This window comes from Epinephelus fuscoguttatus, linkage group LG12 (assembly GCF_011397635.1).
Source record: "Epinephelus fuscoguttatus linkage group LG12, E.fuscoguttatus.final_Chr_v1".
NCBI lineage: Eukaryota > Metazoa > Chordata > Actinopteri > Perciformes > Serranidae > Epinephelus > Epinephelus fuscoguttatus.
The window spans coordinates 19925891-20502606 of NC_064763.1; the positions used below are offsets into that span (position 1 = coordinate 19925891).

At 41.4% G+C, this 576716-nt stretch overlaps 4 protein-coding genes and 1 long non-coding RNA gene across 6 annotated transcripts; 1 reads left to right on the forward strand and 4 right to left on the reverse strand.

Moving 5' to 3' along the window:
* Positions 1-215: 215 nt before the first annotated feature.
* LOC125899025 (CXADR-like membrane protein) lies at positions 216-91612 on the reverse strand. Its single transcript, XM_049593173.1, has 7 exons — positions 91269-91612; positions 10793-10950; positions 7799-7997; positions 4919-5086; positions 4291-4413; positions 1856-1997; positions 216-590 (listed from the first exon to the last, which is right to left on the reverse strand). Exons 1-7 carry the CDS (start codon positions 91300-91302, stop codon positions 218-220), a joined length of 1197 nt encoding a protein of 398 aa, XP_049449130.1. The 5' UTR covers positions 91303-91612; the 3' UTR covers positions 216-217.
* A 13470-nt stretch (positions 91613-105082) lies between these two features.
* On the reverse strand, positions 105083-127146 carry LOC125899046 (uncharacterized). The gene is made up of 3 exons (XR_007450701.1): positions 127075-127146; positions 117627-117747; positions 105083-105159 (listed from the first exon to the last, which is right to left on the reverse strand). It is a non-coding gene; the product is annotated as an uncharacterized LOC125899046 (long non-coding RNA).
* A 17063-nt stretch (positions 127147-144209) lies between these two features.
* smfn (small fragment nuclease) lies at positions 144210-150734 on the reverse strand. Its single transcript, XM_049593187.1, has 7 exons — positions 150453-150734; positions 148044-148127; positions 147879-147956; positions 146468-146579; positions 146267-146375; positions 145300-145353; positions 144210-144672 (listed from the first exon to the last, which is right to left on the reverse strand). The coding sequence occupies exons 1-7, from the start codon at positions 150711-150713 to the stop codon at positions 144549-144551; spliced, it is 822 nt and encodes a 273-aa protein (XP_049449144.1). The 5' UTR covers positions 150714-150734; the 3' UTR covers positions 144210-144548.
* A 12736-nt stretch (positions 150735-163470) lies between these two features.
* Positions 163471-464212, reverse strand: kirrel3a (kirre like nephrin family adhesion molecule 3a). 2 transcript variants are annotated; one of them, XM_049593140.1, is made up of 16 exons: positions 463855-464212; positions 312012-312161; positions 292524-292673; positions 260118-260275; positions 240812-240962; positions 228214-228319; positions 203607-203755; positions 201833-201960; positions 200216-200342; positions 193348-193448; positions 188350-188548; positions 185108-185215; positions 184385-184453; positions 173970-174079; positions 173761-173847; positions 163471-165736 (listed from the first exon to the last, which is right to left on the reverse strand). In XM_049593140.1, exons 1-16 carry the CDS (start codon positions 463904-463906, stop codon positions 165260-165262), a joined length of 2322 nt encoding a protein of 773 aa, XP_049449097.1. In that variant the 5' UTR covers positions 463907-464212; the 3' UTR covers positions 163471-165259. The 2 variants fall into 2 exon arrangements, with proteins under 2 accessions (XP_049449097.1, XP_049449098.1); XM_049593141.1 differs by lacking the exons at positions 312012-312161; positions 463855-464212 and adding an exon at positions 307283-307374.
* Positions 464213-465661: 1449 nt separating this feature from the next.
* Positions 465662-466027, forward strand: LOC125899040 (nicotinamide riboside kinase 2-like). The gene has a single exon (XM_049593194.1). The coding sequence runs from the start codon at positions 465662-465664 to the stop codon at positions 466025-466027; it is 366 nt and encodes a 121-aa protein (XP_049449151.1).
* The last annotated feature ends 110689 nt before the right edge of the window (positions 466028-576716 follow it).

Here is a 576716-nt window from a genome sequence, read left to right on the forward strand (position 1 = left end):
AGGTGAGAGTGTGTCAATAAACAATGCCAGGAGAAGCCTGTTCCTATATTGTTGGTGTAAAGCACAGATTCTCCAAGAGTTAAATTCCTGAAAGTATCCGTCAGATAGCGAATGGTGAGAATATACACTGGATCTTTATCAGAGTCTAACTCTTGGGTTCAGCTGGTTGCCATGTCCTGAGGCTGCCTTGGTCTTTTCCTCTGTGTGATTACATCTTCTACACAGTCTGGAAGGCCTTGGTTTGGGCAGGGATCATAACAGGGGTGGCCCCCATGCGGGTCAGGTTTCCAGGACTCAGTTTAGGGGGAGGGCTGGGCTTGCAATTGGAGGTAGACGTGGAGGTTGGTGTTGAACGTGGTTCAGGAGTCTTGGGAACTGTCTGATTGTAGGCAGGTGGAGACTGAGGGAAAGAAGATTGGCAGTTTTCCTTGAGGGCCGCCACAGCAGGAACACAGGCTCGTTGGCCTCGGAGCCCCATGTTGTGCACCATGGACTGTGTGGAAGAGGTGCCTGAGCGAGAGCTGCCAGAGCGGGAAGAAGAGAGGGAGTTGGGCTTCACCAGTTTGGCTTTGGGAGCTTCTGCATCCTCCCTGAAAAGAGCATAGGGTTGCATGATTCAAAGACTGCCCTCAAATAAACAAATTTAACAATTAGTAGTTCAGTGAAATTGGCCTGGTCATATCATCACTACAAGGCTAGGCTTTCCATGTAAGCGCGTGGAAGGGCAGAGAGGTGTGCTCTCTCCACCTTAGACTTTCCACGTGGGCACATGGAAGAGGCTTTCTGTGTAGGCCCGAGGAAAGGCAAAGAGGCCCCAGAACAGAGCCATACCTCCAAATATAATACTGCAAATGGAAATAAAGTACTCCTTGACTATAGTGTTCCTGTCAGATCTACTGTTTGTTACAGACGTGACATAAGTACGTCCTAAAGTGACATAAGTATGTCACGTTACGTAAAGGAAGTAGGTATATAAAGTTGAAAGAAGTCAACATTGACTTTTAATTTCACATGGGGCACAAAAAGCTGTCTCCTGGGTGAAAGTCCTGTGTTTGTTCGTCCCATCCACCACCCCAATTACCACTATACGTCCACTTTCTAGCTCTTTTTACTACCTATAAGGTTGTAATATTAATGTTAATATTTACTGCATAATGTCGATAACCAGGGAATGTGTACATCCACCACAATGAAGGATCCTTATTGACTTTCCACTGGCACTGTTACCATGGTGCCGGCGGAGTTAACAGGTTGTCGTCATTTCACACATTTTTGTGCGACGAGCTTAATTACCAACACTGCGTAGATAAAGTCAAATTCAGTTTAAGGGAAGTGGATTTTAGTCTTGAATTATATCTAGTTAACACATACAAAATATGAAGTTGTGTTTTTTCTACTTAATTGTAGACAACAAAAGTTTGTTTGCTTTCACCTGTCCTTCTTGCTCTGTCACTGGCTACATTATTGATAAGGTCATTCATACAAATTCATATTATATATTATTCCTGATAAGTTGCTAACAGTATTATTAATTAGGTTTTTGCTCAGAAACAAACAAATAACTATGTGAAGAAAAAAATTAAACTGCTGTAACAAACGGTGCCAACATGTCATGCAGTCACTGAGGGAATCATCTCTATCAAGTTCTGGTTTCCTGCTGTTGAAATCAGAGTGGGGGGGGGAGGTCCCTACAGTTCACTGCTTCAAATGTGCTTTGATGATATTAGTGCTAAGTGAGTGGCACTCTGAGAGAAGGATTCACTTCTGAAGACGGTACTGTATATAGTAACAAACATTTTTAGTTTCCTTTGTTTATCATGAGACAGCAAGAGTTCAGGGTGTTCGCACTGTGTACCTGATTTCATTTGGGGTCTCTTCTTCTTCATATTTCTTCATTTCCTTTTTGCGGAACACCAACCAGATGATGAGGATGATTAGGAGAACTCCGAAAGACACACCAACCACTGCCCCTGCCACCACACCCATTCCCCTGACATCTACACACAAGAACACACAAAAATTTTCAAAACAAACACACACACATATTCTCACTTATGTAACTTTTGGGGACACATGTTTTAACAACCCCCCTTAGAGGACACCACTTTCTGAATGGATTAGAGGGATACTGCCAGTGGAATATATTAATGGGAGTGCCCAAATTGTGACAATTTTACACACATTTATGTGTACGTACGATAAAACATACTCATGCACACAAAAAGAGCATACATTTCCACAAGTTGTATCTCAAGCCCCAAGAAATCGTACATGAATTACTTTTATTTGCAGGTGCTTTACTTTCTAACATCCTGCCTTTAGAGGTCTTGCGTTTTAGTGTTGCATCTCTGGTGGTAATCTGGTGAGTGAGTCAGTGATTGATAGATCCGATCAATAGCGAGGGCAGTAAGTCATGCAGGTTGCAGCAGCAATTGGCAATACTAATGTTGTTTATGGTGAGCGGTAGCCAGTAGTAATCACTACAAGACTGCCTCAAATAATTAAAGGATCTAAATTAAACAGTTTTCTGTTAAAATGAAAGAGTTAATTTACAGTGTCTTTAAATCAAGCTGACAGTGTACTTATGATAGGCTTTTGTAAGGTGTGCTGATGAAATCTTATGTTGTCCATCTACAAACAGCTTCAAATTCAGTGCAATAGATTTTGTCAGTAAACCATTGTTAAAGTTGTTTTTGTTTGTGTATTGCATACCGTTTAACCTTGGCTTGCATACTCATTAATTGTCACAGGGTCATACATTTAAGATTTGTTGAGTACATCTTAGAAGACAAGCCTAACAATATTCTATATTTGTCTTCTTACTCATCAAGTCCCATGAAAACACCCCAAACAACAATGAATTAATTCACCTAAAAATGTTGTTTAGCTCCTATGGCCCCCCCCCCCAAAAAAAACTTTTAAAAACACATCACCGGGCTACACTATTGCACTGGGTGACTGGTTCCTTCGTTACCACGAACACACACACACACACACACATACACACACACACTCAAGTTTATTTTGGCTCAGTCCCCCACACAGAATCCTGCTGCCAGACAAGAGCAACAAATGTGTATTAATCCACCACAAAAAAGACTCCCAAACATTACAAGCCTTTTAAAAAAAATGAAACATAATTTTTGTGAGACATTTTTAAAGATTTACATCTACAGTTGGAACCAATGTGTTGGGGCTGAGAGCCACAGACAAGGTATAAAAATCAGCCAGCTTGGAGAGACTAATTCATTGTTGTTTTGGATCTTTTCTTGGGCTTTCTTGACACTAAGAAAAAAGTGTTGTCAGCCCTATCCTTTACACTTTATTGCGAGTACAGCTAATGATGGTGGGGCACCGTAACGCAGACCTTTTGTCTGTTTTTGTAAGGTGAAACCTTTTCCCTCAGTGGAAACAATGGTTTTATTTACTTTAATTTCACAGATAAGAAACAATAAATTGTGAAGACATCAAAGCAGTTTAGCATTAGCATTTTAAGCAGAGGAAATCTCCACTAGTCGCTAGGCTAATTTGTACAATGTAAAATGGCATAGGCTTGTGCTAATAATGTTAGCATGTTATTTGTCTGCAAATCATTTTATGTTTAGTATAAGACAGTTGTTTTGTTGGTGAACCTGGTGAGCTATAATGGAGTTGAATTTTGTAACATTACCTTTCTTAAATGTTGCTGTTGTCCCTGTCTTCATATGAGTAGGGGAAAAGTCCGCTAGCTACTAGGCTAATTCATACAATGTTAAATGCCATAGCTGTGTGCTAATAACATTAGCATGTTGTATTTGTGGGGAAAATGTGTCCAGTAAAAGGCAAGTGCTTTGTCTGTGAATACTGCGGGTTATAATGAAGCTGATTTGTTTACTTGTGTTTGAAACTGTTGCTATTAAGCCATGTTTAATGTATGTTTAATGTGTGTGTAATGTGTGTTTTGGGTGTGTTTTGAACCACCTAAACTTTACAGCATCTCACAGAAACCCTGCCGCTGACTAGTGTTCTGCAGGTGTAACTGCAAAAAGACAAAGACACACCACTGCACAAGTATAAATGCTCACAACGGCATAGGCCACGTGCATAGGCGACAGTGTCAGCTCTGCATAGAGCTGATGCACAAGTGTAAATCCCATTATAAACTTCACTTTCAGCCATTTTTGTTTTAGTCGTGGTCAGTGATAGTTTCACTGCAGGACAACGCGCAGTGTGTCTGAAATCATTAGTGGATGAGATGAATCAAAAGTTGCAGATTTTGCTCCAATCTAGAGTTCAGCAAGTGTCACTCACAGTGCATCTTGACCTCCACTGTGCAGCTCTCTTCTCCCACATCATTGCTGGCTGTGCATTTGTAGACTCCGGTACTGTCCTTGGTCAAGTTCCTTAATGTCACAATCTCTGGGTTTTTCAAATCTAATAGTACAAACAAGAGCAAACAAGACATGAGTGTATTTTTGTGTATTTTATTGTCTTTTCTGTCTTTTAAGAGGTGTTAAATGCTTTACACAAGCTGAACTGATTTATTGTCACCTTCTGAGGTTATATACTTCATGTTTATACATCAGAGTAGTCAAAGGATGCAGAAACTGAAAAAGAAGAATTGGAGTAGACAGAGCCTCTGTCTAGCTTTTGACAGCAGACTGCTGGAGTCAGCACAAAACTCAAAAAGTCAAAGAGCTGAAATATAACAAAACAGTCCAGCATTTCTTCAACTGAAACACTCAACTGATGAATCACAATACCATCACTGCTACAAATCTGTGTGGTGACATCTTATTTTGCATCTTTTATTTTCTTTTTTGCTATAGCATGCTGTGTGTATTAAATGTTTAGATTTCAAACTTTGTATAGGTATCAAAGTGAATATCTTGGTATAACGGACTATCAGACGCATCCTCCAGTGTGAGAGTGGACTTACCTATCAGGGCTATGGGAGGCAGCTTGCCAACATACTTGCCCTTGTCCAGTACCCTTTCCCATTTGTAGTGGATGGGATCAGAGCCATCAGCAGACTTGCAGCTCATCTTAACATCACCGCCCTCCAACAGTTTGCCCTCCATCCAGCACCGCGGCTTGGATGGCTTCACTGCAGACAGACAATCAGATACAAACCCAGATATCCTTACATATTGTTCCCTCATCCACTTTTTCCAAAGAAGACTGGTGCTCTCCACAGGCTAGCATTAGAGGCTGAGGCATAACAAGAGAAGATTTTCCTACTGTACAAATGTGGATTTGTGTTTAAAAGATTTTTGTTGTGTACAGTTTATTTATATAACACCAGATTTAGGCTTGGCCACCTGGTCATAGTGGGAACTACGTAAAGAAGTGTCTCAACAAATAGAATTGTTCCTGTGCAGATGGATACTGTACGCTGACTTTGCCATACAGGGCCTCCCTCACTTGTTCAGTCCCAAATATGATCAAGAAATTAGGATGTCCGTCCCAAAGTGGAGCTTTAGGTGGGCGTCTCCACAGTGTCCACTGTAAAGGCAACTACAGGACAGTACTAGAAGCACTCTCTTTGCCTTTTTTGTCAGTGAAAGTGATGAGCAGCATCAGAGGGGCTTGTTTGTGACAGAGACAGAAATTAGAAGATGTTTCTTGAGTCCATTCACAGGGTATAGTCTTCTAAAGGCGAAGTGTCTGAACTACATCAGGCAGTACAAGAGGACTTGAAAAAATCAATTGAACAGTATGGATTAAGTGGTGTCCCTGAGATAATGGGAGCATTTTTGTAGCTTCAGTAAGGTCCTCCAGGACTGTAACACGCTCATGCTTGTTTAACCCAAACAATGTGTCATGTGACTGCAGTTGGTTCAGATCGAGGAAGGAACACGTTCTCACCACAAATGAACTGCACCAGAGTTCGTTTGTAACAGGACTGAGACCACCTCTTCAAGAAGGTCTCGGTCTGGTTGTTTTGGTGCACACCTAAGTGTGATTACTGTGTTCACACCTGCCCAAACAAACCACATTTAGTGGGCAAACAAACGTCAGTTTGATTGAACCAAACCAAACAGGACAGGTGTGAAAGTACTCTTGCTGTCACCATGGTAACCACAGGTGTCGCCAAATTAATTAAGGCTACATCCACACTATTACTATTCCGTTTTTATTCTAAGATGGCATTTTAAATTGAAAACGATCTCCGTACACAACCTTTTTGCAGTCTTCAGGAATAATTTCTGCCATTCATGTACACTGGGCATGCCCTAGCCAGTGTAAACAGGAAGCAGATTTTCTACTCTATGGTTGGTTGGTCAGTTGCAGAAAACACAACTAACACATGAGTATGAGGTGGTCAAGGAGGTGGCAGAAGCAAATCAGTAGCAGATCAGTAGCAAAGCAAATATGGTATGACTGATAGGACCCAATCAGGAAGCAATTCTGGAATTTTCAAGCTAAAATGGCGTCAGTAGCTTTTCAAAAGTCTCTGTTTTATGGGTTTAAATTTTCCAGTGTTCTCATGACACCATGCATAAACATAGCTAGTTACATAGTTAAGCATTTTTAGGGAAAAACATAAGTGAGGATGTATTCCCAAGACTGCAATCTTAGGGATTACAATTTAAAAACCTTTCCCAGGCGTGGTGACCTAGATGGTATCTTCAGTTTAACCTCACAGTCTTGGAACATTAATAAGAGTATGAGTATGATGTGCCTGTCAAGCTTGGCACATGTTTGCAGTTTCACCACTATGCCAGTGGTTGGTTTCCGTATATATCATGTGGACACATACTATCCAGCAGGGAAAAAAGGAAGCACGTGGGCTATGCATTTCATCAGCCTGGCAAGCTCATGGTGGAACATTCATTGTGGAATATTTATGACCTGCATGATCTGCAGTCAACCATTTGAATGTTAAGCTGTTGTGGCATTTTTAGGATGAGAAGATGACCTCAGAGACCGTCAGCCGCTCAGAACAGTTTTGTGAGCAATTGTAGCTTTCTTTGCCTTCAATGCACTGCACTTCATTTGCTCATAGACATGAAAACCCACTCCAATATTCAATCAGCATAGTGATTTCATTGGCTGTCACCTGCGTCACTGCTCAGAATAGCCTGATGGTGATCTGACTGACAGCATTTACTGCAACTGTAAATGTCTGAATCATGCCTAATAAATACGAAGCAGAATTTATGTAAAATACTGCAGAGGAACTTTATTAAGATACCTTTTTAGCTTTTGTAACTTTTAGAATAAATCTCTCTCCTGAACAGGATGTACTGTGGAATTGCATTGCTGTAAAAACTGACTTGATGCGAGGTCCAGCTGCCTCTGGGAAATGGAGTTGCCTCAGTAGACTGGAGGCAAGGAAGCAATAAATAATTTAAAAAGGGGTAGCACAATCTGCTGGAGTTTGTTTATTTCAGTGATGTATTGGATAGTAAGGAGGTGTTTGCTCTTCTTATGGAGCTGTATGCATTATAGATTAAAGTGCTGCTTTCCTTTACAGATTTCATACCAACAGATCAATGAGAGTCAGCTGATCAAGAAAGGGGTCTTCCAACTGAATTTCAAACGTGTTGCTGCACGTTCTTTGCACTCTGGCCCTTGTAAAGAAATCACAGAGGATGAGAACTCGATTAATTCCAGTTTTCTTTTTCATCGGTGTAGATTATTCCTTCACAAGTGGATGAGAGCGAGAGGTGAAACCATTGGTCTGAACTTTCAATCACACACTAATGCTAAGAGCTTTGGGGTTACATGACACTTCCAGTTGTGTAGCGTTCTCATGAGTCCTCCCTCAGTCCGTGTTTTCTCTTATTTAACCTAAGTGCTGTCTGCCACTTACCCAGCACTATGAGGCTGATGGTGCTCCAGTGGTATTGCGCACCCGTCTTGACTTTGCAGCTGTACTCTCCTGAGTCTGTTAGAGACAAGTCACTGATCAGCAGAGAGGCGTCGCCTTTTAAGTACTCTCCAGCGAAGGCTACGCGGCCACGCTCCGCTTCGTTGGGGTCAAATACCCGTCCAGCAAAGTAGGTGATCACCTTGTGGGGGAGGGGAAAGAGGTGGTAAACGAGGTAAGACACATACAGTAAGTGCAACATTATGGAAGCTCCCTGTAACAACTGGGGGGTTCTATTTGAACAGAATGCAAGAGAGGACACAGGTAGAATAAAAGAAGAGGAGTTAGAAAAAGTAGTACTTTATATATCCCCTTTAGGAAATCCATTTTTAGGCAGTAACTACAGAATCAGTGAAGTTAAGAGCAGGAGTTTAAAGTTTTCAGAATAGCCAGCGAACTATGCAAGAAACAGAAAAATTGTATTGCCATAATTTCAATTAAGCTAATTATTTAAGGTGAGTATTTCACACTCAAAGAATTAAAGCAGCAGAAACTAAATAAAATAAAATAAAACATACAAATGCTGCCTTTGGATAATCTTTGATGTGAGGGGAAAATGCAGTGTCCATTAACAACATTTGTCATGTTTGCTTTCTTGTCAATTTTAACCACTTTTTTCTATTATTCATAGCAATTAGTTTATCTGCAAGGGCTAAATTATTAATACTCATATTTAAAGGGCCAGTGTGTAAAATGGGTTGAAAACAGTGACATCAGTGGTCAAATTCTAGATTGCAGGGCTCACTCGCTCACCCCTCCCGTCGGGTAAATGATGGCGGCCTCGTAGGGACAAAAAGCCTTGCACACGAGTTTTTCAGGAGTAGGTCCATCTAGTGACGAGGTGAATATTTATTTAGAAATCTAAACCATAAATCGATATTGTAATGAATCCCTCACGAGCAGGAGACCAGAGTAGCGTTCGGGAAAAAGGCCAGTTTATTTGAGCACTCCAAAAACTCCAGTAACACTCCAGGGGGTAAAAGTCCCAAACTCTGACTCTTCTAGCGTAACAGACACACTTCATACACACATACTCGTTTACCATACTGAGTGGGGACCCCCCTCCCCTCTCTGCTCCGCCAATCTCCAGCCCGCACACTGACTGACAGCGTAGCCTGTAAACAGAGCTCAGCTGTTTATTTAGCCTAGCAATATCTCCGGATTATAGTAGCTACAATGGACGACTTTGAACACGATTTTGAAGATTTTCTTGTAGCGGACACAGACCCAGAGCCATACCTGTTTGAGCTGGAGTATACAGATGAGGAACTCCATGTGATGCTGAGCGGGCGAGAAGAGAGGCTGAATGCACAGAATGGGATTCGGTGCTACCATCGTTGGGGAGATATATCATCAGGAGGAAAAGCGCTGCAGAGAGTGCATCACAAGGAGTGAAGTTGCGTCTTCTTTTCCTCGCAGATGACGGTTTGGGTTCATTCTCTCCTGTTGCGTGGTAAGTGTGGTCCATTCCCAGACTTTATAACTAAAAAAAACTTTTCACTACTCTCTATCAACGAACTACTAAGACTCTCTGCTGTTTCCTCCTCCTTCTTCCTTCCTCCCGCTTTCTTCGTTGGTTTATTTATACACGTGAAACGTGTTCTCTGGCTGGCTGGATTGTCCGCTCAGGCTGCCGTACATACATGGCGGCGCAAGATGGCGACCTCTCTAAAGCAAGGCCCTTGCTATTAATATATATAAAAGCATAATTATAAGGCTACGAAAACCAAACGAATTTTATTTTATAGCGATTATACACTTGTATAAACATATTAATGGGTAGAATATTCAGATTCAGATTCAGATTGACAATAAACCATGCCAAATATTACACACTGGCCCTTTAAGTGAAATGAAAATGGTTCTTTTTAATTTAGAATAAAAACAAAATAACCAAGACGTTGGATCATTCATACATTTTTTATTTACAGTTAACAGCTCAGAAAAAACCTTCAGTTGATATAGCTCTCTTGTTTCAGCCATTGGGCAGTTACCACACTTTGATTTGTTTTTTGCTCCATTTTGTATGCACCATTTACATGCTGTTTTTTTAATAGAATTTTTTATATGAAATACATGTCAAAACCTCAGATTCCAGTCTTTTAATTTTGAACAAATATGTTGTACTCTGTGCTTTGTAGGGCAGTGTTGATTCTCATGCCCTTAATATACTTGACTAATTATTTTTAAACATCCCTCTGAATCTCATCTGGTGGCTCAAAGTATAAAATGAAATGTAGACTTGAGTCTGAGAGCCATTTTGGCAGTTTGCTGATGGTAATTACACCAGTGTCTTAACATCAATGTCAGCCCAGTCACCAGAAGAAAATGTTGGCATTGCATGTTGCTGCAAACCAGGAATATGTTAAATTTGTCATTTTTATACCAACACACCAAGGTAAGTTGACCGTCAAGTTACAGACCACTATTTGAGACCAACAAACAATAAAACTGGTTGTTATTTAGTTTTTTTCAGTGAGGTATCAGCTGCATTTAAAGCTATGATTGTGCCACCAAAACCAGGTGTTCTTTAGTGTTTTAGCTGCATCGTTTCCTGCAGTGATAAGTGTTTCTTAGCACGACATTGGCATTTCCAGCTGTGATTATGGCACTAAAACCAGATGTTTTCAGTATAACAGTGGAAGCATTTTTAGTGGTGATTAGGCCACCCAAAAACTGAGCATGACATTGGCTGCATTTCCAGCTGTGATTGTGACACCTAAACTGGGTATTTTAAGCCAAAGCACAATCTTTTCCTAAACGTAAGTGTTTTTTGTGCCTCATCATAACCACACATTAACCACAACACTGTTGTAATAAAAATAAACAAAGTTTCAACATATTTGCGACATATTATCGTAAAAAAAACATACAATGGCAACACTTGTTCTGGGGACTGGGTCGTTAATGCAGTGTTGATTGATGAGTAACACTCACCACTCTCTGCTTGTTGGTTGGCTTGAGAAGCAGCCATTCAATGTCCAGCGTGGGGTCATCACCCACCCAGAATTGATGGTGGCAGGGCAGCGTGGCATTGTCTCCCACAACCCTCTTCATCTCCGTCTGGGCGCATGTCGTCAGCAAACCCAACAGACCTGTAGAGAGACAGACCAGTCCAAGATTATTGTTCACTGCATCAGATATGAAATATTAATAAAAGCACAGTTCCAAGTATAAATCAGACAACTAATAGCACAAAACAGTTCTGTGTAACTTTCTTTCTAAAATCAAACTCTAGTCTCCTGACTAAAGCACTGGTGACAGGAGAAGACTGTGGAATTATAAAGTCTGAGTTCATGAGGTGCACTTGAAGGCAACATATCAGCTAAAGATTTGATTGTTGCAGTTTCGTTTTGGAGCAAAGCAGCACTTTTTCTTTCCACACATTTGACAGACATGACATTTAATCACTGTCAATGGCAGTTTGTTCCATGCTGTTCTGCTGATAATGAAAACTGAATTCATTATAATATTACAGTCTACATAAATAATATTTCCCAGAGCAAACATTTCCATGCTATTTTGAAGTACCAAGAGAAACATCACCTTAATCAATAAAGTTACAGAGCTAGAACGGAAGATGATATGAGCCATGCCATGCCGCACAGCCAATATAGGAAAGATTATCTCTTGTGATGGATTGCTTGCTGTAGATTGAAGGTAGAAATAAGGTATGGGATTATTCGTTCGACAGCAAGAGCTCGAATGAAGCAATTATCATGAACATCTTGATTATCATCAAGATGCCATATGTTGATGATCAACGTTGCCAGATGGGAAATGCTCAACAATCATAAAAAAGGCATATAATTACTGCACTTTGAGGAAACCTATTGTACCGGAGTTATAACCACTGACTGCTGGTCGTAACACGTGTTGAATTCACTGACCCACTTCATCGTCACAAATACAACTCAAAAACACATTTCATAATCACTAAAGTAAAATGTTTTATGAAATAAAGCATATCAGACAGTGTGATGTTCAGATGTTGCTCTAGACATCTAAGCTACCATCCAATTTGTTGTGTCTTTCCTCTGTGTTGTAGTTTCCAAAGCAATGAAAAGCAGATATTGATGTAACACATAAAGTATTATCGTACGCTATGCAAACTACAGCATTATTGATTGTACATTGCACATCGGGGAAAAGTACACATACAATAATTATTGTACATCTGGCAACGCTGTTGATGCTAACCAAAGGCAGACACAATAAATGTACAGTTCAGCAGATTAAACCAATGCAAATACAGCTGGAGGAAATTTCACCAATAATAAATATTCAATAGCAATACTTTCTTCCAGAACAAACTGCCATCACATTTATATTTAAAACCATCCATATTACATACCAACTTTCAATCATGAATATGTTACAACTATTACACACACACACACACACACACACAGTCCTGCAGTCTGAGGCAGGTTACACTAATGATAAGCCCGACACAAAAAGGATACATGGTACAATGGGTAAGATCCAGAGGGGATATCAGCTTACCCACCGCAGCAGGACACAGAGTGAAACTGGCACTGCTGACTGGGGTGGAATTACTGAGAGGCTGAGGATGAAAGCCTGAGCTTCCAATTGTTTCCCCTTTTATTTATTTATCCTTCTTTGGACACTGATCAACTGTATGGACTGTGATGTCCTGCTGGCTGGACACATTTGTGGGAGAGCAAAAATAGAACAGGGAAATGTGTGTGTGTGGACAGCCGCTAAGTGTGTGCACGGGCTTGAATTACTACTCTGTGTGTATAGAGGCTTTAATGTATGCCTGTGTGTGTTTTATTAGCAGAACATGTTAACGAGTCTTCTGCAGATGTGTACAGAATGTTCAGGTGTATGTGTTACGTACAGAATGTATGCATACTTGAGTTTATGTCTGCATGCCTGTTCTGACTCTGTGTGTGTGTGTGTGTGTGTGTGTGTGTGTGTGTTAGCTAAAGGCAATGCTTGTATATTTATGAGTATCAACAGGCATGTGTGTGTGTGTGTGTGTGTGTGTGTGTGGTGGTGGTGTGTGAGCTTGTGCATGCATGACATCTATAATAAATCCATTATCTGTAGAATGCACATAGTTAGATACAAACATGCATCTAGAATGAACTGTGTGCACAGCTGTGTGTGTTTCTGTATATCTATGTGTGTGTGTGCACATGCAGTGTTGCACACATGAAGACACACTCCTGTCCGCGATTATCGCCACAAAGCCTGTTGGCAAAAGTGGCATGGAGAGCTTTGCTTTTGTGACGAAGCCCTGGGGTGAGCTGTGTTGTGCTCCACTAAACTCCCTCCTGCTCCTCCCAGTAGACTTCTCACTGGACCAATTATAGTGGCAGTGGGAGACAGCGGGACGCAGAGGGCCCAGTTACCCTTCAAACTGTCGAAAGTCAACCCGCCTTCCTGCCTGCTTGCTCGTATGCAAGTCAGCACATCGACTGAGCTCCAAGGCTGGTGCCACAGAAAGCTCTGATCTTAGGAGGAACAATTAAAAGAGAGTAAAAAAAAAAAAGGAAAAGAGGGCAAACTCCTGCCAAGCTAATTTCTCCTGGATCTCCTTATTGTTTCTTTCTTCATAATGTTTTTGGGTGGTAGTGGTGGTGCATTCTGCTATTTAAAGACGTCTTCCTCTTTCATGCATGTGCTCTCTATCAGTTCTGATTTTTGCCTGTAAAAATCCAATGTGAGGATGCTTTCGTGCAAATATGTGTGATACGTGTCTTCTAGTTTCTAGGATTCCAGTTGTTTCATGGCTATGGATGAGATTAAGGGAAGGTGTTTCATGCTTAAGAGTTAGAGTGACATACATAATCCAGGGCAGTCAGTCCATCAGGTACAGATAAAATCATTAACCTCCTGAGACCCTGCATCCTCTCATATGAGGACATCACATTTTGAGTTTACTTGATCTTATACTTCATTCTACTTAACTTGGACCTGTTGTCCTTGTTTGTGGACACTTTTTTGTGCCATCTAGTGGCAGTAAGAGCACAATACACTAATCAGTGTAAAAACAAGATGGCAGCCATCTCTGCCAAGTCAGTTAGCAGCCCATCCCGACACAAAAGTGGACAAGGTCCAGAACCTGATCGATTTTTGTGGTTAATCTTGTTTATTAATGATAAACTATGTTTGTAGTTTGATATGGCAACAAAATTGACCAACAACAGTAAGAAGCTCAGATGCTTTTCGTTAGGAAGTACTTGTTTGAAGACACTGAGACTTTGTTATTGTCTTGTTTGAGGACATTGGAACTTAATTATCATTGACAATGATTAGTTTTTTATAATTATTGGGTCCTACTGATCCCAGATAGCTAGGAGAACTCAAAAATGCATACTAAACAAAAGTTCGGGTCTCACGAAGTCAGGAACACTCTTCAAATCAGACATACGGAATGAATGTCCTCTAAAGGAACATGCATGATGGACGTAACTGTCAGAATAAATGTTGCCTTTGTACATTTCTGAATTGGTAATGGTTAGGAGAAGATAATATTTTGGATTAATATACCCAGTTTGTCACCACATCACTGCTGGAAATGCTGCAATATCCTGCAAAAAAAACAAAACAGCTGGCTTTGTTTTTTGTTGGTCTCGAACAGTGGTCTGCAGTTTGGCAGCCATCTCACCCACGTGTCACGCCATCTACCCTCTCCTCGACCTTCCAATGACAAAGTAAGCTTGTATGTAGGTGGAACTATGTCACTTTAGAAAAGTTGATTTAGAACAGAATATATGTTTATTGTCCACCAGGGGTGGAAATTTGTCTTTGGCTCACCAGACACAAAAGACAACATTGTAAAAAGCAGACAGTAGTCAGTAAAACAAACATACAAAGTCACTACACAACACTTAACACATTAAATCAGCTCATTGTCTAACTATGGCTTAAAACTCATCAGTCACTTTGTTGAGTTAAGGATACTGATGGCACTCGGGATGAAGGACTTCTTATATGCATTTCTAGTTGCCAGAGGGATTCTATAGCGCAACCTAAAAGCTCATACTGGCTAAAGAGAGGACGGGAACTATCTGCCAAGATACTTCTCACTTTCTTCCTTGTTCTTTCTGTAAAGAGTTGGGTCAAAGGCTTTTGTGGCCTGCCAACTATTTTACTTGCCAAAGTCTCAAGCCTGGAGAGTCTATTCATATAATACACATGAATGGTGTAACTGTAATGTATCACTTAAAACGCCATTTTTTTTTTCTAGTGACTGGGCTGGACGAACAGCTCAGTAAAAACATCCGAAATGTTTTTAATTCCAACTCTTCTGATATTGCAGCTTGGTCAGTTGCCCAACGCTTCAAACTATGACACTTCTGTGTTAATTTCAGCTTGCTATATGCTACAGTGCATTTCAAAATAAACTTCCATCTTCACAGATAAAGTTGGTTTTTCCAAAAAAACTATCTTAGGTTTAGCCAACAAAACTACATGGTTAGATTGAGTAAAACAATCATGGTTTGTGTTAAAGATAAGGTAACATAACGAGTACGCCACTTGACAAAGTCTTAGGGTTGTTGTGAAACTGCGCCTACTTAGGGCAACAAAAAAGTTTATCTTGGGTGTGTTGGTACAATGGACAGCCAGAAAAGGATGGTGGGAGAAATACCCACACACCAATTCAACTGAGCTGGGCAGACACAAAAAGGTTCACAGACTGAGATCAGTGAAAAAAATGCCAATTTATGCAGAACATCCGTGCACAAAAAAAGGTGCTTAAAGTAAAATTTAAGTAAACTTTTGGTTTCACATGGCACACAAACACTAGTCTTCTGGGTGAAAGTTGTGTGTGTGTTTGATCCATCCATCCACCACCCCTCCTTCCCAGCACATTCAGAATTTCTCACTCTTTCTACTATGTTATTGCTGTGGACAGAATTGTATTGGAGGTAGTTAAAGGCCCGGTGCATCTCATACAGATGCTGTAAGGTGATTTAACAGAAACCAAGGGCCACTGACCAGGTTGCCATATTTGACGCCCTTGAAATGAGAACGAGTTGACAAATCAGGTATTTCTCTGAACAGCAAACAGCTTGATGCACAACAGATACACAGCTTATATATTTCTATTCATCTTCTATCTATCTTTCAGTTTATAAAACCATCTCCCTGATGTTTTCATACTCATACACACACACACACACGCATGGTCATTCAGATTTTGAGTCCATCAGAACAGCTAAGGTGGTCTGATTGGCTTGTGCTGTGTGTTCATGTCGTCAAGAGTTGTGATGCAGCTGATGACCTTCGTCGCCTGTCATCTCTGCCCATGTTTCCTGTCACTCTGCAGGCCACAACCTAATATAAAGCTGAAAAAGAAATGATAGCAACATGAAGCTGAACATTTGATCTCTATAGCTGGTGTTCTTAAAATACATCTTGAGATCAGAGATGGTACAGTATTAGCTGTGTGCTCTTCCGAATACATCAGTGTGAAATATGATGCATCCAGACAGGTAGACTAATGCAGTTTCCGATGAGAAGAAAAGTTTGTTCTAAAAGGGAACTCCACTGATTTTACTGCATATGTCAAAGTTGTACAAAGCCTTTTGTGGCAATAGACTTGTAGTCTAAAGCCTAACTTGCGTTATAATGTGTGATTTAGTTCCATATAACTTTTTTATCTGTGCCTCAGTTCAGATTTGAGTGGGTAGCTTCACTGACAAGATGCTCTGTGCTTTGTCTCGTAGTGGCGCTTCACTTTGCCATTTTTAATAATCACCACAGTCTTGGAACATATGATGAGACACTGGTTTTAAACTGCCTATTCGTGATTGAAAGCTCCGTCTTTGCTGTCCTGTTTACTTTACTTCTCTTTAGAGCATGCCATGTGTAATCGCTTTTCTCTGACTCTCTTATTTTTACACCACCCCACGCCCCCTGTGTGTGTGTGTCACTCATTCGAGTCGTAATGATTTAACGCATGTCATTAGTCTGTGAGTTTTGGCTAAACCAGTGCTACAAATGCTGCGCTGGTTAAAATAGAACACTCTGTCAAAATGTACTATATTCTCAATAATGTCTCGGTTAAAGGTCTGGGTCCAGATAGGATGGCATCTTGGTTCAGACCCAGGGGTTGGAGAGTCATGGCAGGCTGTCGAGGGGGATGCATTTTGGTCATTTTGCTAACAAGGGAGATGCTGGCCCCCTCATCCCCCCCCTCAAATTCATTCACCTATCCCTAACCCTTAGCAAGAAGTGAGCCTACCCTCTCCGCTGCAGGCTAGAGGCTTGAAGCTACATTAGCCACTTCTAGCACACCCAAACCTCTGACTATGTCGAGTTGCACTGCGGGTAATGCACCAGATTTTGACCAAGGCTACTGAAAGGAGGCTGGGACAGGGTCTTAGACGCCTTGTTAGCTATGCGGTATGACACATGAACAATAGGCCCGTTTCCACTGAAGAAGTTCCTGGTACACACCCAAACCTCTGACTATGTCGAGTTGCACTGCGGGTAATGCACCAGAGTTCCTGTAAAGTTACCGGGCTCTGGATGTGACGTAATCGTTCCTCGTCTGCTGAGTTTTAAAAATGCCGGCTATTTTGTTGCTTTCTGTTGACGTCACATCCCGCCTTGAGTATATCCAATCAGCACCAAGTAATCCCCAAGCCCCAGCCAGGAGTTTCTCGGGGCCGTTCTGAGTACCTACTCCGAGGCAGGGACTTGTTTAGCCCCCGTAAAAGTTCCGGAACTCTGTCCTTCGGGGGTGGTTCCTGCGGTGGAGACACGCACCAACGGCCCCAGCCCCATAAAATTACCCCGAAGTTCCTGCGGTGGAAACGGGCCTAATGTAACTGGCCCTGCAATGTTGGAGGGTTACAGCAGACGGTGCTAGAGATAATAAGACAGAGTCTGCTTAGGAGCTGCTTGGGTGCACTCTTTTTAGCCTTCCTGGGTGCGCTAGGCCTGACAGAACTTTTTGGGTACACTCAGATTAATGGTAGCCAATATAAACAATGGAACATTTGTATATAGAAAGTATTTGTTTATGGTCTTTTATTAAAGACTTTTTCAGTAATTGCAAGAATTGTTATTCTCACCCATGTCTTTATTTTGCGTACAAAAATATTCCGACCCGAGGCTGGCTGTGGACGCCTCAGTGAGACGAATCAATCACTCCCCATGTTATTTGACAGTGTGCCAGCTATTGAGCCTTTCAGCGACTGCAGACTAGATTTCACTGTGCATGTGTTGTCCTCCATTGATATGACATGATATGACGGCGTGACATGACAAATGTGAGGTATAACCCCCCCCCCAAAAAAAAAACCCAAAGTATCTCTGGTTCTGCTGCATCGATTTTTATATTAATTGTTATTTTATGTTCTGACTGTGAAACTGTAGCTGATATAAACGGTAACAATGTCATCTCTTTACTTTTGATTGGAAATTTAAGATATACTGTAGCTGGTGTCTCAGCAAACATGGAAATACCTACTGTATTTAATAAACTACATTACAGAGAAAGCCCAGATGTTTTTTTTAATTACACTGTGCCAACACTGACAGCACATACTGTCTGTACTGTAACACAGTCTGCACCATGGACTCACCTGCAGCATATAAACCAACAAGATTCTGTATCAGCCAAGATCTGATAATCTGGCCTCCCAGCACACTGCAGAGAGCATTGCTACACTGCATTGCACTGCACTGCACAGGACCATGAGGGACAGAGAGTAAATGTCATAACTTCATGACCCAAAAATGGGAAGCAGACGCAACCAAAATTAGAAGGCACTGAAAAAAGTACGAGCCTCTGCCAACACTGACCTACTGTACAAATATGCTGCCTCTGAGATACATGTACACAAATGCATCTTCGGCCAAATCCATTTGTACATTTTCGAAATATCTTGCCAAGAAACAGACACGGGATAAATTCATAAGCTTTATCTAACTTTGTTTAAAAGATGACTTTAGCAAACTGTCTGAGAAAGGAAATTAAGAGTGAGCGGTCAGAAAGCAAAGATGAATAAACTGTTTTCATTTCTGACATTTGCGCAAACAACCTCCAAAGAATGATGCCAAGTAAAAAATAAATAAATAAAAAAAAAAAAATACTTGGAATGTGAATGTTTGGTCGCTTGCAAAGAGTTAGTTTGACACCTGGTGAATAATATATGTATATGTTATGTTATCTGACATCTCGCCGCCCTGCTGCTGTACCTGTTTCTCTGCACATTAACTGCTCTCCGAAGCATGCAATCATTTCACTGCAGCCTTGAACACTTGAGGAGGAGCAGGGGAACTGGCACTCAGAATGAATCATCTTTTATGTCTTTTTGCTATGACTGCTATTGCTGCGGCCTGTGAGAATGAAACACTTCCTTGCTTAATGCATTACCCGTGCAAACAATAGCAAACTATACAGATAATTTCCTGTCATTTAGGGATTGCATGATGCTGAACAGGAAAATAAAACAAATGTAAAGTCACTTATGTATAGAGTTCTTTTGGGAACAGCAGGATATCACTCATAGCCACCCTGTACTGTTTGTTGTTATGATAAACTCTCAGGCTTACAGTCTGATTGTGCTTCCGCTATCTGTGCTTTCAAAAGGTGTGTTCTGTATCTTGGTGTTTAATCTATGCTGATCCCTACACATTTTACCATGACTCACAAAATCCCTTCAGTCCTCCAGCGTTCAGTTTCTTGGAGGCATTTCAAAACTCAGCATAAACAGTTTTATCTCATCATTAAGGTATTCAATTCAATTTATCACACAAGATACAATATTAAATAATTAATATAATACTAATCTGGATAGTAAATCTTACACTGTCAGCTATAAATCACTTAGCAAATGTAAGCTGTGACCCGACAATCCTGTGTCTCCACCTGCCTAAACTGGTACCTGGATATTTTTATTAACCTAAAATGTGACATTTAGACAGATTCAAACAAGAGAAAGAAGGCAGCCATGTTTCTCTGAATGCTTCATGTTAATGTTCACACCAGAGGTCTGCAGTGCAAAGCTGGATTTGGAGTTAGCGAGGTAACTTCAGGGTTAACTCTGGGTTTTCAGTGCCACGAAGCTAACCTGCCCCGAAGCAGGTTATGTTCAGAGTACCAGATCACAGCCTGTTGACACCCCGACCTCCGACCAATCGGATCACTGAAGATCAGTAGAATCATCTCATTGTTTCAAGGCTCTATTTCCACTGGTTTTAAAACAGAGCTTCTAACAAACACAGCTATCGTTTACACACTAAACACATGGTTTTAGCAGGATTCTAACTTATGCAAAGTTTATTTTAGTCCGCAGTGATAGTGTTATTTTACACTCTGATTAAATCACTGAAGCTCAAAATAACGCGAGACACCTGTGTGATGAGAACTGGGAAGATGATCATATTTTGTCAGAAAAATAATCCACACACTGTTAATTGGCTCCCGTTATTGTAAATGCAACATTTGGGTCAGATAGACCTCATCAGTCATTAACTAGGCTACTTTTCCACCCTTTACTTTAATAGCAGAAACAGTCTGTCATTACTTTATACTGTTTTATGTGACATATTCATCATCATCATCCAACTAAATAGCAAAAAATATTCTCTTTATTAATGTCACATATAGCCTAAAGGTACCTACATGTAATTTAAGTCTCAACCGATGGTGTATTTTTGGATAGTATTTTCAATATGTCTACATTTTTTGTGATAAGATTACAGAGTATCGTTTACATCCTGCATCAGTGACATTTTACTGTCTCCCAGTCACAGACACTTTCAGTACGTTTCATTTCACATCATACGATATGAAGCAGCCTATTTCACTAATGGCCCTGATGATGTCCCTTATAATTAACACCACTGCCTCTTTCACATGAACGCGCTCATGGCTGGATAGGGAAACCCAGAGTTGACTGAACTAGTTGATAACCAGCTTTGTAGTACCGGTTATCTAGACGGCCAGTGTTAGGGTTAGCATTGTTCTGATATGTGATTATACTAGGCTATACTGTATTTGTGTACCATAGAGGATCAGCAAACGCAACAAAAGTAGGCTACTGGTCGAGATACAAGTGTCATAGAGAGAAGAGAGTGAAACACCATAACCTCTTGTTATTAACTCTGGGGTCCAGGTTGTGTAGGGAGCTCTCCGCGGTGCTGAACGGCTCCCGGCGGGCGTATTTCTGCCTTGATGGTGCGCTGCGACCAGCTCTGGGTCAGCTGGGAAAGGCTTGAGGCAAAACAGGCTCATGGCTTATGTGTTTGTCACTTTCTTTTTCATTTTAACCCACACCATGATCTTTTCCTGACCCTAACCAAGTGGTTTTTGTGCCTAAACCTAACCAGACCTTAACGACAGGGCATCATGATTTCGGAACAACGGGACTTCGGAACAATGGGTTTAATATGGTCGGAACAATGGGATGTCGGACCAATGGATTGTCGGACCAATGGGCAGACCCCTAGAACTCATCCCTTACAGGAATCATAAACACATCCAACCCAATCAGCAGAATGAATGTTGGCATCATACGTTTCTGCAAACCATGGATACATTACGTTTGTACATTATTGTGTAAGAGCTACGTTTCTGCTGTGGTTATTGTATGGTTATGTTTAGGCACAAAACTACATGGTTATGATAAGGAAAAGATCATGTTTTGGCTTAAAAACCTGTTTTTGGTGGCACAATCACCGATGGAGAAACTGTCAATGTTTTGTCAAAAAACAACCACTTTCCAAGGTACTATCCTGGCAAGAAATGCAACCATGTCTCTGTCAAAAACAGCTGCACTTCATGGCACTATCCCCAGTGGAAAAACAGTGATAGGTCACTAAAAAAATGGCTGAAAAGTCGCTTAAAACACAGTGATGACTCAAACTGGTGTTGTTGTTTGTTTGTTTCAAACAGTGGTCTGCAGCTTGGCAGGTCTCTCACCCAGGTGTCACCATGCACCATCCCCTCCACCTTTCGATGACAAAGTCAGCCCGTATACTACATCACTTTAGAATGCCTCAGTTTCAGTGCTGCAAATTTGTGGGTTGATTTATGTTTTGAATTGTGTGTGTTGTTTGTCTGATGGACCGTTGATTTATATTTGTGGGAAAGTAAAGAAAAACATAATGAAAACATACAGACAGACAGACAGACAGACCCACACACAAACGTGGAATCAAAGTATTTTCTAAAGCCAGCAAATCTCAAAGAATGAGGGGGGTGTGACGCCCATGCACTGACTTGTACAGAATGATACACAATATCTCATTCATAATATAAATATTTATACATCTTATCTCCTGGTGTAAAGCAGATATACAGAGGTCTACACAGTTTCCATTTCAAAATTCCATACTTTTCCAGATTTAATTTTCCAGACATCTCATTAGATTTATTTTGGACTATATTTGACATCTGAGTGCGAAAACCAGTCCTTGGAAATCTTTTACCCATTTACACATTGGGGCCATTCAGTCCACAGTCCTACACAGGAAGTCTAACATCACAGCCCAAAGAAGAGGTAAACTAACCAGTGCTACCTAGACCATGGATGCATCACTGAACAAGCCTACCAGACACAGGCCCAGGGGCCCAAAGTGTCAGGGGGCCCACCCTGGCCTTGATCTACAAAGTGTCACTCAAAATTACTTTAAAGAGACAAAAAATGATTAAAAGAAGACACAAAATTACCTCAAAGAAAACACAACTCCCCCCTAAAGATGCATAGGAACTAAAGAAAGTTGCAAAATACCAACAACAGGAAGGGAAGGGAGTCAGTTGATAGATCACATGATTCCTTTCTATGCAACCAACTGGTAAATCTCATTCAGAGTGCCCTATTTAAACTGCTCTGGCCTGCCTACTGTTGCTGCTTCCTCTGCCAGCCGCTTTGCAATCCACCTCCACCCCAGCTCCTCCGTTTCCAGGGGGTCTTTGCTGCTGCTCTCCTTGACTTAGGCTTTCCATGTAGGCACATGGAAGGGCAGGGAGGTTTGCTCCCTCTGCCTTAGGCTTTCCTTAGTTGCACATGGAAGGGCAGAGAGATGTGCTCTCTCCACCTTCTGCATAGGCCTAGGAAAGCCACAGAGGTCCCAGAACAGAGCCACCAAATGTAATACTGCAAATGGAAATAAAGTTTTCTTTGACTACAGTGGTCCTGACTGAATTACATTTCTGTTGCTTATATAGTTTATATGCAATTCAAAGATAGTGGCACACTTTCTTTCAAACTAATCTGGTTGTGGATGTCTGGATTTTGTCGGTTTGAAGGCACCTGCGGCAGAACTGCTAAGCAGGCTGTGACGTTCAGGTGTAAAGGCAGCTCTGCGTACGAGTGTAGGTTCAGTCACATGTCATACTTCCTGCCTTGCTTTGGACAACATCAAGCTCGCTCTGGCCCGCACTCCCTTACACAGTGGTAAAATTTTTGCCTGCGCTGCTGCCTGCTCCAAATGCCACGGAAAACACTTTGCTAGTAGCATCTATGAGGTTTTGAATGTAATATTTTAGAAAACGGAATAAGAGCAGTAGTCTAGAAATAAAGATTTTTATAGTCCTTTTTTTTCATACTTAGCCAGACCTGGAAATAACTAGAATCAAATTCCATACTTTTCCATACTGTGTAGGAACCCTGGAGATCCACCCACATTTGACACTTCTGTCTTATCTGAGGGATTTTTCAAGCTGTTATTTTGTGATAAAAATCTCGTAATTATTGAAATTTTTGTTATACCACCTTCTATTTCAGTCAGAGATATCCTATATTTCCAAGAAAAACTTAAAACAACTCCCAGAGGAGGGCATGAAGGCTTATGGATCAGGTTTGCTTATGCAAGAGACTGAAACTTTTAAGTGAGATGAATCAGCCATGGGTTATGTAGGTGGGAGATATAGGTAAAAGAGAGGGTTTTGTCACATCACACTGAGGCTCTTGTAGGTGTATAATGTGTCCCTTTTCTCTGACGAGGAATCCCTGTGTGACTTGGAGGATGTCAGTGAAACCTCGGGTCTAAAAAAAGACAGTCGGGTTCTTTGAATCTGACAGCTAAATCCAATGTTAAAGGTTGGTGTTTTAAATTAATAAAATGATGGAAAAATAACTCCGGTCTAGCTGTACTGTAAATATTTAATATGAGGGGCCATGCAAGGCATAACTCTTCCTGGTGTCATGTTCTGCCCTGATCTCCTCTTGAGGTCATGTTTGATTCTATAATGCATTCGTGGTTAATGTTTCCTGTTTTATTTTATGACACCCATCTCTCGTTTCAGATCATTTCACTTCCTGCCCTGATAAGTTTCACCTGTCCGTCACTGGTCCTGCAGTAACTTTACCTCCTCAACTGAATGCAGCAGATGTAATGGTTATACCCAAGAACAACATTTATGTCTGACACTGTGCCACGCTGACGGATATGTGGAAATCATTTTAGTTGTTGGCCAAATCCAAATGAAATGAGCATTATTAATTGGATAGTGTCTATGGTGAATGAATGAATGAATGAATGTATGTAGGCATTATAGCCCATTTCATGTATAAGTAAACGTCAACCTAATTAATAACATAGTGAACTATTAATGCATAATGCTGGCTGTGGTTTTGAAGAAGGCTTCTTTTAGAGCCAGTGTGGGCACATTGACCAAAGAGCACTACAAACATATGCAATAGCTCAGTGTGAGCAAGAACAACCATAGGCCCGTTTCCACCGCAGGAACTTTGGGGTAAATTCACGGGGCCGGGGCCATTGGTGCGTGTCTCCACTGCAGGAACCACCCCCGAAGGACAGAGTTCTGGAACTTTTACAGGGGCTAAACAAGTCCCTGCCTCGGAGTAGGTACTCAGAACGGCCCCGAGAAACTCCTGGCTGGGGCTTGGGGATTACTTGGTGCTGATTGGATATAATCAAGGCGGAATGTGACGTCAACAGAAAGCAACAAAATTGCCGGCATTTTTAAAACTCAGCAGATGAGGGTTAGCTCGTTCATAGCTTCCGCTGGAAAAAAAAAATTCACGGGCCACTTTGTGAGTTTAGTGAGTTATTATAGACACCAGTATCGGCTAACAGCTGACGGCGTCCCTACACCACTACGTCGCCCTGGTCAAAATGGCTGCACAACGATTACATCACATCCAGAGCCCGGTAACTTTACAGGAACCTTCCTCCTACTCCGCTCTCTCAGTGGAGACACGGCAGTTGAGAGGGCCGAGCGAGAGGACGTTCCTGTAGTAGTTCCTGTCCCCAAATAGTACCAGGAACTTCTTCAGTGGAAACGGGCCTCATGTGAATTAACATACAATTAAAAAAACAAACAAAGCAACCAAATCAATACAGTAAGCACTACTGCAATTACTCAGTTTTTCGGTGGCATAACTTCATGGCTCAACATGTTGGATACAGTCTTTAATGCTATAATATATTCTCTCAGCTGAGAAACTGCATTGCGTGTACATTTCAATTGACTATAGAGTGATGCTACTCGTGGTGTGAAAGTGATCTTTAGCCAATTTCAGGCCAAAACCAGCCAAAAGCTGGTCCGGACTTGGATAGGTCTGCAGCATAAATTGCCCTTGCGATCTAAATAGGTTAAAAGACAGCCACCTTCATAGGACAGAAAACTCTGGCTTTAGACTTAACATACCTTGCTAACCCACAAATCTTAGAAGAGGCCAAGTGTGACACCACCCACTGGACTGCATTGGAGCTTGCCTGAAGCTACCTAAGTGTTCAATCAAGAATAATCACTGCATACATTTTGAAAGTAGATTTTAAAAAAAAAAAAAATATGCGGGTACATGTCGACAGAGTCCAACTTAACTCCCCCTTCAATTATTAGCCCCTTCTACACTGCCTGTTCAAGATGGAAATCTTCTGTGTATAAGGTGTGACTGCCGAATTGGGGGGGATAGAGATGTCTCATCCATAAGCCAGCACAGGATGTAGTTACAGCGCCAAAATGATGTCTTTATAAACAGGACGTTTTGACATATTATGTTATAACATGTTATATGTGCGACCCACAGTTGGAGATTAAAAAAGCAGATAATAGCAGTTACCCAGCCATGTGGAGCCCATGTGGGTGGTAACTATTTCATCCCTGTGATACAGCAGTTAACTTCAAGAGTGAAATCTTATGTTACTGATAGAAGCGATAACCTAATCTATAAAAATAGGACCGACGTTGTGACAAACTGGAACAATCCTTTAACATTTACAACATGGACAGAACAGTAATGCAGAACTGTTGTGCTTTACTCCTGACTGAGTCGTGTCTGCTCCGTTGGGATGCAATGACTTAAGCTCAATGAATTCCCTATAACTCAAATGAACCTGTAATCATTACACTGACTGACTTGTCTCAGAAAGGCTGAAGGTGAAGTCAGGTTATAAGGACCTCACTTCACCTTCAAGACACTAATCCACAGCCAATAAGATGTTGCCATTAGAAGATTAAATGAGAGAAATTCGGATTCTTTTGCTAAAGGCTCATTAGACTGCATACCTTGATTTCATCATTTATTTCATTTTTCAGCAGCCTCAGAGTCCAGATGTCCTTGTAACATGCTGTAAAGAGTTTTATATCTGTTTTGCTGACTGCGCACCCTGTCTGGCCAACAATGATTAAAATGAGTTGTAGTTACGATCAATACGAGCTTCTTAGTTGGAACGCCACACCATTTGGCATCAATGATGGTGTGATTCACAATTTCTATAAAATGTTCCCCAAAATTTCACACACTAAATCAAAGTGCCATTTAATGTACTGTCAGACTCTCAGTGCTGTATATATGTATGGTCCTTTCTGGACCACCTGCTTTCAGGATGCAAAGCTGCTGGTTCCATAGCATTGACCTCCTCCAATCAATGTGCGTAATACACTTTTGAACTGCCAAGTCCCTTTTTTGCTGCAATTTGCAACTTTTCCGACATGGCCATTAGGTGGGAAATGATGCTGACTGTGTGCATGTGAAAGTGTGTATGCTGTCCGGACACACTATAACATAAATCGCCAATGAAGGTCCATTTTAAGTCTGCAAGAGATAGGAAATAAAACAGCAATATAGTGGAGCGTGGCTGCAGGGGAGACTCGCTCCCTGGAGTTTGCTGATTTTTTTTTTAGGTGTCACACTCCATGTAGTACAATGCTGCTACAGGCAGGGACATCCTCTGCTCTACTGTCAGAGCTAGATTTCAGGTGTTGCAAACTAAGGATATCCTTTATGGCATGCGCCTTGATTCAGTTTAACATATAGAATACACTTCATGCTGAGAATAGGGATGTAGTTGAGGGCAAACTTGCCTAAACTTTGTTTCTTTACCTTTACAGTTTTTATTGACGCTGTGTCAAAGAAAAGTCACCTTTACTAGGCCATTACACATTTCATATGTATAGGTATAAGTATATGAGCTGACTTTGTCATTGGGAGGTGAAGGGGATGGCAGATGGTGTGACATATATAGGCAAGATACATGCCAAGCTGCAGACCACTGTTTGAGACCAACAACAACAAAACCAAATCATCACTATGTTTCTCTCCACCGGGGATACTGCCATTAAAACAGTTGTTTTTACCTGTGTTTTTAGCCGGCACTGAGTCAGGAAAAATGTCTGCTTTTTATTGTAAAAATTGCTGTTTGTCCAGCCAGGATTGTGCCACCAAAACCATGTTTTTAAAGCCCAAACATGGTCTTTACCGGACCACACCCAAGCGGATTTTGTTCCTACATCTAACCACACACTAAACACAGCATAGCTGAAAAGTTAAGTTTTGTGTATCAAGAATGGCAGTTCGATCCCCGGCCCCTTCAGTCTGCATGTCAAAGCATCCTTGGGCAAGATACTGAACTCCAAATTTGCTCCCGATGGCTGTTCCATTGGTGTGTGAGTGTGTGTGAATGGTTACTGAGTCGCCCTTGGCACCATGTATGGTAGCCTTGGCCACCAATGTGTGTGAATAGATGAATGTGGCATCGTGTAAAACTGCTTTGAGTCAGAAGACTAGAAAGGCACTATACAAGTGCAGTCCATTCACCATTTTACCACTTACATAATAATGTACAAATGTACCATATCCATGCTTTGCAGAAACACATAACGCCAACATTTCTTCTGGAGATTGGGTTGACTGAACTGTCTTATTTGAGGCTTGACTAAGTGATCTTATTTCCCTGGGACACAGTCTGGTCTGACTGTATTCATATCTGTATATTTGCAGCAGGGAACTCTTGGGATCACAACCAGACATGCTCATTCAGCCATGTGTAACAGAAAATCATGAGTGTTCAAGTCCACCAGAACAGATTGTCTTGTGCTTTGGCTTCTAAAATACTAAGTGAGGCAAAGTAAGGATTGTAGTTTTGGAGAAATGTCAGCTTTAAGTTACCTAAATATAATCCTACCTATGTGAATGTTGTTTTTTTCAGTTGCCAGGGGGGATTTACTGGTTAAACAAATGTAGTACTTTATGAGGTACACCTTGCTGGGTTGGCCCACCTTTTCCCTTCAGAACAAGGTGCTGGAAACATTCCTCAGAGATTTTGGTTCATATTGACATGATAGCATCACACAGTTGCTGCAGATTTGTCGGCTTCACATCCATGATGAGAATCTCCTGTTCCACCACATCCCAAAGGTGCTCTATTGGACTGAGATCTGGTGACTGTGGAGGCCATTGGAGTACAGTGAACTCATCGTCATGTTCAAGAAACCAGTTTGAGATGATTTGAGCTTTGTGACATGGTGCGTTATCCTGCTGGAAGTAGCCATCAGAAGATGGGTACACTGTGGTCATAAAGGGATGGACACGGTCAGCAACAATACTCAGGTAGGCTGTGGTGTTTAACCCATGCTCAGTTGGTACTAAGGGGCCCAAAGTGTGCCAAGAAAATCTCCCCCACACCATTACACCACCACCAGCAGCCTGAACCGCTGATACAAGGCAGGATGGATCCATGCTTTCATATTGTTTACACCAGATTCTGACCCTACCATCTGAATGTGGCAGCAGAAATCCAGACTCATCAGACCAGGCAACGTTTTTCCAATCTTCTATTGTCCAGTTTTGGTGAGCCTGTGTGAACTGTAGCCTCAGTTTCCTGTTGTTAGCTGACAGGAGTGGCACCTGGTGTGGTCTTCTGCTGCTGTAGCCCATCTGCTTCAAGGTTCCACGTGTTGTTGGTTCAGAGATGGTCTTCTGCAGACCTTGGTTGTTACCAGTGGTTATTTGAGTTACTGTTGCCTTTCTATCATCTTGAACCAGTCTGGCCATTCTCCTCTGACCTCTGGCATCAACAAGGCATTTTTATCCAGAGAACTGACAGGACATTTTCTCTTTTTCAGACCATCCTCTGTAAACTCTAGAGATGGATGTGCGTAAAAATCCCAGTAGATCAGCAGTTTCTGAAACACTCAGACCAGCCCATCTGGCACCAACAACCATGACGCATTCAGAGTCACTTAAATCACCTTTCTTCTTCACGCTGATGCTCCATTTGAACTTCAGCAGGTCGTCTTGACCATGTTTACATGCCTAAATGCCAGACTCAAATGTTGACACCATCACTGACACATTTGATGTAATGATGACTCACAGTCAGACATATTCTCAATCCATCAGATCAGTGAAGAGAACAGGCTCCCTCTTGGCCTTTAAATAAAACAAAACTTGTCACATAGAGTGACAAAGTGACGGTCTTAACTGCTTGTCAGGAGTCTTTGTGTGCTGATGGTGACTTTTCAAAGATGAAAATCTATCCTAAAAAGGTTTCAAAATGCATGTGGCCCTAATATTCTGTTAAATGTCAAGTGGGGCACACTTGCATAATTGAATGTCTTTAAACTGTGAAATATTTGGAATTATGCAATTATTATGTAATTTGCAGATCCAAATCTATAATTTACAGCCATGTCAATGTCAAAGCACTTCCTTTGGTTTCTCTTGTTTTTTATGATGCAGAACCCACTCCAATATGCCACCTCAACCTCCTTTTAATTGGCTCCGAAGCTGATCTGAAAATTTCGAAAGCCACAAATAGGTTTTGTTTTCATTAAGTCTGAAACAGCTCTTTGGCAGCTTGACACGGAGACATTTTTTAACCACTTGCAGAGAGACTGTTAAAAACAGACCAAAACACTGTGGACAGTGTGGTGTAAAAATATGACTAATTGGGAGAAAGTGGCTGGATGGCATCCCAACTAACCATGAACTAGACCATACATGGCTGTAAAACAAACCGAGGTCCACAGCAATTAGAGCAACATGGAGCTAAACTGGAGGAACTCTGAGGTGGAAAACTTTGATGAGTTATTTCTTACACAGAGCCATTAAAAAGAAAACTAAACAACCCCCAACATCACCACCACCACCACCGCAATCACACACACACACACACACACACACACACACACACACACACACACACACACACAGGATAACTATTTCCATTAAATGTTAGAAACAGGATCATGTAGTTACATTTATCTGACAACATGTTTGGTTTATGTGTTCATTATCTCAAGATTTTCAACAGCCTGTATGCACACACACAGACACACACAGACACAGACACACACACACACACGCCAACATGTTCCTTCTGGCCTCTTTATCTAAGCAGATGGATTAAAGCCCCAGTGGTCTGGACCTTGTTCTGCTCACACAGAGAGATACAGCAGGACAGGAACTAAACTCAGCAGGGTGTACAGGTCTTCCCCAGGGCCCCTACATTTGCTGGATGCATAGTGGAATATACCAGCCATGTGTTAGTGTTAATGTAAGAAAAAAAGTAACAGGACTGCTTGAAGCTGGAACTGGATGGGCAACACACAGTTAAAGAGGTTTAAATCAGCTAAACAGGACGTGTTCTTGAGCTCTCAGGAGTCTGTCCTGTAGGTCAATTCACTAAGAAATTAAATAGACACTGTAATCATTCCTGGTAGATCATTTGCTGCAGTGCTATAAGCTGTGATTTTAGCATAAACTATGCAGAGTGATACTGAGAAAGAACAGCATTTAATATAAGCGATAGGATGAATCTGCTTCATAGATTGAGGTAGATGAGGGCGTTGACCTACTTAGCCGAGACATACTGCATACATGTTATCATGCTTAATGTTACATAATCTCTATAAACAGACATCTACATATGTATGCAGATTCAGATTCAAAACTGCCATAACAGCTGAAAAACAATATAGGAACCCTTAATTTATGTGTATTCATATAAGAGATATCTGTTTATAGGTAAAGGAAAACCTTTCAGATGAACATACTAAACAGTATTAAGAATGAGTTAAAATTAGCTCCACCCTGATCAACTGCAATACTAAAGTACCGCTAAGATGTCGATGCATTAATAATAACAATCTAATAATTAGGTCGACCAAACATCAGTCGACCAGAAAGGCCATTAGTCGGCAAGATTTCATTGGCTGCTTAGTAGAAGAAAAACAAAACAAAACCATTATACTCTATTAGGAGCTGCACCTTGTCAAAATAAATCAAAACCTATATGACTGGACCATGTGGGAATTTAATTTGAAAGGACAGACACAGGAAGTGTCCACGCTCAGCAGTCAGACAGGAGTCAGGTTAATTTCCTGGGCTGGTACCTGCGGTTATTCCACAGGCTAGTTAATAACATGTCGGGCAGGAAATCCAAAGTGTGGGATCATTTTGAGAAGGTGAAGGACAAACCCAAGGTGATATGTAAACTCATCTTCATTGGTCGACTACAAACATGACGTATCATCTGAAACGTGGAAGTAGCTACATGCCCATTAGCCCACAGCGTCATTAACAGGCGGCTCGCTCAGTGTGAGACGTGCACTTGTAGATAAAATATAGGCCTATATTAATGAAGGTTCATTAGTACGGTTTTGTATTTCTCTGTAATGTAGCACAGTGTTAACAATGTTACTGATACTATTCTTTCTCACACCTTCAACTCAAACCATTGTGTTGCCCCGCCCACAATACATAATTTAATAATTAAATTAATATCGTAACCATGCGGACAACTAATCGACTAATGGCCCTAAATGACGACTATTGGTGGACTAGGAAAATTTCTCAGTCGGGGGCAGCCCTACTTATAATATAATCAGAGGGGCCATTCAGCATGATGAATAATTTTGTATTTGATGTTTTCAGTTCATTTTGTTGCTATTATTTTTGTACTTTTACAATGCAATTTTGAATGCAGGACTTTTACTTGAGTAAAGGAATTGAACGCTTCTCTCACTGCTGCTGACACTTTCACACTAACACACAAACAGTTGGTGGCAAGGGCACAAGAAAATTATCAGTGCACCAGGAAAGGCATGAAAAAAGGAGACTGCTCAAAGTTTTATGAGGATGGGAACACATTATACATGTTTTCAATACAATACAATAATTAATAATTCAATACACTGTGTTTTGGTGAGAAATACTGAACACATACATTTCCAAACATATACATCTATTTTGTCAGATTTTGGTTCCCCAAGTCAAGAATGAACTCCCATGCTGATAGCTGTGTTTTCTCAAGAAATCTGCCCCACAACTGGTTAAAATTCAAGAATAGTAAATGTGTCTCTTCATTTTTCATCTATCTAACAATTTCATTTTGTGGTGTGTAATGAGCAGCCCTACAAAGCCGCTAGTAATTATACAGACTTTTAGTGTCGGAAACAATCACTCTAAACCTGATGGATTCCTTTCTTTTTCTTTTTCTTTTTCGCGTGTGTCTAATTACACAAACCGACTCCTGCACTGTAGATATTACTGGCAAACAGGCAACACTAACATTTGGAAGCCCCTACCCTTGCACACACAACACATACTGTAAGTTGGCACACAAGAAGACTTCCCACTATGTGAACATACACCAGAACACACATCCCCTGGCAAATGCACAACGACCTCCTTCCCACTTCCCAACACACACACACGTTCCTGTCCTACATTCAGGCAGGTCTGACAGCAGGAGGCAGGAGACGTGGAGTGATTGGAACCAGATGAACGGTCAGACCAAAGCTCCCCAACACAACACAATCAACTCTATCCTCTCTCCCCGTCACTTCCTTTACTTCCCCACACTTGGCTCTCTTTCACATCTCACCTCCCAAGGCCTGTACTGCAGATCAAAACAATGTGGGTGATGCCGTGCCAAAACCTTATCATCAAATAGCTTGTGTGTGAGAGAAAGAAAGTTGGAACACACAGATGACAGTTTGTGTGAGCACCAACGTGTTAAAACATGAGCGAAATTGGCTGGAGAAGAGCCAGAGACAAAGGCTACTATGTCACGACTTTCTGTCTTTATCTGGAGTTACATAAAATGACATCACATCAGTGTTTAATTAGACATATCTATCAACAAAAGAGAAACTGAGAGGACTTTCTCCAGCTATATCGTAACAAATGGAACTAGAAACAGATGAGCTTAAAGTATGCCATTAAAGCAAAACAGTGACGCATTTGTCAGAAATGAAAGAGAGTGGAGAAAGAATGGAGAAAAATAGCGAAGGATTGTGGAAATGGAAGCCCAACTTTTTCATTAAATGTCCATGTTTATGGTAACAGCTTCAATATCCAAATTAGTTCCACCTATTTCTTTTCAACTTAATCTCCCCCTGTCCTCTTTTCCCTTCTCCCCTCCTCCTGTGATTAAAATGCATACCTGATCTATTTTCATTAAACTCTGGTGAGGGGAGGGACTTCCCTGTGCTATCCAAGCACTTAGGGTATTATAGCACTTGGAATGTAATCAATACATCAGCCCTTTTAGCTGGAGACAACACTTTGGAGTCCAAAGTAAATGGATTTTCCTTCAGCACCAGGAAGTAAAATCTCATCGCTTGGCCTTACGGTGACTATCTTTCTGTGGCACTTAAGTGGAGAGGAACGAGTACAGTGCCAAAAAAGATGGATGAAAATGAAGAGGCCATTTGAGGTGAGATCAGCACAGGGGAGGCGACAAAGTCAAGCACAACGGAATTTTAATTTGAAGTTTTAACCTTGTAAGATGGCAGGTAACTAAAACTCAGCTTTATGTCAACCCAGGTCGCTTTGATTTAAGAAACCATGTTCCATTTTATCTGTGCAGTGTAGGTGTTTAAAAATACAAGAACTCTGGTCATTGCATGTACTTAAACATACATTGCTTTATTGAAAAACCCTTAAAATGGAATCTAAATTGTATTACTGATCACTGATTATTTGTCTCAAATGCAAAGTACAAGTCCATGTGGGTTCATGAGATTTCAGTGGGCAAAACATATGAAGAAGAAGAAGGAGAAGAAGCAGCAGTTGGGGGTTTGGTGCCTTGCTCAAGGGCACCTTGGCAGTGCCCAGGAGGCAGGCTGGCACCTCTTCAGCTACCAGCCCACACTCCATGCTCCAGGTAATTGAGCCGGCGACCCTCCCGTTCCCAACCCAAGTCCCTATGGACTGAGCTACTACCACCCCAATCAATGGCTTACAGTATATTAACATATTTCTCCTCCTTTGATGTTGTTGTTCAGCTCTTGTACGTATAAGATGTGAGAGAGATGTTCCAATTTCATTTTTGCCTTCCTAATGACGATTCGCATAACTGAACTTGTATATCAGCCGATACCAAATACAGATCAGATACCAACAACAACAAGAACATTAAGTGCTGTGTACTACTTACCTCATATGGAAACCTCATGTGCGAAATGATTGCTATCATTATTGTATGGAATGGCTTCGGTTAAACCCTAAAACAAGAACAAATGCATCGGGGAATAATTCTGGCAACACCCCTCACAACTGAAGCCTGCATACTGTCAATATTGCCGCTTCACTGGTGATACTTTACGGTGTAAAATACCGCTGAAATACTCATTTCAGCGGTGGAGATGGAGTCAGATGGAGTCAGATCAAAGCAAACTTGTTCCATAAGGTAAGATTATATTTCTTTAACCACTGAGCTCTTTACCAGATATGTTTTGTGATGGTTTGTGTTATTGTTCACTGGCGCTGGGTAAATATTTTCTTCTTTTAACACTGGATTGTTTTTTTTAATGTGCTAACTGGCTAAGTAGCATCATGACAGTCATCTGGTTTCCCTTTTTGAATGGTGCTTATAGACTACTGCCATTTGCTGGTGTGGAGAGCTATTTTCCGCACACCTCACATAGGCACAGACTGACATGCTAGTTGGCCACCAGATATAGTCTTTGTGGTGAGTTCATGTGCAATGTTTTGGCCAAGACACGGGCAACTTGAGGCCATGGAATAGTTGACCTTTGTCACTGCTAGTTCTTTCATGTTGGTTTGGTGTGTCTGGGCCTTAAAACAGTGGTTGCCAGTGGCTGCACAGCACAACTTGCTATATAGGCTACTGTTTTAGAGCGGCAAAGAACACTTGGGTAAAAAGTGACAGTGACAAGTGCAGTGTTTTTACCCAAAGTTGAACATTTTCAACAATCTTGACCAGAGGTAAACTCCAAACGTGCAGCGCTCAGTGCAGAATAGTCGTTCAATGTCTCATTATGCTGCTGGCGTTTGTAGTAGAGTGTAAATACGCGCCACTCCCATTGCAAAGCATTAATAAAATATGCTGGCCTCAGGAAAATATGCCTTTATTAGTCACAGCTGCATTTGTTATTGTTATTCTTAATTCCATAAACCTTCTTCGTATTTCCTTGGCATTTAATGGCACACTAGAACAATAAGGCGTTTATGCTAATCTGTCAGGTCTAGAAGAATTGCATTCCCGGTAACTATGGTATTGGAGAAAAATGAGTATGTTCAACATTTTCTGAATTTTGTCATCGACTTGGTACTAAAGTATCAGTTCTCATGACATTCATTGCGCAGCATCAGCTTAATAAAAATCAAATGAAACCGACTAACGGTGCAGCCTTTTGGAATATGAAAAAGAGGGAGAAGAAAGAAAAAAGAGGAGCAATGTTCAAACTGCTCTGCTTATGAACAATGAGGGTAGACTGCAAGCCTGGCATGAATGTAAAATGAATTAGAGGGTGGGGGCGAGTAAGGACTGAATAAGGAGATCAGTGGGTGGGGAGAGAGGGAGGGGAGTACAAAACAAACCAGAGGAGCCCCAGAAACAGAATCCCATCAGTAGTGATCCATCAGTTGTGGGGAGGGAGAATAGAGAGGAGCGGGCACACAATCAGCCGCACAATTTGCTGTGAAACTGCTTCAGCTTTTTATTTGATCACAAATGATGCATTCAGCTGCATCGCCACCCTAAACAATTACCAACAACTCACCTGGGATGTGGGAAGTGCCTATCTTGCAGTGTGCCAAAGCTTTTGTAGCTGTGTGTTTTTGGACGTCCCTGCAGTGTCAACTTGGATCAGTATCAACAAATCACAGTGCAGGATAAGCAGAAAACAAGACAGGGCTGGGGATAAGCCATTTGATATGGTGGAAATACAGCCACCAGGTTCAAAGGTCAACACTGTGACAGTATCCATGCATATCAGAGATGTGAGACTTCCCCTTACAGTGCAGTGTTAGATTACAGTCTCGTCAATAACAGTTTATTGTTTCTTAGGAAAGATAACATGCGCATCATATATTGGCCTCCTTTTTCATCAGTGTAAAACATTCAAAATATTTCCATCTGTCTGCCAACAACTCATTTCTCCAACTTCTTAGGAGCGTCTAGCTTCCCTCTGCAGGGTGTCAGTGAATGTGCAGTGACAAGCACCAGTCACTGGTGTGTTTACAACACGTTCTTAAGGTCAGACCAGGGGCCAAATACCCCGAAAGGGTCAAACATTCACCAGAGATACTTAATGAGCCGACAACGATGCCAGATCAGTGCCCCTCTGATAGTTACAAAAGCCTCAGAGAAATCAGCCTAAACAAATGCTCAAAGCAGAGACAGTGAGGCTGATAGTAAAGATTGTGGAGGCATCTTCTGCTTCACATGGCTGCTAACTGCAAGCTACTGCTAACCATAGGGTGGAGCAACTGTGGAGTGGTGGTTAGATGTTTTGCAGAATATTTCACATGCTAATGACTGTGTGCAACATGTTCAATTTTGTAATTTTCTGTTTGAACAAAATTGCCTTGTTTTACTGTTTGATCTCAGTTTTGTCAGCCTCCATTTTCACTGTGCAGGAAACAGTGTAGCACCCACTTCCTGTTCACAAACCCTCACTATTACAGCTAAACAGGTCACTAAAATATGTTTCTAAAAACACTGTAGGTAAGAAATAGGCAGTGCAGCAACGTAATCTTGATTTTTGCCGAGGAGCGGAGGGAGGGGGGTATCTAGGCAATGGTTGAATAGAGGGAAGTTTACAACAGTTCATTTACACATACTGCCAACATTGTTATTATATAGAGCTGGTTGAAAATCATCTTCTTAAAGTATCCCTTTAAGTAGGCGGTAAGGAAGTAGTGCCCTGTTCATTTTGGGTCTTTTCATACAACATGAAGGTGGTGCTGCATGCACATTGAAATCATGATGGTAAAACAACATTCATTTTCTCTCAATGAAAAACGTAGTCTCTTTGAAGCTTATGACAAACGAGATTGCAACAGCAAAACTTGCTACTACTTTGTGTAGTCTACTCAGGCAACGAGAAACAGTTATGGCTGGTAGTGGAGACTAGGGGTGGGCAATATGGCCCTAAAAAAAAAAAAATCGATAATAATATTCTTGATGATATGACAAATTAGTAAAACAAGCCAGGCCTGACGATGCCACAGTTTATTCCACACTACTGAAGCTGCTCCTCCTTTTGGAACCGCCGTTATTGTCTTTCAGCCATGCTTGTTGATGCTGATGGTAACAGTATCATATTAAAAATTATACCAGTATTATCAGAAATGAGATGATATGGCACACTAGTGGAGACAGAAAATGAATGCGCATGGGGAAAGCATCTGTGGTTGAAGCTGCCCCCCATTAAATAGATAATGCCCGGTCACATAATACCCCCGGACAATCCCCACTTATTACTGCTATATTCATGCAATAAATATACAACAACACTTAGATGGTAATCTGTGTGAGAAATGACAAAAAAAAAACAAAAAAAAATTCAGTTTTAACAATAATCTGCTTGAAGTGAGCAACTTGACCCTGACAGACATCATCATTACAGATGTCTATTGCACCTAAAAAGTAAAAAACCTCCATCAATCTAAAAATCTATATTGTTGGGTCGATTCTGAAAGTGCTGTCCGACCTTTAGACTTTTTTGAGACGAGGCCAGGCTTGTAAAACTTTGTGTGACTTCAACAACACATGATGACCAGCAGCTGGGGAAACCACTCATATTAATATAGTTAAGACATAGGCCAGTTGAATTTATCTAAGCTAATCTGAGAGGTTAAGTATTGCTGTAAAATAAGCACAGGAATAAATGAGTGTTGTACAGAACACCACATTTCTAAGTAAGGGATGTTGGAGTGATGCATCTTTCAGGCTTTGAATCATTATTAGTAATTTTATATCGTGCAACAACATGTTTGTGACAGTGTGTGCATGCAACACTGTAGTGGGAACAAATGAAGCCCAGAGACAGGCGGAGATGTCTCAGTCTGCCACTAATGTCTGCTGTGACCCCTGTGGATGACCTATACATCCCTCTATAAACTGCTCTTATCTTCTCTCCCCTCCACCTCCAGTCCTTTTCTCCTCCAGGCGTAATTCCCCCGCTCAGTGTTCCACTTCCTCAATCTTTTCTTCTCTCTCGTCTATTCTCCAGGTATTCAATGATCAACCTTTGTTCTCCAATTCCTTTCCCCCGTTCACTTTAATTTCCACTCATGTAGGATCTGTTAGTGGGAAGCAATGCTGTGGAATGTGAGGGAAGGACTGAGGTCTTTACAGGGCCAAAGGATGATCAAATAAACCTCCTCACAGTCTTTACCATCCTTCCTCAGAGCCACCCCAAGTCCCCTTCCTTTCCTTTGCACTTAAAGTGATGGGCTGCTCCAACGAAAACTCTCTGAGTATCAAACGCTCACCCCCTGTAGGCTTTAAAAGCAGACATCTGTAGACATTCCTTCACAGAGACTGAGCTAATGGGTTGCATAGTGACCAGTTTTCAGGAGGGAGAGGTATAACATTTATAGCAACCTCTGCCTCGGCTCCAGCACCATCTATGACTTCCATTGTCCATATAGCCATTCATTTAAAGCACCAAAACAACTGGACTGAGACCTTTTTGGGGAGGTGGTCTCGGTCTGGTGCGGTTCGTCTGTGGTGAGAATGTGTCCCGACCTCGATCCGAACCAACTGCAGTCACATGACACATTGTTTGGATTAAACATGAGCATGTTACAGTCCTGGAGGATTATTAATGTGCACCTCCTCCTGTACTGCCTTAATATGCACATTCAGCACATCCAATGCATCAAAACATTGTTTTCTAGTTGGAGCCGCGCCTCGTTTTCAAACTGTATGGTTTGACTAAAATGAACAATGACAGCAATATAGTCCACGATGAGCAGCGCTAAAATCAACCTGTGTAGTTGTCCCTCCATTGTGACATTAGAAAGTGTCACATTTATCTTGCAAGTGTACTCTTCTTGTTTTTCCCCCGTTAAAGGGTTTTTTTGGGGGGAGTTTTTCCTTATCCGCTGTGAGGGTCATAAGGACAGAGGGATGTCATATGCTGTAAAGCCCTGTGAGGCAAACTGTGATTTGTGATATTGGGCTTTATAAATAAAATTGATTGATTGACTGATTGATTTTTCAAAGTTTTGTTCACTTCCTGGATTTTTCCCACATTGAAATTCTGACCAATCAAGAGCAGCTTTCTTGTGCAAGGCATTTGATCTGGTCTGCTTGTAAATGCTGCCGTGAGAACACGAACCAACTCTCGGCAGTTATGCAACTTTGTAACAAAATTAGTCCCTGATTCGGACCAAAGCAAGTGAACTCTAGGTCTGAACGCACCCTCTGTTTTATGCTTAGCAGTATAGTTTTGTCAACTAAAGTTCAGTTGCATTTTAAGATGAATTTATTTGAATTTCAACATGATTTAACAATTCTTAGAAACTTGTGGGTGAAGATTCTCAGTCATCCAGGTCATGGTCATATTAAGTGCTATATCGTAGGCAACTGGACTTGCTTGCGTTTCTTGAAGACGTTTCGCCTCTCATCCAAGAAGCTTCTTCAGTTCTAAATGACTGGTACAAAGTTGCAGGCTTTACACGTGAGCTCTTAGTTTCAGAGTCGTTAAGGTCACAATGTGAGTCGTTGACCCACCTGGCCACCATGTGAGTCGTTAGGGTCTCATCTGACCCTAATGACACAGGGTTTAAAGCCTGCAACTTCGTACCAGTCATTTAGAACTGAAGAAGCTTCTTGGATGAGAGACGAAACGTCTTCAAGAAACGCAAGCAAGTCCAGTTGCCTACGATATAGCACTTACGAATTTACGAGACAAATTCTGCAACCTACCTACCTACAAAACCATAACAAATGACACAGTCATAAAATGTTCCTGACCATTCAGCCCAGTCGCCAGAAGACAAGGTTAGCAGTGTTTCTGCAAACCATAAATACATTACATTTATATGTTTCCTATGTATCATATGAGCTTTTCTTTGATTACATGTATATGAGCTGACTAACTCAACAGGAGGTATATGATGTGGCACAGGGGCTAGACACCTGCCAAGCTGCAAACCACTGTTCAAGACCAACAAACAACAAGACCAGCTGCGTTTTAGTGACCATCGCTGTTTTTTCACTGGGGACAGCGCCATGGAAAGTGGTTATTTTTTTTCTACTAATCTATTGCCGTGTTCCCTGCCAGGATAATGCCACAAAAAGCAGGTATTTCAAGTCAAAACATGATCTTTACCTAACCATAACCAAATGGTTATTGTGCCTAAACCCATCCACACATTAACCAGTGTTGTTGAAACGTAAAGGTATGTAACATTTCAATGTATCTGCTACATAATAATGTTCAAATGTGACTCTGTGGTTCACATAAACGCACAATGCCAACATTTTTTCTGCTGACTGGGTTGCACCATTCCACTTGCCCTAACTCCAACTTCCATCTGAGTTATCTTCCTTTTCTTTTCACTTTTTGATCAAAGCTATTCTTTCATGTGACAGCAGTCTCTTCATGAACCTGATGCCTTTGCTACTATCTTAATTTTTCTCTGGAGACTGAGACATTTATCCAGTAAATGTCAACATAAGATTTAAATGCCTACTGTATATCAAACATCTTTGTTCTCAAAAATAGCAGGGCTAATTAAACTCTCACTGTTGGCACATTTGCGTACTGGCATGAAAGAAATGCTTTGTTGTGCATAATAAAACTCACTTCACTGGGAACAATGTCGTGATGTCACCTCTATTTGTTCCTAAACTTCTGTTATTTAAACATGACAGGAAAGAGTGGTGGGCGCACAGGAGGTGAAGGAAGGCAAGAGTAGAAGAGGAGATTACAGGAAGCTGACAGCCTTGAAATGGCCTTGATCATGATTGATCTATACAGCGTTAACCATTCGAACAGGGCCTCTTTGTTTCTGTCACATACACAAACAAGCTATTGACATAAATGGGAAATACTCAACTTAAAACATAAATCACGCTATTCAACCGAAACCAGAGCGCCATTTGCGTTTGTAGGAAAATGATCCCCCCATTCAGAGCCTTTTTGAATCCTTGACAAACAGAAACACTCCCAAGGACTCGTGTTTCAATGACCTCTGATTATATTTAATTGATCTGTCCCATCTGTAATTATGTGATCTGGCAGTGGAGCCAGCTGTAAAGTCTGCTTAAAATTCAGAGGCTTTTAATGAGGACAGCCGTGACATGTCAGCGCCGCACTGACATCACCATCATCACTGCGATCATCACCACTGCTGTTCCCTCATCAGAGCAGCAGACTTAGTCAGAGCCTTGTCACGCAACCCAACAAGAATTCGCCCTTGGTCTGGGGTCACAAAGATGGCAGGGGGGCCGCCTTCAATGACATGATAGGCTGACGTGATGAGCCTGTATTCTTCTCTGATGATAATAATGGAGGAAGAATGATTCTTTGAATTGATGTTCCAAACATTCTTTAATCAGTGGGTATACATGTCAGCTCCATCAGGAATTAGGTTGTCTTTAATCAGAAATGCTCTTTTTTTAGACGCCCTCCACCAGCATATATAATAACTATTACGCCCCACCCTTGGGCAGCCCTATGGGGCGAACAACACTTCACCACTGACCCAAATCAACTCCTTTAATAACATAAGACATGCAAGCAAGACAATCCCAGGCTGAGAGGCAGCATGACCAGCAGTCCCCACACCAGAGTCCTCTCTCCTCTGCTGCTGGCACCGGAGCTCTTAAGTATCTCCTTCCCAGGCCATGTGCACCTCGCTGGGCAATGAACCTCGTTAGGCAATGCAGCACACCTGTGCAGAGCTGCGGGGGAGGGTAAAGCGACAGCAGCATAGGAACACATGCAGCTCTAACAATAATAAACAGCTAAGACACTGTGTTTGACTTGGGTTTAGGTAGAACATACTGTAGTGCACGTGACTGCAGTGCTGCTCGGTTTCTGTGTGAGACATCAATCACACCATAGAAGAAGGTTTTATCTGAGTGAGCAGTTGATTGGCTTCTCTGTCTCTGAAGTCACACGCAGTCATGTCTGCCATCTTAGATGGCCCCTAGATATTCACAGAACTATAAAACAGCCATGCCTGCAACATGCACAGATGTATGTGTTGTCTTAGTTTAAGGTGTTTCACAGTAGAGGTCTTTAAGAGTCCCAAATGACAAATCCCAAACCTAATGGACCTGGGGAAATCTTTACAAGATCTGATTGGACCTGATATATTTAACAAAAAAAAAAAAAAAAAGAAATATATATATATATATATATATATATATATACATATATATATATATATATATATACCTGACCTGCTTTTGTCCTAGATATTACAAACCTGACTCGATGCATGCGCAACAAGTGAAAAACCTGAGATCTGGGACAGGTCTAATCAGGATCAGACAAACCCAGTAATTAAAACTGCTGCTATAAAATGCCTGGTTTACCTTATCCGCTGTGAGGGTCCAAGAACAGTTCTGTTCTTGGACCCTCACAGCGGATAAGGACAGAGCGATGTCATATGCTGTAAAGCCCTCTAAGGTTAATTGTGATTTGTGATATTGGGCTTTACAGATCAAATTGAAATTTAAATTGAAACTGAATTGAAATTACTATATTTTCCAGCCCCTTTGAGGCATGCCTTTGTGATTGGGCTACAATGAACTTTGACCTGACTAATCTGCAAAGCACTTTGTGTTGCCTTTGGGTATGAAATGAGCAATACAATACATTTCCTTTGCCTTACACATTTCTCTTGTGATCAGAGTTCATCGTGTTTCTTCTCAGATCCATTCAGGTATTACACATAATGATAAACAGATCCTGGATCTGTAACAGAACGGAGCCCATCCCTGAACCACTGAACCATAATAAAACATGGACCCCAAACTGTATGTGTTCCTGATTTGGGTCTTGGGTTCTAGGGTTTGAGCAGACCTGTGGAAACCTCTATTTTATATCAGACACTTTTGAGCATACTCCAATTTTCATATCAGACATGCATACTCTCCTCAGGTATTCCAATATGGAAGGAGAATTACAGCCTGACTGTGTCATGATATCACTTTGATCCGCAACAAGACTTGAAGCTAGAAAACAATCACTCAACAACCTGTTGAGTTCAATACATATCAGCACTGTTTGGATGATGATGTGACTTAACACATGGATAATTCACAAACCCTGCTGGCAACTATTTAAAGTAGGGTTTGGAGAAGAAAAATGTGTTCAGAAACTGACTTTGGAGTTTGGATGGAAGATTGAGGATGAATATGCTGTTCTCAGAACAGCTACTAAGTAGTTCCAGTCCGACCATTGAAGGCAAATGCCATTGACAGCCCAGAGAGTGGTGTGGTTGTCCAATCAGATGAGAGCTGGTCACCGTTGACCGTTGAGAAAAACTACCATTGCATAGCTGTTGATGCTGATCATCACAAAGCTGAAGGACAGTGTAAGTGAGCCACTCTCCTGCTCACTCTGCCTGGTTAACACAAGCTAATGTAACATAATCTCATTTCTACTCTAACATCCAACCAAGCCATAAATCTCCTGTGTTAGCCATGTGATGCTAACAGTTAGCCCTGTCACTGTGTGTGTGTGTGTGTGTGTGTCTCTGTCCCAGGAAAAGAGCCCCAGTCCCACAGCATGAGTTTCACTATAAACAGAGAGATCATCTGATATGACCATAATTCCAAATGATCTTTGTTTGAAATATGTCAAAGAGATAAAGAGTCCAGGCTCCTACTAAATCAGCTTTGCTTCGGAATTTGTCTGCTCTTACATTTTCTTTTCCTGTGGTCAACTCCCATTAGCTATCACTGACCTCTCACCAAACTGCACTTAACAATGGTCAAACACCTTAAAACCAATTGGCCAAACTGTAATTCATTAAAGAGTTTAACCTACACACACACACACACACACACACACACACACGATTATCTACACTACCTGTGAATTACAGCTGACCTGTTAACACCAACTCCATCTCCAGACTTCTGAGAGCAAACTACAATTGTAAAGATCTTAAAAAATCATGTCGTTTGTTCCCCGCATCGTCAATTTGCAGCTCAGTCTGGAGCAAAAATGAACTCTCAATCTGATCTGGGTCCACCTGGAGAGGCGGAGGGACTCTTCTCTCACAGGAGTCATGACTCTCTGTCAGCATGAATAATGTTAATGTGGGGTGAACATGCTGGTGCTCAGGGAGTCATTTGACATTGGCGCAGTGGGTGGTGTGTTCATGAGCGGTTTGACATGAAGGGGAACAAACGTGAAGAGACTCTCATCTCAAAGCATCTTAATGATGTGGCTGCGAGGTGGCCCTGCCCTGCCTTCTGCCTCTCGCTGCTATCAAGCCCTCCCTCCGCCACATTTACCATAATGAGCTTTAACATACATTACACCTTCTGAGCTAAAACGAGACACGACTTAATAAATAGCAAATGGCTCCAGAAGATGATTTCTTTCCACTCCTCTTTTCCTCTGTTTCTCTTCCAGCTGCCTGATATACTAACTATTTCCAGATGAAGAAAAACAAGATCTGCTATCCAGTTAAAGATGATTTGGACAGACGTGACTCCCTTTCACTTGGATATAATTGACTGAGAGGACAGAGACAAAAGCAACAGAGAGGGAGAAATCCCATCTCCCTGTCAAAGTTAGTGCGCTCAGTGGAACAACGGTGATTTAAGCATTTGTGCTGCAAAATAGAGCTAATGAGCTTTGGCTCCTCTTTCGGGAAAAGATTTTTTTGTTTGTTTCAAAGGTGATCACTTTGCACAAGCATTTTGTTCTACTTTTGGGGAGTTGCTGGGATTTTTCAGTCTGAGAAGGGCAGAAAAGATTGTGTGGGTGTGTGGATTCTTTATAATGAGCAGGCAGAAACAATGGAGCAATTTATTCTGAGCTTTCAGCCTTTTTACAGTCACTGTTACAGTTCTGTTTAAAGGAAAACCAACAATGCGTTAGTCTGTGTCTCAGGACTTTCTGACTCCTCTACTCTCTGTGTGTCTCATAGCCCCAAGTCCATTGGTTCCTACTCAAGACATAAAATTGTTTCAGCAACGCTATGCTTAACGTATGGTTAGGTTTAGGTGCAAAAACCACTTGGTGATGGTTAGAAAAGTATCACATTTTGGCTAAAAATACCTTGTTCAGTTGGCTAAAAAGCTGCCAGAAATGCACCAATGTCTTGGTAAAAATGAATGGCCATGAATGCTGACAGGAAGCATGGTGATGTCACACTGTTCATGGCACTATCCCCATCGGGAAGACAGCAACAGGTCACTAAAAACCACCCACGTCTGGCGACTTAAATGCTGCTGGAATATGCAGCAACAACTCCCTAAAACTAGTTTGTCCTGCAGAGGTGCCATACCACCCACTGTCCCCTCCACTTCTCAATGACAAAGTCAGCTCATATACTATGTCACTTTAGAAACAATATGCGTATAAAACCTACAAATTAAAGTAGTTTGTAGAAACATACAATGCCAACATTTCTTCTGGTGACTAGGCTGCACAAATATAATTTTTCATTCTTGAAAAAGGCTCAGTGATTTCCCAAAACAGCTGGTCATTGTAGTTTCTAGGAAACATTATACAGGAGGAAGAAGCGTATTTTGGGGGGGATTATTTTCAGCAGGGGATGAATATACATTTGGTACTCTAGTTTGTATTTTGGGAGTATTTAGGATTAGGTCAGAATAAACTGCAGTCTGTCTGTTCGCGGTAATGACGCAACATGTCACTCAGTGTGACCAACCCGGTCTCACCCAGAAGTCGTCGAAAACCTGTATGCAAACTGTACATTTCCTGTGAAAACAGAAGTGTATTTTGAAATCAGACAATGTTTTCAGGGCTGCCCCCAACTAATAATTTTCCTAGTCCACCGATAGTCGTCATTTAGGGCCATTAGTCATCCACACGTTTATGATATAAATGTAACTATTAAATGATATATTTTTGGTGGAGCAACACAATGGTTTGAGTTGAAGGTGTGAGAAAGAATAGTATCAGTAACATTGTTAACACTGTGCTACATTACAGAGAAATACAAAAGCGTACTAATGAACCTTCATTAATATAGGCCTATATTTTATCTACAAGTGCACGTCACACACTGAGCGAGCCGCCTGTTAATGACGCTGTGGGCTAATGGGCATGTAGCTACTTCCATGTTTCAGATGATACGTCATGTTTGTAGTCGACCAATGAAGATGAGTTTACATATCACCTTGGGTTCGTCCTTCACCTTCTCAAAATGATCCCACACTTTGGATTTCCTGTCCGACATGTTATTAACTAGCCTGTGGAATAACCGCAGGTACCAGCCCTGGAAATTAATGTGACTCCTGTCTGACTGCTGAGTGTGGCCACTTCCTGTGTCTGTCCTTTCAAATTAAAGTTTTGATTTATTTTGACAAGGTGCAGACTCCTAATAGAGTTTCACTTTTTTTTTGTCTACGACTTAGTGACCAATGAAATCTTGCCAACTAATGACCTTTCTGGTCGACTAACGTTTGGTCGACTATTAGGGGGCAGCCCAACTTGCACGTCATATCTCGGTGTGGAAAGTCCATGACCAAATGTAGATATGTGACAAGGTCATAGTGAGAATGTGTTGGAGCGACAGTGTGGCTAATTAATGTGTTTTGAATAGTTTTTGGAGCAACAGTGCTCAGACAACAGAGCTCTATGGCACAGAGGAGTAAAATAAATCAGGCAGTGATAAATACACAATAATTAGTGGGATCAACTTATTGTTTATGTGGATCTGCACATTAGTAAACAATAAGGGAAATATAATAAATGGCCAAACTTGTGCTTTAGGTGTAATTTTACATCCATGTGAGCCCATAAAATGCTTTCACTGCAGCCATTTCATATTAAATTATATTGAAAGACTGGTCAAAAGCTTTAAAGACTGTTTAATGGGAATAATGGAAATTAATAGGCATTAAAACACTTAAACTGAACTATGCTTTTTGTGACTGGAGCACACTTTTTCAGAGCACTCTCACATGTTCATACATGATATAGAATATTCTGCCAGTAATCACAGCCAATGTCTGACCTTTTCTCATTTATTGTTTGGACTCAGCAGGAGGCCTCATGCTAGCTGGAGGCTCCGTTTTTTCACCAGCGACTGCATAATGGAACCTTCCCGCTCCTTTCTCCTCCTCCTCCTCCTCCTCCTCACTCCAGCTTGACCCCATCCCCCCCCCCACTACCACCACCACCACCACCATCCACCCATCCCTGTTGCAATCCTTCTTCCCCTCCCTCCTCCTTCTCTCTGGCACTGTGGTGAGTTATAGGCCCATGAATCGCTCCTTTTCCAAGTCTCAGCATTTCTCGCTTGGCCCGCTGACCCTTCTTTATTACCGTGAACCCCGTCAGTAAATTTGATCAGCCCCACCCCGGCCGATGATGATTCATTCCTCACCTCTAGCAAAGATCAATCTTAAGTCTTTCAATAATTCAATAAAGAGGCGTTCTTTGGAGGAAAAAGGTGTATCAGTGTTAATAAAAAAAAGGCAAAATTATTCAATAATCTATTTGAAAAATGCAGATGTTCCTCTCTGTCTCTCTCTCTCTCATACACACACTCATTCAGTCTCTCTCTCGCATTATGTTCTGCCAAGCCCAAAGTTGAAACTGAACCAGCAGTCACGCTTGATGCTGCAATGCAGTCTGGGAGGTAGGGACACAGAGAGGAGAGGCAAGAAAAAAAAGATGCGAAAATAAGAGTGAAGTAAATTTGAAGTTGCAACAAGAGAGGGTGCTAGACGGGTTATCGTGTGTGTGTGTGTGTATGTGTGTGTGTGTCAGAGGTGGAAGCCCCTGCAGTGCAACCCAGTGACAGACGATAGCGTTTGACACTAAAAGCGATCTGACTCTTTGCCAGGTCAGCTATATGCTGTTTTCTGCATGCTGCAAAGACAATAGTTTTCACTCCAAGGCTGCATATATGATATTCTGCATTTCAACAAACAAACAAGGCTCCATCCAGAGGCCAGAAACCAGAAAATTCTCTCAAATACCCCCCCACCCCCAAATTTAATATCAAAACAGAATTGACTCCAAGTAAGGGAGCGGTCAAAATTCTGCAAGTCCTCAGAATCACTTTCAAGTCTGTGTCTGTGGACTTGTGTCGATAACAACAGCGTGAACATATTGTTCATGCTCATGGTCTACAGTGCTGCATTAAAGCAATCACTGGATGCCTCGGAGAAATCCTAAAGCTGCTTGCATAACAGATTGTGATCGTGGAGAGAACTTTAGACGGCATCTTTTCAGATTGTTAAACTCTTTTTATAAGTCGCAGAAGTATCTACAAGGAAGGCTTCTGCCTCCTGCACCATCAGTCACCATATTTCACTCTTGTTAAATACCCCTGTAAACTTAACTTTAAAGTTTGGAGCCTTGCTGCAGTTTCATTTTTTTTTTAAAAAAAAAAGTGACATTGGGTTTCCACTGCAATTTAGCATATCCAAAACACTATACTGTCCCCAGCAAACACCTAGGAAAGGAGTCTTGCTATGAATCTCCGAGTGATGGAACGTGGACGATCAAAGTCTTTCACATGCAGTTGTTTGCTTGCTTTTCTACAGTGCCTGTGACGAGGCTCCCCGGAGGTCCCTTGTCCCCAGGATGTGTAAATATTGCCCATCACTGTGTATTTTAATCAGGCTGCCAAAGATTGATGCCTGCAGCCCGTCATGTTAACAGTGGGCATCCATCAAAAAGGCCACGGCATTTTGCTCCTGTCAGCACCGGGTGACTCAAACACGTACGCACTGTTGAGGAATGGACATACAGGGGCAAGGACACACACACACACTCACACACTCTTTTGATAGACATAGCCATAGATCAGAGCCACCCTGGGCTGTATCGGTAGGCTACCCTGGCAGAGAGAGCTCTTGAAGGATATGGAGATTGATCAGAGCTGATAATATTCCAAGAAAGTGGGTTCAGTTACGTCAGTGTATGAAATCTTTCACAACCACACAACAGCAGCTGCATTACAGATGAGAAGTAAATTGGTGGGTTATTTTTATGCATTTCTGACAATGGGAAACACCAGATACCTGAATATTTATTTATATAAATCTCCTTCTTTTGCATACATTACTCAGTCAGCGCAGCTGGGATTTGTTTTCACTTCCTATTTCGTTTTGCCGAGGATATAAATAAAAGAAATGATTTATTATTATGGCAACAATACCCAAGAGGGACTTAATTCCTGTGATATACGAGATGAAAGCTACTCCTAACTTCCTCACTAGTTAGCTTTCCATCTAATCCATTAAGCCTGGGCTCAAAAAGCCCGGCTGGTTAACACAGCCGTCTGAGCATGCAGATGGATGTTGGCTGCACATGCCAAGGATGTAAAATAATTATCAGTGGTGTCGGCTGCTAATGCTCCTAAATATCCACAAGGTGATTAATGTTAATAATGCATGTGAGAGGGAGAGGATGCGGTCACAGGATTGTTGGCTTCACTACTTTGTCCCGAGCCACAAGTTCTGTTAAGGCTACATTCTCATTATGGCCTGATGGAGTACCACAGTATCTGCCTGCTCACCCCTCTGTCCAGTGAAATACGCTCAGTGTATGGCCTTTTAGGTACACACATTAAAAACAGTGGTTCCCAACTGGTGGGTCGCATGTCCATACCGAATGGACTGCAAGAGACTCACAAATGTGTCATGATTGACAGAAAATACTTAATTTGTAAGTACAGTGGATTTCGGCACTGAGCTTTTATTTTGAAGTGCCGTATCCTGCTGTAGAGTGAGTCAGTAACAGCAGCTATTTGACAGAGGCAGTAAAGTAGCTTGAAGACATGGATTAATACATTTGCCGAATGCGCCAAATAACTGTGTGGACCTTGAACTAATGACTAAGAAATCTGGACCCCATGGCTGAACCAGTGATTTAAAAGAATGGAAATTTGTACGTAAATCCTAAGGGGCATTAACTTGTGTAATCTACAGTATGAACTTACCAATGACCATCCAAACTCTTCAACTTAAAGGGTACGTTCAACATTTTTCAGGCCTGTCTCAAAACTACAGTCAGGTGCCCATATCAACATTGGCGACAGTCCAAAATATGACCACACATCCTTTGTACAGGCAGCTTATTACGATCCATATTTGCCTTTACTGTTACTGTTACTGTGACGGCAACCTCTAGCCATAGTAATGATGATGGGAGCGAAGAGGAAAGTCAGAGGACATAGTATAAAGAGTGACAAAGTGACCCAGAGTTTCGTGTGAAACCAAAAGTCAACGTTTAGCTATTTTAACTACGTAATATAATAAACTATCAGTGTTGGGGGTAACACATTACAAAAGTAATTAGTTACAATACTATATTACTTTTTAGCAGAAATGAAGTAAAATCCTCCTGCGACCCTGCGTCCTCATATGAGGACATCACATTTTGGGTTTACTTGACCTTATATTTAATTCTACTTAACTTAAACCTGTTGTCCTCGTTCATGGACACTGTTTTGTGCCATCTAGTGGCAGTAAGAGCACAAAACACTAATCCATGTAAAAACAAGATGGCAGCCATCTCTGCCAAGTCAGTCTGCAGCTGATCCTGACACAAAACTGGACAAGGTCCAAAACCTGATCACAGTTTATGGTTGAAAATTGTTTATTTATGAGTAATAATGTTTATAGTTTGATACGGCAACAAATTTGACCAATTTTAGCAACAGTGTCAAGATAAGACGCTGCTAATTAGGAAGTACATGTTTGAAGACACTAAGAACTTTATTATTGTCTCGTTTGAGGACACTGGGACTTTATTGTTGACAAAGCTTAGTTTTTTATTTATCGGGTCCTACTGATCCCAAATAGCTAGGAGAAATTAAACAGGGGGATATAACGTGCTACCAACAGGATTTCGGGTAATATCACTACATTTACAATGTCACGTAAACATGTAACCACCAGAAGTGTCAATCGTTTTCATTTTCCGTTCATCGACTTCCACCAGTGCACGACCAGAAAAACATCCCCCGTGTCTTGTCATTGGCTACATTTTAAAAGGGTGCAAGTGACTGGTACATCTGGGTGATGCCATGCTGTGCTTTTGCATCTAAAGGCTACTTAAATATAGTGGGGATAAAGAGTTGGGCTCTTTTTTTTTTTTTTTTTGCTTCTGCCGGCGATCGGCACATCTGGGTGCTGACGATGCTGGTGCAACGCCAACCATCCCCTTCTTATACAGAACTCTTTCTCCAGGACTGTTGTAGCTGACCAGCACAAAGAGAACTCACAAGTGGGTCTTCCAGCTGCGGTGTATTAATTTGCGCCCGTTATAGTGACTGACTTGCATGCCAATCTGCTTGTTGCGCTAACATTAGCATTTGTTCATCGTGTCTCAAAATGTAATTTATTACATATTACTAGTCACCTTCAGTTGAAAGTAAATGTTACTTTACAATATTACTCTCTGTGTGGAGTAATCTGTTACTTATTACACTACTTTTTTGACCTCAGAAGGAGGAATAGGCATTATAAATGGATGAGGGTCATGTTGTTTCACAGCACAGCTCCAGTTTATTACAGTTCATTTCAAATCCAGTGCTGCAGGTCTGACCCATTCTTGCATTCACATACAGCTGTTACCACTTGATATTAAAATGAAAAGAAATATATAGAACAATTTAGCAGCTTAGACCTTTTAAAATAAACTAATAGCCCTGGACACAGGGAGGGTCAGGCAGTGGATCAAAGCCTGAAAAACTATGAGAATGGATCACTATTTCTGGGCCTATGATATGAAACATAATAAACAAATACTGAGGTTAGCCAAACAAACGGATTGGGGAGAGTCAGTTGCTATGACGACCGCAAATTAACACACTGGAACTGGTGTGGATCAGTGTGGATCACTGAAAAATGAAAATAATAAACAGTTTATTTCAGGCGGTAACGTTTTATGTGACATTGTAAATCTAATAGTATTACCAGAAATTCTGTTGGTAACGTGTTATATTACTTTGTTACAGCTTAAATGTAATACATTACTGTTACCCCCAGCACTGATCGTGTCTCATGTGATAGACTTTGATCTTTTGTCTCTCTGTCCATCCCAGTGTCCATTTATGTAAAAAGGTTAAGGCTATTTAGTTATTCTATATCATCACAGACATAAGAGGGTGGTTTTAATGCAAGGTGGTAAACACTGCATGTGATTATGTTGATGGTGCGCTCTGGAGGAGAGCCTTCATTAGGTGAAACTACATTGCACACCACTGGATTTGAAATAAACATCAATAAACGTGAGCTTTCTGTGCTTTGATTTCCTGCAATGAAACAACATTACCCTCTTCCATTTTATAATACCTAGCTGTACTTCTAAGATTATTTTGATGAAAGTAACGCAATGCATTAGTGAGTAACATATTACTTTTGAATGATGACAACATATTGAAAACTACTTGCCTCACACTGTTAGCTACATAATGTCATGTGACTTATGTATGTACGTTAAGTCACATTAACTGATTGAAAAACTGACTAATGTGTTACAAAGGGAAAGGAAATAAGCGAGACAGAGGGGCCTTCACTACAGAGCGTCACTTTGCATGAAGTCACACTCACAGCTGTGGAGGGATCTGCGTATTAAGGCCAAGGGTATAAATAGGTAAACTGCGGGGAGTACATACCATTCCCCTCGGTAAACAGGAAACAGTCATCACCTTGGTTACTAACAGATGCCTTACTTGCACGGCTATATGTGCGAAGTACCTGTAAATACACAACATCACCAAAACAAAGAGCACATGCAAAATATGGTTTTACAATGTATTTGAGTAAAGGAGCATGACAAAAGAATCGAGGGACAAAGTAATATTTTCCCTTTTTCAGTTTGACTAAGTAGTAAGACGGCTGAAACTTTACTGAAATGTTAATTCTGTTAAGGAGTAGTGGAGTCAGCAAAGGTGCAAATTCAGTGTTGGAGGGTTTTAAAATCCACATCCAATCTTTACTAACTGGTTTGGGACGGCCCTGAATGTGGCATATCCTCACAGATGTGCAAAGGCAGGCTGAGTAGAGACTTTAAAAGTTTATTAGCCAAAATAGATGGAGCACAGAGGAGGAGGAGAAGATGGAGGGACCAAGGAGATGACAATTATTGCAATCGGGGAATAAACGACAATCTGTATCAAAGTCCAACAACTGGGTTAGTTTGCTTTGATGCTTTCATTTTACTTGGGAGTACCATCTCTATAGAACACTATTTTTCCCGCATTATGATCCAGACAAAGCAATATTAGAGGGCTTTGACCACATTGCAATCTTCTTATTTGATAATGAACACTACAAAACTAATCACGTGGGCGTCATCATCACTTTTAATGTATTTATTGTGTTTTACTAAAAGGATTTACGCCAATCTGCAAACAAAAGTTATTGATCAGTGTAGATCATCGAGAAAGGATTTCATTCACAGTACAGCTTCTACTGCACAAATGAAATCCTCTCAGCAGTCAGTGCTTGGCAGTGATTAATGCAACTGTAGCTTTTCATTAAGATCACACTGAAAATGAACTGAATGGGGGGTATGAAAAATTTAGAGCATCTGTAAGCTTACTATGCATTATCTCATGAGCAAGTAACTTGCACAACTCGCTGGTTACTCTGAAGCCATTAGAATTCATATTTGATGATGTTAGCAATACTGAGCTTTCTTTGAGGATAACGTGCTCATTTGCATGAGGTATGTGAAGATTACGTGTAAATGCTAAAAATGTAGGTATAGTAGGATTCACTCCTGAGGCGGTTTTTAATATTATTATCTGGTATATTAAGCACAAGTACTTCTCATAGGGTCAATAAAAAGAAAATAAAGAGTGAAAATTATTCCGTATATATAAAGCTTTAATAAGGTTGGTTGAGTTCAAATTCAGTAGAGCCACAGGTTAAATTAATTTACGCTGTGAGACTGTTTTCCGATGAATTAAATATTTGATAATTACTTGGTGAATTCATTATGTACAAAATTTTCAGTCTGGACCTTAAAATACATACAATAACACTAATTCTAAGCTACGGAAGCCCTGCATGCAAGCGAGAAAAAAAATGGTTATTCATTTTCTTAGTATGACCTTATTTCCTTTCAGCCAGGGCCATTTTAGTCAAAGAAAACTTTATTTACATTTGCAGTATTATATTCGGCAGTATGGTACTGTTCTGGGGCCTCTCTGCCTTTCCTAGGCCTCGAGCCTCTTCCACACACCTATGTGGAAAGCCTAAGGTGGAGAGAACACACCTTCCTGCCCTTCCACACGCAAACAAGGAAAGTCTGAGGCAGAGAGTGCACACCTCCCTGCCCTTCCATGCACCTACATGGAAAGCCTAAGGCATGGAGAGCAGCAGCAAAGAACCCCGGTCTTTGCTGCTGCCCAGGATTAAAAGAAGTTTTGGAAAGTGGTTTTCATGACATGTTTCATATTGCAATACTCATTTAGCTGAGTTTTAACTTTCGCATGCGCTCTAAACACAAGGTACATACATATTGTATGTTAGCAAAGTGTGTAACATTACTGTCATGTCTTTCTTGTGGCTAGAAAATGTATTCTGGGGCCTCTCTGCCTTTCCTAGGCCTCGAGCCTCTTCCACACACCTATGTGGAAAGCCTAAGGTGGAGAGAACACACCTTCCTGCCCTTCCACACGCAAACAAGGAAAGTCTGAGGCAGAGAGTGCACACCTCCCTGCCCTTCCATGCACCTACATGGAAAGCCTAAGGCATGGAGAGCAGCAGCAAAGAACCCCGGTCCCCCCGGCAACATTGTTTTTCCATCTGTTCTTAAGTCATTAACACAGGAGAGAAAACAATTTTATTAGACTCAGAAAATGGATCACTCGATAGTTTTTCTTCTCACATGCCTCTCAGGGCTTCCGTACCACACTGAGCATTGCATCATGAAATACTTAAGACAAATTCAATGCTATCAATAAATACTGGATTTAAAAATGACAAAGAAGCAGCTTGCTGAACTTATGTAAAAACTGCATCTCCGTAAAACTTAATATAGCCTAATCATTAGCAGCAGAGCGGTAAATTAGCATCCCTATTTCTAGACAAACAACAGCATGTTAAGTGAAAACAGAAAACAAGGGGATCTTCAAAGGACTGCCTGCCGAGTCACTAGAGAGACGGAGAAAACAGTACTTCCACTGACTCAGAAACACAGAGTTTTGCATATGTTAAGACTCAGAGACAGAAGCACTACTCTATTAAATCGAGCAGAACCTCTATACATGTAAATTATTGAAATGGTTACACTAAAAATAAAAGATAAATTCCTTGGAAGAGGTTCAAAAATTCAAACCTCTCTGAAGCGCGGCCCTGTGCGAGGCATCAGCCTGGTGAGTCTCCTTTGATCATTGTTGGCATATTTGATGATAATGAGGGAGCTGCGTCCTTTGCTGTGAAGCGCGGCCTGGATAAACATTTAAAATTCAACAAATTAGCTAATTAGCTAAACAGACAGAGCGAGCACGCAACAGTGACAGTACAGGAGGAGATGCAGAGTGCATTTCTTTTGCCACGGTGATGATCTGCATCATTGTTTCTAACGCTGCTGATGTTTAGTAATACAGATTTTTGTACTTCCTCAGCTTGAAATATACAGAAAAAACATTGCATGTGTTGCCTTTCTTTAGATTTTTCATTTCATTCACATGAGAACATGTACAGCGGTTGCTTGATTCACCCAACATTTGTAGACATTTGTAGAAAAGGTCTATTGAGAATGCAGAGTGTAATGGAACGCCTACACAACACACTAAATGTACATGAGATGGGCATGAAGCTTTTATAAATGCATTTTCCCATCTTTCGGAATTGTAATTATTTTTATAGACATATACAGTGATGTTTGCTAATGGTTTATTTTAAACTACAAGTAGCTTTTACACATGAGATCCCTGTTTACTTCCTGCTTCCACATGTGAGTCAAGTGTTTTACACTAGACCAAGTGTCCCCAAACCTTACCAAGATGTTCTTTATTGTAACCTTATTGACAAAGCCCCCATTGACCTTAATGAAGAAGTATCACTACCGAAACACAATGTTTGCCGTACCTTAAAGCAACACTTACCTTTCTGGAAATTTTACACTTTTCTTTGTTTAGGTTAAAATGCTATTGATAAGCTGATGGCACAGTGAAATGTAAGTGAATTCCACCAGAGATGAAAACTCATAATTATACCATAATCATATGGTTCTAAGAAAACTGCATTCGGACCAAATGCAATGATTGGTCGGAGTTTTCTCCTGTCCTGTCTGTCTTCCCCACGTGGAGGCCTCCAACAGACATAACCGCTCGCGTAACATCCCCCCCCACACCCTCCACCCCTGAGTCTGTGAAACAACAAATATGCTAGTAACAGGGACACTTGTGGATATAAACTAGTAACCTGAGATGACCATGGATTCGCCTGGAGCTGTCCCGAAGGGAAGACGCCGGCAGCGCTGTGACAGGATGCAGAAGTGGGGGAAGCGTGGAGGGGTTAGCTCTATGCTAACAGCTAACCCCATCAAACCAGCTGTTCCTAGCGGCCTTCTGGCGAACGTCTGCTCGCTGGACACGAAATGGATTACATCCGACAATGGAGATCCACTCACTGAGGAGCCTCTGACACATTAACATTATCTTCCCTGTGCGTTTCCACTTACTAGTAACGTTAACGCTACTATCTAACGTTAGCACTGTAACCTTATTCTAAAACTCATCAGTCATCACTGACTCTGGTTGAGTTTTAAAACTCCGGGGTTGCGTTTGTAACATTACACTCGCCCTCCTCTTCCGTGTATCTAATGTTACCATGCCAACGCCTACATCTATGAGGACGTAATGGAGGAGGGGGGTGGGACTTTGGAGGGAGGCGGGAGTTGTGTTCAATTTTCTTCTAAGTGCTTTGTGAAATGCAAGACAGGTAAGAGTAGCTTTAACTAAGTACTTATTTTAATCTAAACCAGGGATCGGCAAATTTTACTGTCAAACCTCAAAATCTTAACCACAGCACTGTCGTTTCATAACACTGATTTTTTTTTTTTTTTTTTTTTTCCCCCAACACTGATTTGCCCATATCATTAAATGCTAGCCACAGGAAAAATCACAGCCCTAAAGAAAAAGATAATGGAAGCCAAGCTGGAAAGGCTGCAAAATAAATACAAATTACAACATAGGGAAGCTGATAATATAGTAAAGAGGATGGCAAGAGCAAACAAATAGGTGTGTTAACAATCTTGCAAACCAAGCAGAAGCAGCAGCTTACAGAGGGGACAAGGAAGGTGTTTAAAGATTGGCAGAATAGGTAGGTCAGGAGATATGCAGATTACAGACAAACATAGGCAAACTCTTACATCAGAGGCAAAGGTAGAGGCAAGATGATCCTAAACAGACCACCACCAACAGCAGAGGCCAAAGTACAGGAATCAGACATTGTCCTTGATGCTAATACTGCACCACTAGATGAAGAAAAAATCATCTTGGCCATCAAAAACCCATGCAGGAAAATCTGAATGCAGAGCTGTTCAATGTGCACCTTTGTAAAGGCCTTTGACAGCATCCACAGGGAGAGTTAATGGCTCTACACATGTGTGGAATTCCAGAACAGACTGTCCTCCTCATCAGGGATTTTTACACCAACCTCACATGCCAAGTAGGAAACAGCAACAACATTTTTTCAACTCAAGACAGGACTGAGGCAAGGGTGTGTGATTTCAGTATCATTTTCAGTAGCTCATAGACTGGATGATGCAAAGAACAACTGAAAACCAGCCTCAGGGCATCAGATGGACACTCTGTTCAACACTTGAAGATCTTGACTTTGCGGACAACTTGGCACTGGTCTCCAATACCCACCACACGCAATACAAAACACTGAATGATGACCTTGAATGCACAACCCCCACTATCGATACAGCTCAAAGAAGCAAACCTACCCACAACACAAGAGTTCGTATATATTGACAGCACTGGTAGATGCAATGAAGGAGAAGGCAGGGATGTCAAAAGGCCAGAAACAACTTCAGAATGCTGAACAATGTATAGAATCTCTCCCTCCCCCAGTACAGACTCAAATCCAAGCTAAATCTGTACCATAGCTGTGCTCTTTCTACCCTGCCATACGTCTCAGAATGCTGGAGAATGACTTGACTTGAGAGTGGCCTCCTCAAGCTGTTAACAATCTACACAAGGAGCCTAAGAAAACCCCACCCAACAAGTACTCACTGGGTCCAATCAAGAGAACATGGACACCATCATCAGGAGAAGGTGATGAAAATAGATCGGATACATCATGTTAAGAAAACAGGATGATATCACAAGAAAGAAAGTCAGCTCTGTGATAGTCTGACAACCTGTCCAGGGTGTATCCTGTCGCTTGCCTAATGTCAGCTGGGATAGGCTACAGCGGCCCTCATGACCCCTAACAGGATACAGAAAATGAATGAATGAATGAATGAATGAATGAATCAAAATAATTCCCTCCACTGGACACCAGAAGGAGGGTGTAAGTGGCAGTACACATGTAGTGTCTTTAACCGCCTGGAAAATGCAAGGTTGGGTGCTACTTAGAGATGCACCGATCCAGCTTTTTCAGTTTCGATACTGATCATGATGCTATGGCTTTGAGTATCAGCCGATACCTGATACCGATCCAATACCATGGTTGACCTAAAAAGTTATATACCTTTACATGTAGAACAGAAAAGACTAGAGGCATCAGGCATTGATGACTACACAGTTCTGTCCTAAAATAAAATGAAACAAGATGAAACAGATTAATGCAATAATGAACTATTTATTTCTAACAAAAATAAACAATTGTGCAACAGCAGTTGAAATAGTGTGAAATACCAGCACACAGCAGATTCTCTCCTTCGCTCCATGACGTATGACGTAGCTCGCGTCGCAATAGATTTACAGGGAAAGGATCGCCTCAGGTATAGGTTGCATTTTCCAATACCCGATCCATCTGTTTTGATGATATCGGGGCCGATATTCGATCCAGATATCGGATCGGTGCATCCCTAGTGCTACTTTTGTGCCTTTTTCGAGCTAGCTTTCATAAGCGCGGCGGCAGGTTGCGTCTGAGGTTTCTGAGCAACCTTAACAAGCACTGTGTAGCCTATTTACCCGAAAATCCTGACTGCAGAGCTGATCTTCCTCCAGACGCTGTTTGTTAAGTGTGTGGGCATATCGTCCGTGGGACAGATGTAAAGCTCTGGCAGCCCTTCAATTAAATGATAAACCTTTCCATATTTATCACAGACTAACATTTACAGAAGGGAAAGGTATCTGTTGGCTGTGACTGGTTGTTCCTCATCACATAGGATGCGGTGTGTGCTGCTGCGGTCCAAAAGTTGAACTCGATTTATCTCACGGGGCAGCCATCGCGCCCTGAAAAATTGGTGCTCAGGTACACATGTCTACATTGAAAATAATGAATTTGAAGGTGCAAAAACCATGGCATGTGTACGGCCCTTAAGAGAGGAAGAGCCAAGTACACCTGCTGTTGAACAGTGAAGTGAGAATAGAAATCTCTGAAGCTGACTTGGGGTAACATCCAAAAGTTCACCCTAAACAGACAGGAGTGGAGATCCTTCATTGCTGCCCTACGTGCCAGTGGGTATAGAGGGCAGTCAGTAGCAATGTTCACTCATGATAAATGTAAGAGTATATTTTGCTTTGCCCAAAATATGCTACAGTATCTTCCCTGTAAATACATTGCTGTCTGAGAAGTCTGTAGTTTGAGGGAGAAGGATAATGCCAAGTCTTGGATTGTTTGGCAATTGCACAAAAACACTGGAAATCACAGCAACACTTTGTTGTACAAATGTTTTCATAATGACTTAAAATTAAATCATCTTTTACTTATTGTATTTGTCAGTGTAAAAAATAATAGTGATGCAGCAAAGTTACTCTCTAACTCTGTTTATTGTTATGCACGAATCACCAAAGGCAATAAACCTGACTTTATTAGTAGCATACAAAAATCTGCTCCTGTCACTTTGGACACATGCTTGAATCAAACAAAGGCATGAAGGGCAAGAAAAAATGGGGCATGGTCCCTGAATGCATCAGCCAGTATGTGCACTTGTTTCAGTGGGTTTCTCCTTCTCTGCAGTTCACCTGCAGACAAACTGAATCTCAAACAGCTATGAGTGCTCTCAAGTCTGTCTCAGCAGGGGAAACAATACAGGTGGGCAACATGAATGAATAAGGATGAGGAAAAACAAATTGTGGTTATAAATAGCTCAAACAGCAAGACAACAGCGCTTCAAATGAATGCACAGTACAACCAAAGGAGCGCTGGGACTTTGCTGCGTTGCTCTCGGCTGGTCGCGCTTCTGGAACATCTGTCACTCACTTGATGCCGGTTTAATTGAACTGCTTACATGCTGGAGGAAAGTAACTAATGATCAAGCATCCACAACTCAAGTAATTAGGCAAGTGTAAAGAACACCTAACGTGGCCTAACACTGTGTTTACACAATTATGTGAGCCTGTCTCATACAATGATCATGTAAAAGTAGATAACTATCTATATAACTATCAGTGGAAATAACAAGATGTAATATTTAACCTATGGTGTATATAGGCACATTTGTATACTATTACTAACAGTTGTTTCTGCAAGTGCACCGAAACATCTCTGTTCAAGTGAAATCCAAAATTATTTTACCAGATTTTTCACCTCCACCATGTCCCCTACAGTACTGCAAGGGGCTGCTTGGAAAAATTAGCAGCAAGGCTCAAGGCTGAGTGATGGTAACTTTATTTATATATCCATGGACAAAGCCCTTTAGTGGCTGCAGTAATTAGGATGAGACCAAAGGAGGAAGTTGGATGACTTTTTAACAAAGTCTGCAAAGGGAGGAGGTCAGATTTTGACGGATTGATTAAAAAAAAAAAAAAAAAAACATCAGAGACTGTTATTCATTTCCTGCTTCCAAATGTTTCTCAATGATTGTTTCTGGACCTCAACCACATGTTTTTTATTGTAAAAATGACAAAGCTTCCCTTATCTTAAATTTTATTCGGAAACTGATGTTTTCATAACCTTAATTATTAAGGCTGGCCACTAACAGTCGACCAAATGTTAGTTAACCAGAAAGGTCATTAGTCGGCAAGATTTCATTGGTCTCTTAGTCACTGTAAAAAAAAACAAAACAAAAAAACCCCAAACAAACGTGAAATTCTATTCGGAGCTACAACTCGTCAAAATAAATCAAAACCATAATTTGAAAGGACAGACACAGGAAGTGGCCACGCTCCGCAGTCAGACAGGAGTCGCGTACAAACCAGTCACAGCCGACAGATATCTTTCCCTTCTTCTGTAAATATTCAGTCTGATAAATACGGAAAAGTTGATCATGTTAGTGCAGGCCTACCCAGAGCTTTACATCTGTCCCACACTCGATAGGCCTACACACTTGTAAACAGTGCCTGGAAGAAGATCAGCTCTGCACTCAGGAGTTCAGGTAAATAGGCTGTACTATGCTTGTTAAGGTTGCTTAGCAACCTCTGACGCAACCTGCCGCTGCGCTCTTGAAATCTGGCACAAAGAAGGCACAAAAGTAGCACCCAGTGCCTGACCTCGCATTTTCCAGGCAGTTAAAGTAGTGGCATGTGTACGGCCCCTAATTTCCAGGGCTGGTACCTGCGGTTATCACACCTTCAACTCAAACCATTGTGTTGCCCCGCCCCAAATTTATAAATTAATAATCAAATTAACATCATACACATGCAGGCGACTAGTCGACCACTGGCACTAAATGGTGACTACTGGTCAGCTAAGAAAATTCTTAGTCAGGGGCAGCCCTATTAATTAAGCACCTTTTTATAAAACCAAAACCATGATCTTTTACCTAAACCGTACCAAGTTGTTTTATGCCTAAACTTAAGCGAACCTCAGTGCTGTCACATCACATGATTAGAGGCATGAAAAAATTCATGTATGAAAATTTGAGAGCATGTCTATGTTCCCTCAGATCAGTATCTCTGCCAATGAGGTAATGTTTTTGCCCCTGTCTGGGCAACCCTAACTCCTAACCTCGTAATGGCCTAATTTGGATGAGGAAAAAAAAGGTGCGCACAGGCCGACCCCAAAGAGACACAAAAAGATGCCTCTTTGTAGCTTAAATCCAAAATTTCCAGCATAGTCCTACTGTGTGATTTATACGCTTAAATCCCAGACACACCAAACTGACATTAAAGAACTAGTAGCGACAAAGGCTGACCTCACGTCACCAGTGTCTCGGCCAAAAAGTTGCATTTGGACACACCCCAAACACTACAACCAACAGCCAACTAGCATGTATGTTCTGCACCTGTGTGAGAGGATATAACTCTATATACCAGCAGAATATAGTAGTCTGTATTTGTCATTCAAAAAGAGAAACAGGAAGGCCAACAGAATGAATTCACGCTAGTTAGCCAGTTAGCACATTAACAATACAACCCAATATTAAAAGTACAAAAGATATTTACCGTGTGCTAGCGAACAGAAACACAAACCACAATGAACCATTTCTGCAAAATGGAAAAAAAAGTCTTACCTAATATAACAAGTTTGCTCAATCACACACCCTCTTGACTGTAGTTGTCTGTTTACCTTCCTCACTTTTGTTTCTCTTCTAGTGCACTGAGCTGAACTGCCAATCAGAGCGCTTTTATTCACAGCCTGGATACCGATTCAACATGCTAAATCAGCCGAAAAAAAAGCCAACAAGGGTCAGCTAGCGCCACAAAAATTAGGGCACCAGCTTGCAATGGCTGCTGAACACTGACATACAGCTGACTGTCGGCTAGGTGTGTAAGGGTCTTTAGACACATAGTTACCCCCTCACAGCCAGAATCAAGGCCCCATGCTTGACTTGACAGGGGCAATGAAGGCCATTCTCATTAAGGTAAGAGAAGCAGGCCTGTGACTGGAAGGTCACCAGTTCAATCTTGGACTGGCAGGATAAAGTGAAAAAGCATTGCTTGCCCCTCCCTCATTACCACCTCCGAGGTGCCCTGGAGCAGAGCAAGGCCCTGACCTCCAGGTGAGCCTGTGGTTGTACTGGGCAGCTTCCAGGTGTGAATGTGAGTGATAGTTGTGAGTGTGGTCGGAGTGATCCTGCAAAAAGTGAAACTACCCTGAATGAATAAAGGTTAAAAAATGTGCTCTGATACTTAAACGATAAATTACCCTGGAACACCAAACCTCTTAACAAGTGAGAGGGAAGAAATCAATTTAAAAAACTGCTGACAGGCCATGATGACTCTGATAACTGTTCAGGGTGTGTGTGTCCATGTGTGTGTGTGTGTGTTCGTTCCTATGAGAGAGAGAAAATGGGGAAGGGAGGTTCTGGACCGCTGCCAGTGACGCCCATGAAGAAGCATTTACATAACACCAGTTGGTAAAAAGGGTCTTAATGTACGATGAAACCCTGGTGGGCACTGCTTGCTTTTGTTGTTCACAATGCATTAAACATTTAACAATGCATCCTTAATAAAAAACAACCAAACTAAAACATAGTCAACAAAATATGCTTGGGTTTTAAAACAGGTAGGTGCTGGCTTATTTGCTGCTGAAGCATTTTCTTCTGCCTATGCATCTAAATGCTTTCAATATAGATTCATTGCTACGCTGAATGATAAATGAGGCCCATTATTGCTACAATTCCCTTAAGATAATACACATGCATGCACTCTCCGGCCCGCCTAACGCACACACGTACACAAAGTTAGTGTTATGTGGACAGAATGTCAGTTGGCGTGCTGACAGAAAAGGTGCTTCCATGGCGCCACTGTGGACATGAAGAGTGCAGGGCTGAAAGAAAACAATGGCTTACCTGCAGAGCAGCAGACTGTTCTGCTATGTGTGTGTACGTACAAGTAGAGGTACTCCCTACTGACTGTGCAGAACAGGTGGGTCCTACAGAGGAGTGTGCCAGCACTGCAGAGGTTGCATCGAGGCAGGGAGGGGATCAGTGAGATGAGGGAGCGGGAAGCATTGCACAGCGAGGCAGAAGACATGACACCTCTCTGTCCTTTCACTAATAAGCTCACTTCCTGTGCCACTCTCTTCCCTCTCATCTCGCTGTATGTGATGCGCGTGGAGGCAGAGTGATGAATAATAGAGCTTAACGGGCACTCAAGGCCCAGTGGGCCCGGGCCTGTCGCCCATTACGCACCCCTCCACCTCCAAAAATAAATTTTCAAGTTAATTAACAATTGGTGCAACCACTGCATAGCAACATTTTCTTCCAAAAACTGTTAATTGATGTGCCATACATGAAGGCACTCTAAGTCTCAGAGGAAGAAATGGTGCTGAGAGCTCTGCAGCAGCCCCCACCAGGTGGCTGTGTTGTTAGTTTCTATTGGTCCATTTTCCCCAATATATTTATTTAGTTCAAATTTTTTGCAAGGAGTGTGAGCCTTTTCACAGCTTCTTCCCTTTACTATTTTGTATAATGTCCTTTTGTATTTTATCCATATTGATCTGTTGTGGTAGCAGGGTTTGGACCACATTCAGTTTCTTAGGGTGTGTAGTTCGGTTCAAGGTTCAAGGTAAAAAAAAATGATACAGTTAACTCATCTATCTAACTCTTATGTTCTTCGGTTTATCAAGGAGTCTTGTACAGTGATGATTCGGGGCTTAATACTGAGGGATCACTGTCACACAATGAACAGACACAGACATGGATTCAGATGCAGTGATGGCAGTTTTAGAGCCAGGTCTCACTCTGAAGTCATCGAAATCCGGCGCTTGGGCAGTGACGTGCGGAGTCAGACACTGATGAAACCCAGCGGCGTCAGGGGGAAACAAGTTAAGACAGAAGTTAAGGTGGCGAGTGTTTGCGTGGGGCGGGCGGGACGGGTGCTGGATTGGTCCAACAAACACCGACTTTCACGAGAGAGCGGTATTCGTGTCCGGTAAGACTCTAAAACCAAACCCTGGTCTTTTTCCCTAAACCCAACCATGTGTGTTTGTTGTTGAAGGAAAAAAAAACATCAATTTTTCTCTCACGTCCCGGCTTCAGCTGGCTATGATAATCACTCCAACTCAAACCAACCAGATTTTGCCACGATCTCCCTTTACCAATCAAATCATTGCTGTCAAACTTTAAAACTGTTTGCGTTTCCATTATCAGTTTAGACAAGCCATGCCATGCAAAGCCGCACCAAAGATGGACCTTCTCTGGATTAGGTCCAAAGGCTGCAGCCATCCCCCAAAGACCCCCATCTCCCCCTCAAAGAGGCCATGTGTGTTACGAGACCCTACCCACCTCTGTCTGCGGGAGACCAGAGAGAAAGGCATTTTTAAAAATCTCTGTCATCAGCTATCACTTTAGTAGCTTCTAGCTGAATCTCTGTGATTTGAATTTTAGTTTCTCTCTGCCTCAAGCCAAGCCAGCACATGACTGTCAACAAGTCCCATAAATCTTCAGCCAACTCTGTTCAGAGTCTTCACGGTTCTTGAACTAACCATGGCATCACTGACCCCCGAAAATGTTATGTTATGTTGGGGTTGAATTGTCAAAGACTCTTCACCATTCACTTTACTGTACACTATGTAATGCATTCTTCACTCTAAATAACACCTCTCTTAACTATACAGCAAAATCATAAATCACAAATGTGTTGGCCAGGCACCCAAGTACATCTCTAAGCACCTCTGCCCCTTTTCCAACCCAAGATTTCTCAGAACCTCAGACCAAGGGGAAAAGGTGATGGTGCTTTCGCAAGAGCTGTCCCAAAGCTTTGGAACAGTTTACCCTTTTCAATTAAGTGCTCCCCCTCTGTGGCGGCGTTTCAATCTCAGCTGAAGTGTGTGTTCTACGGCCTTTGATTGTCCTTAACATTTCTGTTTTATCTTTCATATTTTATTTTCATATTTTACTATCCTGTGCTTTATTTTGATTTTCACTCATTTATTTCTGCATGTTTTTGGGTTTGTTATGTTATTTCGCTGATGTTTTGCTGTTACCATGTTGTGTCATAAATCAGTTCAGGAAGGACCCAAATGCAGAGCAGCAGGCAGGCTGTAGTTTTAACAAAAAGCAAGCTTTAATAAAGCTGATGAAAAACATCCAGAACTGGCAATATGGATTATACGATGAACTCAGGTAAAAAATCCAAACAGAACACATGACACCACGCAGGAAACGGAGCAAGGAACGACACCAAAAACACATGAACGAGCACGGGAATGAATGCAGATGAACCGACAAGGAACAAAGGATAACACACAGGTATATACACAGAAAACTAATCAAAAGAACGAGATACAGCTGGAGTAGAAAGACACAGGCTCAGGGAACAGGCAAGGACTAACGAGACAGGTGTGACAGAAAACAGGCGGGAAAACAGGCAGGAAGTAAAAACCAGACACGACACATGAGGAGCAAACCTACAAAATAAACCAGGAAGCAGATTAAACATGAATGAATACCAGGAAACAAGGAATATAATCAAACCCAGGATCATGACGTGTTATTTTACTAATTTCATTTTATTGTAAAGTACTTTGGTCAACTCAGACTTCAGTCCAGGAATATTATTGTACAATTGCAATAAAATGTAAACATCTCCTTTTGACAGTATTTCCAATGTTCCTATTATTGTTTTTTAAATTAATGAACACACATACACAAAGAAGTTTCCTCTGGCTGTGGGGCTGAATGGACAAGACCTGCCCACTTCAAACTGCAGCAAGTCAAAGTGAAAGAAACAAGTCTTTCCTTTGATTACACAACAACCACATACACACACACACACACACACACACACACACACACACACACACACACACATATATGATCTATGAAAGAGTGAATAAAGAAATTAGCTCACTCTGGAACTATTTATGTAAGCACACCACACATTCCTGTCAGTATACATGTACCTATTCTACATGTGTACTAATTAACTCATAATAAGCTCGTAAAGTTTTGGGGCAGAAACATGTTTGCTTTGTTTTTCTGGCTTCACATGGATCATTTTCGATGTGAAAATGCCAAACTGAATTAGAACCAGGTGCAGTTTGTTGGCTTACATGTTCAGCGATTTTAAAGTCAAGAATCCCAGTCGTCTCTGCTGGGTTTGCCTCCAGCTTTGCAAACAAACAGTAAAAAGTTAACATCCAGTGTTCACCAAAACACATTGTGTGTATTCTTGAGCTTTAACAAAAGCATTTCAAGCTGTTGTTGTTTTTGTTATTGTTTGCATCCATGTCAACTTAATTGCAGTGTTATTCTTCATTGCCTTTGGTGGTGCGTTACTTTTTCTGTCGGTGCAACAGTGTGACTCTGTTCCAGACTCTCTTCAACCTCGTTATCTACAAAAACAGTTTTAAACCAACAGTAAACCTTACAGTTGTAGTTCAGCTGCAAAATGTCACTGGAAAAGAAACAAAATGACCTCAGCTTGTCATGTCCATTGCTGCTTCCTCTCATATAATTAACTTAAATGACTGACTGCTGTTTTTATTGATTTTGTGGATATATTTGGGGCAGAGAAAAACACCTGGATTCCTAACTTATACCTATTAATCAAAATGTCTGAATCACATGGACATCCTATCGTGTGGTGCAGATCTGTAAAACGGACCCTGGCCTGCGTCCTTGGGCAAAAAGGGCCAATATCAGTGCAGATCCGGTTTTCCTGGGCACTGGGCCAGCTCCAGAGAAGATGAGAAATGTTCTGTAGTCGTTTGTCCTTCCTCTTAGTCCCTCCACATTCACACACTTTTCAACCCGCCTGCCCTTTCTACCCCACACATTCTCACTCCCAACTCCACAATTACAGATGCTTGGTCAGTGGCACTACATGTCAAACTATGATTCCCTAAGTACCCCTCCAGCGTTAGATTTGGACTCTCAGAGATGGAGTGTTAATTTGGGCTTGTTACATTCATTGTCTCTTTTCAAAATTAAGTTCTCTTTTCACAGGAAATGTAAAGTTTCTGCTCGTCAAATACCTGCAGTCTCTTGTCAACATAAAGTTAGAACATAGGCAACCTGCGCTGTAAACTTTAGTTGATTCAAAACTTTAAACACACATTAAACACACATTAAACATGGCTTAATAGAGAAAATTTCAAGTACAAGTACAAGTACACAAATCAGCTTCACTATAACTTGCAGCATTCACAGACTAAGCATTTGTCTTTTGCTGGACACATTTTCCCCACAAATACAACATGCTAATGTTTTTAGCACAAGCCTATGGCATTTTACGTTGTATAAATTAGCCTAGCAGCTGGCGGATTTTCCTCTACTCATATGAAGCCAGGGACACAGCAACATTTAACAAAGGTAACGTTACAAAATTTGGCTCCATTACAACTCACAAGGTTCACTGACAAAACAATGGTCCCTTACTAAACACATTTTCCAAACAAATTTAACATGCTAACATTATTATCACAAGCCTATGGTATTATACATTGTATAAATTAGCCCAGCAACTGGCGGAGATTTCCTCTACTCATATGAAGCCAGGATAAATCACACACACACAAGACTTAAAATGCTATTATGTGGAGGCTTTATTATCTTATCTGTGAAATTAAAGTAAATAAAAGCTTTGTTTCCACTGAGGGGGAAGTCTGTATTGCTGTGACATGTAGTTTCGTTTCTAGGAAAGTGCACGTCAGGCTACGGCGTAGGGTATGGCGTAGGCTCTACGTTGACAGGGTCGATTTGATCCAGAAGTATAAATCCCTATTTAGGGCATCAAAAATATGTGTTTATAGCTTTTGGAAAAACATCATGGTTTGGCTTTAAGTAACTACTATTGTTATTAGCATAACGTAACACCCTGTAAAATACATCAGTAGCATATTATGCTATACATATTAGCACACTAAACTGTTGTTAAAATAACTTGATTGACTTCTCGTTTCACATGGGGCATGTACAGCAGTCTCCCAGGTGAAAGTCCAAAGTTTGTTTGACCATCAACCTCCACTACTGCCCATCCTACGTGGATTTTCTCATTCTTTATACTATGTTAGTTGCTTAGAGCATAAACAAATGTCACTTGCTTGGTGCATCTCATACAACAACTAAACAGTGCCTCTGTGCACTGGTATCTGACACCGATGGCCACTGACCAAGCATCAGTATTTGACGAGTTGGAAATGAGATTGGGTTGTCCTGCTTCACTGACTTCACTCATTCAGAGTAAATCTGGACCATGACATGGATGAGTAAATAAGTCTTAGAAAATAATTATAGAATAAGAAATTAAAATAAATAAATGTAACATAAAAAAGAAAATATAAGTTAAGAGGCACCAAAAGTTGTAAGTTAAAGAGCAGTTACCTATAATATCTTAATTAGGTACTCAACCCCAGCTTCCATCACTCCCCTGTTGATTTTCCCGAGCAGGATAAACTCCTCAGTAAAACTGAGATTAAACTACGAAAGAGTTCACATATCATATATTACCATGTTTTCAAAGAAACATCAGGGAGAGATAGCTGTAAGGCAGCAGTGTAATATTGTGAGGTGAAAAGACTAGTACTATAGACAGTGTAATATAGAGCTGGGTGTGTCCGCCTGGAGAGCTGTCCTGTGTGTGTGTGTGTGTGTGTGTGTGTGTGTGTGTGTGTGGTGTGCTGCAGTAGCTGTGCTGTTACTCGTCTATTTTCTAATCTTAGGTAGAGTTCAAAACAATGTCACACTGACAGATCCTCAGAGGGACCCAACCGACCAGCAGCACGCCAAGGACAGATGAGCTCACACACGCACACGCACAGCTGCAAATACACACACACACACACACACACACACACACACACACACAGCTGGGCAGACAACTGACAGTTGATTATATAAGCCCAGAGGCAAACTTGAAGAACCCATCGATCAGGGAAGTAAAATTTGTGTTATTTAGCAAGTGGAAGATGTATTGTGAGTGTTTGGGCGTGCAGTGCATGTTTTAGTGTTTGCACACAGTACATGTGCATTATGACGCAGAGGCAGGGTGTGCTGAAATGACACAAAATATGTTTCTATACGACATTCATCAGCCTTGACATTCACGTCATGGCCTCGCTATGTCCCAAATGCAGAAATATATGGAAGCTTAGCACAAGTTCAAACAGGAAGAAGACTTAACTCTTAACTCTGTCTCTGTCTGTTCTAGGGATGCCACTGTAAGGAAATTTGTGACACCTGTGTTTCTGATTACACCTGACATTATCAAATGTATTTATTTGTCAATGATGCTCAAAATCTGTAGAACAACTTCAACAAAAACAATAACACAAAAGGGAAAAACTAGAATTACTGCCCTGCAGTTGTATGCCTCTGCATACCAATCAGGTTCCTCTTACAGTTTACATCCCTGTCTGTAAGAGGAACCTGATTGGTATGCAGGTTCCTCTTACAGGTTCCTCTTACAGTTTACATCCCTGTCTGTGAAAACATGGATGCTTCTCTAACATCTTCCACCTGGCAGCACAGATCCATACAATCAGCACACTTTGAAGGTGGGCCCCCAAAATTAGTGTCACCAATTCAGTATCTGACTAAATGTCTCCCCTTTTGTTCCTGAGATATGGCAGATAATATGATGTCACAGTGAAGCTGACCTTTGACCTTGGGATATAAAATGTCATCACTTTATCATTATATCCTATTTGACATTCGTGTAAAGTTTTGTCATAATTAGCATAAGAATTATTGAGTTATGGCAAAAACATGCATTGTGAGGTCACACTGACCTTTGGCCTTCGACGTCCAAATTCTAATCAGTTTATTCTTCAGTCCAAGTGGACCTTTGTGTCAAATTTTAAGAAATTTCTTAAGGGTGTTTTAGAAATATTGTGTTCACGAGAATGAGACAAATGCAAGGTCACACTGACCTTGACCTATGACAACAAAATCTAGTCAAATTATCGCTGAGTCCAAGTGAACGTTTGTGCAAAGTTTGGAAAAAAAATTCCTTGGGGTGCTCTTGAGATATCATGTTCACAAGAATAAGACAGACAAGGTCATGGTGACCTTTATCTTTGACCTATGACCACCAAAATCTGATCAGTTTATTGCTGAGTCCAAGGGGACGTTTGTGCCAAATTTGAAGAAATTCCCTCAAGGTGTTCATGAGATATCGCGCTCCTGAGAAAGGGACAGACAACCCAAAAACATAATGCTCTCCAGCCATGGCTATCGCTGGCACAAAAGCATATAAATCACAAAGTCTGTGTGTCTTGCTCCTATGCAGGAAAGCTGGTGGGGTCTTTTGCATATCTGTGCCCAGGGGCCCTCTGTCTTATAATCTGCCCATGGCTGCAGGCTGCACACCTCCAACTTCTTAGCAATATAACCAACCTCTTTTTCCCTCATTAACATTATCAGGTTCCCTGTTAGCATTGGCAACTATCCTTACTCTCGTCACCTTATGAGTGAAATGTAAAGTCTGCTACTCTGTTGCTGATGTACCGAGCAGACACTTTCAGTTCATAATTGTAGTGTCAATAATTTGAAATACTGATAAAACAAGCAAAACAGCAGTGGGAGCGGTGGGCAAGTAATGTAAGTAGTGTAAGCCCAAACTCTGTGGAACACCAGTAACACCAACTACCATGGCAAGCCTTGTCTGTTCCTGCCTCCAACTCAATCAGCCGACTGAGGGCGTTCACCGCTAAACCAATCAAATTTTGCCACGACCTCTGTGAGCCAATCATCTCATGAAAACTCTTCCTTTCTCTGCTGTAGTCAGCTATCGTTTCAGCGTCAAATCGATGCAACCCTCCTCCACCCCACAACCAGTCTTCCCAGTTGAGCTCACTAGAAGTCCTGCTCCACATCACATTCATATAGATCTTAAGCATTGCTTTTCATCCATTCACCACCATCACCATCAGAGTCCATCGGGAAATATTCGTGTACACATCACTGCATCAATCCCCCTCAAAATAATGGCTTCCCAATGGGGTATAATCGAAAATGACTCTTCAGTTTTATTCAGTTTCCCTGTTGTTCTCTACATCTATAAATTCTTATTATTCCTTATGTGTCTCTTCAATTAAGTCCCCCTTGATTGAAATGTGCGTGAGTGCGAGTGTGTGTGTGACTGTGTGTTTAACTCCTGCACTGCACCATGGGAACACGACACACACACTGTATTAAACTAAGCAAATGATCTGATTGATTGAAGATGCTGTGCTGATAATTCCCATAAAGCCAGACTATCTTTGCTTTGTCTAGTAACTGTGGCAACAGGGGAGCGATCCAGTCATCTGTCTTGTTTACTCCTGTTTTTTTTTTTTTCCGCTCTGTGCTCACTAGTTTGACAAAAATTGTTCAGACAGCATACATACACTGATAGCTACTGCATAAAAGCCAAAACACCTCAGAGGAAGGTCTCTGTTGGGATAATAGGGGCTAACGTTTACGCTGTAACACCAATTTGAGCCAGTATTACACTTAATACTGCTGAATGTGGTGCAGCACATTGTGACAGAAGGTATAAACATCAACACTACAGCAGGCAGCGTGCTGTGTCCACTGACATGAAGCTTTTTTAAAGAGTATTTCCAGTGATGCCGAAAAGTAAAATGTGATCATCTTGATACAACAATTTACTCATTCATTCACTTAAGTAAAACATTCATTAATTTTCCATACTTGCTCATTCCAATTCAAGGTCAAACCTAATCAGTTTAATTCACAAATTTATTCACAAAAACAGATAAACAAAAAGCACATGTATAATTCATAAGAAGTAATGGAGATATGAAATTCCCTGATTAGCTATCAAAAGCTTGAGAATAGGGGCCCAGACATGAAGCAAGTTATATTTCAAAATGTGTTTATGAACACATTGTCTACATTTAAGAAAAGACAGTGCATATACTGTAATATACAGTAACATTTCTAACCTGTCAGAACTCCTAAGACTAACCAAAAACAAACCAAATCTTAACTACTAAATGGACCCAAGACATTTATTTCATCAGTCCAAACACTGCTTTGATAAGCAAGACAACATAAACAGAAACACATGGCAAGTGGTAATAACAGTGTAAAGTAAATGGATATGAGAGTAACTGGTTTTGAAGTGTCAAGCCATTTAGGGTGTTCATGCTTTAACCAGATTAAATGTTGGCATTTTAAGCTTTTGTAAACCAAAGATGCAACATTTATATGTTATTATTAGGGCTACCCCCAAAACCAAATGTTGGTCAACAAGAAAGGTCCTAAGTCGAAGAAAAACTCAAAGAAGTGAATCTCTATTAGGAGCTGCACTTTGTCAAAATACATCTAAACCTATATAACTGGACCATGTGGGAATTTAATTTGAAAGGACAGACACAGGAAGTGGCCACGCTCAGCAGTCAGACAGGAGTCAGGTTAATTTCCAGGGCTGGTACCTGCAGTTATTCCACAGGCTAGTTAATAACATGTCGGGCAGGAAATCCAAAGTGTGGGATCATTTTGAGAAGGTGAAGGACGAACCCAAGGTGATATGTAACCTCATCTTTATTGGTCGACTACAAACATGACGTATCATCTGAAACATGGAAGTAGCTACATGCCCATTAGCCCACAGCGTCATTAACAGGCGGCTCGCTCAGTGTGTGATGTGCACTTGTAGATAAAATATAGGCCTATATTAATGAAGGTTCATTAGTACGCTTTTGTATTTCTCTGTAATGTAGCACAGTGTTAACAATGTTACTGATACTATTCTTTCTCACACCTTCAACTCAAACCATTGTGTTGCACCACCTAAAATATATCATTTAATGATTAAATTAATATCGTAAACATGCAGGTGACTAGTCGACTAATGGCCCTTATGTTTTAACAGCACTGTGGTTAACATGGTTATGTTTAGGCACAACAACCACTTGGTAATGGTAAGGAAAAGATCATGTTAAAATACCTAGTTTGGGTGTCACAATCATGGCTAGAAATGCTGTCAATGTTACACTATAAAACACCTAGTTTTGTTGGCACAATCGATCCTGGAATAGAGCAAGTGTCTCAAACAGTGGTCTAAACCTTGGCAGCTGTCTTGCCAAGGTGTCACTGAATATTTTAATGGTTGAATGAAGCTTCTATGTTGAATAATGTGGAGTTGTTTCAGGCTAGAATCAACAAGCTGCTTGCATGTTCTAGTTGACACTGTTCCAGTCTGTCAAGTGTTTAAATATGAAGTGATTGAACAATGAAAGTGTGATGTGAAGTGAGTAGTATCAGTGACATTACTGATTATATGCGAAGTACTTGCACAGGATCTGTTTCTCCATTTTTGGACCTTTTCTCTGGCTCTCTAGGACATTCTCACTGTTATAACTACATCAAAAGGAGGCAAATCAGTGTGATTTTAACCATTTTTTATCAGTAAGTCTGAGCCAGGAATTTCATACATACAGCTGCAGCTCTGAGATGGTATTCTGACTTAAATCTCTTAAAAAAAAGACTTCAGTTGTCCAACATTCTGAAGCCTTAACACCTTGTCTTCCTGAGATTATTCAGAGACACTGCAAGCGTTCTTCTCCACAGTCTGACCTGCAGCTCTCTTACCTCTAGTTAATGATAACAGAAAAGGTCAGTAACACTTCAGCATGAACCTAGGCCCATTCTGATGGCAGATACCCGGGTAATTCAGACTTGTCTCCTCTGGTAAAGCAGAAGCTTATTGGTCAAATCAGTCAGCACTTCGGCACATTCACAACCAGAGAAATCAAATTACTGCGCTCCGAGGGCAGCGGCAGAAAATGAAATCCTGTTTGTAAGCTTGTGATCTGCTCTCTTCTCTGGAATCTTTTTTTTTTTTTTTTAGACTGTTTTCACTCCACTGTGCTGTGAAATTTCAGGACAGCTACCCAATTAATTTCTAGCCACTGGTATGTCAGTCCTATCACCGCAACCAGCATTACTGTTGACATGTTCGAGAGTGCTTCTGGGACGCATGCCTCATCCAGCACCACTGACGGATAAGCCCATGTGTGCGTTTTGTGGGGACAGAAATCCATTCTTAACATAGTTGTTGCCCTCTGCACACTGAATCCGCGCATTCCTTTCCGCGGCTAAGGCTAGCAGCACAAAGGAAGCACAAATGGTCAAGGTTGTGTGACGACTGTCAGTTATTTTCTCCTTCCATGGGATTAAAGCCTCTAAGACCAAATAAAAAAAAACGACCTGGAATATCTGGTGGAGGAAGATTACCTGGAACTGAATTATTCAAATGCATGAATGCAATTTGAGATAAGGCAAAAGGAATCTTTGCAATGTCCTCTGAAATGAGTTGAACATGCTGAAGGGATGTTTATTATTACATCCATGAGGAACAATCAGCTAGAATACAAGATGAAACCTGCAGCGAATCAAAGTTTATTCCCAAAACCTCTCCGCTTTTTGCAGTAAACACCTCAAAGCATGTCAGTAATAATGCGTCTTTGATCTTGCTTCTCTTCACTGTCACAATCCAATTTACTCATCAGCCCATTAGAGGTTTGAAAAACCTGGAGTTGAGCATCATGTTAAAGTTACAATTAAGTCAAGTTTATCACAAGACATTTCTTTAAGGTTCAAGGTTTTTTTTTACTGTCATTATACAACACAGGGTTGAACAAGGAAATGCAACTGTCATCATTTTTTATGGTACACAACAAAAACAAACCCCAAGGTGTTTTGTCAAATGTGGCTTAAGTGTATAGAAACTAGTGCTGCACAATTAATGTAATCGCAGTTGTAATTGCAATGTCAGGCTGTGCGATTACATAACCGCAAAAAAGGCTGCGATTTGCGATTAAATATAAATAAATGTTAACGTGTGTGCCTGTGAACGTGACTACCTCTGCTGCAGTGTGTGGAGTTTGTTGACATCACGCCCACAAGCTATCCTAGTGTGTGCAACACGTATGGTCAGATGACCACCCGGCGTGCAGCAGTGACCAACACAGACGCTGAAGAAGAGTGTGAGCACAGCCATGAACAGGCTGAGTTGGCGGCGAAAAAAACACAACATCTATTACATGGCGATACTTTGGATTCAGGTACGGCGACGTTGGACAGAAAGACGTGCTGTGTAAAAGTTTAAACGCTAAAGTCGCCACGTCCCGCAGCAACACTTGAGACAACACAGGGAAAAGTACGAAGAATGCATGCGAGAGAAAGCCGAGCCGTGTAACGTTAAAGACAAAGAGACAACTGAAAGACACCAGAGCCTCATAAAACAACAACAAAGCACAATTACGCAAACATTTGTCACGCCATACGACAAGACCTCAAAGAGACACAGGGAAATCATGGACTCCATAACAACCTATATAATAAATGAAAAATTGAGCAATTTTGCTCGGGTTCAGTCCACTTGACATACTGCTGTGTTGTGCTATGGCCTATTCATGTGCTGGAATTTTTCACTTACGTGACAACGTCTGAACGCAACACAGGCTCTGCTCCGCTGTGTGTACAGTGTTGTGCTGCGTGTTTGACTGTGCGTAACAGCAGTTTGTTGATAGTCATTTACACACTGTCCATAACAATAACTATGTCAGGTCAGGTCAGAGCCCCCCTAATATAATGTAGAGGAAACACTGAATCAAGCAAGAAGACTACTAATACCATTTATTTATTATATTGTAATCGCAGATCGCACATTTTTATCAAATCATGCAGCACTAATAGAAACCCTTTAACTTCAAAATTTTCAGTGAGAAATTTGGATTCATTATTTAAAGCTTCAGTTGGGTAACTTTTTAAAATAAATAAATAAATAAAAGTTGTCATATTTGCTGAAACTTTCACTACATCCTGGCAGTAGTACATGAGACAGATAATTAGGGATGGGTATTGTTAAGATTTTATCAATACCACTACTTGTACTGATACTCCTTTTGGTTATGTAATTTATCAATACTCTTTTCAGTCCTTTTTAATTTCTAATTAATTGCTTTTTAGAAAATGAATTAATTTAAAAAATAAGAAATTCAGCACAAGATTAATGAATATTTTAATAGAAACTAAATGTTGTTTCTCGAGCAGCAACTGTAATTTTTAAAACAGCAAAGTCACTATTTAAATATTATTCCTGACCTCACAATACTGAGTCAAGTGTTGGCTAGTTTTTATCAGTCACTGTAAGTCATTCCTCCTGACCTCTGTCCTGCTCCCTCTCTGCTGATGTGATTCACTGCATGCAGGTAACATTAATGTTAGTAGCGAGAGGAGGAGCTGTTTGTGTCAGCCAGCAGCTTAGTTTAAACAAATCTTGCCCAATTTCAATTTAAGAGATAAACTATGCTTAATGCTAAGACAACATACTGACAACTGTCATTTTAGCTTATTTGTAACAATTTGCAGTGTCAATCACTGCACGTGCATATGCTGCGCTGCCAACAACAGCATCCTTGGCAAAGACAAGTAAATGGAAAAAGACAGACGACAAAAAGTAAAGTTAAGCCGAGCCCGAGGAAAAAAAAAAAAAGAGAAAAAGAGGATTCATGCAAATGCAATTAGGAACACGAGAAGGAGCTTGAGGAACATGACTTCTCAACAGATTATCTGTCATAAAAGTTACTGAACTTTTAAAAGATCAGTCTGGTTCATTAATAATTTGTCAATCAGTTTTGATAATCACCAGATGAATTAATGAGATCCGGAAACTCTGCGATATCATATCGCTACAACAAAATCCAACTGGTCAAGAAACACCATAGCATGCTGTTAAAATCAGGAGTTCTATTGTACAGAAACGCAGCCAAAGCACAACTGAGGCAAACAGTCAATGAGTCATGAGGGCAAGACAGCTACTGTGATCGCGATCTTTTCCTTTCTGTAGCTCTTAAGCCTTTCGCTTTATTTTGTCTGTTGAGGAAACTGCTTCAGTCGAGCAGTCTGCCCTAAATAAGCCTGATGTGGGATATTATTCCCTCACACTCAGACACAGCCCCAAACTCCTAGGCTTCTTAACAAATCACATCCTGAACCGTAAAACTCAGGAAACAATGGATCCTTTTTCTCCTTCCTGCTGTTCTTGTAAATTGAACACACACACAAACAATAAAAACAAACGAAACGCCAGCACCTTTAGATAAACTTACGTAATGTGGGCAAAATGAAAAGAAACGGACACATTTCAGCCACAAAGCCATCATCAGCATCACACACACAAAGCAAAGGTAGCTATCAGAGCACGAAGTGTAGCATTTTCTGTTTATCTATTGGAAGCCTCACACACTGCAGTTAGGCTGTCAGCCTGCATGAGCACCAAGGTAGAAAGGCCAAGAATAGACGTAAGAGAGACAGCTGGTGCCAAAAACACCAGCAAACAGGAAGGAAGCACACCTGCATTAAGAGCAAACACTTCCACAAAGTCTTCACAGAAGCATTCAATTTCACTGTGAAAGTTTAACTAAAGAAGAAGCAAACTGCAGTACATATAATTTGTCTGTGTGTAATTAACCTGGGTATTGTGAGTAGGGATAGTTTAACTTAGCATCAGGATAGCAGGGAGGTGAGGGTGGAACGCAGCTTAAAGTCGCTTTTTAGTTCAAAATAATAACAGTAAGGTTACCAAGCACAGAAACACACAAGCCTCCTGAAATATGTTATAGATATGATTTATAGGATTTTATAGCAGTCTGTTATAAACCTTAAACTTTTCCTCCTGACCACTCATTATGTTACAGTTTGTATGTTGAATGGCACAAATTACCCCAGGGCTGTGAGCCTCACACTAGTTTGTCTTGCAGCATAACTAGAAAACACTTTTGATACTGTGAAATGAATTCTGAATCACTAATGCACTTATCACCACTAATTTGAATTCAGATGATTGGATGCCTCCTTCTGCATTTCAATGCTCTAAATGAACTTGTCCAAAATGTGTTATGTACACGACGGCATTAAAAGGCTAATGGCAAACACTCCTCTGTTACCTCAGTAGCTTCCTCTTCCTCATAATGTCTGATATTAAAATGTAATCCTAGCAGCATTGGATTTACTGCAAAACATGTTCACTGTTGCATATTAATTAGATAGAAATGTAATTTCTAGAAGACAGTGTTGCCCTAAATCACCCACAGTGCACTATGCGTATTATTTCATCTTTCTCTTACCCATGAACATTCAGCCATTTCAAATGTTATCACTCCATCAAATTAACATTAGTTGTGGTTTATGCATTACAGATATAGGCTAGACGGCTCCTGCTACACAGACTGGTATATTCAGAATGCTGTTATCACTTTAAAAACAGCTTTTGGCAAAACTTTGTTTTTTTATGTTTCTACAAAATGCTGTGGTTGAGCTGTGGTTATGTTTACACACAAAATAAAACTTGGTTATGGTGGTTAAGATGAGTACATATTTTGGCTTAAAACACACGTTTGGGGGCACGTATGCTGCTGAAAATGCAGCAAAAAACACCCACATTTGAGAGTACAAATGCTGCTGAAAATGCAGCAATGACACGCCAAAAAAAACACACCCACATTCACGGGCACAAAAAATGCTGGAAATGCTGCCATGACTTGCTAAAAAAAACACCGACATTTCAGTGTTCAAATGCAGTTGGAAATGTCGTGACTCACTAAAATAACACCCGTGTTTAGGGGCACAAATTCCACTTGAAATGCATTTACAACTGGCTAAAAAAACACCTACAGGTGGGGGCACAAATGCTGCTGGAAATGCAGCGACAGGTCACTGAAAACACCTACATTTGGCTGCACAAACACAGCTGGAAATGCAGTAACTGTTTCCTGAAAAAAAAACACCCAACTTTCCGGCCACAAATGCCATTAGAAATGCAGTTACAACTTGCAAAAATAACACCATGGTTGGGGGCACAAAAGCTGTTGGAATTGAAATGACAGGTTACTAAAAACACCTACATTTGGTGGCACAAACACCACTGGAAACGCAGTAACTACTTCCTGAAAAAACACCCAACTTTCCGGCCACAAATGCCATTAGAAATGCAGTTACAACTTGCAAAAATAACACCATGGTTGGGGGCACAAAAGCTGTTGGAATTGAAATGACAGGTTACTAAAAACACCTACATTTGGTGGCACAAACACCACTGGAAACGCAGTAACTACTTCCTGAAAAAACACCCAACTTTCCGGCCACAAATGCCGTTGGAAATGAAGTGATGACTTACTAAATAACCATCTGTGTCTGTAGGCAGAACGACACTTCAAAACACAGCGACGACTCGCTAAAAAAACACGTGTCTGCAGTGATGACCCGCTACATTTTGGGCCAGGAATGGTGCTGGAAACACTGCGATGTGGCATAAAACAGACCCATGTTTCACATGCCTCAATGTCTCACTAATGAACAACTGCTGTTTTTGTTTGGTTTCTAAAATTCGGTCTGCAGTGGTCTACTGCTTGGCAGCTGTCTTGCATTCATGTCATGCCGTTCACCATCCCCTACACCCTACAATGGCGTAGTCAGCTCATATAGTTGTTTAGATAACAGCATTTTAATCATACTAGTCAGTGTGGCAGGAGCCTTCTAACCTAGCACACTAACTTTGCTTTACTGCTGCTTCATGCAGTCGGTTTTTGTGGTTCTTATAGATTGTCAGTACTTAGAAAAATAACTGGTGTGATCAGGTGGTCTTCAAATGTTAAAACTCAAATGGCCAGCATGATGAACAACTAGCAGGGCTTTTGAGTTTAGGTGGTCATTACTCAGTGCTTATGACTAACAGAGGCTGTGACTGATGACCACCTGACCACAAACACCTGGTAAATTCGACGTTCCCATTTGAATATCTCCCAGTTTTACAAGTTGACACAGGCTGCCGAATCGCACCATTAAACCATTGACCGGCATGTAATGGATTATGGGATGCTGAGGGCTGCAAAGGATACACAGGCTGCGTTCTTCATTTTAGACACAATAAGACTGCAGTTCTTGGCAGCATATCTCTGGGACTCTGGAACGGGACAGGCCTCGTCCTTGTTCTGACATATAGTCAATGCAAACTTCAAAGGGAGATAGGCCCTGATCTGAGACACAGCTTTGAAATGTTAACCTATGTTTAGGGATAAGACATGAGATCTGTTTCAAATAAAACTCAAAGATATGGACTCTGTAGGTCTGGCTGCAAGAGGTCTTTATTGTAGTTTTATGATTCACAGAAGACGTTGGGAGCCATCTGTGAGCAAAATGAGTAGAAAGTGAAAACAAAGAGGGAATGCAGGAGCGAGAGAGTCCGGAAGTGGGAGTACGGCGGAGAGAGGGAAGCTTAGTTGAGCAGAATTGCTTAATAAGCATAGCAGTTCCCTAACCTCAGCCGAATGGGTGACTTGATATCCTAAGCAAACAGGGATCAATTCACTCTATTTGCTTTTCATTTCCAGGGAAAATGTGCACTTCATTCCTGATACGTTCCAGCCAGTGGTTGTTAATGGCACACTCATGCCATCACAGCGCTCACAAATCATTCAGTGCCTCTGCAGTTCATGCAGACATGACTAAGCCTATTAATTATATCTGCAACACCAACCGTATTAATTATATCTGCAACACCAACCAATTTACGTTAATGCCTCAATACAGAATTTATTTGGTTATATAAGGATTAGACTGTCAGGCTCAAATTGTTTCTTACAGTGTCTCTCACAGTTCCTTGAAGTGTGAAGTGAAGATTTTTGCAGCTTTCATCCTCCGCCATGACAGTCTTTTTGACCTCAATTTTCATATTGACAGTGAAAACATAATTAGCTGCAACACACTCTTAGTCCTTGGTTCAACAGATCTATATCAATTAGTGGGTTTAATAAGACATTAATTCATGTCATCAGTTAAGAATAAGTGGCAACCTATGGGGCTGAAAAATTTAGCCACCATAAGGTGCCAAAAACTTCAGGTCCTTGCATGGCCCCTTAAGGCTGGCACCAAGATTAAGTCAGTCCCCATAGACCCCCATGTTAAAATGTCCAACTTTACAACTGAAATAAACATGTGTACAGCCTGGTATAAACATGGTTTTGGTCTTTGTAGCTAATTTCTCTGTTCAAAACAACTGTATGGGGGTGAATTTTAATATCCAGTCATCTACCCATTTTCATCTGCTTATCATCACGGGGGCAGCAGGCCAAGCGAAGCACCCCTGACATCCCTCTCCCCAACAACACTTTCCAGCTCCTCCTGGAGGTTCCCGAGGCATTCCCAGGCCAGATAAGATATGTAATCCCTCCAGTGTGTTCTGGGTCTGCCCCGGGGCCTCCTACCAGTGGGACAGAGAAGCGGCTCTACTCCGAGCTCCCTCCAGATGTCCGAGCTCCTTACCCTATCTCTAAAGCTGAGCCCAGCCACCCCACAGAGGAACTAATTTCAGCCGCTTGTATTTGCGATCTCATTATTTCGGTCACTACCCAGAGCTCATGACCGTAGGTGAGGGTTACAATGTAGATGGGCCAGTAAATCAAAAGCTTCTCCTCTGAGAATCGCCACTTTAACATGGAGGAGGGGTTTCCGTGTCTTTCCGTGGGAGCTGTGTTGTCTGGAGCTAATAGCCTCTGGTAGGGTCTCTCAAAGCAAAGTGGACCCTGGGGAGGGGCTAGACTAAATACACTATTCGGACTTCGAGCACCTCGCCCGATATGGGGACGTCAGCGAGCATCTAGTGGCCGGGTCTTGGGCCATGGGGCCCGGTCAGGCTCAGCCCAAAGAAATAACATGGTGCCATCGCCATGTGGACCCACCACTTGCAGGGACAGGAATCAGGGTTTGGCGCATTGTGTGCCGGGTGCAGGCAGGGGAGGGGCCCCGAGCGTGCTGATCCCTGGCGTCGCAGACTGAATTTTAAGATCACCCATTTATTCAGATTCAGATTCAGATTCAGAATCTGAATCTGAATAAATGGGTGATCTTAAAATTCAGAAATTTTAAATTACATAAAAAGCTTTTTTTCATAATTAAGGGCGTGGCTGCTTTGAGTAACCAGTTTTCTGCAAGGCATTGCCATAGTGTAGGGGTCAGATCCACTCCTGCACAGCTCCACCCTCAAAATATATGGTCACTTCTGGCTCCAAATATCCAAGATGGTGGCAGCCAAAATGCCAAATCTGAGGCTTCAAAACAAGAGCCCAAACATCAGTGAGTGATGCCACAATGGCCATGTCCATTATGTTTAACAGCCAGTTAAAGAGGATATCAGACAGCATTAACTCCTGCAGAAACATACAGCAGGTGTACACAGTATATTTCATAGCTTGTTAAAGCTATGCTTTTCTGTTCAGTCCCTGTGTGGACACCTTGAGGAGAAATTTTCAGACAGCAGACATGCCCTGCAGCATGTTGTCAGATTGATCAGATTTTTTTAAAGTCTGCATCAGTTGAGTCTGCACACAGAAAGAGGAATAAATTACATTTACTGCAGTATCGCTCCCTGTCATTTACAAAAGGCCAGCCTGTTGGTATTGATGTGAATGCAGCATCTCATTTAGAGAAACAGAGGCTCACACACAACATCAACAATCCTCAGATGATCCGGATGGCTCCACAGTGATCCAGATAAGCGTTGTGGGGAAGTGAATCACTGGTAGCCACAAGCATGATTGCTGTCTTTCATGAATGTTTACTTCTCACAAACAACTGTGTTTCATTGACAGCCAAACATGAGCATGGCGTTAAATCACCACAGCGCACTCAAGAAAACGCACCCACATGCATGACTGAACAGCCCATAAATCTGTGTGGTGGGTGGAATTAATATCCCAAGACAAATATTTTGGAAATGAATATCAACCTCATTTCTCACAGTGAAAACATGGAGAACATATGGTCTCCATTACAGGAAACTGGAGCCATACAAAAGCCTCCCAACAGCCGGGCGGAGAGAATGCTTCCTGTCCAGTCAGACATTTAAATTCTCAAAAGCAATTCAAGGTGTAAACTCAGCTTTAAACAGCTTTGTTCCAAAACATGATTTATTTTGACATTTCGAAGAAAAGACATTTTGAAATATTAAAAGCGTTTTGAGACTGCTGCCAACAAAATACGGCAATCTAGTAAAATAATAAGAGCCTCTAGATCCTGGCTCATGAATTTCAGCCGACAAAACATTGTTTTTTCAGCCCTCAAAGCAAGAGAAACAGTGAAGAGTGCACGGGGTGTTATGTGACTCCCTAAATAAGCATTATTCTGGCAGCCATCCATGCAAGATTTGAATAATGTGGTTGGAAAAACAATGGTCATACCTGACTGAATATCTGAGTGAAATAAATCAAAATCAGACTAACATCATATCATATTCTCCGCCTGTTGTTTTCACCAGGTGTCCCCTGAGATCTGTTTGAAATGGTAAAAAAACCAAATCTCTTCATTAAAATGAGCAATTAGTGCAAACTCCTCAAGGACCTGTCATGTAAGTAAGCGCACGCTGGAAGTGTTTAATCTCTGTGCAATAAATACGACGCCTGAAGCTCTTTGGCTGCAACACGGCTGATTTTATACACAGCCACTGGCTTGTATGGATTGCATAGCTGCTCCCCAAAGTCTCCAGTTATGCTTTGAGTGAGATAGAGAGATGGGTTTTGGTTGTTTAGATGGACGGAGGGAGGAAGGGAGGGCGGGAGTGGGTGAGGGGTGGGGGAAGATGTGAAGGGGGTGAGAGGGGAGAGAGACGACGTTGTCACAGTGATTTTTGTCAGCTGGCTGAATAGGCGCTCAGTAAGGGGAAGTTCCCCCCTGCTGCTGCGCTCAGCTAATTAAAACTCACCCTTTCCACATGCCTGCGCACGTACACACACACACACACACACGCAGTGCCAGTTGTCATGCGTCTGTTGTCAGAAGAAAGTATACTGGTAATTTTGTTACATGAGATAATTCTATAAGACTCGTGGTTGTATATCAACAAAATAAGAAGTCATACAATCTCAGGAGCTCAAAGTCTTTGCCATCAATAACAGCTCTGAGCTCAGTCAGGCTGAAGATGGACTTCATCACTTTATTCTGCAGTAAGAGAAACACGGACTACAAAGAACACAAGCTGCATTATATTGACAAATCATTGTATATTATGTGTTACCCTATGTCAAGTCTTTAATGTAAGATTTGTATTGAGAAAAACTGTAAAAACACTTGGTCTCATCTCGCCCAATCTGCCCAGAACATATTACTGTCTCTTATCTATGCAAGATGCTCAGCCTGTTGCTATGCTACGTAATCGTAGCATTTTTAACATTGCAGGAAAGCCTAATTGGTTCAACTACTATACTTAATTTCTGCCTATCTCTGTTAGGGCTGCCCCCGACTAAGAATATTCTTAATCGACCAATAGTCGTCATTTAGAGCCATTAGTCAACTCGTCACCAGCATGTTTATGATATTAATTTAACCATTAAATGATATAGTTTGGGCGGGGCAACACAATGGTTTGAGTTGAAGAGTTCCGTACTAATGAACCTTCATTAATATAGACCTATATTTTATCTACAAGTGCACATCACATACTGAGCGAGCCGCCTGTTAATGACGCTGTGGGCTAATGGGCATGTAGCTACTTCCATGTTTCAGATGATACGTCATGTTTGTAGTCGATCAATGAAGATGAGTTTACATATCACCTTGGGTTCGTCCTTCACCTTCTCAAAATGATCCCACACTTTGGATTTCCTGCCCAACATGTTATTAACTAGCCTGTGGAATAACCGCAGGTACCAGCCCTGGAAATTAACCTGACTCCTGTCTGACTGCTGAGTGTGGACACTTCTGTGTCTGTCCTTTAAAATTAAATTCCCACATGGTCCGGTCATATAGGTTTTGATTTATTTTGACAAGCCGCAGCTCCTAGTAGAGTTTCACTTTTTTTTCTTTTCTTTTTCTGTGACTAAGCAACCAATAAAATCTAGCTGACTAATGACCTTTCTGGTCAACAGATGTTTGGTTGACCATTCAGGGGCAGCAATTTTGCAACAATCGGGAACAATGGAGTCACTGGGCAACAGCAAATCCCTCCACTCATCACATACTCCATAGAATTTCTTCTCGCCCTTCGAGACAAAGCAAGAGAAACAACTCAGCACTATATATGACAGTGCTCTACGCAGGAAGGCCAAACATAATTGCTGATGCCTTACATCCATTACACTCAGAGTCTGAGCTGCTACCATGTGGGCGTCAATTTAGGGTCCCAAGAACCAGCCGGAACATATATAAGAAGTGCTTTATTCCCTATGCCATACAGTTAATGAACACAGAACGACTGTATCGGGGAACACTACTATTTTTATGACTTATTGCTCCTACCTGCCTATTTGTACTATTGTATCATATATATATTAATTGTATTTTAATGGTGTATTGTGTTATGTGTCTGTCTATACCCTTGATGTTTTGAGAGAAGCCAAAGACTGACTATCTATACATTTTTATGCGTACAAATAGCCACAAAATGTGGGTGTTTTTTGGTGACTTCTCACTGAGTTTCCAGCGGGGACACTTGTCTTTTTAGTATGACACTGCTATGTTTCCATCTGGGATAGTGCCACCAAAGCAGGTATTTTAAGCCAAAACATGATGCTTTCCTAACCATTACCATGTGACTTGTACTAATAAGGTATAAATGTGATGTGTCTGTACTTTGAGCCCGGTCTCACTCTGAAGTTGTCAAAATCTGCAGTGACTTGCAGCATCAGAAACCAACAAAAACAAAAGGCATCCCTTAATGTCTGATGATATGATACGCGACCAGTTGTTGTTATAGTTTAACGGCACCTGGCGGTGTCGGGGGAAACCCGGCAGGGCATGGACTAAAGTTATGGTGGTGAAAGCACAAATGGGGCGGGCGGGAGTGGTGGTGGATGGGTCCAACAAACACTGACCTTCACCCTTTTTTCCTCAACCTAACTATGTGCTTTTGTTGCCTAAACCCAACCATGTGTGTTTGTTGTTGAAGGGAAAAAAAGTCAATTCATGGTGTTGTCCCGACATAGTGCGTTTATTTGAAAGAGACTGTATGTAAACATTAAATTTCCTGTGAAAACTCAAGTGTATTTTGAAAGACAACCATGCATGTAACAGGCAGAACTTGAGACTTGACATGTGGACGTGGAAAGTCCATGAGCAAATGTCAATATGTGACAAGGTTGGAGTGAGAATGTGTTGGTAGCTTGCAGAAACGTACAATGCCAACATTTATTCTGGCAACTGGGTTGGTAATTGCAGTCATTCCTTTTGCCTCTTAGCCATGGAAATCTGAAACCTGCACAAAAACATATGAAAGAAAAAAAACTGCATGGTTTTGCCATGCAAAGTAAACGAGAAAATGTGCTTTCTATAATTTGGGTGAAACAACCCTTTACCTTGGATGTATTCATAGTGTCTTGTGAGTGTAAGTTGCACATGACATGTGACAGTGCTCTGCTCTGACTAACTTAGAGTGTCTGACATGACGGGCAGCGAGCGAGATGTTGGCAAGCACGTAGGGAGACCCAAGGTGAATCTGGACTGATACAAAGAAGAGATGGCATGTGCATCACAGAGAGACAGAGAGAGGAGGAGGAGGAGGAGGAGGAGGAGGAGGAGTGAAGTCCGCTGACACTCTACTCCCTCATCCGACAGAACAACAACAAATCTTGCTATCTACCTATTTGAGTCTCTTGACTGTCAAAGTCACCTATGAGACACGCAGCAGAGGCGGAAAGAGGAGGCACGAAGAAAAAAGAGAGGGATGAAGGGGAGATGAGGGAGGGCGGCTGCCAGAGATTTGAGGCCAGAGCCCTGCAAGATGTCACATCCTAACCTCTGGCACTGGAGACTTCTGTCATCTCCACACTTGACAAATCCTTTCGCCTGCCGCTGGTGATCTCCTCTATATATAGAGACGAGGGGACAGATATGGCTTAACTCATTACCTCCGCCAAGGAGGTTATGTTTTCGTTCCGGTTTGTTGTTTGTCTGTTTCTCAGCAGGATTACAGAAAAACTACTTGCCCGATTTTCATGAAACTTGGTGGAAGAGCATAGCATAGCCCTAGCATAGCATAGGGCCAAAGAAGAGCCCATTACATTTTGGTGCGGATCCAAATCACAGAGCAGATACACAAATTATTTTTCTGTCTCGTAAACGTTGCAAGATAGGGCATGTAGCCTTGGTGGGGGTCTGCGTTCTCCGAGTGAAAAGCCCAGTCAACCAAAAAAAAAAAAAAAAAGTTGGCATTGTACATTTCTGCAAACACCAAATATATTACATTTTTACGCTTCATACATATCATGTCAACATTTCTAAAACGACATTAAATGAACTGACCATGCTGCCAAGCTGCAGACCACTGTTGAAGAGCAACAAACAACAAAATCGGTTGTGATTTAGCGACTCATTGCTGCGTTTCCAGTAGTTTTTAGGGCTCCAAATGAGGGTATTTTGTAGCAACCCATCACTATTTTTCCAGCAGGAATAGTGCCACAAAAATCAGGTGTTTCTTACAGTAATGGCAGGTTAGGGTTAGGGTTTTCCTGCAGGGAAAGTGGCGCAAAAAGTGTTGTTTTACTGAGACATTGCTGCATTTCCAGCTGGGACTGCGCCCCTAAAACCATGTATTTTAAGCCCAAACATGATCGCTTCCATAACATTAAGTGTCAATGTATCTGCTTCATGATAACCTGCAAATGTAACTTATCCGTAGTTCGCAAAAATGCACACTGCCAACATTTTTTCTGGCGACTGGGTTGCAGTGAGGGTTCCCGAAATGCCGTGCATGTCAGATGACACAGGGAGGTACTGGCTCCGGCTAATCTTTGAGGATATCCGTGATATTTCTCTGTACCGCACCAGGCAGGAGACACAAAAAAAGAGTATCATAAAGGTCACATAAAAAGTGTACTAAAAATAAAGTGTGGACCAAAAAGCAAGCGGGTGAAGGAGACAAGTCCAAGGGAAGAACTGGAGAGTATATGTCCACCCCGAAGGACACAAAAGGCCTCATTTCCTCATCATCCCCTTGGCACATAAATCCTCAATCGCCATTCACTCAGCCTCTGACAATTAGGAAAACAATTCATTTTCATCAGGCTAGTTTTTTTTTCCAACTTGAATGACGGATGAAAAATTATCCTGTAAAAAAGGCTTTTAATTGTTTGATACTGGCCTAGGACACTGTATTATCTTCATTTCAAGGTCACACGAACAGGCAGTTGTTGGATGATAATAGCTTCCAGCACAGCATGCCTTGGAAATCTTCATAGCTTGGGTGTGAGCTGTACTTTAATCCTGAGGTGAAGTCAGCACTGCTCAGAAGGCAGACCACCCTCAAACATGTTGTCAGTTAACGAATATGTGGAGCTTTGTAGCTACACTCTCTCAGAGAGACGTACAACTGTTTTCATCAAGAACGAAAATCTAATTGTGGCTCCGTCTGATTTATTCAGCTGCATTTAATTTGCGGCAAAAAGCGAGGACAAGTTTTCAGCTGCAGAGCGAAAAGGAGGCAGCGCCATGAGGTAGAATATGCTGTGTTATGCCATGGCCTGTCGAACCTCGCTCCTATAATGCAACTAATGAAAGCTCCCATCACCCCATGGACAACTGGACTAATTGTAATGTCATGGCCCTGTGCTGCTGCGACGGCTGAGCGCCGAGCTGGGATGTGCTCACACGTGTCTGATGCATGCTGACTAACACACAGACAGGCAGTGGGAACCAACGACGTGCATTTCACAATGGATCTACTCATGTGATGTGCTTTGTCAGAGTAAACAAGTGTGGGTAAACTTTGAAGAGCTGATGAAAAAAACCTCGATATATGAGGAGAGATTTCCATTTCCTTTGCACCAAACTAAAAATATGTACTGACATGCAAGACTTTAGGCGATGCATTTGTCATTTGGTGAGTGGAAAAACAGAGCTAACAATGCAGGGGAAAAAACGCTCTACAACCAGGCACATTGCAAACTAGTCACCTTGACCCTGTTTTGATGAAAAACTTAAATCATCCAGAAACCACGCACCTCTAAAATCCTAAAAACTGAAGAATAAAAGCCTGTCCTTGAACATAATGTGCCATTCATTCATGCAGAAGGCACATTTGTCGATGAATGTCAGCACTTGCTCCAGTTTTATAGTAATAAATAAAGTAAAATACTACAATTACAATGTTCAACAACCAGCTTCACGTGAGGTTTCAGGACCTTAAAGTTCACGGACGAAAGCGAGATTTTTATGTGATGCATATTTCCAATTTTCATTCAGAAACACAAAGTAAACCATTCATCTTCCGATAATATTTCTATCATGATATACACAGCATAGTGGCTATGGTAGCCGCTCCTACTTTTTCTGCAACTTTAAAGTAGAACAATGACATCACTACGGTATTTCTATAATATCCCTGTGATAAAACACCACCAGGAGTCATAATCAGGTTATAGTGACCTTTGCAATAGGTTATATTTCTTAAACATTGCCATTTGGACACGTGATCCTCAACTGTGGGTTTAAAATTGCCATATTGGATTTAGTGTTATCTATAACAATAAATGGCATGGATTTATGAGTATGCCAGTGCTGCAATATTTTCTACATTACATTCTAAGCTCCAAAACTGTCTTCTATAAACGCTAAAACTGATGACTAGAGCACTTTTCCAAAGGATGTACTTTGCAAACAGCAATACAGCACACAGACTTCACTCATATCACAAAACTTGTCTCCAAAAGCACATTTTAAAACCTGTCTGAGAGTCCACACACACACACACACACACACACACACACACACACACACACACACACACACACACACACACACACCTCTCTCTCATGATTCCTCAGCATAAAATCTGTGATCCCAACTGCAGCCGGGAGCGTGCATTGAACTTACCTAAGAACAGTGTGACGAGAGGAGAAGCAGGCATCCCGGCATCCAGCAAGGACAAATCCCAGCAGGAGAGGAGAGAGTATGTAGGATGTCTGTGTGACTGACTGGATCGACTTTACAGTAACTACAGTGTGACCTGACGGAGGAGTGAAGAGTACCGCATGTCTCCAGCGCGCCGCGCAGCATACAGCGTCAGCATTCTCATTCATTCAAGCGCAGCAGCATCTTCTGCGCCGGGTTTACACTGATCAACCAGGCAGCAGCGACTTCTCCTTGAGCTCACCCTCAGCTCGTGTGCGGCGTGTTTCCCCTGGTGTACACGCGTCCACACGCAGCCTCTCTCTGTCCGTCCTGCCCTGTGGCCCACTGCGTGGAAATCAAAAGAGGAGGTGCAACAAAGGTGTGCCTGTAGCAGCCGGTAAAATGGGGACCTCTACAGTTGATACGGGCGTATACCTCTGGTCCATGATATAGTGCTACTGTACTGCGTCCCGACACAGGCATCCTCCTACGGGACAAACATGACATTGTACTGCCCCTTCATTTCTCGTGTTCCTTCAGTGTGGTGCATTTCATGTGATTATTACACAAATAAGTGGCTTTGATATCTGGGTCAGTTTTGTTACGCATTAATATTTCTGTCCCCAAAAATAAGTTTCTTTAAAATCAGTGAAATATTACATAAACACAGAAAAATAAGCTTTTTTTGCACATTTGCTGGATTTATCCAAGTCCCCATAGAAATGTAATCAACTTCTACTAATTATAAATACTCAAAATATGCTTAGATTATTTTACAGGCAATATTAAACTCTGCCAGTCGCTGTTAGATTGTAGTTTCTTGCCATAAAAATAAATAACTATAATTACATTGAGACTATTTCTTAAAAAGTGACCATTTTGAGAGGGAATTTAAAGGAGGTGAGCACACTTTATACTCTTCCACCTTGTCAGACTAAATTATAACCCATTTCAAATGTTATCGCTCGATTAAACTAGTATCAATAGTGGTTATCAGCCTCATAGATATTGGTTAGCAGGGTCCTACTACATAGTAGGTTGTAAACGCCATCATAAGCCCATTAAATGTCTGTTGTCAATGGGTGCGGTTACATGATGGCTTCTCATTCATTCAGAATTAAAGTGTTTCCAGGTAGTTTACATGGGAAATATTCATTCCGAATGAGGGTTTACACAGGAGATCAGTTTAATCGCCTGTATTGGGTCTGCGCAAGGTTTCTGATTGGACAGGGGGCGGGGCGGATGTTACGTGTTTACCGGAAGAAAACACTGTAGTCCTCGCTCCGGATAACAAGATGCTTGCCGACTCCATTCTTAGTGCCTTTTTCAGGCTTGTTTTGCTTATATTTTTGAAGCAGCAGAACAACAGCAACCTTGTTCTGCTAATGCTTCGTCTGTTGAGGAGGAGAAGGGAGGTAGAACGTCTAAGAAAGGAGATAGAAGACCGTGCTTTGGCGAATGGAAACCGGTGAGCGCAAGAGTCTGACTGCTCTATCTCAGCCCATTGCTATGCACGCTATATATGCAAGGAAACAAGCATGCACAGAAAGACTGGAATGAGTGTATACAAGTGCGAGAAATTCTTTCGTTCAGAATTAGAAACGGAATATTCCAGCCCTTTCCATCGGATTGAATTTTCAATCGCATTGGCCATTTTCAATCTGAATTAGGTGTTTACAAGATCACTTTTAATAGGAATGAACTTTCATTCCGAATGAAAAGGGAATTAAACTGTCCATGTAAATGCACTCATTAAGAGCACTTTCATTCGGCTTAGGCGCTGATACTACATGGTTAGGTTTTAAAAAACATCATGGTTTGGCTAAGAATAAGTATGTTGGTGACATAAGCCTGTGTCACATGATGTGCGTCACATAGTTAAAGGTTCTGTATAAAACGTTTAGACCATTAATATAACAGTAAACCACTATTTTCTCTGTAAACTAAGCACAAAAAGTAAGAAAATGTGTGTTTGGTAGATTTTTTAATTTTTTGTAACAACGCTTCTTGGCAATAAATCTTATACTGTTGCAAAGCCTGTTTATTTCCCATTTAAATGGTGCCACATTTGTAAGGAACATGCATTTGTGGGATGAGCAGCAGAGCTGAGTATGTGGGTTGCGCCCATAAAAAATTTGCCAAATCTTCTCTGCCAATGCCAAACAGCTGTTTTTCACTGTTGACTCTTGCTTGGTGGACTGGATGATTGAGGTCTGAAGAAACAAGACATATAGGCAATTTAACATTTTATTCATTTAACAAACAGGAGCCTCAATAGTGTGTGGAAAAACCATACACAGCCACAACAGCCTGGCATCACCTCCTTATGCTGTTCACACACTGCTGTGTGGTGGGATGGCATCCCATTCTTCAACCAGCATTTGTCGCAAGTCAGCCAACGTGGTTGTGTTGGTCACTCTGGCATGAACAGCACACCCAAGCTGATCCCACAAGTGTTCAATGTGGCTGAAGTCAGGACTGCTGGCAGGCCATTCCATCCTCTCCACTCCCAAATTCTGTGTGACATTCTGCCCTCCCAGGTGAAAGTCAGTGGTTGTTGGACCCATCCACCACTCAGACTTTTGCCGCCATAACTTTCGTTCTTGTCCCACCGCGTTTCCCCCTTACGCCACTGGGCACCATTAAAATATAATGGCGACCAGCTGCATAACATGCAGATGTCAAAGGACGTTTTTTTTTCAGTCACTGCCCAAGCACCACATTTCAACGACTTTGGAGTGAGACCGGGTTGTAAAATAAGTATGTTGGTGACTAAAGTAACATTACATGACATAGGCCTGTCGTATGACATACATCACATCCTTAAAGGTTCTGTATAAGACAGTCAGACCATTAATATGGCAGAAAACCACCATTTGTTATGTAAAGAAAAAGTGGAGTGATGGCGTCTTGAGCAGAGAATGAAGTCATGCTACCTCTGCGCTTCTCTGTCATTTGTTGCAGTAAGCTGGTCTTGCTGTGAGCGCATTTTGGTGCATGTCTGTGTCTCACTGGCTAGCTCATTGCCACCACTTTGCACTGCGCTCATACAGCAGTAACCCTTGATAGTCTGCATGTTACGACGAAGTAACTATAAATCTTCAAATTCTGACTGGTTGCTTCTTTTATAAACATATCTTATATAATAATCTTTTATATACTTGTACTTTACTTTCAATACTTAATTGCATCTAATATAGTAAATTACTTTTGATACTTACAGTAAATATCAGATATGTTAAGACATCCATCCATCCATTTTCATAACCACTTATCCTCTTGCGGGTGGCACGGGCAGGGGTGCAGGAGCCTATCCCAGCTGACACTGTGCGAGAGGCAGGGTACACCCTGGACAGATCACCTGACTATCGCAGGGCTGACACATAGAGACAGACAACCATTCACACTCACATTCACAGCTACAGACTATTTAGATTCACCAGTTAACCTGCATGTCTTTGGACTGAGGGAGGAAGCCGGAGTACCCTGAGAAAACCCACGCAGACACGGGGGGAACAGAAGGGCTCCCTCCTGGGATTGAACCAGGAACCCTCTTGCTGTGAGGTGACAGTGCTCACCACTACACCACTGTGCCACCCTACGTTAAGACATTCACTCAAGTAATATTCTAATAGGCGATTTTAACTTCTACCAAAGCCATTCTTGGATAAGAAATCTGGAACATTGACATTTGATTTCACACTGGACACAAACTCCCACCACTCCAACAAAGTACAACTATAAATCCATTAACCAGAAGTCTTTGTAGTAACCAGATTATTACAGTACATATGAAAAGAGATGATGAACACCATAACATAAATGAACAAATTATCACTTTAATAACTTTACAAGTCTGCTGGAATACATGTGATGTGTAGGAATAGTAATAGATCTGAAATGAATAAACCTTACAGTAAGTCCCCTCTGGAATATAAGGTGTAAAACTTTATATTGATTTTCTGGCTTGCACTGCACAGTCAAGGCAATGGAAGAATTTACAAAAGACCCTGACTGAGATATACTTTGCAAATGTCAGATAGAAAAAAAAATAAAGTGAACTCTCCTTTAGGGATCTTCTAGAAATACTCTATTAATGCCATAGAGAATTAAAATCTGGTGGACACACACTTTATTTTATGACCTTACAAGAATATTACAGTGTTTTATCAAAAAAAAGAGCATTTTTTTCTATTTAAGTATATATCATATGCATTTTCCTGGTTGTGGATTCTTGCCTTTTTGTTGGAAGTACCATAGATAGACTCCCTTGTCATGTGTCTCTGTTTCCATGAATTAGTGGAGCCTGACACGGATCCGGTCAGCACTACATGGTGTAAACACAACGGGTGGTGACATGGCTTTGATCAAACATACCCTTTCCTTTCCCTTTAAAGGCACTGCACTCCATTCCATGAAGCTGTGACAGTGTTGTGATGGAAGCAAACAGCCTGGGAGCTTTTCCACCAAAATAGTCCTCTAAAAATGAAACAAACTTATGTGTAAATATGGCACTTCAAATAAGCAACCATGAGCAGATGGTCTTACAGACTGCCTTTTCTTTGTAGCTTGAAGGAGTTGTATCAAATAATTAGTAAGCTCTTAACTGGACTGTGCCATGGAAACTTCATATATGGTCAAATGCTGAAATAATAAAGGAAACATCTACACTTTTAACATCACTTGTACTTGTCATACTCGAATAGTTCGACATCATGTGCAATGATGTGTGTAATACATGTGTATTATAAGGTAGACGTACATACAGGTACCTAGATGGTCACAGATGTCCGATATTTGCGTTGTCATTGCCACAGAGACACATATATGAATGATTGCTATATATGTCTTGTGGTGTTACGGATACCCCAGGATTCAGCTGGTCAGAAATTAGTGTGAGAACCAGTTTCCAACCCAAAACATTCTCTCAACCTGTTACATATCGTCGCTTGGTCAATGGACTTTTCATATCTACTGGGGCCGTCCCCTAATTGTCGACCAAACCTTAGTCAACCAGAAAGGTCATTAGTCGGGAAGATTTCATTGGTCACTTGGTCACAGAAGAAAAAAACGACACTGTGGAGCTGCGCCTTGTCAATATAAATGAAAACCTATATGGCTGGACCATGAGGGAATTTAATTTGAAAGGACAGACACAGGAAGTGTCCACGCTCAGCAGTCAGACAGGAGTCAGGTTAATTTCCAGGGCTGGTACCTGCAGTTATTCCACAGGCTAGTTAATAACATGTTGGGCAGGAAATCCAAAGTGTGGGATCATTTTGAGAAGGTGAAGGACAAACCCCCTAACCGTAACCCTAACCCTGATATGTAAACTCATCTTCATTGGTCAACTACAAACATGATGTATCATCTGAAACATGGAAGTAGCTACATGTCCATTAGCCACTTAGCACAATCCCTACTGCTTTGCTGACAGCATCCTTAACAGGCGGCTCGCTCAGTGTGTGACGTGCACTTGTAGATAAATATAGGCCTTTTTCATAATAAACTTTTTGTAAAACACGTCGTATTTACGTCTATTTCATTGTGCAACAAACACCCGTGGTTAGGTTCAGCAAAAAACATCTTGGATTGGTTTTACATTCACACAGGAAGAAAACACCAGCCTCCTGGGTGAAAGTCCAGTGTTGTCGGACCCATCCACCAGCCCTTACACCTGCCCTATAGGGACTTTCCAGACCCAGTATTGTCAGGTGGCGTTTCAAACTGATGCCATCTGGTGCTGTTATTAAGTGACATCACCTGGCAGCGTAGCCAGTGCCAGCCCGTGGCATAGGCAATATAGGTGAATGTTATTTTGTCAAAGTGACAAAAGCTCTCTGGTGCCCACTCAACTACTGCTGCACTACTGAGAGGAGTGGATGTGGAGAGAAATAAAAAGAAAACAAAAACACAACAAACAAACCTGTGTTGAAATCGGCAGGAGGGGAGCTAGTTATCATTACCTCTAAGCAGCCGGTGGCTGCAACAAACAGCCGGTGCCAGGGGGACCGCTAGGACTGCCACTGGGCATAAAACACTTTCACAAAAGAATCTGTTTTTTTGTCAGCATCTGACACAGCAATCAATGACAAAGCGGTGGCATTTGAAGACTTTGGAATGAGAACAATTTGCCCAACCACATAATACAAAAACTATTCACTTGTAGAGACAAATCTCACAAGAGCCTTCACAATGAAATGCATCCTTAATAATAATAGTAATAATTTATTTAATTTTTTTTTTTTTTTTTAAGATATTTTTTGGGGCTTTTTAGCCTTTAATGGATAGGACAAATAAGCATGAAAGGGGGAAAGAGAGGGGGAGTGACATGCAGCAAAGGGCCACAGGCTGGAGTCAAACCCGGGCCACTGCAGCAACAGCCTTGTACATGGGGCGCCTGCTCTATCACTAAACCACCAGCGCCCCAATAATAGTAATAATGTACTACATGTACTACTACTAGATACAAATGTATCTTTAATAATGAATGCCTCTTTAATGATAAACATTTTTTTTAATAATGAACAACGAGTCTATACATTGGTAGGGGTTATTTATATTGGGTCTCAATAAAAAGGGCCTGGAGTTTGTAACTGACAACTAACATGAGGTTTGCATTAGATGGATCAGAATGCCCTGGGCGTGCATTTCCTCAGCCCTGTTAAGCCCTAAAAAAGGGTGTCGTCACAACCTGATTGGCCCAGAGGGGAAATGCACCAAGCTGCTCTCAATTCTTACTTAAGATTCAGTACCCACACCATGCACAACAGGTGATCTGAATCATGCTCCAATCAACTCAGTGGAAATGTGACACTCAGTTCAAATGAATTAGGAAAAGCAAAATGACAGCAAGTAACAAAGAATAAGGGACTGCTACAATTTAGTCATATTACTGCCGTTGTATGAACACTTAGATATTGCAAGTTTTGGGGGGAGTGCATCTACAAGTTCTACCTTTTAAGCTGCATTTTTGGAAAAATGGGTGAAATTTCTACTTGTGTCTCAACGAATGTCTCATTAGGAGGTTTTAAAAATGTGTTGAAGTGACAAAGTACTCAGAGATGCACTGTGCTGCACTGCATGTAAAAAAAGTAAATCATTTGCTGTGTAGAGACACACACACAGTCACTCTTGAAACCTCGGGAGCTAATTAGAAAATCTAGAAATGGTCCAAAGCTTCAGTCAAAGATCCATAAACAGTGGGGAGGCATGTAAGAACTACTGCTATGCCAATGATTGAATCCCAGTGTTACAACCAACACCACACAGTAACCGCATTACTGTTAATATACTGTTAATATTGTGTTTTAAATTACAACAAGTCAATGCAGACATCAAATTTTGATTAACTTATATGGCTGGAAATATTTTCTGCAATATTCAAACAAAAAATGACAGTATGTCACTATTAACATACAAAAATATGATGAGGAAAGACTTTTCCCCACAATACACACAATGTTTCAGTAATATAATGCAGTGCAATAGTGTAAATGCTCCTTCAGGTTCAGCAAAACAAAGACAGAAACATAGAAATGTCTGTACAATAAATTTAAGGCCACATCAACTACCCAGCCATTTGTATGTGGGGCCCATGTTGGTAGTAAATGAGCTGAAAAACCGGCCCTATATGGGATTGTCTAAGGGTTCCATATTGGCCCCATGCCAACTGTCTACATGGGTAGTTTAACCTAAGTGAACCCTAGATAAGATGCCCATTTTGGGCCCATACCCACTTGGGTTTACCCAGGTAGGCCCCACATGGGTTATATAGCTATAGCTACCGGGGTAAACCCACCCATTGGGCAACTGGCATTGGGTCATTATGGAACTCATGGACAATCTGATATAGGGCCCATTTTTCAGCTCACTTACTAACCACATGGGGCCCACATACACATGTTGACTGGGTACTTGTGCTACAGTTAACACAGCCATCAACCCATATTTCCCTCAGGATGAATACAATTTTATTAAATCTATCTATCTATTAGTTTAGCTTATCTTATCTTTCCTTTTGGGAGGATAGTCTTGGCCAGACACAGAGGGAGGATTTCTATCAGATCTGACTGAAAGCAATCGGAGGGAACGCTAAAATACGAACAATGTGCTTTCTATTTTGGAATGGAGGACGATATGTTGACAGTGACTGACTCTGTCATTAAAAGTTAAATCAACAATGAATCCCAGAGGGCTCATCCTAATCAGTGCCGCAGCAGGTGTTGTGTCTTTGACAGCTCATTGAAATCCTGCTGTGTTATCATTGTTAGTGAAGTACAGTGTAACTGAACTCAAAGAGAGGAGTGCAGCAGTGGTTTTCCGTCTGATATGATTTAGTGTGTATGTACCCTTTAAGGTCCCATGGGATGCAATAAAGTTAAATGATATGGATATTAGCCACAGACTAGCAATGTGCATTACTTTGTAATCTTCAGCGGAGTTTATGAGATGCCCTCACAGCCGTTTTAAATCATAAAAATCATCATTAGTAACATGAGGCATTTATTAATTTAGTAGAATCAGGTAGAAACATGTTGAAGTATAACCTCTGGCAGGTGATGAAAGGGCCCACAAGAATAATCAGAAACAGGATTCACCATTTTAGACTCAGCAGGAGAGCAGATGGGGTAATTAATGCATCCAGTATATAACAAGGTTACATGTCACAATCATTTGTTACTGAAAACATTATGGAAAAGCACATTTTGTGGATGCAAGGTAAACAGACTGAAAGTACAAAAGACATACCACATAAAATACATCATTCAAAATAAATGTAACACCATACATGAATGACTGAATATAACAGATGCATTCAAAGTAACTGTATCTCAGATTGATTTTTATAGCAAAGAAGAGCTTGAGCAAACTTTGGTCTCTGCCTCAAGAGAGGCTCTGATCTTACATACAGCACAGACTGTAGGTATTGGAACAGTGACACTTTTATTGTTCTGTCTCTCCACTCGAGCACAATGCGATTAAAATGCTGGCTTTCACCTACAGTATAAGGCTGTTTGAGAGTGTTCACATCCATGCTGTAAGAACAGTGAATAAATTATTTGCTTTATAGACAGTTTTGCATTTTAGGGACAATGTAGCTAAGAAAACCATACATTTTGCCATACAGTAGATTGTTCTTTTCTGACTAAGTCAGTCACCTGACTTCAGTCCAACTGAACATGTTGCTAGCTTGCTGAAGACCAGGTTGAAGGCAAAAAGTGAGGCTGGCTGCAGCACAGAGCAGGCCAGCTAAAACACCAGAATAAATGTTGGCATTGAACATTTCTGCAAACCAGTGCTGTGTCTCAAATCCCGTACTTCTGTACTTAGACTTAATATTTTGAGTGCATAAGTGCGTTCACACTGCGAAGTATGGAAAAATGCAGTGCACTATGAGTACCCGGATGGTGCACTTAAAACAGTCAAGAAGTTGAGCGTGTAACTATGGACACTTCTCGCCCTCAATGGTCGCCATCTTGGCTACGTAGCAGAAGGGGAGGGACCACCTTTTAAACTGGAAATAGCGGCCAAGGACTGTGTGACCGTGAAAGTTGCTGCATTGTACAAATACATGTGTTTTTTACACTAAGCACCACTATACTGTTGTCAGGAATAACCCAGCAGTATGTTTATTGGGTTAATTTGGCAGTCTGTAATGATACGATAACGTGAATGCTAATGCTAGTTTACTAACTAGCTAATTTGCGATCGTCATTTCTGGTGAGTGCACAACGGCCGTGTTTGGTTTGAGACAACGCTACCCTGTCGAAATTTGCGCACTACTCCAATATATACATAGTGCACATAGTATACTACATGGAAGTATAACAGAAGTATGTGATTTAAGACACACCACATGCTTTTGTTACATTTTTACATTATTATATAGTGGATACGCTGAACCTTTATGTTACAACAATACTGTAGCTAATGTGTGGTTCAGTTTAGGAACGAAAACCACTTCAAGAAGATCATGTTTTGGCTTACAATACCTGGTTTTGGGGGCTAAATCATGGCTGCAATTGCAGCAATGTCTCGATAAAAACAACCGCTTTTCTTGGCACTGTTCCTGGTGGAGAGAAAGCGACAGGTTGCAAATAAACACTTGTTTGGTGGCTAAAAAGCCCCTGGAAACACAACAAGAAGTGGCTGAAAAACACCCATGTTTGGTTGCTAAAATGACACTGATAACAGTGATGACTTGATAAAAAATGGTGGGATGTGGTTTGGTTTAGAAAAGCAGCAATGTCTCAGTGAAACACAACCATTTTATTGGTAAATAACAGCTGCTTTAATGGTAAAAAAAAAAAACTGCTTTATGTGACACTATCAAAGCAGCAAATGCAGCAATGTCTTGATAAACAGTGGAAAGACAGCAATCGGTTGCAAAAAATCACCCATGTTTAGTGGCTGAAAAGCCATGCAGCAATGTCTTAAAAATGAAAAAAAAAAAAAAAAAAAAAAAATGTTTTATTGGTATATAAAAAAAAAAAAAAAAAAAATCACTTTTTGTGACAGTATCACAGCAGCAATTGTCTCGATAACTATCGCATTTCATGGCACTGTTCCTGGTGGAAAGAAAGTAATGGGTCACCAAAAACACCCATGTCTGGTTGCTAAAACCTTCACTAATAACTCAGCCTGGGATGTGGTTTGGTTAGGAAAAGATCATGTCTGGACTTAAAATAACCTAGTTCTGTTGGCACAATCATGGCTGTGGCACTATCCATGGCAGAAAAAGGAGTCGCTACAAAACAACCATGTTTAGTGGCTAAAACATGCTGAAAACACAGTGATGACTCACTACTGGTCTCAAACTGTGGTTGGCAGTGGTCTGCAATGTGGCAGGCATCTTGCATGTAAGGGCCTATAGTTCTTACACTGTCCATCCGATGTACATGTAAGCAGCCTCATTAAAGTGGAGAGTCAGCACTTTAATCTCATTGCCACCGCCTCATTCCAATTAATATGTGCATAAATACCAAGCCAAAACAACAAAAAGTGTGTCACTTTTCTACTACTATAGACTGATCTGTGTGTACCCGATCCAATATCGGTCTTGAAGTGATACATATTAACATGCCAGGTCAGTGGAAGATCAACACTGACTCTTTTCTCACAGCAAATAGCAAAGACAAAAGGCATCTACATGATCAAATGTGTGTTGACTGTGAAAATCCTCCTGAAATAGCAGAGAGCGGAACAAAGACAGGCTCATTAAAAATGTATCAAGGGTACAGCAGCCCCTGTGTTTCTCCTTGCTCAGGGATTCTTCACGGCTCAATAAAGGCTGAGGACATTATCATCACATCCAACAATGCCTTTCATTCTCCACTTCATTTCCACTATTGTTTCTAACTGCTTTAAAGATGCATTGTGCCAACTACTGCTTTTATATCCAAAACTGCAAATCCAACAAGTCCCACAAAAACATGTTGACACTTTCCACTCATCGGGGATTGTTCTTTTAAAGTGCAAAACATTACACATGCATGTTTACTTTTTGCAGCTGACTTTCACCACTGGCATAATCAACCTGACTGAAAAGGTTCAAACATGTTATTGACCAGTATTTGCATCTCTTCTGTTTTTCTTCATTAGGCTTAAAAACACTGGCAGTATCTTGATGTGTGTCATTGTGGTCTGATGTGCATTGAAGCACCAGAATAGGAAAGGCAGCAATTTTATCCCAGATGCCGTGACAACGTCATCTGTCTGATGGTGCCGTGCGTGCTGTAGGCGTCAGTTGACACACATCAAAAGACAACATCCTCTCAAAGTAGTCTTGCTGTCTCAAACCATGTGGCCTTTCCGTGTGGTTCAAGACAGCCCCTCTGTCTACACCGTGTACCTTAATTGTGCAATGTACAATGCATACTGCACCAGATTGGCAAAAGTCATGCATGTCATCTGCCTGTGGTCTTATTTTGTCCAGAAAAACTCTGAAAAGACTTTTCAGCAACTATTAAAAGGATTAAAAATCATAAGCAAGAACATGTGCAGATGACATCTGGATTGGATCAGCAGTGCACTACCATTGAGCTGTTATACTGATGTTTTTCTTATTTCCTTCCATAATGGCTATTTCAACAGAGCTTTAAACAGCATAATTCAGACAGAAAATGTATTATTTACACTTGAAATATGTTGGCACCCAAAGAAGTGGAATTCAGTGATTCGATTTCCATATAGTCAGTGTCCCCACAGTGAACACATTGCATGACAGGGGACTGCAGAAAACATTGAATTTGTATTCCAGTCCAGAAACGTGTAAGTGACCGAAATCATTATTAATCCAGAACAGTGCAACTGGGCTCTAGATATTTTTGGAAAGCTGTTTTTCTTTTCCCAGGATCTTGAAGCGCAGACGTGGGGAGGAAGGGGTCCGCTTTGGGAACCTCAGAACTGTGTCTCTGCTTTTTGCAGATGATGTGGTTCTGTTGGCTTCATCACACCGTGACCTCCAGCAAGCACTGGGGCGGTTTGCAGCCGAGTGTGAAGCGGTCAGGATGAGGGTCAGCACCTCCAAATTAGAGGCCATGGTTCTTTGCCAGAAACAGGTGGATTTCCCCCTCCAGGTTGGGAAAAAGTTACTGCCTCAAGCAAGGAAGTTCAGGTATCTTGGGGTCTTGTTCACGAGGGTAGAATGGAGCGCGAGATGAATCGGTGGTTTGGTGTGGCGTCTGCAGTGATGTGGGCGCTGTGCTGGACCGTCGTGGTGATGGAGAGCTGAGCCGGAAGGCGTAGCTTTCGATTTGCTGGTCCATCTAGTCCATGTACATCCCAACCTTAACCTATGGTCATAAGCTCCAGGTAGTGACCGAAAGAATGAGATCACGGATACAAGCGGCCAAAATGACTTTCCTCCGTGGGGTGTCTGGGCTCAGCCTTAGGTAAGGAGCTCGGACATTCGGAGGGAGCTTGGAGTAGAGCCATTGCTCCTCCACGTTGAAAGGGGTCAGTTGAGGTGTTTCGGGCATCTGATCAGGATGCCTCCTCGGCGCCTCCTGTTAGTGTTGTTCCAAGCATATCCAACTGGTAGGAGGCCCTGGGGTAGACCCAGGACATGCTGGAGGGATTATATATCTCATCAGGCCTGGGAACACCTTGAGGTTCCCCAGGAGGAGCTGGAAAGTGTTGCTGGGGAGAGGGATGTCTGGGGTGCTTTGCTTGGCCTGCTGCCCCCATAACCCAGCCCTGGCTAAGCGGATGAAAATAGATAGATGTTTTTCTTTGGGCCCTCTGCAGTTGACCTAGTGGTTAGACTGAACAGGTTTAAACTGCACCTTGTGAGTCGATAGTATGTTCAGCTGATATTCCAACAGTGCTTACCTGACATAACTTTCTGTTTCTATTGAGGAGTTTGAAGAAGTGCTTTGCTAAAGCGACGTGCTGCCTGTTAATTCCAGCTTGTTATAGGCATTATTGTGCACTTCACACTGAAACAGGAAGCTGTTTCTATTTAACTCTGCACATTTTTCTGGTGCTAAACTCCCAGTTTCCTTAAACCATTGACAGTTTATTTCTTCTATGAGCTGCAGCATTTTGTTCTCCATGTACAAAACAAACCATCTGAGACATCTGGCTGAACCTAGTCAAGCTTTTGAGGCAGGAGATTCCAAAGGTTTCCAGTGTACATATGAATTATTATGTTTTAAGTAGAAATGATCATGGTACTATGAAATAAAAAAGTAATCTAATGGCACTACATATGTTGTGAGCTTTCCTCAAAGGTGCAGTCAGTGATTCTAATCCAATATACTTTTTGTCAAATTGAGCAAATATCTACTCACGGTCTGTTAGCTGTCCATTCTGTGTGCACGCTGAAAAAAAAAAAAAAAAAATCCACTGTTCATACACAGCTCTGGCTCTGTAAATGGAAAACAAACAAAAAGTGGATCAGGTCCAGGCACACAACACTATTCCAGCCAATCAGCAACAGGGGACGTTCATGCTTGTCCACTGAGCAGGGAAAAGGCCAAGGATGTATGAAAGGAAAGGCAGTGGGAGCGAGACAGACGGTAAATCTGGCACATCCTAACATGCTGAACTCCAGTGCACTAATGCATTGTCAACATTATTTCTCCAGAATCTCTGATTTCACCTTTAAGATAATCTGTGATTATTTTGGCATTAATTATAAAATGGAGACTCATAAAGTGTTCAATTAGATTTAGACTTAAGAACCACTTAGTCATTGGTAGGATACGATGATGTTCTGAATTTAAATACCTTTTCATGGCACTATCCCAGCAGGAATGCAGCAATGTCTGGGTTAAAGAAAAACCTTTCCATGGCACTATCCCGATGGAAACACAGCAACGTGTTGCTAAAAAACACCGGCGTTTGTTGTCTAATAAGCCGCTAGAAATGTCGTAATGGGTCACTAATAAACAACTGATGGTCTGTGGACTGTAAGGCATCTTGCCTAGGTGTCATGTCATCCACTATCCCCTCCACTTTCCGATAACAATGTCAGCTCATGTACTATGTCACTGTAGAAACACTGATATGATCAATCCCCATACAACGGGTTTTAAGATACAAATTAGTGCCCCATGAACGAATGAGGTTACATAAATAATATTAAGTTACATACTTAGCCTAAAGTTATGAAAGTTAGGTTTAGGCAAGGTGAGTCACTGTGGTGAAGTTTAAGAAATGAAAAATGGTGACTGACAACATTGCAAAGTTCTAAACTTTGGTCTGCTGGGGAAAGTCCTGTGTTTTGTGACCCATCTACCATCCCAAACTATGTCCTAAAGGGGCCGCTGCTTTCTTTACTCCCATCCGCACATTGGTCATGTGATTGCATCCCAGCTATGTGGGCTATTCACAAATTATTGACTTATGATTACACAGCATATATGTGAATTTTGGTGCATTATTTTTCATAGGAAACTATATAATCAGTGCATGTGAATAAATGTTATGGACAAATGTAACTTTTTAGTGCATTGCAGAAATATAATACCAACATTTTCTACTGGGGTCTGGACTGGCTTCATAGATTATAATAAGCCATTAATAAGGTCAACTTCTGAGTCACCAGACTGTGAAAAATTGCTGCGGCTGGTGCTCATCCTTCATTCCATGACTTATTCATAAAGTTGACTCCTCCATTCATTCACTGTAGACATGGAATCTACACAACATATTCAGTATAATAAAAGAGTTATTCGCAAAACTTGTTTCATTTTCTTTTACAGGTCTGTAAAACAGAGATACACTGACTTCATGATGGGGCAGATGGTTACCAGTCAAACTACGGGCCTGAAGTGAAAAGATGTTTTTCTCTGACATTTGTATATTAATTGACTTTCTCACTCCACACCCTCAAATTCTTCAGTGTTAATTGATGATTTATTTTTCAGATGTTATTATATGATGTTGACAAGTGTTGATCGGCAAGTTGTTTGTACACTCTGAGAGCTAATATGGCTCCGGGGCATCTGTTCAAAACCACAAGTGTTACATTTGGTCTGATGGGTGTGAGAACTGGCGTAATGTTATTTTTACACCCTCTGAGTTAAATTGATTCAGACCATTTTGCTGTGCACAACATGTGCACTCTTTAATGTTGCTTTCATGTATACCAACCACACAAAGCACTCCGCTGCAAACTGCTCATTACATGGGAGCAACTTGCAGGATAACCACAGCTCACCACTAAACTATAAGATGACTCATCTGGTGAGGAGCTCTCACTGCTTTATGTCCCTGCAGTTCTATCGGTTAAGCTCAGCTGGTACTTCAAATTGTCGATGTACTTTTGATGGAGCCTGAGCATAGTGGTTTTGTGGCTTTTTGCCCTTCATTTCATTGTTCTCTGGGTGTGTAGCATAATTGCACCTCCCTTTACATTTGCTATAACGCTACAAATTAAACAAACAGCAAACCTCTTGAGGGGAGAACACCAAGTGCATTCCACAAACACAGAATCAGCACAGAATTCAAAATAAGCTCAAAAAGTACATTAGGGAAAGAGGGTGTAAGCAGATATAGTGCAGCTACTTTGCTGTATTGTGGGACAGCTGTTCACAAAAAACTGATCGCTGAATTAATCATCAACAGTGTAGCCTTAGTGCAGGTCAGTGGAATGATTAGAGAGTCCACTGTGTGATGGTAAGACGCAGCTATCTGAAGATCAACTGAAGACTGACTCAAAACGCACAGTAGCTGGAGCACAAGTGTGTGAGCTGTGCAGATAGATGTTGCTGATTTGTAGTCACATCATCCAGCAGTTTATTCAGAAGTATTGTAATGTGCTGTCAGAAACTCTTGCCTGTGATATTGGCTGAATATAAAAGGACTCCAGTAACAGACTTAATTAATTACATGGCGGCATTCATGCTGCATTCTAAGCATGGCTTGTTACAGTATGCAGTTCCTGGGGTAATTCTTTTTGCATAAGCTCATTGTGTGCCAATACACTGCAGTTGCTCTTTTAGTATATGCATGTTGGTACAATTCACTGAACTGCTGACTCTGCCATTTCGAACCACACAACGGGTCAGCCCATTAGCCTATGAAATTTATGATTAGGTTGGGGATTGGGTGAAGAGTATAAGAGCAAAAGAGCCCCCTAAACCAAATGTGATCACCACTTTAGTGCAGGTGATGCAATAGATAAGATACATCTAAGATACTCTGATGTAACAGCAAAGGCTGTGACCACACACACACACTCTGAGACCACCAGGGCTCACTCTCCCTTTAAGGGTGGATACTTTGGATCTGTGGCCACATATCCACAGGAGGTGAGAAAAAGAGCAAATGTGAGATTTGCATAGTCAAGACTGAAAGTTATGTTCATTCAAATGTGTGTTGTATGATGTGAGTATTTTTTAAGGCATACCAGAAAGATGCTAAAGTATGCGTGACTGTCAGCCGCTCTGTATTTTTCTGATAAAAGGGCAAAATATACACTGATCAGCCAAAACATTAAAACCACTGACAGGCAAAGTGAACAACATTGATCATCTTGTTACAATGCAACTTCTGTTGGGAAGCCTTGGGCTCTGATATTCATGTGGATGCTATCTGACACGCTCCACCTAACTAAACACCAGTGCAGACCATTTACCCCCCCTCATGGCAACGGCTCTCCTCAGTAAATCCCCCCCCCCCCCCCCCCCCCCCCCAACAGGACAATACGCCATGCCACACCACAAAAACGTCTCAGGAATGGTCCAAGGAACGAGACAAAGAGCTCAAGGCATCGACCTGTGCCTCCAAATTCCTTGGATTCCGATCTGTTCGAACATCTGTAAGATGTGCTGGTATCCCATCTCTCAACCCACGGGACTCAAAAGATCTGTAAGTAACGCCCTCTTGCCAGGCACCAAAGGACACCCCCCAGAGGTCCTGTGTCCATGCCTTGACAGGTCAGAGCCATGTCCGGTCCATGGAGGACTCACCATGGATCGGGGGTACCTCTGGGGTAACAGCACATTCCTCAGATGTTCGAGGATGTCTGTCCTCTCACATTCCCCATGTACACATAATATAATAACAACAAAATTACAATATTTTTTCAGCAGGTTTAGGTCCTTGAAAAAGGAGAAAGACAACAAGAGGAAGGAAAATGCCTCTTCATTAGAGCCAAGAAACATAGATTCTCTCTACATCCCTCTACACGTATGTCTCTCAATGACTCCATATGACTTGCAAATATCCATACACAGCGCATCATTAAAGGCACACAACTATGACATAAATCATTATAGGTTGTTTTTCTCTCAGCTGACTGACACGGGTTGTTATTCTTCAGTCATGTCTTCCCCAGTTTGGAACGACAGGCACAGAAACAAACACATTTGTTACAGTCAGCGAGTTTGTCTTCAGAAGAAATCCCGTCTTCAGACATCCAATGTTTTATTACTGAAGACAGCCATATTCGTTCAGCTCGCCCAGGGACTCTCTTTCCTCCTCAGCTTAGATTATTTTCTCTGTGCTATGAAATGGACAACTTCAAAAGCCGTGTTGCTTTAGCCTGCCCCCCTGCCCCCATCCCCCCCCCCCCCGGCCCCGACCCACCTCCCCCAAACAATTATTCATGAAGGTCTTCTTGTGAAAACGAGGAGCGCACAGAGGGAGTTTGCAACTTATTATCATGACCTGATTAAAGCTAAGCAGAGAGTGGCAACAGTGCAGTGCAGCCAGTCCATTGTCAAAGTTGACAGCCATAATGAACAAGAAAGATAAGGGTCAAGTAATGTGGCCAGAGAACACAACGTCAAAGCCAACGATCAAAGTTTACAAATTGCAGTGCTGAAGCAGACGATGTTGGCTGATGTCTGATGCCAGAAAACAGAATCGGCGTCAGTGAGGTTGTTTTAATTGACCTCAAATCCTGATTGGAGTGAGGTGGTTGGGACAGGATACAAATGAGAAAGACAGATAGAGGACTGGTGCTGTGTCTACAGCTAAGCACCCTCGCCAGCTGGTCTAGGCTACTCTGTGTCCTTGGCCACCCCTCCAATTGGTAAGGAAATGAGGTGTGGGACAAAGTGATTACAGTTTTGTATTTTCATTATTTTTTATTGTTTAAAAATGTGACTCATTTGCTTAAGTATTTTAGTTTAGTTTAATACGTTTTAATCATAATATGGGGTATATTTGTCAGGGGTAAGATTAAATAAGTTCATAATAGGTATTACAATACACTTAGCAACCCACAGCAATGTAGACATTCCTGTCTCAAAAAATAGAAAATAAATAAAATTTTAAAAATGCAGCAACGCCTCCTCATGCTTGTTGTGCTGGCAAATTTGGCCAAATTGACAAAGACTTAAACTAAGGTCATTTCCCCGACACTTTTTAAATTTCAATTTGGTTAGTTTTTTAAGCACACTATCGCTTCAGTTTTTTTTTCTTCTGAAGTCTAGATATTATTTTTATTTCAGTTAACTAATGTTTTTTCACTCCTGGTTTTAGTTTTCTGTCTCATTTTAGTTAACTATGATAATCTTGATGTGGGAGGGATTGGAGCTTTGTTTGGATAAGTCCACAACACTTTATGAGTGCTACATTGTTGACACTTGGAGATTTAATGCTTTTCTTTGTTTAGGTTAAAATGCTATTAATAAGCTGATGGCACACTAAAATGTAAGTGAATTCCACCAAAAATAAAAACAAATAATTATACCATTCTCATATGGTTCTAAGAAAACTCCGACCAATCATTGGATTCGGTCGGGATGCAATTATTGGCCGAGCGTTCTGTTTGTCTTCCCCACGTGGAGGCCTCTGACTGACGTAATAGCTCGTGACAACACAGCATCCGGTTACTAATGGCTAACGTTAGCCTACTGTAGCGTAGCCTCTGAAATAATAGCGTTATCTTCCTTGTGCATTTCCACTTACTAGTAACGTTAATGCTACTATCTAACGTTAGCACTGTAACCTTATTCTAAAACTCATCAGTCATCACTGACTCCAGTTGAGTTTTAAAACTCTGGGGTTGCGTTTGACTGTCTTGGTTCTAACGTTACACTCGTTCTCCTCTTCTGTGTATCTAACGTTACCATGCCAACGCCTACGTCTATCATAGTCGTAATGAAGACGTAATGGAGGAGGGGGGAGTAGGCCTTTGGAGGGAGGTGGGAGTTGCAGGAGGAGGGGGATGGGACTTTGGAGGGAGGCGGGAGTTGTGGATGTTCAAATTTTTTCTAAGTGCTGTGTGAAATGCAAGAAAGGTAAGAGTTGCTTTAACTGCATAGGCAAATTACAAACAGTTTAAATGAAAAGTACTACTACTACTACTACTAATGTTGTAATTATTATTATCTCTACATATTACTTATGCACCCCATCAAATTACTTATGAAGCTTTTTTGGGTATAAACTATACCAACATGTTAGAAGGGAACAGTGGTATTTTTCAACATGAATTAGATTTTCCCACTTTTTTGTGTCTATGTGACTCGCAAGAACAATAATTTTTGAAACTGGCCAGCAGTGAGTGAGAGTGGTGAAGCCGGCAGCAGTGAAACATACATTGTAACCATTTGGGGCTGGTGCACCCAAGCGGCAACCTCTGATGCTGAAAAATGAAGCCAATGTAGAAGTGCCAAAAACTGCACTTCAACAAATGGCCACCTGGGGCCGGCTCAGAAACAGTAGACTTAAACACCCATGTTAAAATAAACATGTTTACAGCCTGGAACAAAAAAAATGGCTTTGGTCTCTTTAAGTTTTGTTTTTTTTTTTGTTTTTTTGGGTTTTTTTTTAAGAATTCAACCATTTAGATTTTATTAAGGCCCAAAGTTATGCATATTTAAGGGTACGGCTGCTTAAGTGACAGGCTGTCTGCAAGGTTTCGCTGCACTCTGTGAGCCAGCTTCACCCTCTCTTCTAAATATGGTCACCTCTGGCTCCAAAAAAACAAGATGGCGATGGCCAAAATGTCAAATTTGAGGCTTTAAAATGGCAGTCCATACACCAATGGGTGACGTCACTATAAAATGTAAAATAAACACAAACAAGCAAAAGAACAAGCTGTCCTGAATTCTTCCATGCAGGTCTGACATAAATACTTAACATTTCAAATCCTCTCATGGAGAAAAGTTTTAACTTAATGTTTAAGAAAGAGGAGAAACAATTCTTTTTTCTGTCACTGATACTGTATGCAAGTCTTTTGTGCAACCACCACTTTCCCTGGAGTTTTTATTTATGCCTGTAATTTATTATCCTTTGTCGAACCACCTCAACCATTCAGGGGTCTGTTAAATGTTTTATATCAACTGGTGTGCTCCTTGTTTGGGGTGTGTGGTTCACTCTGTGAAAGAAATGTAGTGACTCATTAAATAAAGGAATGAATAAAACATCACTGAACAACCAAACAAAGTAACCATAAAGTCACAGAGAGAGTCCTTCACTTTTTGTGTCCCCACTGAAACTATAGCAAAGTCCAAAACAAAAGGCTTGTCGCTGCATCTCTGCCTGCACTCTCCAGCCTTCCCAGGGCACACAACACACGGACATTTGCAGCGTACAGATCCGTCTCAAACCAGGAAACAAATCTCAAATCACAAAGAACACATTTGATCTAAGTAGTAACAAACAGACTTATGATTGCAGAATACTTCCATAATACAGGCCATGGCCACTCACTGCCCCCAACAAACCTGGACAAACTTTGACCCTCAACCACTGGCTCCGAGCTCACTCTCCAGCTTCCATTATTATCTATGTTGGCTGCTCGGCATGTAGATAAAGTTCATATCTGAAGTATATTCATGTATTCATGACCTGTTTTCAATTTAAAAACACTCAGGAATTGAATAATGACTCACTTTTAAAAATAGATGCAAACAAGCAGCCAAAAATAAAAGCAAAAAACCCAGAATTGCGCAGATCTGAGAGGGATGAGCCACCAGCTGTCAGTTTTAAATGATACATGTGTTTCAGGCTTCACTGTGAGTGAAAGAGATGTGCGTTTTCCAGGGTTGCACACTGATGTCAGGTGTGGATTTGTTCCCATGTGCTTCACCCTGGTTAGACTGCATTCTGACACTGCATCAAAACATTCCTCATTCATTTTAGTGATACCTCTGTGTTTAAATGATACAGGGTGGTCCACCAAAAATGCTTTATCTGTGGAGCGTAAATACCTTAATACGGGGCACCAAATTAGGTAGTGTAACTACATCAACCCTTTCAGAACCCAATTATGTTCTAAACACACAAAAAATATATTGTAATGGTGGATTTCCACTCTAAATGCACGCATAAGTCATCTAGTGCTGAAGGTTTGTTTCCCCAACTTAAAAGGCGCTGGATGTAAGAATGTGGCCAAAACGGTTACTGCACTCAAATTCAAAATACTGCCGCAAGTCATGTCCGCCCCCCCTCCCCTACAGATTCGAGGTAGATTCGCTGGAGACTGATTTGTTTGCCCATGGGCGACTGCTGTGGCAGGGCTGTGTCGCCGTGTCCTTGATCTTTGGTTTTCTAGCAGACCGTTCGAGCAAGTCCGGCTTCTCTGCTGCTAACCTGCAGCCGGGATACAGCTGAGGAGGAGCCAGCTGCTAATGCTATGTACCGGGACACTGCTAATGCTGCTTGCCGTGCTGCTGTAGCTCAGTCGTAACTGTAACTGATGCTGAGACTCTACTGACTGCGTGACTGGTAGATGGTGGGTGGGTGGCACAACAGGCCAAAACACAAATTCAAAACATAAACATGATTTGCGGTCCGTAAAAATGTTTTTTAAATGCGAATATTCTGCCCGTACTATTGTTGTCAGTGAGATCAGTATGTTATATGAACATTATTCCTTAGTCTCTGTGACATATTAGGATGATTTTACGACTATTTGCTTTAGATTTCTTACATATAGCTCCTTTAACTTACAATGAAATGCAACATCAATTTAGCCTGGAAATCCAGACCCAAATCTAGAAAGATTTAGGGTCTGGCTTTGAGTAATGAAAATGGCCCAACTCGAGGGGCGGTACAAAGCATGCATTTGAAAATATCACAGCACGCAATTGGATAACACTATGACAAATCAGAACAATACTTAGCACTTAGCCACCAGCGAAGCTAACTGGTAGAACAGACTCTTGCCGTATCCGGTCGGCAAAACAGCAAAAACATCCTTCTTGCAAAGGAAAGATTCAAGCGCCGTATCTGTTCCTCTTTTAGAGAAAAAGCCAAGTCTAACTTGTTCATTGTAGCGGCCAAAGCCGTTTCAAACAACTGTTGTTCATCCGTAGCCATCTTGCAGTGTTTACTGACTGATTCCGGACTTTGTCGTCGCAGCGCTGTCGTCATCTGTTTAGCTCGCCTCTGGCCCGCCTATATCAGATACACCGATGTGATTGGTGCAGCTTGGCTCCAACGGCATGGGTAATGAGCATCATTACTGATTGCCAGAGTGACTCGCTGAGCAAATTCAAATTGTGCTCTCGCGAGAACTCTGGATTTCCAGGGTAACGTCAAGTGACAATACACACAAACCTAATATGGGCAAGAACAACTTTCCAGAGATTCCAGTATTGTTTTATAAACCACTGTGCAGTGTTCTGGAGTATAAGGCGCTTTGAAAGGACGGCAGAGTAGATACCTGCACACCAATGCATGAAAGACCCTGGAATCCATCAAGAAATAAAGAAACTTAACCTCCTGGGACCCTGTGTCCTCATTTGAGGACATCACATTTTGTGTTTGGCTTTTTTGTGCCATCTAGTGGTAGTAAGAGCACAACACACTAATCCATGTAAAAACAAGATGGCAGCCATTTCTGCCAAGTCAGTCTGCAGCCAATCCTGACACAAAAGTGGACAAGACCTGATCAAATTTTATGGTTGAGACTTGTTTATTTATGAATAGGAATGTTTGTAGTTTGATATGGACACAACAACAGTAACAAGCTAAGACACCGTTAATTAGAAAGACATTAGGACGATTCATCTAATTTTATACAGCAAAGCTTTCAATTTACTGGTCCATCTATGTTCCAACCCCCACCTATGGTCATGAGCTCTGGGTAGTAACCAAAAGAATGAGATCGCGGATACAAACGGTGGAAATGAGTTTCCTCCGTGGGGTGGCTGGGCTCAGCCTTCGAGATAGGGTTAGGAGCTCAGACATCCAGAGGGTGCTCGGAGTCGCTGCTCCTTTGCGTCGAAAGGGGTCAGTTGAGGTGGCTCGGGCATCTGATCAGGATGCCTCCTGGGCGCCTCCTGCTGGAGGTGTTCTGAGCATGTCCCACTGGTGGGAGGCCCTGGGGCAGACCCAGAACACGCTGGAGGGATTACATATCTCATCTGGCCTGGGAACGCCTTGGGGTCCCACAGGAGGAGCTGGAAAGTGTTGCCAGGGAGAGGGACGTCTAGGGTGCTTTGCTTGGCCTGCTGCCCCCGTGACCCGGATAAGCGGATGAAAATTGATGGAATGGATGGATCTCATCTGAGGACACTGACTTTATTTTCGTCTCATTTAAGGACACTGGGACTTAATTATCATTGACAATGTTTAGGTTTTTTTATACTTATCAAGTCCTAATGATTCCAAATAGCTAGAAGAAATTAAAAATGCATGCGAAACAAAAGGTCAGGTCTCAAGAGGTTAAATCAAAAAATTCAAAAGAGACACCCTTGATTTCCGTGATGGGTTTATCCCTGGTTGACCAACAACAGATTTCCAAGAGACAAACCACCTCATACAAAGAGACACTATCACACCTCAAGCTCCAGCACCTCAGAATTTCCATCAGATTTTGACTGAGGCAGAGGCAAGAGGGTTCACAAAGATATCACACCAGACACTATTACAGGAAGAATCGAGGGAACTGATCTTCAGCCTTACAACATTGGTGTGCAAGCATCTTTTCTGCCGTCCCTTCTTGGTTGTTCACTGTACTGACGCATCCTAAAAAACTTTTTTTGTTTTTTTACTGCAGCAAGACTTTGCAGTATAATGAGCCTTCACATTACTGGATGGGTTACTCAGTGTGGACCTACTGGATCATATTTCATCATCACAGTGTAGTACCTGTACCAACACACCAACATAGCCCTTTGGAGTTTTACAACACAGTGCTGTTGTGGGTTTGAAAACAGTCTTACTCCCACCTGGAAATGCACATTACAGAGACTTAATTATGGTTTAACCCTCTGCTAGTGGAGCATTACACACTAAATACCCAGGAACTGCTGCTTTGTTGTTGTCAAATTGCACATACATGCACAGTGGATTAAGCAGCAGCAGACTGGGAGAAGTCAGGCTTGATGTACCAGAATGCTTCATCTGTGGCTTTCAGAAATGGAAGGGAATCTATACTGTGGATATTCCACAAAGATGATATGGTAAAATGTCCTTTTGACTCAGGTCATCAGGTACATGCATTCTGGGATGGTTCTACATACTGCAAATATTGCTGGAGTGTCTGAAATTAAACGGGCTGTTCTCACAAACTGTTCATTTGTTTTCCTTTGAAAAGTAATGCACCCAAATTCGTATATATCCCACGTATTTTGAAAGGCTGCAATCATGTGACCAATGCTCTGACGGGAGTAAACAAGGAAGCAGTCCCGAGTGGTCTTGTAAGGGGGCAGGTTTGGGTGGTGGATGGATCTCAAAAAACCTGGTCTATCCCCTGGGATTTTACCCTGGACTCACATGTTTGGAACTGTTTGAACTTTAAGTGAACTTTGAGTTATTTTAAGATACATCCTCACCATGTTTCTTTTCCTTAACCTAACCTCCATTACTGTACATTAAGGACTTAACGTCATTAGTGGGGCACTAATTTACCCGGCCTTACTCCGAAGTCGTTGAAATGCCGAGCTTGGGCAGTGACTTGCCACGTCAGACACTGATGAAAAAAGCCGTATGTTAAGCCCGGGAAAGCTGTTTCATTTTATGTATTTTTTTTTTTTTTTTTTAACAATTTTTTGAAATGGAGTTCACTAAAAGTTGAGTTAGGTAAATCTTTCTCTTACTTTACCATATTTGTTTCTGCTTATGAATTTATAGACTCTCACAGCTTTCATAAATTTTCTGTTTCTCCATTGTTTCTGCTTTTCCTTCTGTCAAAGCTCCTCCTTTTCATAAATTTCATACATCACCATGGCTGACCAATTACTCCGTCTGTTCCTTCAACAACTGTTAGTGCTGAACTCTTGTGAGTTCTGCTGCACCCTCCACCTTCCTCATCATCACCAAGATAAAATGACCCATCAGTGGCTTTACTGGAAGGGAACTTAAACTTCGAGACGCCTCTTCATTAGACACACCATCTGATATAACAGCTTTCAAATCTGCATTGGGTTGTGGCTCCATAAAACTCTTCTCCACAGGGACGCTTTCAAAGTGCAATTTGAATGTTAAAGTGCAAAAATAATTGGCATTTATCCACCATGTGATACTCAAAGCTATTTTCCCACTTCTAACCTCAAAACAAGATTAAAGCAAAGAAAAAGCACCAATTTATTTCAGCTGCTAATGACCAGCACTTCTGCAATGCCTAGCGCTCGCTTTTGAGATTGCTTCGACTGAGCCTTTAAGGGATAAATATAGTGAAATAAGCTGGTAAGGATTACTGGCCTAATGACCAAAGGCACATCGTGTTTGAATTATTAATGTCCAGCAATTTTGGAATTAATGAGGAAAAAAATGTTTGCTACATGAATCATATTCATTGAGGTGCTGTCTGCTTATGATCATAATTCAGGTCATGTACTGTACTCACTTTCTGTCTGGGAAAACAGCCAAAGGTCAGCTTGATAGATATTCATTGTGCGTGATGCTCCTTGTGTGTGTGTGTGTGTGTGTGTGTGTGTGTGTGTGTGTGAGAGAGAGAGAGATAGAGAGATTCGTTCTTACCATTTTTGTTGCATTCTTAACTTTGCTGCACTGGTACAGTATTGGTGGCAGGGAGCCAGCAGCCTCCTACAAGTAAAGCCCCACATCTGAGCCTCCACTTCCCTCTGGATGTGGAGGATTTCTATAGGGGACACACACACACACACACACACACACACACACACACACACACACACACACCCGAATTTAGTAACAGCCAGTATTTCCTTCCTGACAAAAAGTAATTAACTCCTTTTTTGGTTTTGGTCCAGTGAGAAGCAGATATGTGTATTCTGAACATATGGTGTTCAGGATGAGAAAATCCAAATTTAGAGCCTAAGAAAAATAGACATACCAGGTGTCTGAGCACCTTTGAAAGTGCTAGAAAACCAACACCATATGCTAGGAGGAGTCTGCCTGTCCCTTTTAATGTACGAACTAATGTTTTGAAGACGTAAGATCAGTGGTGAACCGCCAGACATTGGGTATGATGACCCTGAGAACAACCAAAAAGTCATCTCACCTGAGCACAACCTGTCCTGTTTGCATGTAAATTCCTTGTTCATATTCATAACCTATACCTTTAGAGTTGATAGAGCAATTTGAGGAAAGAGAACAGATGGTGGGCTCAGGAAGTCTATGTGTTGTATAAAAGTGATTATTGCAGCATTCAATCTCAGTTTCAAGAAAGCTTGTGGTTTTCCAACATCTACCAGAGCAGGCAGTCACATGATACGTCTGTGCTCTAAAACCCACAGAGAGGGCAAAAGAAAGGGGGACATGCAGCCCAGTCAAGTAAATATTGTTACCAATACTCTTTCCAAGCTGCAGACCACTGTTGAGATCAACAAAAAACAAAATAGGTTGTATTAGGGAGTCATTGCTGTGTTTCCAGACACTTTTAAGGCACGAGAAGCAATTGTTTTTTTACTAACACATTGCAAGCGTTCAGGATGAGAGTCAGCACCCCCAAGTCTGAGGCCATGGTTCTTTGCTGCAAGACGGTGGATTGCCCCGTCTGGATTGGAAGTGAGTTACTGCCCCAAACAAGAGAGTTCAAGTATCAAGTATGTCTTGTTCACGATTAAGGGCAGAATGGATCGTGAGACGGATCGGCATTTTGGCTCAGCATCTGCAGAGATGTGGGCACTGTGCTGGACTGTTGTGGTGATCAGAGAGCTGAACCAGAGGGCAAAGCTTTTACTGGTCCATCTACGTCCCAACCCTCACTTATGGTCATGAGCTCTGGGTAGTGACCGAAAGAATGGATCACTGATAAAAGTGGACAAAGTTAGTTTCCTCCTTGGGATGGCTGGGCTCAGCCTTAGCGATAAGGTAAGGAGCTCAGATATCCGGAGGGAGCTCTGATTAGAGCCACTGCTCCGAGGTGAGTTGAGGTGGTTCAGGCATCTGTTCAGGATGCCTCCCATTAGAAGTGTTCCAGGCATGTCCAACTGGTAGGGGGCCCTGGGGCAGACCCAGAACCTGCTGGAGGGATTAGACCTGGGAATGCCTCAGGATTCCCCAGGAGGAGCTGGAGACCTGGGTAGAGGGACGTCTGGAGTACTTTGCTTTGAGCGGTTGAAAATGGATGGATGGATGGATGTATAGATGTATGGATGGATGGATGTATAGACGTATGGATGGATGGATGGATGGATGGTTTTCCTGCCAGGATAATGCCCTCCAAACCAAGTAATTTAAGCCAAACATGATCCTCTCCTGACTAAAACTAAGTACTTTTTGTGCCTTAAAGGGACATTGTGTAACATTTTCAGTTGTTTATTGGCAAAAATTGATGTCTACATTCATAAATATGTCATCACTGGTGTACTATTACCTCCACCAATAATCTGACTTATTCTCATAAAAGGAGAATTTCGGATTTGTTTGTACATTGTGCGGGTAAGCCATTCTCCCTCAGCAGCTCTCTCTACCTGGGAAAGGCTACCCCGATGTGGGCCTTTGTTTTTTTAATTCACCAGTTGCTAACAGCCTCATCCCTCTCCTCGCATCACTGCGCTGCTGTTAGCCGCTGTTAGCGCTGGCCTGTGATTGTATTACCTTTCTCCTTCAGCAGCTCTTTCCACCTGGGAAAGGCAACCCCAATGCTGACCCTTGTTTTTTTAATTTGCCGGTCATGCTGCCTTTTTGATTCCCTTTTGCACTTTCTTGGTGACGAGGATTCTGTCTTCCATGATGCTGCATAATACATGATCCTGCATTATGCTCAAAGAGTGGGACTTTGTTATGCGGCAGTAGTGCCACTGGCCACTAACAGCTGTTAGCGGCGCAGTAATGCGAGGAGAGGGATGAGGTGTGTGAGGTTGTAAACACAGCCAGCATGGTGAGGAGGGGGTTTGTCAACTCGCGTCACGTGTGTCTGTGTAGGAGCCTGAATGAATACTCCATGTAGTATCGGATGACATGGTTTCATCAGTGTTATCATAGCTTTTTGGTACACAGTGGCTACAGTTGTTGCAATACGTGTTTGAAACAGTGAGGCGCTAGAGTGCGCCATCCGTTTGAATACAATATATGATTTCAACGTTAGATGGGAGAAATTCCTACACACTGTGGCTTTAACCTAACCTAACCACAAATTAACCACAGCTTTGTTAAAACCTAAAGTGGTTTTGGGTATTTGCTACACAATTATGTGCAAATATAATGTATCTGTGGTTTGAAGAAACGTACAACGCCAACATTTTTTTCTGGTGATTGGGCTGGGACATTGACACAACATTTTTGCATTCTCATCCTGAGCCTCTTTGATGGATGGCTTACTTTGGAGGAATAAAAGTCAGGTTTAAATGGCCACGCCACACCTGCAAAAATATAACTGGATGTTAACAGTCAGCTGCTCAGCTCAACAGCAGTGAATGGGCTAGTCACTTTGCAGCATTTATAAAACAGCTGATGCAAGCACAACTTCAATGCTCTGCCTGAACTAACTAGATCCACAATTTCTGATCTGTTGAAGAGAGAAAAAAGCCCTCACGCCCTAATAGCATGTGGAGGATAGTGCCCTTTTGAAGCTCTGTGTTCCTGCCCCTGAGAGAGCCACTGATGGAAAGCCTTTACAGAGCGCAGCAGCAACACAAACAAACATATTTCACTCACACACACCTGCAGTTAAGTATGCAAGGAAACAGTAAACCTGCTTTAGACTGCATTTGCCTAATGAACAACCTGATGCACAATTTCTTGAGAGAAGTGGAAAGAAACAACACATGAAAAGCCAGGCAGAATGTTTTCCCCAGATTAATGCATACAGGACGATACTTTCCATTTCAAAAAAATGACTAGCTTAAGGCTTGAAAGGAATGGTGGGAAAGTTTTGTATACCATATGACCAGACTATAGTAGCAGAGCAGCTAATGTAGACATTACAAGTTAAAACTGGCAGAAGTAAAGAAGAAAATAAATACAATTAGGAGGAGAAAGACAAAGAAAGAAGGAACAGTGCAGATATTAGTGCAGTTATCTTTCACTGCGGCAACACATGCAGCAGTCATGTTCACTTAAAGCATAGCAAGGAAAAGGCCAGCCACTTAATTAACTCTCCTCACATACCTACACAAGTGGCACTGGACTAAAAATAGACCAAATTCAGTTGGCTAAATTATAGATACCTAAAGCTCTACCTCCCCTCCCCTCTCCAGCCTGCTGCAGTGTGTATTTGAGGAGTAAGCAACTCAGGTGCTACAAGCCCACATCATTATCAAGGGAAAGGGTGACTGCAGATCTATTTTAAGGTCTCCTTTCGGTCTACAGATGGATGAAGGGGAACAAACAGCAGCCTTTCCAAAGCAAACATGCGGCTAAGGGTGTCTAGCAAGAATTAATTTCTTGTATCGAGATGCAATTTGCACTCATTAACCTTAGGACTGTTTCAATTAGTGACTGGCAACATTTGCAGGCAAACACACTTGTTCATTCTGAAAACATATCAAATACTCCTCATACTACATGTAACAGTTCCAAGCCAAAAACATTTCAACCTAATTGCCAGAATAAATGTTTTGGCATTGCATGTTTCTGCAAACTACAGATATGTAACTTTTGTATTTGCACGTTATTATGTAGATGATATGTTGAAGCTTTACATTTCTTTATGTTTCAACAACACTGTGGAAGTGGATCAAGTTTTGGCTAAAAATACCAACACAGAGTGCCATAATTGCTGCTGGGCTAAAAAAAAAAAAAAACACCCATGTTAGGTGGCACAATCACAGCTGGGAATGCCTAAGGGCCGAAATATACTTGCTGCAAACAACACAAATACGACTGCATCATGGCTGCCACGCGTGATTTGCATTCGTTTGACGCGTCGAACGCACATCTCAACACGAGGTACCGCGACGCGAGCGCGAGATGCAATATTCGCATAACCGCTAGAGGTGCTGGTGCAAATGCACACAGTAACCCGACCGGATGATCAGACCAGATCCTTCTTCTTCTTCTCATGAAATTCTTCACAATTTCCGGGTTATATTTCTGTTGTCTGCCCCAAGTGGTGACCGCCAGTATTGTGCATTTTGGCTGCATAGTGCTGCGTACACACTGCATTGTGTACGCGTACATTCAATCAAGCAGCACGTATATTACGGCCCTAAGAGTGGTGGCAAAAACCCCACTGGGAATTTAGTGAGGTTTGGCTGAAAAACCCCTTTGTTTGGTGGAACAATTTCCATTGGAAATACAACTATGGCTCGCTAACATCCCCATTCAATACAATAATCAGCCCTGGAAACACAGTGACGAGTCACTAAGAAATACCAACATTTGGGGGCACAAACGCTGCTGGAAACGCAACAACGACCAGTGTTGGGTAAGGGTTACTTTAAAAGTAATCAAAGTACGTTATTGCGTTACTTTTTAAAAAAGTAACCAGTTACTTTACTGCATTACTCCCTCAGTAAAATGACTCAATTACTTTAAAAGTACTTCCAACGTTACTCCCTGAGAAAAGTAACTCAAGCACTTTTAAAGTACTTTTGAGTATTCTACATTTCCTATTGGGCAATGGACCCCAGGGCACTAAGCCTACATTTCTTGTCTCCAAAATTAAAGTTATGGACCACTTGCCCTTCACTGAGATCCAGTTCTCCCATCACAGCCGTCACTTTGACCAGTAGAAACACACAACGATCTGCTGCTGTAGACAACTGTATGACAACACCACCCCAGCATTTTAATATTTCCTCTAGGGATGTTACCACACAGAGTAAAAGGGGGAAATGATGGTGTGAAACAGCAGAGGCACTTTGTCAACCCGCTGAGCTAACCTTACTGTCATTAGCATCAAGCTAGCAAACAATGGTACATCCTCACGGTGGGACATAAAGTAATAACATTAACAAATAGCTGCGGGGCTTTTACTCACCACAACTGCAGAGGCTCCCAGCTTCATTTGAAACAGACTACATTATAGACGGTCCGTTATTCATTAATCCCTCTGTGTGTTTATAGATTTACTTTTTATCCGCCCCCTTGTCTTTGTAAAGTTAACACATCGCACCGTCATTTCAAACTCAACACTTGTTTCAAATTAAAAGCCCCTTATAACTTCGGCTAGAGAATCCCTCCAGTTTCTAAATAGGCTTTTATTCTGAAACATTTGTCAGAACTTCCTGTGGAAGATACAGTAGCTTGACAGTTTACATGTGGCGCTTCAAATGTAGCTCCTGCCATCTGCTGACGCTTTTAGGTGACTACAACAACAACACAGTTCTGGCAGTGACTCAAATAATAGTAAAAATAATAAAAATAGGACAAGAATAACCCGATGACATCACACACGCCGTGAAAGACGACCGGGGATAATTGGTGAGTACCAGCGTGTAGCGTGTACCAGGCATAATGCAAGTCCTGAGTCTGAAATATGTCTGTCAGCGAGTCCTACTCCACCTATTTAGACTCCACCACAGACAACGGCAGCATTTCTCCGACCACTTAGCGAGCCACAAGCTCCGTGGCTTCTTTCAGACTGATAGGTTTAACGTTATCTCCGTTATTAGAACCAAACGACAGCCGTTGCTGTTTCGGAGCTGAAGGACCAGCGTTCTAAAAGTAACGGAAGTAACTGATGACTTGTTTGAAAATGTACTTAAGTATTTGATTACTCAAACAGCAAACTAACGCGTTAGGTTACTCGTTACTGCAAAAAGTAATCAAAGTACTCTAACGCATTACTTTGTAACGCGTTATACCCAACTCTGACAATGACTCGCTAAAAAACACCTTTTTTGGCAGAACAATTGCTGCTGGAAAACAGCTATGTTGGGTGGCACAATCATAGCTGGCAATGCCCAAGTTTGGTGGCAAAAACCATGCTAGAAACACAGTGACAGCTGGCAGAAAACACCTTTGTTTGGTGGAGCGGTCGCTGTTCGAAGTGTAGCAACGGTTCACTAAACACCCACTGTTGGTGACACAACTGCCACTGGAAATACGGCTATGGCTTGCTAACAAACACCCCCATTCAGCACAACAATCAGCCCTGGAGACACAGTGATGACTCATTGAAAATCATCTACATTTAGGGGCACAAATGCTGCTGGAAACACTGCAATGACTTACTAAAAAACTCCCACTTTAGTGGCACAATTGTTGCTGGAAATACAGCAATAGTTTGCTAAAAAAACAACCACATTTGATGGCACAATCGGCCCTGGAAATACAGTGACGGCTCATGAAAAACACCCACATTCAATAGCACAATCACTGCTGGAAACACAGTGATAGCTCAATAAAAAACCCAAGTTTGGTGCCACTATTGTCGCTGGAACTGCAGCGACAACTTGCTTAAAAACACCAGTCTGGTGAATCAATCCAAGCTGGAAACACAGCAATGGCTCGCTAAAAAACGCCTGGTCTGTAGCCTGGCAACCAGTCTGACTAGTTGTCACACCATCAACCATTTCCTTCACCACCTGATCACAACTCATACACATGTAATCAGAATTACATCGCCTTAGAAACATTGATACGATACGTATGAAATGTACAAATATAATGAAATGTACAGAGCCAACATTTTCCTCTGGCAACTGGGTATTTAGAGGCCTTGAAGTCTTCCAGAGCGGTGAAGCAGGTGATGTGTATGCATCAATCATTGTCCACACAGGTGTCATCATTTTAAGTGGGTCATTTAAATTCATTAAAGACTGTGGCATGGGCTTCCGCGGGACCGCCAACCATTAGACTTGCAAATGTTGTTGGCTTTATGACTCTCAGTGCTAGTCCTTATTTATTCCGAATATCTGACGCTCTCTCCACAAAACTGAACAGACTGCAATGCATGAGTGATGATGTCTTCCACCTGGTCGATGACAAGAGTAATTGAGAATTTCAAGGATGTGAATGTCACACAGCAAAAATATTGCTTCCCGAGTAAATCCCAAACAGTACCTTTACATTTTTGTATAAATGTCCACACAATAATCAACGTACTGACCGACATCTAGAGAGGCCCTCTTATATGAGAAACAGTTTCCTGATCTTATATATGAAGTATCCCTCAGTATCCCGGAGCCATTTGATCAGTGAGGAGAGCTGAAGAACGTCAAAGAAGATCGGCTCTGAAGGTTTCACCTACCGCTGGCAGCAGAAAAAAAAACATATTTCTACATCTGAACTTGTCTCACAGAATTCAGCATTTCATTTCCGCTCCAGTGGCATCAGTGAGTCCCTCCTTTGCCTGCAGCAAAGATCTACAGCTCTTGGAATTTGCCGCTAAAGATGGCCTCCATCGCTGCGACTGTCATGACATTGCAAATGCATGCACACGTCTTGTCTCAAACGGTTTGCAGAGGCAGATATGTGCATCCATTAGAAAAAAAATGTTCATGGCCAGATGTCTCAGAAATAGAAACCTTGCGCTTTGTTATTTGCCTCAACTGTGGCTGATTCTTGACATGTTAATATAACGTAGTAGATTTATTCAGTGTTTGTGTTCCTATTCCTCCATCACAGCAGCAGTGATTCAGTTGAACATTGGCCGAAACCTCATGGACAACAGCAAAGCCATCTTACCAATAGTGTCATTATCACTTATTATCATGCACAATGCGGCCAAACAGTGGTGGGTCGCATGAATTGCTGCATCATTCATTCATCGTGTGTGTGTGTGTGTGCATGTATGTGTCTAAGTGCTGCATGACAGGCAGAGAGCCTTCTAGGATCCAATAGCAAGATGATAAAAGGGGGTCACCTTGGGAGAGCCCAGGGCACAGCGGTAGCAGAGACACCAGAGCCCTGAAGGATCACAACAGAGGAAGGCTGCCATATTCAGCTGCAATCCTGGATGACTGCACTGGACAGGCATTCACACACACACAGCGTGCTCCCCACATGGATTTTTGAGCCAACTCATTCAAAAATCATGGCTGTGAGTGAAGGGGTATTGTGTGTTTATAAGGGCATTAGGGAGATTTCACACATGCAGCAGCTTGTTATTTCAAATCCTGGAGCTATTTCTCTGTGAATGTGGTGCATTGAGCGAATGAGAACACAGCATTGGCTTTCAGGTTTGGACAAAGGCGCCCAGACTGAGGCCTCATCAATAGGGTTCTTAGTGTTTCCAAACCCACAAGCAATGTGAGCAGCTACAGAACACTACGCCACATCACAGTTGATGCTGAAGTTGTGTGCTTATTTTCCATGTTGAACGGTCATCTTTCCCACTAAATGTCACTAAATGGCCCTTTTGTTATATGACCACATCAGTGTGTGATGCAGAGACAGAACATCAGACCACAGCTCAGACCAGGACAAAAAAAAGCCTGGTTTGAAAAGTTGACAGTGCAAAGGACGGCATGAGTGCAGAAATAGCTCAGCAAACATGTTTAAGACAATTGTGATCACTTTATTGATCAACGGTTGTTCTCTTCAGCCCAGCTAATGTTCAAATTGACATGCATAGCAGTTCAGATAGTCATGATGGATCCCTGGAGCATTAATTCAAAGATTTTGATGACCCCCTGATCTTTCATTTAACACCAAATCCAGATGTTTCCACTGATTTGGTGGCTTTGCTCTTAAAGAATCTGAGCAGCAACAAGCATCCTGCCGGTGAACTAATCCATTATGAATACATACATGAACATTAATGTTTAACTAAAACAACATGGTTTAGGTCAGGCTGTTTGCTACAGCAGCAAACAGCATTGGCATGCATGTGTCAGAAGAGTAACGGTCATGTTACTACTCTTACTAGTCATCTTAAAGCCACACAGCTGTGAATGAGATGGTTTGTGACGCATGACTGAAACAAGGGATGTCTATCAGGCTGACTTCAGAGCCCTGCCTGGATTGACACTATTATTAATTTCTGCAAACTGACCTGAGCCAAATAGGCATGACGCAATTAAAGAGCAGAAGTGTTTTGATTAATAGGTGAAACAAATCTCCAGATAGATACACTCCAAACTGACAGAAGCACGGATCTGACAGGTGAACTTACAGGGGGCTGGATGACAGCAGAACGGGACACTCCAGGCGGATGGCCGGAGGGCAGGGCAGATGGCTGGAGTTGGTCTAGAGTGCGGCCAGGAGGTGGGTGGTGTCGTTAGGGGCGCTCTTGAGGGCAGCCAGGGCTGGATGGCTGCAGACGGTTCATCCTGGTGGTCAGCGGCACTGAACAGTGGAGTCTCTTGGTGCTGGGCAAGTGAGAGGTAGATTAGCTGAGCAGCAGAAAGCCAATAACCTCCAGAGCCAGGGGGACCATGTCTTCTTCAGGGACCTGATTAGAGATGGCCACTGGTCATCAGGGTGGCTCCTCAGCTGGTCTATTGAAGGATCATGTGGTTCAGGAGATACAAGACCAGGCCAGGCATGTGACAGGAAAATCAGCGCAGGAAAATCAAGCAGTGAACAGGACTGGGGCAGGTTAAAGGTACAGGAAGACACGCACGCACACTGCAGGGCTGATGAGGTGAAGTGGAAACAGGTGAGCAGGCTGGTGTGGGAGTCAGGTGATTAGAGACAGGTGTGACAGTCTTTGGACACCTGGTGGATAGAGAATACTAAATAATAAAAAATACTAAATACTCTTTAGTGTTAATGGTTAAATTGAAATAAAAGTTTATAGTTGTGTTGAATTTATCAGCACCCACATTTGCAAGACTTGCGAAAAAACAAATCCACATTTTGTTGAGCCAGTTCCACCATTCACATCTGTGAATAACGATTACTGTGTGCTCACATGAAACAGCAGATACACTGAATATACTCCCGCAACCAAAGTCGGTGGCACCACTGCAAAATAAAGCACGTGTGTGTTTTAACTCTGCATTCTCTACATCTTAGTATCTCTGTCCCCTTCCATTTATTCTGAGTGCTTTGGGCCACGGCACAGCAGCACATCACTCCGCAGGTCAATCCAGATTAATGCCGAGGTCCCACCGAAGCAATCTCCCTCCACCGTCTGCAACACCACATTTCTTTCATTACCCCAGGCATGATCGATTTAAAGAACAGCGAATAATTAGCCTTCACGTGTGTCTAATTGAACTCATGGTCAACATCTGAGTCAAAGTAGCTGCGCTCGGTTGGTAAAGTGCTGACGTCTTAACTACTGGTGAGCCTCTACTAGACCAAGCAGCATGTGTGAAATCATGAATGATGGAGAGGTGCATGAATGTTTTCATTTACCAATATGTCACTGTAATATATGAGCACAAGTAATATGGAATAACAGCAGCCAGTGAAATAGACTTTTCCTCTGCTGGATTTGTAATTCAAGAACAGAGAACCCAGCTTAATATGATTGACTGTAGCCTGTGTGTTTAGCTAAGGGTGTGGGTTGGGTCGCAGGACTGTTATTAGCAGGTAGGAGTGGGTGCAGCTCAGTTCTGGTGCTGAGTGTTACGGGTATGGGCAGGTGCAGGTTTTCAAAAATGGACCCGTGCAGGACTCTGATCTGGAGGGCACAGTTGTAATAAGAGCTTTGCAGTAGAACTTGGCTGTGAGTCATTAGGTTTGAGTCAGACTCACGTAACTGATGCCTTTAAACTTGACAAACTCTTAAAACTTGGCTATAACTTTAACACCAATGACCAGTGAGCTCATTCTGACTTTGGCCCGTTGACTCTCTAAGCCTAAAGACTAAAAATTGTGTTATAAAAAAGTGTGTATTGTATTAACTTCATATTTCTGACAATGGATATACTTTGAATCAGTCAAACAGCAGCTTTGTGCAAGCGTTTGTCAGTGCACGCCAGCACAGTATCAACTTCCAACATTAAAACTATTCAACTATTGAGTAAACTTCTAATTTTAAGTTTTGGCCATTTAAATGTACATATGTATCTATAGAAAAATCATCCTAGTTTATCTCCTACATACAAGATAAACTAAGGTTTCTTCACCTTTCCTCTCAGGGACTTCCATTCAAACCTCTACAACAGCAGATTACAATAGCTGTAGTTTATGTTAATGCTGTAAATTACTTGTCAAAAGGCCAGATTTAAACCTCTGGCTCATTGTCTGGTTAATGTCCTCTGTGCAAGCCAGTGTCTGTGCTCAGCTAAAGATTCTTTTACATTTACATTTGGGAGGGGAAAGGAAGCATCACTGTGTAACATCACTCTCGCATCCCAAGGGGATGGTGGGTTTTTTAGGGTCAAATAAGGCAAACGGAGTGGACACTTTTTCTAGTGGAGAAAATACAGCTGCTTCACATCAGTTTCAGGGGTTGAAATCTTCAAGTTAAACTATCAGTCATATCATATCATATCATATCATATCATATCATATCATATCATATCATATCAATACAACAAAATGATCAAATTAGTAATTCCAAATCAGGACATCCAGGACTAGAGCAAGTACTGTAGCTCATGAAAAATAAAGTAGGCTACAGCTGTTATGTCAATGTGACAGGTACATATTTAATGACATGTCATATCTTCTGTGACTCATCTCATTTTTAGATTTATATACATGTATGTATGTATATATATGTATATATATATATATATATATATATATTAATGTAATGTTCAGTTTAAGCGTTATTAGCCCTATTCTGTACAGTACCTGTTAAGCACCGGAGAAGCTCTATTGCTGATTTATTTTTATCTCTTCAGGGACCGACGACGACACATTAAAATGACAGTTTATTACATGGCAAAGAAAAACTGTTAAAACAAACTTCAACATGTCATTATAAGTCGAACATGCACAGGAGGTTGTAATCCAGTCGCTTTCTCTCGTCTCGTCTGTCCGTTCCATGTTGTCCGTATGTTCCTTTGGTGCAATGCATGATGGGATATATTGGTTAGTGTCCATTGGTTGTACACTACTTTTCACGGTGCATTGTGGGATATTTGAGTCCACTATATAGGCTATAATACTGTAATTACCACTATACATTCGGACAGCGCTATAAAATGGCAAACTCACTATATCGTGAACTTATGTTTGGTATGCAATTTTAATTTCTCCGAGCTACTTGGGATCAGTAAGACTCAGTAAGTATAAAAAACTGAACGTTGTCAATGATAATTAAGTCCCAATGTCCTCAAATGAGACAACAATAAAGTCCTAATGTCTTTAAATAAGTACTTCCTAATTAGCAGCGTCTCAGCTTGTTACTGTTGCTAAAATTGGTTAAAATTGTTGCCATATCAAACTACAAACTTCATTTATCATAAATAAGTCTGAACCATTAAATGTGATCAGGTTTTGGACCTTGTCCACTTTTGTGTCAGGATCAGCTGCAGACTGACTCAGCAGAGATGGCTGCCATCTTGTTTTTACATGGATTAGTGTGTTGTGCTCTTACTACCACTAGAAGGCACAAAAAGTGTCCATGAATGAGGACAACAGGTCTGAGTTAAGTAGAATGAAGTATAAGATCAAGTAAAACCAAATGTGATGTCCACATATGAGGACACAGGGTCTCAGGAGGATATGGTGGACTATGTAGTGAGTAGGGAGTGATTTCAGACACAGCCTAGGACTTGGACTTGATTGAGGTTTGCTGGTTTTGACTCAGGACTTGAATTGAGACCTACTTTGACTTGCAAAACAATTACCTTGGCTTGTCAATGACTTGTCTGGCTGTAAGTGCTGTGAAAATAATGAGTGCATAACAGTACTGCAGTTCCTGCTGCTGACATGTGTGGCATTGGGATGATAAGTGCAGGTCTGCTCTTCCTTTGTAGCTCGAACACCTGATAACCGGTCATACAGAAAGCTGTGTATGGGCTGATTTGAGGTTCAACCTTAGCTGCTTTTTTTTACTGATTATAGTGCCAAAAGTATCTCTAACAGCACATGGAATAGATTCAACTTCAGCTGTCTGCATTATTCAAAAGGCTTTTGTCTTTTCCATGAGAGTTGTCCCACTCAGACGTGCTATACTTACTACAACCCACCTTTTCCCTAAGGATGCAAAATTCAATGTCTACTGCAAAAGTGTCTAAAGAAGCTTGCTTTCAAGCTGCCTGTGTGGGACTGTATCTGTTGTCCTTGCTGTCTTGTTTCAGTGGCTGGCAGGCAGGCGCACGTCAATATTCAATCCATAACGTCACTTGATGGGATGAGACAATCCCATATAGCCAAGGAGCTGCATCAGCACCTTTGAGCCAGGTCGTTTCTCATTGGCCAGCCGTGCTCTGGATACATACACACACGTACACACACAATTTCTTAGGTTGAACTGTGCTCCACTGAGGTCCCCAACAAAATCAATGTGCTGTAATTTTACTGAAGCCCTGGAAGGAGCTGTGGCGAGGAGAAGAGAGGGATGAGGAAAGGAGGGGAAAGACATAGAGTAAGTGGTTGCTGTTACTGTATGGATGAAGAGGAGAGACTTGATCAGTTCAAAGTCAGCAGTGTTTAAATGCTAAATTCAATTTTAATTTAATGGTAAACATTTAAAAACATGAACTATGTCAATTCGGTTGGGACCCCACGATAAGATAATAGGCGTCTCATGTGACAAAAAAAGCGAGGAAAGAAAAAACCTTGGCCGTAGAGGAATGAAAGACCTGTTCAGCTTTTCTAAAGCTTTGTTCCAACTCACACAGCTGATTCTGTAAATAGTAAAACATATATATATTCTTCTTTTTTTAATAGAAATATCAAACTGAAACATATGTTCGGCAATCCTGAAACACAAAGGACTACTAAACCTGTGTTTAAACCAAAAAGTTAATTAATTCTTCATTCGTCTAATCCCTCTATTCAAATATTCTATGGAGTGGCAGAACAAAAATCCTTAACATAAGACTTGTGACTCTAACTCAAACATCAGCCATAATGACAAACTCAACATACAAGAGCTTTCCAGATCATTATAATCAAACCTGCAGACAAAGGAGGTGCGATAGTATTAAAGGAAACCCATCGCCAACTCCATGATAAACACTTACACAGGAAATCATGTCATAAATGATAACAGTATCTTTAAAAAGCTAAGACACGAAACACCACTTCTGATTGGAAACAATGATGAACAATGTTAATGGGTCCAGGTAATCCAGCATTTCCCGTGTAAACAGAATACCAGTTTTGTAACCAACCGGTGTGATGTGTGCAGAGGTGTGTGTGGATATTCTGTAGCAGCTTGCACATAATTTAATCAAGGTCAAGAGAACAATGTGTGCAATGTTACTGAGCTCCGGAGCGGCACTTCTCAAATAAGAGGCTGCAGATTGATCAATGTGTCCTGCTGCCTTCAGATGCTTTAAATCACATTGCATGTATACTGTATTTTGTATTGTGCTTGTCATCACGGCTTAAAATATCCTCAATTTCTGAAGCATCTCTCGGAAACAGTGTGTTGAAAACCTCCTGAGGTGATTATTTTGTGTATATAATCAATGGGATGCATTACAAACTGATTGTATCATTAGAAATCAAATCAGAACAGTATTTCTCCTCTTCATTTTCCAGTGACACTCAGATTCCCAGTCCATTCCAATGGCAGATATTTTGGAAAAAAATCTTGCGTAAAAGCTGAAAATCTTTCATATGATTTTTTAGACATGTATAAGTAATACAGCATCCCAGGTTTGCTTTAAAAACTGTTTAAATACAATTGATGCACTTTAACAATATGATAAATGGACTAAAACTTGCCTTGTGCTTCCTTCTCAAAAGTTGCGGGCAGTCGACCCAGTGAATTTAGTTTTTTTTTTTCTCAGACTCCAGCTGCTGTGAGAGGCAGCAAAACATCCTTTCATTTTTCTAGTTATAGTTTACTAATATAAAACTTGCCACGGTATGAACAGTGGTTACAAAACCAGACTCAACTCAGCCCTGAGCAGAGTCACTGTCCTCTACTGACCAATCAGACTGCAGTGTTCACAGCTCCACCTTTTAGTACCAGATCTGTGTGCTAGGTACCCCAACAGAGGGGGGACCAAAAATGGGGACGGTACTGAACAGTTCCATTGGTACCATCCACAAATTTTCACAGTGGAAATGGAAAAAATGTGTACTGAACTGAACCGTACTGTACCGTACTGCCCAGTGGAAACGGGGCTATAGATGTAGACATCATAGAAAAGTTATGTCTATTAAAATGGACAAGGGATCATTACAGGTTATAGTACTGTGTAAAGCAAACTTGGCCCATAGAGAGGCAAGGGTAGGTGGTTCAAGTCACAGGAACGCTGGTGTTTAATCAACTGGTGGAGCAACTGATTGATGGAAGGGAATCAGCTAAGAGATCAAATCATTCCTTTCTATGCAACAATTGGCGAATCTCATTCAGGGAGCCCTTTTTTTTTCTTTTTTTTGTGGGCCTTTTTTTGCCTTTAATGACAGGACAGAGAGTGAAATGGGGAGACAGAGAGAGAGTGGGGACTGACATGCAGCAAAGGGCCGCGAGCCAGATTCAAACCCATGGCCGCTGCAGTGAGGCAGTGCCTCTGTACATGGGGTGCCGGCACTATCCTCTACGCTACCGACGCCCCCAGGGTGCCCTATTTAAACTGATCTGGCCTGCTGCTTCCTCTGCCAGCTGTTTTGCAACCTGCCTCCACCTCAGCTCCTCCTTTTCATGCTGTGTCTGACTTATCAATGTCATTTCTGTTTGTCATTGATGCTGCTCTGTTCTGTTCCTGGGGGTCTTTGCTGCTGCTCTTCCTGACTTAGGCTTTCCATGTAGGTGCATGGAAGGGCAGGGAGGTTTGCTCGATCTGCCTTTTGCTTTCCAAGTAGGCGCAAGAGGCTTTCTGCGAAGGCCCTGGGAAAGACAGAGGCCCCAGAACAGAGCCATACTGCCAAATATAATACTGCAAATGGAAGAAAAGTTTTCTTTGACGAAAGTGTTCCTGACTGAACTTTATTCCTGTTTACATTTAATTTATTCATATGCAATTACTTTCCACCATAAGTTTATATAACTTTATTTAATATTTCATTAATGTTATATTTTGTTTTGTTTTATCTTGTACTTTTTATGTCTTAGATTCTCATTTAGTTTTTTACTTGCATGATTATTTTTATACATATTTAATAAGCATAGTTGTAGGGGGCCTGAGATCTATAGGATTTTCATTGCCAACGTCTGCTTCTTTTTAATTGTTGTGCATATGATAATAAAGAGCTTGAAACGTAAAACAATATTGCACTTTTCCAAAATGGTGTGGATGCTGTTTTTTTTCTGTTTTGCGCAATTCAGCAAATACAGTGTTTATCATTTAAAATAAAAATCTAAGTGTGTTACAATTTGTGAATTCACTAAAGAGCAAGAATATCATAGTTGGTTACTCATATGGTCACTTCTTATTAACATGGTGAATACAACCCGATCTATAGGCACCTCAGAAACAGGAAAATATTGTCTGCCATAGGGACATAACAGGAAGATCAAAAAAATATATGATGAAGCAATTAGATTCTGTCCACATGATACTGCAGGCTGATAATAGTGGCATATTTTCACATAAAAGGTTAGCCTGGTGCAGCTATAATAAGAGCCTTTGCAAATAAGCTTGCATAAACAATTCCCTGATTTTTCCATCTCCGTCTATTAAGCAGTGTCAGATGTCTCCTTATTAAGACAAAGCTTGGCTGAAGAGCCACAGCTTAAAATGTCTGTCCTCCCAGACGCACTGTCCCTTCTTGTTAGGCTTTTGTCATGTACAGTGTCTGACCTTGTGAGTGTGTCAGTGCTGAGCCTGAGCTGTAAGGCCTGCACTCGCTGTGCGTCACTCTCTTCCCTAACTTTGAGAAGAGCAGCGACAGCTAGTGAAAGGAGTGAGCCGGGGGCAGTGTGTTCGCAACGCTTTTGAATGATTCATGGCATATCCTAGGAATCAGGATGTCACTGGAGAGGAAAACAGGACAGCTTCACTTGCTGGATGTTCGTCTGAACTTAATCATTTAGGAAACTCACTAACTTCTAATTTTATGCACATTAGAGTTGGCCTGTTACAGGTTTTTGAGGGCCAGTGCAGATATATTTAGACTGAAGCTGCCGCAGGCAAAATTTGTTAAAGTATTAGAATATCTTCACTCTGTTTTTTTTTTTTAAGCTGTCAAATTTGAAAAACAAAATAAAAAAAACAATTATATTTAATCCTTTACAAGAAGGAAAAAGCACTGAGACACAATTCAGATATTGGGTTGCTAAAAATGGACACAGACGCTCTGAATAAACATCATCATTAGTATTTGTGAACACCTCACTTAAATCAGATGAAAATGTCACATTACAATAAAATCTGATTGAATGTTTCACATATTATTCATCAGTTATACAAGAACAGCAGGGGATTCCTTAAAAAAAAAAAAAAGGAAGCGAGGGCGTTTCATCTCACCAGACACCAATTTAAGATAAGGCACCTTAATTATCAGTGGGAGATTTGATCTACAAGAGGGAATAACATGCTGAAATTACTCATACATGCACACATACTGGAACTTAATAGCTGATACTGACTTAATAAAATGGTTTCAGTTACAATCGTGCAGTTAAAGTTTTAGCAGGTGCATTCCTTTATCTAATCTTTTTCAATCACTTAGTTGATCATAGAGAAATATAGTAAATTTAATGTAAAAATTAGTACTAGTTGAGTAAAGTGTGTCATATGTAGTCATGATTAGGGGAAATCCTAAATTTGGGTAGCTGTCTTTAATCCATTAAAAATGATCTGGAGCTTAATTCTGAGATTGTTCTGTAAATAGCTTTCTGGTAAATAATAAATACAGCAACTTCTGATCAACCCATATTAATTTCAGGCTTAAACTTCAGATCAGGATACACCCACTTCCTGTTTAAATCCCGCCCATCTCTGACATAAGCCACGCCCATTCTGAGTTCATCCCTAGTAAATAGGCCATTAAATTAGAAAAAGAAACAATGAAAATAAGTGTTTATGCTTTATACAAAATGTTTAACACCAGCAATAAAAACTGGCCATATTCCAAAACTGGGATATTTCTAAAATGTCTAATTCTAATTATGATAAACTTAGTTTATGAGGTTATACATTTTTCAGCAGTGTTGTCAATACATTTGACTTTTCAGATTTTCATGCAATTTGTTCCACATTTCTGCATTTTCAGCAATGCTATGAGAGACAGTTTAGCTTTCAGCATTAACGCACATTTTCTGCAGGAAATGCAGTTATCTAGTTTGTGAATAAAATGCTTTGTAAGGTTTGTATATACAATATTGTCAGGGGTCGAGTGCAGACCCAAATGCAGCACACTGAGGCAGGCAGACAGCTGGTAATGGGTCTTTGAGTTCAGCTAGCCAAACCAGGACAACTGAGGTAAGCAGGCCTGGTGCTGCACCATGCAGCCACAGAGCCAAGCAGACAGGAACCAGGAAGGGAACAGGAGACAGAAGGCTGAAGTAATTACCAGGGCAGAGACGACAGAGGCAGGTCAGGAACAAGCAGGGTCAGTACCGGGGAATTAAGCCAAGAGTGAGTGCTGGAATGTCTTGCATGTCGCTAAAGAACAATCTGGCAAAGAGTGTGTGTGCTGGAGAGGCTTATATACCAGGCTGATTGGCTGATGAGGTGCAGCTGTGGAGGCAGGTGAGAGGAGTTGTCTTGATGAGGGGGGCGTGGGAAATTTACCAGGAGCTGGTGAGGGAGGTGGCAGACTGTGACAAATATAGTGTTTGTAGGGTACGGTATGCATATGATATTTCATTGACAATCCACTGCACAAAAAGCTGCTAACACCTACTAAAATCTGGCTTTTTACAGTAACAGGAAAGTTTACAAACAGTATTCACACCTGGGTCAACTGACCCCACAGTAGTCACTGGTATTTATAGGCTCCAACAATGGAAACACAACACCCGGTTAAGTGTGCTAAGACATTTTAACAACTGGTGCAAACCTGAGCCTCCTAGCCTTAAATAATGGATGACATAATCAAGGAGATTAGATTAGATTTTAAAATGTAGGTGTAAGGTGAGCGCAAGCAGCAAATGTCAATCTACAAAGTGCAATGCATTTTCACTTCCGGTGTACACAGGAAGTTAAAAGACAAGATAACAGCGTTGGAGCACTTCCTTGTTAACAGTAAGGTCAATACTATTCCCTGACAGGCACATGCACACACATGATGTACAGTCTCCTCCTGTTCTTTCCTGCAAAGAGCTGAGTGGTCAGCACCGCCCTCCCACACTCAGACCAGGTGTGACAGGTGATTGACAGGCTGTCTGACAGCTCTACACCGCTGAGACAGATGACACAACGGCTGGTGATGGACAGCAGAGACAGAGGGAGACCTGCCAGGCTGGCATGTCCGACAGCTGGACTACTGCAGCAGTTTGTTGGCAGTACTTTGTTATTTCCAAGTGATCATGTGAGGGTGAGTCAGTCAGGAAGGGCTCGACGACCTGTGTGCTGCACATCTGTCACACAGCAGACATTTATTAAGCTGAATAGTTGTGTACTTATTTGGGTTGATGTTGGTAGTTTGTGTTATCTGCACTCAGTTTCATATTCTGTTGCTGTTTCACATCTTTCTGTGCATGTATTTTTGTTGCTATAAACTGAAGTCATAAAGATTTATCGGCCTATAAAAGAGTCATACAAACAACTCCAGAACAAAGATACTCTGAACTGAACTGGGTTTACACTGCACTACATCCCTGCTGTCACAATGAACAGTCGTTGAGGGTTTGCTGGAATCATTGTTTGTGCTGTGATCGGAAAATGTGTTTGAGCAATGAGAACAACTGCCAGTAACATATTTGAAGGCCCACATTTGAAGAGAACCACAAACAAGAAAAGTGATCTCTAGGAAATGGTCCACAATGAGTGCAACTGAGACAAAAAAGACGCATACAGACAGTTGTTACGTAACTGATTTAAATGCATTGTATATACTGTATGACACAGGGAAAAAAATGTTTAAAAATAACTTAAAATGTAAAATGGCACAACAAAGCAAAGCATGAAAATGAGGAACAGATACATAAAAACAGTAAAGCAAATGGCTTTTTCAACACATCTCTTACAAAGGTCCAAAAGGTTATAAAATCTTCATGTGAGCCCAATTTTGGCTACCTTTTACATAACTTTCAAGGCAGATAAAAGCCTCTCAGAAAGTCTCTCAGGGATAGTTTGTCAGAGTCTACCTGTACATGCAGTGACAGAGGTGACTGCTAGCATCACGCAATTAATCGTTCCGGTGGTCCTTCGCCGCTGTGTCTAACCTGTGTAACAACAGCAACAGAAAGTTTTATTTTCCGGTGGGGGGCTGGATAAGCAGGGACGTCAGGTGAGTATGTGGTCCTTTACTGTGGCCTAGGACACATTCACATGCATACCGCTGAAGGAATGTGGTCAGCCCAGAACACCTCCAGGTGAGGTCTGAGTGATCAGATACAAAGAGGATGCATTGGGTACGTTCGCATAACACCAAGTGTAAACAGGACCTATGGTAAGCTTTGGAAACCCAAAGCAACTGTGCATTGGAGTAGGTCCATTTTTGCCTGGGTCTAGACCTTTGAAACTGCCCACTCAACAAAGTTGACTGATTCGTCTAATGTTGTGACATAAACAGCGGCTTCTTTGTTAAAATTAAAAACAACCCATATGTCTTTTCAATAGTGCCTGACATTGTAGTTGTTTCACTCTGCATCAATCTTAAAACTATGACTTCACAGATATGTTGGCATGGTTACGCTTCAGTGTAGCCTTAACATGGTGCTTGATTCAGGCGGATATGTTGGTCTCTAGTGATTGGCTAGGTAAAATCAAATCCTCTCCCCCCTCGAAATCGGTTACAGTGGACGCAATGTCAGACTAAAGATGTAAGCGGAGTGTAACAAGTTGACAATTTTGTCTGATATCAGGCAAGGTCAGTTTGATCATTAGTAAAGACAACAGCTCTGCAGTAAGATGTGAATCACCTCCACAGCTTGGTGCTGATGACATCAGGTTATTCATTAACATTATGCAGTTGCAAGCATATGCACACACATACACACAGATCAAAGGCTTGCTGAGAGGGTGAAAACCTGCTGATGGCAAACACTGGTTTCTCTGAAGCAGGGACATATGGCAAGTTGTCTCCTGAATCCCTCCCTTAAAGCTGCACAGCCCCATCCGCCTCACAGTCGACGCTCTTAATTCAGGTAGCCAAATACAGCAAGCAGGGGCACAGCTCTGTCAAGCGCACCTCAGAGACGATCAGCCTGCTGCTGTACTGCACCACAGGCCTGCACCTTGTGCTTGTTGCAGAGATTAAACACTCACAGAGAAGCCTGGAAGTTTTCTTGAGGTGAGCATCCTGCAGAATACCAGTAAACTTAATTACAGTGAACATGAAGTTTGAGTGCACTTTGCAGCGGTGCCTTCCACAGGAGCAAGGGTAGAGGGACAGGACACATAAAGGCTGTGAAAATTTCATCACAAGCATTGCTAAGAAAAAGTATGAAAGGTCTGAGAGGTCTGAAACTGTAATGTCACCCTGGTGGTAATGATGAAATATGTCCTTCATCATAATCTCGAAAAATCTACCAAAAGATTCTGCCCAAGTCTTCTGTGTAAAATCCGATTGACTGATTGATCAACTAGCAGTTAAAAAAAACTTTTTAGCTGCAAATAATTTATGACATCTTTCAGATTTTAAGATGTTACTACCTCCTAAAACAAACTTCTCTTCATACACTATTCCTACGTATGTTGAATTAACAAGGTTGTTGATCAGTACCAACAATTCAGCAATTACAGCTGCTGAGACGAACTTTCTCTCTGGGCCAAACCATATTTTAGTGCAAAATCTTGGGTATTAGCTCCGTTAAATTTGTGCTAAATTTATGGCAATTTTCCAAGTCTTGGTGGTGCTTATGTGGCTGGCTTTGTTGCCACCAAATGATTATTGCCATTATGAATTATAATGCGACAGAAGGTCTGAAGGTCTGATACAAAAACTTAATATGAAAAAACGATATGCCATATCTCCTCCTGGCTCAAGTACTTTTTTCTGCACAAACCAATATATGAGTATGATCAGGCTGGATACACACCTGGCTCTAAAGGACTTTTTTGTCTAATTGATTTCTATGGGTTTAAAGTGTTTTATGGTAAGTTCGCTCTCTTGTGGCCTCACATTTTACTTGTGCAGCACAAAGTGCTCCAGTTAAAACAAGACTGTGGGTGTCTATAGCCAACACAGCTGCCCCATGATGCTGTAATGATCCCACTAGAAAGTAATAGTGTTCGACTTCGTCTTACCACTAGTGTGGCAACGGATGTAAAAATGTGAAGTCTGGCCTGACGGTGGCACCAGAGGATCCTCCTGGGGCCATAAATGTTGAATAAGTAGACTGACAACCAGTCACAGCATGGGAAGGGGTCCGTAACCAGCCCAGTCACCAAATGAAAATGTTGGAATTATACGTTTCTGCAAAGCAGGGCAATGTTATATGTGTACGTTTCAGATGTGTTATATCAACACTTCTAAAGTGATGTAGCTCTGAATACATGTATATAAGCTGACTTCATCATTTGGAAGAGGAGGGGATTGTGGCTTGAGATGGCTGCCAAGCTGCAGACCACTGTTGGAGGCCAATAACAACAAAACTGGTTGTTTTTTAGCGAGACATTGGTGGCATTTCCAGCCATGTTTGTTGCACCAACATCGGGTAATTTAAGCCATGAAACATTACTGTAACGATAAACAAGCCAGCCATAAGGAATTATGGACAGGGGAACAAAGTTTTCCAAATTAGGAATCTCATCCACACCCATTCCAGCAGTACCAGTGGTGCATAGACTTTTGCATTGGCCCCTCTTGGACCTTGGGCTGAGGTCATGCATTAGTTTTTGATGTGAAAGTATTTAAAATTTTCAATTCTATGAATTTTGGCAGATGTGTCAAAGTAAGGCTGCTGGATTTTGGACTCCTTAACCTCTGGTCTGCAGTTCCATCCATTTTTCAAAGGAGTTAGTCAGTCGGGCACAGGTAGACTTACTCAGTTTGCGTCTGAACACCTAGTCGAATGTGGCTGCTAGTGCTAGCATCAGAGGGTGTGCTAGCTTGGACCTCCGAGTTCGCTGCTAAATGCTTCGTGTTGAGGTGATATTTCAGGCTTGCAGTACTCCGATGGTACAGAAATTCCTTACTGCAGGAATTTTAGAGAACAGTGCTTTCACGGGGCCGAGCAGTGTCGTCTCATCTACCTCCATCATGTGACAAAGCCAAAGTGGTCTTCAGTGACGCACCGGGTCAAAGAACCAAAAAAAACAAATATAAAGTTTTAACAGCCGCTACATGATAATTAAAAAAGTTGCTTAACCAGGCTTGAAGAGATGCACAATACTAACAATGCCAGGAGTCAGTAGATAGCTGGAGAAAGATAATTGGGGGATATTAATATTTGACACTAGAAATCCTCAACTTTGAATACCCCCTTCTAGGTTTATGTTTTGCTACAGTACATCTAATAATTGATCATACTCTTCACTTAATAAAACCTGTCAGACATCAGTAATTACAGCCCTTGGCTCCCAGATACTTAAAGCCGCCACTCTAATTAATTTAAAAGATTTTTGCTGTATGGTGGTAGATGCAGACTCCACCATATTTCATGTTTTAATGAACTGTGATTGCTGTTAGCAGTAATATAAGATAAGCAGATTCCTCAACCTGTCTGTTAAAGAAAAGAAAAAAAAGCTAACAAAGATTTGACTGACAGTCTGGCTGCACTTCAGGGGTCAGCTAACGGCCACAGAGTTTTCACACCACAGCATGGATGCACACAGTCCAGGTCAGAACGCTGTCTATTCATCTCCACATCCTCTACCTCACTTTGAAGTTGGGTTAGAAGAGGCTTTACGCCTTCCCTTTCATGACCTGCCTTGTCAGATTAAGTCAAATCTGGGAGGCTGGGATGGAGTCTGAGGGCTGTCACATGTTCACACGGTGTGCGGGTATGTGTGCGTGTGAAAAGCACACGTTGTCTGCTTCCCCATCGATTTGTTTTTGAGAAGAAAAGAGAAATGGCAGTGGAGGGTGGGGACTGGAGAATATGTGATGAGTCAACAATGGAATTGCAATGCCACGTATAGACTACACACACACACATACAGCTAATTTAAGTTGAAATGTCAACCTTTGAGACACTCTACCAGACTGACTGATTTAAAAAGCAGCAGACCCTGATTTTGAACAAATCATTTTTGCACAATACAAACCCTGCAGCCTGCAGTGCCATTTTCCCCTCCACAGTCCTTTAATTAAAACCAGTCTGCTCTGACAGGTACAGGTGGTGTTTACTGTATGTGTGTATTGTTATTCGTGTGTGTTTGTGTCTTGGCTGCATTCTTAGAGTCATTGTCATGTTGGTAGGTGATACCTTTGACCCTGTCCTGAGCATGCTGGACAAGATTTTCATTTATGATATCTCTGTACTTTATTCTGTCAAGCTGTCTCTCAACCCTGACCAGTCAAATAATTCAGCTTTTGCTTTGTCATTATCGTACACTCACTGGCCACTTTATTAGGTACACCTTGTTAGTACCAGGTTGGACCCCTTTTGCCTTCAGAACTGTCTTCATTTTTGGTGGCATAGATTCAACAAGGTGCTGGAAACATTCCTCAGAAATTTTGGTCCATATTGACATGATGACATCACACAGTTGCTGCAGATTTGTCGGCTGCACATCCATGATGAGAATCTCCTGTTCCGCCACATCCCAAAGGTGCTCTATTGGACTGAGATCTGGTGACTGTGGAGGCCATTAGAGTACAGTGAACTCATTGTCATGTTCAAGAAACCAGATTGAGATGATCTGAGTTTTGTGACATGGTGCGTTATCCTGCTGGAAGTAGCCATCAGAAGATGGGTACACTGTGGTCATGTTGTTGGTTCAGAGATGGTCTTCTGCAGACCTTGGTTGTAACCAGTGGTTATTTGAGTTCCTGTTGCCTTTCTATCATCTTGAACCAGTCTGGCCATTCTCCTCTGACCTCTGGCATCAACAAGGCATTTTCACCCAGAGAACTGCCGCTCACTGGATATTTTCTCTCTTTCGGACCATCCTCTGTGAACCCTAGAGATGGCTGTGTGTGTGAAAATCCCAGTAGATCAGCAGTTTTTGAAATACTCAGACCAGTCTGGCACCAACAACCATGCCACGTTCAAGTCACTTAAATCACCTTTCTTCCTTGCCCTGATTCTGGGTTTGAGCTTCAGCAGGTCGTCTTGACCATAGCTAGATGCCTAAATGCATTGAGTTGCTGCCACACGATTGGCTCACCAGCTATTTGCAATAACAAGCAGCTGAACAGGTGTACCTAAGAAAGCGGACAGCAAGTATATGCTGACGAGCAAAAAAAGTTAATTTAGATAAAAAGTGAAGGGGTCTGAATGCACTGTTCACAAACTATAAATTATAAGTAAATATAAACTTTTCTATCAGTTGGAAGACATGAATTCTGAACTTTGAACAAACAGGTAATAGACAGAAAGGTTCAATAATGACTTTGGTCATGTGAACAATTCAAATACAGCTCTTGAAATTGATCCTTGCAACACCAAACAATGGTTTCAATAAGCACTTGTGTATAAATTGAGTCATACTTCTGCATCATTAAACAGTATGAATTCATATAAATCTCAGCTGTCTTCATTCATTGCCTGTTTCATTTTTTATTTCTACCTCACTGAGACATGGCATTGTGCTGTGCTTCCAATCTTACCAAGGCGCACACTGCCATCTAGTGTTGCTACAGCTCAACAATACACAACTGTATATACACAATGGAGTATACAGTAGTGTACTATATCAGGATTTGTTTTGGCAGTTAGTAATATTAAAAAAGAAAGTAGAATATTGCATCATCAATCAATGTGTTTCCCAAACATTTAGGGTTGGTTTGTCTCCCACCAGGTTTCTGCAGCTGTCACATCACATCAATGTTAAGTATTGTGTCTGTGAGCTGCTCCAGCATTTTATTAGATTGCATCAGGGGCCCATCAACACCACACTCAACAAATAAAGTTTCATACAAAATATCTGTGTGTACTTCTGTGTAATTCAGTCACTTCTCCCATGTGAATCTACCACATACTCCAAAACTTGGTTACATTCAGTGTGTGTTGATGAGGTATTTAGTATTTGGTTGATGAAGGTGACGCAAATGAATGGACTGTTTCCTCAGGGATCATAGTTTATTTGGTTTCATTTTAAAAACAAGGGAAAATCAAAGTCAATTCCAGACTGAAGATAAATAAATACAAAACTGCAAGGTCACTTTCAAATGCTCCTCTTTTAAACTCGGAAAAATAGCTTTCTTTTGAAAGAACTGTCACACGAGAATCATGCTCCCTTTGATGAAACCTCTATGTTAAACTTTTGAACAATGTTGAAACGAAGGATTGTTGGGCAGCTAAATATGAACAGAAACTAAAATCAATCAAGAGAAATCACATATATCTCTGACTGATTTAACTGCTTTTTGTCAAGAAATGCTACGATACAACACTAAAGGCTGCTAACTATTGTTGCTGCCTCCATTTTCTACAATCTTGCGCTTCTTCTCCTCCGTTGAGGCTTTGAAGACGTTGGCTCTGTAGTACTGCAGCTCTTTAATGCTCTCATGGATGTCATCCAAGGCTCTGCGGGAAGGAGGAAGAAACCAGTTTAACTGCATTCCTTGTATTATGCATATTCATCTGAACCTTAAAAGTAAGCTTAAAGGATCAGTTTTGATTCAACTTGGATCTTATTTTCGCAGGTTTTGCCACCAGCTATGTTCACTGAGATACCGGTGTACTTACCATCCTAATTACTGAGATCTCAGAGCATGACAATATCACTAAAAAGAAGTCAGCTGAGGCGAGAAACATGATCAGGGAGGTTTTAAACAAAGCCCCAGGTTATTTTAAATTGTTCTGAAGAGAAACAAAGTTGAACATTAAAGTTAGCACCCAAACTGTCTGTTGTAACAATCTATCACGGTTTATGGAAGCACTTCCTGCTTCAACTTCGATCCTCTTTACTTACTCAAGTCGTGCAATTTGACTGTACAATGAAGACTTAGAAGTGACATTTTATTTTCAACATGACCTCAAAGAAAGTGGTTTAGACAATCTGTCTGATTGTCTCACTTTGTTAGAGTGACGCCATCGTACTCAAGGATCTCAGCAGTTACTTTGGTGAATAAAGCAGCAAAAGCTACAAGACTAAAAAAAAATACAATCATACTTTACATGATGATTCAGATGTGTTTTTGTATTGTTTACCTGTGGGCTGCTTTCTTGAGAGGCACGTTCTTGTATTCCTCTGGATACCACCGTCTGTATGCGTTTATAGAACAAAATATTTGTCTAATAAAGCAATCAAACTGAAGAGAATGCCATACTATCTTTAATTTATTCTGATGCACTGCTAAGTAGTAGGGCCGCCCCCTGTTAATTAAAAATAAATTGTGGGCGGGGCAACACAATGGTTTGAGTACTAATGAACCTTCATTAATATAGGCCTATATTTTATCTACAAGTGCACGTCACACACTGAGCGAGCCGCCTGTTAATGACGCTGTGGGCTAATGGGCATGTAGCTACTTCCATGTTTCAGATGATACGTCATGTTTGTAGTCGACCAATGAAGATGAGTTTACATATCACCTTGGGTTCGTCCTTCACCTTCTCAAAATGATCCCACACTTTGGATTTCCTGCCCGACATGTTATTAACTAGCCTGTGGAATAACCGCAGGTACCAGCCCTGGAAATTAACCTGACTCCTGTCTGACTGCTGAGCGTGGTCACTTCCTGTGTCTGTCCTTTCAAATTAAATTCCCACATGGTCCAGTCATATAGGTTTTGATTTATTTTGACAAGGCACAGCTCCTAATATTGAGTTACGTTTTTTTTTTTTGTGCTGTGACTAATCGACCAATGAAATCTTGCTGACTTATGACCTTTGTAGTCGACTATTAGGGAGCAGCCCTACTAAGAGGAGACACTATCATTGAGCTACAGAACCTACTCAGCAGTGCAATATTAAAACTGGGTCTTTGACATGCAAACTACTGAATGGGGCACAGATTTTTAGTGGGGCCTGAGTAAATAACATGGTCTTGATTACATGAGCTAAAAGTACGCTAAACAAACAAAAAGTACAGACAAATGTGGAAAACTGCAACTCATGCATCTTTGCAAAACAGCACGCCAACTCTCAGACACTCCACAGCCACGCAAACACTGGCCTGCAAAGCTCCTTAATGGTGCTGACGTCGATGATTCTGTAGTGAAGGTGGTACATAAACTGTGGCATGTACTTGTCCAGGAACTTCTTATCTGCATGCACAGAGTTGCCTGCAGGGAGAGGAATCAAAACAGATGTCTGTGGGAGCCAGATCGGTTGAGTGATATCACAGCACTGCAGCTGATGACAAAAAGTAACTCACCAGCAAGGGGACAGGATCCAGGCGGGGTGTGCTGCCGGACGAAGGACAGGAACTCGTACTCTGCTTGTGCCAGGGTGATTTTACTGTCCTTTACAGCCTGGGTCAGTCCTGACTGAGACACAGTTACACTGGCTGTACACATCACTGAACACTTTTTCACAGATACCTTCTCTCACACACTACCTTGAAAGAAAAGTCTGACATTGTGGTAAATACACTTAATCCTTTTCTTGCCAGCGAGGAGATGAGAAGATCAATACCACTCGTGTCTGTGTGTCAAAGGTGGTCTGTGGAGTTCAAGTTGAGCCCAAAAGCAGAGCTGAATGCCTTTAAATGGGCTTGACAGAGCTGACAAAAAACTTGGGATCTATCTTTAAAGGGCCAACATTTTCATAAAAAAATATTTCAAAAACTAAGATGATTACAGAATTATATTTCTACCCAGATGTTATCAGTACACACTGTACGTTTATATTTTTGTTTCTATATAATAGTTTGAAGATGTGAATTATTGTCTGGGGCATGAGTGTTTTCTGGTACAGGGTAAGTTTAAAAGTCAAAAAGTTTAAAGCACATCAAAATATTTTAGAAATCATGTTTTTAATGTTTTAATAAATATATCCTTTAAAATAAATTTTCACTCCAAAAACAGAATGAGTGTGTTGATAAAAGCTACTTTTAACTTCTTGGTTTTTTTTTTAGTAGGACATGAATTATCTCAAAGAATGGGTGATTTTTGGTATGAAGAAATGTAAATGCATACTGGAAACCATAAGCTACCAAACAGTCGTATTCCGTTTAATACAAATGTTTGTTTGTATTAACCACAGCAAAATGGAAAACAAACTAAAAACATTCTCACATCTAAAAGTCACAGTGTAGAATGGATACATCTTTTAACAACATCAGTTAAACAGAATATGGCTGAAATATGTCACATTGGAAACTAAAACACGCGCCCTTTTTCCCACCAAAATTAGTGCATATGGGTTTTTTTTTTAAACGTGAGAAAACTATTAAAAACAGTCGATAGACTGCATTCTGACTGCCAGTAGACCAGAGCGGTGTACACAGCTTTGAAGTAGATAAGTTACCTTTTTATTTCTCGACTAGTGTGTAAAGTTTGATGTCATAAAAACAGGTTAGTGAACAGTAGAAGGCAGTATGAAGGCCAGTAAAAATGTGACCGTGGTTCCTTCTTTTTTTATTTGTTTTGAGTCATTTGTCCCAGGAATTAATGTTGATTGTTACTTTTAGTTGTTATGGGCAGAATGCTTCGTTTAACACCACTGAATTGGGTGTGGCCATTGTCCAAAATGGTTCAAGTTTCAAACTCACTCAAAAATCATTTTCCACCCAATGTCATTTTCTGTGTTTTCCTTCTAAGCTCCTGACGACAAACGCAGCTTACCTTTCCATGATGCTCTTTACACCACTCTGACATCCCTTCCAACAGCTCGTTTGGCTGGTTAATTATCAAGTTGGGCCCCTGTCGAGCGAGAACAGATGAATTTAACTGACAAGACAGACAGAAGAGAATCAGCAGTCCAAGTGTGTGTGTATATGTTTATCTTACCTCAGCCAAAATGTTCAGTTCAGAGTCTGTGATAATGCACGCCATCTCAATGATCTGGTCCTTCTCAATGTCCAGACCTGTCATCTAAATAACACACAGACAGACTTCTTCTCAAAGATAGATCTCTAACATTTGCCCCAAAAATCAGCATCACTTTACATCTTACAATGCGTATTTTATTATTAAATATCATGGATTACTTCACAACATCTTCACAAAAGGCCCAAAGTCCCTTGGAATAACTGTTGCGAGGTAGTCGTATGCCTGCATCTGCCATCGTTGCATACAGCCAAGGCAACATGTATCATCACGTAACCAAGTGTGTCATTCAGACCTTTTTGAGAAAAGACACAAAAACAATCTAACACAGGTGAAGAAAAGATAACTCCTGCACACTGTCAGGTGTTTTGGTCGTTAGACCTTCATCAAAAAAGTTGATTGCAAGAAACACAACAGTGTGTGGGAATCCCCTTTTCTTCGCCTGTGGCAGGGATGGGCAACCTGCGGCTCTTCAAACCCTCTCCACTGGCTCCTTGTGGCTTTGACATAAAACTACCTGGAAATGAGGAACTTTTTTTTTAACATTCAGATTTTCATTTGTCATTATTGTAGGCCTAAGATGATTATTGCATTCTACAATTGCAGAAATGTGGAGCCCATACATTGTATTTAAAAAAGTTTTTAAAAATGTTTCACTAACTAAAATGCGAATCATACATCCATGACCTGGTGCCTTTTCCTCTAAATTTTGCTGAACTTCAGTAGCAGTGGCTCACCTGGAGTCTCTCCAGAGCGGCTAACTACGAATACCCAAATCCGAAAAAGGAAAAGTCGACAGATTTATTTGCTTCCACCACCAACGCTGCAAAGTTAAAGTACTAAATATTTATAACTAGCCCAGTGCAGAGTAGCCGTCTTGTAGTAAATTATATTACTGAATGCTCATTTAGACCTATTTGTAATGTGGATGGGCTAATTTAGACTTAATAAGCCATTACCTTTATTTAAATATGTTTTGTGGCTCCAGACAGATTTTTTTTTTCCTTTTATCTGCCAGTAATGGCTGTGTTAATAGTAGCCTAAAGGTTGCCGACCTCTGGCCTAAGGACACTTTCCTCCTATGCACCTGTCAAGTGTCTGAAGTTGTGCATTAGGGCTGCAACTAACGATTATTTTCATTGTCGACTAATCTGTCGATTATTTCTTCGATTAGTCGACTAATCATTTTATCGAAAAATGTGTTGAAATGTTGAAAAATGTCGGTCTGTCTCTCCCAAACCCCAAAATGATGGCATCTAATGTCTTGTTTCATACTCATGCCAAAGGGTTTTAGTTCACCGTCGTGGGAGAGTGTGTAAAGCTGCCAATATTTGAATGTAAGAAGCTGCAATAAGATTATTTTGGGGGACTTTTATAGCACTTTTCTATGAAAAATGACTCAAACCAATTAGTCGACTACTAAAATAGTCACCGATTATTTTAATAGTCAGTTAGTCATCGATTAGTTGACTAATCGTTGCAGCCCTATTGTGCATGAGCCCCTATATTTTTACAAAAACACTGACGCAAAGAGTTAGCACATCCCTAGTGGGTGAACTTCCTACACCACCACAACTTGAACTAGCACACTTCTGCCACACATTACAGTGTCACATAATGCAGTTTTTTTTACTTGTAGAGGTTGGAGTGATATACATATTACTTGATGCACCAAGTGTGATGTCTCATAGTTCGAAATTTAAGGCAACTCACGTGCATTTGCAGTCTTTATCTTAAAGGTGTTTTACTCATTCATGTGGTGTTACATTGTGCCTGGTCATTTTTCAGTTATATCTTTTAAACTGGAGTCTTCCTGTACAAATGTGTGACTACTTACAAGCAGATGTTGCACATTTAAAAGAGTACTGTTACTGTACTGTTGTCCACGCCATGCATCATTGTTGCTTCAGTCAGCAAAACAACTAGCATGATGCAGACATCCATGATGCTAACATGTAAAAGCTCGCCCCAAAAGGTTTACTCAATAAACTGCTAGCTAGGTGTTTACATCGTTAGCATAACCTTTGGTGGCAGAATGTCCAGTTAGCATCTCGGGACTAGTTAGCTAAAACGTGACATAGACCAAATACGTATTTATCTTGTCGGTTACTCTGGCTTGTAAGGTTAATTAACGTTAATTAGCGTTACGTTTCGGGGTTTTCTCTCATTAGCAGACGTTAAATAACCGTTAGTTACAATCCCCAGGTTGATTTTAACGTGTCAGGTAACGATACACCGTTACACACCCTACTGACAATCATTAGCATCATTTCGTCTCCCTCTATTTAGCTTGGCGTAGTGCTAGCTAATGTTAGCTAACTTAAAACAGTATGTTCACGACACAACCCGGTTTTTAGCGCTGTCACTGACCTCCAGGTCCACCCAAACCATTCTCTGGGACATCGCACCGGACGACATGCTGATTCTTCTGGTCACCTGGAAGCCAAAAAATGCTGCGAATCTTGAAGTTAAGGGGTTTATGACACGGCTACACGGTGTGCTTTTATGGAAAACTCTACTGCAGTGTAATGAAGACGCTGCCTTGCTGAACCGGAGGACGGGCTGTTGCCTCCTGAAGAGAAACTCCAAGGTAACGAGAGCCCATGCCGAACTTCGCGAGCACACTGGCATCCTGGGCCGGCTTCCTCTTCTTCTTCTTCTGGTGCTATAAGCGGCAGACTCGACGCAGCAAACGCCTTTGCTGCCCGCCACAGGTCACTTGAGGAACTACATGGATCAAGTTAAATCCTTGAGTCCAGTGGCATTTTTTCAGATTTTGTTGTTTCACAATCTTCTGAGTACCGATTGTAATGATTAATCTGTAATTCCAATTCCCGAAAGCCCTGCTTGGATAAGGCTTCTATCTGTTTTATTTTATAGTTTATCCTCAATTGCTAAGACATCTTCTTAGCACAGCAGAAGTCTTCTCTCACAAATGCACGTTTTATTTGGTTTCACACATATTCACACCTTTTTTCCAAGCAGTTAAATCAGATCTCATAGAAAACCCAGAACAAGAGGAAAATATCCATTCACAGCTGATAGAAATTACTTGCATAATATGAATCTCTAATGCACCCATGTGAAACTTCTATCCACAGCTCTTCAATCAGCAATCAGTCCACATCCACCTATATCATATGTCACCTCTGTGTTGCTGTTTACAAGTGTCCCCATAAGTCCCCATGCAGACCAAGTTTGGAGCATGGAGTGGTAGCTGGAGAGGTGCTAGGTTGCTTCCTGGGCATGGCCAAGGTGCCGAACCCCCAACTGCTTGGGATACCCGTCCAAGGTAGCCCCCTCACTCTGACATCTCTCCATTTAATACATGTATAGGTGTTTGAGCATGTTTGTGTATTTTAGGCTTGTATGTAAGAAATGAATTTCTCCTCAGGGATTAATACAGTGTATCTTCTTCTTGTCCTAAGTATGGATCAAAGAGTGAAAAGGCATGTAAAGAGAGGAGACCATTATTCAGCATTTCGGGGTTTGAAAAGTTTGAAAACAGACTACATCAAAACCTATATAGCTGTAGCTGTAGCAATCCACCTAAAAAGAATGACATGGAAAAATCAGATTGAGCACAATAAAAAAATGTTCCTGAGTATTTCTGAATTTGGGTGACGTTCTTTATTGCTTCCTTTGTCAATAAAGAATGCAGCACAAAGGCTGTACCATAATGACTGCTTACTGTAGTACAGCACAGGTCATACTTTAGGTGCTTACTGTAGGTCTTACATGTCAATGACAATTGATGGGCATGGAAAAACAAAATGATGATATCTAAGGAGAGGAACGAGGTACAACCCATATACTATGGGATATCATGCCCCTCGTGACCTATCTAAAGACACCTCTATTCAAACCTTTTAAGGCAGAAGATCTGTGGTGACATAGTCTGAGTGGGCGGAAGTTCGCTGCATAGATCAGCCTCTCATTGGGCAGAACGAGCCACCCTCTGAAGTCCCGCCCTACTACCTCCGGTTGTGTAGCAGTTTTCAACTGTTTTCGTCCTTTACGAACTTTTGCGGTGTTTGATCTTGCGGGGATGTAGCCATTTTTCTGCCATGGTTCGCGTCCTGTAGGCGATATTTTTGTGGGCATGTTACACCAAAACCTGTTTCCCCCGGCAAAATTTTTGCAAGCACACTGTTGCTGTGGCACCGCCCAGAACGATTATGATTGGTTGAAAGAAATACAAGCAGCAGGGGCGTTTTTTTCTTCAATCTTAAAGTGAGAGTCGGCCCAGCCAGACCTTTCTTTTCTTGAGAAAGGTCTGGTGAGAGGGACTAGTGGCGTGACGTGGCCCCATCTGCAAATATCTGTCACCATGGTTATTCTCGGTTCTTTTGCTCTTTTCCTTGCAAAGAACATCTTTACCGAGTCAGGCTAATTAGCTACAGCTCCTTAGCCCACTTACTAGCTACAGCTAGTTAGCACTGTTTCATCGATCGAACGTCTCATATTAGTGTTAACCACCGGTGGCTACTTGCTGTGTAATCATTGATTGAAAGAATGCATTAATTTGACCACAAGTTGTGTTGTTTGATGGAAATACTAGCTTTTGTTGCATGTGTTTAATGTTTTGTGAGCGCTATAGTATTTTGCGGACAAAATGTGCCATTTTGGCCAGAGACTTTCAGTTCAGGCCTTTTAAAAGTGTAACTTCTGAATGGGCCAATATGTTCAAGCAAATGAGAAAAACTGTAACACATACCAAACAGGAAGAGACTCAACATGACCACAAATAAACATAAAACAACTACAAAGAGACACAAAACAACTCCAAAAAGATGCAAAGCAGTTGTAAAGAGGAACAAAGAGACACAACCACCACAAAAAAGGGCAAAACAATCACTAAGACACACAAAATATCTCATAAGATGCACAAACAGGCTCAAAATAACTATAAAGAGACATAAAGCTACAAAGAGCCTCAAACAACTTGAAAGAGACAGAAAGCAAATACAAAAAGACTTAAAATGACTACAAAAAAGGAAACAAACAACCACAGACATGAACAAAACTGCAAAGAGACACAAAACCACAAGGAGATGTGTAATGACAGTGATGCAAAACAACAAAAAGAAGCTAAACAACTATAAAATCTGTGTCTTGCTCCTAAGAAGGAGAGGTGGTGGGGCCTTTTGCATGTCTGTGCCTAGGGGCCCATTGTCTCATAACCCACCCATAACTACAGATACTTTTGCTACGTTAGTGAAGTCACAGTCTGTTGTTTTTTGTTGCACTATAAGCCCTATCGTTGTTAATGGTGTTTGAAGAAAGTCACACTTTTCACTACAGAGACAAGTAACCCCACAAATTAGAGATCCAACAGAAACACCACCAGAAGAAATAACGTACTGGAATAATATTAGTTTGTCATTTTCAGGGCAGCACACAAAGCATGCTCCCCTTTTTAAGACATTAAAGCTAAACATATAGTCAGCACTCTGTGATTAATTTCAATTTATGCCAAGAACTGTCAACAGCAGTGTTCCCTTGCCTCACCTCTAATGTCTGCTGTATAATCAGACAGGCATGTTTGATGTTACTCCCTTTGGAGGATTTTCACTTTGGATCGGCTTTCTAAATAAGCATTCACAGCCATTTACTGACATCTCTCCCAGATGCACTCTGCCCACCATAAATGTGTGATTACCAGCGGAGATGCTGTTGGTAATTGAATTGGACGGAAGGGCTCCTTTGGTCAATCACAGTCAGGAGGGACGGATCGTCCATCATAACATCCGTGCAAACACAGCATGACTCAATGGACTTCACCGTGGAGGCAAAGACACACATTGCACTGCAGCCCAACACAACATCTGACAAGTGGTCATCAGCCATATGCCTTAATTAGTAAAGAGAGAGGGGGACGGAAGGAGGGGGCATGAAAAAACTCCACATATGTATGTTGCAAAGATCATTACTTATGTATGCTCATCACTCAGGCGGATAGAGTGCAGCAAGTTGAAGGGCCTCAATTATCACCATTAATAGACAGAAGTTAAAAATCAAAAGAGGGAAAATTATTTTGGCAAAGCCAGACATGAATAAATTAACTTTGTGGAGCAAAGGGCAGGAGGAAAGGGGCTCTTGAATGAATTTGGACATGGACCACATGCTGCTTCCCCTCAAGGCTGGAAGCAGGAAATGTCAGCAGTTGATTTCCCTTGGTCCAAAGCCTGCCTGCCTTCAACCTTTCATTAATTAAAAGAAAAGCAAATATCATAGACCAGTAAAGTCTGCCTAGTTGGCCTCCCGTGTGGAAGTCTACCGGCTGGTTTTGATGGGCTTTGTTTAAAAATATTCTAAAGATGTCATTTGTGCCTCCGGAGATGCAATAAGACTGGGTCAGACATCCAAAGCAGAGCATATTGACATTCAGTGTCTGTTTTAGACAGTGGGGTAATCCTAATGTTACACCTTTCATGTTGCTGCCCAAACGTTTACCCTTAATGGGTTGGGGAGTCTGCAGATGCAAAACTCAACAGACTGTCTGCCTAACAGGGTTTGAGCTTCTACAAAGGTGACACAGTGACCTTGTTCAAGATGCTACAGGTCCCACATGGGATCAACCACAGATGAACAAGGCAGAGTGCATGCTGGGTACTTAGAATTCTGTTGAACTGCTTCAGACTTGTTATGTGTCAGGCTGACATGGGCAAAAATAACCTGACGAGATCACTGCAGCTGCAGTTTTTAGAGCCAAGAGGAGCAGTTGATCTCCACTGAATGTAAAACCTCAGTGCACTGGTGCCATGCCATCTTTCAGATGGCCTAAACTTCCAAAGCCTCTTTAGTCTGAAAATGTACTGAAAGCCTATTTCTCTGACAGCCTGTTTTCCCCCCTCAAAAAACACCCATTGCACCAAAGTCCAATTCCTCCAAAGTTATACATTCCTTGCACTTAGTTTCAGTTTCCCAGTGACGTTGGCGCCGTCGTGTTTTTATTGAACCTTCGCAGCGTCTTCCAGCAGTGTTGAACCGACGATCCCGGGTGTTTTTACTGAGAGTTTACATCATTTTCCAGCAGTGTTTGAGCCACCAAATTTGGGTGTTTTTCACCAACCTGTCCCTGCTTTTTCAGGGACTTTTTGTGCCACCAAATGCAATCAAACACGGTATTTCCTAAATCCTAACAAAGCGATTTTTGAACCTAAATCTAACCACACATTCACCACAGTGTTGTTGAAGTATAATTCAAACATTTTTTCAGGTGACTGGGTTACCACAGGAAGCATGTACTGTATATTCAGAGAAATGGGACTTCGAAGCAATGGGACTTTGTTTTTGGGATAACATGCTGTCAGAGAAATGGGCTTTTGGTCCATTGGGACATTTTTCAGACGAACAGGGCTTCGGAATTTTGGGCCATCGGAACAATGAGCAGTCCCCCGTGCATGAAGACAAATGACTGAATTGGCCTGATCCATCCATCCATCCATCCATCCATCCATCCATCCATTTTCAATCACTTATCCGAAGCCAGGTCAAAGGAGCAGCAGGCTGAGCAAAGTACTCCAGATGTCCCTCTCTCCAGCCACGCTTTTCAGCTCCTCCTGGGGGGTCTCAAGGCGTTCCCAGGCCAGATGAGATGTATTATCCTTTCAACGTGTTCTGGGTCTGCCCTGGGGCCTCCCACCAGTTGGACATCCCCAGAAACCCTCTAACAGGAGGTACCCAGGAGGCATCCTAATCAGATGCCTGAATCACCTGAACTGACCCCTTTTGACGTGAAGGAGCAGCAACTTTACTCTGAGCTCCCTCCAGATGTCCGAGCTCCTCACCCTATCTCTAAGGCCAAACCCAGCCACCCTTCGGAGGAAACTTATTTTGGCCACTTGTATCTGCAACCTCATTCTGTATATAGGCTCTATGTTTACGATTTCAAAACATGTGACTTTGCCGACTCTTGGTGGTAGTCTCCAAAAGGACACTTTGAAGCATACAAAGTCACATGTCACACGGCAGCCATGGAAGACTCGCCAGATCACATGAATTAAAGTGTGAAATGGTTCAGTTGGTAGTGTAATTTCAACATGACATTGCACTTACTGGTTGAATCAGATGAATCTACGCCAACGCTACATCAGCAGTAACTGGTGATTTGAAAAATGCATTTTGGCTGACATCCTGCAGCATTCTGGGAAGGCTGGAAACTGTCCCAGTAAACGTGGAATTTATCTCAAACAAGAGAAATGCTGAGCTCTGTCCTTCAGTCATACTGTTTGATTTACTGCCAGATGTTATGACTGAACAGTGATGACCAGTGTAAGCAAACTAGGAAATATTTGTGAAAGTAACCCATTTATAATACTGTATATCAGCATAGCTTAATGTTTATCATTCCCAATTATTAAGCCCCTCAAGAGGGTCATAGCGTTGTGCGCACATGAACATTGTTTGACTTCCCCTAGAGATCCCTGCTTGTCCGGCAGCGGAGGTCCGGGCACTGGCAGCAACATGGGGGCGAAGCCAAACACAGTTCATCTGCACACACTGTGATGCCACACAGCTGGTTCAATATCAGCAAAGTTTCCCTTTATATTCATTGTCTTGTGTGGCGATCAGCAGTGATGTGGTGGTTCACTTTTACACTGTGATCTGTAGCCTATAGTTGGGCTTTAGCTTCTAACTATCTTTGTCTTTTTAACCTGTTGTTGCTGCTGAGTCAGTTTGACATCCTGGATATATCCTTCAAACACAGACTGTAGACCCCTCTGTCTGTAAAATAAGACACCAAAGTATATCCCCCCCACCCACCCACCCACCACTATTAAAAGATTTCTGGTGGCATCATTCACAGACAAAAAAGCGCATTCAAATAAAACTGACAAGTAATAGAAACAACAGTAAATTACAGTTTAGCAGCTGGTGGAAAATACCCTGTCACTGCCACACCTGTTCTCTCCCTCCTTCACATGTCTCCTCGGGTTTTCTCCCAGTCTTTGTGCTGCGGGCTCAGCTGCATTACCCTAACTGTCCACCAGGTGTCCTCAGTGTGTTTCCTATATACAGTCTGCCAGCTCAATCCAGTTAAGCAATTATCCAGTCCCCTTTGTGTGTCCTGTCTGCCTGCCCCAGTTAGTCTCTGCTGCTTGTTTGTCCCTCGTGCATGAGTAGTCAGCCCTCCCATGTTTCCTTGTATGCTTTAATCTTTTGCTTGGTCCTCAGTGGAGACCTAATCCTGTCTCCTGGTCTACTGCTCTGCATTTGGGTCCCTACCTGCCCTCCTCGAGGCTTGACAGGCTGTTTGCCTGGTGATGTCTTTTAAGTCTGCCACCTTTACCTCTAGAATGTTACATTTAATAGCAGTATGAAAATGTGCACACAAGGGGGAAGCAACCTGAAGGTATGAGGAAAATGTAAGTAAGGAAGTGATGTACTTACTGAGGGCATATCTTTAGCTCTCCCTGATGAATCCAAGAGCAATCAACAGCAGATGTGTAAGTGTAAAAAATGAAGTCTTATTGAGAGGTAAGTATATCCTCCCTTTAGCTTTAGGCATTATCATTGAGAGGCTGTTCTGTGATGAAATATGGGAGCCAAGCCCAGTCTAATATCTACAGAATGGCAGAATTTAAACAACAATTTTTTGCGAAGCAGATTTTGAGTTACATGTCAAAGTCTGTATTTTTGTTGCCACATATATACTGTATTATATACAATACTGTATACTGTATTACTGTAAATCCACTGACGTGCTGTGCTGGTCTCTATCAAACACAGGAAGCTGGCACAGAGAAGCTCAACAGAGCCTCTCTAAATGCATGTTTGTGTTGAACATGATTCCACCTGCTGATCCGTGGGATCCAAGACGCAACCTCACAAAGCATGTCTGGTAAACATGATAACAGCAGGAAGAGGTACAACATCTCTGGATAGTAGAAACTAGAGGTTTGAGTTGCCTTGTAAACAAAGGCTCCCACATGCCTGTGCTCAATTCACCACCACAGTACTTAAAGTAAGAGAATTGCAGTTATGTCCAGAGCTGCTGTCTACCTACACAGCTCAGCAGTGTTGCAGTCTCTATGCATTAATACACACATCTAAGCCTCCTGATGGCCACTAGGATGCTATGACGAAACTATGTGCAGCAGCATGGATTCTGCCAATAATTCCTGATAGGAAAACATGAATTCTCAATCTTTGTGAAATCAACAGTTCAAAAAATATAGTAGCTCATAAGAGGGAAGGTAGGGTAGTGGAGGAGCTGCGCAGCAAACAGGCATGATCATATCAGTGGCTTGATTATGACATGTGTCAGGTTATAATGGCCACCTGCATGAACCTAATTGGACGTTACTTGTCAGCTGACAGCCACACAGCTGCGAATGAGCCAGTGATTGTAAAGCATGAATGACACAGGTGATGCCAATCAGTTGATGCAAGCACTTCGGTGCACTTTCTATGCTTCAGTAAATGCCAACAACTGTTGTTGCCTACTGTGTATGAATGAAAAATAATGTAACTGTTATGTCTGTGACTATATGTTCAGTTTTCACGAGTCAGTGATTACTTATTTAGACTTAGACTTAGTCTTAGTTCCTCCTGTTCTTATTGGAACATCGGGCAACGAGTCCCTTCCACTTGCTCCAGTCCCTGGCGACCCTCCTTGCACCATGCCAGCTGACACCCATCTCGCTTAGGTCTTCCTTAAACGTCTGTCTCCACGTCTTCTTTGGCCTCCCTCTAGTCCTCTTGCCACCCTCAGGCACCCAGTGCATTGCCACACACGCTGGTCTCTCTCTTGGCAGTCAGAGTACGTGTCCAGCCATTCTTCTTCTCCTGTCAGAGACCATGTCAGACAGTAGCGCCACCCCTGCCCTTCTCATCACCTCATCGTTGGTGATGTGGTTTCACCATGAGATCCTCAAGATGGTTCTGAGGCATGATGTCAATGATTATTATCGAATAAATGTTGGTAGTCGATTAATCGTTTTGTCTCAAATGTAAGAAAATTGTCAAACAAAACTGCAACATTTCCCAACCAGAAGCCAATGTGATGTCTCCAAATGTCTTGTTTTGTTTGATCAGATAGGTGAAACTCAAAGTTTTTCAAGCTAAACTGATACAAAACAGAGAAAAGCAGTAAACTATCACATTTCAGAAACTGGATCCAAAGAGTTTTGGGCATTTTTGCTTGATAAATGATCTCTATAAACAGATACCTGCATATGTGTGCAGATTCTGTAGCACATGGGGCAAGGTTTTGGTATTGAAATCATTCTGGTGCCTGTTTGTAGTCCAAGTAGTATTGACCTATCTCTTTGAGAGGCAGGTAAACAGTCTGGGTGGAGAGGTGGTACACACTGGCAATCTTGTTACTCATGGGCTATTACCTAACAACAATTTAGCTTCATTTTAGCTTTTTAAAAATATATCTGGCCCTGATATCCGCTTGTTACACTGGATCTCTCAAAATATTGGCCGTTGCCCCCAGAGGCTAGATAGCTGATGGGTTCTGAGAATACATAATGAATCACTTAAATAAGTGCTTCCCAACCTTTTTCCTTAAGGGACCCCTTGATAGGACCCCTATCATTGAGTAAACTGACAACCCCTGACTAAGTGACAAATGAAATGGATATTTCATACTTAATTCAGTGCATAACAATAACAGTATAGAACAACTGATAAACTTTCCAATTAACCCGTCATTTACACAAGAACTGCAGGAAATTTGTGTAGAACAAGTGATTTGAATGAATTTGGAGCAGATTATTTCCTGTGAATATTTAATCAGAGATGGATTTTCCTGATATTTTGGGGAACTTTTTATAAGATTCTCAGTATTATGTATTCTCAAAATTTTAAACCATCATGCATATTTAATAGGCTTTTTTTTTTTTTGACAAATTCAGTATTTTCTTCTCCCTCACACTTGGCCATTGTTCTGTTATCTCTTTGGTTGTTGTGACTGAGTACTTTTCTAATGTAGGTCGAGGCTGTTTTTGCAGAGAGTGAAGACTCTGTAACTGTTCAGGTCTTTATTGTGCCCTTATCCTGAGAGATTTTAAGTTTCTATTTTAAATGATATCTTAAAGGTAGGATCTGGAGGATTTTCAAACAAAACAAAATATAGACATATACAAATGAAATCCTGCTTAATCATCACCTATGGGCTTCTACTCATGTGTGGTGGTGACTCTGTTTGCAGAGCTCCCGCCTTCTGGGCGGAGATTTCTCCAGCCAATGAGAGAGCACAGGTGCCATGGCTGAGCGTGCCCGAGCGTGTCCGAGCGTGCACCAGCGTGAGCCTTGCCTGGTCCTCTTCTGTGAAGCCTTCTTCCGTACCTCCGGGCTCTGTACACCCAGGAGAAATGGCGGATACAGACGTACCCACGACGAAAAGGAAATTAAATGTGAGTGAGGCAAAGGGTCAAGCCGATAGAGCACGGGCCAAAACTCATGTGAATATCGGGGTGGCTTTCACCCACTTTCGAACATTGAAGGAGAGGCTCGGGATGTACAGCAACGCGGAGTTGGCCTGCTTTCTGTTGGACAGGTAAATCCCAAATACAGGCCGGTTAGCTTGTGGTAGTTTGCTAATTTATCAACTTATCCATTACAACAACTGTAATTCCTGCGTAGTTTGTTGTGGAGGCTAATTCCGAATATCAACCAATGCAAATAACTTTATGTTTAGCTAATATATGGCTTGATGTAGTGTGAGGATTGAGCTTTGAATCATTTTGTGTAACGTTAACTCCCAACTGCCGGGAGGGGTAGGGGCAGCGCACAGTTGAGCCTGATAGGAGGGGCCAAATTTGAATGTGTGTTTACAAACAGCAAATGGAAAATCCTCCAGACCCTACCTTTAACTTGAAAAATAATAATTTTGTTGAGTTTTCTTTACAGAAATGAAATCCATCCATACATCCGTCCATCCATCCATTTTCAACCTCTTATCCGAAGCCGGGTTGTGGGGGCAGCAGGCCGAGCAAAGCATTCCGGACATCCCTCTCCCCAGCAACGCTTTCCAGTTCCTCCTAGGGGACCCAGAGGCGTTCCCAGGCCAGACGAGATATGTAATCCCTCCAGCGTATTCTAGGTCTGCCCCGGGGCCTCCTACTAGTGGGACGTGCACAGAACACCTCCAACTGGAGGTATCCTGATCAGATGCCTGTAACTGACCCCTTTCACAAAGGAGCAGTGGCTCTACTCCGAAGCCCCCTCCGGTTGTCCGAGCTCCTTACCCTATCTCAAAGGCTGAGCCCAGCCACCCATCTGAGGAAACACATTTTAGCCACTTGTATCCGTGACCTTATTCTCTCGGTCATTACCCATAGCTATGACCACAGGTGAGGGCTGGGATGTACAGTGGTGGAAAAAAGTTTTCGGACACCCCATGCATTTGTGAAATATTGCATTAAGAATCACTCTTAGGTCTTCAAGTGCAATTTCTTTTAGTACAGTCACAGCCAAAATACTAAATAAATCCTAAAAAAGCCATTAAAAACCTAAAATTGATTGGCTCCATAAAAATACATAAGAAATTTTGAGTATTGGGTCATTTTGGTACCAGTGATGAAGGTCGTTCTTTTTATTAAAAGACACAATTTTTGTTGCCAAGCTTCGTGTCTACATAAAGCCAGCACATTTGAAAGTTCTTCAGACACAAAAATGGCTAAAACAAGGAACCTAACGCAGGAAACACACCTGAAGATAAAGATTCTCAGCCAGGAAGGGTACAGCTGCCGCCCGATAGCCAGGAAGTGCAGATGCAGTCCTTCAGCAGTTGGATACACTCTGCAGAAATACAGACGAACCAACAGCTTGGAAGACAAACCAAGATCTGGGCGTCAAGGTTTCTTCAGCAAGAAATGACCGCATCCTGATCCGCATGTGCAGGCAAAACCACGAATGACATCACAGGAGCTTCAGCAGCAGTGGTCAAACCAAACTGGTGTCCAGTGTTCCACCTGCACTGTACGTGGCCGACTTTTAGATCATGGCTTAAGGTCCTGCAAGGCTATCAAGAAGCCCCTGATCAATGAGAGACAGAGGTTAGCCCGGCGTCGTTGGGCCCAGGCACACAAGAACTGGACAGCCAGGAATTGGAAGAAGATTTTGTGGTCAGATGAGTCCAGTTTCCAGCTTTATCTTCCTCCTACTAATGTGAGGGTACGCAGAAGGCCAGGCGAAGCATTATCTCCAGCATGTACAGTACCTACTGTCAAGCATGGTGGAGGCAGTATCATGGTTTGGGGATGCATGAGTGCTGCTGGTGTTGGTCATCTCACTGTCTGTGATGGCACATTGAACTCTACCAAGTATTGTACCATTCTCGAAACCCACATGCTCCCTTCTGCGCGTGCACTGTTCCGTCGAGGTAAAAACTGGCTAGCTAGCCTGAAAATCTGTGGTGGATTATCAAAAGGTCTGTTTCAAAGCATAAACCAAAGAATTTAGAAGAATTAAAAGCAGTAATTCAAGAAGAATGGGACAAGATTACCCCTCAACAGTGTGAAAGGCTCATGGGGAACATGCCAGCCAGGATTAGAGCTCTACTACGTGCCAGTGGCAGGACTACTAAATATTAATTTGATGATGTGATGGTTTATTTTTTTTTTGTTCAGTTTTGAACACATTCTCTGTTATTTGTTGACTTTGATACCGACAATGTTGAGAACTGACATATTGAAACTATCAAGAATTTAGTTTTGTTAGTTTTTCTTGTAAACAATAAACAAAAAAATATAATTTGTATTTGTTTGTATCTGTCTAATGCAGCCACACCTTTTGAAACACAAAAAAGATTTTTCCACAAATATTTCATGATAATATTTGAGATTGTGTAAAATTTTAAGGGTGTCCGAAAACTTTTTTCCACCACTGTAGATGGACCAGTAAATCGAAAGCTTTCCTTTCTGGCTCAACTCTCTCTTCACCACGACAGTCTAGCACAGCCCCAGCATCACTGCAGACGCTGAGCCAGACTGCCGATCCATCTCACGCTTCATTCTACCCTCACTCGTGAATAAGCCCCCAAGATACTTGAACTCCCTCGCTTGGGGCAGTAACTGTCTCCTGACCCAGACGGGGAAATCCACCATTTTCCAGCAGAGAACCATGTCCTCAGACTTGAAGGTGCTGACTCTCATCCCGGCCATAGGCGTGCTGTATATTCTTATAAGAAGTTTTCTTATTCACTGTTCTCTGCTTCTAAAGAGCAAGATCAATTCTTTGTTTTGGACATTTTGCAAGCCACTTCTTACTTCTTCAATGAATAGATCAATCAGTACAAATATGTAGGTTTGTTTTTCTAGTTTCAGCAAGTTTAACCAATGAAAATCATAGCAACAGCACATCAACCATCTGTAACGGAGACCACAGAGGAAAAAATACCTCCAATCACATGGCATTGAGGTATATTGTAGTTTTCTTTAATCAAAACACAATGTTGGCACAAAATCTTTCTTTCTGTACAGTAATGTATGTTCACAACAGAAATCCCCAAATGTAAGGTGGGATCGCCAAACATGATGAGATTCATTTTATTACACAGTAAGAGTGAGCCAAATACATTTGTAAGTGCTTAGTTATGACAGTACATCAACCCATGCTATTCAGTTATATTCATTTGTAGAACATGAGTAGTTATGCAATGTACCAATTTGTGCTTTCTTCACTCCGTCCACATCCCTTCCAGACAAACTTTAACCTTTTTATTTGTGTTCCTCGGCTGTGTCACACTGGAGTTGTCCATCATTTGTATTGGCTGATTGCCCTTTTGGATCCTGAACACTTGTTGCAGCATGGTTTTATTGTGTGGCTGCTTTGACTGATGGCCTATTAAACCCAGGAACTCATAATCGTTTTCGGATCGGCTTATCTTAATTTCCTCATAGAAGTACTCAAACTGATATTTGTGGTAGTACATGTGGTTGCTCGTCCCTTTTGAAGTCATTGTTCTTGAGTGCAGCAGTCTAATTGTCAGGCTTCAAACTAATGATAGCATTTTGTCTCCAGCTCTAGCTTTCTGGCTCACTTAAAACAGTGGGCATCAAAGTCCCCAAAAGAAAGACAGACAGCAGGAATCTCACTTTATCTTCACCCCATGTCATTCAGTAGTCAAATCACAGTACACAAAATGCTGGGTTTTACAGAGCTCTAGTGTAAACAACACGATATCAGCCAAATATGGAAATGACAAACCTGCTCTGGCAGCTAGAAAGTGCTTCCCAGAGATACAGTACACACACAAGCTGCAAGTGTCTCACATTAAATGGGAAAAGTACAGATCTCAATACCCTTGCACTACACTTGTAAACATCATAAGGTCCTTTCAAGAGGGAAACAGGAAAAAATAGTTTCCGAAAGCAGCAGATGACTGAACAAAAGCATCTGAAGGTTGCCTTTGTGTGTGTTGGGCATGATGACACGTCCACTTCTCCATGCATTCTGTGATCAGTTCATGAGGAATGATCTTTCGCAAAGCATACACTGAAAGGCGAAACAAATCTCACAATGTCTGAAAAATAATAGCCATTAAAGAGCCAAAACAATGTACAGCACATTATACAAAAGAGAAACCCATTTCTAATGCAACTAGCATTAATCATCGCCAGGGCGGTGCGGTAACTGATGTACAGGAAATGACTGACATCTAACAGAGCTTGCTGCCAGCTCACATACATTTTTTTTCCTCCGAGGTGCTCATGAGAAGAGCCATTTTCTGATTTTAACAATACCCTCAGTGCTGTGAATGGCACAAGAGCAGCCAAGCTCGCAACACCCAGAATTTTCTCATTAATAAAAAAAATCCGCTTGTTACTTTTTCTCTGATAGTTTTTGTCTGATATTCTCTCTGTAACTAACCATCACTCTGCCACTCGGTTCATATGTCAAGGCAGTTTACCAAGTGGAAAAAATGGGAACAGCAGCAAAGTACTGTGTTTGTTTCTTATGAGCAGAGAAAAGCAGACAAATGATTGTCGTGATTTTTTTTTTTTTTTTTTTTTTTAAGTTGGCTCATGATTAAGAAGTCACACTTTGATTCCGGCGGGTTTCATCAAGGTGTACAGCTTCAAAAGTTGGCATCTACAAACCGTGTCATGTCCCTCTGCACTGGGAAGAAAAAAAACAACATTTGATCTGTGTAGGTAAAATGGCTCTTTGGAACATCCCTTCCATCCTCGTGATCCCAGTCAAGGCCCCAGGAGCTGTTAGACATGCGTCTGCATGCGTTTCTGCAGAGGCCTGGTGAGGTCTGAGTTCTGGGAGGAGGACTGAGAATAGTGGGAGGAGGACGAGGCCGAGGTCTTGCTGTCCTTGTCGAACTGAACATAGCCGTCCTGCTTGCTGTAGCTGCTGACGCTGCTGTCACACTGTGTGTCGATGAAGGAGCTGGAGTCGCTGAGGGAGCTCCGCTGAAACTCCCGCTCGCACAGTTCAATGGAGCTGCTGCCCATGCCCAGGACAAAGCGCTGGCTGTAGTCGTACAGGCGGTTGGGGCCAGCACCCAGGGTGTTGTAGATGTTGGTGAAGGACATGCCGGTGGGCACCCGCTGCTTGCCAACGGTCATAGTTCCAGCGGGTGGGCTTCGGACTACGTCGGGAGTCTGGCTGGGGGCCAGGGACATGGTGGGAGTGGCGTGGTGCTCGTTGAAGGTGTTGACACTGTAGTAGCCGTTGGTTGGGTCCTTTGAAATGCAAAAGAAGCAAAAAAAAGAAGAAGCCTATTAAAAAGTTGCTGTGAGACAATAAACAACCTAGATTCTTTTTGTTTTGATTCTCTTTGTTGCTCCCAACAAATGAATCAATGCTTTCATTTTACTCACAGCTACATTTGTGTAAAAGCCATTTAACAGAGTGCATCTCTAACTCAGCACACAGAAGACATGAAAGTACAAAACAAGAACTGGTTTTCTCATCTGTAGCTTTCTCCTCTGAAGGTCAAAAGTAGGCCCGCAAACGGTAATTAGAAAATGGAATGCTGAATACAAGAAATTAATTAATAAACAGGCTAATTTGTGAAACATGAAAAAGCAGATAACATGTTTTAGTAGTGTGAGTCATCTGCCTGTGACTCAGAAGGCCTATTCATTTAATTACTGCTCTGCAATATCCACTTTTGTGCAGTGTTTATTGCAGGATATGTTAATACATTTTATTGTCTGTCGAATCATATGCAAGACTGGACAGCATTGTCTGTCACTTTGCCTGCCTCTCTCTCTGTCTCTCACCCTTTTTAATATTGTGGTTTAACATAAACTGACTGTCTGCGACTGTGAGGAGAGGACAGCATAAATGTAGGTTGTGGCAGCAGAATATCAGCCCAGTCGCCAACAGAAAGAGTTGGCACTGTATGTTTCTGCAAACCATGAATACATTACATTGGCACGTTTCATATGAATAATATCAACATTTCTAGTTACATAGTGTACGAGCTGATATTATCATCAGGAGGTGGAGGGGATGGTGGAGTCATTGCTGTGTGACCAGTGGCTTTTTAGGGACTTAATGGGAATGTCTTCCAGCGACGCGTATAGTGTCAATGACCTGGCATAAACTCTTAATGTGTAATATATGGTGCGCGTGACCAGATGTAGGCTGTTGTTATCCTGATGTGACTTTGACACTCTCTCTGACACAATTCTGGCCAAATCTGGTCATGTGCGGAGAAGCATTTGTTCTCAGAGCTGGTTGTCTGAATGACAGGAAAACAGATGCTTAAGTGACAGGAAACACCTTTTAATGTCTACTGGAAAGCTGCAGGTGTGTCAACTGATGCTACTTGTTTGTCAGACACTATAAATTGTCATGATGTACTAATTCTTTGGCTTCCTCGTGAGTAAACCCTCAAATGTACAACTTCATGTCTGAGCCTCCAAGTCTTGTTTATGCAACAACACATGTTGCTGTTTTTCCAGTGAGGATAGTGCTACAAAAAGTAGTTGTCTACCATGACATACCTGCTTTTCCAGCAGGGATTCTGCCACAAAACTATTTTGGGCCAAAACATGATCTGTTCATAACAATAACCAAGTGGTTTTTGTGCCTATACCAGGGGTAGACAACCTGTGGCTCTGGAGGCTTTTTAGCCCCTCTCCAATGGCTCACTCTGGCTATGACAGAAAAAAAAAAGCTGCAAGGTGTTTTCAACATTTTTAATTTGTATTGATCAATGCTGTAGGCCTGAATTGGCCCCCTGGTCTAAAGTGATTCTGACATTCTCCAATTGTAAAAATGTGTAGCCTATACTGAATAAATGTTTTTAAATCAAATGGGTTTAAAAAAAAAAAAAAAAAAGAGGGTGAGACAAATGAAACCATTTTTATCATTTAATGAACTATTACTACTTGATGCCTGTCTACAAATTGTATGATAGTCCTATCATTGTGAGGTGAAATGTAAAAATGCAAAGTGATCTTGCTCGATTAACCATTATTGTGTAAAGGGCCACATATGGTATATTTTGAAAGTCAAGCCATGGGCCAATTAGAATTGGTCTGCGAGCCACAATTGGCCCCCTGGCCTAAAGTGATTCTGACATTCTCCAATTGTAAAAATGTGTAGCCTATACTGAATAAATGTTTTTTTAAACAAATTTTGGCAACTAAACTAAAAAAGTTTCCTAAAAATGAAAAGTTTTGAAAGAAAACAGAATTAAATTGTGCATGAAGAGATCCATTGGCTTTTACCATGAAACTTTGCAAAGTCAAAGATGCAAATAATCATAAATAGCCCACTGCAGTGCCACCTGGTGGTAAAACATATTAATGAATGCTCATTTAGACCTATTTGTGATGTTGACAAGCTAATTTAGATTTAATAGGCTGTGTTACCTTCATTATAAGGCTTGATACGTTTTGCGGCTCCACATAGGCAACAGCCTTTATTCCTGTCTTGAACAAAATACCTTGCAAAGACTCCAAGCCAAGAAGCACGACCACATCACACTGATTTTAGCCTCTTTACATTGGCACCCTGTTTGTTTAAGGATTGACTTTAAAAGCTTATTGATTACTTATAAGGCTCTTCATGGCCTGGCTCCAGATTACATTTCAGATTCTTTAGTCTCTTATGAACCTCTGCGTAGTTTGAGATCAGTGGGCAGAAGTCTTCTGCTTGTTCCACAGTCCAGACTGAAGACCAAAGGGGACAGAGCTTTTGCAATCAGGGCCCTGAGGCTCTGGAACGACCTGCCCGAGGATATAAGGCTGTCTGAGTCACTTAAGTCTCTCCTAAAAACATACTTCTGTTGGAAAGCATATCCTGACTTTATCTGAGCTGTCTATTTTATTGCTGTTGATGTTATTTCCCATTTATTTTCTTGTTTTTAGTTTTGGCCTTTCTCATTTTATCTTTTAAAACCCTCACAAACCTCATAATCTGTCTCGATTCTCATTTCCAGTCTGAGTGACATTACATACATCAAGTGCAATAACAACATCTGCCTCTTATTACTGATTATTATTTATTTTATTCTTATTTATTGGTGATGTGATGAAGGTAATTATCTGGGTTGTCACCTGTTGTTCCTTTTAACTTGCACTGTGTACAGTTGTAGCTTTTAAATGTCATTGCACTGGTACAATGACAATAAAGGACTTCTTTTTTATTCTATTCTTTTTTTTATATATATACAATGCTGTAGTAGAGTTCACAGAATGAACACTTGGCTCACAAATCTGCTACATCTAAATCCATGTCACAATAATCCGGGCTGGATTCCTCACAATGCCAAGTAAATGTGGTCTTCAATACTCTGAATTTAATTTTAGGCCAAAAGAAGAACATTTACTGAATTATATAAGGTGTCTTTAGAGAATAGTATAATAAGATAAACAAAACAAGACACAGAGTTGAAGATATTTTAAGAACCGAATAGATTCTTGGTATTAGAGGAAAACATTCAGGAGCTATGAGTCCTGAAAGTCGCCCACTCCACATACCCCGATCTGCCTCTGCACCAATGTCTAAACAGAACGTCAAACTACAGGTTTTTAAAATCAAGGTCATACAACTCGATTTTACCCATTACTAATTTGCACTACTTTGTCTTGTGTATCGTACGTGGGTGTTTTCCATTGTCACTCAAAGTGAGTTTTCAAAACTGAATAATACAGCTGAACCTACAAGTAAGGATACACTGTTCTGGTACAACTTCTTACGAAACAAAAACTGCCTCTTTTTGGATTGCCCTTGACTAAAAGCTGCCATTGCCACACATGTCAAGAAGTGGCACTTGTTGAATAGTGAAAGCCTTCAAAAAGTGTTTGAAAGAGCAGAAAAGAGCTCTGTGTTCCACAAGTAAAACCTAAACTCTGGATCACAGACGAGCTTGAAAGCTGTAGATTTTAAGTAAGTGCAGTTTAATAGAGCCTATATATGGTCTATGTGTGTTGTGCAACCATGTGTTATAAAATGATAAATAAAATGAACCTTGAATAAGTGGTTTGAAAATGTACTCAGGAGCTTGTTAATTAAGAAAATAAATCAGTGACATGAAGTGACTTGGCTGCGGTATTGTATATTAGGTAGGCTGACAGACTTTGAGGGATTGGTTTACAGTTTGACTGAATTAAAGATGCAAAATGAGTGGCCTAAGCCACCCTGAGTGTGAGTGTGAATTTAATGTAAATGCTATGATGCAGTATCTCAGCAGTGGCTGCGCTCAAAGGGCTCTCTACGCATCACAATTCCGTCTTGTTAGTTTGTTAGTCCAAATTTCACCTGCTTCTGCAGTCAGAAAGACCATGTCAGAACTGTTCATGCTACAGCTTACCAGCTAATTAGCTATCTAGCCTGCAAACGGACATTAGCAGTGTACTTTTCCCTGGTGGATGTTTAGTAGCCCATTCAACAAGCAGAGGTGGAACACAATGTGTCCATGTTCGGCCATTTGAAGACCATTTGTGGTTGACACATCATGCCCCTGTACAATTAAAGAAGAGAACAAGTTCCAAATACATTTCTCCCTTTTTGATGCTTTTTAATTACTTACAGAACAGGTTTCTATGCAAGCAAATCATTCATTGTAATTTCAGTTTGACTTTTTGGTGAGTGCGTTTGTATCTCCAAATGAAAAAGTAACAGGAGAGAAAGCTTGGTCAGGGGAAGTGCCAGACAATTGCCCCTTTGACACGGCCTGTTCAAGGCAGGTATGGCGGGTTGTTATTCCGCCTCGCTGTTCTGTACAAAAGGTACAATTGTAGAATGGGAGGACAGAGTTGTCTCGCGTTTAAGCCAGCAGAGAAGGTAGTAACAGAGCCGAATCAACCTCTATGTAAGAAGGACAGCCGGCAGGACAAGATGGGTGTGATGTGATTTGACGACATGTTATATGTGGGAGCCAGTAAAGAAGCAGCTAGTACCAGCAGGCAGCTAACTCAAATAAGAACAGCAACTAAAAATATTCACAAATTGGGGAGACAATGAGGCCTGGGGGCTCCTTACCCTTCAAGCAGAGGAAAAGGTCAACCTCCATATAACAGGTACGGTAAAGGATTGTTCTCGCTCGGTATCTCACTATGGGGTACACCCCTCTGTGTATTCCTCAGAAGTCCAATACCATTGCCTCAGCCCTAAAGGCTGGCGGTGGTGACACCTGCATCAAGAGGAGGAACATCCTCTCCCTGTAAAAGGGGGTCATGCAGCATCACCTACTCTTTCAAAAACCTCTTCTTACTTTTTCACTCCGAAAGCTAAATCTCTCAACACGACTGCTAACATGACTAGAAGCTTAACAGTCGACAAACTAAGCTAATCTTTCGATCGCGGGGGGCTAATTTCCGTGGCGTGTTACATACAAATTCCTGATTTCTTGGCCATAGAAATCCGGGGTTTCAAGGACAAACTATGCTACTGTACACTATCCCCATACAGTTAACTGTAGCTCGCTTGTTAGCCTGTTGCCAAACAGTAACACCAAGCACCTTAGCCCAGCTGGCCACTTCACTAGCATTAACTAAGTCACTTACTGTCAGCTGCTCATTTTGGCTCGCTGGTGGGAAGTCTGATAACTCCAATACTCTGATAACTTGCCCGACGTTCTCCTCACCGAAGGGCAGCGTCAGCGGCCGCGAGGGGAGAGGCCGGCGGGACTTCATCTCTGCTCCCGTGAAGCATGGTTTTTGCATATTAAGCCTTTGTTATTGTTTAGAAAGTGTGTCTTATGTTATATGTCACACTAGAGGTGGACACTGCTGTGTTACATGTCAAGCCCATCACACCTCTTATGCTTCTGGAAAGTTGGCGTACCGTTTAAAATTACACTGAAACACCACTGCGTAAGCTGGTGTAATAAATAGTCTTCATTGTGGCCCCATCACCGGATCTCTGTATAAAAGGGCTATTGAAACATTTAAGGTTCAGCCCAAAGCTACAGGGGTCGGGGGCATGATCCCCTGGGAAGGTTTTTGTTCCCATTCACAGCAGCAACATGCACTATTTTCAAGCCATTTGAGATAATAGAATGCCCAAAAATCTGTACATAATTTGAGAAAACACGATAGCTCAAAGGCGTCAAAACTCAAGCAACACCTGTAGTATTTACAATAATTTTATTTAAGACCAACTCCTTTTGGATTGTTGCCCATCAGGATCATCAATTGTTGCCAAGGAAAAAATAAACCTCTAGAGCCCACAGCCTGTTGTGCAATTGTATAAACGAAGCAACCCCCTCACCCCCTGCTCTGCTCCTGAACCTGAAAACCTTCCAAACCTGTTACGATGCAGTGAACACTGTGATGTTAAACACCAAACGTATGGAAGCATGCATCGGCTGTTGCAGACGGCGTCATTACTGTCAGCTGCCTGCCTGATAAACTGGCTAACTAATTTCTTTGCGAGGATTCCGACGTGACAGTGCTGAGCTGTAAATTGCTACGAGGCAGCAGAGAGAACATGGTAGACTAAATGAGAGTAATAAGGGTCTTATCAAACCAGACCTAAATCATAATGCTCCTGCTATAGAGCTAATGGAGAAATACAGACATAGATAACTTTAATGGTTATCTCTTCCTACTAATTTTCCCAGAGGGTTCAATAGGAAAATTAGCAGGAAGATGCAACCATTTATCTTTCTCTTTGTTTATCTCTCTTGTGTGTGTCCCAACGTGCAGGCTATTACACAAATTGAATTTGTGAGATCTTTTAGGATGGGCAGAAAACGTAGCACTTGCCCTTTTTCTTAGATTGGCATTTGTTGTAAGCTCCCTAATAGTTGACCAAACGTTAGTCGACCAGAACAGCAGCAAAAAGGTCATTAGTTGGCAAGATTTCATTGGTCGCTTAGTTGCAAAAAAACAAAACAAAACTAACAAACTAACATGAAACACTATTAGGAGCTGCGCCTTGTCAAAATAAATCAAAACCTATATAACTGGACCATGTGGGAATTTAATTTGAAAGGACAGACACAGGAAGAGGCCACACTCAGCAGTCAGACAGGAGTCAGGTTACAAACCAATCACAGCCGACAGATATCTTTCCCTTCTTCTGTAAATATTCAGCCTGATAAATACTGAAAAGTTGATCATGTTAGTGCAGGGCTACCCAGAGCTTTACATCCTAAGGCAGCCTAAGGCACACCTGTGCAATAATCATGCTGTCTAATCAGCATCTTGATATGCCACACCTGTGAGGTGGGATGGATTATCTCGGCAAAGGAGAAGTGCTCACTAACACAGATTTAGACAGATTTGTGAATAATATTTGTGAGAAATGGTCTTTTGTGTGTATAGAAAATGTTTTAGATCTTTGAGTTCAGCTCATGAAAAATGGGAGCAAAAAAGTGTTGCGTTTATATTTTTGTTCAGTGTAGATAGGCTATAAATAGGCTATACACTGCTTGTTAAGGGTCCTTCGCAACCACAGAAAAGGCACAAGAGAAGTGCTCAGAGCCTGACCTCGCTTTTCCAGGTGATTAAAGAAGCGACATGTGTACGGCCCCTAATTTCCAGGGCTGGTACCTGCAGTTATTCCACAGGCTAGTTAATAACATGTCGGGCAGGAAATCCAAAGTGTGGGATCATTTTGAGAAGGTGAAGGACGAACCCAAGGTGATATGTAAACTCATCTTCATTGGTCGACTACAAACATGACGTATCATCTGAAACATGGAAGTAGCTACATGCCCATCAGCCCACAGTGTCATTAACAGGCGGCTCGCTCAGTGTGTGATGTGCACTTGTAGATAAAATATAGGCCTATATTAATGAAGGTTCATTAGTACGGTTTTGTATTTCTCTGTTATGTAGCACAGTGTTAACAATGTTACTGATACTATTCTTTCTCACACCTTCAACTCAAACCATTGTGTTGCACCACCTAAAATACTGTATATCATCAAATGATTAAATTAATATCGTAAACATGCTGGCGACTAGTTGACTAATGACCTTAAATGACGACTATTGGTCGACTAGGAAAATTCTTAGCTGAAATGCCTTGAAAGATTTGAATACATCTGCTTAACCCTGAAGCGTGACCGTGTTGTGCTGTCACAAGGCATGTATACTTCTCCCCATTACACTTAACGGGTTGTTTTTATGCAGTGGCTTGATATGCAGCCATTTGTTATTGAAAGAGATGCTAACAGCCACTCTTTGCCTCTGCAAATAAAAGGGTAATTGGCTCTCTGAAGCTGAGCCACCAGATTTCCTGCTGGATTTCCTGCAGTTGACATTTGGCCTCAAACGTTCTCTCAGCGTTCACCCACCTTGATGTGCTGGAACTCCTTCTCCTCCTCCTGGAGCACCTCGAGCTGCTTCAGCACAGGCTCCTGCTGGAACTCACCACGGTCAATCTGCATCACAGTTAAATCAGGGTTGTCAGTAGTCATATATAGTGAATATTGCAGACCAGATAGACTTTAGAGGATGCATATGACAGAAGGCTGCATCACAGCATCAGACTGTGTTGACTCACCATCATCTGTTTGATGCTTGTGTGCTCCTCGCTCTCCCGCGCTGCATTGTGATCCTTGTGAACGATCTCCACCCGGATGTCATTTTTTGCTGAAACCACTCCTTTGAGATCTGAAGGAGAGGGAGAGACGGAGCAGTGTGGCTGATTGGCAGAGGCTGATAGATGCATTGGTCCTGTATCCCACCGTATCCCCGCCTGATGCACTCACGGCAGCTTCAAAAGCCACTTTTCCCTCAGTTCTCACTGCGACGGTCATAATGAAGACTGTGGTGTACACACAACACTCTGCAGTCTGACCTTAACTTACTTACTGAGCACTTGGATAAAGCCCATCTTGCTAACACTCACTTGTCCTCGAACCTCACGGTACGATACTGATCAATGTCTGCAATCTAATAATGCCGCTGTGTGTAGCTGGTCTGGGAATATGAATATAAAATGTCTGGCCTGTCACAAAGCTTACTTTAGCTCACAGAGGCACCACTGAGCTGACTGTATGTGAAATGATCCTGACTCTACTGCACTTCCTCTCTTCTTTTGGCATTTTGAAACGATGTAGATACAAAATTGAAACACGTTTATCAATAGAGGCTGTGTTACTCACTTTGCAAAAAGTCTCCCAGCACTATGCCTATTAAACTAACTATCAGTCCCTGGGTACAACATTGCTAAGTACAAAGTTACAAAGAGAATATTTCACCTGAAATTAGCAGGAAACAGAGAAGGAACACAGCATCCTCTGGGGTGAGCTTTCATGTTTTTATCTTTGAATGTTATCCATTAAACTTTTTTTTTAAAATAACGTCTGTTTTGAAATGCAGTAAAGTACTAAAGTGTGTGGCTTGAAAGTGTTTCTGGTTGGCTTTTACTGTTCTCTTAACTTCTACTGACAGTTGTTCATTACAGCTATTTATAACACTGTATGGCAGACAACATAGAGCAATATCTATCAATGGTAATGTGGCATAAAGAAAGTTTATTTTGGATTTAGAAATTACTTAATATTAGTGTTAAAAGTAGAGCCATTTCTTCTTTATTTTTAATAATACATTTTAAAGTTTTAGAATGTCGGCCCTGTCTACGCATATAAAGATATTTTCATAAAAACTGATATTTTCCTTTACATTTCTGCCTCTTGTTCAAGTGCAAAGAGAGTTTTAGGTCACAGGTGCAGATGTTTCATACTGTTACTAAATGGAGTGTTTGGGCCGTTTCATAGTCGACGCAAAGGCACGCAGACGTGAACGCATCGAGACGCATTGGCTGCCATGATGCGTGCTTGCGTCTCAAAATGTGTTGTCCATTTTTTTCCTACCCAACGCAGCAACGCGTGTAATACCATGCGTTGCCAGCGGGGGTGATAATCCAAGTAACGTACTTGAAATTAACCACTATTTGTTATTCACAGAAGAAGCAGGTATGAAATATGGCGGGCGAGGAGGAAATACTTTGCGAACTCATACGGGCACACCCCCATTTATATCACAGTTCTAGTGCCCTGCACTCTAATAAAATAGCAGTACCAACTAGCTACAGCAGTACTAGCTAGCCCGAATGTACCGGTTGCTCGCATTCAATGAATTGACTATGAAAAAAAGTGTGTTGCTCGCGTCGTTTGCACGTGTTGTGTGCGTCGACTATGAAACAGCCCTTTGGGAAACAATAACATCATCTCCTCAATTCCTGCATGCCCATCGTTGCTTTATGTAATGAGCATGGGCCAGAAATAACAATAATGGTGGACCAGTGTCTGAAATCAACTTTTTCAATCACCAGCCAAAGGGACTGGTGGATGAAAATATTCACCGGCCAAGCATATCTTTTACTGGCCAAAACTTAAGTGGCTAGCAGCAGACTGGCAGCAAGAGCCGCAACACTAGGAGCACTCGAGTCGGTCAGTTTCACTGCACTGTTTAGATGCACATAAAAACAAAAGGTAGTGTGTGTGTGCACGTATGTGTGTGAAACTCTGACAGACAGCCGGGGTCGCAAATGACACCAAAATGTGGTAGAGACTGAGAGCATGGGTTGCCTTCTGAGATTTACTCACCAAATGGAAAATCTACCCATATTTGGCACTTGGTGGGTGTTAATTTCAGACCTCGTGGCGGACTACTGCTTTGTTTATGTTTTGTTAGCATGACTACTAGGTATGCACCGAATATTCGGTAACCGAATATATTTGGCCGAATATTGCAAAAAAACACACATTCAGTATTTGGTGGAATAAGTGAAAAGCAAGGCCGAATAATAGTGGTGTGTTTTGATAATGCAATCAAACGGCGTGCTGTGACGGGTGGAGTAAAATGTCGGCAGTGTGGTGATCCGTCCGTCACGGCACTCACATTTGCGACTAAAAATAGTTTTGAGTGAGCAAAATAGGCTTAAATCATTCAGCACACTGTGCGAGCAGCCTACAGATTTCAACCAGCAGCAGAAACGAAAGGCGAATCCCACCGATTGTGGGTTGAACGGGGGTCACAGACACAGACAGTAATGTATTCCTGTCAAATATGGCGGCCATCGGCTTACCGGCGACGGAGAAGTCGGCTCCAATAATATCCTCTTCTTGGTGTCATGACTGCCCAGAAGTACCTGAACAGCTGAGCCAGCCGAAAACAGGTATGTGATGTGTCAGAGGACAAACGAGCCGTTCACGGCCCACAAACCTCACCGCACTTTAGGGACTGTTCTTTACTTATGAAGGGGAGGAGGGTGGCTGGTTGATTTTTATTTTATTTATTTATTTTATTTTGATCCCCCCTATGTTCATCACTGATTGATGCTGTTTTTGAAGTATGAATAAGTCAATAAGTAATTTATTCCATTGAAATATCATTGATGTATTATAGAAAAGTGATTTATCTTTTCATAAATGACAAAAGGCACATCTGCCTCATTTTTGCTGTGGTATCGTGATACTACTCAGAACCATGACATTTTCATTGGTATCGCACAGTGGGTCCCAATTTTGGTACCGTGACAACACTAATCTGGAGGGGGTTCATCTGCAAAAACTAATAAAAAACTAAACAGCAATTTTCGGTATTCGGTATTCAGCCAAGCGTTTAATATTATTCGGCTTTGACCACAAATTTTCATTTCGGTACATCCCTAATGACTACTTTACACTTAGAGTGCTTTCAGACCTAGAGTTGTCTAGCTTTGGTCTGAATCAGGGACTTATTTTGTTCCAAAGTTGTATAATTGCCTAGAGCTGGTTCGTGTTCTCACGGCAGCATTTACAAGCAGACCAGATCAAATGCCTTGTGTGAGAAAGCTGCTCTTGATTGGTCAGGATATTCATGCGGGAAAAATCCAGGAAGTAAACAAAACCTGGAGGAAGAGTACACTTGCAAGATAAATGTGACACTTTCTAATGTCACAATGGAGGGACAACTACGCAGGTTGATTTTAGCGCTGCTCATCGTGGACTATATTGCTGTCATTGTTCATTTTAGTCAAACCATACAGTTTGAAAACGAGGCGTGGCTCCAACTAGAAAACAATGTTTTGATGCATTGGATGTGCTGAATGTGCATATTAAGGCAGTACAGGAGGAGGTGCACATTAATAATCCTCCAGGACTGTAACATGCTCATGTTTAACCCAAACAATGTGTCATGTGACTGCAGTTGGTTCAGATCCAGGTCGGAACACATTCTCACCACAAACGAACCGCACCAGAGTTCGGATGTAACCAGACCGAGACTACCTCTTCAAGAAGGTCTTGGTTTGGTTGTTTTGGTGCACACCTGAGTGTGACTGCTGTGTTCACACCTGCCCAAATGAACCGCACTTAGGGGGCAAATGAACTTGAGTTCGATTGAACTGAACCAAACAGGGCAGGTGTGAAAGCACCCTTAAACTAAATGCTGCTGCACCACTTTATTGATGAATGGAGGTGTCTATTGCACTCAGTGTTATCTGATCCACTTCAGTGTCCGTGATTATTAGTCTGCCAGAAAGTTTTGGATCAGGCCTGGTCTAATCAGCAAGTACTATTTCAAGAGTTGGATTGTTGTCAATTAGGAGTGGAGGTTAAACTTTCACATCCAGAGCATCCCTCCTATGTTTTCACCTTTGTGGGGTGAAATTGCACAAGACAGCATATGCTGGCAATTTTTTGGAGTCATTTTTGTAGAGTAGTATGGACAGAGATATTCTGTAAAATAAAGGTTGTGTGGACGGAATCCAACCCATGTCTTTTCTTTAGCCTTTTAATTACCTTTATGAAATCATGCCTGACCACACTGCTGGTTTATTTAATTGCATTTTATTTTGTTGCTTGTGCAGTGCTGTTATTGTGTTATGATTTAATCATAGCGTATGCTTTTATTAATTTATGTATGTTCTCTCATTTATGACTATTTTAATTTAATCATGCCTCTGCATCTGCAACTCTTTGGTCAACGCTCCTCTTTTTTAAATGTGCTCTATAAATATACCTAAGTTGACTTTTTTTTGAAGGGGCAAAATATACGTTATCAAAAATATCTGTATACATAAGGACAGGGCTTTAAATTCTAAATCATCTCATGCTACTGGTCATTGATAGTTACACTGGTTGTAAGAGTCAGGTAAATTATATAGGCCAGTTCGTTACTATAGCAGGTTGTGTCAAGCCTGTCATTATTACTGAGCAAAGAGCATTAACAGCAATAACAACTGACTGCCCACACATTATGTTTTACTCGTACATAACTGGCCGTTAAGTACTTGCTCCATAAGTGGCATTATTGTATGTTTTAACAACGCAATAGAGACCAACAAATGTAATTGCCTGCGGCCTCCCAGAGTAGTTGTTGTAGCTGTGTTATGAATTATATTTACCACAGAGAAATGACAAGCAAGAAATAGAGTTATTAATTCAACTAATCAACACAAATTATTCCTGAGATTAACCTCTTTGTTTCTCTGTATTGGCCTAATGACAGTACAGACTCAGTCATAAAGTGAAGCTGTACTGCTGGAAGGCTGCATGTCTGAAATAAATCCTCTCCCTAAACTCTTGGCCGTTTGCAGGATCGTAAAAAACATGACCGTAAAAGTTGCATGAAACCACGCGTGGATTGAAATACAAATGCTTCTTTGGAACCTAGTTTGAAAATTTATTCTTACTTCACATAATTGACATCACACAACAACATGTACACATTATTCTTCATGCTTTTCTATGTTATTGGCAATAGTTATAACTGTCACAGGTGAAAATGCCATTTTCATGTTCATATTGGAACACTGACAGCACTTTATTTCTGGTGTGCACATTGATGTCCAAAATGTGTCTGAAAGGTTTCACTACTGTCGGATTTCTACCGCCTCTGCTTTGTCAAGAAAACTTAAAGAGCCTGTGGGCTGCAGCTCATTTACACAGTGTATGTAAAATGATTGCTGTATGTCATGTTGAATTTGGATTTGTGTCAGAAGGGCTTATTCTTTAGTATGCACTGGAAAAAGGTTGTGACCCAAAGATGGACTTTCTGTGTTTAGACTGAGATGAAATTTTATTTTTCGTCATAGATATTGTAGTTATGTATGGTACACCATCAGGGCTCGAAATACCTCATGTTCATGCACAGTAGTGCACATAAGTTAGAGCTGTGCATGTAAATCTCAGCACAAGCTCTGGTGTATGTAACTCAGTGCTGCCAACTCACAAGTTTTCACAAGTTGTCCAGTCAGTCTGTGGTTTGACCCAGGGAAAATTGCAATAGCAATCATTCAAGGTTTTTTTTTGTGATCTCATCCACATGACACACTGAAAGTACACCATTTTATACTTAGTGGATCAAGGTAAATTCATGGCTTGAAATTTGGGGCCATTATGCCTCAGCATCACACAAAGAAGTGCATATCCCTGCTTCTGAACATGATATTTTACTGTAATTTATGTCTAAACATTAGTTTTTTAGGATGTTCTTTTACATAAAACCATCAGATATGACCTGTCCTGAATATATACATGTATGTTAGTGGCAGCTGCTGGTCTTTCAAACAGGGGAAGCTCACTTTAAGTTGACATGATCATAAAATCTGTCATATTGTAGCGAGGCAGTAACTTATAAAAGGAACATTTAATTGAAGCTGTTTTTCAACCACACTCATGCCATAGAACCACAGCAAAACACACCTCAAAGATTTTCAGATGGGTTTAAACACCTGAGCTGTGTGCAAATGGTAAAAATGAGCTGTATCACTTATGGAAATAAGAAACTCCGGACGGCACTCTGTCAGAAGACTCCACTCACAAATATCTGCGTTTGAAAACTGGTGATAAACAGCTGACGTTTGAACATCATAGTCATGATGTGAAATGCATCCTAGCGTACGTTTAATTTAATGTTCCAAAAAAAAAAAATAAAAAATCTTATTTTAATGTAAATTCAATAGGACATATTTGACCATTTCTTCTATGCAATTTTAGGGGAAGTTCAGCCTCCCTTGTTTTCTATATATGTATATATATATATAAATGTATGTGTATATGTGTGTGTGTAAAATTAGGGGGCACCAGTACCCCAAAATGACCTTTTCTTTTTCAATCCAAACACAGTCAGTACAATTAGGTTATAAATCATATTATCATTTATTATACAACAGTTAGTTCCGGCCCTGCAATCTGATTGGTCGAGAGACAGTAAAACCGTGACGATATTGGAGTACAACATCACGGTTATTTCACTGTGTATGTATCACTCTGTCTCACAGCTGATTGCAATCAACAATCAAATCAAAACTGACGGTTAGTGTCAGTTAGGTCAGCAGTTGCGTTGCACCCCTGGAAAAGTATTTAAACAAACTTCCACCAGATGCAAATGCCCTTTATCTGAAGCCCAGGATGACAGCAGCTCACACAGACAATCTCTGGTACACTAAAGCTCTGCTGGGAATAAACTCACTCGCACAGATGCTGCCAAAGATGTGTAAAGAGGCGGGGACAACAGCTATCTACACCAATCACAGCCTCAGGGCGACTGCCATACAGAAGCTGTCAGATGCGGGACTTGAAGCGAGGGAGATCATGACAGTGAATGGACACAGGTATGATGTTGTTTTAATGTAGCCTATGTGTAAAGTTAGTCTTCTAATTAGGAGTCGGGCCCTAAAATATACCTTTTGTCTTGCAGGTCTGAGAGCTTGTTAAAAAGCTACTGGAAGCCATCCATGGAGAGCAAAAAACAATGGAGCAACATACTGTCAGATCAGAGGGCAGAGTCGGCTTTGCCTGTGAAGCGACAGTCCACCATGCAGTCACCAGAGACTTATTTCACCGGCTGCACAATTAATGGAAATGTGCAGATTAATGTGTACAAAGAGTAAGTGCCTGGCGCACCATGTCTGCGTTACATAGCAACAGTGACAGCGAAGTCCTGAGGGAACTATTTTTGTTGGCGGAAGACAAATAAAATGCTTAAATTATCTATTTCGTCCTCATTTTTCAACATTTCTTAATCAGCCTTGCTTATTTAACTGTTGAACTGTTGTATAAAAGCAATATCACACTCGAGCTCGTGATGTTGTACTGTGATATCGTCACGGCTGTGAATGTCTTCGGCACTCGGCCTGCGGCCTTGCGCCTATGACCAAATCACAGCCGTGACGATATACGAGTATAACATCACAAGCTTGAGTGTGATACTACTTAAATATATCATATCTCAGACTGAGACCTTCCATGAGACAAAACTTGAAACATGCCTTGGCTATTGCATTTGGTGTAACTTTGCCACTGAAGGTTGATATCTGTGACTAAGCTGCCACTTGGGAAGGGTTATTATGTTGAAATATCATCTCGAGATGAAGAGTTTTTCAAAATACTAAACTAGAATTTGTACCAATTAGTGAAAATTCTGACCTGGACCCACGGACTGGACCCATAAAACACGATCACCACCGATTTCCCATGTTTTCGACTGTAACAAATAGAAATTTCAACTATTGCACCTTATGGGCTCTAGTTTCGCAGACTGGGCAAGGCAGGGGCAGTGTCCGAATATACGGAACTGCGAGCAGACCTCCACGGGCTGATGATGCAAAGGTAGCCTGGGAGGAGGTCACCACAATTGTAAATCAATGTTGCGTTTCTCTCGTGCGCGCGCTCTCTCTTTCTCTCTCGCAGTCTCACTCTGTTTCTTTTCTTTTGACTTTTCTAAGATGACAGATGCTGAATATTTACTCCCTATCTGATGCTGTGGCTGTTTGTGGTTGGCTGAGAGGGATGTGAACTCATTAGTTTGCAGCTGTGTTAATCAAATCAGGTTTCCATTATGCGTGCCAAACGTGCCAAACAGTGCCAATCCCCTTTGATCTGACATCAGATGTGACGGGACAGTCAATATAGAGATACGTTTATGTGCTGATTGCAGATAGTTGCATTGAATAGTGTTTTTTTGGGTATTTATTGCATCGTTAATGTGCCTGATATTCTGGAAACCTGCCTGTGAGGTTTTCGTGACGTGTGCGCACTGTCCGCCGGTCAGCCAAACTTCGGCTTACACCGCCTGCGCTCCGCCTGTGCTGACAGTAGACATGGTTTCAGCTGGCGAGCTTTTAGCACACCTTTGGCGAAGCCTTTTGGCACGAAACTGTCACTGCACCAAGCTGGATCTGTCGACACCTCCCCCTGCTGCGCCGCCACACCCATCTCAGGGCACCTCGGTCTGCCAAACTGCCAAACTGAGTTCGCCTCGGGTTACGCTGCTCGAAACTAGTTCTGCGTGGGGTTCACCACCCTGCGTTGCACCGGGAAACTAGAGCCCTATGTGTTTCCTATCCTATCTAAGATGTACAGGATGTTTTTTTCTGTTACATCATCATGAGGCACAACATATCATATTGCTTATGTATTTAAAAAAAATGTTTGCAGTGAATAAAAAAATAAGATGATGACAATAAGAGTAAAGATGCTAATAGAATAGTTGAATAGAACAGAATAAAGTAGAATTGTTGCTAATAGAACCAGTCAAGTCAATCAGTCTCCACGTCAACCCCACCCTTCACCTCAGCTGCACTACAATCCACGACATGAACTTACAACGAATGATGACGTTCAAGATATGAGATATATGCAGAATAATTTATAAGTTTAGATACAGATACACCAATAGAAGAAGTGTGGCACCAGCTGGAAGTGGGAAATTTGGCAAAAAAATTGTTTGCTGGGTAGTAGCACTTCAAATATAGGTATAATACACCAGAATATCCTCCTAAAAAGAGTTTTATTGAAAGACTGACCCCCAAAAACTTAGGAAAGGATACCAAACTTGTTGGATATGTGTACACCATTGTAACTGTAAAATATTAAAACTTTGCTTTTGACCTTGAAAAAGATTGTTCCACTAAATCCATGAAGGTATGAATTTAATATATGATGCAGGAGGATAATAGGAAATTTACTATTGCAAATTTCCCTGGGTTGGGCCCATTTTTGAGTTACACTGACCCCACACATCTGTTTCCTTAAGCTGTGCAAAACACATTGATAACTTCTAATGTTGTGGTGGGCCAACAGGTCACTGACAGCACACACAGCAACAGCAGCAACAGCACTGTAAAACATTTTGGTGCACATCTATTCGTGCTATTACGGTACAGGGTTTGGAGTGGCTGAAAGGACTAAGACACATTAGAGCAATAATTCCATACACAATAAGTCTTGTTAAATATGTGACATCACCAAACAACTCCTAATATAATTTTTTAAAGTTTCCTCTGCAGGTTTGCCAAGAAGCTCAATGAATTTCTGCTAAAATATTCCTATGACCTTATAAAATATCAAGTAGCTTCGCTGCATATTACGGTACAGGGGAGGGTCAGCTCAGATGATACTGCGCCACATTGAAAATGCCCTAATTTTTAAACTCTTGTTAAATAAATGAATGAATGCTATCCTTCAGATGTTTTGCTGAAATCTTCTTCTGTTCAGAATGACCCTGACTGTGTCAATGTCAAATATGAGGCGATTTTAGTTTAGAGAAAATGAAAGGAAAAGTTTCAATTCCATTACAATACACTGACAATTTCCATGTAATTTAAACTGTCAAAAAAAAGAGGAAACGTTGCAGCAGTTGATGTAGGATTTTTTTTTTTTTTTTTGGCTGGATCCAGCCATTGCTGTGGTGATTGGTGCAGAAAAACAGTTAGGTGCATGTAATTTTAAAAGTTAAATGCACCAGTGCGTGCACACAGAAACAAGTACTTTGAGCCCTGACTATGGTATGAAGGTGCAATAGAAGATACATTAGTTGGGGGGGGGGTAACATTTGATTTTTTTTTTTTTTTGAATCATACAACAATATAGTCAGCAAAAAGACTTGACAACACTGATGATTGTCCAGTGGAAGCATCTGCAGGCACTGCTCATCAAACTGCGAACATGGAATCATTCACACACTGTTTATTAAAGGCCTTACTCTCTGTTTTCACATCTCTTTGGCGCGAAAGGGACACGGGAAGAGAAGACATGACCAGATGGACGTCCTCTGTGGAAAGTGACAAAAAATAACAGAGCTAGTTAACAGAAACCACCTCAAAGACAAAAAAACTGCTCTCTCTGATGTTCTCCCTCTGTTCCAGTGACAGCGCTACAGGCCACTGAGCTCTACCAGGACATTTAGTTGGATGTGGGGTGGGAAATCCTGTCCTTCGCACAGTGAAGCAGACACAAACAGAGGAAAAGTGAACTCTATCTTTAGACAAATACAATCAAAATGTTTCTCTAAGGGCCTTCAGAGTGAGCAAAGGCAGAGCTGGAGGCCAAATTGTGCACAAAACTAAATCAAAGCTTACAGCAACTGAACTGAAGAAAAGTACAAGTTTCACATCAGTTAATGCGGGCTGATACTTCTCTCTGTTACACTGTGTAACTCTGTGGAACAGTATCGTGAATGATCCTTTTAATGCTGTTGTTATAACCTTTGTTTTTTGCAAAATTGACTATGCAAATTCATGAATTAACACATTTTCAGCTTGGACAGAAAAGGTTAGCTCTGGGAGACCAAAATGTTTCTCTGTCACTGACAATGATAAATGAAAAAAAAACAACTCATGAGCAGGATCCACCACCAGAGATTATAAAAACCACTAAAGCAGAATGTCTTTGTCTGACCCAAAGCTTTAGTTCAGTGGGGCCTTACTTCTCTGGAATCTGGTGCAGCAGAATGCGCCCAAAGTCCCCAGGAGGATAGAGAGGGCGAGGAAGGCTCCCACCGCCACGCCGATGATGACAGCCAGTCGCAGAGTCTCTGAACAAACACAGCAGGAGAATTCAAAAGGACTTAGCTGTGCTGCTTCCTCCTTTTCTTGCTCACACACACACACACACACACACACACACACACACACACACAGTGACGCACATAATTTGTTTTATTATTTATGAGTCCAGTGTTTACTCTTTACAGGCTGAGAACAATTACCATCAACACACAGGCCTCTGCCAAGCTTTTGTTCGATATCTTTCTGTGGATATCATGATAGGAGCTCTGGAAGCTCTCCAGCAGGAAATTGTGTGTCCTTAAGTGGGTTTGACAGGCTGGTCAGGAGACATAATTCAAGTGAGGTGCTTTAAAGACAAAAGTTATAGTTTGACCTTCTTTGGTGAGGTTGAGATTTGGAAGCGAAGTTGAAAAGAGGTTCAGCTCAGTCCAGATCTTTGCTAGAACTCTGTCTTTAAGGAATAGTAGCTTTGAAAAAGATATGTTTTGATTCTCAAAGTCTGGTCTAATCAATTATAAAAGAAAAAAAGAAGCCATTACATGAAATAGAAAAGAAATTAGAGCTCATACATCATTTCAGGGCGATAACGTTAGGATTAAAAGTTGAACCTCTGATCACCCGGAACATAATGGATGTCTTTTATAGATCAGACTGACTAGTAACCTTTATCCAAGAGGAAACACCGAGTTGATAACTTCACACTGGGACGTATCTCAGGTCTTAATGGATACCTTTGCTAATTTTCAACATTAACTTCATTGAAAGAAATTTGGGGTATAGCGTGACATAAAACAATATGTTTTTTATTGTGCTCTCTGTGTCTCTGGGGGCCACCTGGAAGAACAACAAGCTATTTCGGTCTGTATTTCCAGGGGGCGTGCTCTAGATGCATCAAAAAACAAATCTTCCTTTTTGTCACACATTGCAAACTAGCCGCATGCTCACCAAAATTACATCATTTTAAATCAGCGCAGAGGATTATTAACAAGGATATTCCTTGCAGTGTATTGGCCAACTTGGATATGCAGGCACGGTATCTATTTGACCGAGCTGAAGAAGGCAGTGGAAAGCTGCCAAGGCTGCAGCTGAGACCCAGTGAGGGTACCACCAGTCGAACCCTCCAGAACCTGCTGCCGAAAGCAAACAGCGACTGGTGGTGCCTTTTGCTCAAATTAGTCTCTGATGTCAACAGAAATGGAATTATTTTGCTGCACTGAATTTCAGCGTGGACTACAAACCAGAGAAAGCCTGTGTGTGTGTTACTATGCATGAAAGTTTTGCTCCTTACTTAGGGTGCTTTCAGACCTAGAGTTATCTTGCTTTGGTCTGAAACAGAGACTAATTTTGTGACCAAAGTGCATAATTGCCTAGAGTTGGTTCATGTTGTCATGGCAGGATTAACAAGAGGACCTCATCGCAATAAAATGTTGGCATTGTACATTTTTGCCAGCCATGGATGTGTTACATTTGTACCTTTCATAGGTTTCACATTATTATTGTATCATCCATTTTGGCACACTTTCGGTTGCAGATGCTGTTTGATGAGGGCACTGAGCCTAAAAGAGGAAGGGTTTAAAATGTGATTGGGCCAGTCTGTATTATTGGCAGGTTATGCAAAAAAGAGAAGACAGTTCTGATGGCCCAAAGGTAAACTGCCCAGTGTATGCCAGATGACAAGTCCACCCCTGTCATCATGTACAAAGTGGTCCTCTTGGTATATATTGGGTTTGTTGAAGGTGGCAGTGCTGTTTGGGCTGAGAAAGCCTGTGAGTCTATCTTCTCTATCCCCTTTAACTTTAGCTCATATTGGAGTTATGATATGTAGCATGTGAAATAGGGTATGGTGAATGTGCTAGGAAAGGTAGTATCGGCATGGTCACTAGCTGGAGCTCGCATAAATGGAGCCTGGGTTTGTTGAAGGTGGCAGTGCTGTTTGGGCAGAGAAAGCCCCGTGTAATGTAAAGTAAAGGAGGTTGTTGGGTCGGTGTGGGGAGCAGTAAGAGCTGGCATTAGGGGAGTGTCTCTGGGATGCCAGAGATCACTGTCTAGCCTCCTGGAGGTGTCGTGGGACCAACTAGATGAAACACTGGTGAAAGGAGGTTCCCACCTCCTCTCACCAGGTTCCCAAAGATGAGTTAGTTATCACTGCTCATTGGTCTGTATAGTTAGGCTAAGCCTTGACATAATAGCTTATCATAGGGCTGAGGAGGCTATTCACTGAGCGCTGATCCTTTATTTAGAGCACAAATTTCTTGTGTTTATTTGAACTGGGCACTTGTTGTTATGGCCTTCAATATGAGCTACATATGCTTATGCTACAGGAAAAGATCGTATAAGAAGGTATGGTAGATAGGTCTCTGTAGGAATGATGGAGGGATCAACCAGAGCTATTAAAGTGAAACGTATGCTTCAGAATATTTGATGAGATTGTATTTGACATGCTGTTCTTCTCTTGGCTATTACAATATAATCTTGGTTTGGACTCAAGTGGGTTCATTGTCTTTAAAACCATCACAATTGTTGAAAACCCCACAGTGGTGTTACCACATCACTCTTCTGCTGGCACCATTAATGCACCAACAAATGTAGCAATGCGCCAACAGGCAGTGAAGAAGAAGACTTGTTTTAGTTGCCTCAACATAAGCTTATAACCATAGGTTGGCAGATCAGAAAACGCTCCTGTGCATCATCTTTTAAAGTCATATGGGTTGGTTAAAACAATAACAAACCTATTTTGTTGTGAATTCAGTCATTTTATGGTCACTAACCACAGCAGCTAACACTCAGGCTGCTGCTGCAGGTAATTCCAGGGGAACAAATCCATTATTTCCGTGTGGAAATTGTCAAACATTTTTGACAACTGATACCTGCTGGCTCTTGCTGAATACCAGCAAATAAGAATTTGCCTCTGATTGATAATCAACCACTGACTAGTTATGCTTTCTTTTATTTTTGACATGACAGCTACAATGCCTTGCTGATAATATGAAAGTTTCATGATGCAACATTTTGATTGAAATCCAAACTATTATGCTAATAAATACAGTCACTTTTCAACACTGACTACTCACAGCTTTGGTTTTAGTATTTTCAGTGTGAGATTTAACCACCAAGTGATCAGCTGCACGAAGATCTCTGCCTGATATGTCGCCGTCCTTACCTTGTTCTTTGAGTCGTATGATCTCTGTGTCAGAGCCGAAGCTGTTCCATGCCGTGCAGTTGTAGATTGTCTGGAAATCAGCGGGGACGATGTTACTCATGGTCAGTGTAGAGATCACACCCTCCTCTGTACTGACTGTCTCCACAGTGTAGCGTCCAGATGTCCCCGACTCTAAAACCGTCTCTTTCCAGGACCAGGCCTGAGAGACAATTAACGCATGTAAGCAGGAGCACACAAGTGACAAAAGAGTACGTGCTTATTCACACACACTCTGTCTGAAGAGCACTGTGATGCATTACAAGCAGATTGACTGACAGTCTTTTAATAATGCTTTTTTTTTTTTTTTTGAACAAGTAGCTGTTGGCCTCATGTCCCCCCACTGTTCCTCCTCAAGATAATTCATGCTGCCCACCACTGTGGGCGTAAAAAATTATCTCTTAATGTCTCCTAATTATGTCTTAATGTGAATAAATCAAACTTAGTCATTTTTACAGGGGAAAATAAGAAGTAGCTAGACTACACTAATTATTGATGCTTATGTATTCTCACTGGTCGTCTACCAAATTCCCTGCTGTTTAAAGAGACATTAAACTGGAAAACTTTTTATATAACAAATTATATTTTCAGAAAAGTCACAATCACTTGGCATTATTAAAAAATTAAAGACTAATTAAAAGTAAAACATGATAAATTACAACAGTGCTGTATTAACATCTTAATTTTATAGCATTACTGCATTGGTTGTCTCATCATTCAGACATCAGTGTTAATACTCTGTAGAAATGATTTTCCACTTTGGGGGAAAAGAGATCTATTCATCTATCAACAAGGTTGTAAACATGTTGTATGCTGTAGTTGTTTTTTACATTTTACCACTTTGGATTTATCCATACTCCAATCCAGAGCATGTGGGCTGAGAAAGTTCTCGAGAGATTAGTGGTCTAACTAAAGCGTGTAGGATTTAGGGGGATATATTGGCAGAAATGGAATATAATACGATGAGTATGTTTTCTTAAGTGTATAATCACCTGAAAATAAGAATCGTGTTTTCATCACCTTGCAATGAGCCCTTTTTATCTACATAAGGAGCAGGTCCTCGTCCATAGAGTCCACCACCATCCAGAGCAATGGAAAAATGCTGATTTTTTTTTAATGTAAAATGTCTTTATTCAGCATTTCTACCGGTTTAAATCCCACCATCTGTTTGTTTTGAAAAGGAAGAGATCTTTGAGGATAATTCAGCTCCCAATGAAAACCTCCTGAATATCTGGATCTTAAGTTATCAAAGAACAAATGTGGGCACAGGTTACCAGGTGCTAGGTTAGGCCCATCTCTGACATGCCAAACAGTGTTGATGAAACACTGATTTGTAACGTGAACCTGCTTTATTCCATGTTTTTTTAAATCACGGTGTCCGTAAGTTTAACAGAGGCCTCTGTGGATATTTCAGCTCATGGTAAAAACTTCCTGAATGTCTGTATCAGAAATAAAGTGAGCACACTTTAAGTTACGAGGAAATAATAGGTGAGCACACGTTCACAGATGCTGGGCAAGTTGGCCATCTACGACATGCTGAACAGCAAAGGAGAAACACTGAACTGTAATGTGAAACTGCTATATTCTGCTTTTTTGCCGGTTTAATCACCTGGTCCATTTGTTTTAGAAAGGAAGAGACCTCTGCAGATAATTCAGCTTCTGGGGAAAACCTCCCCAACAGTGAACACTGAAGGAATCCTTGTCGAGAAAAGTTTCAGCTGGTTGCGATATACAATCTTCACCAATGGGTAACATTAACGCTTTGTTTCCACTTACGTATGTGACTTGTGTCCGAAGATCCATAGATATACGGATGATGCCTCTAGTGTCAAATGCAAGGAAGTGCATTTCTTTATGGATGGATAGTAATCTGATAGAAACTACCTGTAGCCCTTAGCCTGAGTGTCAGACTGAAGCTCCCAGAACCTTCAGTCTGACATCGCCTCCACTGAAGGTGATTTACAAGGGGGAGGGAATTTGATTTTTCCCTAACCAATCAGTAGAGATCAACGACTCACCCAGAATGTGACGTCATTAGTATCCATGCCTCGGGGGTGCCAAAAACAAGCGAGCATTGCCCGTTTAAAATGTCTCCGTCGTCGTGCACGCCCAGCTGCATCGCCGTTAAATCCAGTTTAGCAGCTTCCTTAATCTGGTCCTCCATTAACGTGAGTAGTGGCAAAATACCTCGATAGCATCGTTAATGTGGTCTGTAGGATCTATAGTGGTCGCCATTGTTGCTATCCTCACCAGTTACCCACCGGCGTACAGCTTGACATCAGCGTGGCGCTGATTGGCTAATCGCTAGACCCCCAGCGTTCATTGGTCCATCCATTGTTTGGACGAGATAAATCGCAAATTCATTGAAGTATGCCAGACCAGAGATGCAAGCCTACTCAGTTGAGTGGGCAGGGTCTATGGTCTGGAACCAGGCTATGTAGCCCTGGGAGAGAGGCTAATTTTGTCCGTTTCTTGCCATCCAGTAATTTGGAATATGTGCTCGCAACATTACTGGGACAAAAACAGGACCTGCCAGGTACGTAGCATGTTTGCCAAATATTTAACCAAAAAGACATATGAACAGCTGAACGAGTCATAATGACAATCTGACCGTGTATAATAGATGACCATATTTTTGCAGAATAACATTACTCAGATTCACAATGTGATAAATCCAGATAAACAAGTTATTTTTAATTAGACAAACTCACTTGACAAGGAACTGACCTTTGGCTAAGTCCCGCCCTCAAACGCGATGAGCCAATCACAGTGCGTATAGCCATTCCCATACACTCGGACCAGTGTTGCCAACTTAGCGACTTTGTCGCTATATTTAGCGACTTTTCAGACCCCTCTAGCGACTCTTTTTCAATAAAGCGACTAGCGACAAATCTAGCGACTTTTTCTTATGTTATTGAAGACTTCTGGAGACTCTGTTGTGAGAGCACGTATCATTCTTATTCTTCTCAATGAGCAGCAGGTGCTGCCGTGGGCTCCTCTCTCGCCCCAAAGCACTCACAGACGGCCCAGTCCTCCCTCCCAGCAGTCAGAGCAGGAGATGTTAACCCCTCCACGTCCAGACTGCAAGTGAATTGCGCATGCACGGAACCGCTGCTGGCTGATCCCGACCTGGTTTACAGTCAGGGTGGGATGTAAATGTAAAATTTTCTTTGTCTAATATAAATCACTGAAAGAAGGCTCATTTCTAGTTCTAAACATATTCAGGGTGTTTTTTTTACTCAGTTTTTGTCTCTCCAACGACGTTATTCCTCTCTCCTACAGCAGCCATTACAATTACATGCATATGGACAATTATGCAAATTAGGTGATGATGTAATTTAGCGACTTTTAGGACAGCCAATAGCTACTTTTCTTACTGAGGAGTTGGCAACAGTGACTCAGACATTCTCTGCCATTCTCTTCATTGAAATGCATTACAGAAAGTCAGTTTTGTTCAGTTTTCTGAGCTTTTTCGGAGATTTGAAGTTTAAAAATGGTCAAATGGTGTGTGTGGGGTACATGCAACTGCGACACAAGGTATCCTGAGAGGCTGGGCGACGGGGTATATTTTTTACACTTTAAACCACATTGCAACCGAGAAAAGTGTCTCCTTTGGATAAAGTTGTGTGGTAACGTTAGACCACAACATCAACTCAACGTGAATAAGGTGAACAAGGATGTCCACATCTGTTTTAAGGTAAGAAAACATTGTGTTTGAGGCAACATATTGTCACTTTGCTGGAAAGAAATATAAAGTTACCTTTAACATCTCTAGCTAACATTAGCTAAAGTTAGCCTAACGTTAGCTCCTAGCTGCGTTGTTCATCATGTCACCTTGTTTGCCTATTTTGTTCTAGTTTTGTACTTTGGTGATCGTATATCATTGTTAGCTGTTGTCCAAAGGGCTCTAGTTAAGCTAACGTTAACTTTTGGAGCTTAGCTTCATTAACTTATAATCACAGAGATAACAAAGGTTGGCAAACGTTATGCTGAATGATTCAGTGTAAATACTGTAGCACCAAACTAACGGAGAGACACTCTTGGTAAAGATGGTAAAAAGGCCGTTATCCTTTTCTCATATTCTGAGCCAAAAACCTTAACTTCAGTGGCACTTTAACTTGTTGTCTTTGATGGCGACGGCAACGAGATGCGGTTCACAAGTGTACACTGTGACCTAAATTGTGGCTTGTAATTTAAGCATTTCATCGACCTTCTCAACAATAAAATGATTAATATATCCCTCCAATGCGTAGTTTAGGCTCTTTTGGTTACTTCTCAATGACATCTGATCGTTATGTCCCCAAAAAAAACATCAATTGCCTCCTCCGAAATGCCGTGTACTGTGACACCTGCCATAGCGCTGGCCACTGAATGTTGATAGTTTGTCCGAGTGAGTGGAGGGGGGCGTGGCTTAGCCATAGGTCAATTGGAGAAAACAGCCTGTTAGCTAGTTAGCAGCCTATTGGCTGAGCTACCACACTGTCATATAGCCTCTCTGAAATCCACAGCAAAAGTTTAATTTCTTAAGGTAGTTGAGGCAAATTTTGGACTGAAATATTACGGAGGGGAGGAGTTTCGCAGGCACATTGGATAACATGGAGATTCTCATAGGAATGAATGGACTTCCGGTTGCCTCGTCTCTGTACACATACATCAGTGGAAATGAGGTGTCAATCCCCCTAAATCTTACACACCGGTCCTTCAGATACATGTCTACACTGGATGAAATGTGACACACATCAAATTTATTTTGACAGATTCTGTTTTTACAGAAAATTACTCCATTTTTTTGTGCCATTTATTAGTTTGCATGGCACCCGTTCTTTTGTCCCCAGTGTCTGTGAAAGTCTCTGTTTGAGTTTGGTGACGTTACAGACTAATGAGATGACTGCTGCACATTGACCAGATCTCTTGAATATGGAAATGAATCAGTTAAATGGAAGAGGGAATGAAGTGACTCACGATTCGGTCGGGAGGAGGGGTGCTGCGGATGAAGCACTTGATCTGACCCTTCTCTCCATAGAGCGCCTGCTGGGTCTGGGTGCTAGAGATAGTGGGAGGACCTGTGGAGGCACAGCCAAGGCAGAAACACTCAATCACCACAATATAAACTTGAGCCATACATCTTCCTGGCGATCGCAGCGCATGCATTAACCGCTCCGTGAGGGGCAGCGCCAAGGGCAGAGCTATGCTCAGGTCCCATTAACAGTGAAAACTCTGAGACATTATTTATTTGTTGGTTTTAATTTTCTTTTTCATTTATTTATCTATTTACCAGGGATAGTGCACTTTCATCAATATTTCAGTTTCCACATCAATGTAAATCTGCCAGTTAACTAATGAGCTAATTTTCATTTGTAGTCCCTGGGCAGGTTATTACAAATTGGTGGTATAATGTTATCAATACAATGCATCAGTAAGCACTTAAGTACAACACAGTACAATAAAATACATAGACACGTTACAAACATAGCAGATATATATAAAAACATTAAAGGCAGTGCCAGAGAAGAGACAGTATGATTATTCATGACTGCAGGTTTGGTTTGCTTGAAGCTATCCCTTAAATTTATCATTAAAGTTTAGGTAATTAGAGCTCCTTCTTAATTCAAAAGGAAGAATATTTCAGTAATGTCTGGCTCTGACTGAGAAGAATTTTTGTCCAAACTTGCAATGTCTGTATTGTACACCACAGTCCCCTCTGGTAGTTGCCCTTGTTGCCCTGCCGCTATCCTTCTGCATTTTGAACTGACTCAGTGTGGGAGGTGCAAGTCCATGCAAGACCTTAAAGATGAGGCAAGCATCTGAAAAATTGTTTAAAACTATCAGAATTAAATAAACTGTACTTTTGTACTACTTGGCAACGGTGATATTGCCACTGGTTCTGCTGAGGTTGACGCAGAGGTGTAGTGCAGGTTAAAGGGCGGGTCTATCTGTGTTGTCTTCCATGTTTTTTTTTCTCAAAAGGAAACTCCCACTCAGTCATTTGCGAAAAGCAGAGACGTAGGTCACAGCGCTGATGCCCTCCCCTCCCTCAGCCTCCACACACGCTGTTTGCTGACACTGTTAGTATGGAGAGTGAGGAAAGCGTTAGCTTAGATGATCTGAGGTCGGAAGTGAAAGATGGTGCTATTTTATTATTATCAAACCTTCATTAAACCAAGTGAAGACACACTGAGATCCTATATAATAAAATACTGCACTTCTAAACACATTCATAGATCCACAGGCAGTGTATTACAAATGGTAGAAAGCATGCTCCCAGTTTGGAGAAGCAAACAGGAGTGCTGGGGCACAGAAGCTGAGCAGTGCACTGCTGTGGACGGCACACTAGTTTGGGTCTGAAAGTTAGGGTGCTTTCAGACCTAGAGTTTGCTTACTTTGGGTGGAATCATGGACTAATTTTATTATTAAGTTGCATAATTGCCTAGAGTTAGTTCGTGTTCTCACGGCAGCATCTACAAGCGGACCAGATAAAATGCTTGTGTGAGAAAGCTGCTCTTGATTGGTCTGAATTTCCATGCGGGAAAAATCCAGGAAGTAAACCAAACATTGAAGAAGAGTACACTTGCAAGATAAATGTGACACTTTCTAATGTTACAATGGAGGGACAACTACGCAGGTTGATTTTAGCGCTGCTCATCGTGGACTATATTGCTGTCATTGTTCATTTTAGTCAAACCATACAGTTTGAAAACAATGTTTTGATGCATTGGATGTGCTGAATGTGCATATTAAGGCAGTACAGGAGGAGGCGTACATTAATAATCCTCCAGGACTGTAACATGCTCATGTTTAACCCAAACAATGTGTCATGTGACTGCAGTTGGTTCAGATCCAGGTCGGAACACGTTCTCACCACAAACGAACTGCACCAGAGTTCATTTGTAACCGGACCGAGACCACCTCTTCAAGAAGGTCTCGGTCCGGTTGTTTTGGTGTGCACCTGAGTGTGATTGCTGTGTTCACAACTACCCAAACGAACCACACTTAGGGAGCAAACAAACTTAGTTTGATTGAACCAAACCAAACAGGGCAGGTGTGAAAGCACCCTTAAGCAATCTCATGAACAAACTAACCATCAGATGCAGCAGGAGACAAGCAACTCCCTGTGTCTGGTGGATGTGGTCAGGGGCAACAGTATTGTATTTTAGTCACCACTTCAAAAAAAAAAAAAAAAAAAAAAAAAAAATCCATTGACAGAAACAAGAATTTTACCTCACAGCATATGGGAGTTGTTGGTCTTCTGCTGCCTCGATTGTTTAGTTTGTTGAAGTAACTGTGTGACTTTCAGATCCGAACTGGCATTCACTGCAGTACATGGGTTTATACAGTATGTACCAAGGTTATCATGCAGAAACCTACATAAAGTCAGTAGGAAATGGTATGGTGTTTAGAATGTAAATCAGCATGAATCAGACTAACTAGTATCAAACTGATGCACTGTAGACAATATGCTCTTCTCTGACAAATTCTAATCATTCCCTGACAAGGAGTAACAATGGGCTTAAAGATCGATGAGACAGTGACGCAGTTCATGGTCAGTTACCATAGCGACATTACAGATACAGTTTCCAGCATTACCGACTAGAATGATATAAAGGAACATATTGATGACATGACTGTATGTCTAGCATTAAGAAAAACTAAAGGCAATAACACTGCCCAGTATTGATTGTGAGGGTCCCAACAGTGTCGTCTCAACTGTAACGCAACTATATTTATAGGGGTTCTCATTATGCTGCAGTCATATTAACATCTATGCATCATCAAACTGATGGGTTATGAACCGACTGACCATCTGAGCAATGGTCAGTCCTGTGTTTTAGTTTGGACTGTAGGTTCTGAGTGAACTAACAGGCTTGTAAATGAGTGTTAGGCACAAAGTGGATGGCTGGTGAATATCTTCTGCTTGATGTTTAGTATGAATCAGACAGTGTGGACAGAGATCCATTTTCATTAAGAGTATGAGATGCCAAAGTACAAAACTGACATTTTGAAGAATTAAGTGAACTGGTCTTGAGCGAGAGAGAAGCTGTCTTCCTACACTTACTCAAAATGTTTGGTCACTCCCCCGTGGGTCAGTAGGTAGATGGAATTTTAGCGTACAAAGCAGGGAGTGAGGTTTTGAATCACAAAATGCTTCAAACAGTGTGAGTAGAAAGACAAATGCGAGAAAGTGTTTGAGGATCAGATAACAGGCTTTAGAGCTGGGGAGTGCTCGTCATTATGCGCTGTCCGTCAGCCCAATAAGTCACCACCATGTGGTGTTTGGATCAGACCGAGGGTCTGAAATGTTCTGACATCTGGCATCTGTGCTGGTACGCGTTGTACACAGAGTGACAGCCCTGACACTCGAGAGGCTCTCGCAAATTGAGGAACTGCTGACCACGAGAAATCAAATATTTCCTTTTCTGCTTTCAGATGCACACCATTTTCCCTCGGAGAGCCCTCGGGGCCCGGCCTGCCACCGTTTACAGAAACAAAACACATCAGTAGAACGATTTTCTTTTTTATTCATATTTAATGAGCACTGTTGGAGGGAGGCTGAGATCTAACATTTTCATTGCCAACGACTGCTTCTCTGTAATTGCTGTGCATATGACAATAAAAAAATTGAAACTAAATAAATAACTTGAGTCGTGGAGCAGGAGAGATGGAGTTAAGTGGAGGGGAACGTACTCGTAATTACATTTCATGATTATCTTTTCCACACCACTGTGTCCCCAAACATAATAACTCATCATTATACTTTTGTTTTTGAGAATAGTTGAATTAACTCTTTACCTGCATGATATAACTGTCAAATATGTCCTCTAACAAACTACCTCTTTTCTGAAAGTTTGTTCAGACTCAGCCAAAGTTTAGGTGTTCACACTGCTTGAACTTGAAAGTCAGCCCAGGAGCATTTGTAATGATGTGTTTTTGTATTTCACTTGGATCAACCTTTACAAGGCTAAATAATGAATTAAAATCCAAGGCATTTACATTCAACTAAGTTGTGAAGTACCCTACCTGCAGAAAGTGGGCTGAAACTTAAAGCTTGTTAATGTTTAAGTGTCTTTCAACTGAGTGACCTTAAAACCGCTCTCTATTAAACAGCTGTCCATTTGTTTTCTAGCTGCTGACTAATTCAAAAAGGTTGGAATAATTTCTCATTGAACTGCAGCCATCAGTCACAGAGTGGAGATAAAGGTGTGGAATTTGGCCATTAGAAATCAATGATATGCAGCCTTATTAACTCCCAGTGACAGCTGTGCTGCAGAGGGGAAGCTCCACACTGTCCTCACTCAACTCGGAATGACTTTTAGGCCCAGTCCCATTTCTTATTCTTACCCCTACCCCTTGTTTTCAAGTACCGCTTGCCCTTCAACACAGAGCTACAAGGGGTAGTGGTTGAAACCTTCCCCTACGAAATTGTGCAATGCTTCATGGCCCTGATACAACATCGGTATTGTCATCATTATCGGTGGCAGTTACTTAAACAGACGTGACAGTGGTGATAATAGTATACCGTATTTTTCCAAATAGTAGCTAATACTGTAAATGTAGGGGTGATTTCTTGTACAAAAATCTCTAAACGTTTAGAGTGGGTCATTTCTTTTGTGTACACGGGTTTCACCGCTTGGTGGTGATATTGCATTATACCAGTAAAGCCCCAGTTATCCAAATACCAACCGAACAGGCCATTTAACCAACAGTTATAGGCCGCCATACCAGATATCGCCATTCCGACCGTCCGCCATCCCGAATTCTCTGGTCCCCGAGTCCTGACAGTAAGCTATGGCGAGCCTGTAGAAGCTGTATTCCCCATGCATGTCAGCGATTTTTCTGTTTTAGATACGTGACTTTCTGTCCGTCTGTCCGTAGCACGAGTCATGTGCACCACTTCACCACTGACCCCTGCGTAAAAGCGCAAACAGTTCCTCAAGGAAGGACAGCCATGAGGCAATGAATGAGGAAATAATCGCCCGGGCTTTTAATCGGACCGGCGTTTAATACCCAGCTTATTATGGCCCACACTTACATGAGAGGATAGGTCAACCAAACACAGGACTTTCACCCAGGAGATCAGTGTTCCCATCCCAAAGTCAACATTGACATAGCCTAGTATGTTGGTATGTGTAGCATGCTACGTTAGTGACGTGACGTGAGGTGATGTACACCGCATGACATACATCATTGTTAAAATACATTATTACTTAGTTTTGTTGCTTAAACCTAACCACATAGTTTTGGAGCAGAACTGCGACTTTTTTATGGATGTGTTTAAATCTGCGACTGTTTGAATGGTAATACATGTTGTCTTGGGGCTGGTCATACAAGTTGTTTAGAAAGTCATGGAAATCAACCTATTCTGTTGTTTGGGTATAAGAGAGCTTTGCAATCAATCAAACAAGTCATCAAATAAAAAAAAGAACACTGCTTTATTTCCAAGCCACCAGCAGTGCTCTGTAGGTTAACGTTAGCAACCTGTGCCTCTACCCTGCTAATCTACACTGACATTAGAAGAGCGGTAACAAGTTTAGCCACTACCCCGCCAGACTTGGATCACATTTTGGACTTCACATGCCATCAAAGCAGGGAAATGTAATGGCGAAATATGTCAGAATGTCTGACTGTCATGCGCAAATCGCAGTAACAAAGCAATGTTAACTAACTAGCTAGTTAGCTAGTTAGCTGCTATTTTTAAAGAAAAGGACCATAAGGCCCTGATCACACAGAAAGCATTTTAGCAGCTGGAGGCGGCCGTTTGTAATTGTTTTTAATAAGAATTAAGCTTTTTGCTTGCTGTCCTTGTGTTGCTATGCACTCTGGGCACCTGGCGTTTTTGCTGAAGCTCTCTGAATTCCTTGAGCTGAAAACCGCCCCATGTCATCTCTATTTTCAGTGTCTTTTTCCCATTGTCCAATCAGATGATTTGAGAGGCGGGCCTTCTGTGGTGGTCACCGCAACAAGTTTACAGTTGGGAAACAATGGAGGAGAAACTGGTGGTACCAGCTGCTGGATACCCAGAACTATACAGCCCAACAACAGACAGCAGGTTGTCAAACTGCCCGAGTCATTCTAAAATATGCCTGGAGACGGCCATCATCGAGGTGAAGCTCCTGGACCAACCGGTGGTACTCCCTGTGATCCACCTTCTTTTTTTAGGGGTCTAATGTACCCACACAGAAATCTGTTTTCCTGTGCACAAAATACTATTTACTGACAGCCTCTCACTTGATGTGGTGGTTGCCTAGCAACAATAAAAAGGCGCAACAAGCGTTTTTTTCCCCCACTGGTGTCACTTAATTTAAAAAAAAAGGCAGTGCTGCGTGCCTTGCGTTTCGCAACCTGCAAAATGCTTTCTGGGTGATAAGGGCCTAATACACTGAAACGACAGCTCTAGCTCTAACACTCTACCCCGCCCCTCTATCCCAACAAGAATCAGGGCACCCTAACCCTTGACATGAACTTGCAAAACCTTAGGGTTAAGTGTTTAGAAGTAGGGGCAAGGGTTGTATTGGGGCTAAGCCTTGGTCTTTGAATGGTAATGCTGATATTCCAGTTTTGGCTCAGAGATGGTTGCCTTTATTTCTCAGGGTGGTTTTGTAAAACTGAATGTGTTTTTTTTTCCTTTCTCTCAAAGCTTGAGATTGACATCATCACAATGCATTACTTATTGATGGTCAAGTGTGGCCAGATTCTTCATCCTTAGCACCTCAAACCTCATCTGTACCAGGTGCCTTAAGGTAAGGCTTCTTCCTCTGCATTACTCAGTCTGGATCAAATGCTGTGTGGACAAAGTGCCATTCACATTCAGTGCATGATAGGCCATTGTACTTACCATTCACAGTGAGCGACACCTCCTTCTCCCCGGCACCCACTCTGGGGACTACGGCCCGGCACACATACTTCCCAGCATCCTCCTGCTTTACTGCCTTCAGTGTTAGCGTGTTCTTGTTGCTAAGCACCTGTGTTGTGAGGGAAACAGTTTCAAAGGTCGGAGGAGACACTAGTCATTTCTATCTAATTAAACACCAATTACACTGACACATAAAAGGATAGCATTAACATTTAACAAGCTGCTTGACACTGTCAAAAAAAAGAGAAAGATTGTAAGTGATGCTGCACAGTTTGCAGGGTGCAAGAGGTGACTAGAAGAGAAATCTTGTGATTTGTGTTTTTCGATGTTTCATGTCATTCAAAGCACTCGAAAGTCTTCCAGACAGTGATTAATTCTGTTCGACCTGGTTTTTATCCTGAGCACTCTATCTGCAACAACAGGAAGGCTTTATTTATTCCTTTGAGCTTGCAGGGAGAGCTATGCATTCTTGCCGCTCCTTATTTGAAATAAAATATTGTTTGACTGTTCAGAATCAGAACAGAGAATGAGAGAGTTTTGAAAATTCAAATAACTGAACCACTGTTAATCCCATTTCAAGTCCAAGGACGGTTTGATTTATTTGCTGCACTTGCAGCTACAATGACAAATTTGTCCTTAAAAAAATATTTTTTTTTCATTTAGTGTGTCTCTACAGGCAGAGGCCTGTACAAATTTACTACTGTCACTGTAACAACGTTGTTTTTTTTGGACTTGCACTTAGCTGAGTAACAGAAAATTTACTTTTACTTCAGCACATTTTTGTCAGTGTACAAAAAGTGAAAATTAACTGTGTGAAAATTGGGATAAAAGAAAACGGAGGTGAAACTCTGCATTTAGCCAATTCTCTGGAAAATATACATGTTGACTGTGTACCATCACTGACCAAGTGTCAGTGGGTGTGGGGGATCTGGGGCCTCATTTATAACCACTGCGTACACATAAAGAAGGGCTTGAAATGTGCATACGCCACTTTCAAAGCATCAATTGGGATTTATAAGTAAAAACTTAAGGAGGAAATGTGCATAAATTTAGTAAAACACTGACCCAGATTTAATCTGAATCTCCAAAATCTCATGTAAATGTATCTGCGGGAGTCAAGGAGTCAATGAGGCCGGAGTCAAGACGCTAAAATCTAACTATGTTCTGCTGTTGAAATAAAACATTTAAACATTTAATTTTCCTCATAGTACATTTTAGCTGACTCACTCTTTGCTTTTATCTAAGTGCATTTCTACACGAAAAAGTTTACGTAAGTAAAAATTCTTTAGGTTACAGTACTTTTCCTGAATATACTCTTCTAGCACTCATTCCATCTCTGGGTACAGGTTCATAAGAAGTGGAAAATCTCCATGACTCCCATGATTATTATTATTACTGTATGAAAATGGACTGTGTATGTAGAATAAGCAAATCTTGTGTATATTAAATGCCTGCTCTTCAACTGAATCTTGATATTTGGAAACACATGATGGATTCATAATTTATAATCCACCATCTTCCAGCTGTAGATCACTGCTCTCATGCCTTATTAAAATGCTCACAATGTGTACAGTGCACTTATTGGTGACCAATACATACCACTCCTGAGCCACGTTTCATCCATACAATGGTTAGAGAGGGGTTTCCTGTCCAAGCACAGTTAAAAACAGCATCAGAGCCCAGGTCCACCTGCAAAGACTGAGGCTCCGCTGCCATCCTTGGCCCAACTGGAAGACAGATACATGAAAGAAATGATCTATACTTACTTATACTTACTCTTACTTATTTTTATTTTACTAAGCTGTCAGCTGAGAAAAAGTCTTGAGAGCGTTTAGCACCAACGATTTATAAGAGTCATACATTTTGTGAGGTGTGCTGTACTGTGTAAATTAATGTATCTACCAAGTTGCCAAATGTTGAAACTGAACATGTCAGGAAACTGACAAAACATTTCTTTTTTCCTGCAATCTGCTTTTGCAATATAATATATGTTTGAAGCAGCTTTTGTACGGTTTTGTTTAGCACAAAAATGACATTTTGTAGAAAGACATTTGAGCGCACATCTTTATATTCATGTTCATCTGTTTAAACATACAGAACTTATTGTTAGGGAAATGATGGTGGGTAAAAACTGAAAAAGTCAAATGTGTCTTGAAGCATGAGACAGGATGTTTTTATTGTTTCAACTTTTAAAGTCCCAATGAAATAAGAGTGAGTCTTCTTAGCATCTATACTGTGACGTATTGTCAAGTCAAACAAATTTAACGATATAAACGGATTTAACTATATAAACAGATTTAAATCCTTCACATTTGATTGGACCACTGAAAAGTGGGCCGACTCTGTGTTTGGGAGTGGATTACTGCCTAAAGAGAGGGAGTTCAAGTTTCTTGGGGTCTTGTTCACGAGTGAGGGTAGAATGGAGTGTGAGATGGATTGGTGGTTTGGCACAGCATCTGCAGTGATGCAGGCATTGTGGCGGACTGTCGTGGTGAGGAATGAGCTGAGCCGGAGGGCAAGACTTTTGATTTACTGGTCCATCTATGTCCCAACCCTCCCCTATGGTCATGAGCTCTGGGTAGTAACCAAAAGAATGAGATCGCGGATACAAGCAGCTGAAATGAGTTTCCTCTGAAGGGTGGCTGGGCTCAGCCTTAGAGATGGGGTAAGGAGCTCGGACATCAGGAGGCAGCTCGGAGTAGAGCTGCTACTCCTTCGCGTCGAAAGGGGTCAGTTGAGGTGGTTCGGGTATCTGATCAGGATGCCTACTGGGCGCCCCACCGATATCCATACACATATCTCTTCCCATCTCTCTCTAAATATATTGCACTGTTAGTGAGTAGCTAGTATAACGAACAAGTGTGTGTGGTTTGATATGACTGTTGTGGCTAGCCAGTCAACCAAAGTCTCATTTGATTAGATGAACTTTTTTGAACGCAACTGAGTCATCAAATATTTGAAACCATTTCACCTGGTTTTAAAGAAAGAATAAAAAACAGAGACTTTGATTTTAAATTATTCTGATACTGATTTTTTAACATATATTTGGCATATAACAAGATAACAAGAGATAAATGATCAATTACCACAGAAACACAGGTCTACAATTAAAAACATGATCCTCCTCTACCCTGATTGAAAGGGCTTTTGCAGCCTTAATGTAACCACACACAGGATTTAGGACATGAACCCTGCTCTCCTGTACTTTCTACACCCACCTTCTACCTATAATACCCACCCCACCACACTGACCACCCCTCTACAGTTTGTGTTCAGGATATAAATGCAGCGCTACCTACACTCAAAAAACATTACGATAGAAGACAATCCAGACAGTGATTAAGATCCCTTGATCAAGCTGACAAGCACTCACAGTAGACGTCCACATTCCTGCTGATGTTCGTGTTGCCCAGTGCATTGGTGACCTCGCAGGAAACGGGCTCAGTGAAGAAAGTGTGATCCACAAGAACCTCATAGGTGTCACCTGGCACATCTAAAATCGGATGACCTCCTTTGGCCCATCTGAAATAATCAGAAACAGAGTATATGGCTTCATCAAAGGTCAATTCATTTCAGGAAGGACTTTTTTTTTAAACATGCAATAGATAAGAGGTGGAAACTATGATTATTGGAGATTCTGTGTTCTTAAATCAGTCGAGAATTAATGTAATTGATGAACCTTATAGTATTAATAATACAGGAAAGTTAGTGAAACTATTATGCATTTGTCTCCAGAATAAGAGCAAGCAACAAAGTAGCTAAGAACCAGTAGTGGCTGTCAATCTTATCTACATTAGCACAGTGCTGATAATACATACACACACACACACAAAGAGGACTAAATGCACTGTGGTACAGGGTTGTACGTTTGAGCTTTTAATAACAATTGGCAGAGAAGTGTATTGAATCTTTTCTCAAATGAAGAAGTGTATTGTTGGCAAGCATCCACCTTGCTGAAGAAGCGCCTTTGAATGAGACACTGAACCTCAGGCTGCTGTAGTATAGCTGACCTTGACCTTTGACTTTCCTTGAGGGAGACAACGCAGGAGAATTTCCCTACAGTAGAGTATGTAGAGTGTGTTGGAAATTGTTGAAAGGAATTTAAGTATTGTGCGGTGCAAGAAGACAACCTGAGTTGAAGCCGCTCTGTAGCTTCATCCATAAAAAAAAAATAAAGGTTTAGATTAAACTTGCCCTCGTTTGCACGGTAATTTGCAGTAAATGATGGTTTTATTCATCTGCAGCTCTTTAAATGTGTTCATTACTATGCCAACACTATAAGGGTGAAGTGTTGCATCCATCTATAGATAGCACATATAGGTGGAAGGTGTCTTTAGAAATGTATAATGTAGTGGTTGTTGGGTTTAGAAGGTTCCTTACTCACAAAGAAAAAGTGAAAGTTTGATACAGAAGAAAAGAATATTACATGATCAAATTGAAACATGGTAGGTTTGTGATAGATGTATAGACAACTGACTTTAGCTGACCTCCTCTCAGTCATCAAAACAGTGACTTTTCTGTCTCTTTCTGCCTGCTCTTCTTTTTCTTGCTGACGACTGAAACGCCCACGTCATTTCGCTGTCAAAATACAGCCTCCCTCCCTTCTCCTCTGTAAAACTTGACCAGACATCTCGCAGCAGAGGTTCTCAATGTTTGAACATGCTTCCTGTTCCCTGTCAGTCTTCTGTCTGCCATTGCATAGCACGGTCCCCTGACACATCCAGTAACAAAAATAGAGGTGACCACCTTGTCAGATTACCATTTGTGGTTTCTTCAAAGGGATCGAAGGTAACACAGAGTGACTGCATAAGTCTGAGCTCATTTGATGTGAGCTGTGTTGGACAATCCGGCTCTAAAAGGACACCTCTTACTGCCTTCCAGACAGATTTGATTATCTTCAGCTCCCTGTTCCACCTGGTGACACCGGCAGGTTTATGTTTCAGTCTTTATCAGCATTGCGTATTGATTTATAGCAGCCTGTCAAAAACATGGATTTTTTTTCACAGATGAAAGCCAGTCATATGATCTCTAAAATCAGATGTCTTAAGACCACATGCCTCATCGCTGGTATCATTGTTGCCTTTCAATCCTGTTGAGGAAACTGAAAATATTGGACAACATCGACAGGCTATTGTCTGCACAACTCTCACAATGCTGCTTTACATAGTTTATTTCTACATATAAATAAAAACATCATCCACTTCTTGATTTTAACTTTTCATAATGTTGCTTTGAACATGAAACCGCAGTGATCTCAGATGCCAAACTACAAGTGCATGTTCTTAAAAGCCACAGAACTCTTCCTCATCCTGCATTCGACATCTCCTGAATAGATGAAGCTGATTATCAGTTAGTGCAGTGGTTCTCAAGTGGGGATCCACAGACCCCTGAGGGTCTCCAGAAAAATGGGGAATAGTTTATTTTCATTATTTAATTCACTGTAGAAGTGAGCCCAATTGATCCCATTTACCAACGGTCTTAAGAAGAAATTTCTTCTTCAACCCTATTTACACAGTTCCCATGGAGATTCTTCATTCACCAATGTTTTTTTTCTTATTTGGAGGTTGTTTTTAAGTAAGAACACAATCTACACACACCAAAGAGCACTCTAATGCACATGTGTATTGACACATTTCTGGAAAAGTAACTGGTTATAGCCTTTTCTTCAGTTCAAAAGTTGTGTAACATTAAATTCCAAAGATATTTTAATAATTTATAATACCTTTAAAACCGCGTGCAGTAGGGCTGCCCCCTAACAGTCAACCCAACTTTAATCAGATGCAGGAGGAGGCCACACCCAGCAGTCAGACATGAAGTCACATTACAAACCAATCACAGCCGTCGGATATCTTTCCCTTCTTCCGTAAATATTATTCAGTCTGATAAACACGAAAAAGTTGATCATTTTAGTGCACGGCTACTCAGAGCTTCACATCTCTCCCGTGGACCATAGGCTTACACACTTATAAACAGCTCCTGGAAGGAGATCAGCTCTGCACTCAGGATTTCAGGTAAATAGGCTATAATGCTTGTTAAGGTTGCTAGGACTAGGAGTATTCTTAGTCGGGGGCAGCCCTATAGTATGCAGTACATTCTAAGGCTCCTTTTAGGAAGACTACTTCAAAACGTTGACAAAATCCTAAATGTCAGACAATTGCACCATGTAAGAAATAATCTCTGTTCATGCTAACACCTAAAAACATATCACATATCACATGACATCATGTACACTTGGTATGCTTGTGCTGGTCTAAATAAGAAGCAGATCGTTTACTCTGTGGCTGGTTATATACTAACAGAAAATTCTGGCAACAATTAAATCGTAGGCAACTGGACTTTGATTTTGTCTAGAAGACGTTTCACCTCTTATCCAAGCGGCTTCATCAGTTCTCAACGCATCGGTCTGACTAGTCCTCACTAGTCTGACAAACAGTGGAGTAAGACTCAGGTTTTTAACCTCTGTGGAGGTGTACACCCACCACCCTCACAAGACAATACTTCGTTAGTGGAGTTTCACTGGACCATTGTTTGGGTCAGGTGAGTCACACTAGTGAACGACAGTCGTTAGGAGTGAGTGGGGCCACTGGTGAGCAACAGTCTTAGGCATGATGTGTGGTTACCAGTGAACGACTGTCGTTGTGTCGTTGTGCCATTGTGTCGTTGACGTTGACGAGAACTGATGAAGCCGCTTGGATAAGAGGCGAAACGTCTTCTAGACAAAATCAAAGTCCAGTTGCCTACGATTTAATTGTTGCCAGAATGGAATTGACCTGGATAAATGAGAATATCCACAGACCTAACAGAAAATGCAAAAAAAATATTGTGGAGATGGTGAAAAGTAAGATCAGATATTTCTTTGCGTGGACCAATGACAAGGTGGAACTGATACTGAAAGCAACACAAGTATAAGGCGGTCAAGGCGGCAGAAAACAGACTGGGAGTCACTGAAAAGCAAATACCAAGAGCATTATGCAACGCCAGAGGAAGCCATGGTGATGAGAAAGCAAAACTCACACAATAAGGATAAAATCACAAAAGGAATATCAACCTAGATATAATGTTTTGGCTTGACAGCAGTGACTGATACGACCCAATTGGGGAGTGGGTGTCTGCATCATCACTTTCAAAAGTCTCTGTGTCCACCCGTACAAACTACAACACAACCCTGGTGTTTTCAAACTAAATTGGGGTCAGTAGCATTTTCAAAGCTGAAACGGTAGCTGTAAACTCAGCGGCATTTTTAAAGGTCTTGTTTTAAGGCGTTTCAAAATGTTGGAATCATGTGGATGCTACATGAAAACTTAGCAAAAGTTATGCACAAAATGAAAACGTATTAGTGGTGATATAGCATTATTCTTTTCTGACCATCTACACACTTTTGCATATGAACCTCTGGGTAAACAGGTGGTATATTATTCACATTTTAAATATAAGAGGACCTACAGTAGAGCCTTGGGGGACCCCAGTGCCTCATTTTAACAATGGTCATCCCATACATATTTTCATATGCTCAATCATTGTCCCTTCTAGTACTGATTTTCTGACATAGATGGTTTGGACAGTGGTGCATTGTGATGACTAACAAATATTTGATGATATCTACCTCAATTACTTCTTTTACAATGTAACAATTTGCTGTTTCTGTTAAGTGATGTGCTCTGAGTCCAAACTGAATTGTATGCAGAAGAAAGTGACTAGAATTTGGTGGCCTACTGGCTGATTCACAAACGCTTTCTCTGCCAGCTTACATACTAGAGAGAGGATACTAACTGGTCTTACACTGGCTAACTGTCAGCGATCTCCAGACTTAGTGAATTAGTGCGACAACACCTGTTTGGGAAAGCTGCTTCTCTAATGGATCTGATCATAAACTAATAGTAGTAGCATTTCTCTTTATCAATCTTATTTTGGGCATTTGAATTATTTGAAACCCTTACCATTATCATTCCATCTTCTCGTGAGAGGCCTCAGTTACAGAAAAAAATGTGTAGACACAATCTGAGGTTTCCAAACACTCTCACAACGTCCTGTACAGAATGATTAGAGGTTGCAGTTTTATTGTCATCCTGTCTTGATTGTTTCACAGCACTTTGACACCTGAAAGTCCTCTAACAATCTAATATTCCTCTAGATGTTACTAATGTGCTTACACATTAATTAATAATGCCCCTTAGTGTGATATATGAGGTCAAGTTAGCTTTGGCCTCCCTATTTATTACTTCTTTATGCATTTTTTTTAAAGAGACTGACTCAGTTTTCAGAATTTTGTTTTTGGCTGACAAAGACTCTTTTTATTAATCAAGGCCTACAGATATTCTGTTATAAAAGGTTGATTTGTTAATCTGTTACTTCATCTATTTATAAACTTGTTCTGTAGCATTTTTGGAAATATTTAAACACCTCCTGCAAAAGGCATCAGTCTCTTCTATGTTCTATGTTCGATTAAGAATCTGTTCCTTCTCTTAAAAAGTATATAGAAAATGAAGCACTTTTTTTAAGCTTATTGGTCCATTTACACACAAACATCTGTCAGATGAGCAAAATCATATCTTTTTTTCTTGTTTTTTTCTCTCTCTATTTACCTGATCAGCCTAATTAACACTAATGTCACTTTATTAAAATATATGACATTTGAAATGACATCGTACCTGCAAAACACTGTACTTATAAATGTTTTTTTTTTGTGTGTGAACTCTGTCCTTGACTAAATATGTAAATCTTGGAAGCACATAGACAGATGTACAGAGGTTCTTGTTAATCTGATTTCAATCAGACAAAGGAAATGCAATTTTGAATCTGATCCTTTGTGATCCCTTTTAGAAGAAAACAAACATCTCACGTTTGAATATCTTGTAAGCCTTAAAGACTTGATGAGGACTTTCCAAGGTTTGGTGTTTGGAGTAATGCATCATAGCTGTGTTGTTCTACTCTTGTTTGCGGTTTAGCTGCACATGATTGATGGAGGTCATTACTTTTTGGTTATGGTGCTGTCTCTGGATGTGATCTGTTCAATCACACGATCCTCACTCAGTGGCCCAGGATCTCCACAGGCAGCCAATCATGACAATGGATTCACACACTGCACTGCACCTTTCTCCATTGCTGTGTTTGAATTGGGCCACGACACTGATGGATAGGGTTGGGTGTTATTCATGTTTAAACCAATACCAGTACCAATTCTGGTACCTGGAATTCCATACTAGTACCCAATTTTCTGTACTTTACTTTGTCTGTAATACCCCAAAATTAATTTTTGACCAAGCTGCAGGGGTGATGTGGTAGACTAAAACGCAAATCTACTCCTGTGCTCTCTCCTAATCACACTTTGAGCTAATCTTTTCTCTGTCTGTTTGCTTGTATGTTTGTGCGTGTATCTGTGCAGTGTTGGGCAGTGTTGTTTCCCAGTAACAGCTAGTGTAATGAAATACTAAGGAAGCTCTAGCGAAAGTTCAGTCAGGAAGACAATACTTTTCATGCTTGGTCTGTAACTTTCTTCCTCACCCTGCTGTTCACTCCTCGCATGCATGTTCACTCTCTATCTCTGGCTGTCAGCGTTCGGGGCTGTCAATTGAGTCATCAGCTGATCTACAACTAACCAATAGCACAGTGACACACCTTCTCCATCAGCCTATCATCTCACTGCTCCTCATTTTAAATATGGTTCTTTTCCTGCCCACAGTCCTTTCATGCTGCTGCTGCCGTGCGTACCCTCCACCTCCCCATTACGACCTAGTCTCCTCAGATGCAGCCTCTTTTCTCATTCCTCATCAGTCACCTACCAACTCATCAGCCACCACCTACACCAGTGTCTAGACTCCATGGGGAGATTTATCTTGCTGCCGCTCAGATGTCCCACCATCTCAAATAATCTCCTTGTGGTGTCTAAGTGTCAAAGACTTTGTTACAATCATATCAGCACAATCATCTGTTAATCTGTACACCTATATTTCCCCATTAAATTTCATCTTTATTACAAGATCCTGTCTCTCCTGATTGAAATACAATTTTAGTGATAATATTACAATCACCCCAAAAACAAATAAGTTGTTACAACGTTACTTTTGTTGTCATCCCCCTACCGATTTGAAATCCAACAATCACATCCCGGATTCATTTGTGTAATCATCAGGCAGTGCATGCACGCCACAAAGCAGCAAGCTAGTTTGGAGCATGGGAACGCTTACTGTTAATTCAATGGCTGGAAATATTCCCATAACTTTGATTTTGCTGGCAGGAACAATGACAAGAACACTGTGGTTCCAGGAAGTGGCACTAAGACTCTTTCCACTGTGAAAAACGTGACCTCAAGCTTGCAGATATATATCCTACCTACCATAGCCCACCTGAGCTGTGGAAGATGGCTGTAGCCCTACACTGGCTAAACAACCAAAACTGGACTTCATAGCTGCAGGCTATAAGCGACAAAGAATTAAGGCAACTTGAGGCTTGATATGTGGTGGAGGAAATGTTGCCTATCACCACAACTGACTTTCCATCCTTCAAACAGGTCCTTAAGAAAATAGTGTTCACAGGCAACAGGAGACCCCAGGTAAAAATCATTTGCAAGCTATACAGCCTGTGCTTACCAGCGATTAACGTTATCCTGACATTCACACAGAGGGGCACATGCAAAGTGGAAAGAACAAACTTACACATTTTGTAGGGTGTAATGGAAAAGTGATGTGACGAGTAGTGTAACAAATTACTATTGGCTGGGAGTAATAAAGTGATAATGTTATTTTAGAAAAGACTAACAAGTAATATAGGCTGGAGCCTATCCCAGCTATCATTGGACGGGAGGCGGGGTACACCCTGTACAGGTCGCCAGACTCACAGGGCTAACTATATACAAAAAAAACCAAGCATTTACACTCACATTCACACCTATGGGCAATTTAGAGTCACCAATTAACCTGCATGTCTTCAGACTGTGGGAGGAAGCCGGAGTACCCAGAGAAAACCCCCTTTGAACAGAACATGCATACTCGGTCGCACCTACATAATTTTGTTGGTACCCTTAAAAGTACCGAGTTCGGTACCCAACCCTACTTATTGACATGGCCAGGTAGCAGTAAACACAGAGCCACTACTTGGTCCTTGCTGATATCTGGATGCTTTATTCCATTTGTCTTCATTTAACATGTTTGAGTAGGAGGTAAAAGCAGCAACAGTTTTTCCCTTATCTGAAATGTTTTTCCTCCTGGGTTTGCTTTTTCAGTTGGTCATGTTTGTAGACCAAGCAGTAACTTTTAAACAATGTGTCTTTGTGTTTCAAAGACAACAAGACTTTGAGCAGTACCCAGTGCTTGTATCAAAGAACGAGCGAAAGCATAGAAAGGAAAACACTGCTGGCGCGCCACAGCTGCCTGCCACCGTGATGATTTACAGCTAACATGATGGGGTTTCTAGGAACAGCGTGTAATGACAACATAACTGGAAGAGATGCTGAATGAAGAGACAAGCGTAATAACTTTCTAACCTTTGCAGTGGAAAGTATGCAGCCCCCTAAGTCTACATGCTTTTGATCAAGTTCGATTTTTTTTCTGGACTTGGCAGCTTGGGGGTAAATAAATTTAATTTCCCATACAAGAGTTTTATACAAATATGAACAAGAAATACATTTTCTGCTAACAAGACTACCCCTGCAGGCCTCTATTTATTAGTCTTAAATTAGGTCACATAACAGCAGATGGTGAATCTTTTCAGTAACAAGTGGTGTGCATTTGAAGACAGCGTTATTATAGTCTTCCATCATACATCTGTGGGATATAACTGCTCCCCTCACCTCTGCCTTTATCAGGAAGTACTTCTACGTTCTCATACCTGGAGGTGTACAGGTCAACCAGATGAGAAGAAATTTGTCAATACTGATGGGGAGGTACAATAGCAGCATCTATTTCTCCCTCCAGTTATAACAATTATAATGATTCCTCTGTCATAGTCAACAGCAGGCAGGAGAAGACAGCAGCACATAAGAGCAACAGAAAAATGTCAGTTACGTTTACTATCGATATCACTTTCTCACAGAAGGGTAACGCTGCATTGGAAAGCAAAACCCACTTAGGAGGCAGGAATTACTGATATTTATAGAGGCTGTGTATAGCATGTATTATTAAAACAACAGTTCTTAAAGCCTTACTCAACTGGAATCTATGTATAAATATATGTTGCAGCAGCTACAAGACAGAAATGAGCTGAACTGTCGAGTTGCAAACATAAGAAGCAATAGCTAACTAGAAACTGCCATCGTGTCTGGCAGGTCACTGAACTGTCAGTCCCCACAAATGAGCAACAGGGAGCAGTATTAGTTTATAGCAAGCCACCAGGGACAGTGCTGGGCTTTGAAGCCAATTTGACATAGTGGCCAAATCACTGAAATAACAACATCAGGGTCTGTCGTGATGCCATAGGGCCCAAGAAGAGCCTTTTCCATGGACTCACATTGTGAAAAAGATGTCTGTAAATCAGAGGACATATTTTTTGACTTGTTTCACGATCTAAATTTGATCCATATGGTCCCATAACATTTTGAAAGTCTAAGTTGGAGCCTATCCCAGGTATCATTGGGCGAGAGGTGGGGTACACCCTGGACAGGTCACTAGACTGCCACGGGGCTGACAGACAGCCATTCACACTCACATTCACACTTCCAGTTAACCTCACCTGCATGTCTTTGAACTGTGGGAGGAAGCTGGAGTACCCGGAGAAAGCCCACGCTGACGCAAGGAGAACATACAAACTGAGGGAGGCTCCCCCACCCCTGGGTTTGAACCCTCCACCCCAGGCTCCAACCAGTAACCCTCCTGCTGTGGGGTGACAGTGCTAACCACTGCACCACCGTGCCCCCATTCTGCAGGTTCTAATAAAGTTTTCTTTGAGCAACACTCAGTAAGTGTTTGGGAACCGAGGACACTAACTGTTGAAGTTTTTCTTGCTTGATATCCGATCTCAGTACCTCAACAGTACGGGATCTCTGTTGTCATGCTTCATATTGTTCCACACATGTTCAATAGGAGACAGGTGTGGACTGCAGGCACGTTAGTCCGGTACCTGCACTCGTTTACTATGAAGCCACGCTGTTGGAACATGTGCATTACGCGTCTCATTGTCTTGCTGGAATAAGCAGGGACGACCCTGAAAAAGACATTGTCAGCAGCATATGTTGCTCGGGCAAGATCTCCCTCTGAAGTCGTCGAAATCCAGTGCTTGGGCAGTGACTTGTGGTGTCGGAAACCAACAAAAAAAGGGCATCCTTTAACATTGCCATGATACATGACTGGTTGTCGTCAGGGGTAAATGCGGTGGGACAAGGACGAAAGTTAAGATGACTAAAGTCCCATTGGGGCAGGCAGGAAGGGTGGTGGATGGTTCTAACAAACACTGACTTTCACCCGAGAGAGCGGTGTTCGCGTCCCGTAAGATTCTAAAGCCAAACCCTGTTCTTTTTTTTCTCCTAAACCCAACCATATTTGTTGCTGAAGGAAAAAATAAAAGTCAATTCACGGTGTGCATTTATTTTGAATAATATGTACACATTAAATTTCCTGTGAAAACAGAAGTGTATCTTGATAGAAGAGAACTTGAAACGGTGTCCCAAAATGCCAACAACCAACGCACCCAGGGTACTTTGCACGTCGTATGTGGATGTGGAAAGTCCATGACCAAAACGTCAATATGTGGCGAGGTCAGAGTGAGAATGTGTTGGTTGTTCAAAAACCTGTATGCGCCTCTCAGCATTCATGGTGCCTTCACAGATGCAAAGTTACCCTTGATCCCATGGGCTCTACACACCTCCATACCAACACAGATGCTGGCTTTGAACTTTTTTTTCTTTTCTTTTTCATTATTAATCATCAATAAAGTTAGCAATGGGCTGCACCAGAAGTTTGCTGCTTGGCTGGCAAAATCTCTGGTGTTTCTGCTTTATGGACCCAACAATGCAAAGGATCCAGGTCATTTTATACCCGGGAAGTCAAACTTTTCTGGGTTCATGCGCCACTGACCAACTTTCATGGGACTGAATGAGGCCCCGCCTCCAAAGCTATACCCAGTTCTCTTCATACATCCATGGGTTATAGCCTGTACGTTTATTTACTTTCAAATCTCAGCATGATGCTGGAAACACTGCATAGTCTCAGACACCCTGCAGTGAGGTCTGAGAGCAGCATCAGGCATCACAAGTACACCGAAGTTTCTTCTTCTGGTGTGGGTGGTTCAAACTTTTTTCATGTTGAAGCTTAAAAAATTCTGTCAGCCCTGAATGCAGCCTGCTCATGTTTGTGAACCAGCATATGGCTGGGAGATTTCCAATTGCAAAACTTTTAGCTGGAGGTTTCTTAAGCAATGATATCCACCAGACAGCAGCTCATAGCACCTTATTGTGTCCAAATATCTCTTGATATGGTGAGACAGAACTTGGCTTGACAATTATTTACAACTAATAATATGGTGATCAACACATTAAGAGATATCAAATGTAAAAGAACAAACATTTCCTTTTCAGTGTGGCTAAAAAAGTGCTTGGTGAGAAAGCATTCTTCAACTCAGGAAAGTACACTCAGTACAGACAATTTAAGTATATAAATAAAAATTAAACTCTGTCAAATTTTAGTACTTTAAAACACAAAACATATTGCAAGACTGCTTTATCTGTTCTTCATCATGATGATCAGATGTGTTGATCACAATGCCGCTACAGAGTTGCGCATTACAAACGCTGACCTAAGGGGCCTATTTTAATCACAACGACAAGCACAAAGTGGAAGGTCTTGGGTGCACAGCATGTGTGGGCGTCTCCAAGCTCACTTGCTATTCTGGTTCATGTGCATGTAGCAGTGAAAATTGTCAAAGAGCGGGGTGAAGTGAGAGGGTGACCTGAGGGCTGGGTCGGACCTGCAGCCCTGCTCTGAATTTCCAGTCCCAACCACAGAACAATTTTAGGATTCCACAACATGTTGTGAGATTGGGAGGAAGCAGTCCTCAGTCAGGGTGTCTATAGTATCAGACGGCAAAATGTAATGCATTTAAGACCCTTTTAAGACACCTGTTAACCAAATTTAGGACCAATTTTTGGACCTTAACAAGGAGTGTTTTTTTATTTACCTACAGGCTGTGCAGAAAGAGGGAGTAACCAACCGAGACAGCTTCTGCCAGTTAGGTTCAGTTGTTTTTTTTTTTTTTTTTTGGAATGAATGAATGGGTGGCAGATTGAGCATTTTTCCCCCAACAAAATAAATATTTAAAGTACATATTGGTCTTGCTTTCTTCACCATAATGCTGACTGAAAATATTGTGCATTTAAACTTATTTTAAAAAAGCGTCTGATGAACCATGCTATACAAACTTTTCATAATTACTGCTTTTGTAAACTCAAGTGTAGCACTATGAAATAATTAAGTTTGTTAGTGTTTCTTAGGTGCTGTGGCAAAATCCTCAAATCACTATGTTCAAAGCTCTGTGTGAGAACAATGTCTGCCAGGTTTGTTTCACGTGAGGTTTAACTGATTAAAGTGCGCAAAATGGATTCTACTACTTCTCCAATCAATTTATACTGAAAGAGAAATGATGGCACAGGCAAATGTCAGACAGAACTGGTGAACGGTGAATTTTGAAATTCAATTAATAACATATTCAACCTCATATTTAGCTTTAATTTGAACATTTATCATCAGTTCAATTGCACTGTATATTGTTTATCGTTTAAAACCTCATGCTGGATTTTGCAACATGTACTCGCTGTCAGATATAAACCTAAGGTGATGTATATATCCTGTATACTGACACGTACATGCATATACTGTACATACCCACCAACCATATGCATATAAAGCTGTCCCGCTCATGAAAATCCTTAACAGTCTCATGTGATCTTGTTTAGGTAAGGAGCGGAGTACAAGAACCGTTCAGAGTGGGAGCTGAGTTTTTGACTTGCTGCGCTACTTTCTCCAGGCGTTCACCTTACGTTTTGCATCTTTGACAATGTTTTGCATCTTTCATGGACGTCCGCAATGAGCTGATATCATCTTGTGTGGGAGTTAAGAGTGAAACACAAGTGAACTGTTCAGAGTGGGAGCTGAGTTTTTGACTCACTGAGCTAATTTCTCCAGGCGCTCACCTTAAGTTTTGCATCTTTGACAATTTCTAATGTGTATGCCCACCAACAAAATATATCAATCTATAAATGAACAAAAGTCACAAACAGTATAATATGTCCCCTTCATCCATACATTATGGTGCTGCTTCTGTTGCTTGCTGTCTGGCGGACACATACTGCATCCTTGCAGTAGTACAAGTCTTCAGAGGTAAGAAGTTTTAGGGGAGTGCTCGACTGGCTACAGCGTCCCCCTTCAACCTTTAATACATATTATTAATATGAATGAGGAGGATGGATGACTATCCTATTAACTTCTAACAACCTGAGTCTAAAACAACATTAACCTTTAGGGATCATCATCAATCTCAATCCTGGATCACAGTCAAATAGGCTTGTGATTTGTGATACCTTTTTTTTTTTCTGAAGGCAGAGACTGATCTTGCTTTCTTTATTAGAACAATGTTGGTGACAAAAACAAATGAAAAAGGAACCTTGCTGTCAATATCAGCATTCTCCATTTGTTGAACAAAACACTTTTTTCACAGATGAAATGTCGGCATTATACATTTCTACAAACGACAGATTCATTATAGCAATACATTTCATTTTTCTCATATCAGGATTTATAGTGTATGAGCTGACTTTGTCATCAGTAGGTGGAGGGGACAGTGATGGGTTTGATGCTTGCAAAACTGCAGACCATTGTTGGAGGCCAACAAACAACAAAGGACCCATCACTCAATACGTTTACATGCACAGTTTAATTCCACTTTCATTCGGAATGAAAGGCCATTCCGATTAAAAGTGATCATGCAAATGGTCATTCCGATTGAAAATTAAATCCGATTAAAGGGGGTGGTTTATTCCGTTTGTCATTCCGAATCAAAGAATTTTGTGTGCATGTCAACCCTCATTCCTCTTTAAGTTCATTCCGGTCTTTCTGCGCAAGCTCGTTTCCTTGCCCTTCTGGCGCTATGACGTATATAGCGCGTAGCAACGGGCTGAGATAGAGCTGTCGGACTTGTTGCACTCACCTGTTTCAATACGCGAAAGCGCGGTCTTCTATCTCCTTTCTTCGACATTCTACCTCCCTTCTCCTCCTCAACAGACGAAGCATTAGCAGAACAAGGTAGTTGTCGTACTGCTGCTTCAAGAATATAAGCAAAACAGCCCCGAAAAAGGCACTAAGAACGGCGTCGGCAAGCATCTTGTTATCCGGTGCGAGGACTACAGTGTTTTCTTCCGGTAAACATAAACATGTAACTTCCGCCCCGCCCCCTATCCAATCAGAAACCTTCCCTGTCCCAAACCTTGCGCAGACCTGAATAAAGGCGATTAAACTGATCTCCCGTGTAAAACCTCATTCCGAATGAATATTTCCTGTGTAAACTACCTGGAAACACTTTAATTCCGAATGATTTCATTCAGATTTATTTCATTCTGAATGAGAAGCCATCATGTAACCGTAGCCATTGTGTTTCCACAGGGTTTTTTGCCACAAGACATTACTGCATTGCCAGTCAGAGAAGTGCCAAGAAAAGCAGTTTTTTTTTTGTTTTTTTTTACCGAGACATCCCTGTGTTTCTAGCGGCTTTTTAGGCAACAGGCATGGGTGTTTTTAAGTGACCCATCGCAGTGTTTCCTGCCAGGATAGTGCTACAAAAAGAGATTGTTCTTTTTACCAAGATACTGCCAAATCTGCGTCACAAAATGCAGGTATTATATGTCAAAACATGATCATTTCCCAGCCATAAACAAATGGTTTTTAATGCATTTCAATGTAACATACCACAACATACAATATACGTATCTGTGGTTTGCAGAAATAAATGACACCAACAATTATTCAGGGGTTGCTTCTATTGATTTTTTTTTATTGATGTAAATCAAATACTGTATATTGACAAATGAGTCGTATGATTTCAATAATGGGTTCTTTCTAGTTTGATGTTGAATACTGATGTTAATTGGATTTTAATGCTGTCAAACTAAAATTGTGGTGGCAAAACTGGAGATTTGTTACTACATTTAAACATAGCTGTCTTTGTTTTTGTTTTATGGGCAGTGGTGGCTGGTATGTGATACAATTTAAGTTTTGAACCATGACTCCTTCTGTTCTGGCTCCGAATGACACAACAAGACGACATTTTTCGGCTCCTATGTAGCCTACAGCCCTGTGGTGGCGAGTCGTGTTTTGCCTCCAGCTACTAAAATGATGTCATTGTGACGTCGGCCCTAAAAGGGTCTATGGTAGGACATTTTTTTTTCAGGTGGGGGGAACAGACCTCCCAGCAGATTTGACTCGATGGCTATAGCCTTGCTGTCAGCAGACAGTGTCCTCGGCTTCTCAGTCAGATCCAACCCTTGCTTTTCCACAGCTCCAACCTCTCATCCAAATTTGGTCACTATGACTCCCAAAAACCAAGATGGCAACAGCTGAAGTGCTTAACTCCATAAATCCATGGGTGATGTCGCAGTAATTATGTCTCTTTTTTTACACAGTCTATGATACAAATCTCTAACGCGCTATAGCCAAAAATGTCTTGCTGCTAAGGTTCAATAATTACAAAGCAAAACCTTTTTGTGATATATACATTGTTATAGCAGTGAAATTATTTTTTCAATTCACTGCATTATGTTCATCACACACAGACTGTTTTTGTTTCATGTGGAAAATGAGGAACCCTTACCCCACTGTACACAAACACTGTCTAGGATATTTCAGTGCCAGAACAGTCAAACGGGTTTTTGTCCACAATCAGAGTGTTTTTGGGCCCTTGTATTCACATCGAATGGATGACAGGCCAAGCTTAACCAACACAACTGTGTCTCTCATTAGACACTGCTAAAGTGACAAATGAAGAAACCGGACATGACAACTTTGCTTCAAAGTAAAAAGCCATCAACAGCAGCGACGGCAGCAGACGCAGTCGACACCGCTCCCCATAGGAATAGGAGGCACTTGATTTGCAAACGACGTCGACTCATTTCCCCTCTCCTTCTGTTCTGTCCCTCCTTCCTCTCTCCCTCCTTTACAATTCAATTCATCTTTGGCTCCCCCCTCACCCTCCTTTGCCTTCATCTTCTGTTTTACTTTCTCTTCCTCCATCCATCACTTCATTTCTCCTCACTTCCTTTGCGATGTTTTGAAAAACAAACGGGCAATAATGAGTCGGCTCCCAGATTCATCCCGCGAGCCTGCCAGCCAGCCAGGGGTGTAGTCGTCTGTGTGGGGTTGTTGAGATAAATTGTCACCCCGTGGTCGCCCCCTCCCTCCTCCTGTCCTGTGTCTATCTGTCTGCGGACACGGTGCTGCTCTCAAGCCGCTGCTGTACTTTCATCCCCAACACCCATGAGTCTGGGCAAACAAACATGCACAGATAGCAATACTGCACACAGCACAGATGCACACACACATGGAGGCTGACAGGCGCACACACACACGGACCACAGGATTCATATCATCAAGGTGAATGCCATAATCTCTCTCCCTGTGTATACTAAAATACACCATCCCTATTTGAAGTCAATTTGTAGTTGCTAGGATGCAAATTTGAGATGCAAATTCTCCACAAGTTTTGTCACAACATCCCATGAACAACAACTAACTGGCCGATGATTCTCCAATGGTCTCCAAGCACTTCTTTCTCCTCTGAATGGAGCTCTTTCGGCCAATCTAGGACGTGAGAGAGGAGGAGGAGGAGCGGAGGCAGAGAAGAGAGATTGAAGAGCATCTGGAGCTTATGTGATAAGGAGGAGCCACAACTGAACTTACTTCAACTCCAAACACACCACCCACCCATCCACCCTCAGGAAGTCTGACTTTCCTCATTTCACAGAGAAAAGGAAAGACCTCAGGTGATCAATAACACGCTCAATGGAGAGGGCAGCAAAACGCCTCAGAGGAATGAACCTGTTGCCTTAGAAGTGTTAAAGACCCAATGACACGCTGAGAGATGCAGCTGTGATATAGCGGTATGGCATTCATGTAATGTATTCTTTTAAGAGAAAAGCCTTTCTGCAGCAGAAATGTTGTGCACATCTGAGTTCAAGTCAGTTGGAGCTGAGCCTAAGTCCTGCCGTGTCCTTTCCAAGCGACAACCTCAGGAGCTGAAAAATGAAGCCAACCGCAAAATGCCACATACTGCAGTTTGTCTAACAGCCACTTGAGGCTGGCTCCAAGAGGGAGTCTATCTCCATCATCAACCAATATCAAAGTTATGCATAATTCAGGGCATGGTCATTTTCAGTGACGAGTTGATGACCCTGATACTGTTGGGTAGGTAACGTAATAATGGTGTGACCCCAGATTCCCAGAACACAGGGGTAGTCAAAACTGTAGCTGTTGCTGTCGCTGTCATGTGTTTTCAGATCGTGGAAGTTAACCAGTAACAGGAAACATCTTTTTCATTGTCTAATAAAGTCTCGCTAAGCATTTAGTTGTACTACAAGACCCTCTCAGCAGTCAGATGTTCAGTTTTTACAGAAGTACATTCTATTTTAATGGTTGTAGGCATATTTTTGCTAGCAAAAATTAGCATTAGCATTTTTACAATTAAATGTAGACTGTTGGTGCTTCTCAAAGTCAAGGAAGGATCCTCAAACATCTCAGTTTCAAGGAGGCTACATTATCAAGTCCCACCAAAGGCCTGTTCCAATGTCAAGGATCCTTTGAAGCCTACATAAGTTTGAGTCCTTCCTTCAGAGAATTTACAAGGACGCATGTGTGAATCTTATGAGGGCATGAGGTACCCACAATTCTCTGCATATGATTTGCCGGAACTGAAGGTGAAACCTCTTCAACAACGTACACCTGGGCACTCACTAACCTGTTCCAATGTGTGTTCACTGAATGCCAGGAAAGAGTCTTGCCTATCCTCAGTAGGACCTGACTTGGAAGGACCCATCCTACAAAGGAAGCATCCTTGACTTTAAAGCACCATATAAATGCACTGTGCTAACCAAGCTAGCAGCTAGCAATGGGGTTAGCTCCACCTTCTCATCCAAATATGGTCACTTCTAGCTCCAAAAATACTGAATGGAAATGGTCAAAATGCACAACTCGAGCCCACAAACCAAGGGGTGACATCAGGGTGGCTACGTCCATTATTTTATGCTCCTTACCCACAATGCCTCCATTCAATGTTCAAAGGCAGTCCTGCATAGGTGCAGCCAGGCTTGATTTTGACAGTTTGGCACACATTGATTTCTGTTTGTATGTCAATGCCAAGCCATGGCAACAAAGGCTCCTAGTGAACAACTTTGCACCAGGCCAACACATTCTCACTCCAACCTCGTCACAGATGAACGTTTGCTCATGGACCTTCCACGTCCAAATATGATGTCCAAGGTTGTTGAAGTCCTGGGACGCCGTGTCAAGTTCTGCCTGTTACATGCATTGTCTTCATTCAAAATGAACTTCCGTTTTCACAGGATATTTACATACAGTCTCTTTCAAAATGAGCACACTAAGTCGGTACAACACCGTAAACTGATGTTTTTTTTCCTTCAAAACCTAAAACGTGGTTGGGGTTTAGGCAACAAAAACACGTGGTTAAAATATAACGGCGACTGGCTGTGTATCATGCCGACGTAAAGGATGGCTTTTTTTTTGTCAGTGTCCGATGCCGAACATAACTGCCCAATCACTGGATTTCAACGACTTCGGAGTGAGACCGGGTTGCAACAGTCTCTAAGGAGTTGGATGTTTAGTATTTCAGATAAATACATTTTGTTTAAATGGTTTTAAGCCATTAGCTTTTTACAGTCAAACATAGACTGTAAATGCACTGTGCTAACCAAGCTAGCAGCTAGCATTAGGGTTAGCTCCATCGTCTCATCTAAATATGATCACCTCTGGCTCCAAAAATCCATGATGTTGACTGTCAAATTGCATAACCCAAGTCCACAAACCAAGGGGTGACATCAAGGTGGCTATTTCCATCATTTTATACAATCTATGCTCCTTAGTCACGATGTCCCTATTCAATGTAGTACTGTGTAGGCACAACCAGACTTGTTTTTGACACTTTGGCACACACTGAGCTCTGTTTGCATGTCAATGCCAAGCCACTGCAGTAAAGGCTCCTATTGAACCACCGTAGAGAATGACACATCTGGGGTTGTGTTTACATCGGGTGGTGTCTTCTAATTTTGGCGCCTCTTTTAACATAAATGTTCTCTCTCTCTCTCTCATCCGACCTCTTATCACAATACAAGCATACAGGGTTTTGGGGGCTTTAGTTTGATGTCATATGGACAAAACCCCACAGACCCATGGTATGGCTTTGTTACTGCGCTTTAAACTTTTCACGCAGTACTTGTTTAAATTCACTTAATTGTTCAGAATTTCTTGAGGACAGCTTCACAGGTCCTCTGACTGGCTCACTGCTCTGATCCATATCCAATTTAATGATAGGGACTGTGAAGGAACTAACCCCTTTGAGTAATTTTTGTTTGGAGATTTTCTTCCTGCACTGAAACACTGTGTTCACTCAACTTCTTTTCCTTGGGAGTGACTGAGGGTGGCACTACACATACAGGAGTGCCTGACAGAAGTGGAGGAGAGGCAAGAAATGTATTGTTACCTCCGCCAAGGAGGTTATGTTTTTGGCGTCTGTTTGTTTGTCTGTCTGTTTGTTTGTCTGCAAAATAACTCAAAAAGTTATGAACAGATTTTCATGAAATTTGGGTGGAAAGGTGGAAATGGGACAAGGAACAGATGATAAAATTTTGGTGGTGATCGGTTGAAGCAAAGTGGATAAAATAATAAATAAAGTCTATCGTCTGACAGTCTCAGCAGCAATTCCAATTTCTAAAGACGGTGAAAATAGCGCCATCTGATGGCTGGAAAGTGCGTCTAGTTCTACTTGCTAAATACTGTTGTAATTCTAAAGTTGAAATTAATGTTCTGTGTTGGAAAAAAAGAAAATGAAAAATACAAAAAAAACCAACACATTATATTCTGTGTTGGTACAAAATAAAAATGAAATAAATACACCACAGTGTCTCCATGGTGAAGGTATATATAACCTAATAATGATAGTGATGCAAATAACCTAATTGTGACGCAGGCTAGGCTAATATAAAAGAAATATGTGGGCAGAAAAGCATCAGCATGGTCATCCATAAGCATTTGCTGATAAGCCAGAAATTCAAATCAATACACATATTGAACATAACTAGGTATTATATAAAGGACCTGTTGTGTGAGTGTTTTGTGGCTCTGGGGACTAAACAAAGGATACCTGAAAAAAGTGGGCCAAAGTCAAGTGTAAAGTATATGAAGTGGATGTGAAGTATCAGATTCTTATCGGGACTTGAATGCCATGACTCACTTGTAAATGTCTGGGTCGGAGAATTCAATTAAATCTTCTCTCTCACAGAAATTACTATTAAGACAACCCTGTATGAGGAATTAAAGGGGAAACTTCTTTTTTTATACTTTTTTGGAACGTGCTCATTGGATTTTAGGTGTAGCACTCCACTGAAAAAGAAGAATCCCATTGTTGAAGCACAACCTCCTTTTTACAATATGTTTTTCTTTATCTTTCGCCTCATCGGGACTGTTTCTTATTGTCTTGCTGCAACATCTCAACACATAAGGAATCAGAATGAGACTTCTCCTTGAGCGAGACTTGGTTAGTCACAATAACAAACAGACCGGATCAAGTAGAAGGTAAGGAAAAATGTTTTATATCTTTCGTATGATGACAGTCTGAGCCTGTCAGAGGCAAAAAACAAGCATTTTTAGTGGAGGTACATTGTCGGTGCGCTATTGCCACGAAGATTACACTGCAGCCCATTTGGCAGCTGCTGACTGGATGCAGTGCTCTTGCTGAATACTGGACCATTTTCAAAAATTGTTGCTTCCATTAGTCACACACACACACACACAAACAAATGGGAAAATAGGGTCCAGGTTGAAAAATACCGATGTCTAACTTTAAACATTTGCTTCAAGCTGTTCACTGTGGTTGACAGTGGTTTGCCCCACATCAATATAAATTTTATTTTTTAATATAGTTAATACTGTTGAACTTCTACATGCAATTTGTTCTTTCTTCCAGCGTTGATCTGAGTGAACTCTCCCGAGCCTCCCTGACTACAAGACCCCTGGGTCAGGAAATAACCCTTCAGGACTCAAGAAGGGCACTAATGGAAGGGTTAGTGACAAATGGCCAATTTAGGACATAATGGGCCTCAGAAAAACCTGATAACTGCTACGACTCCCACATTCCAGAATGCGGCCTGCAGAGTCACAACACTGTGAACCTCGGAACGAAGAACAAAACGCTAACTCTTCAGTGTAGAATGGTAAATGTGAACATCTAACCAGCAAACTGATCATAACTCACAATAACACAAATTGTAAGTGTGGAGGCCATGACACAACCTCAAAGTCAATGTGTGGATGAGTGGGTGTTTACTCCACTGCCTCCCTCTTCCACATTCCTCTGGGGAGAGTAAGAAGGACTCACACTGGGAGACAGGGACTTTGTCAATATAAGCATTAACTATTTGTGCATATCCTACGTAAACATACGCACGCACACACACACGCACACGCACACGCGCACACACACACACACACACACACACACACACACACACACACGGACTGCAAGCCAGACTCTATCAGGTTTTATTCAGTGGAATAATACAGGTAGTTGATGTTTGGTGTCTGTCAGCAGCTCTGGGCCCAGGATTAAAATATGGGAGAGTTAAACAGGTAAAGCAAATTAAATCTTTTTCCAGCAGTTTCTAAGCCCCCAAACGTGGGCGTTTTTTTTAGGGATCCGTCGCTGCTTTTCCTGCAGCTTTTTAGCCCCCAAACGTGGGCGTTTTTTTAGGGATCCGTCGCTGCTTTTCCTGCAGCTTTTTAGCCCCCAAACGTGGGCGTTTTTTTAGGGATCCGTCGCTGCTTTTCCTGCAGCTTTTTAGCTCCCAAACGGGGGTGTTTTTTAGCAACCAGTCACTGCAGCAGAGATAGTGGCATGAAAAGCAGTTGTTAATTACCGAGCCATTGCTGCTCTTCCAGCAGGGACTTTGCCTCCCAAAATTGGGTATTTTAAGTCAAAATCTAATCTTTTCACAACCATAAGGTCATTAGTTAAAACTAAAATCAGGTATTTATGCTCCAATGTTTTCATGAGCGATATGAAATGCAGGCCCAGGCATTACTCAGATTTCTTGGGAAAATGTAAAACAAACAGATACACAGCACATGTCTGCAGATCTTCTGTGGCATTCACTTCATTTCTAGGAAATCACATCATGGTGAGACTCAAAGAAAGAATCCACTGTAGCAGTACATGCATGCACAATACACTCAAGCCAGCACCAGCAGAAGTGGTCAGAGATGTATATTATACAGCATGCTGACACTAAGGTGGCAGCAGCACAGATAGCATTGTACCCAACAAACCATTAAAGAAGCATTGTCGGCAGATGAGGCATTTCCTGTCATATTTAACCAACAAACATTTTAACAAAGGAAGTTGTACTTGACATGCATTTTGCTGCTGTCAGTTTGGGTTTATGAACCTTAAAGCAATCCCCGAATGAAAAATAAAGATCAAGGAGCTGGTGTTAAGCATTAATGTTTACTGTGCTGTTCAATATTCTGCACAAATTCATTATTTTTGTCCCCTGCATTTTTTAGCCTGTGTTACAGGGATGCTTCAGGGCCACGATTGTAGGACTGAATCTCACTGTGCATGCCTTGTAGTTGGCCTGACCCCTTCTCTCAGAGTTCATGCAGTGAAGGAGAGATGGTCGGCCCTGTCCTGGCACACAGACAGATGGCAGAAATGTGGCGGCTTCTCAGGGCTGTCTGCCCATTTATAATGAAAGAGGAGCCAGCTGCTGGGGAGTGTTTACGAGCACAGGTGAGCCAGTGGTACGGTATGTTAGACATTCTTTAGGACAGCCTACAGTCAGCGACAGCCCCACCCCAGACTGCATGACACACAGTGATTATGTCATTTATATGTGCTGAACAGTATGCTACAATATTAGTATTATCAAAAATATTAAAAAATATATATAAAAGGCTAAAAAGAAGGCTGTATTACAGCGACTAAACAAAAGCTACACAGGGAAAAGGGAACAAAAAAGAAATTAGTACAGACTGTGTGCAGCCTCATGCTGTGTTTGTACCCTGGACATTGTTCTTCTTGGTGTTACAGCTTTTATCAAATGTAGCAAAGCTTTTATGAAAATCAAGATAAAAATGTAAATACTGCAAATAATAAAATATAAAACTAACAATAAAACCATTAGGCTTCCTCTGTGCAAAGCTATTGATGTTAACTTGTTGCTGAAAGTTCTCCACTTAAATGTTTGACCTTATGAAATAGCATATCCATAGAATACTGTTCCATGACCTGAGTTCATTTTCTCGTTTAATTACTTTTCTGATGCATTAAAAGATCTAAATTCTAAGCTGCTGCCTTGACATCAGGTCAAAGAGAAAAAACAAAACATTACATCCATACATTAGCTATACCAGCTTATCCCCTTGTATAACCAGGTGGGCTGGAGCCGACTGCAGCTAACACTGGGCGAGAGGTGGGCTACAGCCTGGACAGGTCACCAGTTAATCACCGGGCTGACACATGGAGACAACCTATTTATGCTCACATTCACGCCTACAGGAAAAACAAACACTTGGAGCACTATAGATATGCAGTAAAGAGTCTGCTTTAATTCCATTTAAGTTTTAACCATAATAAGCTATTGGAATTATTAGTGGCCACCTAATGTATTGTATAATATGTAATGCAACATTTTAAAGCGGGTTCGTAGACATATGCCCTGTTTCCCCCAAACACTTTCAGTATGGAACCTTTGGAAACAAAAGTAACCCTTCGGACATGGTACCTAGACCCTGGTGTTTCCACTGCAAACAGTACCCTTAAATGTGGGCGGGGTTGTTGTCACTCACTGCTCTGTCCAGCACTCATTGTATTTCCTGGCTCGTTATATACTAGTCCATACCCATTGGTAGCTTTGTCACCTTCTACCTATGCCAGTCCTCAATGCCTATGTGCAGTTTCACATAGACCATGTCAGTGAGAAGAAAAACGTGGGACAGACAGAATTCGGCCACAGGGGGAGCATTTTAGCCATTTTTAAGCATTCTTCTGTTGTTATAGCGCCACCCAGTTGCCAATTACAGTTAAATTTATCCAGTCACCTTGAGGCGTCCTGTTCTACATATCTACCAAGTTTAGTAAAAATCGATATGGCGGTTAGGCCTAGATAAGAAATTAGCTCTCTAGCGCCCCCATTTTGTTTGAACGGGTCAATAACGGAAGGGTCCCCTCAGATTATGTGTGGTCATATGCCGACAAAGTTGCGTGGTGATCGGTGAAACCCCTGAGATGTTATACACCCTTGTGTGATGAGCCACGCCCTCCGCAATATTTATTGCCTAGAAGCTCAGTTTTAGTAAGTTTTCCAACTTTTGCCAAGAGGGAACTTTAGATATTGGTCCCTAGATTATGTTCACTGAGTTTCATGCAGATCGGTCAAACTTCCTAGGAAGAGATCGATTTTAAGTGTTTTTCAAAAAATTCAAAATGGCGGAAAATCAATATAACCGGAAGTTATGGGTTCTTGAGGCAAATTTGTTCCTCATGAGGAGAGGCATCTCTGTGCTAAGTTTAATGTCTCTACGACATACGGGGCATGAGACATGCCCATTCAAAGTTTGCAATTTCAATCTGTTGATATAGCGCCCCCCTTTGGCCAATTGATGTAATTTTGCTTCATTTGCATCCTCCCATGACCCTCTACCACTGTGCCAAATTTCACAAGGATTGACCAAGTCAGTGAGGAGAAAAACGTGGAACAGACACACAGTGATTGTGGTGAAGCTAACCTGTAGTAGATGACAGGCGGGTTGGCTTTGGCAGCACAGTGGAATTTGACCAGATTTCCCTCCAGAACAGGCTGCGGCTCCACGGTGAGGTTGACAGTCGGCAGGTCTGAGAGAGGAGGGGAGATTATAAAAGGAATGAAGGACAAAGCAGCATATGAGGGCTTGATAATACTTTTAAAGTCATCAGTTGCTGTGGTTCATAAAAAGGTCAAATATTGCACAAGGCCCCCTTTTACTTCAAATCATCGATAATTTTCCCTGTTTTTTGATTCTTCACGGACCGTGGAGGCACACAAGAAAAACTATATTTCTTTACAAGCTCAAGGTAACACAGTGTGAGTAACTGAAATACAAATGATCATTTGGGGGTGAAGTATTCCTTTAACATAACAAAACAAAGCCTCACAACAAAACATCAACACCAACAAAAGCCACATTTCCACACAAACAAAAACCCAACAACCTTTTTTTTGTTTTGAGAATCAAAGTCTGGGACAAAATAACCTTCCGTTGCACTGTGAGTGAAATGCCCTTTTAAGTACAATATAGCAGTTTCAAAGGGAGAAAGCCTCAGTTCCTGCTGGTTGGGAAAAGCATCTTGCTTTTAGTGCAAATACAAAATACAGGTTGGACTTTTGCACAACAGGCTGTATTATTCATTGTGATCAACTCGGCTAAATCAAGGCTGCCACCCATAAGAATGAAAGGTGCAGTGCTAGGCATTATCAAACACTCCCACTCAGTGGCTCACAAAGTGCTTAAGTGCTTTTGAGGTGTACAGTGAAGGCCCTTACTGAGGTGTCTCTCCAAGTCTCAGTGTAGTTTCTCATATGAAAAACTTCCTGATCTTTGATTCCACCAGTACAACTCCCCTGCAGTCTGTGGTTGACTTCATTATCAGGAATGTGACTTACACTGTTGGCAGAAATTTTCATTAAAGAAATGAGAGTTCTTTTGTGGGCCACAGGAGGATTACAAAGAATCTGCCAATTTATGTGGCGTCAAACGCAGTATTTCAAAATTTAAATGATAGTGGATTTGCTAAAGTCTTTCACTGTTCTCTCAAGCAACTACATGTTGGGATATATGTTGTGCTTTGTTTGTTTGATTGACTGATTCATTTAGCAAGTAGTTGGGGTTGCCCCATGAAACTGAACTGAAATTATGAAGAATTGTGAGGGTGGTTATGTCTAAATCATACATGAGAATTGTAGCTCTCCAATGTCCCTTAGTTGATTGTTTGATCTACTCAAAGATATGGCTTTGTGTCTGCAGCGATACTGAATTTTCTCAAATAATGGCGAGGGGTGTGGTTCCCACAAACAGAGGCTCGTCCCATAATACAAAAACACGGATGAACTCCAAGTGCCTGTCATGTAATGTACATGCTAGTCTCTATATACAAACTCTACATTCAGTGAATGTAGAGTCTGTAAGCAAACCCCGGAGATCTTGCCTCCGGAAGAAGAGCAGAAGAGCCCTGGTTTCCAGTTTTAGGCTGTTTGTAGTCCGCGTGATATTGACCAATCACGTTTGAGCCGGCTGCAGTTGTTGCCAGGATAAACGGTCCATGCGGTGAACTAACAAGGCGGAACATAAATGGTGTCACTGCAAACTCTGAATCCATCGCAATGGTTCAGCATATTTACTTATATATAAACGGAAGTCGGAAATGGAAATTCGCCTCCTCCACCCAAATCAAACTGGAATGCCAAAAAATTGGGGGTATGCCCCCAGAGGCTGTATTGCCATCTGTCGGAAGTCAGACGCCGAATACAGCCGATGGGTTCCGAGAATGTGTATATGTTAACTAAGCGTCATGATCATTTCCATCACTTTAATTTTATAAAACCAACAATGTAATCATGCTATTTAATAATTATATGTTGTATTTTATTTACAGGTGTCTTTCATGACACTCATGGTCACCTTAGAGGCAAAAACAGAGAAAATGGCGTGATATTGTGCTGTTCTGGTTACTCTTTGACTCTTCCCCCTGCATTACAGCAAGCTCTTTACAAAAATGGCTATACGACATAGTTTCTTGTCTACATCTTGACGAAATTCGGTTTCCTCTGTCTTGCTCCCTCATCAGGTTTTCTAAAATTTTATTTTACTGAACACATCTAAAGGATGAGGAGTCAAGCTGACTAACCACACTGGACTACTTCCTTGCATTGGCCTCTACACTGTGCTTCCATCTGCCAGGACACTAGGTCTCCATTGGACCTCCCGTGACCACCCATGGTCTTTACCCCATGGACGCTATCTCTCTGCCTCAACCCACCCATCTTATCATTTCTAGTCATCATTATTATTACTACTAATACTACTACTGTTATTACTGTTACTATTATGTCCGTAAAGTAATGCAAGGTGCGAGGTGGATGGAAGAGGAAGACCTGAGAGTGGGTGGGGATGTGGATGTGCAAGAGTTGGGAGCAGTACAGAGGAGCTGGGCTGTGGATGGCCTTAAAGGCAAGGAGTAAGATCTTAAAGTCAGTGCTGTGTTTAACTGGGAGCCAGTGAAGCTGCTGAAGGACAGGAGTGATGTGATTAATGGAGGGGCTTCTGGTGATGATGTGAGCAGCAGAGTTCTGGACCAGCTGAAGTTTGTAGATGGACTTGAGAGGGAGACTAAAAAGGAGCCACTTACAGAAATCAATACGGGATCCAACCAGGGTGTGAACAAGAATGGCAGTACTGTGCAGTGTGAGGAATGGGCGAAGGCGGTTAATATTGCGTAGATGGAAGTAAGTATTTTCAACAAAATAGGAAAATACAGACAGAGGGCAGAGTCTCTGCAGATAAATACACTGCCATACACTTCTAGTGGGTCATAAGTGATGATTGAGAGAGATTACTTCTGTATAAGTCTACATGGATGGGAAAATCCTGCATAGTATATCTTTAAGGATGCATGCTTCAAAACTAAAGCAACAGGTTAAAAGTGTTTACAACTGAGTGCTCACAAATTTCAATTTAATTACTTTGCAACAAAGTTGCTATGACTTGATTGGGCAATAAACATTTCATTGCTTGTGTCTGACCTTCATCCACATTGGTGGTGTTAATTGTACTTTTGGAGAGAACCCTAAAAGTCCTCAGGAATAGGGCTGTAATGGATTGTTTATTCATGCTGAACCGAACTGACGCACATAATGTGGGACCAAGGTTCACAAGTGTGAGTTATGCCCCAAAACTTTCAGCTGCATGGTGTTTGCAAAATAAACTGAATGGGCAGGAGGGGTGGTGGATGGATCCAAGAAACGCCGATATGCACACGGGACAGTGGTGTTTGCATCCTGTAAGATTATAAAGCCAAACCCTGTTTTGTTTTTTCCTAAACCCAACCACCTGCACCTAAACGATAAACTTCCTGTGAAAACAGAAGTGTATTTTGAAAGAAGACAATGCATATAACAGGCAGAACTTGACACGGCATCCGAGAACGTCAACAAACAATACACCCAGGCTAGACATGAAAAGTCCATGACCAAATGTCGATAAGTGACAAGGTCAGAGTGAGAATGTGTTGATTCATCAACTTCAGTTCTAATTCGGTCTGGTTGGCATTGATGGAAATATGACACCCTGGCGGATGCGCTAATTTTAGCCCCTTTGCAGGAGCGATGTTAAGACAGGCCACTACAAAATACCGTCCGTCTCCGTCTGAGCAGCGGTCAAACATTGATCAAAGTGAGTTTGAGAGAGAAAAGAAGTAGTCACTATAACATTTTAACTGAGCTTCATGCTGCTTACTGTTTACTAACCTGTCTTCTGTCCCATCGTGACAGTGAACATGACATACCAGGAAAAAAAACCAAAAAAACAGAAAGGCGCACTCATGTACTGTTCGCAGAGCTATGTACACAGCTCTGGTCTACTGGCAATAGGAACACTGCCTATCACAGTGGTCATGGTCCAAAAGTGGGTCACAGGCCCATTCTGAATGGACCGCAAGTGACTTGAGAACGTTTTATTTCCCAAGTACAGTAACTTTCTGGCACGGAGCTTTCATTCTGAAGAGCTGGCCCCTGCTGTAGAGCGAGTGGCTAATCGGCAGCTACTTGATATAGACAGCAAACTGGCTTGATGACATGTCCAAAAGCAAATATGACACTGAATGTGTTCAACTGTGTGGACCTTGAACTGACGACTAAGGAGAAATCTGGACCACGTGGCTGTACCAGTTGGGAACCACTGGTCTATCATGATTTTTAAAGGGTTTTCCAGCATTTAAAAAAACAAACAAAAAAAAAAAACACATACATCCTAATTTTGGTGGAAAAAGGGTATAAGTGTAACATTTCCCCTGATGCACAAGGTTTATTATTTAGTACTGTATCTTCAGTTTTGTAGCATAAGAGATACCTTTCAGGTTTATAGCCTATTGTGACCTGGTGCCTTTTAGGAAAGTGTCTGTCTAGTCTTTTTATAGTAGAATACAGAAATGTTTGAAATATTCCTCATATTAATAATAAAAATAGTTAATCAGTGGCCAAATGCTACGTCAGTCTCCAGCAGGACCGTGTGTGTTTTTGATGTGCACTGCTGTCTGTTCATGATAAATGAAAAGAAATGTATCCTTAAGCTTTGGGGTTTTTTATGCTTTACTAAACTGCACTAAATCCTGACTCCTAAACTGGGGTTTAAATGAAACCTTTTTGGTACCATTACCCCTACTTAAAGATAAACCGACTGCAGAGTGGGACTCACTGAATACTTGGATCTCAGTAGGTATATATACCATATGTGAATTTGTATGAAGTGACTGTAAGCCCAGGGCTAACAGACTTGTTAGCCTTGGGCTAACGGGGGTATTAGCCCAGGGCTGAGATTCGAGTGAAAAGCCCTCGATACGGCTGCAGGCTTGTAGCCGCCACTCTCACGGCTCTGTCAGTTTGATGCATGTACAGATGCACACAACACATCAGCCCCAGTTAGGGTTAAGGTCTGAGTCCGATGCTGTGACGCTGATTTGTAAGCCTGGAGACATACCCTCTAAAATCATGGTAATCAATCTTCCTGTCTTTATTCGAAACGAAATGGAAATATAATATCAAGAATGATTTTCATCTAGTGTCCTTTCAGATGTTATTAAGACTACTATTAGAGCAACGTTTCTAACAATAAAAGACAATAAATCTGTACTTAATAATATCTTCAGTGATCCACTTCTCTTAGACTCCAGACACAACTGTGGTTTGTTTAGAGATCCTCTCCTAGCACAGTGTGTAATTAACTTTTGTCTGTGGCTTTCATCAGCACACACTTTGGAGCTTGAGCAGACTCTAATAGAAGTCCACCCAGAACAAAGAATGTAAAAAGTGAGACTCTGTCACTGAAATCAGACTCCTGGGAGAACCGTGTGATAAACCACACTCTGTTCTACTTGAGTGTGGCTCTACTTTGGCTATGTTACATTAGCATTTTTAGTATGTGTGTCTTTTTGGTGCCCACGGGGACCTTTGTGGACACACCACTTCTGCATTTGGCTATTAATTATCAAAGAAAAATGCATTATTTAGCCCACGCTCCTCCTCTTTGTGCAATTACCTTCCAAGCTTCTCCCTTTCTTACAATTACCCAGGGACAGAGTCCGCCTCTTGGCTCCTCTGTGCCCTGACTCCTACAGCTCATTGTAGGCAGAGGAACCACAGGAAATTAAAGGCCCTCTGCAAAATAACAAACTTTTTTAATTGCTAGACCTGATTCTCACCATGTTACTCCGGGTTCAGAATTAATTGTGATGCAGTTCAGATTCAATTTACATAACACAGATCTTCCATACATATGTATTAGGTGTGGTACTCACTAGCTGATTACTGTACTGTAGATATAACTGCATAGATCTGTGCTATGTTTACTGTGTGTAAATGAAAGGAACATTAACAATTTGATGCCTTACCCAGGACATAGATTAGACGACTGATATCGTTTTCATACCTGCATGTTTAACAGTTTTAGCCTAACGTAACAAAAAGACTGGTTGAAGGGGAATCTGCTAACCTTTACTAAAAGAGAAAATATGCTCTTCCCAACAGCTCCAACTTGTCTTATTTACATTTTGGTTATTAAGGTTTTGTCCAGAGTTACCACATTACCACAAAACTGGCACCTTGAGGACTTCTGAGGTGTTACTGTGCCCAGCAGCAGTTGTTCCTCAGTAATTAGCTCCAGTTTGCTGGAGTCATCTGCTCGCACAGCAACAGCTCCTTTTCTATCAACACACAATACCTCACTAACACATGTTTGGAGTTGTTGTAAGGCACCGCGGATGAGAAAAGTAATTTGACACTAGCGCCTTAGATAAATGTTCGAAATGTGATACTCAGAATAATATGTCTTGGTGGTGTGAGAAAATTAGAAAGACTTGGGAGAATACTGAAAGATGGATTTCAAGAACTTGTGATTGTGTAGTAGTTTTCTCACTAACAATTTGTGTCTTTCAAAATGTTGGGAAAATAAGATATCCAACTGTGTGTTTTTTTTTTTTTTTACTTGTCCATAGTTTAGCATGTATACTTCAGGAATGGAAAACTGTAATGAAATATTATCAATCTATGAAGTTCTGTTGAATAAGTGGAGCTGCAAAGTCACCCAGCATCCATGATCCCTCAGGAGCCCTGGGTAGCATGTTTATCCTGTCTTGTTTATCGTATGATGTGTGCGTGTATGTGTGTGTCTTGTGGGGGTGTCTATGTCTGTCAGCATGTATACAATAAACATGTTTATGTATAAGCTTGTGTGGGTGGGGATGCAACATCTCATGTGATGACAAGTATTTATGTAACACACCGAATATGTAACATATTATATTCACAACCATGCTCACTTGATAAAAGAAAGACAATTATGTATAGGCTACTAGTCCATACCCATTGGTAGATTTGTCACCGTCTACCTATGCCAATCCTCAATGCCTATGTGCAGTTTCACATAGATTCACCACGTCAGTGAGTAGAAAAACGTGGGACAGGCAGAATGACTGACTGACAGAATGACACACTGACAGTTTCCGTGATTATGCACAGCATACCATACCATGACTTAGTCATACCAAAAATTAGGAAAAACGACAACATTCGGCCACAGGGGGAGCCACAGCGATCGGTCGCATTTTAGCCATTTTTAAGCATTCCTCTGTTGTTATAGCGCCACCCAGTTGCCAATTACAGTTAAATTTCTCCAGTCACCTTGAGGCGTCCTGTTCTACATATCTACCAAGTTTAGTAAAAATCGACATGGCAGTTAGGCCTAGATAAGAAATTAGCTCTCTTGCTCTCCCATTTTGTTTTGATGGGGTCAATAATGGAGGGGTCCCCTCAGATTATGTGTGGTCATATGCCTACAAGGTTGCGTGGTGATTGGTGATGAGCCACGGCCACCACAATATTCATTGCCTTATAGAAGCTCAGTTTTAGCAAGTTTTCCAACTTTTGCCAAGAGGGAACTTTAGATATTGGTCCCTAGATTATGTTCACAGAGTTTCATGCAGATCGGTCAAACTTCATAGGAAGAGATCGATTTTAAAGGGGCAAAAAGCGAAATCGTTTCACCGCTAGGTTTGCTGTTGTGCACTGCCTGTAGACCAAAACAGAGTGTGTCATGAGCCACACCTCCCTCTACCTCTGCTCTCCACCCCCACTCCGCCACCCCCCACTCGCCTTGTCTAAACTTAGTTTAGCAGTTAGCGATGTCTTTCACTAACTTTCAGTCTCTGCTGTGTTTAGCTATTCCCCTGCCTACTTTAATGATGATGTCACCTGTAATAAATGTAATATATTTGCTGAGATGGAGGCGAGGCTCAGTGACTAGAAGAGCTGGTAGAAGCGCTCCATAGCTGTAAGTTACTCCAGTAGCTGGTGGCAGCCGACTCGGCTAGAGCCATCACTGGATCTCGGCTGGTGCTTACACCGGGAGCTAACGCTAACGTTCCTCCTCTTCTCCGTGAGTGAGAGCGATGTTTTAGCCTGGCTACATTTTACAATGCTAAGTGCAAATGTTAGCTGGGCTGCCGGGCTACTAACCAACACAACCGTAACGCCTGACCCATTGTTGGGACCGAGCCGCTAATAACTCAAGCCCCGGATATTAACCCATGCTACAATTGTAACATTAAATTTAATTGAATCGACACAGCGACATGTGCCTAACGTTACTGTAACACTAATTAAAACAGACATTTGACTTTATGTTGTTACTTAATGTACCATACCATGACTTCGTCATACCAAACATGAGAAAAAAACCCCAAACATTCGGCCACAGGGGGAGCCACAGTGATCGGTCGCATTTTAGCCATTTTTAAGCATTTTTCTGTTGTTACAGCACCACCCAGTGGCCAATTACAGTTAAATTTCTCCAGTCACCTTGAGGCGTCCTGTTCTACATATCTACCAAGTTTAGTAAAAATCGATATGGCGGTTAGGCCTAGATAAGAAATTAGCTCTCTAGCGCCCCCATTTTGTTTGAACGGGTCAATAATGGAGGGGTCCCCTCAGATTATGTGTGGTCATATGCCTACAAAGTTGTGTGGTGATCGGTGAAACCCTTGAGATGTTATACACCTTTATGTGATGAGCCACGCCCTCCTCAATATTCATTGCCTTATAGAAGCTCAGTTTTAGTAAGTTTTCCAACTTTTGCCAAGAGGGAACTTTAGATATTGGTCCCTAGATTATGTTCACTGAGTTTCATGCAGATCGGTCAAACTTCCTAGGAAGAGATCGATTTTAAGTGTTTTTCAAAAAATTTAAAATGGCGGAAAATCAATATAACCGGAAGTTATGGGTTCTTGAGGCAAATTTGTTCCTCATGAGGAGAGGCATCTCTGTGCTAAGTTTCATGTCTCTACGACATACGGGGCATGAGATATGCGTGGAACATACACACACACAGACAGGGTTTCCATCATTATAAAGGAAGATATAAATAGAAAATAATTTTCTCTCTGCTTTCAGTATTTGTGCTAATGTGGGGTAAACACACCTGGAGCCTGGATCCTGTCTAAGATACATTTATATAATCTGCAACAGGAAATATGTTTTGAAGGAAAGTTATTGCTGACTTGAAACATTTATGACATGACAAAATGTTGTTGGTTTAAAGGTGTACTTTTCAGGATTGTCGGTTACAAAAGCCAACCTCAGATTCACCCTTGTTTGGTGTTTTGCCTCACTACATTTGCGTTTTTTTGGTCCTGTGTTTCTTGAATGCCTGCTAGCGTCTGGCAAGCTTCAACCTCGCTGTGCTGTGGGGGTACCCACCTGTAACGAATAACACCAAAATCCTAAATGATTGATGTTGAAATGATTGAGTTGGTTTTTTTTTCCCCACCTGGACCTTTATGCTCTGCCATTTCTCCTATAATCATCACACTGTAACCTGTGACAGACTGTTATGCTACAATTACTATCGCACATTCACATATATGGAGTTTTTTGTCGAGCCGCGAGCGTCACGTAGGTTTACATTACCAAAGGTTTATGACAAGTTTACTTGATGACCTGGACCCCTGTGTGCGCACAGCAAGAGAGGAGATGGAGAGACGTTGTGCTGCTGCCAGGGGAGCCGCTGAATGAGTTAACTCGCTGTAACTCGCTAAAAGAGTCAGAGAAGTCCGGGACTGTTTATAAAATATTCAGGATGCCCAGGCCGAACGCTGCCACAGTTTTCCACTGCAGAGCTGGTAATAATTTCGCTTTCAGCCATGTTTGTTGTTGCCATGGGTAACAGTATGACATCTCTGCCAACAAGCTGAAGCATCACGATATGACTTTTTTAAATGATATTTAAAATTATACCGGTATTATCATGATTGAGATGATATGGCACACCCCTAATGCATAGTATATCTATAAATGTTGATGCTGACCATTTGACTTAAAACGTTCACTGACCAGTCATTTGGTTTTCCACCAAATTTGTTACAGGAACTCCTCCATAAAGAATAAGATGGTACCTATAAATGTTGCATGACAGCAGAGAGGCACCCAACACCGATGTGTTTGTTTTTGTTTTCTCTTTTCTTTCTTTCTGTATGTGTTTGAGTAATTAATACATTTCTTCGGTGAAGTTTTGCTAGCTTCCCTCCTTTACCTGAATGTATCTTGTAACCCTTTAAATCCTATGGATGGGTAGGCACGGTGGTAAGGATGGAATCAGAAGACTAAGAAGAGGAACGGTTGAATTGAAGTCACATATACATGTTCTGTATTTATTTTTTGTGGGATAAAGACATTGAAAATCAATAAAACACATTTACAATATATCAAATATTGCAATATGTTATACGCCTGTATTGGCTACAGCATTATTTAACTTTTTTTAAATTCATTCACTCAAAAGAAAAAAAGAAAAATCATTGCCTCTCTGAGCATAATCCAGCCAGCAGTTATGTGTGCCACTTCAGTGTAAGTGGGATAATATTTAGTACTAAGTAAAGATAATTTTAGACAGGGTTGGCCTTATCTTTGCACTAAACATACAAAGATGAAACTCAGGTTACCCCTCAAGGTAAAAGCTGAACTTGGGAAGAATGCCTTCCACTACTGTACCTCATAAAAGGAATGAATTACAGAGGATTTTACGATTTCAGTCCGTACCCAAATCTCTCTCTCTCTCTTGATCTCATTGAGATTACATGATTATATAAAGGTTATATGGCAGTCTTCTCATATAAGAAAGTGTACTTTCCAAAATTCCTCTAAGGAGCACTGATGTTTAAGCAGTGTTGAGTCAGGTGTTGATTTTATTTGAGAAATATGTCATTCTTCAGTCTGTGACGTTTGAAACTCAAATTATTTAAGCAGTGATGTGCTGATCCAACAAGGTGGAAAGTTTTATATTTAAGTGAAAAATACACTGTCACATTTTCATATTCAATTTATAGTTAAGATGAAAAACATCAGCGGTGTTTATTCACATCTTGTGTTTGTGTCAGTAGCAGAGGAACAATGCAGGAGCTGCTTTATTGTGTTCGCCCAGCATGTCTGGACTGAAGCAGAAATATCAATGTGGAAATTAGAAGCTGTCTGGAGCTCTAATGATGAATATGCTGAGTGCCCAGTATGCCCAGTTACAGCCCAGGTGACCAGTGGCCATCCTGTGTGGGAGCCAGAGCCCCAGACTAACCCTGTGTGTTTGCCTGTCCTCTGCCTGCACTGAAGGCATCCTGCCAGTGCAGTACAGAGTGTTGGCTGCAGAGTGGTTCTGTGAGACAGCAGCAGCTGCCTCCCATCAATATTAACAGCCAGTGGTTAACATTGGCTGCCCCCAGTGGTGAGGTGCTGTGCTTTCTAAGACCCCCAGGAGTCTGTACAGCCTCTCCACCTTGACAGCGCCATCATCACTTATTCATCCAACACCTGTCACCCCCTTCTCCTACCCCCGACCGTCAAACAGCGGAGCTCATGAGCTCATGGCTGCCTTTCCAAACTTGCTGAATTGCTTCTTTGTGTTTTAACAGTCCCTCTCCAAACCCACCTCACCCAGTGAACACCCTCACCTCACAGCTATACAGTATGTGCATTTTAAATGGAACAAAGAGTGCATGTTTAAGCGCTTGGCTCAAACACTGCATAGGGAATGACTTAGCTTTGTGTGAAACACTAACGGCACTGCCGTTACTCCAAACAGCCCTTACTTTGCTGTGGAGGCAGCCTGGATTGGCTGTTTCCTGAAGATTGCACATTTCAGTGACTTTGGGGGTGTTTGGAGCGCTGTCAGTGGAAGCCAGGGAGCTCTATTACCAGAACTGCCGCTATAGTTCAAGGCCGCCCAAACACACAAGCAGAGGGGTACTGTTGTATCAAACATTTGTTTTTCCAACTCTTGACTTTCCATGGAAAATGGTGCTGCCATTGTTTTGGTACGACAGAAGGATTAAGGGCCATTCTTACTATAATCAATTAGCTTACGCGTCTCAGTCTGTCCAAGCTGTACCCTACGAGCTCCCATTCCTTCTGGATGGCTAAACTGAGGCGGAAAAAAGAATGCATGAGGAGGACGAATAGATCCGTCCCAAGAAATGCATCTCTGAATAGCATTTTCTGCTTTATTAGTCATACTTAATAGCTTTGAAGAAGCTGTGAGAAATGTTAAGAAAATCCCTAACTTGCGGAAAACTGATTTTGTCATCAAATAATATCATCTGAAAATTTAATTATTCATAGCGGCGCCTCGTTTTCTGTGTTTGGATGACACTGTGAAGAGGCAGAGAGTGAAATAGAAAAAAAAAAGGCAGGAACAAAGCACACTTTTTTTATATAAATGATACACACTGTCATTGGCTGAGAACATACTGTACCATCTGTAATCATCTAATTATCTTTGCCATTGTGTTCCCGAGCTTTTCCCCACTTTGCTGCAGATTTAACCACAGACTGAGTTTCCTACGGTGTTTTGTGGCTGTATTAAAACACCATTAAAGAAACTAGTCACATTATGCTCTCACCATTAAAAGGTATAAGACACAGTATAAATTATTAGTTTGCAGACGGTTTTACATCCCATCCGATGAAGCAGGAAGAAACTGAGTGAGAGGAGCGTATTTCATCTTTTGCAAAGTTGAAGTTTAACTGATTTTACTTACGCTGAATGTCAATTGTGACGGTAGCATCTTTGCCATTCGGGGCTGCTTTGTTCGAAGCTCGGCAGGTGATCTGCTGACCTGACTCGATGTTTGAGGGAGACAGATAGAGCGTGCTGACTGTGCTCTCCCTCTTGCCATCCCGCAACAAGGTCTGAGGAATCAAGGACAAAGGAGAGAGAAAAGTCATATTAATGTATTATCCATCATTTCATCAACAGGAAAATAAACACCCAGAATTTTAGTAATGGTCTGTTTGACCTTGGGTTCACGGAATCATCATTTTACTTCATTTATGTTTTTTAGGGAGCAGTGAAATTGTGTGTCCCTCATTGAATACTTATTTTTCTGAGGAACCGATTTTCAGAGTGGATGTTTGGGGCATATTTTAAATAGCTGGATAAATTATTCATTCTGCGGAGAAACCTGAGTCGTTTGCAAATGTGACCACACACTGATACCTGAGAGCTGCCCAGGTGTTTGGCCAATAAGCAATATGAATGCGCGTGTTTATTTCACTTCCAGGTTCTCATTCACTTTTGCTTAATCCTGCACTTTACTGATCCCTCTCAAGGCCGCCGAGCAGGCCGACCATATAATATTCACAAATATACAAAGTGGAGACTCCCTTTAGCCATTAAAGCCACTTCAAAGGCGGGCAGTGGTAAAAGGCTGTCACAAGCTGAAGCACAAACCACACAAAGCCATAGGCTGTTATGTGTTTAAACAATTTAACACAACACAGAGCTGACTGGTCAACAATTTCATGTTCAAATGAAATTAGTAAACTGGTGCCACAAATAGACCCACGGACTGTTTCCAAGTGTCTTTTTCAAGAACTTTTAAAGTGTTTACACTATGGAAAATAGCTTTTCACAGCAAGCATCGTTTTGACTCAACTTAGGGTTATAACTGTCCCGTAAATGTGGCTGTTAGCCTCCACTGACAATCATTTCACATTATCCAATTCCACAAAGGAGGACAATAAAAAACACCCCAGACTTAGCTTCTATTTGGCTGTCTCTAAAAAAATAAATCCAGTCTAAAACAGGGTTAGCATTCAAGAAGATGTAAGGATCACATTAGTTGTCATTAATGTGACATTCAACAGCTAAAAGGCTCTTTCGGAAGCAGATGAATATGTGCTGTATATCTTTTACCCACCACTCTCTGCAGTTAGCGGGACATTTTCCTACTCGAGAGCAATGATATGAAAATATTGTAAGCGCCTAAAGTTTGAAGTTTGGTTGGTCTCTCAGTCCAGTGTCAGTGGGGGGGGAGGGGTTAGTCTGTAAAAATCCAAGTCGAGTTGAGATTGGATTTTCATTATATTATTGCAGACTGCTGTAAACAAGTAGCCTCGTACATTTTATTTGTCTAATTCCTCCTCCCACAGTACATTCATTGCCGTTCATTTTCCGTAAGTGGTTATCCTGCTTATCCCAGCTGACACTGGGCGAGAGGCAGGGTACACCCTGGACAGGTCACCAGACTATCGCAGGGCTGACACATAGAGACAGACAACCATTCACACTCACATTCACACCTACGGACAATTTAGAGTCGCCAATTAACCTGCATGTCTTTGGACTGTGGGAGGAAGCTGGAGTACCCGGAGCAACCCCAACTCTGCACAGAAGAGCTCCCCCACAAGGAATGAACAAGGAACCCTCTTGTTGTGAGGCCACAGCACCACCATGCCCAGGGAGCCCAATCCACATTCACTCTACCAACCAAATGCTTGCATTACCTTTAGCTTACTGTACACATGACGTATAAAAATAAGTGTCTGAATTTTGGATGGAAGTACAAATCATACCCTTCTCTAGTCTACCACTTGGTCTCCCTTGAAAGGACACCTCAGGGACTCCCAGTGAGTACACATAGCAGCGGAGACAAGTAGATTGCACAAAGTCATTTGAAGCACTGTATTAATATATCTTAGCCTTTCTTACCCTCAGGTGTACATAAACTACAGATTATATATCTCTTCTTATCACTTATCATATCGGTTATCAGTATTGGTTGAAGAAATCCATATCAGTGCTAGGGATGGGCAGCACAAGCAAAAACACTATTCAAAAATCATGGCAACTATTGGACGATTTTTCAAATAATTGATGAATTAAAATGTCCGCCACGGACATTTACACAATGTCACGGATAAACATGGGTAAATGCATGACAAAAATCATCACATATCACCTCTGATAATGGTTTATTCATTTAAAACCACACTGTGCTCCTTTAGCACACTATTTCATGTAGTTTTTATCTGCTGGAAGGTCACGTAGGGGAGCGTAGCACGACAAAAATAGAAGAGCCGCGTAAAATAGAGAGTTGTCGCGCGACAGACGGGGGTTGTCCGTTGTTGCCGGTGGAGCCGCTGTAATTGATTAACAGGAGGGCAAGCTGCTATGGGATTTGCGCTGCGGACGTGTCGCGCTGCTGACGTGCCCGACCGTACGGTCCCTCGCTGCCTCCTGTGTGCCTTGCTCTCAAATGACTGTGCATACTTATTGTAGACTTGTGATACGCAAGCTTTGCCTCACAGAGTTTGCACTGCACCTCATTTTTGTTTATTTTGTCGAAGTTGTTCCACACGGAACTTTCTGATGACTGTAGTAGTCTCTGCATGTTTCTCCTGTTTGTAGAAGAGCATCAAACTAGCTGGTAGCCCATCTCACACCGCTGTAGTAATCCTATACTGCCCTTGTGCAGTTAGGAGCTGAATTGCATGTCAAATAAAGGAGGGAAATAATACGGCGAATAATAATAGTCGCGTTAAAAAAATCAATTTTTCAAAATAAAACGACTATTCGAAAATTCGAAAATCGTGACCCATCCCTAATCGGTACATCCCTAAATGAAACAAGTCCTGTCTGTCACTCATTATTCAGCTCAAGTTCTGTGAGTGCCTCAACAGAACTGTGTTAACTACATGTTATTCGTGCTTTAGTTGCTATACAATCAGATATTGTAGGAAAACAAATAAAATATGTTATCAGAAAAATAAGAACAGCTTGCAAGGCAAAACCGGAGATTTAAAAAAATATTTCAAAGATCAGTGATGACAAATTAAATAGCCTGAAAAGGAAAATTGATGTATTCACTTTTCTTCTTCTGCTTATTTGGATTGAGCTTTAAAGTCAGAGTAAGTTGTCATATATACATACTTGCTTTGTAATATATCCTCCACTCCCCTACGTGTCTATAAAGCCTCCCCCGTCACTCTACCTGCTTTATTCTGCACATTATTGAGAATGCGGTTGGTTTACAGGATAACACTCAACCCAGTGCTTTAAAGTTTGCTGATGTGAGTCACTCTCAAAAAGTGGATCTGAAATAATGCTGCCTCCTTGTGCCTTTTCAGCCGTCTCTTCAAACATAATATAATAAGATACATAACAGAAAATGGACTAAAATCTGTTGAACTTTCTGAACAATCAAATAAAATAACTTATTTTTATCTTCTCAGTATTATTAATAATTTACCATTCATCAAAGAGTAGACAGGCTTCGGCTGTTTATCTGCTGAACAGGTCGCCGAAAGGCGGATGGGCTTTCTATCAAGCAGCAGAATTGCTGCTGGGTTTGGCAGGATGCAGGACAACATACTGACACTGAGCCAGTCGTAGACTTGATAAGAGAAGAACCTCCTGTTCTGGGAAGTTGCATTATTTGTTATAACAGAATGCTGCAGCCAGGATCTTGGTAAAAACTAAAAAAAAAAGATAACACCCATTCTATCATCTCTTCACTGGCTACGAGTGCAAGCTAGAGCTGATTTGAAAAGTTTTCATATACGGCCTTATATGAACCTTCCTTATCTGAGCTAATTACACCATACACACCGGCATGCTCTCTTTGCTGTCTCGACGCACGTCTCCTCATCATTCCTCCAATTTAGAAAAATGGATGCCTACCGCGCCCCTTATCTCTGGAATAGCCTTTGTTGAAATCTTTAAATCAAGACTGAAAACCAACCTTGATACACTTCATTACAGCTTACTCTAGAATTTAGAGTTTAGTCAGGTTCATGGATAGATTACTGAACGGGCCTACCGGTTTCAGGCCCAGGGGCCTTAAGTGTCAGTGCACTCTGGTGTTCACTTGCAAAATGTCACCCAAATGAACACAAATCGAACACAAAAGACAACAAAGATACACAAAAAAGTCCACAAATAGATGCAAAACAAGTAAAATAACCCAAAATGACTACAAAGAGACATAAAACAACCTCAAAGACACACAAATGACCACACACAATTACCACAAAGCCACAAAAAGATGCAAAATGACTACAAAGAGATGACAAGGCAAGGCAAACCACTGCAATCGATCTGTGTCCTGCTCCTGTGTAGAGGTAGCGGGGTCTTTTGCATATCTGTACCCAGAGGCCCTTTGTCTCATTATCTGCCCATGGCCAGGTCCATCACCTTTTCAAACATGTGGAGGTTTTAATGAGGTTGTCTTATTTGAATTTGTAACATTTATAACACCCCTTTGACACTGATGTTTTTAATATGGGTGTTTAATTTTAATCCTTTTATTAATTGTATTCATTCCCCTTGACATTTGTTGGGTTTCCATCCAGACATAACACAAATTTTAACCAAATTTTTGGGGAAAACGGGCAAAAGAAAATGCGAATGTATGGGCTTTTATAGTCACCGCTGTTATGCCAATATTGTGTGTTTTTATTCATTGCGATAAGCAGTAGGTGGCGTTAATACTTGGTTGCCATTGGAAGAAGAGTTCTAAATGAGAAAGTAATTACAAGAGCACAATGAATGATGTCAGACGGAGAGCACGACAATGGAAATAGAGAGTTTTCAGCAACAAGTATTACGGCTCTGTGCTCTTGGAGAAGTTCTGGTAACCGTCCCGTACAGGGGTGTAAATATAGACAGTGCAGGCAGTGCGATTACGCTGGGGCTTGTGGGTTGGAAGGGCCCAAATGCCACCTGGAAATATACTCGTATTCAAAGAAGAACTCACGTTAAATCAGATATGGTGTGTTCTTCCATACATGCCCTCAAAAACGGGAAACCTATATTCATCATGGTTTTCTGTTTTTGTGAAATAGTATCAATTTTGAACAAATTATGTGTTTATTCTACATAAAATATTAAAAAAACTATAATTTAACTTTAAAAACTATTTACTTATACCAATGAATTCCTATTTTCTTTCGTAGTTGTTGTCATATACAGATATGTACATGTAATGATGATTGCTGGGTAATTTTGATGTTGTCCAATATCAAGTCTCTGTTTAATCCTGTAAAGAGACAATATGATTTAGGGTAGACCCAAAATCTCACAAAACCAGCAAGCTGGGCACATCTGCAAGCAGATATAACATCAAGACGACACTAAGACACACTGTTGGTAAAATATATATGGCTAAAACTGTGTGTGTGTGTGACTTTATAACTAGTAGCTAAGGCGCACTAGGGCCCATCATATCGTAACTACCTTATGCCTCTGGTCCCATGTGCATACATAAGCATGTTAAAAGCTTCCAGAGATGACAAACTGGCCTATGCAATGATGGTACATCGTGACTGTGAGTCTTCATTTATTCACTTAATCTGTTTCCATTGCACTTAGTCGCATTTATCGTTACACCAACTTTTCAATCCCCCCCCCCCCAAGCATAAAAAATATTTTGCAATACGTTAAGATTTTTTCAGATTTTTGGTGTTTCCTCTGGGTTTTGCTGCGGATAGAAACACACCTATTGATGATTTTTTAATATGGTTGTCTTATTTTAATTTATATTTTTCCATTTGTCTGCTGTATGTTTTATCCTGCGAGTGTTTGGAGACCATGCCTCATGGTGATCGACTGACTGATTGAGCAACATGGTTCTTAGATTTTAAATTTGTCACAAATCTTATTTAGGATACACTGAGAGGAAATGACCCTGTTGTAATGCCTGTGCTCATGAATTCATTTACATATGGAAAATGAGTGACATGAAGTGAGCGCTTGAATTATTAATTGCTTCCCTGAATAGATGTCATTTCACTGCCAAATATCTGTTGCTCTGTAAATCTCACACAACGTATTTTAACAGTCAGAGCAAATACATAAATGCATACATACATGCATACATTATGTCACATAAAACACTCTGTGATTAAACCTCACAGGAATATCGTAAGCGCATACTGTCACATGAAGTAATGTAAAATGGCATGTGCATCTAATATTAATGAGAGAAGCTGTGTCTGTCTTTAATAAACATGTTTAAGTGACTCGGCTCTGTCTAATTTATGAGTTTCTATAATGAATCAAGGGCTGTTGGCCTGCCACAGCTACAAAGCTGAAGTGCACTAAGACTGTACATCAGGGGAATACACATTTAAAAGGACCTTTCACTATTTCTGTTTCCAGCCCAGGACTGAACAAAGTGAACAAACTGCCAAAGAAAATATCAATAATTAACCATTTCGGAGCATTTTCTCAATTTTTGTCATGTTGAAAGCGTGAAAGGAATACTCTCTCTCGCCCTGTGGATCAAATTAAAGAATCTCCGTTGGCATTAAACTGATATAGCAAACCTTCCTAAGAACAGGTACTTGAGCAAATGGTAGACTGACTGCAGAGGAATAGGGGGTTGGTGGGGGCACAACCCCATCACCTAGAAATTATAGCCCCTTTTACACTGCCAGATTTTTGGTGAATGTTGGGCCGATTTGCCGGCAAGTTGCGAGTGTTTAGACACACAGAGCCAGATTGGCGAGTTGATCCGAGGTGCCCTATTTTATTTTAGGTGTAAACATATTGGCGGAACCTTTTTGGTTTAAAAAGAACGAGGCGTCCTTCTGCCACAGGAGGGGCTGTTGATGACTTGAGGGAGGGGCTGTTGATGACTTCGCACGTGCGACCCACTGGCGGTGGATAAACAGGAAACAGCTAATAGCAGGAATGAGCAGCTAGTAGCAAGAGGGAAACGCAAACCTGACAGACACTACATTAAAGATGAGCAATTGGGGAGACAAGGAATTGCGTGCCCTTCTTGTCCTCGCAAACGAAGAGGCCATTACCCGTCAAGTGACGTGAACGGTGAAGAATGGGCCGACTTATGAGAGAATCGCAGAAGGACTGACCAGCTGCGGCATGTATTGTACGTCACTGTTTACGTCACACACTGACCTACACGTTTTGTTACTTGCTCACGCCCCCATTGTCCCGAAAAAGGCGCATTCTGTATGAACAAAAGTAAGCAGGTGGCATTTCGCTGCACTCCCCGATTTTGTTTTTAAGAAGACTGATTGGGCTTTTCCGCAAATTTGCACAATTCCTATTTAAAAAGAGCTTATGTTTCCATATTACTAAATTGATTTCATAATTATGTTGTGGTGACAACGTAATTGCTGGATAAAGTTCAGAGACAACATTTCTTTGAGTTGATGAAACACTACATTTACTGTATGTACTGTGCTGGATTCACAGGGAAATGGTCAGAGTAGATGGCAGACATCCAAGGTGATACGATACGGTGTACTTTATTGTCCCCATAGGAAAATTCCCTCTAATGTATTTGCTGGTGAAATTAGTGAATATATGAATGTAATTTCTAGGAGACAGGGCTGGGCAGGGGAGTAGGACTGGGGGAAAGCATATTGTACTGTACTGTCCCGTGAGGACAACACATTCTTACTACAACCACGTCACATATTGACGTTTGGTCATGGACTTTCCACGTTAAGATACAAGGTGCAATGTACCCTGGGTGCGTTGGTTGACGTTCTGGGACGCCTTGTTAAGTCCGGCCTGTTACATGCATTGGCTGTTTTCAAAATACACTTCCATTTTCACAGGAAATGTCCAGTTTGCATACAGTCACTTTCAAAATAAATGTCAGTACAACACTGCAAATTTACTTTTTTTCCCCTTCAACAACAAGCACACATGGTTACATTTTGCCAACACACACACGTGGTTGGGTTTAGGGGAAAAGCACAGGGTTTGGCAGCATAATCTTATGGGATGCAAACACCGGTGTTCCATGGAAAAGTGGGTGGTTGTTGGACCCACTCACCAACACTCCCGCCCACCCTACTCGGAGTTTTGCTGCCTTAACTTTTGTTGTTGTCCTGCTGCATTTCCCCCTGACACTGCCGGGCGCCATTACAACAATAATGGCGACCGGCCATAGATTATGCCAATGTGAAAGGTCGGCTTTTGTCCTCAGTGTCTGACACCAGAGGTCACTAACTAACAGTGTTGGGTAAGGGTTACTTTAAAAGTAATCAAAGTAGGTTACTGCGTTACTTTTTTTTTTTTTAAAAATAACCAGTTACTTTACTAAGATACTCCCTGAGAAAAGTAACTCAAGCACTTTTAAAGTACTTTTGAGTATTCTACATTTCCTATTGGGCAATGGACCACAGGGCGCTAAGCCTACATTTTTTGTCTCCAAAATTAAAGTTATGGACCACTTGCCCTTCACTGAGATCCAGTTCTCCCATCACAGCTGTCATTTTGACCAGTAGAAACACACAACGATCTGCTGCCGTAGACAACTGTATGACAACAACACCCCAGCGTTTTAATATTTCCTCTAGGGATGTTACCACACAGAGTAAAAGGGGGAAATGATGGTGTGAAACAGCAGAGGCACTTTGTCAACCCGCTGAGCTAACCTTACTGTCATTAGCATCAAGCTAGCAAACAATGGTACATCCTCACGGTGGGACATAAAGAAATAACATTAACAAATAGCAGCGGGGCTTTTACTCACCACAACTGCAGAGGCTCCCAGCTTCATTTGAAACAAACTACATTATAGACGGTCCGTTATTTATTAATCCCTCTGTGTGTTTATAGATTTACTTTTTATCCGCCCCCTTGTCTTTGTAAAGTTAACACATCGCACCGTCATTTCAAACTCAACACTTGTTTCAAATTAAAAGCTCCTTATAACCTCGGCTGAGAGAATCCCTCCATTTTCTAAATAGACTTTTATTCTGAAACATTTGTCAGAACTTCCTGTGGAAGATACATTAGCTTGACAGTTTACATGTGGCGCTTCAAATGTAGCTCCTGCCATCTGCTGATGCTTTTAGGTGACTACAACAACAACACAGTTCTGGCAGTGACTCAAATAATAGTGAAAATGATAAAAATACGACAAGAATAACCTGATGACATCACACACGCCGTGAAAGACGACCGGGGATAATTGGTGAGTACCAGCGTGTAGCGTGTACCAGGCATAATGCAAGTCCTGAGTCTGAAATATGTCTGTCAGCGAGTCCTACTCCACCTATTTAGACTCCACCACAGACAACGGCAGCATTTCTCCGACCACGTAGCGAGCCACAAGCTCCGTGGCTTCTTTCAGACTGACAGGTTTAACTTTATCTCCGTTATTAGAACCAAACGACAGCCATTGCTGTTTCGGAGCTGAAGGACCAGCGTTCTAAAAGTAACAGAAGTAACTGATGTCTTGTTTGAAAATGTACTTAAGTATTTGATTACTCAAACAGCAAACTAACGCGTTAGGTTACTCGTTACTGCAAGAAGTAATCAAAGTACTCTAACGCGTTATACCCAACTCTGCTAACTAAGCACTGGATTTCAACCACTTTGAAGTGAGACCGGGTTGGTAAAGAGGGCCCACAAAGATACTGTAATACGTAGCAGTGTATGTGTAAGAAAGTCTACTGTTATCTGTTCTCATTGTTATAAGTGTTTTCAAGCCCCCTCTGTAATTGTGAGTTTTTCTGACTTGCTGTAGTTTGATCCTGGCGCACTTGCCGTAGTTGATGATGTCACACCTCGTTAAGGCTAGACACATGGCATTTTCCATGGATGAGCAGCTGTGGATGCCTGTTGTGTGCGTTCATGCACAAACGTGAGTCTCAAACTCTTTTGCTAATGGTAGACCACTCAGTATTGTTGGTATTATCAGCCCTGTAATCGTTCTTTGAGTGCTTTCTGTTGTTTCTGGGTTTAATGCATCATTTTCTTGGTACATGGTTCAGAGCATGTGGACAGGGTGACATATTTCTTGCTAATATAGCCTATTTGCCTTTATATTTTGATCTTATGAGTGTCATACATGATGAATGTGCCTATGGGGTTTGGAAACTTGTTGATTCTTTGATAATTGTGTACATAAGCACATGTCCTCAGTATTTTAGCGGTATTTCGCCATGTGGCCGTTTCTAGTACTGCAGTGACGCCATTTTGCCAATAGAGGGCACTGTTGACCACAGAGTCATTCATTAAGGCCAGTAATTGAGGTGCAGTGTATGTCCAGTTAATTTAGTGTGTAAACCAGGGTGTTTAGATGCAAATTGAACAGTCCATTTTTGGTTAATTATTTAAGAGGAATAATAATATGTTTTTGATTTATATAAAATAATATGTCATTGAAGAGTGATACTATATTTTATTTCTTCTGTTTCCTTTAGTACCACACACACACCCTCACCTGTATCCACAATACCTTGTGCTCATCCCTGACCTGTAATTGCCCACTGTGATCATTAAAGTTTTTGGATTGAACGCTCCCTGCCCTACTCTCTGATCGGAGTCCCTGTCCTTAAAGCAACTATCACGCCAGCATCCCAGAGATACTATCTCTTTCACAGTATGTGTGGAGGGGCCCTTAAAACACTTTCGGCACAGTACCCTTAGAATAGTCCACAACCTGTATTGCCACGTACCTCAACCATTGATCTGTTTTGCATTTCCACCGCAGACTATACTGTTATATGGGGGGAGGGGGGGGTAATCATGAGATTAGCCCTGTCAGTGGTCCATCCAGCTCTTGCTGTATTTCCTCTTCGCTGACAATGCAGTGGAATGTCTATTTTCGGAACTAAAACAGACGGGAATGTTTAGAGCAGAGCAGAGGTGTAATGCTGCCAGATTGCACATGAAGGGTGCCCTGCCACTTTTTTTCTCCAAAGGAGGAAATAGAATATTCACAGTTTGCATAAAGTGGTTGAAATTCATATACATTCTTTTTTAGCACCTGAAGATCCAATTATCAATAAAGTGTAAGTCACACAAGGGAGCCAATAAAAACAAATGGAAGTGTCAAAGCTATTATACTGAACCTGAAGTTGCCTGCAGCTGCCAGCAGTACCATAAGCTAATGAATTACACCTTTTTTTCTTCTCTGTAGCTGCTAACTTATAACTAGTGGAGACAAAATGGCAGCCAAACATTATTTCATTGTATAGTTGAAGTTCACTAATGTATGTAAACTTTTCATCTTAAGGAACAGTGATTACAATCCACTGAAGTCAAGCAGGAGTGTTAACTTTATATTGACCAATCAACAGGCTGCAGTGTTTCTAGCTCCACCTTTTATTGGAGGATCATTGGGACAGGAACCTCTACAGAGAGGTGATGCAAAAGTGGATCAGTTGTTTTTGTACCATCCACAACTTTTAACATTTTCTTTTCTTTAAGGATGGAGGAAAGGTCTGCATCTATCACGATTGAAACCCACTTTGTCAAATCTTAATCTTAGAATCAAATGCACTTCCATGTTGGCTGCTCCACATCTTGCTCTGGGTTTACTCTTCTGATCTCATCCCAAAGTTCCAATATTTGAAGGCAGTAATAAGTCTATGTGAAGTTCATTTTGCACAGATGTCAGTCCAGAGGTAACTGGAACTGACTTCTGCTGTATGCTTACAGAGTTGCATTGATTCAACTGAAGGTATATTTTAAGTGCAAGCATGTCTTTGTTATGACAATACAATTCTCTGCTCAGGATGCCATTACTCCACTTTAACATTACATTGCAAGTAGTTGTTTGCTGCTATATTAATCTTTTTCACGTTGCATACAGCTACTTTGAGTTTTGTATTTTGTTCACTTTATAGCAGAATTCAGAATTTGCTTCGGTGTGTCGGTGCCTAACATAACATAGTAAGAGAAAAACAAATAAAAGCACCAATGCCATGATACACTTCGTAGATCACAGCTTGGTCATCAATACCACAGTTCGCCAGAAAATGATAACCGAACTACTTGACACTGCCTCACCTGCATGTGGATTTGGGATTTCCTGTCTAACTGGCACCAAACAGTGAGGCTGAGAACATCTACCCTGGCATCCACATCTCTCACGATGCAACATGGAAGACACACACATCAGCAGCAACAAAGAGAGCACAGACACGACTGTACTGTCTGTGGACCCTGAAAAAGACAACACCAATAACAAAGGAGTTACCGGTGTCTTTTTACAGATGTGCGATAGAGTGTGCTCATCTATGGCATCGCTGTCTGGTATGGCAGCTGCACAGCCCAAGACAAAAAAGTCCTTCCATAACATAATGAAAAATCATCAAGACACAGCTTCTCACCCTGGCAAACATCTACAACACTCGCTGTCTGAGTAGAACATTAAAAGATGCTTCTCAGCCTGGACATCTTCTGTGTACTCTGCCCTCTAGGAGGCACTACAGAACAATAAAAACACGCACAACCAGACTAAGGGGAAGACTAAGCTGTACTTGATGAGTCATTTGTATCATTGGCAGCAGGCGATGGCGTTGAAACCTCACGGGTTTTGTCCCAAGTACCCAAGTGTCCAGTTCGTCAAACCAAGGAAATGTGTCCTTCTCTTTTCCAGATCTCCCTATTTTCTTAAGCTCATTGTGCACTCTTGGTGTGACATATGTTCCACAGACCTCAGAAACCCCCTTTCCCTGAGCTGTTTGCTAAACACTATGTAGATCTCAGTGTTTTGTGTGTTGTCGAAAGTTGTGTGCTTATATTGTCATCCAATCAAATCTCTGTGAGGCACTGCACCTCCTCACCAGTCAATGTGTTACCGCAATTGCTCTGATTCATCATGCAGCAATGAAAGTGGCACTCTTCCTCATCCCTAAACAATGCATGTGACTGCCGTTGGTTTAGATTGAGTTTGGAACACGTTCTCACCACAAACGAACCACACCAGAGTTTGTTTGACCACGTCTTCAAGAAGATCTCGGTCCAGTTGTTTTGGTGCACACCCGAGTGCGATTGCTGTGTTCAAGCACCCCAAGAAACACCTTCTACCCAAGTGCTATTGTGCAACTGAATCAATCACTACAAAATCATGTGTGACTGAATCAGAGCCAAATCACCCTACCGCATTGCCCGCCTTTATATTGCATTATTTATGATTACTGTGTTATTGTAGTGCCTTGTTTTAATTAGTGACTAATTCATACATTATTTATTGATTCATTATTGCACATTGCACAAGTTTTTCTTATGCTGAAAATCAAGAAACATAAAGATAGAGCAGAAGTAAATTCTAATAAAAATATGGGAAAATGCTATAATTACATGTGCAATGTATCTGAACTTAAATGCAAAAGCAATGCAGTTTTTTAGAAATGGTACTTTGTGCAGAAATGTGCAAAATCATCCAGGGAATAAGCAAAAGTTCACAGTATGAAGTATAAAAAGAATGAGCAATGTACATTGTACCATCATATTTTTATTTGTTCATGAATTTTATATTTCTACTCAGTGATTTCTTTGATGCCTTACATTGGTTTGCAGTGATCTAGTCGCTTTCATACCATGAATCATATACATCAGGTAGCGGTTGCCGTCTCACGTTCTGTGGATTCCAAAAAAGAGAGCGCTGCTGAACATAGAGCTGTTTCATAAAGAGGTGAGATCATGTGGAGCTGGGGGTAGTTCAAAGAGTTTGATGCTGAAAGTTGAGTAATGTTAACTGAAAAAAAATAATATTCTGTGTAAGTAAACAAGCATCCCTCAAGTGTTTAACTACAAATAGTAAGGACAGAGTAGAAATAAAGAAAAACGACATTGCAACAATACTGAAAGAAGACTGTTTTCATCTCTACCCACAATGATCAGGGGAACATTTATTGTTCACCAGTCTGCAACATTTGTCTCTTGATAAATGTTTTCAGAGATGCTCGCAATGTCTTCAGTTGTTTATTCTTTGTTCTCACTCAGCACTGAGTCTCCCTGCGTTGGTCTATAGCAGCTTTGCATACCTGTGGCCTTGTGTGAGAACATGCCAAGCAGAATCTGCGGAAAACAGATGAATACGCGTATTCTTGCCTTTTTCATATAGATCATCAAAGACCACACGCATCTGTTTCTCACAGTAAATCCCAACATTATGGTTAAAAACGTTGCCTGTGTCCAGTCGCTGCCGCTCTATAATTACCCTGTTCAGCATATTGTGGCGATGTGTCAGAAACAGTGGCAGAATGTGAAAAAGACACATGACTCAACTTTTAACAGACATCGTTAACATGGTAAGTTAACAGCGATGGCACCTAGAGTGTCAGATTGTCACAGCTGCAGTGAATGTGTGCTCAAAGCTGTGTACATAAAAAAGAACGGTTTGACTGTGAGATGTTTATGGCTGAGAATTACTTGCACAACTTGATGCACAAAACTTCTTATGAGCAGCAACAGCTAATATCAACACTAAAATAGACAGTCTACATCTCTCATGTTGATGTGATTACATGTTAATAGAAAAATAAATAAATGGGCATAAATACATGCTTATGACAAGTGTCCTAACAGGCAGAGGGAAAGGTGAGACATACGCTGTCACTTACATGATTAATAAAGTTAAATTACACCAAAACAAACATTTGGTTTTAACAACAGCAATTTAATCAGTGCAGTAAAAGACTCACTTTAGAGCAAAGTTAAATAATCTGCATTATAAACCCTGTTGTTTGACAATAAAGTAATTTAATGGGCAATTAGTGGCATGTATTGGCAGCCTGTTCTCATTCCCAGGGCGTCAAATATGGCACCTTGGTCAATGGCTTTTGGCATGTGTCTCTAATGAACAAGGTGTACTCTAGCGTTTGTATGAGACATACCATGCTTTCAGCTAACAACAATATAACATTCATGGCAATGACTTAGTCTAAAGAGCAAAAAGTAGGTAGGGTAGAGTAGGGAGGGTGGATGGGTCAAATAAACACAAGACTTTCTTCCAGTACGCTGGTGTTCATGTCCTGTGTGAAACACTGCTTTTTTTTTTTTTTAAAATTGTTACTTAACAAACCTACTTATTTAAACCCAAACCCTAATCATTTTCCAAACCTACAGTAACCTAACGTAGTTTTGGGGACAAAACCTACATTTCCTGTGAGTATCACAGTTTATTTCGAAAAGACACCGAAGCATGTAACAAGCAGACCTTGATGTGCCATCTCTGAGCATCCAAAACTGATGCTAGAGGGGTACCGAGAGCATCTCAGTTTGAACCACAGGGCTATTGACCAAGCTGCTGTATTTGATGAGTTGGGAGTATCAAATAAAACTAGAATAAGCGCCCAGCGGTTGTTTGCCTCTGCACACCAGTCAGGTTTCTCTTACAGTTTACATCCATGTCTGTGAAAGCATGGATGCTTCACACATGTCTTTCCCTCAGCAGCACAGAAGATCTGTACAGTCGGCAGTTTCAAGGTGGGCACTCAAGATCAGTGTCACCAATTCAGTATCTGACCAAATGTTCCCCCTTTAAATCATTGGTTATGACGATGAATAATGGTCAGTTACTGTAAGTGTTTTTGCAGAACATGATCATGTCACGGTGAAGCTGACCATTGACATTTGGATATAAAATGTCATCACTTCATCATTTAATTGTATTAGACACCTGTGGGTAGTTTTAGCCTGAGAATTCTTAGCATGACCAGTGACCTTGATGTTTGACCTATGACCACAAAAATCAAATCAGTTCATTGTTGGGTCCAAGGGGACGTTGGTGCCGAATTTGAAGAAATTTGTTAGTGAGATGTTGTGTTCATGAGAATGGGACTGACAGACGGATGGATGTATGGACAACCGAAAAACATAATGCCTCCGGCTATGGCTATTGCCACATGGAAGCATCATAATGAATGTCGCTACGGTGACGTCACCCACTGGTTGAAAGACTTCCTTTCTGAGGCATCTTATCTGGATGAAAGGGTGGCATTGTGGAGGAGCGAGGGGTGGATCTGAGCCTCAGGCTATGGTGACGCCCGGCAGACAGCCTGTCAATCAAACCAGCCATGACCTTAATTATGAAACTTTAAGCTTCTATAAAATGTAAACACGCAAGTTATATAATAATTCCCCCCTGTACAATGAGGAAATTAGCTAAAGAGACCAAAATAGTTTTTTGTCCCTGGTTGTGAACATGTTTATTTCTGCTGTAAAGCTGAACATTTTAACATGGTGGTTTATACTGATTGACTCGCTTCTGGAACCAGCCTCTAGTGGCAATTCAAAGAAGTGCAGACACAGACACTTCATGCTGGCTTCATTTTTCAGCACTGGAGGTTGCTGCTTGGTTGGGAGTGAGAATGTGTTGGCATTGCACACAAAGGTGGACATAATTAGATGGAGAACAGAGTCATGTAATGAGACAGGGGCGAATCCTTTCTGAAAGCGCGTCAAAGCTATTTTAACGATGAATTTATTGAGAAGTAAATGTCAGACACAGCATGAACAGCATCATGCAAAGAGCCTACACATTTTACGACCAACAAGTCTTGTGCACCACATCAAGATAGTTGTATATATTTTGTCCCATATTGTTGCAGGGCCATGGAGGAAGTGCATATGGGCGAGACAAATGGAATGACTGTAGCTCTCTACAGGCTGTAAACAACAGTTTATTGATCAGGTGTCTTGACAAGACCTTTTCGGAGGTAAACACACAGACAGATGCAATAGTGAGGAATCAATTGACTCGCCACTGGAGAGGGAGGATAATTTCTCTGCATGACTGGTATCATCACTATTTCAGGTACAGCACTCTCACTGAAGTTAACATCTAATTCATCTGACATGACAACACAGGCTACAAGACCCATTTTTCATGGCTGGTTATCACTTTAGTGTCAGCATGGGGTAGCAGGGTGGTCGAACACGCAGTGAAACTATACTTTAATGGCAGGACTGATGCTGGCTTACACCTGCTCTGCCAAAGTGCCGGTGAGCAGGACACAACCAAATCCTGTGGTGCAGGGCTGGAGTTCTGACCTTCATCAAAGGTCAAAAGCTTTGGGATCAACATGTGTCTGGGCTCAGCTTGTTGGTACCAATCCCTCCTGTCTTTGTGTACCCTCAGTCAGGTGATTTATTTTAAGATGACCGCTGGCAGCAGGTCAGCCACTTCAGTGTAGGCAACACAATGGAAGTTGCCATGGAAAGCTCTCTGTGGCTCACAACCAGACTGTAAGCAGACTACTTTAACGGTCCCTTTATGTGTGTCTTGACAATCTGATTTGATGAGCTGAGACAGTCAACTTATTTTCTGTACTTCTCGGTGACTTGGCCCATGATGCTTTGTGGTGGACTATTACTCACTTTTAGAGGGCCTCAGAGGCAAATATCTCAACTGTCAGGACGTCCACTAATGACTCAGACTGAGGCACTGTTCGTAATTTTTAACACAGCTGTCGTACAGCAATTAGGGGATGGTAATGTCAGATGTAAAATGATCCTTGAGAAAAAGATCCATGAACTGTCTCTGGCTGTTTAGAGAATAATAAATCAGTATGTAGCCAGTATGCTGAGTGAATTGTTCCAGTTAAACCTGATTGACAATCAGAGGATTTTTGGGCCGTACATAAAATAATAATAAAATAAAATAGAATAAAAATTATTATTATTATGATTAGGGTGGCACAGTGGTGTAGTGGTTAGCACTGTCTCCTCACAGCAAGAGGGTTCCTGGTTCAGTCCCAGGAGGGAGCCCTTCTGTGCGGAGTTTGCATGTTCTCCCTGTGTCAGTGTGGGTTTTCTCTGGGTACTCCGGCTTCCTCCCTGACTCTAGATTGTCCATAGGTGTGAATGTGAGTGTGAATGGCTGTCTGTCTCTATGTGTCAGCCCTGTGATAGTCTGGTGACCTGTCCAGGGTGTACCCCGCCTCTCACCCAGTGTCAGCTGGGATAGGCTCCAGCCCCCTGTGACCGTCAAGAGGATAAGCAGTTACGAAAATGGATGGATGGATTATTATGAATATTATCATTATAAAACTGAGTTGTGTTAAATTTTGACTAAATTGTTTCAATTGTACAGAAGATGGGCCAATATAACAGTATACTGTGTACTTCTTTTAGACATTCATTCATTTCTGTAACTGCTTATCCTGTTGGAGGTTGCGGGGGGGCCTATCCCAGCTGACATTGGGCGAGAGGTGGGGTACACCCTGGACAGGTCGCCAGACTATCACAGGGCTGACACATAGAGACAGACAACCATTCACACTCACATTCACATCTACGGACAATTGAGAGTCACCAATTAACCTGCATGTCTTTGGACTGTGGGAGGAAGCTGGAGTACCCGAAAGAACCCAGTGCTGACACAGGGAGAACAGAACCCACACAGATGGGCTTCCCCACTCCAGGGATCAACCCCCAACCTGGGTTCGAACCAGAAACCCTCTTGCTGTGCTGCCCTCTTTACATGTCTTTTCAGAAATGCAAATATTCAATAATGCGTTATGCATGAGAATTTGTATATTGAACTTTTCAGTAATCAATCAAATGATGATGATTAATACACACACATGAAATTAATACATACACATGAAAGCACTTAACTCTTTTCCGCTGCTGCTAATAGGTCCAGCTAGTGTTGCAATGTTGGTCCATATGGAAATATGTCACTTCTGCTTCTGGTGCTTTTAAAAATTGTATGTCCTTTTTTATTGCATCAACTTTGCCTCAAGTTTTAGCACTGAATCATAAGGTGCAGATCTATGAGTTTTCTAAGACAGTAGGAACCTCAAGGTAAACTTTAAAAAAGACACTTCCACTGGTCTGACAAAGGCAAGGAAAAAAAGAATAGAACAAAAAAAAGTTTAGCAATTGTGAAAGGAAAAATATTGTGCCTGACAAGTCATCACTAGCAAACTGACTGTACAATTTGGCCCAATTCAATCGCAAACCAAGCCGGCAGATCAAAAGTGAGGCACAACTACTCACCATCACCTGTTACTCTCTCTATCTGTCCAGTACCTTAACAAAAGAGTATACCACTCCAGCTTTTATACAGATAGAAGAGATTGCTTTGTGGTAAGTAAATTCTCACATCATGTTGCATAGAAATTCTCATATTTAAAGAGAAAGCGCTGTGAAATTATGTTTGCAGAGATCATTTTATGGATTGAGATCATTGTATTTATGTGAACCCAGCAGCAACATTTGGAACTCAGACCTTAACAGTAGTGTTATACCAGCTAATCCTAAGAACACCCACTGGCGAGAGGCTAGACAGTTTAATTAAAATGATCTAATACATGTAGTAAACTCTCATGCCATACCTTTGAGTACATGGCTCCACTCAGGACTAGACCATTACGGATCCAGATGATGGATGCAGCTGGTTTGGCGTTGTCCGCGTGACAGGTGAGGTTGAGGTGGTCGCCGGCCCGTAAACTCACCACCGGGGCCCCGACAATCACCGGGTCATCAGGAGGAACTGTGGAGGGACGGTTAGATGTTACATCATGGTGAACTGTGTTTAATTTTTCAAACCAAAGCACACATGTTGTAAAACTGATATCAAGACATTCAAACGCCGACAAGTCCACACTAGACGTACCCAGTGAAATATATTCCATTATGATGTGGTACTAAAAGGTAAGATTTGTATCAGTGTTGGCAGGACTCCAGAACAAAACAAAACTAGAGAGGAGTCAGACACAAACCTCTGCCAAGGATGCACAGTTGTCTGAAATATTAAAAGAACATGGATTAATTCTTAACCTACATCTGGATTTTGATCTGCAGCAAAACACTGAGCGATAGACAATCACGCTGACTGGCTGATGGTGACCGTGATTTTTCAGAGAAAACCTAAATCCTATCTGCAAAAATCAATATTTATGAAGCACTCGCAGTGGATGTATGTTCATAACTTATTCTCTCTCATCCAAATATTTTTGTATCATTAATTCTTCGGGTGACTACTGAAAAAATTGTTTTTCAGGAAAAAAAAAAAAAAAAAAAAGGACTGATAATCTGCTCAGACAGACGTGGGACTTACTAGACTCAGACCGATTTAGAACCAAAGAGAGTTTTTCAGTACTTTTTTTTGATGTACTTCATGACTGAATGGAGTGCAGCTAATCAAAAACTCAACTCAAACCTACATTTCCTGTGAATATCGAAGTTTTTTTTTTTTTTAAGACACTGAAGAATGTAACAAGTAGACCTTGACAGGTTGTGTCTGAGCATTTAAAACTGATGCTTGAAGGGTACCGAGAGCATCGTAGTTTGAACCAGGAGCTTAAAATAAAAGTACAATAACCACCCAACGATGTTTGCCTCTGCACAACAGTCAAGTTTCTCTTACAGTTAACAGCTGTGTTTGTGAAAACATGGATGCTTCATATGCATCTTCCCCTCAGCAGCACAGAAGATTTAAACAATCAGCACAGTTTCAAGGTGGACACCCTCAATTAGTGTCACAAATTCATTATCTGACTAAATGTCTCCCCTTCTGTTCCTGGCTAACACAATATCTCTTTCTTCAAATTTGGCTCAAATGTCTCGTTGATAAGATTTTGGCGGTTTTAAGTCAAAGGTCAAGGTCACTGTTATCTTGCATTTATCTGGTTCTCGTAAATGTGATGTATCACGAATGCCTAGAGGGAATTTCTTCAAATTTGGCAAAATGTTCACTGAGACTTCCATATGCACTGATTAGGCTTCAGTGGTTTAAGGTCAAGGTCAGTGTGACCTCACAAAACATGTTTTTGGCCATGACTCAACAATTCTTAGTCTAATTAGTTGTTGAATAATGGCCTGAAAAGTGTTTTTGCAGAACATTATGATGTCACAGTGACACTGACCTTTAACATTTGGATATAAAATGTCATCATTTTATCATTCTATTGTATTAGACACCTGTATGAATTTTAAGCCCAAGGATTTAGCCTTAGAAATAATCCTTAGGCTAATAATTAGCCGAAGAATTTTTGAGTCATGGCCAAAGACATGTTTTGTGAGGTCACACTGACCTTGACCTTTAACCACCGAAATCTAATCAGTGCATAATTAAGTCTCACGTTTTTGCCAAATTTGAAGAAATTCCCTCTAGGCATTCGTGATACATCACATTTAGGAGAATGAGATAAATGCAAGGTAACAATGACCTTTGACCTAAGACTGCCAAAATCTTATCGACGAGACGTTTGTGCCAAATTTGAAGAAAGAGATATTGTGTTCTCGAGAATGGGATGGATGGGTGGAAGGACAGGCAAATGGATGGACAGATGGACAACCGAAAATCATAATGCCTGTGATGTCATCCATTGGTTTATGGACTCCTGTTCTGAGGCCTCATATTTGGATAAGAGGGTGGCGTTGTGGGGGGCCAAGGGGTGGATCTGTTCTGCATTGGTCTGTGGAGTAAGGTTCGCTCACACTCATTTGAAAAATATGAGCAGTGTTGAAGGTATCTGGACTGCCCCAGAAAATAACCTCCTTTGCAAAATACCAAACAGAACAAAAATATAATAATTCATGAGCCAAACACTTAAGGCTTATATAACTGTTCATTGTGTACCCTAAAGCTGAGATCTTTCAAAAATGTTTCCAGCTAGTTGTTCTTAGCACTTCTGCGTTCCCTTGAGGTGTGGATTTGATGGTTTTAGGGTTTCCATAATGAGCTGCAAGTGTGCACGGGGCCTAAAGCTCCGTTTCTTAGTGTAATCTAATTAGCACTTTAGTTAATAATCGTTTACAGCAAAGAGTTTTGTTTTAAGAACGGAACAACTATTTTATTGTCTCATTTATCAACTGTGCTGGTAACAGATGTAGGCATGAATATACTCTGTGTCTTTCTTCTGTAACAGAGTGTGGTCGTCAGTGCCAAGCCTTTTTTGTTTTGTTTTTTTTCCCCCCTGTAAATCCTTTAGGCGGGATCAAAATGTTCAGTTTGTGCTCGATATCTAAACAGTACTGTGTCCAGCACAATGCGCCGTCTATCTATCATGATGGATCACTTTAAAGAGGCTCTGATACCTTTCCTCTTTGTGCTCGATCTGAATGTACCGAGTGAACTGCGGCTCCAACTGAAAGCTGCCTTTGGAAATCATTTTCACATATTTCACAGATATCACTTGAATGCTGCAATGAGCAAAAAGCTGTTCCAGTCTGACCTCATTACAAGTACTGAACAATTTTAATCATAGTTTGGCAATATCGCAAGTGGATGTTGTTTTTCAACGGCAGCAGAAAAAAACACTTTCAATGCAGTAAAAAAAAAGGTGATAAAATAGGGTGTAAAAGTACATCAGCTGCATTTGAAAGCATCATATTCTATGGGAAAAATTATTCGAGCAGCTATTAGTGAAGTGCAATTTTTAATGACATTTTGAATTGATATTAAAAGTAAATTAAAAGTTAATTGATTGTGCTCTTCACAAAATCTGTGAATGCTCTGCGAATAGATATTACACCTGAGTGATTACACAGAGGCAAAAGCCAAATAGACCTTCAACTCTGACAAACAAGCCAAGAAGCAGGACAGAGCTAATGGCAGAGCAGCAGTGAGACTGCTCAAAGACCCTGATTACGTTCTTGTATGAATGGATCTGATCAGCCTGGATTTTATTCAAACTTGAGTGAATTATTGATTGAGCTCTCAGCTCATTAGATAGCAGATCTGGGGCAAGCCTTAATCAAAGGCAACATGCAGATGGCACATCCTGAGCGCTGAGAAGAAAGCGGGAGAGCACTAGTTCAACACAGCTCCCCTTCTACTCAACATGCACTTCACATGCACATTTCAGCGGACCGGATAAAACACGTATCATGTATGTACTTCTCAAATTCCAGCGTAAAATGTACTTGATGCGGCGTGTTCTTTGACTAATATGTTATTCCAGGAAGCGAATGCCCCAAACTCACTTTTCCGTGACGCAGTATAAAAAATGGATTTGTGTTTGTAAACAACTGCTTCCAAATGCGAAGCAAATGATTTGATAAACTGGAGGAATTCGACTGTGTCTGCAGATGTAATTTTAATACTTGTGGATTTTTTTGTATCCGCTCCCATCTGCTGCCAAAATAATTTGGTCTGAGCAGAAATATAAGGAGTGAGAAGAGAGGCAGGAGCTAAAGAGGAGAAGAGATCTGATTGGTGGGACCTTTCATTAAATACATCATATGAGAAGTGTGGCCAGAGGCGGTCCTGGCTAGTTTTACGCCCTGGGCGAACCATACCTTGCTCCCCCCCGACCCCTCCATAAGTAAAGAACAGTCCCTAAAGTGCGGTGAGGTTTGTGGACCATTACCTAACAAAGACAGAAATGTGAACGGCTCGTTTCTCCTCTGACACGCGACACATTGCTGTGTGCCGCCACAGCTCAGTTGTCGAGGTACTACTGGGCAGTCATGACACCAATGAAAGAGGAAATTACTGGACCTGGAGTCGGACTTCTCCGTCGCCGGTAAGCCGTTATCTTGCGCCGCAGAGCACTATGAGCCTCCGCCGTATTCCTGTCTGTGACCCCCGTTCAACCCACAATTGCCAGGATTCGCCTTTAGTTTCTGCTGCTGGTTGAAACGTGATAATAGGGGTGCCCCAGCGCCCACTCCACTAACTTGATGTGGAAATGAGCGGTAGTCTAGAAAACTGGCAAGTTTTTTTGTTTGTTTGTTTTTTGGTTTTTTTGGAGGGCGCTTGTGCACCCTCACATAGATTGCGCCCTGGGCGGTCACCCACATTGCCCACAGCAAAAACCGTCCCTGAATGTGGCTAAATGATTTTCATGATGCTCACAAAAAAGCACAAAGTCTAATTGTGTTCTCTTATTTGGGACTGAGGTACTGCTGCAACTGATGGGATACACACATTCTGAACACACACACAGTGTAACAGTGCTAAGCTTCAATTCCCACATTAGTGCCCACCTCAGAAACATTGCTAAGGTACGACCATTTCTAAATTAAAAAGGTGCTAAGAAACTGATTCATGTTGACTTGACTACCATAACACACTTTATACTGGCCTCCCAAAAAACACCACTGAGAGACATCAGCTCATCCAAAACTGTGCTGCTCGGCTATCAACCAGAACCAAGAGGAGAGAGCACATCAGGCCAGTCTGAGCTGCTCTGCACTGACTTCCTGTTACATTTACAATTGTCTGTCTTAAGCTCCTCCTCCTTGTACACAAAGCCCTACATGGGCTGGGACCGAGCTACATTACTAACTCTCTTGTTAACTATTTGCCTCCAAGAACTCTGCGATCATCTGCTGCTGGTTTATTGGAGGTTCCCAGCAACAGCCGGAAGAAGATCAGGGATGCGGCCTTTATCAGTGACGCCCCAAATCTATGGAACACACTACCTTTAGATATCAGGGAAGCTAGCTGGCTAAATATCAAAAGGAAGCTAAAAACGTATCGGATCTCCAGGCAATCAAAAAAAAAATCCATAAGAAGAGTAAAGATAAGATACAAACAGGGGTGGGAAAGTATTTAGATCCCTCAATATGTAGCTTCGTCCAGTGGTTCCCTACTTGGAGGTTATCCCCCTTCCTACCTCCACACTGATATGACAACTGTTCCTCAAGCAGTCGCCTGGTAGTTCACACCAGAAGTGCATTTCTCAGCGCCGATCAGCAAGCGACTCTGCTCTTTTCTAATCACATGTAAAGCTTTGTGTCTGTCTGCTTGTGAGTGTGTGTGTGTCTGCTCGTCTCTTTCGCTTTGTGTTGAGACAAAACTGACAAATATGTGGAATAAGTGTGCGTGGGCTGTATATTTTATAATCTATCATAATCAGAGCATTTATACCATGTTTAATATATCCTTTGTGTAATTCATGTTAGATCGTCAGTGTGTTTTTTGCCAGATTCGCTCACAGAAAAAAAAGACTTTCGCTGCAGATCATGAGCCAACCGCGAAGCTTAGCGACACGCCACATCCAGTGTGAACAGTCTAACTGGGTAACATAGGCGCTGAAAGGAAGCAGGCAGTGCTCCACGGAAAATCGGTGTGCTTTGCAGCGCTCTGCTTAAGTGTCAGAAGCATTTCACAGTCTGAGGGGTTGTGAGATGATTAATGGGGCGGGAAAGAAGAAAAAAAAACTTTTGATACAGACATACATATGTATCTAACTTTTTAAAAAGATTTTTGCTTTTTGAAAAGTGAAAAGTGAAGAAGAGTGCCTTTGTGGAACTGCAAACATCTCCGACATCTGAAACATGACTAGAAATCCCGACTAAACACTGTGGTCATATTGTAGGTCAAAGACTTTTTTAATCTTTGAACAATACGCTGCTGTTTACAAGCCTGATATGCAAAAACTTGACCTGTCAGATTAATGTAGTGTAATGAAAAGCACAATATTTCTCACTGACGTGGTAAAAAGTTGCATAAAATGGAAATACTCAAGAGAAGTACAAGCACCTCAAGAATGTAACCCTCCTATCAGCCTCAAATGTGCTAACATCTTTTATCTTTGTGGTCAATTTGATCAGAGCAAAATAAACCTCGAGAAGTTTATGTCTCTTTGTTGAAGACCTACAGTTTCATGCAAAAGTTTGGGCGAAATTTAGTTGGCCAAATTTCGTGCGCTGTGAATAGCTAAGCAAGTAAAAGATGACCTGATTTCCAAGAGGCAAAAAATGGCAAAGATGACACATTTCTTCAAGAGTCTTTCAGTTCTTGTTTGGGGAATTTTCACCCATTCTTCCTTGCAAAACCTTCTAGCTCTGTGAGATTCTTGGGCCGTCTTGCATGCACTGCTCTTCTGAGGTCTATCCACAGATTTTCAATGAGTTTGGGTTGGGGGACTGTGAGGGCCATGGCAAAACCTTCAGCTGACACCTCTTGAGGTACACCGTTGTGGATTTCGAGGTGTGTTTGGGATCATTGTTCTGTTGTAGAAGCCATCCTCTCTTCATCTTCAGCTTTTTTACAGATGCTGGGATGTTTGCTTCCTTTGCTGGAATTTAACCGAATCCATTCTTCCGTCTACTCGTGAAATGTTCCCCGTGCCACTGGCTGCAACACAAGCCCAAAGCATGCTCAATCTACCCCGTGTTTAACAGTTGGACAGGTGTTCTTTTCATGAAATTCTGCACCCTTTTTTCTCCAAACATACCATTGCTTATTACATCCAAAGCGTTCTATTTTGACTTCATCAGTCTGCAGGACTTGTTTCCAGAAAACATCTGGCTTGTTTAGAAGTTCCTTTGCAAACTTCTGTTGTTTGTAGTGAGGACACAGAGAAGGGTTTTCTTCTGATGACTCTTCCATGAAGGTCACATGGCTGCACAGTAGAGCAGTGCACCACCACTCCAGAGTCTGATAAGTCTTCCTGCGGGTCTTTTGCAGCCAAACAGTGTTTTGATTAGCCTTTCTATCAATCCTACAAGCAGCTCTCTTGTAAAGCTTTCTCGGTCCTCCAGTCTTTAACTTGACCTCTACAGTTCTTGTCGACTGCCATTTCTTTGTTACATTACGCACCAAGGAAACCACTTCCTGAGAACACTGCTATCGTCTTATTCTCCTGCTTTGTGGGCATCAATTATCTTAGTTTTCAGAGTGCTAGGCAGCTGTTTAGAGGAGCCCATGGCTGCTGGTTGTTGGAACAAGATTTCAGAGTCAGAATATTTATAAAGCTTTTCCTCAAATCTTGCCTAAAATGAAAGTATTTCATCTTTAAGAGCATGCCTTTTGGAGATCAGTTTATCTTCTACTCACTTGACTATTCACAGTGAAAATCAATTTTGACCAGGGGTCCACAGAGTTTCGCATGCTACTGCATATACCCCTTTAGATAAACACAATAAAACACCTGTGAGATATGACAAAAAGTTCCTTCGCGGTCTGCAGGTGCCCCGGGGTTTGTCAAATAGAGTCCAGTTGACCAGAAAAATAATAGGAGGATTGGTACAGTACTTGAGTAAATGTGCTTAGTTGCTTTCTACAAACGGACACAAATAAATGACTTCAAACAAGTAAGTGAATTAAAAATGTCTTGATGTTGTTTTTGAAAAGACTCCCTGGGTGCTGGTCTCAGATCAGTAGGTAAGGTGCAGTTTCACCAGACATATATGAAGCTCTCAGGATATGAAGCACTTAGGTGTCTTGTGGCTCAAGTGGTCTGCTGGGTTTGTAAATTGAGAGCATATACTGTGGAGCAGGGTCAGTGAAGCTGAACATACACCTACTGTATAATGTCAGTCACTGAGCTGCATGTGTCATTCTCATCTTGTCTGAGGATTAAGCCATGCAACAATATTTATTCCTTATTTGATATGCAATAACTTTCATATCACATGCGGTCTGTTCCTGCACTCTACAACACTGAAACATCAAAGCCTAGTTCTGCTGCTGATTGTTTGGTTATTAAAAATCTTATTGGATTTTTTTCCTCCTAACTACATATGAAATAATACAACAAAAATCAGTCCAGTCTCCACATCTGTTGTATCCACCAGATGAGACTGACAAATGTTTAAATTCATATCTTTGGCTGACAGCACTTTATTACTTTTACAACAGTTCACCTTAGATCACCTTCGAGACAAGGGTGACGAAGAGTCTGCAGTCATGAATGATTAGATGTTACGCAAACACACAGCCACAAAGAGATCTTTCACAAGCCCTACCCCTCCAGAAAACTTTTGAAATATAATTGAGTTCCCCTTCATCATCCTCCCCATCCTGCCCACACTAATGCACTTGCTCTGTTTGTATAGGATTTCGAAACTGAAAAAATGAAACGCTTTCAGAGGTTGAAACTCTGTTTGAAAGCTTGAAATCCAAAAGAAATCCAAAAAAAAAACAAAAAACAGTTTTGCAAGATTGAAATGAAGTTTTAAAGGCTTGTGTAATATTTTCATAGCATGAAAAATAGTTCTGCAAAGATTTTTTGTATTTGTGTTTTCATTCTTCACAACTGTGGCTCCATTTACCTCACAGTGAACACATTTTCAGGGTTTCAGAATTTGTTCTCTCGGTGTATTTAGTTTGTTTGCCAAATTTGAAACCTTGTAAATGGTAATCTGAAAACTGGTGGGGAAAAAAAAAGTTTTAAAAAGTTTTTATGTTGGGAAAAAAATTTGAAATGTTGAAACTTGAGTTTAGATCGGGCAAATCTTTATTTTGAAAATTTGTGGATTTACATTTGCACTTGTACAACAGACTCTTCTTTTAGAGCTGAGTTTACACACTTTTCCGAGATTTTTCAGTAACAAGGTTGCAAGTCACATGAATTCGGACAGCGTTGCCTTGCAGCTCTCATCTGAAATTTTGAAACTCCAAAACAGACAGTCTGGGGAAAAAGCAAGCTAAGATCCTTAAAGAAGAGACATTTTAACACTAAGAACCGTTCCAGAGTCAGTTTTGGAGGCTCAGGGACAGTCAATTTCCACTTGTTACATGCATTTCCAAAAAAATTGTGGTTAGGTTTGAAGAAAGAATCTGAGGATTTGCCTTAAAATAAGTGTGTTTGTTGCTAACTTAACTTAAGCCTAGTTCACATTACACGATATTCACCGCGATTTTGACGTCACAGAGGATCTTGAGGTCCACCTTGGGTCGGAGGTGAGTTAGCAGATAGTCTTCCGAGTGCTCGACGAGTCCTCATGTGTGAACAAGCCTATGAGCAAGTCGCCCCCTCGTCTGTGACTGAGACTGGATATCTGGCATGCTAGAAAACTGGAGAAGTGTGACACGACTGACAAAGAGCATCAGCCAATGAGAAGCAGGATACGTCCCACGTCAGCACGCAGGAGGACAGAAGAAGTGTGAGGAGGAGAAGCCGCAGGGTTGCCAGGTCCGCTTATTAGCCACGACTTTGAGCTTGTTACTAAAGTGGAGTTGTTTATTTGGGCTTGCTCTCTAAACATCACCTTCCTCTATATCCATCTCATAAGTTATTTAAACGCATGATAGTATGTCGGGAGTTGCTTCTTTTGGGCTTGTTTCCATAGCCCTGGTTGCTTGTTTTTCTCCCAAGATCTGGCAACACTGACAAACCGGCCGGCAAGCAACAACAACAATGGCGGCGTCCACAGGATCACGGGGAGTGCGTTGTGTTTGGACCCAGGATAATAAAGAATATCCATGCCTTTACGATGTGTCGTCTCCAAGTTTGGTGACGTCACTGCATTAACTGGGGCTCTGTCGGCGAGGGCTCGGTGGAGAAATCTTGTAGTGTACACACACAGGTCGTAACGCAGTTGGTGAGACTCCCGCTGACAGAAACACATGTCACCAGGTATGAACATTCAAAAGATTATGATAATCTCCACAACGCAAAATCAGGGTGAAAATCGTGTACTGTAAACTAGGCTTTAATGTCACGTGACATACATTGTGTTTGCTACTAGGGCTCAACCAAATGTTAGTAGATCAGAAAGGTCATTAGTCGGCAAGATTTCATTGGTTGCTTAGTTGCAGAAAAAAAAAAGTGTAACTCTGTCAGGAGCTGCACCTTGTCAAAAATAAATCAAAACCTATATGACTGCACCATGTGGGAATTTCATTTGAAAGGACAGACACTGTAAAGAGGCCATGTTGTGTCTGACGCTCAGCGGTCAGATAGGAGTCACATTACAAACCAATCACAGCCGACAGATATCTTTCCTGCCTGCTCTATGCAGACTGTCTCGCTCTTTATATATCGGCTGTTGCTTGAAGCATCAACTACACTACCATTAACGGGTGCATCTGTATCTGATGCTGAAAACAAACTAAACACACACAGGAAGAACAGTGTAAAATCTCAAACTAAAAAAAAAATGTGTTGGAGAAAACTTGTAAAAAAGTGTTACAGTTTTAAAGAAGAAAAACTCAAATACAAAATAATATTTGTTGGGATTTAAAAAAAAAATCCGCCTATCACAACATTATGCAAGCCTTAAGAACTTAGTTTTAATCTTACAAAACTGTTTTATATTAGATTTTAAACCTTCCAACACTGAGTTTCAACCTTTTGAACCTGTTTTTTCATATTCATCACATAATTTTGAAGGATGTCAATTGCAGCAATCACACAGAGTTCACACACTCACAATATGCTCTTATTCACATCATAAGTGCTGCGAGGGAAAAAAAGGCTCATGCATCTGAATGCTCACTCTAGGACATGACCCATATGACATTTCACTCTTATAAAACTGTAACTACCATCCTTATTCTGTGGTTGATGAATAGCCACCACTGCATTCTGTTAACTTCCCTGCAGAGTGAATGTACAATGCATAAGTGGAACTCACAGAAGGCATAGCAAACGTCATAGATAAGAGTAAGCACTCAGTAGGAATATTCATAGATTCACAAAAAGCCTTTGACACAATCACAAAATATTCCATAGAAAAATTTGGCACAGGGGAAATATACCAATGAATTTATGAAAAAGTTATCTAAAAACCAGGCAGCAATTTGTTCAGATGGGTGAATATAAACCATCATGCCACAACATTACTTGTGGTATACCCCAGGGGTCAGCATTGGGACCAAAAATATTTCTTTTATATACCAATTTGTTGTATTTGCAGATGATACCAACATTTTATACTCTGGTGAGGATTTACAGCTGCTGTTGATGGAGATAACAACAGAAATCAAATTGAAAAGATGGTTTTACAAAAACAACCTGTCACTAAATTTGACAAAGACCAAAATGATGTTATTTGGAAATTGCAAAATTGATATGCAAGTGCAAATTCAGATAGATAATATTGATATAGAAAAAGTGTGTCAGAATAAATCTCCAGGAGCTATACTGGATCACAAAATCAGCTGGAAAACTCAAATAAATCACATTCATATTCAAACCTGGCAAGGAGAACTGCAGTTATGGGAAAATCAAGACACATACTGGACCTTAAATCACTTTATATCATCTACTGTTCACTCATTTTACTGTTCTTAATTACTGTGCCAAGGTCTGGGCCAACACCCATAAAACTATTTTATACACATTACACATATTACAAAAAAGCCATTAGGATTGTAAATGCCAAAAATAGGGGGCACACAAACACACTGTTTTTAAAGTGTCATGCGATGAATTTAAAACAGCACAAACAATGTACAAAACAAGAAATAATCTACTTCCAGGCAATATTATTTTCTTATGTGAAATCTAAAAAAACACTGCATAATAAACATTCAAGTAGCTAACGTTATCTTACAATTAGGCTAACCTTGTTTGGGATGGGTGCAGTGGTAAGCTAGTTAGCTAGCTAGCTAGCTAGCTATAGCATATAGCATATTCCCTGGGGATTCTGAGGGCTGCAACATTTTCTGTCCACCTCTTTTTCTTTTTGAAGCTAACACTCTTGCAAATAGTGACTCTGCAAGATCCCCAGTCTTTGTAAAATCTTATTTTGGGACTAAAACGTCTCTGACCCATGACATATTGTCTTCAGAATTGAGAGGGTGTCAGACTTAAGTCTTTTGGAAGTATTTTCAAAGTATTGTCGTGTATGATAGCCATTAATCACTTATGATGCATCATAGATTATTTTAAATACATGAAAATGCATCACACTTTACTCAGCACCAGCAATGCAACATTATGATCATGCATTATTATCAGATACGTCAGTATGTACTTCACTTTACTTAACACATACAATTATATCCTATGATACTACATGGACTTTTATAGCATAATATGAGTCCTTACGACAATTCATTGTTGTAAAGTAAGTATAGATAATCATAATGCATCATAAGCCCCATCAGTCAACCTCTAGTTTATAACTAGTCAGGAACATCCATAAGACACTTATAATCCATTATAAGCGTCATCTATAATGTTTAAGGACTGTTGACATATTGCATCAGGAAGCATTGTATGTGTTTATGAGTATAGTCATACAGTAGAGCATTATAAATACTTAATAATTCACCATGAATGGCCTTTTAATGCATTATAGATGTGGTCTTAATATAAAGTGTTACCATAATAAGTTTGGAATAGTTATTGACAATTTCATTTGTAAACGAGAGATGAATAGTTAGAAAGGGGTAGGATTAGATAAGTGTACACTTTTTCCTACTCCTTTTAAAGCATGTCTATTGAAGTCTTGCTTTGTTTTTATTTTTTTTTGTTTTGCTTGAAATAAATAAATAAATTCATAATATTTTTCTCCCTTAACAGGTTTCTTTTCGTACTGTGGGTCATTGGTTATTTACTTTTTGCCATCTGGAGTAAAGTTGTGATGGGAAAATTATGGTCTTTTCAAAAACATAATTTCTTTCAGTGCTTCAGCCATCTATAATGCTTCTTTGTAACGTCTTGCAAGAATGTTACAATAGTTGACCTTGCTTGCTGTGTGAAATCTTTGTAGATGCAGCAGATCAATGGAAACTTTTCGAAAGAAAGCTTAACAAAGTCCTTTGAAGAAACAACTAAACTTATACATTTGTAACATGAGGTGAAGACGGACACAAACTATCTTAAGTCAACATCTAAGACTTTTTTGGTATAGTTTTTCTCTGCTGCAGAAAATGAAACGCCACCAATTAGAAAAACAAAGACAAACAAAGAAAGTCAATTTTGAAAGCACTGATTCCGAAAAAGGAAACAAACAATGATGATCAACTAACATGAGCAATCATGCACAGTGCTCATTTATACCGGGGGTTTAAACAAACCTATAGATTTATAAATAGGACTACACATATTTTTACACCCCTGGTACTGTGTAATAAATGGACTGCATTGTTCTGCTACCTTGCCTTCACTTCTCCCTGTTTGTCTTGTGCTCTGCTGCTTTAGTGACCCAATTTTCTCCTTGGGTTCATTTCGATTTCATGTAATCCAAATTAAGACAATGGAAATTTTGATCTAGGACACATAGATGTAGGCCTAGTAATTGCATGGGTATTGCGTGGGCTGTGTTGTATTGTGGCAATGCCCTCTTCAGTGAGACGTGCAAAATGTCAAAAGGTTGTAATCACATGTCAGTGATGATACCTCATAGGCTTTTGTCCAATATGTTAAAGGTATAAACGTGAATTGGCTTAACAGGGATGCAACCAGTGCAGGCAAATGCTAAGGGTGTCGTCATCCATAAGGGGAGCCACAAATGGGGGAAGAAACCTCTTACTTGCTCTCTGGGGGAGACAGGCAAGTTATCTGTTGTCACGTGAACCCAGAATGCTGTATCATGTCAAAATGACAAAAGCTCTCTGGTGCCCATTCGGCTGCCACTACACTACTGAAAGGAGTAGATGTGGAGAGAAAGAACATGGAAAAATATATCAAAAATAACAAATACGTGGTGAAATCGGCAGGAGGAGAGCTAGCTATCGTTACCTCTAAGCAGTCAGTGGCCACAACGAACAGCTCACAGAGGTTGCACTTAACACTGTGTAGCGTTCAAGCTCTATTCAGTAAAAACTACTATTGGGCGAAGGTAAATTGTAACATTCTCACAATGTGTTCAATGTAATCTTGTAAAATGTAGCTTTTGGCAAGACACTTGAATAAATCCAACTGTTTGAAGGAAAAATGTCTTGATGTTTTCGAAGCAACAACAAAAAAAGTTAGTCAGTTCCGGCTATTGGTGAAATTGTTATTTTAAATACTGACAACAGTATTGGCCCAGAATTTCAAAATTGGTGTATCCCCAGTTCAATTAGAAACTTAATTTGTATGTCTTATTGTTATTTTACAATGTTATATATTATTTTATTGTTTATTCTTCTGAACAAGTTAATTTGTAATTGTTTATATTTTTTTATTTTATGTTTATCTTATCTTATAGGGGTCACCCAGGGAAGTTGTTCCCAACTGGTGCAGCCATGGGGTCCAGATTTCTCCTTAGTCATTAATTCAAGTTCTATGCAGTTTTATAGTCAGTGTCTTACTCGTGTTTGGCCATGTTGTCGAGCTAGTAGGCTGTCTCTGTTACATAGCTGTTTATTATTCACTTGCTTTACAGCAGGAAGCTCTGTGCTGGAAGTTTCTGTACTTAAAAATTAGTAAGTCACCTCATTCAGAATGGACCTGCGATTAGAATGGACTGATGTTTTCCCACCAGTTGGGAACCACTGGCCTTGGGCACAGAATGTGGGAGGACCACTACTGGCTGCAAGGAACAATTATTTTCATTTTTGATTACTCTGTTGGTTGTTTTCTCGATTTTTTTTCTCTCAATTAGTTGTTCTCCACAATTTCAGAAAATGGTGAAAAATGTCGATCAGTGTTTTCCAAAGCCCAAGATGATGTCCCCAGATGTCTGGTTTTGTTCACAACCCAAAGATATTCAGTTTACTGCTTTTGAAATTACTGAAACCAAATAATTGATTTAGTTAGCACTGTCTGTTGACAAATTGTTCCTAAAGAATTTGAGGTTGTTCAGATTCAGTCTGACTGTCTGAATCAATAATTATTCTGAGGCACGGTAGATCTGAGACTATTTGAAGCTTAATAAAGATATCACAGTGGTGTGCTTCTTTCCTCCTGATTGAAAAAATACATAAATGCAGAATTCCTAATTTTTTAAATGAGACTGGACCGAGGGAGCCAGTCACTAGACACTGCTGCCATTAACATATGTGCCACCTGCTGTTTCCCTGCTTCAGGCAGGTAAAGTAACAGCAGAGCAGCAGGATGAGAGGCGAGATCATTAAATGCAACGATGGGTTCTGTAATTTGACATAACTGCATCCGAAGTGTGACTGAAACTGAAACTAACATAAAGCAACTTATAGAAGCTTTCACAAGTTTGTTTCCACCGTTGAACATATGACGGATTTCTGCTACGAGGAAAACACTGTGCTCTGGCTGTCTGTCCTTTCAGTGGTATTTTTGTGTTTTATAATCTCCTCCTGTATGAACATATGGACATAATTCTATGGAGCAAGTGTTCTGCAACTCTTCTACAGTACGTTCATGATCCTTGATTCAGCCCCATTGGCCAGCAGCAGCTGCACCACAAGCACGTGTTAGTTCATTAGTCGAAGTATCTACTGAAGAAAAACAAAAGATCCTGCATTTTTGCAATGAGGTTTTTGAAGTGGGCAACACTGTAAGACCTCAAAAAGAGGACATTCCAGAATAAAATAGGACACCTGCTGGTTACCCCATTTAAAATCGTAAAGGTATAATTCAGAAGTTGTGAAATTCGGTTAGTGTCCACTGGCCATGACTAATCTCTGCAGCCTTGATGAGTCCCAGTCTGCCCTTCTGAAGGGAACCATCAGAGCTTTGAGAGCAAAAAAGCAAAAGAGCAATGTCCATCATCCTTCAGCCTTGCCATGAATGTACTGTTCATATATTTTTGTCCCAGATCAAATGATTCAAATGCAGTTGAGAGTATTAATTGTAAGCGCAGATTGTTGCCTCAAGATGTTGACATGTACATTTATGGTTACAAGAAAAAGGTTATGAGTATCTGTGCTGTTGCCTCAATAGGCAATACAGTGTTTTATCCCACCACTGAACATGTATGTGTTCAGAGCCGTCAATATGATGCAGCAGTATTAAAGAAGTGAAATTGGTATAACTTAAGAAAAATGTCCCACTTTACCTGATGTTCCACGTTACCTGACTTTACCCTATTTGTTGTTCCTATTATTTATTTACAGCCTAGTTCCTCACTATGGAAAACAAAGTGGAAAAACAACACAGTCAACATGCCAAGAAAAATACAGAGGTATGACTTCCCCGGATAAAGGGTCGTACCAACCCGGTCTCACTTTGAAATTGTCGAAATTCGGTGCTTGAGCAGGGATTTGCGGCATCAGACACTGACGAAAAAAGCCGTCCTTTAACGTCAGCATGATACGAGACTGCTCGGAGGCGTCAGGGGGAAATGTGGATGGACAAGAACTAAGGCAGCGAAAGTCAGAGAACAACAATTTTTGCCTGGTAGAGTGGAGTTTGCGCCCGCAAAGCCAAACCCTGTTCCTTTTTCCTAAACCTAACCATGTGCGTTAGTTGTTGAAGGGAAAAAAAAAAAGTCAATTTGCTGTGTTGTACAGATGTAGTACATTTATTTCGAGAGAGACTTTATGTAAACGGTAAATTTCCTGTGAAAAACAGATGTGTATTTGAAAGAAGACAATGCAAGTAATAGCCAGACCTTGACACTTCGTCCCAGAACATCAATAACTAATGCACCCAGGGTACCTTTCACGTGGTATCTGGACATGGACAGTCCATGATCAAAAATTGTGACAAAATGTGACAAGGTCGGAGTAAGAATGTTTTGGACACACACATGCTGCATCTTTAACCACCTGGAAAACGCAAGGTCGGGTGCTGGGTGCTAGTCTCTCTACCTTGGAAATCCAGAGTTCTCGCGAGAGCACAATTTGAATTTGCTCAGCGAGTCACTCTGGCAATCAGTAATGATGCTCATTACCCATGCCATTGGAGCCGAGCTGTACCAATCACATCTGTGTATCTGATAAAGGCGGGCCAGAGGCGAGCTAAACAGATGACGACAGCGCTGCGACGACGAAGTCCGGAATCAGTCAGTAAACATTGCAAGATGGCTACGGATGAACACCAATTGTTTGAAACAGCTTTGGCCGCTACAATGAACGAGTTAGACTTGGCTTTTTCTCTAAAAGAGGAACAGAAGATGACGCTCGAATCTTTCCTTTGCAAAAAGGAAGTTTTTTCCATTTTGCTGACCATATACAGCAAGAGTCTACCAGTTAGCTCCGCTGGTAGCTAAGCATATACGTCACCCCGTGTATTGTTCTGATTGGTTGTAGTGTTATCCAATTGTGTGCAGTGATATTTTTAAATGCATGCTTGGTGCCGCCCCTCAAGTTGGGTCATTTTCATTACTCATGGCCAGACCCTAAATCTTTCTAGATTTGGGTCTGGATTTCCAGGCTACCAGCTCTCAAGGGGTGCAGAGACAGGTTGCATCTAAGTTGCTAAGCGACCATAACAAGCACCATATCTTAGCCTGCTTATGTTAAATACTGAATGCAGAACTGATCAGGTGCTGTTTGTTAAGCGTGTAGGCTTAACATATTGTCCGAAATGTACAGCTCTCGGTAGCCCTGCGCTAAAATGATCGACTTCTTCTCCATATATATCACAGACTGATACTTACATAAGAAAGTAAAGATGTCTGTTGGCTGTGATTGGTTGTTCCTCATCATATGATATGCAGTGTGCGCTGCTGTGTTCCCAAAGTTGAGCTTTGTTTATGTTCTGGCGCAGCTGTCGCATCCTGAAAAATAGGCATTCCAGAATGCTTGCGTGTTGCGACGGCATTGCTCTGGCGTTTGAGTGTGCCTACTGTGCGTTTACAAGTCCAGCATTGCCAGTCTCATAATCTGCTTCGAGGACATAAAGAACTGGATGGCACAGAACTTCCTTCAGCTGAATGAGGGCAAATCAGAAGTTGTCCTCTTTGACTCCATCAAAGGGATTTCTGACAAGCTCAGCAAACCCCATGTCAAAAATCTTGGCGTGATATTTAATTCTGCCTCTAAGTTTGACAAGTAAATTAATGCAGTAGTAAAAGCCATTTCTCTCCCTCAAAGACCTGGAGATTGTCACCTACACTCTCATCTCCTCCTGTTTGGACTACTGTAAGATTTGGGGTTTAAAAATTCAACTCTGATATATATCCTGCTTGACTGAAATATCAATTGCCAATGCCTCATTGTTCATAGATACCAAATGGTGTCCTTTGTAAGGACCTGGCAGAAGATTAGCCACACCAACACAGTTAGCACCAGGGGTAAAAGTAGGCTGGTATTGTCCACTACCCCTAACCTCTAAAAAATTTCGAGGGAGACTGGACAGCAGCTGCCTGACAAGACCCACGTAGATCACCCTGTCACATTCCCAGGCCATCAAATATCAATGCTTTGCCATGCTCCTTGTTAGCGACCCTTCAGACCCTCTCAGCATCCTCTAAAAAGCAACTAGCGACAAATTTAATAACTAATTCAGACCATCAGGGAAAAAGTTGTAATGCATTCCCATGCACGCTGCTCATAGTAATCACAGTGATCAACTCTTCTGCCATCAGTACGGCGTCTCTCCTGTCCTCTGTCTCTTCTCTTGTGCTGCGCACACAGTGTTGGGGCAGGCAGGGGGACACCGTTTGCCACAGTAGTGGGCGTTAACAGCCTTTACACACCTTCACATTCTTGTAAACAGATACTGATTAATAGTTTTGTATAAATAAATAGATAAACAAATACATAGTTTTGGATAGATTATAAAAAGCTGACTCTCTGTAATAGGCCTACATACACAGTACAGGATTTTTCTCTGATTCTTCTCTGATACGCAAATAATTTGTTTGCGCATATAGGTCTGTGGCACCTGTTTTGGTTTTCCTTCTCAGATAAAGTGGGATTTTTTCAGTTGGATTTTATTTTTAAGAATAAAAACAGCTCTGTCGGTAACCTGAAGCACTTTTTTATTTTGAGATTTGTTTGAGTGAGAGTGAGAGAAGGTCCTGTAACCTGTAGACACCCCGTCAGTGTATGAAGTTGTATCTTAAATTTCTAGATTATTATGGTTAAAGGTTTTGTCAACATTAAAAAAAATATTCTGTGGCACTTTGCCATTGAAATAAATGATTTGCCATACATGGTGTCAAGTGTTTCTCACTTACTCTTATGCCATACAGCTGTTTAAAACTTGCATGAAGCTGGGGGCAAGAGAGAATAACATGAAGTAATGACGGTTGGAGTATTAGTACCAGCAAGACCTTCAATTTACTTAATTCAGTTACCTTACTTACTAAATAACTCGGGATGCATGATATATATTGGGCCGATAAATTATCAGCTGAAAATGGGACATTTTTATAAATATGCATCATTCCAAAAATCAAAATTAATAGCTGAAATAGTGCCGATAAGACTAAGCCAGACTGCTTTCATTGACTTAATAAGGGCAGCATGGGCAGTGGGTGGCAGTACATGTACCTTTAAAACTTTGTTTGCGAGCCACCAATAAACACAGAGAAGAAAAACAACAACTGCAGCACGCTGTCTAGAGGCCAAAACATGCAGGTTTGGAAAAGTCAGAACTGTTTTATGTTTCTTGTTGTGTTGGCAATAGTGATACAGTTTGATTTGGTTCAGTCAGAGCTATGGAATATTGAATATCCATATTTTCTCACTACATCATAGCCATTCTTACCCTCAGGTGTACATAAACTAAAGGTTATACACTTCTGTTTAAAATACAAAAATGTGTAATTATCAGTTATCATATCGGTAAAAAAAAAAAATCCATATCAGATCCCTATGGACCAATAAAACTGATTCTGATAAGGTACGATTTAAAATTCCAGAAGACAGTAATGCACAGGGTCATGTTGATGGTTGTGGTGCTGAACTGAGAGCTTGCCACAGTACAAAAGCGAGGAGGAGGAGATGGTTAAATGACCTTTTGAGAGGTTAAATCTTTTGGTCAGAGTAGCAAAAAAAGATTGTGCTCATTGTAAGTCTGTTCATATAACCCTGAAAACTTTTTCGTCTCTGTAAACTTCTACTGTGCTTAAGCAACAACCTCACCATCGCAGAACAAAGCCAAGCTCTGCTCCTCTCAGCATTAGATGAGGCTGTCTCGCATTCCCTACAATGACGAGAGCCCGTCTTCAATGCCAGGTTGCAGCAAAACAACTACAAAAAAAGCAGTGCTTCAGAGGCACACTTACTCTTTATGCTCTGCTTTAACTCAACATAACAAATGGCACCGCAACTGCAAAAGTACAAATATAAAGTATAAACAGAGCCGTGTGGTGGTGGTAACTGTTCTATCACCAACCATAAAAACAGCAGGCAACCTGACCCTCTGTGTAAAAGACCTCACTCAGCCTTTAAACAGATGGCCCGCTGATTTCAATACAGTACAAACCACACTGTTGCTGTGCTTTAAAGATAGAAAATCATGTCAACCCAAATTAGATAGTAAACACCTTGAAATACTGGTAATGACATGGTTAATACGCTCATAAGCCGAGTCAACAATTCCTGTGTCCCACGCAACAAATGAATACAAAACATTGCATGCACGCAATTAAATGTGGCAACTGCTTGCCCAGTGCCCTGTTGTACCCCCAGATAGGCATACATTTCTAACTGAACTCTTTCTGTCCTCTTCACTTATTGCAAACCCAGCTGAGGTGAGAAGAATTATACAGTGCACCCACACAGTTCAGTCCCAGTCAATCGGGGCCTTGTCTGCTTTGTGTGAGTTTATAAAGACAAGCTAAAGAGATTGCAATTGAAAGGAAAAACTTGACTATATTTTTTGTATTGGCCTTGAGAAAGCTGCCTTATATAAGAATTAATGCCTATAGTCAACACTTACAATGCAATTAAGTGGATGCAAACCGGGTCTAGGCCATAAACACCAATCAGCCAAACCATTAAAACCACAGATGAAGTGGGGCATTGGTGGATTAGTGGATAGAGCATACGCCCCAAGGCTGTTGCCGCAGCGGCCCGGGTTCGAGTCCAGCCTGTGGCCCTTTGCTGCATGTCATCTCCCCCCTTCACACTTGGCTGTCCTATCAATTAAAGGCAAAATGCCCAAAAACATATCTTAAAAAAAAAAGAAACACACAGTTGGAGTGAATAACTTTGACTATTTTGTTCCAATGCATTGTTCTGCTGGGAGACCTTTGGTTCTGGCATTCATGTGGATACCACCTGACATGTTCCACACACTCAAACACTGTTGCAGACCAAGTACCCCCCCTCATGGCAACAGTACTCCCCAATGGCAGTGGCCCCCCAGCAGGATAATGCACCATGCCACACTGCAAAAACTGTTTAGAAATGGCCTGTGGAGTGTGACAAAAAGCTCAAGGTATCGACCTGGCTTCTAAATTCTCCAGGTCCCAATCTGCTCAAGGATTCTTGTGAAGTGCCGGTACCCCAGATGTTCCCCTAATCCAAGGTGGGGCCTCCTTGGATCGGACTTGGCTCTGACCTGTCGAGGCATGGACACAGGATCTCTGGGAGTGTCCTGCGGTGTCTGGCACCTGTGCATTGGCAGCAGATCCATTTAGTCCAGTGGGTTGTGAGGTGGGTTAATGGCACGTGCCACAGATGCTCATTCAGATTGGGATCCTGGACACCAGGTTGACACTTTGAGGTCTCTGTCACGTTCCTTGGGTCATTCCTGAGCGATGTTTGTAGTGTGGCATGGTGCATTATCCTGCTGGGGGGCCACTGCCACTGGGGAGTACTGTTGCCATGAGGGGGGTACTTGGTCTGCAACGGTGTTTGAGTGGGTGGAACATGTCAGGTGGTATCCACATGAATGCCAGACCCAAAGGTTTCCCAGCAGAACAATACAATGGAACAAAATGATCAAAGTTTTTCACTTCACCTGTCAGTGGTTTTAGCGTTTTGGCTGATCGGTGTATAAACTCTCCAAGTTGTAACCTGAGATCCTCAGAGATCCCGGCCCCGAGATTAGGCTGGCTAGCACATTACCCGTTTTTTAATCATTGCTTAAAACATATTTTTATAGGAAAATTTTCCCTTTTAATGCCTGATTTGTACTTTTTAATTTGTAACTTTTATGTTTTATTTTCTTTTGTTGTATTTTGTGCCTCCGTACACACTATTTTTCTCAGCTCTCGAACTGTTTCGTTGTCTTGTTTTCATACACTCCATGAAGCACTTTGTAACCTTGTTTAGATAAGTGCTATACAAATAAAATTATTATTATCATTTTATTATAAATTAGAGGGAGAGTAGTGAGGCTTATGCCAAAAAAACATTTGCTGATGGCGCCCGAGGAGTTCCACATGGAAGATCCCCGCTGAGACCCTTCCAGGTCCTTAGTTGAAGTAAGATCCCCTGTGATGAAGTGAATGCGCGCTGAGTCATTATACCTTGTGATAAACCAGTTGTAACAGTTTATCTGTCTACTAGGTGGAGCAGTGATTATGAAAGCTGAGGTGGTTCACTGCTCTTCATTGAACTTTAAAGTTTAACTGAGCTTTTATTTGGAGGAGCAGCAGGTCTCTGTGGGATTTGCAGGAGACGCAGATGGGAGAAATAAACCAGAGCGTTTGTTAAAATGCGACAGCGGGGATTTCATGCTGCAATACATCTGGCCAACGTCCGCTCTCTGGTCAACAAGAAGCTGCTGCTTCTCAACAGAACAAACACTTTTGAAGATATGCTGCACACTCCACATAGCTTACTGCATCGGCGGGCCCCTAACCCCTCCTCCAAACAGGCTGCATAATGGAGCTACTTGGAAAAAAAGGGGCACAATCTGCTTTTACATAAATAAATGAAGGTTGTCACAATTTTAGGGAAATCATGCAGTCCTCAATAAGAGATTTTTTTCCATAGACTTTAAACCCTTTTATTCACAGCAGCAGTTTTCCTCATTTATTCTGGTCGCTGCTTACATCCCACCTCAGGCCTCAGCAAGGTGTTTCAACACCTGGCTGACCAAATTCCTAACGTGGAGCAAATTCATCCAGACTCCTCGCTCATTGTTCTCGGGGACTTTAACAGAGCAAACCTCAGCAAAGAAGTAGCAAAATTCAAACAGCATATCATTTGTCCCACCAAGGATAAAAACACATTGGACCACTGCTATACAGTGTTAGAGGACGCCTATTGCTGTGCTCCCTGTGTAGCTGTGAGACTCCCTGATCACTCTCTGGTTCATCTTCTCCCAACTTACAGGTTAAATCTGCTGAGCCTGTGGTAAAGACTGTGAGGAGATGGACCAATGAAGCATAGCAGGATTTACAGGCCTGCTTTGGCTGCACTGATTGGAGTGTTTTGAATCAGCTACTACAGACCTGGATGAATTCTTTAAAGATGTGACATCATATATCGCATATGTGAGGATATGTGTGCCGACTAATACTTTCTGCACACACAGCAACAACAAACACTGCTTTACAGCTAAACTTAGGCAGCTTCAAGTGAGGAAAGAACTCATTGAAACCAGGCCAGGCACAAAAGGTGCAGTTATTATAACCTGGAGCTGAGCATGATCAAAATTGTGGAGATGTCCATGGACTTCAGCTGGAGCCCCCGAACAATACCCCACCTTACCATACCAACGACACTGTGTCTGCTGTGGGAGCCCTTAGGTTTCTGGGACTCACCATCTCCCAGGACGTTGAGTGGATGTCCAACATAGACACCCTCAGGAAAGAGCCCCAGCAGAGGATGTACTTCCTGCATCACCTCAATAAATTCAACCTTCCTCAAGAGCTGCTCTTTTCTCTGCAATTATCTGATCCGTTGTGTGCACATCCATCACTGTCTGGTTTGGATAGGCTACCAAACAGGACAATAACAGAGTACAACAGACAGTCAGTCATCACTGGTGCTAACCGGGCCCCTATGCAGGACTTATACACCTCCAAAGTCAGGAACGGACAGGAAACATCACTGCAGACCATCACACCCAGGACACAACCTGTTCTAACCTTTCCCCTGTGGTGACCCCTCACAACGCTCAACACCAAAATAACCAGACACAAGAACACTTTCTTTCCACAGGCAGTCATTATGATGAAAACTTAACACCAGTCACATAGAGTCAGGAACAATCCCTGCACAACAACCCTGAAACACAGAGCATCCCCTTTACCTGTCATATGAATAGGTTTATAGTTTATATAGGCTACACACTGTTCTTTAAATTATATAAATATCTGTCAAATATAAATCTTAGCATAAAATGCATAAACTGTCAAATCCATCTATCTCATGTAGGTCTGTTACATACAGGTACAACACCATGAATTAATCCCACCCCCAACATACAGCTACATCAACATGAAATAGTCCCAGCCCTAACATACAGGTACAACACCATGAAATAGTCCCAGTCCCAACATACAGGTACAACACCATGAAATAGTCACAGCCCCAACATACAGACACATCAACATGAAATAGTCCCAGCCCCACCGTACAGGTACGACACCATGAAATAGTCCCGGCCCCAACATACAGGCGCAACACCATGAAATAGTCCCAGCACAAACATACAGAGACATCAACATGAAATAGTCCCAACCCCAACATACAGGCGCAACACCATGAAATAGTCCCAACCCCAACATACAGATACATCAACATGAGATAGTCCCAACCCCAACATACAGGTACAATACCATGAAATAGTCCCCGCCCTGACAGACAGGTACAACACCATGAATTAGTCCCAGCCCCAACATACAGATACATCAACATGAAATAGTCCCAGCCCCACCATACAGGTACAACACCATGAAATAGTCCCGGCCCCAACATACAGGCGCAACACCATGAAATAGTCCCAGCACAAACATACAGAGACATCAACATGAAATAGTCCCAACCCCAACATACAGGTACAACACCATGAAATAGTCCCCGCCCTGACAGACAGGTACAACACCATGAATTAGTCCCAGCCCCAACATACAGATACATCAACATGAGATAGTCCCAACCCCAACATACAGGTACAACACCATGAAATAGTCCCCGCCCTGACAGACAGGTACAACACCATGAATTAGTCCCAACCCCAACATACAGATACATCAACATGAAATAGTCCCAGCCCCACCGTACAGGTACAACACCATGAAATAGTCCCGGCCCCAACATACAGGCGCAACACCATGAAATAGTCCCAGCACAAACATACAGAGACATCAACATGAAATAGTCCCAACCCCAACATACAGGCGCAACACCATGAAATAGTCCCAACCCCAACATACAGGCGTAACAACATGAAATAGTCCCAGCCCCAACATACAGATACATCAACATGAGATAGTCCCAGCCCCAACATACAGAGACACCAGCATGAAATAGTCCCAGCCCCACCGTACAGGTACAACACCATGAAATAGTCCCGGCCCCAACAGACAGGCGCAACACCATGAAATAGCCCCAGCCCCAACATACAGAGACACCAACATGAAATAGTCCCAGCCCCACCGTACAGGTACAACACCATGAAATAGTCCCGGCCCCAACATACAGGCGCAACACCATGAAATAGTCCCAGCACAAACATACAGAGACATCAACATGAGATAGTCCCAACCCCAACATACAGGTACAACACCATGAAATAGTCCCCGCCCTGACAGACAGGTACAACACCATGAATTAGTCCCAACCCCAACATACAGATACATCAACATGAAATAGTCCCAGCCCCACCGTACAGGTACAACACCATGAAATAGTCCCGGCCCCAACATACAGGCGCAACACCATGAAATAGTCCCAGCACAAACATACAGAGACATCAACATGAAATAGTCCCAACCCCAACATACAGGTACAACACCATGAAATAGTCCCCGCCCTGACAGACAGGTACAACACCATGAATTAGTCCCAGCCCCAACATACAGGTACAACACCATGAAATAGTCCCCGCTCTGACAGACAGGTACAACACCATGAATTAGTCCCAGCCCCAACATACAGATACATCAACATGAGATAGTCTCAGCCCTAACATACAGGTACAACACCATAACATAAAACAGTCCCTGCCCTCAACAAGTACAACACCATGAAATAGTCACAGCCCCAACAAACAGATACAACACCGTGAAATAGTCCGTGCCCTCAACATATTTATATATTAGGGTTGTCAGTGCTAATGCGCTAGTTGCTATGCGATTTAGGTCCGAACATAACATGTTTTGTTTTTTATTTTTATTAATTGCATTAATTGCATGCTGCTATTTTGTCCCTTCGATGCACCCTTAGCCACCACAGCGGCTTCCTGCTGCCACAGCAATGGAAAATAATGACACCACTGCACTTTTGAATGGCTCATTTCATTTTTAAAAGCTCCCAGATGGCTTAGTTGACAAGTCTAAAGTAATATGCACCTTGTGTCAAACAGAATCACCAAAGTCCTTTGAGTTTGAGCTACCACATACGAGCTCCGAATACAGGTGCAGCTAATCAGACTGAAATCAGCAGCAACCGCCTAAGCCAGCAAAGCACTGTTTTGGAGTGTGTGAAACTCCACAGACCTGTGGATGAAACTTAATTAATGAAGTTAACTACAGCGCTTGCTAAAGTGCTTCCTAAACCAGACAACATCGTGGACAACTTGAGTCTAAGGGACGTCCTCAGGTTGGCATGTTGTGATCAGTCATATGCCCTACTGTCACTGTGATTTCAGGAGAGCGATATACTTATTTATTTTAGATAGTTGCTTGGAGCCAGCTGATGCCTGATTTATCAGTTTTGGTTTTTTTTGTTTAACCTCAGGTTCCTCAGTTTCCAGCTGAACTCAAAGTTAATACAGCTGGGGTATTTTTGTTTGTTACACTCTTTATTAAAATGTTCTGCACATTTTGTACTTGCACTCCTGCATATTTCTCAGTGTGGAACAGTGTAATCCTTTCTAAAGGAAAAAAAAACAGAAAAAGAAAACCACTATATTTCATAGAATAAGCACTTTGAAGTTGTCTCCTACCTCTAAGTCATGGTTACAAGATCACACTGTTGTAGCAGTGCAGCACTGATTTGAAAGAAATAAATCTAAAAGTCAAGATCATAAAGAACATTTCTTTGCATGTAGCTGATTCCCAAGGCACTCTGATACAACCTGCTTTACCTTCCAAACTATTTTGAAATGCAAACTAATGGAATTTTAAACATGTGATTAAAATATGAATAATTGCAAATTACTATGGAAATTCAGCAATGAATTGCATTAAGAAATTCATTGTTTGAGTTTGGTTCTGGCATTCATGTGGATACCACCTGACATGTTCCACCCACTCAAACACTGTTGCAGACCAAGTACCCCCCCTCATGGCAACAGTACTCCCCAGTGGCAGTGGCCCCCCAGCAGGATAATGCACCATGCCACACTACAAACATCGCTCAGGAATGACCCAAGGAATGTGACAAGACCTCAAAGTGTCAACCTGGCCTCTAAATTCCCCAGATCCCAATCTGAATGAGCATCTGTGGCACGTGCCTCTAAACAACCCACTGGACTAAATGGATCTGCTGCCAATGCACTGGTGCCAGACACCACAGGACACTCCCAGAGATCCTGTGTCCATGCCTCGACAGGTCAGAGCCAAGCCTGATCCAAGGAGGCCCCACCTTGGATTAGGGGAACATCTGGGGTACTGGCACATCACAAGAATCCTTGAGCAGATTGGGAGCTGGGAAATTTAAAAGCCAGGTCGACACACAAGCATACACAGAGAGAGAGAGAGAGAGAGAGAGAGAGGGAAAAAACACACGACTTGTCGACTCCTCCCGGGGGGTGTCGACTTGTGCCACTGACGTCGACACGTCGACAAATCGACTTTTCTGTTAATGCCCTAACGTACACATTAAAACGTATTTTGATTCTAATACTGATATTTGTGTGTGTGTGTGTGTGAGAGTGAGTGTGTGTGTATCTTTATATACAGACAGGAAAGCTTTCTGAGAATCTAATTAGCTTTAGGGTTCTCCCCAGTGCAGTGGATCAGCTCAGTCTCATGCCTTATTCAATAGGCCGCATTCTCTTGGAGGCCACATAGATTACCCTGCCAGACTAAAACAAGGGTCAATGGTCACAGGTCCGTGCTCATGGGTCATTCTCATCCCAGCGGCGAGTCACCAAGGCCCAGAGCCCATGTTAATTCTCCCTGGCTCTATGTGGAGTTGTGGATATTACTCATTGACTGCAAAAGAGTCAGACTGAAGGGGGGACGTTCTTTGCCTTTGCTGTCTATGAATATTGAACTGTCTCAGGCAGTAGTACTATTAGAAGTGCAGTTTTGGCAGGGCTGGAGCCTATCCCAGCCGACACTGGGCAAGAGGCGGGGTACACCCTGGACAGGTCGCCAGACTATCGCAGGGCTGACATGTAGAGACAAACAACCATTCACACTCACATTCACACCTACGGACAATTTAGAGTCACCAATTAACCTGCATGTCTTTGGACTGTGGGAGGAAGCCGGAGTACCTGGAGAAAACCCACACTGACATGGGAAGAACATCCAAACTCCGCACAGAGGGGCTCCCACACCCGGGATCATACTAGAAACCCTCTTGCTGTGAGGTGACAGTGCTAACCACCACACCACCGTGCTGCTCCTGTATTCAATCAATGAAGGTAAACGGAGTAACAGATACACTTCTCTGTGTACACTACACTACAGTTTAATAGCAGCACAAACTACATCCTCCAAAGTGATCATAAAGTTAAATCAACACTTCTCTAACAAAGTTCTAAGACAGGAAAGGAAGAAGTCAGATGACATTATTATTGAAACACTGAACAAAGGTCCAGGTGAACAAAACATTGGAGAAGCATTTCAACATTTAAGGTTGGGTTCTTTTCACAATTACCACCATGGTTACCTGAGTGTAATTACGTTTATTGCTGTCACCATAACAACAGAAGTCCCAAAGCATTAACAAAGAAGTAATTTTAACACAAGCCACGATATTTTTCTGGCATTTTGGTCATCGCCATTTTAGATTTTTGGATCCAGAAGTGATCATTTGGACAAAAGTGGAGCATCCATATCTGTGAAAAGATGGATGCTTCACACATTTTTCCCCTGGCATATAAACAGTCTGTTCCTGAGGTATGACGTTGCATAATGGCCAGAAAAGTGTTTTTGCTGAACATTATGATGTCAAAGTGAAGTTGACCTTTGACCTTTTGGATATAAAATATCACCACTTCATCATTTTATTGCACTGGACAACGGTAGGGATGGGTCACGATTTTCGAATAGTCGCTTTATTTTGAAAAATCGATTTTTTAATGCGACTTTTACTATTCGCCGTCTTATTTCCCTCCTTTATTTGACATGCAATTCAGCTCCTAACTGCACGAGGGCAGTATAGGATTACTACAGCGGTGTGAGATGGGCTACCAGCTAGTTTGATGCTCTTCTACAAACAGGAGAAACATGCAGAGACTACTGCAGTCATCAAAAAGTTCCGTGTGGAACGACTTCGACAAAATAAACGAAAATGAGGTGCAGTGCAAACTCTGTGAGGCAAAGCTTGCGTATCACAAGTCTACAACAAGTATGCACAGTCATTTGAGAGATTATACGAAAAATCGTCAAATAGTTGCCATGATTTTCGAATAGCGTTTTTGCGTGTGCTGCCCATCCCTAGACAACGGTGTGATGTTTTGCCATAATTAGCCTAAGAATTCTTGAGTAATGGCCAAAAGCATGTTTTGTGAGGTCACGCTGACCTTGACTTTTGACCACCAAAATCTAATCAGTTCATTATTGAGTCAAAGTGATGGTTTTTTGGGGGGGTTTGTTTGTTTGTTTTGTCAAGGCATTCATGAGATATCATGTTTACGAGACTGAGATGGATGCAAGGTCACAGTCACCTTGACCTTTGACCACCAAAATCTATTCAGTTCATTATTGGGTCCAGTGGGACGTTTGTGCCAAATTTGGAGAAATTCCCTTAAGGTGTTCATGAGAATGGGACAAAGTGATGAACAAACGGATGGATGGATGGACGGACGTATGGACAATTGAAAAACATAATGCTTTCCGCTATGGCTATTGCTGGCCTGGGGCATAATCTTAAAGGCTTTACCAGCTGGTTTATGGACTTCCGTTCTGAGGCCTCATATCTGGATGAGAGGGTGGAGTTGTAGAGGAGTGAAGGGTGGATCTGACCCTTAGACTGTGGTGATGCCTTGAAGACAGACTGTTACTCAAAGTGGCCATGCCCTTAATTATGCGTAACTTTAAGCCTTAATAAAATGTAAATGGTTGAGTTGTCATGAATGTTGAAATTAACTGTAGAGACCTAAACGTTTTTTGCACCAGGCTGTTTATTTCTGCTGTGAAGTTGGGCATTTCAATATGGGGGTCAGTGGGGATTGACTCACTTTTGGAGCCAGCTTCAAGTGGCCATCAGAGGAATTGCAGCTCTAGGCACTTCTGTGTTGGCTTCACTATCAGCCCCAGAGCATGCAGCTTTATCAGTGGCAGGGGTAAAGAGCCTTTCTTTGACAAAAATACTGTTGCAGTCCGGACCAGTGGTCGCGGGTCATGGGTCCATGCTGAATGGACCTGAAGTGACCTGAAAATGTGTCATGTTCGTACAAAACAATTACTTTTTTTTTCCAGCACAGAGCTTTTACTTTGAAGTGCCATTTCCCTTTGTAGAGTGAATGACTCACACACAGCTATTTCAGAGAGACTTGAAGACATGGCCAAACGCAAGTATGACGCTGAATGTATTAAACTGTGTGGACCTTGAACGAATGACTCTGGAGAAATCTGGACCCTGTGGTTGGACCATTTGAGAGCCACTGGTGTAGACCATTGCTTCTGACATGAAACCACAACATTAACTACAAATCTTAAATGAAAAAAGGAGGAGAAAAAAAGCATTTCAGGGAAAGAGCAAACAGAAAGTTAAAACCCCTACTTCACACTGAGCACATCAGTGACCGAAAATCACCTGACAGCATATCTGAACATGTGTAAAACACAGAGCAAAAACTCCTAAAACACAATTTTATACAGTAAAGTTAAATGTCTCTACATCCAGTGCTGCTGCAGAAACTATTTGCTGCCTGACTTTGATTTCTACCTCATACAACAAAGGACATTTTTGACGTGTCACAGCATGGAGAGCACAGGTATAAATAATAATAAAGGTCTTTGTTTCAAACTCAGTCAAAGCTCCAGAACGTGCCAAAACTGTGCCAACTCTGTTTGCATGACAGCAAATCAGGCATACAAGTCGACAACAGCTGTCTGTGCTCGTTTTCTGTTTGTCTGCAAAACATGATAGTTTGCTCACTGTCAAATGAGCATGTCTCGTCTGTCTGTCACGCTATTGACACTGCGCCGCACACAGTGCTACATGGACAACTGAGAAAGGATTGAATAAGCATTTAGGAATGCGAATGTGGCTGGTATGAGGCTCTTCATCAGAGTTTTTGTTGTGTCTAATGTGCATAATTGTTCTTGATTGGATTAAATTGTAGAGCATTTTCCCCCATTACAGATTCAAAAACACAGTCACATTGATTCCACATCTTCTCGGGTATAATACGACACATTTCACTTAATCTATTAAGTGTGTTGCCTCACTGTTGGAACAATGCCAGTAGCTTCATGTGCAGTTTTCTTTCCCAAAGCAGGCAGCCGCATTTGACTGGGATTAAATGTCAGGCTAATGTCTGAATGATTTGTCACCTTCTAGTCGGATGGAAAAAAAAATCTAAACAAATGGTACCCCTCTTATCTATAATTAATCATTTTAATGGATCCCAATTGCCAAACGTCTAAACTCCTCCCCTTGTCTTCCACTACTCTCCCCATTAAGTAACCAGCGTAAGATTAGTGGGTAAAACTGCAACTAATGAGGGAGTTTTGAGACGTGGTGCTTGGATAATGAACTGATACCTTTGGAATATATCATGCTTTAAATAAGGCAGGGCTGAATCGATAATGGTAATCAGTGTAGTCCTTGCTTGCCTGCGGGCTGCTGTTCTTAGATGCAAAGCCTTTTTTTGTGAATCAAAGAACTCGGATCGATTTGGGACCAAATGACAAGCTGATGGAAAACCGATCCACAGGGACTCTGACATTACATGATTAGCCTCTGATTTAAGCACATCTCACCAATTTATCTGCCAGATCTATAATAACATTACTTCTATATTTACCTTCAGCTCTCCGACATGTATCTAATTGTCTTCCAATTCATGGTTTCATACAAGCCATATGTTTCCACATCAGTGGAGTAAGGAGTGGAGACATACCCAGTACAGTGAGGCGGGCGGGTCGGGATCTGATCGCCGCCTGGATGGCCTGGCACTCAAAGAAAGCGTCATCTTGAATCTCGGTTCTCTGGATCAAGAGGTGATATTCTCCTTTACTGTGGTCTCCAACAATGTCGTATCGTGGGTAACCTGCAACACAATGGAAGCACAATGTTTGTGTCATCTATTCTTCATCCATCACATTCCCACATGCACAGGGATCCACACACAAGTCACTGATTATCACATCTGTTTCTGTCAGGGTCTTTTCATACAGTGCTATTAATGCACTGGCTTTTACTAGTGCAGCTAAATGTAACAGAGAATGAAGCTTTTCATTTTTTGGTTTAGGAGGATGTGTGTGTCAAGAGGACAGCTATTTCAGTTGGTTTATTGTACCGTGCATCTTACAGTGCGTAGCTTTTGTTATTGATTACTGTGTTTTATGTGTTGGCACGTCAGTAGCTCAGTCCGTGTGGACTTGGTTTGGGAACTGGAGGGTCATTGGTTCAAGTCCCTGGCAAGACCGAACCCCCAGCTGCTCGGGGCGCCATCCTGTGAAGCAGCCCCATCGCTCTGACATCCTGTTTGTGTATTTGGGCCTGTGTGAATACATTTTATCAAAGGGAAAATTCCTTTTTCTTCTCATCATTGTTTGTACTGAATGCATTGTGTTATATTGTATTGTTTTAACAGATAATTTTAATCACATCAGAGGGCTATGTTTTGGTTTTCTTGCATGTATCATTGCCAATTAACCAACTGCAGAATGTCTAACAACACTAAAGTTAAAGTTAAAGTCCCACTGATTGTCACACACCTGTTTATGTGAAATTTGTTCTCCGCATTTGACCCATCCCCTGAGGGAGCGGTGAGCAGCAGCGGTACCGTGCTCGGGAATCATGTGGTGATCTAACCAGTAACGGGTCCCATTTTTATAGTCTTTGGTATGACCTGGCCGGGGATCGAACCCACCACCTCCCAGTCTCAGGGCGGACACTCTACCGCTAGGCCACTGAGCTGGTTCTTTCATTCGAAATTGTTGCACGTCTGAAAAATAAATACAACTTCTCGATGTGCCAATCACATTTGCACACTGAGTCCAAAACTTTTGAACCATTAAAATTTACAGAACAGGTTTGATTTTCTGCATTTTTCGCAACCGTCAGAGCCTTTAGAGACGTTTGACCAAGAATCAGAGAAGAAATGTGGCATTGGGACACAGCAGCGACAAGACAGAGGAAAGGGCGCACAGAATCATTTCATAACTCAGACAGTAATATTCAGGTGGATGATGATGAAGAGGAGGAGGATGTGGACCGCACACAGAAAGTGGAGGACAGCGAAGGATGACAGCTCCGCCCCTTCATGCATCTACGGTGCCAAATAAAAGACAGGGAGGGAGTGATGACAGCCAGATAGGTAACTCCAGTGGAGAGAGGCAAAAGAGGAAATGTGTCGTTTCATTTTTTGTCACATATTGACAATTTTCACAACAAATAGATAATAAAACGCATCGGAATCAGTGTGCAAGGAGTCTGTGCGTAACTTTGGTTTTTTTTTTGGATGATAGATTAAATAAATCAAAAAAAAAAAAAAAAAAAAACGGACTCAGTGTGCAAAGGCCTTAACAAGCTGCACACTCTTGGGAACACAGAGGTGAACCCCTGTCAAGACCTGCCATGATGCTGACAGACAAGCCTGCCTTATGTAGGGTGTCAGTCTACTCCTGATGCCAGGTAAGTAAAGAAAGGGTGAATTTCCTAGCTTTCAGTACAAAATTACCTCTCACCCATCACCCCTCCCCACGGGTTTGTCAGTGGACGGTGTCAGCACAATCAGGATCAGGAGTGCCTCCTAGCCAGGACATTAAACTCTTTTCATTTACAGGAACTGGTGTACAGACTGGTTGAATTGACTGTCTTACAAAGTGCTTGGCAGAGGTTTTATCACCAAGGTTGCAGTATTCTAAACTTAAAAAAACAACATAAATTTACATATTTTTAATGAACATTGTGAATAACTCCTATGTTCTCTGTTTGTCTGTCTATCTGTCCCTTTTCCTGTTTCCAATCAGCTGACTGAGGGCATTGCCTCTTTCACACCTGCCCTGTTTGGTTCGATTCAATGAAACTCAAGTTCGTTTGCCCCTTAAGTGTGACTCGTTTGGGCAGATGTGAACACAGCAATCGCACTCAGGTGTGCACCAAAACAACCGGGCCGAGACCTTCTTGGAGAGATGATCTTGGTCTGGTTACTGCCTTAATATGCACATTCGGCGCATCCAATGCATCAAAACATTGTTTTGTAGTTGGAGCCGCGCCTCGTTTTCAAACTGTTTGGTTTGCTTAAAGTGAACATGCAAGAAATGTAGTACACAATGACCCATGTTATTGTCCCTCCATTGTGACATTAGAAAGTGTCACATTTATCTTGCATGTGCACTCTTCTACAGCGTTTTCTTTACTTCCGGGATTTTTCCCGCATTTAAATTCCGACCGATCAAGAGGAGCTTTCTTGCGCAGGCATTTTATCTGGTCCGCTTGTAAATGCTGCCGTGAGAACACGAACCAAGTCTAGGCAATTACGCAACTTTGTTACAAAATTAGTCCCTGATGTGGACCAAAGCAAGACAACTCTAGGTCTGAAAGCACCCTCTGTGCCCCCTCACGACCTCTGTGAGCCAATCAACCTGTTATGGTCACATTTTAAACCTGTTCCTTTCTCTGCTGCTGTCAGCTATAGTTTCACTGTCAGATCGATGCAATCCTCCTCCCCCGTTCACCTCCGGTCTCTATCACAACCGCCCATGGGTCCCTCCACTGAGTTCATCAGAAGTCCAGCTCTACAACACATCCATCTAGATCTTTAGCTCTTCATCCCCTCACCACCACCACAGTGTCTAGAGTGCATCGGGGGACACTCCTGTGCAGCTCACAAAATCACTACCCTCTCAATATAATGACGTCACAATGGGATCTTGTCACTAAAAACTTTTTAGTTTTATTCAACTTTTCTATTGCTCTCTATGTAAAATAAACTAATTTAACTTTAAGCCTCTTTTTAATTAAATAAATCTCTTCTGGTTGAAATACACACTGCGTATTGGGTCACATTTGCATTGGTGGTGTTCTCTTGTTTGGTAGGAAAAACACTAAAATAATTAAATTTGCCTCAGTGCATTACTTGAAATCACAGTGAAGTAAATCATATTACATTCTGCTGATGCAACCTAATGCAGAACAAATCTCACTTTCTACTTTATAACAGGCAGTTACAGCCAAACACCTAAATCTGACTGGTCAGATGTGTCCAAATCATGCTGAACTCATCCAGACTGTTGGTAACCGTCCTGAAATCATCCCGGTCAGTGCAATCCATGCACTTACAAAGATCTTCCACAGCTTCACTGTTGCACTTCTTCGATATCCTCACAACACATTCCTATGTGGGTTCACCTGGACCACGATGTGATAAGAGTGTCTGTGTGTAGAAGGGGAACAGAGTATTCTCCTCTCTGGTTGGGCATTTAATAAATGAATTTTTCGGCACGTGTTGGCATCCATCATAGAAAAGCCATAATGCCCTTGAGGACATGTTTTCGTTGGGATTGACTTTCACTGCTGTAATTTGTACCCTGATGAAATCAGATGCCAAATAGCACCCAGAGGCCCAAATGGCAATTGTAGTGTAACATGTGATTAATTGCATTCTGCATAAAAGGAAATTATTGCATGATTTGTAGAAAATTTACAAAATAACTCCATATCAGTGTTTTGGAAGAAACAGAAGGAGTATTGAGGTATGTATAATACCAGGACGTGCAATAGTTACGAATAGTTTATTTTGATTAAAGAAATAAGAATCCTATCATTGTGTCAAATACTAGAGACTAGGCCTGTCTGTCTGTCTTCCTCCCATCTCACATATAGGTAGACTATTTTCCCTTCAGGAAGATCCTAACACACTCGGACAAAGAATGTCTTTGAACACTGGATATTCCTTCATCCATTTTCCAAAGTCCAGTCAATGGATGGAGGGTGAGGGCGGTTGGAGAGGAATGAAAGAAGAGGCAAGAATGAGGGAAGGTGGGGGAGAGGGAATGAGGGGTCAGCTTGTTTTGAGAGGGAGCAAGCTGGAGATGGTGGAGGGAGGGAGGAGAGAGGAGGGAGGAGGAGGGAGGAGGGGGTCCATTAAAGCCAAATGGGCAAAGTAAATAACATTAATGCTTATTGATCCATCTAAAATACAGCTATTTATTCTACTGACCAACAATCAATGACTAGAGCCCTTTGGAAGTCCCTCACTAGCATCAGTCCACAGCAATAACGCAGGATTTATGAAAAATGCCATCTCATTACATTGGAATACAGGAGTAATATGTTTCTATGAGTAATTCTAAACTGTGTACACACTCAATCACGGGCAAATTTACGGTAAATCTAAACTTGCTTCATTATGGCTGGATATTAGTTGATTATATAAGCAGCAGATTTGATATTCAAACTAATCCCCGCTGTGCTCCAAGTAAGTTTGGAGCACTGTGACCTGAACTTCAGATGGTTTACTGCTTCAGTAAGATTGGTGTTTACTCATTTTGTGTGGGTCATTAACCAGGTGAGAACAATCCCATGCAAACATAGGCAAGACCAAATACCTGCAGGGACCGTGTTTACTTGTACACAAGAAAGCCCAGTACTGGGAGAAATCAGGTTAAGGTGAAACAATATATGCTATGGTTATATAAGACCCATTTATACATCTGCGTTTTCCGTCTCCTATCATGCATTTGAACCAGGTGTATGGCATAGCGACATATGATGCTGTCACCAGACATGGTTCTTTCTTTCTTTCGTTCTTTGTTGAGTCATTGGATTGATGGAACAATGAAACAACTGGCTCTATAGTGAGAACGTGTGACCTATTAAGTACCTAAAGTATACATCATCATCTCAGGCTGTAGAGCACAAAGTAATCAGAATATTTTTTGCTTTGGGAATGTTTACTATATGAGGGCTTGTTAGAGGCAATTAGATGCTGCACTGCTACGAATTATAACATTACATTGGTTTTTCACTCAAGCATAGACAAGACAGATCCAAAATAACTCCGACACAGAACGGGAATGACAATTTCCCTCCATCAAAGCAGTCCAACTGTGGCCTGTTTTAGTGGAAGTGTTGTGTTTGGGGAATTCAGACACTGCTGACTAAAAACAATATGCTTATGGGGGTGTTGAACCATGCCCCGCATATCAAGCTGAAGGGCCGATAATTGAAATGCATAGGAAATGTGGGCAAGGTGGTGGGCAGAGTTGAGCTGTCAGTGGTATTCTAGCCTACCAGAAAGTGACAGAAATTGAACACACGGATTCTGCCACAAAAGCATTTTCTATTCAAAGAATACTAAGGCTCCTGGAGGACATTATGTTACAGTTTGCATTTATGAATGTGATCAAGTTTGTGTTGTTAACTTGCTAATGGTGTGTTAATGATGTAAAATATTCTAGGACAAATGATTTGTTTTTCTCTTTTGTCACAACTGAGCATCTGTTAAGTCTAAACCATCATAAATCAATCATGTAATGGAAATTATTAATGTAATCAAAAGGTTATCAGCAATATAAAAGAAATCAAGTAATTATGTTAAATCTATTTAAAACTTATGTGATGGAAATTTTAAGCCTCTGTACTATGTGCCGCTGAGCATAAAGAATGTGAAGTAATCTTGCATTTTATGTCTTGTCAGGATATGATGCTAGTTAAAGATCCCTGACCTCAGCAGTTGTCAGTAAGTCTAAGTATCTGACATTTCCTGTGTTGTGGCTGACTCTTTGCAGTTTGAGTCCACCTACAGATGCTGAATTAAAACTTACAGAAAGACAAGTTTCTGACTCTATGTGTTTTGTCTAACAAGCGCTTTACGTTGAGAGCTATAGAAATCTGATTCTCGTTCCCAGTCTGTCAAAGGCAACCTTTGGCTTCTTCATGAGATACACTAGGTCCTCAGCTAACTCTAATGTAAACCCATCTGTGGCATTACTTGAGGCCGAAAGCAACTGACATGGAATGAAGAGTGAGGAAGCCTGTACAGGGCTGGAGGGAGAGGAGGTGGATGGGTCAAATAAAACTAGACCTTCGTCGAGAAGACCGCAGTTCCTGTGCCGAGTGAAAACAAAAGTCAGTGTTGTTGTAAGACAAGACAACCCGGGTGAAAACATTTTTTTCCCATGAACTGGTCAATTTTCAGATTTTGGGCTCTTTTGCTTCCAGAAAAAAAGTATTCCCTTAGACTAGTGAAAATAAAACGCCCAAAACATACATTTAGGTGTTTATTTTAGTTCAGATTTCTGTCCTGGAAATTTATGCAAAAACCACATATTAAATTGGATGATGCCTCATTTGCATATTTGAACTACCTCAGTAGCCCTTACATACACACAACTTACCAGTTTTATCCAATTTATAATCTCAAAGTTTTTGCAAAAGGGTATGTTCATATATCATTCATAGCTTGATTTATAGATTCTAAAAACATGGCAAAAATGGATTTTTTTCTCATGGCTGTTGACAGAATTTTCTGATTTATGGAGTGGTTAAAAAATATATCTAAAAGTCCATCTGTAAAAACCCTTAATGTGATGTTCAGATTTTTGTTCTGGAAATGTATGCAAATCAGCACATATCTCATAAGGTAGTGCATCACTACATGTTTAAACATTACATTTCTGAAATTTGTAATATGAAAAATAATATCTTTCCTGTAAGTTATCAGTTAGGAAGTTTCATGGTGTTATCTTTTGGTTAAAAATATTACCCCATTCACCTGGGGTGTCTCCCCTTAATGTAACACTACTCAATAAACGTACAGTAGTCAACCACCGACGTCACTCATGTTGTGTATATTATGTCAGTGGTTCCCAACTGGTGGGTCGCCGTCCAAAAATGGGTTGGGGTCACATTCTGAATGGGCCACAAGTGACTCCGAAATGTGTCAAGTTTGTAAAAAAACACACCTCTTGTTTCCTCCTGTAAAGTGAGCAACTAACAGACAACTACTTGACAGAGACAGCAAACTACCTTGACAACATGAACAAACACAAGTATGACGCTGAATATATTAAACTGTGTGGACCTTGAACTAATGACCACAGAGAAATCTGGACCCCCTGGTTGGACCAGTTGGGAACCACTGTGTTACTGTATGTCAAATTACATTTTGTAACAAACAGGGGCAGACTGGGACACAAATTCAGCCCGGGACATTCAGGCGCACCGGCCGACACACTGGCTTACACCCTGCAGCAGTCTCTCTGTCCTCGGAATCAACTGCATAAGAAAATCAGCGGTCACTGTTTAATTCCAGTCTATAAAATAAATGCAATAATGAATTGGCAACAAATGGCTATGTGCTTATTATTTAACTTAAAATAAGAGCACATGACTCTATCCTAATGCATCTAATTTTATGCACAATATAATTGTCTGCCCTGTCGTGCCCTGCCCAATTTATATATCGATGGCTCACAGCCATGAACTAAGGAGGTACAAATTGGGCAACAGGCCCTATAGTAAACTTTAAGTCACCTTATTACTACAACAAAAAAATCCCACTTAATACTACTAAAAAAGGTTTTCTTCTGGTTAAAGGCGCTGTATGTAAGAATGTGGCCAAAACGTTTACTGCACTCAAATTCAAAATACTGCCGCAAGTCATGTCCGCCCCCCCTCCCCTACAGATTCGAAGTTGCTGGACAGCGGCACGCTGGAGACTGATTTGTTTGTCCACGGGCGGCTGCCGTGGCAGAGCCACGTCGCCGCATCCTTGATCTTCAGTTTTCCAGTGGACCGCTCGAGCAAGTCCGGCTTCTCTGCTGCTAACGCTGCTGCCTGGATACAGCGGAGGAGGAGCCGGCTGTTAATGCTGTTTACCGGGACACTGCTAATGCTGCTTGCCATGCTGCTGTAGCTCAGTCGTAACTGTAACTGATGCTGAGACTCTACTGACTGCGTGACTGGTAAACGGCGGTGGGTGGCGCAACAGGCCAAAACACAAATTCAAAACATAAACATGATTTGCAGACTGCAAAAAATTTTTTTAGATGCGAATATTCTGGCTGTACTATTGTTGTCAGTGAGATTAGTATGTTATATGAACATTATTCCTTAGTCTCTGTGACATATTAGGATGATTTTATGACTATTTGCTTTAGATTTCTTACATATAGCTCCTTTAAAATGTAATGCACAGTAGGCTATGCCTTCACATTGCACCTGTCATATTTCTGGTCTCCTCCTCCTCCTCATCACAACTGGGGTTAGTCTGTCCCTCATCTTCACTGGGAGCACCACGTAATGTTCCACAGGAAAAAAGCAAGCACATATTTTCTTTTAGTACAGGTTTAAATTATAATGACTTACAATACCTAGTAGGCTAGTTGGCCTTTTGAACCGGACACCTAGAAGAAATATGCAGCTTGCCAAAGGCAGCCTTGCACATTACACACTCATTAACGTTAGCTAACGTTAATACACCTGCTATAATGGCACTGTCGCCTCCAGCTCCATCTTCGTCATTAGCAACACCAGCAGCCTCAGCCCGTCAACCAGCACCGCAGCCAAACAGGTCGGTTATTTTGGAACACTTACCTGCTTCTTCTAAGATTTAAGTTTTTTATTTGAGTTTTTCCGTGCCACGCTTTCTTTTTTTACTGGCTTTATCCATGTTTTCTGTCTAATGCTCAAACTAGCTTGGTCTGCCATGAGTAATGACTGATGACTGTGGCTGAGCCAATCAGATTTCAAGAAAAACGAGGGCCTCTTTGGTATTGGAGGAGGCTGCTCTTATCTCCTCCTTCAAGCATCAAAACACAAGATTGACACCTACGTTCCCTCTGAACATCTCACAGCAAACAAACAACATGGGAGGGACGCGCATTGCAGTACTGACAGCTGGCCCACACCGGCCCACTTGGTGACTGGCCCATTGGGATTCGTCGCCGTCGCCATTGGTAACAAACATACTTATTTCAAGCCAAAATAAAACAAGTAGTTGAAGAAGGTAATTGAGCAAAGATCGCATGCTAACTTTCGATCTGGGGTAGGGGTACCATCTACAATCCTGGCAATGTCGTTCACATAATGTGTTTGTCGCTGAGTGATCATCAGGGTCAGTACATGCAAGAGCATTAATGAGTATGGTGAACTGGATTAAAGTAAAAGAAATTAAAAGGCATAAACCATTCAGGGCACAGTACAAAAAAAAAAAAAAAAGAAGCCTAAATTGGCAAATTTGCACACAGCACACTCTATTGTTTGTTATTTATCATTACTGTTTGTTAGCTAAATTTTTTATTTGTGTAATTTTCTAATTAGTTGATGTTCTTGCCTTTATTAAATAAAATTACTATAAAAGATGACAACGTGGGAATTCAATTTAAGCCCAATATCACAAATCACAATTTGCCTCTGAGGGCTTTACACCATTAAAAAAAATGACAACAGGCTATGAATACAGCAGCTTGTGAATGTTTTAGCTTAAGTCAAGTCAGGTCAGTTTTATTTATGTTAGCCCAGTATCACAAATTTGCCTCAGGGAGCTTTACAATCTGTACAGCTTATGACACTCTCTGTCCTTTCAACCCGTGCCTCGGATGAGGAAAAACTCCTCCCAAAAAACCTTGACTGTTAATTGAATAATTTGCAGTGATTTGTAATTACGACGCTCTGCGTGGAGGGCAGGTTTGCTAATAAGGCCCAGTATAAATAGATTCAGGCATCTCCTCCATGACTCATTATCATTAGCAGGAAACTGGATGGGTGCAAAGAGCTTATGGTTAAAAATGGCTAAAATTCCAGAAGGGGGGTCAGAAGAAAACTTTCACAATGAAAAGCACACAGTTTTGGGAGAATAGAATTATCAAGCACATCTCTCTGTTCAAAGCCCATTTGCAGCTCAGTGGCATTACATTTCAATCCCCACTCCCTCATTAAATCCAGCCTTTAATTTGAATTACTGCAATATCCTACTTCAGTACCCATGCTTTCATTACTTTCAATAGTGTTTAGTTTTGCAAGTGCTATTCTACTTTGGTGCTAATATCTTTTTCGATCCGCCAGGCTCATATATTCTTTATCTTTCTGCTCTTTCAATAGTTATAATAACCTGTTTAAACAGCAGTGCGGTGTCAGCGAAAGAGCTCTCATCTGTTGTCCAGGCAAAAAGGCCAATTACACTGTCACCTCCGAATAAACACTCTCAGTTCGAGAGGAAGAAGGAGAGAGAGAGGCTTTCCAGTTCTCTCTGGTTGTTGTCATTGATGTGCAATCAAGAATGAAGTGCTGTCTACACTGTGACAGGCACACTCATGCACAAACAAATGCAGGTAAGTACATACATAAACACGCCTGACCCCAACACATGCACACACACACACACTGAGCTCCTGTCCTCTCTGTCTATGCCAAGCTAAGTCGATAGTGATGTTTGGTTAGGCACCGGTGGGTCCCTGGGGTCCCGGTCATTATGACTTTCAGTGACACCAGTGAAAGGCCCTGGAGTGAGATAGAAAAGATGTAATGGCAGAGAATTGTCCTCTGAGGCCCAATTAGGGGAACACTGTCTATGACAAAATGGGAGCAGAGAAAAGAGGCCAAGGCAGACGGTGTCTTTTGGGGAATGCATCGTGTTAACATGTTAAAATATGTCTGCATGACACCACACACCTAGCCATGCTAAAAAACAGCAATGAGAGATTTCTGATTGATCTAGAATGTATGTCTTCACTTCTACTGGAGGTCAAAGATATGCAGATGAAGCGTGCTGTTATTGACCTAATCCTGCAACTAAACAAACATACTCTGCTCAGAAAGCTTATTGGAGGGAATTATTTCCTCAGGCAGCTTGAGTCTTCAAAACAGCCTGGGGAAAAATGGAAGAAGGGGGGTAGGAAGTCACATGTGGTTCGGAAAAAGAGCAAAACACGATTAACCATCTGCTAGAGCAGCAGATGTTGTGATAAATTGCAACTTTCAAATGTTGACTTTTTGTAACCCAGCTGGACGTACTGATGAAGAGGCTTTCCATATTTTTCCTATGTCAAGAGACGGAGAAGCCAGTCTGTATATTTTGAAGGACAAGTGTTTTCCCGACGTGTGTTACAGCCCCAACACACTCAACCATGCATTTTGCAGATAAAGAGAACTGACAAGGTGTCATTCAAAGTGTTCAACCAAACAAAAACATAACCACTGGGGGGATTTTGTGTTTGTCCATACGGACCAGACTTACAGAATCTCAAGAAAAAGTAAAAGAATGGAGCGTTTGACCAGACATAGGTTCAAAAACACAGAAACAAACCCAGAAGGGCAGATAAATAATGTGCATGAGGAGGCACCTGGACGTCAATCAACCTGTAGAAACAATCCCCAAGTTTAAAGGTTCAGGTACAGTATCTCTGTTTGCAGCTGCATCACAAATCATCACAGCGATTAGGGGGATTGTAAAGTAGTGACTACATGAATGGTATTTTTAAGAAAATGACAGACATAAAAAAATGACACCAGTGATGTATGTATTTGATGATGAATGCTTTAAGTAATGAGGTCCTTTCATACAGTATGGTGTTTTGTCTTTGGCCATTGCCCTTTTAGTCCAGTGCCCTGTAGAAATTCCTTGTTAACAACAAAAGCATGCTTTTTACAGTGTTTCTCAACAAAATCAAGGTGTATACCCTAAAGACCTAACAACAGCACTTAACCAGTAGCTCTGGGCATCAGTTACCAATGCACCGAGGCACCCTGTAGCGTCTGTATGTGACGCACTGGGCTGTATCATTATCTGATGCTGTGAGCAAGTGATATAGTACGAAGAGCAAGAAAGTCAGAGTAGGGCGGCCGAGTCAAAAAAAAACAACACAGTACTTTCAACCAGGAGACAGCTGTTTTTATCCCGTGTGAAACCAACACTCAACAGTGAGTTATTTTAACAATCTAGAGTAGTATGTCACATGAAGTATGTGACACATGTCACTCAACATGTGACGTTTATTTCAACCCAAACATTACCATGTACTTTTGTTGCCTATACCAAAGGAGTCAAACCTAAAAACAAGGTAAGGCTACATTGAAAATTTACCATAAAACTTCAATGAGTAGCCCAGGCTATTATTTGTAGGGCTGTAGTCTCCTGGTCGTGTATTCGATTATTTGGTCGCTATGCTCTCATCCAACCAAATTCTCATTGGTCTAATAATCGCCGTGTTACTTTCATAAGGAGAAAAATGCTATATCAACAGCTTTCCAGGAATAATCCTTTATTTCCTGTGGCAGAGGGACATCCTAAATTACCTGTGAAAATGGGGGTGTTTTCAAAACACCCCCATTGTTGACAGAAAGTTGAACTCGCCCACCCTAATGCTCAGCCAGAGATATTGGATAAAGCGAGATACTCCACTCAGCTCACTTCCTGATTCAGTGACGTCAGCGCCACGCCCCCCTAGGAGACTTGCAGCAGCTCTGAATGTGTTGTCGTCAATTAGGAAAATGAACGTGATCACAATTTATGGTCAGTTCTTTAGCCCTAAAGTCACTAAAGTAAATATTGGGTTCATTTTCCACAAGCCACACATCTTACCAACATTCTGACACTAAAGCTGCATTTTTCATCTGCACAGATCAAGAGGAAATTAACTTTGTTTGAGCCCTGTCTGTCTCAGAAAACAAGTACTCGTGAGATCTCGTGATCTTGATAAACAGACGGTAAAATCAGGCGCAAAGTCACAGTTAGCTTACAAAAAGGGTTGAGGGAGAACAGGCTCTGTAGTGGAGGGAGAGCTAACCACACCCACTTAGGAGACAGGAAGAGTAACTGTTTTCTTAACATTGGATAAGCCTATGGTGGGGTATCTCCTTTATCCAATATGTCTGGCTCAGCGTCACGGTGACGCAGACCTCCTGTCAGTTTCTGTAAGCTGCGAAACCATTTCCCTCAGTGGAAACAAATTGTGAAGACAGTAAAATAGCATTTTAATTCCTGTGTGTGATTTATCCTTCAGGGATTTATATTTAGGGATTTATCCTGGCTTCATATAATCTCCACTCGTCTCTAGGCTAATGTATACAATGTAAAATGCCATCGGCTGGCACTAATAACATTAGCATGTTTTATTTGCTTGGAAAACGTGTGTAGTATAAGACAGTTGTTTTGTCGGTGAATGTTGTGAGTTGTAATGGAGCCAAATTATGTGCCATTACCTTTGTTACATGTTGCTGTTGTCCCCGGTTTTATATAAGACAAGGAAAAGATCGCTAGATGCCAGGCTAATTTATACAATGTAAAACACCATAGACTTGTGCTAATAACGTTAGCATGTTTTATTGGTGGGGGAAATGTGTCCAGATAAAGACAAGTGTTTGTCTGTCAGTTCTGCAATTTACGGTGAAGCCAGTTTGCTTACTTATGTTTGAAATTGTCTCTATTAATCCATATTTAATGTGTGTTTTGAATCAACTAAATAAAGTATGATTTGAACTAAACTTTTCAGCACTTAACACAGTTCTCCACCGCTGATTAGCGTTTTGGAGGTGTAACTGCAGAGACACACCACCGCAGAAGTAAGAAATAACGTGCAGATTTTTTTTTTTTCCACGACTAATCGATTAGTTGAAGATTATGTGCGACTTAAGCTGACCAAGATTTTCTTTGGTTGACTACAGCCCTAATTATTTGCTTAAATCGCTGAGTTCAACAGGCCTATAGATAGGAAATCCGATCAAATTGTTTATTTGAACCAGTATGAATATTACTTGTATAAAAATAAGGCTTTTAATAACATATCACTTATGTATTATGTTATGACACTTGTTTTATGGTACCCGGCGTACCGACACAACGCCATTTTATCCTGTTAAAACAATATCCGTAACTCTGCTTAATTTTTATGCAAAACATTTTTTGATTCTTTTGATTGGTGGACCCTTATGGACTAAAGGAATATAAATAATTTACCGCGTAATCCAGGAATGGACACATATTCTGACTTTATGACAGTTTCCGAAGATACTGATGGTACTGATGGTTTCAGTAGAATGAAATGAACCAAGCTAACAATGTATTTATATTAGGGGTGTAACGGTACACAAAAATCTCGGTTCGGTACGTACCTTGGTACACAAGTCACAGTTTGTTTTTTTTCGGTACAGTAATGAAAAAAATAGAGAACTATTAAATATCTTTTACTTATTGGTAACCTTATTAAAACTTACCACCACAGCAGTTAACTTTTTACACAATTTTTGAATGAAACAAATTTATATAAAATCCTGCTTCTTCACATTGTTTGAATGAAAATAGAAATATAAAAGTGAAAAATAAAATCCTGCTGTTTTTTTAACACATTTTTTGAATGAAAAATATAAATATACATTTCTGCTTTAACAGTTTTACTCAATTAAAATAAAAAGTATAGTGCAGCTGGTCAGCTTTAAAGCCTGCTCAGATTCAGTTTTACTAGGAACTTACCTAGCTTTCCCACTTTGTTAAAGTGTAGTAAACAAAACATGCTTATATCTAAAGTGCAGCTTAAACAATTTTACTCAACTCCAATGGCGTTGGTTATTTCTTTAGTGCGATGGTCAGGGAAACGCTCTTTCTTTTTAAACGACGACGATTGCTTTTTCTAGTCGTGCCGGTTAACGTTCAAACTCGGGTGGTGTCGCTTTAGATCCGTTAGCATGTTAGAGGTGTTTCCAAGTACATACCCGACTGCTGTTCTGCAGTGTCAGCACACTGCTTTTGTCTTGTCCACTTGTTTATTTCCATCTTCGTATTTTACCCTGAAACCAAAGTGTTCCCAAACGGAGGACTTAAGGTTTGCAGGTGGGTCTTCAGGTTCGTCAGGCTCACTTGCCATGTTGTCAAAATGTGAGAATGCGCTGCACAAAGTGAAAGCGGAGATTTACGGGACTTGGTCCGTCACTCAATTATGTCCGTCGGGGAACTAGATAGTTTAAATGGTTCGACTTGCAAAAACGGAATTAAAATAAAACAAAATAAAATAAAAATAATATCCTGCGCCCAATAATTCGGTACAGGGTCGCGCCGAACCGAAAGTCGCGTACCGAATGGTTCGACACAAATACATGTACCGTTACGGCCCTAATTTATATTTATTTGCACAATCTATAGTGGGTAGTCAACAATCCAGTTTTATACATCCAGAGAACCTCTATGAAAATGAACTCCTTAGCAACCAGACCAGACGTCTCATTGAGACAGGCCTGTATCGTCAAAATGTGTAGCAACACCAAAAGGGACTGGGCGTTTAATTGGGATGAGGCCTTTAACTAAAGTCTTGCTGTATTTTGGAATGAGGCTGTACTCATGTTGAGTGGAATTTGTTCCATTTGTTCCAATTTCTTATGAACAAGGACGTTTATTTTGAAAAGACACGCTGCATTAACAAGCAGAAATCGACACGTCATCCCTGTGCATCCAAAAAGTGATCCCAGAGGGGCACCTAGGGCATCATAGTTTGACTGGTAGGGCCACTGACCAAGTGAATGATGAGTTTTACGAACTGTGGTGTAGTTGTCCTATCATCCAGGTAAATTCATTTTGTTTAAACAACCTTTTGAAGAGATATTGTTGTATATATGTATATTATTGTTGCTTCATTAATGTAGCCCATCATATTATTTATTTTATTTTGTTTGAGGAGATGATTGATCTGTACTACATCAGCACACGACAACAATGTGTCCTTGAAAAGAATTAAAACCCCGGATTAATGGACTACCAAACTGCTTGAATGGTAGAAAAACACATTCACTGTAAAAGATGATGATTGAAAGTCTGTTAGTAGTAAATGGACTAAAACATGAAAAAAAAATACCAGTGTGGTTCTACAAGCATTCCCTCCCATGGGTCTGATCTCTTCCATTAAGGCCAGAGCAAGAGCTTTTAAACACTCCATTCACTGGCCAATTCAAAAATTAGAGGACCAGCCTTGAGAACTCCGACAGCGTAGGGGCTTCCTTTTTCATGCACACAGAGAAATAATCTACCCATCCAGATCAAGCTTCATTATGGACTTGGCAAGTAAGAGGCTGTAGATACATCTATTCACCTACCAGAGCGCTGTTTTGTATGTTGTATGATCAGAACCTGTTGTATAGACTGAGCTCAGTCTCTTTTATGTTGAAGAATATATTCTATAAAGGCAAAGCCTTTTTCTACAGGCTCTTTGGCAGCAGGTTTGATCTGTCAAGATGCTTTTGGCACTAACTCCAAATACACAAGCCTTTAGTCCTATTGCAGGGCTGGTATGTTGGTCTCAGTGTATCATCACTGCACCCTTTGAGCTATTGGACCAGGCAACATTAAAACCCTTTTACTTAAAATGCCACTTCCTCTAACAGCTACGACACCGAGCGAAGTGCATGCTCTCTCTATTTGCCTGTTAATTTTTAATTTGCACCAGGGCATTTTAAAGTGTGCTGTCAACCTAATCCTACATTAGTCTCTAAAGTGTTAGAATCTGCTTACATATGCCCTACTTTAGAATTATGAGATTTTCGTCCCCCCTCATTTTGATTACCCGAGGAGCTACTCACTGCACTCTACACATGTATGTGGATGGAACACGACGCCCGAGGAGGGATGATCGCCGGTTCATTTCATGGGCTACTCCTCATAAAAGAAAACTCTTATTTCATCAGCACTTAGTGGAAGCAATAACTGTGAATTGCATTAGCTGCAGTGTCAAGGCCCCCTTAGGTAAGAGAGCTCATGCTACCAGGGGCATGGCCATTTTATGGGGTCTTTTTAAGGGGATTAGGAGGGGTGCAGTTAGGCCTGCCTGTACACTTGTGGGATATACAGTATATGGGAGCCAGCTAGAGGTTTATTTGTCAGTTCTGTTGAAATATAACATCGGCTTCAGCTATTCATTTCAGTTATTATATTTCGCTACTATATCAATCTGTGTGGAGATGTTCAGTTTTGTAACTGACTGTGCAATCCCCTGCTATTGACCTACAAGTGACCTTAAACTCTTCATCTCTTAAACATATACTGTAGATATGATTTGGTTATTATGTTCATTTGAATTTTATGGTAGTTTTGATGACTTTTCCACTGATGATCAATTTTAGTGTGATGTTGTGAACAGTTATGAACTGAAGCTTCAATGTGGACCACAGTAATTTGCAAACAGAGGTACTGCCATACCTGAGCCAACACATTCTCACTTCAACCATGTCACATAACGATGTTTGGTCATGGAATTTTCATGTCCAGGTACAACATGCAAGGTACCCTTGGTGCGTTGGTTGATGACATTCCAGGACATTGTATCAACTTCAACTTCGTGTTTTTTATCCTTCAACTGCAAATGCAGGTGGTTAGGTTTAGGAGAAAAGAACAGGGCTTGGCTTCATAATCTTATGGGATGTGAACACCACTCTCCCAGGTGGAAGTCAGTGTTTGTTGGACCTATCCACCACCCCACCTGCCCACCCCACAAAGACTTTCGCAGCTTTAACTTTCATTCTTGCCCGGCGCCGCTGCATATCATGCTGGCATTAATGGATGGCTTTTTTCTTTGGTGTCTGACGCCGCATGTCATTGCCCAAGTGCTGGATTTTGACAACATGGGAGTGACACTGGGTTGCCTGAGCACATTAACTGTGCTTCTGCTTGTGTTTCTTTAGCCAGTCTGGCTTCTTTTTAGTGGTGACGCCAAATTCCCAGATCTCAGCAACTGATTTGATGAGTATAATGCTTTAACCAAGGAGGCCATGTATTCCGCTCAGTTTATGTGCTTGTCTTTTTGTACATTTGTTTGTATGTCATCAGGATTGTAGGATTACTGGCCCAAAATTTATTTCCATGGTGGAAGTGTGTAGCATCAGCCAAGGACATACCCATTAAATTTTGGAGAAGATGCAAATCACAAGGTGGATACAGAAAATATTTTTCTCTTTGCAATATATGATAATCATAGAGGGCTGGGGCTGCACATGGCTCTCAACTTGGATGTGAAATGCAAACATGAGGCCCATTTCCACCGCAGGAACTTCGGGGTAATTTTATGGGGCCGGGACCGTTGGTGCATGTCTCCACCGCAGGAACCACCCCCGAAGGACAGAGTTCTGGAACTTTTACAGGGGCTAAACAAGTCCCTGCCTTGGAGTAGGTACTCAGAACGGCCCCGAGAAACTCCTGGCTGGGGCTTGGGGTTTACTTGGTGCTGATTGGATATACTCAAGGCGGGATGTGACGTTTTGTAATTAATAACATGGTTATCGCAGATTAGCTGGGCTAACCGTTAGCTGTTAGCGGTGTCTGTAATAACTCCGGTCACGGTCCGTGAAAAAAAAAAAAAAAATTCCAGCGGATATCTTAGTTACAACACGATTGAGCTAGCAAAGCAGTTTTGTGTTGCTATGTGTGGTATTTATTCAGTTTTGGGAAATCACAATGTCTAGAAAGCATCAGCTGACAGGGACAGCTAACAGCAGCAGCAAAGCTAACATCAGGATGTCATCTGTTAAAAGCCTCCCGGTGTCGGATACGACATGAAACTACTCCAGTTAGCTCAATCATGTTGTAACTAAGACATCCGCTGGAAAAAATTTTTTTTTCATGGACCGTGACTGGAGTTATTACAGACACTGCTAACGGCTAACGGCATCCCTACGCCCCTACGTCACCCCGGTCAAAATGGTCGTGCAACGATTACGTCACTTACAGAGCCTGGTAACTTTACAGGAACCTTCCTCCTACTCCGCTCTCTCAGTGGAAACACGGCGGTTGAGAGGACCGAGCGGGAGGACGTTCCTGTAGTAGTTCCTGTCCCCAAAATAGTACCAGGAACTTCTTCAGTGGAAATGGGCCTATAGAAGTGGCTGAGTCAAAAGGGTGGCGGCTAGCAGTATAGAGCTAACAACAGCAACAGTCCTGATAGAGCTAACAGTGTTGATGGGCGTTAGCTCAAAGTCATTGGCATGACCTCGGGGGCAGACCTTCTCAAACAAAACCATCCCACCACTGTGGGTGGGTAAGGTGTTATGCTAACAGCCTAACGGTTATAACAACAGCAACAGTGCTGACGGAGCAGGACAGTCATATGAGCGCTGCTCCCTGCGCATGCCTAGTCCAGGTATTGTGCAGTGCAGAGTGTTGGCAGTGAGCTATCCATTAGAGACATGTTATAAATTGCACCTTCAGCATTGCAGCATTTGGTCTTGGTGGAGCTCAGCGCTTTTCAAGTGCCCTTCTAGTCAACAACAGAAAGTGAGGTCAAAGCTGTGGCCATGAGATGCAAGTTGTAATAAAATGTATTTATCCTTAGTTACATCTTAATGTTACCTTATCACATTGCTATAATTTCTGTAGAATGTCATTTCTTTTCACACTGGCATGTTTGACTCATGTTGAGGAATCCTGTATTGCATTTGTATCAGCTGATTAGCTCGGATGACTTACCTGACAGATCCCTGTTAACACCCAGGGCCATGCCATCCCGCAGCCAGAGCACCATGCCATGATATCCAGGGATGGAGCAGGGCAGGGTGACCGGCTGACCTGCCACCACCACCAAGTCTGTGGGTTGTTGGGTGAACACAGCAGAGCTCCCTGGAACGGCAAAAAGAGTAGACCGATAAGTCTAACTTGTACAATAAACTGCAAATAACACAAACTGCAAATGAGAAAGCAAATGATATATTAAATATAATAAGCAAAATCATAATTCAAATTCACACATTATATTAAAAATAAACCAAAAAAAAAACCCTTCCGTATGGGAAACTCTACCAGGATGCGGGCAATTATTTCAGATAAGACATGCAAATTAGTCCACATAAAGCTGCACAGAAAATTGTACCAAATAAACTCCACAGTATATGCATTTTATATCTTCGCACAGTGGTAAAATATTATTGCATTATAACTTATATTATCTGGAGCTCTGTGATCATCATCCCCAGGTGGCACATAAATCAACACTAAACGTGTAAGCACAGGTGTAACGGTTGTATTTCGGGGCACTGGATTGTTATTGACAGCTCATAACCCCATTTCAGAGGCGTGCTGAGAAGCACTGCACTGGCCAGATGTGCGACCAGAAAATTGCCCGGAGCCACAGGACATCATAAGGCCTTGAAATTGCAATACGTATAATAAATAATTGCTCCTATTAAATGATTTCCTCTATAACATGTGATTATTTCTTTTCATATGAAAGTAGTCCTCCTCCATTTCCTGTGATTAACACATTGCCACAAACCAGAAGCCAAGACTGCTGAAACAAGGCTACGGGTCTACAGCCATCATAGCGGCTCTTTAAAGCTCTAAGTGTCACTGTAAAGACAACCACACTGACAAATAGATAAACCAAAGTATAAGTCAAACTGAAGAATGAGAAGCAGCAGTATCCCTAGAGCCATGCTGCTACCTTGGATAAAAACAGAACAGCTAAACATAGAGTAAATCCAACGTAATGAACACTTTAACATTAAACTGTGAGAAACGGTGAGATCACAGTTTCACATGTTCTATAATTCGGATCCAATCTCACATTAATATTCTGAGAAATAAAAAGTCGGAGCTTGTTTACTGAGAAAGGATTCTGCACATGAAAATTACCAGCATGTTTCAAAGCAAACCCATATGAGAGCAGTAGGATATCAACAACAAGAGTGGAGGCAGATACAAACACTGATGCCATCAACGTATTTGAGAAATCGGTCGCTCTTTTGAGAAATACGTTCAACTAACACATCTTTAAACAATAGAAAGGTGGAGCCTGGAGGAACAGATCATTTATCATATCACTGCATCAAATGTTCCACCTGTAACACCTGTGTTGGGTCCTGCGAGATCCCAAGTCTGCAGCTACGAAGGCCACAAGGCTATTTCTCAGATTCCTTCTTAAAGGATAAATATGCCCTATACTCCATCTGAATGTGTGCTTACCATGCAGTGAACACAGACTGGAGACTTGTACCAGTTGCTTGCAAGACGCTTGCGTGCTGCTTACACACTGCAGGCATTATGTCTAGAATACAGCACTTTAAACATAATGCTTAGTTTGCAAGTCTACACTGCCCAAAATCTTTGCCAAAAACAGCTGCAGCTCCAACATGAAAATTAAAGTCAGACTTCATAAAAGTGGCAGAAATGGTGTATAATTTTCATCACTATGTTTTAAGTAGTGTATAATCCCCTGAAAATAGGAATTGTTGTGTTTCCGTTTCCTCAGAATAAACCATAATAGCCTATAAGCCATGAAGAACGTCCTCAGGCAAGTTCCACTGAGTCCACCATCTTGTTTCTACAGTAGCCCAGAATGGACAAATCAAACACTAGCTCTAGATAGGGGGTGTTTCTCAAAGTCAAGGAAGGACCCCTAAAATGGCTGAATCTCAAGGATGCTATGTCATCAAATCCCACCGCACTTGTATTCTAGAATTAAAGTATGTTAAGACGTGCAACTGTTACATCTGATTACATCATTAGTTGTTGGATTTACCTTATTTAACAAAATGTTTTAACAAGCCTTCAGTCATAGTAGCGATAAGGCAGTCACAAGTTGTTTTTTGCGTTTTCGCATTTTCTTACAAATCACCATTGAGTCGGGGAGTGTATGTGGTTTGTCCATGTAGTGTAGCCGTAGTTAGCTATTCAAGATAATTGACCTTTTGGCTCATGCATGACTCACATCGACAGGGCCATTCAATTTTTTTCATCAGCCCTCACACTTGGCACGTGGGAGAAGTTTCAGTTGGTTGCAATCTGCAACCTCACAACTAGATGCCACTAAATCCTACACACTAGACTTTCAAATAATGCCAAAGTGCAGTTAATGAGCCCCAAGGGATTAATAACAGGCATTGTTAACACATGAATTGGTCCAAATGATAAAGTTGACTAATTGCACTCAATTTGGCTATCAAAAATTATTCATTAAAAAACAGAATGTACCTTGTGTTAGATTCAAATTAGGGCACCACCCTTTGTAAAGTAAAAAGGATAGTCACGGTGCCCGCCATAGACAACGTGTCAGAAGAGAATCAGCAGAGATAAGGTCTTAAAAAAGGCAATTAGAGGAACGGGACATATGAAGGCATCAAGATGGTGCCATGGATGGCTACCTTGGCGTGTTGGTGTGCATTATTTTGTCTTTTTTGTATTGTCAGTTCAGTTTTCTGCTGTTGTATCCAGACCTCTTTCACTAGAAATGAACTCATGACCATCAGGGGACCAGCTCCAGCAGATTAATTTCCCACTTTTGCATCATCACCCTGGACACTAACTTCTTGAGCCACTCCCGTCTGGCAGGAGGTTGTGGTCCATCAGCACCAAAACCTCATGCCACAGAAATAATTTCTTCCCAACTGCAGCTGGCCTCATCAACAAGGCCGAGGACCCCTCCTGACACTGTCTCTTATCCCGATCCACATCTGTCGCTATGTGTTGCATTAGCACACAGCCTCACTGTCTCCCTACTACTGAGAATATTTGCATACCCGTGGTCAACATTTTTGCATAGCACTTTAAAAACAGTTTTTCTTTTCATTGTTTTTATTGTAAAGTTTTCTAGATTATATCTTCTGACTTCTGTAACATGTTTATTGTTATGCACTGACTCACCAAAAGAAATTCTTTGTTACATATGTGCAAATTTACTTGGCTTTAAAATGTTTCTTATTCCGTTATTCTCAAACTTTTTTTTAAAAAATATAAGCATTGAAGGCAGCCGGCTGAAAGTAATGGCAATCTCTTTTGCGCGACCCTTTCAGCACCTTTCTATCCTCCTTTGTACCGAAAGTAGAAAATGCAGCTAGCTCTAAGATACAGAAAAACAATGCCTTAAATAACAAAACTATTCATAGTGAATGAAGGAGTCTGCAAAGTTCAGTCACTGCACCCACCGTTACATATTGAAGGGCGTTGCAGTTTTAGTATCATTATAAAAAGTACAAAAAACATTGGTGAAGAAAGGAGCACATTTTTAAGTTGTTGAGTTGAGTTTTCTCAAGGTTGTTACATTCAAGGAACACCGTGTCCAAACACTTTTCACAGTCTGAGTCAATATATGTACTCACTTTCATGCCTCTATTGGGAGATAAATACGTATATATTTAAACAGGTATCATGTGCTATCAAATATTGAGGCTTGTATAAAGTTTGTATAAAGTATTTTAGTATATCTACACATGCCTCTCAACCTTAAATGTATTGAATCAGTAAATGATAATGGCAATAAAAACATGGAATTAAAAGAAGTTTCAGTATCAGAATAATCAGAAATTTTAATGTTGCTATCCTAAAGCTAAACAGAGTGAATTTAAATGGATGGTCTTTTGTGATTTTTCCATTCCAATGAGAAAGTGCATGCTGTCTATCCCCCTATAGCACCTCTATTTTGTCACTCCTCCTTCAGTCCTTGACTGCTAATGCATTAGTGTGTTTTGCATTCAGTCTCAATGGCACTTTGCATAGATTGTGGCATTGGCTTGCCTCTGTGTGGCTTTCTTGTTTTTTTCACAAGACCAAAACTCAACTCAGAGGTCTTTAGTCTCTGGAGAAATGAATGTCATACTCGATAGAATATTTGCTGATGTATGAAGGAGTATATTTCCTGTTAAGCATGGATTGTAAATTAATATATTGAGTCTTCCCCCACGTCTATGAGCCAAAAGACCTGACTTTTTTATTTTTATTTTTTTTTACTTTGGTTCTCAGACTCTCAGTATACATCTGAACAATCAAGTCTGTGAAGTTTTAAATATGGGTTTAGCACACAGAGTGCAGCAGATCATGATAAGCATGGAAGTAGCAAACAGTGCCAATGGGAATTCCAGTGGGGGGCAATCTATATATGTACATGCCTGTGTCTCCTTCTATCAAACAGGGTTTGTGCAGCTCTATGGGGAGCGCTGTAATGTGACAATCTAACCTTGTCTTGCGCTTCACAACAGTACGTTTGCACAGCAGGGCAGGCACTAATGGGAGGATGAGTAGAACAAATGGATCTCATCATTACATCTCCCAGCTTCTCTGTGGGAGACGGCTGTCTCAGTCAAATCAAAATAAACATATTTCTTTGCAGAAATTTAGACCTCGCTTCCCCTCCATTTGCCTAGAGGTCTCACCCATTACACATCGACAAATTCCATAGGCGCCTAGCGCAAAGAGCGATTACAGCGGTGTGGAAATGTTCTTTTTTCCCCCAGTTGTTGATGTAGAGGCTGTTGACAGCTTAGATGTGTGCAATTTAGAGATAAAGGACAGCAGCATGGTGTTGTGCTAAACAGGAGAGCCACTTGAAGCAAAGTAACCTCATGTTTCCAGCTGTATTCAGTTTACAAGTGTATGGGAGGAAGAGAGAATATAATTTATTGTTTTTCAAAGTTGATGATACTGAAGGTCTTAGGTAGGGAAATATTCATTCATTTAAGATTACAAGGATTGAGGATGTGGGGAGTTTACAGAGGAGAAAGAGGATAATACCGACAGTCTGGGCAAAATTGCCTGCTAGTAACTAAACTCTCGAGTGTGCATATGCTCAGAAAATTGAAGGGCCGTTTCCTCAACAATCTTAATTCAGCTTCATTCACATCTCGAGATCAACACTACACACAACACGATGTTTGCTTTCAATTTGCCAGCTATTGATGGGAGAATCGATTCTCTCATTGGCTCCTGGATTTACTGAAACACAATTAAGCTTATGAGGGCCCCTCAATTCCCTCACCTGCCAAGAAGACTGAAACAAGGGCGGGGGGCATTTGGCAGCTTTATGCCACAGTGGTCTGTGAGAGGTCTACTGGGGAGATGAAAATGTGTTCCTTAAACAGCTTCAGCAATTTAACAAAATAGTGCTGAGAGCGATTTAGTCTCATTATGGTTACCAGAGTCCGCCTTCCTTTCATAGAGCTCTGTGGAGACTCCGCAGTGCCATAAGCTACGGCACAGGAGAGGACAGTTGCAAAGCTCTGCTCACTGCACACACTGCAGCATTCAACTGAATATTTTATAGACTCGTAAAAATCTTGACTGTAGAAATTTGTTTCTTTGGGCCACTATGTGGCATTTATGCACGTTGAGTTCGGGGAGGTTTTCCACTGATCTGTTTCAGATCATGTCCAAAGAAGACCTCTGCTGTCAACACTGTACTTAATTTGCTTGTAATGGAAAATTCCACTGACTCTATCTTCACCCAATTAATATGAGCATATTGTTGCTGTCAGGTCTCTCCACTTTATCGCAACACTTTTCAGGAACTTAGCAGAGCTTTGACTCTAGTTTTATAACTGAACATGCTTTGGTTTGATATTAAAAGAAGTTCATGAGCCAAGAAAAATGTAGAAGTTCAGCTTAGACAGAAATTAGTCATCCTACAAGGTTCTGACAGCACAAAACAAAATCACTTCATTTTTAGCTTATTCTGAATAAAGGACCACGAAAAACAGGCTGAATAAGCTGTTAATAAAACTTCTTTTCATAACTATTCATAAGGAGTCTACTTAAGTCATGATCCATTCTTACACCAAGCTCTGCTGTGTGTGAGTAACTCTGTACGAGTGTGTCGTTAAAACCAGTATGTTAATACCACTGGGCCCCATTCACCAATATAAGATTTTTTTTCTGATGTTCGCTCTTAAAAAGGGTGCTATGAAAAGCTTCTGCAGATTCACAAAGTGTTCTTAAACCTCAGACTTGTTCACACCTGTGTTCTTATAATAATAAATTCCATTTTCCTCATAAGTTGAAAGCGCGTGCCAGTTGATACTAATTAGTAGGTAAATGCTTCGCCAGTTCCCATAAAACAGCATGAGACTGCAGGGCCATGTGCACACATAGAAATAGAAGAAGAGGAAGAAGAAGAAGCAACATGTTCTCACTCCAACCCTTGTTGCATATTAACGTTTGGTCATGGACTTTCCATGTCCAGATACAACTTGCAAGGTACCCTGGGTACATTGGCTGCTGAGGTTTTGGGACGTCATGTCAACTTCTGCCTGTTACAACCACATGAAACTGTAACCTGGTCTCACTCAATCTGGCACTTAGGCAGTGACTTGCGGCGTCAGACACAGACAAAAAAGCCGGCCTTTAATGTCAGCATGATACGCGGCCGGTAGCCGTTCTAGTTTCTGCACCCCGCAGCATCAGGGGAAAACACGGCAGTACTAGGACAACAGATATGACAGCGGAAGTCCAAGTAGGGCCGGCGAGAGGGGTGGTGGATGGGTCCAACAAACCCTGACCTTCACCTGGGAAGCAGCCAAACCCTGTTCTTTTTTCCTAAACCCAACCACTTGTGTTTGTTGTTGAAGGAAAAAAATGTCAATTTGTGGTGTTCTTTTCTTTTCGTACTGCATTTATTTTTAAAGAGACTGTATGTAAATGTTACATTTCCTGTGAAAACATAAGTGTATTTTGAAAGAAGACAATGCATGTAACAGGCAGAACTTGACATGGCGTCCCAGAACATCAACAACCAATGCACTCAGGGTACCTTGCAAATCGTACAGTATGTGGACGTGGAAAGTCCATGACTAAGGTCAGAGTGAGTCAGTCGGAAACTGTGACATTTTGTTGCGTGATCAATCACTAATTTTTATATGGCATGGTTCCCATTAACATTAACTCATGTCAAGTGTTTATTTTAAAAGACCAAAATGCTTTGTAAAATAATGAAAATGAATATTGTAATTTAAATCCTGTTTTACAATGTGTGCTCTTGTTTGCACTTCGTAGATTCTGTTATTACCCAAGAACAAATGAAAATATGAAAACATCGGTGAATGTCAGCACCTTTGTGAAAACTGCAGAAAAAGTTTAATTAAGCAATTTTTTTCTCATGAACAATTAGTGAATGAGGCCCATTGTTCAGTAGCAGTCAGTTACTGTTACAGTGTCAAAGAGCATTACATGTCAATGCCATTCCGTCTTCCATGTTACCATCACTGTGAGATGAGAATCACATGGAAATAAATAAGACAAGCTGGTTTTAAATTAATCTAATATGTATAACTGGATTACTACAGTGGATTTAAATGGTTCACACACATCAATGCTGTGAAGAGTCTGTGGAGGAATTTGACAAATACTGAGAAATCCTTAGAAAACTACTAAGAGGGGGAAAAAGAAAGTCCTTCTAATCTTCTATAAAGTGATAAAGAATAAAAATACAGTATGTTACAAACACAAAACACTGTGTACTTAACTCTCCCGGGTCTCCCTGTGAAAAATGAAATTGTTTGCTACTGTATGTTGCAGACAGGCCTTGATAGATAACAGTGTGGGTTTAGAAAAAAGACACAACGTGTAAAATTGTCCTTCCTTTCAGGTCTCTTGAGTTTCTCAGTTCCCCGCATTGGAAAATAAATGTGTCTTCCCTGGCTTCAACAAGGGTGGAGGGTAAAACAGGAAAAAATGGATCTAGAAAATCTTTGATTCATGGATTGATCCTTCTTCTGTGTGAACAAAAGGCTTGCAAGCACAGCCTAAGGCACAGAGATTTTTTTTTTAGATGGGGGAGGGGGAGGGGGGGAATAGCACCAATCAAACAATGAATTTGACTTCCTAACTTCGCTAGATGAAAGCACCCAGTTGTGCACTCCACTGCAACAGGAGAATTTTAATGCGGCAAATAAAGCCAGAGGTTTGCTGTGCGTACGGAGTGTGTGCAGGAAAATAGGGTTACTGAATGCTTCAAGGCTCTCTTCATTGTTCTCTCACAACACAGAACCTTCACCGTGGATGGTAGATGCACCCGTGGTGCAAAATTAAATGAAAATGATACTCTGAATTTGTGCATTTATGGATCACACAATAAAAGGTGTCGAATGGTGTGAGTCAGGGAAGTCAAACACATGGCCAGTGGGCTGGAACTGGCCCGCCGAAGGATCTCATCTGGCCCTTCACCTTCAATATTCTTGTCCACCACCGTCATCAGTTGTTTATATTCCATCATAATATTTTTGCAAGCCTTTGTTTGATACTGGGTGCAATAGTTACTTGGTATAATAAAATGAATGGCTCCTGATTACACTGGAAAATACAGCTGGTCTCAAGATATGTAACAGCAACCACACTAATGGCTGAAACTATAAACTAGCACAAATATGACAATAACCAACATAAGCCACCATGTTCTGAACAGACGCATTATAAACACCGTGACTTTGTATCAGTACAAAGTCATGCTGATCACATCTGTTTGCAGTGTTAGCGAGGAAGTGACCCAGCTACGGCTAGTCAATACAGTTAGTAATGTAGCATAATGAACTGCAGTCAAGCTGGCAGTCACTAGCCCTTTTTAGGAATAGGAATTGTGCAAATTTGCAGGAAAGCGCAATCAGTCTTCGTTCAGCATTGGCAGTATAAAAACAAAATCGGGGAGTGCAGCGAAATGCCACCTGCCTACTTTTGTTTATACAGAATGCACCTTTTTCGGGGCAATGGGGGGGGACGCGCAATTCCTTGTCTCCCCAGTTGCTCATCTTTACAGTGTCTGTCAGGTTTGTGTTTCCCTCTTGCTACTAGCTGCTCATTCCTGCTATCAGCTGTTTCCTGTTAGTCCACTGCCAGTGGTTCGCACGTGCAGCGTCATCAACAGCTCCTCCCACAAGTCATCAACAGCCTGTCCCGTGGTGGAAGTGCGCCTTGTTCTTTTTAAACCAAAACGGTTCCGCCAATATGTTTACACCTACGCGGCAGAAAATTGGGCACCTCAGATCAACTCGCCAATCCGGCTCTGTGTAAAAGGGGCTGCTCTGATCGCCATGGTCACATAAGCCAACGTTACCACTGTAGTGCATCCATATACTGACATTAATGTGTTACATGAAAATATTGCCTTCAAACAGACCCGACTGAACTGACAGGGGGAGCTAGCGACAGACTTAGCAAAGTTAGCAGAAGGATGTGTGACTACATTCGGTTTTCAAAATGCGTACAACAATATAGAAATGCGATTAATTGCAATACATTTAGAAGAAGTGTAAAATTAATTACCCGTGTCCCTTATACATTAAAAAGTAAATATCACTAATTTGTGAGGGAAATGTCTTTATTCTTTGATTTTTGGGTTGCTGGAAATAAAAATGAAAAAGATTATACTGATGTTGAGGACATGTCCGTCAACATACAGACACAAAACTCAAATATTTTTTACTGTATCAGTATATAGAAATATTCTGAAGTAAAAGTCCTACATTTCTACCTTGAAAATCTAAAACTTGAAGTGCCATCAAAAAAAAAAAAAAGTTCCATAATTCCCGGCAATAGGTGAAATATTTAGCAGTCCAGGACATTTGACACTACACCGATCCGGAAAATGAAGCATCTTTACTACATCAAAGTTTTTTTGTGTGTGTATCTAGTTAGTATGCGATGGTTGATGGTTTCTCAGGTCCAGCCCCTGAACTAAAATGAGTATGACACCCCCGGTGTATCAGTTTGTATCAGTTCAGGTCCGTTATAGTCTCGCCACCAGACAATCAGAGATCTCCGCCTTCTGATAGTCTGGGGACACTCCTTTCTAAAGCGTGTTTAACACACCGGCGAAAACGGCCGGCAACAGAGCAACGCCTCTTGCATTTTTGATAAGGACACGCCTTCTCGGAAATGTGCGCTCCCCCTTTTTTCGTCCGCAAGGAAACAAACACACAGAGAGCTTGAAAATGGATGCAGAGAGATTTAACTCCGTTTTATCAAATGTGTGCTTATCCGTGAAGAAAATATTTTTTCCAGCGGATGTCTTAGTTACAACATGATTGAGCTAACTGGAGTAGTTTCATGTCGTATCCGACAACGGAAGGCTTTTAACAGATGATGTCCTGATGTTAGCTTTGCTGCTAGTGTTAGCTGTCCCTGTCAGCTGATGCTTTCTAGACATCGTGATTTCCCAAAACTGAAAAAATACCACACATAGCAACACAAAACTGCTTTGCTAGCTCAATCATGTTGTAACTAAGATATCCGCTGGAAAAGATTTTTTTTTCACGGACCGTTTAATGAGTTATTGCCTATTACAGACACCGCTAACGGCTAACAGGGCTAACAGCTAACGGTTAGCCCAGCTAAACGTGCACACAGAAATAGTAGTGTTTGTTCAATCATTGCGTTTATAGACTTTACAAACATCGGATTAGTCCAAACGGTGATACAGTGATGTGAAAAATGTGATACGTAAGCTATATATATATATATATATATATATATATATATAGCTAAAAGCTCTGCTGGTTTTCTACCCGGACTATAGAGGCAATTGCCTTGTTGTTTACAAGGCAATTGCCTCTATAGTCCGGCCGGATGTATGAGTCATGGCCTTGTAAAAGATTATGTTTGTTTCTTTTAGTTGGCGAGAATGTGTCGCCGCAAAAGCGACAAACATCCACTAACTTTGACGGAGTTTTCTGCAAGCACGGCTGAGTCATTTTGTACCGCTACATGTGTTTTTAGTCAGACTATGTTTACAAGCACAAGAGTTCAGCGAGCCACCGAAGGACCGCCCTACAGATTTACTACTGGTTCTGCAACGTAGGGAGTTTTTTTAAACTCTGAAATTGTATCCGCCCATCTAAACACAAAATCAGGGAGAAAGTCATCAGTCTTTAGTTAAGCGAAGCGTCTAAAGACTGACTTGTGAGTCTAGGTCCGTTAGGGAGGAAGAGTGGAGCTTCACCCCCCTGTGTCCTGACCCAGAGGGGACTGGTTGTACAGGCAGGAAGGACCTTCTGTCGCTGTTCTTGTCCCAGTGGAGCCAGATCAGTCCTTTACTAAAAGTGCTCTGGTGTTTGACCAGTAGGTCGTAAAGAGGATGTGAGGTGTTTTCCATGACGCGCAACAGATTGTGCAGCATCCTCTTCTCCACAACCACCACTAACGGCTCCGAGGTGGTTCCCAGAACAAAGCCTGCCTTTCTGATCTGTTAGTTCTCTTTGTTTTGGTCACCAGCTCTGACACCAATGCCCCAGCACAATGCAGCAGACTGCAGAGGACTGTGCTTGCAACAACAGACAGGTAAAAGCTGTGCAACACTGTGTTGCTCACATTTAAAGACCTGGGTTTCCTCAGGAAGTACATTCTGTTCTGTCCTTTTCCTGTTAACAGCCTCTGTGTTACATTTACAGTCCAGTCTGTTGTCAAGGTGAACTCAAAGGTTCCTCTCACTTTCACAGTTTTTGTCAAATTTCTCCGCTAAAATCTCTCAGCTGTGACCTCTGACTATCCAGCTGCTATGATCCAGATGCCAGATGAGAGGAGCTGGTAAAAGTATACAAATGCAGTAAATGCCTTTTGTATCACAATGCCAGTCAACTCTTAAGCCTTATTCGCACAGGACTAGTATCACCTGGGGACCTCATGTGATCTAGAAATTACCCCCAGAATGCGGTACATTGGCACGGGATAAGCAAAGTCTGTATTTCACTTAAATTTACTGACATTTCACCTCAGATATGATACACAGAGTCATTCTACTCCACTTTACCCAATACAGAAACACCATAAAACACCACCAGCAGTGATCTACAGTGTTAACCTTCTTCTTTCCTTCAGATGTGGGCTGAACAAACAGAACCGATTCTTTCACATGCCATCCATCTCATCATCTCTTTTGCTCTTCTGACTTTTCTGCAAATGGGTCTCCATGCTGCCTGGCAAGACGAGACTTTTGCACCCAAAATGCTGCCAAAACTTTCATTTATAATTGCCAACACAGCCTCTGTAACTCTTGACTGGGAGAGAGGCAGGAAGAAGACGCAGAGAAAAGAGACATACAACCTCAAATCATCCAGATGCTGATTTGCACAGTGCTAAATTATCACATGACCTTTATATTCAGCAAAATATGCTGGGCAATTTGCAGTGGAATTTTTGCTTGACATTACAGACATGGCAAATTTGCATGGGATTAAGATCACAGACAACCTGCAGAGTTATTACAAGTTACCAGAGGCCCCCAGGTGATACAAGTCCCAGGCAAATAGGGTTGCCACATACAAACTTATCATTTGAGATCCTTTTACAACTTCCTGCCAAGCAGTAACCCCTTTAACTGCCATTCCCATCAGCTGACCTACTCAAACTACCCGCACACCTGTTCCTACTTTCCCCATGAGCCCTGCAGTATATATACCAGCCAATTTCCATTCACCCTTTTGCTTTCCAGTCTTCTGTTCTGCTTGCCTGACTTGCCAGCTCGATGCTCTGTCTCCCCATCTGACCTTTGCCCACTCTGTCTGACCTTTTTGCATAAGTCTGCCAGTTTTATCCACCTGCCTGGTTTTGGACTTTTCCTGATCTTTGACTGGAAGTAAACGTGAACTCAGCTGCCTCGGCCGTGCATCTGGGCTCAAACCTGTTTCTCTGCTGAGCATTTTGCAGCCACAGGAAATGTGTGGTTAAATATCTGGTGGAATATAGCTTTAAAGACTTATTGAGTCATTTTATTTCTCTTTTAAAATGTCACACTTTCCTCCCCGTGTGAAATATAATAGCCAGTATGATTCATGTATAGATTCTAATCAACTCAGTGAAACCAGAGCAAAATCAGCTGTAAAGAAAACATGATGACTTCAGACTCACATCTGCTGTGACTGATGCCATTAGCAGGAGCCTGTGGTGCACGGTCCTCTAACAAGGAGGGACACAGTCTTTCTTGTGTTTGAATGGAGTAAACATACATACACAGATTACACAGTTGACAAAGCTGTCGTGATGTTCATCCAACAAAAGAAGAAACACATCTCTAAGATCCAACAAATGTGCCCTTAAACATCACGATGTGACGCTGTGATTGAAATATGACTGCGGATGAAGGACAGCTATTTGCAGGGGGAACTGGGATGCTATTGTGTTACACAGCTGAGCGTGGCTACGTCCGGGCATGGTGGATCTCACCCTACATTTGTGGTCTGTGGACGGGCAGAGCAGCTGATGTGTGTGTGATGAGAAAGAGATTGTATGGCTGAAAGGCAGCGGCTGGGGTTGTACATCATGTAACTGGAAACTTGCGAGGTTTTGAAAGGACAGCTACAAGCAAGGAACATCAGTATTAACACATGTCTAATGACAGTTTGGTGTGTAACAACTGCTTTTTGTGTTCAGATGACAAACAGAGATGATGTACAATGACATGGTGGCTGTGCATTAACCCTGCCTTTGCCTGAAGCTGCTTCTTGTATAACTACAAGTGTTGGGTACCACATCCTGGTGCCAACATTGGTTCCTATACGAGCAGTCCCTACCGGGCCGAATCATGACGCAGAGTTCAGCGGCTCATTTCGGTGCCAGATTGCGTTGTGTGCATAGCGAGTGCGTGGCCGTGAGAGGGAGAGACTGGGTGCGTGATGGTGACACGTTAGTGCGGTCGTAGCAACCGGAGCAGACAGTATGAAGTTAACCGGAGCAGAGTAGTTATACATATTAGTGCAATGTGAGTACAACCACGAGAAGACCAAGGACATGATCGTCAGACAGGATCAACACCACCCACCACTCACTCTAGGCAAGTATGACATCGAGTACGTCAAGAACTTCACATATCTTGGCAGTAACATCTCGAGTACCGGAGATGTGGAGAAAGACGTACCAACAAGAATCGGCAAAGCTGCAGGAGTGTTCCAAAGGCTCTGCAATGGTCGTCCAGAGCTATCACTGCGGCCATCAAGCTACGCCTCCAACAGCGACCTACACCTGTGAGACATGGATGAGGACCGACAGCATTACCAACATGTTGAATGTCTTCCAGCAACAATGCCTCAGAACCATCTTGAGGATCTCATGGCGAGACCACATCACCAACGATGAGGTGATGAGAAGGGCAGGGGTGGCGCTACTGTCTGACATGATTTCTGACAGGAGAAAAAGAATGGCTGGTCACGTACTCCGACTGCCAAGAGAGAGACCAGCGAGTGTGGCAATGGACTGGGTGCCTGAGGGCGGCAAGAGGAAGGGAGGGAGGCCAAAGAAGACATGGAGACAGACATTTAAGGAAGACCTAAGGGAGATGGGTGTCAGCTGGCATAGTGCAAGGAGGGTCGCCAGGGACCGGAGCAAGTGGAAGGGACTCGTCGCCCAATGTTACAATAAGAACGGGAGGAACTAAGTCTAAGTAAGTAAGAGTACAGTTAAGGTTCTTTGTCACTGTATAAATACTGCAACCCCTCAAGACCCAAGTCAAGCACCTGTGTCTTTCTTACCACCTGCTGATTAAAGAGAAGGGGGTCAGCTCCGAAGTTAGCGAGCAAAGTTAGCCTTGAATTGGAAACGGACCAGGCTACTTATTTAGTATTAAATTATTATAGTTGGGTTAGGTTTAATTTATTATGTATATTTGTTACGTGAATTTGTGAATAGTGTTTTGTATTAATTCATATTTATGTAAGTAGACTTTATATAGTAATATATTGTTCAGTTTCAAGTTCAAATTTGCCTTTGCAATAAAATGAGCTGGTAAAAAAGAAAATTTAGTTCAGGCACCATGTAGGCACTGTTACTGATATTGGGGGGAAAAAAACAAAAACATAAGATTCCCAGCCTTAATAAATACCGTGGGTGTGTCCATTGGGTAGGTTAGCTGATGCTACCAAGGCGTGACCACAACCTCATAGCACTGTACTCCAATTCCATACTATTAATTCTAACATCTGTTTAGCCTTGGTGTCATGCAAATACTGAAGACAGATGACACCAAAACAGGAAGGACTGAACAAGAGAGAAACCAGCACTTATTTTATTGAGAAATCCTCATTCCCACAGTCTTCTCCCACTAAAGTAGTGCAGCTAACTAACAGAGGCTGGTAGCAAGTTGAGGTGACAAAATCCAAAATGTAAAGTTTGTACGCAAATACAGTTTCTTTATAGATTAGTTTGGCATAGTATTTTCCACCAGGATCAGGATGGGAAATAATCTCTAAAGGAATCTGTGCAGTCTTAGAAATTGTGACCTTGCAAGATCCCCTGTCTGTGCAAAAACTTACACTGTCTTTACCTATGAGAGGGTGCCAGACTTTAGCCTTAAATATTTTCTTATAAAAGTAATATTTTTCTTACAGTGTATGATAAGAAACCAACGAGAAGCAGGTGTACGGTGAAGATACAAACACACAATTAATAGTACAGTCTCGGGGAAACTCAGGCTCACAGTATTTCAAAACTCCTTCAGATGAATGACACTTGTTGGGGCGTGAACTGAGAGGGTGTGACTAAAAGTTAATCTTACATGCTAAAAAAAGTTGGATATACACTTTGAAATCTAATATTTGCCTCTCCCTTGACAAACCTTGGGCTGTCACACCCATCTCTGCTGATCATATTTATATCCTGTTAAAACGGCAATTAACATGATGTCTTCCTTCTAATCCCCAAACTAACAACTCCTTTTCAGGTGGTGCTTCACGCGCCATGTAATATGTGTTTTCATGGGTGTGGTTACAGAGGAGACATTTTTTGATTCCTTTTGCTGATGACACTGAATTCAAATTTATTTATTCTTTCAATGGTAACTCTATGTAGCAGTTCATCACCCACTGACTGACTGTGAACTATGATGTCCTTTAGGCAGACCTAAGGGCTGTGAAACACTTTCTATTTGATTTCCTGATGTATTTTCATAAAGGTCGTGGATCAAACCTAAGGTAAGTCCTTTTTTTATTTCCATAGATGGTGGCCTGGTGGAGACATTTCAGAAAAATCACAAATTCTCATATTAAACAAATTTAAAGTCAAGGCTACCGCTTTGCACTAACTCCATTTACTTGTTCTGCCAACCATGAAAGGAGTGCATGCACACATAAACACACACACACATACAGAGGTGGTGAGAAAAAGAAGATAAATGGCTGCAACACAATGCACCACCAGCTACACACAAACTTATTCAGGGACATTCAGTTCTGTCCCGTTCGCTGTTCCTCTCGGGTTCCTCAGATTTTTTATTTTTTTTATTTTTTTCCAAATGCAGTTCAAACCTCACCTGGTAGTGATGCAACTAATGGAATCAGCCATTTCACAAACACTCTGTGAATCTCGACCTGCCGTCTCACTCCCCCTCTTTCCGTTGTCTCTCTCGGTTTAAAAAGCAGCCTGTTTCTTCAGCCTTCGCTTATTCTGGTTTTCAGTGTTTCATTCATGTTCGTGTTTATTTCACGGCCTTTTGACGGGCAGCACGCAGCAAGAATGCTGGAGGGCTTTTTGCCGGGTCTTTTGTCTGACCTCAGCTGTCAGCTTGGGAGCACCAGTACTTTCTGAAAAGGAGGAGGAGGAGGAGGAGGAGGAGGGGGGCAAGGGGAGTTGAGGCTGCAGGTAAACACCTCCCATCCCCAACCCCACTCCCTAAAATCCCTGAGATGTGCCCGTCTCCCGCTCCTTGTCTCCCACAAGCTCCTCTCTATCTACTCCCTTCATGCTCATATCTCTCCTCTGCGTGCCCCTCTGTTCTTCCTTCTGTCCTTAAGGGGAATATTGCCTATGGCACTGCCAAAGGCCACTCTATAGCGTTTCAGATCACTTCGACTCTCTGTGAAGCGTTGCCCAATGCAGTAGGTCTGAAACACATGCAGATCCATGCTAGCGTGTGCATGTTTGCAACACATACTGTGCTGCTGCCAATGCATTTTATACTGATATCAGGAAAAATGAAGTAAGATACACAACATGAAGCATTTGTTCTTTTATTGTAAAATAGCTTGTGATATATAATGCATGTTCAGAGTTATCACATGTCCTAACAGTCTGTGTTTCTGTGTATTTCATTGAAAAGGAAAGGCTGCTTGTGCTTCTGCAACGGAAGAGGAGGAGTGTAGCCTGGAAATCCAGACCCAAATCTAGAAAGATTTAGGGTCTGGCTATGAGTAATGCAAATGGCCCAACTCGAGGGGCGGCACCAAGCATGCGTTTGAAAATATCACTGCACGCAATTGGATAACACTACGACCAATCAGAACAATACACGGGGTGACGTATACGCTTAGCTACCAGCGGAGCTAACTGGTAGAACAGACTCTTACCGTATCCGGTCGGCAAAACAGCAAAAACGTCCTTCTTGCAAAGGAAAGATTTGAGCGCCGTCTTCTGTTCCTCTTTTAGAGAAAAAGCCAAGTCTAACTCGTTCATTGTAGCGGCCAAAGCCGTTTCAAACAACTGGTGTTCATCCATAGCCATCTTGCAATGTTTACTGACTGATTCTGGACTTCGTTGTCCCAGCGCTGTCGTCATCTGTTTAGCTCGCCTCTGGCCCACCTATATCAGATACACAGATGTGATTGGTGCAGCTCGGCTCCAACGGCATGGGTAATGAGCACCATTACTGATTGCCAGAGTGACTCGCTGAGCTAATTCAAATTGTGCTCTCGCGAGAACTCTGGATTTCCAGGGTAGGAGGAGTGTGCCTGGTCACCTCTAAAAGGCTGAACTTTCCACAGCTTTAGAAAGTGTGTTATCCTTCTGTGCCTAGAAAGAGGCCAGGCTTAACTTATTTCGCAAATATTTTGTATGCTTTCCAGCAGCTCCCCATTATATTTAACAATGGTGAAAGAAGATGGTGGCAGTATGAAAAAAAGAGCAAGTGTGAACAGACCCGGACACATTGTACTACAAGAAAAAAAAGGGCTTTGGTGATCCTCGGAAATGAGATGTAAACATGCAAGATGGCAGCGAGAACACCAACGCATGCTTATTTGCATGTACACGCAGCCTGGAGAGACTGCCAGCTGCCTCACATGACCGTGGCAGGTGGTAATTGCCATTATGACACTAAAGTTGGGTTGAGACACCAGTAAAGTAGCGAGTCCCGTCTCATTAACACTGCCGTTGTTCAGATTCTCACAGACACAGGGCAAGGCAGGCAAGGCAATTAGTGTGGGACCACAGGGAAGAGGACAAACAGGCTGGAAAAGAAAAGACTTCTCTGTAGCCTTTAGATTTAGCTAAAGAAACCATTTCATGCAATGTTTAACTATGGTAGAGCTGCAAAGACTCTTTTTTATCATCAGGGTTGACTGCTAAGCATCTCTGAATGTCTGGTGAGGCCTTGTCTTGTTTGGTGTGAAACCCAAAGGTATTGAGCTTGCAACAATAAAAAGGAGAGAAAATAAGCACATTCTCAGTGAATGTTCACACCACTTGATAAAGGACTAGAGTTATTTCTTGATTTCTGAATATTTTCGGGAAGTGTTGGGAAAGTAACTTTTGAAATATAATAACACGCCTAATGAGTAGGCCAATGTAACTATTTTAATCACTTCACTGAAGTAATGAATATTAATACATCTCATTACTTTTTGATTACTTTCCTCACAAATGTTTTAAACTTGGAAATAAAGCTGAAAAATGTCCAGAAATAGACGATGCCAAAAGAACGCATTCCTGCATGGGGATAAAATGCAGGGTAACAGAATGAATGTTATGTTCTAGATACAAACTTTTTAACTTAAGGATTCTTTCCAGGTGTAAACCCATGGTATGATCAACATATTGTTTAATGACTGTAATGTGATTCATTTGTAACTTAATTACGTGTAACTACTCCCCAACACTGTCAATGGATTAATCACTTCAGCGCTAGACAAAGTTGTGCATGTTCACACTTCACAAGAGCTAACTCAAACTTCAGTTCACATATATTAAAATAAACTAGCTCATGTTCATAGTTACATATTCTGAATTTTCAACTAAGTCCCAAAAAAATTGAACAAGTTTATGTTTATACATCCTATTTTTATAAGGTCTAGTGTTTAGGATTGAATGAGAGGTGAGGTTGCAGATAGCAACCAAGGAAACTTCTCCCATGAGCCGAGCAACTATGGTGGCTGACTCAAAAATCAGAATGGCCCTGTCTAGAGCTACTGTTTGGTTTGTCCATTCTGGGCTACTGTAAAAACAACATGGCACACTCCAAGGGTGAGTACCTGCTCTGTATGTAGATATAAAAGGCCCATTCTAAGGTAACTAAAACACCATGATTCTTATCTGTGAAGATTCTCAGTCATCCGGGTCATGGTAATCGTAAGTGCTAATATCGTAGGCAACTGGACTTGCTTGCATTTCGCCTCTCATCCAAGAAGCTTCTTCACTTCTAAATGACTGGTATGAAGTTGCAGGCTATAAACCCTGTGTGCGTGTGAACCCTTGCAGAGTTGTAGGGGTGACCCTATCGATTCACATGGTGGCCAGGTGGGTCAACGACTCACATTGTGACCTTAACGACTCTGAAAGGGTCGCAAGCAAGAAACAAAGAAAAAGAAAGAAACACAAGCACGTCCAGTTGCCTACGATATTAGCACTAACGATTACCATGATTCTTAGTTTCACATTACTGTAAACCAAAGAATAAATACTTTTAAATGTTACACACCATTTCTGTTAATAGATGCCCCTAAATCCTACACGCTGGATCTTGAATACATAGAATAATATATAATCTTGTGATTATCATTTACTCACAGATGCAGTATTTGCCAAGACTGGTTGCATGCCTCAACTTGACATGTCCTTTAGAATTTTGAATTTTGATGTCCTTGCCTGAGTGGTGGATGTTAGGACTTGTTTTTCAGACCTGGCAGCAAATTTTGGTTATAATAGTGACATTTTTTCCTCTGTTGGAGTCTGTAGCTCACTGATTTGTTCGTAAAAGACCTTCAAACATCCATATGAACTGGCTTCAGTAGTACTGGTAGCTATGTTGTGCTGTGTGTTGTGCCATAAAACAAGCTGGTGCAAGAGTGAGCGACACTCACAATCAAGTACTGTTACAAACTGATGAGTTCAGTAATGAACATGCTCTTTTAGCACATTCATGCATTCAACACCAGGGCAAGATTGAGGTTAAGTCAGAAGTGAAGGTTGGACGCAGTATGACTCAATCATATGAGTTTAGCTACAGCGCCTTCCTACTTAACCAAACAAAGTGCTTTACAACATGCCTTCCATTCACACAGACATTCCTACACCAATGGCAGAGCTGCCATGTAAGGTGCTGACCTGCCCAGAAGCAATTTGGGGTTTAGTGTCTTGCTTAAGGACACTTTGGCATCCTGGAGTTGAACCGCCAACTCTGAGATTAAAAGACCACCTGCTCTACTTCCTGAGCCACAGCTGCCTCCAAAGTATTCAGTTTGCAATGATACCTATTATTTTCAATGACACATTGGCTTCATCACTGCATTTGTCCAATGCCTCTGTCAAGGAAACTCTTGCCTGCAATCACAATTCTGAACAGAAATCCGAGTTTGTAATGCGCCACAGTCATGGAGGAAATATTCGATTGCTTTGTCAAAGCTGCCACAGAGATGGATAGCATTGGGACAGGGCTTCAGATACACGCTGTCTTCTTGCAAAGCTTAACAATATCCCTCTGCTGTGAGTCAAGATGCAAACCACCTCCCCACCCCCTCCATCTTCTTCTGGGCCATTCATTGGTTCTGTGAGTCACAGGTGCATGAATGCAGCACAGAAATCAGGTAAATTTAAGCCCTCCGCTGATGTAGTGGAAATCACAGAGACTCATTGTGACACATGAATCACATCCAGGCATACCTTAGGGTGAGGCCTCTGCACAATTGGTGTGACTGCATTATTTCTGCCTGCCAGAGAGTCTCACTGCTCAGGGGCTTTTCATTCCTAAATCGTCCTACTCATATATTTATATATATGTATGCAATCCCATTTCCATTTCTCAGTACTAGAAAGTAGTGCGGTAGTGACAGGCTGCTCATCTGCACGGCTCTCCTGCATGGCTAATGGAGTTAATCTATGTTGGAAAGGTCAAGTCAGGGAAGATTATGGCCTACTCTACTGTTGAATGGCTGACCTTATCAGCACTAATGCACCACTGCAATCTGTGTTGTCACCTCCATATCGAGGTAATACGACGTGGGCAGGTTGAAGAGGATGGTGTGAACGAAGCTGGAGTTCAGCGGGTCACCACGCTGTTTGTATAGTGTGATGACCCGCTGATGCATCAATGAAGGTCTGATATTAAAAAAAATGGCTATTATTAAACTGGGATACATCTGCACAGGAAAGGGAAACTGCAGCAAAATCAACAAGCTTCAAATGCATCAGGCAAAAGCAACCCTGTCTCCTAGAAAATATCTATTTTGCAATTAATTTATACCACACCAAAGTAATTTAAATATAAACTGACTTGATGGGTGATTGGCAAAACAAACTGTTAGAATTGTTTGAATTAGACTTTATAAATATTTAACCCTTACCACAATTTTCCCCCAACCTAATCAAGTGCCTCTATAAATGTTAATCAGGCTTTACTAGCAACAATAGATATATGAAAAATTAATTAAACATACCGGCAGTGACCAATTTGCAGATTTGTTCACTGTAGAGGTTGCCTTGTCATGATGGTAAACAGCAAGCGGTAACCTCCAGGGCTGAAAACTGAAGCCAACGCAGAAGTGCTAAAAACTGCAGTTCCTCTAATGGCCACTTGAGGCTGGCTCCAAAAACGATTTAGTCCTCGTAGACCCCCATGTAAAAATAAACATGTTTACAGCCTGATACAAAAAGCGATTTTGGTCTCTACAGCTAATTCTCCCATTAATGACAACGGTACACTGCATGAATTTTTAGAAGCTCACCCACTGAAATTTAATTAAGGCTACACATAAGTACAAGTTACACATAACTAAGTGCATGGCCGTTTGGAGGACGGCCACAGTCTTTGACTCAGATACACCCATAGCTCCTCCACAGCTTCACTCTCTTGTCCACATATAGTCACTTCTGGCTCTAAAAATCCAAGATAGCAACGGCCAAAATGCAGAACTCTAGGCTTCAAAATGAGAGTCCACAAACCTACTGTCATGCTAGCAGCTTTGTGAGGCTTTTAGGTTCACTGTAAACGAACCAGACTGGTAAATTAAAGTTGACAACCAAATTTAGTCTTTAATCTTTAGCTGTTGTGGTAAGGTAAATGTAATGAATGACCAGGTGTCAGGAATAATGGGTCAAGGGACCCCAGAGGTCTTTGAGGGGTCCCCAGAAATATGGGGAATGGTTTATTTATCACTATAAAAGGGAACCCAATGTAAGTAAGAGTCATATTCAGAGTGAATATTCTGATCATATGTTTAAATTCCTGCACAATTATCTCCTCAGCTGTACTGGCAAATGTAGAATTCTGGCCTTCATCATAATCTAACAACTGAAGTCTGTTCAGATGGAGGTCCTTGAAGTGAAATCATATCAAATGGTGGTCTGTGACCTGATGTGTATCAATGTAGGGGTACTTAACATGAAAAGGTCAAGAACCTCTCATTTAGCAGACAACCCGCTTTACTTCCTGAGCCACAGCCACCCCAAGCATTGGACAAATGAAAAAGAAACGTCAGGGGACCACCAACATTCACAAAGACCATGAATATCTGCACCAAAGTGTGTGATAGTCCATCCAACAGTTGTTAAGACAAGTCACTCTGAACTACAAATGCCAGCCTCATGGTAGTGGTACAGGAGAATTCAACGCTATCATCAAAATCAATAGAATTGATCCTCTGGGCACCATGAATATCTGTACCAACTTTCACAGCAATCCATCCAATCCTGTCTGGACCAAAGGTGGACTGATCAAACGACCAACTGCCTATTTCAGAGTTATCAGATCAGCGGGAACAATCACTGTAAATATCTTTTTGTCACTGCCTGCCAATGAAAAGACCACTGTTGAGAGCTGCTGTAGCATAGGACCGGAAACCTTTTCACATTAGCTCCACAATAAAAAGGGAAAATACATCTCAATTGTGATTGTGAAAGCTTCCGCTGAACAAAGCTGAATATTTGAGGCGAAATGGCAAAACGTTAGGACAGGGCTGTTCTGTGGCCTTTTGCCGCGAGCTGCTTCAGTGTCAGCAGGGGCGCTCAGGCAGGTTAAGTAACATGTCCTCCTGAGACGTGGGCACAGCATCTTAGGCACCACTCACCCTGACACACCTGACCAGCTATGAGCAGGCTTTCTTAGATAGAAATGTCAAGATCTGTAAGCACTCTGCCCACCCCCCTTCACATCCCACTCCCTTGTCATTCCCGTTCCACAAATTACACAAACACAGCAGCATGCATGCATGCTTGTACACACACACACACACACACACACACACACACACACACACACACACACACAAAAGACACAAAAGAATAAGTCCATTTGCCCTTGTCTCCCACAAGGTAGGTAAGACAAGGCTTGTCATAACCACACTTGTCAGTTTCTCACTAACCATGCTTGTCAGTGAGCCTGCCCTTGCTTCATTAAACAATCCTCAGTGGTGTAGGAGGCCGTACAGCAACAACCAGCGCGGAGCTCGCAGGCCGCCTGGGTGGAGGGTGTTAGGGAGGAGCACTACTGCTTGTTTTTCCTAAGGCTTTACTTCACCAGCTCATCGCTGTTACTAAAGCTCTTTTCACATGGGACTACTTCTAACAGGAGACCTGGAGTGATGGAGTGAAAACTGCCAGCATAATCAGTGATTTGTATTCCCTTTCCTTCTCTGCAATTTGTAAAGTTAAATTTCCAGACCTATAGCATTTTCATGAACACAAAGGTCCCTTGATAATACACTCCTGTGAGTTGAGAACTCTTGGTGGTTTCAGTTGTACTTTTGTTTTTAGTGCACATAACTTTCTTCTTCTCTTATGGGAGCAGAGGTAGTGCTGGGATCTCTGGAGGAGGATTTTGAGAGCTTTTTGGCATGAACTTCCCAGTTTGCTTTGCTAAATCCAGAAATAACAAATGATTAAGTCTTGACCTTAAATATTTGCATCACTGGTGAATTCAGTAAATTTCATTATCTCTGTAAATGTGTCTCATGGAACAAAAGTGTTTGGTTGTAATTTGTTAATTACCTCCTCATAGTGCTACTTGTGTGCTAATGGGGCTCAGTGCAGTAATGTGAGGAGGGTTTACTGGCAGGGGTTTGGTGTTCACATTGTTCTAAGAAATGGATGGATATTGCCTCTGAAAAGCATGCAAACAACACAACACTGAGAAGACATCTTTTTAAAAAACTACAGATTTGATTTCCTTCATTTCACTACATTTTCACACTGTATCTGCAGTCTAATTCATGACTCAATCAAATTACTACAGAATAAGGAGAATGATTGCTACAGAGGAAACGAGTGGGGATGAAGAGGAAATGAGTCACTGGGGGTCTGTATGAACCCTTAATTTGGGCGCAGGGCTGGTATGCTAATAGGGGCTGCAAATGAGCAAATTAGGCACCTAATTTTGGTGATTAACCACAGCTCAACAGGCCGCAGGTGATCTCACAATGGATTGTGCGTAGCCTCTGATCTTCCCCTGTCTTAGCTCCCAGATAACTGTTTAAGTAAACCACCTTAAATGAAGATACCGAATAAAGCAGAAGACATACAGATGAGTGAGAAATGAAAGGAGGAAGTGGCATAAAAGTCCCATTTATTTTCCTCATAGAAAATGTTAGGTGAGTTAGGTTGGAGCATGCTGACAGCTCGGATGGACATGTTTATCACCAGTACAGGAGATGAGCAACCATGTTGGAGACAGTCTCAGGCTTGTCAACATAAAAAAAAAGTTAGAGAGAAAGGTTATCTAAGACTCCAAAGGTGCTAGCACCATGTGAATAGCTGTGCACCAGGTGAAGGTGCACCTGGCTATGACAGGGAACACTCTGATTATTGAATCCATGTTATGCCCAAAAAACACCTATGATTAATTAAGGGACTAAATACAACCCCTATGCCCCTTGCGCCTTACTGTGCGCCCACATTATGCACTCTTTAACTGCCAAAATTGGAATTTGACATGCCCAAAATACACTTACATCATACACTTTAGACCACGCACTATAGATTAATTAAACAGGACCATTTCTGTGATATGGCTCACCTGAACAGATTTCTTAATGTCCATATATAGTGCAGATGAGGTGGTTTTGCACTGGAAAACTTTAAGAATTGATACCAAAGAACCAGGTCGATAAAAAGATCTAGTGCAATTTACAAAACGTTTTCTGGAACAAAGGCAAAAATGGAACCCAAGGAAATTCAATAACACTAAATTAAACTGAAGCAAAACAACATCAAACAAATGGAAGCTGCAGCCTCACAGCTAGCTGCCGAACTCCTTTCACCCCGTACGCCAGTTAACGGCACCTCACTGTACCACCTGCCCAGGTAAATCGGGTGTTTTTACACGAGCTAGCATCCAAATCACACAAAATAATTAACAAACCATTAATGCAAGATGTATTTATGGGCATCCATACATAGGAATGCACACCACAAGAACTCCCTTACCTATCTTCCTACATCTTGACAGGGCCCACCCCTCAACCCCTCCGCTAAGACGGAATAAATAGGCAAACCTGTTCTCACTGTCAGTGATTGATCAGCTGATCTGACATCCCAGGCAGAACAACGACAAAGAAAACAAAAGGGAACAAACAAGATAAACAAGCTTGTGTCGTTTTACAACTTGATTGATAATGTATCAACTAAACCGAGACATTGAACTGAAATCAATAATTAAACAGACAAAAAAAATGTTAATCACAGAAAACAGGGCATGGAGAAAAAGGAGAAGGGCAATCTTCACACAGGTCTGAATGCAGAAATGGCTTGGGCCGATCTTATGTGTTGTAATACAATAAAATGCAATGATGCATTTAAAAATTACAACGTACGCACTCCTATGTTGTTGTACTTTACTGTTTCTGTTAATGTGATTACTCATATTTAAAGCCATATTTCATAGGCTCCCCATTTTGGAAGCTTCCATGAATTGAACAATCCTATGTGCAATTTAAAAATGACTCAGATGAGACTGACATATACAAGGCCAGATATGTTGTAAGGGGTTCGGGGCTGGAACAGACTACAAGGAGAGTTTTCCTCCAACTGCAAATATGACATCAGTGAGTAGCTTGATGCAAATGGCAGCTCAGTATGACTAAAGTTCACACTACATGACTTTCGGTGTCATTAGATCGCTGCACTGTTCACACGACACAACTTGGTGTCTTGTAATCTTGAAGTCGTTGTGGTTTTCACACTACATGACTGACCGGCGACAGGGGGTCACACACTACAAGATCTTTCACCAAGAGGAATCCCAGATGAGTGCATCATGTGATGCACAGTCAACCCACAACCCAGTGTCAGGCGGGTCAGAAAGTGACAAAGCAGCGTTCTGAGTAAGTTATTAGTCTGACAGATACACTGGATGCAATGTCCCAACTTCCACTTTCTCTTTTGCTCTTTCTCTCTCCCTCTCAAAAACACCCTCACACACACCATGGACAGCGACACAGCAGCGCTTGTCTCTGTCCTCAAGCCATGTCTTGCGCTCTCATTGGCTGTAGCTTGCAGACAGGTCCAGATATTTAGAATATATCTGGAGGGGGTGTCTGCTATGCATTGGCAAGCCTCTTTGAACAGTTCACACATACCTCCTAGCACCGATTTGCAAGTGCCGAGCCAATGCTGATTTGCCTCTGACCTGGAGCTTTTGTTTTGGATCTTCAAAAACTGTCGGCAAGTGCAAAATCAGGTCCAAAGTTTTGTAGTGTGAATAAGGCATTAGATTAACACTACATGGATGCTAAACAGCTTATCTACATGCTCTAAGTGATTGTGATGTGTGCATGGAGCAACCCAAATGATCTGAATTTGCGCAAGACACAGGTAAAAAGCAGGTCTGCAAATTGAACAAGTCATTGTACAGACAGGAACAAAGCGTGACATGGTCATCCCAGTGAAAATGCGTTTGAACAGAAGAGTGCAGAGCAGATTGTTGCGTCTATCGCAAACAAACTGAAAATTAGAGGATAATCCTGATAGTTTGGACTGATGATCTAATTATTGCTGCCAGTCACAGAGACTCAATAGTGTGAAAGAAATGTTGAGTGCAGGGTTCAAGATGAAGGATCTTGGGAAACTGAAGTATTTCCAAGGCATTGATTTCACAAAAAGAGAAGAAGAAATGAGGATGACCCAAAGAGATAAATAACAAAGGTGCTAGAGAGGTGCAGTATATCTGATTGTAGAGCAAGGTCGACTCCATGTAAACAGACAAAACTGTGATAGACCTTGTTGGTCCAAAAAGACATTGTATTGAATGATAGGCAGCTATGTAATGACATGTACAAGACCTGATCTAAGTTGGAGTGTCGGCAAGCTGTCACAAAACCAGCGCCGAAAGAAAAACACTGTTGCCAAACATGGGTTGAGATATTTGAAGGGTACAATGAACCAGGAGTTGTGGTACAGGAAAAGAGAGGAAAGACTCACACCTTTGTCAAACAGTGATGCTGATTGGACAGCAGATCAAAATGACAGACAAAGCATGACAGGGTACTGCTTTGGTTTAGCTAAAAATTTGTTATCCGTGTGCTAAGAAGTGGCCAACATTAGCTTTATCAACATGTGAAGGCACTGACTTCAACCGCAAGGTAGAAAGTTGCTATCTTGTACAGTTATTGAATGGGATCTATAATGATTGCCAATATGCACCAGCAGAAGTCGTTTAAAATAACCAAGGTGTAACTGGCCCTTTACTGTCAGCTGCTGCTACTCCATCAAGCTGTCGCAGTGAGCATGGTGCCCACACAGACAATAAGTGCGCTCCCTGAAGAAATATTATCTAATCTTTGGAAAAACGAAAATGCAATTTCAGAAAAAAAGCACTCAGAAGGGTCTACAGTATGTATTTGAAAGATCTATCCAGGATGTCAAACTAACTCAGCAGTAAAAATAGTTTAAAAGACAAAGATAGAGGCCAGTATAAAGGTAAACCACTAGATCATCTGGTAATAGAGACAGAAGACAGTGACATTAAGGAGCAACATTATTTCTTCAGCAGCTAGCATAGCATTGAAGGGTTAACCTAGAAACGTAATGTAAGGTTCAACAAAAATCTCCTTCAAAGTACAACTAGCTCAAAATCCTCTTAATCAGCTTAATAGCAAAGAGCTCTACTATGATTGGCCAATCTGCCCTGCATTCGAGGGCGGGACTTAGCAAAGGGTTATCTGTTCAGTCCAAGAACTATGCCGACATTTAAACATGTCAACATCAGGCATCATTTCATTCGGTCTGTACTGTGACAAAAATAATCATTGAATATTGTCTAACAGCAGACATGGTTGTAGATGTTTTGATTAAAGGTCTTTCCACACCACTTGAGAATATCATTTCGTGCAAATAAATCATATCAGACAAATATCCTGGAGAAAATTCAAGCATAACAACACTGATTTGTAACTTTTTGTATTGTATCATATGGCATCACATCGTATTGTATCGTATAGAGTCCAAAACTTTCCTTTTTTTTGTACAATAGGGATTTCTATTTCGCAGCGAATTTCAAATGCAAATAAAGACAAGCTAGCCAATAAAAATAATGGCAACTGCTTATGTCATCAACAGACAGTTCCAAATTGTGTAATTTGTCAATTTAAATCTGTAAATAATTTATATACTACTTTGCAGCTGAAAGTGAGACACAATGGCAACGTCACACTCTCTGATATGGTTTTGTAACAGTTAACTCCATCATCCTCATCAAATGATGATGATGATCCTCATCATTCATTAATCCCTCATGTTCTGTATGGAAGCATCTGCATGTGTTATGTTTCCTCTCTAAGTTATTAGTGGTTTAAGTCATAAGGGCTGAAATCCTTTTGATTTTCCTTTGATTTACTTTTTTTTTTTTCATTTTCCTCTCCAGAAATGTTTTCACATATTCCTGGGAAATTGTACATCGAACACATACAACATTTTCCACCAGTGATTGGAAGTTGTTTGCAAATGCTGCTTAACAAATATGACACCAGTTGGGCAGATGGTGGCACTATGATTAAGGCCTAAAAATTCAATTTTTGAAGGCAACGCCCCTCACACCATAAGTCCAAATGTTTTGAAATTCATCCCGTGCAGCTCATTGTGCTCTATGAAACAACAACAAGTACCATTAAGGTCCCTCCAGATAATTTTTTGGAATTTTTTTTAAAAACACATTTTTTGACATCTCCTCCTGAACTGTAGATCTGATTTGCACCAGTTTTTTTTTTCTGTGAATCATCATTTGATAAAGCTTTTCAAAAGTTAGTAAAAGCTTTTCGATAGGGCACCAAAATGTAATTTTGATTTCATTTTTGACATCTCCTCCTCAACTGTACTTCCTACTCACACTGTATTTTCTGTGGAACATTATCAGCCTAAGCTAATCAAAAGTCATCAAAACATAAAACATAAACAGACCTAACTCCACAACCGTTGGACCAATCATTACAAAACTTGCAGGGAGTTTCACTTTAGTATCTGAAAAATAACCTAAAATTTTTATTGAAATCGACCACTGGGAGGAACTACAAATGAAAAAAACATGAGAGTGGCATAACACCAATCGAACTTTAAATCAGAAATTGTTTGTCCAGCTATGACAAAACTTACAGGATATGTCTCATAACAATGTTGAAACATTCATTCATTCATTCATCTTCTAACCGCTTCATCCTCTTGAGGGTCGCGGGGGGGCTGGAGCCTATCCCAGCTACATCGGGCGAGAGGCAGGGTACACCCTGGACAGGTCGCCAGACTATCGCAGGGCTGACACATAGAGACAAACAACCATTCACGCTCACATTCACACCTATGGACAATTTAGAGTTATCAATTAACCTAGTCCCCAATCTGCATGTCTTTGGACTGTGGGAGGAAGCTTACAGGATATGTCTCATAACAATGTTGAAACATTCATTCATTCATTCATCTTCTAACCGCTTCATCCTCTTGAGGGTCGCGGGGGGGCTGGAGCCTATCCCAGCTGACATCGGGCGAGAGGCAGGGTACACCCTGGACAGGTCGCCAGACTATCGCAGGGCTGACACATAGAGACAAACAACCATTCACGCTCACATTCACACCTATGGACAATTTAGAGTTATCAATTAACCTAGTCCCCAATCTGCATGTCTTTGGACTGTGGGAGGAAGCCGGAGTGCCCGGAGAGAACCCACGCTGACACGGGGAGAACATGCAAACTCCGCACAGAAGTTCATACACTGTCAAAAATCTTGATCCTGAGGCAGCCTCTAGCTCACTGGCTAGACTGTGGGCCCCACATAGGGTGAGTCCTTGCAGCGGCCTGTGTTTGATTCCAACCTGTGGCCCTGTGCTGCGTGTCATCCCCCTTCTCTCTGCCCTGTCATTCTCAAGCACCCCAAAAAACCCTTCTGTGAACTTCCAGCACTTTCTCACCACATACAACTTTTTCCTAGATGAAATGTATACTCTTTAAAAATGGCAACATTGCTCATTTCTCGTGGTCCTGTTGAATACTCTTCAGATGTTGGAGGGTAAGATTTACATAACCATTTTGACGTGCAAACCTAACTGGTGAGTTCTCCCCAGTCGACTCTTTAGGCTTAAGGGCAAGCTGTTCAGACGAGCATCTGTTGATTGTGACGACATGCTCCAGAGCACGCACTTTATATTTCCACAGCTTTTGAGCTGATCAGCGTAATAAGAGCTTAACAGACACCACAGTCAATTCTCCCTACATCCTCTCCCCTCCCCAGCCAACAGAGCTCAGTGTTGAAAATCAATATCTCTGTGATGCATGCTTTATTGCATCATCAGGGTTATAATGATCAGCACTGGTAATTGATATTTGTCTCACTCACCAAATCATTACTCACTTTTGAGTTTATTTCAGAGGCTGTTCACCGCTGTTGAGTTTCTTCATCACGGGGTGAATTTGCTTTAACATTAATAAAACCCACTGTTCTTTGTTTGATAGAAAACATTGTTCTCATGCTCTCAGTTAATTTCCTCGTTTAATAATACAACTTTTTTTATCTGCACTGCTGAGACACAACAGAGCAGTGATTAGTATGCTGCTCCATTGTGCTCATTTCCATTTGTTTTGAGTGTTGGTGAACCTCCTACAACTTTCAAAGCGTCGATGGAGCGTTTGAAAACTACCTGGTGGCTTTGGGCAAGGACTTGACTGGTGCTGCTCTCATACTTCCTCCTGCTGTGTTTCCTATGCTCCCAGCTGTCAACACAAAAACACCACAATGTTTTACATGCTCTTACATATTCTATTGTGCAGAGTAAATGTCATGACTGAAAAAAAAAATAGAGATTTCACCAGAGGAGCCCTGTCAACTGGGCGAGTCAAACGATCCCGTTGTGAATGGATGCAAGCTTGTGTTGACGTGCAAGCGCGGTGATAAGTAGATGATGTACATGACTAAATCATGGAAAAAATACAAATTTAAGCTTGAGGGAACAGCAGCTTTTGGAGGCTCCACTCGCATTCAACAAAGGAAGGATGTTTACACATCAGTGTTAATTGGTCCTCTGCTCAAAAAGCATTAAAGAGGGATGGATTCTAAAATATGTGGGGAAAGAAAAAATCCAGAATTTATGTACTCAGGTGGAATTAAAGCAATGAGAAATTAATGTGCAGTCAATATCATGACATAGAGGAGGCATACCATGGGGAATTGCCCTAATGATTTATTCCTGTGGGCTAAATTCCTGCCAGTAAAACCCCCTGAGCTCTGCTTTGGAAATATTAGGCCCTTCCGATCAGCTCTGAGGCTGCATATTTTTTCACAGGATCTGCATCGTCTAAATTGCATTCCTTATCTAAAGCATCATTATTTGACTCTTTATCTAAACTGGGTTTTGGTGAGTATTCCAGTTGACTTGTGAAAATTATGTGTGGTTAAATAAATTTCTAACCCCATTGTTCAGTCTCATGCAGCTGGAGTGCTACCTGTATTTCATGAATAGAAAACTAGTTGGAATTCATCTGAAATATTGATTTACTGTGAGTCAATCTCAGCACCAATGACTGTAAATAAAGATGGACAACGCATCTCCATTTCCTCCCACTGAGCAAAAGTGAAGCCAAAATATACAAATACAGCCACTACCATCTTGCACGGATGATATCAGTTGGAGCCACAGTCTCCGCAGTAGCAGTCTCTCCAGTATCAAGTTCCCACCATTGGACCCAATCATGAGCAACACCACTGATCTCAAGCACACCAAATGGTGCACACAGCTGTCAATCATCTCAAACCCTTTTTATAGCATCAAATAACCTATTAAAACCCAACTTGTCAGAAAAGTGAACACTTGAACAAACATCAGCATGATAAGAACCACATAAAATGACAGGAAAAATCTTTGGGAGAAATGTATTTGACCCCTTCTTTGAACTTTTAGTTTGGCCCATCCGCTGACATGTTGTCTATCCTTATACAGTCAATGCTCAGAACCCATCATTGTCAGTCTGACAATAATATAGCATCTGGGGGCAACAGCCCATAATCCGCTGGAGCCATTGGATATTCAGGGCAAGACTTCTTCTTTCAAGCGCCGACCATTTTTTACAGTTCTATGGAGACAGGACCAGATTTAGTCTAATCTCTACAAATAGATATCTGCTTACGAATGCAGATACATTAGCGAATAAATAAATAGAAAAGCCTAATCATTGTCAGACAATAGCCAGTGGTTTTGAGACTGCATTAGGGCCAAAGCAATCTAGCCCTTTTGCTCCCCACAGATTGTTTATCTGCATGAAACCCACAGTCCACTCAAATGTGATGGTCAATACCATTCCTTGTACCACTACAAGAAAACCAGAACACCTCTGCTACCAACATATTGTCCTGTTGCCTACAGATGTTACATTCATATGCAGATATGTGTTTACACAGATAACTCATGGTCATGATGACTTTTCACAATTCTCAGTGCTGGCTGTAGACCATCTTGGGATAGGATCACTTCAGCCAAGATACAGCAGCCCCTTTTACACTGCCAGATTTTTCGCGAATGTTGGGCTGTTTTGCCGGCAAGCTGTGAGCGTTTAGACACACAGAGCCAGATTGGCGAGTTGATCCAAGCTGCCCAATTTTCCACTTCCTAGGGTAGTCATATTGGCGGAACCCTTTTAGTTTAAAAAGACCGAGGCGGCCTTCTGCAACAGGAGGGCCTGTTGATGACTTGTGGGAGGAGCTGTTGATGATGCTGCACGTGCGACCCACTGGTGGTGGATAAACAGGAAACAGCTGATAGCAGGAATTAGCGAGCAGCTAGTAGCAAGAGGGAAACGCAAACCTGACAGACACTGTAAAGATGAGCAACTGGGGAGACAAGGAATTGCCCGCCCTCCTTGCCCTTGCAAATGAAGAGGCCATTAACCGTCAGATGACGGTGAAGGATGGGCCAACTTACGAGAGAATCACCGAAGGACTGACCAGCCACGGCTTCCCTTTCACGTCACTGTTTACGTCACATGCTGAGCTACATGTTTTGTTACTTGCTCACGACCCCACTGCCCTGAAAAAGGCACATTCTGTATAGACAAAAGTAGGTAGGCAGCATTTTGTCACACTACCCGATTTTGTCTTTATACTGCCAATGCTGAAAGAAGGCTGATTGGGCTTTCCTGCAATTTTTCACGATTCCTATCTAAAAAGGGCTAGCAATTCTTGACTCATAACAAATGTTGTCCAGGGGCATAAAGTCGGGAGGCCAGTGGCCCTTTCCCTATCTCCGGTGCACTTGCTTAGACCACACCCATCTTTGAACCCAGCCTTCATTGTGATCTCAACCACACAACTGCAAAGTTCCATGAGCCTGGGGTGTAAAGTGAAGGAGGAGCAATGGCCCCTTACCTACTATCTGCAACCCTACTCCGGCCCCCTTGCTTGGACCACACCCATCCTTGAACTCGGCCTACAGTTAATCTCAACTACACACCTGTAAAGTTTTGTGATTGCATTTTGCACGGTTTCAACATCATCGTGTTGCCAAATCATTCCACAGACAGACTGATAGACAGACAGACATATAAACACCAAACAAAGAACTCAAAATAGTTTTGTGGTAGTTCACGCTACAATAGGTGTCACCAGGACCACATTTTGACATGATGACACATCATTGTTGACATGGTTGGTAAACATGATTACCTGTACATGGACAATTACAGAAAAGAGAAAGAAAAGAGAAAACAGGCAGATGGTTGGATGGGCTACAAAAATAATCCAGACAAAGTAGCTTGTTTTAATACAAACAATATAAATAAGATTTGTATGCTTTTGCTCTCTTGCCATATCCAAGAATGACAATATGTATCATACATATATGGTATTTTCAATGTCAAACACTTCAGTACAATTCTCTGCAATGAACAAACTGTAGGTTAAAGGCGGAAACAGCTTGTGATTCAGTCCTGTGCTCACAGCTTTGCATCACCATAAAGCAGCATTGATCCTGTAGTTTCATAAGTATCAGGCAAACCTGAGCTGTGAAAATTGCATTTGATGTTTAACTTGCAGTCAGCAGATTCTCACTGTCACATCTTTAATTTTCAGCCACATAGCTTGGCCAGCTTTTGGCACTTGGGTGACAGATTTTGCCCATGGGGTACACATTGATTTGCAGCATTTGGCTTCCCCTGTTTCAGGTGACGTAAGTGGGCAGGATTATTAACTTAGGAAATGCATGGCTAAGATGGTCTGAAATCTTGCGCTCAATGAGAAAAGCATAACCTCCACTGGCTTTTATTTTAAAGAGAGAGGACAGATCCAGATTTGATATGCTCTGCTGGTGTAGTTTTCACCAGCAGTTGGATCTCCATTTGAAAACTGTGTCAAACTGTGAACCGAGAAATAAGTTACATAATGGACCAGATTTTAAAAAACACTTCATTTCATCATCTTTGGATCTAATGAAAGATAATCACATTGTCGAACCATTTGCTCACTTCCTCTCCAGACAGCACAAATCACCAGACATCTCAAATGGATTTCATCAAATCACTACGAGGTTCATAAGTAAAGCGCAGTAAGGGTTAATGATTTCATTAAGTTTGAAAACAGTCACATTTTGTGGTTAGGCCTCTCTCTGAACAGCAGCTGTTTTCTGAAGGCGGCTAAGAAAATGAGCTCATGACAAATGGAGCAGGTTTCTGCAGAAGAGTACAGATCAGAGCTGATTGTGCTGTGATTTCATTACATGCAGTCTCATCAATCATCCGCCATTTGCAAAACTATGGTAAGCCCATTCGCCCATTAGCATTGTTGAGTTACTGTAAACATCTTTTTTATCAAAGCCACTGTCCACAACAACCTTATATTACATTAGTGTTCTTCATTCGACCTGCTAGTAGACTGTGGCTGTGACCACATCTCAAGGGATGGATGGTGGAATCCCTGTTTCCCAAAAATTACATTTCTATATTCTTGTACATGGTAAAGGAAGACATGAAGTGGCAGCCAAATTAATAACAGTAATGGCTGAAATTTTAGCTCTGGGAGTCTTACATGACACTTAATGACCAGGAATTCTTATTGACTTACAGCTGTCTTTTCAACTAAAGGCAGTTGCATGACACTGTGAAATTCAATCTAACGAACCTTAGATGTATCCACAACCAGCTTACCCTTACCCTCAATGATTTTTTTTCACAGATCTCATATGGTAGCACAAGCCACAAAACAACTCTTGCTTTACTGCAAACACTTTGCCAGCAAACACTTATGGTAATGGAAAAAAAGCTGTTAAGTTACCATCGATGTAACATCATTCACAAGTATAATGTCCTGACCTTTGACAGCTTTTTGTGTCTTGCTGACAATAGTTTAGTGTACAATTTTCAGTGCAATTTCCTGTTTCCTGTCCAGGGACTACAGATGTAAATCACCTCTTAGCTAACTCTGCACTGTCAAATAAACAAACAAATATAGCTGAACTGTTCTCCCATTTACAATGTGGTAAGAAACGTACCAATTGCCTGGATTGTGCTCAGAAGCAATATTTTTTGTTTGACTTAAGTGCTACATTTATGTATCGCAATAAAGCTGCATGAAGCTGGTCTGGGTGAATGACAGGCATTCAAAGCAAAGGGCTGTAACCCTGTTACTTAAGGGTGTTGCACAGAATCTCTTTAAAGGTTTCCTACTGTACTGAAAGAGATTTTACGACAGTAAAATTGTACTGTGTCCATGGAGACCATTCGTTTGCTTGCAATTGCGCTTGTGACAGCCTACGGCCCCGATCACACAGAAAGCAATTTAGCAGCTGGAGGCGGCTTTTTGTAATTGTTGTTAATGAGAATAAAGCTTTGTGCTAGCTGTTTTTGTGTTGCGACACACCTTGCATTCTTGTCGTTTTGCCGGAGTGCTTGGAACTCCTCAAGTTAAAAAACCTTCAACTCAGAGTGGAAAGACGCCCCACATCATGTCTTTTTTTTTGTCGTCTTTTTTCCCAAAGAGGCAAGTCTTCATCCACTGTTTACAGTTGGTGAACAATGGGGAGAAACTTTTGGTAGCGGTTGCTGGATACCCAGAGCTATACAGCCTGACGATAGACAGCAGGTTGTCGAACTGCCCCCTTAGTCATCCTAAAATATGCCTGGAAACAGCCATCATCAAGGAGAAGCACCTGGACCAACTGGTGGTACTCCCCATGATCCATCCTGTTTCCCTGTGTCCAAAAAACTATTTGCTGACAGCCTCTCACCCTCACTCAGAGCTACAGCAGGTACCCTCTGCCTCAACATTCTAGGAACTAGCGATTGAGTACTGTGAAATAAAAAATAAATAAACTGTAGATTGGTTACACGGGAAGGTTAGCGTAAGGATGTGATGGGGTGGTTGCCCGGCGACAATAAAAAGGTGCAGCAAGCGTATTTTTTCACTAGTGGAATTAAATTAAAAAAAAATAAAAATAAATAAAATAAAGGGCAGTGCGGCACACGTCACATTTTGCAACCTACAAAACGCTTTCTGTGTGATCAGGGCCTACCTGTTCGCTAACTATTACATTTAAACAAACTTTAAGCAATTCCTTAAGTATAAGACCAAGATAAGGGGAAAACTTGAAGAAGACTTAAGGATAATTGGTGCAATCAATTCATTTAAAGGAAACCTTAACTTGTATTTAAAGGAGCATATTAACTTAAAGTGCTTAATGCAACCAACCCCAGACTCCTCTCTGTGGTTGGTTTAATCTACACATCCACAATTACGCCCAAAAACTATTTCATCATCAGTTGTGGTCATGTGAAATGTAAACAGGGGCATGAGCTCACAGCAGTACCTTCTGTTTCTTTTCTTCATTACACTACAGTGTATTTGCTGGCGGCCCAGGTTCCCCGAGGCCTGAGGCTGGTAACACCAGCAGTATTAGCTATTGCTCCTGTGACAATACTGCTAACTAGGCTCATTGGCTTCATCGTACGCTTGGTTTGGATCTCAAACTGCAGTATCTGCGAGGAGTCCTGGGGACTATAGTAGGAGTCTAAATAAGTCTGTGAGGCTTTCAGTATTTTTATGTCAGTACCCTTGTGCAACATTTTATTTCCACTTCTTTTCATGTAACAGAGCTGGCTTTAAGACCATGTTGAAGAACTGTCCTGCATGCAGGATAAATTCAGATTCTATAACTCTCAATAACTCCCACATCAAATGAATTTATGCAAGGTTGTGTGTGTGTGTGTATGTGTGTGTGTGTGTGTCTGCAATATGATGGATCTTTTTGGACAGAGAGGTGCCAGCACTGCCACATGGCATTAGGCTCGGGAGGGAGAGTGGTGCATATTGGGAGCACAAACCAGGGGGAGTGATCACAGATATTATACTGGCTGATTCGGAGTCTGTCACTCTACTGACACAGATGTGGGGTTGTGTTTGCGTGGCTTGCTCATGAATGCAGTGTGGTTGGAGGGCTGATACCGTGTGCAAGTTTAACCTGGGAGATAAACAAACAAATGATTGTGGCACTTCTTCAAATGCACTTTTACTGTGTGTGGAGGCAATTATGCAAACACAATATGCAAGTGTTCTTTTTTTACATTTCAGTAATACCATAACTTTGTTCAGAGCTGCTCTTGGCTTTATTACTATGTTAACTATGCTCAGTTTAGGGCTTCGATACAACAGGGTCCAAATTCCCTGAATACAGCTCATTTTAGGTGCGTGGACAGAATCATTCCTGTGCACAGGAAGAGACAAATCAAATCTCCCCTTAAATACTGACAATATTTGTTTTTGCCATGCATTTCTGTTTTTCTGTATCTTTGTCATCATGCATAAAATGTGGTTATCACTGATGTCTGATTCATGCATGAGGGTGATTCATAACTAATTTACTTTAATAAATAAAGATACCACCATGCATGCCGTTGCTGCCGTCACCATCGTAGCATGGTGGTGCAATTACATAAAATCCACTCACTTTAACTAAAACATCAGAAGAAAACAAACTTTCCTAGTCCCACCAGTCTGCACACCGAGTTGCCGTTATTCATTTCCAATCATACAGAAATGTCAAGGAGAAAACAAGGAAGGTTAAAGACTTCATGCTCATACATTTGTGTGTTTAAAGGCTGTTTTGCTACTCGTGCAAATAAACTATGGAATATAGTACATCACTCTGCAGAGGCCTTTGTACCCGTGTGGAGGTTTAAGGACATTAAATGATTACTACATATCTGATGTGCTAACATAAAGCAAGTACACCCACATGCTTGCAGCTATGAATGTTTCTTTTATATAGCTTCATGCATATAATGTATATTATGCATATACATACACTATTACATTTACTGTTTACAGTTTATTAATTTGCAATTGCGGCCAACCTCAAGTTTATATCATTTTAACATATATTTTATTAATGTTACGTTTCATCCCTACACTTAAACTTGCACTATTTTATGTCTTACATGCTCATTTAATTTTTTTTACTTGCGTGGTTTTGTTTTTATACATATTTAATAAGCATTGTTGGAGGGAGCCTGAGATCTAAGATCTCTGCTTCTCCTGTGCATGTGATAATAAGAACGTGACTCGATGTGAATATCTTTGAAACATGCCATAATTTGCCTGTGGTTCCCAATTCTAACAAGCGATGTATGCGTGAAGAGAGATTTCAACGTGGAATTGTCTGCCCGAACCACAGGAATTCACTTTGTGATTAAAAAAATGATCAAAAGAAATGATACTGTTTAATGTCGTAAACTACAGCCTTGCATTGGAGCATCAAAACAACCAATTATTGGACATACTGCCCCGTGTGTCATTGTTATAATGCACTCTCTACCTTCTTAAAGCAAGCTGTAGAATAAGATAACTGACTGGAGCTTTAATTGTATACCTTTTTTCAAATAGAGAAGCTCTATTTTATACAGGACACTTTATGTTGCAACATTCCCATCTAATCATATTTCAGTGTGTATTTGTGGAAGAGTACATTTGGTTTGTTGAGTTTCATAGCACAGATTGTACAGACAGTGTGGGCTGAAGAAACATGCCATACAGAAATAAGTTATAATACAGTTTGAGTTAGTTTGTAAGTTGTGCAATAATTCAGTTTTTTAGGACTACGGCAGGTGCAGTTTTGATTATATTGATTCGATCATTCTGTTCAGCCATAAGAATAATTCACCTTTACATAACAACATAGTTTATGTAGCGTCTTATAGCTTCTTTCTTCACCTCAGTACAACCCTGGTATGTGAACTTTGAGTGTGAACTTATAAAATGAGCTACTGGGAAATTAGCCTTAAAGAGGTCTTTAAAAATTCACTTCACTGAAAGAATAATGAAAAGCCTTAATAAGAACAGTGGGGCTTTTCCCTTCAAGAGCCTCGTATCGATCCGACATTAACCCCACTTTGTGACCGATGGCTCAGCTAAATTTGCACAGCACTGTGGCTTTGAGACCGGGTGCCAAACTAGAGCTCAGGAAGGCCTGATGCAATCTAAAGCCAAGCTCTCATCTCTGTGGATAGACCGGCACTGACCTCAAGTAACAGGAAAGCAGGAGAGGAGGGGGGGAGGGCAGCAGAGAGGACTAGCAAGCAATCAAGCATTGCTTGCAAGCCACCTAATATGAGATTTACTTGAGCCCATTTGTCGTGAAGCACAGCAGCACACTTAATTGCAAGTTCATCTGTCGCCTTTCAGGGATTTCCAGAGACATTTATCCAGCCTTCATCACTCTCATTTCCTCACTGCTGCTGCTGCAACAGCTTCACTAGGAAGGTGACTAAAGGGAACATTTGAATGGGAAATGTGGGAAAACCTCAAATGTGACTTAAATACAAAACAGACAGTCTGAGAGTGATGCACAGTGGTGCAGTAGTAGGTTTGGGCGTTAAGACAACAACAGTGTTTAACACAATATTGATTGGCCACAATAACGGCCCTCATGTCCATAATGAGAGAAGGATATTTAATTATGCAAAGCCTGTTGTTATATTCAGTCTTTTTTTTCTCACACTCTCTCTATGCTTCACCACATAGTTGGAACCTATCAGAAAAAATTAAGTAGTAAGTAACAACATGCTATGCGTCTGATGCTGTACTTAATTACCCATCTAGCCCTAACTCCAACAGAAAATATGTGTGCTCGCTTTAGCAAAAACAATGCAAATGCACCTAATTTGGCTTTTTTTGGTTTAAACCAAACAAAAAAGGAGAGACAGACAACAGGAGTAAAGCGATTTGTAAGCTGTGCGATTAACAAGTCGAGACGAAAGATGGAAATGCTACAAATCTCCGCTCCCATCTGAAAAATCAGCATCCAACACAATATGCAAGTCTGCCATCGACTCCATCCACAAAGAGCAGCCAGACCAAAACTCCGACCAGTCACAGTCACAACCCTCAATCACTGGGGCTTTTGCAAAGGCAGCAAAATATAAACGTGACATTTAATGGTGGACAAACTGCACGAGGGTGGTTAAAGATGTTACTGAATAAAAATAAATTCACCAGGTGAGTGATTTGATTCATTGATCTCAGCATGCTCTTGTGTGAAGCAGCACTTACATTGTGGCCACTTTGTTGACACTTATGGGGATTGAAACATATGTCTCAAGTCCATGGATATTTATATCAAAGTGTGTCTCTCTCTTCAGCTTTTTGTTGATGATAGTCTTCGTATATTGCTTTTCTTAAGGCAGTATCATCATGTGGGAAATTTAAGTATCGACCAACCCTATGCAGTGGTCAACAGTGCTGCCTCACAGCAAAAGGCTTCTGGGTCTAAACCCATTGGCCTCTGCGGGTTCTTCTGTCTTGAGTTTGCCCTTTCCCACAGTTCAAAGAAAAACACATGCAGGTTAGGTTAACTGTTGACTCTAAATTGACCTTTCGCTAAGCCCCGCCCCTTTGTGATGGTCCAATAAGCTGTCAGAGTAAGCATGGAGCCCACACTGTAACTAACTGCACTCCCTGAAGAAATATAATCATATTTTTGGAAAAATGAAAGAGTGATTCCAGAGAGAAGCAGACAGAGGGGTCTACAGTCTGTGTTTGAAGGATATATCCAGGATGTCAAACTGACTCAGCAGCAACAACAGGTTAAAAAGACAAAGATAGTTAGAAGCTAAAGCCCAACTATAGGCTACAGGTCACAGTGTAGAAGTGAACCACCACATCACTGCTGATCACCACACAAGACAATGAATATAAAGGGAAACTTTGCCGATATTGAACCAGCTGTGTGGCATCACAGTGTGTGCAGATGAACGGTGTTTGGTTTTGCCCCTGTACCGCTGCTGCCGCTGGACAGGCAGGGATTTTTAGGGAAAGTCAAACAACATTCATCTGTGCACAATGTGATGACACAGAGCTGGTTGAACATCAGCAAAGTTTCCCTGCTTCCCTTCACTGGTTCCTGTACAGCAGGGTCGCTCTTTGTTTCACTGTTATAACCATTAAAAAGCAAAAGCAGCATGTGTATACATTCAGTAGGCTATATCTTCAGTAGCTAGCTAGCTAACCCTACACTTTTCAGGGTCTGATTTTGGTTTTGGAACAGGGAAGAAACGTCTATCTTTTTCCAACCTCTCCAGGTAACGAGTATCATTAATACATGACGTGCCCCAGGCACAACATTTAGCTCCAAATTCACAAAACCAGCCTGAAAATGAAGGAAATCTGAAACGACTGCATTAGAGTCAATGGAACACAGCTGGGTTGTGCCCAGTGCTACGTTATGATTGGCCCGTCTGTGTCCGTGGGCGAGACAGCAAAGGGTCAATTGCCCCTAGGTGTGACTGTGAACTTGAATGGTTTCCCACTGCACAAAAAACCCACTAACATCCACTACCTTCTGGCTTTTGTCTTCAGTGGGTAAGGTTACAGTTGACATTCACTCCTCAGACAAGTGACTCTGCAGTAGTCTTTATCGGCTCCAGCTTCAATTGGCTTTGATCGCCAGTGATGGAAATGGCAATAGGGTGGACAAAATATTAGAAATACCATTCAATATATTGCACTCCAGTACAACACCACCACCCACTTCCACCTAAATAAAAAACATAAAGTAGAATTACCACCTCTCTAAAAGTGTCAGTGATGGCAGAGCTGCACCAAAGTAAGAACTGTAAATGTATTATTCAAATGTACCCTATTATTAATCCGGACGCTTTAAATCAGTTTGCTATTGTTAAGCTTTGGCTGTCCTGTTTACTTATTGTTGGAGACTGATGCACCAGCACACATACCCAGATAAAAGAGCTGTATATCACATATACAAAACTGTGCGGCTCAATCACTGGGGCACTGCGGCTCCTGGCTCTTAGTCTCCCTGACAGGGTGTGTGCTGACTTTGCGTGAGGAAAAATGAAAAAATAAGTAACATAAAAGAATTTAACAGTGTTCAGAAAAGGTTTAACAAAGTGGTTTTGAGGATTTGGTTTAAACTGCATGCCTGCTCTCTGCACCTCGTTTATAGTACTGTGCAGGAATCAGGGAGACACTGACATAATGGTACACATGCAGATTTTTTAATTAAATTTGTGGAAGCCTTCACTGGAAGGATATGCTGACCACAGGCAGGTTTCTGTTCCATTTGATTAACATTTTAATGGGGAGCAAACAGAGGCTTGCGGCATGGCCTGGCTAATTGGAGGCGACGCCTGGAGGAATGAGCCACCCCTATCCCTGGGCTCCACTATGCTTGACTGTCAGTGTGGCCCGAATCCATGACTCAACCAAGCAGGAATGTCAATTTCCATTAGCCTTCAGGTGTCATGCTACGTTGCACTGCACGCCTGACCAACCCCTGCCATATTTGGGGCCTCTTAACCCCAACTGACAGTCAGTGTTTGAATTTTTATCGGTCCTGTAGCTTCCACATGGCACTAGAGGGATGGAGTGAACCAAAGCTACAGTAGTGGGTGTCTTGGAGAAATAATTATTAAGCTACACCAGTGCACCATACAGACAAAGTTTGTTGACTTGTTGACACTCCGCTTTTCTTTCAGCAAAAGCGTGACGTGCTGGAAGACCTTTCATCTCTTCTTACTTTTCACTAAAATAATTGGATTCTCCTGTGGGCCACTGAAGTGAAATGAATCCTGAGCTGAAAACATGAAGAGGAATGCCAATGAACTTTGGCTTTGAAATATACAACTGTTTTTAGATGTCTGTAAGCATTCTCACAGAACAGAGATTGTTCCTTTAAAAAAGTTTCCATAGAGAATATGATACAAAAAAAAAAGAAAAAAAAAAAGAAATATAATGGATTAGACTGTTGAGGATGATTCTCTGCAGATCACAGAGATTGGTTTCCATAGAAAATATGATAAAAAAAAAAAAAAAAGAAATATAATGGATTAGACTGTTGAGGATGATTCTCTGCAGATCACAGGTTGACTTCAGGTCAGTGAATCAAATAGGATTGTGGCTGACTAAGAATTTTCCTAGTCGACCAACAGTCGTCATTTAGGGCCATTAGTCGACGAGTTGCCTGCATGTTTACAATAATAATACAACTATCAAATTAAATATTGTGGGCGGGGCAACACAATGGTTTGACTTGAAGGTGTGAGAAAGAATAGTATCAGTAACATTGTTAACACTGTGCTACATTACAGAGAAATACAAAACCGTACTAATGAACCTTCATTAATATAGGCCTATATTTTATCTACAAGTGCACGTCACACCAGCTTTAAGGAGTACAGCGGCAGGTTGCATCCGAGGTTGCTAAGCAACCTTAACAAGCACCGTACAGCCTATTTACCTGAAATCCTGAGTGCAGAGCTGATCTTCTTTCAGGAGCTGTTTATAAGTGTGTAGGCCTATCGAGTGTGGGACAGATGTAAAGCTCTGGGTAGCCCTGCACTAACATGATCAACTTTTCAGTATTTATCAGACTGAATATTTACAGAAGAAGGGAAAGATATCTGTCGGCTGTGACTGGTTTGTAACGTGACTCCTGTCTGACTGCTGAGTATGGCCTCTTCCTGTGTCTGTCCTTTCAAATTAAATTCCCACATATAGGTTTTGATTTATTTTGACAAGGCACAGCTCCCAACAGAGTTATTTTTTTGTTGTTGTTTGTTTTTTCTGCAACTAAGCAACCAATAACTGACTAATGATCTTTCTGGTCAGCTAAGGTTTGGTCAGCTATTAGGGGGCAGCCCTAATTAAAAACATCTATAATATACAAATGGTGTGGGGACTTATACAGTTTTTTCGTCAGATTTCACTAGATTGTGAGACATCAGTGACAAGTCTTAGTTTCCTGGTTATTAGAAAAAGATTGTCTGTGCCTGCAAAAATGTCATTCTTCACTTTGTGCTCTTGCAGGATTAGCGACGTTTGTCACTGACCCTTTTAAGGACACTAAAATCCAATCAATCACTTGACTTGTATGGAGCTTCAATGAGAATAAGACATTGATATTTAGTACTCAGTACTTTAAACTTCAGGGCACAAAATAAAAGAAAAAAAGCAATTAAGTGTTTGAAAAGAACTCTTTTTCAATAGTAAATTTTTGAGAAAAATCACAGTAGGTGTCGGAGAAAGGATAACATTTTATTTGTGAAGACTGGAAAATAAAGGCTCTTTGGCATACAGTGTTTCCAACATTTATGGCAGTGAGGCGCTTGTCCTGATGGTTGTAACTATTATGATTGTTGTAATCAGTGGGGAAGAACAGCTCCGGTGAACATTATTGTCCAAGACAAAAACAGACCATAACCATTTCTTGGCATGTTTGTGTTTTAGCCTTGGAAGCGCCACTGCTGTGTGTGCAAAGGCTGTGCTGATTGATCGTAGAATTTCAGCATTGCTGACGTCATCTGTGAAGCTTGGAGAGATCCGTGGCAACCGTGAGGATGGTTGGAAGTGAGGTACTGATTTTCAAGCCTCGAAGGCTGCTGTGCAGTCATGGCACCTCCTCTGCCTACAGGGCACTGTGCTACAATTTGACATGACACTGTGATTGAGTCCTTCGTCTGTCATGGTTGACACCTGAACGGTGAGTGCTGGGCCATCAGTGATTTGAGGTATCAGCTACAGAAAACATGAGGTGGTGGAAGAGTGTTGGCTGCTGTTGGGGGAGAACGTATTGATTCCCTTTATCTGACATGTGAAAAAGATTTTGCCAAGGAATCCATTATTTTCTATATCTTTCTTTCTGCGAGATTTCTCAGCAGAGCAGGATCACAAGTTGTTGTTTTCTAACAGTTCTGTGAAATCAACGGCTGTCAGGTGATTAAACTGTCTGTTTATTAATAACCATAGCTGAATGGAATGAGTTCTTGCGATGAAAAAGCCTTGATGAAAGCAAAACCTTATTAAACTCTAAATACTTCCCAGTCTTTTATTTGCTTGATAAATTATTTTCTTTACAAACATTCTTAGTCATTTGACCTGCCTAGTGACTTCTCTCTAAACATAAAGAAAATAAGAAAACCAATTTGACATTGAAGAGTCTGCTGCTTGAAAAGGAGTAAATAGGCCAGTGCTACACATTTCCTGCTATGCCACATCAGATGTAACTTTCGCTTGTGTGTTCTGTGTCTATTCCCTGTTGCACATGTTCATTTTTTGATGAAATAACATCTGAATTGCTCAGACAAAGACAAACTGCCAGTCTTTACTGAGACCCGCATTGTTTCCGGTTTTGGTAAGGGTGCTGACAGAACACAACTTTCAGCTCTCTTGCTAACTTGACCTGAAACATCCATCCATTAGCAACTCAAATTCCTAACAACGCTTGTTTTAGCCGATTTGCAATACAACAAAATTCCCAGAACAAAACCCAAGAACAAGAACAACAAGAATGAAGCTGCACTTGCCACATTTGAAGACGTCGACGAAGCTAATGCTAGCTTTGCTACTTTCAAACATGTGGATTACAAAGGACATGATGGAGATGCAACTGACAAAGCCCCAAGAAACCCATATGTCACAAATGGCATTAAGAATACTAGTCACAATGAAAATTCATGGCGTACTGTCTGCAAAGAACAAAGTGAAAGGTAGGTTTACCTGAAAAGGTCGACGGACAGGATTCCTGCACTTTTCTGGAGAGCTGGCTACCTCAAATCTTTTGGATGAAAACTTCAAGTTCGTCCCTAGTTATCAAGAAAACCCATCAAATTCCTGGTACAAGGGGAGGTCATAGAATACAAGGCAACTATCGTGCACGAACGCTCATGATAATTTGAATTCCAACAAAAAGCAAAGCTGCCACTGCGAAGGACAATATCACATACAAGGAGCATGCCATTAGATTCTACCCGGATGCATTAAATGGCGTTTACAGCAAACAGTGAAGCTATAATGGGATGTGTCAGAAGCTACAAGACAGGGAAATTGCCACGGATCCCTTTACCCACTCGCCTGTTTCTTACACACGAGGAGCACTACTTAAAATTCGAAACACCTTAAACAGCAGAAAACTACATTGATCGGTTTGTGACCAAGCAGTAAAAAACATCAAGTCGTCATTTATTCTGTTTTGAAGACTGAAGGCGGGGCTTTTTTATTCTGGTCTAAACATATTCACTGAACTTTTATACTTTTTATTGGGCAATGGATCACAGTTTTAATCAGGATACAGGTGAGACTGGAGGTTTGTTTCATGCTGATATTGCATAAAGGGATCCCACTGCTGTTCTTCCATGTTTTGGAAGACAGGAAAAACCAAAGAGATGTGTGGCCTAGGCAATGGAGATTAGCGGGTAAGGGAAGCTCAGGTGGGCGGCCTAGGGACAGCTGCGGGCCGAAGACCTTAGGCAGATGGCCAGGGGTCACTACAGCAGTGGTGTAGGAGACCTCAGGCAGACAGCCTGGGAACTGGACAGCAGTAGAACAGGAGACATTTGGTGGATGGCTTGAGGACTGAACAGCGGCAGGGCAGGAGATCGCAGGCAGACGGCCTGGGCACTGGACAGCGGTGGAGCAGCAGAAGCAAAAGACCTCAGGCGTGAGGGTAGGGCAGGTGAGATCAGGCGGACAGCCTCAGCAAAGAAGACTGGCAGGGTAGGAGAATTCAGGTGGGCAGCCATGGGACTAAGAGCAAGAATATGCAAGGTATATCGGTGGAGTTGCTCAGAAGAGCGGACTTCATGTCAGTTCTGGAGGGTGGTGCATGGGTCAACAACCACTGTCTTTCACCTGGGAAGCTGGAGTTCACTCCCCGTATGACATTAAACCCAAACCCTGTTCCTTTTTCCAAACCCAACCACCTTGTATTTTTCACCTAAACATTACCATGTGTGTTTGTTGTTGAAAGAAAAAAAAATGGAAATTTGCAGTGTTGTACTGACGTAGTGAATTTATTTTGAAGGAGACTGTATGCAAACTATACACTTTCTGTGAAACAGCATCCCAGGACATCAACAACCAACACACCCTGGGTACCTTGCAAGTCATATGTTGATGTGGAAAGTCCATGACCAAACGTCGATATGTGACAAGGTCGGAGTAAGAATGTGTTGAGCAGGTAGGAACAGATTCAGGTTCAAGAAACTAGAGGAAAAGGCATGAAGCAACATGGCAACACTGACGATTTTGCAACTGTCTGGGGGAAAGGGGATGGTATATATACTGTCATGGTGATTAAAAATTGAGACACAGGTCATCAGGAGAATGTCAGAGTCAAGTGAACAGGATTGGATTGACAGGAAAGTCCAAAGGCATCTGAAGGACAGGTAGAGAATGACTCCAAAGCTTCATAGAAATGCAGGAGCTTGGGGAAGTGGGAATGTGGCTGAAAGAAGGGACAGAAGGCAGAATGAGCAAAATAAAAACAGCAGCTACAGCAGTTGTGACATGCTTTGCATCAAGAAGTTGCACACCACAGATTGCAGCTTTTGTGAAACAAACCTTCTAAGCCACAGAGGTTTGCATTTTAAAAATGATCATTGATGACAACGATGATGAACAAAAATTATTTATGCATCTTACATATTTCATGAAGTGTTTCCGCCAAGCTGAAAGCCTCACAGGCAACTGTCGTTTTAAAAGGACCAAGTCTGGTGCATTATGTGAAACAAACAAACAGGTTTTACCCATCCCAATCTTTTCACACATGAAAGAATAGCAATGTTTATAGAACAGTTTGTTTTTATCAAGCATGAGTTAGCATGCTAGATTAATTTTACATGGGCAGTGCAATTATCAGAAACTATTATCCCACCGGTTGCCTTTGGCACTCATTTTCCTTTTATAATCAGTACAGTGTGTTCTTTTAAAGAAATACTTTTTATTACATTGGTGTGAAAATGCACAGTCATTGAAAAGAAAATAACTATCTCTAATGGTTTTTCATGATTTGCTTCATTCAATATGATTAGCATTATAAGTAATAATGTTTCTATGCATCAATCCCATTTCAAGGTGTGTTAATGAATTCATCCAAAGGTGGCACACTTTGTGTGTAATGCTCCTCTGCAGATCCAGCATTTATCTCAACATTTTACATTACAGGTGTCGAAAAATTTGCATGTGCTATGTATAAAACAACAACAAACTAAGAGTTGCTTTATCCATGCTTACATATACTGGCCTTAGGGAGAGAGTTGTCACACATTGAAGACAAGGTTTGGAAAGCAAGACGGAGAAGTTGATGGCCACGTTACAAAAAAAAAAGTCAGAAATGAATACAGTTATTTGGAAGCAAACATTTTAGTTAGCCTCCATCTGGAACAAGCTGCTGTGTTCCAGATGGCACAACACATCAGTTCCATTAACAAGCTAAATTTCTAACATTAACTTGTGAGTCAAGAAAAATCCTCGGTGTTCATAGAATTTATCACGAGAGTGCTTAAATATTTCTGCTGCTACTTGCTTTTGTCACAAAATAGCACGGCAAACATGTGACTAATTCTCATTGTGAAAGTACAAGAGAAGTACAAATTAGACACGTGTACCAACAAGAGACATTCTGTAATGGGTAGCAGGCTGTTCTCCAAAGAACAGCCACCATTCGTTTCACTAAATGCTGCAGAACATCTGCTTACATTCAAGTGACAGAGTCCTCTATGGGCCATAGGTGTTGTGAGGGGAGCAAAGGAGGTAGTCAGGTGATGTTGCTACAGAGTCAGAGGAGCTTGGGGTAGTTAGATGGATCAACAAAACATTGGACTTCAACACAGGAGACCGCTGTTCATTCCCAGCCTTGAAGAGTCAACATTTTTTTTTTTTTTTTTAACTATAACCAAGATTTTCCCTAAACATTGACCAAATGTAAATTATTGTAACCAATATGATAGTGTGTTTAAACCAAACCACAATGTTTCCATAATGAAGTTACCAATCTACTCTTAACCGTAGTGTAGTCCCAATCTAAACTGTGTTTCTCCAATCCTGATTTGTAACCTGATTTGTTTTGAAGAACACAGATGAAAACAATTTTCAGTGTTGTTCTGGGGCAGAGTTACTATGTATTTTGTCGTGTCATTTTGAGGACTTGTGGATTAAGTTGTTATTGCAATCTGGTGGTAAAGAATTAAATTACGTTATACCCCTAGACTATATAAAAGTAATGGATGTAACCACGGTGATGTCACTCATTGGTTTGTGGACTCCAGTTGTGAAGCCTTGACTTCAGCATTTTGGCTGTTGCCATATTGGATTTTTCAGCCAGAAGTGACCATAATTGGACAAGAAGTTGAAGCTGTGGAAAAGCAAGGGGTGGGTATAACTGAGGCGGGATTTATACGAATCGACGCCGTACCCTATGCTGTAGCCTGACATGCACCTCCCCAGAAATGTAACTACACATTGCGGCGACGCAGACCTTTTGTCTATTTTTGTAAGCTAAAACCATTTCCCTCGGTGGAAACGAAGCCTTTATGTACTTTAATTTCACAGATAAAAAGGAATAAACTGTGAAGACAATAAAGCCTCCACAAAATAACATTTTAAGTCTTGTGTGTGATTTATCCTGGCTTCATATGAGTAGAGGAAATCTCCGCATGTTGCTAGGCTAATTTATACAATGTAAAATGCCATCAGCTTGTGCTAATAACGTTAGCATGTATATTTGTTTTGAAAACGTGTTTAGTATAAGACAGTTTTTTTGTCGGTGAACCTTGTGAGTTGTAATGGGGCTGAATTTTGTAACGTTACCTTTGTTAAATGTTGCTGTGTCCCTGGCTTCACATGAGTAGAGGAAAAATCGCTAGGCTAACTTATACAATGTAAAATGCCATAGACTTCTGCTAAAACATTAGCATGTTGTATTTGTGGGGAAAATGTGTCCAGCCAAAGACAAGTGCTTTGTCTGTGAATGCTGCGAGTTATAGTGAAGCTAATTTGTGTACTTGTGATTGAAATTGTCTCCATTAGGCCATGTTTAATGCGTGTTTAATGTGTGTTTTGAATCAACTAAACTTTACACCACTGCACAAGTATAAATGCTCACAACTGTATAGGCCATGTGCATAGGCTACGGCGTAGGCTCTGCATAGAGCTGACGCACAAGCATAAATCCGGCTTCAGAGTTGAGGTGAGACCTCACAGACAGCCTCTCACTCAAAGTGGCCATGACCTTAATTATCTATAATTTTAAGTTGTACAAAAAGTAGTTAAAAAAAAAAAGACTCACCCTCGTACGGTCGTCATAAATGGGAAAACTGGGGAAAAGACCAAAACTGGTTTTTTGTACCAGGCTGTAAACATGTTATTTTTTACTGGAAAGTTGAGTTTTTTAATGTGGGGTCGATGGGGACTTACTCTATTTAGAAGCCAGCTTCAAGTGGCCATTAGAGGAACTGCACTTTTTGGCAGCGCTACACTGGCAGAGGTTGCTGCTTGCTTTCATCACAGCTATTGTATTTTCAGTTGTAAAGGGTTGGTTTGGATTTTTCAAGTCTTTCTTGGTACAGTGCTAATTGTACTGATGTATATGAGAGTTCAATAGTCTGACTTAGACATATCAGGCATGTCTTCGTTGTGGCAGTTGTCTGTAGGTTTACTCTTAGTGCTAGACTTGAAAACATTGGAACATCTCCCCAATAAGAACACCATGTTTTGCTCATTTGGGACTCCTGAAAGGTCTTTATGTGATAAAACTCCTCACAGACAAAAAGAAAGATGACATCATAATGTTTTCTCTGTTTCACCGCCATCTACCGCTAATACTAAAGATATAATTGGTAGGCATAAGTCTGGCAGCACACCAGTGGCACTAGATTATAATAAAAAAATAAAATAAAGTCACAGTTCACAAAAGACAAGGACGCTTGCTAATGTGTGCAGAGATCCAGCACAAACTTCAAGTGTAGAGGTCAGATATATCAATACAAACAGTACTTAAACCATAAGTCTGCCTTGTCATTTGCTTTTACTACTTGACAATGAGGCTTTTACCCTTGGCTGGGAATGTATTGTGACAGCAAAAATCTCAGCACCTGGGCAGCTAGTCGTTGAGTCTTCGATATTGATCAACAGCCCCATCAGCCCGGCAGATAAACTATGACCATTTCAGGCTACGAGGCAATAAAAACCTTACTGATTGCCCCTTTAATTTGAGTCTGTCCATGCAAAACTATCCTGCACCACAACAGCTATTCTCCCACTGCTCCCATTTACCTTTGCTTCATGGACACTGCCTGTGATAATTCTCCCATCACGCCAGCCACTGGTACGTGCAAAGCACACCACAGTGCAACTGAAGCTTCACTGTGGCTTGATGCTAGGAACAGATTCAATGCGAGCTGTACTGAAAGGGAGGGAGAGACAGAGAAAGAGATAAGGCGCTGTTAAACAAAACAGCCTCCAGAGTCCATTAGTGAATCGAATCGCAGCCATTGAAGAAGCTCACCATGCGGCCCGTGGTGTTTCATCCACTACATTAGCTACTTGAGTTCACAGAAAGTGTAGCGAGGAGATCTTTGCATTTAACCGGGAGATAAGTCAGAGTCTCATCCATACAACATTTTCTTTTCTCAGCTCCATTTATTTCCTGTCTGCTGCTATCTGTATTTTCTCCACATACAACATTAAACTGTTTTTTTTTTATTATGTTTATAAGCAGGGCCTGGTGATTTATCAACCGTTTCAGCCACCCCCTATCTCCCTTTGAAACAATGCACAAACACAACAGCCATTGTGGTTATTGGTACTGCACTTTCATTATTCAGTATAAGTACTGAATGCACAAAGCGAAGGATATTTAACAAATCCTGCAGGGAGTTCTATGTTTTCAAGATGGAGTGCATTCAGAGCCCCGGTGAAGCATGCTTTCATGTCACTCCTTAAATCCTTTGATATGTGTTAGACTTCCAAGTTAATTTGAGTCAGGACAGAAGAGAGCACAGGATGACACATGCTTTCATTTTGGAGCTGCGGTGCCAAAACGCAGATTAGAAAGCGTCCAATGCCAGCTGGACACAACATAACAACTGCCACACTAGCGTGAGGAGCACCGTACCCTCTTGACGTGTTCGCCCAAGTGGCATTTTGTGTTCGGTTATGCTTGTGTTGCACCTGTTTATGTATTGTATACAGAGCGTCTGTGGGTGCCAGCGAGCTAATGCGAGGCAGTTACTCTCTGCTCCCTGAAAGGTGAGGCCTTTGTTACAGTGGCCGGGAGCCTATTGCAAGGAGCAGCTGTTATCTGCCGCAAGCAGGAGGTGAAATGCGAGTGAGCACCAATACACTGCAGCCTCCCTGGCCCTCTGAGCAGTCAAGTATACTCACCTCAGAGACGGTTGATATTTGGCAACCACGGCAAGCCCTAGCATTTCCCACAGTGTTGGCTCAGAGAATGGTCACAATTACAGCCATTACCATGCTTAATTAATAGATTACTGTCAGACAGAGCGGGATGACACAGCCCTGTGCCTTTTGGTCCAAGCCCTCACTGCCTCAGCTCCATGCTATTTTCCTTTTTTCTCACCCAGCTGCATGCAGTCCCATTACTCTTTGTTACTCATGTGGGGAGCAAATGGTAGTCTGTCTGTTAATGTCTTACCTCCAGCCAAGAAGTTGTGCCACCATCAAGGATCTCACACCATGCTTGTAGAGCAAGCTGTGAAGTCAGGCTGAAAAAGAAGCTTATTTAATTGATGTCCTTGCCATGTGGCACCCTGGACACACCATTGGCTGACTGCGGCAGCAACAGTGCAGATTTCTGGTGACATGTCCAGCTGTTGCCCGTCTATACCCACAGTGAGCACCGCTAATTGTGTCATTGTGAAGTACTACAAGGGCTCGTTGTCTTTCTATGAGCATCACATTAGTCTTCCCAGTGAATGGCTTTTAAAGAAGACTAAAAATGTATGCATTAATAAAAAAAATAAATAAATAAAAAAGTGTTACAGTGAGAGTACATTTCTGCAAGGGGGAATTGTAAAATTAGCAGCAGCCTACTCATGAACTATATTTATAGGCGCAGCAGTATACTGCCAAATAGAACATGGATCATGTGAACACTTCATTTTGCTACTATGATTAAAGTCCAACTTAACAGCAGTCTTTCCTTTTGCAGGCAGAGGGTTTTTTTTAGATTTGCATTTTTATCAATGAGAGGAGGAAAAATAGGTCTTACATAAGAAATCCCTCTGAAAAATCAGAATTGCTCAAGTTTTTGTGTCCTTTGGTCCGATCTGTAGTCACATCTTCAAAAGTGTAAACACAATGAGCACATCTGTCTGTTGTGGACCAGACCATTAACGCAATTCATGTTCTTAAATGCATTTTCTTAACATACAAACCAACCAAATACCAAAATGATGGATCTTTCTTATTTACAAATGCTTGCACACAACATGCCAGAAATTAGATGTTTAAAACTTGAATCATAGCATAAAGCCTTGACATCTGCAACAGTTACATGGACACATACAGTAAGAAAGGGACTATCTGGATTGTTTTTGTTCAATGTGGATACACTACAACATGGAGAAGCAGTGAGAGACTGTCTGAAGCTCTGCATTTTTTCTTTTCTGTGTATCTTTTACTGAATTTGTGTAGTTTTTCACATTTAGAACCAGAAGCCATGTATGTTTTTTTTTAGTTTTCTTTCCACTAGCAGAAACTTCATGTTAGTAATAAAGCTTTTACTTCAGGAAGTCTGTCTTTTACATTTTTTTTCTACTGCAGGCTCCATTCTATAAAGTACAGATGACTTATACTTAGTATGTTGCCAAAAATACACACATTCGACTTTTGACCAAAAAATGCAGAGAGGTTTACAGTAAAGAGAAACTGTATTTTAAAAACCGTGGATTTTTCATTGTCTATTGTATGCAGATAAAATGAAAATATTAAAAGTTGTGCAGTTTTTCTGACGGCATCAACTGTTTGAAAGTTGTGCAACGTGACCACCTGTTCTTCTTGGGTTAAGATAAATGAACGTGAATGAATGTGTTTTCGAGCAGAAAATTAACTATTTAGCTAGTTGTGTGATGTAGGTTTAGATAAAGTATAGGTAAAACTGTAAAGCTCTTCTTGTATGTAAACAGATTGTTTAAATTATTCTCACAATTGTTCTGACTCTCGGGAGGCCAGCTCAGGCTCCTCGGAAGCTACAGGCTCACAACTGTAAAAACCGTCAGTGTAGGGTTTGTGCGGTGGTAGTCTGAGGGTTAGGGAAGCAAATTCAGCCAACGGGTTGGCAGCTCCTGCACCGACTAGCAAATTCAGGCAGTGAGTGTCTCTCTCTCCTCTCTATTCGTGAGTACCGAGCCCTTGAGCCAGGTGTTCATTCTCCAACTGCTCCAGTGGAGCTGCTAAGTGGCCAACATCGCAGGCCTGTGTTTGCTCTGGTCAGCACCCACACATGTACCTCTGCTTGCCAATGTACCTACGGGCATGAATGGTTAGATTGGGTCATGAAGTATAACAAAGTTTTATTGATTTATTTTTTGGTACAGAGCTATAAATGCAAGCCAACTGTGTTAATTTATCATTTCTTCTCACATTTATCTGTTCCCTATAGTTATGTTGTATTGAGTGTTATGATGGTTGGAAAAGTAGACAGAGAAGTAATTGAAAAGTAGTTGGTTTGATTCCAGTTACCACCTGCTTATGCCACAGAGAGAATGGCACTGACACTGAAAGCCTGTTCAGTCTTGGCCAATCAAATCACAAGTGACCAACTCTATGTCTGCTCACACTTGGCATAGGAATACATCTCTACAAACGTCTCAAATAAACATGAACATCATCTGCGTTTGCGAAGGCCAAATGCCTTGTAGGTCTTAACCAGCATGAGATTTGCTGTGCTACAGGCATGCTTACAGCCGTTAATATTTAAAATGGATAAAATCTTATTTCATTGCAGAGCTGTACATCGATCACTCAGCCCCTCCTTGTCCTGCTCTCTCTCATTCTCCCTGTTTATCATGAGACAAGGGCGCCCTGTGGTCCCTGTACCTTCCCAGTGCTAGGAGACTGCTGCTGCAGGAGTGTGAGCTCCGCACCGGGGACAGTTGGTGAGAGTCCCCTGCATCAGTGACTGTACATAAAGATAGACAACTCATCTCCTCTTCCCCCCACTGTACAAATATAGTGTACTTTTAGGGACGTTCGGTCCCCAGGTTTTGCTGCAGAGTGAACGCTCCTTGCTTTAACACTGTTCTTTGGTGCAGACACAGAGGCAGCAAAAACTTTGACGTTTACTTTAATCTTTTAGTTTGGCCCATGTCCTATCCGCTTACATGGTGGGAGTGGGGTTTATGACCTATTCTGCAGCCAGCCACCAGGGGGTGATCGAGATGTTTTGAATTCACTTTTGGGGAGCTGTCATTTCATCCATCATTATCATACAATATATTGCCTGCTAAGCTAGCTAGCTAACATTACCTAACCCGTTACTAACAAGTAGAGCCCATCGGTGTCGGAGTGAGTTTTTTTCTGGGCCTTTTAATACAGTAGATGTTGCTTTGATAGTTCATGCTAACTGGGCAGGCACCTCCGGGGACAGTCCTTTGCGCCTTGTCTAACCAGTGCAACAGCAGAAACAGGCAGTCTGAGTTGGATAAGCAAGAACGTCAGCTGAGTCGGCGGTCCTTCATGTGGCCCAGGACACTTTACTGTACACACTGCTGAAAGATTGTGGCCCTATGTGGCCCAAACAACCTCCGAATGTCGTCAAATCTCAAATCTCAAGATGCATAGAGGAGGTGCACTCACAACTGTACTCAAAGCACTTGTGGTCCAGTCAACAAAGAGGCCCGTTAATACCAGGTGTGAACAGGGCCTGAGGTTCTGACACAGCCAGCAAATTTGGAAATACAATGAAACCTACAGAGCAAGCCACTGCCTGCTCTGGGAGCAAAAGACCTGAGATCTGAGAATAGCAGGCTGAGAATAGCAGGCTGTAATGTGACTGCTAACGTCACCTGTGAAAATGATACAGTATCACCGTGTGCACTTGAGCAAAGCACTTAACCGCCAGTTGCTCCTGCATCTGTTCTGCAGCCGACACTATCTGCTTCCTACATGTCATGCATTATGTCAGTCGCCAATGTCACTTAATCAGATACTGTCTGAGCTTCTATATAAGACTCAAAACCAATTTATTCATCGAAGCATGCGTTCTGCTTTAGATCCAATATACTGTGCCTGCCATCATTCTCATCCCCCTATAGTTCATCTATTAACCTTAAAAGTCCAAGCTGCCTCCAGTTAGCAACTGCTTTACATTTCTCACGTTACACATGCAGCCACTGTACAGTTACATCTGCCAAATCAAACAAGGCAATCTTTATAATTACCCCTCCAATCAGCTGTTCAGCTCCTCCATCGACTATAGTCATTAAATCGTTGGATTTGCACTCTGGCCCCGGTGTCATCCACAGCTCATTAACTCACTGACAAATATGTATATATGCATGCAGGACACACAAGCACACACAAGAGCTGGCCACATATCTGATGATTATGATGTCTTTGTTCTCCTTCCATTTCCACTCCATTCATCTTGTTAGTTGCTCTTTGATGATTATATTCCAGCGAACAACAACTCTACACAGTTTTAAATGTACGTGAGCCTTCCTGTACATCAAAAGTACCTGTGGACGTTACAGATATGTAAGCAGGTTTGGGCACTTTTCTTTTCCATCACACTAGACCACACTGTTGTTCTGTATATTTCCAGTGTAATGTAGTTGTTGATAAAGGGTTAACAAAAATACAACCACATCAAAGTCATGCTGATTTTGCTGTCATTTTCAGTGACACAATAAGAAGCCATTTAATGTTGATTCGGCTTACTTACAATAAAAAAAACAGCCCTTCTGTTGCAGAAAACATTTCATTTTGCTCTACAAAGAATAGGAAAACTATCTATTTTAAGTGGGTAGGGAATAAACAAAAGCTTTTCACTGTAATGTTTATTAATTAACTGCTGTTGGAGATGACTGCCAATTGTTAACACACATCCTGAGTTCAGTTCTTCAGACACCATGCAGCTTAGCACAACCATTATTCGAACATCTAAAATGCACCAATGTATCCATACACTGCCAATCATCACACAATCACCTAAATTTACTAACCACAGGTGGCATTATAATACGGATCACTATTGTCTTTGACGAATCGTTTATTTATTTTTTTAGGATAAACCAAGATTGCATTCCCGAACAAAGACAAGCACTTCATTGTTGCATGGAAATGACTCTGAAATACTGCAATATACTTAAAAAGACTATTTGTTTGCCATTTTTGCAAAGGGTAAATCCAAGTACACACAATTAAACTTAAGTCTGCTGATGCAAAACAAAATTATACATATTCACTATAAGATAGCTACAGATATACAGCAGTGCTAGTCAACCCTGTCTCCTGCAGTTCTCATCCACATTGCACTTTATGTCCTCTCTTGCAGTACCGCTGGAAAATAATCTCTTTGCATGCCTGATCCATCCCTGGCAATCTTCTGCAGAGCTGTCCAGACATCCGGCATTCATTGCATCCAAGAGGGACATCTGATCACATGGCTGGTGGTCCGAATTTCCATCTTCATACAGAAAGGAAATGCTCAGTGGTGTTGAGGAATGGAAGGCGAGGTGAAAATAGTGACACCACCCTGGGCTGGGCTGCAAACCAGTCTGTGACTGGGAGGAAATGTTGAAGAGCCACATAGTCTCATACATTTACAAATAGTTTTGGATTCCACCTCAGCTAGCCCCTTTCCTCACCATTTTCAACATCTTTCAGAAAGGCCATTAATGAAAATGAGCACTCAGTGTTGGGATTAGGAGTTTCAGCATTTCCATTTTGTTTTATTTATGTATTTTTAGATATAGCAGTGGTCTAATGAACAGTAATTTTGTTTTTTCAATAGTATGTAAACATGTAAAATAGTATGAGTGAATAAACTTCATGAATTTTGTTTCAAAGCAATGAAAAGGGATGTACAGTTCAGTCAACACTAACTGTTCTGCCCACTGTTGGAAGAGCTTTTAAAAACTATACAGTACATGTGAACTTGAAATGCGTAATACCATTTGGTAAAAACTTATGGCTGTACCTGACTCATCATTGTGTCAGCTGAATCAGATTTGGCTGTTCAATATGAATATTGGGTTATTCATTCTGTCATGTAGAGTTTAAGAGTTTGAACAGGGTTCAGCAGGAAATTCAGGGTGACAGAGACATTCACGTAATTTGGTAAAGAAGCTAACCACACTAACGACGGAACAGAAATGTTCAACAACATTTTTTGCCAACACTAGTTCTCAAACAAAAGCCAGAGACTGTATTGTATGTAAGTTGCTGTGAGCTGAAATGTAGGCAGAAGGCAGAAGATAATGTTATCTCAAAGCCTCCCTCGGGCAGCTGCCTCCGTGTCTGCAGCTGCCTGTACCAAAGAACAGTGTTAAAGCAAGGAGCGTTTACTCTGCAGCAAAACCTGGGGACCGAACGTCCCTAGACGTACACTGCACACTGACTGACAATGAATAAATAAATAAATAATATAACAACTGCTAAGCTTGAAGGAATCTCAGTCGACTGAGGGGTCGCCGACTGATGATTTGAATCTCAAACTTTCATGGGGCAGCTCTATAAAAACTGTAATGAATTATAATTAAATGACTTTCTGTGTTTGTTATTGTTAACAATAACAAACACAGAAAGTCATTTAACTATAATTCATTACAGTGTTTGTTATTGTTAATAACATATTTTGAAAACTTTATAGGCAATAATTGTTTTTTACTTAATGTGGGCAATATAAGCGCCGGATCACTGAAGCACCGAGGTGTGTTTGAAAAAACACCCATGCAATTATCACAGTTAATAACAGTACAGTAACATAATATTTAATCTATCATCAGTAATTGTTCTACAATGTCCCCAGGCTTTTAGTGTAACGGATACAAGTGAGTTTGGACGTTTCAATGGGAAATGATGCAAGGGTGAGAGAAATGACAGCCGTGCTGAAATGTGAACACGTTCAAGATTATTTGTTCCATTTTTTGCCCAAACATCCCTGAAACAATATAACCACCTCCTCCAAAACTAAACAGCAATTTTCAGTGTCGCGTCTCAGTGTGTCATATTGGACCGGTCCCTCACTACCACCGGTCTCTCTCTGTAAATGAGAACATGCTCTTTGTCTGCTTGCCTCCAGAGTTAATATTAGAAAATGTGCTGCATGACTGGCTGTTTTCATAGGCAAATGGAATATTATTCTGTACGCAACAATGGGCCCTCTCACTGTGTTTGGTTTAGCTCAGCATGCAATTGTTCCTCCAAGCCTTGTTCAATACCAATCAGCCATGTTGTTAAAGTGAACCTCCACAATACCAAATCAGTATGCTGCAAACTCCAGCAGCACATATTGGCTGCTGCTGTGCCTTTGCCTGGATAGGAGGCACACCACTCAAACCACCACTCGTGATTACTCAGGATCCTCACCACCATTGCCTGCTGAGCTGCCGCTGAACACCCGACCCGACACAAAGCGCACACACACATGCAACCCCGCCGTCACCTCCCCCTTCTACTGCAACCCCTCAATCAGCCTCTAACCTATGGAGTCCCTCTGGCTGTGACTTACATCTCCAGGAGATGTCAGAAAAAGAGGATCAAAACAAATCTCTGCTTCCCTCTATAGTTAATTACAGTGGAGACAACCTATTCATGTAATTATTTGTATGCTGCCCACACGGTCCAATTTGCACAGAGACAAGGCTCAGGCCCTCCAGGAGACCTTACATGTAATAAGCTGATTGTTCATCAGGTGTTCCGCTCAAGACAGATTGAAGAGACATTTCGTCCTTGAATGACCAAATGAGCATTACCCGTAGTGGATTTAATAATGAATGCAGACGCTGTAGTGCAATGACAAATCTGTTCGGAGGGCTGTTTCACCAGAATGATTAATTTAATACAGGTACTAGATAACATCCAGGCGTAAACGATAGAGGGACTCTCACGAGCTGCAGTGAAAGGTGAAAATGCTCTCAACCACACAATAAGAGGTTTATTGCTGCAATAATCTGCCCATTTCTTCCCAACGTGGATAATACCATGTGACGGTTACAGACTAACATCAGCAGGGGTGAAAAAGAAAAAAGAAAAGGCAAGCTCGTGCCTTCCATCTTGAGCAAGAGAGCCATCTATGAGAGCGACAATATTACTGAGGACGTTGCACTCCCACTCATCAACCAATAAGAACTTCCTCCATTAGGGAAGACATTCAGATTCAGTCCATTAGAGAGCCAGCGGAACAGCAGGGACTTTCATTCCACTATCAATACACATAATGAGCAAAGGACAATAACTCCACCCCTCAAGCACACTGCATCAAAACACACTGTCACTGTAGCTGCTGAAGTTCCAGAGTGATATCGTTGCCATTGCTTCCACCATCCTGCAAATGTCCTTCGCCTATTAGGTGCAAGTTGAATATTGAAAAAGTGTTTTGTTTTCACGTAACAGTAATGAGCTGTACCTGTCTGCATCCAGACTATTTGCAAACACAATATAACGAAGGCAATGGATAATAGAAACTTTGTTCTTACACCACACATTCCTGTTAAAGTGTGTGAGAGTGTGATTAGATTTCAGAGTTCTTTGCTGCATACATTTGCATAATAGTGGAGGAAACCTGATTTTGTTGAAATTACTATAACTCCTTAAAGTTTGATGGTCTAGTTCACACTGCAGTTTTTTGTACAGTTGGTAACAGGTATTTCTCAATACTGAGTTCACTTCTTCAAAGCTCCTTACACAGTCAGCACAACAGAAGTCAGTGTAGATTGAACTGCACATCTCTTGTCATTGCTTTGAAACAAAGTACATTCAATGGCTGCATCTTTCAAAATTCATGAAGAGTTTTCTCACTCAAACTCAATCACCACCAAAAATCTGTGTCCTCATAGTCTATTTTACACGTTTACATAGTACTGTAAAACTGAAGGTTACCATATAGTAACCCTAGTTCTAGTAGGGAAGGCGGCGCCCTCTATTGGACTTCAGTCAAGTGCGAGCATTCACCTACTGAAATGTGCATAACCATAGCCATTCAATAAGGGCATGCCCATAGACTTTAAACATAATGGACCTAGCTACCATGATGTCACCCACTGGTTTGTAGATTACCGTTTTGAAGCCTCGTTTGGTATGTCACCCATCATCATCTTGGCATTTTGGAACCAGCAGTGACCATATTTGGGTGAGAGTCTATTGGTAGACACTCAGCCCACCCTTAATTGTGTATTTTGAGCCGTAATAAAAATGTAAAGGTCAGCCATCAAAAAACTCCAGTTGCCATGTTGCCATGTTGCAAAAGTTGCCATGAGGAAATTAACTATAGAGACCAAAAACATTTGTGCAACAGGCTGTAAACATGTTTATTTTTGCATTAAAGTTGGGCATTTTAACATGGGTGTCTATGGGGATTGACTGACCTCGGAAACCAGCCTTAAGTGGCCATTCAACTGGGCGTGCCTACGTGAATATGTGAGGACTCCATAGTATATAAGGCAGCATATGACACTGTAATACAACCTAAATCCTCTTCAGCAAGCAGCGTAGGAGTGACAGAGCCCCTAGGTTTAGGGCTATTGTTGTTGTTATTATTGTTGTATTGGACTCTATGGGTAGATTGGGTGAAGCTTGATGAATGAACGCTCTGTCGTAACATAACATCAACTCAGCATCAACTTCCGGCAGATGGCGGTACAGCCTCTGGGGGCAGATCCCCGATTTTTTGGCATTCCAGTTTGACTTGGGCAGACAAGATGAATTTCCATTTCTGATTTCCGTTTATATATATATATATATATATATATATATATATGGATTCAGAGTTTGCAGTGACGCCAATTATGTTCCACCTCATTAGTTCACCGTGCGGACCATTTAACCTGGCAACAACTGCATCCGGCTCAAACGTGATTGGTCAATATCACGCGGACCACAAACAGCCTACAACTGGAAACCAGAGCTCTTCTGCTCTTCTTCCGGAGGCAAGATCACCGGGGTTTGCCTACATTCACTGAATGTAGAGTCTGTAAATAGAGACTACACTGATCCTAACCGATGGGCAGATCGTCAACACTAAAGAGCTGCATTACATACTGTGGGGTCTATACATTTTCAGGTAGACATGTCCTGATTGGCCAGCTATGTTTATGCAAAATTTAGTGGACAAATGCATGCTCGTGATTAGAGGAGTGTATTACCCATAGAGTCCAGTAGAGAGTGGAGCCTGACTGAACCTAGTCTCGCTCACCAGACCTTTCTCAAGAAAAGAAACACACCCACAAAAATATCACCTACAGGACGCGAACCATGACAGAAAAATGGCTACATCCCCACAAGATCAAACACCGCAAAAGTTAGTAAAGGACGTGTTGAAAACGGTTGAAAACTGCTACACAACCGGAGGTGGTAGGGCGGGACTTCAGCAGGTTCCGCCCAATGAGAGGCTGATCTATGCAGCGAACTTCCGCCCACTCAGACTAGAGTGAACCCAACACAACACAAAAAATGACTGTTAAATAAGACTGCAGTATGCTACATTCAGCTACAACCACACGCGTGCCAGGTGAAGGAAAGTTACAGGTGAGATGGCATCCAGAACGTTTTGTAATTGTATGAGACGATATGGCGTTTTGGCATTCTCTTCCAGTCACAGAGTGGTTTACAGTCCATCCCAGGATGGTGTCACTTTCCCTTCCACTTTACTCTCCTTCCCTAAATCTCACTGAGGAATTATTTTCCTCATGTAGATGATCAGATGTCCTTCTTGGACACAGCAAATGCTGGATGTCTGGACATATCTGCATAAGATTGCCAGGGATGGATCAGGCAGGCAAAAAGATCATATCCCAGCTGTACTGCAAGTGAGGACATAAGGCGTGATGTGGATGAGAACTCGTGGTCAAATGCTAGAGACAGAGTTTGCTAGTGGTTATGTATTTTTATATCTGCAGCTATCTTATACATGTGTGTATACTGAACATGTATAGTTTTGTTTTGCATCATTTGAATTACTTTTGCTTAATTTTGTGCTCTTATATTGACTCTATGTAAAAATGGCAAAGTCTATTGAAGCATATTGCAGCATTTCTGATACAGTTCTGTGACACATATTGAAAAAGTGCCCTTTATCTCCGCTGTCAGAATGACCATTGTGCTGAGCTGCAAGTCGAAAAAGAGACCCGTCTGGGCAGTTTCGAAGTCAGCTCAGTATCGAGGAATATGTTTTTTCCACCTGTCCTAACACCAATGTGTGATAGAATTACAATTAGGCTAATTACTGCATAATGCACTGTTGGCATGGTGGGAAATTTTTGTGTAATTACAAAGTCTACTTTTTAGTTCAGGCCATTTATTCTATCAGTTATGATAACATTGAGACCAAGGTCTATCATCTATCCATCAGCTACCCCTGCTCATCCTTGAGGGTTGCTGGGGCCTGGAGCCTATCCCAGCTGACACTGGCCGAGAGGCGGTGTACACCCTGGGCAGGCTGACAGTCAATCACAGGGCTGACACAGAGACAGATAGCCATTCACACTCATCATTCATGTTCACATCCACACCTACTAGCAATCTGAAGTCACCATTACCCTAACCAATGTAACTGCTGAAATGTGGGAACACGGTGACCAGGCTGCAGCACAGTTAGTGCAAAAAACACAAGCCGACAGTTAAGACAGACGATCTAAACAACTTTAGCCTGATGTTTAAAGTGAAAGTGAGTCGACCTGAAATGTCACTAACTATCCCTCATTGCTCAAGAGAACTGTGTACACACAACTACGTTTAGAACATTAGATTAAAGTTGAACCAGGTAATCAGTCTGTTAACCAATGGATGTTTAGTACTGATCATTTAAAGGGACAGTTCACCCCAAAATCAAAAATACATATTTTTTCTCTCACCTGTAGAGCTATTTATCAGTCTTGACTGCTTTGGTTTGAGTTGCAGAGTGTTGGAGATATCAGCTGTAGAGATGTCTGCCTTCTCTCCAGTATAATCAAAGTAGATGGCGTTCATCTTGTGGTACTCAAAACACCAAAAATACATTTGAAAAACTCAACAGCAATGTCTCTTTGCAGAAATCATGACCTGGTTACTCAAGATAATCCACAGACCTTGTTGTGAACAGTTTCACATAGGAACTATTTTCTGTCAACTGAACTACACCCACTAACTGTATCAAAACGCAGAAGTGTGCATCTACTCATGGACAAGAAAGCTTGTGTCTGTGACAGCATGAGATTTGAACATTAATGGCGTCCTTCTTGGCTGAGCTGTAACATTAGCTAACTCAGTGGTGCTAGGTGAGCTAGCAGTAGATGCACGCTTCCTTCTGCGTGATGATACAGTCGGCGGGTGTAATTTGGTAGAAAGAAAAATAGTTCCCATATAAAACTGCTCACAACAATGTGTATGGATTACCTTGAGTAACCAGGTCATGAATTCTGGAAAAAGACATTGCTGTTGAGTTTTTCATATGTATTTATGGCACTTTGAGCACCACAAACCGAGTGCCATCTAGTTCCATTATTTTGGAGAGAAGGCAGACATCTCTACGGCCATTATCTCCAACACTCGGCAACTCACACCAAAACAACCTCGACAGATAAACAGCACCACAGGTAAGAGGAAAAATTTGTATTTCGGATTTGAGGATGAACTTTTCTTTTAACAGTTACCAATACTTGCCAAAACTAAGAAGTGAAGACCAAAGTTGTAATGAATAGTAATTAATGTTCATTATTATTATTACACTGAGGCACTCATTCATTCCCCCTGTCTTTCTATTAGATTTCTCTAAACACTGAGCCCTAAAATTGGCAACTGCAGGATATTAAGATGAATCTTCTCATCAATTCCCTTTCATGTGGATGATCAGCAAATCAACCAGCATTGACATCCAGCCTTCTCTCACTGTCACTTTGCTTGATAAAATCAAAGCAGCAGGGATTCTTCCAGTGACAGAAAGTCGTTTTTGACATGCCTTATCTAAGCAAGTAATCACATTACACCGTCAAACAAAAGAGGCTTTAAAGGAAGAACGGGCAGTAACAATGCTTTTCATCTAACATTGTATGATCCATAAAATATGGATTATTCACTTTATATTGCTCATGAGCTCCATAACAGTGGGAAGTATAATTGAAAGAGGTAGGACCCTGGAAGATGAGTATGGTGAAACAGAAGATGATAAATCAATAACGTATGATGTCATGGCGCAGTGGAGGATTGCTTTACATCTCATTGCCCTACCATCCGTGCATGTACATGCACACGCTTCAGCACACACACTGACGGAGCTGTGTATTGTGGAATAGGGACACTAGCTAATGAGCCAAACAAATTGTCAATCCCCCCACCCTTCTCACCACCACCACCACCACCACCACCACACACACCTCTTTTGATAGAGAGCCAATACGAGCAGAAAAGAAACAATGGGTCATTGTTGGCCTTGTTCTGCGCTCCAATCCACTGACCAGGCATCGCTCTGCTGGCTGCTGAGGCTAATATATTCTGGACAGAACGGAAAGCACAACCACTCTGGGAAAAAAAGAAAAAAAAAAACACAAAGAGCCAATGTGAAGATTAAAAAACACTGCTGAGGGCCCTCACAGCAACATCCACAGTGGGGTAATAACACATCTGCATTAACAAGACAACATCTGACTAAATTAGTATTCATAAATCATGTTGCTTTCCATATGGGAATGCTGATCTGCCTCTCTCATGTCCCATGGCACACTCGGTAATGAAGGTGGAGGAAATATTCTGAGAGCGTCAAAAGTCCTTGCAACGAATGCCAAAGCAACTTCAACAAGGCTTGTACTCTGCATAGCTTGTCATTCTCTGAGGACGCTCATGTAGCGGAGCTCCCCTGGTTCTGAATTATATGGAACACGATACGCAGCTCTCTTCCTGTGAACACATCCTTATCGGAGGTTTTCGGAGGAGATGGGGGGAGAGTTTAAAACGGGCGACCTCTGTCACTGTAGGCACCAATCAAGATCACCCAAGTCACTCAGTCAACGCCAACTGTCTGTACAAACAAGCACCATATAAGTGTACACATGAGTGGGAGTGAGAGGAGTCATTATGTAAGTCTAAGTGTAGTCAACAGACATAGCCTTTCCATATAAGTGACATTGATTTCTCCTACTTGTGTCTATTTTAATGAGGAGGCAGCGAGCGAACATGGGAGGGAAAGCAGCCCAGTGGAAGCACAGTTGCCTGTCAAGAGAAGGCCATTAATACATCGCACAGCGCGCTTCTCTGTGGAGTCTGCCATGCATATGCAGGTATGTGCATTTAGTGAGTATGCTTGGTGATTGACCACACGCCTGGCTGGTAATAGGCTGAAATAAAGCTTTCTTTGAAGTGCTTAAGCATTAATGTTGGGTTATAGAAAGGAGTAATCGAATCACTGACGGAGGAGGGTTTGTGAGATGCTGCTGCTATGCTTCAACAGCGTGATCACAGCTCATACATCACATCGTTGTTTACAAGCGACACCTAGCCTGCAGGCTTGGGCTCCGTTCACCTTCAATTAAATCTGATCCATCCAAAGTTTTTCCTTTTTTCTTTTTTTGAGCTCAAGCGAATATCTTCTAAAAAAGTGAATTGAGAGCCTCGTCTCTGCTAGTGTGTCAAGTCATCAGTCCTAAGTCATCAGTGCTATCACACTATGTGAGGTGGTAGCAGAGGCCTGATTTAAATGCCATCAGACACCCGTATGTCATCCGGATCTGCCAACACTTCATCAGTCACCACCCAGGAGGCTAATTTAGTTTATTCAAATTTGATAGTGGGCTGTCATGAAGGCGAATGAATAGCTAAAGTCGGACTGGTATGACCCTTTACCATATACAAACAGTCGCAGACAGAGGCTGTGATATGGCTTCTACGTGCGTTACAATAAAGGGTAACTTTGTTATCTTTCAACCTGAACTCTCTTTTCCCATGTTTTGTAAATGGGAACAACAAGTATTGAAATTGGTCTGTTATTGAACAGGATTGCTGCAGCCAAATAGACAGCTTATGAAAAGATTCCTACCTTTTTTTTTAAATAGCACGATCTTTTGGTTCAACCACAGACAGCCTAAAAATCCCCATTGTCAACTGCATCAGACTCCATTAAAATAAAAAGTAATTTAAGTGCATATAGAGCCAGCATATTTTCACATCTAACTAGGTGAACTGAGGGTTTATTTCAACCAAACCAGTGTTGGTGATTGTTGGAACAGTGGAAAGATGAACCAAGATCGTTTTTGCAAGTTTTATTTAGTTTCTGTTGACTCTGAATGAAGTGTGATTTAAGATGATAACAAGATTGTTTATTGAAATGGATCCAGTGGGTCTGGGGATAGTGATACCTGGGCTGTTTCTGGTTAAACAAAAAGCACTCAACCCTATAGGGACTAGTGCTGTCCCCTAATAGTCGACCCAACTTTCTAAACCACAAAGGTCATTAGTCAGCAAGATTTCATTGGTTGCTTAGTCACAGATAAAAGGAAAAATGTGAAACTCTATTAGGAGCTGCACCTTGTCAAAATAAATCAAAACCTATTTGACTGGCCCATGTGGGAATTTAATTTGAACGGACAGACACAGGAAGAGGCCACACTCAGCAGTCAGACAGGAGTCACGTTACAAACCAGTCACAGCCGACAGATATCTTTCCCTTCTTCTGTAAATATTCAGTCTGATAAATATGGAAAAGTTGATCATGTTAGTGCAGGGCTACGCAGAGCTTTACATCTGTCCCACAGACGAAAGGCCTACACTCTTATAAACAGCTCCTGGAAGAAGATCAGCTCTGCACTCAGGATTTCAGGTAAATAGGCTGTACGATGCTTGTTAGGGTTGCCTAGCAACCTCAGATGCAACATGCCGCTGTACTCTTGAAAGCTGGTACAAAAAAGGCACAAGAGTAGCACTTAGAGCCCGACCTCACGTTTTCCAGGCGGTTAAAGACGCTGCATATGTACAGCCTCTAATTTCCAGGACTGGTACCCGTGGTTATTCCACAGGCTAGTTAATAACATCTGGGGCAGGAAATCCAAAGTGTGGGATCATTTTGAGAAGGTGAAGGACGAACCCAAGGTGATATGTAAACTCATCTTCATTGGTCGACTACAAACATGACGTATCATCTGAAACATGGAAGTAGCTACATGCCCATTAGCCCACAGCGTCATTAACAGGCGGCTCGCTCAGTGTGTGACGTGCACTTGTAGATAAAATATAGGCCTATATTAATGAAGGTTCATTAGTACGCTTTTGTATTTCTCTGTAATGTAGCACAGTGTTAACAATGTTACTGATACTATTCTTTCTCACACCTTCAACTCAAACCATTGTGTTGCCCCGCCCACACTATAAGATTTCATAATTAAATTAATATTGTAAACATGCGGGACTAATGGCCCTAAATGATGACTATTGGTCAACTAGGAATATTCTGAGTCGGGGACAGCCTGAGTGGGAATCCTTTCCATAATGTGTCAGACACTTACACAATAATAATCTCAGCAGGTCAGTGTCAAAAAGAAGCACTTTTAGTGGACCTAAATTGACGGTGCACAAATGCCCTGAGTTGTTATATTGCAGCCTATTTGGCCATTCCTGTCTGCAGCTCTCTCACTCAATACTGGACCAGTTTCAAAAATTGTTGTTCCCATTAGTTGCATAGACACAAAAACATGAGAAAATAGGGTCCAAGCTGGAAAATACTTAAGTTACTCTTTAACATTTGCCAGGCAGTATTTCATTACAGCATGATGGCACTTAAACTGCCATGCTGAAAGCCAGACATGCTCTGTCAAATTATAATGTGTATCAACAGCTATGGATGTGCACCTGGGCTTTCTGGAGCCAAACGCTTCTGTTTTCCAAGTGACACTGGGTAATTAAATGCAATCACAGGAATCTGTGCTTTCTTGCACACAATCCTGGCAGCCTCAGCGTTAAGTGTATGGTATGTCTGTGGCCAGTTAGACATTAACCCTTTCCGCCCCGAGGTTCAGACTTGATGAAAGAAACAAAACAAAACAACATCAAATTGTTAGATGGTGAGAAACAGCAAGAAAAAAGGAGTGCAAAAAAAAGAGGTGTGACAGCTCGCCTGGGCTGGCGAAACAGCTCTCTTCTGTCTCCTTTGTCTTGGTGGTAATCTGTATTCCGGAAAGACGCTCTGCTGAAGTGCATCTCATGCAAATGAGCATGTGTAAAAGACACTGGGGTCGCCATGGCGCATTCTTTTCCTGAAATGCAATCAGAAGTAGCCTTGGACTGTGTTCCTATTCATTTAGCCTGCTTCACTGCTTTTTTCATTAGCAGCATCTGCTTTTGTTGCTTCCCTCCCCAGTTCTTGTCTTGTTTTCCTACACACTGTGCATGAGTAGACGAAGAAGTGCCACACAGTCGGGTACATCAAACTCAAAACTCAGCTCGCAGGAAAGGAGTTGCAATGGAACCACTATTCCCCGCTGTATATGGATTTTTCAAACACTAAGAATAGAGTAGCAGTTGTTTTCTGCAGATATTTCTTTCAAATTTTGAAAGTAAAATGACTCAAGCCCTGTAATAGGCATAATCAGATAGATGTGTACCAGCAAGGAATCCAGTTTTAGTAAGTTGTTTTTGCAGCATTATTAAATCATTACCATAATCTGAAACAACCGTATAATGGACGCAAATGAATAAGGCCAGAGGACTGACAGCCTCTACCAACGTCAACGCTGCATTTTGCACTGCAAACCAATTCGGCAAGAAATCTTTTTGATTGCTTTAAAGCATGTACGAAGGCTGTTATACGGCAAGCTGCCAGTTTTTTCTTCATTGTAGTCAGAAAAACCTCATGCTTCTACATCCTTTTAACATTTTAGCTTAGGACTGTCAGCTCTTATCTGAGGAACACCTGCAATTCTTTGTAAATCTGCACTGACATGTTCTTTGAACACTTGAAAAGGTGAATGAGCTTCTCTAAGCACTGAGGGTCAGTGTCAGTGGTGATAGTTTACATCCCTCTCACCTCAGACTGTCAGGTGTAAAAAAAAAAAAATGTCCGTTAAAGCACAACATCCTATCTGCCCTCACCTGTCAGGAGACAGGAGTCAGGACTCAGAGCTGGTGGTCGCCTCAAGGTTTCAGTCCAAATCCATCAATTGAGCTCCTCCGTGCAGCTGAGGGGATGGGCAGTTGGCTGAATGCGTAGCTTTACATGCAGGCTTGATTTATGCCTCAGTTCTGGCAAGTGTCAAGGCAGTGACTGGACACAAAGAGATTTACAAAGACAAAGGGGTTTGCTGAGCCGCTGCTGTAGATAAATGCAAACCACTCAAAGAGGTTTGGGGGACTTAAAGCGGAGAAAAGAAAGGCCACAATGAATTATGGTGATGAAAAATGTTGATTCGGAAAAGTTGTTACAGAATTGGAGCTCTGCTTGAGAGTGCAGTGACATTCACAAAGTCACCGATGTGTTTCCACTCAGTGGGTGAGTTTGATATTGTTACATTTAATTTAAGACAAGTTTTAAGACAATGGAAAACATTTTTTTTTCCAACACATGCTCACTTTAACTGGGCAGTGGCCCTACTCATCAAACTAATATGCTCTAGGTACCACTCTTGCGTAACTTTTGGAGGCTTGGGGACGTCATGTCAAGTAAATTCGACGACGAAAGTACACTGTTAAGTTAATCTATCACACTTCATGTGACATAATATGTTACGTTGAGGTTTGGTTTCACTGTCAACATTAACAGCAGTCTCTTTGGTGAAAGTCCTCTGTTTGTTTGACCCATCTACCACCCCTTCCTCCAGCGCAGACTTTATTGCTCCTTATTAGAGCTGTCCCCGACTAAGAATATTCCTAGTCAACCAATAGTTGTCATTAAGGGCAATTAGTTGACTAGTCACCCGCATGTTTGCAATATTAATTTAATTATTAAGTGATATATTTTTTGGGCGGGGCAACACAATAGTTTGAGTTGAAGGTGTGAGAGAGAATAGTATCAGTAACATTGTTAACACTGTGCTACATTACAGAGAAATACAAAACCGTACGTCATGTTTGTAGTCGACCAATAAAGGTGAGTTTACATATCACCTTGGGTTCGTCTTTCACCTTCTCAAAATGATCCCACACTTTGGATTTCCTGCCCCACATGTTATTAACTAGCCTGTGGAATAACCGCAGGTACCAGCCCTGGAAATTAACCTGACTCCTGTCTGACTGCTGAGCGTGGCCTCTTCCTGTGTCTGTCCTTTCAAATTAAATTCCCACATGGTCCAGTCATATAGGTTTTGATTTATTTTGACAAGATGCAGCTCCTAATAGAGCTTCATATTGCTTTTTTGTTTTGTTTTTTCTTTCTGCAACTACGGGACCAATGAAATGTTGTCAACTACTGACCCTTCTGGTTGACTAACGTTTGGTTGACTATTAGGGGGCAGCCCTACTCTTTATACTATGTCAGTTGCTTGGAGCATCTCATCATGATGTGGCCCAGTGTGTCTCATACCGATGCTAAAGAATGCCATGGCATGATGGCATCTGACGCCAAAGGCCATTGACCAAGTGTCACTATATAACAAGTCAGGCCTTGATTTTTTTGTTGTTGTTCTTTGAAGAAAATCCAATGCCTTCCCTGATCAAGTTTGATGTGCCTTAGAGTTTCTTCATTTAGCAAACTAGCTTTAGAATAAGTGACGCACGGGTGAAATCTCAGACGTTATTCAACAATCTAAGCTTTATTTTACAGATTTTAAGCAATAACTTTCTTTCGGTTTCTTGTGGCTCTGCTGCCTCTGAGACAATCTCACTGTAACCTCTTCCACTTTAATAACCTGCTATTTAAGAGAAAAGAAGAGACACCATGTTATTTCCAATAATACAAAGGATGACTATTGGTCTCATGTACAAAGCAAGTGAGGTCTGAAATAGAAAATGCACTAAATTGCAGCCGGGATGAGAAAGAACATAATTAAGGCATAATTATCACCTTGAAACTGAAAGCACAGCCTCGAAGCAAAAATTCAACTTGGATTAAGATTTCTGGTTTTATTATTGGACGGTTGAGATTATGAGCACGAACATGCCCTTTATAGTCCTTTATTGATATCACATAAGTGGTTTACTTATATCCGACAGTGGCCAGGGTGGGTTAACATTGGTAAGACTTCATTTTCAAATTCAAGGATTTTTATTGTGCCATGAGGTCCCATTTGTATAGAACCTCGAAGAAAACGCCTGAATCAACAAACCCACTCTGCTTCTCTATACACTAATACATAAAGCTGTTGAGATTAGTAAAAATGTATTTAAACATGTATGATATGATCTTTGTTGTTGAGAGTAAAGAAAGGAACCACTGTATAAAGCTTTCACCTGATGTTAAACATGCAGTTTTTAAAGGGCCTATTCATCATAATTTGGCAGTGAATAAAGCAACTGAGATATAATTCACTGTAGGTCATGTAAAACTGTATGCAATACCGCCAGAAATGAGTATTCCTCTCCTCTTTGTTGTTGCTAAACATGCCCTTGTTTCATTATTTTCCTCTCACACCTACAAGAACACACCTATTCAGAGATTGAAATGCAAATTGTTTTGGGGGGAATTAAATCATAAATTGTTGGTGGGGTTGAAATAATAGCACATCCCTGCGGTAAAGTAAAACAAGCTGAGTTGTTGTTGTTGTTGGGGTTTTTTTTTAGAAAGGAAACTGAGCACAAATAATGAGTTAAAATAGCTGTTCTGTGTCTTCCGTTTACAAACAAATTCAAATACCACCCACACAGCCTTTAGCACTGACATCCTGATATAATTTGGATTCTAATATGCATCAGCCTCAGAAAAGAAGAAGGAAACAGATGAGTAATATGCATAGCGCGCTGCCGGTGAGGAGTGTCAAAAAAGGCCTGTTTCCTGTAATGGCCCTTTACTTAGCTTCCAGATCTTTCTGAAATCTTTAGAGCTCCAGGCAAACATTTGGTAATACCTGCAGAGGGCAAAAAGGAAAGTAAAAAACAAAGACAATGAGCTGTTCTGACACACTACTTATGCACAGGAAAAGGATAGGGGGACTTGAAAGGACCAAAGATGCGTTTGAAATCAGTGACTCAAGTTGGTCACTGGAGAGGGTCATCCAATATCATTTCTCTATGTAAAATTACCTGAAAGCTATCAGCTCTCAATTGCCTTTCCACTGCCTTCCTTGCATGCACACACCCGTGCCATTTTCCTCTACACAAAGATGCTGGCAAGAAAATAGATCCAGATGCAAAAAAAGAAAAGAAAAGAAGTGGAGACTATTTGCTGCATTGGGGGGGAAAAAAGTGCATTTAGATCTGAAATAGAGCATCTTACTATTGACATGAACGTCAGGTAGCGGAGACACACTTGCTGCTGCTGGGAAGGATGAGCTAAGGAGCTTGTCTCATTGGCTACTGGGACTCCAATCAATATGTGTCTGCTTCACAAGCATCAGTCTGAAAGCACCAGGCTGATAACAATATGAACATTAGGAGCGTTCAGTAAATGGTGGCCGGCTGTCACTTACTGTCATTAAAGATTCAGTGTGGAACTTCCTGCAGCTTTTCTCTCTGGCTCACAGAAAACACTCTGCTTATGGTTAAAACACATCTACTGTCTGCGACATTAGCAGGCACGTAGAGGCGCGCAAATAGAGGAGTAAACTATGACCTCCAGCTGTAAACAAAAGGAACAATTATGCTTTAAGAAAACTCTCACATTGTTTACGCTAACGTTTCTTATCATGCTGTGGTTTCAAAACACCCTATCACCTTCCAAAGGTCAGCAAAGTGAAATTATTGGCTGGTGTTTCTCAATGAGAACAGTCAACCTGTCTGTCTGTAATTGCTGATAAATATTCTCGTCCTCTGGGTTAATCACAGTGACAGAAATAGAGATAATGATAGAGATGTACATAATGCAGCATAATTAGAATCATTTAGCACATGAAATACATTAACAGGACTCATATTAATGCAGCCGAGAACTAAATGCAAATTGGATTAGAAATTAGATATTAATTAACCCTTTTTCAAAAGGTGCACAATGTGAAATTATCATCAGAAAATAGGTCCATTTAGGGGTGAAACTGAGAATAATGTTTCCCCAGAGAGAAGCACGAGGATTCTGGCAAGGCTCTCTTTGTCTGCAACCTTTAATGAGCCCCTCCAGGATGTCATGACGTTGTAATCGCAAAAATAAACGAAAAATCAACCAATCCCTGTAAATTTTGCGCGACCATGCGATTTTGTTCAGTCACCACAAATCTTCCACAAACTTTCCCACGATTCACCAAACTCACTTTCTTGTTTCTGGTGGTAAAGGTGCAGTCATGAGCTGGACAACTTAAATGTCTCACATTTACCGACAAAAAGCAGGGGTGAATTCATTGCACCACATGCAATGTTGTGGTGAAACAAATAAAAGTCATCGACTGAGTAACACTTTACTATTGCCAAACATACCTGAAGAATGACTAGAAAGCATTGACAACAGACAAGATAAATCCCCAAGACAGAGGTAGTTGCATCAAGATCTATTGCATGTGCTAAAATAATTAAGGTGAGTTATATAATAAATATGCACAGTCAGCGGTAGCGTTAGTGTCGTATAAATCACAAAGTGCCTGCCTGCATGTATGACAAATTGTGTGTGTGTGTGTGTGTGTGTGTGTGTGTGTGTGTGTGTGTGAGAAAGAGAGATAAAGAAAATACTTTAGAATAAAAAATCTCTAAGTAGACTTACTGCCTCGTGGTCCTCCGAGTACCTGTCAAATTGCAGTCATAGTTTACATCCTGTCTGTCTGGACTCACATGTAGCCATGACAGCTGATAATTCTTCAAATATGGATGTTGCCGCAAAGAAAAATTCAAAAACATGGATGCTTTACACACATTTTTAACTTGGCAGCATGGAAAAGCTATTCAGTCAGCACAGCTTCAAATCGGACACCCAAGGTTAGTGTCACCGATTCATCTCAGCAAACATCTTCCCTTCTCTTCCTCAGGTATGATGATTAATAACAGCCAAAAAAAGTGTTTTTTTTGCATAACATTATGATGTCAGAGTGAAACTGACCTTTGACCTTTTGGATATAAATGTCATCACTTCATTAGTTTTTCATCTTAGACATTTGCATGAAATTTTGTCATAATTCGTGCATACATTCTGGAGTTATTTTCAAGGTCACAGTGACCTTGACCTTTGACCACCATATCTATTCAGTTCATCCTTGAGTCTAAGTGGAAGTTTGTGCCAAATTTGAGGAAATGCCCTCAAGGTGCAAGAATGAGACGGACAAAAGGTCACAGTGACCTTGACCTTTGACCACCAAAAGTTATCAGTTCATCTTAAAGTCTAAGTGGATGTTTAAACCAAAATTAAAGCCATTCCCCCAAGATGTTCTTGAGAATTTTAGCATTCAAGTGTAGAAGACAGCCAAGTCCACAGTGACCTTGATCCTTGACATTCGACGACCAAAATCTAGTTTGTTCATCCATGAGTCCACGTGGACAGTGTACCAGAATTGAAGAAATTTCCTCAAGGCCTTCCTGAGAAATTACATTATGAGAAAAGAACGAACAAACTCACAACCAGAGGACAGAACGCCTCCTGCCCCGGCTATCTCCAGTGCAGAGGCATTAAAATGATGTGAAAGCTTTATCCAGCCTTTTGGGTAACACTCAGAACATTGCAGTTTCATTCTCACTGGAACAAGTTGACTTATTTTATGAATTAAAACAACACAACTATTTTTGCAGTTTTGCCTCTGCAATTTAAAGTTAGAAAAACATTACAACATGCCAGTTTTTAGAAAAGATGCAGTGAAACCAGGCATCTTAGGCTGCAGCAATTCCCCCCAAAAAAGCCATACGAAATCCTGAAGGGACTGCTTTATTGTGTGGTGACTTAAATTATATTATTGTATCACTGGCCTGCACACAGCTCTCATGTTTTGATGTGGGTTTTTTGAGCGAATCACTAATATTTGCTGGCGGCATGATGATGAAATGATACATCACATCCACAAACAAGTTCCCCCCTGCAGAGATCTGAATGGAGGATTGATGCTGCCCAGTCTGAACTCTGCTCGGTTGTGCTTCCTCTCCTCTCTCCTTCTCCAAAATCTGCCCCCACATGTCTGACATGTTCCGGCATATAGAAACACAAAGGGCTGACTCGTTTGACCTGACAAAACACACACTCGGAGCTTTCTGAGCTCGACACTTGCCCACATTTCTCAAGCATCAGCCCCCCTCCCATCCCGCCTTTTGCACACTGACACACACAGGCAGACACACTCTATAACAAGCACACCCTTGGCTTGAGCCTCTGGGCTTACCCATTGCTCTGCGGAGGTGTGAGTAACATCCAAATCTATATTGATGGCTGTAATCTCTCTCACCCATCGCCCTCAATAAAGTCTAGCAGCCCTGACATCCCCATGGTTCAGCTATTACAATGGAGCCATAAACTGTGTGATTTCCAAAGGAAGAACTTGAAGGAAAAAAGGAACATGTGCTTCTTTCCTTGTTTTATATACTGCATCTTGTGTGCACACTCCCCGATGTAATTAGAGCATTTTTCCTGCACCCCGAGGATAAAATTAAAGAAGTTCACGGCACTCTAAGGTTCGCCTCATTGATGCAATGTGATTCTCTGACAATTGTTATGATTACTGCAGTGAAAATGCCAAGTATACTGTAGGTCATCATCACACCAAGAGAAAAGTTCACCTAAATTACAGAGGACATGGTGAAGTGGAGAGAATAAGGCCACCTGCAGAGTTGTAGAAATGTTTGAGGGCGATTCTTTGGGCTACTTTTTAGTGATGGATTGCAGGCAGTAGTGAAATCAAAAGGTAAATTAAATCACAGTTTTATTATTTATAGTTCTTACTTCCTGCACATGGCTCAAGCATAACTTTTTATTATGGCGCTCTCTCTCTCTTCAGACCGGAACGTGCTGGAAGCAATAACTGACACGTCTCTGAAACTCCTCTGATGCCCTATTAAGTAACAGATCTGAAGCGTCAGCAGCCCCTGGACCGTGATGGGTAATGCTATGTCATAGTTTCTATCTCCCTGCCTGTTATACAATCTGCTTGATATAATTGGGGAACAGATTTTACAGTCGTTGGTACGAGAAGCTCTCTCCATCAAACTAGATTTGCTTCAGCAACCTCCATCTGAGATGCAGCTCTTATTCATTTTTAATTTAATGTTGTCCTTTTTTATTGGCAAATGTTCCATACCTCGTAACACATCACTCCAATCTTTTCTGAGTGGTTATAATCTACAGTATCAGCACATGGAACAAATCATCCATACAGCAGTTTGGATACCAATAAAACCTTTAACTTCCGTCGCTATTCAGAGCTGTTTGTTCTCTCAATTTCTGAGAATAAAAGAATATGGTCACTACTGTTTCACACTTATCATTTGCCTCGTATTTTCAGTGCATGGCTGATGTATTGCCACCATCTGTGCTTAATACATTGTGTTAGAGAACTGTGGTTGGAAGACGTACAACACTGATGCCTCCAGGTGAGCGCACAAGTGAGGGTGAGGGCAGACTTCGTATCACAACAGCCGCTGGAGCTGGAATTAAGCCTGAGAAGTTTTCAACTCTGCACCTAAAAAGACAGCTTTAGAAGTAAGACTATGTCCTCTGATCATCCACAGAATACAAAGGAAATGGTGCATGGAGAAGAAACCTGCATGTCTGTCCCCAATATGAGATTATACACAGAAGGATTGCATGACTGTTGAGGCCACTCAAGCGCCTGCAAAGGATGAAATGCATCCCTATTGCGCTGCCAGGCAAATAGCATCTCGGTGCTCCTTTGCTATTTGCACATATTTAAATACGGTAATACACATACATTGGGCGCCAAGTTGGCCCCTTTGGATGCAAATGAGCCTCATTGCGAAAACAGTCCAATTTACAATAGATCAGCCACACACAGTTACAGTGAAATCATTAGCATCTTTAGAGAGCTGGTGATAACTGAAGTACATTTATAAGGGGTGTCACGTCCAGACTTTCCACTGATCAAATTCCTTGCCTGAGGTTTAGAGGAATGCTCCTGCACCTCGTCAGTCAGGACCTGTTCTGTAGCTTGTGGTCTTAAAATTTCAGTGTTCTTTTTCTCTCTCTTTCTCGTAGTTCTGTCTACTGTGTTCTTGACTTCACAGGCATGTTTGTATTCTTATATCATTAGCGCAATATTTCTTGTGAATCGCACCCTAAGACAGAGCAGAGAGTAGTTGCAAGTTGTGCTATTAGCAGCTGCAGCCCATTCCTTGTGCATTTGCTCGTCAGTATTTGTTTAAATAGAGAGTATCCAGTGTTCAAGTTATACCATAGTAAAGTTTACCATGTCTTACTGCTATACCATCAATGCTAGAGCTACCGTAATACCTAAATTATTCACATAAGTTAGCCTCGAACAGCATCATCAGGGACATTTGTGTTCAGTTTGCTGTTGCTCATGTATTATTTGCCCTATTTCAGCCAACCTCTTAACAAGAAGTCCCTGACTGAAATCACAGATCACAACATTTTTGATTCTAAATAGACCAAAGACTGCTGCAGCTCCAGAGCCTCAAAGAGCAGTCACTTTTGTCCGCTCTTCTACAACATACTATTCAGGCCAAAAGGGAAAACTCAGTGCTCCCTCCACAATCCCCAAGGTCCCACATTACCAAGTCCTTGGACACGTTCAGTGTCAAAATGGTGTGTATCGTTTTGCTACGGTTTCATGGTTAAGTAACACGTTTCTTTGAAATGGTGTGCCTAATTTTTCTCTCGTTTGGTGTGGGTGTGTCTGAGATGTTACCCAATCGGCAGCGACATGATTATAAATAAATGTCTAGTGGATCTTTCTGTACTTTTTTGTTTGAATTTCACACTTGCTTCGCCAATGTAATCATGTCTCCTATGCCAACAAAGCCCTTTGAATTGAATTGAAATAAACCCCACTGTACTAAAAGGCAGTGCACTTGTGAAACACAAAAGGGTGTTCGATACACCATTGTTTCCAATTAAATAAATGTCTTGCTACACTTAGTCAGGGCTCATGCAGCCCTGAGGGAGCAAAGGGCATTCATGTACACATGTTTATAAAAGCACCATCCTCAACCAAGGCTGTTCTTTGACTCCACGAGAGTTATGGGGTACAACCCATGCCCAATGTAACTAGAGCTGCAGTGTTGGAGGGTTATAGCAGATGGTGCTAGGTATAAATGATGGGGTTTGCTCAGGTGCTCTTAGGGTGCGCCTTTTCAGTCCTCTGGGCGCACTCAGCCTCACAGAACTTTTTGGGTACGCTAAATGGATGGCAGTAGATATACAATAGAGTGTTTTCATATAGAATGCAGACTTTATTAAGGATGTTTCAATACGTGCAGAATTGTCATACTCCTCTGACAGTGGATGCCTCCTGTAATGTTATCCCCATCACTCACAGTCACCATCTTTTTCAGCTCAGCTGCTTGTTCCACCAGTAAAGACTGACCTCTTGTGGCGTGAGCTGTGCACTACATTCAATACATCCTCATTAGAGCATCTCCGTATTAGTTCAATAAAAAAAAGGAGCTTCTGTATTTTTGATGGCATTGCAAATCTTACTTATAAACACTGCTATGCTCTAATACCATGGAACTGCCCAAGCTTAATTCCCATGCATAGTAGACTTGGGCGATATCTATTGTTTTTCATAACTTCCTGAACTTTCAGTGGGGTTTGTGACTACCCTGACCGGCAGGTTTGCTATGTTCTGCAAGTTTTCTTAGCTTTTTCAGTCTAATATATAAACAAAATGTCAATGATTGGAAATGTTACTACACCTATTTCTTTATTAAACAGAGAAAATCAACTGTACAACTTCTGGATTTAAGTTTTTTCTTTCATCAAACTAAGACCAGCTTAATTGCCTTGTAAAGTCATTGTAAAATACACTTCAAACTCAACAGAAACAACATAAATACTCACCAAAACCATGTTGGCTAGTCTTGCTAGTCTTCTCATTAGTCTTCTCGTCTATCATTCCAACAATCACCAACTCTGATTTGGTCCATATAAACCCTTAAGTCACCAACTTAGATATGAAAATATGCTAAGTGTCCCCACAGTCTCTTTCTGTAATTGCTGCTCCATATCCAGAATGACCTCTGGTGGCAAGTGTGGTGTACTACATACAATACCCAATCCTCATCACAGCATCTCCATAGCTGTTTAATAAAAAGAGGAGCGTCTGTATTTTAGACAGTATTAATAATCATACCATCAAGATTTCTAAACACCCCAGTAGTATAACCGTAACACTGCGATACCCCCCAAGCATAATTCCCATACGCAGCATGTGACACATGAATAAACTTGAACAAATTTCCACAACAAGATGAAGTGGGGGCCATGAATGACAACTCAAAGTCAGCAAGAAAACAAACAGTTTCTGGGAGGAAACTCTGTGGTAATTTGTTTTCAAAGATGCTTGAGGAGTCATTCATCATCAGTCACACAGTGTAATCATTCTGTGTGCACAATTACTCAAAATGTTGCCTCCAATTAGAGTTCCTTTGCCAGATTGCTTAATTTTAATTTAAAAAATGACCTGTCTTCCTCCAAGCAGATTGCTGCATAAAAAAACCTCCCGTTCTCTCGCAAAAAAAAACAAAACAAAAACGAGAACAACAACAATGTAAACGTGTGATAATGGAGAAGTTGTCCCTTTAACTCACTTCACTGTAGGATGCCTCTTTCCTCCCACAATTAAGTAGTGTTGTTACTGCACAGGTTCATGCATTAAATGAAGGAGGGCACGGCCGGGAGAGAAAAGAAATCAGGCGAGCAATTATCCGCACAGATGTTTTACCAGGGAGTATTAAACAATGGTAATCAAGTGTTGAATCTTTACAAATGCTCACCCACTTCATTTTTTCGATCCCAAAGCTCAATCTTTTGAAAGTACATGGAATGTTATTACCCTTTTGGTTGTTGATGTTGTTGCTGCAATGATTGTACCACAAGGGAATGTTCCCATGCGCCTGCAATAACATCTGTATGGCTATTAAGAACCTAACATGATCTTATTAGATGTAATGCACTTCACCTCACTGAGAGCACAAATCATGAATGTTGTTACAAGCTGAATTTCGTATGTTGGGTTAATAAAAAACATGAATTAAAAATAGTCGAGTTAAATAAATAAGTTAAAGGAAAATCTTTCTCCCCTTTCAGAAGAGTTATTTTTCCAGTATGTTTCATGCTGTCCCCGCCTTACTGAAGGTTAATTGACAGCCTGCTGTGAAAGAGAATGCCTAATAAAGGTCAGTCTTGCTTTCTGCAGGATGGTCCTTCCAGATGTTATGGAAAGGTCAGGCTCTTACCTTTAAAAGAGGGACTAAGTGGTCAAGATAAAAGAAATAAATTAGATACACAGCTTGAGTGTTTTTGGATAATGGAGGTACCACAAAAACCCCTCGGAAAAGACGGGAGCCAAATAGAAGCGTAAAAGATTTAGCATTTCTTTCTGGGGAGTTAGTGCTTTGACTTTTTATTCCTCTCCACATACCTTGCTGTGTTACACTTTTGTTAAATCCATCCTGGAAGGAATCCATGCAGAGTCTGCTTTCCAGAGAGCCCCTTTAAATCTTACAATGACATTACTGATGGATCCAACCTGAAAAGAGGTGACTCTGTGACTCACTCAAACAGTGTTGACTCCTAGTTAGTGATGGAAAAATGCAGAAGCTCTCTGACTGACTTGGTTTTTGTGCAAATGCTGGAACTAGCAAAAATAATTGGGATTCTTTTTAACTTTGCTCACTTGAGGCAGCACTACAAGGTGGCGTGTGTGCGCACGGACGTCGTGTGTGAAGTCTTTTTACAATCATATCTGAATAGTAACTGAGCGCTTAGTAGGTCAGGGAGCACTGTCTTTCATCCCCTTCAGTTCTTGAATGTTTCCCCTCATTTTACAGACCCCAAGTCACCTTGATAGAAGCTTTTCCTCACTTTGTGCTACGTCTGTGTGTTCTTCAGTCGTGAGAAACACTTTGCCGTCAGAATGTTTCTGCAAGTTTTTTGTTTCTACCGGTGTTACTTTTCTGGTGCATGTTGTACTTTCTGCACCACTGTTAGCTGCTAAGCCTCTCACCTGTGTCTTGCAAGCTGTGCGAGCTGTGCTGCCAGAGCTATCCGGAGGATATGTGTTCTCAGCAAGAATGTGACTTCCACTTCTCCACAAACACCAAGCTGTTCATGCCGCCTATCTCAGAACCTGGCACACTACAAGTGGTGGCTCATCTCTTTTTTTGAAACCTTCACACTGCAGCTGATTGTGTCCGAAATCTGATTGTTTCCCTCCCACCACAAACAGCAGCCCTGTCTCCAAGAAAGTACTCTCATATACGACTGATCTGAGACAGCAAGAACATCCAAATTACATTTTCTGATAACATGACAAAATGTTCACTGACAACGCATTTCATTTGTTCTTGCAAATACACTATCCACTCGTGGTGCCTACAGCATTATTTTTGTACGGTCACCTTTTTAATGAAATCACAATCTCTCCCTAACGTCAACCAAAGTACTTGTGTTGCCTTACAGAAAGGTGTCTGGATTTGAAGCCTGGGTTCTGGTGTCACAGTATGGCTGCCATCCACGCAGGCAGACTGACACATAAGGGCTATGCTGCTATACATACATCTACAATACTGCTATATCTGTGTGACTGTGATAAACTGAGGACCGAACTTTCAGCATCTCCAACGAGCCAAAGCACAAACTAGAACAAGGGTTTGCTCAACATCCAAATTATTGACAAAATCTTAATGCAACTTGATCTCACCTAATATGTGGTGTAAGGCCAGCAGGACTACGAAACCTTGGTAGCGCCCAGCTAGTTTTAAAATCAGGGTGAAATTTGAACAGATTGCTTGTCATTAAGGATGTGCCATATCATCTCGTTCATGATAATACAAGCATAATCTTTCATATCGTGATACTCGTGATATTTTGACTTGCTGACATATTGACGTCTTACTGTTACCCACGGCAACAACAAGCAGTTTTTCCAGACTCTGCGGTGGATCCAAAAAGAGGAGCAGCTTCAGTAGCTTCATAAACTGTGGTGTCCTGAATGTTTTATGAACAGCTCCGGAGATTTCAGACTCTTTTAGCGACTTACCGCTCAGAGGGAACTCATTCAGTGGCTCCTCTGGCAGCAGCACAGCGTCTCTCCCTCTCCTCTCTCTCCGTGTGCACACAGGAGTCGGTGTAGTCAAGTGATTTTGTCATAAACCTTTGGTAATGTAAACCTACATCACACTCGCAGCTCTTTGCTATGTGTACATATATATATATATATATATATATATTGCTAATTTGGCATATTGTTAAGAATATTGTTATCGCAAAAAATACCCTGAAATATCATAAAATTATTTTAGAACTATACTTCCCACCCGTACTTGTCATTTGAGGTGAACTATGAGGAGGGTCATCATGCTTGATTAATTGCCTGATGATTAACAATCGGCTTCAGTGATCGGCTGAATTTTTGACATAACCAAATTTCGGGTCAGCTGTCTTCAGTTTGAGCAGTTCTATGGTGCGATTTCACTCACAGCTGATGTCGAAAAATCTATAACCAACTGTAGCTAACTTGTTAATAATATTGGAGTTGTACTTTACATGTCCATGTGAGTAAACACAAAGTACCAGATCAATAATACCATCTTAGGGAGGAGACAGATCTGCATGGATCCTAACAGCTGGAAGTACACACACACACACACACACACACACACACACACACACACACACGACAGTCACAAAGGATATGTATTGTTTGGATTTTATACGGAGCTCTTATCTTTTCAGTGCTTAGTTGCAAAAATGAAATAATTCAGAACAGGATTAGAATTTGTTTAAAATCAAAATGTGTCCAAACAATGTTAAAGCATGTCAACTCAATAATATCTCCCTGGAAACTACAAATCTGAATAAAATTCATTCATAGCTTTTTCCTCATTAAGGTTTTATTGCACTTACAGTAATAAAAAAGGTTGTTGGTACCTTGAGTAAAACCTTTCACTTCACCTTGGTCCATTCTGTCTCTGCTCTGCTGTCTTCTGTGCGTGTGTGTGTGTGTGTGTGAGTGACAAGTTGTGTTAGCAGAAAGCAGTGCAATTAAACAGATGAGATGAGAACATTGCAGAGAAAAGATGCTACAAGTGCTAAGAAAAACCAAAACTGATGAGTTAGTTGTTCCATATTTTAAATCACAATTGCTTCAATATCTCATCTTCCTGCTTTTCTTCATTTCCTTGTCTAACCCCCAGGTGTCCTGCAGTCCTCTCTTCTGCTATTTAAAACCTCACTTAAAATCCACCGACACAGTCAACCTATTCCAGCCACCCTGGAGTCAAAAACGAGGTTGGAGCAAATGTTTTTCTTCATAATCTGGCTGCTTCCAACAAATGGCTCTCAAAATTCATGCTAACCTCATTACTACCTATCATAAGCATCCAATTTCCTGTCCTCTCTGGAGAGTGCAAATCTCTTGGGTTTCTCTTGCGGCTCCAGTTCTCCAGACGCTGCAGATGAGTTCTCACCGACAACCAGAGACTCTTTCATGTGCGCGTTGTGTGCATATGTGAGTATCCTTCTTCCAATAAATCTTTTGATTGCCTTACTTTGTTCCACACTGATGGGGAAGCACTTTATCATTGGATTTGCATTTGCAGATTAGGTCTCGACTGAAAAAGCCAGGATTTGTCCTAGATCCCGCCTCATTTTTATTCTAAAGTGTTGCAGGCAGTAATTTCTGAAGACTTGAAGAAAGTCTTGCAGGGATGACAGAAGATCTCCATCCATCAGCAGGCGGTGGTAAATGTTTTATTAGAGAAATGCCAGGCCTAAACTTCCATTGTGTTTGATGTTTCTGCTCTGTGTATGTGTGGCCAGGTTTCAAACCATTTAATCTGACAGCTGCATGCCACAGCTGTTACACACTACATCTTATCACTTTATTGTTTGTGCATGGGTAGAGGGTATTATCAATAAGAAAGGGAATGCCAAGATAAAATCCTACTGCAGTGAAAGGTTTTCATGGTTCTGTACTGATGTGGGTGCACTTCCTGGCACAGAATCAATCCAACCCAGGAAATGTGGAATTAACATTCAGACAAATTCTTACCACTTGCAACACAGCATGATCTCAAAGGCAAAGTAATGTAGGATTTTAAATCTCGGCAAAGACACTACAAAATAACGCCGGCGTGAAATGTATGTCACTGAAGATTATCAAGTTTAAGCAGAGAATGATGTTTTAGACATGATTTACACAAACGCTTCTTGGTATCAATTGGTAAGATAAGATACTTTGACTCTCCAACTGTTGTCAACACATGTTGTTTTGTGCAATTAGCTCTTTTAGATTAATTTGCTGATATCTGGGGGACTGAAGCCGGGCAGACACTGTACGGATTAAGCCCTACTTTGGCCCCGAATTGGTAGCCCCCAACTGATTTTAGAATCAGGCTGAATTTTGGCCAGATTGCTTGTCATTTGAGGTGCAGTATGAGGAGGGTCACCATGCTTGATTAATTGCCTGATGATGAACAATCTGCCTCAAAGATGAGCTGGATTTTTGGCATGTCCAAGTTTCTAGTCAGCTATCTTCAGTTTGAGCAGTTCTGTGGTGCCATTTCACTCATAGCTGATGTCAAAAAAAATCAACTGTTCTTTTTTATTGCTAAAATATATTTAGATTCATTTGAAATTATTATTAAACAAGACATAATTCAGTACAGGATCAGAAGTCATTCATAGTCTAAATTTGCCAAAATATTGTGAGAGCAGCAACAGCAATTTTTAGGACACTATGTCTACTCAATAATATCTCCCCTGGAAACTAAAATTGGAATAAAATTCATTCATGGCTTTTTCCTCACAGAGGTTTGATTGCGCTTACAGTAACAAAATTGGTTGTTGTTACCTTAAGTAAAACCTTCATTTTCACCTGGGTCTATTCTCTGTCTGCTCTGCTGTCCTCTGTGTGTGTGTGTGTGTGTGTGTGTGTGTGTGTGTGTGTGTGTGTGTGTGTGAGAGAGAGAGAGAACTTGTTCATGCTACGCAGTGAGAACCAGTGAGAAAAAGTCTGGACATTTTGGCTGGTCCCCACTTTTTCAAAGGCCTGTTTGAGGGTTAAAGGCGCTGTATGTAAGAATGTGGCCAAAACGGTTACTGCACTCAGATTCAAAATACTGCCGCGAGTCGTGTCCGCCCCCCCTCCCCTACAGATTCGAGGTTGCTGCTCTGTGCTGAATTGCTGCATTGTGCTCCGGCGTCCGGATAAAATAGAAGTCCTGCGTATCTGTTGCGGAGGGCTCCGGAGTGCCACAGCTGAGACGGAACCGCAATGCAGCACAGCAGCAGCCGGTGGAAACACACACATTGACTAGAACTGAATCCTATCGGCTTCGCTGCCGTGTCGGAGCGCAGACGCAACCAACACACATCTGGTGGAAATTGGGGGTGATTTGTTTGCCCATGGGGGTCGCCGATCTTTCCAGCGGACTGTTCGAGCAAGTCCAGCTTCTCTGCTGCCAACACTGCTGCTGGAATACAGCGGAGGAGGAGCCGGCTGCTAATGCTATGTACCAGGACACTGCTAATGCTGCTTGCCGTGCTGCTAACGTTTGTTTCTCAAATGTATGATCGAAAATGAATAACAGTTGAAAGTATTCAAAATGTCCATCCCCATCTAGCTATGATGCTAGTTAGCCAACTTTGGCTAAAGCTTACCTGTCGAGGAGAAGAGTAGCCACTTCGACATCTGATTTCTTATTCTTCTCCGCTTTCAACTGTCTCTGCCGTTCACAAGCATCTCCTATATAGACCCTCGCTTTGCCTCGAGTTTTGTCTTGGCGTCTTTGGGAATCATAAGAAGGTCGTTTGGGTTTAGTCGCACCATCAGCCATTGTAGCTCAGTCCTAACTGTAACTGATGCTGAGACTCTACTGACTGCGTGACTGGTAGACGGCGGTGGGTGGCGCAACAGGCCAAAACACAAATTCAAAACATAAACATGATTTGCAGACTGTAAAAAAATTTTTTTAAATGCAAATATTCTGGCTGTACTATTGTTGTCAGTGAGATCAGTATGTTATATGAACATTATTCCTTAGTCTCTGTGACATATTAGGAGGATTTTACGACTATTTGCTTTAGATTTCTTACATATAGCTCCTTTAAGACTTGATTTTAGGGTACAGTTTAGAATTAGGTTTAGGTTAGGGTTAGGGTTAGGAATTTAGTTGTGATGGTTAAGGTTATGTTAAGGAGCTAGGGAAAGCATTATGTCAATGAGCAATCCTCAAAGAGATGGAAGTACAAGACTCATTGGGAGGGTTTTGTGTGATGTGTATTTGTGCTGTTTGGTCCAAGACCTGCTGGTAGTCTGCTGAGCTAAATAGGTTCGAGTCCTGTTTAGTACTGAAAGCCTCCAGGGTGAGTCCTGCATGTGTTATGGTTCAAATACAAATTTTAATCAACACTGCTTAGTTTGACTGCAAATCACGATTGACATGATTGACAGCTGTTACAGACTCCTCAGCTCTGATGGAGGTGGATTCTTGCAAACACCATTAGAAGCACTACAAGGAGGCAAAATCATCTGCCATGTACTTCCGTGTGGACCAAGTGACAGTTTTAGAAAACATGACAAAAGAACTTCTTATAAAATACACCATCTGTAGCTCTAATACTGACTCTAGTTTCTACCTACATCAAAAAGAAGGTATTTATTTTTGGATTATGGGGAAATGGTCCAGTGTCGGGATGTTACTCTAATATATCTTGTAACTTTTTTGTGACTTCCAATGAGCTGTTTTTACTTTAGAAAATGATAATTTTTTCTTGTAGTTTCTCCGTAACAAAAGGTACATAGCAGAACTATGATTAAACACAAGCAAAGGTTCAAATACAGTGTTTTATACGCCATGATTTGGTGCATAATCTTGTTGTTTTCAATGGGAAAGAGAGTATATTAAATATTAAGAAGTTGAGAGCACTGTAGAATGTCCTTAATTATGCCAACTGCCTTCTGTCTGATCTCTGGGTATTTCTGCTTTTGGCTCCTGCTAAAGGCAAAGTAATTTACATTACATAGCATCATTCGCACACAATGCTAATTCAAGGTGTTTTACATATGGGTAAAAGAAATAAAGCTGAGTTGAAAAATAAAAAGATAAAACCAAGTCTAAACAACAGTCTGGACTGTAGACATGCATGGTGATTGGTTCGTTCAACCAGCTTTATGCAACAGTTATATCCAGTTAGTTGTTTTGCTGCGCTGCTGACTTCCTGTGATCCTCTGATCAGATTCACATCCACATTGTTTTTCATTGTCCAGCACTACCACTGAAACTGGTCGACGCTTATTAGCCATGCAGCACTGACCTTTGATATGCAATCTGACAGGCAGAGCATGCCATGGCAACCCAGTGCTTATTATAAAAGGCAAGTTTGCATTCTTAAAACACCCTGCAAGCTTCGACTGGCTGAAAGATTGTTTACACTTCATTTCCTGACCGGCTGAGCTGCCAACTTATTAAATGGTGCAATGCCACATCGCCTGTGATCTCTAATGGGTCATTACACTTTTTTTTAAAAAAATTAGCCTTCCTCGTTATTTCAACTTAGTGGTGACCAATTTTGATGGAGAAATGTGATAATTAAATTTAGCCTTAACCAAGCAAGTGAGTCATTTTTTGAGGAACAAGAAATGTAGTTCCCAGTTTCATTTACATCCAGTAACATTTGTGGTGATGCATGTTGATATGAAACACAAGTGTGAGGACTGATGTCTGCTTAATAATGTTCAACACAATCACCAGACAAAAAAATGTTGGTATTTTAGGCTTTTGCAAACTGATGCGTTATCAGGTAGCAGGTGACATTTCAACAATGTTGTGGTTAGTGTGGTTAGGTTTTGGCACAAAAACTATGGTTACGGTTAGAAAAAGATCATGTTTTGGCTTAAGGTATCTGCTCTTGGGGGCTCAATATACGCTAACAAAGCAGCAATGTCTGGGTAGAAAATAATTGCTTTTTGTGGCACTATCCCTGCTGGAAGAAGCTCTGACAAGTTGCTAAAAACACCCACATTCGGTGCCTACAAAGCTGCTGGAAACTACAGGAGGACAATATGGCCCTAAAATAATATCAAGATATTTCAGGGTATTTTTGTGATAACAATATTAATGTCAACAACCAATATTAAGAAGTGATATAGTTTTATAGCTTGCCTTCAGATATTCAGTAAAAACTAAACAAAAATGATCTCTCATTTCTTTAGTTTGTGAACAACAACAGTAACTCAGAGTGAGATTCAGATTCTGTATACAATATTAATGCTGTGCTGCTGCCAGAGGAGCCGCTGAATGAGTTCCCTCTGAGCGGTAACTCACAAAAAGGGTCTGAGAAGTTCATAAAACATTCAGGACGCCACAGTTTATTCCACACACTGCTCCTCTTTTTGAAATTATTACTGAGTCTGTAACAATTCTGCTTTCAGCCATGCTTCTTGTTGCAGTGGGTAACGGTATGACATCAATATGTCAACAAGTCAAAATATTGCAAGTATCACAATATGTTTTATCTTGTAAATTGTTTCCAGCTTTTGAATTAGTATTTTCTGATGTATTTTCTATCAGTCATCATGGTCATCATCATAAAGACACATTACAAGAGCAGGTTATATGAGGACAAAATAGCAAATGAAGGTTTTCAAAGGCTTTTATTCATTTGCTGCCAGTAGCATATGGCGTTTGTGTTGATAAATGGCGTGTTTTATCTTCAGGTTGAGGTGCCTCTGTATGCTTTCGAAATTCAGTTAATTGTAAATAAGGACTTTTCACACAACCTTTTATGCACAACCTTGTTCTGATGCGTCTCCCTCTCTGTGAAAACCAAAGGAAAACAATCAAAACCGCAAACCCAATTATGCTTCAGTGTGTTTCACCCACACTTGTTTGCATCAGCAACATCTGAAGATTAAGAGGAACGGAAGAAAGGTGAGAAGAAAATCCTTCACACCGACAACAGGGAAGTAGATGAGCAAAGATATGATTCAAACAATTGGCTGCAATTTTGCTTCCTTTGCTTCTTAAAAGAAAACATGATGTTGAAAAGATACCAACTGTTGTCAAGACGATTACATCTCCATATATTATGGGAAAATGGGCTTTTGCTGTGATTCTTGACTTTAAGTGATTGCTATGTTAAACATGATCTGTCATGGTAGAAGTCATTTTCAAATTCAGAAAAGTGGCAACGCTTCTTAATGGCATGCCAACACTTGATGAAGTGAGTAGTGAAGGAATATAATCTTGATGGAATCTGAATAGTCATTTCTCTAAATATCAGACATCAGCATTCAGCAGCATAATAAAGTCCTCGTATTTCAATGCTAAGGAGCAGCTCACAGTCAGTGCATTAACCTCTGTGCATAAAGCCTCGGTGATGGGCTTACAATTAGTTTTATGAACTTGTCTGTCTTCTGTAGAATAATTTATTGCGTGATTTATGTGTCAGAGTTGGTATGAGATGAAAAAGTAAAGTGGGGAGAAATGCAAGTGTGAGAAGGTGCATAATCCTTTTAGTAAGCGTGTGGAGTATAGGAGCCTGTGGCAGAGTGCATGTTGGGCAACTCCTCCAGACTGCTTCTCCAGCAGAGCTGGAAGTTTCCCGTTGATGCCAGCTTCAGCATAAGCAGAGGAGCCTAATTCACAAAATGTGCTCAGAGGCTTAGGGCTCATGGTGGGAAGCCTGCCGTGCCTCTTTGGAACCACTGAAAGCCTAAGTGTGCTGCAGAGGCCTGAAGTGGCTGTTATTCAACGCAGACTTCCTACTGCCAGTGACGTCGGCCAAAAAGAACAGAACTGCAGGCTCAGTTGGTGCATGGGACTTTGCAGATTCCTGTTGACTATTGTGAGAATGGTTTAGTATTCAGACTGCTTGAAAAACACTCTCATGCACTGACTTTTTTCCCCGAAATGTTCATAGAGTCAAAGCTTATAATGCAAATATATGTTCTACGCATACAAGGCAGATAACCCACTGCACTGCACTGTGGGATGTGATGTCATGCCACGCTGCATTGAGGCTGTGCAGCACACATCACTGCAGATTGTGAGATGTTGAGGGAAACTGGTGCCACACAATTTCACAATGTGCTGCTCTACAACAGCTGTAGTTACTGGAGATGCACCAATCCAGCTTTTTCAGTTTCGATACCGATCCCGATGCTGTGGCTTTGAGTATCAGCCAATACCTGATACCGATCTGATACCATGGTTGACCTAAACAGCTATATACCTTTACATGTCGAACAGTAAAGACCAGAGGCATCAGGCTTGATGACTACACAGTTCTTTCCTAAAATAAAATGAAACAAGATGAAACACATTAATGCAATGATGAACTATTTATTCCTAACAAAAATAAACAATTGTGCAACAGCAGTTGAAATAGTGTGAAATACCTCCACACAGCAGATTCTCTCCTTCGCTCCATGACGTATGACGTAGCTCTCGTCGCAATAGATTTACAGGGAAAGGATTGCCTCAGGTATAGGTTGCATGTCCAATACCTGATCCATCTGTTTTGATGATATCGGGGCCGATATTCGATCCAGATATTAGATCAGTGCATCCCTTATGGTCTAGAGGTGGGAGAGTGAAGCCATCAGTGCCGAGTATAACTGCATTTCAATTTGTTGCAATAAATGGTTAAATCTATGATGAGAGGGTTCCTGACTGAAATTACAGATCATTACAAATACAGTATGCTGTGTTTTGATTCGGGGTGCTGATATCTGATATGCCGATGAGTAGCAACTCATACAACACCGCAAACTGACTTTGACATGGATGAGATGAAAAAGTAGTTTGACATGGATGAGTTAAGGAAAAAAGAACAGGGTTTGGCTTTACAATCTTAAGGGAAGTGATCGTCGCCCTCCTGGGTGAAAGTGGGTGGTTGTTGAATCCATCCACTACCCATCCACCCTACTTGAACTTTTGCTGCCTTAACTTTGTTCTTGTTCCAGTCACTGTTAAACTATAACGGCGACTGGCCGCGTATCATGCTGAGGTTAACGGGAAATTTCAGTTTATTTTAACCCGTCTCCTATCGTCCTAAATTTGTTTCAAGTGACTGGTGACATAGAAATAACAGTTAGCATGTTAGCCGTTAGCCTAGATACAGCTGTAGCGTCAGACCTGTTAAAACGTAAGTGAACGGGCATCCCTTCAAGTGCAAAGTTAGTCCACTAAACAAGCTTTTTTTCCCACAAAGACTGCCTCATATTGTTAGGATAGATGTCAGAGAACATATAGAAAACAACATGTAAACGTGTTGTCTTACTTTACCGTGTGGTGCCATGTTTGTTTATCATCCAAAGCGCGGCCGAAATATCGTGAGAACAAGCAGCGATCTCATAGCGTGCCTGAACAAGGGGCAACAGCAGGAAGGCAGAACCGGACGGTCGCCTGAACAGAGGAGGAGGAGGAGGAGAGAGAGAGGCGCAACAGGTAACGTTAGAGGACGAGAGAGGAGGAATGGCTGCTGCAAGGCTGCGTAGCTCTGGAGATTGGTGGTGTACCTGTGAATGCTGTGCCCCAATGCCCACAGAAGAGGAATGCCTCTGTTGCAAGGAATGGGACTGGTTGCAGCCTTATTTTCAAGGTCTGGATGTGACCAAGGACGAGACACCTCCACCTGGAGTAGTATCCAGCTGGGCTTTATCTAGAGCTCATGATATATATTTCGGCCGCGCTTTGGAAAGCAGAGCTAGATGGTAAACAAACATGCCAGCACACCGGTAAGGTAAGACAACACGTTTACATGTCATTTTCTATATGTTCTCTGACATTTATCCTAACGATATGAGGCGGTCTTTGTGGAAAAAAAGCTTGTTTAGTGGACTAACTTTGCACTTGAAGGGATGCCCATTCACTTACATTTTAACAGGTCTGACGCTACGGCTGTATCTAGGCTAATAGCTAATATGCTAACTATTATCTGTATGTCACTAGTCACTTGAACCAAATTTAGGACGATAGGAGACGGGCTGAAATAAACCGAAATTTCCCTTTAAAGGACGGCTTATTTCGTCGGTGTCTGATGCTGCAAGTCACTGCCCACTGCCGGATTTCGATGTCGATGTATTATCAGCCGGGACAACACTTAAAGGAATGAAAATGGAAGGGTTGTTTTTGGTTGAACAAATGTTTTATTACTATACTTGAAATCCCGTATATCGCTGAAACCCCAGGTGTGATATATCGACATTTGAAATAAGTATTCACAGTAAAGTTATTTCGTTAACATCATCTTTCATATTTCTATAACTTGTGGCACTGTGTGCATGTTCTAACAGATCTTTAGCTGCAGCCATTTGTGTAACAGACACTGATTATTTATGCAGCGTGGCTGCTTTACAACATGAGGGAAGCTACAGTAAGAGGATTCACAAGCATCAATACTGTTTTGGACCTCCCTGCTGCACCCAGATAGAGTAGTGATAAGGGAACACCTTTGAAACTCCTGGTGGGAGAAAACAAACCAGCATGTTGGATTTTATGAGGCTGGAGGGTAGTATGGGCTTACTGCTGCAACCCTGCGGGGAAGCTTCAACCAAACCATGGTGCAAAAGTTGCAAGCTTTCAAGTGCTACTACTGTATTACAAAAATATGATAAAACACAAACATTTATGTTGTCTTATCACCCCACAACTGTAAAGATTAAAGGATTTAATATTTCATTATATATCATGATTGAAGTTGCAGAAAATGATCAGTTTTAGATTTAATTTCTAAACGTATGAGTTTGTAGATGTATGTAGGAGTTGTTGGAAAACAACACAACAGAGAGAGCAAATGGCACAGATGTCCACAGTCCTCTCTGCTTTGCTATTGTTTGTGGTTATTGTTATATATTACATGCCTTTACTAACTGAGCCATTGGCAAACTTACTTCAAACAAAATACTGTAATTCACTCATTGTTTTGTTTTCAGTTTTACTGGCCTCCCATCTGCTATGTTTTTCCACTTCAGTTCTCAGAGAGAGAGATCTGGACGGCCGCCACGTGGTTAGCCATTTCCATTCACCTTCACCAGTTTCTACCATCTGAATGCTACAGCTGCCACATTCTTTCTGGGAGCTAGTGCTAGGTGCAAATCAGCAGCAATTTACCTTCACAACCGACTCCCTGCAGGACTCTGCAGGTTCCCCCCATTTCCTCCGTTCAGGGTGATGTCTCTCAATTTTCAATTAGCCCAACATCTGGCTACACTCAGAGATGAAGCCTCCAGTCTAAACTTCCAAATACTTATGCAAACATGTTTAGGAGGAGAAGTGAAGTCTCCCTAATTGAAACACTCTGGGAGGATAGTACTTTCAATACAGATGAAGCTGCTTTTTCCACCACAGAGTGGGTGATCTACATGTATAATATGGATCAGATGCTGCAGTTTTTCATGGCTAGGGGTGCAAAATATTCAAAGTGGAAACTTTCCATTTACAGGAACAGAATTGCAATATAGCCATTATTTACTTTATCAGAATATATATACTTTATCAGAAGCAGACATAATCCATTCATTTTTCATGAAAATCCAGCAAGCTAGCAAGCAAGTTAACTCATGGGGAAAACCATACCTGCTAAATCTGCTCAAACATTTAAAGGAGTATTAGTGTGAATGTACTGGTGTATTGTGGTATGTGTACTGTAGTAGATATATTGTGGGATATGTTTTGATGTATGTATTGTAGTTGCTGTTGTACGTGTATTGTAGTGTGTGGATTGTGGCATATGTATTTCATTGTGCCTTTCGTGTTTATGGTGTATTGTGGTTGTATGACGCTTTAAACTATATTTCTAACAGCATTTTAGGTCTGCATGTAAAAGCCGAACTAGGGACAAGAATTGAAAATTCGCAATCGCTATAAACTTTTTGTGCAACACATCAGTCCCATACTCTGTATTGGAACTATGTTGAATTGCATCGTCCCTATGAAAAAAAAAATAATAAATAATCCTTATCCACCCTCATAAGACAATACTTCAAAATGGAATTGACCTGGATAAATGAGAATATCCACAGACTCTGTACCGGAAATTCACATTTGACACATTCATGAGTCGCATACGGTCCATTCAGAATGGACCCGTGACCCAATTTTGGACCACCACCCACCAGTTGGGAACCACTGCTTTATCATAAAGACTAAATTGGAAATAGATGAATGAAACCACATGGTAACAGCGGGCTGGCAAAAACTAAGAAACGGTGTTGGTTAACTGAAATTAAAAAAATATAAAATTATTTTCACTATCATATCATCAAAACTTAAATGAAAGCATGTCGTCATTTGGCTCAGACAGTGGAGTAGTGTTGGCTGCACATATGATAAGAGAACGCACTTTGCATACAGAGGGTTGTATTCTTACTAAATCCCTCTTTGGTGAGATGCTGGTAAATTATCTGCATATGTGATGGAAGAGTTCACAACTGAGTGCAGAGCATGGTTACAATTCATTGGGCATACATTTACCCAAATACGTCATAAGACTAAGTACTGATTGGTTTTTTTATGTTTACTTTCCTTCCCAAATAAGTTCACTATTAAAATGGGAAATTTTTAGATTGAAATTTGGAAAAAAGAAAATTTCCCAGTATGCCCTGAGCTCAACTGTTTCCATGGCTGCATGGATTTCACCATTTAAAGGCTGTTTTGATTAAATTTATATTGATGATAATTTAGGAAACTGGAATTCAACAAAACAGTGTTTGTTTTAGGCTAAATATTTAACATTTCTAAGCCTGCATGCGTTGGTGCATGGATGTGCGTTCAGCTCAATGTAAGTTAAATGTATGCAGGTGGGTATACTCCATCTGTAAATGGTGTCTTATTAACTGCAGTCCATGCTTGAAGTTGGATTTTTTGTTCGGCAGCAGCTGCAGAGACGAAATGTGAGAATGCAAAATAACAAGCATGAAGCCTCTTCATATGAGCAGTCCGCCCCTGACTGAGTCACAGCGGTACGTTGATTTGTGTTTGGCAGCAGAAATGTGCGTTAGAACAAAACCAGCGAGGACTACAGAACTCCGGGAAAACTGAGCAGGGAAGGACAAGGGCTGTCAAATGTAGAGTCACTGTTGGGAGAAAAAAATATCCATCTTAGCCTGGCTTTTTACTGTGGTGCCAAAGCCAAAGCAACTATTTGAATTTTTTGGAAAAATTAGAAAGCAAATATTTAAAAATGTAATTTAAATGGAATGATTAACTGCTATGATGGGATGTACAGGGTGTTTGGTTCCTCTCACTGCATCTACAAGATGACCACTTACAACAGTTTCAAACATCACACCACAAATCTCACACAGCTGCTAGAATGTGTCAATTAAATGTGAACACAGGTGGTGTTATAGACTTTAAACAAATGACAAACACTGTCATTTTTCTTGAGATGACAGCGTCAGGAAGTAAAGCAAAGGAAGACAGGAAAGGGAGGGATGACATGAGTTTGGCAAGGCAGGTGTTTTGTAGGGTCCCGTTTCAAAAGGGCTTTCTCTCCCACACAAGGTTTCCAAAGAGAGACCTTGAAGCTTCTTAAATCATTTACTGTAGCTCTAGAAAAGCTGGTGAGATGGTGACAGCTCGCAGGTGACAAAGGAGAGAGAGAGGATGAAAAGGGTAAATGGAGTCCAGTATCTAAAGAACTGGACCACTGCACCCACTGTGGCGTAGTTGTTAAGGGAGTTCCCTATGATATTCAGAGCATTAATAAAGCAGCAAACCTCTGTTCCTGTGTGTGTATCCCACCCGCTAGCTAACTGCCACCGCTCTGCACCGCGCTCATAGAGCAGTTACTGCTGGTTATAGGAGCAGCATCATCATGGAAGTGTTGCATCCACTGCTGGTTCCCTCCTGGTTAACACCATTAGCTCCGTCAGCACTGTTGCCGTGTTTAGCACTGTTTAAGCTGTTAGCACAATTTGCTGCTCGGCAACCTCCATTTTGAGAGCCGTGTGCACACAACCTCTGTGTCATAAGCTATGTTTCCATCAAAAAGTGATTTGAATCATTGGGGACTCACATTAAAAGAAATACAAATCCTGTGTGTTTCCATTAAACCTACGGACTTTGGTGAAAACTACGAACTCGCACAAGTTCTCCACAGAACCGGAAACAAAACAAGTCTCTTCTTCTTCTTCTTCTTCTTCTTCTTCTTCTTCTTCTTCTTCGTTTTCTGGCAGTTGGCAACCAGCTTGTAAATGCATTACCGCCTTCCCAACCCGGAGTGTGGATATCACCATGGAGAGAGGTGCGCTACGTCAGACATAATTCTAACATAATTGTTTCCATCCCCCGTTTTGCGAATCAACATTTTTTCGAATCAACCAAAACTCGGCTAAAGCGAGCGTATTTTAGTTTGTGCGAATCAGGGGATTTTAATTTTGGCATTTCCATCATAATTTTATGATGCGATACTTGTAGATGCGCATCTACACAGGCTGATGGAAACATGGCTACTGATATGCTCTGAAAATCTTTTAGAGCTTCTTAAAGACACTGATCATGAACTGCAACCCCCTTTGAATCCGGATCTTTAATGGATCTTTCTATCCCTTATTTTTGTTAAATCTCCCTATTGCTATTAAATAAAGACATGAAATACTCCCCCAGAAAATGATTGTGTGGTTGGGATAGCCTCCAGCCCCCCCGCTACCCTCAAAAGGATAAGCGGTTACGAAAATGGATGGATGGATGGAAATATCTAACCAATCAAACTGATACATTTGAAAGAAAAAAAAACTCTTGTTGAGATCAAATCCGTTAGTGATTGTTCACCCTGTTTGTTTTAGTCAAATTTAAAAACTGCATGTCCATTGATTCGAAGTAGATTTTGGAGGTAGGAGAGACGAGGAGCAGAGCTAAACTAAGCAGACCCTCAAAGCCTTGTGAAAAATCCATAAGCTCAACAGCTCTGTGTGCTGTATGATACTGTATTTTGGAGTTTATGGCTTCAATCCCAGGTCATAGCAATGTTTTCAGCACTCTCTAGGCTGTATTTTGTTTTTATTGCTCTACCCATATTCTCCTTAACAGCATGAGCATTTTTAAATTCAGGATCAGAGGGCTGGCCGGGCTCTGTTTGGATTCCATGTCCATAATCAATGCACTGAACCAGGCACATGCACAGATGCACCGCAGGTGGTGCTCGAGCAGATGCCCTTTTGGCCTCTGACGAGAAAAATGCCCTTTTTGTTTGTTTCTTTCTTTCTGTTTTATATATTTGCTTTTAAATATAGCCAATGGCATCATGCTCAATTGAAAGTGTGTTGTATGCCTGACAACTGCATTTTAGTGGAGCCCCTGCCCCTCCCTCTTCAACCTCCCTTTTCACAGCCACCACAGTTAATAGACACAAATCAAGCCCCTGCCCCTCCCTCCTTATAGCAGAACACTAATCCACTGCAGAGCAGAGTCCACATCTCCAGGACCTGCCTTCATGGAGAGCCAGGTAACAATAGTGCTTGCCCCAAGCCTCGGTTTTATTTGTCACTGTTGTGAAATTACACCAGCGTTAAAACATCACAATACAGCCAGCCCAATTTAGGCAATAAGCCAACAAATAAGCTAGTCCAGTGTAAAATCGCACCATCTTCCTCTAACTCTCTGGCAGATTCAGCTTCAACAGCTGCCCGGTGTGAGCCGGATCAGACGCCGAATTGCTCTCCCACTTCCACATGTCTTTATAAACCAAAACTCAATTTGAAATATTGTTTACATCTCCCACACCGCGGCTCTGACACTTCATTTAAACAAATCTAAAATGGGGTTTGGTGCTGCACCAAAAGAGTGCAGAGGAGGAGAGGAGGAGCATGGAGCTGCAGCCGCTGCACTTGTTTCTTCTCTGGTATCCTTTAAGAATACTTCAAGTTTATTTCGAAGATGACTATAGGAACAAGTATGTGACTATGTAGAAAAAGAAAGAAGAGACATATGAGAGGAGGACTAGACTGGTTGCTTTATTATTTCATTTACTCAGTTTTCTTGAGTTTTCTATGAGCAAAGATTTGTTGATTTTCAATGGGTATTCTACAGACCACCAGAGCATGCACAATGCAGCACTGTTTTCTTTGTTGCTGCCTGTTATAAGTGCTAAGTGCACTGTAGTAAAGGTGTAGTAAAGGTCCTGAAACACATCAGGCAGACATTCCTTGCTCATTGCTGTGCACAAATGTACCGTATGTCTTTAGGCTTAAGATCTCCTCTGCTGCAGACACAGAAACTTCCTGACGGGGCACACTTTGCCAGCGCACTTTTTTCTTTTTTGCATGCTTGCACAGAAAAAATTGTGGAAGAGAAGCCCTTTTTTTACTTGAGCGTCTGCCCCACAAAATGTCTGTGCACGGCACTGCACTGACCTACAACGGTATCCGAAACTATAAAATGACAAGGGTCTGAAATTTTGGATGTTTCAAATTTCGGATGTTTCAAATGTTGACGCTTAAAGCCAGCTCTATAGGACTGGACTTACGGGGTGTTTCACAACACTTTTTCTTACCAGTGAGGGTGTCTTTAAAGCAGATGAGCACATACAAGTACAAGACAAAGGCTTTTCCTGCAAAGCTGTCTCTGCTCTCCTCCCACATGGTTTGTCTGCTGGGTTATTCATTGTTGCAGGAGGCTCTGATGGCAGTGGTCCAGGACATGTTCCTATTCACTGTGAGATATTTCAGAAAAGCAAGCTTTACTCCAAAGGTTCATTTCACTGTGAACCGATCTGAAAACAATAGTAAGAAAGACATTAAGATCCACCTGAATGATGAGATGCGAGGAGGTTTATACAAAGCCCACACATTCACCATCATCTGATTTAAAGTGTTTGCATCTTACTGCGTTTTGTGCTGGTGAGGAGGATTTTACTGTTTATAATGTAAAACAGCATTTTTGGCTCCCAGTTTAGCCCAGTCGCGAGAAAAAAAAAATTATGGCATTGTGAGTTTCTGCAAATCGCAGATGTTAAATTTGTATATTTTAAATGTATCAAATCACTGTTTCCAAAGTGGTGTTGTATATATTGACTTTGTCGTCAGGAGGTCGAGGAGATGCCCAATAACATGACATCTAGGAGGGACGCGTGCCAAGCTACAGACCACGGCAGACAACCAATCAACAACAAAACTGTTGTTTTTTAGCCACTCCTCGCTGCGTCTTTCAGCAGCTTTGTAGTTCCCAGACATGGTTGTTTTTTAGCAACCCATTGCTGTGTTTCCACCAGGCAAAGTGCCACAAATGGCGTTTGTTTTTAGCGTGACTTTGCTGCGTTTTCTGTCAAGATAGTGCCAAGAAAAAGGGTTGTCTTATCTGAAAAATCGCTGTTTCCTGTCAGGATAGTGCTACGAACAGCAATAGTTTTTTACCAAGACACCGCTGCATTTCCTGCCAAGATAGTGCCACAAAAAGTGGTTGCTTTTTCTGAGACATTTCCAGATGGGATAGTACTACAAAATGATGTTGTTTGTTGCTGAGACATCGCTGCATTTCCTGCTAGGATAGTGCCAAAAAAGAGTGTTTTTTCTTTACTGTGAAACTGCTGTTTCCTGTCAGGATAATGCCACAAAAAGCAATAGTTTTTTTTTTTTACTAAGACACCCCTGTGTTTCCTGCCGTGAAAGTGCAACGAAAAGCAATTGTTTTTAACCAAGACACCGCTGCGTTCCCTGCTGAGATAGTGCCACAAAATGCTGTTGTTTTTTGCTGGGACATTGCTGCCTTTCCTGCCAAGATAGTGCCACAAAAAGTGGTTGCTGTTTTCAGAGACATTTCCTGACGGGCTAGTGCTACAAAATGATGTTTTTTTGCTGAGACATCACTGCGTTTCCTGTCCGAGTAGTGCAAAGTGATTGTTTTTTAGAAAGACATTGCAGTCCTTCCTGCTGGGATAGTGCCATAAAGTGCAGTTGTTTGCTGAAACACTGCTGCCTTTCCTGCCAAGATAGTGCCACAAAAAGCACTTTGTTTTTCACTAAGACACTGCTGTATTTCCAGGGGTTTTAAACCACCAAAATCAGGTATTAAGCCAAAACATGATCTTTTCTTATCCATACCCAAGTGGTTTTGGTGCCTTAACCTAACCACACATTAACAGAAAGTGTTGTTGAAGCATTAAATACCCACAGCATAATAACATACTAATTTACTGTATCCATGGTTTGCAGAAAGCCACAATGTCAACATTAATCCTGGCGTTTAGGTTTTGATGGAACGCTAAAGCCTTGCTGGTGCCATCCAGGAAATTCAAACAGCTTCTGCTTCAGTTGAGTTGTCAGCAGCACCCTTTGCTTTGACTGGCACTAGTTTGTCACAGTGCAGCACAAATCCAGCTTGAAGGTAAAGTGAAATGTGCATGGTAAGTCGCTGCTCCTAAGAACTGACAATTTCATGATGAAGTACCAGGTAACATTCACTCACTAAGACACCTGTCTCATTCACTGCGGTCTCTTCTCACAGCACAACTCTGTAGCTGGCCTTGCGCTGGTCTTTTCTCTCAGGCGTGCCTGTTCTCTGTATTTTAGAAGCCTAACAGGGCTACATTTAAAAGGCTTTGCTTCATTAAATGTTTATGAGTACATATTTTCATCCTAATTGGTATCATCGCTGGAAAAAGAATGCGTCTTTATTACTGTTGCCGTTGACCTTGCTCGCCTCATCTCCCTTTATGTAATGTAATGCTCTAATTTTCCAGTTTTTAATAAGAAGTGCAAATGTGTAAGTACACAGTGGATTTTTTTATTTTTTATTCTAGAATATATGCCTTCTTCATCTACCTCTAACATGCAAATTATTTGGGGTTGCCAACCTTAGAACTGCTCTTCAGTACAATATGAAACGATGCCCAGGCATGCAGCAGAGTGCAAGTTGCTGTTTTGTGTTAATTCCACTCCAGCAGCTCTTCCCAACTTTTCTGAGCCAGTTGCTTTATGGGGACTGAAAGTCTTCAGAGGTATTCCATCATGAATTTCACACCTAATAACAGCCAAATAACAGCTCAGGCAGAAAGCGAAAACACAGCAGAGGTTGGTCATAAATCACAACTGTGACTGCAAACAGTCGAGAAAAATCTGCAGCCTGTTAATAAGAATTGATCAGAAACTTACTGTGGCGGTGATTGCCGTGACAGGGCGAGATTACAGTCGCCCTGTTCTGATTTGTGCCGTCGGTGAGAGCCAATGAAATTATTATGCTAATTAGGTATTGCATATTTCACAGATACTACTGGTTTTTCACGCCTATGGGTATGTTTAGTGAACCAGAACTCAGACAGCACAGGGTGTCAAAGAAAGTGCTTCTCTGCAGAACACTGTGAAAGAAGAGGTTGTCTACAAGCATAAGGTGTATGATACATATTGATGCAAGAGATGAAGGAAAAATATCTCTGCCCCAGAATCTGATTTTAAGTCAGCTGTTTGTATAAATGCCTAGCCTCTCTCGCAGTCTGTGTTGTCAAAGAGGATCCTGAAGATTTGATGTGGGCAGTGTGTTTCCAGGAATGTCATCTCAAATCTTTTGTTGTAGAACCTACACTTCTGAGACGACAGCACGACATGAATTCAGTAAGGCTGCAATCCTGAGCTGAGATAAGTCCATGCATGTTGGTATTCAGACCACAGACTTGTCTTTGGTATTAAGCGGTTTTTCAGACAGCTGTGCAGTCTGGGTGAGGTTTACCACAAATGTTCACCAGCATTTTTCAGTACAGTTCTGAAGGGGCTTCTGGTGGCTGATGCCAAGGAGGTGTCATTTCATTTTACAGTAAGCTAGTAGCTCTATAATAACTCCAGGAATAATCCTAACCTATGACTTTGATAATTAACAGATGTCCTGTAATGTCATTTCACAATTTCACATCCTTTTAGAATGCCACCAAGGAGTACAGAGACCTGTCAGCAGAGACAGGGTCAATGATGAGGAAATTGTCGAAGCGAAAATAACTACAGTTGTTCCTTTTTTTTCCTCACACACCAAGAAAACTTTCACCCACTGTTAGCTAATTATGCTGCAGTAGATGGAAAAAGTATTATCCTTATGCCCTGTCATCAAAGTACAGACAGTCATCAATCATAGAGCACGAATGGATGCACTGACAGCTGTACTCTGACGGAGCCAAATTGAAGGAGAAAGGGATGGAAGATGAATCTGAAAACAGGAGTGGCGATGACTGCAGTCCAGCAACATTAAAGAGGCAAGATCGCATCATTAAAATAATATCAGCACCAGTACCATATGTATTGATGCCATGGTATGCTCTGCAGGAACTTTCCTAAAATATATAGGCTGATACAGAAGTACCCACTAGGAATGTGTGGGGGTGTTTTTATATGCAAACACTCTGCCCTCTGCTTTCACTGTCATATTTTCTTTTTTCTTCTGCTTTGTTTGGGTTGTCTCTGACTGTGTAATATATATAGGCTATATCTAACAAAGCAGTCTGTAAAAGTCTGAAGAAGTCACCTTCCACAGCTGAAGATTCGACTGTTTGTTAATACAGACACTTTAGCACTGTGAGGAAAAACTCAGCTCTTTGTCTGCCTCTTTCACTGCACTGGGCTTTTAAGGCCAAGGCACACCAAACGGACTTCAGAGAACTAGCCGCCATGAAGGCCTCCTGTTGCGTCGCCTGACATCGCAGTGTCTCAGCCAAAAAGTTGCTCATGAACACACCGCAAAGACTTCAGCCAACAGCCAAGCAGCACATACGTTCTGTGCCTGCATGAGAGGAAATAACTCGACAGCGGTAGTCTGTATTTGTCGTTCAAAAAGGGAAACAGGAAGACTGGCTCGGCGCTAGTTAGCACGTTAGCACATTAACAGAGCATATTTACCGTGTGCCAGTGAACAAAAGCACAAACATCACAAAACATTTCTGCGTAAGAGCTCAAAGGCTAAAGAAATCTTACCTTGTGTAACAAGTTTGTTTGGGTCTCACACCTTTCCTCACCTCCATTTTCCTTCTTGTGCATTGAGCTGAACTGCTAATCAGAGTGATTTCATTCACCAGTGGGCTCCGCCATCACTGACGCCGATTCAACATTCTGAACGGACCAAAAAAAGCCAACAAGGGCAGAAGTGCGGAACACACTGCACCGACTAGAGCAACAGTCAACCGTCAGCTCAGTGTTTCAGGGCCTTTAGTCTGCTCGGATCAATCACAAAGCTGTGACCAGCAATCAGAGTGGTCCAAAAATGTGTGATCTTTTTTATTAGGCATACTTATTTTTGTTAGGTATTGAAAACAGTACAATTAAGCTCTCAGCTTAAGTTACTTGGGTTCGGAAAAGAATGTGCAGCCTGACCTGCACTCTAGTATCCCAAAGGGCACACACCTGGCACAGTCTGTACACAGGCACGTTTCGTAAAGTCAGAGCAGTAAGAAACTCTTTAACCAGCAGCTGCATGTTGCATGTTAAATAAAACACAAGATACAGAACGGTAAAGACTGTGCGCCACAGACAGTGCACACAGTGTGTGTTTTGACCAACAACATAATAATTATCTACTGAGTTCACAGCAACACAGTACAGCACCTGACTGTTTTATCTCAGCTATCTTCTTCTTTTATTTTTTTTGTGATATGTAACGCCTCCATGCCCAGGAGAATAAATGCAGCCTCCACCCGACACAGTGTCATCAAACACATAGGCTTGGACCTGTATGGATGGATGACACTTTCTGAGGGGGTCAAATTTCCCTATTTCATACACTGGGGGGGATGTGACCCCTAGTCACTTGTGGAGTTCACACGTGCACACGTGTGTTTGTAGAATTTCTGAAATTGCAGCCAGTAGCAACAAGAAAAAGGGCTGTGATGTCTGTGGACCCAAGGACAGGAAGACACAGTACACATGCTTCAAGTGCAAAAAATACAGCAGCAGGTTCACAGTAAGACTCTGTCCATCATGTGGCATGAGGACAACAGCATGGCTTTCACTTGTTTACATAAAGTACTCCACATTAAATGTATCTTTGCATTTGTTACCATGAATCTGATCTAGCAGTGATAATTCACATTTATTTTTTGGGCTTTATTGTTTTTAAACACCACATTCGGGTTACTGCTGAACAACAGTTAAAATACAAGCTTCATTAGGTCTGCTTAGTCCATGTGCACAACCTATGATTCATTTTAACATCTTTAAAAACAGCTCACAAATACATAATTTCATCAGGAAAAACACTTAGTAATTCCCAAAATAACTCAGGACATGTTACTCAAACAGAAGGAAACACAGCATTTGTTAGGGACTATTTTCAGCGGTGGATTAATCCACATTTGGTGCTCTACTGAGTATTTGGGGCAGCAGGACAGTGTGTGTGGGATTGAGTCAAAAAAAAAAAAAAAAAACCCTCAGTGGTGTGTGTTCATGGTAATGAAGGAACATGTCATCCGGTGTAACAGTGCGGCTCGGTGAAGCGTGTTTAATAGTTTGTGGACAAAAATGGAGCTCTATGGCACAGAGGAATAAAATATATAAAGCTTTTGACACACACAGTGCGACACTAATTCTGTATCCAAAACTGCTCAGTAATATTATTCTACCAAAATGGAGGAGAATCTAAGAGAATTGTTTCAGCCCTGATTTTAATTCAATAAAACAAGCTCAGCAGGTCAGAGCATGCTGTCATTTATCAAGGCCTTTATCTAAATTTGCGAGCCTGAACTGAAATTTTAAAATTTCTGAATAAATGAGCTACTAGTTATCAAGAAGCCATTGATCCCTGTTCCTGCTGAATATAATCACACTTAAATGACAGACTATAACCATTAAGTTAAATAAATTTCTATCTTACACCATTCATAAAAAGTCAAGGCAGGAATTTTGGCAGTTTCTGACACCTGCATTACAGATAATCATCAGGTTTAATGATGATCTGACTGATGTTCATTTATTTACGACTGAATCTATGCCAAGCCATGCTCTCCTTTGGCAATATTACTCTATACTGGTCAACTGGGAAAACATTTTGGGGACATGTTTCAATCATCCACTGAGTTTTGGTGATGTTTTCAGAAACTGTCGATGTATGGCCAAATTTTGCATTTGCTGCACCCCTGGTGGTCGGTTTTTAATGAAAATTTTAGGGTATGTTATGTGGACATATCCTGCAAGTTTCATGAAGAATGGCCCAGTGGTTGAGGAATTAGTCTATTGGTCTACTGATGGGCTGAACGTCACCCCTTTTAAGTTCATAGTAGGGCTGCAATGATTAGTCAACTAATCGATGACTAACTGACTATTAAAATAATCGGTGACTATTTTAGTAGTCGACTAATCGTTTGAGTCGTTTTTCATAGAAAAGTACTATAAAAGTACCCCAAAATACTCTTACTGCAGCTTCTTACATTCAAATATTGGCAGCTTTACACACTCTCCCATGACGGTGAACTAAAACCCTTTGGCATGAGTACGAAACAAGGCATTAGATGCCATCATTTTGGGGTTTGGGAGAGACAGACCGACATTCTTCAACATTTTAACACATTTTTCGTTAAAATGATTAGTCAATTAATCAAAGAAATAATGGACAGATTAGTCGACAATGAAAATAACCGTTAGTTGCAGCCCTAGTTCATGGGTCAAGATCTTCAAAATGCAATGAGATATCAGCAGGTTTTATGCAACGTTTAATCATCTTGGTCCAAGATAAACCTTCACTTTAGGAGGAGACAAAAAACATTGGGGTTTTCAGCGAACCATAGTCATTCTCGAGGCAAATTTGTAGAATGTAAATAAGCCTAAATGGATATCTGTACCAAGTTTAGTGTAAATTGGAGTTACAGTGGAGGGCAGAGCTATTCAACTGTATTGTTCAAGAGGCCACACTTTCAGAAAGCTGAGGTTCAGGGGGCCGAACATTTTTCTGAGCTACTATTCATGTATGTACACTTGACACAGCATGCCACCGCATTTTCAAAACTTGTATTTTGCTACATTGCAGTTTAAATTTGCTAGTTGCATTTTTACCATCTCTTCTTACACCCCCTCTTGTTCTCTCCTGTCTGCTCTGTTTAAACAGCCTGCAGTTCGGTCCAAGTTTCACTGAATCTTTGTTGCATGACTTTTGGTCTCAGCCATGTCATTCATGGCTTCCAGAATTTAAGATGTTTTGTTTGTTTTCTTACAGGATCAGAGGCCTGTACTAAGAAGCAGGATTTAAAGTTAGCAAGGTAACTCTAGGGTTAACCATGGGTTTTCAGTGCCACAAAGCTGGTTCTCTTTTTATCGGGATAAATCATTGCGGTATCTCGTGGTATATCTGCCCCGATGTCATCAAAACAGATGGATCAGGTATCGGAAAATGCAACCTATACCTGAGGCAATCCTTTCCCTGTAAATCTATTGCGACGAGAGCTACGTCATACGTTATGGAGCGAAGGAGAGAATCTGCTGTGTGGAGGTATTTCACACTATTTCAACTGCTGTTGCACAATTGTTTATTTTTGTTAAAAATAAATAGTTCATCATTGCATTAATCTGTTTCATCTTGTTTCATTTGATCTTAGGAAAGAACTGTGTAGTCATCAAGCCTGATGCCTCTAGTCTTTTCTGTTCTACATGTTAAGGTATATAGCTGTTTAGGTCAACCATGGTATCAGATCGGTATCGCGTAGACTTGCACCGATTACAATTTTTTGGGCCGATACCAATTTCCGATTTGTAGAGTTGTAGTGTTTGGATTGCCGATTCGGATTTCATTTTTTTCAAACCACTTTACAGCACACAAGATATTTCAATATTTTCTATCTTTGCTTTATTCGAACATTTTAACCAGGATACAACCAGCTTTTCAATAATCAAACAAACAAACAAACAAACAAACAAACAAACAAACAAAAACAGTGACACAGGTTAAGAAACATTTTCCTTTTTGTCCAAATATAACTTCAGGTACAATATAAAAATAATTAAGTAAAAAAGACATACATAAATAAAAATATAGATAAATAAAATAATAATTCATGGTGTATAGCTTTTGCGGGTAATTTCTTTAAAAGACAAAAAGGTAAAAATATGTCCTGTGGAAAATTCAGACAATTACCAACTTTCTCCTTCTCTCTTTTGACGTGTGTGCATGAATGATTAAGGTGAGAAGCTGCCCATGTTTCACTTCCTCACATCGCCCAAGCTGTGCGTTGCACATGTGTGTGTGTGTGTGTGTGTGCGCTGCTGGTGTTACACAATGTCAACATGCGGCACGCTGGAAATTTGGCCGGCATTTTAAATCGGCATATTTTAGACTGACCGGCCGGTCGCAGGTCATGGCCGTTCATGTGAAAGCTGGCCCAGTTCTGAGCACTGCCGATAAATCGGTGCAAGTCTAGTATCGGGTATCGGCTGGTACTCAAAGCTGCAGCATCAGGATTGGTATCGAAACTGAAAAAGTTGGATCGGTGCATCTCTACTCATGCTGAACAGTTGAACCTGCTCTGGAGCATCGGATCACAGCCTCTTAACACCCAGACTTCTGACCAGTCAGATCACTGAAGAAAAAAGCATCCATGGACGAAAGTTTGGGTAAAAACGAGTAGCCTATGTTGTTACAGTCAGCATAATCATTTCACTGTTCAAGGGCTCTATTTCCACTGGTTTTAAAACAGAGTTTCTCACAAACAGACAGATTAACACACTAAACACATGATTTTAGCAGGATTTTAACTTATGCAAAGCTTATTTTAGTCCGCAGTGATAGTGTTATTTTACACTCTGATTCCATCACTGCAGCTCAAAATAACATGAGACACCCGTATGATGAGAACTGGGAAAAAAAAAAAATCCTTAGAATAATCCACACACTGTTAATTGGCTCCTGTTTCTATAAAAGCAACCTTTCAGTCAGATAGACCTCATCAGTTGTTAACCAGGCTACTTTTTCACCCTTTACCTTAGTAGCAGAAACAGTCATTTATACATCCCACCTAGCAGTTGCACATACTTTCAGTACCATTTAATGTCTGAGATATGAAGCAGCCTCCTTCATTCATGGTTGTGATGATGTCGCTTGTAATTAACACCACCGCCTCTTTAATGAACGTGCTTGTGGCTGGAAAGGAAAACCCAGAGTTGACTGAAATAGTTTATAACCAGGTTTGCAGTACGGGTTATCCAGACGGCCAGTGTTAGGGTTAGTCAAGCCAGATAATGAAAAGATATCCTGGGTAACTTAAACTGGCTTCATAGTACAGGCCTCTGGTGAGAAGAAAATGGTTTATTTTTGAAAAAGCTGCCAGGTGACCCAGCATACGAGTTATTACTTTTCAAAGTTCAAAATTTTAACCTGTAATTATGGCACTGGGGTCATTTTGGGTAAGCAGCATCTGCACACAACTTTCAATCTTTGGTGAAAATTTCATGTCTCTGCGATGTACCATCTCACAGGAGAAGAAGATCATTAAGAATTATGTATCAGCAGGAAAACAAGAGGGTTTCTGCCCTTCAGGCTTGAACCCCTGAAAATGTGTCAGAGGAGAATTCAACAATAGAATTTCTACAGTAAAAAGTGAGATAGAAATTCTACTTTTTGCAAACGGCTTCATCAAACCAACACGTAAGAATGAGAGAAAGGTCTTCAAAACATGCGTTGAACACTTTGCTTCCTGAAGATAAAACCTGGCAAACATCGCCTTATCTTGATCACTTTCAAGGTTTTTCTGTTGCTTCACCTTAATCTTTTCTGAACACCATTAAGGGAAAATATCATCGCTTATCACTTTACAGCCCTTTTCCTTTGCATCATCATAGATCATTTTTATACTCCCCCTGCTCCAGATTGTTTTCTGCTTAGATCAGTGGTAGTAAAAGCACCAATGAGTTTTTTTTCCCCCCCTCGCTCTGTTCGGGATGATCCACAATATTTGTCAAATACATGTTCACAGCTATCAGTTAAACATGAACGATTGTTCCTACAAGGCACATTGCTCCCTGAGCTTGAAAACAAGAAAGCTTTCCAGCAACACAAAAAGACACTGTTGAGCTGTGGTTTATGGGTTTTGGATTTACAACACTGTCTGTCAGTGGGATGTTTGATGTTCTTTCAAGCAGACAAACATTGCCTAAGTAGCCTAATAGAGTTTTGAGTGTTTTGTTTCATGACACATTATTGCCAGTGATGCTGAGACAACTGAAGTAGCACAAAAACAAGCAAAGACAAGTTAAAAGGAAAAGAAGGGTTTAGGGGTTTATCTTTGCCATCTGCACGTAATATCAGAAGATTACATGAGGAACATTTTCGGAGGAAATACAATGGGAAAAAAAAAAAACAGGCATTGCTGGTGTCCTACAGTGCACACTTCTCTCTCCAGCTGCACTCACTTATGAAGCCGAGGCAGTCCATAATCAGAGGCACATCAGAATTCAGCAATAACAACAGGACACAGTTGGAGCAAGATCAATAAATCATCTCCTTGAAATCCCCGAGCAGAAGTGAAGAATAATCTGCCAAATGAATCAGGACATGTCTCCTCTGAGTGTTATCCATTGGAGACAGATGCATAATTAACGTGCCTTTGGCTTTCATCTCCTTCATCACAGCGAAGTGCCACTTCCTTCAGCAACTCTGGCTTTATCAAATACCCCCTGTACCCGCTCATGTCACTCCACTCTATTCCTCAGCGTGCGCACACACACACGCCTTTTTTTCCTTATACACAAACATGCGCAGGCTCTGCAGCTTCGTACACCAGCAAATTAAATAGGTATTTTCAAAAGCCAGCTGCTGACTTCACACTTTCACATACTGATCAGATACAACAGGCATTAATATTTCTGACGGAGAGAACTTTGGGGTGCTGACTTTAAAGCAACATGTGACATTTTCATATAAATTAATGGCTGGTTTGCTTCTCATTCTCCAGATTATACAGTTAAAGTCAATAGTGACACAATTTTCAGGAAGTTGACGATGTTTTTTCACTTTGAACTCTGTTTGCACAGGGATCAGTGTACTTCATGTCTCTGCACTGTTTGATTAACAAGCATATCAGGAAGTGCAGGTGCAAAAACAACACAGTAATGAGGGCATAGTGATAAAGGTGTAACCAAAAGAGGCTGTAAATTCCTTCTCCTGATTAGAGATGGATCCCAAGAAAGAAAGAAAGAAAGAAAGAAAGAAAGAAAGGAGGCATTCCTGCTGGCTGAATTGAATGCCATCCCTTAATGGAGGAAAAAGATTGTCTCCTAGTATGTCGCTCCCCCCTCCCCCTCTTTGTCTCTCTCTTTCTCACACACACACACACACACACACACACACACACACACAAAGCTGTCACGACTGCTCCTCAGGAAAGCAGCGCAGTCGAACAGCCAGCCTCGACGAGACAATTCAATGTGCCATTTGAAGGAAAATAGAAATAAACACTGCAAAACGGCTCCAGAAGAAGCTACCGAATTGTGATCGGCAGGCAGTTATGTGAAATCATGTGGTAAAGGTGATGTAATACAAGATGTTTGGTGCAATGATGTAGTTGGGAGTGAAAAGTTGGTGTCAAAACTGACTTCAACGAGATGTGACAGCGCAAAGAGGCAGAGTAAGCCGTTCCCAGCTTTAAAATGCAACTTCAGGGTCGTCAGGAGCCAAATTCAGCTCGATAGAGTGAAACACTGACGCCTTTGTACCTGAATGCTCGGAAATATCCTGAAGGATTAGTAAGATTTTTCTCCTTTTCTTTTCTCCTTAAAAAAACAACTCTCTTTACAGGGCAGTGTAATGCAGAATTTGTAAGACTGTAACCATTTAAATTCAAATATAAATCTCAACCCAGTCTGTCTTGCCTCTCTTTTTACGCAAATGAGCTGCATTCAAGATAGGTCAGGACAAAGTAGAATGGGTCGTATGATATCCTACAAAAAATGCATGCACAACAATTTATATGATATCCTATGAATTAGTGCCCCATGAATGATGCTACATCCGTACAATTAACGTAAAGTTACAGAGGTTAGGTTTAGGAAAAGAAACATGGTGAGGGCGTTCCGAACACGTGACTCCAGGGGAAAGTACAGGTTTTTGTGACCCACCCACCACCCCAACCTGCCTCCTTACAAGACAACTGGGGAATACTTCCTTCTTTACTCCTGTCAGCGCACTGGTCACGTGATTGCAGCCTTTCAAAATACATGGGCTGTGTCTGAAATCATTCACTCATTCATCACTCCCTACTCACTATGTAGGGAGCTCTATGTAGAGGACTATATAGTGAGCTTATCTGCAACATGATAAAACACTTCTGGACACTTTATTTTATTGAGAAGGGGACAGTGCACAAATGTGCCAGACTTAGCCATACAATCTAATTCCCATCTGCAGTCCCTGGCAGGTTGATGGTAGATGTGTATATAAGAAAAAGACATTAAAATAACACACAGAAGCACAGAAGCACAGATAAAAGCGGATTGATGGTATGTCTACAGAAGGGCACATAAGCACAGAGCAAGGCACATACGCAAAAACAACCAGACACAGGCACTATTAATAAAACAATGACATAATCATATAACTAAAAACATTAAGAACGTACTATACAGAAGTACAACATAAAACGTAGACCAAAGCACACAGCCACAAACAAACACACAAGAGCACAAAGCAAAGCACAAGGACAATTAGTAAGACAGTGACATCAACATAAAACCAAAGCACATAAAGGAAAACATATTGTACAAAAGCACACAAGCCTCAACATACAGTGAGAAAACAAGGACATAGCCACTAATTATGTCATTGTTGGTGCACGATTATAACAGGTCATGTCAACGTGAGCTGGTGAACCATCCATAACAAATACTGACATTCGTAGTTTTGATCAAAAATACACACGACCGTTCATGCTCACATTCATACCTAGGGGCAGTTGAGAGTCACCAATTAACCTGCATGTCTTTGGACTGTGGGAGGAAGCTGGAGTACCTAGAGAAAACCCACACTGACACAGGGAGAATCTGCAAACTCTGCACAGAAGGGCTCCCACCCACCCTGGGTTTGAACCCTCTTGCTGTGATGTGACAATGCTAACCACTGCGCCACCGTGCCGAATTTTCCGTTTAACCTTTGTCGTCTTGAAGTTTGTTTTACCAGTCAGTCATGTAATAACTTGTGAATTTAATGTATAACGTTACACATTATGCCATTACAGCACAAATCAGAGCTATTAGCGACCTAGCTCGCTAACATTAGCTACTGTTATCAGCCCTACAGTAACTGTTAAGCAGTAGAGAAGATTAATTGCCAATTTATTTTCACCTTTTCAGGGACCGACGACTCCACATTAAATTACATGGCAAAGAAAAATTGGTAAAACAAACTTCAGCATGTCATTATAAGTTTAACATGTACAGCAGGTTGTCTCCTCTCGTCCGTCTCTGTGTCCATTCCATGAAGTCCGTCCATTTCTTTGGTGCAATGCATCATGACATATATTGCTTGGTTAGTAACTGTGTGATGTACACTACTTTTCACGGTGCATTGTGGGATATTTGAGTCCACTATATAGGGTATAATAATTCCCACTATACATTCAGACAGCACTACAAAATGGCAAACTAGGGAGTGATTTCGGATGCAGCCATGGGATATGTACGATTTTTGGGTGCATTATTTTTTTGTTTTTGAACAGGTTGGACTTTCTGGGGTGAATACAATCCATCATCCCAAGTGGCTTAGTAATATGTGAGGTCAAAGAAAGAAAAAAAAAACTGGACACAGTTGTACTGAATGTTAATAGCGAGAATTTTAGAATGCTTTTAATCCTAAAAATTTGATTCCTCGGGTCTTGTGCACATACTCAGAAATGTTAAAATCCTTCAACAAAACTAAGATAAATGGATGCTGTTGCAGTTTATTCTGTGGGGAAATAATAATACAACAAAGATCAAAATGTCACAGTGTTGTGTGATAAAATGCAAGTGTGAGAATTCGAGAATTTAAGGTTAATACGGCAAGGGCACTTGGAAGAAGACATACATAAAGAAACATGGGCTCATACTTCTCTCCAATAGAGGTAAATACATTAGAGAGACACGGGGGAAATGTATCATATATAAGGTAGAGTTTACTATACGCCTGTAAAATGAAAAAGAATAGGGCGAACTGATGATAGTAGGTGTTGTAAGTGTGAGGGAACAGAAGGTACTCTCTGTCATGCTTTGTGGATCTGCTTTGTGATAAAACATTTATGGGAAAAATACTGAGCTATATGGAAGAGGGTCTGGGGATTTGTATTCCGGAGTGCCCTCGGTTTAGTTTATGGTGTGAATTCTCTAATGTTTTTTTATTGTTTTATTGATTTATCCTTTATTTTATAATGTACCTAATAATATACAAAAATATTATGTTAGGGATCTGTGTCAATTATTAGCCTGGTTGATAGAGAATAAGAGTCATGCTATTATCAGACATTGGTAAGATAATAGGTAAGAAAAATGCAAGCAGCAATTATGTCACGGGGAGTGGCGGCTGTTGTTTTGTTACTGCAGATTGTTTTACACACCTTGGAATTCCTTGAATATTGTGCACTGCATGAAGGACTTAAATATCACTTATTGTGACCACTATGTGCAAGAGAACACGCACTAATTGTCATGACCCGTCAAGCTACCTAAATTCATATTTATTTGTCATCCCTGTGTTTCCTGTTTTATTTCAGTAACCATTGTCTTGTTTCAGATCCCACTTCCTGTCAAGTTTCCCTCCTTTGTGATTACTTGCCCCGCCCTAATGTCTCCTGTGTCTCAATGTCTCCCTTGTCTTAGTTTATCTAAGTCTCTGTCTTCCCCTCCTTAGTTGCCAGATCGTCCTTACTTTTGAATGAGACTTCCAGTGTTTCCTCGTGAGTGTTTTTGACTCTTTCTTTGCCTTTTGACCACTCTTTTTGCCTGTCGAATTGGATACCATTGCCTGTGTAACTGATCGTCCATGTACCAACCTGAGTCTGATTAGAGACCTTGAATTTTTTTCCTAGTCTGTGAGTCTGCTTTGTGAGTCCATCACCAGTTTGTGCTTGATACTAATAATACATTATGTTGCTGTATACCAAGTGTGGATCTTACAATGCACATTAAATGTAAAGTGGATGATGTTTGTCACATCCTGTTGCATATAGTTGGCGCCATGACTGTAACTCAATAGCTGTGTAGTTGTCTCAATGGCTAGACTCTAGACTCTTGCCAGAGATTGTAAGAACGAGTTAGAACAGCTTCCTTTTTCAAAGCAAAGCACGCAATTTGTCCACCTCGCCACAGCAGTGGCATTCAATTAAAAAACTTAAAAGCTTTGCAATTTAATTTTCAAACATCAGTGAACAAATTTCAAACAAGTCAGTGCGATAAATCTGATCTGATGTGACAGAATGTGAAAAATAATCAATTACAATCGCAGCACTTGGTGATCAGACCTTGTATAGATTGATGTTACACGTCAAAGGATGAAATTTAATTTGGCCAATCTGTATAGTTATGTCAGTTATGCTTGTGTTGGCCTTTGGATTGAATAGATAACATAAAAGAAGTGTGGTTTATTCAGTTGTACTTGGAGTGTAATATAAACTGAACTGAAAAACATGTCCATAATGGAAACTACTAAAAACATGATGACTTTCGCTCACCCAAAAAAACATTTTTTTTCTCAATGTCATATTTCTATTCATTCCATTACACAACAATATGGATATTGATCTAGCTTAACAATGCTCTCTTTGAGAAATAACATGAAGATTATAGAGACAACTACTCTCAAGAGAACACCCGGGGAGTGTAGCAGCTTAACTTGATTGTAATGGTGACTAGCAGACAAAAGAGGAGTAAATATATTTTGTTGTCAAGGTAACGTATGTAGAACCAGTCATTTCCAGGGCATTAGCTGTGGACATTATCAATGTCGTAAACTGCATGTAGTCTTTGAAATGAATGCATATGAACTGACTGTCATTCCTTGAGAAATCCACAGAGCCCCGGAGCCCTGAAATCATAAACTGACGCCTTGTGTTTAACTCCATGTATCACAATCACATAGACATGATAAACAAATCTGGACTCTGCTCAGTCCAGTCATGAATAATGAAAACCACTGCAATGAAGCTCATCATTTAGTGGTTACACATACCCCCATGGAAATGCAATCATGTTGGAACTTTTCTACACAGGATTGCACAGTTAGAATAATGTGCCAGTCTACAGTGTGTAGCGTTGAGTAAAAACAATTAAATTAAAATAATAAATTAAATAGGGTCGTACCCAACTCTAGTTAGTTTGTTTTTTCCATGTAAAGTTTTAAAGTGTGGATAGGCTCAGTGTGACAGCGGCATTCACTTAATATAGTAAACAAGCTAACTGAGCTAATGACGGATCCAAAATGTACAACAACTTTTTTTTGCTAACTCAAGGTATCAAACACAAGCCAGAGACTTTGTCGTATAAAGTTGTTGTGAGTTGGAAATTTACCTCTTCTAAAAAGAAGAGAGAAGATCATGTTATCTCAGAGCCTTATGGTGCTAAAAGTGAAAGTCAAGAGCGCTCACTCAGCCGCAAAATCTGGGGCCAAAAACAAAAAACAAATCGACTGCTCGGCTTGAAGCAATCAAGTCGACTTAGGGGTCTCTCACTGATAATTCGAATCTCCGACTTTTAAAGGGCAGCAGTTTTAAAAAAATAATGAACTGATGATTGTGTGATGGTGCGAACATTTAACTTTCAGTGGAATGCACAGAACAGAAATATCTGTGTCAACCTTGGAGTAAGAGGTAAAAAATTTGTTAACAAATATTTTTGTTAAATTTTATTTGTTTCATCACTGATGTGAAAAGGCCTTTAGGCTGTGTTGGTGAAGATTCTCGGTCATCCAGGTCATGGGAATCCTAGTTGTTAAAGATGTTTCACCTCTCATCCAAGAAGCTTCTCCAGTTTGACGGACTAGTGTGCAGTTGCAGGCTTTAAACCCTGTGTGGGTGTGAACCTCTGTGAGTCGTTGAGGTCACGTGAGTTCTGAGTTTCAGATGCACAGACTTATTCATTGGGGAAACAAAACAACCACTCCACAAGCACATGGCACAAGACAGGAGAGCCAGCTCCTGTCAGCTCCAGCTCCATCTAAAGAAGACAAGAAGCCATCCACGTCAGAATTGGAATGACCATCGTTAAACAGAGTTGGCCCATGACACCACCGATTACCCACCTACAATGCAGCCTTGAGATCCCTCCCCAGACGGCTTAACACCCATTCACACCTGGACCCATCTAACCCTAACAACACTCATGATGGCCAGGTGGATCAAGGACTCACATGTGACCTTAATGAACCTGAAACTCAGAGCTCACAAGCTGCGACTCTGCACCAATCCGTTAAAAAGTAAGAAGCCTCATGGATGAGAGGTGAAACGTTTTCAAGAAACTCAAGCAAGTCCAGTTGCTTATGACATAGCCCTTAGGAGCCTCTGGGCTGTATAACTATTCTGATGAGAGTTTGGGCAATGGTTTGTTTAAACTTCTGTAAAAACTGCTCATACTGAGGTTACTTGGTTCCATGTGATCATACCACAGACATCCACAGACAGTACAGTACCTATGTAGCTATGATTCCAACACATTTAGCATCTAGTATAGCATAGTAAAGACTGTTGTGTATGCAGTTTTAATGAACGACCACTAAACGTTTGAATTTCACTTTCTGTGTTTCCTCTGTGCCTTTTGAATTTGACAGAAGAGGTACGCAGGTGTACAGTGAGGACGTTTTTTTTTTTTGTTTTTTTTTCACAACCGATCAGCATGATGATAGAAAGCAGCATAATGAGGCCTGTGTTGGAAATAACCGGAATTATTCTTTCAACGATTGTCTCTTGGAAAGATGTTATGTTTGCCTTTGTCTCTGGAGCTCATTGCCACTTGGCGCCTGAACCAGCTGACCTTGCCAACTTCTGTTGATGCCACACAAGTCCAACAGCATTGAATGGGCACCAAATCTGCTGAAGTAGCCAAAATACCCTGGATGGATGGAGATGGAATGTCCAAACAGTGGCAGAGTCCTCAATCTGCACTGTGCCAACAATCATCCATCTCTGGCTGCCCTCCACTCTGCAATGTGGAGTCAGATTCAACCATTTAGAGGAGCTGTTTCTGTACATTACACACGTGAGTTTCGCAAGACACTCAATAATGTAAACAAGCATTCATTTTGTTCGGGGCTTCACCCCAGCCTGGATTGCTTGTCAGAGAAAAAAGATTTCATAAGCAGCTGAATTCAAAGTGATAACATTCTGTAATATCTGAAACCTCAACATGATGCAATTGCAAGAGAGCGCTTCATAATCTATCATTTTCAATCCAAGCTTACTGGCCTACTTATCACACTTTTCCCACTCTCTGTTCTCCTCCTTTCCCCAAGATTCTGCATTATTTTCCTGTCTTGTTCCCATGAAAGAATGATTGGAGAGTACGTAAAAAAAAAAAAAAAAACATCTTAACGCTCAGTGCGTGGGGGTTTTTCAATGGATTTGTGGGGGTCAGTGTGCTGAGCGGTGAGAAGCAAAGGAGAGGCGAGGAGCCAGGAGCTGCAAAGCTAGTGCAGTGCAGTGTTGGTGGGTGCAATAGAGATTAAGGGCACCACAGACTGAGTATGGTAGATAGAGAGGATTTAAGCAAGATGTATGGAGTTCTGAGTGGCAAGTGAGACCTGATGGCTGTGATTTTGGCACAATTATCCCCTTGTATTGTCACTGATCTGTGCTGCACACTGGTTTTTTTTCTCCCTTGATGCCTCATCTTATCCTACAAGTCTTTTACAGGGGAATGAAGAAGGAGGTCACTGTAGAAGTGAAAGATGAGGCGCTACAGAACAGACAATAATAGACACCATTTAATGGTGGCAGACTCTCACCCAAACATTGGCACGAAACTGTCATATTTTTCCCTTGACACCGGGGTTTCTATAATTAATGTTGCTTTTGACAAAAAAAGATACAAAACAAATTAAAAGGGACCTGTAAAATATATTCATTGCTGAGTTAAATGCTTTGACATAAAGCCTCCAACTTAAGCTTGTAGAAAAATGAGAGGGCTTTAACCTGTATATTAACCTATAGCTGCAGCACAATGCTTTTTAATTAAGTGTTGTGGTATTTCACCAATTTCCATTCCTGGCATTTAGTTTCTGTCACTGAGCACTAAAATAGCAGGGTTTAATATGTGAATGGATATGTTACATTATGTGCCAATAGGGAATGAATTGGTCCAAGTGTTTCCATTGCATTTTGTTGGCTCGACTTAATATGCTGATGAGAGATCGTGATACAGTTTTGGGCTGCACCCAGCCACTTGCTTGAAATTATTCATGGCCACACTATCAGTGGGAACTCAAATTTGTAATTAGCCATAATAGTAGATTATATTTGTACACTTTGCACACTTGGTTCCCACTTACATTCTCTCAGCTGACTGAATAGTTAAATATTTTAAAATATTAAACTAAAACATGCCATCTCTGCTGAAAATTCCATTCAGTGGAGAATGCAAACAGAATAAAAATAGCATTCATATGAGGGATGATTCAAAAGAAGGATTTTTTAGATAAGTGTGTCATTACTTGTGACTTGAATTTGGTCACATCACAAAGTGTTCAGTATGTGAACAAACAAATCCTCAAACTCAGTGAAATCAATCACCATTGTCTCTGACAGAATCAGTTGCTTTTAGCAGTGGAGCTCCTTCACTGACGACTGACAGCATAATTGTCAGCTCAGTTATGATAAGCAGCATGTTACTCGCTGGTCAAAAGCCTGACGAAATGGGCTACTCAACAGAAAATCACAATGCGGTCCTGGTTAGGAAGTTGCAACATGATCTCATATATATATTTTGCTGCTTGGCCAGAAGCCTGTGCGTTACTAAAATGACACGTGGGGCAACCTTTCACATTGAGTTTTGATGCAGGAGGGATGTGCAAAGGTTGTTCTCTATCATATTGCATGATAGAGTTTGTGCACATGGTGTTAAAAAGAAAATAAATAACAGCCCCTAAACAACAAACTACAGCCACCCCCATGATCTATGAGCACTTTCTGTTCTTATTCACAAACAACATAAATGAAATCAAACTCAAGATTGGTCCTGTGATCCCCCTCTCCACTGCAACGCTTCTGTCTTGCACAGTCATTCTGAGGCCCTTTCTTTGTGCACTTTAAAGGACACAATTGCCAAACCAAAGCCTCCATCATGTCCTTTAGATGTTATGCCTGCCAGATTTCTGAAGGTTTTTAACACTGTTGGTCTCTCTATTTTTTCCATTGTAAATAACTCTCCGTCCACTGGCAGAGTTCCCTTCTGCCTTAAGTATGCGGTAGTGCACCTACTTCTCAAGAGACCATTTTTGTGAAAAGTTTTAGAAAAGGTTTTTTCTTTTTTTACTTAAAGTTAATTTCTTCTACAGATAATCGGAATGGCTTTGATAAATTTTGATCAACTTTCCATAACAGCAGCACAAAAACGTGTCTTGTCGAGGTTACAACCAGTCTTTCATTTCACTTTCAATGGAGATTCTTTGGTTTTAATTCTTCTTGCTCACAGCTCAGCATTTCACACAGTTGATCTCTCTATTCTATTGGATCACCTTGAAAAGTTAGTTGGCAGCAGGGACACTGATCCAGACTGAAACAACTTGTATTTATTCAACAGACCTTTTCTGGGTAACAGTCGCTGATGCCTCCTCTTCTCTGAACCCATGGTGCTCCCCAAGGCTCCATTCTTGGCCCCTTGTCGCACTGTGTATACATGTTGCCACTGGGGCATATCACACTTCCCAAAATAGATTGTAGTGGGAAAATACATACAACACAAAATTTGGCACCATTGTTATACAGATGACACACCAATATATGTCCTGTTAAAAACAAGAGAAGAAGGCCACTTTCATGAGTTATTATCTCTGATACCCCAAAACTCTCCATTCTCCAGCTAGATAAACAATGAAAATCAAATGAAATCATTCTTTTTGGTTCCCCAATATTAAATCCCAATTTTCTAAAAACATTTTTTGTTCTCCATCTACAAATGTCAAACCTGTGGCCAGAAACCAAGGTTCTATTTTTGACAGAGACCTTTCATTTGAAGAAGAGGTCACCAAAGTTGTTCACTCAGGGTTTCAGCAGCTGAAGAGTATCTCAAAAACCAGATCTTTTCTCTGTTGACCTGATCTGAAGAAGGTCATACATGCTTTTAGTCATTCTCATTGTGTCTCATTGTTAGATTACTGCAAAGCACTGTGCTCAGTGTTAAGACGAAAAAACCCAACATCTAATGCCTTCAGCTGGTACAAAACGCAGCTGCTCAACTTTAACAAATAAAGACAAGATCACATCAGCCCTGTTATATCCTCCCATCACTGGTTATCAGGAACTTTTAGAGTTGATGTTAAGGTGTTACTGATTCATTTTAAAGCACTTCACATTTTAGCGCCCAGTTACTCCTAATATTGCTGAACTGCTGCTCTCCCATGAGCCAGAGCCAAGCCTCAGATCCTCAAGCAGGGCTCTGCTGGCTGTTCCTATGTCCCAGTTCAAAACTAAAGGTGATCGGGCTTTTGCAATCAGGTCCCCTCAGCTCTGGAACTGTCTGCCTGAACATCCAAGGCTGCAAAATAAGTGACATTTCCATGTTCCCCAGGGATAGGCGACCTGCCCCTCCGGAGCTGCAGGCAGCTCTTAAGACCCTCTCCAGTGGCTCCCTGTGGCTCTGACAATTTTTCAACATTTGTCATTGTTGTGGGCCTAAAGTGATTATTACACTCTACAACTGTAAAAATGTGCAGCTATAGATCGAATTTTAGAAAAGTTTAAACGTTTCATCAACTAAAAAATGCCTCATACGTCTACAATCGTTAGCCCTTTCCTCTGAATTTTACTGAAGTAGCGGTGGCTAGCCTGGAGTCTAGCAAGGCTAGCTATGGATTCCAAATTCAAAAAGGAAACGTCTTGGAGGAAAACAGAGAATTTAATAGTGTGTGGACAGATTCATTTGCTTTCACCACAGATGCTGCAAAGTACTAATTATAAATTGCTCATTGCAGAGTAGCCACCATGTAGTAAATCATATTCATGAATGTTCATTTAGATCTATTTATATTGCTGATATGCTAATTTAGACTAAAAAGGCTGTTATTCAGTTATTTTTTGCAGCTCAAGGCTGATTTTTTTTGTGCTTTTTTGGCCAAAAATGGCACTTTATGGCTCTAATAGTAAAGGTTGCCAACCCCTGATCTAGCCCAAACCTTATCTAATAACTCCCACAAGGCTGTCTGTTCCTGCCAATCCCCTACTGGTGTCTCCATTCTAAACAATGGGTACGCCAGGGCAAAGACTATGTGCGTCATCATTTCAGGAGTCTGACCAGAGTGTCACCTCATTTTTAATTACAATACAGTCAGACCTGTAGCTGTGATTGCAACATGACGTTATAAAGGTTTTCTGAGTTAAAATTTACAGTGGTTTTAAGAAACAAGAGACTTTTTGTGGAACAATACTAGGATCACACAAGAGCCTGGTCTCAAAATTACCAGAACTGCATGCAAAGGCTGCATGCAAATAAAATGTTTTTAAAAAATCAACATCTCATCTGGTTGATAGGAGAGGTTTGCTTTGCTTCTGAACAAACTCACAAGCAACCCACCTGTGTGGTTTACTGAAATAAGGACAGCACATACAGTATTGCATCTTACAGCAACTTTCTGTGATATAACACCTCATGCTGACACAATGCTAGGCATATCATGCACTTGCATTGTCAAGAGTTCAAATCTATGTCACCCACTTCTCTCTCTGTCTCCAATGCTGCTGTCACTGTACACCATCAAATGAGGCAGAAATACTTCTTCCAAACAAGCTGTACTTATTTTGCTGCCACATTCCAGCACCCCACCTTGAGCACATATTATTAGTGATTTGTTTGCCGCTGAACGAGGCACCGAGAAATCTGCTTCCTTTCCTTTCCAGTAAGAGTAATTGGATGGCGGCTGACCAATCCCAATACATTGCAGCATAATTAACTACTTCATTAAGCTTAGCTACTCCCAGGAAGCCAGTAGACCAACAGAGCACATGTATTTGACTTCATTCCTGCTGACTGCCAAAGGAGACTATATTTATGTGCCAATTTTACACCGTGCACCAAAATACACTTTAAAATACTTACTGCACACAAACTTCCATCCTTCCTTTATGTAGCAATATAATAATGTTGAAAAGGGCACTGGCAGCTCATTTCTGAACCTGAGTAACACATTATAGAAAAGCAAACAATATGGGTTGGGACCCATGTGAGACTGTGGTGCTATTTTTGGTGGCTCCCCACGCAACGGGAGGACCAGTTTATTTCATTAGGCCATCTCTCAGGAAAACAAGACATTTTCAAAACGTGGACACAGTGTTGAGAAAAAAAAAAAACATACAAGTGATTTAGCTCGAGCCTTCACAGATTATTTTGTCTGACGGGCTGTGTCTTAATTAAGTCGTGAAAATGGTGGCGGAAATAAGACATTAAGTCAAATGTGAGCAATGAGATTAGCTGCCAAAATGAGATGTCATTGTTAAACCTTTTCCCTGAAGCTCACCTGCTTTTTTTTCAGTGTGTGTGTGATGAGCAGTGCTGTTTTACATGTTGAAGAGGCTTAGGAGCAGTAGATCACTCCACTTCTGGTATATATTGAATGTGTAGCACCCTTAAAAGACTGAAAAGCGCCCGCATTTCAGCAGGGTTATGATTATAGGCTACTTTATGACAATCACTTAACAGATAACTGAATCATAAAACTACATTTTTAGGACTTGTCGTGAAATACAATCAGTGAGAATAGGCCAGCACAGGATGAACATTAGTTTCATCACCCCTTTCTGAATGGAAATGATTTGTTTTGTATCTTTTGCTTCGCACCAGACTGAGCCAGATTGGGACGGTATTTTTCTATTTTACAATAGACAGTCTTAAGTTTTATTCTCTGTCTTACTTCAGTAATTAATGCTTGGGACTGAGAATGTCGTCTGAGCTCAATCGCAGCGTGATTTCAAAATTTATATAACAAAGCTACTAAAGATTAGAGCGAAGCAGGTATTCTTGTAGTTGATTTGCACCGCTATTTTCTGGGCAGGTCCATTGTGCAGCAGGCATCTCCTTGTTTAAGCTATGAATACAAAATCATGTTACTGTAGCAGAAGGGAACAATGGCAATGATTAAATTGGTTGTTGTGTGTGCATTCTTTTGCTCATTGGCATGCTAAAGAGGTGCTTACTTTATCAGCAGCAGATTGCATTCCACCACTGGTAATTACTTTACTAACTTTGACATTTCCATGACAGTGACAAAGGGAAGTTAAATTGCTCCAGTTTTTTTTGGTAGTTCATATGTTCACATAAATAATGATACTGAAGCAGCCAGGTTGTCATTTATTCTGTCCCGCAGAGGTGACCCACCCTGCGAGAAAATACAAACATGGAGCAGAAACAGTGTAGAATCTGCCCCTCTGCCTCAGACTGATGCAATGGGTGCTGATCTCTAAAACAACACCAACGATTCAAGGCTTCAAACCTGCTCCTAACACACTGAGAGATATTGTGGGTGTGATACAAACGTCTCAGAATGTATCCTCAGATGATCCAATCAGGTTTTCTCCATAAAAGTGATCATTTACGCAACAATTCAGCCACAAAAAAAGGAGTCTGACAAGTTTAAAGATATTATATGTCACTTTTCTGCATTGAAATGTCTAAAAACAACTAGAGGAATGTGATATATTTTGTTAAGCTGTGTATTTACTCTATCTAAGATGTTTCAAACAATGTTCAGATCCAGAAAAATCTGTCATTTTAATCAAAGACATGGTCCTTGTCATTTGGCTGTCACCTCTCAGTGGGCTCATATCCCCTTTGCGCATGTGGCTGTCTGTAATAAGCTGTCATAAGTTGACTTTTTATCCAGTTTTAAGCCACATTTTATGATACGCATTTCAGATCTTGGTTGTTTTTGACTATGTTTAACCGGATGAAGCATTTTAGTCTTTGAACGTCTTCGGATCTTAAGTTTTCAGGCAAACAAGTTAGTGGTAGCTCAGCTCCAGCCCTTCCTGTGTCAAACAGCATTGGAGAAACTGATTTTAAACTGCTTCATTTAGTGCTTTTACCGGTTTATATCATTGGCTCCATTTGTTTTGGAGAGGAGGAGACCTCTGTGGATAATTTGGCTCTCGGTAAAAACCTCCTGAACGTCTGGATCTTCTGGAAGCTATCAGAGAAAAAAAGGTGAGCACGCATTAGCAGAAGGGTTCCTTCTGTGCAGAGTTTGCATGTTCTCCCCGTGTCAGTGTGGGGTTCTTTTCAGGTACTCTGGCTTCCTCCCACTGTCCAAAGACATGCAGGTTAATTGGTGACTCTAAATTGTCCATAGGTGTGAATGTGAATGTGAATGGTTGTCTGTCTCTATGTGTCAGCCCTGTGATAGTCTGGTGACCTGTCCAGGGTGTACCCTGCTTCTCATCTAATGTCAGCAGGGATAGGCTCCAGCCCCTCCGCGATCCCCAACAGGATAAACAGAGAAAATAAATGAATGAATGAACATTAGCAGGAGCTGGGCAGAGCCACAGAAACACTGATTTTTAACATGACACTGCTTCATTCAATTCGGCACTGAAGGAATCCCAACCTGATGAAAACTGACTTCCATAACGGTATTGTACCATCTCTTGTTACTGTTTTGATTCAGAGGCCACAAGCTGCAGAAAATTACATATTGCACATTTTAGGGCTATTTCAAAAATGGTGATGTGACTTAAATGTCTTTGTTGTCAGTGAAAGACAAGTTGCTACTAGTAGTGAAAAGAAACTGACGTGATACCAGTGTAAAGCATGTGGCAATGGCCTTTGCTGGCTTCTGTATAAAAAATACTGCCTTGGTTATATCCTACCATGGGCAGTTACTATACTATTTTACTACTTGCAGCATTGCAATGAAAATAAAATAGCCCGATGTTTACTTGGTGATGTAGCAAGCTATAGAAAACCTGGAAAGAAAAGCAAAACATGCTGTAGCTGCTCTTCCCAGGAGCATCAGAATCTTTTAAAACTCAGAGCCAGTCACTTTTTTTCTGTCATTTAAGCCTGAGGTGACACTGCATGAGATGAAATGTAATCTAAGGCTCTAATAATTGACATCATATACTCTTTGATGCCACCGGTCTACTGGAATGTCAACACCTGACCATGCAGCAGTTTTGTTTGAAAGCAGGTATCTCTCTCTGTCATCGAGCCTGGTGGCAACCGTGAATTTTCCAGTAAGATCAAAGTTCCCCTAGTGGAGTCAGAGTGGAGCATCAAGGGTGACACCTTTCTCCCTCTCCCTCTGCTGTCTGCAGAGACCTTTCCTCTCACTGCTGGGATCACTGCAACTGCACTATCATCATTTGTCACTTCAAAAGCTCTGTTTGACAGCATCTATTTGACAGTGGCAGTGTGTCCAGTGTGACAATGATTGGCAAGGGAGGTCTGCGCTGTGGGTAGAGGGAGATAACAGGACAACAGTTAAGGACAACCACTGCACCTCCCGGTGAGAAAAAAAGGGGGGAAAACACATGACGAGATGACAATGCCCCGGCTGGCTGTGGATATCAAAGGGGATTTTGTTCAAGTGAGAGAAGAAAAGAATGGCTTCATCTCTACAGGGTAATACAGGCGTCCACATGTCCACCATTCACCTCTGTCTCATGCAGATTAATACCAATAAGTAAAGCATCAGGCAAGACATAAACCCATTTTATCAGCGAAACCCTAACCTGACTCTGCAGGAGTTTCTTCTGAACTCTGACGTTGTAGATCAAATAGGTTTGGATATCAGGTATTTTCACTCACTCGCAGGAAAAATCAAAGCGTAACAGTGAACAACAACCCACCAGAATAAATGAACAACAATAGAAACATGCATCCTCAGCAACCACACCCAAGAGAGATGCAGTACATGTTGAAAGAAAAACATGAGAGGCAGTCGTCTTTAGAGAGCCACTGAAATGCAAATGTATCCGATATAACTGACCCACTGAAGATTAATGATAGATGATTTGATGATGGATGAACTTTTACCCGTCATCAATAAACGCTCTGCTCTCAGCTTCCCAAGGACAGAGGAATCTCAGCCCTGCCATTTAAATTCCACTCAGAGGTGCGAACCTCAGACTAGCTACATTCTCTCTTAGATATTACTAACCCTGCAATGATAGTGCATAAAACATACAGGGCTGTAACTGGTTTTGATTCATTTGACTACCAAGTATGAACAATGACGCTTCTACAGTTGCAGTGTGGGCAAAGTGAACGGTTATAAAGTGCCCATGAACAGGAGCAGACTTAGGTTTCTCAACTAGACTACAATATGGATGTTTTCCCTTTTTTTCTTAGGTATGCACGAAGCAGGCTTTCCTCATTCACTGTTCATACTTAAACCTACAAAAAGTAATGCCCTATAGTGGGTATATAACCCCTGTAATTGTGAGCCAGGATGCTGTGATTGTGTGACGTATGTGCTGCAAGCTGGCATCTGTCACATGACGGGAGCAAAGGAGAAAGTCAAGTGACGTAGTAAGGAGCGACAAAGGCTGAATCCATGTGTTTCGACTTCAGGGTACTTGCAGACTCTCAGACTTTGTAGGTGCACTCTTGGGAAATGTGGGAGTTTTTGGGGCTGTCCAAATCCACAGTTGAACCAGTCTACAAGGGGCCTCAAGCAAACTTTCTGCAGACTTCCAGAGAGTCCGCTTCAAAAATAGTTACTGATAGTTAGGTCTATTAAAATGCTACTTTAATTGTGTAGGCCAGAAATAGTTTTCGACCACATCATGATACAGAGATATGAGATATGTCTAGGTTGTAGAGGGACTGAAAATGCATTTCATTATTGCATTCTATCAGGCTGTGCAGTGGAATAGGCTGAAATAATTGGCGGAAAAACAACAAAAGGTCTTCTAATGTATGTAATGCCCAATTTATTGAGTTATAATCCTGTTCTTATTCACAAATGTTTCTGTTTTTGAATGTGTGTAGCCTAGAGATGTACTGATAGTTTACATTTTTAAGTCACAGAAAAAGGCTATACATGGGATCTACAGTATATCTTGCTATCTGCAGGGACAGATGAGTAGGCACTATTCATCAACTTATATGACATGAATATGACAGCAGCTATAGTTGAACGTTTCCACAGCAATGGGTAAAACAGTTTCGAGAGCTGTCTATCACCCGCTTGCTGTCTCTGCCTTCGCAGACTTTATGTGATGACAGTAAAAACATTGCACAAGGGCTCAGTCCGCAAGTCCAGAGGGTGGACATTTGATGCAGCCAATTTTTTTTTTTTTTTTATATACTTTATTAATCCCCCTGAGGGGAAATTCAATTTTTTCACTCCGTTGTCATTAACACACAGGTCCGAAAGACACACACATGCACAAACAGGACCTATACATGCACTAAGTGGAGAGATGTCAGAGTGAGGGGGCTGCCTTGCTCAAGCGCCCTGAGCGGTTGGGGGGGTTCGGTGCCTTGCTCAAGGGCACCTCGGCAGTGCCCAGGAGGTGAACTGACACCTCTCCAGCCACCAGTCCACACTTCATATTTGGTCTGGACGGGGACTCGAACGGGCGACCCTCCGGTTCCCAACCCAAGTCCCTATGGACTGAGCTACTGCCGCCCCCTAAAGGCCGTGTAGGGAGGTTGTCGGGTGGGGTATGGGTCAAACGAGCACAGAACTTTGACCCAGAAGACTGGGGTTCTTGTCCTGGGTGACACCATGAGTCCGCATTGAGTTACTTTAAGTTACGTATGTGTAAAACGTCACGTCATCACAGAACGTTGATGACGTAACGCAAGGTTGCCCAGCTATGATTTTTTTTTTCTCCTTAGCTTAACCTGACTGGTATTCATAAGATATCATGATGCTAATCCATAAATTTTCATATGAACCGAGCGCCCAACTTTTCACAAGATATCATACAAACCACTGAACAAACATAAATTGTAAGTAGCTGCAAGCTACATTTCTGCACTTGCAAGTTCAGTTCATTCAGTTAAATGACTTTAAATCCTGAGTGGCCTTCTTTCCTGCTGTGGTGACATTTAGTGCTTAGAGAGAATTAAAGAGAGTGAGAGTCTGTGTCTGTGTGAGAGGGATGCATCTCTCAATCGTCAGAAAACAGATTTTTTGAATTCATATATACACATATACACATATACACACTAATGTGCTTTTTGGCAATGCAGTGTGAGGATAGAAACAAATCCTATGGAGGGTAGAAAAAAGAAGACTATTGTGGAAGGCAGAGTGTGCTTGTAGAGGTAGGCAGACGTCAATGAAAGTCTTCGCTCCACCCTGGAACAAGCAAGTATTGGAAAAGCCACTCTGAAGTATTTACTGGGCCCAATAAATACACAGGTCATCCAAGGTGCTTACAGAGTGAGGGTAGAATCACTCAGCACTACCAGTCTCTCTCAATATCTGCTGGTGTTACAAAGTTATCACTTGTTACTGCTTGAACGTCAATTCACTGCAGATATAACCAAATACTAAAACATTTTTGTACGAAGCCTGAAGAATGATCACATTCTTCACTACGCTGAAGTAACAACCACAGGCGTCTGACATTCCTTGCATGATTTATCTACTTCCTCTCCATTTTTCTCTCAATCAGAAGTCTTCCTGCTATACAGATTTTCCAAATTGTGAACCGTGTGGAGCACCGGGGAGGTTTGAGTGGCATTATACTCTCCAAGCCATTGTCTGTTAATGATTTCAAAGATCCCATGAGTCGCTGCAGCTCTGTCATGTCAAGACTTTTGAGTTTTACATGGCTTGACAAGTGCCGTACTCCCACGGGGTGCAAGAGGGGAGACACAGCTAGGCAGCAGGAGAGGGAGGGGGAAGGAGACAGACGAAGGGAAGGAAAAAAGAGGCGAAGTGAAGGATTTAAATGAAACTTGTTTTGTTGGCCTATCAGTGAAAAATTGGGAGGCAGATGTGCAGTTAGTTCACCTCTCAAAGTTTTGTTATAATGTGCCACTCACTCCCAGTAACAGTGATTTTCAAAGACACATAGATTCCTTGGTTCCATTTCCCAAGTTTAGCTGCCTTGCATGTGAGTTGATCAGACTGACAGAGTTCCTGCGCCCCCAGAGATGCCAGGCTTGCCAAAGCTCCTTCCCTACCCCTCCCCTCCTACTCGGCATTCCACTTGACAAACTCGAAGTGGCACCTTGGCGGTGCAGCATTTTTATTGTTGCTTTCCCCCCAAAGTACCTCTCCTGCACTCATACAACCTGAAAGCTTGGTAATAAATATGTGCAACATTATTTTCAGGTTTATTGTTACCTTTTTTTTTTTTTTTTTTATACAGTCGTTTAGATTGCCCTTCTGTCAGCTCAGGGTTCTCAAAGCAGCCATGGAGCTGCTCATCAACATGCTTTCATTTGAACACTCTTGCCTGGCCTTTAGGAAGCAGCCTTGACTGGAGGTTGGCATTGACCTCACTCACTGCCCATGCCTCTGGACACTCAACATTAAGGCAAAGTCTTCTTAGGCAGTCCAGCAGAGCTTCATACAAGGGCAAACCCCAGGAAACTTCAAGGGGCTATGCGCTACCTTGCCAAGAGCCATATACAACCTCAATTGCCAAGACCTGTAACACCCTGGCTCTGCACTCCCAAGAGAAACAATCGTCTCTTCTGGGTTCATGGAAAGGTGGATATGATATGTTGAAACAGCACTCATGTAAGCCATTAAGTTTTGTTCTTTCTCTCTCCCAAATGACAAAAAGACAAGCTCCAGCAATCTCTTAAAATGTTGTGATAATGAATAAGTTTTTAATACACTGTATGTAGGAGGGACCTAACATAATGCAGTGGAAAGAAGGTGTAAAGGAAAGAGAAGATGGGTGTTTGTTTTTTCAATGCAAGATTCAAACAATAGGGTTTCTTTCTACATAGAGTTGCCAGTTTGGGTCCCACCTTCATGAGCATTATATAAGTTACATCTCAGGCAACTGTGGTGTCTGGTATTAATCAGGCAGATTAGTATTTAAAGCATTAGCTGAGTGTTGGAACTGGCAAAATAAGCAACTGAAATGACTTTGAATGTGACATCAATGTTTTGGAATTCTATTTCATGATTTACTCTTTACTTTGCTACCTTATTTGTAATGATCCATAATTAAGATTTACAGATTAATTTACTTGCATACAGTGTGGTTCTTTTCCCTTCCCTTCTTTTCCCTTTTCCCTTCTATTAAGGTGCCAGTCAGATTGTATCCACCTGTGGTTGCTCGGCCGTCCTTACCAAAACTCAAGAACAAGCCTTAATTTGAACGTAAACATGATGCACATGTTTACGTCCATTACGTTTCACCATCCAATTGAATCAGCCATAAGAAACGTACAGACTAGCCTAAACTGTTACAGGTGATTATATCATTGCGAATTGGGTTTTCATTATTTAATTATTGACTTTTCTGAGAGAATATCGCAATCCCTACAGGTCACAAAAGTAAACCATTGGTCATTTTCTGTCATTTCAACATATAACATGCTGTCATTGTATTTTTGTGAGGCATGATGGTGCAGCGGTTAGCATTGTCGCCTCACAGCAAGAGGTCGGGGGAGCCTTTCAGTGTAGAGTTTGCCTATTCTCCCCATTTTAGCGTTGCTTTCCTCCGGGTACTCCGGCTTCCTCCCACAGTCCAAAGACATGCAAGTTAATTGGCGACTCTCAATTGCCCGCAGGTGTGAATGTGAGTGTGAATGGTTGTCTGTCTCTATGTGTCAGCCCTGTGATAGTCTGGTGACCTGTCAAGGGTGTACCAGGCCTCTCACCCAGCGTCAGCTTGGATGGGCTCCAGCGCCCCCCCCCCAATCAATGAAAATAAAAGTCCTTCAACAGAGTACTGAAAAGCACACGTATGCTCAGCCATCTCACCCTGTATTAGTGCTTTGTGATATAAAATAAAACATCATAATATTTTTGCCCAACTCTGTCATGTAAACAACATATCATCTGTCCATCCTAGTTCATGCTTATTTGACAAAATAGCATTAATCGCCCCCCACCGCGTCCGTACCCCTCTTTCTGTCACTGTCTCGCTCTGATAATAACATCCCTGCTGCTCTTTCCAGTCCCCTCCACATGACAATTTCCTCTTCATTTACATTAGCCCCTCTCTTTCTTTAATTTCCTTTGCACTCTGTCTCGCAGCCAGCCAGGCCTTGATGAAGCCCTCCCTGATAAGCCTGTGCAGTCATGCCGGAGACCTTGAGAACTGGTACCATTACAGCCAAGCTGTGTCACCCCATCAAAGCCAGGCCCAGTGTGGGCCGAAGGGCAGTCCAAGGTTGCTGGTCCATGACCTTTAAATGAATTTCAATGAGGTCTCGTCGCAGGGGTCGCTGAATCAGGCCCCCAACACAAATGGATGCCAGTACGGAGCAGAGTAATGTGGCGTCTTTAAAAAGCTATCACAAAAGAAAAAGGGGGGAAAAGGAAAACCATCAAGATTGTCCACTTAAATGGAAAGAGGATGAAATGGTGGGACACAAAAGAACAAGTGCAGGAAATACAGTTGGACTGAACCACTTCACAGTGTGCAATGTGCTCTGGGAAATAAATTAACTCGATTCAGATATTGGCATAATTTTGCCTTTACACTGAAGAAACCACTATGTCAAATATGAATGGATAGTAGTACAAAGAAATCATTATCTGTGTCTGTTAAACAAACAAAATTGTCTATATCTGTATTCAGACAGAAGACTGAACATGGGCGTGGTTTTTTTGGTTTTAGGTCACGTTCATTGGGACAGTTTTTGTATTTTCTAACCTATTATTCATCAGCAATGCAATAGCCAATTAATTACATAGCAAAACATAATTTATTTCAATATTTAGACTGACTTTTTTAAACAGAGGAAATTCGCACATGGATAAAAACTACAGGTCCTAAGCTTAATTTTGATGTATAATCTGCGGGGGGTTAGAAGAAATCAAGCTGCCACACCAGGTTCAAGCACCTCCTCCTCTAAATGAAGTCTCAGCCTGCTGTGCGCTGACACAATAGGGACAACTACAGAATATAGCGATCACTTTTTCAGTAATGAGTAATAAATGAAACGACTACTGAATGAAATCAAAGTCATTTGTTGCAAATATAACGAGCATTTATCTTGTGGGCATTCGCAATGATATGAGCAGATTTGATGACACATAATGTGCAAAAATGTCAATTATTAATGATGAGCAACTTCGGGTAGAATAATTATCTGTTTCCTAAAGTTTGTAGTTGACAAGATTTTAGTGATACCAGTGACACATTCGATTCTGGTCCCATTCCTTATTGATTCTCTTATTGATTGGAGAGAAAGTAGGCCAACACAGGTTTTCAGCATTGTTATTAAATAGGATATTTGCCACAGTACGTGCGTAGTGTCAAATACTCGGCATTCCTGCAATATAAGCCCAATAATACCGGTGTAATTTTTAACAAGATGAAAAATTCCTATCATGATACTCGCAATATTTCAACTTGTTGACATATTGATGTTATATGGTTTCCCACGGCAACAACAAGCATGGGTGAATGCCAAATTATTACCGACTCCACGGTGGTTCCAAAAACAGGAGCAGCTTCAGTAGCGTGGAATAAACTGTGGTGTCCTGAATGTTTTATAAACAGCCCTCAACTTCTCAGACTCTTTTAGCGAGTTACTGCTCAGAGGGAACTCATTCAGCGGCTCCTCTGGCAGCAGCACAGCGTTAATCTCTCAAGACAGATTCTACAATTTACACTGTAGAAACTGTCGGCAGCCCTGTGTGAAAGATGACTACAGAGGAGGGGAGGGCGGGGCTTTGAGTTTGAACGATGCTGTGCTTTAGCCAATCACAATGGAGGGGGCGTGGCCGAGACATGCAGGTGTTCCCAGGAAATGCAAGCTCCGCGTCCATAGCGGCCGCTCCACCCAAAACACCATCTCGTCAATGTGAAAAAAAATATTTTTTCCAGTGGATGTCTCAGTTACAACATGATTGAGCTAACTGGAGTAGTTTCATGTCGTATCCGACAACGAGAGGCTTTGAACAGATGACGTCCTGATGTTAGTTTTGCTAACTGTCCCTGTCAGCTGCAGCCACTGATGCTCTCTAGACATCGTGATTTCCCATAACTGAATAAATACCACACATAGCAACACAAAACTGCTTTGCTAGCTCAATCATGTTGTAACTAAGATATCCGCTGGGAAAAGTATTCTATTCACGGACTGTTTATTGAGTTATTACCTTATTTTTATACAGTCTATGATTATTACAGACACCGCTAACGGCTAACGTTAACAGCTAATGGTTAGCCCAGCTAATCTATGATAACCATGTTATTACTTGCAAAACGTGCACACAGAAATAGTAACGTTTGTTCAATCATTGTGTTTATAGACTTAACAAACATCAGATTAGTCTACACGGTGATATAGTGACGTGAAAAATGTGATATATAGCTAAACTCTGCTGGTTTTCTACCCGAAGTATTTGTAAACAACATGGTGATTCCCTGGGGGCACCGCCGGAAGTGAAGGGTGTGAGCGATCACCGAGGCCCCTGCACTTCCATTAGTCGAAAAACTCCGGGCTGTGCCTCCAGAGGTAAAGGAAGAAAAAAAAAAGTTTTGTTTTTTTTTTGTTTTGTTTTTACCAATGGATTTCCAGATTGGCACAGCGTCTCTCCCTCTCCTCTCTCGCAATGTGCACAAAGGAGTCAGTGTTGTCAAATGATTTGTCATAAACCTCTGGTAATGTAAACCTACGTGATGCTCGTGGCTCAACAAAAAACATTATGGTAGCATAACAGCCTGTCACAGGTTACAGCGTGATGATTAGAGGAGAAATGGCAGAGCATAAAGGTCCAGGTGGAAAACAAATCAATCATATCATATTAGGATTTTGCTAAAAGAGGGAAATCGCCTGTTAATATATATATATATCCCAGGGGACATTTTTTGTATTTGGGAGCTGTTTAAATGTGTAATTTGTGGTAGATTTTATTTTGTTGAACTATTAATATTGAATATAGAATCTGAATCTCACTCTGAGTTACTGTTGTTGTTCACAAACTAAAGAAAAGAGAGAGAATTTTAATGTTTTTACTGAATATTTGAAGGCAAACTGTAAAACTATATCATTTATTTTGTTGCAAGTCAATTTTTTTTTTAACTAATTTGTCATATCGTTAAGAATACAGTCATCGCAAAAATACCCTGAAATATCGTGATATTATTTTAGGGCCATATCGCCCACACCTGTTGAGTAGAAAGATGTTTCGGCACATTAAAAGTGTTTCCACCCTCACTTCAAATTATCATTTTACAGATTTTATGAGTAGCACTGTTGTCATCTATCTGCATGAAATGAAACCGTCTCTTGGACACTTTTTTCCTCTCCGCTATGAGTTGAAGTCATTTGATGCCAATAGTTCACAAAATTTGGAACCGGAACCGGTTGTCAATACCCATCTCTTCTGTTTCCATTGAAGTATTTGTGCTTTCCCAAACAACATATTCTGATTTGGGTACATCCCTAATGGATGGCACTGCATATGGAAATAATTGTAGGTGGCATGCATACATTTTGAACAGAAAGCAATCAGAAAATCAACTTAATGAAAATATACATCAGAAGTAGAAATACACACCCCATCGCAGGTCGATATGGATACCTAAAACTAAGAGACTGATATCTCTGTAACAGGTTGCCGTTGAAACCATTATTATTATATGTTTGTAGGTGGAAAGGTGGAAAATGCAGACCTGTGATGTATGAAACTGTGAATCCAAACCCCTAGAGGATTTCAAGATGTTATGTCTATGATGCTTGTGAAAAAAGCATTCAAGAGAGAATGATTTTGTAAGACTGACATGTGGTTTCTGACTACATCATCGATCTTTTAAGCCCATGTGAGATGGAGTGAAGCCTGGGATCCTTGGGCAAAGTTTTCTTAGCCATTTGAAAGTCTCTGTTTGAAACTGAAGACTTTAGACTATAAAACAACTTAGAGAACCTTTGCCTGAGGATCTCGGGCTGCATTTCAGCTCACATGAGCTTAAAGGATCAATAATCTAGTTGGAAGGTAAACCCAGGCCGGTCATAAAAGTCTTCAGCAAAATCATAAAATTTACAACTGACCAGCAGCCACTGCAGAGAGCCTTAAAGTGAGGCAATGTGATCATGTTTTATTTGTTCGATGTTAAACTTGTCACTGCTGCCTTTTGAACACGCTGGAGTTGATCGATCGACTCCTGCTGTAGAAATGTTTACAAGGATTTGAAATTATCAGGGTGACAGAAAATAAAAGATGCTTTTCCTGGTCAGACATGGAATTGTCTTTTGACCGTTTCTCTCAGTGTATAAAATCACATTAACCTCATGGCTATTCTAATATTCTTTTATATGATCTGTCTTGTACTGGTTCTGCCAAAAGCAACAAATAACACTTCTCAGACAGCCCTGTGGAGGTTCTACACCCCAGAATATTGATGTGACAACGTTGGATACGCGTGGAGATGTGAAAAAATGATTGGGAGCACAGTTTCACTCCCTCTACAATGCACATGAAAACACATCTCACATACCTGCTCTCTCGAGAGGCTCTTTTTTTATGACAACAGATGAATAATGTATTAATCCATTACATTTGGATTGCAGAAAATGTCTACTAATAACTGTGTTTTCACAGGAGTGTGATTTAATATGTAGTATTATTTCAAGAAGGTGTATTATTTTTCTTCTAATCAAACGTTTTCATTAGGAAGACCAGAGGCCATAAACATCCTGGGCTCCAGAGAGTCACGGATACAATATTTATAGCAAAACTCTCATTAGCTGGAAAACAGAGGAAACTGTTTCACTATTTTATTTCCCAACAATATCTAATAAAATTTGTAATCACTTTGTGCAGTTATTGCATCACCTTACAACATTTATAAAAGGATAAGCAGTTTTGAAACATTCATTCGCAGTGTTAAGGATAGACTTTTACAAAAATCTAAAGACAAAATTATATTTAAAAATATATAATATAAAAATACCCTTTTTTTACTGCTGCTCTCTCATGATGGTGATTAGTCCATTGCATGTAGCTCCTTTGGGGGGTTGGAGTTGTAAGTGAACTCTTGAAATAAAGATAAAGAAAAGCAGAGCCGCAGGCTTTGCTGGAAGGCTTCAGTATCTGACCGTAATCTGTGAGAAATGCATCTGTCTGTTGCCCACTCTCATCCAGCCTCAACACCCCACTGCTCTCCAGCCTCTTTACACTCTGACAAAATGGTGCAAATCTGAAATGGGAAATAGAGAGGGGGAGGGAAAAAAAAGAGTTCTCCATCCCCTCATTTGAGCCAAGATACTCTCTTTATTTTCAGTGGAGCTGTCTCTCCTGCTCTTCCAAAGCATCCCAACTTCTCGCTGTGTGACAGCATTTTCACAAAGCCCTCCCACTCTAAAAGCCCCCCCTGCCACCCTCCACCCTACCCACATACCCAAATCCACTATGCTGTTTTCTCCCCTATTGCCTCGCAGTGAGAAAAATACTGAGTCTGTGCTCCTCCACCTTTCTGTAGCAGCTATCTGATCTGACATTAGGGCCTTTTATAAGGTTACCTCCCACTCATACCTCATTACTAGACCCTCAGCAGTGCCATTATCACTTTAGATAAGGCTACAATAAACTACACTCTCAGTCCAAGGGCTTCGCTGTTTATCAACTTCCACTCTCCCCCAGCATGCCCTGAGAGGCTGCCTCGCTTATCAACTCAGTTACTGTGACAGGGCTCGCGGACCTTAACCGAGTCTTGGCTTGAGTCGTGTCTTCTCCGTGTAAGGCCACAATTTTTTTATAACTTTCTTTTGTTGTTGTTGTTGCTAATGAAGAAGCGGGAGGCATATTTAATGCCCACTCTGTGCCTGCTGGATGCAGGCTAATGGATATGGGGGACAGTGGGGCTCATTTTGGGCTGTTTATGACTTGGGCCTGTGCCAAGCAGCAGCGAATGAGCCCGGTGAGATTTGGATATGTTGTTTGTCCTTTCGTTTTATTCAGACCGAGGCCATATTTGATTTACGTCATATCGGGCTGGGAAATCCTCCCATGCAAAGCAGATGGGGAAACAGGGATGTTACAAGTGACATATATAAAAAAAAATGACATTTTTATTTTCATTTTTTGATATAATGGGACATGAGCATGGTTAAAATTTAACGCAACAAACATGATTCTATTTTATTGACTTCCATTATGAAAGCACTCACATTCTTCTTATTTACTTTTTTTTTTCCTCATAAGCATCTGTATACAGAACCTGACAGCTAATTTTATACTTCACTTCATTAGTGTTCACTAAAGGACACAGCTAATGTTGCCATAAGTAATAAGTAAATACTACCAAGGATATAAATGTATCACATATTATCTAATGGACCTACTTGCTGCCAGTTTACTTAAATGAAAGTGATAAATGTAATCTTCATAAGCAGGTAACTGATTGCATTATATTTAGGATCAGTATTATGGATGTTAGCATGAGTCGCTAAGTCGGATCTGTGTGCACCATCTGGCCTCAAGCCTATTTCAGAACATCTGTTTAGTATTAAGGCTGCATGATATGAGGAAAATATGTGATATGCTACAAAGTTGAATATCACTATAATTATGTTACTTGCAATAAATAGATATTGAAGCAGTGGTGGGTCCTGGTCCATTGTGAATATGTTATGGTTGTATAGTACACATTTTATTTTGAAGTACAGTGAATTTCTGGCACAGAGCTTTTATTTTTAAGTGTCGTTTCCTGCTGCAGAGTGTGTGACCAACGGACAGCTTCTTGACAGAGAGACAGCAGACTAACTCAACAACATGACCAAACACAAGAATGACGCTGAATATGTTTCACCGCATGGACCTCGAATTAATGACTAAAGAGAAATCTGGACCCCGTGGCTTGACCAGATGGGAACTGCTGTATTAAAGTGTACTCGGTTCTGTTTTTCCGCTTGCCTAATACCAGAATCGTCAGCACTCCATTTCCATCTTCAGTCTGACATTGCGTCCACTCTTAACGATATCCGTGACAAGGAGGGGGATCCAATTTTTCCTAGCTAGTCAATACAGACCCATTTATCTGCCTGAATGTCATTTTAAGCCCACACTGAGGCAAAGCCATGCGACTAAAGCTCTTTTGCTCGAGTTTTAAGAGTAGAGCGTAGCCAAGTGAAACAAACTATGATGCCAGGCGATATTAAGAGGACATGACAATTTAGAACAGCTTTGACAGCACTGTCTATCTTACCTATAGTGCTCACTAGGGATGCAACAGTTCTCTGTAAAATATTGAACCGTTCAGTCCGCCCTGCACCAATCAATATGCCCTTATGCACGGCGGGTTTTTCGGTTTTGCAATTAATTTTGCATTGATGCTTTACAGGCCCCTGTGTGTGTGTGTGTGTGTGTTGTGTGTGTGCCTGCCCACAGGCCGAGTCCATAAAGAGAATGGCCAAGTCAGCCTGCTGCACAAAAGCCCTCCCTGCGAGTTGATATCCAATCACTGTTGTGGCTCCGCCCACTCAGAAGTTTGAAGAAGCACCGGCTTCGTACAAATCTTCGGTGTGGGATCATTTCGGTTTCGCTGTTGAATACAACGACAGGGGAGTGAAAACAGTTAACAGAAATTTCGCTGTCGGCAAACGTTGCTTGAAACGTGTCCCATACGTAAGAGGAAACACGAGCAATATGAGCAAGCATCTCCAGCGTAAGCACCTTGATGTAACGCTTTCTGACAGTTGAGGACTCGAGAAGGTAACACCAGCGAAAAAACAACTGTCTAGTGTATAGTGTATATACAAGTTGTCAAGTGTTGTGTTCAGTAACTGTTTACATTTGAAAGAGTTTCTAAAAGATATGTTATACTACTGTATGCAGTATGGTGTATACTGTACGAGTTGTCAAGGTTAAGAGGCTGTTAACTTAAAATTTGTTTACTGTGAAATGCAGTTTTTGCTGACAAGCAAAATAAAGAGATAACTGTGGGGGAAAAAAATTGTTCTCTTTACGCACAAAACATGTACCGAAACTGACCCGAAACCGTGGCCCCAAAAACCGAGGTACAGACGGTAGCGTGGGCTACCTGTACCATTGCACCCCTAGTGCTCACCATTGTTGTTATTACTTCTCACTGGATTTGGCACATTCCTTGACAACACTTGAGTCTCATTGGTTTTTATTTTCACCAAAAAACTCAAATTCTGTTGAGTAAATCTGCTAAAATACAACTAATTGCTTGTTAAACACACACACATGTGTAATAAAAATAGGTATTATTCTTTCACTGTAAAGGATTTCACAACCCGAGCATGACATGTCTTCTTCATGAGCAAAGAATAAGCAATGATTGGCACAATAATGCTGTCTGCCAGAGCTCTGTGATCATTCAACCAATCAAATCAAGGGAGACAATATCAACTTTTTGAAAATTAAAATCACCCCCTGCATCTTTCCTGATCACTAGATCTGCTGGGATTTGCTGTGTGTAGACATTTAATCAGCCTGTTGTAGGACAGGCGTCCTAATTGTCCATAAACCTGCCAGAGACGGGCAGGTGTCGAGTACCGTTTTCAAAGGAGGGATGAATGTCACAACCATCAATCAATTTTATTTACCCAGCCAGGGAGGTTTGACTTTGAAGACGCCAAGCGTGTCTGACTGAAGCCATTCACAATATAAGACTAAAAAAAAAAACTTCAGAGGCAAACTTTATCAGGCCTTATCAGGAGGGACTTTATTAGAAAGGTCCTTGCTGAGCACAGCCTTCCAGATCTGCAGGGACGGGTTCAAAGAAAGCATGCAGAGAACATTTATTATAAGCTCCGTGGTGATTGCTTCTGCTCCCCATTAAAAAGATGGAATCAACCCCACCCCCCACCCTCCACCCCCCCTTACGCCTAGTTTACCGCGTAGAAAAATAATGAGGCGAGATTAAACAGAGCACGCTCAGATAGGTTTGTGCCTCATGGGCATCAGATCACAGACAAATGCCGAGCATTAATGACAAGAGCATCATGATGCCACTGAGGCACTCTGGGATGCAGACAATGGTCAGTTCGACTGAGTTACTGACTGAGCTACTTTGTAGACTATCTCCCAGTCCACTCAGCCGACAGGGAGAGAGCCTATTTTATGCAGCAACCAGACTGGAATAAACAACAAAAGCCCTAAACAAGTGTCCACTGGGGGAAGCGTGAGGTGCACTACCATATTCAAGCGGCACAACACCTTTGTGATGGGCTGCATGGTAATGGCAAGGAAACACATCATTATCTGGAGGTGAGGTACTTGGTTCCCGCTCTCCATGTCTCCCTCCCTCCCCCTCCAGGAGTTCTTGTGTACAAGTTAAAAGGCTGATTTACATTTATATTGCGAAAGAGAGGCATAGGGTTGTAATTGGTGTTGTGGAGCCTGATCCACACGCAAACACATGCTTCTCTGCATACACTCACGCACCGTGCATACTTATGTCCACACATATACGCATGCAAATAAACCCCCCTTTGCAACATTGCTCATCTTAACTACGCGCACATGTGTAAGAGTGTCTCAGTGTGACTGGTGTGAGAGTGAGCGAGCGAGTCAAGCTCTGAATAAAGAGATAAAATAAAAACACATACATATCTACATCAACGACGTAGAGAGCCAGCTCTGTCCAGGTAGATAGCGCTGTGCTGGGAAAATGCGGGCAAACATTGCCTCCCCATATCAAATCAGCAGCTCAGTTCTTCAAAGTGCCTGTCGTCCTGCAACACAAAACACATCGGCCTGTGCACAACCTAACAGCCCTGTCAATAGCTGCAGCCATTTGTTTACCCCGGCCGCCTCCGAGCAATGCCAGGAAACACCAATGGAACCGCAAAGTGCAACATGGCCATAGATCTCGGCGACAGAGAACAAGATTCATGTCTGCAATACTATAGGAAAAAATATGTTGATGTACTATTTACCCTCACACTGCTTGGCTGGGCTGCTGAATGATGAAATGATTGCAGCAAACAAAATCTGAAATTCGAGTAAATAGAAAATAGAAGATACAGCGTGTTCAGCAATCAACCACAAGTGGACTCGCACACACACACACACACACACACACACACCCACACACATAGACACCCACACAAGCACTGTTAAAAAATAATGCTCAACCAAACAAGCAACACCTCCCCATCTACGGACTGTCACTGGTTGGCAGGCCTTCCACCTAGCCAGCCTTAAAATGTGTCTCCCTTCCTCTGCCTTCAGCTTCTTTTCCAATTTTCAGCGCGGTTTAAGCTGCAACTGTGCAACATCAATCATTAACAGGAGGGTTTCTCATTAGCTTCAGCTCAGAAAGCCAAACATGCCACATAGTAACTGTAACCTTCACTTCCGCTCAGTCCTCTGCCTCCCTCTGTATCACCACCCCCAAAGGAAATCCATACACTGATCAATGAGGATTGATTTCCAGTTGATCAGGATGATTTGAGGTAACAACCTGACCGTGTGTTGTCATTATAGACTCCTGTGCGAGAGGTTAATGGCTGTGATGTGGCGCTGGGGGAGCCTGAGGCCTCTGAAACCTTGTCTGTAACTTCCTGTGCATTAACTTGTTCTGAGGTTATTAATCCATCAATAATCTGGAGGAGATGAATGCTGCATAGCGCTGCGTTAAAAGGACTGACAGGGCTATGCTTACCCTTCGGATGTAGTTGCAGGGAAAAGCACACTGTAAAATATTTACTGTTGGCTGTAAAATATGCCGTTTGCCAGAATAGATTGCATTTGGGTTAGACAAGGACAAGAGGAGGAAGGTACTCAGGGTGAGTGTCCGTGGAGCTCAGTAATATCAAGTATTGTACGAACATAATGTCAGCCAGACATTCACAGGAAGAGAATGAATGGTATAGGACCGGGGAGTGGCTTTGAGGTTGAGAGATTCCTCTTCAATATTACATTTCTGCCATCTTGTTACGTTGTCATTTTTAAGGCGGCAGGAGAAGCCTAATGAATCTCACTGCCACAATACCTCTGAGCAATGACTTCCAATAATATCTTGGTGGAAGCATGGGCCGTGCTGCGGGGCTGGACCGATACATCACCTCACCGATACTGGGTTTTATTAAAAAACAGATATCAGCCTGTCAGAATGTCGACAAAACTCATGATTTTTGTATCAGATGGCTGCGGAGGGATTTTCCTCCGCATCTTGTTCAGTAAAGCCTCTTCCTGAGCAGTGGCCACTGTACATACATCATATAATGGCATTTTAATGCCACAATGTATTACATCTTAATTTCCTAAGATTTTCTTGTGTCAGCTGCTTTAAAGACATCATCATTAGACAACCTGACTGAGAGCAAATGGGATCACAAGGGGGAAACAACAAACACGCTTCATGGTGAGATAAGGTGTATTTACCTCTATTAATCTCTGACATGCTAAAACACAAGCCCCTTTTACACAAACACTGCCACCCTGAACTTATTTTGACATCACCAACAGGAGCTGTATGTGAGGGTGCAAATGTCTCAATCAGCTGACCCGGATGCTTCGGAGCTTCAGTGGTTTCGAAGGTAATCAACGTCCAAATCAGTATCACAATGCTTTGTTTTTTGTTTTTTCACCTGTAAACTGGTGGAGGAAATTGAAAGGAGGTGGCAAGTGTCAGACGCAAATGAGGCCAGTGTCCTCAGTGAAGTCATTGACCTTCGCTTCAAGCTATTAAATTGGCCGTCTGATGAGGAAAGGAACAGGTGAGATGAAATTATCCGCAGCTGGCAACTGTAGTAAAGCTCCTGCTTTGCCTCTAGTGATGCAGCCCGACCCGCTGTGTTCAGATATATTAAGAAGTTACAGAAACATTGAGTTCAAATAGTGACTCTCACACTCTCTTTCTCACACACACAAAAGCAGCATGAATAAGTCCTGCTTAAGTAGGGTCAGGTTTGGGTGGTCCCGTTGCATCAGAGCTTCAAATATTTGCTGGTAATTATTACTGAAGCTTCGGAGCCCCAAAAATCATGTTCTGGACAGCCCTCGATGGACCATACAAACAGATTTTAGTCCGCCAGCTCCCTAGTACAAAGTCTGTGTTGTCTCATTCAGCCCATTTGTGAATAGAGCAGGTCATTGTCTGTAGAATTCACAGAGAATGAGTGGGCGTGCTGATGACATCTATCACGCAACAGGCATGAAAGCAGAAGAATACAAACATCCAAGGGAGAAGAAGAAGGGTCACTTGCACGGAGATGCCCACAAAAATGTCTAACTGGAAAGATGATGAGATTTGTGAACTTGGGTCGGTAAGGGCTGTTGCTGAAATCATCAGACAAATTCGAGGAACAGCACGAGAGTTGGTTGTATGTGCCCAAATTAGGATTGGCTTTGTAAACAATACACTGCAATTTGCACAGTATAATTTTAACATCATGTCCTGCCTATTGCATGCTCTTCTCAGGCCCCAACTCTTGCCTAAACCAAACGGAGTACTTCCAGTATTGAGAACACTTTTGACAAAAGTTGTGCTGATACCAATAGTGCCTAAAATGCTGGGTCAGGTATCAGCAAGTACACAAGTCTTTGCATGGATCCGATACATACAACATTGTTAGCAATGATTTCACATCCATACATGGTTAGCACAATGGTATCAGATCGGCCGATACGGAAGTTCAGGATTTAGAATCAGTATCGAGAAGGTAAAAATGGTATCGGAACATCTCTGCTTCTGAACCGGACAGTCTCCTGTTATGTGCGACAAGTGTCCGCACCCGATTCTCTAGACATTGTCCGAAGTTCATATGTAAAAACGGCGTCAGAGTTACAGAATCAATTTCTGTTAAAGTTTGTTGACTTTAGCTAACATAAGTTACTGGTCATATCCAGGTAAGCTTGTAGCAGCAAAACTCGTGTAGCTATAGAAATTAAGCCACATGTGTGTCTTATTGCTTATGATTGGACTTTTTATTTGTAAGAGGAAGACAAACTTAACAGAATAGTATTATGGGTTTTAAAAGAGAGTGTCTATAATGACAGGACTTGGTTTATGGATTTTAATATCCTCACAACTGTAAAATAGAAATTATAGAGAAAACAAGGCCTCTAAATAATTTAGGACATGCAAAGATGCTGACTACCATCACAAAATATCAGTTCTCAGCCGCTTCATTCCCCAAGTTCTGATATCAGTGTCAGCCTTGAGCTATATGCTGCAGTGCCTCAAAATGTCTGTGGCTTGATTTCTGACCACAGAAACCAAGCCAAGGTGAACAGCAACCTACTGAAAGATGTGTGTGCGTGAGGCAGGTGGTCCTTAAAGACGGATGAGGCATAAACAAGCACAATCACGCTCCACTGGGAAAGTCAATATGGCTTCCCTGTGTTCAAAAGTTGAGGTGACGTGCCGGTCGTGCCCCCGGAGCGAACCCCTGTCTTCTTCAACCACAGGCGAGAGAGAGGGTTCAAGTGTTGTGTCATGGTGCGTTCACCTGACTGACAGCAATGTTATCTGGAGGTCAAGTCCTGCAGATCCCTGAATGAATCTTGCTGTCGATTCACAACAACAACCACTTAGGACACACATAGGAGGTACATGTGCTGTAAAGTTGCTCTGAGCTGAAGGGAAAGTTCGGAGTCAGGTTGATCTCCTGGTAGCTAACTCAGCACTGATTGCTCTTTGTATAATCAACGGAGAAGCTGATGAGCATTTTATTGCTCATCAACCACTAAGCACTGGCAATGAATAGTGTTTACAATAACCTAATGTGAGACTGAAACACGTTCATCTTTAATAAAGGATCAGCGAAAAAAAAAAATGGATAACCTTATTTCCTCACACTAATAAAAGAAACAAGGATGCAGTCAACATGACAAACAATATTAAATCAAGTGGGTATGAATATGAAGCTTTTACACCATCATGATTAATACGCAAACATTTAATTAATCTCACAAAATTAATGGCCAACCGGTGCCAGGCAGGCCAGTGGGGTATATCCATTCATATTTATCTCAGATGAAGACACAGATTTTGCTTTCATTAAGAGTTGCATTAGTATTCTAGTTATAGTAGTCTAAATTGAAAAGTATAAAGTAAATAAATGGACTTGATGTTCATGAGTGGTATGAAAAGTGCCCCCAGTTGGTGCACCATTATGGTTTGGATTGTGATTGATGATTACTCATAGTCTTAAAGGTTCAGTGTGTAGGATTTAATGGAATATATTGGCAGAGATGGAATATAATATAATAAGTATGTTTTTTAGTGTATAATCACCTGAAAATAAGAGTGGTCATGTTTCTGTTAACTTAAAATGAGACATTTTTATCTATATAGGGAGCAGGTCCTTGTTTATGGAAATTGCCACACCATGTTTCTAGAGTATTTCAAGAATGGACAAACCAACCAGTGGCTCTAGATAGGGTTGGTTTTAACATCGGCCACTATAGTTAGAGTCCCCTCCATGACAAGAGCAATGTTTTAAAGTGAAGCTGCTTTATTCTAAGTTTTTAACTTATTAAATGACTGGGTCCATTTGTTTTGGAGAGGAAAAGACCTCTGCGGATAATGCGGCTCCCTGTAAAAACCTCCCGAATGTCTGGATCTTAACTTGTGTGGGGGAAAAAAGGGGAGCACACACTGGCAGGCGTAGGTTAGTGGCCGCCAGCATCAGACAAACACTGATTTGTAAAGTTAAACTGCTTTATTCTTTGTATTCTGTATTTCATTTTTTATGTTTTTACTTGTTTTATCACCTGATCCATTTGTTTTTTGAGAGGAAGTGACCTCTGTGGATAAGTTGGCTCCCGGTTAAAACCCACTGAACAATAAAGACTGAAGGAATTCTAACCAGAAGAAGTTTCAGTTGCAATCTGCAGTTCTCATCGCTATATGCCAATAAATCCCCCTAAATCTTACACACTGTCCCTTTAAGAAACCTTGGGCAAAAAAAAAAAGTCTTTCTATGCATGTGTTTCTTATCAGATGGGGTGTTCATCGTTCATCATAAAGGACTTCATTAGTCTTCTTCCTCGCTGTCTGGCCTCCACACGGTGGAGCAAAAGCATTTACCTCGCATACAATCCATAAAGTCTCATTTTTCTCCTCGGTCATTCAGCTAGAAGAACCAAAATCGTCCTTGGCAGTCACAAAAATAAAGACCTTCACAATTTCAATACTGAGCTCAAGAACCAATGTATTGTGTATCCTTGTCTGTGGTCATCCTCTTGTTTCTGATGCACCATTGAAAACATTTACAAGCAGTTCAATGTGATTTGAATGCATTATTAGTGCCACAACACTACACAATTGATAGAAAACGAAGTCCTTCGATGGAAATGCGCTCCCTTCCAATAGTACAAGAAGGTTCTTTTTGCATCTTTAAGAAGCACAAGCAAGCAAATGTAAAACCAGCCTCCTCCAGTGCTGTGATTTTCATCCTCAACTTTATCCAAAGTCCACACTGAGACATCCATTTCCAAGTGTCAGTCAGTAGGCTTTTGTCTCTCCCACACTCTTCCTCTCTCCCATGTTTTGTGCCGAACTATTGGTGCCAAAGCCAGCCTAGGACGACAAGAACACAGGAGGAAGGCTGCCATCTCCAGAAGGAGAGTCAGATGGCAGCGGGGATTCTTTGTCTCCTTCCTTTCTCTCATCTCCTCCTCTTTTGGTTCAGGCTGATGTCCTCGCACTCTGATTCCACCCACAGCAAATGCAAATCAACACACTTGGTAATTTCTGTGAAAATGGGAAGTCACAGCCGTTTGTATGTATGTGCTGCATGTGATGGCCTGCGCTCAGCCGCGTGCATAAAGAGATTGCTCACCTGCAATCTCCTTAAACAGTGCATGATAACCAGTTTTGCTGAGCATGGGGATCTGGCACAGAGTGCACGGGTTATTAACAGGGCTCGAGGTTGTCCAAGATCTGACAGCTGCAGCTCTGAGGATGCTTTGCTACTGTGTGATTCGGACACAGCCCCCAGCCTCCTGTGGATTACAGCTCTAAAAGCCCAGAGGACTGAGCAATACAAAATGTGCAGCCTCTCTAATTAGAGAATCCCACTAACTCTGAGGCAAGTTGACCTCACCTGTGTGTTTCCCAAACACTGCATATTAGCTGAAGCAGAAGAGACCTCGCTCGATTTTTCAGCTAAAAACCCTTTTGTGTGGTGCACTGGGGAGCACAGTGCTATAAAGCATTGCTTCTGCAAATGAAGCAGTCATTTGGAAACTGTGGCAAATGCCCCCTCTCAGACAAAAAGGGGGTAGGAGGGGGGGTCGGCTCAGTGTGCTCCAACACCAGCACACACTCATACTCTCATAAAACCAGGCAATAAAGCTGCTATCCTCTTGAGAGTTGATGTACGGTGCCTGAAAGAGAGCTACTGAGAGCCATATTAAAGGCTTTATTACCAGTGTCAGATTCAAATTAGTGGTGGTGTGCCACAGCCTACTGAGTGCATGTGCGGGCGTGTGTGTGCGTGCGTGTGCAGATTCAGCCTGACTAGGCAGGTTTTCTAGCCCAAGTCACACACGGCTGACTGAGAACGCTCACCCTCAACATTAAGTTGAGCAATAACATTTGGAAGATATCCATTTAGAGCCGGGCCTCCAGATGAGTGAGCAAGTTAAAACAAGAAGTCAGAGGCACAACAGGTGAATTAGATTGAATCCCACGGGGGAGACGGGAATGGGGAGAACAGCGTGATGCTTTATTAAAGGAGCATAATGGCATTACAAAGTTTTTGCCTCATCTCACAGTGTTTCTGTACTGTTGCTGAGGTAGCTCTGGCTGTCAGTATACCATATCAGGTTATGTGTGGACTCAAAAAAAAGCTTTCTATGCAGTTGCACAGGCCGACGTGCAGTCCAGTTTAGATTTAGTTTCTGCTCCTTTACAAAGCAGACAAAAGCAATGGAAGTGATTAAGTCTAAAGGGATATCTTCAGCTTTTCCCCTTGTCTCTAAGTGCCCAATGTCAGGAGCATATCTATGTTCCCAGGGTTCTATGTTCCCCACTTAACCCTGCAAAAAAGGTTCTATGTTCCCCGCTTACACAAAAAAGGTTCTATTTTTCCTGGGTTCTATGTTTCCCGCTCATCCAAGCGGGAAACATAGAACCCTTTTTGTGTCAGCGGGGAACATAGAAGCTTTTTTACAGGGTTAAGTGGGGTACATAGAACCCGGGAAACATAGATCCCTGGGAACATAGGGATGACCCCCCCAATGCCCTGCATGTTCAGGATCTCTCCCTGCTTCTACACAGCTGATTCAAATGATCAACTCATTATGGAGTCCTGAAGCTGCCTGATAACAAGCTGGTCATTTAAATCAGCTGTGCAGGAGCAGGGAGAGATCTAAAACATGGAGGACATGGGTTACTCCAGGAGAGTTTTGGGTGTTGATCCAGAACAGAGATCTCAACTGTCATCAAACATTTCTGCCACATGTCTTTAAAACTGTGTGAACCCACACAAGCCACTCATTTCAGATTCAGCGGGTGGACTGATTTGAGCCGTGGCAAATGTGAAGTCATCACGCGCCACAGGATAGGAGGGCAACAAAAATCAATAAGACCAGTCAGAGCTTTTAAAGCTTTTTCAATCAGCACTTTTGCAACTCGCACTTAAATTTACTCATTTGTCTCACGATTTATTGCATCAGCAACGAGTGCGACAGAAGGAAAGTTTGGTTGGAACAAACATGCGCACAGTCTGGTCAAACAGAGACCCCCTGACTGTGTCGTGCAAATGCAAGCTGATTTAAATAACAAGAGAAACCGGATTGTCTATGCATATAATCTAGGCATGTGTGGCAATTATAGAACAGGGAATATGCAACGCCGATTTCCTTCTAGTGGAATTACATTTGTGCGTAAAACTTGGGAGCTGTGAAACCTGTGGTCATCCTGTTGGTTAATCGGGCAACCCCAAACATTTCCCCCTTATCCCTCCAGCATAAGCTTGACTCTGAGCAAAGCACTCCGCAAACTAAGACATCACTTTCAGAGGATGCAACGGAATCCACCGAGACATGTCAGCCTAGCGGGAGTTAGAGCAGGACACGAGAGGGGGGTTTCCACGCTGGTGTGAAAAAAATAAATAAATAAATAAATAAAAACACCGATGACCAGTTCACCAGTAGCTGATATTACATCACATGCTGCTCGCAGCTCCAGCACAGAGAGCGGCTCCAAACTGCATCCAAACTTGCAGACAGTGACAGCGGGAGAAGGAGGGAGAAAAAAAAAAACCTTGTTCACTCACCCGTGCTGGCAAAGCAGTAGAGAAGAAGCAGCAGCAGCAGCCAGGAAATCATTGTTACAGACGTCTTCTTGTTGCGAGATGCTCAGACAGAATTAACAGTTGGGATGCAAAGAGTGTGTGGAGTTGCCACACTGTAGCGTCCCCCCCCTGTCAGCTGCAGCCTGGGTCTTCTTGTTCCTCCTTTTCTTTCTCTTCAAGTCTTGAGTGCGTCTCTTTTTTCTTTTTTTTTGCTCTCCTCCTCTCCGTTCACGCTGCGTGCATCGGGGCTTGCTTTACTACTCTGGCTCCCATGCTTGGGCTACTCGCTCTGACTCTGCGCGCTTGTTCACTGGCTCCCTCTCTCCTCCCTGCATCTCTCCCTGCCTCTCTCTACGGTACAGTCAGTGAGGAAAGTGCTTAAGAGGCTGGCTCCTCCCTCTCTCCGCCTGCTCATCTGCCTCTCTGCCATTTAGACAGTCTAGACCGAGGCAAAAAAAAAAAAAAAAAAAATCTCCTGGATGATCTGCCATGCATTATCATTTAATGGGACAGTAACATAATGTTTAGCACTTTGTACAAATGGACAATAAAATATTTATTGTATTTGTTGACATTGAGAATGGAAATTCAAGCAAGGCGAAGGGCAATATCAGCACACAAAGAAATAAAATTATGAAGAGCTTTAAAAGCATGCAGCTTTGTCATTTGTGGCTCTTGGTGTGTTTTGGTGTTATTTGTTTCCCCTTGGACTGCAGGCGGCAAAACAAATTGTCTCACAAGGACATTAAAGATTTATTGTGTTCTACATGTTTTTTATGTCGATTTAGCAGCAGCCGATAGGAACCTGCCTCAGGTGCCCAAGGCTAAGACCATTCAGTACATACAGGGGGTAAAAGCTCTGTGAAATAGCTTGATGTCAGACCTTCCCATGCCTTGAAGGTGATCAGCAGAATCTTCAAATCAATTCTGACACGTTCCACGAGGCAGGTGAGTGTCAGAGTTAATATGGAGCCGTGTCATACGCTGGTTTCATTTCCGCTCACCTTCTGAGCTTCGAGATAGACGTGCCAAGCTGCTAAACACTTTTGCCACTGTGCTTTCTGTAAGTGAACCAAACAACCCCGTCTCCTACAAACTTCCTAATTAAAGTAAATATTTATTCATAATTTGTTTTGCCGAATATGTAATTACAGGTAACATAATTACTGCTTGGATATTGTTCACAGGCAGCTTTTTTTTTTAAAGTACGAGAATCACTACATTTATCTGCCACACAAAAGTAATTGAGGTGAGGTCGGTCCTTGGCCTGTTGTTATCAAGTCTCAGAATTACTGTGAGCAATAGCGCTGAAGGAGCACAAAACATTCCTACCTCAGAGTGGTACTTAAAAGAGACATCTTGTGCTAACTTTCAGGTTTATGATTTTTGTGGAGGTTAATAAAACACATTATTATTCTCATACTGTCTGTTGCTGCATCACCATCTCCATCGCCCATCTGTTTGGAACTTTAGGGCCCATCTCAAGCCTGCTCTGACTGATCTGCTGTCACCTTTGCCATGCCTCCTGGAACAGCACTGGGATTTGAAGCCAATTTGGCACAGTAGCCAAACTGTGGAATTACAACTTTAGGGGGTGTCATGTGATGCCACTGGGCCCAAAAATTATTTTTCCATAGACTTACATTGTGAAAGAGACATCTGGAAATAAGTGGATCCTCGTCGGAAGACTGCGTCCGAGTGAAATGCCATGGGGGAACTGAATAGTTGACGTTTCCTGTTGCAACTTTCTCTTTGACTGTTTTTCTACGAGTTTTGACCATCCACAATCATGAAGTACACCATCGGCATCGGCAGCGTAACCAATGGAGGGAAAACCATTATCACCAACTGGCTGATCAAGAACCTGCCCAACTGTTGTGTTGTACATCAGGATGACTTCTGCAAGCCCCAATGTCAGATTGAAGTTGGTGAAGATGGCTTTAGGCAGTATGATGTCATCAGCGCTCTGGACATTGACGCCATGATGAGTATGATCTATGCATGGTTGGGCAACTCCATCATGAAGTTTGAGAAGTCTACTGGCATCAGTAACACCCTGGATACTGAGATCGTCCCAAAGTCTGACCATAAGGAGAAGGAGGAGACTCACATCCTTATTGTGGAGGGCTTTCTGCTTTACACCTATGGACCTTGACTGACGTGCTGAACCAACGTTACTTTATTTCCATCCCATATCAGGAATGCAAAAAGAGGAGGTGCTCTAGGAAGTACACTGTACTAGACCCCCCTGGCCTTGTCATCGGCCACATCTGGGTCATGTATTTTAAACTCAAGAACATCTCATTGTTGGGCTACAGGCCCAACAAGACGGGGTCCAACAGTGCAACCGGGCTCACTCCGAAGTCATCGAAATCCAGCACTTGGGCAGTCACTTGCAGTGTCACACACTGACGAAAAGCTGTCCTTAAACGTCAGCATGATACGTGGCCGGTCGCCGTTATAGTTTAAAGGCAAGGAAAGTCAGAGCAGGGTGGGCAGGAGAGGTGGTGTGTGTGTGTCCAACAAACATTGCCCTTCACCTGGGAGAGCAGGGTTCATGTCCCATAAGATTTTAATGTCAAACCCTGTTCACTTTTTCCAAACCTAACCACGTGTTTTTGTTGCCTAAACCCAACGGGAACTGCCCATTGGTCCGACAGCCCATTGTTCCGACCATATTAAACCCATTGTTCCGAAGTCCGTTCCGAAATCATCATGATGCCCTGTGGTTAAGGTCTGGTTAGGTTTAGGCACAAAAACCACTTGGTTAGGGTCAGGAAAAGATCATGGTGTGGGTTAAAATGAAAAAGAAAGTGACAAACACATAAGCCGTGAGCCTGCTTCGCCTCAAGCCTTTCCCAGCTGACCCAGAGCCGGTCGCGGCGCACCATCAAGGCAGAAATACGCCCTCCGGGAGCTGTTCAGCACCGCGGAGAGCTCCCTACACAACCTGGACCCCAGAGTTAATAACAAGAGGTTATGGTGTTTCGTTCTCTTCTCTCTATGACACTTGTATCTCGACCAGTAGCCTACTTTTGTTGCGTTGCTGATCCTCTATGGTACACAAATACAGTATAGCCTAGTATAATCACATATCGGAACAACGGGACATCGGACTAATGGGATGTCGGACCAATGGGCTGTTGGACCAATGACATGGACCCAACCCAACTGCATGTATTAGCTCTTGAAGGCAAAAAAACATCAGTGCATGGTATTTTGCAGACATAAGTGCATTTATTTTGAAAGAGACTGTATGTAAATGGCACATTTGTGTATTTTGAAAGAAGACAATGCCTGTAACAGGCATAACTTGACACGGCATCCCAGAACGTCAAAAACCAACACATCCAAGGTACCTTTCACATCGTATCTGGACGTGGAAAGTCCATGACCAAACGTCAATATGTGACGAGGTGCAGAAGCACAGTGGAAGATATGGGTCATTTTACAAACAGAAGTAAAACTTTTATGACTCCATGTGCCACTAAGCGACTTTGCTGTATCCATTTTTTTTATACATCATTAGTCATTGCAGTGAGGGATTCAGTTTAACAGATTTGAACTGCACTTCTATCATGAACATCACCACAATAACCAAAAAAAAAAAAGCACACATGATCCAAAATCAGAGAGAAATGTGCAACATCTGCAACCAAGGTTACATTTTTCTTTATGTTTGCTTCCAGTAAATACTGCTATTTATATGTGTCTGTCACATAAGTTCAGCTAAGCATTTATTCCCCTAATAAAGGTACAAAAGAATTCAAAGTTATAGTACAGTGATTACCATAGCAACCATCACCATGTGTTATCCTGACTTATAAGTTATGTCAGATCAGTGACAGTTACCATAACAAGGCTGTTCTTTCATGGAACAGACTCTATCCTGCAGCATGTCAACACAATTGCAGGTGGAATTACTGATCTTATAAAGTAACCATCTTATGTACCGTAGAAACTGCTCTGAGACTAAATATGAGCAGCTGCTGCGAGGACTGCACTGTGTCCATGTTTCACAGAGTAACTAAGATCTTTTTGCTTGACTAGTTTTTACTTGTCAGACAATTATTGCCATACGTATGCTGTGAAATGTTTGTCAAAGTCGCAGATGATCTGTTTGATATGCTATCAAAACACTGTAAAGTATAATTCATGTTGCCATCTGTCATCACAGTGATAAAGTTTGACTGTGACACAGAGATATGTCTCATGTTGCTTACAGTCACCATTTACAACCTGTAGCAAAGGCTTATGAGCAAAACTCTTTTACATTTTAATAGTCAGGATGTTAAATGAACCAAGGTTCTTTTTTTTCCACATCAGCTGTTCAAACAGCGAAGTTACATAAAACCTTTGTGAAAGAACATTTCTCTAACACCACAGGAGCCTTACTTCTAAATTAGAAAATGCCAGAAACCCTTCCAAAAAAAATTGCAATCTATAATGACATGGAAATATGAATTAGGTATATGTATAGCACAAAGTAGCAACTTTAACTTTTATGTAAACTGTCCAGATTATGTCTAAATAGAAATTATGCTGATGTGTTGCAGAAAATAGCACTGCTTTTTATATCTAGGTTTTATGTGTACAGGCAAATAATGCTATTTACTGGTTTAAATATATGCAAAAAAAATAAAAAAATAAATTATAAACACACCATTCAGACTGCCAGTAAACATTGGCAAGCCGTGCTCATGGTTTGAAAAATAAATGTAGCGTATATGTAAATTAAAGTAGTTGTAATTTGACTCAGCTGCATGAAATCATCCTGTCAGTCGTATCCAACTTCCTCATTCTAACAAGGTAAAAAGGAAAATATCACACAGAAGTGATTATTCAAAGCAAAGTGTTTTTATGTCATAAAACATGTCTGGAGGGGGTCTTTAATATTTCGCATGCAAAATTCTGTCTGATGGAAAGGGACTCATTAAAATCATTAGGATTCTTCCATTAATATTCCCAGCAAAGCAAAAAGGTCACGAGGTCACAAAATCATTAGGAATCGTCATCTGGGGACCATTAATATCTATACCAGATGTCATGGATACCTTGCCCCAAGTGTTGGACAGACACACTGACTGACCTACTTATTGCTCTCCTGATGCCTCACTGCTCGCTAGTATAACGACAATGTATTATAGTGTCATTATAACTTCAGCCCAAGTAGGAAGTATTCAGGAACTCGCAACAAAATCTGTTCATTTAAATACATAACTCACTGTAACTCCTGTAACTCTAACTAGACTGTCCTGCTCCTGCTCGTGTTTGCAATGCTATAATTCATTTTTAACACAGATGGTTTTTTTGTCCTTTTTGGTCTGAGAAAACGGTAACACAGTGAGCCCACATTATGACCAAAATAATGACGCAAAGTCATGAAAAGACGTGGATTCAAAAGAAGTTCCTAAAACCTTAGAAATGTGCGACTGATTATTTTTTGTCTCATCACATGGATCAAGACTCACAAATAGTGCACATGTTGAAACTGAACCCGTACCAGCATCCTGTCTGAGCACTGCATCTCAAAAATCTGGTCTTTCCTCTGCCGAGCTGATCTCAAGGTCATTCATGTTTTTATTTCATTTCGGTCAGAGATGCCCAAAACAAGTTTATCAGGGTTGTGTTAAAGTTATCTCATTATGATTCAGCACAACATTTAATTGGCTTCTAATTCTGAAAAAAAGAGTCTTAGAAATCAAGTAAGGACTTACCCATGAAATTGACCATAATAAGGTCCCCAAATATCTGTTCAACTACTTTCATCTCTTCAGAGACAGTGGAAACTATTCAACAAAACGGCAGTACAACAGATTATAATCTTCTAAGATTTCAGAGTTCAATGGGCAAAAATACTTTTTATATGGCTGCTTCATTGAATGGACTGAACTTCCAGTGTCTCTGAAACACATCAAAGCAGAGAAAGCTTTGAAGCAAGCTATGAAGAAATGGGGCGGCACGGTGATGCAGTGTTTAGCATTGTCACCTCAAAGCAAGAGGGTTCCTGGTTTGAACCCAGGGTGGGTGGAGCCCTTCTGTGTGGAGTTTACCAACAGATTTTCACTCCAACCTTGTCACATATGGATGTTTGGTCATGGACTTTCCATGTCCAGATACAATGTGATAGGTACCCTTGGTGCATTGGTTGTTGACTTTCTGGGATGCCGTGTGCCATGCTTTGTATCTGTTTTCAAAATACGCTTCCATTTTCACAGGAAATTTACCGTTTACATACAGTCTCTTTCAAAATAAATGTGCTATGTCGGTACTGACGTGTTTTTTTTTTCTTTCAACAACTAACGCATGTGGTTGGGAACAGGATTTGGCTTTATAATCTTACAGGACGGGAACACCGCTGTCCCTGGTAAAGGCCGGTGTTTGTTGGGTCCATCCGCCATCCTTCCCCTTGTCCTGCTGCGTTCCCCCCTGATGCCGCCAAGCACCATTAACTTAAATGCCGTATGGCCGCATATCACCGGGTTGAGTTTGCATGTTCTCCCTGTGTCAGCGTGGGTTTCCTCCAGGTTCTCTTCTCTTCTTCCCCACAGCCCAAAAACATGCAAATTAAGCCCAGTTCTCATTACATGATTTTCACCGCAATTTTGACATCGCAGAGGATCTTGAGAGGCACTTTGGGTCGGAGATGAGTCAGCAGATAGTCTGCCATGACGAGTCCTCATGTGTGAACAAGCCTACGAGCAAGTCGCCCACTCGTCTGCGACTGGGACTGGATATCTGGCATGCTAGAAAACTTGAGAAGTGTGACATGATTGACAAATAGCATCAGCCAATGAGAGGCGGGACGTATCCCGCCTCTCAGCCAATGAGAGGCGGGATACGTCCCACGATGGAAGAAATGTAAGGAGGACAAGTCTCAGGGTTGCCACTTGCCAGGTCCACTTATTAGCCGCAACTTTGGGCTTGTTTCTTCAGTGGAGTTGCTTATTTGGGCTTGCTTTCTAAACGTCACCTTCCTCTATATATATTCGTCTAATAAGTTATTTAAACGCATGATAGTATGTCGGGAGTTGCTTCTTTTGGGCTTGTTTCCATAGCCATGGTTGCTTGTTTCTCTCCCAAGATCTGGCAACACTGACAAGCCGGCGAGCAAGCAACAACAACAATAGCAACGTCCACAGGATCATGAGAAGGGCGTCGTGTTTGGACCCAGGATAATAAAGAATATCCATGCCTTTACGATGTGTCGTCTCCAAGTTTGGTGACGTCACCGCGTTAACTGGGGCTCTGTTGGCGAGGGCTCGGTGGAGAAATCTTGTGGTGTGCACACACAGGTCATAACACAGTTGGCGAGACTCCTGAAGACAGAAACACACGTCGCCAGGTATGAACACTCAAAAGATTACGATAGTCTCCGTGATGCAAAATCGGGGTGAAAATCGTGTAATGTGAACTAGGCTTTAGGTTACTTGGTGACTCTAAATTGCCCAAAGGTGCGAATGGTTGTCTGTCTCTGTGTGTCAGCCCTGTGATAGTCTGGTGACACTGCCTCTCGCCCAGTGTCAGCTGGGATAGGTTCTAGCACCCTGCAACCTCGAACAGGATAAGCTGTTTCAGAAAATGAATGAATGAATGAAGAAATGAATGAATGAAGAAATGGCTGGCGAACAGTTTCTCAGAACCTTTTATGTTTTTTTCCTTTTATGTCTAATGTGATTAAATGGATATTGTTTGCTCCTGATGGTTTTGGCATCTTGCATCATAATTTGCATCTTAGAATAGATGTTAAGATTTTACTGATTAATTTTAAAGCACGTTTAGCTCCCAGGTACTCCCAGTACTACTGAATTGCTGCTCCCCCGTGAGCCAGAGCGCAGCCTCAGATCCTCAAGCGTCTGCCGGGTGTTCCTACATCTCGGCTCAAAACTCAGAGTGACCGGGGCTTTGCGGTCAGGGCCCCTCTCTCTGCCTGTAGATCAGAGGCTGCAAAAAAAGTCACATCTTTTAAAGCACGTTATAACTTATCATTTTTAAAAAAGAATTTCTATTAATTTGTGCACATCATTTTATTCCCAACATGTCTTTTTTAATGTTATTGCTTTCTATGTCATATTACTTTTGGGTGGGTTTTTTTCCATTTGAGTTTGTTTCTCATTTATTTAATTGCAGTCCTTAAATGTTTTTTGTTGCTGTTCTTTGTTTTGAAAAGTTCTGTATGAATAAAGGTTATAATTATTATTATTTTTTTATTATTAGAAACTCACTAACATCCAAAATTGTGCAGCAAAATGTAAGATTTCTTATCTGGTATCAAAGTAAACAAATAAACAAATGTAAGGAAAAAATGCTCTGTGTCACTCAAAGCATGGATGAGAAGAAACTCTTCTTAAAATTGATTTGTATGGAAACAACAACAAAATCCTTTTGAACAGATGATCTGAGGCCCGTAGTATATGTTTATAACACAGGTGGTTAACTGACAGTCCTCCTCTGTCCTTTCCATGCCCACATACTCGTGTCATGCGCTGACTTTGTGTGTCACAATGGCTGTTATGCCAAATTTAATCTGACTACAGATCCACAGAGACCTATTAAACCAAGTGTTTGGCAAAAATGAATGAAGAATCTTTTTGGACAAGTCTTGTTTGTGCCAAGTCACAAATCTCACATTGTGAAGAAAATTTAGGAGCACCTTTCTCCTCTCTCCTCTCTTGTCAAGAACCCTTCCATATTACTGCATTTTGGTCTCAAAAACTTTAATACATCATCTGTGATCAGCATCTATGAGCAGGGTTCCTCTTTACATATTAACGTGCAAGGTTGGAAGCTTGCCTAAACTGCATGATAAATGTCAGCAAATAACTGATGAATCTCTTTTTAGAAATAGGGCCTAATTCTAAGTTGCAGTGAAAATGGTAATGGTAAATGGACCTGCACTTGTATAGTGCCTATCTAGTTTTCCGATCACTTGAAGCGCTTTTTACAGTACGAGTCACCCATTCAAATACACATTCACACACTGGTGACTGAGGCCACTGTACAAGGTGCCACCTGCTACTCAGCATTAACATACTCACACTCCAGTGGAACAGCCATCGAGAGCAATTGGGGACTCAGTATCTTGCTCAAGGATACTTCAACATGTGGACTGAAGGAGCCATGGATCGAACCGCTGACATTCCGATTAGTGGACAACACACTCTACCTCCTGAGCCACAGCTGCCCCGTATTGTTGAATGGTTGACGCTAGGGTGTTTGGATAATCCAGATCAACTGGAATACTTTTTTTTCTGGAAAGACACCAAGCAGCAAACTCTGGGGCTGAAAATTTAAGCACACAGAAGTGCCAAAAACTGCAGTTCATTTAATGGCCACTTGAGGCTGGCTCCAGTAGCAAGTCAATTCCCATAGACACCCATGTTAAAATGCCCAACTTTATAGGAAAAATCACAGGTTTTCAGCCTCGTACTGAAACGGTTTTGGTTTCTAAAGTTAATTTCAACATACATGACAACTGTAGGGAGGCTTAAAGTTACACATAATTGACCATTCACTAAGCCCCGCCCCTTTGTGATGGCCCAACAAGCTGTCAGAGTAAGCATGGAGCCCACACTGTAACTAACTGCACTCCCTGAAGAAATATTATCATATTTTTGGAAAAATGAAAGAGTGATTCCAGAGAGAAGCAGACAGAGGGGTCTACAGTCTGTGTGTGAAGGATATATCCAGGATGTCAAACTGACTCAGCAGCAACAACAGGTTAAAAAGACAAAGATAGTTAGAAGCTGAAGCCGAACTATAGGCTACAGATCACAGTGTAGAAGTGAACCACCACATCACTGCTGATCGCCACACAAGACAATGAATATAAAGGGAAACTTTGCTGATATTGAACAAGCTGTGTGGCATCACAGTGTGTGCAGATGAACGGCTTTGCCCCCGTGCTGCTGCCAGCACCTGGACAGGCAGGGATCTCTGAGGGAAAGTCAAACAACATTCATCTGTGCACAATGTGATGACACAGAGCTGGTTGAACATCAGCAAAGTTTCCCTGCTTCCCTTCACTGGTTCCTGTACAGCAGGGTCGCTCTTTTTTCACTTTTCAGCGAAGGCAGCATGTGTATACATTCAGTAGGCTATATCTTCAGTAGCTAGCTAGCTAACCCTACACTTTTCAGGGTTTGATTTTGGTTTTGGAACACGTATGTCTTTCTCCAACCTCTCCAGGTAACGAGTATCATTAATACACAACGTGCCCCAGGCACAACATTTAGCTCCAAATCCACAAAACCAGCCTGAAAATGAAGGAAATCTGAAACCATTGCATTAGAGTCAATAGAGCACAGCTGTGTTGCTATCGGACCCTGGTCTGAGCCAGCCCAATGCTACGTTATGATTGGCCAGTCTGTGTCCGAGGAGGGACTTAGCGAAGGGTCAGTTAAGGGTAGGCCACTTTGATTGACAGGCTGTCTGTGAGGCATCGCCACAGCTTCACCCAAGCCCTTGAGGCTTCAAAATGTGAGTCCAGAAACAAAAGGGTGATGTCACAGTGAATATGTCCATTTATCTTCAGGTCTGTCATCACTTGCCTTGCTGAACTCCTCAGATGAGTTCTCACCAGGTCAGCAACTAAAGCTTATGGCTTCCCAAATATCCAATATGTGTTTCCACTTTCTGTATTGTTTCATTGTTTGTGTCTCGTGTTGTTTCTAATAAGAGATTCTGTGGTAAGCAGTATTGATATTGAGTAGATTATCCTGGTTAGCTGAGGGATATTGAAATAAAAATGTTATAACATCACAGTTTCCTGCCGGCATATCCTCAAACCTGATATTTTCTTCTTTCTTTTTTTTTCATAATACTACCATGTTATACCCTTGTGACTGTTTTGCAGTTTTATTGCTGTGTCTGAGTGGATGTAGCAATAAAAATATTTATGCAGCTCAGTAGTTTCAACATTTTCCAGAGAAACACGTGCCATCAGTAAATGGACACCAGCACAGCATGAAGTTTGTTTGTACAGCCTGGAGTGCGCTCATACATGACGAAACAAGAAAGTAGACAGAGTGAAGTGTCTTACCAGGCGAACAGTTTTGACATGCGCTGTCAAAAAGCTAGTTTGTCATGAGCTTCAGAAAATTCTGTGAAAACTCAGATATTGCTGGATGAAGGTGGTTTCATGCCAAAATACTCTTTAATAAACTAGATTCTCCACATGCTGCCATAATGCTTATCCCAACTATGGGTGTAATATCATTTACAGAATCATAGTATGGTGTTTACATGGCTTCCACCACACTGTATTACTGTCATAATTGCATTGTGATTGGGTTATTTGGTGGGAATGGATCGGAGCATTGCCAGCACAGCCCCTGAGTTTTGTTTGGAGACGGAGGCATTTTGCTCTTTTCGACATGCAACCCACAAATGAGAGGCTTTGGTCGATCCCAATCAGCAGGTAATTAAAATCTGCGACATGCTCTGCCTCCAGTCCTGCTCTCAATATTTTGCATTTCAGTGTATTTTTGTGAGGATTAATCTGTGCGCACACCCACCTCGTAACTCCTCTCAGGCAGCCCATGGCTGAGCTACGTGGTGTGTTGAATGAGCCATGGTTTCACTGTAAGACCCCTGCAACACAGAATCAAAACCTGCAGAAAACACTGGTGTCTCCTTTTTGATGATTTTTATTTCCTATCCAAATAAACAGCACACAAGTCATCAAGGACACAGGGTTTTGTGTCCCTCAGCAAGGCTCCACTTGAAAACTTAATCATGTAAGTTGTAACATGTTAGATTAAAGTGTTCACTGTGTTTTGTGTTTTGTAGCTGGTGTACTAAACCAATACTGAGCATACACACGGCTTGTCATTTATTTTACAGCATCTGTCACTGCAGGTTTTGTTTTTTCATTAGCTCTGTCAGTTTTCATTCCATGAGACATTTTTCAGACATTCCAGCGAATTTCACTTCAAATGGACGTGGTCAGCTTTTTTTTTTTCAGTTATAGCTGAGCATAAATTCTTCAGTCTGGCTGCTATCTGATGATTAACTAATTGTGAAGCATCTGGTCCTTACTGTAAAGAGCAGTCGCTATAATGTGCTGAATTAATACGGCTCTGCTTCTCAACCTGGCGGTTTGGTACCCCCAGAGGGTTGTGGGATGATTTATGGCACGGTGGTGATTTATGATGATATCTCTCTCCTTAACTTTCCTTTTTTTCGTCTTGTGTGCAACAGAATGGTTTTCAGCTTCTCAGCATCCTCTGATTATTAATCAACTCAAACAACTTGAAAGAAGAAATAAGTGTTTTGGGCTGAACAGTTCCCCGCAACTCTGCATGTGGAGCAACTGTCTGTGTTGGGTTTACTTTGTTTTAAGGGGTCGTGAGCCAAACAGGTCAAGTGCAATGTTTTGGAGGACACGATACCTTCAAAGTAAGCCATGTTTGTTTCAAAAAGATTAAAGTGACAAATAGAGTAGGAACTTGTTTATCTCATTTTGATGTGAAGGAAATCACCTGCTTGGTTATAAAAACAAGCGTGTTGCCCTCTGAGGCTCTTTAAACGCCTTATTTTACTCACATTACCCACAAAAATACACCTGCTCTAAAACAAAAGAGCATTATTATGGCTCTTTTCAATGATAAATACACAAAAAGTGCATTTACAGTCAATCATAACGGAGCAATTAGCTTGTTGATGTATTCCGACTGTAAATTCAACAGACAAAAAACAGAGAAAAGTGACATCACAATATGTGATGCAATAAACGGCCAATAAAGCACGTTTTAATTACTGTCAAGTCTGCTTGATTTTCAGAAGAATGTATATATTTCTAATTTCGTGATAAAGGACACACAAAGAGCCTCATTTAATGAAATTCTGAAGCCTTAAAATATTGATTCTTTCAGAAATGTTTTATTGACCCACATTAAATTAATACAAGAAAGGGTGACCATGAAGTCAACAATATTTATTTATTCACTTGAAAGATGTCATGTCTGTGTGTAACAATTTAAATTGCAGCCAGTGTACTGCACTTTACATTTTTAAAGATCTGATAAGAAACCTTATAGAACCTTTCAGGGTCGATATCACAATGGTGTCAGTTTATTAGCTGGAGGCAAAACACGACTCACTACCACAGGGCTGTAGGCTACAGGAGTCTTAAAATGTCATCTTGTTGTGTTATTGGGAGCCAGAGTAGAAGGAGTCATGGCTCAAAACCAGCCTCCACTGCCCGTCAATAGAAACAAAGACAACTATTGTTAAATACAATGAGATGAAAAGACTGGAAACAGGCCATCATCAAAAATGCTCACATATGCAGCGCACACTTCATATCAGGTTAGGGAAAAAGTATTTCCTGTTGTAGGGATGAATAACGTTATGTGTATTAAGGGTTATCACGTCCAAATGATGCTTCAATGATGCTAACATTAGCTAATGTTAGCAATAGAAAAACAAATTGTCAGGAATTGTTCAAGTGACATCCTCCCACCTTCAGGTCAGTGTTTCCTTTTCACTTTCTTGCGGTCCGGGGAAGTGAGTGACATGGTGAAGATGCTGTTGATCGAAGGAACAGAGCGTTATATTTCTACGTCAATTTCTGCTGTTCCATCTCCCCAGACAAAGTGTCTAGAGGGCGCTCTGCCACTCCGAGAGCACGGTGCTCTGGCTAACTGAAAGGTACATTCAGGCAGCGCTCCCGAATTTATGAACAGTAAAGTTTGTGCCAGAGTGCGCGCTGGCACTTGGAATGGGTATTTATGAATGCGCCACTGCCATTATCTTCTTCCATTGTCTAAAACAAACCAACAGAGCTTGCTAGCTAGCGCTAACTAATGTCTGCGGAGAATTGTTTTGCGTCCAGCTAAGCCCCGCCCACCAAAACACATCATAGTGTTTACTAACAGTTAAAGGAAAGCCTCATTTTTTTTTTTTTTTTAAGTATGTCTGACTGTACGTGCACACCAAGAGCTGCAAAAGCTGCAAAGCAGCAGAGGTCCAACATATTTTTGGCAACTCAAGTCGCTCATGACGTCATACATTCGAATGTTCGATCGTACCTGTCAATTGAAAGAAGCCGCAAAGCAGGTTACTGGCTGGAGCATAGCGCCTTTGCCGGTTGCCCAACCCCAAAAGCTAGGCTACATGAGTAAAGAAATTTGGTCATTGAAAAAAACAGTCGGCAGACCTCGAAATTGTCACATTCACATGAAACAAGGGAGATTAGCATGCTAGGCGTTATATTAGCATGGATGTATTCACCCCTAGTTTAAAAAATTCTTTCTCAACATCAACTCACCAGGCAAACCAACTACTTGGGACACGGCTTCCCACACCTGCTCCTTTTGATTTCGGTTCCTATGAACAGGCTCGAATCATAAAGGACTCCAGCTACAGCTTTGAAGTAGTCATTTTGAAGTAGGAACAAATATGAAGTAGGAACTAAAGTTTCCGAGGATGTTCTCTGGGTTCTACACAACCGATGGACATCTACTTTTCGATTGGTGGCTGGTTATTTGCAGCTGAAATGTGTCTTCGCTAATTTGCATAAAGTTCACGACTCCCCTACTTTCATCTGACACTCTGGTCGCCAAAACGTTGACGCTTTGCAGCTTTGCAGCCGTGGTCACCGGTGCCCATTGAAAATGAATTGAATCAGTCGCTTTTGCAGCTTTTGCAGCTCTTGGTGTGCACATACAGTTAAAAAAGACATTATGCACATTTTTAGGTTCACACTTGTATTTTGGGATTCTATTATAATGTGTTTACATGCTTTCATGTTAAAAAAACAAACACTACTTTTTTCATAAAGTCTGCCTGCACCTGTATTCATCCTGTTTAAAACGCTCAGTTTTAGCACCTGTCTCTTTATGGCCCCCTCCCGATAAGCCCAGTCTGCTCTGTCTGGTCAGTGTTTCAGTCCTCCGCATCTGTTCCGCTGGAGTCTTTGCAGTCGGGGAATCATTTTAATCGAGTTTAGTTACACTTCTAATAACCACCTCCAAACCAAAGACTTCACAACAACATATGTTCCAGTGGGAATCGGATCCAAAACCAGAGAGAAATTAACAACATCAGCAACCAAAGATTACAGGTTTCTCTGATGTTTGCCTCAGGTAAATACTGCTTTTTATATGTCTCTGTCAAATTTTGTTAGCCTAGCATTTATGCATAAACCATGCACATGCAGTTTGTTTTACGTTTGTCTTTACAGGTTCATTTGTGAGAAATGACCTACAGAGAAAGCATTTGTGGTGATGACATACAGAGGCAATGTTTAGCATGCAGCAAAGGGGTGCAAATACGTACAGAGCTTACAGGATGTGGTGGTGGAAAATATGATGTGAAACAATCGTAACATCTCAAAAACATACAAAAGTAATCAAAGCAAAAGTATAGTGATAACTGTACCAACTGTCCCTGAAGTGCTGTACTTTGCTTTCACTGTTTTACCAGGTCTGCAAAGGCAAGGAAGTAACAAAGGTGGATAGCAAGGTAGATTCACCCGCTATCCTGTGGGCGGGAGCGGTGACCTATCTGGAGGTGGTTCTTTGTTACAGTGAACCCCATAGGACGTCATCCAGTAGCAAATCTGACAAGCTCATCGTTATACATGTTTTCTAATAGATGGAGCAGGATAAAAAGAGAGAGGATGTTTTTTTCTCATACTTTGGGGATCTCTAGACACACCAGGGACACACATGTATTTCGAAAAGCCATTAGAAAGAGAACATTTTGCATTAGAAGACCAGAGTGTAAGATTTTGGGAGATATATGTTTTCTTTAGTGTATAGTAGACTGAAAATAAGAATTGTTGTGTTCTCCTTCCCTTAGAATGAGCTGTTTATATGTATATAGGGAACAGATCTTTGTGGAGATCACCATGTTGCACCGCGATGTTTCTACAGTAGTCCAAAACGAACAAACCAAACACTGGCTCCAGATAAGGCCATTCGCTTTTCCATGTTTTCGCATTGGCCACCATAGTAAGAAGCCCAGTTGCAATGTGCAGCACCGGAGTGACGCTGATTTGTAACATGAAACTGCTCAATTCAGTGTTCTTAACGGTTTCAATCACCTGGTCCATTTGTTTGGAGAGGAAGAGACCTTTGTGGATACTTCAGCTTCCAATGCGTCTGGATCTTATATAAACGGAGGAAAAAAGTGACCACTGCAAATTAGCATGTGTTGGACTAGCTGCCCCCAGTGACATGGCACACTGCGTCCATTGCTTTATCTGTTTGTTTTAGAAAGGAAGAGACCTCGGCAGATAATTCGGTGCATGCTAAAAGCCTCCTGAACGTCTGGATCAGAAAAAGGTGATCACACATTAATATGTATTGGACTAGCCGCCCCAATGACATGCCAAACTGCATTGGAAATACATGTACTTGTAACATAAACTGCGTTATTCAGTGTTTTACCAGCTTAAATCACCAGGTCTGTTTTGGAAAAGAAGAGACTCCTTCAGATAATTGAACACATGGTTAAAACGTCCTGAAGGTCTGGATTAGAAAAAGGTGAGCACACATTAACATATCCGAGACAAGGGGTAGGGCTCACAATTGCCAGGTTTTGGATCACAATTGCCAGGTCCATTTGTTTTGGAGAAGAAGAAACCTCTGTGGATAATTCGGCTCCCGATAAAAACTTCCTGACTAATGAACACTGGAGAAATTCTGTACAGCAGATGTTTTCAGCTGGTTGTAATCTGCAATTCACCGCTAGAACCCACCGAATCCCCCTAAATCTTACACACTTCACATTTAAAACAATGTTCAGGTGCCCATATGTACAAGACAACAGGTCTTGGAGTTCGTAAAGATTCGTCCTGTTCGTACTGTCCACTCCTAAAGGGCTTCCAATGTAAGATATGAAGGATCAGTCATGGGCACTGACTGTGAATGCAACATATTCACATATGTCTCTCTATCACAGTATAAAAGTGCCAGCTTCACACTGAGACAAAGGTTGTGTTAAACACGTTTGAGAATAAGACTTTCTAATCTATGTTTACCCAGGTAGGTTTTAACCTAAGTACACAGAGATCCAGTTTTTCAGCACTGCTTTACATTTATACGTTTACACCCATTGGCATCTGGGAGCTGCCCTGTTCTGCCACAGTCATCATGCTGGCTGGTGAAAAGTCTCGGGGCAATGTGTGGTTGTGAGTTGCTCAAGGGCATCTAGACTTCTCAAAATACTTTCTGATCAGTCCCGAGAATATCTGGTCACAAACCGTCTGACCTTTCCACAATTGTTACCTCAAGCTTGCTGTAAGAAAGCAAAGAGAAATTTACTGGATACATTAAACAGGTTGTACTGTGGGACGCCAGGTGTGCACGGTGTATAGAATGAAGGGAGACAGGTTAATAGAAGCTCATAAATTGGTTGGAGGAAAATGTAATTGAGTATTGGGGGAAAAAAGACGATTCCTGGCAAATAGCAGCTGAGAATTTGAGGTAAATTATTTTCTGGGTATTAGTTTGTATGGACTGTGATCGTTTTTATTGGGTCAGCTGATTGGTTGGAGCCATCTGCCTCAAACAAGGTTAAATAACTCAATTTTCATTTCATGGTTTCAACCTCATTCCTCACTTGATTAAAAGCAACTGTTAAAATAAGTGGACTGTTGAAATGGGAATATGTTAATACAGAAATACGGTTTACCGCATCTCAGTCTTATAGTTTATTTCCCAAAGTCATAATACATTGTACAATGTCTTGTTTCTTTTCTGCACTGACCATGATAAATATTGACAAGAATATCAAGACAGGCCCTGAAATAGTGCGGTGTGTATGATGAGTGGAAGTGTGAATGGTTACGCTGATTATCCTGCACAAAGTGCAGCTTGAATGTGCTGTTTTGGAGCAAGCAAAGGTAAGTTATTTTGTTTTCACCCTAATTCAACATGTGGGCCTTCAACAAAGAGTAGTTTCCCATTCCAGCTGAGATGCTACAGGTCATAGAATGAAATTTGCTTAAATCTTTACAGCCGTATGAATGGGTCCATGTCAATGGTTTGACAGCCCATTGGTTTGACATCCCATTAGTCCGACTGTCTGCGGTGCTGAACGGCTCGCGGCGGGCGTATGGTGCACTGCGACCGGCTTGAGGAGGAGCAGGCTCACGGCTTATGTGTTTGTCACTGTCTTTTTCATTTTAACCCACACCATGATCTTTTCCTGACCCTAACCAAGTGGTTTTTGTGCCTAAACCTAACCAGACCTTAACCACAGGGCATCATGATGATTTCGGAACGGACTTCGGAACAATGACTTTAATATGGTCGGAACAATGGGATGTCGAACCAATGGGCTGTCGGACCAATGGGCACTTCCCGTATGAATCATTAGTGTAGCTTTAAATGTATGTGGTAAAATAATGACCTTGTTTCTTGTACGTGGAATAATATGCTGCTTACACTTTTAGTGCTTCCTGTCCACTCCATAAAATTATCCCAAGGGAATGCATTAATTACTAACAGGTGTGCAGAGTGAATAGGGGTTTGAGATCCTGCAGTCTTTGCTGATACTGTGTGCCAGGCCCCTGTGCTCTACTTCACAGGCCCAGGTACATCAGGTCAGAATCATTTATTGAATTTATTACCTCTCATTTTTGCTTAATCTTTAATGCTCTCAGGGGACACCTGAACGTCTGTGTATGCTGCTGGGAACTAAAGGGCACGGGTGTAGCCAGATGTTGTAAACATTTGGGGCTTAGCCCAAACCTAGGGGGGCGTCCAGTGGCATGGTCCCCCGTGGAGATTATTCTTCCTTATGGCAGCTATATGCACTATATTTCCACTTGAGATAACAGGATGCCAAAGAATCTGCACACCATTTGTTAAAACATAATAGTTGCCAAATGAAAAAAAAAAAATCACCCTGAGCTTACATCCTATTTTGTATCTAATTGTTCTCCAACTGTCTTCATCATTCTGAAACCACGACACAACAAATGTTGAGCATGACTAATTTTCACAAAAAAAGCACAAATTCTCTGATGTTACTTTTTTTTTTTAAGTTACATAACATAAGTAGGACAGGAATTTGGTGTAAACAGTAATGTTGAAACCTATTTTTATTATGCTATGTCTGAGTAGAGTTCACAGGATGAGTCCATGCCATAATAATCTGGGCTGCTCTAATTGCAAAGCAAGGATCCCCAACAATGCCAAGTAAATGTGGTCTTCAGTACTTTGAACGGAGTATTCGGCCAAGGGAAGAAGATTTACTCAATTATATTAGATTTGAAAGCATAGTGGGATAAACAATAGGCGTATTATTATCACTGTTGGGCAGAAATGCGTTACTAGTAATGCATAACAGTACTTTTTCCAGTGTTTTTACAACAAATAGTGTAACTAATTACTTGTAAAATCACAAACATAATTTCAGCAATAATTGATTAATTAATTTCAGTATTGCAGCAGGGTGGTGCAGTGGTTAGCATTGTCGCCTCACAACAAGAGGGTTCCCGGTTCGAACCTGGGGTGGGGAGTTCAATCCCTGAACCTGGGGTGGGGGGTTCATTCCCTGGGTGGGGGAGCCCTTCTGTGCTGAGTTTGCATGCAGGCTAGGTTAATTGGTGACTCTAAACTGAGTGGTTGTCTGTCTCTATGTGTCAGCCCTGTGATAGTCTGGCAACCTGTCCAGGGTGTACCCCACCTGTCACCCAGTGTCCACTGGGATAGGCTCCACCACCCTCTGTGACCCCTAACAGGATAAATTACAGAAAATGAATGAATGAATATTAATTACAGTTGTCACTTGTGACTTGAAAACACATCAGCAGACTCATTTTCGTAATCGTCACACTGCACAGGTGCGTTACAAAGCAACAAGCTAATTAGCAAGATAGAAAAACTTACCCTAGCAGCTGGAAATATTCCCATTACTTTGATTTTCTTGGGAGGAAACATGACAAGAACACTGTTTCTGCAGGTTGTCGTACTAAAATGGTGACCACTGCGAAAATCAGATCCTCAAACCTCCAGTCCGATGCACCTACTATGACCAACAGGTGCAGCCCCTTCTCGGCCATGGATGTCAGCTGTCTGGCTAAACTACCAAAACTGGATTTTACTCATGGGCAGCTGCAGGCTACAAAGAAGTGATGAAGCTTGTGGAAGGATATGTGCTGGATAAAATTTTTCTCCATGAGTGACTCTCTGTCTTGCAGGCAGATTTTTGGGAAAACATGGATTACAGGCACCTGAAGACCCAAAGTAAAAAAAACCCAACCCATTTGCAAGTGATCTAGCCTGAGCTACACTTGCCAGTGATTATCCTAACATTCACACAGAGACACATCTGAATTTTAGGGAGATACGCAATTACCAGTTGTATGGGGTGTAATGGAAAAGTAATAAAACAAGTAGTGAAATGAATTACTGTTGGCAGGGAGGAATAAAGTAATATATTACATGTTTAGAGTAACGATCCCAACACTGATTATTATTTTAATGACACAAAGTTGAAGGGATTTTAAAAGCCTGAGCTAGTTTGAACACAGTAACAGTATTTGAAAAGTGGGGACTGCCTCTCTTACAAATTCAAGGCCGCATTTGTCATGTTTGTTACATCCTTCTCCTGTTATACTGAGAAAAGGCAGGGCGAGGTTCGGTCTGGCACAGTTTCAAATAAGATATTGTTTTGAGAAATTATTGTAATATAATTTGGCAGTGAATATTTCTACGAATTTCTTCTGACCTTGGGTTAAAATCCTCTTGAGAGGTCCGCACTTTATTCCAAATTTGGATTGCATCCTGGTATGGATACACATTAAGGTTATTGGAGTGAGGCATCACAACTAATTGAAATCTATGAGGGGTGTGTGGTGTGGGAGGACAAAGTAATTCTTCACTGGTCACAAACTGAAGAAGCAGTTTTTGTTGACACTTTCTGGCTGCTGCTTAACACTATCTGTTACAAAATTAATGACTCATTTAATTCTGTTGAAGTAGGACTGCATAATTTGTACTCACCGAGGTGCAGACTCCCTGTCATGCACTGTTTGAAAGGAAAGACTGAATTTTTTAATTATAACTTGTTTAAAAATAAACCATTTAAAATGTCAGTGACATGTATTAAATGTGTCTGGACAAAAAAATCTATGATTGAAATATAGAAAATTCTAATGTCTAAACCCCACATTAGAGACAGAAAGTGTTATTTAGACCTCATTTACACCTTGCATTAACATGTGATTTGCATATCCTGTCTGGATAAAGGACAATGTTAATGCAGGTGTAAATGGTTGCAGAATACATTGTGATCAGAATGTGCTTGGATCAGCCAGACCATGCCTGCATCTGATCTGGCTCATGCCGTGATGGGATCTCATCCAGATGGAAACAGCATCCCCAGAGTGTGACCGCATTCTGAAGAAAACAATCCATCCAGTTGAAAGGTCACCTGACTCTGCTAATTAATTCCCTACTAGCTCATGGAAGCCCAGCAAAAGCTACAAGCAGAAGCAGCAAGTGACTTGGGAGGTCATGTTTTTTGATGAGTCCGCCAGCCCAGCATAACATGCTTATTAATGGCCTGTGTAAATGCAAAAGCCCATTGATTAGATGTCTTTATCCAGATAATGTATCCAGATCACACGTTAATACCAGGTGTAAATGGGGCCTTAATGCAGAATAGGATCAAAACCAGGGGGCCCAATAGTTCGCCTGGTAGAGCAGGAACCCCATGTACTAAGGCTGTGTCCTTGCGATTCCAACCCATATCCCTTTATGTCATTGCCTCTCTCTCTCCCCCTTCACGCTATAGTTGTTCTATCAGATAAAGGCAATAAAGCCCCCACAATATCTTTAGAATATGAGTTTCTGCAATATGCAAACCCTCTACAAAATCTGCCCACTCAAACATACACCTCATTATGGTTAGGTTGAGTCGGTAAACTGCAGTGAGATTGTTCTCGGTTCCAAACACAAGAGTCGAGTCAGTGACCACACATTTGCCCACTTTTCCTCTATCCTCTCCATCTGCTTTACAGCTACTTTGTTTAGTATTTTTTGATGTTACTGTTGTATATTTTTGTAATTATTCTGATTGCACAAGTTGTTGTTGGTGGAAAAATCTCAGTGTTGCTTAAGGGGAGGAGTGTCTTTGTAACACTAGAGGGTTTGAAAGTCCCAAAACGTATTGTTTCAACACATACCGTAGTTGCTTCAATCACCAGACGAGGAAAATTTTAGCATTGCACATTCTGCAAACCATGGATACATTAAGCCAGTCTGCAATGCCAGGGATCAACACGCCTCGCCCATTCCTGCTGCCTGGCACACAATGCACCTGACCTTGATTCCTGTGGTGGTGGGCCTACAGGGCGGCGGCTCCATGTTACTTGTGTGGGCTGAGCCCGACTGGGACCCATGGCCCAAGGCCCGGCCACCAGATGCTCACTGGTGAGCTCCCCCCCAGGTCTGGCTCCAGGGGGGCCCCGGTGTCCTCATACCGGATGAGGTACTGAGTGTCTGACTTCGCCAAGTCATCAAAGTCTTCTTGAGGGATTATATATCTCGTCTGGCCTGGGAACACCTTGGGGTCCCCCAGGAGGAGCTGGAAAGTGTCACTGGGGAAAAGGACGTTTGGACCTGGGCCCAGCTAAGCAGATGAAAATGCATTTGTATGTTTTATACGTATCATATCAGCATTTCTAAAATGACGTATTATGTGAGCTGACTTTGTCACTGGGAAGTGGAGCAGAGTTGTGGATGGCGTGTCTACTACTGCCAAGCTACAGTCCACTGCATACCACTTTTCAGGACTACCAACAACAAAACTGGTTGTTTTTTAGCGAGTCCATGCCTCATTTCCACTGGGGAAAAGAGTGCCAGGAAAAGCCATTGTTTTTTTTACAGAGACATTGCTGTGTTTCCTGCCTGAATGGTGCCATGAAAAATGAATATTTCAAGCCAAAACATGATCATTTCCTAACTATAACCTTGTGGTTGTTGTGCCTTAACCTAATCACATCACTGCTGAAAACATAAAGTTTCCACCTATCCATTACAGAAACATACAATACCAACATTTATTTCCTGTTATTGGTTTGTGGTAGGCATGGGATGAGCTGCGCCTTAATAATCTGTCCAATGTTTGCCTTCTTTCCCAGTGCAGAAGTCAGAGATATGTCACAAAGACTCGCACACAGAACGAAAAAAAGATTCAGTCTGAAGCCTGTTATTGGCTTGTCACATGATTTTCCTTACCGCTTGAGGTTCTGCTTAGCAATTTATCAATTTCATTCATTCAGTGACTGACTCTGGCTATCTCATAGCAAATCTAACAATCACAGGAACAGGAGATGGAGTAAAAAAGACTGTACACTGATATCATTTTTTTTTCATTGTATCCTTGCCATGTACAATAGCTAACGCTAACTAGCCAGCTGTCAGCAGATATCAGGCTGATGTCCAGAAGCAGTAACAGTAGGAGCAGGTGCATTACTGAGCAGACTCTTTGTGCCCTGTCAATACTGGAATGGATAATTTAGGAAGATGTCCTTGCTCTGCTTGAATGACGAATCAGATACAAACTTTCTACAGTAAAATATAATCCAAAAACATGCACAATGATGACAGCTAATGGTTCAGCAAAGCCCTAATGCAGAGTATTGAAATTTATGTGATTTGAAGTCAGTAAAATGAAAACAAATCCATGACCAATCACAATAACATGGACCTTTACCCATGTATTCATAGATGTAAGCTACAGTGGTATGTGCATGTGCTTGCTGTAGATATGAAAACAATATGAGGTTATCTGTTCCCATTTTGCAATTCTGCAGTACAAACCCAGTACCAGCCTGCAAAGAGTGCTCTGACAGCGCTCAACAGAGATGTGAAGAGAGCCACCGGGCTTTGGCTGCAGCAGATTTCCCACAGGGAAACTTTCTTCAACACTGATATCGTCCAGAAAACAGTCCAAAATGCAGCCACTTGGATAAACCAGATCATTTAATGTGCTTGTACGACTGCAGAGGAAATTCCTCATTCCTCAATATAGTGGGATATGTGTGCGATAAACAGGCCACAAACAGATCAACAGTTAAGACCGTGGTGCAACACTACTCTCGGTTATCTTTGTTTGACAGCAGCAGTGTTGGTGCTATCGGGGCCAGTGTGCTGTACTATGAGTGAGTAAACACTGTCATGATTGCACACTGTGGTCATCTGATATGACAAATCCAAGAGGGGAGTGCTGCCATCTCTCTGGAGGGCAGCTTACTATCCACATTCTGCTGGGTTTAACAAACAGGAAATGTGCAATGGGAGGGAAAGTAATGGTTGAGTGAGGGGTACACAAAGTCTCAGTCAGATTAGAGAAATGAATCAAGAGGCAGCGAGTGAGGCGAAGAAAGATCTATGCTGCAGAATGTGTAACAGTCATCTACTTAAAGATGCACAAGGCAAGATGTTGACGTGCAAGTACATCTGTCTGCTATGAGTCCAGATCTTCACGGATACACTGGAGAGCCCCCTCTCTCTGTCTAAGATTATTTCCTCTCCACCCACGGGAAGTGTCTCCAAATCTGCTGCAATCGTGACTAGATTTACATGCACAATAATATCCCGCTATTATTCTAAATTCTGTCAATATTTGGAATTTGATAATGCAAACGGCATATTTCCTTTGGATATTCCAAATTAAGCCTTTCTCTAAATGTGGCAGGCGTTTTTAACAGCAGTTTGCAACACACAACCCTTTGGTCTGTTTGTGGTCAGCTTTGTGAGTTGCACACAAACCAAACAGCCAACAGTCGTAGAAATGCATGCCAAAAAGAAAAGCCCATATTTCTGGTCAGAAGGAGGAACATAACTATTTTTAAATATTATGAAAAACTTGGATATCAACAAGTTTTGGATACATGCAAATATCGCAACGCCAATTTTTCAAGGAGGTGGGTGAAGGACGAAAGAAAGGGGTGTGTGTTCGCACAGTTGAACAAGTCCACCACTGGCAGAAAACTTAAAGAGAATCCTACTCTGATGCAAAGAAGCACAAGCAGAAGCCACACACAGCTCCAGCTGTTCCACTTTTCTGTATTTTGACACAATAAACAACATGTGGACGGAGTATGCGTCTCTTCATGTAAACAGGAATGTTAGTGGCATATTCATTTTCATAAGCCATGTAAACAGCTTGGGAATCTCTGGAGTAGACTGGCTGAGGAACGCAACTTCACAAATGCAGGTATCAAATAATGGGCTCTTTACATTCAAGAGCAAAGGAAACAAAATGAATAAGCATTATAAAAAGCACTCTGGATTAAAGCTTACAAAGAGGAACAATATGGATCTTCCAATAAAGGGCCACCTCGAACTCAAGTCTGAATTGAGCAGCTGGACTGTGTTCCATATCTGTACATATGTTTGTTGTGATAAAATACTCCCCTGATCTGATTTTATTGATTATTTCTGCTGAATGTACTGGTCTTGTAGACAGCAGTGCTTTGTTTTACCTGATTGTGTGCACACTCACTTCACTGACTGCACCTGTGCTACTCTGATTGCCTGGCAGCTGACACCAGCCCTGGTTTATCTGTGAGCTGCCACTTGTTTTCACATGCCCTGATAAAGACTGTTGGTCTAAACTTATAGGCAATATGCCCATTTATTGAGTACAAGTCAAACCCCTCCTTCCAGCATAGTAGGACAAGTTGTCTTTTATGGAAGAAGGGCAAAAAAATCTGAATAATATGTGCATGTAAATGCAGTGACTGACTAGTGTCTCTCTGGAGCCCCTCTTCAGTGTCTCCCTGAAACTTTGACTGTGTGTTAAAGGCCTAAAGAAATTCTCACATTCTCCAATTGTAAAAATGTGAAGCCCATACTCCAAATAAAAAAACGTTTTTTAACATTTTAACAATTAAAACTGGCACATTTTCCTTGAAATTATGCCGAACCTCAATAGTGGTGAATAGTCTTGAGTTGTCCTAGCTGGTTAGCTATGGATGCCAAATCCAAAACAGTAAAAGTCTCAGAATAAAATAGAGTGTTTAGTAGTGTGTGGACGGATTTGTTTGCTTTCCCTGCCAGTTCTGCCAAGTTATGCCAGGGCCACACTGCCTGTGGAAGCGCTGCAAATAGCCTCGAAGTGAAGACAGTTTGCTTTTGGCGCCCATGTTAACCGATTGTGTCATCCACACCGGCTGCGGAGCTGCACAGCAATCATTTCGGTGTCTGGTCTATTTTCTGCAATTTTCTGCACAAGCCACGAGCAAATGTGTCAAGCTGGGCAGAAAGTCAAACAAAGGAACAACAACAGCATCCGGTCAATTTTCAGAATAAAACAAATTTCAAAATAAAACACCCCGTGTGACAAATGCGATGTATATATGTGTGTGTTTATATACATATACTCATTACTAAGAAGTGGACATACATGTACAGTAGTTAGGGAAAACATGGCGTATAATTTCATGAGGTTATTCACTTACCCGTGATGGAAAAACAGCCCCAAATGTGACGGACACAAAAGCTGGGAGCAGAAGCGCTTGTCGACCAGCGTGGAGAAATGTGCATCTGATGTGAACGGAAATGCTCCGGCTTGCACAAGAATTTCGGTGCGCTGCGCTTCGCAGCACTTCGTTGGCAGTGTGGCGAGACCGTACCTATGTTCCCCGGGTCCTATGTTCCCCCACAATATAGGGACGGGTCTCATGTTCCCCCCGAAACGCAAAAGAAAAACGTGATTCAATGCCCAAAGGCACAGACAGCGCTCCCCAAGAGTCACATATATTTAGAAAGGGCTCATTTTTTCCATTATAATTGCTGAGTTCCGTGACAAATAGCTTACACGGGGCTAAACCGCATAGTTTAATGTAAGTGCATTTTTCTTTCGCATTTCAGGGGGGAACATCGGACCTGGGGAACATAGGACCTGGGGAACATAGGACGCGGGGAACATAGGACCTGGGGAACATAGGACCCAGGGAACATAGGACCTGGGGAACATAGGACCCGGGGAACATAGGACCCGGGGAACATAGGACCAAGGGAACATAGGACCTGGGGAACATAGGACCAAGGGAACATAGGACCAAGGGAACATAGGACCTGGGGAACATAGGACCTGGGGAACATAGGACCCGGGGAACATAGGACCTGGGGAACATAGGACTCGGGGAACATAGGACCAAGGGAACATAGGACCTGGGGAACATAGGATCTGGGGAAGATAGGACCCGGGGAACATAGGACCTGGGGAATGTAGGACCCGGGGAACATAGGACCCGGGGAACATAGAACCTAGGGAACATAGGACCTGGGAAACATAGGACCTGGGGAACACAGGACCTGGGGAACATAGGACCTGGGGAACATAGGACCTGGGGAACGTAGGACCCGGGGAACATAGGACCTGGAGAACGTAGGACCCGGGGAACATAGGATCTGGGGAAGATAGGACCCAGGGAACATAGGACCTGGGGAACGTAGGACCCGGGGAACATAGGACCTGGGGAACATAGAACCCGGGGAACATAGGACCTGGGGAACATAGGGATGCCCCCTTGATGAATGCTTACATATACTAGTAGTTCCGCAACTACAGTCATATAAGGTTCAAATATGTTTTGATAGTAAAGGTTGCCGACCCCTGGTCTAGTGGAAGTCGGATTGACAGCGTTAGATCTGTGATAGAATAAAATCAAACCTGTGCTTTCTGTATACAATTTATTTACATTCTGTTAAATTGATTTTTAGGTTTAAACAGTCAGCACTGTCACCTGGAACTGTATTACTGCACTATTTCCCCCCATTTTCTTCCACATTTAGTCACTCCAATTTCCCCTTGGTTCAAAAATCCTCAGCAGAATATGCGCATCCACAGAGGTGCTGAGCTGTACAAACTGTGTCTTGTATGAAGAAAGGAAAAATAGCTGATACATGTAGGAGGCAGAGGTTTTAATAAAAGGCCTTTTGGATGTGATAGAGCACCTTGCGATAAGTGTTTTCTAAGGATAAGTGTGCAGATACTTTTTACTCTTCCACCCTGTGTATCGGTCAGTAAGCTTCCTCTCATCCTGTTTTTAGAAGATTCTTTTCACCTGACAGCGGGACATCATCAGAATGGCACACACAACTATCATTTATATATATGAATTGTTTCAAGATAATGCTGCATTCCATCAAATATTTCAAGACACACAGATGGACAAAATGTTCCATATTTCCTGTCTTTTGCCATAAAAGTAAAACAGAAAAAAGTAGTTCAGCATAAACCATACAGCGTGGTGACCATTTTTACACCTGCTCACCTTAACAGTTAAAGTCAGTTGTTCAGTCTTCTAAGACAGACAAAAAGCAGAAACAAGTCCATTCCCTGACATTAATTTGGCCACTAAGTCATACAACAAGCTGCAGCGTGAGATATGAGTCATTACCAGTCAGAAATCAAAAGCAATCCATTTGAATGTCCATTCAGAGCAATGACTATTGAGAGATTAACCTTGCTGTCTGAATGAGCCACACTCGGTGCATGCATTTTACTGAAGTTACTCATTATCACCTGAGACGTGAAGAGAGAACATAGTCTGAATGCTGCCTCACACTCCAGGTCACACTCTAAAGCAACACACTGATTTAGCCGTATCTTAAATATAATATTGTCCTCATAGGAAATACCATACAATAAATCTATTAATGTCCAACAGAGTTCAAGTCGTTGGGTCAGTGTGTGTTGTGAGCGAGCAGAGAGCAGCACACTCTGCTCTGGATTGTAATCCCACAGACGTTACATTCACTTTTGGCCAAGCAGGAACCTCAGGGGCTGAAAAATGAAGCCAAGGCAGAAGTGCCAAAAACAATGTGGTGCAGTTCCTTGAATAGCTTCATATTTAAGGCTGGGGCTGCTTAAGTAACAGGCTGTCTGTGGGGCATTACTACAGTCTATGGGCCTTTCCCAAACCGCACCCTGCACTCTCTCCCTACCCACTTCCACCCTGTTACTGTGTTTATGCAGAGGGTTCTCCACAGTGAGCGCAACAGGATCTGATGCCAAAACCAGCAGCAGAGAAGACGTTTATGAAAGTAAAAGACAAGCAACGTCACCAGTGAATCTCAGGGTTAAGTTTTAAACCCTTTCATGTAATATTCATTTACTTATTTGTCGATTCATTTATTTCTTTTAATGGAAAAAGGATAGTATACGCCACCAAAATTCTGGTAAAGTCATACAAATACATATAAAGAACATAAAATGAGTAATTTCACTTTTCTCCATGGCTACCAAAGCTTGCAGCTGTGTTTACACCCTACACCTGATGTAGGTTGCGTCATTCAGCTGTGAAGGTGTCAAGGTGACAACAAACGGAGTGACACTCAGAGACAGATTGGGAGTAGGTAGGGTTCAGTCTTGGAAAGGCCCTAAGAGTGACATTCACCCCTTCCTTATCCACAACTCCAGTGTCTTGTCCAAATATGGTCACTACTGGCTCCAAAAAACATGGATGGTGACTGCCAAATCGTCAAACTGGAGGCTGCCAAACAAAGCAGTCTACGAACCAATGGATGACGTCACTGTAGCTGTGTCCATTATTTCATAGAGTCTCTGCTTTTGCCCAGCAGCTGGGAGGCAAGACATGAGAAGTTCTGTTCTGAACTTCTGAAGGTGCAGTGTTTATTTTTAGGCAAACTGTAACCTACACTGTGCATTTACTGCCACGAGACAACTTCACCGCTAACCTTTCCCTTTCCTTTCCACTCAACACCTCTCTGCCCTTACTGTCTGTCTCTCCCTTGCTTATCCACGCACTCACGCTACTCCAACACAAACCAATCAGTGGCATCAGTTGAAAGAAAAACAGTTAGGAATACTCACACATGTCAAAGGGCAACTGCAAACTGTACAAAGACTGGCTGCTCTGTTGCTGTTGGAGGCATACAAATCGCATACATGACAGGAAGTCACTTCAGTGTTAGCATGAACGCTGTTGTCACCCAAGTGCGACACTGTCATGACATTTGCAGTCTGGGCATAGGGTTAGAGTTATTTCTGACACCAGGGATGTAAGCCTATCTGATGCCTACCTACAAACCACACCAACTAAAGTGCAGACTATGGCTCTACCTCTCTAAGAGTACTTTCACACCTGTGCTGTTTGGTTCGGTTCAGTTGAACTCAAGTTCGTTTGCCCCCTAAGTGCAGCTAATTTGGGCAGGTGTGCACACAGCAGTCGCGGTGGTCTCAGCTCGGTCACAAATGAACTCTGGTTAGACATTGTTTGGGTTAAACATGAGCATGTTACAGTCCTGGAGGATTATTAATGTGCACCTCCTCCTGTACTGCCTTAATATGCACATTCAGCACATCCAATGCATCAACACATTGTTTTCTAGTTGGAGCTGCGCCTCGTTTTTAAACTGTACAGTTTGACTAAAATGAACAATGACAGCAATATAGTCCACGATGACCAGCGCTAAAATCAACCTGCGTAGTTGTCCCTCCATTGTGACATTAGAAAGTGTCACATTTATCTTGCAAATGTACTCGTCTTCAACGTTTTGTTTACTTCCTGGATTTTTCCCGCATGGAAATTCTGACCAATCAAGAGCAGCTTTCTCACGCAAGCATTTCTTCTGGTCCGCTTGTAAATGCTGCTGTGAGAACATGAACCAACTCTAGGCAATTATGCAACTTAGTAACAAAATTAGTCCCTGATTTGGACCAAAGCAAGACAACTCTAGGTCTGAAAGCACCCTAAGATACTTAGATAACTCAAAGCCTTGTTGCAAAAAGGAGGTTACCCTTCCTGCTTCAGCTTCCAGACCATGGTTGGGATGTTGATGCTCACCTCTGGGCTAACCTCCTTCATTTTACCCAGCAGTTTGGAGGACATTGAAACTTTACTTTGGTCTTAAGAAGCTGCATTGTTTGTTTATGGACAAACTGAAAGCTACATTGTACACTTGACAACTTTACAGCAAATTTATTCTCTGCTCCAAACCAACACCTGTCTGTGAGCTGTATTGTGGGCATTATATCTTGCATGTCCATTTATCCATCCATCCATTTTAATCCGCTTATCCAAGGCCAGGTCACGGGGGCAGCAGGCTAAAGCACCCCAGACATCCCTCTCCCCAGCAACACTTTCAAGCTCCTCCTGTGGGACCCCAAGACATTCCCAGGCCAGACGAGATACGTAATCCCTCCAGCATGTCCTGTGTCTAGCCCGGGGGCCTCCTACCAGTAGGATGAGCCTGGAAAACCTGACGGGAGGTGCCCAGGAGGCATCCAGATCAAATGCCCGCTGCCCAATGACCACCTCACAAAGGAAACTCATTTCGGCCACTTGTATCTGCGATCTCATTCTTACGGTCACTACCCAGAGCTCATGACCACAGGTGAGGGCTGGGATGTAGATGAACCATTAAGTCGAAAGCTTCAGTGCATGTGACATTTTATAAGCTATTTGTATTTGTATTGACAATGTATTTGCACATGAAGCCAACGGGGTTAGGTGTCTCTGACCCTTGATTAGATTGTGCAGCATTAAAAAAATGCAGTTTTTGCAAGTTGAAAATTGCACTCTACTACATTGCAATATCAATTTGAATTTGTTTAGTTATTCAGCCCTAGTTCTATGCTAGCTAACATCTATTTGGCATTCATCTGTTGCAAAGAGGTAGATGGTTTTCAAAGCACACATAGAAAAAAAATCTTGACAGCTATGTGTTTGTACACATCTAGTCTCAAATATTATTGCAGAGAAAGTGATAATTGGGCCCAGATGTTATTCAATTCAATTCAATTCAATTCAATTTTATTTATAAAGCCCAATATCACAAATCACAATTTGCCTCACAGGGCTTTACAGCATATGACATCCCTCTGTCCTTATGACCCTCACAGCGGATAAGGAAAAACTCCCTAAAAAAACCCCTTTAACGGGGAAAAAAAACGGTAGAAACCTCAGGAAGAGCAACTGAGGAGGGATCCCTCTTCCAGGACGGTCAGACGTGCAATAGATGTCGTACAGAACAGATCAGCATAACAAATTAACAGTAATCCACATGACACAATGAGACAGAGAAAAAATCATTGAGCCTGGGATGACACGTCAGCTTGATGTGTGCATATATACACATATATCTAAATAGCTACTGTTCAATCAGTGTTGCTGTTAAACAGATGGTTGTCATTCTCCACCTGTACACAAAAATTATCAGTTGCCTCAGTATCCATGGCAACAGTAGCTATACATTTAATAACCATAGCCCACTTTGACATCATTATTGATGTGTAATAAAAAGAATGTATTGTATCATAAATTCAAGGCTTCATCAATTTACAGGCGATGTTTACCACACACTCAGCTTATTGTTATCTTGGTCTTTCTGTGTTTGCTATCTTCCCACTTTGCACTGAAACTGCTGCACAGCAATTTCACTCATTGTGGATAAAGTTTTATCTTATCATAGCAAGTGCATCTTTATTGTGCAATTAATCTGATACATAACAGCTTTCATAACAGTAATTATGTTTAAATAAAGAAATATGAATGGCATTTACATAAAGTTGTGACACATGAACATCTTGACATCAATTTCTTTAGATTACCTTTGAAATGACAGGCATGCCACCTGAGATGACAGCACGGACATGCGCTTGTGCTGCTGGAGGACGTTTGTGCAACCATTTGGTTGGCATTACTTTACCAGACAGCTCATTTTAGTGGACCAGAAACCAAAAAAGGTTCCAGCTGCTCTTGCTTACACAAGCAAACAGTGAGCCTGGCACAGGCCCTGCACCCAGGAAAAAGGGAAAGAATAAAGGAAAAAACAACCACTTCTTTTTTTTTTTTTTTTTTTTTTTTTTACATATATACTTTATTAATCCCCTGAGGGGAAATTCAATTTTTCACTCTGTTTGTCAATTACACACAGGTCTGAACACACACATACACAAACTGCACCTATACATGCACTTAGTGGAGAGATGTCAGAGTGGGCTGCCCATGACAGGCGCTCCGAGCGGTTGGGGGGTTCGGTGCCTTGCTCAGGGGCACCTCGGCAGTGCCCACGAGATGAACTGGCACCTCTCCAGCTACCAGTCCACGCTCCATATTTTGGTCCGGATCATAATCTAGTGGAAAATGTATAGCATGTTTTGTCAGGGCATCACTCCAGAGCCAGTGGATGAGCTTGTAGTGCAGTATGCTTGCTCCTGGTACCTGGGCTGGGTAGCCGAACTCTTACATGTGCAGAGTCTGGAGATGTCACCTGAAATGTCAGGGATTATTGATAAGGGAATGCAGGATCAGTCCGAAAGCTCACTCTGGTTTAGCATGCATCGCCCTCGGATTACTGCGAGCCAGTTTTATGTGGCAGTTAATGTGAGGTCAGAATCAACTGCAAAAACCCTCTCTGCAAGGATCATCAGCAGTATTCCATTTCTTTGACAGTATGCAGAGACCTTCAATGTAAATACTCTTCTATCAAACAGTCTCAGAAAACTACATAGCAGTGTCTTGTAGATGTTTGTCCTTGCATCCATCATAATAGACACTACAGTGAATAAAAATATAATAAAATGGTAGTTGTTAGTCATATTGGTTCACGTTACCTCAGTGTCTCGTGCTGGGATGTTGCTTCTTCTTTGGAGCAGGCCGGCCATTAGGAAATATGGGCAGGGGGACATTATTTTCCAAAGTGGTCTCCTCTTGCACACCTATCAGGGCAGCTTCTATGCAGAATTTTATACTTCCTGCAGTTATAATCTACATATAATCTACACAAATAGTGTAAAGAGTATATGACTGTCAACTGTCAGTTTTCCAGTCATAACCAAGTGATGTAATTATATGTGTGAAAGTACTTTACAGCAGGTATTCATACAGAATGGTGCCTTATTCTTTTGTCACCGGATATTATCCCTGTGTAAATGTACAGCAAATCACTACATTGGTCAGTACTGTCATGTTGGTCTAATTGCAAGTTTTATTTGAGCATAGCGTTAGTTCAGTCAGGACAAGATGTCAAGCTCAGCTCACATCCCAGCTACATCAGATGATCTCAAACAGTCAGTCAACTGATGGAGCAGCTGATTGATGGAAGGGAGCCAGCTGATAGATCACATGATTCCTCTCTATGCAACTAATTGGTGAATCTCATTCAGGGCGCCCTAATTAAACTGCTCTGGCCTGCCTACTGTTGCTGCTTCCTCTGCAAGCTGCTTTGCACCCTGCCTCCACCCCAGCTCCTCCTTTACATGCTGTGTCTGACTTATCAATGTCATTTCTGTTTGTCAGTGATGCTGATGTCATTTGCTGCTGCTGCTCTCCCTGCCTGAGGCTTTCCATGTAGGCGCATGGAAGGGCAGGGAGGTGTGCTCTCTCTGCCTTATGCTTTCCACATAGGCACGTGGAAGAGGCTTTCTGCGTAGGCCCAAGGAAAGGCAGAGGGGCCCCAGAACAGAGCCATACCACCAAATATAATACTGCAAATGGAAATAAAGCTTTCTTTGATAAAAGTGTTCCTGACTGAAATATATTCTCATAATTGCAAAGTTATCTATGGTTGTAATTTCAATGTTGATTCATTTTTGAAGATCAGAATATAATTCAATGCTAATTCAGCGTTGATGCAACAGACCTAAATTTACCAATGTTGAAAAATGCGACATTGAAACAACATTGTGAAATCAATTTTAATTCATCTTTCAGAATCAAAACATAATTCAACAGCGATTCAACCACGGTGTATGATGTTGATTCGACAGTGAATAAACATTAAAATGCCAGCTGGGAAGACAGTTTCGCAGAAGTAATTTTGAAAAATGACAATGTTCCTTTTCCCCTGGCCAACATTTAGCGTAACTTTGGAGCATTATTTGGTCTTTCCCTTTCCGACAAGCTAGCATAGCATGGTTAGTAATGCTGGATGCCTAAGATCCTCAAATTTAATATGACACCTGCGTCTTCACTGAAGCTTTAAAACTGAGCCCGACACAGCAGGTTTTATTTGCTAACATTAGTCTGCCTCACTTCTCACCTTCAGCTTCACCTGTCATACCTGCTGCTTCTTCACTTTTTTTTTTCCAGATTTGGCCATTGCCTCTTTTATTGTATTGTTCTCTTTGTACCCTGGCTTTTTTCATAGGAGTCCCTGTTTCTTTTTTGTTGTTGTTTTTTTTGTTTTCAGGTGAGTCATTTTGACTTAACTAGTTAAGGAATTCTCTGCATAGCTCATCTGACCCCCGCTGTCAGATGGACTGCACCATTTCACAGTACCCACAGGGGTTGGGAGTATCGGATGGCACGCTGAAATGCGTTTTAATGATAAGAAATACATTTATTTATCATGTATATACATATAACTTGTATTGTCAGTGATTCAGGTCAGTACACAAGTCATCTGATCCAATTTAAATGTCAACCATAGGCCTTTTCATGGATCCCCTGCTTGGCCTTGGGCTGGAGTCATCTGTAACCTTTAATCCCTCCTGACGGCGAGCCTGCTTTGGAGTGTTGTCAAAAACTGTTCTGTTCCTTAGGTGATCTCTGATGAGGTCTCTCACTGGGAGTGCTGATAACTAAAAGAAGGTTGTCCCTACATCCGGTTCCTGTTTGGGATATTGTGAATCAGGCCTATTGTCAAACGGAAGAATTATGGGTGTATTAAAATTTTAGAGGTGTTGAATTACTACTTATCCTATGCTTTCATGACACTTACACAAACTAAATAAGAAAAATGTGTCACATCAGTCGACATCTTGGTGCCTTCAGAGAGCTCGGCTAAGTGCAGTGTCAAGCCCAGGGAATCAACCTACACATCAAACACTGTGGATGCCCCTGGCAGAAGGTGCTGCCCTGCCAGGTGCATCACTTACTGCCCTGCAGCCATGACTGCAGCGACTTCTCCAGCAGCTCTGCTGAGGCCACACTCCCCTCCTTTGATGCCCTGTACCTCCCTCTCCTCCTCAAGAGAACCATGGGACGGCTCATTGTAACCCTACAGTCTCTTCTCTGGTCATACACCACAAAAGGGTCACTCATATAATGTTGGCTGATGAACCTGCGGAAGCAGAGCCACAGCTGGTGCTACAGTGAGAGTGAGCTTAAAAACAAGTCTTTCACTTGTATCTGTGCGGTATTTTAACAAGCAGCCATGGCAACATCAAAGGCCAAGAGCCAAGGGCTATTCCCTGATCACTTGTGATGTTTGTTTTTTTCCTCAAACAGTAGAGAAACAGCATAACAGTGTTATTGTTAGTCAATGCTGACACTTATTAGTGGTTTCATTGTCTGAAAAAAAAAAAAGAAATAGGATTAAGCCTTTGTGGGTTTGCTTTATTATTAAAGAGCACTTGGAGAAAGATCATGCACATCCAATAACAAGAATGTTGTTGTTTCTTATGTTACATTTTTCTTAGTTTTCACAGAATGAGTCTGTCCTGTAGAGCAGCAGACACACAGATAACACAGGAGGATTTATTTGTTCTCCAGAGGTCCTGGATTCCGATGCCCTGGATGTATTTGAGACTTGTAAGTTTAGGCTTTATAATCCATGGGATATAATAGTTACCTCTCCAGGGTGTTTCCATACCTGCAGCACAATGCATGCTGGGATAGGAACCTCACTGTGAACCTGAACAGAAATAAGAGGATAGGGGCTGGAGGAGAGGAGGAAGACAGGAGAATGTTTTATCCTGGCATTGCATTAGGCTTCACTGATGGACAGACAATTAAAAGGCTGCTACTGAAATGATAATAAAGCTAATAAGTATGATAAGACAATAAAAAGAGTGAAAAACAGTGTCTTGTGGATGGAATTTAATTCAACTTACATTTGTATTCCTTCTCCTCTGAGTTGCAAAAACACAGAAAAAGATTTTTGGAACATTAGTGACATTTAAGATGAACTTTCAGCTAAACAAGTCTGTTTCTTGCAATACTCTTGATGGCTGCAGACATTTATTAGATGGGCAGGCAGTGTATCGGGAATGATGCATGCATCAGACAATCCACCCACAACCCACACAGGAGCAAAATCCAAGAAAAGCAAAACATATGGGGATTTAATACATTCAGCCATGACACACATAAAAACACACTTCTGAGCCAAATGTGGATGTACAGCAGAGATGTCTCATAGTGTCATGTATTTTTCTTTTTCCTAACTGTCCTTCATTAATTGCTCACATTTTTGCATCTTTCAGAAGCCTGCACGGGCCGAGCTGGTGGAGGATTTTCTCCTGGCATGGTTCCTTGGCGGCGGACCCTTCGGTCAGTCAGACTCGTAATGTCAACATCCTCAGCAATTATTCATCATGCTTCCAGAAAGCACTGAGACAGACTGTGTCTGCATCAAAAAACAAACAGTACCATCCGCTTGTCTGACTTGGCTGTTTTATCGCTGGAGTTTTCGTTATAATTTTAATGATTTCTATGTTGGCTTATGTTCCCTTTTTTTGCATGGCAGCACTTTTGCAGAGCCCCTGCCTGAAGGCTGAACCACATGCATGAACTGAGTATACATACATTTACATTTCAGACACAGAAGGTAAATGAAACTGTGTTTTGGCTGTCATCCTACTGTGTCCTAAAAATACTGCAAAGAAAGGTCACACTTTTTTGTCCCTGACAACTCTGAATTTTCTTCTTTTTAAAAGTTGATGTCTTTTCTCACATCACTGACTGAATCATCCTTCATGCTCCAGGGTAAAACGAAATGAGAAACTAATTCAAGAATGACAATTTGGCGTTACCATCACTACACCAAGCACCCTTTTCTACCAACAATCTCATATTTGTTGTTCTCACACTTACCTAGGTCACTTTTGAGGGAATTACATAGACTTACATTTCCTGGACACTTAAATGTTTAGACACTATATAGGTAGCAAGCTATCTCCTGATTTTACATACATAACATGGCCAAACACACGTGCACACCTGAATCTTCAAGCTATATCTGATATATATACCAGATGCATGCATGTGGTTCCACCACCTGGGACATTAAGCTACTGTAACAGCAGCCTACACTCCTCTGGGTATTGCACAAGATCTTCAAACCTGTTAAGATGTTAGATGGGGTTGAGGTGAGGAATCTGCAGGCCCGTCATGTCCCCTCACAGCAAATTGGGAGAAGAAACCTTCTTTATGGAGATGGACCCAAGCTGTCGACACAAACTTGGAATCAAACTGAAAAAATATCACTGTATGCCGGAACATTAACATTTCCCTGATATTTAGACCAGAAGTACACCAGAGTATTTTTATCTATTTATTTATTCATCTTTTGAGCAATAGGATTTTGATCATGCAAATGACTGGCAATCAACTAATGAACATTAGCTTAACTATGAAGAAAAATAATGCACATTCATTTGTTTATGCACTTAAAAATAACCACCTCAGCTCCTGTTCCTGACAGCTGCCTTGCTTCGGCGCAAGACTCCAGCATACAACAGTGTATCCATTAACACTACAGCTGTTTAATATACGTCTTTAGACACATGTATGATGAATAATGCATGCTCTGAAATGTACATATGCACATATGTTTTCTGCTGTCACAGCTCAACTGAGCTAAATACATGCATATTTTAGATGTGTTGCTTTATTTCACAGGTAAGTATAAGCCCTTTTTAGATAGGAATTGTGCAAATGTGCAGGAAAGCCCAATCAGTCTTCTTTCAGCACTGGCAGTATAAAAAACAAAATTGGGGAGTGCAGCAAAATGCTGCCTGCCTACGTTTGTTCATTCAGAATGTGCCTTTTTCAGGGCAATGGGGGGCGTGAGCAAGTAACAAAACATGCAGCTCAGTGTGTGACGTAAACAGTGATGTGGGAGTGAAGCCGCGGCTGGTCAGTCCTTCAGCGATTCTCTCGTAAGTTGGCCCGTCCTTCACTGTTCCCGTCACTTGAAGGTTAATGGCCTCTTCGTTTGCAAGGGCAAGGAGGGTGCGCAATTCCTTGTCTCCCCAGTTGCTCATCTTTACAGTGTCTGTCAGGTTTGTGTTTCCCTCTTGCTACTAGCTGCTCATTCCTGGTATCAGCTGTTTCCTGTTTATCCACCGCCGGTGGGTTGCACGTGTGCCATCATCAACAGCCCCTCCCACAAGTCATCAACAGCCCCTCCCGTGGTGGAAGGGCGCCTCGTTCTTTGTTCCGCCAATATGTTTACCCCTACGTGGCGGAAAGTTGGGCACCTCGGATCAACTCGCCAATCCGGCTCTGCATGTCTAAACACTCGCAACTTGCCTGCAAAACAGCCCAACATTCGCCAAAAATCTGGCAGTATAAAAGGGGCTTATGTCTTGATCAAATGATGGTGTGTGTCTTGCAATCCATTCAAAATCTTGTGCTTGAGAAGTGAATTGCAGTTGGCGGGATTGAGTTTGGCGGTACCTGGCGGCATCAGGGGAAAACGCGGCTGTACAAGAGCAAAAGGGTGGCGAAAGTCCAGGTGGGGTGGCTGATGAGTCCAACCAACACTGACCTTCACCTTAGAGAGAGGTGTTTGCATCCTGTAAGATTATAAAGCCAAACCTGGTTCTATCATATCATTTTGCGTTGTTGTACTATCGTAGTGCATTTATTTTGAAACCGACAGTATATAATGGTAAATTTTCTTTAAAAACATAAGTGTATTTTGAAAGAAGACAATGCATGTAACAGGTAGAACTTGACATGGCTTCCCAGAACGTCAACAACCAACGCACCCAGGGTACCTAAAGTCCAGGACCGAACGTCAATATGTGACGAGGTCAGAGTGAGAATGTGTTGCTTCACAGGTAATATCTTGATCAAATGATTGTGTGCCTCTTGCAATTCATCACGTCGGCCTTTCTCCATCCTGGAGAGCCTGAGCCAAGTCTAGTGGGGTGTGTTTGACGGAGCCATCACCCATTTGTTGAGAACTGACTGCTCCTCAGTGCATTTCATTCAAGCATACTGCACAAGCATTGCTTTTCATTCACTGGGTTTGTCCCACTGCCCACACCTGTAGTCTTGGAGCACTTAAGATAATATACCAGTGGGTTCCTGTCATCAGGCAGTATACTTAACCCACAGTTGATGCACACTTATTCTAATACCACTTCAGAGTAATATTTATATTTAGAGCCCACATTTGCCACAATTCACCACAGCCTGCTATAAGCCATTCCCCTTTTTAATAATTGTAATTTTTTGCAGAAGACATAATTTATGTTTCAAATCCATTCCCTCAGTTTCATCAGTTTCGGAAAATTCAAGTCAGTGAGACCAGAAGCATTTAGTATTCCATTAATAACTTTGCACCGCAACTCCAGCAATCATTTTAAAATTAGTCCTGCTGGGTTTATACATCTTGGGATCAATATAACTTGAACCTTGGCTTGTAGCTTTTCCCCGTAATGGCACAGGAAAATAACACAGGTTAAATTTGATTTTCTGAGAAGGATCATCCAGCCATTATCACTGATATCACTGATATGAAGAATTACTGCAGTGAAAGGAAAGTTACCCTTCTTCTTCTTTTTTTTTAAACAATATGAAAAGATGTCTGGTGCACGTAAAACATGATTAAAAAATGAGCAAAAATTGTGGAGTAGTGTTGTAAAACTCATTCGGGGTTTATTGGCTTGTCACATCGTAAACCAATAACAGGCTGAACCGCAGTTGAATTTGCTTACTTCATGTTGTTATACTTTGTCTTATATGAGGAAGAGCTGGCTGCAGGATGCCATCTGCCTTGTTTTTCCCATAATTCTCTGTATGTGGAGTTTGTGTCTTTCAGATGCCTCTACTCTTGGATGAGGTGTGAGTTTTTTCCATCACTGTATCCTAGGAATTACATACATATTGGATGATTTTACACCCCAATTACATGCACTGTCAACATTCAGTGTCAGTACAGGAAGTAGTGTACCTTGTGTCCGTGTGCAACCTTCCGTCACAATATTCAGATAACTAGGAATAATCAGGTAATGGTAATAGTCTGATTTGACGCGTTTATATGCACTTCAATAATCTGATAATCAGAAAAACCTGGTTTACATGATTCAGTTCTTCAGCTGGATTTCTCCCCAAGTACATGACATAAAACTCAAACTTCCTGTTACAGTAGGTACTCATATCCTTGAAAAACCTCGAAAAGTACGCAAGTCATATATTTGCAGAATAAAGCACTCATCATGCTGACAGCTTATATTCTTACAGTACTGTTTGTCTTTATCATTAACAAATACATGTGAGAGCATTCTAATGTGTAGTTTATCGATGTGGAGCCAATTTTACATACTTTGGGTAGATTCGGAGTAAAAGTACTGCAAAGTGCAATATACAAGTGTATTGTGTATAAACTTGTCACACAAAGTGCATAACATATAAGTAAGATAAAATAAAAGTGACAATTTAAACACTGAGAATATAAAAATATATTATTTTATGTAAAATCTTTATCTGAAAGGAAACAAAAGCTGTCAGATTAATGTAGTGGAGTAGAAAGTACAATATTTCCCTCTAAAATGTAGTGGAGTGGGAGTATAAAATAGCAAAACCCGAAAGAAATCAGACTAAAGGGTATACATGCACCGAATAATCTGACTATTGGGGAAAAAGCTAGGTGTGTTTATCTGATTTCTCATGATCAGATAATGGCTTTTATCTGATAAAGCCTATTGGACTATGCTGTTTACATGACCACTTGAATAATCAGGTAACTCCAGAAATCAGATAATGATTGGTTTATTAGTGTGCATGTAAACGCACTAAATGTTTAAAAAAAAGTGGTGTGAATTGTTTAAAGTCACTTTTTACCACATTTACAGCAATATTTAAAATATGTTAAATATAATGTCACAGTTAAATCTAAATATTTAATGTTAAATCTAAAACTAAATGTTAGATATTAAATCTAAATATTAAATGTTGACTCTCAATGTTAAATCTAAATCTAAATGTAAAATCTAAAACTAAATTTTAAATGTTGAATCTAAATGTTAAATGTTTAATCTAAATCTAAATGATAATTCTAAAACTAAATGTTAAATGTTGAATCTAAATGTTAAATGTTAAATCTAAATGTAAATGTTAAATGTTAAATCTAAATCTAAATGATAAATGTTAAATCTAAATGTGCTTGGTGAAACAAAATATTTAGTTAATATGCAAATACACACTGCCGGTCAGTGGAAGTACCAAAATAAAAGCCCGGGTGGCTAGACAGTGTTTATGCCAACATGTCCGGCAACTTAGTTGAAAACACTGGAAGGGCTGTTCTGGCCGCAATTCAGAATTTCAGCAGTGCATCGCTGGCGACAGCGACAGTGGCAGTATCCACCAAAGAGGCACCACAGGACTCGGTAAGTTTGTTTTCTAACTCGCGTAGCACATGTTCCTTATGTTAGCATGTAAGCTATATGAAACTAGTTAACATTAGCTTACAAGTTCAAAATTCATACAATTATTATTTTTTAATGAATTTATTTATTTTTTATGGCTATTACATCAGTAGCTCGGTCCATAGAGACATTGAGAACCAGAGGGTCATAGCTCAAGTCCCCGTCCGGACCAAATATGAAGTGTGGACTGGTAGCTGGAGAAGTACTAGTTCGCTGACTGGGCACATCCTGCCCTTGAGCAAGGCACCAAACCCCTAACCACTCGGGGCGCCTGTCCATGGCAGACCCCTCGCTCTGACATCTCTTCACTGAATGGATGTACAAGTCCTGTTTGTGCATGTATGTATATGACAACATTCATTTATTCATTTTCCGTAACCACTTGGGGGGGGGGGAGGGCTGGAGCCTATCCCAGCTGACATTGGGCAAGAGGCAGGGTACACCCTGGACAGATCGCCAGACTATCGCAGGGCTGACACATAGAGACAGACAACCATTCACGCTCACATTCACACCTATGGACAATTTAGAGTCACCAATTAACCTGCATGTCTTTGGACTGTGGGAGGAAGCTGGAGTACTTCTCCTTACTAATATGATATAGACAACATACAGTAACATTTACTGAATGTAACCTGGTTGCTAATACACGATATTTCATGCACACAAAAAATTGCCATTCGTCAACTTTACTGAAATCTAACAATTTAGGTGCTGACATTCTGAGCTGTCAGCAACAGTGAAAAGAAATACAGTGGTAATGAGTATTCAGAATACAGGGAATATAGAAAACAAGGTTAAGGAAGTTAAAGCTGGGAATCCCCGTGGTGACAACCGACCTGCGGATGCCCACAAGCATTCACAAAGGCCCACATGGGGTCTGGTACAGCAGGCTGCAGGTCCAACAGCATTTCTCTGAATTTTACTGATAAAATGCAAACAATAGGCACACAGCGTGTATACATCTGCCAGCACATAGGACACAACAGCAGGACATAAATAACATGAAAGGCCTTTAAAATGCAAAGAGAAAATGTAGCACAAGTTTTTCATCAACAGCCACTATTTTATGTAGTAAGTGAAGGCACCTATTGCACAGTTGAAGCCTCCATTGTGAGACTGTCAGGGCGACGGATTTTCTATGACTTGAATGGAAATTGAAATTTCAAGATCATTTCAGGATTGAATTATTCTTAGCTGCTGCGAGCGTCCGTGTAATGCACTTTGACATGTTTCTCTCACATTTAGGGAGCTTCTTTGCAAAGATATATAGAAGAAATAAAGAGGAAGCAGAGTAGGAGAAAGTTTCTTCTTTGGTTGGAGCAGATAATCATTTCTCGTGGATTCCTGCGGGGGTTACAGATTTCATTTGATTGACTGCTGGGGTCACCAGGGCTAAAGATGTTTGCCTGCGGCTCAAAGCATACATTAAATGACACATGTTATGATATGTTTGCAGATTGACTAATTTATTTAAACAGTCTGAGTATCTTGACAACATAATTTATATGAATCGTGTTTCTTTTTCAACTTCGTTTCAAGGTATTAAAAGAATACGTGTATGCATACCAAATGAGACAGGCTATAAATATGGAACAACATCAATGGTAATTACTAAAAGGTCATAAATCTTGATGTAGTCCTCACTCCAACAGCCGATGTTGAGCAACGTTGCTTCCTGCAGTCTGATATTTCCATCATATCCCCGTATTTGAGGATTATGGTGATATCAACCCATTTGTTTCCAAATGTCAATTATGATTGCACACTATTTTCCATTCCACATGCAGAAATGCTTCTATCTGATTATGATACAAAGAATTGCAGAGCTGTCTGACTCATTGGCATGCAAATGATTTGGATGCAAAGAAATGCTGTTGATTAGATCAATACTTGAGGAAAAGTTGTGTGTATATGTTACCAGCAAGTTTTTTTTTTCCCTTTCACTTTTTAACTCGTGATATCACTCCACAAAATGGTGGAAATAACAACACTGATAGTAACAGTGGGCTGTTCATTGTTTGAAATTTATTTTAAATAAAAATGTGGTGGAGAGAAAATTATATGTCAGTTGTTTGATAAATATGATTAATATTTATTCACATTTTATAGGATACATAAATCGTAAAACTTCAATTTGAGCTAAGGCTATTTGCTTAAATCACTGAACTCAACAGGCTTATATTTGAGACAGGTATTTATATGAGACAGGCTTTTAATTCCTTTCACACAAACTGTTGCTCAGCAAACACAAAACGTTTATATGAACTAGTCTGAAAATTACTTGTATAAAAATTAGGCTTTGAACAACATATCAAGTATGAATCATTCATTTGATCCAGCGCCAAGAGACACCAGCTCTTAGCTAGCTTAGTATACTGCCCTCTATATAGTTACTTCCAGCCCAGTGGCCAGAAGAAAATGTTGGCATTGTACATTTCTGCAACCCACAAATGTGCACGTTTCATACATTTATAAAGTGATGTTATATATGAGCTGACTCTGTCATGGGGAAGTGGAGGGGATGGTGGATGGTGTGACACCTATGCGAGACCATGCTGCAGACCAACAAACAACAAAACTGGTCACTTGTTAGCGAGTCATTGCTGCACTTTTCGAAGCTTTTGTGCCACCAAACATGGATGTTTTTTAACAACCCATCACTGCATTTCCTGCTGGGATAGTCACACAGAAAGCAGTTGTTTTTTTACCAAGACATTGCTGCTTTTCCAGCTGGGATTGTTCCCCCAAAACTGGATATTTTAAGCCAAAACATGATCTTTTCCTAAGTATAACCAAATGTTTTTGCACCTTAACCTGTTACAGTCTGCTGTCCTTCCCCTCCTGTGTTCCTGTACTGCCCTTCCCCTTATTTGCCCATCTACACACCTGCCCTTCATAAGCCTCGTTAGTCCTTCCCTGTTCTTCTGCCTAATCACCTTTATTCCCCTCACCTGAGCTCCTCTGTCCTCTTCTCCACCTGCACTTCATCAGACTAGTTTGTAATTAAGTCTCAGTTGTTTGTTCAGTTTTGTTGGGTCCTTTGTTTTTTTTTCCCATGTGATCTTCAGTTTGCTTTTTTCCTGCTCCAACCTTGAATAAAGAGTGTTTATCTGTTTGAGTTCCTGTTGCCTGCAGTCTTCTGCATTTGGGCCCACCTGCTCCACACCACATGACGCTAACCACATATTATCCCCAGTGTTGTTAAAGTTTCAAAATATGCATCACGTTATAGTATGCAAATGTAATGTGTTTCTGGTGACTGGGTTGTTTCTTCCATAGGACAGGAAGAAATGCTTCTGCCCCACATCTAACCACATCACCTCTGTGAAGATGCATCTTTTTTCTTAAAAGCTTTAAACCAAACTACTCAGTGCTGGTTGTTTTCTCCTGCTCTGGTGAACAGTTCATTTGTTTCTGATCTGCTATTCTTTATCATGCTTAACGTGTTTTCTTTGAGTTGTAATAAAAACCCATTTCATCCATGCATGCATTGATTTTATGACAGCTGTTCGTCAGCCAATCTCACTTAACACTCCTTTGATAGTAAAGGCCTACCACCTTTGTTGTGTTAGTATCAGATCATCAATAGCTTACTGCAGCAATTGATTTCAGATGAGCGGAAAACAGCTGAAAACCTGCTGACAACACACTAACCCTAACTGTCCTGATGAATGAGATGATATTATGCACAGGGGATTGTTGTGGCATCTCACCTGAATGAATTGAGAGCTATGTGAATGTGTACAAGCATTGATAATGTACACATGAAATAAATCTAGTGATGTAGTAGTTGACTATGCTGCACACAGTGTAGCTCAATGGCCCATTTTCAAAAATTCTATCCTATGGTCCGTCTGAGAGAGTCCAAAAATACGAGTAAACATGAACAACTCTCCCATATTCAAAAATTAGAGTGCAAAAACTTAAATTTGTGATGTCATCAAGTGTAAAGTTGGGAGTTGCTCCATTGTCAATGAACTGGGAAAGATAATGTGGATGACATTAGGCATTTTTGGACTGGAGGAACTTTTTCGAAGTTCTAAGAACCCTGACCCAGCTGGCGCCAGACCTCAATGAGACATCAATTCAATTAAATTTTATTTATAAAGCACAATATCACAAATCACAATTTGCCTCACAGGGCTTTACAGCATACAACATCCCTGTGTCCTTATGACCCTCGCAGCGGATAAGGAAAAACTCCCCAAAAAAAACCTTTAACGCGGGGAAAAAAATGGTAGAAACCTCAGGAAGAGCAACTGAGGAGGGATCCCTCTTCCAGGACGGACAGACGTGCAACAGATGTTGTACAGAAATCAGAAAAACATTGGACTCAATTTAAATTTTGATTGGAATGAAAATCAGGTTAATGATATTTTAAATGTGTAATGACGTTAGACTTTCACATTGTCTAGACGTTGACATTAAAATGCTCTGTTCTCCATACCTTATGACTAAATGTTGTCATTGTTGGCTTGAGATGTTTGGAAAAAGCGTTGGATTTTGGTTACTTAAAAACACAACTTAAAACCAACAAAATCTCAATGTCATCTGTTGTTAGTATACTACTATGTGTCAAATTGACACTGTTGTCTTGATTTTGGTTATCCAACGTCACAACCTAAATTCAACCAAATATCATTGTCGATGTTGGTGGCCAGCTTGGCCCTTTTGTTGTGTCGGCACCCCAAGAACTAGGAACAATTATAGTTTGTAAATTGCAGTTTTGGGGCGGCACGGTGGTGTGGTGGTTAGCACTCTCGCCTCACAGCAAGAGGGTTGCCGGTTCGATCCCGGGCGTGGGAGCCCTTCTGTGCGGAGTTTGCATGTTCTCCCCGTGTCAGCGTAGGTTCTCTCCGGGCACTCCGGCTTCCTCCCACAGTCCAAAGACATGCAGATTGGGGACTAGGTTAATTGATAACTCTAAATTGTCCATAGGTGTGAATATGAGCGTGAATGGTTGTTTGTCTCTATGTGTCAGCCCTGCGATAGTCTGGCGACCTGTCCAGGGTGTACCCTGCCTCTTGCCCGATGCCAGCTGGGATAGGCTCCAGCCCCCCCGCGACCCTCAAGAGGATGAAGCGGTTAGAAGATGAATGAAATTGCAGTTTTGAGGGCCTTTTTTAGCTCCTATTTCAGAGTAGGTACTTTCCCAGGAAAAGAGGAACCATGAGTGGTGTAAAGCCTTGTTTCACCCGAGCAGTACAGTACGGTACAGTTCAGTTCAGTTCAGTTCAGTTCAGTTCAGTTTGCTTTTCTTCCATCTCCACTGTGAAAAGTTGTGGATGGTACTAATGGAACTGTTCAGTACCGTCTCCATTTTCAGTCCCCCCTCTGTTGGGGTACGTAGCACACAGATCTGGTACTAAAAGGCGGAGTTGTGAACACTGCAGTCCGTTGATTGGTCAATAGAAGAGCGTCAGATGTTGCGCTAGACTTTTTCGTTGCAGGTCAAAATGACCGACAAGGTCATAAAAATCCGGTCATAATTTTTACTGGTCATTTTAATTTTCGTTTTTAAATGATAATAAAGATATTCAAAGACATTTAGTTTTCATTCGTTCGTTTTTAATAAATCCAACCAGCAAGTTATAAAGTGTGGATTAATAAGGACATGAACGAAAAGATGAAGAGACATCCACACACCCGTGCCATTAGGCTTCGCCCTGGACACACCGGACGGCACTAACGTGTCCGGTGTGTCCAGGGCATTATGTAGTTATGCCTGTAGGCTCGGTGACACAAAATTAAAATTGTAATGAAGTGATTAGGGTATTGAAAAATGTGTTTGGTTATGCACTGTTGTGTTTTTTTAATTATAAACAGGGTATTTTCTCCTCACGTTCCTCAGTGCATGCTGTTGTTATTTTATTTTGAAAATTGGCCAGATTCTCTCGTCTTTTCTGTGTCCGGCTTCCTGTTTAGTATGATGCGCTCTATCCAGCTTGACAGAAGCGCTCGCGGCTGGCATGAAAAATAGACCAGACGCCGAACTGAAGCGCTGCCTCTGCGGGTGCTCCGCTCTGCTCAGCGGCCTGTGTGGACAGTCAGATAGGTATGGGCGCTGACTGAAAACTGCCTCCGCTGCTGGGCGCTGCGTTTCTGTTCCACGTCCGGTGTGTCCAGGGCGTTATGTCAACAACGCTACATGAAGCAAATGAATGACTTTTTCACTGCAGTGTGAAAACGGCAGCCACTTAAACCAATGACTGTGCGCTCTGCCGCCAAGTGGGCAGGGGTGGTAATTGCAACGGCCTTCAGATTGTCCGGTCCTTGTTGTAAAAAACTGGTCAATGACCGAGAATATCCAGTTAACACGACCCCTGGTCTAAGGGCTAAGCTGTGGCTGGTTTTGTAACCTCTGCTCATACCATGGAGAGTTTTACCTGAGCAGGACTAAATGCTCAAACCCACTATTTTTAAATATCCCACTGAGTGAGACTCTCACTGCGCCCTGTTCTCTTTTGTTCTGAAAATGTCAGCACTCAACCTCGTTCTGTGGAGAAAAAACAAGGTACAGACTTCTATTTATGTCACCAGTGATAAGGAAATGCAGCAGGTGCTTGACGGAGCACTGAGTGACAACAACCCCGCCCACATTAAAGGGTATTTTTTGCGGTGCAAACACTAAGCGGATCTAGGGTCTAGGTACCATGTCTCAAGGGTTAATTTTGGTTCCAAATGTGCCAAACTGAAAGTGTTTGGTGGATGAACAACAGATAGCTGGATGTACAACAGATAGCTGGATGAACAACAGATAGCTCAAAACACATCTCATAACAAAAAAAGGGAAAGAAAACACAGATAAATGAAACAACAATGAAGTCCAGGCATGACTATATGCAGCAGTGGAAATACAATGTGATTGTGACTCATCAAAGTAAAAGTGACGTTGCTGTACCGACCTGCTGGCTCACAGTACCTCAGCTCAGTGTGAAAAACAGTCCTTGAAGGTATGTAGTTCTCCGGGGAGCTCCCCAGTGGGCAGTTCCTCTCAGGGAGTCCCCAGAACTGTTTGGTTTGAAAACACCTACTGGGAGTGCCCCAGGGAATGCTCTGAGTATATGGGTACATTTTCTGTTTCAGAACTGGGAACACTACAATAGAATAGTTTGAGTATAAAAAAGAAATCAGTCTCACGTTCATTGTCTTTGGAGTAGCTACACTTTTTACCCTGTGACATCACAAGTTTTAGACTTTACATTTCTTTCTTCTTTCTTCTAGTTTTGAGAGAGAGAAACGCATGTTCACAAATGTTGACTGAACTTTTCTAGACAATTGAAATAACATTGGAATTCTTAATTTAGATGGCGGTCCCCTTTAATAAGCCTCAAGGGGCTCCAAGTGCAAATGTATTGTAAACTCATTAAATTGGTACAAAAGTTAAAGGAGACTGATTGCACTCAACTTCTGCAATAATATGTTTTTATTATTATTATTATTATTATTTAATATCAGAGTTTAACTTCTGTTGAAGTTACCTCTGGGCAACACACTTTGAAAATGGAAAATTGATAGCCAATTAATTAATTCTGTCTCAATTCTTACTGAGTTCTTGACTCGTGTACATTGACTGCAATGCTTCAAACACACAAACCACATAATTGAGTTCTTTTTAAATGAAAGGTTAATACAAAACTGTGCATGTTAGAATCATAACAGATTAATTTCTCCCTGCGTGATCTGCCTGAAGAACTTTCAGCTTATTTGTAAATGATTGCAAAGCTCCTGAGTGCTCAGCCAGTTTTCTGTACTGTGATCTTAATTTTACCTCCCCACACATCGCTGCCCTTTACCCAGAAATTGTCATACACCTGCTGCGAGTGCATGTGCCAGATTACTGCTGTGTTTAATGTGTGGTTAGGTCAGGGGTCAGCAACCTTTACTATCAAAAGAGCCATTTCTGGCCAGAAAAATTTTCAAAATCGGCAACACAGCCTATTTAATCTACATTACATTAGCCTATAAACATTTCTAATAGGTTTTAATATGCATCCATTAATATGTTTTATATCAAAGTAGCTACTCTGCAGTGGCCTATTTATGATTATTTGGTACTTAAACTTTGCAACATTAGTGTCGAAAGCAAACAAATCTGTCCACTCACGATGAAATCCTCCGTTTTTCTCGAAGACCTTTTCTTTTTTGTCGATTTGAAATCAATAGCTAGCCTCACTAAGGGGACTCAAGCTCAGTCATCGCTATTTAAGATTCGCCAAATTTCAGGGAAAAGGTGCCAGGCCGTAGTCGTATTACACACATAGCTATTCAGCGTGTAGGCTACACACAATATACAACTGGAAAATGTAGGAGTCACTTAAGGACTACAGCAATGATAAATGAAAAACAAAATGTTAAGAAATAATTTGTTCATTTCCATATCATTTTTTGTCAAAGCCACAGTCAGTACATTTACATGCAGCTTGAGATAATCGAATTATTGACTTAGTCCAACTGAAACCGGACTTTTCAATGCATGTAAACAGCTTAGTCCGACTGAAATTGGACTATTCGTAGCTCGACATAACACACCTAGATAATTTGATTGAAAATCGAACTATTGCTGCATGTATGAAGAAGGAGATGACGTAGCAGCAGTGCAGTAACTCCTGGAAAAACAAACAAACACCATGGCGAAGCAGAAGACGAACGTCTGGACGGATGAGGAAACTACATCCATCTCCGCCATCTTCATTTGTCGTTAGCTTCCTCCTCAGGTCAACTGGAACTAGCTCAATACGCACTATATGAATAAGGACACAGCGCCACCTATCGAGGCGGAGTCAGATGTACTTGGTCAGAAATTTGATTTTCTCTTCTGCATGTAAACTCAGACAAAACGAGAAGTCCGACTTGACTGATTAGTCAAGCTATGAGCTTAGCTCGACTACTGCGGGCATGTTAACATACTGAGGGCTGAATTCACAAAGAATGAACTGCGGCCACTGATAGCACATTGAATTGCGCTTCACTTGAACCTGCAGTTTGCTCCGTCTTAACGTCCTATTCACAAAGGATATTGCGCTAATGATATACCAGCGCAAACACGCCCACAAAGTTTGGCAGCTGAGTGCAGTTTGCCACATGGCATGGCATGGTAAGTGTTTGGCAAAGTACTGAATACTGTATACCCTCATGTAGTGATATCTGCTGGTGAGTCAGTCTAACAGTGTCGGATGGGTTGAGGCTGTGGATTTGACCAAGTTTGACCACTTTATCACTATTCCCTCTCACTTGTAGCTGTTTTTCGTTATCTTTTGAATTTAATATGAATTATGGAACCTTTTTTGTTCACGTTTACTCCGATTCATAAAATAAATTATTGAAAGTTGCTTTTGAAATGCGTGACAGAAGTGCGTTTTGAGAACGACCACAGACTGTCACCTGTTCACCATTCATTAAAGTAATAATGATTATAATAATAATGTCAAAATATTATTTACAGACTGATTTAACAGACGATCACTGCTGCCACGATCACTGGAAAGTCTGGGCGAGAGGCTTCTCACTCAAACTGCGTGTGGCTATTAGCGCTGGTGTGAAGTGAATTAGATGTTGTTTATCAATGAGGCTCATTTGCATAGAACGGTGCAACTTTTGCGCCAAATATATGCATATTACCTCATTTAAATACGTGCAAATAACACCGGAGCACCGAGACGCAATCTGCTTGGCAGCGCAGTTAGTGGAGCATTTCACCCTCTGCACATGCTTTGTGAATTAGACGGTATCCATTTTTACCGGTTTAGCGGCCACAAAAGCCTCGCAATCCTTTTGTGAATTCGGCCCTGAATGAGCCACTGGAGATGGGCTGAAGAGCCGCATGTGACTCCTGAGTTGGGTTAGGGTTAGGCACAAAAACCACTTGGTTATGGTTAGGAAAATATCATATTTTGGTTTCAACAATCCTAGCTTGAAACCCATCAATGTATTCATGAAAAACAACCATTTCTCATGGCACTATGCCTGTAGATAACACAGTGGTGTCTCTTTAAAAAAACACAGACACAACTGCTACTTTTGTAGCATCATCCCTGGTGGAAACACAATGACAAGTTGCCAGAAAACACCCATGTTTGGTGACTAAGAAGCAGCTGGAAATGCTGCAATGATTCATCCAAAAACATATGGTTTAATAAGATGGTCTCAAACAGTAGTGTGAAGCCATCCGCTCCACCACTTAATGACAAAGTCAGCTAATTTACTACATCACTTTAGAAATATTGATATGATACATGTGAGTCACACAAAAGTAATATCTCCGTGGTTTGCAGAAACATACTGACATTTTCCTCTGGCGACTGGGCTGAGTAAAGAACATATGTGATATATGAAAAGATGGAAGTGAAGCAGTGAATGAATTATAAGCTGTGAGCCTCCATCTTACCTGAAGACAGACGGCTTCTTCCTGCCTCTCTGGACCAAAACAAATGCTAATCTTCTGGGGATCACTGTAAGAAATTCTCCTTGTTGTGAGAAGCCTGCTGCTGCTTTATGCCGTTCTGTCGGTCGCCCCAGTTTTTCCAGAGCTAGAAAAGGCCATTTGAACCATCTGTGGACTATATGCCAGACACACACACACACAGGAGCAGCTTGACAGTTGTCCTGTGCAATATATCTCAGTCAATCTGCGATCCACTCCCAAATGTCAACAGTTTGACTGGACCAAATGAATAAATGATCACAGAGAAATCATTAAAATATGAAGTGACACTGGATGGAAGAGGAAGGAAATTCTCCTTAAGGATAAACAAACAAAAGCCAAAGACTGCAAGATTGGAGCAGAAATCCATACACTCCACTGGGTCAGAGTGTGTGCCCTCGGGCCCAGGTTTTACCAATGCTGCATTTCAAAACAATTCTACATGATGTGATGTATACAGTGCAGAGTAGTATACCAAACCACTGTGCTTAGAAATGACCTATGTATAAGAGCTCCTTGAAAGACTATATGTATCTGATGTTCCATTTTTGTGGATGAAATTCTAATTTATATGAAAGCAAAGATGTTTTTGAGTACACAAAGTATTATTGTTATTATATTCAGGGCATGCGCTCTGCTCTCTGTGCATGTACCTCATATGAAACGGAATCAAAAGAAAAACTGCAGAAACAGCAATAAGACTCGACACAACAATGCTTTGATGGTATCGTGGATATTTGACTCTTTGCTCATCAGAATATGAGATCGCAGATACAGGTGGAGTCAAATCTGCCAGATGACCTTATTAAAATGGATCTTTCCTCAATTCAAATTTCACCACGCTGTACAGAGGCTTCTGCTCCAATATCACCCTCCTTTGTGCTAAAACAGAAGCAGAGGTGATGATATCCTTCACTGTGGTCCATAATGTCAGATCACCCCCCTGGTATAGCCAACATCACTTTCACACTGCACTGCTCCGAGTCTATACCCGGCTCTTTAGAGATTGTGCTTTCGAGATACCACAGCAGTAATTGCACAGATAAAATGGGGGATCAAAAGCATGTGTGTTAGATCTGCTGGGCAGCTTTGTTGTCATCTTGTAAGATGAGTTTCCACCAGGGCTGGAGCCAAGATTTCCGAGAGAGATTCAAGTAACACACTGTATTTTTCATATTTTACTTATTCAGTCAGCTGTTGAGTTGTTTTCACCCAATAACATCACGCTGGGGACTATAAAATCCTTTATTCGTTTTTGTTTGCCTAATAGCCTAATTTTAAATGTACAGGTGCAGCACTATCAGGAGGTACATCTGGCTACCAAGGGCAATCAATTAATCAAAACATTAAGATGCTTCTAAAAAGGAAATCAATCATATATACAAGTTACAGGACCTTAGTCACGACAACATGAGAAAAACAACATGCAGCCAGACTCATCGATCACAGAATCTCATTGAGAGAAAAGACCTTCTGGCTTAAGTGTTTGTAGCTTACAAATCATCTGCTATTATTGGAGCAGGTAGAACTCAACCTGTGCTGTTTTTCTGATGTAAGTCTGAGGACAGAAATTCAGTTGATAAAGTGGAGCTGTAGTACTGGTTTCTACTGGTTTCCACTTTACTGATAAAGAATCTTAATTGAAAAAGAAATAACATAGGCAATCCGGCACTGCTGTCGGAAATAATTGTCTGCAAATATAATCATACTTATAAATCACCTAAGGAAATTGTGATTATTATTGATAGCAGTTCTAATATTAAGGTGTTTTGCAGTTCTGTGTATAATTTGTCTGAATATTGTTGACGTACCCCAGCAGAAGCCATTGCCTAACTGTTGTGGGTACAAATGATGTCAAACAGTGTTCTGTCTTTAGTAAATGAGTATTTAAAAGTGGAAAACTAGAATGTAATATGAGTGTTAAAGTGTGATTTATGTTGCCCTGCCAACACACTCTCACTCTGACCGTTTGGTCATGTGCCTTCCATGTCTGGATACGACGTGCAAGGTACCCTGGGTGCGTTGGTTGATGACGTTCTGGGATGTCATGTCAAGTTCTGCCTGTGACATGCATTGTCTTCTTTCAAAATACACTTCAGTTTTCACATGAAATGTATCGTTTACATACTGTCTTTTTCAAAATTAACGCACTACATCGGTAACATACCGTGATTTTTGATGGGGTTGCAGCTCAAGACGTTACTGCACGCGCACAGTGGAATAAATCAGTCAGCCCACATACGAGGCAGTTTTGTCGTCTTCACCGTGAACAACCCAAGTGAAGCCGAGTGGACTTTCTGTGTTTCCCCCATTTGTGTGTGTTCTTGAGGAAATGTGAGTGCTCTGCATTCATTAGTTATGGATGATTCGAAGACAACACTTTAGTTGTTCTTGTTCTACATATAAATACGTCTGTGGAGCTAAGTAGCTAAGTACTGTTCTAGTTGTAAGGTAACGTTAGTAGTTGCTCGGTAGCTAGCTTATACAGTGGCTAGCACTGCAGTTAGATTTGATTTCTGTATGGAAATAGTGGATAGGCTTACTTTCGTTTGTCATGTATTTGGCAACTTAGGTTATTGTGTTGGTGTAATTGTGTTGGTGTAATTATGCTTAGAGTGTACAGAGAGATATGTAAACCTTATTTTATATGCATGATATGTAAACCTTATTTTATATGCATGTTAAGCATATTTAGAAATGTTATTGTTTATTTCTATTCCACTATGGTTAGGCCTAACTGAATAATATATATATATATTTTTTTCCTTTCCTTATTTCCAGACCACATACACGCATGTTAACACAGATAAAGATGCTCCACTTAAGTTGTAATGGCAAGAATCTTTATTATAGAAGAAACAAACGGAATTCTCTCTCCAAGTCCCTGATTCTCTGACCGGAATCTTCGTTCATACTCTGCTGCCTCAACCAGCAATCCATTTACCAAGGCTCGCCCTCAAACACCAGCGTTAAAGGATAGCTTTTTTCGTCAGTGTGTGGCGCCGCAAGCTACTGCCCAAGCGCTGGATTTCGATTACTTCGAAGTGAGAGCGGGTTGACCCTGCCTGTGGACAGTGGTAGTTTTCATTTAATGCATATTTGTATTATATACTGTCTAGCTATACATGCATTTAATAATTAACATAGAATATGGGCCAGTGGAAAATCCATTCATCCATTTCCTAACCACCTATCCTCTTGAGGGTCACAGGGAGGCTGGAGTCTATCCCAGCTAACATCGGGCGAGAGGCGGGGTACACCCTGGACAGATCGCCAGACTATCGCAGGGCTGACACATAGAGGCAGACAACCATTCACACTCACATTCACACCTACGGACAATTTAGAATCTCCAATTAACCTGCATGTCTTTGGACTGTGGGAGGAAGCCGGAGTACCTGGAGACACGGGGAGAACATGCAAAATCCACACAGAAGGGCTCCCACAGCGGGATCGAACCAGGAACCCTCTTGCTTTGAGGCGACAGTGCTATCCTTGGGTTGGGGGGCAGACCTGGGAACCCCCCCAGTTTTGACTTGATGGCTACAGTCATGCATAAACTGTCTGAACACCACTAAGCAGATTTAGAAAGGTTTTGTTCATTCAAGGGAAATCAAAAAATTAGTTGTGGTCAGTGTGGGTAGTAAGCATTTTTAGGCTGTCCCTTCTCTGTTCTTCCCCCCAGCTGTATGATTTAAAGAATATTAGAGATCCAAGACAAAGCTGACAGAAAGACAGGAAGCAAATCCGTCTGCAAGTTCAGCACCACGGACAGCACCACAGTCTGAGCCATAGATTCCAACTCACATAAACCTCAGTCAGATGAAGGATGAATAAATCCGCCAGACCAGACGAACATATTCAACTTAACAACTCCTCTGCCCCTGCATTGTCTCCGCTCCTCAGGGATGGAGAGGGACATACTGGTTTTGAAATGCCCGTGGGAAGAATAAACACTAAGAGTCCATCCGTTCTTGAATGGCTGCCTACTCTTCTCTTTTTTAGAACACCCAATGTGAAATTACTTTTCTCTGACTCGCTTATTTCTCTTGACTGTTGACTTTTGTCCCTCGTCTCATCTCTCGACTGTGTGTTTATCTCAGTCACTAGCACAAGTTGCAATGCTTGCTGGAATGCGCTGATTTGACTGGTTGAGTAGCATCACTTGAGATGATTTACAGCAGTGCCATAAAGGGTGGGAAACATACTGTTACATATAGTGTGTTTGTCTTGCACACATTCGGTTTAAGGTTAAACACAGGATCAATTTCTCTAAATCAAGACTGTAATTTACCCTCAAGTGGAGGATAAATGTGATAAATGTTTGAACTCGCATGCATCTGCAGCTCTGTCCATTGATTGCCATCTGTGGGACCCCGGATGAGTCAGGTTGATTAAATTCTGTGCAAAAATAAATTGTTAATCTCACATTTTTACTAGCCAGACGTAGCCTGCTTCTAGAGTGGAAATCCCCTCACCCTCCCTGTGCTTCACAGTGGCTCAAATATCCTGTGTTTTTTGTCAATACTTGAGAAAATTAAATTCACAGTGAGAGGACACACTGACAAGTTTCTTAACAAGTGGCATCTTCTTCTGAGATATTTCAGGTTTACAGGTCCTGCCAGACAAAGGCCTGCTTCTGTTAAATGTATTTGTACTTGTCTTTCTACGTGAGCCACAGTGGGTGTGTGACTGTCTGTTTCTTTAGATGCTTGGGGTTTTGAATCACTTTATTTCTAATTTATGTTTTACAATTTAAATGTGCCTTGTTAACATTTTCCTTTACTTTGTAAAACAAAAATCAAAATGTACATCCACACACTCATTTTTATGTTTTTCTAAATATTTTTTGGGGAAAAAAGACTAAGAATGCTTAGTCAGAATGTAGTAATTATCTTCATTTTGTTTTGTTTTGTTTTATTTTATTTCATTTTTATTGTGTTCTATTTTATTTTAGTCTATTTTATTTTATTTTATTTAGTTTTGTTTTATTTTGTTTTCTTTTATCTTATTTAATTTAATTTTGTTTTGTTTTATTTTATTGTGTTTTATTTTATTTCATTTTTTATTTTGTTGTCTTTTATCTTACTTTGTATTGTTTTATATTTTTATCTAATTTTGTTTCATTTTGTTTTATCTTATTTTTTATTTTATTCAACTTCATTTTATTTTATTGTGTTTTATTTTTTGTTTGTTTTGTTTTGCTTTGTTGTTTTTTTTTGTTTGTTTGTTTGTTTATTATTTATTAAAATTTAAGTACAATTTTACATTTATACAAGACATGAGCTGCTAATTATTAAGTCAGTATTAGTTGCCAATACGAGCCAAAACAATACGGGTTGAGAGACATTCTCAAACTCGATCCCAATTAATTCCAGGACTGTAGTAGCGTTGCTGATAATATCAACTATTCATTCCATTCCAGAAATTACCAGCTGTGAGAATGGCAACTTGAGAAATCCAAGTTGCCATGTTTCTATTGAGAAACATTTTGGTGCACAAATCCAATTTAGCAAAATCATTCTTTTATAGCAGCCAAGAAGGCTGTTGATTAAATGTAATAATTCTCAATAATTTATCAGTTACAGGCGCGGGTGTGGAAATGCCTGTCTATTAGTGACCTCAGGGGGAATGGAGGGGAGTTGGAGGTAAACAACAGGGGCCCGCTTTGGTCATTTTGCTAATAAGAGGGATGGCATCCTCCCCTCAATTCGCCTACTGATTGGGGCATATTTCAAGTACAATCTCACTCCCTCAATATCACAGCAGAATTTTGATTGCATGTAATAAGTGGATGGCTCAGCTGTCGGCGGTAAATAGCTCAGAGCTTTCTCATTTAAACAGATTCTTCCTGTGTTTACAGTGAAACTGGAAAAGAGTAGAAAGGTATGGTGAGGTATGGAAAAGAAGTGTCCAGAGCGATTAAATGAATCAACAGAGGGGAGAGGGCAAGCGAGGGAGCACAGGAATAAAAGAGAAAGAGAGAGAGAGGAAGACAAAATACAATTCTCCACTGAGTGACACTTCAATTAGCCTGCTGTCCTCCCCGGCTCTAATAGTCAGAGGGTGAACGATGCAGCGACAAGGCAGGTCATTAAAACATCTTTAAAACTCCTAAGGTTTACTCAAGGCCAGTGATTAAAGATCTGTTCCCTGACAGGTTGCCAGACCTTGTTCCCATCTCCCCCAAGAAATAAAAGCAATTTCATTCTAATAACAAAGGCCAAGTGATTGCCCACATAACGAAGAAGGAAAAAAGGTCTCTGTGAGTCGGATACCTGAGCACATGTTTGAAACCATGTACTGGGTAAAAAGGCAGATCAATACTGCTCTCCTGCTTCTTCTTCCCACACACCTCTTATAATACAGTCATCATAGAGCACAGACATCCTGATTAAAGTCTGCATTATCTCTGTAGGTCCATGCATTTGGGATTACATTGGTATTCAGACTTGTATATGCTTCTCAGCTGAGCAAGTAGAAATATGACGGAGTGGGAAAATGACTGGGAACTGACAGAGAGTAAACTCAGAAAACATCTTTTTATTTTGTCTTCATTAATTAAGACAACCGTTGAGAGTGACAACACGAACAGAAATGTGGTTAATTAAGGGACCGGAATCATGAATGGATGTCACAAGTAAGCAACACTCTTTGAAAATAGAAAAGCTGTGATTCACCCTGCAAAAGGCATAAGTGGTGTAGCAATCCACTGTGAAATGTTGTGTACATAATGGGGGGCAGGGGATCCACGTTACAGAAACACAGAATTCAGAATTTATCAACACAATGTACACTCAAAGATGAGCAAGTTTTTAAATATCTGTCAGTGTTTGCATATAAGAAGTAGGTTGTGTGAGAAGCCAGTATTAATTATGTAGAACTTTTGTTTTTCTGTACTCAACAACACAGCACAGAAAACAATAACTCCCTATTGGGGGGGGGGGTAATAAATTGCCATATGAAATTCAACAGAATGAAAAAATACCGCATCTTTATTTGTGCACTCTGAAAAATGAGTGTACAAATCTGACTGGTCGGCCTTTTGGAAACAACACAGCTGACAGCTGCGGCTTGGCCTTGGCCTCTGTGTCAGAATGCGCTAGCAGTAACTTGCTGTTTACTGCCTTAAAACAAGAAATTGCTAGTAATCCATGACAGGAGCTAGTACCAAGAGAAAATTCCCTATCAGGCCATACAATTCTCTCACTCTTTTCACATACCCAACAAATGGAGAATGCAGTCTACACAATAGGAGCTTTAGTGCTTTAGTAATCGGAATTGTTTGCATTCCAGTTGCAGCAAAACTCCATAACAGGAGATACAGCACATACTTGTCAAAGTGAACCTTTCAACATCAGCGTAGTAAATGGTAAACTGACTGCACTGCACATGCACCTTTCTACCTAAGCAGACAAAACGCCTAACAATTTGTCTCTCAATCACCCATTTACAGATACTCAGTGTGGCATCAGGTTGTCATGCCCGGTGCATGGGAGAAATTTGTGTAGCACTTTTCTAGTTTTGGTGCTTTCAACAAAGGCAACATTTACCCACTCCCACCCATACGCTGGTGGCCGAGGCTATTGTGCAAGGTGCTATAAGATTGTGAGATACACATTCATATGCACAATCAAGCCCGATTTGTAGTAGGTCACTCGACAACTTTTGGTGAGTGTTGCTCAACAGAACTGACCTGTTTTCGACAGAGAAAGTGCTGGAGAATTTTGTTATGTCATGGACGACATCAGACTTAATCCTGCAATGTAACTAGTTGTGTTAAGCGGTATTACTTGTGCGTCAGCTCTAAGCACAGCCTACGCCGTTGTGAGCATTTATACTTGTGGAGTGGTGTGTTTGTGTCACACTGCAGTTACACCTCCAAACCACTAGTTGGCAGTAGGGTTTCTGTGAAGTGCTGTAAAGTTTAGTTGATTCAAGGATTGATTGGACACATTTTCCCCACAAATACAACATGCTAATGCTTTTAGCACAAGCCTATGGCATTTTACATTGTATAAAATAGCCTAGTGGCTAGAGGTGATTTCCTCTACTCATACGAAGCCAGGGACAACAGCAACATTTAACAAATGAAACATTGCAAAATTCGGCTCCATTACAACTCACAAGGTTCACCGACAAAACAAATGTCTTATACTGAACATGTTTTCCAAACAAATATAACATGCTAACGTTATTAGCACATGCCTATGTCATTTTACATTGTATAAAGTAACCTAGTGACGAGCGGACATTTCCTCTACTCTTATGAAGCCAGGTTAAATCCCAAAGTATAGATTCCCAAAGGATAAAACACAGACAAGACTTAAAATGCTATTGTGGAGGTTTATTATCACAATTTATTGTTTCTTATCTGTGAAATTAAAGTAATTGAAAGCTTCCTTTCCACTGATGGAAATGGTTTCAGCTTACAAAAATAGATAACGATGTGTAGTTACATTGTTGGGGAGGTGCACGTCAGGCTACAGCGTAGGGTACGACGTAGGCTCTACGTCAACACAGAGCCTGAGCCATAGGTACGGGGTCAATTGAAAGCAGAAGAATAAATCCTGCATTACTGTTGTTGCCATGGAGATAGTAGCTTTCAATCCACACCGACTCCGACCTGCATTCCATGTCTCTATCAACAGGAGCAGCAGGACAGCAGCCGGCCAAACTGCCTTCACCAGGTGACTGACAGCAATCATTTACTGCACCAAGATACATTTCATGTCAGCTCCGCAGGAAGAAGTCAGCAGTGTTTGTATTTATTGATTAATTGATCTTATTTGGCAGACCACTGTAATGGGTGAGGGGAATCTGCCGCTCACAGACAGACTGGGAGTTGATTAATCAATGTAGATACGGTTAAGCAGCTAGGTTCAGCATCTTGCCCAAGGATTCTACAACATCTATGCAGGAGTAACTGGAGATCAAATCCCCACACCTTTGAATAATGGACACCAAAAACACCTGAAATCTTTAATAATTTTGGATCTTTCCCCAGAATGCACAAACTACATTAATATCTAATAGATGTTGATTCTGTAAACGTGGAAGATGCACAAAGATTGAGATGGCTGCTCATTCACATACCAAACATATAAATTCGCCATTTATTTAGAGAAAGCCTGGGCGAAGAGGAAATTACAGATAATCTGTAGATATTCAGTAGATTCTCATGTGAACAGATCATTGTGCATGTTGTATGTGTTTCTTTTCTATTCTATTTCCATGTGCTTTTTATATGAAAGACCAGAATTTGTTTGAAAAGTAATGGTGATGTGGGATGGGCCAAATGATTTGGCATGACACAAAAATAAAAAATATCAAATGAATGAATGGCTGGATGAATGAATAATAATGTGTTCCAGAGTATTTCAATCAGAGGAGTCTCCATGGAGATGGTATATATTTAAGGAGGGTGATAAAGCCATAGTAGAATAGGGTGGTGGGAACGGTGATGAAGATAAAATGAGATGAAGATGGAGAAGTGCTGATGATGTGGCATTCTGATTGGCTGATAGAGATCATGGCGAAGAAGAAGAAGAGTGAACACCCATAGTCAGCTGATTGGAGAAAGCAGTGGAAGTGGGAGGTGGAGAGCTGTGAATGGATGAGCACAAAGAAAGACTTCCTGACTAGTAGTGAGAATTTCCGCTCCTTACTCATGAAACGGTTTGCTCCCCTGTTGTTGTTGCCCAAAATCGCTCCTTGCTCAACTCAGATTTCACCCCGCTCGACCGCTTGTTCAGTTTTCTTTTGAAAGTACTACATTTTACATTGTTGAGCTCGCAGCAGCAGATCTGTCATAGATGCATTCTGGAACGGGCATTCTTTAAACTCATGACGTGAGCGGTATTTGAGTGAAATTGGAACTAGAAATGAGGCAATGCTCCAACTATTTGAAAAAAATCTGTTCTCCATTCAAAATGCTTCCGCTTGTGCTCCCAGCTCACTGCGCTCACATGCTCCGACACGTTTCAGATACAAAGCTAATTCCATCCACTTGGGTATTTACTACAATGACAATCAGTTGTGTTACTGCAGCGTGGAAAGCTTCCACAAAAATAGTTTGATGAAGTCTGAGGTGGCTGAACACTGCCAAAATGCTGATATGAGGTAAATTTGTATCATTTCCAATGGTGCATGCCAGCAGAAATCCCAATCATCCTCAGCTGATAGCAATGGCACTTAGCTGTAAATAAACCTGTTGCTGCATTGGCGCAAAATAAATAAGACATCTTTGTTCAGACTGCATGAAATAGAGATGCCCTATCATGTTGCACTTTGGGCAGTAGCTTCAACTCATTTGACTGTTGTACCGAGCCTTCACTGCCTTTTCAAAATAACACCAAAGCTTTCAGCGGCTGACAGTTCACATTTATACTGTTTGAGGTCCTCTGTGTGCTGCAACCATTCAGAGGCGGGCGGGAAAGCAACTAAATGATGGGAGTGATTTAGGCCGTTATCTTTGTTGTGCTGCCTTAACGCTGCAACTCACCACTTTCTGACACATCCTCATATCTACTGTATTGTCGGTGGAGGACAGGGGGCAGTGAAATGCCCCAAAACATTTACTGTATGACAGGTGCAACAACAACAACTCCATATTAACAACACCGACTCGTGGGTAGTCTGAATGTTTCTAATGCAAACCAAGGACACACAGCACCAAAGATGGAAGGCTGCCAATACATTCAGCTGCACTGCAGAGAGGAGGGGATGGATTGCTATTACTTTTAACAGCCACAGACAGGTTAGCTGGGAAAAAATGAATGAATGACCCAGTGGCCTTGAACATGACAAGTGGTTTTGAAAATGACTGTACGACCAACAAAATACATTGTTTTGTAACCGCCCTCCACCCTGCATGACTCATAGTGTTTGCTGATGTGACGCCCTATCAACAGAATGACATCATTTGTGCTGTCCAAAATCGCAGTTAGAAGAAAAAAGAGTTTTATAATGTTTAAAGTTGGTTCAGGTACAGGAAACAGGTTTAGGGAAAGTTCATAGCGTGGGTTAGAATAAAAACTTAGTTTGGTTAGGGGAGCACTGTTGTCATGGATACAATAATAAACTGGTGGCTAAGGTTAGGGAACATTCATGGTTATTCTGAAAATAAACCAATGTTAACTTGTAGTTTGAAAGAGGAAAACAAGCAGGAGTCACCTGTGTTAAAGCCTAATGTTTTGTTGATCCATGCCCTCTGACCTCCTCCCTGTGCAAACTTTATGTCTCTATAACGTCACCTGAATTTCTTCTTTGTTCCCGTCATAATTCCGATGGCTGCCAGTGGGTTTTGTTACCTGAACATAAACAGATATCGAAATGTCTGATGCTGTTGTTCTTCTTAGGAGGTCAGTCTCTGAATATATAAATGAATCCACAACTGTGAAAAGTAGGGGTGTACACAAAAATCTCGGTTCGGTACGTACCTCGGTACACAAGTCACGGTTCGGTTTTTTTCGGGACAGTAATGAAAAAAATAGACAACTATTAAATATCTTTTACTTATTGGTAACCTTATTAAAACATACCACCACAGCAGTTAACTCTTTTTCCACAATTTTTGAATGAAACAAATATGTATAAAATCCTGCTTTTTCACATTGTTTGAATGAAAATAGAAATATAAAAGTGAAAAATAAAATCCTGATGTTTTTTTAACACATTTTTTGAATGAAAAATATAAATATACATTTCTGCTTTAACAGTTTTACTCAATTAAAATAAAAAGTATAGTGCAGCTGGTCAGCTTTAAAGCCTGCTCAGATTCAGTTTTACTAGGAACTTACTTAGCTTTCCCACTTTGTTAAAGTGCAGTAAACAAAACATGCTAATATCTAAAGTGCAGCTTAAACAATTTTACTCAGCTCCAATGGTGTTGATTATTTCTTTAGCGCGATGGTCAGGGAAATGCTCTTTCTTTTTAAACGAAGACGATATCGTAGTTCACACCAGATTGCTTTTTCTAGTCGTGCCGGTTAACATTCAAACTCGGGTGGTGTCGCTTTAGATGCGTTAGCATGTTAGAGGTGTTTCCAAGTACATACCCGACCGCTGTTCTGCAGTGTCGGCACACTGCTTTTGTCTTGTCCACTTGTTTATTTCCATCTTCGTATTTTACCCTGAAACCAAAGTGTTCCCAAACGGAGGACTTAAGGTTTGGTGGGTCTTCAGGTTCGTTAGGCTCACTTGCCATGTTGTCAAAATGCGAGAATGCGCTGCACAAAGTCAAAGCGGAGATTTACGGTCGGACTCGGTCCGTCACTCAATTATGTCCGTCGGGGAACTAGATATTTTAAATGGTCGGCTCGCAAAAACGGAATTAAAATAAAACAAAATAAAATAAAATAATATCCTGCGCCCAATAATTCGGTACAGGGTCGCGCCGAACCGAAAGTCGCATACCGAACGGTTCTACATGTACTGTTACGACCCTAGTGAAAAGCATACTATAATAAACCCCATTAAACAGTTAACTGCCAGTACTCCCATTATTCAAAGGCTGGGGTGAGGGTTGGGGGGCAAGGGGTTAGTCAAAAGAACCAGCCTTCTCATTGCCAGCAGTGACGGTAACTGCTGTGGTTTTGCTGATGCTGACTTTATATCAACAGGCTCTTTGCTGCTCGGGGTGGCTAGGACAGGGTTTTGAAGCCAGTTTCCATAGTGCCAAACAGTGGATGATGTCCGCTACATGATGCCATGTGGCCCATTGACTTTCTCCCATTGGCTTACATGGTGGAAAAAACATCTGTAAATCAATGCATACATTTTTGTTACATGTCACAACCCCCATGAAATGAACTGCTTCACAGGATCATCAGAATTTGACCCTTTCAGTCCAATAACATGATTGAATCATTTTATCCCCATTCAAGTTGGTGAAGGGCTAAACTGGAAGGGGCCATCTTGCTGCTCCCAGCCTGCACTTAGAAACATAGAATTTGACTTTCAAAGCTCTGTGATGTCATCCTCTGATTCTGTTCGTGTACTCTTTGCCTTTTTGGAGCCAGGCCAACATTATTTTAATGTAACGTTACTTAGACTAGCTGCTGACAGAGAAAAGCAAGCACGCAAGAACAGGAACAGGTGAGCATCACATATTGCCCCCTGAGTAATGCAGTTTATCTATTATGAATCCCCAGGGGGAACATGTTAAGGAGAGGGCAGAAAAGACCGGCAGCTTTTGAGAAATTCCGGTGCATCACAGGACCAAAGAGTAAATGCGCTGGTACTGTGAACTGGTGAGAACCAGCCAACTTCCAGCAGTGGTGGGGCAAACCATATAACAAGTAAAAGAAAAAAATACCAAAAGCTTTCTAATGACGGCAAAATGCCAAAAAAGTAATCTTAAAAAAGAAAATAGTTGCATGGTTGTATGGATGAATTATATCACAACCCCTAACAAATTCAGAGGTTCATAAAATGGACAGACAAATGAATGAATGATTAACCCTGCAACTCAACTAAACACCTTAACTGGTTTGAAACGTAAGTGAATGAATTAAAGCATGTCAAGAAATAATTACTGAAATGATTCAGTTATAATCTGTTCTCTTCACACTGCTGTATTTTCAAATCTGTCCGATTTTTTTTTCTCGCAGTTCCACATTGGAATATTACTTATGTACACGAGAGCGCTCCTTTACCTGGTTAAACAAGCCCTTAGAGGAGGTGGAAATGCAGCTGTCTAGGGTACAATAAGAGGCTCAGTTCAGCTAAACAGCTGCTGGATAAGAGCTTCGACTTCCGCCTCCAAAATCTTAATGGTCTGTCATTACAATGTGGAGACAGCACACAGGGTCAGGGGCTGTGGGCCGGCAAACTGGCCTTAGATTTGAAGCAGACCTTAAAATAATTAAAATCCTTAAAAGACTTCTACCAACAAGCACAGATGTTAAAGTCTTGCAGTCAGAGAGAAGCTCATAAATAACTGACTATATACAGGCTACACATAGAATGACCAGAAGAAAATGTTGGCATTGAATATTTCAGCACCAATGTGTTACATTTACGTGTTTCATACACATCATACCAGCATTTCTACAGCTGATTTTGTCATCAGCAGGTGGAGAGAATGGTAGATGGCACCTAGGCGAAACACCTGCCAAGCTGCAGACCACTGTTTGAGCCCAACAAAACTGGTTGTGTTTTAGCGAGTCATCAATTTGTTTATCGCAGCTTTTTAGGCACCAAACATAGGTGTTTTGTAACAGCCCATTGCTGTTTTTCCACCAAGGAGAGTGTCATTTTTTTTACCCTGACATGGCTGCATTCTTTGCCAGTAAAGTGCCAGAAAAAGTGATCGTTTTTTTTTACAGACACATTGCTGCATTTTTTACTGGGATAGTGTCACAAAAAGCATTTTACTGAGACACTGCTGCTATTCAAATGGGGACCTTGCCCCCAGAACTGGGTATATGAAGCCAATATATGACCTTTTCCATAACCAAGGTGCTCAAAATGCAGAAAATAATAAAAAGTGAACAAACGTTTCAGTCCTTGACGATCATCAGTGCTACTGACATGAATGTTTCACAGAGCAGATATAGACACAGACAGATCACAACCAGGTGTGATTAAGCAGTCAGCTAGTACCACTAATTAGATGAGATAAAATCTGAGGAGTTTTTTAGATACTCAAATTACATTGACTGGCAGGACACTCTCCTCATCATTATATGTGAATCCCACAGATAAGAACGATCTTCTCCATGCAACTTGTTTTCACATGTTACTATTAATAAGAGGTCTGACCTACAACCAGTTCTGACGTATCAAACAAATTTGCACTCAAAGCTCACTCCTATGTTTCATCCACTGGCCCAAGAAAAAACCCAAGCAGATAACCTGTTGTGCCACCTATAGCCCTATCAGTGAACAAATACAGGAGGTCATTACCAGACACTGGCAAATTCTATCTGCTGATGATGTGGGTAAAACTTATTTGCCCCTTTGTGTCCATTCCAGAGGCTGCAGTCTCCATGACATTGTATTGTATATTCCACTTCTTGCCTAAATTTGAGTACTTATGTCAATTCTGGTACATCAAGGGCAAGTCTACCGGAGTCCAATTCCTTGTATGTAAACATGTACTTGGCGAATAAAGCTGATTCTGATTCTCCTCTCACACTGCACATGGAGGTAGTATGGACGGCCCCATGGACATCTTTCCTTGCTGCTATTGTACCTCCTGCCAAAATAACAAGAATGCCAATACTTTCATCTCATATCACAAAAAAATAATACAAGATTAAGAAATGTCTTACCTGTCATTCTATTAACATTGTTTACCTTATTTCATGTCCCTGTGGTTTGTATATATATATAGGCAAAACCAGTATAGAACTTAGAAGCTCTATTGATAGATTCTTTGATTTATTTTCCGTAAATGCTTTTCCTGTTGGCTGTGGGGGCTGGAGCCTATCCCAGTGGACAATGGTGAGAGGCGGTGTACAACCTGGACAGGTCACCAGACTATCACAGGGCTGACGCATAGAGACTGACAACCATTAACGCTCACATTCACACCTACAGGCAATTTAGAGTCAGCAATTAACCTGCATGTCTTTGGACTGTGGGAGGAAGCTGGAGTACCCAGGGAAAACCCTACACTGACATGGGGAGAACATGCAAACTCCACACAGAAGGGCTCCCCCACCCCAGGTTCAAACTAGGAACCCTCTTGCTGCAAGACGACAATGTTAACAATAGCCCCTTTTCCACCGCAGGAACTTTTATCATATACCTGCGATTCTGAAAAACCTTGGCATGTTTCCACCGAAATTACCCCAAACTTTCCTTGAAAAAAGTATGTAAGGGGGTAGGACTTTTCAGATTCCCCAGAATTCTTGAGGGGTGAGGCTGTGTGCTGAAGAACGCTGATTGGTGGAACACACACATGTAGCGTTCCGCCCTTCCGTGCCAGTATGGCTGCAAACTTTATTTCATTTCTACAAGCTTCACTTTGTTTGTGTTTTGAGATGTGGACGCTCTTTTGAGCAGATTTACGGAGGAAGAAATTCAACGGGACCTCGAAATGGCAGAGTTTATGGAAGATTAGCTGACAAGCTGGCAGAGCTAAATATAGGGCAGTAGTAGTGCAGTTTCTTTTATCACTCCCCCATATGTCATCAGCCTGATTCGAATACATTTTCTGGAACTTTGAGGTGCAGTGGAAATGCAAACCACACAGATTACCAGGAATTATTTTACCCAGGTAAATAAATTCCTGGAAATGTTGGTGGAAAAGGAGCTAACGCTAACCATTGCACCATTGTGCCACCTGCCAAAAAAAATTTCAACTGCCGTGTATTGAATTACCTAGATGATCTGCGCTGCTTCCACACTGTGGGGCTCATAGGGCAAGCTCAATAGAGACTTACGCTGACCAAGTCAGTTTACTTCAGTTCAGCCCTCCACTAACTTGGATGGGGATAAAATGATTCATGTGGGAGGAAGCTGGAGTACCCAGAGAAAACCCACGCTGACAGCAGGCAGACCCCGCACAGAAGGGGATCAAACCAGAAACCCTCTTACTGTGAGGTGACAATGCTAACCACTGCACCACCATGCCACCTCTATTCATAGAGCGGATTCAAAATCCCCTGCAGCTAGACACTTCCGGGAGGCCAAACATCCGGCTACTGCACTTAGTTTTTGTGGCACCGATACAGTTAACCCTCATGGTAGACATAAGGATCTGCAAAACTAAACTCCTCCAGTGTGAAAATAGATGGATCTTTCTTCTCAAAACTGAACAGCCTTTAGGCTTGAATGAAACACTTAATTTGTCCTGATTTTTATAGACATCTGCGTGTACCAGCATGGCCCTCCTGGATATGCCTATTGTATTTTCTCCTTTTTTTTTTTTTCTTGTGATTAGGGTGGGATGACAGACAGAGATATGTGATTGCAACCTCTCCAAATCCAATCCATCTAAAACAAATATGTAGACCTGTTTCGAGGCAACACCTGACGCTTTCACTGATGTTTCCTGTTTCTTATCACTCAAAAGGTAACGCTGTCTTCCTAAAACAAAGAGGGAACACCACAAAATATAAAGAAAAGATCCACTTGGACTGAGTAAGAGAACTTGACAGCCAGAAAACACAGTTATTTTGTTTGTTTATTTTGTTTATTCAGGAATGAAAAAAAAATACTTGTGAATATGTGGTTATGATAACAGCCGGCTGCGTCAAAGCAGCATGCAGACAATGTTCATAATAGCTTTTCGACCTGTGAGTCATAACTACATTGGACTGGGCACCATAGCCTCTTAGTTAGCTAGTGGGACTGTTTTTTTTTCACATGAGAGGCAATTACCAGTATTGAAAATTATTCTCTGAGTTAATTCATCTGCATAGAGCAGTACGTTATTGTAGCGGCATTATGTGCTTGAATCCCTCTTTACAAATTTGTAACAAAATTGAGAAACGGTCTGGAGCTAAATTGCTTCCTTCCCCGCTTGTGATGTTCAGAGGCAGAATCTTTGTTTAAAATATGTAAATAAATAACTGCCTTTCTTCAAAGCCATTTAATGAAAGAGTGGTTCTCCTATTAAAAATGTTTCCTGAACTTTCAGAATACTCTCCCTCACGTCAATCAATTCGCATTTCTAAGCAGGGGAGGAAATGCACAAAATAACCACATGAATGCTTGAGATGTTCCAATGTCTGCATGCCTCTTTATGATTTGAAAAAAAAAAAAAAAAAACAGGAGACGCAGAATCATGATGGTTTCCCCCAGTTCATGTCAACGTCAGATGCACTGATAAGGCACAGGAGGGGTGTGTGTGTGTGTGTGTATCCACTCATGTGTGGGTGTGGATGAGTCAAAGAGAACCAGATAGAGAACATAAAAACAGAAAATGAAGCAGCTCAAAGGAGCGCCGTAAATGAAATAGTCATCCTCTGGCAGCCTCAGCACACACTCATACACTCACACACTCACACGCACACACGCTCACGTACACACTCGCTGTCTACCTTTGAGTGGTTATAAATTTCATCCAGTGCCTGCTGCAATCAGCCTCACACAGTGTCAGTTATGGCTGTTTTCTTATAGAACTCATGATAGAGTGCTTGGAAGATTTCTACAATTCCCAAACAATGACATGATTGTTATCAAGACGAGTCAAATCTAATGCTGCTGATCAATATGTCCTCAGTGAATAATGAAAAGCTATGTTTTCACTCCAAATGCAGCAGTTTGGTTAGTGAGCCTATGCTTCAAACTGTGATGCTTTACCCAGCTGGCATCCTAATGTTTATTCACTGTTGAATCAATGTCAAACATCATGGATGAATAAGTTATATTTTGATTTTGAAAGGTGAATCAATGTCAGTTTTGCAATGTTGTTTCAAAATCATTTCAACATTGAAACAGATCCTTCTGATATTTTAATGTGGATTTATAAGAATTTTGTTAACCTTTTTTGCAACCATCAGAATTAAACGTTGTTTCAATGTTGTTATAATGTTGAAAAACTGACATAAATTCAATCACATTTCAACATTGAGGGTTGTTTGTGTCCCAGCTTGGTAGGTATGTTTCTAATGCCAGTTTCAGACACGTTAGATTCCGTGTCAATTTCTGATCCTTAGGTGCTACAGTGTCTTTTCAAAATAAACGTCTGTGTAGGCAAGGCACACAGGTTACCTCACCAAAACTACTTCACGTTTGCGGCAAACTACTTGGTTCAGAAGATAATAGTTAATGTTAAAATTACTAAGTTGACGATTATATCCTCCTCCAAAATATACATTTTTATGAGTAGGAATTACAACCCATATTTATGTTTTTCGCTGTGAGCTCTAGTGGCCGTAGCAATTATTATATATATGAGAAGAGGAGGAAGTCAAGCGACATAGTGAAACAGTGAAAAAGTCTGCTTAAGGTGGGAGGAAGAGGGGGTGGATGGGCCAAACAAACACAGGACTTTTATCCAGGACACCAGTGTGTGTGTCCCATGTAGACACAAAAGCTACCGTTGACTTATTTTAACAATATAATGTAGTATGACATCATATGTCATGTGACATATGTACTGTATGTCAACTGAATACGTCACATTCCGTCACCCTAGTAACAAGCATTTTTATTGTAAACTTTACCACATAGGTTTTTGCGACTGTCTCATAATGTTAACCGTGTGTTTAAAACTGCAGCTATTAATGGGCATATACAAGTTATTCTGTCGTCCACCTGTCGTGTGCCAATTTAGGAAATGCTCCTTTGGGTGATATTGAGATAGTAGGGATGAATTTGTGTAGAGGCTCAATCTGGGGTTCAGGGGCCAAGGGATCAAACCACAGACCTTCCAAATGGTAGACACTTACCTCCCAACTCTACCTCCTGAGTCAGTTTCTAGGTGACAGAGCTGATTAGTATGTAGCTGAGGATGTGTATTGTGGGGCACACATTCCCAGACCAGCACTGGAGTTAGCAGTGCTTTTTCAAACACATGTCTTAGTGTCAAGTCAAAAACAGGTTTAAGTGATGTGTTATGTGTTAGTTATGTGCTCTGGGGTCTCATTTATAAACACTGCATATGCACTAAACATGGCCTGAAAGATGCGTAAGCCACTTCCCATGCAAAAGTTGTGATCTATTAGAGATCTATTAAAAAAAAACAGACTTGATGGGAGAAACTTTGACCTATGCTTAAGAAAATTTTGACAAGAAATTGGCGATGTTGAGGTGGAAGCCTGATTGTAGAAACTGTTGAATATTGTGGGTGCACACCATTTTCAGCTTGTGTATGTGCACATATTTTTGGTATGGATCCTACGCACTGTTTCATAAATGAGACCCCTGGTCTTTATGTCTCAGCTTATTACATATCCACATAAGGACCAGTCGTTCAGCTGTACAAGAAGGTATCTAAAGATTAACATGAAATTCTTAAAAGAATACAAGAGCATATGAAATATAAGCGTAACAGTGGTTCACACCCCAAAGCCAATCCCAATTCTCTTCCCTTAACCTTATCCCTTGGTTTCAAGTGCACTCGCCAGATAGATTCCCCTCAACGACTAAGGGGTAGTGTTGAGGGGTAGGGAATTTCACCTACGAATTGGGACAATACTTCATGCAAATTAGCATAACAGACAACGGAGAACGGAGAAGAAACGCAGCAAATAGAAGACACCTTCGCCGCCTTCTTCTCCTGGTCGATTTGTTTCAGGTATGTCGATTTAAAAAAAAAAAAAAAAAAAACTTGTCTGGCTGGATAGTTTTGCAATGCACACTGGGAAATTCAATCTTCCCCTCAGCTGAGATGGGTTTGCAAGTGTGCATCACATGGACCTTCAAATTGAGTGGTGATTTTAAGGGCTGAAAAGCACTTCCCTAAAGTTTGGGACACCCTAGCCCTTCGCAGGAACGCGCAAAAACAAGGGACAGGGCCAATTTTGAGGGGAAGTCTCGTCCTTTTGAGTCATTAACTTTGAATTTGCCCTGACTTGGGTTGGTAGCGTGATGCTTGGGTGTGCTCCACAAAACATGATTATGAATTGAATTGAAATGAAATGAAATTGTTTGCCATGGTCCTCAGCTGGAAAAGGGTGGTTGCCCTCTCCAGGTCCGGGAGGGGGGGTCCTGCCTTAGGTGGAGGAGTTTAAGTATCTCGGGATCTTGTTCACGAGTGAGGGTAGGATGGAGCGGTAGGATGGGGCGGCGTCAGCAGTGACACAGGCAATTAACTGGTCCGTTGTGGTGAAGTACGTTCCAACACTCACGTATGGTCACGAGATCGTGAGTACAAGCGGCCGAAATGAGTTTCCTCCGCAGGGTGGCTGGGCTCAGCCTTAGAGATAGGGTGAGGAGCTCGGACATCCAGGAGGAACTTGGAGTAGAGCTGCTGCTCCTCCACATCGAGAGGAGCCTGTTGAGGTGGTTCAGGCATCTAGTAAGGATGCCTTCCGGACACCTCCTTTGGGAGGTGTTTCGGGCATGTCCAACCGGGAGGAGACCTTGGGGCCGCCCCAGGACACGCTGGAGGGATTACATCGCCCAGCTGGCCTGAGAACGCCTCAGGGTTCCCTAAGAGCTGACGGAAGTGGCTGGGGAGAGGACTGCCTGGGCTTCTTTTCTGAGGCTGCTGCCCCCGCGACCCGGACCCGGATAAGCGGAGGAGTACGAGTACGAGTACGAGTATGAAATTGTTTTTTTACAAATAAATAGATATTAGACGAGATGTGATGTGATGCTGCTGATCTACAGAACTGTGTCACAGTCATTGGATAAAATCCCCTTGAGATTTTGGCAAAGACACTGGCACAGCCACACCCTTTCTAATTGACAAATGCATAGTTCACAAGTAGCAGTTGTAATGCAGATGTGACAGAGCAGTGCTTCACTGCCAGACCTGAGTGTCTGCACTTTAATGAGATTATAACACAAAAGGTCTGTCATTATTAGCTTCTGCTAATACTGAATATACTCGTACACGTTGTTCCAGCTACAAAAGCTACTTTAGTAATTCACAAAATGAAGGTGCATTAGAAGGTTAATTATCACGCCACATTAAATGTATCTTTGTTATGTTTTTTTTCTTCCTTGGAGCGTTCCTTGGGCGTGTAGTTAGAACAGTTTGTGTTAGCACTGCTTTCCCTTCAAGATCACTTTAAAAGAACACCATATGGTAAACTGTGGACACTCGACCTGTTTGAAATCCTCTCTAACCTCACTCTCAGCCAGCACGGGCGCTGATCACAGCTCATTAGCAGAGAAGCAGAGAAAGATGGTTACCTGTATGTATCAAACTAACAAGTTGTGTATGTCTGTTTCTCCCCGAGTCTCTCAGACGCTACGGCATTCACAGGTGTTCCAACAAAAGCAGACAGCATTGTTATTTGACACCATTTAAAAGTTGCAGAAGCACTTGACAGAGCTCTGCGCTGAAAGGAAAACCTTGATGACGCATAATGTCAGACGAAGCAGGTGTCAGCGGTGATTGAGAGGCTTTTGATCAGCATGCATAATTTTCCTTTTCAAATATTGAATTTCAAGAAATCTCTGTCCGTGTGTGTCTGGACTGTTCAGAATCAGAAATACTTAATAGATCTGCAGAGGGATATTAGGTCACGTTACAGCTGCTCTCAAGTATATGCATAGAGAAAATATAAGATAATGTGTGCAACAATAAACTCTTGTTTACTGTCATTTTGGTTTGACTAAGATGAATAAACATTTCAAGTTATCATTAATTATCATTTCATTGTTTGTTAATGGCAGTGTGCATTATGCTACAATATTTAACACAACCCAACTGACACGGGGCGTCATTATGATGTCAGAAAGACATCGGACTCCTACGGGACAGATGTGAAAGTTTGGTTGGAAGGAATATCAGGTTGATGATATTTTAAACACCCAACAACAATAAAATTTCAAGTTGTGTGGATGTTGCAGACAGTTATTCTACGTCAAGATGACATTGGCATGAGATGTTTAGAAGACATTTAATTTTGTTTAAAACCAACTAAATATCAATGTCAACTTGCATCAGTATTCTTCATCAAGTCAGTGTTGGCATTGGCACCGTCTCAGAAAATATCCCAGTTTCACGGCATGATGTTATGACAAAAATCTTATTCTTATTCTTATTATCAATTTCAATGACCCTGAAAGAAATGGAAACAGAAGGGTTTCTTTAAAGGGCGAGCATTAATGAAGCTAGTTGAAAATATCCAGAACTGGGAGGCAACTCAAAGTCCAAGAGAACCAACCAGGAAAAAACACAATGATCAGGAATGGATGCAGGATGAACCGAACACAGGATGAACAACAGAAGGTATGCAGAATGACCTGGACCCAAGATGAAAAACACGATCAACACAGACGAACTGACAAAGGACAAAGGCAAACCCACAGGTATATATACACAGAAAACAAATCACAAGACGAGACACAGCTGGAGAAGGAAGACATGGGCAAAAGGTGGGAAACAGGGATTGGCTAACAACACGGGTGGAGTAGACGAGAATAAATACAAAACAGGTGTGAAGGGAAGACTTGGGGAACAGGCAAGGATTAATGAGACAGGTGTGACAGAAAACAGGCAGGAAAACACACAAAACCAGAAAGTAAAACCAGACGTGACGCATGAGGAGATGACCTACAAAATAAAACAGGAAGCAGATAAAATAAATAACAAAAAACAAGGAACACAAAAAGAAAATTCAAAAAAAAAAGTGCATAGGATAAGAGAATAAACCCAGGATCATGACAATTAATGGAAGTAAGTAGAAGTCTAAAAAGTCTCCCATACACAAAGAACTAAAGATTATCTGTCCTGTTGCAATTTTCTTTTTTAAATCCCCCGGATAAGCAAATGTTCTCAGTATGATAACTGTCAGTTGTGATGCCGCAGTATATACTGAAGCTGGGTCTCAGCGTGGGTTTTCTCCGGGTACTCCAGCTTCCTCCCACAGTCCAAAGACATGCAGGTTAATTGGTGACTCTAAAAGGTGTGAATGTGAGCGTGAATGGTTGTCTGTCTCTATGTGTCAGCCCTGTGATAGTCTGACGACCTGTCCCTGCCTCTCACCCAATGTCAGCGGTTACAAAAATGGATTGATGGATACCTTGAAGCTGGTACGCTGCTGCAACCCTAGTCACAACCTAAATTCAACCATACCAGCATCCAACAATGTTGGCGGCCAGCTGGGATTAACAGTATGTAGGCTAGTATATGTACAATTTCGTGAATACTATATGTATAGTTGCTTTGTTGTTGTGTTAATTCTCAACACCAGCAGCAGATGAAAGAAAATCTGTTGTGCAGCCATCTAAGCTGAACTTGTGAGGTTTATACTGACTCTTGTGCTGATGCCTCAGTTTGTGCATTAATCCAATCCAATCCTGCCTGGAGTGTCTCATTAGAGTGTCAATTGACTCTTCTTATCCTGTGACGTGCTATGTGGGTCATGTTTGTGTTTACCTGGACGTCCACTGATTCCTCATAATTACACTGAGGCACTGAGGTTTGTCATTTAAATCACCCGCGGCAGTAAAAGTCCCAACATTTACAACACGGCCAAAAGATTTACCAATAGCAGAGTCTATAAAGGTTTTGAAGACGTGCCTCTAAGCTTTGCTCTGCTAAATCAGGAAGTGATGCAGTGTAAAATCTGAACCTCACAGAATTATATCTGAGGCACCAGTGAGGCATGCATGAATCCGCTGCTCTAAATTCAGAGGTTAGGAGGTAATTCATTAATTACATAAGGGACCATCATACCAGTGGTCTCATCCAAATGGGGCTTAATTTTCTCTGTCCATGTCTTGCTGTAGCATGCCTTTATTCCACTTCTGCAGACACACTGAACACTTATTTACCCCAGGCTTGGCTAAATGCATTTATGGTGATGAACTATATCTGTTGAAAGTGCCGAATAAAAGATGCCACTAAATGTTGTAAGGCGTTTGCTCCCTCATTGTTACTTAAATCAAGGTGAATGTGCAAAAGAAGTAGAAAAGTAAAGTAAGTCTAATCAAATCACTGGTAATAGCTAAACTTACCTATTTGGTTTTTCACTTTATACACAGTGGAAATGTTCCTGTACGTCCTGAACACAATGTTAAATGACACATTATGCTCCATCATTAAACCAGGGAACCTTGAATTGTTCCTCTACTGTGGAGAAAATGTTTCCACAGACAGTTTCAGCTGTGGAAAAAAAAGTAAAAAGGAAAAAGCTCATTCCCCCAGTGACAGCTGCGAAATGTAACACCTGCAGCTGGTGTGTAATGGTAACTATCACACATACAGCATTTTACACATTTCACCTAGAAAATTATCAACGTAGAATACAGCGGCCTCATAATTATCAGAGCAAAGACAGTCGTCAAATGGTACTCCAATATCTGATGTTTGGAACAATGTGAGGTCATCCATGTATGGGTAAGGGTTCACAGGCGAAACGTCTTCAAGATACTCAAGCAAGTCCAGTTGCCTACGATACAGCACTTACTGTACGTGCACACCAAGAGCTGCAAAAGCTGCAAAACAGCTGAGGTCGCCCAAGCAGTGCGCTGTCCAAAAGTTGCTCATGACGTCATACATTCGAAAATTCGATCGTGCTTGTCAATTTAAATTCGCCACTAGTTTAAAAAATTCTTTCTCAGTATCAACTCACCAGGCAAACCAACTACTCGGGACACGGCTTTCCACGCTTGCTCCTTTTGATTTTGGTCCCTATATATAAACAGGCTGTAATCATAAAGGACTCGGTGTCCAGCTACAGCAGTGATTAGCTTCTCTCCCATTTTGAAGTAGGAACGGATGTGTGGTAGGAACTAAAGTTCCATCTACTTTTTGATTGGTGGCTGGTCATTTGCAGCCGAAATGCATCATAGGTAATTTGCATAAAGTTCCCGACTCCCCAACTTTCATCTGACGCTCTGTTCGCCAAAACGCAGACGCTTTGGAGCCGTGGTCACCGGTGCCCATTGAAAATGAATTGAATCAGCCGCTTTTGCAGCTCTTGGTGCGCAAGTACAGTTAGGATTAGCATGACCTGGATGACTGAGAATCTTCACCAACATGTCTCTTTTTGGTCATTTTGATTCCCTTCCTGCTCAGAACATGTTAGAAGGTGACATTTTGCAGGTGAAGGCCAGGGAGGCCGCTGTGACTTTAGGCCTCTGCACCTGGACACAGTAGGCCCTTTCAGTAAATCCATCCATGCCAGTGACCTTCGAGATGGAACCAATCAGAGTCTGGTCTGGGGTGAATTTATTTTGTATAATGACTTAAGCAACTGTATCCAAAACTACAGTTGAGTCATTTCACAACCAGAAAGCATGAATCACCAGAACCATCTGGAAACATGCACGATTATACAACAGCTACGATGTACGAAGAGGCAAAACAGACCAAACTGCAATGCACCAGTGTTATTTTTGGTTGATAAAAACTACGACAAAAATATTCCTCAATATTCCTCGGACTATCGGACATTCAGAATGAGAGAGGAGGAGAACTGAATGATGAATGATTTTACGAAACATATGTTTTAAACTGAAAGCCAAGAACAGCCATGTTTGCAAATATCTTCTAATACTGCATGAGCGGTATAAGATGGGAGTGCCAACTGGCTGTAAGCTCTCCCTGCAATACACTCACACCGGAGCAACATCAGCCATTGGTGTAAGTTGTGAGTTATAATTTGGCAGTAAATAAACACCTGTGTGTGTCTGTTTGTGGATGGTGGGGCTGATGAATGGATTTGTGCAGATGCTGAGTTGCAGTGGTAGCTGTTAGCACGTAGCTCTGCTAGTTAGTTCCTGAACCGCAGCAGACCAAGCATCTATTGTTCCCCATTGGACTCCACTCAGTTCTAGAGAAGTTTTATGGTTTTATTGCTGTTTGACAGGCAGGTGGGAGGTTCAATTATCCGTGAGTGTAGCTGTGCTGTGTGTAAACACTCTAAACTCAGCGAGAGAGCAACAAGTCCAACTTTAATCACTGACTGTGAGAGGACATGAGTTTTATCCTCCAGACTCACATGGTCAAGATTCAGAAAAAAGTTTCTGCTTGTTAGTAGTATAGCAATAAGTTTACAGAGAACCTGGGTACAAATCCTAGTCTCAAATTAGTTATAGAGATTTTGAGCCTTTTTAAACAATGATCAGTTTCTCTGCTGGAGAAATGCAGGTTTATAAATGTGTAGATTATTTGTAGCTGTAGAAAAAAATAATGTCTAAATTAAATGTCAATACAACCTGTCACCTTAATACTATTTTCTGATACCTTTATCAGCCTAAATTTATTAGTTAAAAGACAATAAAACATTTTGACGAAAAGAAATAACTAACTTTCACACCTCCCCTGTTTGGTTTGGTTCAGTTGAACTCAAGTTCGTTTGCCCCCTACATGCGGTTCGTTTGGGCAGGTGTGAACACAGCAATCACACTCAGGTGTGCACCAAAACAACCAGACCAAGACCTTCTTGAAGGTCTTGAAGGTGGTCTCGGTCTGATTACAAACCAACTCTGTTGTGTTTCGTTTGTGGTGAGAACGTGTTCCGACCTGGATCTGAACCAACTGCAGTCACATGACACATTGGGTTAAACATGAGCATGTTACAGTCCTGGAGGATTATTAATGTGCACCTCCTCCTGTACTGCCTTAATATGCACATTCAGCACATCCAATGCATCAAAACATTGTTTTCTAGTTGGAGCCGCGCCTCGTTTTCAAACTGTATGGTTTGACTAAAATGAACAATGACAGCAATATAGTCCACGATGAGCAGCGCTAAAATCAACCTGCGTAGTTGTCCCTCCATTGTGACATTAGAAAGTGTCACATTTATCTTGCAAGTGTACTCTTCTTCAACGTTTTGTTTACTTCCTGGATTTTTCTGACCAATCAAGAGCAGCTTTCTCATGCAAATGCGCTTGTAAATACTGCCGTGAGAAGACAAACCAACTCTCGGCAATTATGCAACTTTGTAACAAAATGAATCCCTGATTCGGACCAAAGCAAGACAACTCTAGGTCTGAAAGCACCCTAACGGCGGATTTCCACTGGATGTGTGTCCTTTGCCGAACGGCAGCGCTGGTTATCTGCTGCGTCCTCCGTCGTCCGTCAATACCCACCAGCTGCGTTTGCTGTGCTGTGTGGTGCAGCTCCGCCGGAAGACATCTGTGCACTGCCATGATTAATATCTCCTCGTCCATGGTGTTCATGGGGTGAAATGATGTCTGAAAACCTCTGACCTGTTGACTTCAGGCCTGCCTCTGCCCATTATGTAGTTTTCAAGGTGTAGTGCAGGGAAACATGATCTGCCGTGAACACTGTGTATTTTATTTTGAAAATTAACCGGATGTTTTATTTTGTTTCTGTGCACGACTTCCTGCCCCGCACGATCTGCTCTGTGCCAAATTGTTGCATTGTGCTCCGGCATACGGCAAAAATAGAAGTCCTGCGTATCTGTTGCGGAGGGCTCCAGAGTGCCGGAGCTGAGATGGAGCCGGAACGCAGCACAGCCGCCGCCGGTGGAAACACATTGATTAGAATTGAATCCTATCGGCTCCGCTGCCGTGCCAGAGCTTAGACGCAACCAACACGCACCTGGTGGAAATAGGCCGTAAAAGCTGACTTGTTTGGAGTTGTGGTTGACTAAAACTGTGAAGGACAAAATAACTAAAATGTGACTGAAACTAATAAAGATTAAATCTAAAATAGCTGCCAAATTCAACACTGCAATGCACAGGATGAAAGAGTTCATGGGATTGCATTTACAGGAGTTGTACCTTGAATGACTTCATATGACAAAGAGGACTGATTGATTGATCTCATGTGCCATGTTTCAGGTTCTGGTCATTTGCTTTAACAGATGTTGCCAATATTGATTTTGTGGGGTTTATATTTGTTTAGTGAAACATTGTGCTTTGCATTTTATATGATTTATAAAGACATCCTTGTAGTCGTGCTTTGGTTTGGTTCACATACAGTCTTTTTCTTCAGTGGCCTTCTGAGGATTTTTAAATTGTTTGGTAAATTATAAGACACTGTGACATATCCTTCTGTTCCTTTTCTAGCCATAGCGGAATGAGCAGTATCATACTGTGATAAGTCTTGGCACTTGCACTTGTACATTTTTCTCTTACACCGCTGCTGCATAGCTGGCACTCTCTTCAACTAAAGGTCACCTTATATGAAGAGAAATCTGAAAAGTAAAAATAAATTGATCTATAAAACACCGACCTGGGTTTCTGGATATTCCTTCAGATGAAATTGAGACTTTGTAAAGCCAAACTAAGTCAGTGAGCAGCGTAGTGTCTCACTTACATATGTAAGATGATGCAGATGATTTGAGTTATTAGTACACGGGCCAATAAATAACACATTAATGCCTGTCAAAGTATGGTGTAAAATGCCAAAAAACAGATGGTGTAATTAGGGTATTGAAATATATTTCAACAACTCAGACAGCGCAGCAGACAACTTCAGCTGCACCCCCACCACCCCCACATCCTATTTTTTTTTTTCTTTTTCCTGCTGCTGTGCTCCTGGCTTGCCAGATTATAACAAGCCAACTTTGGAGCTTCTGGGACGTGATGAGCTGGTCTTTATCTCTGGGAAACAGATGCATACAATGGCATCCCGAGGGGGTTTATGGATAGGTATGTGGGTGTTTGTAGAAGGTCCCTTTTATTTTCAGCTTTTTTATTTGCAAATTATCCTAATACCTGTCCTTTGTATCCTCTATAGGCCGCCACTTCTGTTGCAAATCCTAGTTTTGTCTTTTTGAACGCGTAAATAAAAGTTTGATCTCATGGAAAAACAAGGTCGTTCGATAGTCCCGGAATTTGTTCTAGGGCTGTGAGGTTACGTGTTTGTTTGTATATGAACAAACAAGGTGTCATGACCCGAGCTATTGTTTGCGTCATAACCTCTTAGTTCTTAATCGTCTCAAAAACACGCTGCTGCAATCAATCATCTCTTCACACACAGCAACCCTGAATATGCAACAGCTAATAAGACTTATTCAGTGTAAGCAGAACTGGAAATCCTTTCAGTACTGGTGCTTGATTTAAAATGTGGAAGGCCAAACGGGCATTCATTTAAAGGTCATACTTTATAAATTCAACATCAGAAAATCATTGAAACCTCCCTGTTTGGTTTCTGGATTCACAAGTGTCCTCAATTCTACCCTGAGACACGAGCTGCAGTGGAACATTTACATAGTTATGGTTTGAGAAAAGTGCAAGAACCAACAGGAATCTTTCCTGCCTGCTCATTTTGGAGACATCCCCACTTGCATTAGTAAAGCTCCAGTTTAAGCCTTGAGCATGGAACAGGCTTATTCTTCCCCACTTCTTCATGGATTAGTTATTGCATATAGATTTAATTGAATTTCATACTAGTCATAGAGAAGGCACACAATTCCAAATGGCACAATCCTCTCTGCTGTGCTCCGCCGCCATAACAGCTGTAAATAACCAGGCGGCAGCTGCACAGCATTATCTAAAGAAATTGTTTCCTATCTGCCCTGCCCCTGCTCTAAACACACAGAGTGTTCACCTAAACTTGTGATGGGTCTTTTAGCAGAGGGTGCTGGTCAATACTGTATTCAACTTAATGTAAGTGCTGCCTTTGACATCTTCTTATTGGGGATTTGATGGGACTCACAGACAGTGCTTTTATTTTGATCAAACTTACCACTTAGGAAGGCAGTTTTCTGTTGCCATGGGTACTTTCAGTTTTGAACTACTTCAAGGTGTCTGAGCGCTGTTTCATTCTCTCCATATATCCTCTCACTTTGGCAAATAATAGACACAATTTCTCTCCATCACTATGCTCAAGATACTGCACATACTGCTGTATTGCTGAATTTACACAAATACACCAAACACATCTTCAGAAAATGTTTTCTTTTGACTGCCAGAAATTTGAAAATCACTTTTTTGCATTTTGATGTGAAGCATAACAGAATAATCTCGAGAGTTAAATGCTGCTTTACACCAGGCATGGATTTTTATCCCAAAAATTTGCACGTATTCAGACGCTGCCTGATTTCAGCAGATTTACGCCTGCAGAAATATGTGACCAATTAAATCCCACTGATGTCATACCTCCTGCCCATCGCTAGCTTGCCACCAAAAGTTCGTATCAATTAGGGGTTTTTTTCTTGACAAAAATGGAGCACAGCAATGCGGATAACTCGCACCACACTTTTTTAAGTTTTCTGCATTTCACCATCACACTTTCACACTGGTGAGTTACATATTTTAATCAGACTGATTCATTTATGATAAACTGCCAATAGATACCCTCAAAATATGCGGCCTCTGTGAGCTGGAGAAATGTATTTATACTTTCATCACATCTCAAATAAGTAGGCTTGAATGAACCATACAGTTCCCACATGTGAGGAAATAAAATTAGCAAATTCTTTCTAGTTTGAGAAACATCCAATTATTACTGTAAAAATTCCATAGCTTCATCCAGGGGCGGTTCTAGGATCAGAGGTTTAGGGGTGCTGAGCACCCAGAGAGCTGCCCGGCCAGGCAAGATAAATTTTACTGTTTTGTACATTTTAACTCAATTTCATTCCCACATTTGTGAAAGAAAAGCACAACACTTTTTGGGAAAGTCTGTGACTAAACCTTCAAATCTGATAAAGGTTATTTAAATGCTGAGCCACAGCAAAAGAGGAAAGGATTGGAATCATAAAAGAAACATATCGTAACCCTAATTTCTGGGGGAGGATAACTCATTTTGATACAGCAGCTCCTCAACATACACATAAACAGTATGTATGTTTCTGGAGTAAACCAGCCCCCTATAGTGAGTACCAAAAATACCAAAAATGGACCTTGCACTTATTTTTTGGACTTTTATTTGAAATGCAATGCACAACATGTAACATTAACATAAATTGACTTTTTCAATGTTTGTCTCTGCCTTTTTCCTTCTTGTCTGTATTATATAATACAAAAACATAAATAAAAATACACTTCAAAAATAATAATAACAATGAATACACACAATAGGAGTTATAATGTTAATGGGCATCCAGTCAGTTAGCTAGTCAGTAGCACCTTGGCTTTAATATTAACACATGCACATGACACAACAGCTAGCTTCTCTCATTCTAATTCAAACAGAGGACAGTGGTACAGTGGAGCTAACTCCTACCTAACAACATAAACAGTGACCTATGATTAAATGCAGCAAAAATGAGGACTGGTAATGATAATAATGTGTTGGTATTGAGTGGTAGAAGTTAAGAAAAGTGACACATATCCTGGTTTCAGCCAGGTACACCACGACTGCATATCACCCACTCTGGAAGGCAGCGCATTGCTCTCTGCAGATAGAGTGCTCAGAGACGTTGCAACCAAGTACTGTATGGTTTTGACACTTTTCTAGCTTGTTAAAAAAAAAGGGACATACAGTAAAAAAAAAAATAAAATAAAATAAAAAAAAATCTCTCAAATTTTTGGGGTGCTGGGATTCAGTTTAGGGGTGCTTCAGCACCCCCAAAAATGGGCTAGAAACGCCTATGGCCTCGTCCCAGTTAAACGCCCAGTCCCTTTTACTAGCCCAGTGTAGTGACACATTTTGATATATGAAGGCCTGTCTCATTTAGAGGCCTTGTCTTGTTGTCAAGCAGCTCATTTTTATCAAGTTCTTTGGATGTATAAAACCGGATTGTTTACTACCCTCTTGAGCTTACATTATGAGCACCATAGAAGACCATAACTCATTCAGATTTACATGATAACAAAAGTGGTGACTCCCTTCTGAAGCTGTCATAAGGTCAGAATATGTGTCCATTTTTGAGTCCCAGGTAAGTTATTCATGTGTTTTATGGCTGTAAGGGTCCACCAGTTAAAAGAATCAAAACGTTTTTTCATTAAAAATAATCCAAGTTATGAATATTGTTTTAGCAGAATAAAGTGATGTTGTGTCAGTATGCTGAGTGCCATTATCCTCGGATGCTGTAAAACAAGTGTCATAACATAACACATAATGGATATGTTTAAGTTTAAGTTTAAGTTTATTTACTTGAATAATCCCCTGAGGGGAAATTCAGTGTTTTTACTTTTGCTTGTCAATTACACACAGGTCTGAAAGACACACACACACGCACAAACAGGACCTATACATGCACAAAGTGGAGAGATGTTTCCAGAGAGAATTTTAACGCCTAATAACCACAGTTTGCTACGATTTTTAATTCAGAACATCAACGAACACCACTGACCACTCGGTGAGTTTCATGGCTTTGAAAATGAACATTTAGGGTGGTTTTAGAACAGGTTCACACATGGCCATAGGCAGCAGTGTTGAGCCAGACAGGGGAAAGCCAAATTCTCTGAAAATGAGCAATCGTTGTCACAGTCTTTTGTAAAAGGAATTAAATGCCTGTCCCAAATATAAGCCTGTTGGGTTCAATGATTTAAGCAAATAGGCTGGGCTACTAATTGAAGTTTTACAGTAGTTATTATTTCAGATTTACTCATCAGTTGCCAACAGACTGAACAGATATCTTGCAAACCACCAGCCCAGTCATTTTCATTACAAAGTCCTTTGCTATGATCCTTTGCTGACATGGCCAGCCTCTCCCATTACGAACTAGTCACCAGAATAAATGTTGGCATTGTACATTTATGCAAACCATGGAAATGCTACACTTGTATGTTATTATGTAGCGGATACATTGAAACCTTACGTTCAACAACTCTATGGCAAATGTGTAGTTAGGTTTAGACACAAAAACCACTTGGTTAAGGTTAGGAAAAGATCATGTTTTGGCTTTAAATACCTGCATTTGGGGGCACAGACTCAGCAGGAAACGCAGTAATGTCTCTGTAAAAAACAATCACTTTTCATGGCACTATCCCAGCAGGAAACACAGCGCTGTCTCTGTGAAATAAACAGTTTTTCATGGCACTGTTTCCACTGGGTCGCCACAAAACAGCAACAGGTCACTAAAACACAAGTGGTTTGGTTGTTTGTTGGTCTCAGACAGCTGTCTGCAGAGGTCTGCAGCTCACTGAGGTGACACAGCATCCATCATCTGTTTCACCTCCTGATCACAAAGTCAGCTCATATACTGAGTGACTTTAGAAACACTGTATGAAAGGTGCAAATGTCACATATTTGTGGTTTGCGGAAATGAACAATGCCAACATTTCTTTGTGGCGACTGGACTGCCCTTAACAGAGATCGGTGGTGTGTTGAAACATCTTTTCTGTTCATAGTAGTAAGAGCAGCAGAAGTACTACTACTATTACTGATGGCAGTGGGGGCAGATGAATAATAAAGTTATGTAATAGGAGATGCAACAACACTTAACAATGACAAAACACATCTGAGGACAACATATTTTGGAGATAAATGGTGACTCTGTTAAAGCTTTCCCCACAAACTTTCCTTCTGGAACACGCCCCTGGACTGCAGGCTGTGAAAAGTCTGGATTAAAACTGTTAAACACTAATGAAACAACATTTTATAAGTCTTAAAACTTAAAACAGTTATCAAGGTGATGTTAATGGTAGTAAATGAATGATTACAGTGTTGGTTTCGGTTTTCTCTTCAGCTCAGAGCCACTGGAAGTCAGTCCTTCATTTTCTCTGCCAGTCATGTTAAAAGTGCTGCAATTTGACAGAACATGTTATCTTTCTTCAAGCTTTGGTTTACAGTTAATTACAACTCATATAACTCTCAGTAATTGAGTTTTGTGGTGCAGCTTCAATCATGCTAACTGATGCAGTGTATGCAGGTTTTTTAGTATTAGGTAGAGTTTAGGAATTTTCTTTAATTCATTTCTGTTGGAAAAATATAACTTCTTTTTAATCAGGAGAGACTTAATAGAAGAGATGCATAAAAAAATAACAATATATTGACATGGAGAATAATAGGAAGCGGGCGGATGCTCTCCCTGTGTCAGCGTGGGTTTTCTGGGGGTACTCCAGCTTCCTCCCACAGTCCAAAGACATGCAGGTTAATTGGTGACTCTAAATTGACCATAGGTATGAATATGAGCATGAATGGTTTTCTGTCTCCATTTGTCAGCCCTGTAATAGTCTGGCGACCTGTCCAGGATGTACTCCGCCTCTCGCCCAGTGGCAGCTGGGAAAGGCTCCGACCCTGCCGCGACCCCAAACAATTTTAAGTGGTTACAGAAAATGAACGAATGCTACAAAGACCCAGGCTCCAGCAACCCTGCAACCCATGACAGGAAAATAAGTGAGTGTGACATCATTATTTGGAGGGGGTAGTGATGCCATTTCAAAATTCGACATCAGTGAGATGATTGGCTCACAGAGGTCGTTACAAAATAAGATTGGTTTAACTGAAAGAGTGAACATCCTCAGTCAGCTGATTGAATTGAAAGCAGCAGCACACAGAGGGAGAGAATAAATAATAAATAGAATAAGCATGAAGATAGTAAATCTTCCACACTGAATTTGCCAAGCTCCATTCCTATATCATCTTTTCCTTAAAAGAATGTGGCTTGTGTGTGTTCCCTCCAGTGAACAGGGACTCCTGACTGCATTAACCTGATCTGTCTGCAGTCTCCTCAGAGTGTAAGATTGGTCCAGCAGCCACAAACACTAAACATCACCGTGGAAAATCTATAGAGCAAACAAAAGCTAACACGGCACTGCCTACCATTACTAATGTAATATATGCAAATAACATACGCTTTAATTCCAGCCTACCGTTTGTATGTCTTGATGAAACTGCGCTTGTTTAGTGCTGTGTCATGGATCAGGCTTGATTAAGTGATTAGTCTTAATTCAGCGAAACATTACAAAAAGTGTTCAGTCACCACTGAGAAACAAAAACAAAATAAAAACAATGCCAAGATATAATATCCCTGTATCGGCTCTCTGATCCTGAATCAGGAGACCATTCACAGGACAAGCACATGAGGAACTACTAATGTCTGGCCATTCTTTTGATATCTTATTCCTGTAAAGTCCATTCAGGGAGATCACACAAAAGGCAAAGTCCATAAATCCGAGCAGAGTCAAAAACCGATAAGTCAAACACAAGGCAAAGGCTGGAGAGCATGAACACCCTAGGGTGACAATGACAATCACTGGGCTTTAAATACACAAGGGTTGATTACTAACTACACACAGGTGAGTGGAAGAAGACACAGGCGAAACACATGAGGTAATTAACAAAGGCGGGAAAGCTCAGGAACTAAACGACACAGTAAACACAATGAGAACATATTTCAAAATAAAACAGGAAGTGGACACAAATGAACATAAACTTGACAGAATATCACAATTTCCTTTTTTTAAGACTTATTTTCTTTTCAGTTAATAATTCTCTGGTAGTTTTCATTTTAGTCGTATATATCAGTCATAACCTTATGTTTCTGGCATAGGGCTGAGTATCAGTACTCGCGACCTGTAAGAGATCGGCTAAAATAACCCAGTACCAAGTAGTATCAAAACTTCTCCAATCAAACCATACCTGCTTTTGATCTTTTTAGTACCCAAATCTGGGAAAAATGATTTATGTGGTTTTGCTGCAGCCAGTCACCATGTGTTCTCTGATTTTATGTAACATATGATTGGCCCACTGCTGCAGCAGCTACAACACACACAGTCTGTCGGTGGTGAAGTCGAGCATGGTGTATTTGATGGAGTGGGCAGATCTGTGTGCCAAGAGGCCACAAAAATGTTTAAAAATATGGCTACATGCATAAAAAGCAGAGGGATTCTTCATTCATTCATTCATTCATTCATTTTCTGTAATCGCTTATCCAGGTTTGCTGGAGCCTATCCCAGCTGACATTAGGCAAGAAGCGGTGTACACCATGGACAGGCCGCTAGACTATCACAGAACCGACACATGAAGACAGACAACCATTTCAACACATTCTCACTCCGACCTCGTCACATATCGACATTTGGTCATAGACTTTCCACGTCCAGATATGATGTGCAAGGCACCCTGGGTGCATTGGTTGTTGACATTCTGGGATGCCGTGTCAGTTCATGCATTGTCCTCTTTCAAAATACACTTTCGGTTTTTTTTTTTTTTTTTTTACAGTTTGCATACAGTCTCTTTCAAAATAAACACAATACATCGGTACAACACCGCAAATTGATGTCTTTTTTCCTGCAACAACTTATGCACGTGGTTGGGTTTCAGGACAAAGAACAGGGTTTGGCTTTATAATCCATCCACCACCACTCCCATCCTGCACCATTTCCCCCTAACGCCCCCTGCCGTCATTAAAGCATAACGGCGCCTGGCCACATATCATGCCGCCGTTGGTGTCTGATGCCGGAAGTCACTGCCCAAGTGCTAGCCTGAGTGTCAGACTGAAGCTCCCAGAACCTTCAGTCTGACATGGCTTCTATTGACGGCGATTTACAAGGGGGAGGGAATTTGATTTTTTCCCTAACCAATCAGTAGAGATCAACGACTCACCCAGAATCTGACGTCATTAATATCCATGCCTCGGGGGTGCGGAAAACAAGCGAGCATTGCCCGTTTAAAATGTCTGTGCACGCCCAGCTGCATCGCCGTTAAATCCAGTTTAGCAGCTTCCTTAATTTGGTCCTCCATTAACGCGAGTAGTGGCGAAATACCTCGATAGCATCGTTAATGTGGTCTGTAGGATCTGTAGCGGTCGCCATTGTTACTATCCTCACCAGTTACCCACCAGCGTGGCGCTGATTGGCTAATCGCTAGACCCCCGGCGTTCATTGGTCTGTCCATCTTTTGGACGAGATAAATCGCAAATTCATTGAAGTATGCCAGACCAGTAATGCAAGCCTACTCAGTTGAGTGGGCGGGGTCTATGGTCTGGAACCAGGCTACCCAATTGCTGGATTCCAATGACTTCAGAGTGAGACCGGATTAACCATTCACGCACACATTCACACCTATGTGCAATTTAGAATCACCAATTAACCTAACATGCATGTCTTGGATTGTGGGAGGAAGACAGACCACCAAAGAAAAACCCACGCTGACATGTGGAGAACATGAAAACTCAAACCCGGAACCCTCTTGCTGTGAGGCAGCAGGGTTAACCACTGCACCACCGTGCTGCCTATGAGTAAAGATCACTCCAATAATATAAGTCCCAGAGTTCTGTTTATTGACCAGAAGAGGCAGCAAGCACCCCTTGAGCAGAACTGGTGTATCAACTGGTGATATAACTGGTTTATCTGTCACCTGTCTATCACCTTACATTGTTTCGATAAAGACAACTAAAGACAGTCAACGATGTCACCTGATCATGGCTGGTTGTTGTGTAAAAAATGACAATACAGTACCCTTAAACCAACATTTGATTCTACCATCAAAAACTACAGCTTTTGCCAAAAGCACCAGGAGTCAGATCTTAATGGACCTTTTTCACAGCAGACATTTTGACTTGTGTCAGTAGAAAAAGCACAGGTGAAACTGATAATATTCAGTTAGCCAACATGGACAATACCAGGGTCTCCCCTAAGTGGAACGCAGCTGTCATTAGTGTCATTGAACACACCTGTGTTGCTCCTACTCTGACGTGTCAAAATGTCTGCCGTGAAAAAGGTCTATGACTGGCACTTTAATTCTACATCACAATGTCAGTGGGTTTTGCTCCCTCACTATGTTTGCTTTGTCTCTGGTCAAATGTCATAGTTAAACTGCCAGTGTTTTTAGCTCAGCATCACTCTGTTATGACCTCAAGAATAAAAATTAACCCCTACCCTAAGTCTGTACGTGGAGGAGGTTGGGGAGCTTCAGTCAAAAATGACCAGCAGTGAAGGTCCAAGTCCAGAAGGCACCACCTGCTTCTCCATCTTGCCAAAAGGAAAAAAAAAAAACCTTTTGCTTTACTCTTGGAGGTCTGTAAATAAATACAATTTAAAAAGCAAATCTCTCTCTTGAGACAACATTAACATGAAAGGATTAGTTTCAAGTTCTTTATTGTCATATGCACAACAATTACAGCGAAGCAGTCGCTGGCAATGGAAACCCACAGATCTCAGGCTCCCTCCAACAATGCTCATTTGAATATGTATAAAAAGAAAAACACAAGTAAAACTGAGACGCTCTACTTTCACTTTTTTCTAAAATAGGCACTGATTTATTTTATTCAGAGGATTCTGTCTTGTTTTCTTTTACTTGAAAGGTACGCTTTAAGTTCTTTGTGCTGAGACTAATTTTATTTATAGTAAAGAAAGGTATTTGTTTTCCATGCAAGATTAATACATCTGTATGTTAAGAGCATCTTATTTTGAAAACTAATTATATTGTTGAAATGATATGGAAAAGTGTACTATTTTTTATTTGATAAACACAGAGGCATATAGGACGCAAATTAGACAGTTGGCTGTGTGGACCTTTGCTGGGAGGAAATTTTAGAAACTGGACCTCTTTGTATTTTAATTGATAGCCCTGCTGTAGGGCATCTTGTTGCCAATGGTGATCAGGTGATGAAAGTGGTGTCGTCAGCAAATTTAATGATGGTGTTGAGGCTGTGGGTGGCCATGCAGTCATGTGTGCGCTGGGAACATAATGAGTCACATGTTGATAAATGAGTTAAATGCTGTTGACGCAGGTAAGCAGGCGGTGAAACTGTTGTTTTTAGTATATTACATCAAACACAGATCTGTTGTACAAAGTGATGACTTAACGCAGTGCTCGGCATGTAAAGAACCTCTTACTGACCACACTGTAGTTGAAAAGTTTTTACGTCTCATATCTGAGATTGGGCATCTGTTGGGCTTTTTTCTTGGATACTCTTTAAGCCTTTTTTTCTCACCCAAGTGTAATTCATTCTCCATTTTGTTTGAGTTTGAGTGACATTTGCTTTAACAACCACCCCTCTTATCACCAAACACATCAGATGGTGAGAGGGACGTGTTCAATGAGCCTTGCTTTGATTCCAGTTCCATCCCTGTTCGTTTGATTCCCTTACTCAGCCTCTCCAGACAATAAAGATGGGAAAGACGGCTGACATTTGTCCACAGAGCTGCTGCCATACTGCAGAGCAGGTGTACAGCACGGTGCGAAAACAGAAGGGTACCTTCAAAAACAACTCCCAAAACCTCCAGACCAGATAGTTTGGGGATAAATGTTTAAAACAAGGACTTGTTGGAAGAAAGCCAGGAATACCGGTCGCACATGATCTCCCTGTCAAGAAATCTTTCTGCAGATAGAGCTGGCAGACTGCTCACGGAAAATATTCTGAGTAAAATTAGAAGCGCGAGAAAAACAGCACGGCAACCTTCACCAGAGCAAGATGAGCAGCATTTTGATCATTCACAGAGGGATTCTAGGCAGACAAACAGCCTCTGTGGGTCATACAGAAGATCACTGTCGTGGCAGAAAAATATGTCATTAAGTCTTATCATGCCTGCACTAGTTTTCTTACAAAAGTGAAAGCTATAGAATAACATTCTCACCAGATCGCTGTCATAAAGAAGCAAACGTCCAAGAACTTCCTGGTGTGAGGGAAAGCCAACCCCATAATGCACAGAGTGAGGGTTTCATTTTTCAAACCACAGCCACAGCAGCACTCCCACATATTGGGGGTGGGTAGGAGGAGAATGTTATTGTATGTTATTTTTCCCTTTGAAGTACTGTGATTGCCTTTCAATTAAACTCCAATGTTATCAGTGCATTGCAGCACATTTATTCCTAATGAGCTGCGACTACTTTGGATTTACAGGGCAAATGTGGGAATTTCATTGGCGGAGGGAACCAATTAAGATGATATGTGATAGAAGGCTGGCTTTAGAAGGCCTGATGAAAAACACTGTGATTGTAAAACCCAAAACTCCAGTGTGGCTATGCAACCTCAGTGATTGGTTGTTAAGGTTGAGAAGAGAGACTGGAGTCCATTTGAAGTTTCCTCTGCACAGCATTGGCTTCTATCCTCCCAATATTATTATATCGGGCAAACACTGCACAGGGTTTTGCCTGAGCTGATCTTCTGTTATTAAAACATAAAAGCCCAGATCATCCTCCAAAGCTGTAAAGACCAGCAGAGCCTTGTCTGAGTACATCAGCCGTCAGACATCTGCAGAGGTGACAGGAGCCAATCCAGGTCAGCTCCACTGGAGTTAAATAAAATGGTAATATTCTGACAACTATCTGCATACACATCTGTATACTATGTATGTATAAAATACTACTGCTAAATACTACAACTATCACAGACAAGATTTTGGTTGCAAAAATGTAAAATCTTTTATGTACTTTAAAAAGAACATGTCAAACAAATCACTCAGTCGAAGGTACTTCTCATTATTATGGTGAATTCTTATTAATAAACCAATCATTTTTCTCCCATTACCAGTAAGTCTGCTGCTTTATTCTAAAACTCGTCCTAGTACGTTGTCTCCAAAATTCAAGGTCAAAGTAAATTAAACTCCTGAGAGAGAACATTTTGTAAATAGCTCATCATCAGTAAGATGAAAAAAATTCCGTGTTAAGTAGTGCATTATTGACAAAGACAGCAAGTCCTTGATGATAATGATAAGTCTGCAGGGATGGGTAGTAACACCTTACAAATAATGCACATGAATAAAAATGTAGTTTTTAAGGGAACAAATACTTTTCAATTCCCTTTTTTTTTAAATCTGTATTTCTACTTTTTTCTTGTGTAAAATTTTAAGCCAGTATTCTACTTTTAATGTCACTACATTTGCTGTTAGTACCTTCATTACAGAGAGTCCACTGTCAATGCAAGGATTTAGTGTGAGTGGCGGGGAGCATGCAAGTATTGCAGATGCCAATGACATATGTTTTTGAGCTACAGTAGCCTATAGATTAAAGACGAACACCCTCCCAATGTTACAATGAACAGCGATGAAATTAAAACTCACACAAAGCATAGCACAGCATGACAGCTGCAGCTAACATTGAATTTAACCCAAGTTAGTGAGGTAAGCATGCTAGTGTTCATGTTAAAGATACCAGTTAGATAACATTAGACTGTTAGATATCAACGGTAGTGTTACAGTTAACGAGTCAGCAGCTGACGTTTGTATTTACAGTGAGTGAGCTGACGATAATGCTACTGTTATGTTAACAACAACTTACTTACTTACGGAATCCTCTTCATCCCCTTATGGGATGCCATTTGTAAAGTGGCTCACACTGAAATTAACAGCAACATTTTGCCACATTTAGCTTCAAACACTGTTTAAAAAAGTGGTGTGAATTTTTTAAAGTCACTTTTTACCAAATTTACAGCAATATTTGAAATAGCCTATGTTAAATATGATGTCACAGTTAAATCTAAATATTAAATGTTTAACCTAAATGTTAAATCTAAATGTTTAATCTAAATCTAAATGTTAAATATTAAATCTGAATGTTTAATCTAAATGTTAAATATTAAATCTAAATGTTAAATATTAAAACTAAATGTTAAATCTAAATCTAAATGTTAAATATTAAATCTAAATGTTGAATCTTAATCTAAATGTTAAATCTTAATCTAAATGTTAAACCTAAATATAAATGTTAAATATTAAATCTAAATGTTAAATCTAAATCTAAATGTTAGACATTAGATCTAAATATTAAATCTTAATCTAAATCTAAATGGTAAATCTAAATGTTAGATTGAGATTAACATTAAATTTAGATGTAACATTTAACATTTAGATTTAGATTTAACATTTCAGTTTAACATTTAATATTTAGATTTTACTGTGACATTATATTTAACATATTTCAAATATTGCTGCAAATGTGGTAAAAATGACTTAAAAGAATTCACACCACTTTTTTAAACGTTGTTTGAAGCTAAATGTGGCAAAATGTTGCTGTTAATTTCAGTGTGAACCGCTTTACAAATTGGACTCTACATCCCCTGTGCGGTATAAGGCTGGAATGATATTTCTTCACTGCATTTTTTTCCTCGGCAACATGCTGCTCTTCTCCCCAGTACAGATGCATCCTGTCCAGTAGACACACCAGCAAGCAGGGCTGTTTCTAGTTTCACCACTCATGAATGCACACCAGATTTGCATCACATTACATATGCATGTGAGACAAAATGCTTTGTTTAACTTATAAAAAATGTAATTAAATTTAACTTTGCTGTTTTTTTAACGTCAAAATCATTACACAGTTTGTCGCTGGCCCCTGTCAAAAAACACACACTTGTCTGTCTTTAACCAAGTACTTTACTTGACTAGGTTTCTCAAATGGTAATTTTCACTTTTACTTGAGTAATTCTTTTAAGGGAGCAATCATACCTTTACTTGAGTAAGATTTTCAGTACTCTACACACCATGGCAAGTCTGTGTCCAAACACTTAAACAGCTTATGGTTACGTTTGGGGTTGATTTAACCCCTAAACAGACATCTTCATATGTCTGCAGAATCTGTAGCAATGGTACAAGACTTTGGTACTGGAAGCATTCTGGTTTCAGGTTGTAGTTCGTTTGATTGCAGGTAAACAATCCACATGGACGGCAAAAGAGGAAGAACACACTGACCAGAACGTAATCTTGGAACCCATCATCTATCGTCTGACAGAGAGTTAGCGATATATTGGCTTTGTTAATTATTCGTCGATATTAATATGCAGATATATGTTTATAGATTTCAGATGAAATTACCGACACATGGAAGAGGAAGTCTTGGCCGAGTTATCCGCTGTACTAATATACATGCAGCAAGGGGTCAGAGGTTAGAATCAAGCCTGTGGCCGCTGCAGCATGGACAAGGCCTTTGTGCATGGGGCACCTGCTCTACCAGGTGAGCTCATAGGCCCTCCCAGAGGCTTATGATTGTCAGACCAATAGTCAGTGGGTTCTGAGATTGGGACAGACTGGAAAAAAAACAGTCCTGGATGTTTGACTCAGACACACCAGCAAAAACCCATCTGCAGATAAAGCGCCACCCATGTGACCCACGCCACAATTTGTGACAAATGGATCCTTCCCTCCGAGTGTCGTCTGCATGTTTTGTATGTTTTAACACCTTTACAGAAATGGCCATTTCAGATGGTGTGACAGGAATTTTGTTCTCCCATGTGCCTCTCCTTGACACAGCCTGGGCCCAGATGTTACATCACGGACTGAAATTTTGTGAGCTCAGAGTTATCACTGGAACGGAGTCAGTATTGCCAACATTGTGAGCCACTAGAGAACCCTCGGTCCGGCAACACCTGAGGAAGAATAATGTTGTGTAGCTGTGAAAGAGAGCTCTGTGTGAGAAATGCCTAGCAACTGTTTGCCTCTTCCCTGACTGCCCCTATCTCTCCACGTGATTAATGCTAGCTATGTGCTGTGTGCAGTCACCGCTCACTGCCTCTCAGGCAGCCACAATTGGTTAGCAACAAAATAGAGATATAAAAAGGTGAACGCATAAAAGAAAGCAGACATTGTTCCTCCTTGTAGATGTAAAAAGTCACACTGAAGTCTCATATGTGGCACCTAAAGTTCAGCCTTTATCCCTGAGCTGGGAGTGTTTAAAATAATGGTATTATGAAAAATAGTGTCAAAACCAGAACAGTGAACAGTATGCAAGTAATGAAGGACACAAAACTGCATTAGTGACTGATTTGGGATGACTGGAAACCTGGGTTCTCTAGCTTCATCACAGCACCATTCATGCCCAACATGGAGGGGCAAATGTTACATTAAGACCTCATTAGCGGACAGAATGGGGCAGTCGGAGAAGTCAGCAGCCTTCCTCATTACAGAGGTCAAGCCAAGCTTCAGGAGTGTGTGTGCATGTGTGTGAGTGTGCGTGCTTGTTGTCGCCTGCCTACACACATCAACATGATGCGTGCGCTGATCTGTGAAGGAGGTAAGTAATCCAAGTGTGGCAGGCATGCACATAAAGGCTGCAAATAGATCATACCCATTACCTCGATTGATTATTCACTGGAGTCTGACAGGCCGACGGACAATCTGTCACAAGACGCTTCATCTTCAGAGGTTCCAGAAGCAACAAAACTTTGTAAACCTAATGTGCCCAGAGCTGAAAACCTCACCTTGCGTCCGTATTCTATAATAATGAGCACACAGAGTGGATTCCCATGTGTTAGCCTCATGCATGTCTGGAGGCATGTCATGGTCGCCCACAGAGATTCTTCAGCCAGCCCCTGTCAATATGTAGCTGTCCAGGTAAATGAAACCAATTAGGAGCCCACCTACACCTCGAGTCCTGAGCTAATTAAGTCCACACAGCAGAAGTGAATGACTTGCTTTTCAGAGTGACAGCCAATGGGAAATAGTTAGACTGGTGGATATCCTCCACTGTTTGAGATGCACTAAAATAACCTCAAACACTGAGTGGGTACCTGCAAGATTGGATTTAAGTTCAGATCTGAAATAATAAGTAGTGTAATGTTTGCATAAGTGAGTGCAGTGATGAGTCAGGGTGTCGGGGTCAGGGTGGTGTATCAGTGTTTAAGCCGTTATAACCAGTGATGCTCATCCCATTTTGAAATGTTGCATTATTTATTCATGAGACAGTGTTTCCCTGAACGTACCCAAGTGGTTTTAGATTGCTACTGATCACACTGTGGTAACATGTTAACTTCAAACATTCCACTTCGTTGAAGGGCTTTTCTCAAAAGGCTGCAGTGGGCTACATGTTCTTTCCTCATTAATAATTGCTAGAAAATAAAACAAGCTAATTATCCAAATCTGGGAGAGTTAGGGAAAGATTTTAGTGAGGGTCAGAGACAATTTTGTCTTTCCACTGGATCTGCCTCTGAATCCAGGTGGCATCACCTTCCACACAAAATCTAAATAGTTTCTGGTGTATCATCATTATTATGCACCTCTGGTTTCTTATATTACTGCCTGTTTGTCGTGTGTTTTTTTTGGACATGTACTGTATCATTGAGGGTGATTTATTATGTTTTTTTCATGCATTATACCTTCTTGTCAGTATTGTTGTCATGTTTTTGAACTAGTATTAGTGAGGTTGAACCCTTGAGTGTTTTTATACACTCTCTTTCAATATCATTGATGGCGTGTTTTTGTACATATATTACTGGGGGTGATGTTTTGTAAGCCCTATGAAGTTTTTCCCACCTTTGAATATTTAGGTTTAACTTTATCTCTAATGTCAAATCATTTTGTAAGTTATGAGTTATACACTTTATAAATATTTCTATTTTTTTTTTCTTGGCCTTGTCATACATTTCTTAAATTTTTCAGTTGCTGCCACTTTATGTGCAGGTTTGTCACAATATATAACTATAACTATAACTAGTCCATACCCATTGAGTGCACAGTTGCCCACGTACAGTTTCACATGGCGTGTGTTTGGGATACAGGTCATAGGAAATTGCAGATTAAATAGCCAACTGAACCCATTAAGAAGAGCAATGTATTCAGACAGAGTTTTTGTGAATTTGATAGTACGATAGCTTTATTGAAAGTACAGTAGTACCATTGCCAATAGTGGGATAAATAATATAATATAATATAATAGTTAGTGGGCTAAAACTGTACATTAGTAGTTGAGGTAGCACTTTGATAGGCAGATAGTTAAAGTGTTTATATGTTCTTTTGACTTAAAAGGGGGGTGCACTGGTAAAATGACTGACTGACTGACAGAATGACACACTGACAGTTTCTGTGATTATGCACAGCATACCATACCATGACTTAGTCATACCAAAAATTAGAAAAAAAACCCCAAACATTCGGCCAAAGGGGGAGCCACAGTGATCGGTCGCATTTTAGCCATTTTTAAGCATTTTTCTGTTGTTATAGCGCCATCCAGTTGCCAATTACAGTTAAATTTATCCAGTCATCTTGAGGCATCCTGTTCTACATATCTACCAAGTTTAGCACAAATCGATATGGCGGTTAGGCCTAGATAAGAAATTAGATCTCTAGCGCCCCCATTTTGTTTGATGGGGTCAATAATGGAGGGGTCCCCTCAGATTATGTGTGGTCATATGCCTACAAAGTTGCGTGGTGATCGGTGAAACCCTTGAAATGTTACACACCTTTATGTGATGAGCCACGCCCTCTACAATATTCATTGCCTTATAGAAGCTAAGTTTTAGGAAGTTTTCCAACTTTTGCCAAGAGGGAACTTTAGATATTGGTCCCTAGATTATGTTTACCCAATTTCATGCAGATCGGTCAAACTTATAATAATAATATTGCTTCATTTGCATCCTCCCATGACCCTCTACCACTGTACCAAATTTCACATGGACTGACCACGTCAGTGAGGAGAAAAACGTGGAACAGACACACATACAGACACACAGAGTTTTTGTCATTATATAGTAAGATTCTTATTTTATTTCACTATTGTTTCCTCTCTATTTATTTGGCATTGAACCTTTTTTCTTGTAACTAAATATGTTAATTATTTTTAGAATACATTTAAGTTTATTTTATTTGCAATTTCTCTTAACGGTGTTTTTTTTGGTCTCGAAGGGATGTTTCAATTTATCATGTAACCTGTGTCACATGACCCTAACATGAGCTCTTCAACTGCAAACCTGTTTCCAGTGCATTTTACACACTGATGAAGACTCTCGTTAAAATGCATTGGTTTTTCCATATATCAATAAGATTTTTACCTACAATCAGAGTGCCTCGGATGCCTTTTCGGACTGCCTGCCTGTGCTATGGACTTTTACAGTGATTGAGCTGGCCAGTCGTTCTTTATCTTGAAGCAATTTTGATGTTTGTTGGTCTTGAACAGTGGTCTGCAGCTTAACAGCCACCATCATCGCCTTCACCACAGAAATGTTGACAGGATAAGTAAGAAATGTACAAATGTAGCATGTCCCTGGTTTGCAGAAACATACATTGCTAACGTTTTCTTCTGGTGACTGGGCTGTTTACAGAATATAAAAATTGAAGACGCACCACAACGTTTCTGACCAGACACTAGCAGGTGTTCTGAGCAGGGATATAAATTGTTTTCATTAACTTAATACAAGTTGAGTCAGTATTGAGTAATATCAGCTGACATTTAAAAATGCTGCAGTCTATTACTTTAGGAATTCTGCAGTAGACAAAAAAATTACACATTAGTCATTCTATATCAAGGGTGAAAACTGCAATAAAAACTTTCCATATCAGCAAAAGAATTTTGCAATAAATAGAGGTGTACGTGCAAAAATACCTGGACTTACATAATTATTTATTTATGTGCAGAATCCCGGATTTAAACAATGCAAACGTGACATGTCAGAGGTCAGAGTGGCTCATACTTTTTTGAGTAGCACAAGTACAAGCATGTAGTTGTGTTCAAGAAGGGTATATGAAATTACGTTTGCATTTTACTAAAATATTTTCATAATAACTTTGGGGAAAGAACAGAATCACTGTCTGGTTTAGGCAACAAAAGCACTTTAGTTAAGGTTGAGGAAATGTCATAATTTTGGTTTAGTGTTTTTATAAAGGTAATAATAAAAAAATAAAGCTATGAGTTTGTTGTGTATCACACCTGCATGGGACTTCCTTGGTCTGAGCAGAGATTTGAGCTTTAATGTATTTTTGTATTAAATTAATTTAGCTTGCTGAGCATGTTTGCTCTCAGATGTCAACATCTGTCTTCTTATACCACCCCTGTGTTTTGGGGTTGTTTGCTCTTTAAAGATGTGTCTAGTTCCTATCATACCACATGGCAGCTCTCATGGAGGGGGGGACTCGCATTTTCAGTTTCACTCTGAGCTGGAGATCAAAAAGCTGTCGTGTTACCTGAAAAGTGAACAAAGCAAAAAAAAAAAAAAAGCTTCAACCTTTAAAAAATGTTTTAAACATATGACTGCAAAGCTGTGGGTACACAGCAAAATAATTCATTCAAGATTGCTTCAGCATTCATTCTGAGGTATCCTATACCTCTGGGCTTTAACATTTGCATATCTTGTTGATGAATGGAACATTTGTTTCATTGTTAAAACTGTTTTCCCAGCATTTAGACGTTTCTGCAGTCAACCAGAGAAACATGCAGACATGGTGTGATAAAGAAAAAAAAATCCCATACAATCAAAGTAGAAATGGCTCATGATTTTCAACCCTACCCTCAAGCGTTTAATTCCAAACAGGGCTCCGGAAACCGGGTATGTCTATTTCCAACAGATACTACAGAGTGTCTACAGGGTCTTAAAAAGTATTAAAAGGCGATAAATCAATTTAGCCACTTTTAAGACCCTTTAAAGTATAAAAAGTGTCATATTCCAAGGTATTAAATTCTGTACCTCGTTTTCAATATGTATATTTGTCCAAAAAGGTTGTATGCTTCAGTTTGTGTGAATTTAATCATTGCGTAGGCAGTGACATTGTTTCATTAATCAGTGGAATCAAACTGTTAGATTTGACACCATCTGAAAAAGACAACTGACTTCTGCTTGATAGAAAAGATCCCTCCTTGCCTGGGTGTTGACTACATAGACTGTACTAATAATCGACATCGCTACCGTCATGTCACCCATTTGTTCGTGGGCTTCCCTTTTGAAGCCTTGAGTTCGGTATTTTGACTGTTGCCATCTCGGTTCTTTAGGGCCAGAAGTTACCACATTTGGACGAGAGGTTGGAGCTGTGGAGAAGCGAGGGTTGGATCTGACTCACAGACTGTGGCAACACCTTGCAGACAGCCTGTCACTCAAGCGGCCCCACCCTTCAATATGTGTAACTTTGGGCCTTGATAAAATATAAACAAAATGCATCCCCTGTGCAGTTGTCATGAATGTGGAAATTAGCTGTAGAGACCAAAACCATGTTTTGTACCAGGCTGTACACATGTTTATTTCTGCTGTAAAGTTGGACGTTTTAACATTGGAGTCTATGGGGATTTACCTCAAGTGGCCATTTGACGAACTGCAGTTTTCAGCACTTTGACACTGACTTCATTTTTAAGCGTTGGAGGTTGCTGCTTGGTTGACTGTGTTGCTAATGGGTAAATGCAAGATTTGTGACAAATGGTTGAGGCTACATGTAACCTTAGATTTGCAAAACTCATGCACGGTTAGATCCAGGTACAAAAACCACTTGGTTATTGGTTGGGGAAAGAGTTTTCATGAATCTGGGGTTACCAACTACACATAATCCAAATGGTTGTCGGACAAGGATTATCCATGAGGCATAAGGTTACTGCTCTGTGTCTTACTGTTATAGCCTCTCCTGTCCAATCATGCCATTTTGCCTGCAAAGGTCAAGGGTTTGTAAGAAATGTTTGTTAAATTGTTTTTGAATAAACAATACTACTAGATTGTTCTCTCAAAAAAAGCTAAACCCTGCCATCTGCTCACTTCTGAAACAGAACTGGTTCCAGTTTCATTTTGGCTCTCTATACCAGTGGTATTATCTATCCAAATTAGGATAACACATCCCTTAAATCTTTTCCAATATTTATACCTGAAAGCAGAAATAACTATTCAATGATCAGCATTCATAAACAAATGTAAAAGATGTTTCAATTAATCATTCACTCCATTATTGGTTGTTGTAGAGGATCAAGATCCCACAACCTTTAGCTCAGCTTGTCCAAAAACGTCATCTACTTCTGTTTAATGCAATCAAGCAAGTTTAACACAATTGTCCATATGCATTAATTGGAGGACTTGTGTGAAACATAGCACCTGCTTGCCTATTTACTTATTTCCCAGTACAAATGGAGCATTCCATTGTGATGAAAGCTCAACACTCAATCTCATTTCAGTTCAGGTTTTTTTATATCATCATCAGACATGGGTTTACTTCAGCTCTCTGCCATGTAGCACTGAAGTGGAAGCATATACCCAAGTTGTCAAGGATTCTTTGTTCAAACAGCTGCTGGCAGTTTTACATGGGTTGGTAATGAGAGCCAAGAGACTCAATCATACAGCCCATGTGCAGGCTGGAGCTAAAAGAATCATAACGCGACGTACAGATGCAAACATGGGCTCAGCATAATAATATGTTATGCTGAGTGTCTTGTCATGCACAGGTCTTTAAGTTCCTCTCCTGGCATTGACTAAAACCCCTAACAACTCATCTCTGTTCATCAAACTACATATCAAGCAATTTTTTCCATAAAAAATAATCTCTTATGGCTGGGATGCAACCCCAGACCTTTGCCTCATATACTATGCAGCGATCTGTTAATATGCAAATGAATCCCCACCTCTGTCTCCATCAGCTGCTCCCCTGCAGCCCAAGCGTACCTGCTCACCTTCAACTCTGCTCATCGATCTCTACAACAGTAGAAATGTGATGCAATGATAATTAGGAGCCTTTGGCTTGACTATGTTATCAAACAGCTAATAATGTGTTGCTATTGTTAGATAAACTTTGTTCTCGATCACCAGCTCTGACAAGTTGAAGTAAAAGTGGAACTCCTCAGTAGAAAGCCCTGTTTTCACCGAGCAGTGCAGTTCGGTTCGGTTCAGTTCAGTTCAGTTCGGTAAGATTTCTTTCCCATTTCCACTGTGGAAAGTTGTGGATGGTACCAATGGAACCATTCCTAACTGTCCCCATTTTCGGTCCCCCCTCTGTTGGGGTACCTAGCACACAGATCTGGTACTAAAAGGTGGAGCTGTGAACACTGCAGTCCATTGATTGGTCAACAGAGGACGGTCACTCTGCTCAGGGCTGAGTTGTGGCTGGTTTTGAGGCTCATACCATGGAGAGCTTTATTCTTCCCTCCCATGTCACTGTTTACGTCACAAGCTGAGCTACACGTTTTGTTACTTGCTCACACCCCCCATTGTCCCGAAAAAGGCGCATTCTGTATAAACAAAAGTAGGTAGGCAGCATTTTGCCGCACTCCACGATTTTGTTTTTATACTGCCAGTGCTGAAAAAAGACTGATTGGGCTTTCCTGCAAATTTGCACAATTCCTGTTTAAAAAGGTCTAGACTCTCACTGCAGCCTGTTCTATTTTGTTCTGAAAATGTCGGCGTGCAACCCCGTTTTGTGGGTGACTGTGACGGCCTCCTGCCTCTAGGGCCTGCTGTTGTGTTTTGTGTTCCCTCTTTTGTGTTGTCGTCTTTCCCTGCAGGTCGTAGGTGGGGCTTGCCACACCTGGGTGGACCTGGCCAGTCCACAGGTGTATAAGAGCTGGCACTGCTCCTCACATTGTTCTCTGCTCCGCTCTGCTCTGCTCCGCTCCATGACCTACCTGGTGCGGCTGCATCACTGCACCCGCGATTCCTCGGCGCATTATGTTGTGGTTTAGTTAGTTCTGTTAGTGTTTGATTATGTTGCCCATTACCTAAGTTTATATTGTTTGTAATAAAATCATTTCGTTTTACTTTCACAACCGTACGTCTCCTCGTCCTTGTCATGGCTTTGAGCCAGGTCATGACAAAATGGGGCTCGTCCACTTGTTTTTCATGTGCGCACTGGTAAGTCATCCATTCATTCGGTTTGTGTATGAGCTCGGAAAGTTGTGAATGAAATGGCGTTACCGTGCTTACTACGGAGGCGTGGGAATCCGGAAACTGCAAGAGCTTTGTTTGAAATGTTTGGCACGTTGCGCGCGTGAGGTATGGTTGTTAAAAATAATCCGTTTGGTAATATTTGCCGTGGCTGCTTTGTATTGAAGTAAAGTTCATTGTTTTGTTTTGTTTTGTTTTTGAGCACCCGATAAACTTAGCCGGCGGGCAAGCAGGACTTGTCACTTTGTTATTTTTCTTTTTTTCTTTTTGTTGGCAAATCCTGAGGAGGAGCGCTCCGGGCTCGGTACGATCGGCTGTGTCTATGGTCGAAAGTGGTATGTCGGGTCTGGTGGCGTTTGAGCTCGGCAAGCCATCGAGACGGCTATTTGAGGCTCAAGTTAGATCTGTGGGTAGGCAGTCAGGGTTTGGGGTGTCTCAAACTTTTCCCATTTGTTAAAGTTTAGGGGGAATTAAAGCAGCTTGGTGAGTATTTGGTGTTTGATGCCACTTTGTGCGCGAGGTGCTTGGTAGGTAAATTTGTTAATCTTTGATTTGTAACCGCTGTAATAACAAATGGCTGACATTTCTGACTTCGTTAAAGCTCCCTCTGAGGACTTTTGAATAAATGCACTAAGGAGCAGTTGTTAAAAATTGCAGATCATTTTGAAATTGATATTTCGGACAGGCGGTTAAAGGACACTGTAAAGAGTATTTTGACAGCTAATTTAACTGAGATGGGGGTGTTGGCCGGAGAGCCTGTGTGTCCTCCTGAGGCTGGTTTTTCCCCGCCGTTCATTGCAACATCTAATTTCACTTTCGAGCAGCAAAAAGAAGTGTTAAAGTTGCAATTAGAACATGATAAAATGAGACAAGTGGAAATAGAAAAGCAATTAGCTATTGAAAAGTTGCGCTTTCAGACTGAACAGGCAAAGCTCCAGCTTCAGCAGTATAAGCTGGATTTAATGAAAAGCGGTAAGTTAATTGGGGATGGCTCTTTTGAGGTGGATGCGTCTTCGTGTTTTCCGGGGTCTCCTGACTGTTTTGATGTTTTAGGTAATCTTAGGTTGTTGCCTAAATTTAGTGAAAAAGACCCGGAGACTTTCTTCTCGTTATTTGAGCGTGTTGCGGAGACGAGAAAGTGGCCTGAGTCCGCTCTTCCTTTAATGTTGCAGTGCGCTGACCGGTAGAGCGCAGGAAGCTTATTCAGCTCTGCCCGTGTCAGACAGCCAGAATTATGGCCTTGTGAAATCTGCTGTGTTAAAAGCTTACGAGCTCGTACCAAGCTTATCGCCAACGTTTTAAATGACGTGGAAAAGACTGATAACCAAACACATCTCGAAGTTCGCTCGATTTAACTGGACATTTACGCGTTGGTGTTCCGCATTGGAGGTCAAGACTTTTAATGAGCTGTGTGATCTGATACTGCTGGAGCAGTTTAAAAACTCTGTTCCCGTGAACATTGCGCAGCTTATTAATGATCACAAGGTTAAAACAGTGAGCGAAGCCGCTGCCCTGGCTGATGACTATGTGCTGACGCACAGACGGTCTTTTGGAGAGTTGCGCACTCAGGTTGCCAGTTTTGGTGAGTGTGCAGGTGCCGTGAGTTATGTTCCTTTGGGTAAGTCTGACTTTAGAGAGCACAACACGAGAAAGTCTGATAAAATCTGTAACTACTGTCACAAGAGAGGGCATTTTAAAGCGGACTGTTTTGCACTCAAAGCTAAGACTAAGCAGAGTGGACCTGCGGGGCAGCCGAAAGGTGCCTGTCTCGCTGTGTCCGTGCCAAAAACACTCACAATACAAGTAGAAAGTGTGACTGAGCATGTTAAAGATGTACCTGCTGAACTTGAATCCTTCTTGCCTTTCGTTTCTGATGGTCACGTTTCTTTGGTGGGGAGTGATTGTAAAGTGCCTGTTAAAATACTGCGGGACACTGCTGCCTTTGACTCATTCATTCAGGCTTCGGTGTTGCCGTTCTCTGAAGAGAGTCACACAGGGTGTTTTGTGCCGGTTTTGGGAATGGGGATGAAGGTTTTGCAAGTTCCTTTGCACAAAATGATGTTGTATTCTGATCTTTTTCAGGGGGAGATAACAGTTGGGGTGCGTCCTGCGCTGCCAATTGCGGCATCACTCTGATTTTGGGTAATGGTGGCAGGTGGACGTGTCTGGGCTGACGCTCCACCTCCGCCGCCCCTGTAGTCTCGTCTGTTCGCTGGTGAGAAAACAGCCCGATGAGTATCAGGCCAGCTTTCCTGAAGTTTTCACTGCGTGTGCGGTGCGTTCAATGACACGTGACACTCCTGATTCAGTCTCTGAACCTGTAAAAAGTAAAGGTGAGGTGTCAGATTCGTTGTATTTTTCTCTGTCTGACGTCCCTCTCTCAGCTTCGCAGGAAGAGCTGAAATTGGAGCAGCGGGCGGATCCTTCTCTGGAGGGTTTGTTTGACATGGTATTACCTGAAGATGAGGTAAAAAATAATTCTCATGGTTATTTTTTGCTGAATGAGCTTCTGGTGAGAAAGTGGGTGCCTCACGGAGATGACTTCGTTGGAGACCCCATTATCCAAATTGTTGTGCCTGTTAAATTCCGTGAGTCTGTGTTGAAACTTGCTCATGATGAATCTGGACACTGGGGGGTGGAAAAGACTTATAACCGGGTCCTCAGGCACTTCTTTTGGCCTCGATTAAAGAGGGATGTAGCATCTCATCTTAAAACGTGTCACACCTGTCAGCTTATAGGTAAACCGAACCAGAGCGTTAAGCCCGCTCCTTTGCTCCCGATTCCTGCCATAAATCAGCCGTTTGAGCACCTTATTATTGATTGTGTCGGACCGCTTCCTCGCTCTCGTTCAGGTGCTGTGTATTTGTTAACGGTTATGTGTCGAAGCACTCGTTTTCCTGCGGCGTATCCATTACGACGATTACTGCGCGCTCTGTTGTGCGCGCACTGTCTCAGTTTATTTCTATTTTCGGTATTCCAAAGGTAATCCAGTCTGACCAAGGCTCAAATTTTACCTCCAAACTCTTCTCTCAAGTGCTGAAACAGCTTCACATTAAGCATAACAAAGCATCTGCGTACCATTCCCAAAGTCAGGGAGCTTTGGAACGTTTCCACCAGTCTTTAAAATCATTGTTGCGTTCCTATTGTGTGCAGATGGACAGAGATTGGGAGGAGGGGTTACCCTGGTTAATGCTGGCAGCTCGAGATGTGACACAGGAGAGCACTGGTTTCAGCCCAAATGATTTGGTGTTCGGCCACACTGTGCGCGGTCCTCTAAATGTTCTGAGTGATCAGTGGAAAGATGCCGAGCCACCTAAAAATCTTATTGATTATGTGAATGGTTTCCGCCATAGACTGTTTACTGCCGGAGAATTGGCAAAGAAAAACTTGACATTTGCTCAGACTAAGATGAAAAAACTGTATGACCGGCGTGCTGAACGCCGTGTGTTTAGTGTGGGGGACCAAGTCTTAGCGTTGTTACCTATTGTGACTTCTCCTTTTCAGGCTAAGTATTCTGGTCCATATGAGGTGACAAAAATAATCTCTGAACACAACTACATGATTTCTACTCCAGAGCGCAGAAAGAAAATGCAGCTGTGTCATGTCAACTTGTTAAAACCTTATTATGGTCGTGTTTCAGATGACGCCGACAGTGAGAGTGCCTCAGGACTTTCGCACTCTGCTTGTTCGGTGGGAGAGTGTCCACAGTTTATTCTCCACAGTCAGTGTCCACTGAGGTAGAGGAGAGTTGACCTTGTGTTGATCCCGCCGTTCTTCAAGGTCGCCTTAAAAACTCGGAGTGCCTGAGTAACCTGCAGGCCCTCTTAGGTCACTTAACCGAGTCCAAACAGGCAGATTTATGTAATGTCATTAAATCTTTTCCTTGTTTGTTCGGCGACACTCCCACGCAGACAAACTTAATAGAGCATGATATTGATGTTGGAGATGCCCAGCCAATCAGGCAGAGATTTTACCGGGTGAACCCTGAAAAACGTAAATATCTGGATGCTGAAATAAAATACATGCTTGATAATGGCATTGCTGAACCTTCTTCTTCCAGTTGGGCTTCCCCTTGTCTTTTAGTGCCTAAGTCTGACAACACTCCCAGATTTTGTACCGACTTTCGTAAGCTAAATGCTGTAACGAAACCTGACTCTTTTCCGCTTCCTCGCATGGAGGACTGTGTCGACCAAGTGGGCCACGCCAAATATGTCAGCAAGTTTGACCTCCTAAAAGGTTATTGGCAGGTCCCTTTGTCTGAGCGTGCGCGTGAGTTATCCACGTTTATTACACCGACTGGTTTGTATTCTTACAATGTCATGCCTTTCGGGTTGCGTAATGCCCCTGCCACATTTCAGAGGCTCATGACAAAAGTTCTGGGGGACTTGGAGGGGTGTACCGTCTATTTAGACGATGTGGTTGTCTTTTCTGACACCTGGGTTTCTCATGTTGAGCACATGCGTGCGTTGTTCGCCCGTCTGGCTGAGGTGCGTCTGACCGTTAACCTCGCAAAGTGTGAGTTCGCCAAAGCAACGGTGGACGCACTCGGTCGGGTGGTGGGGCAGGGTATTGTCCGTCCGTTGGCGAAAGTTAAAGCAGTTGCGTGTTTTCCTGTTCCTACAACCAAAAAAGAGCTCATGCGTTTCTTAGGTCTTGTTGGTTATTACAGGAGCTTTTGCAGAAATTTCTCTGATGTAGTCGCGCCATTAACGGATTTGCTTAAGGCAAGCGCGACTTTTGTATGGTCTCCTGTTTGCCAGCAGGCATTTGGAAAAGTTAAATCCCTGTTGTGTAATGCACCTGTTCTCTCTGCTCCTAGGTTCGATCGTCCCTTTGCGCTCCAAGTTGATGCCAGTCACGTGGGGCGGGCGTACTGTCGCAGAGTGATGAGTTTGGTATCGAAAAACCAGTGAGCTTCTTTTCTAAAAAGTTTAACTCATACCAACTCAACTATTCTACCATTGAGAAAGAAGCATTGGCATTAGTGTGGGCACTTAAGCATTTTGATGTGTATCTTGGATCTGGTGTCGTACCTGTAGTGGTCTTCACTGATCATAACCCTCTTGTTTTTTTGAACTCGTTACAGTGTCCCAATCAAAGATTAGTGAGATGGTCACTATTTCTTCAGTCCCACTGGCTTGATATTCGACACATAAAAGGGTCTGACAATGTGGTGGCAGACGCATTGTCCAGAGCGCCTGTAGAGTAAATATAGCCCAGTGTTTTTCCTATGTTGTTGTTTCCTTGTCCCACTTGTTTTTCTCCCCTTACCCCTCTTAAATTGCTCCCAGGTACCAGGTTGCTGAGGTGGGCGGGGGGGGTGATGCAGGTGAAAGAAGGAGTCTTAATAATAAGCATAGGTAGGTTTTTGTACATAGTGAAAAAAGTGACTTGTTGGGTAAGTTTGTAATAGTTTAGTGTAATGATAAAGATGAAGTAAAAGAAAAATAGATGCATTTGATTTGGTTAAATTAAAAAATTTATATTTTTAATTTCAGTTAGCGCTGAGTTGTCTGAGGTTCCGGGATAGGAACCCGGTTTTTAGGGAGGGGGTGACGGCCTCCTGCCTCTAGGGCCTGCTGTTGTGTTTTGTGTTCCCTCTTTTGTGTTGTCGTCTTTCCCTGCAGGTCGTAGGTGGGGCTTGCCACACCTGGGTGGACCTGGCCAGTCCACAGGTGTATAAGAGCTGGCACTGCTCCTCACATTGTTCTCTGCTCCGCTCTGCTCTGCTCCGCTCCATGACCTACCTGGTGCGGCTGCATCACTGCACCCGCGATTCCTCGGCGCATTATGTTGTGGTTTAGTTAGTTCTGTTAGTGTTTGATTATGTTGCCCATTACCTAAGTTTATATTGTTTGTAATAAAATCATTTCGTTTTACTTTCACAACCGTACGTCTCCTCGTCCTTGTCATGGCTTTGAGCCAGGTCATGACAGTGACAAACAAGGTACAGACTAAAAAAGGAGGAAAAACTTGAGGAGCAGTGAGTGACAACAACCCCGGCCACACTAAGCAGCCCTGGGGTCTAGGTACCATGTCTAAAGGGTTACTTTTGGTTCCAAGGTACCACACCAAAAGTGTTTGGTGGAAATGTGGTGGCAAAATTACTATTCAATAAACAATTCAAAGAAAAGAAAAGAAAAGAGGCTTTAGATTGTAAAATACTGCTACGTCGCTGGCTTCTCCTCTGATACCCCATGTTTTGCAAGTTTCATACACTACAGTTCCAGGGCTGAAATGATATGATGCTTCTTGTAGCATACAAAAATCATCATATGAACTTGTTAATAGGGTTAAAAACTTGTTTATCATTGGAGACGCTTTCTAACTGCCATTTATTTAGATTTATGGCATATTGAAAAACCTTAAACCCATAGTGCAATTTTAGATTGAGAGCTAATGATGCAAACAAAGTTCTGTTCATTATTGTATTATGCTCCACCTATGTACCCGTCTAGCGCTATAAAGACACCTAATTCATTCATACAGTAGTTACATGGTTATTTTATGATTATGTCTGGTCATAAAAGCTCCAAGATTAACCTTGCTCCGGCCCATGTGCATCCAGAGCTCTGCACAGCCTATTAAGTTTGGCTGACACTGTTTGTGTTGTAATTGAGGTGTGGTGTAGCACAGCACTGGAGGGGGGACATGTTCCACCGTCCCCCAGATACTCTCCATACCTTTAATTAGCATCTCCCTGCTTATAATGACACATGATGTTAATACAGCTCAGTCAAGGTGCTGCTTGTTTCCTGGGGGAAATCATCAGCTGCTAATTAACTTAATGCCCGAAATACACTTATATTCCTCATCATCAGCACATTAGGTGTGGATACACCCAGGGACAGTGGACTTATAATCCCCTTAAAGCAGGTGAGGGGAGGGCAGAAAGTAAAAAGGGCTTTTGATTTGATCAAACCCCAGAGAGAATAGACCAGGGAGAAGTGCCATCATCAGTTAAAAGCAAGTTTGGGAGAAAGTCATGGAGTGAGTTGTTAAGACTTTCTGGGCCAAAAGGCAAATTGAAAGTGGAGAACGGGGACAGATTAAATGCCAGTGTCTCTCAGGGTGGTTGTTAGTGAGTGAGGAAGTGAAACATTTCCTCTTTGCTGAAGGATGAATAAGCTAAATGGAAAATGCACACACAACAATCACAACAACACAGGTTTTGTCAATCACCGATGAGCCGTGTTGCTTTACCAGCCATGACAGTAGATTTGCACGAATCCTGGTAGGCTGGAGCAGTCACTATATGCTGCTTTTACTTTATGCTGAAAGATGAATGCCACTGAATGTCTGCAGTCATGTTAATCCTATTTCCTGCGACAAAGAACATCCTCTTGGTTTAGCAGTGCATCTATCTGTAGTATTAGAGAGTTAGATATAAGAATGAATCTGGAGCCTTTCCATGGCTTTTAGATTAAGACAGCAAAACAAGGCGTAAGAGAATCAGCATCACTTCTGTCACAACAGCTGCCTCAGTCCTGTTATCCTGCCTCTCTGTCCCTCCCTACAGACACATTTCCACTTTGTCAGCCACCTGCATTTCTATAAAGCTTTCGATAGAGCAGTCACTGCTTGTCCTGTCCACCAGATGCCCTAAGACAAAAGCCTCAACCCATAAAGGGGACCTATGATGTGACAATGTGGGATATTAACTATAAACGATGCCAAAATATCGGTCCGAATAAACTGTTTATAGCCTGTTTTTGTACTATGGCTACAAAATGATGAGATTGTGATGGGTTTGGTCATACTTCTGTAAGTGTTAACATTACGTAGCCCACATTGCTACATGCTAACATCAAGGAAACAAGTAATTTTGGTTGCTGATGTTAATTTCTCCCTGATTTGGGATCAGATTTCTACTGCAACATGTCTGGTTCTTAAAGGGATAATGCACCCAAAAATGAAAATTCAGCCATTATCTACTCACCCATATGCCGAGGGAGGCTCAGGTGAAGTTTATGGGCCCTATTTAGATGGTCTAAAACACAAAGCGCAAGACGTGCGGCGCATGGGCGTGTCCCAGTCACTTGCTAGTTAGACAGCGTGTTTTCAGACTGTGTGCCATGGCGGAGAGTCTAAAAGGGTTGGACTTACTCTGTGAATTAGTCATGGGTGTGTTTTGGGTGTATCATTCAGTAAGCCAATCACAGTGTCACTTCTCATTCTCTTTGAAAGAGGCGCAATTGGAGCACACGGCGGAGAGCTAGTTAGATGGTGGACCTACCAACTGGAAAGTGTGAGCGTTTTACAGCTGA

Bases quoted from the DNA above. Each gene is read 5' to 3' on its own strand.
- LOC125899025 (XM_049593173.1), bottom strand. From the start codon at position 91,302: ATGCCTGCTTCTCCTCTCGTCACACTGTTCTTAG. The intron at 10,951-91,268 runs GTAAGTTCAATG...GTCTCTCTACAG, and splicing joins TCTCGTCACACTGTTCTTAG to GTCTGTTGGGTTTGCTGACG. The intron at 5,087-7,798 runs GTAAGTGGCAGA...GTCTGTCTGCAG, and splicing joins CATCAGCCTCATAGTGCTGG to TGAAGCCATCCAAGCCGCGG.
- smfn (XM_049593187.1), bottom strand. From the start codon at position 150,713: ATGCCAGTGTGCTCGCGAAGTTCGGCATGGGCTCTCGTTACCTTGGAG. The intron at 146,580-147,878 runs GTAAGCTGCGTT...ACTGTGTCTCAG, and splicing joins GTAAAGAGCATCATGGAAAG to TCAGGACTGACCCAGGCTGT. The intron at 146,376-146,467 runs GTGAGTTACTTT...CTCTCCCTGCAG, and splicing joins TGGATCCTGTCCCCTTGCTG to GCAACTCTGTGCATGCAGAT.
- LOC125899040 (XM_049593194.1), top strand. From the start codon at position 465,662: ATGAAGTACACCATCGGCATCGGCAGCGTAACCAATGGAGGGAAAACC.
- kirrel3a (XM_049593140.1), bottom strand. From the start codon at position 463,906: ATGATTTCCTGGCTGCTGCTGCTGCTTCTTCTCTACTGCTTTGCCAGC. The intron at 312,162-463,854 runs GTGAGTGAACAA...TTGCCGTTCCAG, and splicing joins CTACTGCTTTGCCAGCACGG to GGAGCTCTGCTGTGTTCACC. The intron at 184,454-185,107 runs GTAAGGCCCCAC...CACTTTCCACAG, and splicing joins CTGCACCAGATTCCAGAGAA to AGGACGTCCATCTGGTCATG.